The sequence below is a fragment of the Labeo rohita genome, chromosome 7 (genome assembly GCF_022985175.1).
Source record: "Labeo rohita strain BAU-BD-2019 chromosome 7, IGBB_LRoh.1.0, whole genome shotgun sequence".
NCBI classification, from domain to species: Eukaryota; Metazoa; Chordata; class Actinopteri; order Cypriniformes; family Cyprinidae; genus Labeo; species Labeo rohita.
In genome coordinates, this window is record NC_066875.1 from 19,645,753 (window position 1) to 20,222,468 (window position 576,716).

The 576,716-nt window shown below is 37.3% G+C and overlaps 3 protein-coding genes and 2 long non-coding RNA genes across 7 annotated transcripts; 2 read left to right on the forward strand and 3 right to left on the reverse strand.

The window, feature by feature from the left end:
- The first annotated feature begins 68,715 nt into the window (after positions 1-68,715).
- On the forward strand, positions 68,716-359,805 carry si:ch211-186j3.6 (neural-cadherin). The gene is made up of 33 exons (XM_051115680.1): positions 68,716-69,877; positions 174,964-175,161; positions 177,275-177,500; positions 180,923-181,127; positions 186,796-186,907; positions 192,626-192,875; positions 215,732-215,874; positions 223,628-223,800; positions 229,713-229,881; positions 230,711-230,881; positions 240,244-240,416; positions 242,850-243,017; positions 244,542-244,791; positions 246,610-246,737; positions 249,840-250,026; positions 254,822-254,965; positions 261,408-261,691; positions 264,586-266,209; positions 270,713-270,806; positions 272,855-273,039; positions 284,616-284,842; positions 293,689-293,966; positions 310,997-311,211; positions 324,772-324,899; positions 327,912-328,039; positions 328,422-328,545; positions 333,494-333,674; positions 334,079-334,245; positions 340,608-340,872; positions 344,031-344,211; positions 347,403-347,647; positions 355,992-356,146; positions 357,140-359,805. Exons 1-33 carry the CDS (start codon positions 68,896-68,898, stop codon positions 357,686-357,688), a joined length of 8,709 nt encoding a protein of 2,902 aa, XP_050971637.1. The 5' UTR covers positions 68,716-68,895; the 3' UTR covers positions 357,689-359,805.
- A 234-nt stretch (positions 359,806-360,039) lies between these two features.
- dpy19l3 (dpy-19 like C-mannosyltransferase 3) lies at positions 360,040-417,096 on the reverse strand. Of its 3 annotated transcripts, none has more exons than XM_051115683.1 (19): positions 416,809-417,096; positions 415,630-415,763; positions 413,386-413,513; positions 408,463-408,553; positions 406,531-406,652; positions 406,271-406,416; positions 405,614-405,737; positions 401,580-401,714; positions 401,376-401,507; positions 398,768-398,869; positions 398,487-398,560; positions 398,032-398,190; positions 397,428-397,550; positions 396,879-396,990; positions 394,007-394,063; positions 393,591-393,673; positions 370,794-370,926; positions 364,765-364,923; positions 360,040-361,838 (listed from the first exon to the last, which is right to left on the reverse strand). In XM_051115683.1, the coding sequence occupies exons 2-19, from the start codon at positions 415,736-415,738 to the stop codon at positions 361,650-361,652; spliced, it is 2,178 nt and encodes a 725-aa protein (XP_050971640.1). In that variant the 5' UTR covers positions 415,739-415,763; positions 416,809-417,096; the 3' UTR covers positions 360,040-361,649. The 3 variants fall into 3 exon arrangements, with proteins under 3 accessions (XP_050971640.1, XP_050971642.1, XP_050971641.1); XM_051115685.1 differs by lacking the exon at positions 416,809-417,096 and adding an exon at positions 416,132-416,792; XM_051115684.1 differs by lacking the exon at positions 416,809-417,096 and adding an exon at positions 416,094-416,792.
- A 25,253-nt stretch (positions 417,097-442,349) lies between these two features.
- Positions 442,350-463,519, reverse strand: znf507 (zinc finger protein 507). Its single transcript, XM_051115682.1, has 7 exons — positions 463,385-463,519; positions 457,849-460,016; positions 455,477-455,594; positions 454,597-454,708; positions 453,441-453,545; positions 453,227-453,361; positions 442,350-445,618 (listed from the first exon to the last, which is right to left on the reverse strand). Exons 2-7 carry the CDS (start codon positions 460,012-460,014, stop codon positions 445,246-445,248), a joined length of 3,009 nt encoding a protein of 1,002 aa, XP_050971639.1. The 5' UTR covers positions 460,015-460,016; positions 463,385-463,519; the 3' UTR covers positions 442,350-445,245.
- Positions 463,520-463,522: 3 nt separating this feature from the next.
- LOC127168664 (uncharacterized) lies at positions 463,523-470,485 on the forward strand. The gene is made up of 4 exons (XR_007828127.1): positions 463,523-463,613; positions 464,248-464,327; positions 468,636-468,711; positions 469,773-470,485. It is a non-coding gene; the product is annotated as an uncharacterized LOC127168664 (long non-coding RNA).
- Positions 470,486-555,362: 84,877 nt separating this feature from the next.
- LOC127168665 (uncharacterized) lies at positions 555,363-561,081 on the reverse strand. Its single transcript, XR_007828128.1, has 3 exons — positions 560,785-561,081; positions 560,341-560,562; positions 555,363-556,313 (listed from the first exon to the last, which is right to left on the reverse strand). It is a non-coding gene; the product is annotated as an uncharacterized LOC127168665 (long non-coding RNA).
- Positions 561,082-576,716: the final 15,635 nt, after the last annotated feature.

Genomic DNA, 576,716 nt, shown 5'->3' on the forward strand with positions numbered 1-576,716 from the left:
CATGTCCCACAGCTCGGCTCTGACCCATACACATCCCTGTGAATAGAAATGACCTGCACTGTTCTCGTGTTCTTAGATAATTGGAAAGATTTACATCCAAGCTGGTAGGGAAAAATTAAACAAGTCTACACTATTAAAAATAGAGGGGGTTTTCACAGCGATAACATAAAGGAACCATTTTGGATTCCCCAAAGAACCTTTTTTTTAAGTCTAAAGAAAATTTCCCATATATAAATATATACACAGACACTTACACACAACAGTTCTTTCTGGTCCTTGAATCTGATTGGTTGAGAGCCTTTCCAGTGGCGCGATATTCCAGTAATCACAGAACTCCAATCATTTTACCATTTGTATCACTCTGATTGTGGTATTTCTTACAGCTAGTGTCATGGTGACACCCAGATCCTCTATAATTAAGTTGGCTTGAGAAAGCCAACTTATTAAATGTTAAGTTTCTTATTCTTCTTCTTCTGACACTAAATTTTTAATGTGTTTCTTCCTAGAGTTTTCAAGCTACAACCACCAAACTCAGGTCAGACCTTCAGACTTGTCTGACTCGGGTTGCTATATCTTTTCTAAATTACCCAGTTTACAACTGATCCTACAGACGTTTATTGAGGGCGTTAAAACTTTTGTACGATAACACTTATAGAGTGTTTAAAGTTGTCTATCACTACCCTGTTGAAAAAAAAACAGCATATGCTAGTAGGTAGGTTTTGATGCTGGGATACTGGTTAGGTAGGTTTTGATGCTGGTTTAAGCTGGTCCTTTGCTGGTTTATGCTGGTCCCTGACCAGCAACATGACCAGCTAAGGACCAGCTTAAACCAGCTTCAAAACCTACCTACCAGCATATGCTGTTTTTTAACAGGGTAACAAAGCTTATGCTAGGACTATGCTAGGACAACATGCTAAATCATGCTAGCATGATACTAAAACATGTTAGCGACATGCTAATAACATGCTAACAACATGCAAATTATGTTAGAAACATGTTAGCAATATGCTAATCGTGCTAAAACATGCTAGTAACGTTAATTATCCAAACAACATACCAACAAGATACTTACAACATGCTAATCATGCTAGAAACATGCTACCAACATGCAAACCATCTTAGAAACATGGTAGTAGCATGCTGATCACCCTAACAACATACTAACAACATGCTCGCAACGTTAATCATGGTAAAACATGTTAACAACATGTTTATTATCCTAACATATTAACAACATATTTCCAACATGTTAGCAACATGTTACCAATATGCTAAAACATGCTAGTAACATGCTAATCACCCTAACAACATGCTTGCAATGATGGCTGCTGGTGTTGTTTAATTATTATTCAATAAGTAATATTGTATATCTATAATCATAGTATTTAATATTTCAGTTAATATTTAAGTGATTTTAGTTATATTATCCTGCCATTGGGTGACAACAAGAGATGTTTTTATGAGTCAACAGTGAAGACTTTTGCTGAACAAGGAAGTTATTTTTTACTTTCAGCAGCACCTTGTAAGACACAGACAGCAAATGCACTGAGCAGTACTGTCATTGGAAATCATCTTTAACAGATGAATAGTACGACAAAGATATCACTTTCCTTAACGGACATTCAAATTAATGATTTGTTGTGAAAATGAGTTTCAGCTGAAGAATGAATGCTGTATCAGATGCAGGTAATCACATTTACATTCATTCTGTCTTTCATAATACTCTACATAATACAGTGAGCTTTTAATACAATAATACAATAAGCTTTTAATGAACCAACTCAACGTTCCTTCATTACTAGTTCTAAATTAAGGTTTACGAATTAGTAACGGGGGCTTAGGCTCAGCTGTTAAACTGCCAGAGGTTTAAATCTATGGTCGTTTTTAAAGACACTGCTTTTTGTCTCTTTTTTGTTTACTTGTGCCATCGAACTGTTGTATAAAGCAATATCACACTCATAGCAGTATGATATGGCTGTATATCAGCACATTATGGCTGAATCACAGCATGCTGATAAACAGCCATTAATAACTTTAATTTAATTTTTTAATTTAATTTATAAAGAACCTATAAAGAAACTTTAGTTGAATGGAAAAGTTCCATGGATGTTATATGGTTCTTCATGGAACCATATATGCAAAGAAACTTTATTTTTAATAGTGTACTGTACAGTCTCTATCCACTGAGGTTAAATGTATTTGTGCAGCACATTTGAATAAATACGATACATAATTAGTTCTGCACTGTGTTTTATCATTTCCACCAATGCCTTAAAACAGAAATTGTTTGCTTTTTAAATTTTTAATAAATCATCTTACCCTTACTTAAGAAAAAAAAAAAAAAAACCTGGGGACATTTTCCCTATTCTCTAATTTAGAATTATGGTACATGATTAATGTTATCCTTTCTCTTGAATTACAATCAAATGAAAACTATGCCTTTGTCTTATTGGCCTGTCATATGAGGTTTATCATTCTTATCCATTCCAAACAAATTGTCAGAGTCTCTCTATTCTTTTACAGCCACAGTAGCTCAGATGAAAATCTAGACAAGAACAGCAAAGTGTTTCCCTTGACTTTGGTTATTAGTGGAAGTTAAGGAGCTGCTGTTTGAGCGTGTGACAGCATTCGCTGCGGGCGATACCCTTGCTGTCCTCAAGATGCTTGTGGAGAGAGTGAAGAGAAACAGGGATAATAGGCCTCTCTGTGCTGCCTTTATTGCCTGACGTGTGTTTACCTCTCTAGTCTTCATCTGTCTGCGCTGTGCGATTGACTGACTGGCCATGGCAGCTGCTCTAAAAATGATTGCTTTGAAACACTATAATTAAAATGTGTTTAATTAACAGAGCAGAACTACAGAGAATGGTTGGAACACTGTGACACCAACATCGGAAATCCGTCTTCACACAAGAGGAATAAAAAAAAAAAAAGAGGTGAAAATATAGGAAAATGGGTGTTTGAAAATAGTATTTTTGCTTTTTGGGGTATAAATCAAACTGAATGAATAACCGATGGAGTGCAGGTGGTGTCATTTCCAAATTATTGCCTAGAAGCTACAATTTGGTTTGTCAGTCACACTTGAGACTCGTGTCGTTAGTGTTGGTGTGAAAAGCAAATCATGTTTGCTTTGGCATAGAACCAACAGTTTCATTATAACAACATAAAGGTTTAATCTATTATAAACATTATAAGAGATGCTATCATTATAATTCTTTTGTTTTCAAATGTTTTTATCACCAAAAATAACACTAAAGGTCTAAATGTGTCACAAAAAAAAAAATGTGTAAAAATAATGTTTTCTGTCATTTGTATATTATAATAAAAAAATAGCATTTTTGTATTTTGTTCACAGTTCACATTTATGGCCAGTAATTCTCAGTAGTTCTTCAAAGTGAATCTATCTGCACAGACTTCATGTCTGTCAGTCTTATAAACCTTCAAAGATGTGTCTGTGAGACGACGTCTTTCCGAGTTTCTTCTTTAAGATGTTTACTCATCTGATGCACTGTGAAAATAACTTTCTTCAGCTTCTTATTTATTTATCAATCTTTAATTTTAATCGGTGGATCTAGCTTTGGGATGAGCATAGACTTCAAACTATAAGCTGATTGATGTGCATATTCACAATCTCATCACAAACTGGAACAGCATTTGAGAGAAGGAGAGACTCAGCAGTGCATGGTAGATGTTGACTAATGCATAAAGAGATGTGGTACCACAGCGTGATGAGGTTAAACACACAATAACGCCGGCTGTGAGACACCATCTTATTATCCCAGACATATGGCACATGAAGTATTAAAGTCAATATGAAATCAAAATTAACCAAATTTACTTGCTTATTGCATGTTCTTGGTTGATGCACTAATGCATGTTATGAAAAATAACAACAACAACTAAAAGTCTTAATATTCTTTTAGCAAAATGTAATAATGTGGTGTGCATGACCCGAAAAATACCTGTTACTTTTCTTTTTTTCACCGACAAAAGGGAAAAAAAGTCATTTTCACTCAGAGATTTCTATTAAATTTCACAAAGAAATAAATGTGACATTTTAAAGTTGAAAGATTGAAATGATTCTTTTTAAAGGGGTCATCGGATGCAAACGTTTACTTTTTCATGTTGTTTGAATATTAATGTGTATGTAATGTATGTACAAATCTACTCTATAATGATAAAAATCCATGCAGTGGTTTTTAATTAATCTGTAAAAACAATATCCACTTTTTCAAATCGAGCCGTTCTCAGATGCCCATCACGCCGACAGAGGCAGCTCCCACGATAGTTGATTGACATGAGCGTCTTACCTCAGATCAGCTGTCACAGTCCAGTAACCTCCATTGTTTCGATGCCAGAGCAGGGATGTAAGTTAGACAAGAATATCTCCGATTGAGCGATTGAGGTGTAGTGTTGCTGGATGTAATAATGAACATAGTGGTCGTCATTTACTCCCGACATCTGAGCAGCTGAAGATGCAGTGGATTACATTTGTTTGTGAATGGAATGCGGCTCCCGATCTACATATATCCGTCTATGTTTGCACGAATCATTCGTGATCCAGCTTCACTTACAGCAGTAGTGAGTATAAGGGTTTTTTTTAATGAATCTTTGCGATCGCCTTTCCTTATAAGGTGGTAGTTAGGAAGTTCAGCGGCTAAACACGGCTAAATGTGGCTAAAGTAAACAGGCTCGTCACTCCACAGAGAGTGCTCATTTGCACTTAAAGGAACAACCCCTTAGAATGGGATGATTTTTGCAGAGGTCATTTTGACAAGGTAAAAAGGGTGTTGTTTTACACTACCATTGAGAATTTTTAACCAAAGTATATTATAGACTTTTTATTAAGACCCTAAAGAATCATATTGACTTGTGGAAAATGGGCATCATGTTTAAAGTCGCCATACAACATACAATCTTTAATTAAAGATTACAAGGCCAAAAAATAATAAACAAATCATGCACAATAAAACCAGTAATCTGCATTAGGAAAACAGGACTGACTGATTTCATGCTTTAAGTGTTTTATTTTTTTTTTTCCAGAAATTGTTTATCTCTAAGCATCTATATGTCAACACTACATTTCTGCAGAGCTGAGTATTTGTTCTGTATAACGTGGTGCCATGAGATGACAACACCTGTTCTTCCTAGAAGGAGACAGCTAGTTCATTACTACCAATCATTCAGTCATCACTTACTGCATCTAATTAAATCACTAACGATTGTTGCACTGAACACTGTATTGTCTAAACTGCACCTGTGTTTTTCAGCAGTTCGCTGTCACCGGTTTATGAGGCAGGAATATATTCTAATGTGATCATATTCACTGAGCAGGTCATTTATTATGTGCTAGCTGATACACTATCTACCTTGAGCTGTAAATAGCTTTCTCAGTTTTCAAGAGCCGAGGCCACATTGCTCTCTCTGTGTTTTGAATAAGAGATTACTGTGCCTGGCGCTACAGGCTACAGATACCGTCATTATCAACTGTGGCAGGAGAGTCTCTCCAGCTCCCCTTGCAAACATATCATAAATCAATCTCCACCGAGCCACTGGAGGTTGATGATGTGCCGATTGAAGAGCGAGTTACCTATAGATGAATCCTGATGAAATCATCCTGAGAAATGAATGCAAGTGTCTTTTCAATGATAAGATTTGGACATCACACAGTGGTTAAAATGGGTTTTATTTTAAATGGGTGAGTTTTAGAACTCAAAGTAAAATGTCTACTGCAGTGAACAGCAGAATCACTTTACACATACAATAAAACAACCTTGATAGCACATGTACATAACAGAGACATCTGTGCACATCTGCAATATGTCTATAGGACGTGTCCTATCAGATGTCAAATATACATTTAGGAAATTACTTTAAGATGTTTATGATTTCAAATGTATGTAAAACTGACATCTTAAAGACATTTATTAGATGTTTGTACACAGCTGATGCTTTCCAGATGAAGCGAACTTTGATAGACATCTTGCAGACGTACGTGTGCTATCTGGGAAACAGAAGTCATAAATATTTGCAAATATGATCATTTAACATTGTTAGTTACTACAGCTAGCAATCAGAGCTGGGTAGTGACTGATTACACGTAATCTGGATTATGTACTTGTAATTTAGAGTAAATTACATTTTAAAATCAGACTACAGTTACTTTTTTATTGATTACATATTATTCACACATTAGCAATAAATTATTCATCATTTTTTGATTCTCTCTAATTCCTTTCTAAATTTTCCTTTCTAAAATAGTCTACCGCTTACAGTCAGAAAGTCCAGTTTTGTGAACATTCACACATAGACTAGTCATTAGTCAGGTGGCAACACGACATTTGACCAGTGGATTCACGAAAATCATTTCAGGTTTAAGAAGGGTTTCAACATTGAATCAACTACTGATGAACATTCATTTTTATTGAATTATCACTCAGTAGGTTATTCTACCATGTATTATTGAAAGGATTTTGTCTTTCAAACTCATTAAAATCCACAAATTCTCATTATTTCTTATTTGCAGACATTCTCAAACTGTTTGTCATCTGAACCTCTTTCACCTAATACATTTACTTTAAATGGTCAATCAGCAATTCTGTAAAAGACAATATCTCCCTTTGCACTGAGCTTTGAGTGTCATAACTTTGCAGATGTTATTTATACTCAAACAGCAACATCAGCCTACACACTAACTAAAGTTAAAAAAGTACAATCATAATCCATGACCCCTCTAAGTACCCCTGAAATTTTAAAATAAATGTTTGAATAATAATCACATTTGCATGTTCAAGGTTCTCTGACATTGATTAATGGTCATAGGGCTTGCAGGTAAATATAAAATATTTAATATTTTTTAGTAAGTGTATTATTTTGATATTATTTTAAAATTAAATTATTTTAATTTTATATTTTTATGATTTAATTACTTGTTAGCCTTTCATTAAACTCAAAACTCCACTGCAGTTCCTTTAAACCTCAGTTTGAGAAACCTTGATGTGATATAATGTTTAATGCACTTCATGTTGTTATTTACAATGAAAGGAATATACTTTCTCATTTTTTGCATTTTTACATCATTATGGTACAAGATTATCCTGTTTAAATCAATGTCATAAACGAGTTAGGTCAAAAGTAATCTAAAAATAATCTCAAAGCAGTCTGATTATGTTACCTAAAATGTGTAATGTAATGGATTATGTTACTGATTACAATTTTTGTCATGTAATTTGGAATCAGCAACGGATTACAATTCGTAAGTAATCTACTCTGCTCTGCAATAATATCCACCTATTTTTCTTCCCGTAAGAGTGGGCGGCCATTTGTAAATTTTATGGGTCTGGCTTCCGGTCTCTTCCGTGTCCAGCTATTTTTAACTGTGCAAAACAACTTGTTTTGCTGCTTGATATGGCAAATTGGTGTGTTTTATCATATTATTTTAACCTGTTGTTAGTCTTCTCGTTATTTCCCTATAGTGGCTAATGAACCACAGGCTTACTTCCACATTAAAGAATAAGGTGGATAATGTAGAAATATCTGTTTATCCATTATCTGACTCCTAATCAGAGGTCAATGTATTTTTGACTGCAGCATTCTTTTATGAATTGGATGAACCAGTTCATAAAACAAAGATAGTACATGTAGGTCTGCAAGATGTCTGTTAAAGATCTCTTGATCTGGAAAGCCTCTGCTGTGTACAAACGTCTGGCAGACATCTAAGATGTCAGTTTTACATACATTCTAAATCATAAACATCTTAAAGACATCTAATAGACATCTATTTGACATCTAAAAGGAAACGTCCAATAGACGTATTGCAGATGAGCAAACTACGTCTTGCAGATGTAAATGCAGGCGTCAAATAGATGTCTCTGAGATGTACATGTGATATCAGGGAACTGATTTGATTTCTGATTGATTTGAACTGATTTCATTATTTCTTTTTTTTTTTTGTTTCTTTCTATTATCAAAACAATACAAAGCTTGAAACATTAAGGCAGTTATGAAATTAAAACAGAAAAAAAAAGAAAAACAATAAATTGCACCTTAAGAAAACAGGATGGAAATTTATGTACGATTTTCGTTGCTTTAGGATTAACAGAGATTTCATATACTTGTATATATCAACTTTGAATAAAGAAAAAAGACCTTTGGAGCCAGTAAATTATAACCGATTTGTTCGTCAATCGAACTGAATCTGTTCGAATTGTGGGCCGCAGGAAGTAAATGACCCTCTCAACTCCTTCAGTGAACCGAGAACCGGCTCTTCTGAACACGTCCTAGTGTTTCAAGCCTAGAGAACAAGTTGTAGTAAAATTGAACCAAAAAGAAGTGGCTTATTTCAGACGATTCAGATCACTTATGTCGCGCATTTATTTGGCATCATCTGCACATGAGTCGCGCATTTCGGAATGACAAAGAATATGTTTGAAACTAGGAGGACAGTAGGCCTAAATGTCTTCCTAAAGTTCCTTCCAGGTATATCAGCTTTTGTTTTTTATCTAGTTGTTCTTCTGTTTTCCTTGCACAGACATAGTTCCCCATTTTCATGATGAGATAATTTGTTGAATGTTTGTTGAAAGTTAACTGTTTTGTTTTTCCTAATTAACTTCATTATCTAACTTGATGTGTGTCCGTTATTTACTTTCAACATTGACAAATATGTTATTAAACTTACAGGGAGTTGATAGACTAATTATATTTGTTTTCAGTAGAATGTTTTCATACATCCTTTGAATTAAATACAGGATGTTATTTCGAGTGCTAAAAATGCAGCATTGTTATCTCTGTGCAGTCATTCAGTTTCTTCTAGCTGCTAACTAAAAGTACATTTTCATCATATTTCTGGATGTATGATGAGATTCATGTATTTGTTTCTGATTTACAACTACAGGTGTTGCGTTAGGTCTGTTTAACATTGTTTTGTTTGACATAGTTTGCTGCAAGATTATTAAGATCTGTTTCTTTAAATACAGGTCAGATCTCATAGACAACCTTTTTTGAGAAATGCAAGTCCTCAGAAGAAACCTCGGACTGATGGTGGCCCACCCCGTGCATTCTAGAGCCAAGGACAGACAGAAAGAACTGAACCTTGAAATGACAGTATGTGAGGTAAGACTGTGTTGCTCATTCACAGTGAAGGAAAATAATTTCAGTATTCTGACCTCCCTGACCTCTGTTTTTACCATTTGACTTCTTACCACTATTTCCTTGCCCTGTTTTCATGCCCATTACATTTTTAGGTTCATTTAATGATCAGCCAGAATCTCTAGTTCTCCTACAAACTCATCAGCTATGTGCTTATCTTTTAAATGGGTTCCAGTTTACTATTTGCATGCTTTATGCACTTTAGTTGCAAACAGTGATTGATGGCGAACAAATCAAATATCATATTGCCTTTATTGATTGTCTCCTGAAGAAACTTCCACTGGTAAACTCCAGTGAGACTGATGAGTTGCACACCCATGCCATTATGCTGGCAGGGCGACACGACATGATTTCCCTTGCTTTCTCTGTCAAAGGGTTTTTTTCTTTCTGTCTATCCCCGCATTTCTCGGCCTTTCATCTCTGAGCATTTGATGGCCCTTGATTATTCCCTCTACTGAGTTCCTGCCAGTCTCACAGTCTCCTGCTCTCTCTCTTGCTGAGATGAAGAACCATATAGAGTTACAGAAAGTGGATAAGGGTTTGTATGGCTGTATATAATTTGACTAGTCCTCATCTAACCATGGCAATACTTTAGATTCATAAATTCAGTTGCTCAGTTTTAAAATCTCTTATTTCCAGCTCTTGTTTTGCACTATTAAGGTTTAGTGAGGTGAAAAAATGCATGTGTGATGATTACAAGTCCCCTTTGCAAAATGATGGCAATTATATATCAATTGCCTGGCTTCCATTGTGAGAGAATTTTTATAGTTGCTCTGAAGGCCAAGTGTAAATGATAAGCAAGAGCAAATTTTGAGAGCATTTAGTTTATGATGAATCCAGTTGTGCTGAACAGCAATGTAATTTAGAATACCTGGGTGTATGTAGTTATTAGCATATGTGACGCCAATTATTTTGTGAGGTTTGGTCAAACGTCACTTAATTAAGGCGTGTGTGAGGCTTCACAGCTTGAGAACAATCCAAGAGATTAGTGCAATAAATTAGATTCTTGTTTTTAAATGAATTGGAAGGAATCCAGTTTATTTGCAGCTAACGCTTAGCTAACAACACTTCGCAAAACGGCAAATAACTTTATTTTTTATGAAATGTCCAGCATGTTTTCATTTCATAAATAGATGATGTTAAAAGTTTTCATCATTTAGTTATGAACTGGAGGGTCTTGAACACATATATGATTCCTGCTGTTTCTGTCTTTTAAAAATTAGGAAAATGTGTTGACGATACACATATTGAATTATTCTCAGATGTTTAAAGCATTTGCACTAACAGTCCTGGATCTGTATTCACAAAACATTTTATCTTACCACTAAGAGTTCTCCTAAATAGTAGTAAACATTTTTAGCTAAAAGTTTATCGGATGCTCATTTTCCACAAGTTGATATGATTCTTTAGGGTCTTAATGAAAATTTGAAAAAGGGGATATTATTTTTACAGATTAATTAAAAACAACTGCATGGATTTTTACCATTACAGGGTAGATTTGTACATACACTGCCAACACACATTAATGTTCAACAGCATGTAAAAGTGAACTTAGCATCCGATGACCCCTTTAAAACCTATTAACAAAGCTGGGCCTGTATTCACAAAACATCTTAAGGCTAAACGTAGTGGGCGTAAAAAATAATGGACATGTCAGTCCTAAATTTAGGACTCCTACATTTTTTTCTAAGAGTGTTTCACAAAGCGTTTTAGCACTAAAACTAGCTCCTAAGTCTGTGAACGTTAGGAGTAGTGAAGAGGACTCCTAAGGCACTAAGACCAAGCCACAAACTATCCTAAAATGGCTGTTGCCGGCTATCTGCCTCACAACATCACGATTTCGAATAGAACTATTACAAAAGGTTAGAATTAGACACTTCTACAATATGCCAGTGATAACCGTAAAAAGAAAAGAACGATCCAACTGTATGTCGGCGCACGTGATTAACCGCTCACATGTGACATGCTCATATCAAATCCGGACGCGAAACGCGTTCACACGGAATGCGCTTTTGTGTTGACAGTGGAATAGGAAAAACATAAAAGGAGATGGGAGTGAACGTCTTTTAATAATAATCTACTGGTGTTACACCTTCAACCATTTTAAATTTGAATTACATTGACTTTTGAGATTTTTTTTAATGCATTTTCCTTGTATTATTTCTTAACACATATGTGGAAGACAAGTCTGTACAAGATGTAGTTGTAATTCATGCATCTTTTGTGCAAAGATTTTTAACAAGTGATTTGTTTAGCATTTACATCATGTTATTAACTTCATGTGTGGTGCACTTGGAATACAATTTTCTTTAACTAGAGGGTTAAAAAAGAAAAATCCTGTTGTAGTTACATTTTCAAGTTAATTATAATTTTTTGCCATATTGCCCAGCCCTGTATAGAGTTATACAAGTTTTGTGTGAGGTAGGTTTAGAGGATAGAGAATACATTTTGTACAGTATAAAAATAGTGCTGTCAATCAATAATAAAAAATATATATATATATATATATATATATATATATATATTAATCACATTTTTTTTCTGAAATTAATCGTGATTAACCCCATCTAACATTAAAGTATTTAAATATAATTTTATATTCCAATAACTTCACTTTCAATCTTCAAATAGAAACAGCATAAAGACAGTATATTTTTAAAGTCCACTAAATTAGTGGACCCCCTTGTCATCCAAGATGTTCATGTCTTTCTTTCTCCAGTCGATAAGAAATTTTGTTTCTTGAGGAAAACATTCCCAAATTTTTCTCCATATAGTTTGAAGTTCCAAAATGCAGTTTAAATGCAGCTTCAAATGGCTCTAAATGAACCCAGCCGAGGAAGAAGGGTCTTATCTAGCGAAATGATAGGTCATTTTTGAAACTAATCGACAATTTATTTACTTTTTAACCCCAAGGGCTCGTCTCTGCGGTGTGCATGCGTAGTCTGTGTAATCTGGGTCAATACAGTTAGGGTATGTCGAAAAACACCCATCTCATTTTCTTCATCAACGTCATAATCATCCTACATCCTAAACACTGGGTCGGTACTTCTGCAGCGATGTAGGATGATTTTGAAGTTGGGAAAGAAAACGAGATGGGAGTTTTTTGACATACCCTAACTGTATTGACCGTATTGAACCGGGAAAAAAAAAGAGAGTTCACGCAGACTTAGACAAGATGAGCATTTGAGGTTAAAAAGTACATAAATTGTCAATCTGTTTCAAAAATGACTGATCGTTTCGCTAGGTAAGACCCTTCTTTCTCGGCTGGGATCATTTAGAGCCATTTGAAGCTGCATTTAAACTGCATTTTGGAACTTCAAACTTGGGGGCACCATAGAAGTCCACTTTATGGACAAAAATTCGAGAATGTTTTCCTCAAGAAACATAATTTCTTATTGACTGAAGTAAGAAAGACATGAACGTCTTGGATGACGAGGGGGTGAGTAAATTATCTGTAACTTTTTGTTCTGGAAGTGAACTTCTTTTAATATTTGTTCATTTTTTATGACTGAAGGAAAATATCACTGATACCAATATTACTGATGTCTCTAGGAAATTGTTCTTTTTTTTTTTTTTTTTTTGAATATTTAACAGTATAGCCATTCCAGTATAATTGAGAGCTATCAATTTTAACATTTATTAGACTTTAAAAAAAATCTTCTAATTAAGTGATCTTAAAGCTGCAGTCTGTAACTTTCAAAGTGTACAAAATCTATATAATAAGTGGGGCTGGGAAAATAAAGAGGAAGAGTTTAGTACTCACATGTGACAGCCTCTTTCTGTGTACATGCTTCGGATGTGTGCACCCAGAGAACCATATATCAGAAGTTTAAACTAATATGGTTTAAAACACATGATTTCAGGTTTTACCTGATATGGTTTTACTGCAGTCACAATATAATATTAAATCATGTTTATCAAAAAAAAAAAAAACTATAAAATTATATATTGACCCACTTTCTTGATATTTAAATCATATGAGACTATGTTGGGATTTTATTCTTGTACAGATGGTGCTGTATTAGTTCATGAGAAGTGTTTCTGTTGCTTTAGGAAAACGTGTCTGAAATGTGATAAAGTATGCAAGTCTCGCCGATCGGTCTGTGCTGCGCCGCATGGAGTCGAAGAACACACCTAAAGGTTTTTGAAATGGTAATGACCAGTTTTGAGGAGAAAAAAAATGAAAGACTAGGCCAAATAAGTTTTAATTCTTGCGATTTAAAGGAAGTAGCAAACAGGTCTGTTCTTCCATGTTGCGACATACAAATTGAAAAAGAAAAAAGGATGGGGACTTAGTTCTGTCTGTTGTTTGTTGATTGGATGGAGGCAGATCTGAACGCTAAATTCATTCTAAGACAGTCCAGCATACGCCACCAGAGAGTAGTCTGTCGGTTCATTGGAAGATCAAGTTAAGACAAATTAACAAATTAAAACGTAATTACAAAAAAGAAAATTAATTGTTCAAATAAGATCTATAACATGCATTTAGAAAACAGAATTTTCATTTCATGCCAACATTAATGAAGCTTTAAATGAGGCTTTTAATGAGGCTCAAAAAATAACTAATTAAAAAATTAAAATATGTTCTTCAGGTGCATTGAAACCACAGTATAAATGGCACGTTTAATGTATTTTTAAATAGAAAAAATGAGCTTGTCAATGACTTTTGTACTGCTATGACAATATCAAACTGCATTGAAGCTTTACAGAAAAATGAAAAACTACTTTTGCAGTGACTCGGCTGACCTTGGTTGAATGTATAAAATGAATAAAGCATTTCTATAGAGTTCACAGAGAGAAGCAGGACATGAGAACAGAGAAAGAGAGAAATTCATGGACAGAGTGAGACAAAAAAAGAGATCACCTCAGAGATAAAGGGTGTGATGCAGAGCAATGACATATATGTGGAATGATGTAAAGCTCTTTATTTCACAGATTTTCCTCTTCAAAGTCTGTTGTTTCATTGATTGGCCCTATGTATTGACTGAAACATTGAGCTGTTACACACAGACTGGTGCAAGGTTTCTCTTTGATATGTACCTGCGATCATAAAAGCAACAAGTATTTGATTAGATGAGGAGAAGCTTCAAAACTCCTTATTTCTGAGGAAAGTTGAAAGGGAATCAAAATCACCACCATCTGATTTGAGCCAACTAACTCACTCCAAACACAGAGTCTTAAATTACATGTCAAAAACACTTATAAACTAAAGAAAAGAAAACATTGCACTGTAACATTGTTCTCTAGAAAATTAATAACAACCTAAGTTTGTGACAGTCTCCATGGTCAGCTAGAGCTTGGATTGATATTTCTACAGAAGAATTTTTCTACTAAACTACCGACATGCAAGATGGCAGTCCAAATTCCCCTTTCAACCACTGAAATGGGAAAATTTGTTTCAGTGTGATCGGTTTTCGGTGGACTAACACAAACAAATGCCGGTTGCCATCAGATAAGACGGATAGGTTAACTGCCAGCTACCTCTTTGGGGGTGTAAATGGGGACACCAACGCCAGGCCCTGCAGAGAGGAATACTTCTCAGTCAATATGTGGCAGGAAAGTGGAGAAAAATGTCAGAGGCAGTGGTTAAGTCCATTTTTAATCAGTAAGGGGGACAGAAAAGAGTGAAGTTGTGACATTTCCTACCAAAAAGATGGCTAGTGGAACTTGGTCATGCTACAAGAAAAAACAAAATACTACATATCATTTACTCCTCAAACTAAACACGACTGCAGCACATCCGCAACACATTCATTCAGAGAATGGTTAAAAGATATAGAATTCATAGAAACTCTCTTATTAAGATACAAATGAATGCAAGGGTGATAGTTCAACCATCTGGTGTCATGTTTGGACTGTATTCAGCATAATGCCTATGTTACACTGGAAGTGAAAAGCAAATAATGCAGACCTACAACTCTAAAAGCCACTAACTATGCAAATGAGATCCACACGAAGGAAGAAGGGCGTGCCAAACAAGGGGTCAAGGTTAGACCACTGGTAGATGTTGCATCGACACCATCTGGATCCAAAAAGCAGCTTTCTCCATTGACAGCCTTTTAAAAAAGAGCACTGTATTCTGAAGTAATACATTTTCTGCAAGCATATAATTGGTAGAATGTTGTGATTTCACAGTAGATGTTATCCAGAGTGTAAAAGGCCTGCTGGATTTGTAGACTGAACTGAACCAGGTCCTCTGCAGCGGGACTTCATTCATTGTTCACAGTTTACTTTCCTCTGTACAGATTCACACTTGTCATTGGCCATCCCATCCATAGTGTCAGCATCAGACGTCATGTCCACGGATCATTGGCTGAACGTCTGATGTATACGGCACACAAAATTGGAAACGCTTCAGGAGTTTCAAAGCAGTCATCGGATTGGTTGAATTATACAGGATTTTCGGGAGACGTGCGTGTCGTCTTATTTAACATTCCGCCTGGAAACAAAAAGCCTGTAATGCCAAACCCCTTCACGAAAGAAGAAAGCTGTCATGTTTACAACTGTGATGATGAACGCTTATCAAGATCAACTAAACATTGGATTTTCAAAACTATATGAAATATTTAAGGTTTGCGCCATAGAATCTTTAAAATATGTCCAAGAGTTGTCCACAGTGGTCTGGTATTGTGGGGACATTTTCACGTCCCTAAACATGACGTTGCACAAAACGAAACTATACGTCAGTCATACACCCTTTTGGGCGGGCCTTGGCCATTCAAAGGTTTCCAGACCTTCTGCCATCAGGTCTATGCAAGACTATTCCATCTATGATGTCACTGACACTTCACAATGTTAAAAACACTAACAAAAAAACATCAGAACTGTTCAGAAGCTGGGTAGAAGTGAACCGGTAAGAACCAGGGTTGCCAGGTTTCCACAAGAAAACCATGCAATTGCTACTCAGAACTAGCCAAAACCGCGTTTCGAGGGGGGATCCCCCAATAAAAATCGTGTTCCAGAGGGTAAATTTAATGTTACTGCGGTTGCTTCAATCCGCGGCAACAGTGGTAAAGTACCCACAAAACCGCAGACTTGGCGACACTGGTAAGACATGCATATCTCAATGCAAAACACTGCATAATGGGCAGAATCTTACATATACTGTACATAGTTTGTTTTTCCTCACTTAAATGTACTTCTGTACACTGCTGTCACTGCTGTACTGCTTCCTTGCATTTAATAAATCCCAGTTGTTTCACTACATCCTTGCTTGTTATTGCCACCCAGCCACAAAATACATTTTTAATAATTTACTAATACATCCTCGTAACCCCCAAAAGAGCGGTGTTCAAGGATGTCGAAACAGAATTTTCTGCTTTCCTATTGCAATGTCACCCAGCACAACCCCTGGAGACCCCATCAAACTTATCACCAAAACCATGTGGAATGTAAATATCGCTAACTAAGTAAGACCCTATTACTTTGTACTATGGGAATATAATGATCTAATGGACTTTGATGTAAGTTTGATAACAACAGAGTACTTTAAAAAAGAAACAAACCTGTTTTCACCTTACCTGATTTTGCAGTCTCACTGCAGTTCCTAATTATTTAACTTTTTTGTGATTTGGAGTCTAATTTGTATAAATCTGCATAAATATTTTTGTGTTTTATGTCATACAAATGTACGTATGAAGAGTTCAGATGCAAAAGCTTCTAAATCCATCTGACGTATTTCTTTAAAATGAGCATTTCTTTCTGGCTACTTTGTATAGGTTTCTATGTAAGTATTGGTACTTCTGATTGGGCTGAGGCTAGAATCTAGGGAGTTTGAAGTAAAAGTATTTGATTGACATATACTATGTGTCAGGAGCATTCACTCAGTATCATTATCTCATTTTTGACCGAGATGGCTTTTAGCTGGTTTTGCATCTGAACTCTATGTTTTTTTTATGAACTAAATATTTGCTAAAAAGCACTTCTAACATATGTCAGCTTTATTTTTAAGCATGTCATCACTGCAAAAATGCCTTGAGGTAATTCCAGTGACATCACCGCTGTGGCCTTATCCATTTCTGGTTGTGGCAAATTGGGCACTGTGCAGCATGTACTGAAGTTTTGTTTGGAATAAATGCACATGTAAACAAGTATGTGAATCAGACTGCAATGTTTAGGGTTCATATAATATTCTTTCATAATCTGAAAATGGATTCGTTCTGATTTAAAATGAGTTCATGTAAACATCCCTAGTGATTGTTAAAGGGTTAGTTCACCCAAAAATTTAAACAAACCTATTATTTACTCATTCTTAAGGCATGACTTCCTTCTTTCAGACGAATCCAATCTGAGTTATATTAAAAATTGTTCTGGCTCCTCCAAAGCTTTATAATGGCAGTGGACAGGTGTTTCTTTTCAACAGTCCAAAACAAGTCCAATAAAACACATCCATCCATAATAAAAGTGCCTCACACGGCTCTGGGGAGGTGAATAAATGCCTCCTGTAGCAAACTGATGCATTTTTGTAAGAAAAAAATATAATTTAAAATGTAATAATCACTCTAGCTTGCACTAACTGTTGTACACTGAAGCTACTCTGGGCTGATGACGTAGGACGTATGTGTTGCGCATGCGCCTGTGAGTCTTGCAAAAAACAATGTTTGTTTGCTGGAGCAAAGAAAGCAAAGTTTCCTTACTTTACCAACGGAAAACCAGTCTCCTCTTGGCTTAAATAAAAATTCTCCAACATACTCGTTTTGTTTTGCTTTCTCCACTGCGCATATTCCTTCTGAGTGGCGCATGTGCAACGCCGATGTCCTACGTCATTGGCCGGGAACAGAAAAGTGATTAGTATGTTTTAAATATTTTTTTTACAAAAATGCATCAGTTCACTACATGAGGCCTTTATTCATCCTCCAGAGCCATGTGAAGCACTCTTTATTATGAATGGATGCATTTTATTGGACTTGTTTTGGACTGTTGAAAAGAAACACTGACATTATAAAGCTTGGATGAGCCAGAACAATTTTTAATACAACTCCGATTGCATTTGTCTGAAGTCATATACACCTAGGATGCCTTGAGGGTGAGTAAATAATGGGCTAATTTTCATTTTTGGCTAAATTATCCATTTGAGTTTATAGGTGAGGTTAGAGGTGAACCTTCATGCTAACTTTTTTCTAAAAATCATGTTTGCACTACGCACATTGTTGTGTATTTGCATATCTTGTTCTATTATAACAGCTGTCACACAGAGGAACCACAGAAGCAAAACTGTCTAATGACTCAGTCATTACTAAACCCGTTCTGCAATGATTTACGTTTTGGAAGCTGTTCTACAAGACGCATAAAGTTGTGCTCCAGAGCCCGTATTCACAAAACGTCTTAAGACTAAAAGTAGCTCATAACTTGCAGATTTAGGAGAAAATCTTAAAAATAATGGGCGTGTTAGTCCTAAATTTAGGACTCCTAAATGTTTGCTCTAAGACTATTCCACAAAGTGTTTTAGCACTAAAGCTAGCTCCTCAATCTGTGAAGGAGTAAGAGTAGTTAAGAGTAGTGAAGAGGACTCGTATAAGTCACTAAGACCAAATCCCAACTCCCAAAATGGCTGTTGCTAGCAGTCTGCCTCTGAACTTAAATGTTTTAGAAAGAAACAACTCTGCATTAATCTGCACACACGTTTTCCCACGCAACTTTTTTTGGTTTTGGAGGTTATACCAACTCCAGATTTTCCTTTGATTATTTGCTTGTTGTCATTAACACATTGGGCAAGAAGTAACAGCTGTTCTTGGGTCCCATTTTGGTTTTCTTTTACGCATGCATGTCTTGCATGTCTTACTATTAGCCATGATTTTTCTATTCTGTTAAAAAAAAGGCTGTTTATATGCATATATAAACAGCTGGCTGGGCAATATGGCAAAAAATTAAAATCCCGATTGTAAACATGGACACGTTTGGCTATTGCATTTGCATTTCTTGCAGCATCTCATGCATGAAACGGCATTACAAAATGCGGCACTTAAGTTAAAAATAATTAGCTCTGAGGGCAAAACTGTACATCACGTTGGTTTCGGATTACTTTAGCACAGAATATTTGTTTTCAATAAGACTTACTTTATTTAAAAGTAGAGATATCAAGCTTTCTATAGATATATCTTTCCTGTCTGTGTGCCGAGTATTCACTGAGTTTAGATTTCCTTTTTTTTGACAAATTTCTAAAAGCAGTTCGCGGAGACAGTGAAGACTGAGAAAGCACCCTGTATATTTTCTTTATTTTAAAGAAGCACACAGTTCAGTTTTTATTGTGAGTGTGCACAAATAAAAGTATACACGTAATGGTTTCTAATGATGTATAACACTTATTTATGTGACCAAAATCGAGTCGAGTATTTTTAGTGTCTTTCACACTGATCTTAAAAAAAGTCGACCCCAGGGAGTTAACACTAAATGTTCTGTCAGATTAATGATTACCAACTTTCAGCCTGTCATCATGATGCAAACGTGAAATATCAGACATACAGTACTAGTTCTGCACAGGGTTTTTATTCGATTGCACTGCATATCCATATTTTTTTTCTATGTAAACATGGACTCGTTTTACTGTTGCGCTCGCATCTCTTGCAGCGTCTCATGCATGAAACGGCATTCTAAAAATGCAGCACTCAAGTTAAAAGAAGTTCACTCCCATCTCAGTGAATGTATTTCCAGACACACACACACACACACACACACACACACACACACACACACAAAATGCGCATTCTGTGTGAATGGCACACAACCATATGAGCGTGACACACGCAAGCAGTTAATCACGTGTGCCGTCATGCGGTTGGATGGTTCTGAGTCTATTAATGTAATAACTACAGTTTATAAACTATGTTTTAACTATAAACTAACAGTTTGCAAATGATTTGTAAGTACTTAGTTTATACTACTTAGAAAGGGTTACCCTTACTTGTCATTGACCTGTTATAACTGTTTTGAGGCCCAAATCACTATGAATGTATGTTTGATTTTATACTTTATGTATCTTATGGCTTTCGAGAGCATCTTTGAGGTTCTGACCCGCAGCATTTTCTGTCTTCTCTAGTTTGCTGTGAGATTGGTGAGTGGCAAAAACCTCTCTGTAAACTCCCTTATGGACCTACGTGATTGGCAAATTAAAACAAACTATCAAAATATTGGTTTCTGTGCCGAGTGTCCCTCGACAGCCATCTGCTTTGCCATTTGATGGCTTCCTCTCTGCTTTAATCCCCACAGATGTTTAGGAAGTCACTTTGAGCGGGCAGGTAATCGCCTGCCACTAGCAGCGAAACCCTACAGCACTCCATTGCGCCCGCTGCTAATTACAAACAAAACATGGTTAAGCCATGTTAATTCACTGCCGGCGGCAAGGCACACACAAATAAAAGAAAAAGACGCAATTACAGGATCTGGTCGGGAAGACTCTTGTTTCCCTGATATGGGCAGATGGAGGAAGAATTATACTAAAACTGAATAAATACAGCACTGGGAAGTGGTGGAAAGCAGTTTTGTGTAGTACCTAGTACTTCTTTTGCAGAACTCACAGAAGAGATAAAAAAGAAAAATGGCGCTTTTGAAATTTAAACCTTTTAATAAATGGGGTCTTTCGTTAATACTCTTGAAGTTTATTTTCTTCTCTCTCTGCTTCATTCTCCTGTACTCACACTCTCCTGATGCTTCTTTGTAATACCTACCATGTTTTTTTGAAACTGTTTTTTTTTTGTCAGTATGCAGAAGCACCTGCAATGAAGAGCAAAGATATGCTCACTCTTAAAAGTCAAGGTTCTTTATTGAATTAATGACTTCATAAAGAACATTTAACATCCATAAAAACCTTTCTTTGCACAGAAAGTTCTTTAGATTATTAAACTCTCCTTGAAGAAAATAGCTTTTTTTTTTTTAAAATAACTGTTCACTGAAAGGTTCTTTGGGGAACCAAAAATGGTTTCTTCTAAGGCGTCATTGCAAAAAACACCTTTGTTCAAAACATCAGAAAGCTTCTAATTATTGATCTGCTTTGCTGTTATTAATCTGAACTCAGATGAAGTGTTTAGAGGACTGGATCAGGTGTGAGAGGTTGTGTATGCATTTATCATTGGCACTAACCTTGTCAATTACTAATCCTTGAAAATTGATCGGTGAGAGTGTCTGTTTGCCCTTTTCTCCAATGGCTTCTCTGGAGAGTGATCACCGAAAAGCACCTGATCGCGACTAAGCCAGCAAAATCTCCCTCGGGTTTGAGTTCTTAAATCATGACAGGGAGATCAGAAGTGATCGAGGGGGGAGTCTGAGAATAGTTCATGTCCATATGGTGATGGAAATGCGGACATGTGTTCTGATTACGACTGAGATTGCTAGATTAAGTGCGTAATCTTTGCTCGGAGACAAGTGTCTGAGAGACAGCAAATGGATGGTCCCACTGATTGTAGGTCAGGACTTCTGAAATCCCCTTTTAGGGGATCATATGCAGTAAGCCTCTCTTAGGGTTCATTAGAGTACACTGCTTCCCATGTTTATTTGCGGTTGCTAGATAAGTCTAAAAATGATTGACCTTATTTTGAATTTTAACTACACTGAAATGATTGGCCTTTATTAAATCATTTACATAGAGCACAACAGATTCCCATTCCCTTTCATTTAAGCAACCAAAAAACAAACTTGTGTGCATTAACTTTTGACATTTGGATTGCAATAAATAAATAAATTAATTAAAAAATATATAAATAAATATATATATATATATATATAATCGAAGACTTTTTCTATGTACGCAAAATACCTATTTCTCTCAAATATTGTTCACAAATCTGTCTAAATTTGTGTTAGTCAAGACCACAATGAGGATGACGAGCATGCAGATGAGCTTCCCTGAGACCGTTTCTGACAGTTTGTGCAGAAATTTTTTGGTTATGCAAACCGATTGTTGCAGCAGCTGTCTGGGTGGCTGGTCTCAGACGATCTTGAAGTGAAGATGAAGGTGAAGATGCTGGATGTGGAGGTCCTGAGCTGGTGTGGTTACACGTGGTCTGCGGTTGTGAGGCCACTTGGATGTACTGCCAAATTCTGTGAAACGCCTTTAGAAATGGCTTATGGTAGAGAAATGAACATTCAATTCACGGTCAACAGCTCTGGTGGACATTCCTGCAGTCAGCATGCCAATTCCACACTCCCTCAAAACTTGCAACATCTGTGGCATTGTGCTGTGTGATAAAACTGCACATTTTAGAGTGGCCTTTTATATTGTGGCCAGCCTAAGGCACACCTGTGCAGTAATCATGCTGTCTAATCAGCATCTTGATATGCCACACCTGTGAGGTAGATGGATTAACTCGGCAAAGGAGAAGTGCTCACTAACACAAATTTAGACAGATTTGTAAACAATATTTGAGAGAAATAGGCCTTTTGTGTACATATAAAAAAAGTCTTAAATCTTTGAGTTCAGCTCATGAAAAACGGGGGCAAAAACAAAAGTGTTGTGTTTATAATTTTGGTCAGTATATATGGATCCAAAATAGTCTTACGCCTCTGTAACATCCTCTGTTTTTATTACTTACAGAAAGGGATTCTTTGTAATCCAGTCCTTTGTACATTTTCGTATCCATGCTTAATATGCTGGGAATAAGTACAATAAAGCTATTCATAGATTAGTTTCTCTTAAAATGGTAATCACTGCGACTGTATGTGAAAACATTATTTTAGTCATCGTTTTGTAATTCTGTTTGGTGACACTAAGGGTGCAGTAATGACACTGCTGGCTCTTATTCATCTTTCCAAACAAGTGGTACAACAGTAATTTTGGATCACTGGAACATAGATGCCGTTTTGTTTATTAACAGAGTTGAATTCATCTCAAGGTCATGGGTTGATTTCAAGATGGCAGCCACCATGAGGTGGTGACCAGTTATATGAAGAAAAAAAAGGAGCATAGGTTACTGCTATGTCTGCATGAGTGTATATTAGTTGAAACATTTATCAAAATTTTATTTCATTAGGGTCTAGTGGTTTCATTAAGATCTAGTGCTTTTTGTACTGAAGACATTGTTCCAAAAACAAAATTAAGCATTGAGGTCCACAAACAATGTTCAATTAATTTTTTAAGGTACGAAGGTAGAAATGTAAGCGTTAAAAATCCAGATTCAAACACCTAAGCAATGTTATTTCTAAATGAAAATGATTCGCCTGTGACAAAGTCGTTGCGCTGCCGGTGACACAGAGAGCAGTTACCATGTTTGTGGTTTTCAACCACACAGTATTATGTTTGTCTTACAGTCATTCATATTATCACAGAAATACTAGGATAAAAGTTTATAGTTCAGATATAAACATTTATGTCTATGGTAGCGATCAAAATAGAGCAAATCACCTTTTGAAATGGAGATGCACGATACTGGATCTTTGTCGATATCCGCTATGCCGATATTTTTCAACTCAATACCGATACTGGATATAGCTCTCAGCTATAGCTTACATAAATAAAACAAAACAAAACAAAACAAAACTTACTCATCACTGCCACTGCACTTGCTATTACTGTTTACACTGAATGAGTCACTCTGTAAGTGCATTCTTAGATTAAATGCAGCCATCCAAAACTGATCTAATCACTATTCAGGCAAAATTTTGCATTAAGAATGAGTCACACTGCTGACTTGAACAAATCGCTAGTACACCCTGAGCATATGTGAGTTAACGTATTCCTCTTATCAGACATATCAGCATAATTTTTCATATCGGGCATGCCGATATTTACATTTAAAGACATTATCTTTTTTTAAAGCCATATCGAAATATTGGTTTCGATATCAGTCCAATAATATTGTGCATCCCTATTTTGAAAGTAACTGGCGCTTCAAAGAACATTTGTGTTGATTACGTAGTCTCACCACAAATTTATATGTCATTGAATTATTCAAGAAATTCCTTCAAAAGCACTGATTCATCTAATGAAACAATGAAGTATTTATGAGTAAGTCGCTAAATCATTAATTCAAACCAATTTGTCATAATCTTAATATTAAAAATTGGTTGATTTAAATATATTAAATACACATTATATATTACATTTGTAATAATTAATTCAGATTAATTAAATACTTTTGAGCAATTAATATTTTGTCACAGCCTCTAGTAAATTACACATTATTTTGTTTAGTTTACAATCATGATTCTCAATATATCTAGAATCATGCAGCGATTAGTACAATCTATACTGCCATAAAAAAAAAATAGTGTCGTATTAAAGGAAAAGTTCACTTCTAGAGTAAAAATTTGCAGATAATTTACTCGCCTCCTTGTCATCCATGATGTTCATGTCTCTCTTTCTTCAGTTGTAAAGAAATCGATTTTTTTTTTTTTTGAGGAAAACATTTCAGGATTTTCTCCATATATTGGACTTCAGTGGTGCCAGCAAATTTCAAAATGCAGTTTTGATGCAGCTTCAAAGGGCTCTAAATGATCCCAGCCGAGGAAGAAAGGTCTTATCTGGTGAAACGATCTGTCATATTGTATAAAAAAATACAATTTAAATAATTTTTAACCTCAAATGTGTCACGCTCAGACGAAGCACACGAACAACGACGTAAATAAACGAAAGGTATTTAATAAATCCAACAGGGAACACAGGAACACAGGGTAGTAACATTAACGTCCAACAAAGCAAGAGGGGAAACACACGCTATATATACACACACAGACTGATTACAGACACAGGTGTTGACAATGAGGGAGAAACCAAAATACACAGAACTGCAGGGGAGATGATGGGAGAAACCAACTAGAAAGTCCAGGGGTGTGACATTACCTCCCCCTCCCGGAAGGCGCGTCCTCGCGCCGACAAACAGGGACAACAAGATGTACAAAGTCTTAGGAGGGGGCTTCGGTGGAGGACGGACTCCCGGGAGGAGGGCAAAAGATGGAGTCCAGGGTGATGACGGGATATTCCATGGAGGTGATGATGGAGGGAGGAGCCATGGTGGAGGAAAGGCTAACGACTCCATGGGGCTGACCGACGGAGGCGGAGCAGGTGGTGGTAGAGCCCGAGGCGGAGAAGGAGAGCCGATGATCCTGGACGACCCCGAGGATCCGGAGGGCCCAGGCGGAGCCCAAGGCTCTGGCGACCGAGGCGGAGGCGGAGATCCGGAGGTCCGCGGCGGAGCCGGAGCGACAGAGGACCGAGCCTGTGCCTGCGGGAGGGAGGAGGTCCACAGAGCCGGAGGGACGGAGCGATGAGGCGCAGCCAGAGGAGTGGAGTCCAGAGGTGAAGGTGGGGCGACGACTGACTAGGGCGGAGCCGGAGGGACGATGGAGCCCGGTGGAGCTGGTGGACCGACGGGCGACGGTGGAGACGAGGGAGCTGAGAGACGGGGTGGAGCCGCAGGGTCGGAGGGCCGAGGTGGAGTCCAGGACTCAGAGGCTGGAGGCGAAGATGAGGGATCCTCCAGCCATGACACAGATGGAGACTGGCAGACCTGTGGCGAACCCACCACACAGATGGTGGGCTGAGGGTGAGCAGATGGGCTGCCAGGAGACAGCGGTGGCAGGACTGAGGCAGCAGAAACAATAGACAGAGGGAGGGAGGGAGGGAGGGAGGGAGGGAGGGAGGGTGGGTGGGAAATCCAGGCAGTCAGGTAATTTAGATGGTGGAAGGAGAGCGGGCATGTCTTCATATATATCTTCAAAGACATTAGTCAAATTTTGTTCCAGAAAAATTAGTCCCAGATCCAGGCGTTGCTCACCCTCAGCAGTGGTGCAGTGGGCGGTGCTGTCCTCAGTACTGACTGTGGAAAAAATGACGAAAAATAAAACGGAGGGGAAAGCACGAAAAAACTGTTTCGGTTGGACGTTCTGTCACGCTCAGACGAAGCACACGAACAACGACGTAAATAAACGAAAGGTATTTAATAAATCCAACAGGAACACAGGGTAGTAACATTAACGTCCAACAAAGCAAGAGGGGAAACACACACTATATATACACACACAGACTGATTACAGACACAGGTGTTGACAATGAGGGAGAAACCAAAATACACAGAACTGCAGGGGAGATGATGGGAGAAACCAACTAGAAAGTCCAGGGGTGTGACAAAATGCTCGTCTAGCTCTGCATGTACTCCGTGTATTCCGGTTCAAGACAGTTAGGGTAGCTCAAAAATCTCATTTTATTCTCTTTTCAAAATCACCCTTCATCGCTGTTGTACTTTTTTTTTTTTTGTAAAGGGCGTTTGATCTTTGCATGTTCACTTTGTAAACACTGGGTTGGTACTTCTGCAGCAATGTGATTTTTGAAGTTGGAGAAGAAAATGAGATGGGAGTTTTTCTACCTACCCTAACTGTCATGAACCGGAATACACCGGAGTTCACACAGAGCTAGACAAGATGAGCATTTGAGGTTAAAATGTATATAAATTGTCACTTTGTTTAGAAAATGACTGATCATTTCGCTAGATAAGACCCTTCTTCCTTGGCTGGGATCATTTAGAGAGGTTTGAAGCTGTGTTTTTGTTGTAATTTCAATCATGCTCTGAATTAAAAGCATCATTCCACATGCTACAATCTTTAAAATTACACCGCTGGCAGAATCTTCAAAGTACTTTAATCTCAATTGACAAACAGTATCCATATATTTCTCCTGTCTTTGGCTTGAGTTGTGATCCATTTGGCTCATTCCTTACACTCAAACTCTGCAAAAACTGTTAAAACGGGCAGCCTAGAAAAAATTGACCGTAAACAATTATAAATAATAGATAAACTCTTTTCTTTTAAGGAATATAGCATCCCAGAATGAAGTGAATAATGCCTGGAAAGAGATCAAAGTCAAAGAGTCCAGTGAGTAAAGGAGGGAGAGAAAAAGGTGGGGAAAAAAATGGAGTGCCGAGTACGATAAGAGAAGGGAGATGAGCCTTTCATATTAGCCGTGCCTTTGTTCCACAACGTCAGGTGCAAGAGAGGCATGGCTGAAATAGAAGAAAAATCCCTTTAGAAATAAAACTCCTGGAATCTTAGAAATGTATTCTGCATTATAGCCTATTTTTCCAAGACACTTTTAGACATGTATATCCCTCGCTGCCCTTGAGCAAACACACACACTGCAGTTGTGATAAAAAAAAAAAGTTCTTTTCTCAGTAAAGATGATGTTAATTAGCAAATCTTCTCTAGCTCGTTGCACGAAGGCCTTTTAGAGCTCAAAAGCTCTGACGTTACCACACTTGAGAGCAAAATGGGGTTCGTATTTCTTAATAATTCATTAAGGAGTATACACATATATACAGACAAAAATACTCTTACATGTACAAGGCAGAAACACACAGAGAGATGTTCCTGAAGCTGCTGGAGCTTGTGTCAGTTGCCTCGGGCTTGTAGTCTTCTTTAGACAGACCAAAATATGAATAAGAATAAAATGCTAAATAAATATTCATCTCAATATTCATTGCGTATATTAATTTAAACTTGTTTAGTTTCCCTCGGTCCCTCATTTGTGGTGTATGTGCTACAAGAGACTGAATTACAGTCTGTGAGATTTGGAGTTAAAGAGGGGCGTTTAACCTCACTGATTTATTGCTCTCATATCGTTCAGACCTCTCACCTTTTTTTTCTCTCGTGCTCACGAAAATTTCATTGCTTTGTTATTGGACTTCTAAATTAGAGGCTTTGACATTTGCAACAGCTGTCCAATAATGGTATATAGATTAGTCTATAGTTCTTCCCATGCTTCAGTCATGGGAGTCATTCGATTTGTTTGGATTAAAACGGCCGCTATCTTAGCGGACTAGGTGGCAGCATTTGGAGTTTTGCTGGCAGACATTTTTTAAAGTGAAGTCGATCTTAATTCATTTTTTTTTTTTTTTCAGCTAATGAGTATTAACAGTCACCACTAGCAGAAAGAATATGTTGTCAAGTTGAAGGAACCGCAATGTAAAATTGAAAGGCAGTTTTGTAGTATTAAAAAATGATGGAGGGTTTTATAAAATGGGGATGAAGGGAATTATGAATGTTATCTGCTGTCCTACATAGTTGTGTGATTTTAATGTAGACGCAATAACAATAGCCTCATGGTCAAGTAGTGCATATAGATTTAAACCACAGTAAAGACTCATAGATAATGACTGCATCATAATTAAAGGAGAAGTCCACTTCCAGAACAACAATTTACAAATAATTTACTCACCCCTTTGTCATCCAAGATGTTCATGTCTTTCTTTCTTCAGTCGTAAAGAAATTGTTTTTTGAGGAAAACATTTCAGCATTTTTCTCCATATAATGGACTGATATGGTGCCCCGATTTTGAACTTCCAAAATGCAGTTTAAATGTGGCTTCAAACGATCCCAAATGAGGTTGTAAACAATCCCAGCTGAGAAAGAAGGGTCTTATGTAGCGTAACGATTGGTTATTTTAATATTATTATAACAATTTATATACTTTTTAATGCCAAACGCTCATCTTGTCTTTGGCTTCGACTGTTTTTGTTCCGGTTCATGACAGGGTATGTCGAAAAACTCCCTTCTCATGTTCTCCCTCAACTTCATTGTTTTACCTTTTTTGTTAAGGGTGTTTGATCTTCTTTGCATGTTCACGTTGCAAAGACTGGGTCGGAACTTCTGCAGCGATGTAGGATGATTTTGAAATGATATTTGAAGTTTTTTGACATACCCTAACTGTCTTGAGTCAGAGTACACAGAGTTCATGGAGAGGAAGGCAAGATGAGCGTTTGAGATTTAAAAAGTATTTAAATTGTTTTTTTTTTTTAATGAAAATAACTGATCGTTTCGCTAGATAAGACCCTTCTTCCTCGGCTGGGATCGTTTGCAACCACATTTTGGAAGTGAACTTCTCCTTTAATGGTTTCTTAAGCAGCAAATCAGCATATTGGAATGATTTCTGAAGGAGCATCATTACAAGTCACTCATTACAAGTAGTGTTGTCATGATACCAAAATTTTGACTTCGATACGACACCTGACTAAAACATCATGATGCTACTACTGAACCGATATAACGAAAGAAAACAGAACAGAAAAAGTAATTGAATAATGGATAATCCAAATGGAGATCATAGTTATTTTATCAATTAAAACAATTTCATTACCCCTTTAAAAAATAAAATAAAATAAAATAAAATAATAATCACATGCCAGTGCCACTACACTTAAAATACTCTTAAAATACTCTTAATATTCTTAAAATACCGGTACTAGTAAAATGCGGAATCGTACCGTTTTTAAAAGCAGGGTATTGCGATACTTTTTAAGTACTGGTATATCATGCAACACTAATTACAAGTGACTGTTGATACTAATAGCTCTATAGACTAGTTAGAATACATCTTATTTTTCATTGCACTTACTTGACAAACATATCTGTGATTTGGTTGCAGAGCTTAACCACAGCAAAACAAACAAACCATCTGTTAATAGAAAATTGTCATATAACTAAAGCCTTAAAACCCAAATTAAATGCTATAATTAACACTTCGTAATTTGTTAACTGTGGCATCTGCAAATGCAGTCTCAATTATTTATTTGGTTTATTGTACAGCCCTATAAGAAAACATTTTTCCTTGAAACTGAAGGAAAGTACAGTGCAGACCTAATATATTTTCCAAGACAGTGTCCACTGGTCGGCTTCTGTACAGCCTGAATCAGGTTGGGCACCTAAGGTCATGTGTGTTGACAAAATAAGGCACAGTCAAACGATAAGTGGATGTTCAGGTGTTACCCCAGAGTAGATTGTACTGAAAGTGCTGAGGGCAGAGTGGAGAAAGGTGTGTAATATGAGCAGAGTTTTAAGTGCTTAAGGTGGCAGTGGTGTAGTAGGCTGGAGCGTGAGTGTTGTGCCAGTCCTGCAGCTCTGCGGTGCACTGCAGACTTCATGTAATGCCATCCTTATGGTTGCTAGCATGGTAGCTGATGTTTTTCAAAAGAGAAGATGGACAGATGTCTACATTTCATTACATTAGTTTGTTAGTTTGGATTGTTGTATAGTTTATAATTTAGTTTTCAAGCTTATATACTGTATATGTAGGTTATTATATTTTTGTTCCTTTTAAAATCTGTCCTTTGGACTTTGCATTTAACAAAAAAGAAAATAAAAAGTATAGAAATATTAAGCAGCACAACTATTTTCAACACTAATAAAAAGAAGAATTGTTTATTGAGCACTGAATCAGAGTATTAGAATAAGTGAAAACTGGAGTAATGGCTGCAGAAAATTCGGCATGGGAATGAATTACATTTTAAAGTATATTAAAATAAAAAACAATATTTAAAATTGCGATAATATTTTACAGTTTTTGTATCCCAAATAATGCACAACACATATATTGGTTAATAAAGGTGTAGTTCACCCAAAAATGAAACCCTCATGTCGTTCCAAACCTGTAAGACCTTCATTCATCTTCAGAACACAAATTAAGATATTTTTTATGCAATTCGAGAGCTTTCTGACTCAACTAAAACGTTCAAGGTCTAGAAAGGTGATAAGGACATCAAAAAAATAGTCTATGTGTCATTAATGGTTCAACCTTAAAGGGTTCATTCACTCAAAAATGACAGTTAGCCCATTATTTTCTCACCCTCCAGGCATCCTAAGTGTATATGATTTCCTTCTTTCAGATGAACCCAGTTTGAGTTATATTAAAAATTATCCTAGCACTTCCAATCTTTAGAATGGCACATATGGATGTTTCTCTTCATCAGTCCAAAACAAGTCCAATAAAGTGCATCTATCCATAATAAAAAAGTGCCTCACATGGCTCCAGGGGGTGAATAAAGGCCTCCTGTAGCGAATCGATGCATTTTTGTAAAAAAAAATATTAATATTTAAACATAATAATTACTTTTCTCTAGCTAGCACTAACTGTTGTAGACGGAAGCAGCTCCGGGCGGATGGCGTAAGACGTTGGCGTTGCGCATGTGCCGGTGAGTCTTACACAAACCAATGTTTGTTTACAGGAGCAAAGGAAGCAACATTTCTTTACTTTAGCAAAGGAAAACCAGTCTTCTCTTGGTTAAGACTGAAAACCTCCAACATTCTTTTTTTTATAAATCTTTGTTTTGTGCTTCTAATAAGCGACCATCATTTTGTTTTGGTCACTCCCCTGCTCGTCCACGTTTGTCACTTTCAAATGGCGCATCCACAACACCGACGTCTTGCGTCATCCACCCAGAGCTGCTTCTGTGAATGACCAGTCGACAAGCAAGATTAAAGTGATTCTTACAATTTAAATATGTATATTTTCCTTACAAAAATGCATTGATTTGCTACATGAGGCCATTATTCACCCACCCTGGAGCCATGTGAGGCTTATTATTAGGGGTGTGACGAGACACTTATCCCACGAGACGAGACGAGACATGAGACTGGGTTCACGAGAACGAGACGAGACAAGATTTTTAAACTTTTTTTAAGATATCATCAATGATGGAATATATAGGGAAAATAGTCTTTTATTCAACTGAAAAAGACAAAATGCAAAAAAATGTAGGTGCCTTTTGAACTTTATGAAAATAAACTTCCATTTTAATTAATTATATGCAGTAATAAACAACATTTAAACAAGAGCTTCACTATTCTGGATAAATTGAGAATCCCAGTTGCTTTTAATAAATTGGAGACCATGATTCTCTCACGATTCTAGAGAAAAAAGATTAGAAAACTAAACAAAATAACATAATTTACTAGTGGCTCTGACAAACTGTTCATTTCAAGTCTTTTAAAAAACATATTAATGTAAACAAAATTAAAAAAAAAAAAAAAAAAAAACATTAAATGAGGGAGTCAGTGTGTCACTTCATTAAGACTTGTTTGACTATTGAAATCTGAATGAATGATTCAATGACATACTTTTTTTAAATGGGCAGTTGTCGCCACCTTCTGGCGAAGGAGGATAAGGATCTCGCGAGATCTCGTCACATCCCTACTTATTATGGAGGATGCACTTTATTGGACTTGTTTTGGACTGATGAAGAGAAACACCCATCTATGCCATTCTAATGCTTGGAAGTGCCAGGATATTTTTTTATTATAACTCTGATTAGATTTATCTGAAAGAATTCATACACACCTAGGATGCCTGGAGGGTGAGTAAATAATGGGATAATTTTCATTTTTGAGTGAGCCAACCCTTTAATGTTATGAAGCTAAGAGAATAGTTTTTGTGCACAAAGAAAACAAAAAATAACAACTTTATTCAGCAATTCTCTTCCATGTAAGATGCATGTGTGTTTTGCTGCTGACGCAGGAGCTGACATTCTGACGTAGAACGTCCATCTCTTTTAGTTCATCGTCTGTATATTCTGGTTCAAATAAGTAAGGCTGGGGAAGAAATTGCAAGTCATCCTCTCTGTCGAAACCCTCAGACATGTTTACCAAGACTGTTTTATGTACAACGTGCATCTTCCTCTGCTTGTAAACAAGGCACAGCGTATCCGGTTCTGTGTCAGAATGCCGGCTCCTGCTTCAGCAGCACCACACGTATGCGTCATGATTCTTTGCACAGAAAAAGTATTTTCATAGCTTTTTAACATTACAGTTGAACCACTGATGTCACATGGACTATTTTATCAGTGTTCTTACTACCTTTCTGGGTCTTGAACATGTTGCGTTGCTCTTTATACAGGGTCAGAAGCTCCCGGATTTAATCAAAAATATCTTAAAAAAAAAAGTGTTCCTTGGCGCCAATAGCATTGTGGTTAGCGCCCGACATATAGCGGCGTTGCGTTGCGGGCGTCCCGAGTTTGAATCCCAGCTCGTGGACCTTTCCCGATCCCACCCCTTCTCTCTCCCACTTCGCTTCCTGTCTTACCTACACTGTCCTATCTAAATAAAGGCATAAAAAAAAACTGTGTTCCAAAGATGAACAAAGGTCTTATGGGTTTGGAACGACATGAAGGTGGGTAATTAGTGACAGAATTTTCATTCTTGGGTGAACTATCCCTTTAAGAGTATTATTTTGGTATTTGAAGTATACATTTTCCTTTGGAGCTTTCACTGTAGGCACACGAGTCCCACGATTTATACTAAAAAAAACTGCATAAAATATTGGACAAGTACACAAATTGGGATGCACCTGTTCTGGTTTAATATTTTGATCAAATACATGGGAGACTTCTTTCAAAAATAATGAAAAAAAAAAATCCTACCAACCCCTAAGTTTTTTTTTTTTTTTTTTTTGTTGCCTTAAAGAACAGCATGAAAATTCATGCTGGTGTAAGCTGGTCTTTTTAGCAGGGTAAGTAGGGAATACAAACCCTGTTAGCTGTAGTTATGTTTTAAAGCCCTGATGTGGAAAATGTGATACAATCCTCTGCAGACAACCATCATCAAAAATAAAGTTCTTTGTGATTTTGTGCTGACCTGCCAGGCAGTGTCCAGTAAGCATGAATCTGCAGCAGCCCTTAAAAGATGCACAAGGTTCCCCAGATAACATCTCTTTCTCCTTATATATTATTATCCAGGTAGCATTGTGTGCAACCATGGTCTTATGCCTCATCGAGCATTGATGTGCATGTAGTGCCAAAAACAGCCTGTGATAATGCTGCTCTTATACAGCCACTTGTGAATGTTAGTCAGAAATACCTTGGACTCTCTCTCTCTATATCCATCTGTAAGCATTCCTCCAGCAGATGTGCTGGTGGTGCAGTGTAATCTACTGAGAGTGTAGCAAAGTGATCCCCTGCTTTGGTGAACAGCATGGTAGTACTAAGGTTATGGCTTCATCTCCCTGTCCTAATAAAAGATGTATGTAATGAATTCACTGTAAGTTGCTTTGGATGAAAGCGTCTGCTGAATAAATAACTGTAGATATTATTTTGGCCAGTATGGTAGGTAGTATTTATTTATTTTATTTTATTTTTTTGCAAACACAGCTTGAGGGCTCCATTCAACCCCCAAACATCCTATGCTTTGTGAGATAATGTATAGTTGTGCCCAGTGGAATTGGCAGTAGCTTCAACGAAAAGTATTTCTCTTTGCAATGATTTAAAAGCATATATAGGAGCGCCAGTGCAGTTCCATCATACATAATCTTGTTGTAGTGGATTGTAGACAGGATGTTGTATATAGGCTCTTCAAGGAATTCTAGTCCAATCTGCCCATTACAACTCCAAAGCACGGCTTCTTGAGTCGACTATGTATAGATCCATCTCACACAGTTAATCATTGTATTGCACAGCTGCAGTCAGCCCCCCTCGGGAACCTACCTTTCTAGCTATTCATTTTTATTTTCTTTGTTTGATTTCTTATCATCAGCATGCACATCACCACACTTTATTCTCTCTCCACTCACTGCTTTCTTCGTACAACTTCCTGGTAACTCAGAATGACAGATATATTGAGTAGCTCTGTTGGTTGAATACTAGCTTACTTCTGATTGAATACTGCACTACTTCTTAGTTGTAAGTGAAACAGTTCTTATAATGCTGGATTCACATTTCAGTTAGTACTATGCTATATTTCTCACATGACCTCATCATCTAGTGTTATTTATTTTTTTTTTAACTGTAGTTTTTGTCATATTTAGTCAACCCATCAAGGAGTTTTAGTCTAGTTTTAGTCAACGAAAACTTCATGGTGCTTAAACTGATAAATGCAGTTATTTTGCTCAAAATTATAATTGCAATTGCTACTCAAGATTGTGAATTAAAAATCTCAGAATTATTGCATGATTTATTAAATTATCATATAAATTAACACACTTTAATTATGAAAACTGGTAAAACTCAAAAACTTCTCTCAAAATGACAAATATTAATTCAGATCATTTCAAAGTATATTTATGTTTTTCTAAAATAAAACAAATTTGTAGTTTGTATGTAAATGTGTCCTTTTCAAGGGAGACACTGTAGGTAAAAACACTGTTTTTCGTGCACCTGTCAAGTTTGATATTTTGGGCTTTTTGGCTTTTCATAAAGTTTTTTTCAGACTAGTAGAAAGAAGACATCCAAAAGACACTGTTAAGTGTTTCTTTTATATCACTTTATCCATTTGTCAATAGATTTAAATTACAATCCATATTTTTAAAGGCCGATTTCTCAAAATGATTTTTTACACTGAGCCATAAATCTCCACTTTAGTAGCACTTACACCCACCCAACTTTACATTTTTTAGTCCTGTCAATATCCTAAAAGTTTTTACTGATGGATTTGTTCATATATAATTTGCTTGTTTATATACAGCATTTTATATAGCAGCATTCCCCCCAAAATTGTGAAAATATATTGTTTTCTGTCTGAGATACCCAAAATTCCCTCTGTAAAAACATTGACTCTAATATGTCAGAATAACAAGAATTTTGAAACTGACTTCATCCAGTGTTTAGTTTTTTCTACTAGAGATTTTTGCAAATTAGTGCATATTTCACTAAATAATGCCTCATTCGCATATTTAAACCTAACATTTTACAAAACTTGTAAAACAAAAAAAATTTGCAATTATCAATGTAATTTATTTATTTTTTTTTAAACCCTATTCGGTGTCTCGCCTTTATATAAAAGCTCCGATAGGGATTTCAGGCACTTGACATCTGGCAACCTCAAGCATGAGGTCTATATTTCTCACCTTTTTTCTGTTGAAGAAAACAGAGAAATTGTCGATATAGAGGATTTGTATTTTTTAAATTACATTTTAGTCTCGTCTTTTTTTGCATGTTGAAATAGTCACAGTTAAAAGTTTAGTTCACACAAAAATGAAAATTCTGTCATTAATTATTCACCCTCATGTCGTTGCAAACCCGTAAAACCTTTGTTAATCTTCGGAACACAATTTAAGATTTTATTGATAAAATCTGAGAGCCTTCTGACCCTGCATAGACAGCAACATAACTGAAATGTTCCCAGGCTCAGAAATGTAGTAAGGACATCGGTAAAACAGTCCTTGTGAGAGGATACTTATTATGAGAATACTTTCTGTATGCAAAGAAAGCTCGTCAATTTTATCAAAAATGTATGTTCCGAAGATGAATGACGGTCTTACGGCGTGAGGGTGAGTAATTAATGACAGAATTTTAATTTTGGGCTGAACTATCCCTTTAATGTTTAATGTTACCGATGCTGTTTTGTCTCATCTTGGAATGGAAAAAAAAAGTTGTCAACAAATATTTTTCCTCATATGCCTCATTTCCACCGAGTGGTACAGGTCAGTACAGTACAGTATGGTACAATTTGGGACAGAACTGATCCAGCATGCATTTTCACCACCAACAGTACCCTTACTTGATTGGTGTGGTGTATGCCAAAAGTAGTGATCGACAAGGTGTGACAGTAGCCGTTTCTCAACATGACAAAGCACAACTCTGCCTGTTTTAGTTAAATATCAGTTTTAATGAACAATAATAGGCAATATAAAAGTATAAGGAGTCTTAATAATAGGCTCATGTAAGATAATAAAATAAACACTAAAGCAAACAATTCAATCAAACATATGCTACAGAGTTGTTGGTGCCAATAGCCTTGTGGGCAGTGTGCTGACGTGGTGTAGTTGAGCCTCGGGTGCCCTGAGATCGAATCCTGCCTCGTGGACCTTTCCCGATGACCCCCCCTTCTCTCTCTCTCTCTCTCTCTCTCTCCCTCCCATTCACTTCCTGTTTCACCTCTACTGTCCTGTCAAAGAAAAGTGAAAAAAAAAACGTGTGCTACAGAGTCAATGCTGTACTACAGTAAAGTTCAAAATAAATATGAAATTAAACTTTGTGCTTAGCCAAATTGATATGACCAGGAACAAATAATAGATTCATGAGACCAACGATTGCCTGTTAGATATACACAAAACAAACTGTATCTCATGTTTAATCACTACAGAGACATCAGAGCCAGCAGCAAATGTCAGGAGGACTAGCCGAGCTAAGCCTGCTCTAGGCGGGATACATGAGCACTGAGTGCCTGGTGATTGCCTGGAACTCACTTCTCCAAATTCGGCACAGCAAATTTTCAAATAGGTGCCATCTTTATAAATAAACCTCAGATTTGAGTTTTAAACAACTACATTCTCACCTGAAAAACTACATTTTTGACACAATAACAGTAATGTTTTGAAAATTATGCAGGCTTTTGGGCAATGACTGATGACGTTTTACAAGTTCACAAGAACAGACAAAAACACATATTGAGAAACGACAATTGTCTGTGTGAAAATATACAATTCTAAAATATACTTTTTTTTGTGTGTGTTTGCACACTGATGTAAATAAGCCTAAGATGCATAAACAGCATGGCGGAACAAGTGAAAGAGATGCTTTATCCCCTTGTAGCACGCACATGTGACGATTCTAGTGAGCCAGTCAATGTTCTGCAGTGACCCTTTGGGTACCTTTTGCTATGTTAGGTACCTCAATGGAAGGGCATCAAATGTGGTACAGTGCAGTTTGCAGTTTTCTGACATTGGAAACGGAAATAACTGCATACCGTACTGTACTGAACCATAATGCTCGGTGGAAATGAGCCATTAGTTTTCATCAGTGAATGAATGTTATTTTGCCTTTCTGGTTTAAAATAGAGATTTAAAACCTGCAGCTGTATATTTCTGGTTTATTTGTCATATTGGAAATGGAATATCAGTTAGAGGGCATTGCATTGTGGGATACAGTATTCTTTGGAGCATGGTGTGTTGTATCCTGCACATTTTGGTGAATGTAGTAGGTCGTCCTGTTGTACCCTGCTCATCATGGCCTTCAAAATAGATCAAGGCCTCTTGTACCTTATCAGCTAAATTAATAGCTCTTAACGGTCTAAACTCATCACTTACAGTCCCATGCCAGGCATCCTGGGAAATTGCTGCATGTTTCATTTGGAATCTCCATTAAGCTCATAATGCATCTGTCACTGTGGTAACATGACCATTTGTTTTCATTTTGTAACTGTTGCATCTTCACTCTACTCTGTACATCAATTAGACCAAGTTGTTCAACCTTTTCATCTGATCTATATAGGCTGTGAAAGAATCTTTTTTTAATTCTAACTGTGTGATCTGCTATCTGCAGTGGATTTTACTGCAAATGTTTTGCACCATTTTCACAATATTTTCACAGTTGAGTTCTGATGGTTTTGTGGGAGTATTTTCTCAGTAAAGCGTAAGTGTTTAATGTCACTAAAACGCTTCTCTGCTCAGATTTCCAGCCTTGTGCAGAAAAGATTCACTCACCTCAGTAGGACAGGAGGTTGCGGGTCATATCACGAAAAACAACTCATTACTTTCTTCTGTTTGTGAAATGTGCTAGATCACATAACCAAGCAGGACACCAATGAACTGTTGTCGTTTTTCCTCTTACTGTCTGGAGGTGAGAATATCACACAGAAAAAACTTCACTTTTCATTGGAGTAATTGGAAACATTGGAAACATCATTTACACAGGATAGGAGACTTACACATGCATAGTTACTAATAGGAGAAAGCCCTTTCTTATGTACATGTCAGAGCTCTGTGTCCTTTGTCTTTTAAAGGGCATGTAGTCATGCAATTTTTCTTGATCTTTTGACGTTTTAAGAGGTCATCGTACTATAAAAACATACTGCAAGTTTCAGATGTCAAAACCTCCATATTAGTCTAAAAACAGCTTTTATTGAAACCAAGCTGTCAAAACAACTCTTTAGCTACTTCTGGGTTTTTATTATATAATAGGGATGAATACGTAAGTATAAGACAGTCTTCACAGACATAGATCAATGCAGACTTCATCATTGCCTCTTTAGCCCTCCTCACACACTTTATATTGACACACAGAAGAGCTACTAAAACTGGATCACTGGATTATGGAAATTTCTTCTCAACTATGGAAATTTCAGTAGTTCACACTGTAGTAGAGAGCAATTCTCAGTATTAACTAGTTACTTATTAGCATGCATATTACTAGCATATTGGCAGTTTATTAGTCTATTTATAAAGCACACATTCTGCATGATCATATTCTACATAATCCTACCCAATACCTAAACTTAACAGCTACTGTACTATTAATATCCAGTAATTGGGAGTTTATTGAGGCAAAAGTCATAGTTAATAGAACTGGACCTTACAACAAAGTGTGAGAAATTTAGTTTGTTTGGTTCATTTCATTGTAATCTAAATGTGATGCTATACTCAACACTGTTCACAATTAGTTAATCCTGGCAGCCGTAATAGTAGAAATATAGTAAAAGTTTCCCAAAAAGGTCCACATGTATGGAAATACTTTATATGGAAAGATGTTACCCAACATTACAAAATGCAGTATCAATGCAGCTTCAAAGGGCTCTAAACAATCCCAGCCAAGGAATAAGGGTCCTATCTAAAAAAAAAAAACTACAAATTTATATACTTTTTAACCTCAAATGCTTGTCTTGTCTAGCTCTGCCATGCGCGTGCGTACTCTGTACAATCTGGGTCAATACAGTTAGGGTATGTCGAAACACTTCCATCTTATTTCCTTCTCCAACTTTAAAATCGTCTTACATTGCTGCAGAAGTATTGACCCTCCATTGAAGTGGGGCACCATTGAAGTCCACTATATGGAGTTAATTCCTGAAATTTTTTCCTTAAAAAACAATTTCTTTATGACTGAAGAAAGAAAGACACGGACATCTTGTATGACAATGGGGCGAGTACATTATCTGTACATTTTTGTTACGATTACCACAGCTACTAAAGGGTTTACAGGTGGCGATGAATATTAGCGTAGGCTTAAACTAAATGCTGTACCAATTTTTTTAATTTTTTCCTCCTTACAAGGAGTCTAAATGCCCCCAGATATCGAGTTAAATCCACGCTGAGAAACTCCTTCATTAGCTGCAGCGTCATGACAAGTCTCAACATGTTTACATCCTTCCAGGATGGCATCTAGCATTTCTTGTCTCTGCTGTTTGTAAGCTCTTTCAGTAGCTGTGGTCTACTAAAAGCCTCAAAGGCATCAGGGCTGAAGTGGAGAACAAAGACGTGGGTCTTTATGAAGTTGTATTTGTCCACAGACATCTTCCCATTATTTTCTCCTCTTTTTATTGTTAGGAAAGGCAGCGGAGATTTACATCGCTTCTCTTGTTGCCTATGTTTGAAGATTACAACCAAGCCGCTGAATGTGGCATCGTATCAGTATTTTATTTTCAGATTTTTGTTGCAGTTAAAATACCAATAGGTAGCGCCAGTAACTCACTGAGTGCAACCATTTTACTTCATAGAGATAATGGCGCCGCCATAGTCCAAAATATGTGTATAACAATGTGGATTTTTTAAATATCGTAAATCATTTTTTGGGTTTTCTGCTACATATCTCAGAGACGTCATTTACATTATATTAAGCTATACAAGTCTTAATACCTGGGGTTCCCTTTAAAAGACACTTTGACAGTTTTTGATATAAAAGCCGTACTAACATCGGTACACCCTAAACAATGCAGTTCATGACCCTGTTAAACATATTTAATCATATTATAATATTAAGGTCCAGTTCTCGCTGTTAACAAACCTTTAACTATGGCTTTTACCTCAAACTCCTGATTTGCTGCTTATTAGTAGTTAGGTAGTTATTAAGTTTAGGTACTGGGTAGGAATAGGGATGTAGAACATGGTAATTGCAAATGTTCTATTTTAGCTCTTTTTGAGCATATTTAACCAGACAGTGTGCTGTTCATGGAATTATCAAGTCAAGTAAATTATTTCAGCAGTTTTCAAGGATATCTTCAGTACAGTTCTAGTAGACATTCTATAAAGCTTGTCAGACCTACCAATAGTAAGCAATGCTGATGAGTTTAGTGAAGAGTCAGATACAGCTATTTAAATTCCATTCCAACTGAGAATGGATTATGCTTACCACAAATTTTACCAATCATAAATAAAATGAGCAATATATCATGAAATAAATAATAATGGAAATACAACCGCAGATGTTCATATCATACAAGGACAACTGATGTATATGAAGAGATTCCACAGAAAGGTCATCTTTATCACTTCACATTCTGGTATGAAGCAGAGTGATGAGGTCTGAAGCCATTCATCTAAGAGTAGAAGAGCTTTAAGCAGTCTAAGTGTGAGCATCAGAGTAGGGATGATGAGCCCTTCCACTTAGGCCTAATGATGGCAGATTAAGCCTTGATTAATCATTGATCTCTATATCCCTCTCTCCTTAAGATAGAAGGATATAAAGATCCTTAAAGGCCCATGTTCCCCTTGGGCTGTGCTCATTATGGGGCACTATCAGAAGTGCACACTCGCCTTATATCGTGAGTCTCGCCTCGTGCATCCTCTCTCTCCGCTTTCCCCATTGGCTAAATGAGATTAAATTGCATTCACAATGAAGCTTTATATAGAAAACAGCAGAAAGAACAGATGAGTCAGTTAAACCTACTGTTCATTTGCCAAAAGTTCACTGATGAGATGGATAATAAAAAGTACAAGGGTTTTCAACCTTTTTTCTTTTAACGTCATGTCGAAAAAGTGGTTACTTAGGGGTATCACGCAGCGTTGTAATTTTAAGGTGTTGGGTTTTATGATTAATTAACGTTTCATTTTTAAGCATAATGAAAGACGAGTGCCCATTGGCTGTTCGGACAAATCGGTTATTTTAGTTCAGTGGCCAAAAAAAGTTCAAGGATACAAGTCAGGCGAAAGAACTAAAGAGTGAATTAATTAAAACCTTTATCTGCTCCAGGCCTGATAAACAGTGAGTGTCGAAAATGCAAGCAAACTATGTGTGCATGTTATAAATTACAGATCCTTGTGTCAATTAGCATGCAGCAGTCAGCTGTCAAAACCTGTTTGTTTGAGAGACGACCTGACTACGGACCTAATGAATGAAAGCTACATTCATTAACTCAGTTGTTTTACAGATCTTTATGTGGACTTTGGGCTTAGATATAAACTGAAACGCGAGGCTATTCATTCCAATTACAGTGACAGTCAGCGTTTAGGACCCTAAAGTAGTTGAACTGTCAACACGATCACAAAGCAATTGCTTTCAGGTGAACGAGTGTCACATCCCATGTTTGAAGGACAAATGTTATAAAGAACCAAGTTGGGTTGATGGCAGAATTCCACTTCCAACCTTTCCATGTGTGTTTTGTGGGTAAATCCGAGAGTCTCCCCCTCTGTTTGTGTACAGTTGTCGTAATGGCGGAGGGAAGGACGGGTGTTATCGTGGCCTCTCAGCTGTTTTGTTCAATGCTCGGCATACCCGACGTACAAAGAGAGAAGGGGTGCGGTGGTGGACAACTTCCAGAGATGCCAGCTTTGCGTGAGGGGAATCAAAGCTTCGCCGTCACTTTTTATCTGCCCGTGCCACCTGGTTGGCGGGAGAGGCGCACGCGGCGTGCCTCCAGCTGTTAGCCCTTTGGAAAAATCTGAGGGAGGAGGATTTTAGCAATGGATCATCTATCGGTGAGGTAGATGGTGGAGTATCCCTCCACTGAGAGCAGATGGATAGTTAGGACAGAAAAAGAGGGAATGAGAGATTGATGGGAGAAATGGAGAGTGTGAGTTTTTGTGCTGTAGTGATTTTTCTGATGGACACCTGGGGAGAGGGGATGAAAGTCCTGCTGTGTGTGTAGTGAGAGAACGAAAAGAGAGGAGAAAAAGACAAAGATGGATAGGGGAGGGTGGTTTTGCTCTAAATAGCATAAAGTCTGATGAAAAGTTGATCTTATAATTGAGGAGAAACAGAAATGGGGTAAAAGAACTCAGCAGGAGGGAAACCGTAACATCTCAGGCACTGAGTAACTGATAGTGGGGAATCACTATCAGTTACAAACACAAACAGCCTCAAGATGAGAAAGAAGCTTAGTGGGCACTTTCAAACAGGTAAAACTAGAGACGTTAAAAATTATTAAAAAATAATCATTGAAAATGTTAAATTATTTGGTCATACACGACTCTAAAATAGCTTAATTAGCATGATTAATGTATTTTTTATTTAATTCTTAAAATTCCTGTAATCTCGTAATAGTACAACATTTTCTTAGAAGTTTTTTTAAGATTTTTAATGTGGCACTAAAATACAGCTGCGCTGAAAGGTATCCACCTGTTTCCGAGGGGCGCTACTGTAAAAAAGAATGTGGAAACAACTTCCGGCGGCAGTAGTGTTATACCAATTGTATTTTGTGTGCTAATTTGTGAGAGGTGTTTTTCGGATCATTGTTTACTTTGTAAAGTTGCAAACCTTTCTGAGAGATGTCGTTACGGTGCTGAGGGACAACATGTGCTGTTCGTAGCTGTGCTCTCACATCGTTAGCAAGTTTGGATCACTAAATCTTGAATGATTGTTAACTAGTGATGTGATATTTGAACCGAGGCATCAGAGCTTGTGTTGAGGGGTGTGAAAGATGAAGCCTCGATTCGAGGCTTGTTTTGTTAACGTAGAAATCACAAAAACCAGTGACAAACGATGCCTCGGTTTGAACCCCCAGATCTTACTTATTCATTTATATTTTTAAATACCCAGTCATACAAGTAATGTGAAAAATACAAATTATTTGAGGAAAATTAAATATTTGCCATATGCACTTCATGTGTACATTATTCTTCTATTGCTTCAAATAGATATTTGTACTAGCATTTAATGCCACAGTTTAATGGGTAAATGAGTTTATCAGAGACAGAAATTCAACAAACACACACACTATTAGACTTATATTTGTGCATGTAACGTGTCAATCTGTGGAATGTGTGGTGAATGTTTCGTCCGACAGTGTTTCTTTCACAGGCTTTTGGCTGCTTTATTTTTTACTAACCACCAGATTGCGCTGTTTTCGTCACACTCAAAGCTTTGAATCTTTCCCCGAAACAGTCAAAGGAAAATGTCAGTGCTTCACGAGGCTTTACTTGCCCATCACCGTCCCGCTTGTTTACTACAAACCGGAAGTTTTGACGCAAAGCCTCATAGGGAGTAGGAAACTTGTGGATAGTTTCTGTCATTAATTACTCACCCTTATGTTGTTCCAAACCTGTAAGACCTTCGTTCAACTTCGCACAAATTAGGATGTTTTTGATAAAATCCGAGAGCTGTCTGACAGACAGCAGTGCAACTACCACGTTCAAGGCACAGAAAGGTATTAGGGACATCGATAAAATAGTCCATGTGACATCAGTGGTCAGTCTTCGACACACGTTTACAAAAGTACCACAATGCATGCGTGTCGTGCTGCTGACGCCTCAAACTGTTCCATACCTGTATTTCTTTTTTCTCTTGTTGAACAAGATATTTTGAAAAAAAGTAGGTAACCAAACAGTTTCCCCATTGACTTCCATAGTTTTTTTTTTTCCTGGGGATCACAAACTGCTTGGTTACCCACATTCTGTTCAGTAGGAGAAAATAGTCATACAGGTTTGGGAAAAACTTGAGGGTGAGTAAATGATGACAAAATTCTTATTTTTGGGTGAACTATCCCTTTAAGCTTGACTTGTGACTGTGGATGCAAGTGGATCTCTTCTGTTTCAAATATAAAACAGTACATTTGTACCAACATTTTGTTGGCTTACTGAAGTAATAGTGTCATTTTTATCTTCTCCAAACATTATAATTCAAATAAATTGTTCATTTGAACTCTCTATAGGCCTTGTCCACACTAATATGTTTTCGTTTGAAAATGCATGTTTTTCTCTCAGCTTTGTCCTTCTGTCCACACTGAGCTGGTGTTTTTGTCAAGAAAAACAAAGCTTTTTGAAAATGCTCTCTAAAGTGGATAAATTCTAAAATGCTGTAGTGGACTGTGAAAACTGAGGCTTTTGAAAACGATGATGCATGTTTAGTTGTGACGCATATTGTTCTAATAGACATCTATGTTTACACCGGTAATTGTGCCTGTTATGTGCTATTCACTTTCATACTGTTGCTAAAGATATTTACTTTGTACACTCTTCATATTAAAGGGGTCTTACGATGCAATTTCATGTTTACCTTTGTCTTTGGAGTGTTGCAAGCTGTTCATGCATATAAGATCGGTAAAGTTGTTAAGACTCAGCCACATCTTCCTAAAATGTCTCATTCAAACACGTCCCCCCACATGTGGGAAGATTTACCCAACACCACCAAAATGCATACGCAAAGAAAGAAGGCGTAACTTTTATTCTTGCTGTAGTATTGTTGCAGCTGCCACCATGATGTGGAGACGCTGTACTTTGTTTGGCCTTCCAAATGAGTACTCAACTAGAAATCAGTGGTTAAGTTTTATTTACAACACTGTTTCAGAACAGTACAATGCAAATATTCAAGTGTGTGCAGCGGATTTTATGGAGGACTGTTTCCTAAACCTGGGAGAGTAGCTGTGCACACTATAAAGTGGGGCAATTTCAACTTTGCAAGGACACTCTGGTACTTCTGACTCATAGCCTGTAAATACGTTTTCATATGTAAAGAATTTGCTACTGGCTATTCAAACGTGAGTTTTGAGCAGCGTAGAGTAGTGCTTGTTGTTTCTTATTTATATGACAGTACGAGTCATTATAATCAGTAATTATGTCCTCACTGGATGCAACAAATGCCTCATTTACAATGGGTTTTATTGTTTTTGTCTTGTCGTGATTGGACATGGCATCACAACATGGTAAGGGGCGTAACATTTCTGTCACACGCTTGAGGTATTCAGCCAATCACAACGAACTGGATATCTGGCTAATAAGTACTTTTCAGAATGATGAGCTTTGTAAAAATCGACGTGTTTCAGAAAGGCGGGGCAGAGAGGAGCAACAATAATGGACAGTATGTGGAAAAGAATTTGTAAACACACAAATGCACAAATAATGTTCTTTTTAGCAACATCATATGACCCCTTTAAAGTCCTAAAATGATGTCAGAAAAGTTTCTCACAGTTCCTGTCCTATGCCAAAACATGAGGGCAGTTGCATTTTAGATCATGAGTGAGCGTCAGTGAATAATGATCCTGCCAGAAAAATTGTGTAAAAACTTGGTCTGTTCCGTCTGTATAATCTCAGTGAGTTTTTGTGAGATTTTACACATGCACAGTATGGCAAATGTAACATTTTCTGACATTTCAGTGTGGATAAGAAACTTTTTGTTGTATCCAAATAATTTAGATGTTGCCTTAGTGAATATGAAAAACAATGGTTTTGTCCATCAATCAATTGATCAATCAATTGGATTGGATTGGATTGATACTTTATTGATCCTCTACAGGAAATTACATTTTCACGGCAGCTTCAGCATACAAAAGCACAACATCACACATAACAAACAAGTAATTTCAACTCTACAAATCTACAATATAAAAGCTCGACAATAAAATGCAAATAATAATATAAATACAAAAACTGGACTGTACTAGATCTATATACAGTACCAGCAATTCATATTATTATCACAACACATTAAACAATCTTATAGCCACTGTTAAAAAGAACTTTCTGCTGTGATCAGACTTCCATTTTGTACATCTGTGACTGAATCAATCAATCAATCAATCAATCAATCAATCAATCACAAAAAAGTGGTACAACTTTAATAAGTATAATAAATGTTTCTTGATCACTAAATCAGTATTCTGAAGGATCATGTGACACTGAAGACTGGAGTAATGGCTGCTGAAATTCATCTTTGCCATCACATGAATAAATTACTTTTTTAACAGTTATTTTAAATTATAAAATTGGTTTAGAATATTACTGCTTTACTATTTTTTCATTAGATAAAGCTAAAAAGAGATTTCTTAAAAAAATATATATATAAAGAAATTGTTCTTTTGAACAGTCATGTATATTTATATCTCCTGCAGAGCAGAAAACAAGGAGTGGGAGGAAAAACAGGGTAATGAAAAGACAGAGTTATAAGGACAGGATGTACACTTTGTCTGGTGTCAGGGGGGTGTTAGGGGAAGGCACAGTTAATGGGATGATGCTTGTGTATGTGTGTGTGTGTGTGTTAGAGCCGGCCATGCAGAGTGATTTTGCAAAACAGCTCCTCAGAGGGACAGATAAAGAGCGAGAGGGAGGAGTGGGGGGTACATAAGGGCCATCTAAAGAGTGGATGGTGTAATGAGGAGGAGAGGGAGAGATGGCCCAGAGGATGTGCAGGGATATTTTACTCTAATGTCTTGTGCTATTCAATGGCTTCCAGAGGATAATGGAATATGCGAGCGTGTGAACATCCAGACAGGTGTGTTGTGAGTCATAGATGAGTTTTTTTCTTCAAACAGATGTTTTATAAATGATCTGTGCGGTAAACATATTTCGTAACGTGGCAACGGCATTCAGGTGCGAGTATCTGGTCTTGTGCACCGTGCTGTCCTTGAGCCAGTACATTCGTATTTGCACACACACGCACAAACATTTTCTATCCCATGTGGCTTAGCTTTATTACAGCGGATGGATGTTGCTCTTTTCTAAATTCCCCCCTTATTCTTTCTGAAAAGAGTAATACAATCTCTGTTTCACTACAATAAGAGACGGTCGTTTCTTGACCCAGGGCTTCGGGACCCAGGGTTGCACGCTGCCCTGGTGAGCGGGAGCATCGCCGAAAGTGCGGCTTATGTATGGTATCAGTGTTCGAGAGAGGGATATGAGTCACAAAAAAGAAGCGGGAGGATTTTAATGACAGTGTGGCCCAATCACATCAGGCTATTGTCTGATGAGCATGACTGCTCTCAGCCCAAGCCTTGATTATCAGGAGGGCAAGACAGAGCAGAGCGTTATTAGAGAACTAATCAACAACAGTGCAGCCTGCGTGTGTGTGTTTAATAGTAATGAGAAGGGAACTAGGTGCTTTGACATGGAGATTATTGGGTATTAGCATGGACAAAGAATAGTGCGTGGAATTGTAATGACTGAACTTGCTGCAGAGGTGTGAAAGCATAACGCACATACGTTGGAGGGGAAAGACTGTATTATGTTGTGGTAATAAATTACATGTCCCATGAAGCTTCTGTGGGCTTAGTTTAATGAAAGGAAGCATGGTCGTTTAGTGATCATATTTGGTTTTGTGCGGAGGTATGATGAGCTTAACGCCTAATGATTTTTTTCATCATGTACATTATTAGTTTTCTTCTAAAAGCTCAGGATATAAAAGCGCTTTTTAATTTGATGTGTACACTCAACAAGCAATCTCAGGCTTGTACTGTTGGCACGCCTGAACTGTAACATTTACTCATGCTGTCTATTTTAGCTTTTAAGTTATAAGAGTTTCAAAGGAATTGTTCTCTTAAAAATGTATTGTTGTCCAGACATGTATGATTTATCATGTTGTTCCAGACATGTATGACTTATTTTCTGATATTTAAAAAAAAGAGAGAGAAAAGCTCCCTTTTCACAACAGAAGTCTGTGTTGTTTAAATGGGACCCACTGAATAGAGAAAAACCATTGAAACGATGTTTAAAATATCAAAAGTGACTTTTATAATGTTTCAAATGAGTAAATGCTGTTATTTTTTACTTTCTGTTCATCAAAGAATCCTGGAAAAAATAGTAATAAGAAATATTCTTGAACACCAAATCAGCATATTAAAACGATTTCTGAAGGATCATGTGACGCTGAAGACTGGAATAATGAAGCTGAAAATCTTGCTTTGTCATCACAGGAATAAATAAACATTTTAAAATCTGTTAAAAAAAAAAAGAGTTGTTAATGTAGTTATCATAATACAATATGTTTCAAAATTGTAAATGGAGTGAAGTAATTACTGTTTTGATAATAGATTTGACCAGGTTATATACAAGATGTCGAATTGGACATTGAAGACTCACTCATTCATATTAATTGAAAGGGGGGAAATGAACCAGTTTACGTCTTGTGTAAGAATTTTATGAGTGTAAAACATACTTTAATAGAATGTCCAATTTTAAATGATATTAGACAGCATTTTTACTCTGAAAATATATTAAAAGATATATATTTTTATATTATTATTATTATTATTTTATTTATTTATTTATTTATTTTAAGGTCAGATCGCTCATATTTCTTGTATTTCAGACAGGTGAGGATTATGCAAATGGGTTACCCAGTGATGTAGAACGGCAACAGACAAAAGATTTGAAAATATGACAACTTGTTAAGGTGATACTGAGTTGACTCTTTCTTTTGCAAGACAATGTCTTTATGTATAATGCAATTTTTGATTAACAACTTTCCAGACTGTTTACATTAAAGTACAACTACATTACGAACTGCAAAAATATATTTTTCTAAAAAGCCCATATGACCTGTTCTTTAAAACAGTCAATCAATCAATCAATTAATCAATCAATATTTCAAAATTGTCCTGAACTTTTGATTAAAAAAATGGAGTTTTGCTGAGTATAAGAGACTCCTTAAACTCTGAGAACTCTGATGGCAGAGAGTTTTCAAGTTTTGGGTGCACTATCACTTTAAATGACATGCTTGCAGATTGTGGTAAGAATCAGCTCATTTCTGCTGATTCTGAAGTATAAAAGCTCAGCATTATTTTGCCTATTCCTCCCCTACAAGAAAATGAGCTGTCTCAGTATAAATTTAATTTCTGAGTACAATATTATTTTGGCTTTTTGTATAGCTATATTCAAACAACATATTCAGACAACTTAATGAGATAAGCATTATGACAGAAAAAAAAGATTTATTTAGATCCAAAATAAACGATGCAATATGCTTTTTATATATAATTGCATACTGTAGTATTGCATCACCTCTCACGATAAAGAGTATGATGATGTAGTAAGGCCTGTAATTTTAAATGAAGTAAATACTGTAGCTGTTTATGGTGATTGTTTGCTAAAGGCCAAATCTGTTCTGAATCTGGTTATTTATGTGCGGATACAGACCCAGCAGGGTTAAAACATTGTGACCTGGGTGGTGTAGATCTTATTATACAGCCTGGGATTTGCTGTAGTGGCGATTGATGTGGATTTGATCAATAAATGGTGGATCAGGGAGTTTTTCAATCCCTGTTAGTACACAAAGCTGTTGTGTTGTCGTATTACAAAGAGACACAAGCGAGACCACTGGAGATTCAGAAACTCTAAAAACACAGACGCTTGTTCCTTTTTCTACAACTCTCAGGCTGCTGTTTTCTGCTTAATAGGCGTGAACTTGTTGGTCGCAGGTCAAAAGCTTTTATTTAGGAATGTATTTTTCACAGAATGCCAAAATAAATGTAGAGACCCAAGGAATTTAAACTGTTACACTTTTGGGTCAGAAGTTTTAATTTTATGTAGTTTACAATTTTTTTTTCCTTTTTTTTTTTTTTTTTTTTTTATCTAAGCTCAAGTATGAGTAATTCATACAGACTGTGAGTTAGAATAAGGAAAGAGAATAATATGATCATTATACAAACCAAATAGCGTTTCTTGCAATGTATTTGCAGTTGCTGTTGCAAATGCTTCTCTCACATATTAATAGCTCATCAGTCTGGAGTGTTTCCCTTGCATTTTAGTAGAGTGGGCATATGGCCATCAGTTTGACAGACTGACACATGTAATATCAGTTAGAACTAAATGTACAAGGTTTGATCTTTTTAAAATATGCATAAGCTTTTTACTTTAGTATTAAGAGGCCTATGTGCAACCTTGTTTTAACAACCCTGAACACGATAATAGGCACTGAAGCAAAGGAAATGTCAGAATGAAATTTGCATAAAGCAGTCATACTTTGGGAAAATGCTGGATATAATAAGGGGGCAGGTATTTTATATCCATTATGTATGAAATCAGGATGCTTCCATTGCCACACAGGACATGAATGAGAAACAGCATAAGGTAAATTTAGTAGACAAACCAAAACAACAAAAAAAAAACAAAAAAAACAAAAAGAGAGAGAGACGCTGAAATGATTACTGAAAACAGCAAAATCTGATAATTTTCATTCATCTGAATTTAATTGGCTTGAATTTATGATATTCACTAGCTAACAGAAGTAAAACATTTGCACTTTTAAAATGAGACACAAGTTTAATAATTGTAGTCTAATTGCTTTGAACTAAAATTGGTTTACTGAAAACTTCTGTTCTGTTAGTTATGAAGAAACTAATCTCACTTGAAATCATCTAATAGACTAAAGGTTAGGAAACTTCTATAAATGTTAAAAAATGAACTCCTCCAATAAGACTATGTCTTTGCTATCAGTTTTGATACAGGTGCACACAGTACCTCTAATTGACATCCATATCTGCAAATTTTGGGTCACTCAGTCTCCAGTCTGCAGCTGAAATGAATGGAAAGAACATGGCGGTGAGGAAAAACAACCCATATTTTCCCTTCACCAAGGCTGAGGAGGTCATCAGGGCCTCTCATAGACTGATCCACTGGAAGCTGTATAAAAAAAAATAAATAAATAACTCAGACAACTAATCCTTGGGTAGAGATACATGTAGTACAGAACTAAGACTTAAAAATCAGTGTGTCATTTAAACTTTGGTAGTTTGTAATACAATGAATAAATGCATGACTGAATAAATGCAATAATGAATGTAGAGCATATCTTATGAGTGTGTGTGAGAAGCAATTACTGTCCATTCACTGCTGCAAAGGGACATCACACCTCAGATAACGCACAGACAGATACACACAGACACACACACATTGGTATATCTGAGGAGCGCATAACCTGTCAGTGCCAACACACTTTCATAAGGAAAGATCACTCTAGCGTATTTCATCCTGCACCACCAAAACATCACTTTTATAGCAATTTTTTAACTTAAGATTTCCATCCCATTCTAAGACTAAAATGTTGAAATGATTTGTAAATCTGGGGTCATTTAATCATAATTTAATCTTTTAATTTGATTCTTGATTTCCATGAAACAAAAGCTGCATCATAAAATGTTCATCAAAATAATCTATTCTATGTAAGTGTTGTGTTTCAAGTCTTCTGAATCCATATGTTACTCCTGAGTGTGGAAAAGACCATAGTTTAATCTTTATGCAGACAATCTTTAACATCCTCCATCACACTCAAATCTTGTCGTTCGTACTCATTTGAAACCCATTGTAGGTGTTATGATGATGTCATATGGTATTAGATTCCTCAGGAGTCTTGTGAATAATTGTGACATGGCAAAGTTTGATTGTATCTTTTGAATGTGACGTGACTTGGCTTAACTGAAGAAATCAAGGGAAGATTTTTAGCGATTAGCAGATTAAATATACCTCTCTTCTTTATGCAAAGCTGTTGCATGCCTTCAGAGCTCTTGGGATGTTGCACATGCATCATGAATCCACTAGCTATAAATACACACAATATATGTAAAAATGTATGCTTTTATTGTATATTGCTGTTCAAAAGTTTTGGGATCAGTAAAGCTTGTAATGTTTTTTTAAAAGAAGTCTCTTATTCTCATCAAGGCTGCATTTATTTGATCAAAAATACAGAAAAAAAACAGTGAGATTGCAAAATGTTATTACAATATATATATACAAATATATACAATATATACAAATTTTTTTTCAAAATATGAATCTTTTCTAACAATATACACTGCCGTTCAAAAGTTTGTGGTCAGTACATATTTAATTTTTTTATAGAAATTATTACTTTTATTCAGCAAGGATGTGTTAAATTGATAAAAAAGTCATAAAGACTTATATTGTTAGAAAATATTTATATTTTGAATAAATGCTGTTCTTTTTAACTTCTATTTATCGAAGAATCCTGAGAAAAGGTATCACAGGTTCCAACAAAATATTAACCAGCACAACTGTTTCCAGTACTGATAATGAATCAGCATATTAGAATGATTTCTGAAGGATCATGTAACACTAAATACTTGAGTAATGATGCTGAAAATCCATATATAAAATCTAATATATGCTATTTTTGAATGTATTGTTTATCAAAGAATTTAGAAAGGAAGAATCTTAAATTTTCCACAAACATTTTGCAGCACAACACTGATAATAAACAATATTGCCACTGGTCAGGAAAGAAAGTCACTGCAGTGATGTTTCCACCATTAGACTGACTTGTTAGTGAAAGTACTGTCTTAACAGTCTTGTGTCTCTGTCTCCGAAGGTGGTGTAAATGTGTAGAGCTATGACTATGTTGATGATTGACAGCACTCTGTGACTAACACAAGCCTGAAGGATCGTGCAGTACCACACATTACTAGCAGAACTACACTTGCTCTGTAGTCTTTTTCCTTCTGGTATCTTATCTAATAAAGACTCTGTTCTGAGCAACTGCTGTTTATGCCCCTCTGACAAACAAGAGTACATTGCATGAGCTGCAGAAATGAATTGACTTTTCCCCCCTTCCACCCTGTGTGCTTCAACAAAAAGATTAGAAGATTATCCTGTTTATAATGCCAGCTTGTCAGGACTGCAGGAGGGAGGGGGCGAAGAGAAATGTGTGAAACGGCAAGAAAGCAAAATCCTGTACCCGGAGGTTGGGGGTGTGGCTCAAGGCCTTTTCCAGCCATCCTCAGGGGTGGAATAATTAAGAGAGGAGGATTAGCTTCAAGACTCTTGCTCCAAATCGTTTAAAGGAAGCTGGCAAGTGGAAGGGAGGAACGGCGGACGGTGTGCGCATAGTTGCAACCCAGGCTCATTGGAGATACGTTACTGTAGCTAGATTTCTGCAAAACATGAAATATGTTGTTCCTGATCAATTTTACTGCACTTTTCAAATGACACATCACACTTTTCATGAAAAAAGTGACTTTGGCAAGATTTTTTTTTTACATTAATTGGTTGCGTGTATCACCGCATCTCAAAAATAAAAATGTCTAAATGAATAATCCTCTATCATGATTGAAATAAATGTACCACCTACGCTAAACCCAACTGATGTTGTGAGAAAAAGTAAACGCTGAGATAAAAATACATTTTCCTGAAGCAAACTTGCCATTTTAGCTTCCATCTATGAGGCTTTGAGCTATTTCGTGGAATGACTCATAACTCGTACCAAAGTGCTTCACATTGCAGGTGCAACGCTAGACCTGGAGAGCTACTGAGCAAGTTTACAATGACAGAAAATCCATACATATGGAGCTAATTATGTATTGAAATGTTAATTATGTTTGTAAGGGATGATCAACAGCATGCTGTGCATTAAATGATTTTAAATGCACAACATGGAGGCTAAGAACCTTCGCAAAGTGCATTTAAATTCCTTTAATGCACAGCAAGCCATTGATTATTCCGCTTATCCCATGGTCATTGGCAAATTTATAGACAAGATAAAACTTTTGCACTTTGCAGCACAATATTTGACCAAATGAGTAAAGACAGCTATTTTCGTTATGGCACATTATCTTTAGCATTCTGCCAGCATCAAATCAGACTATCTAATAAACTGAAATAAATGCTATAATTCATTCAAATAGATGTAGTCATACCGCACTACTTCATCTCTTTGTCTGATTTTTAATGCTGTAACTGACCAGTGAAATTTTTACCCATTTGGTCAAATATTGCGCTGCAAAGACCAATAATAGTTTTAACAAGTGTAGAACTTGGCAAAAAAAACCAAGGAATAGGCCAGATAATTAACGGCTTGCCGTGCATTAAAGGATTTTAAATGCACTTTGCCAAGGCAGCCACAAAGGTTATTTGCCTCTGCGTTGTGCATTTAATTCCTTTAATGCACGGCAAACCGTTGATTATCCCTGTGGCGGAAGGAGCAAACGGCACACACAGTGGGCGTGATGTCAGGCCTCAGAGTGGCTTTTATTAAACAAAAAATAAACAAAAGTTTCCAAAAAGAGCAAATAAAGTGTCCAAAATAAACAGGGGATCTGGTGTCCTCGTTGTGCTGGGGGTTCCTTGAAGGAGGGGCAGTGTTTGAAAGGGAAGGGTCCAGGTAAGGGGTGGAGTCTGGCGAACACACACGCTCCCCTCTTAGGTGGAGCGGCATCATCCTTCAGTGGCTACGTCCTCCTTGGCCCACTTTGGCGGCACTCTATCCCCCTCAACGCTCCCTTCCTGGACTCATGAGGACACCAGCATGCATGCACAGGGAAGAGACCGGTCTCCCGAGGAGAGGCACGCTCGGCATTTCAACAGCGGCGATGAGGCTTCATTCACGTCAGGTTTGCCTCATCACACGCTGTCAGACCTGGCTGTTTCGTCGCCCCTCCTCTCTCACACTCCCACTCCCGTTGGGAGCCTGGTGAAGGGTGGCGATTAAGGGACGGAGAGATTCTGATAATTAGGGGGGAGGCAGCCGACTTGTCACAATCCCTTACATAAATCATGCACTATGGTAAAAGTTTTTAGATGTCAACATTAGGGCTGTGACAATAAATCGATGTATCACGATTTATGTATCGATTCTGAGATTTTCCAATTGCATTGCAATTCTCTCTGGAATCAATTATGAGCTTATTATGAGCTTAGCTTTTAACAGCAGATGGCACTAGTTTTTGACTGCACACTGAAATGCTCACAAAGAATATCGCAGAAGAGTGTCATGTAATTCATGTAATTGCACCTCGGCTCAGAATGCTTTTATGATATTATGATGCTTTTATGAGACTAATATAAACAACCCACTATGAACACCTTTGTAATTCACTTCAAACTTTTCAAACTTTTATGAATGATTATTTTAGGTTCAAGTGTGTGTAAGGAATTGGAAGCAAGCAGAGTACAGCTATTTCTAAAGCATACAGTGCCATTTGCTGTAAAACACTAAGCTCAGACACGATTCGAGAGAGAATCGTGATGCGTTAGGAAAATCTCAGAATAGATGCAGAATCGTTTCTTGATTCGCGATCTGTCAATTTATTTTCACAGGCCTACATAGCATACACCAATCAGGCATGACATTATGACCACCTTCCCCCTTTTGCTGCCAAAACAGCCCTGACCTGTCGAGACATGGACTTGACTAGAACCCTGAAGGTGTGCTGTGGTATCTGGCACCAAGATGTTAGCATCAGATCCTTTAAGTCCTGTAAGTTGCGAGGTGGGGCCTCCATTGTTCAGAGTTGTTTGTTCAGCACATCCCACAGATGCTCAATTGGATTAAGATCTGGGGAATTTGGAGGCCAAGTCAACACCCCAAATGCATTGCTGTTCTCCTGTAACCATTCCTGAACTATTTTTGCTTTGTGACAGGGCACATTATCCTGCTGAAAGAGGCCACAGCCACCAGGGAATACTGTTTCCATGAAAGGGTGTGCATGGTCTGCAGCAATGGTACGTGTCAAAGTAACATCCACATGGATGGCAGGACCTGGGGCATTGCCGGCTTGCCTTCTTCCCATTGCGCATCCTGGTGCCTTGTGTTTCCCAGGTAAGGCAATCCAGGTGATGTGAAAGAAAATGTGATTCATAAGACCAATCCACCTTCCTCCATTGCTATGTGGTCCAGTTCTGATGCTCACATGTCCACTATTGGCACTTTCGGCGGTTGACAGGGGTTAGCATGGACACCCTGACTAGTCTGCGGCTATGCAGCCCCATAAGCAACAAACTGCGATGTACTGTGTATTCTGACACCTTTCCATCAGAACCAACATTAACTTCTTGAGCAATTTGAGCTGCAGTATCTGATGGATCGGACCGCACGGGCCAGCTTTGGTCCCCACGTGCATCAGTGAGCCTTGGCTGCCCATGACCCTGTCGCTGGTTCACCACTGTTTCTTCCTTGAACAACTTTTGATACATACTGACCCCTGCAGAATGGGAACACCCCATAAGAGCTGCAGTTTTGGAGATGCTCTGAACCAGTCGTCTAGCCATCACAATTTAGTCCTTGTCAAACTCACTTAAATCCTTACGCTTGCCCATTTTTCCTGCTTCTAACACTTCAGCACCAACAAAATGCTCACTTGCTGTCTAATATATCCCACCCACTAACAGGTGCCATGATGACGAGATAATCAGTGTTATTCACTTCACCTGTCAGTGGTCATAATGTTACGCCAGGTCGGTGTAGTATACTGCAAGGAACTGCACAAAAGTAAGTCTTTATTAACTGATAATCTGCTCCTGTGGTCATAATTTGTGTGAAAAGGAACAGAAGTTGTTGGTGTTTTACTGCCACCATGGTTCATTTCACTTGGAAAATGCAGTGAAACATGATACGGCATGTTTTGCAGTTGTGCAGAAATATAGGCAGTCACTTATTTCCAATTAACCTGAGTTGTATATTTGTGGTCATGCTGCAGTCAGTCACACAACAACCATGTGCACATGAAATCTCACTTCACACTCACTGTAGCGAGTTTAGCCTCATTAATAGATCACAGTAACACTGCATATGCAGCACATACTCTATGAAGGAATGAAATCACACAATGTGTTGGCAAATTGTACTTTGTCTGCAGACAGGGCTAGTGCAGTAGCAGTCCGCCTCTTTTTCTTTATATGATGGATGAACAAGTAAAACTATTTATTTGGTGTTCTGTATAAAATAGCCCTTGGATTTTGTTCATCTTTTGCTTGTCTGAGTTTTAGAATGGATAGCTGTAGATAAATTGGTCTGGGCAGAATAGCAGTGACTGTGGCAACAATTCTAAAATACTTATTATTATGAGTGGTGACATTTTAAAATGTCCATCTCAGTACTCTGGATTTTTAATGGCTTGGGCGCGAGTGGCTGTGTCAATGTGAATATGTGTATTGTTGGTTATGGAGGAGCCTACTCATGTTTCGTTTGCTTCATTGTCTTTGCTATACAGATATGCTGCATGTTTATAACAAGAATATAATGTGACTTTTTTGACCTTTTAGAACAGGATGATGTTGATGGTTGCGAGGGTTGGTAAGATGTTCTGAGTGATTGCTAGGGAGTTCTGGATGGCTGCTTATTGGCCCAAGACTCTTTAAAGCGAACCCTGGGGAACATAAGGGAATATAAAGGATGCCTTTTACTGAAATATATAGTAGAAAACCCATGAAAGGTTTACATTATTTAAAAAAATCCACATTGCTATATGCATAGTGCCAGTGCCAGCAATAAAAAGCTAAAAACTACACCACGGTCGCTCACCTTCAGTGTCACCACCACCATGCTTCCAACAACTTTTTCAGACTTATTTTTAGTAACATGTTCAGTGAAAAGGATTTACTCTGTGGATGGATTTTTAATCCACATTACATGAACCTTTTTATATATACTGGAATAAATACAAAACGTGAGCCAAAGTAAAACTGAAATGAGACATTAAAAATAAATAGTAAGTAGAGAATAAATTAAATAATCATAATTAAAGCACATACTGTATGAAAGCACACATTTCTGTACATTTAAAAGTCAATGAATCCTTGATTAATATGAATATTTTAATTAAAAACATGTCTCCACATAGTATTCAATAAAATTCTAGTGCATTTAGTCTAATAAATAACAGCAGAGTGAGCTAATTTTTAAGATTAAATTTATTTTAGTGAATAAAGTACCACATTTCAGCTGTCATTTTCTTCTACATGGTCAAACAACAATATAAAATGCAGGAAACTATTAATTGGCTGTTCCACAATTAATTGTACTTCAAAATATACTACAGCTGGAAAATACTATAAGTTAATAAACTGTTAGTTGTGATGACATTCAATGTCTCTGACAATGCCAGTAGTCCACTGATCTATATATAATGACTATATAATGTTCTCTATTATACATCAGTGCAGTAGTCCCATTTAGCAAGTTGTTAGCCAACCGTCTTTTTTAAAAAAAAAAAACATTACAGTTTTAAAAAATCACAAGTGGGGTGTAATAGGTTTGTTTTATGTCGTGGAATAAAACATGAAAGTATCTTGAGCTTGTGTGAACTAGTGTTGCACGACATACTGGTACTTAAAAAGTATCACAATACCCTGCTTTTAAAAATGGTACATTTTACTAGTACTGGTATTTTAAGAATGCATTTTAACAAGAGCCGTATTTCTGTGTGTCTGTGTTAGTGAATGGCACAGACGTGCAGCTTTGTTTACTAGTACTACACACATACGCACAACGCTCACTGTGTTTTCCTAAAGGTCTTCACAACGTCCTGTCAAAATAAAAGTAATATATTAATATATTAATATATTACTTAATGTAAAGATACTACTACTACTACTACTACTACTACTACTAAAAATATTATTAAAGCTATGTTTAAGACATTTTTTACCAGAAAAAATATTTGGCAGAATTTATTTACTAGAAAATTATAAATACACAACACAGTATTTCTGAAAAAAAAAAAAAATATATATATATATATATATTTTTTAAAAAATATTAAAACGTATTTCATAGGGCCTTAAAAACATGTAATTTTTGTTAAGCTTTTAATAAATTGCTGTTAAATTCTGCAAGTTTCATGATTTCAATCAATTAGATCAATATAAATATCTTTTTAACGTAACCATTAAAATAGATGGTTAGAAAAGTCGAGAAAAATTAAAATGGAATTTAGGAAAAAAATAAAACAAATTGAAATAGGTGAAATGCTTTGTTTTAATAGATAAAATACCAGAAGTGCTAACATGCTAACTCACTTCTGGGTTTTTGCGTACAAAAAGATCAAGTCATAGTTCCACCACTCTATAAAAGAATCATTGCTTTTGACTGAACTGCTTCTGTAGTTTTAATAATCACTTTATTTGTAATGAATAAACTAATGTGATTCTGCCCACATCGGAAGCGGACCCCTGCAATGACTATATTAATATAAATATAAATATTAATAATGCGATATAATTAGTGCCGAGATTCTCCACAGAGGTGAATAAATGCATAAATTAGCATTGTTTGCTTGTGTACTTTTACAATGGTGTAGTGGTAGAACTTTTGTCAGGCGTTTCTGAGGTTCTGAGTTCTAATCCACCCTCACATTTTTTTTTTTTTTTGCATTTTGTTTTGTATTTTTACCAGAACGAATCACTCAATCGTCTGTGAAGACTGCACATTGTGCATGAATGCCAACAGAGTACAGATAACAGCGGCAACGAGCACTCGCCATAACACATTCCAGCGATAGATTGCCTGTTATTTAATACAGACCAATACATTTTCTTATCAAATGGAGATGTTTCTTTCTTTTATAGGTACATCCATGCGTGCCACGAGATTGTGGGGGGGAAAGTGGTGGGGTCGTGAAGACACGTCCCACTCGCAAATTACGCCTATACAGAAGTACTTTAAGGAAACTATTCCACAGAATGAATAGTCTTGTTTTATTTATGTTATTTCCATGAATTTCCAAAAGAGGAGAAAAATGCTGAGAGATTGACATGTCAAATTTGCCATTACTCCCTCAGCCGTGGTATTAGAAACGCCCTCAAAGAAGTGCTAATTTGTTTTTTTGTCATTTACTGTGAAGGTAATATAACACAAAGTGTAGCATTATTGATGGGTTTTATTTTTTGGAAGATATTAAAAAAATTACTAGATCTGCGATGTTGACAACTGCGTGCGTGTGTATTTGAGAGAGATGCACAAATGAGAGAACTGATATAAGAAACTGAGAAGATACTGATTTTAGTTGGTCTAATTTAAGTTAGGCTCATGGGTTCCCTTCTAGACATGAGCACTGTGTGTTTATATGTGCTTCATAACCGTGCAGCCCAGGGGTGCGGCCGTCGTAATAGCCAATAGGTCCGTCTTTACTATGTTACACCACTGGTTACTTGAATGCATCCGTTTAGATTTTGAAGCTTTTTTGGTAACACTATGTTTTACGGTTTCTTAACTAGTTGCTTATTATCATGCATATTACTAGAATATTAGCCATTTATTAGTACTAATTAAGCACATATTAATACCTTATTCTACATTACCTTATTCTACATCCCTAATACTACCCGATACCCAAACTTAACAAGTACCTTACTAACTGTTAATAAGCAGCAAATTAGTAATTTGTTAAAGTCATAGTTAATAGTGAATGAGTGTTACCTGTTCTAAAGTGTTAGCAGTTTTTTTAATGGAAATTTTGAAATGAAAAAGAACTCATTTTTACATGCAAATTTATGAGCAAGCTACAGCTAGTTTTTGCATAGTCGAGCTGAAGTCTTCATCTGTCAGTCCAAGTAAACATGACACAATGTGAAACTGAATATTTGAAGAGTTAATACACATTGCCCACCATGTGTCTTATGAAGTTAGCGCACAACACTAACAGACACGGGGGTAAAACAAGGATAAACATCGGCAGTGTTATTATGAGATGGAGGAATTTGATGCAATGTTTGGGTTTCAGTTGATGCAATTAACTTGCAGAGTTTCTTTCTGACAGGTAAGCTAAACTTCAAGGTATTCCTGATATGTTTGACCTTAAACTACTTTACAGTAGAAAGTTATTGAAAGTAGCCTTTTATTGAAGAGACGTATGTAAACTATTCCAAACTTTTGACAGCAGATTATATAGATACTGTAGGTCTGTGTGTGTGTGCCTCAGTGACCCATCCTGTGGGATTGTACTGGAATAAACTGAATCAGATTAGCATTACCCCTTTCATTTATTTAGATCCTTTAAAGACTGGCAATGCCTTCAGCCAGACATCCTAACAACTCTTGCCTTCTCGGCTATTGAACTTGAACTCTAAGCGGACTTAAGCCTCACTGTTTTATGTCCAGCCAGCAGGGAGCTCCATAAGGAACCCGTAACCTCCTCTGTCGCTTTCCACTTCAGCACCACTTCTCTTTAGTTCAGTAGAAAGGAACGGGAGAGCGAGTGGATAGGATTTAGACCCTTTGCTTATTGGCCAAGAAATGAAGCTACCAAAACAAGGGCACTGTCCTAACATAAAACACAGGGAAGTCTGATGTCCCCCATCGTCTGATCCTACCTCTGCCTGCTCCTCTTTAATCATGCCGCTCTTGCTTATTTGTTTTGCTGTGGGTTCAGTCTCCACCACCAATGAAGGCAGTGTAGCCACCTGTGCTTCTGTTAGCCAAATGAAGACCTAGGGAACTGAGGACATGGGTAGGGCGTTTCTGCTTCAGTGAGACATCCGTCTGTAGTAATATGTATGAGAGACCAGCTGACCAGAAGATCCTGCCAACCGAATGATGGCCTGGCTCGGAATATCACTCCCTGGAGGGCACAAAACCTGACCGGTGAATGTGGTTAAAAATCTTTACGCTGGACTTAAAATAGGTAGAGAAAGAGATATATGTCTAGTTCTGTTTCTCAACTTGACCTTACAGATGTTACAGACTTTTTTTTTTTTCCTGATTGCCGCTTCTACTGTTCCCCCTCCCGAACCAAGTGAGGAATGTTAGTGATGAGGACATTTAGAGGAGGTTTATTTTGGTAAGGGATGTAATGAGCATGATTGTGTGCTGATTACACCCAGCCAACGTACTGGAGTGTCTTGGGTGAGCTACGAAGAGGAGATGAGGGTAAAAGCGAGCGGTGACAAGCCTCATTAACGGAAAATACTCTGCTCCGCTGCCGAGGCCCTGCTGTTGATGAGGAACCTAACTGCTAGACTCTCTAATTATGCTCTGTAACCGCCATCCCACAGAAAGCAATAACCCCCACCTCTCTGCATATGCAAATATGACAGACCCGATCATTAGGTTTTATGCCTCAAAGCCAAATTGTTATTGTAAAACCATTGAAGCCAAGGGCAAAGACGTAAAACTCTATCACGCATTTTGACACATTTTTTACGAGCTTTCCTCAATAACAGAACAAATGTTATTGAATGTCATGGATAGTCAAGGGTAATGTGCCATGAAAGTATTGTTTGAAATCAGAACAATTATTTGAGGGCTTCATTGAAAAAAAAAAAAAAAAATGTACATTTTCGGAGCCAAGAACGTATAATTTGGCTTGTTCTCCACTCCGTGTTTCCCAGCATTTTGGTTAGCGTGCCATATTGAAATTTCATAATGATGCCCACAAATTATGTCCCATATGTTCATGGGTCTTGTGCTCCGCTCACTCCCCTGGCTATTAAAAACAATTTCAAAACACGTTCCGCTTCTAGTTTTAAACGCACGTTTGGTCTTTCAAAGGACAAACTTTTCAAATATTTTTTACTTTAAAAGAACAGAAAGTTAAAAGTACACGTGCACTCAGAGAAAACAGAAGTGGTTGCATTTGCCCTTGCTTGACCATTAGACTTTCCACTGATCCACTTATAATGGAGTTCAGTGAACCAGCTTGAAGAACGCTGGAGGCTCCAGAGTATGTAGACCTGTCAGGCTTGACCATGACCATTAAAATACCATATAGTTGCTCACATCTGTACATTGCAAAGATGCGCTAACCCTCCCAGTTCACTGAGCTTTGGCAAAGTTTCCATAAAGTCAGCCTGTGCAGCTAATTACTGTGAAAAAGCCTTACAAAACAAAAACTGCACGACAAATTATAGAAAGTTACATCCATTTCTTTTTCTTTTAGCACATTTTGCTGTATTTTCCATTTATGTGTGTGTCTTTGTGTGAGAGGCTGTATGTGAGTGACAATGATTGAGAGCTAGAAAGAAAACTTGTGACGGAATTTCAACACTTTTTTTTTCTCAGCTTCTTTTTCTGCATGTCCGTCTCTCTCTTTTATACTCCTCGATACAGCTTTGGAGAGACACATCTCTCACTCTTCTCAATTTCAAGCAATCACTTTCTCCTTGGTGACATCTCTGCATTGCAGACCATATTGCTTTCCTGCCATTAAATGTCTTTCCCATCACGCTGTGATTTATCAACATCAGAGCATATTTGAAACAGTATGGTTAAGTTAAAAATCTATTGTGAAGCAACTTCCTTAATCAAGAACGAAACCTCTTAATGAAGCGGGATGCGACTGGCTAATTAGCCCATTAAAATAAATTAAGTTATTAAAGTATTAATGTTCCTTCTATATATCCAACCCTCATCAAATTAGGGCTTTCTCCCTGGTCGTTTCTCAGAGCGTCAATCGTTTATTAAAATGCAGATATGCATGTCAGGCGACCCAACACTACACTGCTGACATGCCATATTTGCTTTAATGCAATTTACAGCTCTGTCTATTGGTAAATTGTGTTTGCTCTGAAGCCTAAATGGCTTGTTTCCAACTTTAAATCGAATGTTTTTGCATTGATCCCACTGGCTGTTTTTCTTTCCTTATCTAGAGCCTCCACGACAGACATGTGTCTGTCGTTGATGAGAAGCGCGTTGCGAGCTCGTGACGCTCATAACAGCCGCCTTCTTTAGTGTCGGGCCAGGTTAATATTATTACAGAGCAATTGAGGAGATAAATCTCTAATTGAAATTTGAATGCAGACCACCGCAGACAGATCGCCTCTAGCCTAACGTAGCAGGGAGGGAAGAAAAAAATCAATGTGTATTAAAAAGGATGCTGCGCAAGGCAATTAACAGCTCCTCCGCAACTTGTTGTTGTAGTTTCTTGAGGGGCTGGCGAGGTATATCATTTGAGACCAACGTCATTGGAACGGGTCAGTACTTCCCATAGGGCTGTGTTTCACTGAATACATTTGTTTCTTTAGAATTAATTACCTCCTTCAGAAAAATAAAGTGACGTCTTGGTCAGCTGACCTTTAGTCAATCTTTAACCCTTTAACTGTCACTGTCCACCCTGTGGGACACCTAAATTTACGTTACCATATTACAAATAAATCCTAATCTAGTCATGACAAACTATACATCGTTGGAAAGGTCTAAGACTAAATAGATATTTTACCATATTTTTGTGTTAGAAATTATGTAGGAAAAGTAACTGATTAATATATGTCAAGAGTGCCACTTTAAAAAAAATCTACATCATAACATGAATTCTGACCTTTGTCACAAAAGATTTTCTTCATTGCCTTTTTCCGTATCACGCTTTAGATATAAGAAATAATATATTAGCTCAAAACTTAAAATTTTAAAATTCATTCTTTGAAAGGCATTTTAAAATCAGACATTGCATTACCATGAAAAATGTACATCAAAATCATATTACAAAATGTTTTCATTCATGAATTATACAAATTTAAGTCTGGATTTTTATGTCTGTGTTCAAAAATGGAGTGACAGTTAAAGGGTTAAGGAATGTTTGACACAAAAATGAACATTTGCTGAGAATATACTCACCCGCAGGCTATCAAAGATATAGATTAATAGCTTTATCGGAACGCATTTGGAGAAATGTAGCATTAATTTTGCTCTTCAGTAGATCCTCTGGTGAATGGGTGCCATCAGAATAAGAGTCCAAACAGCTGTTAGATCCATCTCAATAATTCACAATTAATTCACACCACTCCAGTCCATCAGTTAACATCTTATGAAATGAAAAGCTGTGCATGTGTGATTAACAAATCCATCTTTAAGACTTTTTTAACTCAAACTATAGCTTCTAACTAAAATACTTTATATTATTGTGATTGTTTTATCAGCACTTTAGACTCTAATTCTGACGGCACCCATTTACTGCATAGGATCCACTGCTGAGCAAGTCATGCTGAATTTCTCCAAATCCATTCTGATGAAAAAACAAACTCATCTACATCTTTTTTAAGTGAACTATTCATTTAACGCCCATTCTTTATCATTACTCTTGGTCTAGAAAGGTTCTATATGTCAACATACGCAAATCGATTAGGTGTCAAATTGAGCATGTTTGTTTTACCTTATTAGTTTTCACATTTAGCAATAGTACCAACTGCTGTGAAGTAAAATATTTATTTAAAAACAGACAGCTTGTTTGGTCTTATTAAAATCAAATGCATAAAAGCATTAGCCTGCCGTAACATTTCAAGGCTGTTATTTGAACAAGACGGCATTTAAAAATTATTTGATTTCCCAACTATTTATTGCAGTATCATGTTCAGATAGTATAGAACATGTGAGGAAATGTCAGGTCTATTCAAATCAATTAGAAAAAGCACTATACGAATATGATTTCAATGCAGCCTTACATAAATCATGCTTTTGAGTGAATAAACCAAAAGCAACAGTGGGATAGAACAAAAAATGGATTGAAAGCTGGGGGAGCTCAAATTCCCCTGGCAAGTCATATTTTTAAATGTATAGCATATATGCTGTATTTTATATTATACAGCATTTAGTTACGCTGTCATATATTCACTGTATAAACTAAACCGTTATATGCAAGACAATACAGTTGAAGTCAAAAGTTTACATACACCTTGCAGAATCTGCAAAATGTTAATTGTTTTACCAAAATAAGAGGGATCATACAAAATTCATTTTATTATTTGTTTAGTACTGATCTGAATGAGATATTTTACATAAATGATGTTTACATATAGTCCACAAGAGAAAAAAAATGATAATTGAATTTATCAGAATGACCCTGTTTAAAAGTTTACATACACTTGATTCTTAATACCATGTTGTTACCTGAATGATCCACAGCTTTTTTTTTTTTTTTTTTTTTAGTGACTGTTGTCCATGAGTCCCTTGTTTGTCCTGAACAGTTAAACTGCCTGCTGTTCTTCTGAAAAATCCTTCGGGACCCGAAGCATTTTTGTGTATTTGAACCCTTTCCAACAATGACTGTATGATTATGAGATCCATCTTTTTACACTGAGGACAAGTGAGGGACTCATATGCAACTATTACAGAAGGTTCAAACACTCACTGATGCTGCAGAAGAAAAAAAAAAGAAGACAAAATATGTTCAATTTACCCTGATCTTCAAATTCATAATGTTAAATAATGTTATAATTATAATGTAGTGTAATAATAGTTGCATATGAGTTCCTCATTTGTCCTCAGTGTGAAAAGATGGCTGTCAAAATCATACAGTCATTGTTGGAAAGGGTTCAAATACACAAAAATGCTGAAAAACAAAATTATTTGTGGGACCTGAAGGATTTTTCTGAAGAACAGCAGGCAATTTAACTGTTCAGGACAAACAAGGGACTCATGAACAACTATCAATTAAAAAAAAAAAAAAAAAACAGCTGTGGATCATTCACGTAACAGCACAGTATTAACCCTTTAACTGTGACTCCATTTTTGAACACAGACATAAAAATGCACTATCCAGACTTAAATTTGTATAATTCATGAATGAAAACATTTTGTAATATGATTTTGATGTACATTTTCCATGGTAATGCAGTGTCTGATTTTAAAATGCCTTTCAAAGAATGAATTTTAAAATTTTAAGTTTTGAGCTAATATATTATTTCTTATATCTAAAGCGTGATACGGAAAAAGGCAATGAAGAAAGTCTTTTGTGACAAAGGTCAGAAATCATGTTATGATGTAGATTTTTTTTAAAGTGGCACTCTTGACATATATTAATCAGTTACTTTTCCTACATAATTTCTAACACAAAAATATGGTAAAATATCTATTTAGTCTTAGACCTTTCCAACGATGTATAGTTTGTCATGACTAAATTAGGATTTATTTGTAATATGGTTACGTAAATTTAGGTGTCCCACAGGGTGGACAGTGACAGTTAAAGGGTTAAGAATCAAGCACATGTAAACTTTTGAACAGGGTCATTTTTATAAAAAATTCAACTATTATTTTATCTTGTGGACTATATGTAAACGCCTTTTATGTGATTTATCTTATTCAGGTCAGTACTACATAAAAATAAATAAATAAATAAAAACATGCATTTTGTATGATCCCTCTTATTTTGGTAAAATAATTAACATTTTGCAGATTCCGCAAGGTGTATGTAAACTTTTGACTTCAACTGTATGTGCCAACAAACAACTCAATTCAAAACATTTTGTTCTTGCACCTTGCCTTTTTTCTTTTTCACACAGTTGCTTTTGGGTAATTCACTGATGGGTCAAAAGCATGATTTTTGTAAAGCTGCATTGAAACAACATTTGTAAAGTGCTTTTTAAAATTGACTTGACATTTGCTTCCATGTTCCTCACAATTGTTCTTTAGTTTCTGTATAGGTTTTTTTTTTTTTTTCATCACTTAGCCTATAATGTCACAGATTGTTCCGTCTATCTAAAACCACGCTTGCAACACTTGGTGTTGAATATTGGATTCTAGAGGATTTACATTCTGGGGGAGTTACATAACTTCCTCTGTCTGAAATAAAGTACATTTTTTATTTCACAATAAAACAACAACAACAACAACAACAACAACAAAAACAATTCTATATCTAATAATTATGAATATAACTTTTATTGTGATTAACTTGTATATGCCTTCTGAATAGTGATTAATAGGTTGACATACATTATACAAATGAGGATCATAAATTCGGTCAGTGCGTCCTATAAAGTAGTGTAGTGCAGATTAACGTTATGAAAGCCACATAAGAATTTGTCATTGACCAGGATTATTTCAGTTTCCTGTGCATGAGCATCGTCTGCTATAATCGTAGTGCACTTTGTAGCCTAACATTTTTCCCCTCCCAACAAGTTGCTGAAAAGAGAAGTTCACTTCCAGAACAAAAAATGTACAGATAATGTACTCACTGCCTTGAGCGTTTGAGGTTAAAAAGTATATAAATTGTCATTTTTTTTTTTTTTAGAAAATGTCCTGTCGTTTTGCAAGATAAGACCCTTCTTCCTCGGCTGGGATCATTTAGAGCCTCTTGAAGCTGCATTTATACTACATTTTGGAAGTTCAAAATGGGGGCACCGTTGGAGTCCACTATATGGAGAAAAATCCTGAAATGTTTTCCTTAAAAAACATAACTTATTTACGACTAAAGAAAGAAAGACATGAATATTTTGTATGACAGGGGGGGTGAGTACATTATCTGTAAATGTTTGTTCTGGAAGTGAACTTCTCCTTTAAGCCAAATAAACACTAAATCCTACAGGAAAGAATTCCCTAGAGGAATCCCTGTCTAGTCCAAAGCCCCGCCCCTCGCGCGTGGCGCTGTCCATCACTGTAGTGCTGCTCTCTGAAACTCCGCGAGCTCAAGCGCGCGCCCGAGCAGATCGCTGCTGAAGCGCGAGGCGACGGGAGGAAAGTTGTGCTGCTCAGACTCTGGAGGATCACCATCCAACGAACGAGGAGTGCATTCACGCACCATGTTCTGCAATTCGAACACTGTCGCTTGAGAAAACTTACAACCATGTTTTGGACTATTCTGTTGCCATGTTGTGTGACTTTTGTGTTGGGAAATAAGACGGACGAACGAATACCTTTCTTTCACGGGCATGTGTTTGAAAACTCTCCACCTGGCTCAAAAGTGAACGGACTGAGTATCCCGGTGAAGCGCATCGACCCGCAGAGATGGTGCTCCAAGTCCGGGATGCACCTGAAACTCCTGGGTGACAGGAGTGAAGATTTTCACGTCTTCGCCCACCACAAGCGAGGACACATCTTGCTGAAAACCTCTAACGTTCTCGATCGAGAGGAGCGCGCTGAATATCTCCTCAGCCTTGCGCTCTGCTGTCAGAGCTGCGCTTCAGCCGTGCGCGTCGTGGCCGAAGTTGCTTCAATTAAAGTGGACGTGCTCGACACGAACGACCACGAGCCCACTTTCCAACATGCAGACGTCAAAATAACTTTGGACGACGCCACGGCCCTGAGGTCGGTGGTGTACACGGTGAAAGCGGAGGACATTGACAGCGGCAAAAACGCCGAGCTCATATACTACGCGCTGCCGAGAAACGGCAGTTTCTATGTGGTGCCCAAAACCGGCGACATCCTCCTCGTGGACTCGATTCTCGGTTACGCGCAGCCCATAAAGTTCAGCGTGTTTGCCCGAGACCACGGCTGGCCAGCTCGGACCAGTCAGAATATGGATATAGAGATCAGTCCGCGCCAATGGCCAGCCCTTCCTCAGCTCGATAACGGACTCTCGAGAAAGTCCCGCTCCGTGCCAGAGCCGGTGCTTATCACCGTGTCCGAAGACGCGAGCATCGGCTCAGTCATAATGAATCTGCACCCGGTGAGGTTTCAGTCCGCCAGTTTTGAGCTGATTCACCCGGACGCGGATAACTCTCCCGTCACCGTGAGTCGGGACAGCGGAGATTTGGTTATATCAAGGCGGCTCGACCGAGAGACGCAGCCGCTAGTGGAGATAACTGTAAAAGTACAAGATAAGCGAGGTGAGTGCGCCGTGACTTATCCAAATATCTGTACAATACCAATATATGCCCCGGTCCCTTTCCCAGCTGTACAGTGCGTGACACTGTCTCCAGCGCCTGCTGGCAGATTTCACCTGAACACCCGAAAAATGACGCCCGCCTCCTTGTGCCCACCCCCTCCCCCTCGTCCCTCGTCCCTCAGATTGAGCACGTCATATGCAGCTTCCTTCTTTACAGATGCACAAAGTTCACGGGAATCAAAGTTTAATTATCACTTGCGGTAAAGGTTGTCGTGTAAATGACACGAGTCAAGGCGCAGATGAAACCACGAGTGCACTGCTGGATGAATGAAAGCGGTAACACTTTACAGTACGGTATTAACTAATATGAACAAACTATGAACAATACATTTACTGCAATATCTTTGTTAATGTTAGTAATGAAAAATAGAGCTGTACATCGTTAGTTCATGTTAGTTCCCAATGCATTACCTAATGTTAACAAGCACAGGTTTTGATCTGAATAATGCTTTAGAAAATGTTGAAATTAACATTCACTAAAATTAATAAATACTGTAAAGTATTGTTCATTCTTAGTTCATGTTAATTTGTTAACTAATGAACCTTATTGTCAAGTGTTACCAAGTGTTTGATTGCATTGTGATTCAGAAATACACTCTTAAAAATAAAGGTGGTTTAAAAGGTTCTTCACAGCGATGCCATAGAGGAACCGTTTTTTCAGTCAAAGGTTCTTTACTTTTTTATAATATGAAGAACCTTCTTCCGCCACAAAGAACTGTTTGTGAAACAGAAAGGTTCTTCAGATGTTAAAGGTTCTTTATGGAACCATTTAGACAAAAAAGGTTCTTCTATGGCATCGTGAAGCACCTTTGTTTTTAAGAGTGGGTATGCATAATATGCACGAAATGATCCCTTAATATGCAAACTATAAACTTTAGCATAAGCAGTATTTACTGTGAATTGTAAGTGCTTTGTTTTTAACATCTACGGCATCTTTGCGTCCTTTTTGACTTATAACTACTCAATTTTGTGAGAATTTAAACTAGATTTTCTTAATCTGCGTTTAAATTCAAAGTTGTCAAGAAAAAGTGCATTGAACATAACACTGCAGGTTGGCAGCGATTTTACAATTAAGCTCAAGTTTTGCATTTCAGCGGGTTGCACGTATTGCTTTGTTCATCACATCACGATTTTCTTTCCCCATACTTTGGGCTTTAAATAATTCTTCTCCATTTAAACAGGTCATTCAGTCAGTGCTCAGCAATTTAAGTCTTTTGTGTGTGTGTGTTTGAGGGAGAAAAGGAGGGAATTTGGTAAGGCACTCGCATGGGCCCTTTTACAGAATCATATCATACTTCTGTATTCACCTGTAATTACGTCCTTTGCGTTGCAGGTGAACCCTGCGCATCAAGCTGACTTTTGGCATGAATCCGGGGTGATTTAATCCTTTTTGAGTTGGAGATTGTGCTCTACTTTCCTTCATCTGCTCGCATTAGCTATGTAATCCCATCTCATTCACTTTCTCATTTTGGGGATTTAAGACTGGCAGCGCAGTTAGAGGAAACTGCAGGGAAGATGAGGCGTTTAGTGGAATGTGCTCATATTTGAGCAGTTGACCGGGCATGATTTAGCAGTCTGTGATTTAATTAGTGTTGGTTTGTTAATCAGGGACTTTCTGCTTGCTGGACCCGCGGCACTGGAGCAGCTTCTTTTTTTCCTTGAGTCCGTGTTCCTAGCATATGTTCAAGGGCGCTTGTTTGTGCGTGTGGGGATGTTTGCAGGTCTGTGAATGTTGTGCGGTGTGCAGCCCTCTGTGAAAGCTTAGCACAAACAATGAGGCCAAACAGCTGGTTTTAATCAAGAGCGAGAAGAACGTCTGCTGACCTCACATTTGCCTGTGGCTCTTTGGAAGTAATGAGCTTTCAGGTAGCCACATTTGTTTAAAAGATGAGGATTTTTTTTTTTCATGCGTATTAAAGATATTTATATCTTTCCTCTTCTTTAGCTTTGGATATTGCATTTTTTTATCATCAACCTCTTATAAATTCCACAATGTGGAACACATCATATTTCCTAAGAGAATGAAGTCAAAAATTCTCGTTTGAATTAGCTGAACATCATTCATTATTGAAGTTAACATGCAAAAAACAGTCACAAAGTGAGAATTTATGATTTGTACAAATCTCTAGTCGTACACTGCAAAAAAAAAAACAATCAATAAACAACCACCTTACGGAGCAATTGACGACATCCTCCGTGGCAGCTTTAAAACCTCAAAGCTATACTTTGATCTCCTCTATGTATTTAATGATTAATATATAGTGAAGACCAAAACCATCTAAACGCATGGGTAGGCCGCTGATTCTTTCAAGTACAACATTCTCCTCCAGAACAATCAAGGAAGTGACAATGTCTGGATGTGAATGTAGAGTGTTTTCATTATCTCGCACTGCTGTCAAGATTGCTGAATGTTAACAACGTTCGCCTACCTCTCGTTTCTGTACTTTTCTCTTTTGTTTCACTTTTGTGTGCTAACTGGATCAAAGTACAGTGTGTCATTTAAATAGAATGCATTTTGTTATACCTGACCTAACATAATGATACTTGAAGCAAATATTCATTGATATGGAACTGATTTTATACCTGTGTCACTAACATTTCTCTTAAGTTTGTATGTATAACAGGGTTTCCGTCTTAATGAACCTTTTTACGAATTCTAGTCTTAAATGGAGCAGAAAGACTTAAAAAGTCATAACATTACATGTTGCATCCACTGCAAAGTATCATCAGTATTGTTTTCCAGTTCAGATATATTTAATTGTTTTTGTGAGAAATTGGAAAAAAAGGGTGTATGATATATATTTTTTTTCATTGATCATTCTGACCCCACTGACAGATTTGTCTTATCTTCTGTCTTATCTTTTTCTTCTCAATGTGTCTTGATATTAGAATCTTGTACTGGAAAAACATACTGAGGATTGTTTTTGCAATGTGATAGAGATCTGTTGTATTAACAAACTGTTGCCATTACAAGTCATTGTGTGCTCCCTAGACATGTACCTTTAGAGAACATACTAACATACTGTTTTCTCTTCTGTTTATTACTTGACTCTTCTTTCATTCACCTTAAAATGGTCTTAAAGTCCATTATATTTACCATTATTAAAACCTGTAAGCCAAAAAATACTTATACACCAAAAAATACAGTATACACTACCAGTCAAAAGTTTTTGAACAGTAAGTTTTTTTTTTTTTTTTTGATCCAAAGTACAGGAAAAAAAAACAAAAAAAAAACAAACAAAACAAAAAAAAAAAAAAAAAAAAACAGTAACATCAAATATTTTTACTATTTAATATAACTGTTTTCTATTTGAATATATTTTAAAATAGAATTTATTCCTGTGCTTTCAAAGCAGAATTTGTAGTATCATTACTCCAGTCACATGATCCTTCAGAAATCATTCTAATATTCTGATTTGCTGCTCAAAAACATTTATTGTTGTTATTATTATGTTAAAAACAGCTGAGTAGAATTATTCAGATTTCTTTGATGAATAGAAAATTCAGAAGAATAGCATTCATCTGAAATAGAAATCTTATGTAACATTATAATTGTCTTCATGTATCATGTATTTGTTTCTTATCACTGTTTTGTTTGGCTCTGGTTCATTTTTAGTGTGTGTGTGTGTGTGTGTGTGTGTGTGTGTGTGTGTTGTTCTTTTGACAATCTAATAACAAGAAAAAAAAAAAAACATATACTGACTCCAAGCTTTCTATTCATCAAACAATCCTTAAACTATTTAACTGTTTTAATAATAAATAAATGTTTCCTGAACAACAATTTAGCATATTAGAATGATTTCTAAAGGATCATGTCAGACTGAAGATTGGTGTAATGATGCTGAAAATTTAGCTTTGATCACAGGAATAAATTACATTTTAAAATATATTCAAATAGAAGCAGTTATTTTAAATTGTAAAAATATTTCACCATGTTACTGCTTTTGCTGTATTTTGGATCAAATAAATGCAGGCTTGGTTAGTAGAAGAGAACTTCTGGGATTGTCTTGTCTCTATTTTCCACAGATGAACACTTATTTATTATTTATTATTATTACTCTTAGTTATTATTTCCAAAAAAATGGAAAGGAAACTTGTTAACTAATAAACAGGTTTATACTATGTCTGAATGATTAGATTTTACATTTGCATTTTTACAGTGCAAGCATAGATAACTAATATGCCTGTGTCTTCGTAAATCTTCATGAATGTAAATTATTCCAGGCATCATCTCTCATCCTACAAATCACTCCATACATCTCCCGTTTCCATGCATGTTGATGCGTTGCGTCTGTAAAATCACTGAGTGAGTCGAGTGAGTAGGTAATTTGGCCAAACAGTCCAGTCTGAGTTGTTTTTCTGGGTCTTTCTTTTCTTTCCCCCCTACATTTCTTCATTATCTTTCGCACTCTCCACCTCACTTTCTATCTTTTTCCTCATAACCCTTCTGCTTTCTTGTCAGAGCACGTCTGATGCTGCCAGTCTTTGTGGTATCAGTGCTGTGGGATCAATTAACCCCTGCACAGAGGATGCTGATAGATAGTTTGTGTGTGCTTGCGTACAGAGCCAGTATTTGTGTGTATACCAATGACAGACCTCGAATCCCAATCTCAACAGTGCTGTAATCTTACCTTAGAGATGTCATTGGCTGTCTTGCTCAAGCCCTCTTTCTCTCTCAATTAGACATGACGGAGTCAAGCTCCTTGTAATTCAGTGCAAGTTTTCAGATTGAAAAGAGATTGACACTAGCCTATTCTTCTCTCTCTCTCACGCAGCTGGTCTAGAACATTCTGCTCTTAGTCATTTCCGTTGTCTTTAATTCATTAAGGCGATAGACATGTATTTTCAGACATGCACATGCATCTTCATTATCCTCACATGTGGAATACAGCCCAGGTGTCTAAAGCCACAATTTTTGCATTAGACCTGCAAGCATGTGTTTTGCAAGGATTCTGAGCCCCACTCTGGTAATGGCCCTAAACACCCACATCAACAGGGCTTAATTTGAATGACAGGCTCAATGTTTTTCTGGGTCTTGACCAGCCTTCAATACTGAAAATCTGTTAATCTGGTCAGCATGAGCCAAAGAGTTACCACAGCATATGGGGAGCTTCTTCCGCCAGGGACGCAGAGGAGCTAGCAAATGCTTCACAGGGTCAGACATTTCCACACGCACACACATAGACTCAAATACTCGAGCAAAAGCCCTAAAAGTGTGTGCAAAACCTGCCCTCTTGTAGACAACACACACACACATATATATATAGATATATATTTCCAGATAATCCTGCAACACATGAGTACAATTAAATTCTCTTGCAGTGGCATTTATACATGCATATCTTAAAGGAGTAGTTCACTTCCAGAGCAAAAATTTACAGATAATACTCACCCCTTAGTCATCCAAGATGTTCATGTCTGTCTTCAGTCGTGAAGAAGTTATGTTTTAAAACATTTCAGGAATTATCTCCATATAGTGGACTTCCTATAAAAATGTATGTACTTTTAACCTCAAATGCTCGTCTTGTGTAGCTCTGCGTATACTTTGTGCATTCAGGTTCAAAACAGTTAAGGGAACGTTGGAAAAACTCGTATCGATGTTTTTTATTTACATAGCTTTGGATAATGCTATCTGCTAAAAGTAATTTAAAAACATTTCAGTTAATTAGCATTGTTTTAATATATCTTAGGTTAATTTGAAGACTGGTAATTTGCAAAGACCCCAATTAAAAATCACTGAGCAAGACTCCACGAATTTGTCACTGTCCCGATCGGGACACTGCTGCGTCGTCGCGAAAGTTTATTATTTGCACATGTTTTAAGCCTTGTGCATTTAAAATTTCAAGCAGTCATGGAGAGACGTGTCTCTGACGGACAATTAGCCTACAAAAGTATGTCAAAATACTCGTCTTGACGACTAACTTTGTAGATTTAACAATGAATGATCTATATTTAATTTATACAGTGGAGTACAGATGCACCGATCGACCGGACATATTTCAACCGATCTCTGTTCCGGGCTTGCACACGAACTGCATGCAATCATTTTTGTGTGCAAATATTACAAACTCTTTAAATACCCAATAACAGAGACCAGAGACGCTGAAGACGAACGCAAATAGGAAAACATACTGTAGCAGGCAGAGCAGATCGCGGTTCACAATGCGCGAACTATTGGAAATATTATCCTAAATATTGAAACGGGGGTTTATATAAATATGTCCCTGAAGGGAACTATTTTAAGAAAAGTGTACAAGCCGTATTCTTTCCATTTGCCTCTGTATAATACATTTAAAGTAGCGTCCATAAGCACTGCGCTGCTTTGTTTACAACGGTAACCATAGAAACGTAATATCATCACTGTTGTTCCATAAGCGCCACCTGCTGGCACCTTTGCTTTCAGTCTGTCTGCTGTTTTTCCCTAAAGGATCTTTTAATTTATAATAAAATATTAATGATAATAAAATAATATTTAAACAAACAAGTAATGTTTACACTTTATATTTGTTAGGCTAGTAGGTTTTGCTGTGGTATTGAAATTGGAATTGGGAATTGTACAATTTAATTTGTATGTAAAATTTTGGCATCACATAAGCTTATTTATTAAAATAAAAGATAACATTAGACAAAAACAATGATAACAGCATATATATATATATATATATATATATATATATATTTTTTTTTTTTTTTTTTTTTTTATGGCGGGGCCAGTGAAAATTTTGACCAGGCAAGTAAACATTTGAACCACTAGCTCGACTGGGCCAGTAGAAGAAAAAAATTCTTAGCGTTGAGCCCTGCTGAGGCATCATCTGTGTGCATTTTTAAGTTTCTGTAATAAGGAAAAATAAGAAAGTGAAGGTTGGTGAACATGTTGTGCATGTCCAAATGTGTGAGAATATCTTAACATATGAACCTTTAAAACACTTTAAAGGAGTATACCACTTTCAGAAAAAAAAAGAGTAATACTGATAATATATTTACCCCTTTGTCATCCAGGATGTTCATCTCTTTCTTTCTTCAGTCGTAAAGAAATTTGTTTTTTGAGGAAAATATTTTAGGAATTATCTCCATATATTGGACTTCAATGGTGTCTGTGAGTTTGAACTTCCAAAAATGCAGTTTCAATGCAGCTTCAAAGAGATCTAAATGATCCCAGCTGAGGAAGAAAATATCTTATCTAGTGAAACTATCTATCATTTTCTAAAAAAAAAATAAGTAAATAAAAAACTGATATACTTTTTAACCTCAAATCCTTGTCTTGTCTAGCTCTGCCATGCGCATGCATACTCTGTGCAGTCCCATTCAAGACAGTTAGGGTATGTAGAAAAACAAACAAATTTCCAGAAAATCTCTTATAGGGACAGAGCCATCCAGCTGTCGCTGTAGTTGAATAGCATGCAGAAAGTAATGTTTTGTATGACAAAACATCCCTCACGATTATCTTAAAGCCAAAATTTTCATACGGATAATATTTTTTAATCGACATAGCCTTTATTAATGTATAGAAAACTATAAAATAAGTTATTTCAAACACGTGATCGACACTGTAAAGCATGTTTGGTGTAAAAATATGTTGTTATTCTCATAAATCTTACTTTGACACTGTAATAAACGGTTAACATTTTAATGTCTTCTATTTAGTGCAATGGTGTGATTTATTGGTAAGGAAAAGAAAGATTTATTTGATTGATAGCATGATTTATTTATTTAGCATTTTTCAAGATTTCCATAGATATCACAATATTTTGTTATCATGAATTTTTGAGGCCACGATAATCATGTAGTGAAAAATCTGATATTGTGACAGCCCTAGTTGCTATCAGTACAGATATTTTGGTTTGAAGGCCCAACTTCCTCTATAAAGATGCTGGTGACCCACATTCAAACCAAAGGATGTGTGTAAATAAGCATTCAGATAGTTCTGGAAACATTGAGTTTTATTTTTATAAAAGTATATTTTTTTTTTTTTTTTTTAAATAGTCCCAGTTTTATTTGAGGACGAAATTCTCCAAGAACACACCGGATTCAGCTGCACCGTTATTTATAGAGTTAAGAGGAAGGGTTAGAGGTTTAATGGTTGTCCTCATGACAGGTAGGAGGGACGGGATCACCAGAGAGAGGATGAGAAAGCCGCTGGTGTTTGCGGATGGTAGTCTTTCGATTTGTCCACTTTTCAAGGGATGGAGATAAAGCATGTGTAAAGACTGACAGCTATGGAAAGAGAAAACTATTTAAATAATTTAATGAACTCTAGAGTAAATGAATATTTAATGTAACAATGTAGCAAATATAGAAACACCTCACAAATTCAGAGCGAATCATTTGCTACAGCTATAACTACTTAATAAGAACAAATCTTCATTCAGCAGGAGTCACAAAAGCTCTTCACTGTGGACCTCATTTTGTAATCTAGGCATACATTTAGCCATTATAAAATTATGTGGGAGTTCTGTGGCAAACAATGGGTTTTATAACTTTCTTATAGTCACCCAGGGCTCTCTATACAATGTCTGCGACACAAAATGAATAGGAGGTGTGTTGCAGTCCCGATATGCGTGTACCAGCACAAGCTCCAGACATGGCGAGTTACCTTAAGTGGAACAAAATCAGATGTAGCAGATGAAAAGTGCACTGTGGCGTGTCTCAGAACATTGGTGTTAGAACGTTTGAACAGTGGCAGCTCCAGTTAATCACGTCTGTGAAAGCAGGTGTGAATGGAAGTCATCCAGTTTTCTGCAGTGTTGTGTTCATGCTTGATTCAGGGAGCACTTGGAATTTTCTCTCTTTGCTCCCTGATGATTTGAGAGCAGTTTATGTCAAACATTCTAAATTTTGGAAGCGTTTTGAGTCTTTTCCCTGGATCAAACGGGAGAGAACTCAGTTTAGATATTGCGTTTAGTGCTTCGGTCAAAGAGCTGTTCTAGGGCTGCTATTGGCGATGTGTTTACTTTCAAGCAGAATATAATGAAGCCATTGAAAATAGAATGCTAAGCACGTTTATTACCTTTGATCTCCATTATTTCTGTTTTTATTAAAGCCAGCAGTGATGTATTCAAGTTGTTTCTCCGAACGATCATTAGTTCTGTGTGTGGTTATGTGTGTGATATGAAAGATATTGTGTATGTGTCTTCAAAAAGGTTGTTGCTAACAACATCCCCCACCAACACAAACAGACATCACAAGTATTTGACTTCTCATTTGCATCAATTGTCCAGAGTCTCTAACAACCAAAGGGTTAAGTTGCCATGGGGAGTTAAAAAAAATGTTTCTGACATTCCGGCTCTGTGATCTGTCAAACTGCTGTCCCACAACCAAAAAGCACATTTAAAGGATTAGTTCACTTCCAGAGCAAAAATTACAGATAATTTACTTACCCCTTTGTCATTCAAAACAAATTGACAATTTATATACTTTTTAACCTCAAATGCTTGTCTCGTTTCATCGATGCACATGCGTAGCCTGTGTAATCCGGGTCAATACAGTTAGGGTATGTCGGAAAACTCCCATCTCGTTTTCTTCTTCAACTTCAAAATTGTTCTGTATCGCTTTTTAACCTTTTTAATCACTTTTGATCATCTTTGCATGTTTACTTTGTAAACACTGGGTCGGTACTTCTGCAGCAATGTAGGGTGATTTTGAAGTTGGGGAAGAAAACAAAATGGGAGTTTTTTGACATACACTAACTGTGTTGAGCTGGAATACACAGTTTGCGCAGAGCTAGACAAGATGAGCGTTTAAGGTTAAATTACATACATTTTCAACTGTTTTCGAAAACGACCAATCGTTTTGCTAGATAAGACCCTTCTTTCTCGGACGGGATCATTTAGAGCCCTTTGAAGCCGCATTTAAACTGCATTTTGGAAGTTCAAACTTGGGGGCACCATTGAAGTCCACTATATGGAGAAAAATCCTGTAATATTTTCCTCAGAAAATATAATTTTTTATCGACTGAAGAAAGAAAGACATGAACATGTTGGATGACAAGAGAGTGAGTAAATTTTTGTTCTGGAAGTGATCTATTCCTTTAAAAAGCATTTAAGTATTCAAATCTTAGATGTTTGCTAAGATCTATCAAAACCCACAAAAATATTTCAAATATCACTATATCAATATCACTATAAGCTTAATATATATAAAATCATAATTTATTAGGTATTTTCAATTGGGAGGTGGCTGTCCCAAACCCTAACTCCTAAATTATTTATGACTTATGACTGATTATGTATTTTATTTAAGATTTTTGTATTTCTTTGTAAATTATGAAACTTTATGTATAAAAAAAAAAAAAAAAAAAAAAAAATGTCATGTCACTACCAAAACAGTGTATGTCTTAGTCCATTGGCTGAGACTGATTTGGTGAAGTTACGGTAGTGACATCTTTGTTTTTTTGGGTGTTATCCTATAAAATTGTCACTACCGTAACAGTCACGCCTAAAACATGTCATCATTGTTTCGGTAGTGACAAAGGAGCACAAAATCCTTTATATGGGGAAAAAAATAATTTTTGTACAGTTATGCAATTTTTTAGCATTTTGGGATGTTTTAGTAGTGTTTTAGTATGTGGTCGCTACCAAAACATTACTGTCACTACTGAAAATGTGCAGTCACAACCAAAACATGGAATGTTTTGTCAAAAATAAAGTATACTGAAATATCAGCTAAGATGTTATGATAATGTTTGGTTCAATGTATATAGAAACTAATGAATCCTTAAGTTTGAAATCAATATGATCAACCTTTTACAATAAGACAATTGGATTTAAAATACAACAAATCTCATAAACCACACTAGAAATAGTGTGAAAATTGTAATTGTTATTGATTTACCTCTGAAGACGTTTTAATAAAATATAAATATAAATATATATATATATTTTATATATATATTTATATATATATATATATATATATATATATATACCTTTTTTTCCAAGATGTTTCCAACTCTGCCTTTGAATCAAATCTGAATGGCCTATATACACAGAAATATACTGAGAAGTTCAACACAGAATCTGTTTTTGCAGATATTAAAAGTAAGGTGCATAGCAGTGGAATGAAAAAAAAAATATTATGTCTGCAGACGCGTTTTTGAAAACACTTGCGCAAGACACTGCGAAAAAGGCAAGACGTGAATGCAAACGTCAAACATGTCCATCTAGTGTGTTTACATAGAAAAACAATGGAAAAACAACTCAGTGCAATGCAAAACTGTGGCGAAGTCACATTATCAACCTGTTGCAAAATCTGCGTGTAAAACTTTCTGCCTCACATGAAATTCCCAATCCAGTGGAATTTTATTGAAAGACTTAATTTTACCCTCAACAATTCAGTAAATGTGACTACTCCTTAAAACATTAGCAGCATGCATTTTAAAAAATAAAAAGGATTGCTTCAGACATAGTGAAATCAAACTTTTAAAGTGCATGTAAACAGACCCAATCTGTGCATACACAAACACACACATCATCCAGATTCCCCACAATGCTTATTGAGAAGCGAATAAAGCTGTATGACAGAAAGTATGAGTGCCATGGCCCCATCATCTCCTCTCTCTCCATTTCTCCATCCCTCACTCCTCAGGGAGACACTCTCACTGTTGGTAATTGGGAGTTCATGCTGTACACAGCCTATATCCTACAGCTCCTCTTAAATTAGCCTTGTGTCACTGCATTTTTGCCCTAGACTCTAGATTGAATGTGTGTGTGTGTGGTTATGTAAGGATCTGTTTATATGCTTATCATGCTTGTGTGAGCAATGCTTCTGACCATGTGTGGTTTGTGTGTGCGTGTGTGCGTTAGGCAAGCAAGACATACTCCTGAATAGCCGGATTGCTTAATTATCAGAAGGCAACTAGGTAGAGATCCAACTCTATCTCTCTTTCTCCATCTTGTGTATTATTCCATCACTGATTATTTCATCAGTCTGTCTACAATCTTGGCCCATCTTGGCGTTATTTTCTCTTTCTTTTCTTTTCCCACCATTTCATCTGCTCTGCTTAGGACTGTTCTGTGATTAGTTTGTATCCAATCTGGCTCTCTCTGATATAGGAGACTGTGAGTGTGGCGGCCAAGTCTTCTAATTGCCAGACTTAATCAAACAGACAAATGGGAGGATAGCAGGCAGCCTGTGACCTTTCCAAGATGGCATCCTCGCCTCGGCTCTCGAGCAAGATAGTTGCCAGCCAGCTCCTCTCTTAATAATGCTGACAAATGCAAGTGCATCTGTGACTTCAGTACCATTTCCTGTCCATATCTAATAGGCCACGTGGCCCTGAATCGCTGGAGCCTGTGATGAGTGCTAACTCTTCCGTGCCTCTGTGTTGCCCACTATGGCTAATGTTATGACACTGACATTCATCATAAGGATCTGTGATATTTGTGTGTGTTTGGAGGGAGTGTGCGGTGTATCCTGAGATTTGGCCCTGGAGAGCACTAGCTGAAATTGATGCAACATTAGCAGGCTAGTAGCTTTTTGTGGTGCAGTTTCACAGCGTCAATCTATTTTGAAGTGTAGAGAAAGGGTCCATTTACGCTGTCAGGATTTTTTGCCTTTCGTTTTGGGTGGATGTGTGTTAAATTTGGATCTTTTTGCATGTGGGTGAACAGCAACATGTAATTGCAGTAAATTAAGTAATGCATGATATCAAGCTGTGTACGTTTGTAAAAGACAACTTTTGAAGAAGAAGAAATGCATATATTTATGTATTTATGTAATGTGAAGTCTGATCTTTGAGAAAATATAAAGGGTTACTAACTTCGTCAATTAATATGAAATTATAGTTAACATAATTTTTCCCCCATGACTTGTTGGAAAATTTCAAGACAAACTTTGACAACAAGACCAACTTTGCTGTCATCTGTTCGAAACTGGTGAAAATTATACAGTTTTATGATGAGTGATATTTCTACCACCCCTATTGCAATACTCAACTGTTGTTTTAAGATATTTTGTGATTAAAAACAAATCTGTGGTTCTTTTATGTGTGTCACACCATAGGACATTACGTCACACCAAAGGACATTACGTCAAACTAAAGGACAGAAATGGTAGTTAATAAAGTATTTCTATTTAATTTTGAATGTGTCAAGGCAGAAAGAAAGTTTAATTTTGATACGAACAATATCAACATGTTTTTTTTTAAAGAAAACAAAATAATTTTCATCAACAAAATTCAGTCTCTTCTGGTAGATCCCTATTAATTTATGTCAGTATTTCCATGTCCTCTTTCTTTCACTAATTTCTCTCCCTCAACTCTTTCTCTTTCTGTTTTAATAAAGAAAGTATATTTTATACTTATTTTCATGACACTTTATAAGAGTATGTACGCAAGTTGTCTGCAAAACATCAGAAAATAGTTTAAGTAATAAGTATTCCATTTAATAACACTGAAAATGATCTAAAAAGAATAAAAAGGAGTTAAACAGATCTTATTTTTTAAAATAAAATGCTGCTTAAAGAGGCTTGTCCTCTGGTGTGACATCTTTGTCGACTGTCGGCTGACGATTCAGCCTTCTATGTCAATTAATAACCTTGCTATTTCGAGCTAACCTGTCATTAGTGGTAAGCTAGACACATTTGCATAATTTTCCATGATTATGGAGGTTAACATACCTTTTTTAAATAAAAAATATATTATTTAGGGGTTTCATATCAAAGGACAACAAAATGCAACACTTTTGCAAAATTATGAGACAAAAATTAAACGTGCACATGTCATTGGCTTGACGGGGCTTCAGTAACTTGATCATGAATGGAGTTTTCTCTGGAATTGGTGGATTTAAAGTCAGGATATGGTGTCACACCAGAGGACATGGTTTTCAGAGACAAAATGTACCAAATTCCTATGCTTTTAGAAATATATGGATGAAAAAATGATTGCCATTTACAAAAATAGACACTTGTACAAATTCATTTATTAACATTTTTATGCTTTTCTTTTTCATTTATGAAAGTTGTAATTTTTTGAACCGTGCTTGAGACGGTCACACCATGTCCTATGGCATTACTGTCTCAAGCACGGTTCAATAAATTCCAACTTTCATAAATTTTGACAGTTGGCTCAAAAATGTAAAAAAAAAAATCAAATAACACTGCAGCTTTTATAACAACAGGTCCATGTAGGACAAAGACGTGTTAAGTGATTAATTGCATTTTTAATAACCACAATATTATATTCATTTTTTCATTTTTGCCATGTCACGTCAACAACCCATATACACTACCAGTCAATGATTGTGTATATCAACGATGTGTATACTGTGTATATTTATTAAGGATATATAAATAAACGCACATACAATATGTATTTTGAAAATATTTACATGTATTTACATGTTTTTATGGATATAATTGATATTTGACATAAATACTGTATATTTATTATATAAACATTTTTTTTTTTAAATATATCCATACATATGTGTGTATCTGTATACACATAATAAATATAAACAGTACACACACATATATTGTATAAACAAAAATGTTCTTTTTGGATGCAATTAATCGTGATTAGGCCTAAAAGTTAGGTTTTTAAACAGTAAGATTTTTAATGTTTGTTCTTCTTACTAAGCCTGCATTTATTTGATCCAAAGTACAGCAAAAACAGTAAAATTTTAAAATATTTTTGCTATTTAAAATATTCTATGTGAATATTTTTTAAAAGGCAATTTCTGTGATTTTAAAGCTGAATTTTTAGCATTGATGCATTCGCATAAATAAGCGTTCTCCCACTCTTGTCCACATTTTTTTTTTAAAATATGATGAGATATATCCAATCAATTTTGGTATATTGACAATATGTAAATCTGTAGTTTCTAAACAGGCGGCATTTTAAACATTATATAGCTTTCTTGAACTTTTTGAACTGCTACTTTACATTCAGACTTGAATTGCAGTTCTGCTCTGTTTGCTAACTTAGTTCAAATTCAATTCAAATTTGACATTCTCAGTTCTCAGTCCTTTTAAACAATTTCTGAAGTTCTAACAGCGCTGACCAACCTAGTGCATCTTAGCATGTTATTAATGCAAATGCAATCATTTAACTCTTACTAGAAATAAAATGTGTAGATACCTGCTTTACATTTTACAGTACAAATGCAGCCAAAGCTTTCGGTGGATATGTGTGTGCATGTGTTTTAATAAGAGTTGCTAGTTGTTCCAGTGTATTTGAGTGTCTGTTTTGTTGCACTTTGTTTGTAATAATGCTCTATCTTTATGCAGTTGTGCTGGTTAAATCAATTCAAGAGGCCATGAACACCTGTGGCCTACGTTCCCCGAATGCCTCTATACACTCTGTCCCTGTCTGTCCTTTTCATTTCTCTTTCATGATTCAGTTCCTTCCCATTTCTATACTTTTGATCAACCTGTGGGGGTTTTTGAGCTTGTATATATAGTAACAGGACAATAACCACATAAAGTCTGCACAAACTGTTCTCTCTTCCCTCTCATTCTCCTTGTAGACCTGCTCTTAAAAGCCTAAAATTAGAGCAGTACACAAGGCATCCTCAGTTCAGTAAAGACATCGTTTTTGAGAGCTCTTACAAAACTTTTTTCTACTTATCCTGAAGGAGAACAGACTTATGCCCATATGTACCAGAATGCAGTATGCAGATAGTTTAAGGCTTGACTGAAATATCCTTGTCGTTCATGTAGCAGAACGCGGACAATATATCTGCTCACATGCTAAGTAGTCAATATTTATAGCTGGCTGTCTTGCACCAGCAGGCTCACAGAGTGCTCTAATCGTAGATTAATGACCATGTGGCATAGGAATGAAGTTCATTAGCATGCCTTTCTCTCTTACTCTCTCGCTCTCTTGCTCTCTCTTTCTCTGGAACAGGATTTCAGGATGCTGGGCTCTATAGATCAGCTCACCTCAGCCGCTAGTAATCAGAGCATAGGAAATGGAGTAATCTAGGGAGCTACTGCTGAGCTCTTGATCTTACAGCCTCACCTCAGGCAGAGACACACACACACACATACACACACACAAATGCACATGCGGTCTCAGTTCACTGGAGAACAGGCAGCATATGTATTTTAAAATATACAGTGTACAGCAACTTCTTATATTGCTTTATCCATTATTTTTACTTCATTGAGTAATAGTGATGGTAGTTACAGAAGCTGCAGTAGTAGATTTGCACATTTCCTGAAGGAAATATGAGTGATGCTGATGCAAGGATTGCTGCTATGATGCTCAGGTTGTGGGCGGTTGCCGGGGTGTCACTGTGCGATTGCTACGGTGTTCTGGTTTTAGGGGTTTTATGTTTGTAGTAGCGATACAGCGAAACTTTTTTTTTACCAAAATCAAGAAGAAAGTTTTCATTTAGCCAAAAACCGACACTGCAACAGTGCAGATGCACAGTGACTGATGCTGTGCGTAGCTCTTTATTTCTCAAACAACCATTTTGGAAGACATGCCCATTTCCATGTTCTGGGATGACAATAATGCATTACATAATAAAGATGGCATGTTAAGTCTAAAAATAATCAATATATTAAATAGTGCAGTGTTTCCCAACCACTCTGCCACGGCAGACACGTTGTTGGGTGTGTTTGTGGGTTTTACAAGTATTTAACCAATGAAAAGCATTTAAAAGAGCTTGTGACAAAATCTCATAATGCCATTGGGTCCTCAAATTGACAGTCAGACCTCATAACTTCAGCCCACCTCCATTCAGATTGAAGTGCCGCAACACGCACACTTCTTTGCAGAGATCATCAGAAAAAACTAGTACAGCGTTTTCATATAGTTACAATAAACTTTATAACCTGTAAACTGATGGAAACGTAATGCAATTAATTTACACTGTAAAAAAAAAGAAAAAAGTTTTAACTTAAAATAATTTGTTACCCAGCTGACTTAAAATTTTTAGTTTAGTCAACAAAAATATTCCAGTTGTCACTTACTTTTGGAAAGATTTATTTATTTCTTTTTATACAGTGTACTGCCTCAGATGCGGCCGTGACAAGACACACAACGTTACCATCATTTGCTCGTCAAAAACCTTGTTAACTCCATTTGAGCATGACTTTCAGAAAATGTTAAGTGCAAGTGTCTGATCACTGTAAAGCCAAAATACCAACTCTGATGACACATTGTTTAATTATTGGGGGGAAAAAAACCTTCCTCCATTCTAACTTTTTTCTTTCTTGTTTTTTTTTTGTTTTTTTTTTTAGTGCTTAGTGATATTTTACTTTTTTTTTATATATATTTTACATCAAAACTATGCTGTGGCAGAAAAAAGGTTGGGTAACAGTGGTATATTTTCATGTCTTTTGTGAAGTAACACAGCAATTCCCCCCCAAAATTTCTGCAGGTTGAAAGTGATTATGTGAGGCATGATACATTTCAGTAAGTTTTTTTTTTTTTCTTTTTTTTCTCTCTCTCCCCAACATGCCTTCTGAAGGTGATGATGCACAGGGCAACTTTTTGAGCAATGTTGCCAGCAGTGTTGCTTGGGCACTTTCCCGTTGAGAATAGGCTACAGATGTCTATCTGGATGCTTTAGAATGGTTGTGGGCCCTGTGTCTAAGCTGGTTGTCCATTGACAGCAACATTTCTCAGCAACATTGCTCAAAAAGTTGCCCTGTGTATCATCAACTTGATGTACATTCATGTTTATTTTGTGATATAACTAGTAGTAAAGAGGTAGAGATGATCAATTCATGTGTGCTTTGTGCTGCTGCTTGAACTGAGACAGCTAATATGATCTGTCACGCCACATAAAAGAGCATCAAAATGACATTTATTGTTTGAATTTGAATTGAAAATGAAGAAAGCTCATTACAGAATTTGAAAGCTCACACTTAGTTTCATATCAAAAGTGACAAAGCCACAATTCGTTTTGTTATTATCAGATGGTAGGTGGGTTACAAATAATGTTGAGTGATGTTTTGTTCATGGATCAGATTGACAGAGCCAAGACGTGCCTTTAGAGAAATGCTAATTAAATGTCACCATTTTGGTCAATCATTTCAGCCCTCCAAAACTGTTTCAGCCAGAACTGAAATTAATTTTCAACTGAATTATTTTTGATGAGTCACTAGTTGGTTTAGGGTAGGGTGGTTTGCCTTAATTCAAAATAGACCACCTTAAATATGTATTCACATTAGAAGTTGCTGAAGTTCTTTTTTTTAATCAAAGTTTTAGTTTTTTCCCCCGTTTTACCCTTCCACAGTGAAAACGCTTTTGCTCAACAAGCCACATGATTTGTGGTAGCGTTTATGTCTGTAGTGCAAGTGGTTCTAATTATGAGCCAAAGTTTAATACTTGAGCTTAGAGGTTTATTCAGATCACTAAGTATGACAAATAACAGTAGACATATAGAGATGCTTGCCTTACTGCTGATGGTACAAGTACCACCAATAATAGTAGCAGTAATTTGAAATACATCACTAATAGTAATTGTAGCAGCTGTACAGTTAATTTTTAATGGTAATATACTGACAACACACCAACACAAATTCACACTCCTGTGAAACAAAGTAACACTTTAGCACCCTGTTGTTTTATTGTTGCCAAAACTGATGTGCAGCAGTGGGTTAAATGCTCCTCTGGGTGAAGCTTGACTTTTTTTGTGGTCTTAAATAACTTAAATGCTCCAAGGAACATGAGCTTTTATTAGCTGAATTTGCATCTGGGGTGCATATTTGTTAAATTTGCACTAGAAGCACAGCTGAGTGTTGTGGGCGGTGCTGGATGTGGGCTTCTGATTTTTAAACCTTGAGAGTTTTTAATAAAGCCCCGTATGTTTTTGTTTTGCTTTGTCGTTTCCACAACGTATGTTTTCATGCCCAGTAGTTTTGTCGCTAATAAAAGAGTGTTGTCTGCTCTATAAATCAGAAATAGTGGCACACATAAAATCTGCCTCTTTTTTGCAGTTTATTTTGCAACAAACTGAAAGCTCGTTTAAAATTATTGCAAAGCCTTCCGTTCTGGAGACAGCTTCTAAGACACTAGACAAACCTTTTTGTTAACAGTTGCCCTCCATCTTGATGTATTAAGAACCACATATTTCAAGCACACATTAAAAAGGTGCTGTACAATGTAAAAAGTAAAAAATTTAGAGAGACGTGATCAATAGTTGATTTGGAATGGTAGTTCATTCCAAAGCCTAGGTCCTTCAACTGAAAAAGTTTTATCACCCTTTAATGTTAAATGTGTCCAAGGGACAGTTAACTGTAAACTGTGTGAAGACCTTGAAGGTGTAGATGACTGCTGTATAGAGTTGAGTCTGGAAAAATAAGGAGGTGCCAAACCATGTAAGCCATTGTACACAAACAATAAAACCTTTCTGTAAGGAACTGGCAGCCGATGAAGTGAATGTAACACAACAAAGCCTTTTTAATATTATTACCAGTGATGAAAACAGTTGTGTTGCTGGTATGTAAAGTGATTCCCCACAGATGTAAGATTTTAAGATTAATTCAAGTACTTGATGGTCAATTATTTAAAGGGATAGTTCACCCAAAGATGAAATTCTGTCATTAATTACTCACCCTCATGTTTTTCCAAACCCAGAAGACCTAATTAAGATATTAAGATATTTTTGATGAAATCCGAGAGCTTTCTGACCTTCCCTAGACAACAACGTAACCAAAACATTAAAGGCCCACAAAGTTAGTAAGGGCATTGTTAAAATACCCCATGTGACATCAGTGGTTCAATCGCAATTTTCCACATTTTTCCACATTCCACATAACTCCACATTTCATGTTTCAGAGTAAAAAAAAAACCAAAAAAAAAACAGCTTTGTTGTTGTGATCATAGACAGTATGGTTGCTTTTCCCTTACCATTGTAACGCGCTGCTAGCAAGGTTCTGTGAAAAAGTTTCAGCTTCTATTTTCCTTTTATGCCCACAAGTTCATCAAGTTCATCGAAATTATCCATCCTTGATCACTTTTTGTCAGCTTTGACGAAACTCCTCTCATCTAGCACGTCTTTTCAAAGTGACTGGCAGCCTTGTCACCTGTCCTGAATACAGCGCGCTGATTCGCTAAAATTGATTTATCGGCTTCTGTTCACAAACAACAAGGGCGCTTGTTGGCTTCTGCAGTAAAACATAAACTCGCGATGCCTTGAAAGCGGACCGTGCTGGCTTTTTTGACACAATGTGTTTAGTAGGGTTTCCTCTGGTCCTAAAGTTTTCAAAAATCTTAAATCGCTTTTCCATGAATTAAGGCATTGAAAAGGTCTTAAATCAGAGCAGCAAGTCTTAAATTTATATGATCATGGCATTAATTTTCATGAGGAATTGTTTCCTCGTGTTTCATTTTAAGTAAAGCAAAAGCATAATTTCTGTGCTACTTGGCTTAGGTCACTCAATATTTATTAAACAATACGCTGGCGGTATGTTCTGCTTCATCTGTCAGTCACCCAAATAAAAACTTGTCGTTTTGATTTTTTTATAGTAATAAAAATCATTTAGTTCAGTTGAAGAACAGACAATACAATTAAAACTAAACGTGTCTGCTCAATACAGTGTGCCGAACGGCAGTCGCATCACAGATCAGATTTCATTTATCATGTGAAGACAGTGAGTCAAGCTGACTGACAAGAAGAGAGAGGTGAGAAAGACAAGACTATGGCAGAAGAGTTTCAAAACGAAATGCAAAAGTGCCTGTTTTAAAAATATTGTGGATTTTGAAAAGCCTGTTGACTTCTGCCATTTATCTAAGGTGATAGTGGACGTTTTATATTTATTTGGTTCCATAAATTTTTATTTAAACTGTATAATTTATTTTATATAAATTTATATTTTTAATATATATATTACATCGAGGTGTAAGCCGTGCTTCCAAGCTTTGTTATTCGTTTTGCTAATAAACATTCTACATTTCTTATTTATTTGGTTACACAGTGTTTACTGATTTTCAGTTTTGTATACCTATTTAAACTTTGTGTAAGTTATTATTTTATACTAGGCATATAACATGTATTTGTATTCGGTCTGTTAATAAAAGTTTGTTACGTTATGCTAATGCCGCTAATTTAAAAGTGAAAGTAAAATGCGCACAATGCTTTTACAAGCTTCTTAAAACCGACGGAAAGTGAATAAAAGAGGGAAAACTCAAACGAACTAAAAGCAAATTGTCACCAATGTGAAAGTGAAAGTAAAATGTGCACCGCACTTTTACAGAAAGAAAACAAGGAAAAGAGGGAAAACTGAAACGAACTAAAAACAAACAATTGCTAGATGCTGAATTCCTGTTAATTTGAAAGTGAAAGTAAAAGTCGAACTATGCTTAGAGAACATATTGCTGTATTGTCCTTATTTTCTTTAGTTGGTCTTAACAAGGTCTTAAAGTCTGCAATTTACCCTCATTAAACCTGCAGAAACCCTGATTTAGGGTTCAGATCGCACTGTGTGGAGAATAATGCACGGCGCTCAGTTCATCTTTTTTGAAAGTTGCGTTTAATGGTTTGTGCAAATAAACTCTTCACTTATTTTGAACCAGAAAATACAGGTGCTGAAGAAAGATGGACATTCTACGTCCAAACGCCGGTTCCTGCATCAGCAGCAGCACATGCATGCATCGTTGTACTCTCGTGAACACACGGCAAAGACTGACACAGAGGAAGTCTTGTAGCGTGTTCTTGTAGCTTCGTAACATAAAGGTTGAACCACTGTCACATGAACTATTTTAACGATGTCCTTACTACCTTTCTGGGCCTTGAACGTGTCAGTTACTTTGCTGTCTGTGCAAGGTAAGAAAGCTCTTGGATTTAATCAAAAATACCTTAATTTGTGTCCTGAAGATGGACAAAGATCTTACGAGTTTGGAACAACATGAGGGTGAGTAATTAATGACTGAATTTTCCTTTTTGGGTGAACTATCCTTTAAATAAATAGATGACTACTTACACAACCACAGGGTTCTAGGCTAACGCTGAATGCAGATGGATGGATAAATATGATAGTTTAAATGTCAAACAACTGTGGCACTATCATTTTTCTATTGTACTCTGTATCAGATAGTTAAAAAGCAACTTGTATACAACAAACTAAAGGGCAGTATCCTTACTGAGAACTGTATAAAATATTCAAGAAGCCAAAAGCTGCATTTTCCTATCTGTTTCATTAGTGCTACTCTTTGATATGGTCAGATACACCAGGGAAAATGGACTTCCCAGACCTATAACATATGATGAGTCTGCAAATACGGGGAAGAAAACAAGAAGAAGAAAAAAAAAAAGCATCATCAAAAAAATGCAGGAAATGCAGCCGTGTGGAAAAAGGGCATTTCAGTCATTACAGATGTTTGTTTATGCACCCCATAATTGCTTTGCATGTCAGGCCGCCACGGCACTCTGTCCTCGTACTTGTAATTTAATCATCGCTCACCAATACAAAGCAGAGACAACAGTTTAAAAGTGCATTTCTCTAATATAAAGGGACTGTCCGCCGAGAGCCACAACGGCTGTGTTCCATGTCAGAGTTCCTGAGCGCCCGGCATGGATATTTTTACTTGGGTTGTTGGGGGGAAAATAAGCTGTCCCAAGGAGGTTTCAGGCTAATGAGACTTGAGGATTTTGCATATGCAAGTACGGCAGATTATTATCAGCTCAAGGACCTCGGAGAGCCTGACGGAGGGTCTGAATTCAATCTCTTCTCTCCATTATACCCATATTCCTCACAGTTGCAATGTGTGCTGGGAGTTTGCTGTTTTGCTCTGCTTTTTTGTTGTTTCTATTATGGAAGAGCTGGGATTGGACTGTCTGTAGAGAGAGGCTTTGATTGATATTTCTATCAAGCACAAATGGAACTACAAATTTTTGAAAGTACAGCCTGCTTTGACAGTTGATTTTCCTCATAAGCGCTATTGATATCTGTCTCATATCATTTGTTCCTCTCTCCATCCCTGCACGTATCATTTTCGGCGTCTCTTGTCAGGCTTTTGCAGCCTGATGCTTATATTATTGCGCTCTCTTTAAACCTCTCGAGTTTAATAAACGCTTACAAACATCCTCTCAAGTAATACAAACCCTTGTTAGGAGAGTTGCTTTGAGGAAGTCAATATGCATCACCTCAATTCATCTGAGGGAAAAAGCGATAATGCTGAAAGACGCCGATGCCAGTTGGAAATTACATAGGATATTGGGTGTAACCTCACAGATTTTTCTGCCCTCCTCCCACTCCTCATTGGGCTTTGCCTATCCTGGTGGAGTCAAAACGCATTGCCAATTCTCAGTTTTCGCATCTTCCTTGCACTCTCTACATACTCAGTTGGCGTGGAGTCAAGTGTTGTTTAGTAATACGCTCTCCTTGTTTTTGGCAAGCCGAGAGGGGGGTGAAAATTAAAAGAGCGAGTTTTTGTGAAGCCTGTTCCAAAAGCAAATTTTAGATTAATAACTAAAATTACAGAGAGCCTGTGGTGAACAATAAAGCATTTGAATGAGGCGCAGGTGTGGCGAAAAGTAGATTGACACAGCAGGGTTTGGCCTCCTCGCATTAGGTCTCAATCAGTCAGCTCGCTTCGAGCGCAAGCCTCACGTGGTGACTGACTGCCCATATCTGCTGCACTTAAGCATTGCAATGAGCTGTTTGTTTCTTCTACACTTCGTTTCCTAAACACCAGCTCAGAGAAGATCCTCGTGTCCTGTGAGGTCTTTGTGATACGAGCTCCTTATGTCGGTGCATAGATGTTGAGTGGCCCTTCAGGCGGTTTGACCTTTTGTGCTGTTGTGGTCTGGAACCTCTCGGCTCTCTGCTTTGAGCTGAGTTTGTGCAGTACTTGAGGGAAGATCATAAAACATGCATGCTTTCAGATATTCTTTTAGTCTTATGTTAGGAACTGATAAAAATCTGTCTCTGTACATGTTATTTGCTGTTTCTACTACTTTGAGTGTAGTTTACAGCATATGCATGCAGTCTATCTTCTATTCGTATGTTGCATGCTATATTTACATTACATTAATGCATCTGGCAGATGCTATTATCCAAAACGTCTTGCATTGCATTCAAGCTATACATTTTTTATAAGTTCATGCATTCTCTATGAATCAAAACCGTGACCTTGGTGTTGCTACAGGCATGCTCTGCTGTTTGAGCTACAGGGAATTTGACTTAAGGGGGTCGAGCTGGACGAGAAACTACATCTACAACTGCTACAAATGTACTACTGTTTAAAAAATTTTGGTCTCTTATGCTTACCAAGGCTGCACACAGTAATATTATGAACATGGGTGTAGCTTGCCATACCAGTTGATTTGATAAGCCGCAAATTTGAGCTTTTTCTATAGTAAACCAATATATTCACACTTGCAACCTAATACTTTGCTCTTCAATACTTTTAAGGGCTGCACTATGTTTATTTTTGCCACTCTAAACTTAGCAGTAAACCCGCTGAAAAGAATGCACTATTAACATGTTTCTCAAAGTAGGCTTTTATTAAAGGGGTCATGACCCCTTTAAGCAAGTCAAGGAGTGAATTACTCACCACTGCTTTAAAAACAACATCTTTTGGACATGATTTAGGTCAAGCGTAAGATGACAGTCATACAAACCCCTTTTATTTAATAAATCCTGTTGAAAACAGACAATTAAGCAGTGTATATTTGTAATGCAATCTAGGAAAACCTAACCTAAAAGCTGGGTTCAAGCCCTTTCCAAAACTGTCCATAGTTTGAATGCAGCAAAAGTTAGGGTTATCTGTAAGTTGATAGCTATTATTTTCAGGAATGGAATTTTAAGAAAACAGGTTTAAAGGTTTCACTTTCAATTTACAAGTTTAAAGAGAGGTGTCTGTCAGGAGCACTGTACTGCATCATTACATAAACAGACTAACGTCACCCTAAAGAGGACAGTTTTCCATTCTTTATCATGGGCAAAGTTTCTGAACTTTTGATCACTGCTTGTATGTTTAGGTAGTACAAATAGTGTATAATAAGACGCACCTCATCCAGTACTTAGTGTCTTTCATTCCAATACAAGAAAACATTTCTGGAATCTACATTTGTGTCATGAATCCTGCCCGATCTGCCTTCCACCAGAGGTCACCTGTGCATCCTACTGACATTTCACATTACACAGACTGTTGCACCACACCCCGGACTACGTTTCCCATCATCCATTGTGCTGATTACATGCACCCAATCAGACACTCTGTATAAGCCTCGGACTTCCTCTTGCTATTCGCAGAGTATTGTATGTTGCAGTTAGTACTCTCCTAGTGTTAACAACCGTACAGAGCTTTTCCTTAGTTATGTAGTCGTTTGAGTCTTGTTTCCACGCCTTATCTCGTCTTGTCTGCTTTGCTGCCTGCCTTGGAACTCTTGCTTGTGGATCGGATTTCCCTTTTGCCTTGCCTATATATGAAGAGTTAATTTGCAAAAACAGATAACTTTTTTAAAATGTTCAAAAAAATCCTGTTTTTTTTCATTGTGCATTCCAATTAATTAAAATTAAATAATCAGTTGCAGTTGGGTTATTTTGATATAAAGTAAAACAAAAACAAAAAAAACAGCTAACGAACACAATAAAAATGTATATATATATAAATATATAAATATATATATATATATATATATATATTCTTTTTTTTTGTCGAAATCATGATTTCATGGTTTTTATTCAAGATTCTTTGTTTGAATTGTTGTTGTTGTTGTTGTTGTTATTATAACATATAATATTATTATTATTATTATTACTAATTTATTCATTTGAAGTAGAAATTCTAATATGCTGTTTTATGCTCAAGAAACATTTCTTTCTTTTGATGAATAGAAAGTTGATCTTTTTTGTATTAAAAATGAAAAACTTTTGTAACATGTTAATGTTTTTACTGTCACTTTGGATCCGTTTAATGCATCCTTGCTCAATGAATGTATTCATTTCTTTAAATAAAAATCAGTCAAACTTCTCAATCAAACTTCTTAGTAATTTGTTTCTTTTTGTGACTTGAATACCATCTACACTTCATAGAAAAATATACTAAAATAGATTACCCTTTCTTTTTCCATTTGTGCTGTTATAAATGGCCTAGTTTGCAACACCACCTTGTTGATTCTTAAAATGAACTTTAGCCTGTTGATATGATAATTTAGATTCACTTTTTTTGGACTGCCCCCTTGAACTTGTTCTGGTAACATGAGCATAAATGATTGTTGCTGCCATGTACGTGTGTCTGTCTAGTAATGAGGCAAAGTTGAGAAATGTTTGACTTTATGCAAATGTGCAGCAACTTGATGCAATGACTACTAATGAAAACGAAGTCAGAGTTTTTCGTGATCAGTGTCCTGTCAAATGTGTAGTTAAGTGTGCTGTTCTAAATGACTTGTCTCTGCCCACATATATGCTATATAATTTTTAAAAAGGCCTGGAAAAGGGTGCCATAAATTGTTGGCATTCTGAGTGAGTTTGATTTATGTATTTTTAATCTCGTTCATGATATGATATATTATGCTATTATGCACTGCTGCACTTAAACATTTTCTCTGCATAATGTTAGTTTTTAGGAGGAAGAAATCTGATATAATGTATAAATAGAATGACATCTTGTTTTTATCGCTGTACATTAGATGTGTGATTCGATTCTCAATTGCTTTGGGCTTACCAATTCAACATTAGAAGCGCAAGCTAGTGTCCATCAACATAGCAAACTCCCATCTTGAGTGATTTTAAAATCTCTGTCAACATGTATTTCTGAAGTACTACTGTGTGTATAGTAGTCTTGCATGTATTCTATATTGTTTTTCTTTACCGTTTCATCCTCAGCAAGTGATCATTGTTTAGTCTTTTCTCTGCATGGGCTGTTTCTTCCATGCAGTTCTTTCATGAAGTGTACGAGCATTAAATACCAAATCACTCAGCAAGGAGTAATCAGCATGACATTCATTCAAACACAAAACGTCAAGAAGTCCCTCGGCTCTCAGAACAACAACACACAATGCAATGACTCACTTTCAGAGGAAAAATACCCTGGATAAAAGTGAAAGTGGCTGAAAGTCCAGTTTTTTTCTGGTCTAAACAGTAGCATCCTTCAGACAGTAATTAGTCATACTCAAGTTTTATGGTGATTTATTCCCGAGGCCTCTTTTAACTCATCTGGTGTTTTGCATAGGCTAAATGTCATGTTTGTAGTCATTTAGTGTCAATCATTTTAAATGCTTTAATTGTGCAGGACAAAAAGCCATTTGTTTGCAGTCGAATATATGAACAGAGTTTTGAGTATGCTGTGGATAAGCTACCATTCAAAAGTCTGGGATTGTTAAGATTTTTGAAATGTTTTTTGAATGAAGTCTCTAATGCTTACCGAGGCAGTTAATTCATTATAATTTAACAGCGTTTTTGATCATTTTTACTAAAATTCCGTGGCCCCAGAATATTTTGTTGTATGAATATCTGAACATGCAATACATCAAAATAAAGAACAGAGCCTCTACTTAAAACCAAAAAAATTCTAGCTTCCAATTTATTCTAGCTTCAAGCATTCTTTTTAATAAACACTCGGATGTAGGTAAGTTACATAAAAACAACAACATTTTGACCAAGAAGCTGAGAAAATCGCATTTTTATCAAATACTGCATCATATTCAGTATGATGATCAAAGCAAAGATGCAGTAGATTGCTTCCATAATCATCCCAAAGCTTGCAAAGTTCTTTACCACTTCTTGACATTTCGACATTTCACTCAGTAACATTAGTAAGTTTTCGTTTATATGCTCTTTATTATTGATCGCATTATCTTTATGCATAGACCCTTTTAGTGCCGACGTCACAATTATGTCACGATGCTACCTGGAGGCAAAACAAAGGGAAAATGGGGCCATTCCGCCTGTCCCGCCTTCACTTTAAGTTAATCGACAACGAATTGTGACTACCAGGATGAAAACGGGACATGGTATTAAGGGTGGAGAGAGCGCTGGTTATTCACTCCCCCCACCGACAATCCCTGCCTGACCTGGGACTCGAACCCGCAACCTTTCGTTTACAAGCCGACTCTAAGTCTTTTGTAACATTATGAATGTCTTTATGCTATCAGTTAATCAGTTTAACTCTTTCCCCACCAAGGATGAATTATCTTGTCTTGTAAGACCTTCGTTCATCTTTGGAACACAAATTAAGATATTTTTGATGAAATCCAGGAGCTTTCTGACCCTGCATAGACAGCAACACAACTGTTGTTCAAGGTCCAGAAAAGTAGTAAGGACATCATTAAAATAGTCCATGTGACAACAGTGGTTCAACCGCAATGTTATGAAGCTTTAAGAATACTTTTTGCGTACAAAGAAAAAAAAAAACAGTTCAACAGTTTTTTTCTCTTCCATTTCAGTTTTCGATGCATGTTCACAAGAGTACCAAGACTGACACGGAAGAGAAGAAACTGTTGAATAAAGTCATTATTTTTTGTTTGTTACAAAGTATTCTTGTAGCTTTATAAAATTACAGATGAACCACTGAAATCACATTATCTTAACTGTTTTAACAATGTCCTTACTACCTTTCTGGGCCTTGATCATGTAAGTTGTATATGCAGGGTTAGAAAGCTCTTGGGATTTCATCAAAAATATCTTAACTTACGGGTTTGGAACGACATGAGGGTGAGCATTTAATGACAGAATTTTCATTTTTGGGTGAACTATCCCTTTTAATGAGCTTCTAGCAGGGATCCTGTCATGGGACATTGATTTTAACATTTGTGACTTGAACAAAGAACTGAAGCTCTTTGAGGCAAGACGCTCTGCCCAGTCCACTCTGCCCAAGACACACTCACTGTTATACGCTCGAGGCCACTATTTTGCATCTTCTGAATGAGTCCAGTATCTCCCGATCAAAAACACAGACAAGGAAGATGCTTATGAAAAATAATGCAGTTATCAACAATAAACAGCCTAATAAAAACTGCCTAATGTTACAGAGTGAAATGTCGATCCAGGAGGTGGTAAAAGACTGAGAAGTAGATTGAAGCGATCTAGTGCATATATGCTTATATCATCGTACTGAATATGATCCAGATGTAGTCTTCGATAAAAATGCAGTTTTCTCAGCTTTTTGCTCGAAATTTGCTTTTTTAATGAAACCTGCCTACACTGTAAAATCCAATAGTTTACCTTACTTAGATATAATTAGTTATCTTTACTTAGTTGCTATACTTACTAGGTTTTATTAAGTTACAGCTACTTTCAAGCGAGTCAAACAATTTACTTACTACTTTGAGTGATGCTTACTTAAAATATTCAAGTAGCCACAAAGGAACCAATGACATTAATAAACCAGTGAGAGGCAGCAGTGCACAAATATGTTGCTAATTTGCAAAATAACAACAGAAGAAGAAGAAAAGCAATTTTTTTTGAGGTGGCAATTGTTAATCTGCATTCACTCATTTCCCAAAGTCATCTTGAATGTTGTTTCAATACAACTATATATTTTAGAGAACATCACATAAGCTGACTTCATAAATTGATGTTGATTTTCGTAAAATGTTGTTGGTGTGTCTTATTTTATTTATTTATTTATTTATTTATTTATTTATTTTTTTTTTTTTTTTTTTTACTTACCATTATAGTGATTAATGTTCCGTTTGGTTGGGCACTTGGAACTTTGTTTTTCTTATTATGATTTTCTTCCTACTGATGCAGCAATGCAACATGAAGTCATGGTTTTTGATTTCAAGGGAAGAAAAGTAATAAGTAGGTTGCTTTTAGAAGGAAACCTTCTAATTTTGATGTTTTGATTAGCTAAATCTTTTAAATCTTTAGATAATGTATTTTTTGTATTTATTAATGATGTTTTGCAATTTTATTGTTCTTCATAAACACCTTGAGAAACTTTATTGGGTTGAGACAGTCCTTTAATATTTGTGGTAATGTGCTCAAGTCACAAACTTTAGCACATGAATCACAACAATGGTAACAATTCAATTTTATTTATTTTCTCTTTTTGTTGTGCTACTACTGACACAAGTCAGTAAATAAAATTAGCAAATAAAAACAACAACAGTAAAACAAAGCAATTGCATAATTTATTCATGCCGCAATGCACTCTGGGAGTCAGTGAGTAGCTATACTAAGTCAAATGTAAGCCTAAAGTAAATGATTAAGTACCCCCTACAGTTCTTTTTTAGTTACTAGAACTCTCGTGTAAGTAAACTATACTAACTAAGCATTTGTCAGTACAACATACTATTCCTATTTCACTTTACTTAGTTTTTTTAAGGCAATTGGTTTGCATGCTTTTTTTAAGTAAGCCCAACTAATTAGATTTTACAGTGTACATTCAAGTGTTGATTAAAAAAAAAAAAAGAGAGAGTCAGACTGGTAACCCAAAGGTTGCAGGTTTGAGTCTCAAGTTAAGGATGTAGGACGATTTTGAAGAAAATGAGATGGGAGTTTTTTGACGTACCCTAACTGTCTTGAACCGGACACATGCACATTGCAGAGCTAGATGAGATGAGCATTTGAGGATTTGAGGTTAAAAAGTGTATAAACATTAATTTATTTAAGAAAATGACAGATTGTTTCACTAGATAAGACCTTTCTTTCTTTGGGTAGGATCGTTTAGAGCCCTTTAAAGCTGCATTTAAACTGCATTTTGGAAGTTCAAAATCGGGGCACCAATGAAGTCCTCTATATGGAGAAAAATCCTGAAATGCTTTCCTCAAAAAAGATAATTTCTTTATGGCTGAAGAAAGAAAGACATGAAAATCTTGGATGACAAGGGGGTGAGTAAATTATCTGTAAACTTTTGTTCTGGAAGTGAACTAATCCTTTCATACAGCAAAATATTAGCGGCCATGAAAGTTAAATAAAAATGTTCAAAAACACAGGCAGTGACTGGCAACTTTTTTCAAAAACACTGGCGGCGAAAGAGTTAATGCGTCCTTTCTGAATAAAAGTTTACATTTTCTCAGATTCATGATACCTAATGTATTTACTCATTTTAGTTGAGAAGTGTTAGCAATAAATCTTAGAAGAGACAGGTGAACTTTAAAGAAACAGATTGTTTGAGTCTAGTTGGAGCGGATCTATGCAAGATTTTATGTGTTTGTACCTGTTTGTTGCAGTGGGCGTTCTGTTTAAGTGCTAAATACTCTACAAATTAATTCTTAAAATAAGAAAAATACAAAAAAAGTTTGCTACTGTAGCTTTATACCATAATTAGAATGTGTATAAACCGGCTGATACAGGATTTTATTTAGTTTTTTTTAGATGCATGTAATCATCCGCTCAACTATTCTCAGTCGTGTTATTGAGCTACGTATAAAAACACACCAAAGTTGTAGAGAAAGCCAATTAAAAATGCAGGGCACACACAGACATACACACCGTGTCTCTGATAAAATCACTGAATTATGGCTGCGCTGCGTTCCCTCTCTTGCCGTGAAGTCCATATTTCAAAAACTGCCTTGCCCAGGAAGCACAGGAGAGTTCCCACTTTGGATGTTCACAATATGATTTATAAATGGACCATACGTTGAGCAGAATAAAGGAGCTCTGATATAGATATTTCAGAAGGCTGGAAAACACACACCAAAACACACCTTTAGAGGCAACATACTCTGTTTACAAATGAAGAGCAATTTGTTTGATTCTTAGTAACTGTGTTGCAGTCTGAAGAGCCCCCTTTGTGTATTTTGGGTTTTTTGCTTGGTTTGTTTTCTCTAGTGTGGATCAAGCCTTGCCAAAACTGGTGTTCTCATCTTTTAGAGATCTTGTCTGAGTTTGATGCATGGTGAGTCAGACTTCCTATCTTTCCTGAGTGTGCAGTTCAGAGGCACGCTCTTCCTAATCCCATTCCTTTCAGTCTGTCTCCCTCCGCTTTCCTCCACTGAGCATTATCATATCTCCTCATGAAGCCTGTCAGAGGCTCTTCACATCTCTAGATTTGAACATGTGAAATCTCCTCACATCTGTACCACTGCTAATTAAAACGTAAACATCGGACGAGATTCATTCGCATGGATTCTCTTTGTTAAGACTCATTAGAATTTATAAGCAATATGACTTCGCGCCGGAAGAATCGGCACGATCTCAGTCAGACGCGTTTGAAGTTGCGAGTTATTAATTCCTCTCTTTGTCCTTATAGATAATCAGAAACAGAGATTCAGCTCTTTTGTGAGCAGTCATCTTGTTTTTTTTTTTCTCCAAATGTTTTATTATTATTATTTTCTTTTCTTTTCACCACTTCCTTCTCTCTGCAAAGCTACTCTGCTCCTCTCAGAAACTCTCTGATCTAATTACCTCTTTGAACAATGTTCTTGTTATCATCAAATAAATATGCTGTCCTTTATATCAACTTCATGTTTTTAATCTGTCAGATGCATCGTTTTGCTTCTTCGCTATCATTTCCTCATTCATCATAGCCAATCTGTTCATCGTTGCTCATCCTTTTTTTATTTCTCCTTTCACTCTGATCTTTTTTCCTTTCTGTGTGCCCTCCCTTCACAGACACCCTTGTGAATCACGAGCCAATAATACTGAATGCTGATAGCGGAATTTACATTCAGAAGTGTGTGTTGTCCTCAACCGAGCACATACTTGCACTCTCGAGCCTGCTGTATTTTTATGATGTGAGTTGAGAACAGAGATATGAATTCCAGTGAATTAATCTTAGATTATAAATAAAATGAAAAAAACAACTGGTTGCTATCATCCCTTAGCTTCAGCGCAGAGGCGCTGAACATGTTTTATACATGATGAAAACAGATATAACTTCTTCAAGGACTTTAATATTTAGACAGATTGCCGATATTGTTTAGAACTCACAATGCCTCTCTAGAGTAAAAGAATTTGTGGAGCGTCTCTCGCAGCAGAGCAAGTTGTTTGGATTGACATTGCGGAGGCGGACAACAACAATTTCACTGAACATGACAAATTGTTTGGTTGATCATCTATCTGAACAGCTGCTCAAAAAGCCTCCTGCCACAGCATAAATTTGTTTTCACAATCTGGTCATTAACCTTGTTGCTTCTCATCTGTGTTGAAAACAGAATTACTTGGTTTCCCACCCCCCTGCATGAAGGATCACACCTACTAATTTTATGTAATAAGTTGTTATGAGGCAAGCATGTGTTATTTACATCATTCCGCCTAATGTATGATCTGCGCTTACTACCAGTGGGTGGTGTAAAGACAGGCTTTTACTTTCGAGCTATTTTCAATAGGTGTCTTTTTGTCTAAGGACTGGTTTCGGCATTCAAGTGTTTACAAGTGCACTGTTCTTGACTTTGAAGGCAGTAAGGTGAGTTTTGCATTGTGTCATGCAGGTCATTATGTACGGGTAAAATCAGGCTACAGTGAGTATTTGCATAGTATGTAGTCAAGTCTGTCCTTGTCTGCACTACCGTTGAAAAGTTTAGAGTCAGTATATATTGATTGATTAGCTGAAAGAAATTATTTTAGTGAGCCTAGATCAAAAGTGACAATGAACACTTTTATAATGTTATAATATCTTCTGAACTTTCTATGCATCAAATAATCCTGAATAAAAACATATCATATTTTTAGCATGTTAGAATTATTTCTGATCAGGTGACACTGAAGACTGGAGTAATGCTGCTGAAAATTCAGCTCTGCCATCACAGAATAAATTACAGCTTACAGTGTATTAAAACAGAATACAGTTCTTTTAAATTGCAATAAAATTTCACAGTATTGCTGTTTTTACTGTATGAGAGACTTCTTTCAAAAACATTAAAACCCCAAATCTTTGAACGAAAGTGTACAGCAGTCTTCAAACTTTTTAAAGATTGACTGTTTTTTTTTTTTTTTTTTAAATTTGGCAACCCTATACAATTTACATTTACTAAAATTAGTGAGGGTGTTCAGCCTTATTGCACACCTATTTTGAGATATATTTTGTCCAGTCCATTGTTAACATTATCACTATGTCAATCATTGCAATTTTGAGAGGGAATCCCCCATTATGATCAGTGATTCTCTCTACACTGCACTATTAAGCTTTATTTATATTGCGTTTACACTTTATTCGTTATAATGAGAGGAGTCTCAAGGTTGCAGAAGTCAGAACTGAACAAAACTTTGGATTCTGACTAATTGAAACAATTCTGATTGGCCATTGCGTTCCAGAAATCAACAGATCTGTCTGTCATTGGCTACAATGCTCAACACTGCAACAAGAAGTTGAAAACAGGAACCTCTGAATCGCAAATATGAATACGCATAATGGAATCTGTCGTGAGTCGGCTGCAGCACTCTTTAGTTTTGGTATGTTTATTTTGCTATTAAACTAGAAGTTGATGTACACATAATTTACCCACCTCTTTGTCATAAAAGATGTTTATGTCTATCTTTCTTAAGTCGATAAGAAATTGTTTGTTGAGGAAAACATTTTAGGATTTATCTCCATATAGTGGACTTCTATGGTGCCTGCGAGTTTGAACTTTCAAAATGCAGTTTAAATGCAGCTTCAAAGGGCTCTAAACGGTCCCAGCCGAGGAAGAAGGGTCTTATCTAGCGAAACAATTGGTCATTTTCACAATTTAGATAGTTCAACTTTACGACTAAAGAAAGACAGACATGAACATTTTGGATGTTCTGGAAGTGAACTTTTTTAAAGTTGCAGTCTGTAAGTTTTGCCTCTTTGTCGCCACCTCTGTTTGAAACCTGCAATTGCAGTTATTTGCAACATATCTTCTAATATCTTCTTTGCATGGGTTGTGCATCGACACAGCCTCTCAGCGTGGATAAATCTAAAGTTTTGAGGAGTATGTGTGGCTGTCAGTCACCACACGTGTTTTTAGTGTGTATTAGCATTACTTGTAGACAACTGGTGACTATGGGTGAATCTCCAATTGTCACTGATGATTGTCATATTGTCCTTTCTGGATTACAATGTGCCACAAATAATACGTTTAATTATTCCAGCTGCTGTGAGAAAAGGCTATAAAGGATCCGCCACCTGCAGCATCCTCACGTGTGCTTATTATTATTATTATTATTATTATTATTATAGTCTATTAGCCGGGACTCTTTCTTTATGTTCAGACGTGACATGGTGCAAAGACAAATGATGGCATGCTTGTATTTTCTGCGAAAACCACTCAAATTAGAAAACATTATTACAAGTTTACTGTTGTGAATTGGGCTAAGGTAAGGAGATCATTTTGAACACTGGCTGGTTATGTATTTGCTCAAAAAATGATTTTAATCCAAAAAAGTTATGGACTGCAGCTTTAAAATTGCATTTGCCGTTTCTCGCTTCCTTCTTCCCTGAGTCTTACACTTGTTACATACATACACTTTCCTTAAATCATCTTGGCAACCCATTTTTTAAGTCTTGTTTGAAAAACGCTGGTATACAGTACATGACACAATGCATAATAGAATATTTGAAGGATAAAATATACATTGCCTGTCAGTTTTGTCCTTCCAAGGCAGCACACAGCACCGAGGCTGATTGTAGTCTGATTAACATGTATAATGTACATGCTTGATGAAGCCAAGCTACGATCACTTTATCCAGGTCCGTTAGTTTGCCTTAGCAAAAATCTGGCTGCTACGATTTCAGTCAGACTAAAAAGACAAATTATCGCTTCAGCCCTACTGAAATCGAACTTTTAAAGTGCACATAAAAGCAGTTATTGACTGTAGATTGAGCTAGTATGTAAGATAACAAGTGCTGTCAATGATAAACTACGGACTGTGGATCTCATATCACAAAAGAACCGAACTTACCCAGACTCATAATAACAAAGTTTTGCTCCATTGATCTTTTCAAACCCAAACCCTGGAAGAGCGACCCTGCGAAATCCCCACTAGTTGAAGACCGCTCCTGCACGACATGAGGGTCTTCTCTCTCTATAGATTTATTAGCTGTTCTGTGACTATGATGACGGGAACCAGAAACGGGAAGCAATTAAAATATGTTTGATGAGCATGTCAGAGTTTTAGGCTCTTGTTCGTATTAAATTGTCTTTTTTCCCTGTCCTTTGTGCTCTGGACAGTCTGACGACTACGGACTGCGCGTACATAATCAATCGAGCAAGCTTACGTGGCTGCACACGGCGCCCTGCAATATGAATTTTGCCTTGGGAATTATGCCGGATCCATGAATCTGCATAATCTTGACAGTGATACTCTAAGCATACGTGCTTGTTGGCTCTCAAATGAGGCCGTGCCAGCAGGGACCGACGTGTGAATGAGTGAATACATCCGTGTCCGAGTGTAGATTGCTTATCTCCACTGTGGATCTCTCTCCGTCAGCTTCCTGTCTTCTTGTCTCATGGAACCTTTCGCCAAATCACTCTCTCACTTTTCCCCTCAATTAATTCCACTCACTGCATCAGGAGAATGTTGGGTGATTACAATGTTGTGTAGCCTTTGTGTTCCCCCTCCAAGCCCATTAGCTACTGCTGCTAATTAGCATCTCGGCTGGATGTGTGTGTCAGGTGGTGTAAAAGAGGACAAGCTGTGGGTTGCACCACCAGAGACCTCTCCATAGAAAGACTCTGCGGCGTTATCCCCTCCACTAACACGCTCTTCTCTCCATCTGACAGCTCAGCGGGTGTAGCAAACAGCGCCTGTTGTTTAGATAGCCCAAATCAAACGCACTGTCTATTTTGCATGGCCCCACCTACATCAATCGCCATAGCATTTGCCCATGGTTCCTCAGCTCTTGCTCCTGCTGTCTATGAGTTTTTGTCTGCATGATGCTGCTTTTCAAAACGACACACAGGAAGAGGGCAGAACGATCGTTACCACATGTGGTGCTCACGTCGTCAATTGTACTTTCACCAGTATACTTTGATGTCTTTGATAACATACTTTTTCTTCACTACGTACCTGATACCTTCTCAAGTCTAGCTTAAAATGAAACGGTAGTTCAGCTCAAAATTAAAATTCTTTCATCATTTACTCACCCTCTTGTCATTTCAAATCTCTATGGCTTACTTTGTTCTGCAGAACACAAAAGAAGATATTTTGAAGAAAGTTGGTAACTAAACCGTTGTGGTGAACATTGTCTAGAGTGTGTGGGTAAAAAAAAAAGTTCTCAAAATATCATCTTTTATGTTTCAGAGAAAATCTAGTTTATACTACGGGGTTTGAAGGTGTGAATGAGATTGATCGACAAATGTCTAAGGTGTGCATTTGTTTTCAGGGAAAGGCATGGCAAAAGTAGTTCCAGGCAGGTCTTGACCGCATTACATGTCCGTATCACTTCGCCAAATGATTTTAGTCATTTCAAAACAGCAAAAGAACTAAACCCCACAATGACACTCACCTAGCAAATAATTAAAGTAAACAATATGATGATAAATGACAAATTATTTCAATGTTTTTGTCACAGAATTACATTTGTTATGTACGGAAAGAACATACTCTCTTTCTCACGCTCTCTCTCCCATATAGAGTACTACAGACACAGAAACATTGTCAGCGCTGCTCTGACGATTTTATCAGTAAAGTAGTTTAGCATCTTCAAAGCTGCAGAACATTTCTCACTAAGGAGGTAATTTGGCACTGTTCTTGAAACAAGTGTACTTACAGTTTCACTATTAGTAGAGACACTGCTGTCAAACACTGTTGAGAGATGCACAGACTCAGGTAATCAACACACGCTTAATCTCATTTGTCTGCCATCAGTGGCTCAAGCCTCCGTAGCTAGGTCTCAAATTATGTTTTGAAACTTGTAGGCAAACAATGTAGGCTTTAGATGAGATGTGTAAGAAATTATTTGTACATGCAAGAGCGTTTTAAAGACAATGTAATGGCATGTGTCTTGAAATACAACACCTGAACAATGTTTTGAGGGGTGGTAGCTGTAGTAGCATAAGCAGAATAATTGACTTCGCATTGTGGCCGCATTACCACCTCAGGTGTGCATTATTTCCTAATAATTTAATGGCCCGTCGTCAATTATTCCTTACTTAATCTAGCTGGTAGATAAGCATAGTTTTGTTGCATAGTGAAATATATACTATATAGCAAAAAATGCTTGATTTATTATCAGCCAGCTCTAAAGTGCTAAACCCCAAGGTATTATCGTGTATATATTCGTGTATCTCTGTAAAGCTGCTTTAAAATAATGTGTATTTACTTGATTTTGTGAAAGTGGGTGGCTAGTGTTTTGGCTGATAGTAGTTGACAAAGGAAGTCTTGCTGGTTAAATAAAAGGCCCTAAAATGTACAAAAACCAGGAGTCAGTGTTTTTAATACCGGATTTTGTCCTAATCATTTTGTCAATGTTTCTTTCATAAATACTTCACCAGTATGTAAAGTATAAAAAGTTTCTGTGTAGACAGATTGCTAAATGACTTCATTAGACTGACTTTAAAAATAGGTTGTTTTTCCTTTGATGATAACCATTAAATACAATTACAGGTCATTTTGACCTCTTCAATTCATTCATGTTTATCTTGTGGAACAGACATTCTGGGTTTTGTCATCATGGATATGATTAGGTTGTTATACTGAACTTTTGATAGATGTACAGTGTTGTTTCACCAAATATGTGGCCCTGGACCAGAAAACCAGTTGTAAGTAGCACGGGTATATTTGTAGCAATAGCCAACAATACATTGTATGAGTCAAAATTATTGATTTTTCTTTTATGCCAAAAATCATTAGGATATTAAGTAAAGATCATGTTCCATGAAGATAATCCATAAACAGTTTTGGGAAGGTTGCTTTGGAAATGTAATGGGTTACAGATTACAAGTTACCCTATTTAAAATGTAATAAGTAGTGTAACTTTTTAATTACTTTATTAAAATAATGTAATTTATTACATTTGATTAGTTTTTGATTACGTTTTGTGCAAGTCCACGATGCCAGGATGACAGAATTAAGAAATTGTACACATAATATTGGATTGAGATTTAATATTTTATTAGCTAACCAAATGCAAAGCTTCCACCAAGAAAAACTATCAAGCGCATAGTGCCAACTTAAGTTGCCCGGATGAGTTTGTGTTATTAGCTTTTACCAGTTGTTATCAGGGAATAACATACCTTGGAATTTCATGAGTGACCAATCAGAATCAAGCATTCCACAGAGCTGTGTAATAATTTAATTTACAGCACAGCCACCACAAATTCGGAATTAACACCTCATTTTCATTTTGAGATAATTCTGAGGTTAGTTTATGATACTGGTTTTGAAATCAAAAGTTTGCATAGTTATGACAGGAAACACTGGCATCTAACAATGCCTTGGGAAAAAACTGTCTTAACAAATAAAGCATATGCATAAACCCATATAGGAAATAAAAGAGTTATCGAATAAGCATGTGTTCTATTCTGTGTCATTTTAGAGCAGTCAGTGCAATTTATGAAAGAAGTAAATTAAATCTGAATGTGTGTGTGGAAAAAAAAATAAAAAAATTAAATGTAACCCCCTTTGTAATCATTAACATTTTCAAAAGTAATAATTTAATTAGACATTTTTCTCAGTAACTGTAACTAATTACAATTACATTTATTTTGTAATTAAATTGCATAATTCCATTACATGTAACTAGTTACTCCCCAACACTGTTCATAAGTACCTGTAAATATATCAAAACCTAATTTTTGATTAGTGATATGCATTGCTAAGAACTTTATCTGGACAGCTTTAAAGGCGATTTTCTCAATATTTAGATTTTTTTTTTTGCACCCTCAGATTCCAGATTTTCAAATAGTTGTATATTGGCCAGATATTGTCCTATTGTAACAAACCTTACATCAGTGATTAGTGGAAAGCTTATTTATTCAACTTTTCGTATGATGTTTAAATCTCAGTTTCAAAAAACTGACTGTTATGACTGTGGTTCATGGTCACATATTAATTTTCTTCCAAAAAGCCAGACCCGAAGTTTCTCATTATTTCAGTAGTTTATATTCCCCTCACCATGTTTGCATACATTTGTATGTTAAACCTGCTGTTTGAGAGTCTCATAAAGAGGTTTATGCGTGTGTTTATGTAAGTCTTTGTTCTTTTAAACGGCCTTTGGCCTATATCTCTTCCAATAATGGGTTTCACTTCTGGTCAGTGAAGGTGTGATATTAGAGGATGCTTACACCGGAAAGTGTTGTATCTCGTAATTAAGAGGGTATGATATGCCTGCTGTTTTTCTCTTTCCTAATAACCTCAAACGCATGGCCAGTCCTAATACACTTACACTCATATCCGTGCCTTTTATCCTGGAGAGTCACTAAATTGGATTGAAAATGAAGAGTTGCTTGAGTGTATTATGTTCCGAAAAGGATTGTGGATTTCTGAAAAGGCTAAAAAAAAGGGGGGGTGGGGAGCTAACACAGCTAAAACATCAGACGAGCACGCTCTTTCGCTTTTAAGGCTGAGACACAGGTGCTACCGTCTCTATCAGAAATTCATGACATAGGGAATTGTGTAGTTTGCTTAATCCCAGTCGAAATGGAACTGGGTAATAGCTGTTTTGCTGCAATAATTTATTCATAGTTCCCAAGAAACTAAGAGGAGCGCTTGTTCCCATCCAGCGCAAATAAACGGAGGAAGCAAGAGACGTCCCGCTGAGGGGGTTTGTCAGATTTTAAGAGATGTGCTCCCGATAAGTGCGATGGATGTTAGGGGACTGAAAGTGATCTCAGCGGTACCAGTCAGGTGTGTTTTTTCAGATGGCGCCCAAAACACGACAGCAATTTGCAGCGATTCTCAGTGGGCTATCTGAAGTGTTTAGACTGAAGGGGTCAGGATCTGAGCTTGGGCGCATGTGTGTTATTCTCTCGCATTCATTCGTCTATCTTTGCATTGCGCTTGTTAGAGAGATGGTGAGATGTCTGTGGAGATGAGGTGAATGCGGGCATATACGCTTGTTTGTACCTTCCAAGGCTTCTCTTTGAAGAGGCCTCAGCCCTCTCTCCTTCTCCTCACAGAGGCTTTATAAATGTTCTATGCAAGAGTATGCCATTCTGCTTCGGCTTTGATCTACGATGAATATGCCGCATTTATTTGCTGTGCATTTTTGTATTATTCAGTATTTGTGTGCATGTGCGCTGCATGCATCTCTTTACCTTAATGCACCTGCAGTTACACATGCACACACACATACACACACACTGGCATGTCATGCTTAACAGTGTGCAGTGGACCTTGACTGGCCCTTGGTTAGAGTTAATGAAGAATTACATTAATGGCGGCTGTTGAAGTCTCGATTAGGGAGCTGCTTCTCGCCTTTAATGAAACTATTCATCAGATTCATTCAGCCAGGGAACCTCAGGTGCCTGGGTGTGCCAGCGAGTTCGATGCGCCGCCAAACGTTAAGGCAGATCAGCGGGCGTCTTAGGGGGGGGATTCGATCGGCGGCTGACAGCTTAACAGCACGTCGGTGCTTGGATGAGCAAACCTAAAGGGGCGAAGCTGAGGGAGCGTTGCTTCAGTGGCTGCCAACCCCAGGGAGAATCCTGCCCACTATCCTGATGGATTAATGCAACATTCAAAAGCGCCTAACAAATCTAAGGTGTGTGTGCGAGGGAGAAAGAAACACTGCTGCGTTGTGCGCCATCACTTTCTTTTCCTCCCTCTGTTTCACACTCTCTTTTCTGAGTCCAAACCCATTTCTGACTGCTCACACACAAGTTCACAGGGTTTGGTGCACATTAGCAGATGCCTGCTGTGAGGCGCGTGTGTGTGTAAGTGTTTGTTTCACAGGGTGAGGCTGATAAGGTTAATCTAGTATTTAATGATGAGTACCCTGTTGGCCCATGGCAAAAACATTTTCGAGAGGTCACAGATGTTTTGAGCTGCAGTATAAAGAGGTGTGAGTCTGTGGAGATGAGAAAAACACTGGCGACATGAGAAGCTGGTGATCTGCTGTTTCTGTTGTCATAAGTGTTATATTTGATACACTGAATATGCATGAGGGCTGGTTTTGAGATATTTTGTTGTAAAAAATTACAATGAGGTTTCATTTGCTAACATGCATTAACTAAAAAAAGTTAACTTTTAATAAAACTTCTACAGCATTTATTAATTATTAAAATATATTGCTGCATGCATAAATTAGTAACCCTTTAAAATGAGATTTTTTTGCATTAAGGTTCTGTATGTGAACATTAGTTAATGCAATAGCTATTAAGTAAGTGCACAATTTACTTTTGGAGTATGTTTTACAAGCAAATGCTACTGTAAGTCATTCTGCAAAAAAAAAATCTGTTTAATTCAGTGTGTAGTTTCATTGCAGCTTCGAAAGGCTCTACACGATCCCAGCTGAGGAATAAGAGTCTGCTCTAGCAAAACAATCAGTCATTTTTAACCACAAATGCTCGTCTTGGACTAGCTGTGTGAGGCACATCCGTGACTTCACACATTATGTAATCACATTGGAAAGGTGGGACCTAGATAGGAACTTTATTCTTTGGCTAGGATTGTGTAGAGCTCTTTAAAGCTGCACTGAAACAGCAATTTGAACCTTCAACCCAACTTTTTACATGTTTGCAAAAGTTTTGGCACCCCTTATAATTAGCATTTTCTGAATAAACAAAAACCATGCAATGTGAATCATAACATCATGACAAAGACAGGTGCAAAAATGTGGGCACCCTAAAGGAATAATGACATCAAGATTTAGTAGAGCCAACTTTTGCTGAAATAACTGCCTGTCGACGTTTCTTATAGCCACTGATTAGTTCCTGAATTCTGGCTGCAGGTATTTTGGGCCATTCTACCTTGCAAAATTTCTCCAGTTGAGTCAGGTTTGATGGCTGCCATGCATTGACAGCCTGCTTCAAATCAATCCATAGATTTTTGATAATGTTTAAGTCTGAAGACTTGGATGGCCATTGTAGAAAATTGTATCTGTGTCTGTGCATGAATTTCTTGGTAGATTTAGAACAGTGTTTCAGGTCATTGTCCTGCTGAAACAACCAACCCTTGTGTAACTTCAACCTCTTGACTGATTCTCTGCTGATACTGGGTGGAATCCATGTGACCCTTAATTCTGACAATGTTTCCCGTACCTGTGCTTGCCACAAAGCACCACAGCATTATGGACCTTCTATCAAATTTTACAGTAGGAAGCAAGTGATTCGCTGTGAAAGCACCTGGTTGTATTTTAGTTGTGACCAAATAATTCTATCTTAGTTTCATCTGTCCACATCACATTATTCCAAATTATTTCAGGCTTGTCCAGATGAGCCTTTGCATACCTCAAACGGCTCTGCTTGTTGGCACTGTGCAGAAAAGGCTTTTTCTGCGTCATTCTTCCATTGAGCAGTTCCTTGTGCAACGTGCACTGGACTGTGGATGTACAATGACGTTATCAGCAGCAAGATGTTCTTGGAGCTCTTTGGAGGTTGTCTGTAGTTTGTCTGTGACCATTCTAACCATTCTTTGCCTTTGGCTTTCAGATATTTTTTAAAAGATATAACAGCCTTTCATTTTCTATCTGTATCTGACTGTGGAGACAGAGACCTTAAATCCTTTGTGATAACTGTTTGTATACTTCTAATTCATATGGATGAATTATTCTAGTTTTTAGGTCATAGAGTTCTTTTGAGGAGTTCCCATGTTGAGATCCTTCCCCATAGTGATCAAGGAGAGGCACAACTAGCAATCAGCTACCTTAAATATCCCTTTTCATGATTGGTTGCCCCTGTGTTTGCAGTGTTAAGGTTCACTGAGTCAATCAAATCATTTTTATGTTGCAATCAGTCAGCATTAAGTGACTACAGGTATTCAAATCCACACAACCGAGAGACTTTTACAAAGCCTATGAATTTCTGTCTGAAAAAAACTCTCAAACTTTCTCTAAAACCTGCATTATTATACAGCCTCAGAGGGGTGCCCAAACGTTTGCATAAAAATTAAAAAGGTTATTTTATTTATTATTATATATTATTTATATATTATTATTTATTTATTTATTTTTTTACAGATTACAGATATTATTTATTTTATTTATTTAGTACAAATACAGATGCACAAAACTGTCAAAATAATAAAATAATACAATACAATTTAATATGAATATTCTACATTTCTGTCACAATACCAGAGTTACAATTAGTATTACTATAGGTGATTTGTGGATTAAAAAAGTATTCTGTTCCTTCTGTTTTTCACATCATTGTTGTTAAGAGTGTCAGCGCTGTTTCATCTGGCTTTAAACTACTTTAAAATCAAGGCATTTGTGGTTTGTAGCATAAACCTCTGCGCTAACCTTGAAAGTTTCTCACTGAATCTCACAGCGCTGTGGTCATGTGATCAAGACCAGTCAGCGATAAATGCTTTGTTTTGAGCTCATGCTGCGCAATCTTATAGGCAGAGATAATGGCCTGTACGGCACGGTTCTAATGAGTAGAGCTATTCTGCTTTTGGCGCTACAGAAAAGGCCATGCTTATAAGTTATAAAATTGTCACTCAAATTTTACTGCTACATCTGGCCTAAAATCCAGCACTGTCACGTTGTGCTTACATTGTGAAACTGCACGATTTGTAATTGTGTGTGGCGTAATATATTTTAATAGACAAGCTGCAGGCGTTGAAATTCATCCATGGGCCTACCTTAGGCACTCTTGTGTTATGCTATAAAACAAACATGACTTCGCAGTGAAATAGTATATTTCTAAATTAGATTAATCTATATTAATACATACGGTAAAAAACGTCGTTAGCTCATGATTCTTAATGCATTGACAGTGAGCTTTATTGTAGAGCTACAATTGAATATTAGGGAATTGAATACCATTGAATATTAGGGAAGTAATTAGAGAAAGAAATGGATTCCAGTTCTAGGTTTTTATATACTTATGGCAGATTCTTATTTTTAGTAACATGTTTTACATTTTCACATTTATTAAAGAATAACTCCCTTTAGAAGGAAGGAAATGACTGGTCAGTATTTGTGCAGATTTAAGCCTCACACACCTATTCATAACAACAACAACAAAAAAAACGTGGTTAATTTCTAATTGAAAATGACAAAGTAATTTGTGGTTCATGAAGTGAGTGAGATGTTAATTCAGTAACCACTCTGATTGATTCAGTGACTAAGTGAGTCATCTGAGAAAACCGAACATCAACATCTGCAAAAAAACCAAGTCTTGATATACAACTATAGGCCAAGTCATGTAATAAACAAACCCTACTTGAACACAAGATAATTCATGTTGGAAAAATTGATGGACAGAGGGCAACTATGACAAACAGCAGCGATATACAGAGAGAGAAAGGAGCCAGGAACACTAAAGGAAGAGAGACGATGCGTGCACACTAATCAGGCAGAAAGGCTGCATTATTAATGGCCATTACAGTGGAGAGTGCTCTGGCTATAGGAGGAGGGGCCACAGGGCTTCCGTACGCTACATTACCAGCCAGTACGAATAATTACATGGGCATCCTGACGGGCACGATCAGTAGCCACAGAGTAGAGACGAGCTACAACATGCCATGCATACACAATGATGATAGCAATGCACTGCGCCATCTGTCAAGAACAAACCGTTTTCAACCTTTTGAAACATTTCTCACTCTGATGTAATCTGGGATGTGATGAATGCCGGTTTGAAAACTGATTGTGAAATGCTGTGAATGTATTGCTGATTTCATATAAAGTGCAGTGTTGTGCAGGAGGTAGTAATCTGGGCAATCTAAAAGTCAATCTGTGAGCCATCGCTAGTGCGACCTCGAGTGGCCCTGTTTTGTTCTGGGGGGACTGTCCCTGTAATAAGTTTACTGTAAGTCACTTTGGATAAGTGACAAATGACATATTAGTAATTGGTCAATTTCTAGCATAATGGATGTGACATTTGCAGTCAAAACATGTACAGTATTCTCACAGGAAGTAGAAAATACCAGTATATTGAACCATTTATGTGTGTTTTTCTAAGCTCTTACAGTCCAGGCACCAGAAAAAAATCAGTCTAGACAATATATATGTACATATAGTTTAGGCAGAGACGTGAACTTGCATGGTGGATGTGACAAAAATGGACATTACTTTTTAAGAGAAAACACACTTGTTGGAGCTTTGTGAACTGAACCACACAATTCAGCTCCAGTAACTCCCACAGACTGGAGAAGGGTCAGCTCTCCATAGGGCGTCTATTTATGTATTTTTTGTCTGTTTTCTTTCTCACATTAATGTGAGGGGGAAACAGCATTATGGATGTAACATGACTCATATGCGACTTTTACAGAAGGTTCAAACGCTCACTGATGCTCCAGAAGGAAACACAATGCATTAAGAGCCGGGGGGTGAAAACTTTTTGAATGTGAATATCAGGGAAAATTTTACTTATTTTGTCTTCTGGGAAACATGTAAGTATCTTCTGTAGCCTCTGAAGGGCAGTACTAAGTTGGGGGGGGCAGGGGAATAGTAAGAGAAATGTACACATTCGGTTTAAATGTTTTCACCCCCTGACTCTTAATGCATGGTTTTTCCTTCTGGAGCATCAGTGACCGTTTGAAACTTCTGTAATTGCATATGAGTCTCTCAGTTGTCCTCAGTGTGAAAAGATGGATCTCAAAATGATGCAGTCATTGTTGGAAAGGATTCAAATACACAAAAATATTTAATAAAAACATTTAACAAAATGCTGAAAAACCAAAGAATTTGTGGGACCTGAAGGATTTTTCAGAACAGTGGGCATTTTAACTGTTCAGGACAAACAAGGGACAGTTGTGGATCATTCAGGTAACAGCACAGTATTAAGAATCAAGGGGATGTAAACTTTTGAACCGGGTAATTTTTATAAATTCAGCTATTACTTTCTCTTGTGGATTATATGTAAATATCTTTTATGTGAAATATCTTATTCAGGTCAGTACTAAATAAACAATAACATGCGTTTTGTACGATCCCTTTTATAAAATAATTCACATTTTTAATGATTCTGAAAGGGGGATGTAAACTTTTGACCTCAACTGTAACATTGAAATTCAGTGACTTTATAAATGTAGCTTGTCTAAAAATAAAACAAAACTGCAACAAAAGCCCCAGATTGCAGCACATTATCATCGCTGATGCTCTTTTAGTGTGCAAACTCATGAGAGTCACAGATGCCATGACAAATTTCAAACATGTTGACAGGTTGACTGTTGTCAGGTGTGCGCATGATCTCTGACAAGCACAAGAACAGTAATGAGCCACTGCCAATGAGTTTACAAGCACAACTGGAGAGTGAGGCGGTGAGAAGTGGGAATGAAGAAAACCCATCAAAGTGCCAGCTTGCTAGCAAAGTGCCCGTTTTGTGCACATCAGTGTGGTGAGAATCGAATTTTGGAGTTGTTGCTGGAGTAGGGGTGGAAAATGATCTTGTAATTGGTTCACCTAGGCTGTGATTAGTAGTGCACACCTAAGCTTTGCAATAGTGTTTCTAGCACTGTTCGGGACCTGTTCTGTATAGTTAAGTCTAGACTGAAGACTCATCTGTTTATCCAGGTATAAAGTTAAATTTCTATCATCTGCTATTAATCCTGCTTCAGCTCTGTGTGCTAGAAGCTCATTTCTCTCTTTTCATTTTATTATTTTTTAAAAAGGAACCCTGTGTATTAAGACTTGTGTGGCTTAATGTAACGTAAATGTATTTTAATGAAATATGTAGTAGAAAACCCATGAAAAATTTAGATTATTTAAAAATCCACATCATTTTATACATATTTTGGACTTTGGGGGTAGCACCATTATTTTAATGACTTAAAATGGTTGCACTTCGTGAGCTACTGGCTACTGAAAGATCTTACAGGTGGCGATGAATATAAGCGTAGGCTTAAACCAAATGCCGTACCTTAGATTTTTTTCCCCACAAGGAGTCTAAATGCCACTGGATATTGAGTGAAATCTGTGCTCAGAAACTCCTTCAGTGATTGCGGTGTCATGATGTGTTGGCATGTTTACTTCCTGCCAAGGTGACATCTGGGATTTCTTGTCTCTGCTGTTTGTAATTTCTTTCAGTAGCTGTGGTCTACTAAAAGATTCAAAGGCATCAGGGCTAAAGTGGAGAGAACAAAGATACTTTATTTGTCCACAATAGGCATCTTCCTATTCTTTTCCCCTCTTCTTATCGGTTGTCTTGTTGCCCTTCGACTGAAAATTACAACCAAATATGCCATTGTATCATTATTTATTCATAAATTTATTTTTGTGTTGAGTGCAGTAAAAATACCAACACGTAGCACCAGAAGCTCACCGAGTGCAGCCATTTCATGTCAACGAAATAATGGCGCCCCCATAGTGCGAAATATGTATAAAACTATGTAATTTTTTAAAATCACATAATTCTTTCATAGGTTTTTTTTTTACTGTATATTTAAGAGACAATATTTACATTATATTAAACTATACAAGATAGGAGAAAGTCAGTATAATCTAAAGGAATGTATAAAAAATTAAGGCCAAGAACTAATGTAAAAAATGATGTGTATATCTGTCAAAGGAGTAAATTTACAGAATAAATTTGATAAGGAATTAAAACTATTCAGTTTGCAAACTCCGCCCCTCTCTTCTCTGTGGAGTGACCAACCTGTTTACTTAAGCCTCATTTAGCTGCGTTTAGCTGCTAAACTTGCTAACTAGCACGTTATTAGGAAAGGCGATTGCAAAGATTCATAAAAAAACCCTTAAAACCACTTCACTTGAAGCTGGATCACGCATGATTCGCGCGGACATAGATGGATATATGTGGATTGAGAGGGGCATTCCCTTCACAAATAAACGTAATCTACTGCATCTTCAGCGGCTCAGATGTCAGGAGTAAATGACGACCACTCTGTTTATTATTACATTCAGCAACACAACACCTCAATCGCTCAATCGGAGATATTCTTGTCTAACTTACATCCCTGTTCCAGCATCGAAACAATAGAGGTCGACTGTTACAGCAGATTTAAGGCGGGTCTGAGGTAAGACGCTCATGTCAATCAACTATCATGGGAGTGGCCTCTGAGAATGGCTCGATTTAAAAAAAGGGGATATTATTTTTACAGATTAATTAAAAACCATTGCATGGATTTTTATCATTATAGGGTAGATGTGTACATACACTGCCAACACACATTAATGTTCAAATAACATGTAAAAGTGAACTTTGCATCCGATGTTATTTGTTTAAATAAATAACAAATATAAATCATGGCATTTTAGTAATTTTTCTAGAAGTCATGAACATTTTCCATAAAAAAAATGAAATTTTCGTCACATCTCATATGACATCTTGTGTTTAATGTCTTTCTTTGGTAGAAATGGCATTTTAAACCCCTTTTTGCTAAAGCTAATTTCATAGGAATTGTATGTATAATGCAAATAACTGCAAACAACAGACCATAAAATATCATGAAAGTGATATCTACCTATTCTTTGTTTTATCCAAACATCACGTCTCTTATATTTCAACGTTTTGTGAGTAAGCCACTTTTAAAGAAATAGTTCATTCTTAATTTTTAAAGAAATAGCTTGTTCGTTCTTTTTCTTTCTTTCTTTCTTTCTTTCTTTCTTTCTTTCTTTCCCTCCCTCCCTCCCTCCCTCCCTCTCTCTCTCCCGCCTTCCTTCCTTCCTTCCTTCCTTTTCCTTCTTTCTATCCTTCCTTCCTTCCTTTTTCCCTTCCTTCCCTCCCTCTTTCCTTCCTTCCTTCCCTCTTTCTTTCCTTCATTTCTTTCTTTCTTTCTTTTTTTCTTTCTTTCTTTCTTGTGTGGGACAAAACATTTTAAGAAAAGAAAGTCAGACAGTCATACAGGCTTGATGTGGGTTTGTACAAGATGACAGAAATTTTTGAACAAACTATCCATTTAACAATGTGTAGTGTGAAAACCACTATACAGATACATTGAATTGAAAAAAATTAATTGAACTATAGGTGAAAGAGTGACACATCCATATGTGTTGTGTTGTAATTGGTGGGATTATGTGAATACACCTCTGACTAACATAATACACGTCTAACAAGATCGAAATAATGACTACCAAATAAACTTCCTGCATTTGATTTTCAGCTAAATGGAGAACACAGTTTATTAGTTCATTTATTTTGGGACATGACACAAACAGGACAAAGCAGCCACACAGTGAGAAAAAGCGACAGGAACAGACAATAAGTGAGGTGAAAGTGAGAGGGAAGTAAAAGGGTGTGTGTGAGTGGATGTGTCACAGGGAGGTGTGATGCTTATCAGGGGACACTGGGCAGCTGAGGCCCTGCTAATTGGGTTCGAAGGAATCAGCTAACTGTGTGAGTCACAGGGAATATAGTCCTCGCCATGAGACCCACACTTTCACTTTTTTCTTCAGCAGAGCAGGTGCAAGATTTCCAAATACGTGAAACTGAACAGTTGAAAGATTTCAAATAGCTGATCTACAGTGTAACACCGGAGCAGGTGTAAGATTAGATAGTAGATCAGATGTTTGATAATATGAACATGACAGTGTTGTGATCTAAGCCCTGTTATGTCTTTCTTTCTTTTGCGTTCACTTCCTCTTTCCTCCTCCTCAGACTCTCACTTACTCTCACTTTTTTTTTCTTTTTATTGGTTTTGCCTTATTCAATTACACTCAGTATCAGGCAACAGCTCTGGTTGGCTGAGTGTGGGCTGAAATCACATTTACTACTGCCTCTGCAGACATCCCTTCACACACACACTCACATACATACACACACACTCTCTCTCTTTCCTCTTCTCTGTCTTCAGTACAGTTCTAGCCCCAGGGCATGGTTACTGTAAAATGTTGTTTGAGTGGGGTACATTGTGGGCTGCCATTGTCTGTCAGGGCTTTGTGATGGAGTCCATTTTCAGTCTGTCAGGCTCACTGGGTCTGGTTACAGGCACAGTGTTTGTAATGTATTACCGGTGACGGAACCTGGAGTTTATTCACTGATTAAACCCACAGGATAAGAGAGAGTGAAAGAGACACTTCTGACAACTAGTTATGATACTTTGCTGCATCCAAACCATGCCTGTGCCAAATACACAGTGAAACGTTTTTTTTTTTTTTTTAATAAAATCTGTGCTGTAGATTGAAAATGTGTGGTAATCATCTTGTAATGGACAGGTAGGTGTGTTTGATATGCATGTGTGGGTAAGGTGTGCACTTGCAGGGCAGTTTTTATGTGACATTCCTATTTTGGCATGGTGATTTAGCATTTATGTATGTTAGTACTAAGCATGTGACAGTATCATATTTTCATTTTACGATAATTGTTAAAGCTTGTACACGGTACTGAATTAAGATACAGAAATTTGTGTTGTGTTGTGTTGACGAACACCAGGATTCTGTGATGGAGATTACAAGTTTTGCACTATACACTACCAGTCAAAAGTTTTTGGAAAGCAAGATTTGTAGTGTTTTTTAAAGGGGTCATCGGATGCTAGGTTCACTTTTACATGTTGTTTGAACATATGTGTGTTGGCAGTGTATGTACAAATCTACCCTATAATGATAAAAATCCATGCAGCGGTTTTTAATTAATCTGTAAAAATAATATCCCCTTTTTCAAATCGAGCCGTTCTCAGATGCCTGTCGGTGTGGCGTCACACCCACAGAGGCCGTTCCCACGATAGTTGATTGACATGAGCGTCTTACCTCAGATCAGCTGTAACAGTCCGTCCTCTTTGTTTCGATGCCGGAGCAGGGATGTAAGTTAGACAAGAATATCTCCGATTGAGCGATTGAGGTGTTGTGTTGCTGGATGTAATAATGAACATAGTGATCGTCATTTACTTCTGACATCTGAGCTGCTGAACATGCAGTAGATTACGTTTGTTTGTGAATAGAATGCACCTCCCGATCTAAGTTACATATATCCGTCTATGTTTGTGAAAATTTTTCATGATCCAGCTTCACTTACAGCAGAAGTGAGTATAAGGGTTTTTTTTATGAATCTTTGCGATCGCTTTTCCTGATAATGTGCTAGTTAGCAAGTTTAGCAGCTAAATGCGGCTAAAGTAAACAATCTCTCCGAGCAGCTCGTCACTCCACAGAGAGAAGAGAGGGGCGGGGCGAGCAGAGCTCATTTGCATTTAAAGCAGCCTCGGCCAGAATGAGATGATTTTTGCAGAGCTTATTTTGGCAATGTAAAAAGGGTGTTGTTTTACACTACCATTGAGAATTTTTAACCAAAGTATATTACAGACTTTTCATTAAGACCCTAAAGAGTCATATCAACTTGTGGAAAATAGGCATCCGATGACCCCTTTAAAGAAGTCTTCTGCTCACCAAGCCTGCATTTATTTGACCCAAAGAAAAAAAAAAAAAAAAAAAAAAAAAAACAGTAACATTTTGACATATTTTTACTATTTTAAATAACTGTTTTCTATTTGAATATAATATATATTATAATTTATTACTGTGATTTCAATGCTGAATTTTTAACATCATTACTCCAGTTTTATGATCAGATATCATTCTAATATTTTGATTTGCTGCTCAAAAAACAAGAAGTAAAAATAAAAATATATAAATTTCTATAATTTATTGTTATTCAAAAAAAAAAAAAAAAAGCTTTTGAAAGGTATAGTGTATAATGTTACAAAATATGTTTTATTTCAGATAAATGCTGATCTTTGGATCTTTCTATTCATCAAAGAATCCTGAAAAAATGTACTCAACTGTTTTAAATATTGGTAATAATAATACATGTTTCTTGAAGAGCAAATCAGCATATTAAAATAATTTCTGAAGGATTATGTGACACTGCAGACTAATAATGATGCTGAAAATGTCTCTTTGATCACAGGAATAAATTACATTTTAAAATGTATTCAAATAGAAAGCACTTATATCAAAAAGTAAAAATATTATATAATAAAAAAAACTGTCCAAAAACTTTTGACTGGAAGTCTGTGTATATATAATTTTGGGGGGGGGAAATATATAAATCATTCACACAGTAAATATTCAAATAGTTTATATTTATTTCACTCTCTGTTTTGATCAGAGGTGTTTAGTCCTGCTGCTGGAGGGCCACCTTCCAGCAGAGTTTAGCTCAAGCCCTAATTAAATATGCTTGAATCAGCTAAATGTGGTCTTCAGAATAACTCAAAACTTCCAAGCAGGTGTGTTGAAGCTAAACTCTGCAGGAAAGTGGCACTCCAGGTTTGGACACCTCTGGTTTAGATTATAAAAACATGACACTTAAAAAAAGTTTATGGAAATGATTTTGACAGTTTATGATTGAGGTCTGAGACAAGGGATTTGCAAAGTAGCAAAAATAAATGAAGGCATACAAGACAGCTCTAATTGGAATTTTTTTTTTTTACTTTTTTTTTTTTTTTTTAAAGAAAGGAACAGTGATATTCAGCAGAATAAAGTCAGTCCACTGAGCACCGAGTCAAACAAGCATTTAATTATTTAAGATTGTTTTTGATGAGAAGCGTAGAAACACAAACTAATTGTGAATAGTGTAGCACAAATAGTTTAAGAACAATCTGATGAGAAGAATTTTGTTCAGACCTCTTCTAAAACTTACTTGTGTAAGATCAATGAAGTCTCAAAAGGAAAACGAGAGAAGCAGGAAAGTCTCCATTTTTTCCATTCTTTATTTATTCTTATTATAGTCAAAAGAAACAAAAGATATTAAAGAGATCTCATTTGTTATTTATTTTTCCCCCCAGTGGGCTGGACTAGTATTTATGATTTAGAGACCGCTTTGGTCTACCATGAAACAGTATGGTCTTTAGAAAGTAGTTTAATTCTGCTAAGCAAGTACTCTGTTAGCAGCTACTCAGGAACGTTAACCCTAAAAAAAAAAAAAAAAAAACATGGGATATTTAAATTTTTTTTTAGTGGAGCATTGGTTACTACCTATAGAGCTTGAACCAGCAGCCTTTAGATTACCAGCCTTGAGCTTCAGCCACTACACCACTCCAAGTGTAGCCATCACGCATTTGAACAAGAAATTGCACCTTCATTGCAAGGTTTTGCCAAAAGATGTTATTGAAATCTTCCATTCAAGGTTCTTTTGTAGTGCTGGATTGAACACAGACTAGATTTTCTGCTTCCAAATTGTTAGGTCACAGAGCGCTGAATGAATCACACCAGGAACCTGAGCTCTTCCAGCCTTCACACTCTCGCTCACAGACAAATGCATATGTTTGAGATGTTTATTGCTGAATGTCCTGCATTGATTGAGTCTCCTTCTGTTTGTGTTCATTCCCATCAGTAGTAGGAGCAGCAGGGGAGAGACTCAAATCAATCCCAGTCAGGCTATAAAGCAGCCAAAGGTGTAGGTGGGTCGGGCCGGGGGGCCATGGATGTCCAAGTGTGGATGATTTTACTGAGTGTGTGATTGCTTCTCGTCAGGTGGGCCAGCCCCCCGTCACACTCTAAAATGAGAAAAACATGATGCCGACACCAATCACAAAGGTGTAGGCGAGGGAGACAGACAATAAAGCAGTAGCCTTTTCCGTTACTTTTGGTGGGGCGAAGGGAATGCCCCTAATACTTTGCTGTAAGGATATGCGCATAACTATCTGTGTCCTACTGGAAATGCACATTACAGCAGTCTGCTGTGGCCTTGACGCACACACTTATTCAGTTTCGGTTCAGTACTGACTCTCCAATCTTTAGTAGTAGGAGAAGGAGAAATTTAGCATCACTAGCACACCAGTGGATAAATGAATGGGTGCTATCAGAATGAGGGTACTAGTTCAAACAGCTGATAAAAGCATCGTAAGTCATTCACATGACTCCAGTCCATTAGTTAACGTCCTGTAAAGTGAAAAGCTGCATGTTGGTTGAAAAATCCATCAAGTCGTTTTACCTTTAAATTGTTGTTTCTGGCCAATAATCCATAACAAGGCTTCCTCCACTGGAAAAGGGCCATTCCCTGTTGTCCTGTCATATTAAAATCCACTGACATATTTGTTTAGAGCTGCTTTGAACTGTTTTCGCTTGTAAACTGTTATGTTTGGTGCAAAAATTAAATACTTTACATTTAATCCAGCTGAATGTTTTATTTAACAAGGCCTCATGGTGAAACTGATAGATAGAGAGGGGTTTTTCAAAAAGTGATCAATGCCAGAACCTATACTGCAACTTGTAATTACTACTTACATAGCCAGTTTCCTGTTGCAGACGGAAAATCCTTGATTTGCCAATAACAGCACTGCAGTGGATGTATATGCAGCATAAATAATTTTCTGAACTGAGAATTTTTTCCCTGGTGGGAAAAATGAAAAACCAACCACTGTAGTTTTAATCTATAGATATGGATAGATCATAGATGTTTTAAGTTTTTTAATTGGTCTCTATAGTTCGGAGTGTTTTAAAGGGGCCATCGGATGCCTATTTTCCACAAGTTGATATGAAAGGTCTTAATGAAAGGTGTATAATATACTTTGGTTAAAAATTCTCAGTGGTAGTGTAAAATAACACCCTTTTTACCTTGTCAAAATGAGCTCTGCAAAAATTAACCCATTCTGATGGATTGTTCCTTTAAATGCAAATGAGTTCTGCTCGCCCAGCCCCGAGATTGTTTACTTATTTAGCGCGTTTAGCCACCAAACTTGCTAACTAGCACGTTATTAGGAAAGGTGATTGCAGAGATTCATAAAAAACCCTTATACTCACTTCTGCTGTTGGTAAAGCTGGATCACGAATGATTTGCGCGAACATAGACACATTTATGTAGATCGGGAGGCGCGTTCCCTTCACAAACAAATGTAATCCACTACATCTTCAGTGGCTCAGATGTCGGGAGTAAATGACGACCGCTATGTTCATTACTACATCCAGCAACACAACACCTCAATCGCTCAATCGGAGATATTCTTGTCTAACTTACATCCCTGCTCAGGCATCGAAACAACGGAGGTCGGATTCTTACAGCTGATTTAGGGCGGGCCTGAGGTAAAACTCTCGTGTCAATCAACTATCGTGGGAGCGGCCTTTGTCGGTGGCATCTGAGAATGGCTTGATTTGAAAAAGGAGATATTATTTTTACAGATTCATTAAAAACCACTGCATGGATTTTTATCATTATAGGGTAGATTTGTACATACACTGCCAACACACATTAATGTTCAAACAACATGTAAAAGTGAACTTTGCATCCGATGACCCCTTTAAGGTTAAATCTGCACAGTTTCGCGTTTTTTGGCATTTGACATCAACTCTGTGCAGTGTTGCCAGATTGGATGGATGATTTCCAGGCCCAAAAGTTCACCAAAACCCACCTACTCGACCAAAAAAAAAAAAAAAAAAAAAGGCCAAAACTTTAACCGTCAAAATTGTGATGGAATATTGCCATGTCAATTAAGGATGATAAGGACCATTTTTAACTACTTAAAACAATATAATGACAAGAAAATAATTTAAATATAGATGCATATTTCAAGTAAACACATCGAATTAGGGCAAATATATTAAAGGAGTCATCGGATGCAAAACTCGTGTTGTTTGAACATAAATGTGTGTTGGCAGTGAGTGAACACAACCACACTATAATGATAAAAATCCACCCAGTGATATTTTTTAATATTTATAAATAATATTCCCTTTTTCAAATCAGGTCATTCTCAGCTTCTTGCTCCCACAATAGTTGATTGACACGGCTGTCTTACTTTAGACCCGCACTGGGTGATCTGTGAACAGTCAGAATCCGACCGCCATTGTTTCGATGCAGGAGTAGACAAGAAAGGCTCCTAAGTGATTAAGGTGTTTTGTTGTTGGATGTAATGATGATCACAGCAGTCGTCAATTACTCCCAACATCTGAAGACAGAGGATTAATAATACTTCCATTTTTGAAGGGAAATGCGCGGATCCTCAACTACCTAAATGCGTCTATATTCGTAAAAAATCATTCGGTGATCCAGCTTCACCTACAGAAGAAGGTTTTTTTTTAAATGAATCTTTGCAAATCACCTTTCCTAATAATGTGCTGGCTAGAAAGTTTTGCGGCTGAATGCGGCTAAAGTAAACAGTACAGCTCGTGACCCCACAGAAGAGAGGGGCGGGGTGAGCAGAGTTCATTAGCATTTAAAGGAACATGCAGCAAAACAGGTTGCTGTGTGCAGAGCTGATTTTGACAGGGTAAAAAGGGTGTTGTTTTACACTACCATTGAGAAATTTTAACCAAATGTTATAGAGTTTTCATTAAGACACTAAAAAATTATATCAGCCTGTGGAAAATGGGCATCCGATGACCCCTTTAAAGAGAATTGCCAAATATGACTAAAATATGCAAGCAGACACTGTCAAAGTGCCAATCAAGAAATTAACCTATACCCTCAAAAAAACACATGCATCATTTTTAATTTCAACATTCAGAGTAAGCCAATTTAAATGCAAAAAATGCCAATATAAGTGATCGGAGCCACTTTATTAGCAGGTAGTTTACACTTGTTCATGCACACACCATGAAAGTTAAAACTGTGTAATTCATTGATACATTCTGCACGATAATCCGACAGTTTAAAAAAGATGTGCTTACCTTTGTGCTGTACTTTAACTTCAGACACAACTAGAGTCTTTTTTGAAGTACATAATGTAGAACATAATACAGAACTTGCAGCTTTCCTATAGCTTTCAAGGATATAGCCTACCAATTTGGACTGTTTAAAAGATAAATCATGTCATCTCCCTTCACAGGTATAGCCTAATTCATGTTTTGAGAATATATTAATTCAGCTATACATTCAAAATATTCTTATACATTCTTATTGCACTAAAACCCATTCACTCATGAATTATCACATCTGTCCACTGATCCATAGTGATCGGCTAAGTGCGGGGGCGACATCAACATCAGCACCAGTCGTCTCTGCAGAGTGAGTTTGTGTTCAGTAACATTGTGATGCCTGATTGGATGCAGTACATGCGCGCTTGGTTTTTGTTTGTTTACCTATTAGCCTATACAATTTAGTTGTTTAAAAACAAACCCCAAACCAGCCCAAATTTTGTCCCCCACCACCCGCTTGGTCGGGAACCCGCCCAGTCAGACTTAGTGATAAACTTACAAAACCCACCGGATCTGGCAACACTGACTCTGTGATAAACTTATAAACCTATTTTGAATTCTGAGAAGTGTAATTTTGAAGATTATTCAGTTAATTTGAATAATTTAGCTGTAGTTGCTCCATTAGTCATTATTGTCTAATTGGTTTGAGAATTTGAATTCAGAAGCAATCAAATTCAAGTGTTCTCCAACCATTTCTCCAAAAAGTAAACAAATACATTATTATTATTATTATTATTATTGAAATAAATATATGAAAACCGCCCTATAAACATCAGACATTTATGCCAGGAGGTGATAAATGTGTTTACATTAATTTTCCATTGCTTCTCGGTCAAAAGTTATTTGTGTTCTTTGTCTGTTTTTTTTTTTTTTTTTTGAGGGTTGCAGTTTATTAATGGTTTGGGGTTTAAAGGTCAGTGTGTTTATTCTGTAAATGCGGAGTCCTTGTCACCATGTTTATTGTGGAGATCCTGGGAAGATTAGTTTTTAACGTGCCGTCAGATGAGCATATGGTCTTGGTTGTGTAAGTTTGTGTTGAAGAGACGCACAAACGGTGAAAGTGGGTGGAACATACACATTCAGAATAACGTGAGCAAATGTTTGCTTAGTTCTTTAGAGCTTATTCAAAGTGTGCATGTAAGATTATTTGCTATAAAGGTCCAGCAGGGGTTTTGTTGGAGGACCCTTGAATCACATCTTCCTCATTCTGATTTCATAAGCATACACATTTCAGGCGGGGATCCAGGTAAAGTCAAACATTTTACATTGTTGTTGGCTACAACAACATCCTTCTGCATTAGCTTTGTACCAACCTAATACTTACATTTAATCAGTGTTGGGGAAAGTTACTTGAAAAAAGTAAAGTAATGCATTACAATTTTCTGTTAATTCCTAAAAAAAAGTAACTAATTACGTTACTTAGTTACTTTTTATGGAAAGTAATGCGTTATGTTACTTTTGCATTTCTTTCTAAATCTGGACAGGGCATGCTTGTTTGTTTTAATATTAAAAGTTATATTTTTGGTCAACAGTGTTGGGGAGTAACTAGTTACAGCGGAAATTACGTAATTTAATTACAAAATAAATGTCATTGTAATTAGTTACAGTTACTGAGAAAAAATATGTAATTAAATTACAGTTAGTTTTGAAAGTGTAAATGATTACAAAGGGGGTTACATCTGAATTTTTTTCAAACACACACACACACACACACCCACACCCACATACAGATTTAATTGACTTGTTTCATAAATTGCATTGACTGCTCTAAAATGAGACATCAGTGTTTCAGGAGTTTAGGAAACAGAATAGTAGACATGCTTATTCAATAACTGTTTTATTTTCTATTTGGGTTTATGCATTTACTTTATTTTTTAAGATTAATTTTCTTTTTTTTTTTCAAGGCATGCCAGTGTCATAACTATGCAAACATATGATTTAACATAACTATGCAAACATATGATTTCCTGTCATAACTATGCAAACATATGATTTCAAAACTAGTATCATAGCTTCTTGTTATGATTTCAAATCTGTATTTAACCCCAGAATTATCTCAAAGTAAATAAGAAGTGTTAAGTTTTAATTTGTAGTGGCTGTGCTTTAAATTAAATTATTACATGGCTCTGTGGTATGCTTGATTCTGATTGGTCACTCATGACATTCCAAGCTATGTTATTCCCCGATAACAACTGGTAAAAGCTAATAGCACAGACTCATCCAGGCAACTTAGGTCGGCGCTATACGCTTGATGGTTTTTCTTGGTGGAAGCTTTGCATTTGGTTAGCTAATAAAATATTAAAACTCAATTCAATATTATGTGTACAATTTCTTAATTCTGTCATCCTGGTATCGTGGACTCGTTCTATTGTTTCATACAAACACAGCTATTATCCCTTACGTATTATAATCTTAATTCAAGTGATAAAGGATTGTGAAAGTCTGAAAGAATCAGTGTTGAGTGCTACTGTAAGGTTAATCCTGCCTGCTTTAAGTGTTTCAAAATGATTAACAGTTGAAAATATTAGAAATTTAGAAAAGTAATCAGAAAGTTATCAAATGTAACAAGTTACATTACTTTAATAAAGTAATTAAAAAGTTACACTACTTATTACATTTTAAATAGAGTAACTTGTAATCTGTAACCTATTGCATTTCAAAAGTAACCTTCCCAACACTGTTGGTAAATGTAAAAGCCCTTTCACACCAAAAGCCTCAGGCTGAAGGAAAAGTAAATTTCCGTCTGTACAGTAGAATGCAGAAGACGAAATTTCAATACTCTTCAGCAATAAAAAAAGAACAAATGTTAGTTTATCTTGAGTAATTGTTGCTTATTAATATGGTTGAATAGGTCAGCAGCAAAGTCATTGGTTTAAAAAAATCGGGATTAAATACATAAAAAATATTTGTATTATTTAACATATTTAATTATTGCAGGTTTGCATCATATTCTGAGTTGCATTTAACTGTTTTTATTAATTGTGAGGAGAACTGAATCTGTTTTTTTATGAGTGAGATGAATTTATACACATTTATTCTAGAACCAAAGTAACACTAAATTAACATCTTAGTCACGATTTCTCTCAACATGGGGACAAGAAAGCTTTCAATCAATAAATATGGAAAAAAAGTAACTGGCATTACTATTTGAAAAAGTAAGTCAGATATTTTCCAGTAAATTAATAAATAATGCGTTACCTTACTAGTTACTTTAAAAAAAGTAATCTGATTACGTAACTCACGTAACTTGTAATGTGTTACCCCCTAACACTGCGTTTAATAATGGATAAATATACACACAATGGTAAATAACTGAATGTCTTGCTTTCCCTTTATTTACATCTGCACTGAAAAAGACACAGAAAAGCCAAAACTTGCAGGTCACACATATGGCAATGTGCCTAAATTTACAATATTTATTCACCTAATCAACAGTATCAGCAAAACAGGAAATAACGCTTCCAGGCTCTGTGACTTCCAATAATAGCCCCAGTGTCTTACACACGCACAGTTTCAAACAGTAACAGCGTGCGTGTTTAGTGTGACACACTTATACCACACACAAACTGCAAAGGATGACACCCAGATTAAGTCCATGGATGTGTGAAATGCGTGAAAGTGTGAGCATCGCTCAAGTACAAGAGAGCTAAAGAGAGCAGTCACGCTCTGATGAAGACAGGTAGCTGGCCACTCTCTGCCAGCCTAGAGCTGGAGTAAAGAAAAGCGTCGTGATTGGCTCATTACATACAATTACACACATGGAAGGTTTTCGGTGTCTTCCAGACCCTCTCACGGCAAACGGCGAACGCATTTAATCAAACTAACACATACTTGCAGAGCTTGTATGTGTGTTTAGGCAATGGATAGTAAAGTTAAGAATTACCAGCAAAATTACACAGGTTGATTGAGATGGAGGAAAATTCACAGAGAGGTGGAGGGAGAAAGAGAGAGACGGAGTGAGAGGAAGAGCGTACGGTTCTCGAAATGAGAAATGAATAAAACATAACACTGTCCTTGAGGATGGGCCCCATTGCAGTGCTTTCAGTGGCATGTCAAGAAACACAATTACATGCTTGATGAGAGAACCAATGCAATTTAGCGCTTACACTCAGATTACAGCAGAGAACATGAGGTACAGTGGCGGCTTGCTAGAGTTCATTTGTATTCCCGCTGTTCTTAATGAAAATGGTGTCTTATGCTGCTGTGTCCGAGTCTGATTCTCAGACAGAATGCATTCCCAGGGTCCTATTTGCCTGATAGTCGACTTACCGGGAAATTCAGCCATTTTAAATCAGATTCCAAATCATCAGCAGTGTATATGTTCAGTCTGAAGTGATGCAAACACAGTTGCGAATGGAGCAAGTGTAGTGACAGGAGGTAAATAGTAAAATTGACCTGCCAGCCTCTGTTACCCCATTTCAGTATTGAAATGTACTTAAAGGTACTGTATGTAATTTTTCCAACTGTAAAAAAAGCATAAAAATAATATTGCAGGTATTTAGGAAACACGTCCTCTCCAAAAAACTATGCTATAGCATAATTATTCTACTTTGCAATACGTGACCAGTCATATAGTTTTTTTTTTTTTTTTTTTAATTTGTTTTTTTTTTTTTTAATTGAGATATATACAACACCTGAAAGATGAATAAATAAACTTTACATTGATGTATGGTTTGTTAGGATAGGAATTTATTTGGCTAAGAGGCAACTGTTAGAAAATCTGGAATCTGAGGATGCAAAAAAATCAAAATATTGAGAAAATTGAGAAAATGAAGTTCTTAGCAATGCATATTACTAATCTAAAATTAAGTTTTGATATATTTACGGTAATAAATTTACAAAATATCTTCATGGAACATCATCTTTACTTAATATCCCAATGATTTTTGGCATAAAGGAAAATCGATCATTTTGACCCATACGTTGTATTTTTGGCTATTGCTATATACCTGTGATACTTTTGACTGGTTTTGTGGTCCAGGGTCACATATATGTTCCATGTTACAATGCCTTGTTTTAGTTTTGCTCTGTATTTACCCAATAGTATTTCAATGCACCCGGGTTGCCAGTTGATGGAAAACACAGTGCACTGCAGCCATGGAAGCCAGCAAACAAACTGGGTCAGAGATCGCAGATTCTATCTGACCTAAATAGCATCAGCATCTGTCTAAAAAGCTCTATGAGCAAAGGAAAAAAAAAGCGTGGTTAAATGAACTTATCAACTTGCACTTGTAGTCTTCTGTTGTCAGTTGCGTTCATTCTTATTCTGTATCCTCGTTCTGGTAACCCGTTTACTGCAGTACTTACTTCAGCCACTTGCTGCCAATATTAGATACTACATTGAGGTTAAACAACTACAATCCCATAAAGTCCCATTGTGAATGACATACATTTAAAAAAATAAAATAAAAAAAAGGCAGATAAACATAAAATATTAAACCTGAGCATAGGGAGACTGAATCTGTCAAGTATTTTGCAGTGTCTCATGGGTGTGGTTGGGTGCTGAAGAGTTCTTCTGTTGTGATTCAGTTCTCTGACTGGAGATTCCTGAATATTTAAATATATATGTATATATAGGTCTGTGCAAATAATCGGATGAGATTATCATGCGCATCTTGTCAGTAATGCTGGTTCTGTGATTAGTCGTAAATATCCATCACGTGCTGTCAGACGAAGCGGCATTTACTACACAGAGCCGTAGTTCACTGACAAGTTACACAATATCGCGTTCATTATTGGAGGCGATACATATCCAATGATGAACGCGATATTGCATAGCTTGTCAGTGAACTATGGCTCTGTGTAGTAAATGCCACTCCATCTGACAGCATGTGATGGAGATTTACAACTAATCACAGAACCGGCATTACTGATGAGATGCACATGATAATCGCATCTGATTATTTGCATAGCCCTAATATAATGTGGACTGACATAATCAACAAAAACATATACCTTTGATTAACAACCTTGAAGCTTACAGTAGATCTGTCTTTAAAAGTTTATAAATTATTATCAATTCACCTATAGAGAAAATTAATGTGGTTGTAACTTTGAGAACCCTATGATTTACTCACTCTCAAGCCATCCTACGTGCATATGACTTCTTTCTTTCAGACAAATACAATCAGAGTTATTCAATAGTCCAATAAAAGGCTGAAAAACTACATCCATCCATCATAAAAAAAAGTACTCTGCAGCTTACGCTATGCCTACGTCATCTGCTGGAACGCCACTCTCTCATGTATGCACATACAACAGTTAGTGGAAGCTAGAGATTACGGTTTATAAAGTTTTAAATATGGATATTTTTCTTAGAAAAACATGTCGATTCACTTCAGAAGGCCTTTATTAACCCCCCAGAGCCATGTGGAACACTTTTTTTATGATGGATGGATGCACTTTATTAGACTTTTATTGGACTATTGAATATTAACACCCGTTTACTGCCTTTATAAAGCTTGAAAGAGCCACGACATTGATCCTGGCTTTTCTGTCTGAAAGAAGAAAGTCATATCTAGGACGTCTAGGTATTTTTCATATTTTTCATTATCCCTTAACAGCCTGTACTCCAAGAAATATTACTATAACAATAACTATATTACCATCCTTACCAACAGAAAATAATGGTATTATTAGCATTGCACTGCAGTTACGTTGTCTGATCTTTACATGCTTGAAAGTGATTTCAATGATATTGTTCCTCTGTGGTGTGGACTTCACTATTCTCATAGAATTAGAAAAAGTATTAAAACTTTATAGTTCTTGGTATTGTTATCACACTTGATGTGAACGTGCCTATAAAATGCAGCACTTCTAGATCACATAAAAATGTTGTCGTTTTCTTCTTAGTTTCAACTCGTTTCTTTGTTTAGTCTCATTTTACATCAAGTCTTAGCCAAGCCTGAATCACCACCATTTGCTTTTCCTCAGGGTGCACGCATTTCTCCAGTTCTCATTCTCTCTCCTGCGTCGCCTTATTAAATACGGCGGGCGTGGGGAGTGTGGCCAGCAGTAGTGCACGTGGCCAGCATTCCCTGGAGCGCAGTAATCTCTGTGCTTTCATCCAACTCCGCAGGTGTGAGTGATCCAGCTGAATTTCCCCAGGTGCCCACCAGCGTCCTAAGCTGCAGAGCAACTCATGGAAAACAACACTTGTAAATAATCAACTTGCTGTGATTATATGAAGATTTCACAATTGTAGTTACGATTTAATTTTAGACGATTTCAGATTAGCAATACCAAGCTGTTTTTAAGCACACCTTTAAGACATCATAGTGATACAAAGACAAAGCCCAGAGCAACATTTTTCGATTGCTCTGTTTCTCACAAAAGCTGCCTACCTCATGTTTCTTTCTTCCCGCTGAGGTATCGTCGAAAAATCCACTTGAGCAAACATGGCCAAACACAACAGCCTGTGTATACAGCAATAAAAGCGCAGCTGCCCTTTATCAGGGGAACTCAGGCTAGCGCTTGTCCATCTCATTGGCCCGACAGTCATGGCTGGAGGCTTGATCCTCTTCCACCATCCGCACACCTGAAGCCCCCTGGTGCCTCATTAGATCCCCACCATCACAGTCCCCAATAATGTCATCATAACCCCTTTACGCTAACAGCGAGTCCCTTATTGAGACTAATGGGGGAATTAGGGGCCGCTCTTCCCGGGGCCGTGAACCGTGTATCTTCCTGGCAGTTATATGGGCTGACTGTAGGCCTGCACAGGTATCAAGGCCAGTCTACAATCTCTCTTCACTTCGCCCCAAAGGATACACTGTCTTTGAGTTAGTGAGAGAGAAAAATACAGAGCTGTGAAACCAAAACAAACCTTTTGTGCCATGCCAGTTGTATTTTCGTATTTTTATATTTATTTCCACCCTTTTTCCCACTGATTTCCCAGGATTCACAACTACTCGGCTCTCCACACTGGGGGCAACATCCTTGGGTCTTAGAGGCGAGGGTTTTTTATCTGTTTCTTTGTTGTCTTGAAGTTAAAAACAGAGATGGTGATGAGTGGAGGAAGATGAGAGAGAACTGCAGTGATATTGGAAGTAATGGATTTAAAAAAAAAAAAAAATCAATGTAGCACAGTATCGCGATATTTTGTTAAGCAACAGTGTATCAATACACGGATGCCAAGAACTGATATTATATCAATTGCAAAAAAATTAACATATTACCTTTTCGTACTGAATCATAAAATCAGTTTCTTTTTAATATCAATACATAGTGCATGCAACATTTAACAGGTTTTTATGACCATTTTGATCAGTCTGTCTGCTTGACAATCCCATTTTACAGCAATAAAAGTGAAGTGAGATAAACAGATTGAGAACTTTATTTTATTAAATAAACAGATAAGGATTAAGTTTTCCTTCAGGACATTCTGCACTTGAAAAAAATCGAATAAATCACAATGAAATGCAATGTTATTGCAATACTCAGCCTATCGCAAAATGTTTAAAATCATGATAATATCGTATAGTAGGGCCTCTGGTGATTCTCACCTGGATATCACAGTGGTGGTACCTGCATTGTAAGTGTGGGGTTCTGCTCTGTACAATCCAGCACATGTCAGGGTGTCACTGAGGCTGCTGTCACTCAAGACGATATAAAAGAGTGCAACGACTCTCGAGACCTCTGGCAAGCTGTCTGCTCTCTCTCTGGAGACTCTACTGTATGAGAATTGGAGGCTGCGTGTATGCCTGATCATTTTTAGTGTGCTAAGCTGGATTTGTGGCATATTTAAGGAAACACTACACAAATGTCACAAAGATAATCTGTGCTTTTAATGCAGCGGAAGAGAAATGTGTGTGTTTGTAAGAGTGCGGTAATGGGAAGTGGGGTAGACGGCTGTTTGCTGGCCTTTTGTAATCTAGAAGTGTTTAGGAATAATCCAAAATAATGCCTGATCTGTTCTTCCACTGCTCTACTTTTCTACTTTTCCTACCACTTTCCTTCCATTTATTGCAAAGACTTACAGATCTACAGAGTTGATCTTTTCCTCTCTTTCTGTCTAACAGCCGAACACACACTCACGCGCTGTGAAGATCAGAGTGTGCACAGTGTGAGCTCAAATTATTCCTCTTAATGCCAGTTCTTCATTTAGAGCTTGATGGGGTTTAGTTCCAGTTTTTACAACTCTGCGGGAAAGCAAAAAACAATTATATATGAGGGACAGAAAGACAACTTTGAAAAGCTTTAAGAGGATAGTCGAAATTCCCCACAAGACATTCAAGCTTCTGCTTTTATTTTTTTTTATTTATTTTGTAATAGGGTAGAGTTCTTATCAGTTGATTTCAATAGTTATCATGGTAAATTTCAAATCTTTATTTCTTTCAAGTTTAAAGTCAGATTTTTGCTCCTTAGTGAAGGTTTTAGAAACCAGAATGTTTTATGAATGTTATGGTCAGAACATGGCAAATACTTGACATTTTTTAATTCAAGACAAACGTTTATTATTATTATTATTATTATTATTATTGTTATTATTACTGTGCACGGATTAATTGTTCACCTCATTCGTTGTTCTGTAAAAATGAATTTCTCATCTTGTCTAGCTCTGCGACGTGCATGCGTGTTCTGTGTATTCCGGTTCAATACAGTTAGGGTATGTGTGAAAACTCCCATCTCATTTTGTCCTTTAACTTCAAAATCATCCTACATTGCTGTAGAAGTACTGACCCAGTGTTTACAAAGTGAACATGCAAAGAAGATCAAACGCCCTTTACAAAAAAAAAAAAAAAAAAAAAAGGTAAAACAGCGATGTAGGATGTATGCAGATTTATGTATGACATTAATTTGATATAGTATTTTCACATGTAGGTGGAAAAAAATAGTAATTTGTACTACTGTCTGTTTAAAATAAATGAAAAGAAACCTAGCATAGTAGATTTTTTTTCCTGTTGTACCGAAATCATTTCGAACCATGACCCTCGAACCAAGGTATGTACCGAACGTACCGAATCGTTACATCTGTGTACCATTACACCCCTAAAATATATATATAATTTATATAAGACATGGTATATAAGACTCTCTCGCTCTGTATCTTTCTTTGCGCGTGTGTGAGACAAAGCGACGGCTAGTCGTGTGCCTTCACACTAGAGTTTTGTCAAATACAGGTACACAGCACAGACACTGAAGTAGTAATGATGCTGAAAATCCAGCTTTGCATCACAAATCTACATTAAGTAGTGAGTGACATGACCTTGATCATAATTGAAATGTTGGAAATCCCATGTATGGAAAATAACATTTATCCCTTCATGTCTCACTTTCTGTATATGTGTTTTCCAGCCCTGTTCCAGTAGATGTATTAAATAACAGGGACATCCAAAATGCTGCTGTTCTGTACCTTTCTCTGTCTTACCATGCTAAATATGACTGCTGTCCTATCCTGTGCATTATATGGCTCGGTCATAGATGACATAACGTTGACTGTGTTTTTCACAGAATGCTGTCCCTCAAGAAGCTGTCACCACCATGTGCTTTCTCTCTTCCACTCATCCAACTGTTTATCCCACATTACATAAATCATATGGATTACTTTTATGTACTTGTTTGTGTTTGTTTTTGGATAAGCTATTGTTTTAAACCACTTCCTCTTATCCCACTTAAATGTGTAATGACAGCTGAGCCATTATCTTTATTTTTTTCACATTTTATGTCTTATTGCATTTGAGATTCAACTTTAGTTTGGGCCCACAAACTTGACAATAGTAAATTCTTAGTGTACCACTGTTTTTGTGTGTTTAGTTTTAATTAACAGCAACATCTGATGTTGCCTGGAGAGACTCGACGTTGTGCATTCCGTTAACATTTGCTCAAATTAAAACAATTCTCCTTCATGTGTGTTCAAAGAGAAGCCTAAACGAATGATAGGCACGTCTCACTGCAGCGCACAAGTTAAGAGGTTTAGACTTGCGATCTGCATCATCATCGCACTTACTGAGTGTTTATGCGCTGGGTCTAAACCTCTCTGACCGTCTGCTGCTGTGTAAACTGTGAGGCTCTGCCGGTCGACACCGTCTGCTTCTTTAGCTTAGCTGTAAAGTAGTTAATCTGATCCAGAATGAGACTTCAGCAAGTGAATGTGAATGAATAAGCACATGTTTGTTGTTTCGTGTGAGGTGCTTTAGAATGCCAGCAAACACCAGCATCCAAGGGTGGCTAGGTTGTGTTGGATCAGTGTGGTATCTGCGTTGGCTTGCGTTGGTGTTTGTTGGCGTCTGTTTTCACCGGACTGAACATGTTCAGTTGGCGCATGATGGTTCTTGGAATGTTTGAGCAGTCTGGGTTGATTTTTCCAACAAACCGTTTCCATGACAATGAGGTAAGCGTTGCTGCAAACTCCACGAAAACAAAAGTGTGCAGATTCAACTGCATTAGTGAAGCAGGAAAAAATGGGGCTATGAAATAAAGACGTTTATAATGTTACAAAAGCTTTCTATTTCAAGTAGGCTTTTGAACTATACTCACTAAGCTATACTGGGAAAAAAAAGTCTTTCTACAAAAAAATCAAGCAGCACAGCTGTTTTTAACATTGACAATACAAGGCCATTCACACCAAGAACAATAACTACAAAGACAGCTATAAAAAGATAAATGGCAAGTTCTGTCATGAAACTCTAGATGGCACAGGCTGATGGGTCGTTAACGCAAACTGATGATATTCACAGTGTTAAACTACTTGACACAAGATGATTGGTTCATTTTGCATATGCAGCCAATGAGCGTGCTGCTTTACAGCAAAATTTAAATGGCTGGTTAGCTTTCACTAGAGCATTTCATAGCATGTTTTCAGAGTTGCTCTCAAACTCTCCACTTCCCCAGCTGCACTGTATAGATCTGCTACATTTTTTTATATATGCTATTTGTGCAGCAGCAATATGTACAGTGGCTGAACTTCAGAAAACACATGCAAATAGAAAAAGCACCAGCAAATTAGGAAAACATCTTCATCAGTTTCACAGCTGCATGTGCTGCAAATACACTGTAAAAAACAATTTGTTGAGTCAACTTAAAATAATTTGTAACCTGGCTGCCTTAAAATTTTAAGTTCAGTCAATTCAAAAAGAGTTTATTCAAATTTGGAATGTTAAATTATACTAAGTGACAACTTAGATGTTTGAGTTGAATCAACTTAAAATTTTAAGGCAGCTGGGTTACTTACCCATCTGTTAAGTTTAGCAAACACAAATATCTAAGTTGTTACTTAGTATAATTAAACATTCCAATTTGAATAAACTCTTTTTGAGTTGACTGAACTTAAAATTTTAAGGCAGCCAGATTACAAATTATTTTAAGCTGATTTATCAAATTGTGTTTTTTATTTTTTACAGTGTACTCACAGCATACAAAAACACTGCAAATCCTCACAACGCAAACAAAGAAAGTGCTGCAAATACTCAAAACAATGTTTTTTTTTTTTTTTTTTTTTATTTTTTTTTTTTTTTAATAAACCTAAGTGAATAAACCTTTATAAAAAAATAGACCTAAGTGAACAATAGCCTATAAAATGACTTAAAATACATAATAGTAATGAATAGAGGTCGACCGATGTATCGGTTTTGCTGATTAATCTGCACCGATAGTTGATTGGCGGAACTATAGATTATCAGCAAAAATCCATCCCGATAGTTTTTTTTCGGGTTGGGTCCACTGCTGGAGTGGCTGAGAAGGTCGTCATTATACAGCAAAGTCCCTATAGTCTTACAGCAGGAGAGCGGCCTGTAGTGGCGGAAAACATTGACAGCACGTGCCGTTTGTTTAGACACGTGAAACTGCGTGCTGCACAGAGCGGGACACTTCAAAGGCGGATTTAAAACATCGACAACAAAACGGTGTGTACAGTATACTGTAGTGCATGTTTTCATGTCATTACTAAGCGATGAATTTGTTGACTAGATGCTGCATTAGTGGAGAAAGGGCAGCAGTATACTTTTGCCCGTTTGGTGATCAAAGTCTTGTAGACTGCTGCTTGAATTGAACGCGTCCAGTGTGTGTGATACCAGATAGCTGCGAGTTCTTCTAGACGCGGCACTGCACTTTTGCCCGTTGTGTGAACATATTTTTAGATTTTGCTTAGATAACCACAGATGTTCTAGAATAGAAGCAGTTCAGTTGTGAAAGTACACAATATCCATATGTATGCAATTTTTTTAATACTGTGGCCTTTGTGTAGATATTTAAAGATGGCCATCTTTAGCTTGATTGTTGATGTAATGATAGCATTTGTAACATTAAGATTGATAAAAGCTGTAGAATAGAAGTATTGTTCCTTGTTAGAGTGTGTTAATTTTAGCATTTACTGATATATTTTTAAAATTTTAGTTGCTTTTGTTAACATTAATGAACAGTGAACTAACTGTAATGACCAATATATAATTAATATTAATATTTTTATTCGTTTACAAAGTATGGTTCTGTACTTTTTTTTTTTTTTTTTAATAGTAGAGCACTATATATTTTCTGTTCAGTATCCATTTTAAACACTATTGGTCGATTAATTGGTATCGGCCAGTGGGGTCCAATCTAGTTATCAGTATCGGTAAAATCCAATATCAGTCGACCTCTAGTAATGAAGCAATAATAATTAGTTCAAATAAAGTATCAAAAGCAAGTAATCATATGGTTTTTATTAAAATGCATAATGTATTATAAAAAAAAAAAAAAAAAATGTACATTACTTATTATAACAAATGACTGCAGATGGTGCCAACGGCCTGAGGATTGTTTTTACACTTTACTGCCTGATCTAATCCTTGTTTAATATTGATTCAGCAACATTTAATGAAAATGTCCACTTAATCTTTAATATTTGCCCATTTCTTTATGACAGAAAAGCTACAGCCACTGTAATTTCTTAAATATGTGGACATCAAAATGCGTAAATACAGAGTGAGAGCTAAAACATTTATTTTGAAATTATGGTGAGCAGTAAGCATATTGAGAAAGATACTGATGTTTTCTCCTGATTTTGTGTAGGTTTATAAATGATTTACCTTACAACTCTGATGAAATAGCACACATTGTGATCCCAGATGAACGTTATAATAAACCCAAACTCACAACAACATGCAGAAACAGGAGTTTGAGGTGCTCCATTTGTGCATTTAGCATTAGCATTTACTGTGAAAGGAGCCGCAAGTGAGTAAATAATTAAAACGCATATGTTAAAACTGTATCGCATATATATATCACAACTCAATCCGAACAGCTCAATCAAGAATTGGCTAAAAACACATCTCTTCCATCTTTATTTGACCCTCTAACTCTAGCACTCTCTATTCTAATTCTGTTCTTTATAACAAAACAAAAACAAAACAAAAAAAAACATTGCATTCTTTTTCTGAAGTAAATTCTAGCTTATTCCTCTTCTTCCAGAAATGAAAAGTAGACAAGATGAACTTGATAAATGTTCGCATTTGTTTACAGAGGTGATGTGGGTGTTTACCTACATGTTTGCACGTCTCACGTGGATGTTTAACATTTGAAAAGTGGAGCCGCTCGTGGGCATAATTATAATACAGATAATGAGTTTAGATGGGAAAAACTGGAGCTTGCGTTGGTATCATACAGACTACTTTATCAAAGAATATTTGTGACACTGGACCACAAAACCAGTCTTAAGTCGCTGGGGTATATTTGTAGCAATAGCCAAAAATACATTGTATGAGTCAAAATTATTGATTTTTCTTCATTTGGAAATTAAGTAAAGATCATGTTTCGTGAAGATATTTAGTAAAATTCCTACTGTAAATATATCAAAACTTAATTTTTGATTAGTAATATGCATTAGTAAGAGCTTCATTTGGACAACTTTAAAGGTGATTTTCTCAATATTTCGATTTTTTTTGCACCTTAAGATTCCATATATTCAAATAGTCGTGTCTTGGCCAAATATTGTCCTATCCTAACAAACCATACATCAGTGGAAAGTTTGTTTATGTAGCTTTCAGATGATGTATAAAGCTCAGTTTCGAAAAATTGACCCTTATGACTGGTTTTGTGGTCCAGGGTCACATTTGTTTTCGATGTGTCTGTTGAGAGGTGACAGCAGAATGAGACGGCATGAAGCACACCCTGTTTATTTTCTTTATTTTGCAAAAGTACATTGTTTTGTTGTTAATATGATTATACACAAATAAAAGTAGACCCTTTTAAACGATACCTTGCCCAACACTGTGTGACACTAAGACTGGAGTAATGGCTGCTGAAAATTCAGCTTTGTCATCACTAGAATTACATTCTAAAATGAATTAAAATGCAAAGCAGATATTTTATTTGGTATAAATATTTTGTAATATTACTATTTTTACTGTATTTTTGTTCAGCCATGGTGAACATAATAGACTTCTTTCAAAAACATTAAACAGTCTTACCAGTATTGTCTGGTTCAGTAATTCATGTGGATGAATCATGGCTCCAACCACAACCTTTTCCTTTTCAGCATCTTTTTTTTTAAAGATGACTAGCAACACACACACACACATACAGTGGGGCAGTGTGAACATGACAGTTGTGTTTCCCATCACTCTAAATACAACAGCCAAGTTTAGAATGTTTGAAATGTTGCTGTTTGTTGGCGTAGTGACGAGCGTTCTTAACTGTCAATGCATGTCTGCTCTATTGTCAGCTGTATTGTCAGCAGAGTTTAGGGAGGGAATAGCTCTCTGAATAGCATACTTGTACTATTTCTGTAACGTGTGTATGTATTTTCATGGTATTTTATCACACAATGCAATCTGATGCAAATTCCATTTGCAAAATAATGGATGAAATATCAACCAAAATTTCATCGCTGCCTTTGTTCAGACTTTCAGTAAAGACATTTTGAATTAAAAAGAACTGACTTGTGAGATGATAACTGAATAGCTCTCACTGAATTAAACATGCAACAATTAGATCATGTAACAGTAAAGCATACAACTGTGTGAAATGTTTAGCATCACATCATGTGCACTGTTTCACATACTGTTTGTAAGTGTTCATTTTGCAGTAATCGGTCTGCTAGTATTACATTTAGCCTTTTTTTCAAAGCTAAATTAAGCAAAGCAGTTTTCCCAGTGGTCTTGTTCGGAGATCTGTTTCTGTGAGCATCTCATTTTCTGAGGCGCATTTTTATGTGTGACAACACTGCAAAAATTGTCTTAATCAGTATTTCTGTTTTGCTTCCCAGTACAAATGTCTAAACATCCTTAATATCACTTTTCAAGTACATTCATTTGCTTTCGAGACTTGTTTTGAGAGAGTAGGCTTATCTTAAAATTAATTTTCATTTATTTCCACATGACATATTCTTGTTTTTCTTCTTAAAATAAGGAGAAAAAAATGCCTGAGTCTTATCTTACACAGTTGTGCCTCTCAACCCACTGAGCAAAAGTACGTCCAAACAACGTCATTTCAATATCTTTGTCGGTCCACTGAAGAGCCAGAATGAAAGTTTTTCCACGTCTTTTTATGACGTCTTCTGGACGTCCAATATTGACGTTCACAGGACGTCTATACAAGGTTAACATTTAGTTCAGATCTGGTCATTGTGGACATATTTTCAACGTCTTATAAGGTCAACTGCAGTCTCATTTAGATGTCATTTATACTGTTTCTGGACAAAATATACACCCTTAGGCTGCATTCAAGTAAAAATCATGTTTATTTTAATGTAATTTTTATTTGTACTTGTAAATCATCTTACAGACACAGTGTACAAAAACGTCTTATTCATTTTTATTTCAACTGCAATTCACATAAAATTCTTAAAGATGGTGTTGGTATTTCTTTATTCATGCAATAGTTAAGTGCTTCAAGTCTGTATCTAGGCCTAATTTGCCACAAAAAAGTATTTTTTAGTTTCATTTATTTTATATTCTTAATTTTGCAGTAAAGGTTTTGTTATTGTGCTAGTTAGCCTATATTAAGATTAATGCTTAGCATCATCAATTTAATTTAATTTAATTTAATTTTATTTATTTATTTATTTTATTTAATTTAATTTTATTTAATTTTATTTAATTTTAATTTTTTATTTATTTATTTATTTATTTAATTTTATTTTAAATTTTGCAGTGCAGGTTGTTGTTTTGTTATTTTGCTAGTCAACCTGTATTCATAATAATGGCCAGCACCATCTTTTCTTCCTAGACTGTTTGATTTTGTTCTTAAAGTCTATACTGTATCTAGGCCTAATTTGCCACAGAATTTTTAATTTAATTTAATTTAATTTAATTTAATTTAATTTAATTTAATTTAATTTAATTTAATTTTACATTTTGCAGTGCAGGTTGCTGTTTTGTTATTTTGCTAGTCAACCTGTATTCATATTAATGTTTAGCACCATCTTCTTTTTGATTTTGTGCTTCTCATCTATTTCTAAGCCTAATTTGCCACAGAAATGAAGCTGTAATCGTATGCTCTGTGCTCTCTGCGTTCTTTCATCTTAGAACCATTAGTTGCATGATTTTTATGTGGCATAATTTCAAACCAATCATTATATGTTATGTAATTTTTAAAAAGGTCAGTAGATCAAACAAAATATTTTCAGCTAAGTGTGTGCCTAGAAACAATCATTTAACCAAATATACCATGATTCTGGCTCATGAGATCATCTGTGAATTTGCTTATGCTAAAACCAAGTGCTGTAGTTCTGCTTGGATGCGTCTGGAGTCTTGTTTGCAGCTTGCTTACAGTTTTTATTGCTTGTGCACTTTTGTGTTTACACCAATCCCATATGTCCTGGCACACTCCCTATCTGTCTCACTCTTTCCCAGCTCCTCCTCTCCAGAGCTGTCCGTAATCATGCCACTGGGGGAAATCTTACCCACTAACAAGCCACTTACCTGCTTTTCATAGGAGCCTAGCAAGAGGATTAGCAGGGATACAGAGAGAGAGAGAAAGAGAGAAAAAGGATGGGATTTTCTTCCTGCATGCATGGATGGTCATGCCACAGTTCTCTGCATGCCAGCATGATCCAGGGTTGAAGGGCAAGCCAATTAAGCAGTAGGTTTTCAGGGTAAAACTAAGTGAGTGTTTCAGAAGACAGCTAAAACTAGGTGTGTAGTATGTAACAGCATGAGCCTGTTAAAAATACAAACAAACATGGAGCATTTACAGTATGCGTATCACATTACATCAACTGTAATTAGCCAGAATGTGAAGCTAGTTATTATACAGTGTTAAGATTACTTTACTTCTTTGAACACCTCCTGGCTTGCACACCAGCCACTCCTCTAAAACGAAAACATAAGTACGGCTGTCAAACGATTAATCACGCTTAATCGCATACAAAATAAAAGTTTGAGTTTGCCTAATATATGTGTGTGTATTGTGTGTAATTATTATGTATATGTAAATACAAACACATTCATGTATATATTTAAGAAATATTTACAATAGTTATTATTATATTATTATATATTTACAGTAGTTATTATAATTTTTAAATTATTGATATTATATATAAATAAAAATATTTTGTACATAACATATTTCTCTTAAATATTCATTAATTTGTATTAATATATTACACATATATTAGGCAAACTCAAACTTTTATTTTGTATGCGATTAATCGCGATTAGTTGTTTGACAGCCCTAAACATAAGATCGTCACATTTCTTTCTTTTACTTTAATCTTTTTTTCCGTTGAGAGTTTTGTGTTCTAAGTTAAGTTTTGCCGCTAAACCGTGTCTCAGACTTTGTGCCCGCCTCAAACCTTCAACCAGCGTACACCTCCAGCAAACACCCAAGACATCACTTCAAATGACCACAAACTTCCAGCCAATCAGCAACCTTAGGAAAAACCCCCTTTCTGCAACAACGTCATCGAAAGGAATCCCTTAACACAAAGGTAACGCAAGTACAACCTACAGATTCTAGCTGAACTGGTGCATTTAATATAAAGTTTAATAGCCTCATTGAGAAACTCAATGCGAGGGTTAATTAAATGATTGATGGTTGTTCAGGTCTAAGCAACTGCATATACGAATGCTATAAACTCATTCTTTCCTCATTTTCTCTCTTTCTGCAATGTGTATGAATGTGTGTCTGTGTTAGATTAGTTTATGTGTCTTAGGTTTATCCAATAAATTCTTATTCATGTTGAAAAGAGAAGTATCTTGTGTTTTGTGCTTACAAATTGTCTTAAACTGCCGACTTTGTTACCGTGCTAATAAGTAGTGTTTTCACTATGTTTTGGATAGTAATACGAGGATATACGGCTCGTTCAGTGAATCACTGGCCGATTCATTGATCCATCGTAGAATGGAGATTCTGTTCAAATTCCCTATAAAATCTTAAATGATTCCCTTTTAGCTAAATTGACCTGTATCCCTTATGAAATCCATTATACGGAGAAAAATCCTGCAAAATTTTTCCTTAAAAACCATAAGTATATACACGCACTCAGGTTCACAGAGGCTGCGACGGCAGATTTATTTTACAAAAGCGCAATGTTTTGTTGTTTTTGTGAGTGCGCACAAATAAAAGTAGAGTCTTTACAGATTCAAAAGATGTATTATCTGTATGACTAAAAATATTTTAAGAGCAAGTGACTGCCCGGGGCATCCATCTGTCATGCAGTAAGTTTGCTATACTATTCAGCTTCCACACGCAAACACTTGAATAGCACACAATTTTCTTGGTTACTATTAGATTGAGCTGCCATGTATAGCTGCTACTACTTACATATTTCAGACGACAAGCCATATTTGAGGTCGATGAATGATAGACGAGCGTTTGGATGTCCTGCCCGATGTATTACCACATAGATTAGCCATTAACAATCTGTCCATCACGGACTGTGTGACTTTGCCACTGTGACACTGACTGTTAGGGGACAGTGCTAATATTTATTAATATTAGTTAATGCACTGTGAACTAACTAAATGCTATAAAATATATTGGTAATTGTTAATTCATGTTAGTTAATGCATTACCAAATGTTAACAAAAATTAGACATTTTTGTAACCATTCTAGTAATCAAGTTTTTTTTTTTTTTTTTTAAGATATTGACAGTTATGTAGTTGTTTCATGTATCTGCTTTATCTCAAAGGTTTCTCCTAAAATTCCTTTGAAGTAAAAAAAAAAAAAAAAAAAAAAAATCAAATAAAATGTGTTGACACAGTTTGAGTACAGAGTTATAAAAGTAATGTAGACAGCAGTAACATAACTTTCATCATTTGGCTTTGGAAGGATTGCGTAAGTTCATATTGAAATCTCTGACTCTCTGATCACTTTTGAATCTGTTTATTTCACACTTGTCCAGGCATACCACAGTGTTTTTGGATGGCTAATAATTTATTTAATATGTTCTGTATAACTTTGTGTAACTTTTGTTAGCCTTATATTCAAAGCAGGAACAGCAAGAATTGAGTTTGCATGCAGTCTGCTGCGCAGACACATCTCATAGATCCTTTAGGATTTAATTGTTTTTAAACTAGTAATTGTCACACTTCACAAATTTACATGCTAACAACAACTTTGAACTTTCACAACATCAAGGTGAGAACTTCTAACACTTGTTTTTGCAGGTTGAGAGTGTGATGAGAGAAACTGACATGGTTATATACACACAATAGAGGGTAACAGTACTGTGACATTTACCGTCATTAAGAGAAAATATGTGGGCAAAATCCACAAATCCATGAGTTTTGCATAAGGATAAAGAAGTTCCTTGCGCACACAAAAATCAAAAACCTGTTCAGTTTGAAAGTGACTTCTGTTTGAGCTGTACTTCATACATCGCTCCACTGTTGATAACAGACAATGGACTTTTTAGCTGTCACTGAGGAGAGCAGAACAAATGAGAGAACTCTCCTGGTCTAAGGTTATACATCAAAACAATATAAAATTTGAAATAACACTCAGACTGGGTTTGACGCCCACCAAAGGGTCATGGCTACAATGCCACCACAATATTAAAGAACTGATAACAAAAACATGGAGGTCAAAGATGGCAATAATAGAAGCTGGGCCGGTCGACTGATTTATCCTTTTATGAACAGCTCAATAGCATCGAGAAGGACAAGTCAAGCTTTCACCTGTTGACCATGAAGATACATGTCTTGATAAGGATGATGATAAAAGGATACAGATAAAAGTAAGGTAGACCTACAGTACCATTACTTACGTAATCTAGCAAAACACTCAATCTTCAAGCAATATAGTGCTTCAAAAAGACATATGGAAGTCAGTTCATCTGCCTTTTGTTGGTCCAATTATGAAATGCATATTAACAGTGTCATTTCTATTTCGAGGCTGTATCATTACAGTATTTTTCTTGTTCATTAGCAGGGGTTATCTTCGTTGAAGCTAGTAATCAGCAGCATTTAAAAAGCTTTTTAATTGAGCGATTAATGCGTTGGTTTTCAGTACAAACCTATAATAGTGAAAACAAAAAAATAAAATGTAGTTTGAATATTGCTTTATTTCACACTTAGCATGACAAGAAAATGTTCAGTATGAATGTAAGGCTTGACAGTGCGAGGATTTCACTCGCATTTGTGACTAAAATAGATGTGTGTGAACTAAAATGTATTTAGAAGCGTTTGTGCTAATAAGTCCCTTCAGGCCATTAAAAGGCCTAAAGAATTCAGTTTATTGAAATTTAAAGTGATAAAATAGTCTAAAAATGCTAAGATGTTTATTATACCACTGAGATATTTAAGAGGTCTTAAATTCATTAAATAAGTGAGTGCTGACCTTAAATTTATTAAATAAATGAGCACTGCACATTTCAAAGTAAAATTGCTGTGCTATTGCTCCTTTTCCAGTCTCATAAGAGCAGTTTGCAAGCAGTGAATACTGTGCATTTATGCCAATACGGGGCTCAACACTAATGATTTTTATTTATTTATTTATTTATTATTTTTTTACTTGCCCTGCCAACAAATTCACAGGCCTTGCCTCAAAAAAATTAAATTGTTGGTGTTGTTTTTGTCCTGTGTTATCTCGTATTCTATTAAAAAAGCTTTTTTGGCCAAAATTTTAGATACCAGTTAAACTGTACAATTTTTGATTCCAATTTTATTACCACAGCAAAACTATTAACAATTATAAAATACAAACATTATTAAAGACAAGTAAACAGTAAACAAATGAACAAATGACAAAAAACAGCACATAATAAATAAACATAACAAAGATACAAATTAAACAATGCTTTAGGTTTTTAGGTTTGTACATTGCCGTTCAAAAGTTTGGGATCAGTAAGATTTTTAATGTTTTTTTTTTAAATAGAAGTTTCTTATGCTCATCAAGTCTGTGTTTATTTAATCAAAAAAGAGGGGGGGAATGTAATATTGTAAAATATAATTACAATGTAAAATAACGTTTTTCTATTTGAATATACATTAAAATCTAATCATATGATCAAAGTTGAATTTTCAGCATCATTACTTCAGTCTTCAGTGTCACATGATCCTTCAGAAATCATTCTGATATGCTGATTTATTATCAGTGCTGAAAACAGTTGTGCTGCTTAATTTTTAATTTTTTTTTTTTTTTGAACGTCATAAATAAAAAGTTAAAGAGCAGCGTTTATTTAAAATAGAAATATTTTCTAACAATATATACTTTATACAATATATATATACTAAGTTTGAGGTTAGTAAATTTTTATTCTGATGTGATAAGTGATTTTATTGTAAGTAGACTTTATTGTTAGAAAAGATTTATATTTTAAATAAATGTTCTTTTTTTAACTTTTTATTGAGTTCTAATAATAAATCATATTAGAATGATTTCTGAAGGATCATGCGACACTTAAGACTGGTGTAGTGGCTGCTGAAAATTCAGCTTTGCGTCACAGGAATAAATTATATTTTAAAGTATACTGAAATACAAAACCATTGTTTTTATTGTAATAACATTTCGCAGTATTACAGTTTTTTTGATCAAATAAATGCAGCCTTGATGAGTATGAGACTTGTTTAAAAAGCATTACAAGTCTAACTGATCCCAAACTTTTGAACAGCAGGAACAGAAACTGAAGAAAATGTAAAATATTTTATATTCATTCTTAATTTGTGATTGGATAATGAACAAAGGTCTTATGGGTTTAGTAATTAATCACAGAATTTTCATTTTTTGAGTGAACTATCCCTTTAAGACTGCTGTGTTAAACTGCTTTTTTACATATCTGACAGGGTTCTAATCTTTCTCCCAACTTTGTGAGGTGAGTGTTCTGGGATTTCTGACTTTACAGGCATTTATAAAAATGTAAATTATCACCTACAGGTGAATCACACATAGTCTTGAGAAAAGTGTGAGAAAAGTAGAAAAGAGTTCATCTTCTTTGGATTTTGATGCAGTTTAGCCTTTGTCAGTGAAAGGTGATGATACACTAATTTAGTACAAAAAATGAAAATTAATTTCCCACCAGCTAAATCAGAGATAGTCTGCTACTCACTGTGGGCTTAACGTTTGGCTTATTTTAACAAGTCACAAGGGCAGGGGATTATCAGATGCTAAGTCTTTGTTAGCTTCAGAGTACAGGACAGGATCCACAACATCTGCTGGAGTTAAAGAGAGTCTGCTATATACCACCTCCCATGAACACACACCCATACACACACACTGTATGGATCCCCAGCCGATTCCCCCTGCACCCAGCACAATGCTGATCCAAACAAGAAGTCAACTCACAACTCAGCAAGATTTCACATATATAACACCATTCACAGCGGTAGTGGACAACAGAAAAGACTACACCACTGCCTCCAGCACTAACTTCACTTCAGGGATGTACATTCCTCCTCTTAAATCGAAAGTGCCATCACATTTTGGTGCATTTCTGAATTTCTTGAATCTCGTTAATTGCTTTCGCTTCATTTCGCATTGACAGCTTGGACCACAAACACATGGCAACGTGCACCAGTGCTATTGATTGCTGTGGAGCAAAGTTGCAAAAAACATTTCATGCCACAATGAGTGAGTCATGACTATTTAGTTGCTCCATTCACTCATTCCCACCTCTCCTTTCGTTCTCCCTCTCTCTGAACAAACAGGTGGCTTCATTAGGCCAGTTATTTTTTTAGAGGGCTTTAATTGCAATTCTGTGCACTGATGCTGTGTTCTTCATCCACCTACAGACTGATTAAGGTTGCAGCATCGGGCTAACGAGAACACGCTTTGTTCAAATCATGCTGTAATTAGTGTTACAGTGATGCTGGAGAAAGCTGCACATTTAGCCAAGAGATTTACCCACCCCCCCACCCCAATACCTCTTCCTCTGTCTGTCTAATATAGAAATAAGAGGAAACAGAGCAGGGGAAACCAATCATTGAGGAGAATTGCTTTTTAAAAGCCTGAGGGTGGTGTAATACTGGCCATAGTTGGAGTCAGCACTACAGGCCCAAATTATACACAGCAGGACACGGTGCCAAATAAATCTGGCCTTGTATTGGAATCAGAATCGCTCACTATTTTTCAATAATGTAAATGAAAAAGTTGCACATCTTGCTTGAAATTCTTGTCCAAGTAGGTAGGTTCTCTTTGCAGTTTTTCCCATGCACTTGTGAACTGTTCCAAGTCAATTTTTCTTCCTCAAATTGACTTCAAAGCTACATGGCTAATCCTCTGATCCTGTCATTGCCCTTTACCATTATTAATCTCATTATTAATCCTGTTAGAGACTTTCAAACATGGTTGTTTATTGGGTATTATTGTCTGGTGGAGGAGAGGGAATGATGAGACTGAAAAAAAAGGGATTGTGCCACCATCGGAATCTTAAGCAATTATTTGCTGTTTTCTTGACTTTCTTTGGTGCATACAAATAAATGAATTAACGAATAAAAAGAAAATCTCTTAATCTGGCTCTCACACCTGTGAAAATATGAGAAACTGTCATGAAATTGAGAGCTCCCTCTCTCTCCTTGAGCTTTCTCACAGAAATCCTCTATCTTGGCAGTGACAGTGACTGTCTAAAACTGCGAGTTTAAACTAACACACTGGCAGAAACAGCTGGTTTGGGAGGATTTTGTATGTTTCTAACCTTTCCACTGTTCTCAGTCCCATTTTAAGAAGGATTGCATTGTTACATTGTTGCTTTACCTTTAGAATGCAGGTTTTAAATGTCAACATATGCTGCCCATTTATACAGAGTGCTTTTAAGTTGTTCTTGGTGTCAGACATTCACTTAGAAAGTACACATTTACAGTACTGGAAGTATAATAGCGTCTAGCATAAACTGCAGACCAGTGCAGTATAATGTGATGAGCAGAGTTTTAACTTCACAGAGCTTTAGAAGTTTTAGAATATTGTGATTTTTGTATGCTTAACAGCTGCAAAGGTTTTGATTTAAAGGTGACGTATCATGAAAATCTGACCTTTTCCGCATTTAAGTGCTATAAATGGGTACCCAGAAAACGTGAAAAAGGTCAACCCAGTAACTTTGTTTTGATAAGCCTTTCTCTGCAAACATGTGAAAAAAGGAACGTGTTGGCTTTCACTTTCCCCGTGACACAGAAAGGGAATCGTATTATAATATTACTGCCCTTTAATCTGCACGTTTCTACCCATGGCACCTCCATTGTGTTTTCGCAAGCGACAACGGTGTACCAGTTCTGGCAAAAGTTCGAAACTTCGAAAAGTTTGTTGGCTACACAGACGAGCACAGAACACTGTTTAGAGTCCCAGCCTCAGAGGAGACAAGAGAGCAGTGGATTTATTTATTTATTTACTGTATATTATGCTTCTGCCACACAGATCTAATATAAAAATGCGATTTCTTTCCCAGCGGTTTACCTTCGCAAACATAACTGACCGTTTTTGTAACTCCTGTGTGTTTTTAACAAACTTGTGTGTATTTGACAGTTTAAGTGCAATGAGACATGAAAGAAAACTTAGTACTAAGTTTATTAGTTTAGTAGAAGTAGAAGTTTAGTACTCGCATGCCGTGTGACAGCTGGTTTCTGTGTGTGTGCTTTGGATTTGTGTGCTCAGAAAACCCTGTATCAGAAGTTTGAACTAATATGCTTTAAAACGCATGATTTTAGAGTGATAGACTGAAGGCACAGCCCTGTTCTGGAAAAAGGGCTGGGGAGCAGCAGCTCATTTGCATTTAAAGAGACATGCACAGTGTGTTTCTGCTTCCACTTAAAATTGGCATTTTCAAAATGATGTAATAAATGATCTGTGGGGTAATTTCAGCTGAAACTTCACAGACACATTCTGAGGACACTTGAGACTTATATTACATATTGTAAAGAGGGGCCTAATAGGTTATGCTATATAGATAAACTATAGACCAATTCAGTGTTTGCAAATAGTCATGATGTTTTTTGCGGGCGGAGCTTATCTGGTTGCAGAAAATGACAGTTTTCAAGTAGCAGTCTATGGAGCCAAGGAATAAAAGATAAAAAAAAAAGGTAAATTTGAGTTTATATTTTAAAATTCTGCCTTTTTCTTGCAATTCCAATTAAATCTCACAATTCTCACAACTTGACACTCTCTTTTCCCATTGGCTTTGGCTTTTTTCCTCTACGAATTCAATATTGTTAAGTTAAATTTTTATAAAGTATAAAAAGTACGAACTAGCAGATATAAGTCAGAAAAAAGTCAGAATTGTGAGATAAAATGACTGTAAAATGTTAATAGTAAAAGGTTTAAATATTATGTCATGCTGTAACCGTAGGGCTAATGCAATGTGTCCCCTACGAACAGCATTATGTGAATATTATGTAGATCTATTGTTTAAATCATAGCAGTTTTCATCCATTTAAACGTTTAACTTCAAATAGTGTCTTTGACAACAGTGTTCTCTAAAAAAGTTTCGCATTCCAATTCTGGCATCAAAAGGCACAGAAATTGTGTTTTCTCTTATTCCATGAATTTAAACCGTTTCACTCTGCTTGTTACCAGTGTTTTTCTGCCACCAGCTGTAACTGTGACGTTTGCTCCAAATTGGTCTATATTCTAAGCATTGTTCGTTTTTAGTTTACGTTAACTCTTGTATTGAGTAATATTACCATACGCAGTCTTATTTTAATACATCTAAGCATGTTGTGATTTAAATAGGTTTCAAAAAGGTATATCTGTAGGATTGCTAGAGGGCATAAATTAACACACATAAAATGCTGTTATAGGGAAGTATTGTTTTTGTTCTCTACCCGTATTCTATGAATACTTATTCAAGTTGTAAGTTGTTGCCTACTGGCAAGAAGACTTTTTTTCTGTTCCTTTTTATCTTTTCCTCTTGTTTTCCAATTAGCTAACTTGCAAAAGAATGATGAGATACTTTCCCACAACATTTTTTTCCTGTCATGTAGAGTTGACGGAAGTAAGGTGCAAGGAGGAAAAAAAATGCACACCTCACTCCACAGAGTAACATTTGACAATTTATTTTTACATGTTTTGTTTATTTATACACATGAATAAATAAGGATTAAGGATTAGGATTACAGCAAAACACAAAGACCAACTAATTTTGGAACCTTGGAAACTGTTTCAAAGTCTGTTTTGTACGGATGTCTAACCATAATTTGCTTTATTTTTGCATGCCATGGACAGACACGTCAACTTTGACTGCTAAACGATGTAACACCAAAATTCTGCCTGTTCAGATTAATGCCACATACTTCATGTAGTTAAAAATGAAAATAGCTAGTAAGTCTGTCCTCTTGCTAAAACAGATGTGTGCATCATCTGTGATTATAGAGAAGCTTAAGCATCAATGTTAATCTTTGCCTTTGAAGTTTATATCGGCACGGTAAGAGGAATTACAAGGATTTAATTAGCATTTCATTTACATTGTTTTTTTATTTTTTTAAAGAAAGCTCAGAGAACATAAAGAACTGATGCATTCCGTCAAAAAAGGAAGATCTAGAAATGATATACTTTTTGCATTTTTCTTATCTTATATTATGCGTTTGTAGTTTTCCTCTCATCTTTCAACATTACAACTATATTTTGATCTGTTTCTTATTTTGAGCTCTATTTTGGGCAGATGCCCCAGATAGATTGAGTGCTCAGATTCGGTCTTGATGATGAGCATGGTGGCACAGTGTTAATATTCTCCCATGGCAGATTAAGTGGGAAAAGCATGAAATGAGTGACGGATTTTCTCTCAGGCCTGATCAGCTGGGAGAAGAGGGTCAGTGGCTCATCAGACTAGGTCACGGCCCATCTCAAGCCAATGCTGAATGTGTTTTGAAACTCTTCCCCTGCCCCTATGGCCTAATAGTAGAACAGCAGTCTTCCCGGCCTGTAATGCGGTGCTTACAGTGATGTGCTTTAGCAGAACAACTAGACAACCCATTAGCTCTAATTGACTTTTGTAAAGCTTTTTGTCAGATGCCAAATAACAAAGCCCCTGACAAATAACAAAGGACCTGATGGCACCCCTGCTGAAATCTATAAACACTTCTGGCAAGCAGTTTCACCACTATTTAGTGCACTGACATCTGGTTCGGAGAACAACTCCAAAATTGCGAAGCATATTAATAGAGCCCTTGTCTAAGGGCTTCTGGAAATCAAGTCTTGTCTCAAGACTTTATCTTTAATCTACTTTAATCTTTTAGCCTCTTCTCTAGGGCATTAGCCTTCAGAGTTGAATCTGTTTGTTATCTAGCACTGTTCTAAATGGATTCATGGTACACATAGAAAATGCCTAAATTTAGTTTGTATGTATTAAAGGAGTAGTTTACTTTCAGAACAAAAATGTACAGATAATGTACCCACCTTTGTCATCCGAGATGTTCATGTCTTTCTTTCTTCAGTCGTAAAGAAATTATGTTTTTGAGGAAAACATTTCAGGAATTATCTCCATAAAGTGGACTTCTATGGTGCCTGCGAGTTTGAACTTCCTCAGTGCAGCTTCAGAGGGCTCTAAATTATCCCAGCCGAGGAATATGGTTGTATCTAGTGAAACGATCGGTCATTTTCTAGGGTACACTGTAAAAAACAAAAACACACAATTTGTTGAGTCAACTTAAAGTAATTTGTTACCCTGCTGCCTTAAAATTTTAAGTTCAGTCAACTCAAATAAGTTTAGTCAACTTAAAATGTTAAGTTTTACTTTAAGTACAACTTAAAATGTTAAGTTTTTAAAACTTAGATATTTGAATTGACTAAACCAAAAATTTGATTTGTTCTTAAAAGCAGGGCTTGTTACCCAGCTGCCTTAAAATTTTAAGTTCAATGAACTCAAATATCTAAGTTGTCACTTGGTACAACACTTCAAGTTTTTTGAGTTGACTGAACTTAAAATTTTAAGGTAGCCGAGTAACAAATTATTTTAAGTTAACTCAACAAACCATTTTTTTTTTTTTTTTTTACCGTTTAGGGCAAAAAACTTCCATCTCATTTCCTCCTACATCACTGTTTCACCTTTTTTTTGTAAAGGGCGTTCAGGGCTCTACAGTGCGACCATTTCAGTCGCATTTGTGACTGAAAACTTCTGCATGCGTCTATGAAAAAATATTTAGGAGCACCATGTGCGACTGACCCGGTCAGCATATTTGTGTTTGTGCTGAGGGGAGCTTCAAAGGTTTCTATGTGTTTTTGCAATGCTGAGTAATGTATCACAAACATATCTCACGAATCCACTCATAAACAAAGTGTAGACAGAGTGTAAATTAGAGATTGATTGTGCAGTGTAGAGAGCTTCGTTGATTAAAATGGAATTAAGGTTTTAAGTGAGTTTGTAAATGAGAAATTGATTTAATACAGGTTAAATAAACAGTAAGTTAATATTAAGTAATGACTATAATACTATTGCCTGATTTTGCTCAGTTTCGTCGTCAGAAATAGTCTGAAACAAGTCACAACTGAGTCGCTGCTCATCTCCAGTCAAACACAGAGGTGTTTCGTTTATGAATGAACGTGTGTTTTAAAACAAATCTAGTGAGTCAATGATTCAATTTCCCATTCTTAAAGACAGCCACTTGCTTTATTTCTGAATGAATCAGCTGTTTGAAAGAATCAAATAAATGATATGATTCAGTAATTAAACCAGTGACTTGCTGCCACCTACTGGCAGATTTAGTTTCATTTTTAGCGTATATTTTCAGTTATTTAAATCATTTAATATTTCTGTTTTAAAAAAAAATATATTTAAAACATTAAGCTTAACATGAATTTATAAATTTGATTGCACTCATGCCACCTCTGAGCTTCAATAAACATGAAAATACACCTACAAGCCACTTTTTTGTTCTTCTGTGCCACCTCTGTAGTACAAATTAATTTTGTTTATACTGATTTCATTTGATAGGTAACTTATTCTACTTTTTCTTATTCTGTTGTTTTAATTAAAAATTTTAAAAAGCTTAAAAATATAATTAAAAAAAAAATCTGACATAAAAGATGACATACTTCTAATAAAGTTAGAAAAATGCCATTACAAAGGTAAAAACAAAATACAACTGTAAATCACTTTGAGGGCTCAAATATCACCTTGTAATGGGACGGCTAATTTTTGATCAGATTTTTTGATTATTGATTAGAAGGTGCTCCTAAAATTTTTACTGTGCTCCTAAATTTTTTAAGTTAGGAGCACAATGTGCTCCTAAAAAGAACAGTAAACGTAGAGCCCTGGCGTTTAACCTTCTTTACACGTTCACTTTGTAAACACTGGGTCTGTACTTCTGCAGTGATGGAAGTTAAAACTCCACTAAATGGAGATAATTCCTAAAAAGGTTACGACTGAAGAAAGAAAGACATGGAAGTGAACTACTTAAAGGTACCAAATGTAAAACAGTAGCAGCATCTCCTCTCATTAAACTCTAAACAACTGCAATCAAACAGAGTGGAAAAATGAAAAATTCTCCTCATTACTCTGAGCATCAGTTTCAGCTTTGCATGTCTGTGTTTCTCTCTGTCTGTGATCAGCTCATTTATAAATATTTATTGCAATGTGTATTTATAAATTCAACTTTTCATGGAACAGCAGCTTCATCAAGGTTGTGAACTGCAGGAAGGACCCTTTATTTAGCAAAATAACTGCATTTTTGTAAATGATGATGCATCTCTGCCCTGATAAAACACATCATTACTCATTTGAGTGCCATTTCTCATTTCTTCTCATTAATTACATTTAAGATCAGTTGTGACTAACCAAAGTTGTGAGCTATACACTATATATGCAGTTTTTTAGTGTTTCTGCAAGCTACATTTCATTGGAAGTGATGTTGTTTTGCAGCTGATTGAGGCCCTCATTCATCTGTGCTGTGCAAAATCAGTTCCTCTGATCACATTTCAAACACAAACGCGTTACCTCAAACAGAATTTCATGGATTCACAAACCCAGAATCCTTGGTTCAAACATCAGACACATGAATAAAGCACCAAATCAGCCAATGTAGAACATCTAATGTATCTTGAGCATCTTAAGAATGCAGCCTGGACACGATGAAGACATTTAGAATGAAACGTGAATAGTCAAGTAGTTAATTTTCTCTAATCAGGGATGATTGCTCGGCAGACAAACTGCAGATGGAAGCAAGAGAAACAACATCAACCACATCTTCTCTCTCTCTCTTCTTCCCAAACAGACTAGGAAGATGTTCCAACAGTCAAGGCAAAGAGGTTTCAAAGGCCTTTTGAGGCACAGGCATTGAGATGCTGCTTTCCGTTTCTTCCACTCTTTCAAAGAGTTTTCATTCTTTTATTAGACAGGGGAATTAATTTCCAGAATCCTCGCTAGATTTAACCCCTCCCCTTCAGGAATCTTCAGAAAAATTCCCTTAAAACAAAAGTGCACACAGTTTATAAAGCCAATGGATCCCTGCGTACCACATCTTGCCTGTTGATACTGTGGAGAGATGTGCGGTAGTGGGCGAGAGAGAGAAAGATGAAGATTGACCACAGGATTCTTTTTTGCGGTACTGTAAAAGTCAAAAAAAGATGAAGTCGGATGGCTCAGCTTAAGTAAAACACCGTAACGAATTACACTGCCTTCAAAGCTCAGAGGTGTGAAAGAGAACATATTAAGGTAAATGGATTGACTGCTTGGAAGATTAGAGGAATTGTAGTCAAAGCTGATTAGAGAGAAAGGTAGTCAAAGCGGAGGAACCTGCAGAGAAAAGAGATTTCATATTTAATTTAAAGGAAAGTGATATTTGATTCATCTTCCTTTTTGTTTGATGTTTAAGAATGAATCTGCTGTGGCGGTGGTGGTGTTGGACGTTTAGCTTACCGGCTGCCGGGAATGAAAATGAATAGGAGGAGTGTCTTGTTGCGTGAGGGCATTTGCTGGTCATGCTAATCAGCACTTATTTAAGTCCTCCAAGGTGTTTGATTCATGGTGGGATATATTGCAGCAATCAACAAAGAAGCATTTCTAGCTTAAAATGGCATAAGTGCTGTTGGGGGAGCAGAATTGTTTCTTAGATTAGCACAAAAATGTGTACAGCTCTTGCTGAACAGTTCCTATTGATGTACATGTATAACGGTATGTGTTTTATATTATTTCTGAACATATAGGATATTTTTTTAAAGACAAGGTTGTGCATCATGCATCTTTTTTTGCAAAGACATTAAACTAGTGAATTTGTTTTACATTTACACCATGTTGACATTTGCACCACTCAGATGTTCTGAAAAAAAAATGTTTTTTCCATTATCACCCAGCCCTAGCTTGTGTGTTTGTGTTTATACAGTAGCAAATACAAACTCAATTCAGTACCAGCGCTATCAAACTGACAGACGGTTGTTTCTTGAATAATAGCACGTGTGTGCAGTGCACATGCTTGGCTGTGCATATAAACAAATGCACTTTGCGGTCAAACTGCTTGTCTGATGAGTTATTAATGTAACAGTACGTCTGTACATGTAAACAGGTCGGGGGGGAAATCATTTCTGTCAAAATATCAGCACTCTGCATTGGGTGTTTCAGCGTAAATGCATCCTATTAGACCTGCTGCTGCCTATTATGTCATTAATATTAATCAAGCAACACAATTGTCAAAGAAAAAATCATATGCAAATAAATAAATAAAGAGCAGTGAGTTGTTGTTTACTTGTTCAGTTATACAAAATACATTATTTATGTTTTATAGATTATTGAGACTTGAAGACTACATACTACTGTTTTCATTTAGTTTGTTATTATATATAGTTCACTTGTCGTTCCACACCAATAAGACCTTAATTTATCTTCAGAACACAAATTAACATATTTTTAATGAAATCCACAAGCTTTCTGACCCTGCTTCATAACACAATGGTTGAACCACTGATGTCACATGGACTGTTTTAGCAATGTCCTTACTACCGTTCTGAGCCTTGAACATGGTAGTATCGTTGCTGTCTATACAGGGTCAAAAAGCATTGTGGATTTCATCAAAAATATCTTTAATATAATTCCAAAGAAGTATTAAGCAGCACAACTGTTTTCAACATTGATAATAAAAATGTCAGCAAATTAGCATATTAGAATGATTTCTGAAGGATCACGTGACACTAAAGACTGAGGTAATAGCTGCTGAAAGTTTAGATTTGCAATCACAGGAATACATTACATTTAAAGTGAAAGCCGGATTCTCTGTGACCTGTACAGTCAGAATCACAGTCATCCACTTTGAGGTTACAGAGATGAAGTCCTAAATGGTGGCAGCTGAGATACCTCACTCAACCTGTCACAGCGTTTGTGGGATGGGTCGATCCCAACCCGCCAAAGTGGCCCTCTTAGATTTCTGTTTTCCTTTAGTGGTCGCTGATCTGATAAAGGCTTTGATAGGTGGAAGCAATAAGAGGGAATCTCACCTCGCTCAGTGGAAGCCAAACAGATGAAATCCAGTGGGATTTGGGCTCAACTGTAACCGTGTGAGCAGCAGGGGTGATTAGACAGCGAAGCCTGCAGTCAAGGTAAAGCTCACATTAAACCAGCTCAGTGTCAAACCCCACCATAATGCTCTTAGAAGAGCAGACAGGACTCAGAGCATCTTCAGTGCAGTTTAATACCCCGAGCTCTCTAGGAAATCTCAGTTGTAGCCGCTCCGTTCAGGGAGCATCTTGAAAGATATCGGTGACTGCTGAGTTGAGATAACATGGCCAATAACATTAGAAGGCCACTTTTATGATTAGGGTTCTGATATTAATAAGAAATAAAAGAATAAATAAATTCAGCCCATGTCTACATTGTAAAAAAAAAAAATCTTGATTTTTCAGATTCAAAGATTCAATTTTAAAGAAAATACTATTTCAGTTTTACTTCAGAATGTTACATTTAAAATGAATGAATATTCTATTATTACTCATCTTCATGTCGTTCCAAACCCGTAAGACTTCCGTTCATCTTCAGAACACAAATTAAGATGTTTCTGATAAAATCTGAAAGCTTTATGACCCTGCATAGACAGTAACACAACTGAAACATTCAAGGCTCAGAAAGGTAGTAAGGATATTGTTGTAATAGTCCATGTGACATCAGTGGTTCAACCGTAATGTTATGAAGCTAAATAGAACACTGTCAAGTCAAGTCAAGTCAAGTCGAGCTTTATTGTCATTCTGCTACATGTGTGGACATACAGTGGGTACGGAAAGTATTCAGACCCCCTTAAATGTTTCACTCTTTGTTATATTGCAGCCATTTGCTAAACTCATTTAAGTTCATTTTTTTTCCTCATTAATGTACACACAGCACCCCATATTGACAGAAAAACACAGAATTGTTGACATTTTTGCAGATTTTTTAAAAAAGAAAAACTGAAATATCACATGGTCCTAAGTATTCAGACCCTTTGCTCAATATTTAGTAGAGGCACCCTTTTGATCTAATACAGCCATGAGTCTTTTTGGGAAAGATGCAACAAGTTTTTCACACCTGGATTTGGGGATCCTCTGCCATTCCTCCTTGCAGATCCTCTCCAGTTCTGTCAGGTTGGATGGTAAACGTTGGTGGACAGCCATTTTTAGGTCTCTCCAGAGATGCTCAATTGGGTTTAAGTCAGGGCTCTGGCTGGGCCATTCAAGAACAGTCACAGAGTTGTTGTGAAGCCACTCCTTCGTTATTTTAGCTGTGTGCTTAGGTTCATTGTCTTGTTGGAAGGTAAACCGTCGGCCCAGTCTGAGGTCCTGAGCACTCTGGAGAAGGTTTTAGTCCAGGATATCCCTGTACTTGGCCGCATTCATCTTTCCCTCGATTGCAACCAGTTGTCCTGTCCCTGCAGCTGAAAAACACCCCCACAGCATGATGCTGCCACCACCATGCTTCACTGTTGGGACTGTATTGGACAGGTGATGAGCAGTGCCTGGTTTTCTCCACACATACCGCTTAGAAATAAGGCCAAAAAGCTCTATCTTGGTTTCATCAAACCAGAGAATCTTATTTCTCACCATCTTGGAGTCCTTCGGGTGTTTTTTAGCAAACTCCATGTGGAGAGGCTTCCGTCGGGCCACTCTGCCATAAGGCCCCAACTGGTGGAGGGCTGCAGTGATGGTTGACTTTCTACAACTTTCTCCCATCTCCCGACTGCATCTCTGGAGCTCAGCCACAGTGATCTTTGGGTTCTTCTTTACCTCTCTCACCAAGGCTCTTCTCCCCCGATAGCTCAGTTTGGCCGGACGGCCAGCTCTAGGAAGGGTTCTGGTCGTCCCGAACGTCTTCCATTTAAGGATTTTGGAGGCCACTGTGCTCTTAGGAACCTTAAGTGCAGCAGAAATTTTTTGTAACCTTGGCCAGATCTGTGCCTTGCCACAATTCTGTCTCTGAGCTCTTCAGGCAGTTCCTTTGACCTCATGATTCTCATTTGCTCTGACATGCACTGTGAGCTTTAAGGTCTTATATAGACAGGTGTGTGGCTTTCCTAATCAAGTCCAGTCAGTATAATCAAACACAGTTGGACTCAAATGAAGGTGTAGAACCATCTCAAGGATGATCAGAAGAAATGGACAGTGCCTGAGTTAAATATATGAGTGTCACAGCAAAGGGTCTGAATACTTAGGACCATGCGATGTTTCAGTTTTTCTTTTTTTAAGAAATCTGCAAAAATGTCAACAATTCTGTGTTTTTCTGTCAATATGGGGTGCTGTGTGTACATTCATGAGGAAAAAAAAATTAACTTAAATGATTTTAGCAAATGGCTGCAATATAACAAAGACTGAAAAATTTAAGGGGGTCTGAATACTTTCCGTACCCACTGTATAGTGGAGCGAGATGTCGTGTCTCACAGGACCACGGTGCTACATACTAGTTAAACATAATATGAACATACAACAGTACACGAATAAGAAAAGCAATTATTAAAAGCAATCTGACTATACATATACTATAAATACTATAACTATAATAAATAGTTGACTACACATACAAAACTGAGACAACAAAAACAGTACATAAGTACTGTACATGACGTTTTACAAAACCTCATTTGTACATGAAATTGTGCAAAAGAGATAGTCTGTGCATTAAATTGTGCAGAAGAGAGATTTTGAGGCAAGGAGCACATAGTGCAAAATGATACACAGTGCAATGCACAAATAAACATATATAATCCTATTGAGTCTTTGTAGCAGCGAGTGTTTATAGAAAGTGTCTAATATACATAAGTGTATTACTACAGGTGGTTTGTATAGCCCACTCACCTGTGTGTAGCACACTCAGAATTGCACTTAGGAAAATTGTCAGCAGTTGTAATAAGTTGGGTGGAGGAGGCTGAGGGTTTCATGGTTTCAGAGGGGGACGGGGATATTGGAGTTAAGGACCCTCACAGCCTGGGGGAAAAAGCTGTTGAGAAATCTGACAGAGCGAGCTTTGATACTCCGGTACCTTCTACCTGATGGCAGGAGCTGGAAGAGATTGTGGGAGGGATGCTGGAGCCTTCATGATGCTGGAGGCCTTGCTGGAGCATCGTGCAAGGAAAATGTCCAGGATGCAGGGGAGAGGGGCACCGATGATCTTTGCAGCTGTGTTCACTGTCTGTTCACTGTCTTGCGGTCAGCAGCACTGCAGTTCCCGTACCAGACAGTGATGCAGCTGGTCAGCACACTCTCAATGGTGCCCCTATAGAAAATGGTGAGGATGGGTGGAGGGAGACTTGCCCTTTTCAGCCGGCAGAGAAAGTGGAGGTGCTGTTGGCACTTCTTGTTGAGCGACGTGACGTTGGTGGTCCAGGTGAGATCCTCCGTAATGTGCACCCCCAGGAATTTAGTGCTGCTGACTCTCTCCACAGTCGAGCTGTCGATGGTCAGTAGGGGGTGGTCAACAGAGTTACTTCTGAAGTCCATCACAACCTCTTTTGTCTTACCCACATTGAGGGACAGGCTGTTAGCGCCACACCATTTAGCCAGCTGTGCCACTTCCTCTCTGTAGTGTGTTTCATCGCTGTTGCTGATGAGGCCTACCACAGTCGTGTCATCAGTGAACTTGATTGTGTGGTTGGAGCTGAACTTGGTGGTGCAGTCATGGGTCAGCAGCGTAAAGAGCAGTAGGCTGAGAACACAGCCCTGTGGTGCACCTGTGTTCAGTGTGGTAGTGCTCAAGGTGTTGCGGCCAACACGGACTGACTGGGGTCTACCAGTTAAGAAGTCCAGGATCCAATTACAGAGGGAGGTGTTTAGGCCCAGCAGGTTTAGTTTGTGGATGAGCTGCTGAGGGATTATTGTGCTGAATGCTGAGCTGAAGTCAATGAACAGCATTCTAACGTAAGAGTCTTTCTGTTCCAGGTGAGTGAGAGCTAGGTGGAGAGTGCTGGATATTGCATCGTCCGTGGAGCGGTTTGGACTTTCATGCAAACTGGAATGGGTCCAGCGTGTTTGGGAGACTGGACTTGATGTGATGCATGACTAACCTCTCAAAGCACTTCATCATGATTGGGGTCAGTGCTATGGGACGATAGTCGTTCAGACAGGACACAGGTGACCTCTTTGGAACTGGAATTATGAATGTGGATTTGAGACACGTGGGGAGGACTGCCTTGCTCTTCGAGGTGTTGAAGATGTCTGTTAGGACATCCGTCAGCTGTGCAGCACAGTCTCTTAGTACACGGTCAGGTATGTTGTCAGGGCCCGCGGCCTTTCGTGGGTTTATCCTGGATAGGGTCTTCCTTACGTTGGCTGGTTACCTGGTTGTTTTTGTGCGCAAAAGAAAGAAAAATAATGACTTTACTTTATTTCTTGCCATTTATGAGATTTTTTGTTTTTCTCCATGTAGATGATCAGGCATGTTTTGCTCAAAAATGTGCATGTTCTGGGTTTCTCTGTATGAACTTAACAAACTTCATCTCCAGAGCTGCTCTGAGAGTCACTTCACAAGCATTTCTCGATTTCATCTGATAAAAATTTTGGGCAAAATACACACTAAAACACATTAAAGAAGTTCACTTCCAGAACAAAAATGTACAGATAATGTACTCACCCCGTTATCATCCAAAATGTTTATGCCTTTCTTTCTGCAGTCTACCTTTCTCTCTTTCTGCAGGAATTATTTTCATTCAGTGGACTTTTATGGTGCCCACGAATTTGAATGTCCAAAATGCAGTTCCAGTGCAGCTTCAAAGGGCTCTAAATGATCCCAGCTGAAGTCATCTGAATAAATAAGCTTTCTATTGATGTATGGTTTGTTAGGATAGAACATTTGGCCGAGATACAACTATTTCAATATGTGGAATCTGAGGGTGCAAAAAAATCTAAATATTGAGAAAATTGCCTTTAAAGTTGTCCAAGTGAAGTACTTAAAAATGCATATTACTAATCAAAAATTAAGTTTTGATACATTTACAGTAGGAATTTTACAAAATATCTTAATGGAACATGATCTTTACTTATGATTTTACTTACTCCTAATGATTTTTGGCATAAAAGAAAAATCTATGATTTTGACCCTTACAATGTATTTTTGGCTATTGCTACAAATATACCCCAGCAAACGTTTTTACAGGACCATTTTCTATTCTAACATGGCAATGCCTCTGTCTATAAGGCAAGGTTCAAATGAAATGATTGATTCAGTCAGTGTGAAAGAACTTGACTGGTCTGCAGAATGCCAAGTCCTAATCCCAGCTGAACGCCTCTGGTGTGACTTTAAATGCAGACCTCGAACCAAAAACTCATCACCAAACACCAATGACTTGTACATATGGGTACAGTCATTTTAGACACTTCCAAAACTGTTGCAACAGAGATTGAAATACAATTTTTAAATACATGAATTATGTTAAATACATGAATTATGTTTATCTTTCTTGCCACAATTTTGGAAGTGACTTTTCCTGTTCTAAAGAAGTGGGTATCCCAATACTTCTGTCCATAGTGTATGTACAAGTCATTGGTGTTTGGTGATGAGTTTTTGGCTCAAGGTCTAGTGTGCATTTAAAGTCACAACAATCAAGTTCTTCCACACTGACTGAATAAACCACTTCTTTTTGAGCCTTGCCTTGTACACAGAGGCATTGTCATATTAGAGTAGAAAAGGGTTCTGTACAAACTGTTGCTATAAAATTAGAAGCACAGCACATATCATTATATGCTTAAACATTAAGATTTGTATTCATGGAAATGACTAAAGTAGTAAAACCTGTTCATTAAAAGGAGGTGTCCTAATACTTTTGGCAATAGTGTATGACTTTATGGAGCTCATTTACAAACATACATTCACTTTTGAGGTTTAACAAACATGTGGAATGCATTCCCTTCCCTATTAATGGTATGAAATGAATATTGTGATTAGATACTGATTATTAAATAATACGGAAAAATATATATATTGTGATATTTCATCCTATTCTAGTCATGATTTAACAATAGTACAGTTTGTGTATTTGAGGATTATGATATAATTATAGTGAGTGTGTGTTGCTGTAGAAGGTGCAGTGCTGATTAGAGTTGTGTCATCACAACACACTGCTAATTGAAACAGTGCTGTTTAATAATAGCTTCTCAAAAAACAGCTAACAGGACAGAAATTAATTTTTTTCCATCAGTGTGTGTAAATGTGTGTGGGGTCACTTTTATTCACCACATTATGGTTTTTGCATTTGTCATTTGCAATTTGCATATGCAATTTGGTGTCAGCAGCTTTTCCTTTTTTTTGGTATTTTTTTGGTCTTTTCTTTAATTGAAATTTTGATGTGAAAAGAAAAATCTGAGTACCTAACCCTTTATAATAAGATTATGAAAGTGACAATTCCACAGGGGGATCCAAATGGCCCTTTGTAATCCTCTGAGAGAGTATTTAATTAGCGCTCTCTCTCTCTTTCTCTCTCTCTGTCTCATTCTCGTTATTTCTGTATTCTCTCTTTCACACTCAAACTCGTTCTCTTCCTGTCTCTCCCTATTTCTCTCTCCTCTTCCAGTTTTCTCAGTTCTTGCTGTGAAACATCTCTTTTGCCCAGCCCCAGAGAAGCAGGACTCCTGTTAGTTAGCTTACGTGCTGAGCTCAGAACGAAAAAAAAAAAAAAAAGCTCTCGCCATGCAGACGGCTGCAAATTGCATCTCTCCCTCTCTCTGTCAGCAGAAATCAGGAATGAGAGAGTATGACAAAGAATGAGAGAATGAGGGCTGATTGGACTTGAACTAGTTGGGTTAAAAGGGATCAACAAACTTTATTGTGAGCGTGTATCAGGGCCAGAAATTAACCGGATTTCTGGAGGAAAATGCCCTGGATAATTACAATGTGCAGTCAAAAAAAAAAAAAAAAAAAAAAAAAGCTAATTTTTTTTGCATCTGTTGAGATATTGCATATCATTACACAACTCTATGGAATACTTGTTTCTACCATTTGTTTTTTTTTGTTTAAATATAATGATTGTTAAACTGTACAACTGACCCTTTGGCCCTGGCAACCATAATCCCAAACTGAGCCAGTTTCATTCTCTTGCATCACTTCCATCTCTTCTTTCATAATACCAGCTTATTAAATTAATATTTAATTTTCATGTATGTGTCAATATTAAACAAGAATATCTTCATTTGAAATAGAAGAAGATAAAATCTAGTTCAAAACACGAAAGGTCCTGAAATGTATTCTTGGCTTGCATGTTGGTTTTTGAAAAACAGCTTTATTTTAAACAAAAATGTTGCTGCAGAGGCTCTGAAATGTTCAGAGAGAGAGAGCAAAAAAGCTAATCACTTTCCTTTAACCTTGAATATGCATGAGTATGTGCATAGATATAGATATGCATTCATTTGGTTTTATTTTTTTGTTGTTGTTTGAAACCAGAATGGCTTCCTGTTGGATGAACCCCACTAAAGTAATCTTTAAAGGGGATATCAGATGCAAAATGTACTTTTACATGGTGTTTGCATATAAATGTGCATTAGCAATGTGTGGACACAACCACCCTACAGTGATAAAAATCCATTCACTCCTTTTTTTTTAATCCCCAAAAAATCTAAACCGTCTCACACTACTTTAACTTTTTTCCTTTTCACAAAAAATAGCAAATTACTTTTAATTAAGAAATTGATAATGTGTTCTCCCAGAAACTGAAATATTATATGCAATTTTTTTTTTTTTTTTTTTTTTTTTTTTTTAAACACTTGCACTTTTAATGTGACATTGATGTATTACAAACTTCTATGGAGCTCTTTTAGTTTTATCTTTTTTTCATTTTTTATTCTTTTTTTTCCACAATGCGTACAGGGCAATAGACATTGTGCTCTTGCTTGTAGTCACTGATTTGATAAACAATATGCCATGAATTACTGGACTGGACTAGGTTACACTTTCTCACTTTAATTTCTCTCCCTAAATCTTCATTCATGTCTCTCCTGGTGTATTTTCACTGGGGTTTTCAAGCTTATTTTCTGTTTTCTTCACTTCTAATTTTCTCATTTTAATATTGTTTATTTTTATTCATTTTTGTAAGTAGCTGTGGAATAATTTGCATTGTAAAAAGTAGCAGTGAAGAATAATTTAAGGAGGTCGTTGTTTGAACGTAAATGTGTGTTGGCAGTGTGTGTACAACCACCCTATAATGAAAAAAACCCACCCAGTGGTATTTTTTTTAATCTTTATAAGTAATATCCCCTTTTTCAAATCAAGCCATTCTCAGCATCTTGTCTGTGTGATGTCACACGGACCAAGGCCGCTCCTGCGATAGTTGATTGACACGGCCGTCTTACCTTAGACACGCCCTTGCTGAGGTGTAAACAGTTCGCCATTGTGTCGACTCCAATGCAGGGGAAGACAAGAATGTCTCTGACTGAGCGACTGAGATATGTTGTTGTTGGATGTAATGATGATCATAACAGCAGAAGTGAGTATAAGGGTTTTTTATGCATCTTTGCAAATCGCCTTTCTTAATAATGTGCTAGTTAGCAGGTTTCGCGACTAAGCGTGGCTAAATACGGCTAAAGTAAACAGAATGGCTTGTCAGCCCACAGAAGAGAGGGGCGGGGTGAGCAGAGCTCATTAGCATTTAAAGGCAAATGCAACAAAACGTCTCGCTCTGAAAAGGGGCTGATTTTGACAAGGTAAAAAAGGTGTTTTTTTACACTACCAATGAGAAATTTGAACTAAAGTATATTATAGACTTCTCATTAAGACCCTAACGAATCATATCAAATTGTAAAATACACCACTGTATGTACGCATGTGTTAATCTTACGTATGAATGTGCAAATGATTGAGCTTGTGCTTCAGCAACATAAAGCAGGCAGGGAAACTAAGCATTTGCAGCTAAATGCTTTTGTTGCCCTTTTTTCCTGTCTCTAAATGCTGATTAATTTTCTTCCGCTGCGGCTTTGATCCACAGCTATTTTTTACCACTATTCTTGTCTTTTAATGACATTGATTTATGCAGTCATTTGGCAGCTTGTGTTTTCTCTTTCCTGTTGTCCGAATGTGGTTTTTAATTCCGTTTCCATAACAACCTCAAGGCCGTTCCAACGGTTTTGTATATTGTCTTAATCCCACATTGTTGCTTTTCGGCTTTTCTGCTCATTACATGCTTCTGTTTTCGCCCTTGTTAGTGAGTTTTTCTGTCACTCTCTCTCTTTTTCTCTTATACAAACCAACCTTTTAATTTCCTCCATCTGTTTCCCATCATTAAGGTGAAATATTTCCTTTAAATCTCTAATGCATGTATTTCTCCATTTGAATCTGGAACCAGCAGCTGCAGTGCCGGTACAGTGAGCAGAAAGGAAGTTTAAGAACTTTATTCAGAAGGAGGCTGTGATGTTTATCAGTTTTGCACGATTTCTGATGGCCCTCTGGCTCTGGCATGGCATTCAGCCATCTATCAGAGCTCCAGAGAGGCCTTCACCAGCCTCCTCTTTCTCCCAACCCCCCCCCCCCCCCACCCCCAAGGCTTCCAGTGTCTCTATCCATCGCTCACACTGGGACTGCTTCTGACTGGCAGGTCATGTTAAGCAGCTCCTCATACAGGCTCCCTGATGCTCTCACTGTGCATATGGGAGCATTTAGGGTGAGCAAAACAGCTTTGCTTTTTAGCAAAGAGAGTGTTAGGGTTCATGCACTTCATGTCAAAATCAAAGTACTGTATATGCTGTAAAAACAAGTTGCTATAAATTTGGTGCAGAACAGGAACAGGTTTTCACTTGGTTTGGGTGGTATAATGTTAGAATGTGTCAACCGGTAAGGGAAATCTGCAGTGCAGTTTAATAAATAAAAAATTGAATGCAGAAAACCATAGGCTGTATGTAGATAGACACTTCCAGTATTCACAGCGTTGTTGATTATAAATGAAAAGCTTTAAAAGTGTAATTTAAAGGCCTTGAAAGGTTTTCTTGGTTTTCATGTTGGTGTGATTTTGATGAAAACAAAAGGTTGTGTATAGCAACAGCAGTGTTACAGAGAAGCTGAAGTGGTGTAACTATTGAGAAAACAAAGCAAAATGCTTTCCTTGAACCTTGAATATACACGAGTCCACACATTATATACAAAAAAGGTCTTGAAAGCAAATAAATAAAACAAATAAAAGTAATAAAATATATGTTCATATTTTTACATTTTTATTTATTTTATTTGCTTATTTATGCAAAAAAAAAAGGTACAGAAGCTGTGACTGAGGCATTACAAATATGTACCATTAAGATTTAACCTTTAAGGTACTTAAATGCGCCCTTTAGGGGTAGATAAGATGTGTGTGTGTGTGTGTGTGTGTGTGTGTATATATATATAGCAAAAAAAAATATATATATATATAGAGAGAGAGAGAGAGAGAGAGAATCCTGTAGACTGTGTTATAGACGCTTCCCATATTGACAGACAGACAGACAATTATAATGAAAGTAATTTACTTTTGATGAGCTGATATAGAATGTCATAACCTGCTGCACTCGCATAGAATTCAACAGATGTGGAATATGTATGCAATTGTGCATAAGATATATTGGCTGTTTTGTAGTGGCTTGAGATAGAGCTTTTGAGATAGCCTTTACAGAGGCCCATCCAGCCATATTGTTATTTTATGTTGTTTTTTTCTTCTTCAATGTTATGCGGTGTTAAGCTGTTTTTGTACTGATGCCAGATTTATCATTCATTTGTTATGAATAATCTTACATTTTGTTTTGCGTCAAGCTCTGCCCCACCCATCAGCCCACACTGTCATTTTTATGTCGCTACAATATTGAAAAATAGACATTATGTTTACATGCTGCATCTATTCATTTGGCAGATGCTTTTATCCAAAGAGACTTAAAAATGAGAAACATCACAAGCAATTTATCATAAAAGCCAACAATATTTGTAGTACACAAGCTAGAAAATAAGAGAAGATTTTTTTCTTCCTTTTTTAAGTTATTAAACACTAAAAAAGGGTTTACCTTTTTAAAAACATCTAAGTTAATTAATTTTACAGAAGTCAAAATAATTATTTGCCTTTGATTTAACCTAAATACATTAGTTTGGTCCAAAAAAAAAAAAACTAAATTTAAAGGATTAGCTCACATCCAGAAAAAAATGTCCTGATAATTTACTCACCCTCATGTCATCCAAGATGTTCATGTCTGTCTTTCTTAAGGATCATTCCAGGATTTTTCTCCATATAGTGCACTTCATTGGGATCCAATGGGTTGAAGGTCCAAATCACAGTTTGATTGCAACTTTAAAAGACTCTACACAATCCCAGCTGAGGAGTAAGAGTCTTATCTAGTGTCATTTTCAAATATGTACTTTTTAACCACAAATGCTTGTCTTGCACGGGCCCAACCTTACACATTGTGCAGTCATGTTTGAAAGGTCACGCATGATGTAGGAGGAAGTACCGACCCAGTGTATACAAAGCAAATGTGAAAAGAAAGTCAAACACCCTTTACAAAAAAAGGTAAAATAATGATGTCAGACAATTTTGAAGATGGAGGAGAAAATGAGGTGGTTTTTCACCCTACCTTTTTTTTGCACCAAAGTACGTAGACGAAGAACTAACCATGCATGACTTTTTCAACATGATTATGTAATGCGTTAAAGAAGTCCACTTCCAAAACAAATATTCACATATAATGTACTCACCCCCTTCTCATCCAAGATGTTCATGTCTTTCTTTCTTCAGTCTTTCTTCAGAAATTATGTTTTTTGAGGAAAACATTTCTGCATTTTTCTCCATATAATGGACTGATATGGTGCCCTGATTTTGAACTTCCAAAAGGCAATTTAAATGCAGCTTTAAATGATCCCAAATGCGGTTGTAAATGATCCCAGCCAAGGAAGAAGGATCTAGTGAAACAATCAGTTATTTTCATTAAAATAATACAGTTGAAATACTTTTTAATCTCAAAGGCTCATCTTGCCTTTCTCTCCCTGAACTCTGTGTATGCTGACGACGACCATTTGACATTAAAAAGTATATAAATTGTAATATTTTTATGAAAATAACTGATAATTTCGCTAAATAAGACCCTTCTTCCTCGGCCTGGATCATTTACAGCCGCATTTGGGATCGTTGAGGCTGCATTTAAACTGCATTTAGGAAGTTCAAAATCGGGACACCATATCAATCCATTATATGGAGAAAAATGCTAAAATGTTTTCCTCAAAAAACACAATTTCTTTGCGACTGAAGAAACAAAGACATGAACATCTTGGATGACAAGGGGGTGAGTACATTATATGTGAATCTTTGTTTTGGAAGTGGACTCCTTTAAGTCATGCATTCGCAACACAGAGCTAGTGGAAGATGGGCATTTGTGGTTAAAAAGTATGTAAGTTTTTATTTTTGTTAGAAAATGACTGTAATCCCCACTGAAGTCTATTATATAGAGAAAAATCCTGGAATGTTTTCCATAAAAACCTACATTTCTTTTTTAACTGAGGAAAATGAACATCTTGGATGACATGGGGGGTGAGTAAATTATCAGGAAAATTTTATTCTGGAAGTGAACTAATCCTTTAAGGGTTATTTAAGTTATCAAATGACTCCTTGAGGTAATAACATACGATTACCACAGTGTAGGAAGAGTCTTTGCTTCTGGTTGTGGATGTATAGTTATGTAATAGATGTTGAATTTCTGGCAAAAAACAACTATATTGTGATATATACTGGTACTGTGATATAAGATTGTGGCCTTACCACCTACTCAGATTTTGATGGCAAGAAATCGTCTATTGGCTATTTTGTCCTTGCAGAAAATGACCTGTGAAACGTTTTGAACAATGCCCTGAATGTGGTTGAGTCAACGGTGTGTTTTGTTATGAGCAGCTTTTGCTGTATACACAAAACAGAGTGACCTTATAGCCTGTTATGAGCTTGGATTAGCTGAGACACACTCCTGACACACCTGAGGGATTTGCTTTCGCTTTCTGTGCCCTCTCTCTCTCTCTCTCTTTCTCTCTGTCTTTATATATATTGATCTTAATATGGCTCTCTCTTGCCCACCTCCTCTATCTATTAATCTATTATTAATAATCATTTTATATTGATCCAAACCTAGAGCTTAAGTTAATCTTTTTCTAAGCCTCCTCCACTAACTCCCACTTCTCTCGCTCAATCTTTCCCTCTGTTGCTGCTCTTGTGTGTCTCCCCAGCAGAGTGTAAGGCAGCAGGTGTGCTGTCACAGGCAATGAAAGGGCCAATCACCTGGGGAATCAAAGAGCCCGTGACTCTGTCACTCCACACATCTTCTGACAGACAGCCCACTATTTATACCTCTCTCAGGGAAAACGTGAGAGCAAGGGAGGAATTTCATTGGAAAGAGGAAAAAAAGAAATAAATGGAAATGGGGAGAAGCGTTTGAAGGGGCGTTTGAACGAGTGCAAAAAGTAACAAAAAGGGGAGAAGACACCACCGTGTTGTTTCTTTTTTTATGGCTGACATGCTTTTCTTCCTTTTGTCCTTTAGCTTTTTTTGTTCATGCATTTCCATGATGATGCCGTGTCGTCCATAAATGTGTGCTGAAACTGTCTTTAGTTCTGTCGCTTTGCAAGGCGATGATTGTGATAAAGAAGGAATGTTTAATGAGGCGACGCGGCAGCTAAACGTAGCAAGCGCTGCCATGAGGAAAACACTCCACTCATTAGTATCTGCCATTCTCTCCAACTTGCATGTAAATGTGTCTCTGCATCTGTGATGTTTTGTAGCTCACATTTTTGGTGAAAAATAAACATCAAAACTCAAAAATGAGTTTCTGAAACTGCTCCGAGGACGTGCTGTGAAGAAACCCATATCATGGCACAGTCATGCAGGGCCAATGCATGGTATTATGCTTTGTGTCCTGTGTCACAAACTGAAGATACCAAACAAAATCGCCCATTAAAATAAATCACTCCAGCTATTTTTAAATAGCTTGTTTAAAAAGCTTGTCTCTGGTTTTTATTCGATTCATGTTCACAGACATTTCTTAATGCAGTTTGATTATCTGTGTGAATTTACAGGTCCAGATTGGTATACAGTGAGAGTGGATCTGACGGTGATGGATGTCAATGACAATGCCCCAGAATGGACGATGGTCCCTTTCCCCTACTTGAGTGTGGTCTCTGCTACTGCTCCACCAAACACACTAGTCTACAAGCTTCAAGCCAGAGATGGTGATGAGGGTGTCAATGGAGAGGTGGAATACTTCCTGTCTGATGGTAAGCAGTTTTCCCATCTGCCTCCTTACGTATATAGTGGAAGTAAAAGGTTTACATGCACCTTGCAGAATCTAAAAATCTTAATTAATTTACCAAAATAAGAGGGATCATACAAAATGCATGTTGTCTTTTATATTATTATGTTATCTCTTATTTCACATAAAAGACGCTAACATATAGTCCAGAAGAGAAAATACTAGTTGAATTTATAAAAATGAAAAGTTTCAAAAGTTCAAAAGTTTACACGCACATGTTTCTTAATACTGTTTTGTTACCTGAATGATCCACAGCTCCAAACAGTGTCCAACAATGACTGTATGATTTTGAGATGCATCTTTCACACTGGGAACAAATGAGGGACTCATACGCAACTATTACAGAAGGTTCAAACACACACTGATGCTTCAGAAGGAAAAACAATGCATTAAGAGCCAGGGGTGTAAACTTTTGAACGGAATGAAGATGTGTATATTTTTCTTGTTTTGCCTAAATATAATAATTTTTTTCATTTAGTACTGCCTTCCAGAAGCTACAGAAGATACTTACATGTTCCCCAGAAGACAAAACAAGTTAAATTTAACCTAATCTGCAAATTCAAAAAGTTTTCAACCCCTGGCTTTTAATGCATTGTGTCCTTGAGTTGTCCACAGTGTGAAAAGATGGATCTCAAAATCATGCGGTCATTGTTGAAAAGGGTTCAAATAAAGAAAAAATCTGGAAAAACCAAAGATTTGTGGGACCTGAAGGATTTTTCTGAAGAATAGCAGGCAGTTTAACCGTTCTGGACAAACAAGAAACTCATGAACAACTATCACTAAACAAAACAAACAAACAACAAAAACAGCTGTGGATCATTCAGGTAACAACACAGTATTAAAGGAAAAATCCACTTCCAGAACAACAATTTACAAATAATTTACTCACCTCCTTGTCATTTTTTCCTCAAAAAACATAATTTCTTTGCCATTGAAGAAAAAAAGACATGAACATCTTGGATGACAAGAGGGTGAGTACATTATATGTGAATCTTTGTTTTGGAAGTGGACTTCTCCTTTAAGAATCAAGCGTATGTAAACTTTTGAATGGGGTAATTTTTAGAAATTCAACTATTATTTTCTCTTGTGGACTATGTGTAACCATTTTTTATGTGAAATATCTTTTTCAGGTAAATGTTTGACTTTAACTGTATAAGCTTTTGTAACATTTCTTTCAGAAAGAATAAAAAATATCTTACTGACCCTGAACTTTTGAACGGTATAGTGTATAATGTTACAAAATCTTATTCAGATCTATTTCAGATAATTTTTTTTCTTTTGAACTTTGTATTCATCAAAGAACGAACACAATTCATTTCAAACCTGAAAGACCTTTGTTCATCTTAAATGTTCAAGGCCCAGAAAGGTAGTAAGAACGCTGATAAATGATAGTCCATTGGACATCAGTGGTTCAACCTTAATTTTATAAAGCTACAAGAATACATTTTGTGTGCAAAGGAAACAAAAATAATGACTTTTTTCAACAATTTCATCTCTTCCATGTCAGTCTTCGAGGCACGTTCACAAGAGAACCACAATGTATTCTTGTAGCTTCAGAAAATTACAGTTGAACCACTGATCTCACATGGAGTATTTTAACGACATCCTTACTACCTTTCTAAGCCTTGAATGTGTTGTGTTGCTGTTTATGCAGGGTCAGAAAGCTCTCAGATTTCATCAAAAATATCTTACTTTTTGTTCCAAAGATGAACAAAGGTTTTGCTGGTTTGGAATGACATAAGGGTGAAAAAATTAATGACCGAATTTTCATGTTTGGATGAGCTACTGTATCCCGTTAATTGAGGTATTTATTCATAAATATAATATTTTCATTGTTCATTTATATTTGCTCATAATACATTAATATTAATTTATTTAAATTTATGTATTTAAAATGCATTAGTACATGTACAAATTAACATTACCCTAGATTATTAAATGCTTATAAATATATTTCATTGTTAGATGATGCTTAATGCATTAACAAATTTTAACTAGTCGAACCTTATTGCAAAGTGTCACCATCATAAAATTTGCATTTCATTTGCACAAGAATGAAAAGATTTGTTATTCAACAGGAGGAGACGGGAGATTTGAGGTGGACAGAAAAAACGGTCACGTGCGGACAACAGGCCTCCCCCTGCAGAGAGACAGAGAATACCTGCTCACAGTAGTGGCTGCTGATCGACAGGGCAGCCGCAGTCCTCCCGCCGTAGTGTCCATCATCGCAGGCCCAAGAGCTCCTCAATTCACCAATGTGTCTTATACAATTTCCATACCAGAAAACACACCAGAAGGACAAACGTGAGTAAACCCACACACACACACAAATACACACCCAATCTCGTAAATGCAGCAAATCTTATTTCCATAGTGTAATTCTAACACGCCCTAAATGCATCTCCCACGCCGTGAGAACACCGCTTATCCATCAGGGTAACAAATAGAAACAGGATCATACTGCACTTACAGCCATCCGTGCGCCCTCTGCTTCTCACTGGAGCGTAGCTTGTGTGAGTCATCGTGTACTACACGATGCAAAATTCATGAAATAATAATCTTTGACTATGTCAGTGTACTGTGATATGCATTAAAGATGCATGAGCATCAGAACTTTGTTCTGCTTGCATTGACAGCCATGAGAGGTTAACCATGCGCTACACCAGGTAATATATATATATATATATATATATAATAAAAGCATCTATATATTTTTTGTAGTTTTTATTACTGTCAGTGTTAATTGTGTAAACCTTTGATATTACATGAGTGACTGTGAAATGACTTGCATGATGCTGCTACAGGGAAGAATAATTAGCCGTGCCCTACACAGATGTATTAAATCAGGCTTTCCCTTGTAGCAAATGATCTTAAATCCATGTGGAATAAGTGCCTTCTAGATTCATTTATGGCAGCTGCGTGTCATTAAATATGCATTGCATGCTGCTGTATATTATTTTCCTCACACACACCTGTGATTCTGCCATATTGTTGCTTTCATTAAACTTAGACTTGGGACCGGTAGCAGATCTTACCGAATCTGGTTGGCTTCATCCATGGCTACGTAAAAATACGGTTAATTTTAGGATAAGTATATTGCTCATGGCACTGTAGTGGGGTGACGTTAATCTTATCCCCAAACGTTCTGGTCTCTGCCAGACAGCTGAAGCACACAGAGCCAACACGCAAACTCTGCCAATGGGAATGGAGTTGTAATAACCACAATACCTGAAAGGAAGTCACATTTACCTTCGTTCATCTGCCTGTCTGCCGTTAAGCTTCTTTGGGATTACCAAAATACATTAATGTCAATCTTGACTGCATGATTATCATAATTTGGCCTTTATTTTCCACTGTCTGAATATATCAAGAAACTGAAAAATTGCAAATTATGAAGTGAAAAGCTCCCATTAAATTAATGATATCGTTTAACAGACAGTTTTTTGAGAAATGCATGTTAAAGGGGTCCTACTATGCTTTTTGAATTTTAGTCAGTGTGTAGTGTGTATGTTTGGGCATAAAAAAAGTTTAGAACGCTTGGTTGAGTGCATCAGACAAGACGACGAAGAAGTGCTGCTGTAACATAGGGTTGTGCCGATAGTATCGTGTACAAACATTGACTAGAGTGGCCGCGATCAGCTTCGGTGGCCGTGTCGGAGCTGTAAAGTGCCACAGACGTGGTAAGAGATTTATTCATCATACAGTGTAGATAGATTCACTTATAACGCGAGTGTTTTTTACAATGCATGAACTCGCACTAGACTAAGCTACACTAATCAGCGATGATGTTCTTTGCTCATTTTCTGTACCTGCTTTTTGAATAAATTAAGGAAATTTAATGTAAATTAAAGGAAATGTAAGCATTATAATTAGTAACGTATAATGTTTTTATTCAATTGTTGACATATTAAATACAAATTAAATCATATTAAAAACATCAGGCTGCTTTTAGCCTGGTTTTCGGCAATGAAACTAAGTATGTAAATAATTAAATAAATTAACACGATAATATCAAACCTTTGTTTTAAAGTGCTCCTATTATGCCATTTTTTGGGAGTTTCCTACAACAGGTTCAAACAATTCTCAAATGATTCGTTCAAAGCAATTCAAAGATTCAGTCTCTCTAAACCCCTCCTTTCCATGAGCATACTCTGCTCTGATTGGTCAGATGGCCCAGTCTGTTTTGATTGGTCTACTGTGTACACGCCCATTGCCATAGTTCTGTTTTTGGAACAATCTACTGTATTTTTCATACTTACAGGTTGTGATTCAGTGGAGCCAGCTGATCCAAATAAACTGGGTACTGAGCCATCTTTCAAGAGCAAGCTTTTAGTGAATCCCATGTTGAACTCCCTATTAGATTAAAATCGTTAATGTCAAGTTGTTCGCGGCTGACCGATGTAGAACATAGGTGAAATTTATGCAAACGTGTTACCCTGTGACATGTAGCCATCGCAGAAGTGGGATTCGAAGTACTAATGACTCATTTAGGTTGGAGGATTCGATTCTTTATTTTGAGGGACAATAAGTTGCACTTGTGTGCACATTCAGCTTTACAACTTTGGAGATCGTTTAGATTCACATACAGCTACATTACACACTGCATGAAAGGCAATATTGGAAACGGCATAATAGGGGCACTTTAACTTTTCCTGAGACAACAGATTTTGAATGTGTAATGTGGGGTTTCTCTGCAGAGAATCATTGAATAAAGGCTTCAGTTTGGGTCTGTTCCTTGTGAAAAGCAGCCTAATAGATTCTACAGATTTGAATGATCATTTTATGTTGCGTTTTTGGTGTATTTTATTGTTTTGTTTTTTTGATTGGCGTATTTTGTGTCCCACGGCAAACATGATGTGTGATTAATAGTTGTGGTTAAATGATTATCCTAGATTAGTAAATGCTGCGATGCTCTCATTATCAGTGCTTAAGAGTTAGAGTCTGCTGTGATTTCTCACTAACTTGGTTTGTAAATATTAACATGTTTTTCTTGCTCTGATAATGCTTAAAATGTCATGAAATTGCACGGAAACACTTTAATTGCTGGGTTTTATGTTTTTGTAGTCTAAGCATTGGTCGTGATTTGACCCAGTGTGTAAAAAAACAAAAGAAAGAAAGAAAGTGATAATAACAGTGATCAGTAAGACAGATGCACCTTCAATAAAAATCACAACAGAGATTTAGATTTTTTTTTTTTAAAGCATCAGGATGAGACTCAGTGAGAGATATATGATCTGTGTCACTGGAAAACTTTTCCATTTCCGCTTGCCTTCTTCAGTATTTTTTATTTGGCTGCCAGTGTATTTGATATAACCAGAAAAGTACTGTATGTTCTTTGATGCTGCGTAATTGTAAATTGTTTATTCTACATTTACACAAGATCAATGAGCCTGTGGCGAATCTTTTCCCTGCTGTATCTATTTCCGTTTATCTTCACTTTTATTTCCTCAACAAACAGTCGCCTACTTACCTACATTCAGAGTTACAATTAATGTGTATGAAGATATACTGCATTCACCTTGGAAGTTGGATTGATTGAAAACTCATATTCCACAGATGTCCATAATAGCGCCAATGTCCGTGGTGCACTTATCATTTTATTTATCTTTGTTAAACCATTCTTTTTTCCTTTTATGTTCATTCTTTTGTAGAACACCATAATCAATTACAGTCAATAATCAGTTACACTATAAACTCTCTCTCTTTATTTGTCTTTTCTCATCCAGCTTTCTGGTCACTCCAGCAGTGTCCTTCCAAAAACAGCCAGTAACTTACAGCCTGCTCATCAATCCCAGCAGTCTTTTCAGCATCCAGCCAGAGACGGGGGAGATCAGTCTGACCCGTACTATAGACTATGAGAGCGACCAGCACCGCTACCTGCTGCTGGTACGGGCCAGTGAGAATCAGGACAGTCTCAGTAGTGCTGCTGAGGTGAGTGCTGCAGGTGCACAGACAAACTGAGACATGACCCACATTTAAGAATTTGACATATTCTGCCCAATATTATTTTATTTAACTTTTTTGTGCTTATATATGAGAGGTCTAATAGATAATTGGTCGATGGTGATTTCTATGATAGTGTTTTATCATACAACAAACCACAAGATAAAGTACAATGAATTTGTTAACAAGAGGTTTTAATGAATACCACTATGTCAGTTTATTCTTGGTCATTTCTAAAAAGTCAGTATTTTTATTCAGTCTCATACATTCTGTTTAGAGTGTGGCTAGAAAATGGTTCATTATCTCTCGGTTCACTAGACTAACTTCATTACTTCCAGAGTAAGATCTAATGAATGATATACGGGAAGTTTTTGCTCATAATGAAATGTATAGTAGTGGAAATGTAGTCATTAAGTGGTTTGTGGGAGAGAAAAGAAAAGCATGATTTAACTAAAACACCAGTACAATGACTGCCAAGAAAACTGTTGAAAAGAATCTTCAGTATTATGAATTCTTCTAGGGAATTTGACTTCAGTAAGAAATGTAACCTTTTTTCAGTATTTTATTATTAATTTCACAGACAAGTCTGACATGTTTGGTTGCATAGCAACAGGACAAAACAATTAAAAAAAAAACCAGTGAAATAAATGTATAAAGGGGAAAAAAAGTTGATTGAAGATATCTGCAACAGCTGTTATGATTATTCATCAGAAGTGATTGTTCAATTGTTTGGTAAATGATTCACATCATTCACTCATTAACGGACAAATAATTGCATGATTTCAGAGACTTGTATCCATCCACAGTCATTTTTTTTTTTATTATTTATGCAAAAATGCTAATGTTGAAAAGATATATAGATAAGACTGACAGACAGACAGACAGACAGGTGGTTTAAAGGGATAGATACCCCAAAATGAAAATTCTGTTATTAATTACTCACCCTCATGTTGTTCCAAACCTGTAAGACCTGTAAGATCATCTTCAGAACACAAATTAAGACATTTTGGTAACACTTTCTATGAAGCCCCTATTTATAATGCATTATAATAGTATTTCTAAGGCATTACAATGAATGCATAATGCATTATAAAAAACCTTATAATATATCATCTCATGAATAATCATAACAACAATTATAATACATTATAATACTTGAGTATTTGAGGTTATAACTTTTAAGATTATGATTATTTATAACACACAATGGACAGCATATACAATCTACTGAATTTATAATGGACTACATCATATTACATTTATTTTTTACATTATATTACGTTTTATTTTGATGGTCCCCCTAGTCTATTGACAATAAGCAATTTTTCAACTGCATATCAACTAAAACTCCTTAGAGCAGTGGTTCCCAACCTCGTTTCTGGAGGCCCCCCCTTAACACTGCATGTTTTCCATGTCTCCTTAATCAAACACACCTGATTCAGATAATTTGCTCATTAGTACAGACTCCAAGACCTGAAATGGGTGTGTCAGACAAAGGAGATGTAAAATGTGCAGTGTTGGGGGACCTCCAGGAACGTGGTTGGGAACCACTGCCTTAGAGTATTAATAGACTCAGGTTAAGGTTAGGCTAGGTAGCAGGTTCACGTACTTGCAAAGTTACTTATAATCAGTTTGTCTTTTGGGGAACCGTCAAAATACAGTGTTAGCATATATTTAGCATACTACTAATACTAACTACTGCTAGCTGACATGCAGTACCATCAAAATAATCAAACTGATAATACAAATGTCATATTACACATTCATCTGATCTGATACCTGGTATTATAGCTCTTTGAGAAATATTATTATTATTATTAGTATTATTATTATTACTTATAAGTGGTCTTTGTATGCTTTAAGTAAAGTGACATGCGTAACATGGCAAGATATGAGATTTATAATACTAAATTAAAACTATGAGGAGGTAATCATACTCTTAAAAGCTATAACCACAAATAAGTGAAAAATTATAATACATTAAAACTGTTCTTATGAATGCTCATGAGATGATACAACATACTATAAGGTTTTTTTATAGTGCATTATGCATTCATTATAATGCCTTAAGAATACCCTTATAATGAATTATAAATACAGGCTTCATAGAAAGTGTTACCGACATTTTTTATGAAATCCAACAGCTTTCTGACCCTGCATAGACAGCAATGCAACTGAAATCTTCCCAGGCCCAGAAAGGTAGCAAGGACATTGTTAAAATAGTCCATTTGACATCAGTGGTTCAATGTTAATATTATGAAGCTATGAGAATAGAATTTTATTGCAAGAAAATGCAAGAAAATATTGCGAATCATACTCTCTGACGAAGAATTCTTCAGATGTGTTTCCGAAGACTGTTTTATGTACAGTGTGTGTTCCTCTGCTTGTAAACAAAGTGTAGTGCATTTGGGTTCTACGTCAAAATGCCTTCTCCTGCACCAGCAGTGCAATACGCATGCATCATGAATGGTGTTAAAGACTGACACAGAACAGAAGAAATTGTTGAATAAAGTCATTATTTTTGTTTTCTTTGCACACAGAAGTATTATCATAGCTTCATAAAATTAAGGTTGATCCACTGATGTCACATGGACTGTTTTATCGATGTCCTTACTACCTTTCTGGGCCTGAGAGTGTCTCCACTTGTTGGCTTTGTGTTGCTGTGCTTTTTTATCATCACTGTTTGTTATTGTTTGGTGATTTTAGGAGCTCATCATTTTACATTTTTATTATTTTTGTTGATCGTCAGCTTGTTAAGATCTGTGTGTTAAAGAGATTCACTTCCAGAACCAAAATTTACAGATAATGTACTCACCCCCTTGTCATCCAAGATGTTCATGTCTTTCTTTCTTCAGTCGTAAAGAAATTGTTTTTTGAGGCGAACATTTTAGGATTTTTTCCATATAGGGGGCTTCAATGGTGCCCGTGAGTTTGAATGTCCAAAATGAAGTTTAAAATTTAAGGGGCTCTAAATGATCCTAGCCGTTGAAGAAGGGTCTTATCTAGCGAAACGATCAATTATTTTCTTTTAAAAAAAAGACAATTTATATACTTTTTAACCTCAATGCATTCCGTTCAATACAGTTAGGGTATGTTGAAAAACTCCCATCTCATTTTCTCCTCCAACTTCAAAATTGTCCAACATCGCTGCAGAAGTACCGACCCAGTGTTTACAAAGTGAACGCGCAAGGAGGGTCAAACACCCTTTACCAAAAAAGGTAAAACAGAGATGTAAACGAGGTAAAACGACATACCCTAACTGTATTGAACCGGAATGCACAGACTTCACACAGAGCTAGATGAGACAAGCATTTGAGGTAAAAAGTATATAAATTGTTATTTTTTTTAGAAAATAACCAATCGTTTCGCTAGATAAGATCCTTTTTCCTCAGCTGGGATCGTTTAGAGCCCTTTTAAGCTGCATTTAAACTGCATTTTGGAAGTTCAAACTTGCGAGCACCATTAAAGTCCACTATATGGTGAACATTCCTGAATTTATTTCCTCAAAAAACAGAATTTCTTATGACTGAAGAAAAGAAAGACATGAACACCTTGGATGACAAGGGGGTGAGTAAATTATCTGTACATTTTTGTTCTGGAAGTGAACTTCTCCTTTAAGTGTTAAGGTTTATTTGCATCCATGTAGATTGCGTGTAGATTGCATGTAAAGTGCATCTACTAATATAAATATTGTATATAATCTTCACTTGCCTTTTAAAAATAGACAATCGAGAGGGTTGCAGCACTGGGAAGTATAAGGGCAACAATTTAGCTGAAATCAAAGAGACTCCTAGCAGTCCCTTTTATGCCTTTTACAGTAACATTCCCCTTGAGGATGTAGTCTCGCCTCATCATGACTTGATCTGGCTGCTCAGTGATCCATATATCTGTCCTGGCCTGAGGCAGGCCAGCCAAGATCTCAGCTATTAGCTGGGGAATGTCACAAAACAATGCGTGCCACAGTGTGTCTAACTGCAGATGGGAAGCAAGAGGGCATGCAAACAAAAACATATACTAGAAGACTGACAGACCCTTTTGACTTAAAGAGTCCTGTGAGATGCAGTCCAGAGAGAAGTTTGCCTGTTGCATTCTCAGCATTCAGCCACAACGCAGCCCATCTGTCACCCTGAAATCACTCAGTAACTCCTCTTACATCTCAATTTCCAGAGACCTCAAACACCTGTGCTAAAGCACCAGTTACAACAAACAAAACAAAAACACTGTTTAAAATGACATAATTAACAATGTGCAAAATGAACAGGCTTTAATAATTATGGCCCATTTAGTCACAGTTATTAGGGCTCTCACAGTCATGGACAATCTGAATATATCAGCGATATTTGTAATTGGTTTCCATGTTTTTTGAAAGAAGTGTCTTATGCTCAGCAAAAAAAATAAAAAAATTAAAAAAATAAAAATAATATTCTGAAATTTTACAATTTAAAATAACTCTATTCTGTTCTATTCTGTGTAATGGAAATTATGAGTTTGTCTATTTTTGACCATTTGGATGAATACTTGATGAATTAAAACATTAATTTAGCTTTAATTAATTAGTTTTGTTCTTTCTTAACTATACTACTACTACTAATAATAATATTAATAATAATAACCACCCAAATTTTGAAGGGTTGTGTATATAACCCATATTCAGTAATCACAAACTGCTGGACAGATTGCACTAAACTGAATTATCTTTGTACTCCCAGACTGTATCAGTCATATCAGATCTCTTTTGATATAATATCTCTGGTTATCATTGGTTTTACTATCAACAGAATAACCACTGAGAGTAAAACTTATAAGACCAGGCTCTGAACAGTTACTGAGATCACAAAACTTTCCCTCAGGGATCTTCCTGTCTTGTAGCTAGTTTTTTTTGATTCAGGCTTATATGAAGACGTTTTATTTCATGTGATTTTGGATTATGGTCTCTTTTAGTGTTAGAAATTCGAGTAACATTATAGACTTTGAACTGTTGTCACAATTTTGGCCATTTCTGACTAAGTCTGTCTATTTTCATCTTTCCAGTCTCTGAAATTGAAGTGAGTAGGTTATTAAAGTCACTTAGCAGCTGCCAGGCTGCTTGAGCAACAGTGTCAGGGCAAAAGCACTCACGCAGTGTTTTTCTTCCTCCAGACAGCAACTTTCAGCTTAATTCAGTCTTATGGGAGGCATTAGGTGCCTCTTTCAGCTTCACTGATGCTTTTGGAACAAATCGGGAAGAGCTATAACGTGCCCATGTGATATTGGAGGACGTTTGTCCTTTTGTGTTGAGATGCACTACTTCACAACCACTGTATTTTTCAGGCACAGATGCTTGGTTATGTAAGAACATAACTGCTTGACACCAAATAATTTTGCAGTGAGAAAGGGCCAAGATAAAACTGGATGATGGTTATAAAGAGTGATAGAATATGGCCTTTTATGCTTGTTAAAAGAGCTTTTTTGGCAAGGCATTCTTGAAACAGCAGCAGTCACAGCTTCTCAGACTCTGAGAAACACTGGGGACAGTCATAGTGATGTACTAACTTACAGTACTCCCTGAGAAGAATTCACAAATCAAGATATTATGATCTGCCCATTTGTTCCTTTAACAATTCTCACCCATCTATTTTTGTGCCTTCCGGCTTTCTTTTTCGCTGGTTTCTCACAGGTGCGAGTGATCATCACAGATGAGAATGACTGTGTTCCAGAATTCCAGCAGTCCATTTATAGCAAAGACGGCGTCCCTGAGACAGTCACGACTGCAACGTCACTTCTCCAGGGTAAGGCACCATAGCCATTATCTCGAGATCCTTGTATAACAACATGTACATTAGTAGACCTTAGTAGCAGTAGAAAGCAAGAAAGTGTTTATTTTCTCACAGATATTATTTTAGTCATGCTTTTGCTTTTAGTGAAAGCAAATAACATTTGAGACTGAATATTCAATACAGTTCTATGCAAAGGTTTGGGAACCCCCAGCAGAATCTGTGAAAATGTGAATAACTGTAACAAAATAAGAGAGATCATACAAAATGCATGTTATTTTTTATTTAGTGCTGTCCTGAGTAAGATATTTTACATAAAAGATGTTTACATATAGTCCACAAGACCAAAAAATAGATGCAATTATTAAAATAACCCCTTTCAAAAGTTCGGAAACCCTTGGTTTTTAATACCGTGTGTGGTTGCCTGAATAATCTGTTTTTTGTTTGTTTGTTTGTTTGTTTGTCTGTTTTGTTTAGTTTTGTGATGGTTGTTCATGAGTCCCTTGTTTGTTCTAAACAGTTAAACTGAGCACTGTCCTGCAGATTCCTCAGGTTTTTTTTTTTTTTTTTTTAGCATCTTTTGCATATTTAAACCCTTTCCAGCAGTGACTATATGAGTTTGAGATGCATCTTTTCAAATTGAAGACAATGGAGGGACTCAAATACAGCTATTAAAAAAGGTTCAAACATTCACTGATGCTCCAGAAGGAAACACAATGCATTAAGAGCTGGGGGTGAAAACTTTTTTGAACAGTATAAAGATGTCCGAATTTTGTTGAAGTATCATTTTTTTTCCATTTAGTACTGCTCTTCGGAAGCAACTGAAGATACTTGCATGTTTCCCAGAAGACAAATTAAGTAAAATTGACCTTGATCTTCAAATTCAAAAAGTTTTCACCCCCCGGCTCTTGTTTGCATCATGTTACCTTCTGGAACATAAGTGAATGTTTTAACTTTTTTTAATAGTTGTGTTTGAGTCCCTCAGTTGTCCTCAGCGTGAAACAATGGATCCCAAAACCATACAGTCACTGCTGGAAAGGGTTCAAATATGCAAAAGATGCTGGAAATATGAAGTATCTGCAGGACATGGAGGATTTTTCTGTAGAACAGTGCTCAGTTTAACTGATCATCCAGGTAACCACACACAGTATTAAGAACCAAGGGTTCCCAAACTTTTGAAGGGGGTTATTTTAATAGTTTCAGATATTTTCTGGTCTTGTGGACTATATGTGAACATCTTTTATGTAAAATATCTTACTCAGGACAGTAGTAAATAAAAAATAACATGCATTTTGTATGATCTCTCTTATTTTGTTAAAATTATTCACGCTTTCTGCAAGGGGTTCTCAAACTTTTGCATAAAACTGTATTTGATATTTTCATTGAAACATAAACCAGCTTTTAACCAAAAAAAAAAAAAAAAAATTCCTTGTGAAAACCAGGTTCTTGAAGTATTATAAGTATAGATTAGGTAACACATATTCACAATTTACTAAGAGATTCCCCTCAATAAACACCTAATTTGCTGCTTATTGACAGTTTGTAAGGTAGTTGTTGTGGTTGTTATGTTTATTGGGTAAGGGATCAGTAATGTGGTCATGCATTAAATGCAATTTAAGTACTAGTAAAAAGTCAATATGCTAGTAATACGCTGCTAATAAGCAATTAGTTAATATTGAATAGTGTTCCCTAAACTAAAGTGTTACAAAATACTAAAAATTCTCTTTTATCAAGTTATTTATTGGTCATGTTTTAGTCAAGGAGCGCAAAGGTATTAGTTGTTATGGAAAGAGCATATTAACAATGTGACTTTGTTCTGCACAGCTTGCATCATTTTGTGCAATTGCATGCTGTAACATTGCGTTGCGTACTACTATTTAAAAGTTTAGGGTCAGTAAGATGTTTTTTTTTAAGAAATTAAAACTGAGTTTAGCTAGGATGCATTAAATTGGTCAAAACTGACAGTAAATAAATTTTTAATTTTACTAAATATAAAAGAAAAAAGATGTATTTTAAATAAATTCTGTTTTGAACTTACTATTCATCAAATAATTCTGAATACAAAGCTAAATAGTTTCCACAAAAAATATTAAATGCCACAACCATTTTCAGATGTTTCTTGAGAGCTAAATCAGCATACTAGAATGATTTCTGAAGGATCATGTGACACAGAAGACTGTAGTAATGGCTGCATAAAATTCAGCTCCATCACAGGAATAGATTACATTTTGAAATATATCAAAGTAGAAAACGCTTCTTTTAAAATGTAATGTTATTTACCAATATTGTTGTTTCACTGTATTTTTTGGGGTTATTTTGCACTTCATTCACTGCTCATGCAGCTGAAACGGGTAAATCCACAACACTGTTCCCTTTTAATGGATTGTATAACAGCCATATTAATTCTAAATGTATACATTTTCTCTGTGTGCACCTTTATTTCCAAAAGTTGTGTAAAGTCAACCAGATTAGATATTTCCAAAAAATGTTTTTTAGTTTTGCGTGCAGTATGCATCAGACAGACTGTGAACAGGCTGTAGGTGATCTATGGTTGTGCCATGAATCTAGCATGCCCTTAGAAAGTCTATTTCTCACACACCCCGAGACAACAAGGTGAGAAGATGCGCCCTTCTTCCTCTATCATTCTGTTTAACACCACCTTTGAAGCACTTCTCCCCTGATGTGCCCTTTCATGTATCTAAATTGCACATTGAATCTGGAGTCTATGTACTAACTCCTGAGAGTGCACTTGTAACACAGAGAATGGAAAACACATGCCCTCAGCCATGATAAGAAGAGCTTTCATATTCTCATTAAATTTTAGGCAACTACAGCTGCTATCAAAGCACCACAGAATGAAGTGATGGACAAAACAACAACTGCAGAGGACAGACCAACTGCCTATGCAGACACAACGCCAAACAAAAGAGAACAAAACAAACAAACACTGGAAAGTTACCGTGATTTAAAAAAAAAAAAAAAACACTGCTGGTCCTGGAGAATAACAGGTCTTGGCAGACATTTTGAGAGCTTAACACAGAGACTCTTGGCAGAATGGGAAAGGTGATGCAGTGAGGTGTACAGCAGATGTGCTGATTAGCAGGTGCACGCCAACCAGCATCTGCACATCCGTCTGTGTGGGCTTCATAACAATTATCTCCACCGAGCGCGAAATATCCTGCTTGCTCCAGTTAAACCTAGAAGAACAGACAAAAGGCTACTTTTCAAGAATAATTTGTAACATGTGGCTACTTATCAAACATTCATAACGAGTGAGATGGACAGTTTATGATTTAAACATCTGGGGGAACAGCCGTTTTCGTAATGGCTGAGGATTGCTGGATTTTATTGCTGAAGGTCCACTTCAACTTTATGTATAGCAGTAGATTAGGACTCAGCCGACGTATCAGTATGGAGTTATCCTGTTTAATTTCCTGTTTTTATCTCACTCGTATTCTCCAATGGTAAAATTTGCTGCAGTAGATAGAATTGAGTGGGGTGGAGGGGGATTCGGGATCTACCACAAGGACTTGTTAAGTGTGATCTGAAGGACCTGATTGAGCACGCACTCTCACATCATGTGCAGTTGGGATCACTGCAAAGTCAGTCACATTCCTAGGATTACGCAAACTGCATAGGAACTAGAAGCTCAATAAATAAAGTCATCAGTGAAAGTACCATCTAAAGATCACTGGGCTAGTTAAAGGGGGCAATGTATGCAAAATTCACTTTGACATGGTGTTTGCATATAAATGTGTATTAGCAGTGTGTGGACACAACTACCCTACAATGATAAAAATCAATTCAATCATTTTTTTATCCTCAAACCTAAACGGTCTCAATTATCAAGCTGTTTTGATTTTCAGGACCCGCCCACAACCGCTGACGGACTGCCCCGTATTTCCATATTTCCACCCTCAGCCAGTTGTACTGGCTGCATCCTCAGCCGACGTGAGAGTCACTGAGGATGCAGTGGATTCATTTTGTTTTTAATGGTAACGCTACCAAATACACAAAAAACGATGGGCAGGGTGAGCAGTAGCTCATTAGCATTTAAAGAGGCATGCACCAAAACGGGTCACTGTGAACAGAGCTGTTTTTGACAAGGAAAAAGGTGTAGCTTTACACAAACATTGAGGAAACCAAAATATGTTGCAGACATTTCATGAAGACCCTAAAGAATAATACCAACTTGTGGAAAATGGGCATCTGATGTCCCCTTTAACATATTGGAAGATACAGTGGCATGCAAAAATTTGTGAACCCCTTTGCAGAAACTGTGAAAATGTGAATAAGTTTATCAAACTAAGAGGGATTGTACAAAATGCATGTTAATTTTTATTTTGTACTGTCCAGAGTAAGATATTTTACATAGAAGATGTTTACATATAGTTCACAAGACAAATAAATAGCTGAAATTATTAAAATAATCCCCTTTAAAATACTTTTTTTTTTCATGAGTCCCTTGTTTGTTCTGAACAGTTAAACTGAGCACTGTTCTTCAGAAAAATCTTCCATGTCCTGCAGATTCTTTAGTTTTCCAGCATCTTCTGCATATTTGAACCCTTTCCAGCAGTGACTGTATAATTTTCCGATTTATCTTTTCACACTAAGGACAACTGAGGGACTCAAACACAACTATTAAAAAAGGCTCAAACATTCACTGATGCTCCAGAAGGAAACACGATGCATTAAGAGCTGGAGGGTGAATACTTTTGAACAGGATGAGGATGTCCACATTTTTCTTATTTTGTTGAAATGTAATTTTTGTTCCATTTAGTACTGCCCTTCGGAAGCAACAGAAGATACTTGCATGTTTCCCGAAAGAGAAATTCCGGGAAAAAAGTTTTCACCCCCCTATGTAAAATATCTTCCTCAGGACAGTACTAAATAAAAAATAATAATAAAAACATGTTTTTTGTATTATCTCTATTATTTTGATAAATTATATATGTATAACTACAAAAATAATTTACAATACTGTATTCATACTTAAATATTTTGAAAATGTTGTTTTCGTTGACTCTAACTTACTGTTGGATTTTCAGTCAAATTTTGCCAACGTGTACCAAATTAGGCAACATTTTAAAGGACTGCATTTTAATTTATGGTAGCACTTTACAGTAAGGTCCCATTAGTTAACAGTTAATGCATTAACTAACAATAAGCAAGACATTTGTTACTGTATGTATTAATCTTTGTTAATGTATTAAAAATACAACTGTTTATTCTTAGTTGATGTTCATGGTTAGCTCATAACAGATGTAAGCACTTCATCTGTTCTGGTCATGTTGTTTATAATATACTGCTGAAATGTCTAATATACAATTCAGCAGAAACTGTTGGTTTTCTAAAGTGCAGAATCAGGGAAACTGGACCTCAGCTCGAGAAATATTTACCACTTTATGTCGACACTAGTTGAGTTGATGTGCAAAGCAGCCACTGTGTATGCAGCGCTGTATTCTCAAGTTCGTTTGAAACAGGCTCACACTTTATTGAACGCCATTGCATTTTACTGTAGTTGTCAGATGCAATAAGACTCACAGCTTGGGATCTTTTGATTGCCAGTCATGTATAACCATTCTCATCGTTCATTTGACAAGCGCATATGCCCAAGCTATTTACACGGGGAAACTCAAATAAAGATTGATCCTATTAGCTGATGCTGCATTTCTTGGTAGTGCAACTTCTTTGTTTTAACACCCACCTCTTGTATTTCTTTCTTATTTGCAGTATCAGCCAGCGATTGTGATTCGGAGCAGAACGCAGAGATCACATACTACACGCTTAGTCCGAATTTCATCATTTCAGCCCATGGCACCATATTCCCGGCAGGCCCTCTGGATTATGAGCGGCCCAACCACCTGTATGAATTCGTAGTAATGGCGGTGGACAAGGGCGAGGTGCCCCGCACTGGTACGGCCACCGTGCGTCTTCGTATGGCCAACGTCAACGATGAGCCTCCGGAGTTTTCGCAGCCTGTGTGAGTTTCTTATCTCTCTCACCACCCCTTAGCCTAATCACATGACCCTGTAAAGAACGTGATAATGGAGGCCTGTTCTTTTTTTTTTTTTTTCCAGCCGTAAGCAGCAAACATTTTACAGAGACAAGATATTGTTATCTGGCTACAGTTAACATTTTAATTAATTTTTTCACAAAATCTCTCCTCTGTGTAATTCCAATGTGTTGTTGTTGGTTCATATCCACACTAATTGCATGTTCACATCTGGCACTTCCTAACGTGTACCAGTGCTTAATAATGTCTTACAGTCTTGCTGAGATTTGGGAGTGCACTGATCGAAAAGCAGGAAATACACCAACAGAGAAAGTGCATTAGTTGAGCAATCCTGGTTTGAAGTGTCAGAGACCCTTAAAGTGGCTGCAGTGCATCAAAGCTGTGCAGTAGTTTTTGATTAGGCCTGAATACTCACACTTCCTGACAGTGCTGTGAATGTACTCTGGGGCAGGTGAAGGGAACCACCTTGATGGCCATCCTTTTACAGTTTTCAGTGTATGTGCCCTTTTAGTGTTATTAAGAGAAGGGGCAATTTATGTCCTTATGATGGACTGGGCCATTTTCACTAGAGAGTCCCTGTCTTAGGTAGAGCACTTACTCCCAGGGTTATTAACTAAAAGTAAAACCATGCACACACTAAATAAATAAATAAATAAAATGTATTAAATTAAAAATAAATGAATAAAAATAAATAAATGTTAACTGAAAGAATAGTTAAACTTGATGTTCTAATAAGTAAAATGAAAAGTGAAGTAAAAATGAATAAAAACAATATTTAAAATTTAAAAACAACAAAAACTAATTAAAGGGCACAACAATATTTCTAAAACTTTAATTAAAATTAACATGAAAGCAGAACATATAGAAATACACTGAATTCAAAACATATCTCAGGGATATTAAAATAACAATGTAACACTGCTTCCAGTACCTGGAAACTAGGAATGCATCCACATTATGGCCAAAAGAGAATAAAAATATGTACAACTTTTTACAACTTTTGATTTAAATAAAATAAACTTTGTGTGCATTAATTTATCCATGTTATGTCAAACTGGCCAATAATATTTGATGTAAACATTGATTGATAGTGAAATTTGGCCTCAAGGAGTTTGTGTTTACACTTGACCGTCTCTGATGTGTGATAAGATGAGGAGAAATCCTTACAGGCAACAAGCATGACTTTTTTCAAATTAATTTGCTTTTCCTAATTTTGTGCACTTAAAATATAATACTTATAATATCCATCTATCTATCTATCTATCTATCTATCTATCTATCTATCTATCTATCTATCTATCTATCTATCATCTATGTATATCGATATCTATCTATCTATCTATCTGTTTTTATTTTTTGTATTGTTTTAATTTTTTTAATTCAGCAAGAATGCATTGATTAAAAGTGATAGAAATCCTTTGTAACCTCGTGAAGTCTTTACTATTACTATTTTACTATTTCTATTCATCAAAAAAAAACTTGAAAAATGTGTCACAGTTTCCTCATGAAAATTAAGAAGCTCAGTTGTTTTCAGCACTGATAAAAAGAAATCATATTAGAATGATTTATGAAGGATCATGTGATACTGAAGACTGTAGTAATAGCTGTTAAAAATCAGCTATGCCATTTTAGAAATAAATGAGTTATATTAAATTGCAATAAGATTGTTTTTACTGATTTTTGATCATTTAAACGCAGCCTTGGAGAGCACAATAAATGTCTTTCAAAAAATTAAGCGTATAGCGTTAGTTCTGGCAGGTCATGCGAGTCAAGCTTGCATCGGCTGACTCTAAGGCTGATCACATCTACCTATAGGAATATGACACCTATCACGGCATTCCTATATAAGCTCCATTCAGTACTATTCAGTAGCTTTTTCACTTGCTCAGGAGCAAAATACCCTCCTCCATCCCCAACTCCTCCTTTCGCCACAGTCAGGACTTGGCTTCTGATATTCTTCATTGAATAAGACTCCTTTTATCTTGAATAATGTGTTACACTTAAATATCATTAAGTACATTAATGACATCTGCTTTGTTCTGTTCTGTTTACCCTGGGGGTTATTATTGCTGCTTGGAAGGACAGTGAGTCCATTTGTGAATCATGCTTCTTTCAGAAATCAGGCTGCTTTAGTGCAAGTGTCGCTATTTTGGTGAATGACTGTTGAATGATATGGTGTACCTGAATGATAGTTGAATAGATGAATGACGAACTGAATGTTATTCAACAGATTCTTGAGCTGTTGTTGTGGATAATAAACACCACAGCCTTTTGGTTTAGTGTTGCTGGTTGGTTGTATTTGACATGGCATTGCCACCCTGTCAAAACACTCAAAGGAAAAATATGGCTATAGTCATCGTGGAACAATATGGGAAACCTCTTCACCATTAGGGTGAAATACAGTATTCAACATTTGAAGTGGATCAAAAAACTCCATCAAAGTTGTCCTAAGACAAAAACAGTGTATTGTTTTGGTTTTAGGACAACTTTGATGAAAAGTTTTGATCCACTTCAAATGACTACTATATATAAATATAAATGCTTAGAAATAATATTGGTTTTTAAATCCATTCATAATTTGTATAGCTCCAGGCACCCAAAAATCGCAATAAGCTTTGGGCTTTGTTACTTTTAATATAACAAAAAGTCTCAGCTTTCAGCTTCTGTCAGTTCCATCATGAAATACAAACAATAAATGTGTTTTTATGCTTTAATGTGGTGTGAGATCACAGTATTCGCCTCAGTTCAAGCAGCATGAATCAGTTTCATTTTTACTAGGCCTGCTAGTTACAGCACAAAATAAACATGAATGATCATCACGTTAAAAGAACAGAACATAATGAAATGAATGTCTCATGTAATCGATCTGTCAGTGTTTAAACCAAAGAAAAACGTCAATAAAACAGCTTGTCACGTAACATTTATTCAGAAAAGACACCAATATACCTTTGTCAGCATCTATCTATCTATCTGTCTATCTATCTATCTATTTTTTTGGGCTGCTCTGATGTGGAGTTTGCACGTAGTTTTAAAAAAAATGCAAACAGAAAAACAGTTCTGCTATAGCCACAGGGTAAAACAAAAAAAAAAAACAAAAAAAAAAAAAAAAAAAAAACACACACAAGAAATTACAGAGCCCTGCACATGACATGCAGACAAAAATATGTATGTGTGTTTATCATGGCCATGAATTAGGAATTCTTTCCATCATTTTAATTAAAAGGCCCCCCTCGGCAGGCCCCCAATCCGCCCGGACCCACATGCACGTGCATATCCTGCATACCCAGACGCTACGCCCCTGGCTGGAGATGTTGAATGTCCCTGTGAGGACATCTTACAGCTGAGCCTGTGCTCTGAACTTGCAGTCTGTGCTAGTGATGATTCTTCTAACCTTCACTACAATTGCATATGCATTTACGTATATATGAGGTGGTCATAAAACATCAGATTTGAACTGTTTATACGGGTTTAATTGGTCTATGTACTTTAATTGGTTTTATCTTAAGCTCAGTGAAAATATTTATATTAAACAAATATCCATTTAGATTAGAGTATTTTGCTCTGCATAGATTGTTCTTTTGTTTTTTACATTTCAATGCCACATCTTATTTCCTATATTAAATCTAAATAGAGTGCAGAACATGCTACTGTAAGAAAAGAAAGAAACATACTTTAATAATGACACAGACCTCAACAGCTGAAACATATAAAGGGCTGTAATCCGTTAAAGGAGAAGTCCATTTCAAAGATTTACATATAATGTACTCATCCCCTTGTCATCCAAGATGTTCATGTCTTTCTTTCTTCAGTTGTAAAGAAATTATGTTTTTTGAGGAAAACATTTCTGCATTTTTCTCTATATAATGGGCTGGTATGGTGCCCCGATTTTGAACTTATCAGCGATATAGGACGATTTCGAAGTTGAGGGAGAACATGAGATGGGAGTTTTTCGGCATACCCTAACTGTCATGAACTGGAACAAAAACAGTCCAGGCAGAGTAAGACAAGATGAGCGTTTGGCATTAAAAAGCATATAAATTGTATTATTTTTATTAAAATAATCAATAGTTGCGTTAGATAAGACCCTTCTTACAACCGCATTTGGGATCATTTGAAGCTACATTTAAACTGCATTTTGGAAGTTCAAAATCGGGGCACCATATCAGTCCATTATATGGAGAAAAATGCTGAAATGTTTTCCTCCAATAACATAATTTCTTTACGACTGAAGAAAGAAAGACATGAACATCTTGGATGACAAGGGGGTGAGAAAATTATTTGTAAATTGTTGTTCTGGAAGTGGAGTTCTCCTTTAATCGAGTAGTTGAATAAAAATAAGCATCCAACTATCACAACTATAGACCAATTATCTGTTTGAAAACATTTGGGATGTGTGCACAGCATGGTTGCAGAAAACCCGGGCGAGAAAGCCTTTACGGCTAGAGAATTAGATGGATATGGTACAAAATACTTTATACAGATTATATTAATTAGATGTCATTTTCAAAATGTTATTCGCATGTTACAAGATCTTGTCACCGAGCGATAAGCACTGTTATTCAACGAAATTGATGTTAGACAGTGGGATAGTCTTACAGATCCGAAACTGCTTTAAAAGTAGAGTAATCATAGCAGTTTTCATCCATAGTGCGTCCGTTTAAACATCTGTGTTTAGCTTCAAATGGCGTCTTTAACGACCATGTTCTATAAAAATTACTTGTATTTCGACTTTGACATCAAAAGGCACAAAAATATATTTTTTTCTCTTATTCCATGGATTTTACCCATTTACCTCCACTGGTTACCAGTGTTTTTCTTCAACTATTATTTTCTCTTGTGGACTATATGTACACATCTTTTATGTGAAATATCTTATTCAGGTCAGTACTAATTAAAAAATGGCATGCATTTTGTATGATCCCTCTTTTATTGTTAAAATAATTAACATTTCGCAGATTCTACCTTTGACCTCAACTGTGTTCCATGCTTCTATCATGATTTTACAGTCATTGTATGATTGCTCTAAGAAGGAACAGTCTTTGCAGCTGGCCTGACGTTGCCGTTCTAGTCTCAAGCAACAAAAGCTACGTTGTTATCTTCCTGATAATGTGGTCTACCGTTTCCTTATCTTCATCTCCCCTTGCGTAAACCTTGTCGATGAGGTCTTTCCTCAGTTGTTCTATTAATTTGCCTCTCATTTCACTGATATTTCTGTTGTGCTGACTGCGGACTGTTATTGTTGTTTTTCCATCTTGTTGGCGGAGCTATGGCCCTTGGCCATTTTAATTGACTGATTTTCTGGCAGAGAGCTCACTGAATCAGAGAGGCAGATTCAATCAGCCGTGCATTCAGCTGAAGCAGGAGAAACCGAGAATGGAAGGGGGGGTGGAGGCTGGGTAGACAGACCTCGGTCAGAGGGTCTAAAAAAGAATGGGAGAGCCAGGCAGATTTTTGTTTCGAGTCCCCTAAAAGGTCTTTTTTTAATTACTTTGTGCATTGGTATTCTGGTGTGCGCATCTGTGTCTGCATGGCTATACCCAAGAGCATGAGTTTAAGACGTGGATGGCTTGGGAGTCTGTTTTAAACATTAAAGTCAATATGAAATCAAAAATTACACTATTTACTTTCTTAATACACATGGTGTTATTGCACATGCTGCATCCATTCATGCATGTTATTTCAAAGAAACAAAATGTAATAACTTGTACCGCCTCTGCAGTGACTATTCTTTTTGGCTGACATCACCCGCTCTTTTTATTTTTCAACCCTTCCCCTTAAACCACTTTCCCTCACAGAATATCCTGTTTCACTCAGAAACGCATCACATTATGAAAGTAAAATGGGTTTCGAATGCTGCTTCATGTTGAGCAAAGAAGCGTTCTTTGCTACTAAACTGCTTTTGAAAACAGCTACAATGTGTCTTCAGTTGTCATTTTGAGAAATGTAGCCTCATACGATACGTGCTGCATTCTTAAAAACGCTGCACAAAAGCTGATTTCCTCTCAGCGCTGTAGGTGGAAGATTTTTCTATCTCCCCTTTTTGCCATCTTGTGTTATTTCAGTTTTTATTAGGCGAGTGTGCAAATAATAGTTGAAGACTTTTGCACTTGGGAAGGTTCAAACAGGGCAGAAAAACACACTTGAGCATTATAATGAAATGGCCTCTAATTATTGTCTGCATAGGTACAAACATCAGCAAGTTATCTGATTATTACAGCAGCTTATCTGCTGTTCAAGCAGGAATAACATTTAGTTCATGCATTTCTGTATAACCAATTCAGGAAATACTTAAATGTGGATGGCTAATAGCTGTAATGCTATTACATCTACTCTTCCTGACACTGAATGGTTATCTGAATTAGCTACTTTACAGCTATGCCGGAGTTGTGAGACTTCATTCACATTGGAGAAAAACTATTTGATTTTCTGAATGATTATTCAGAATGCTAGTTATATTGTGGGCAGATCTGTTCAGACTGCAGTTGTTGGTTTGCTAACATGTCCATATGGACCCTTGTCATAAGACTGTGATGACGTGTTTCAACGGTCATCATCATAAATCCTAAATCTATAAATCCCATCATTCAGATTTATATTTATAACGCTATACTTTGTATTATATAACCTTTTCATCAAGTAACAAAAAAAAACTAGTTAACACTAATGCAAGGGTGTCTATGGGAGGGACGGTAAATCTGACATTGTTCTCTCGTTTGACTACCGATATTAATCTCTCTCAATTATTTTCCTTTGATTGAAAGTTGTGAAAACACTATTGTGGAGGTTTTTTTTGGTATTTGAGCAAATGAGAATGCAAACAATATATTTGTGGTACTTTGGTGTGGTACTTTTGAGGTCTGTTGGTGTTGTCATAATAGCGACTCAAACATTCGTAAATTTATCATGCATGATACTGTCAGTAATTAGTTTTTTTGGGGGGTGGGGGTGGGGGTTCCATCCAAAGTTGTGTAAATTACTTGCGCCTTAGAGCAAGCAGATGAAACGCAATAAATGCAGTCATTGCTTTAGGAGGTTTATGCCAGACTTAGATTGAGCATTTCACAATGACCATAATAACATTTTAGATTGGCCAGCTGGTTAGTCAGACTTTGCCATCCCATAGTGTAAAGACAGTTGACTTTTTTAATGCGCATGGAGGAATTTATTCGGCAAAAACTTTTCCATCTCCCATTATTCGCATTAACTTTTTTCGCACAAGTCAAAAACCACCTCATAGAAGCGTAAAATCATTTTTGCGAATTAAGAGATTTTCTTTTAAAATTTACTCACTCATCAGTCGTTTCTTATGCGATACTTCAAAATGAGCATGAAAACATGAGTGATGGGAAAAATAGCTGTTGTTTCCACAAAAATATTAAGCAGTACAACTGCTTTCAACATCAACTGGAGTAATGATGCTGACAAATCTGCATTTCCGTCTCAGGAGTAAATTACATTTTAAAACAATAAAGAAAGTGTGTAGCCTTGGTGAGCATACAAGAATTAAAAAAAAACATGTAAAAATCTTATCAACCCCGAAACTTTTGAACAGTAGTGTAGCTTGTCTCGCTCATCCCATTCTTAAAGGGAACCCCAGGTATTAAGACTTCTATGATATAATATTTAATATAACGTAAGTGATGTCTCTAACCAGGCACGTGCACAGGTAGGGCTCAACCTGTGCAGAGCACATGCCCTTTTTGTAGTTACACTCGGAAGTGCCCTTTTTTGGGGGAGTTTTTTTTTTTTTTAAATAAATCAATGCAATTGGTAACCCTTTACGTCTGTTTGTCTTTTTAACAAATATTTAACCAATTAAAGGCATTAAAAAGCGCATCTCTTTGAACCGCTCAAACTGTCAGTCAAACTTCACAACTCCGCCCCCTGAGCGCCGCAAACTTACGTTTCAGCACATCAGTCAGAGTCATAGAGCAGAAGCAGATGAACGTCTTCGTCTTGTAACGGTAAAATATCTTGTTGTTTGAATAAGTGCAACGTTGTCTTTATGAAATAAACACTAGTATGTCTATAAAGGTTCATATAATGCATCACCACACCGGTGTGATGTTGACGTAATGTGATGTCGTCATTTTAATGATGGACAAATTGCAAACGTTCGCTGGTCAAAAACCTGCGGTGTAATTGCATTTGAGTTTGACACAAAGCAACCGAGTGATCCTTGTCAGCTAGGTAAAATATATTATAAGAAATTTCTATTTTGATTTTATGACTATCTGCTGAATGTGCTGATGCATGTAAATTACATGATGTAATTTATTAACATTTCATCATATTATATAGCCTATGGTCACACAGCATGGTAGGTTAAAGTTTACGATGCTATTATATTATGCATGTGTTTGCTGGCTAGATTTTTAAAAAAATCTAGTATTGTATACTCCCCGCTCGTCTTCACATGTATAAACATAGAAAAACATGGTTTACTACTGTAATAATGTTGTATTAAATAAAAAAAAAAAAAAAAAAAAAAAAAAAAAACTTTACACAATGAGAATGAGAATCATCAGGTCACTGTGCATTCTATATATTTTATCATGCAGAATGTAATCTGCATGTATGCAAAGCAAAGAAAAAAAGAAAATTAACATCTTACACAGCTAAATAAGAGAGAGTGCACAACCAATTCACAAACACAGGACAAATAATACACAGACAACCACCCAGGAGGCAAATTGGTAAAGCTAACTTTACTAGAAGGCCAGGTGTGTTGTTGTAATTAGTTTTAAAGATACCCTCTATATGTATATATTATCTGTATAAAAGTTATTAATACTAATTAAATATAATATAAGAATATTATTGTGTGTTATTTTTTTGGTGGTGGAGGGGTTCGTGGAGGGGTTGGGGGGGTGCCCTTTTTTCAGTTTCAGCACATGCCCCTCAAAAGGTCTGTGCACGGCTCTGTCTCTAACTGAAATATGTGGTAGAAAACCCATGAAAGATTTCTGTATTTAAAAAATCCGGTAACACTTTATTTTACAGTTTCCTAACTAGTTGCATATTAGCATGCATATTACTACAATATTAGCCAATAATTTATTAGTACTAATTAAGCACATATTAATGCCTTATTCTACATGGCCCTATTCTACATCCCTAATCCTACCCAATACCTAAACTTAACAACTACCTTATTAACTATTTATAAGCAGCAAATTAGGAATTTATTGAGGGAAAAGTCGTAGTTAATAGTGAATAAGTGTTCCTTATTCTAAAGTGTAACGTTTTATACATATTTTGTATATTTGGGATGTGCCATTATTTCGATGACATGAAATGGTTGCACTTGGGGAGCTACTGGCACTATGTGTTGCTATTTTTTTCCACAACGTGGAAAATAAAATACTGATACAATGCCACATTGTGTGTGTTGTAATTTTCAGTTGAAGGGCAACAAGAGAACAAGAGAAGTGATTTAAGTCTTCAATGCTTTCCTAACGATAAAAAGAGGAGAAAAGAATGGAAAGTTGCCTGTGGATCAATAAATTTTTCTAAAGACCCACGTCTTTGTTCTCTCCACCTTAGCCCTGATGCCTTTGAGGCTTTTAGTAGACCACAGCTACTAAAAGAGCTTACAAAACAGCAGAGACAAGAAACACTAGATGCCATCCTGGCAGGCTGTAAACATGCCAACGCTTGTCATGATGCCGCAGCCACTAAAGGAGTTTCTGAGCATGGATTTTATTTTGGACCACTCTTCTTTTGCAAACTGCTCCAGGTCATTCAGCTTTGAAGGATGCCTTCTCCCAACTGTTGTTTTGAGATCTTTCCACAGGTGTTCTATGGGATTCAGATCTGGACTCATTGCTGGCCATTTCAGAACTCTCCGGCGCTTTGTTTGTAACCATTTCTGAGTGCTTTTTGAAGTATGTTTCGGGTCATTGTCCTGCTGGAAGACCCATGACCTCTGGTGAAGATGCAGCTTTCTGACACTGGCCACTATGTTGCGCCCCAAAATTCTTTGGTAATGATCAGATTTCATGATACCGTTCACACAGTCAAGGCATCCAGTGCCAGAAGCAGCAAAGCAACCCCAAAACATCTTTGAACCTTCACTATGTTTGACTGTAGGGACTGTATTCTTTTCTTTGAAGGCCTCATTGCTTTTTCTGTAAACAGTGCCATGATGTCCTTTACCAACAAGCTCTACTTTTGTCTCATCTGTCCACAGTATGTTCTCCCAGAAGGATTGTGGTTTTGTCACGTAAGTTTTGGCAAACTTCAGTCTTGCTTTTTTATGCCTTTGTGTCAGCAGTGGTGTCCTCCTGGGTCTCCTACCATAGTGTCCCTTTTCATTCAGATGGCGAGGGATAGTACGAGCTGACACTGTTGTACCCTAATTTAATTGGGATTCTTTATCCACCATTCGAACAATCCTTTGTTGTAATTTTTCATTAATTTTGCTCTTCCGTCCATGTCCAGGGAGGTTAGCTACAGTGCCATGAGTTGTAAACCTCTTCATGATATTGCGCACAGTGGACACAGGAACATTAAGATCTCTGGAGATGGACTTCAGATTGTTCATGTTTTTCTCTCAAATCCACAGACAACTCTTTACACTTCTTTCTTTTCTCCATGCTCAGTGTGACACACAGCACAAAGGTTTAGTCATTTTTTTTCCCATTTTAACTGGATGCAAGTGTAATTACTGTATTGCCTGTTACTTGCCACAGGTGTGTCTAAATACAAATTACAGGAGAATCATATCCTTGAAAAACAGTTATCTCTTACAATTTTGACAAGGTGCCAATCATTTTGTCCATTCCATTTTTGAGTTATGTGTGAAATTGTATCGAGTTTGACTCTTCTTCTCTGTTGTTTTGTGTTGTTGCAGTGCAAACAAAAAACAATAAGCATGTAAATGCCAAATACAATTGTAATTGTATTCTGAGAGAAGTGTTGCATTTTCTGACAGAATTGCAAGGGTGTCGATATTTTTGGCCACGACTGTACATATTTCAGTAAGAGACATCATTTATGTTATATTAAGCCATACAAGTTATAATGTCCTGGGTTCATTTTAATAAAAATATTAAGAGTGAGGTCTAGCAGGGCTAAATCCAGTAGAAATGTTGTGTTTTGACTTCCCCACAGACCCTGACATGTCCCTGCGTGTATATTTCTCTTCCCTTCACCTCAGATCCTCTCTGAAACTTTCAGCCTCTCTGAAAACCCCTCCTTTCCTCAACCAGAAAGGCTCAATCTCTCTATCCTACATCATTTCTGCGAACAGGATAGCCTATATGTGTCGGGCCTGTAATTGAGTAAATTGCAATGTCTGTCACCGCTGTTTGTTCCATTTGGGCAGACTAATTTGCCCAAGCCCTCCGCTTCAAGGCGCCAGGCTCCTTCAAGTTCGCCTGAAAATGAGCCTTGTCAGTCACGCCATAGCGTTTGCACAGTACATCATTACCAGATCTGTTTACTGGCACCAACCTGACCAAGGACAAAGAGTAAGATGGATTGAGTGATGTTTATTACGCACTGGCCCGGGCTTTCTTTGCCGTCCCTAGAGCCACGGGACATGGTAATGAGCGGTGATACAGTCAGTCCTGATGCTGGAAATTTGGGTGAAAATGATTAGGAGCCTAGCATCAGCATTCTTTTGTGATCATTGGCGTTTGCTCGTCTCCTTTGTTTTGTTGCATTGATGGATGTCTTTCAGGACTCAGCAACTGAAATGTTGTCATCTGAATTGATAGCTGACATAATGAGCGGACGGATACAGTGAATGCAGACAAGCCGCATTTCACTTGTCTGATTGGTTCATGCGCGTCAAACAAAGTGGCCGCTATGAGCTGTCAGTCACTGTCACAAGACCCATCACCTGTGCTGTTGCCATGGCAATGGGGTAGAAAGGGAGACGTAAGCGAGGCGTTTTTTTACGGTTAGTCCGTGACAGGTTTTCTCAAAGGCTGTGCTCAACATATCCTCAGAGCTAACATCTGAAAACAAACCCTTTGAGTTATCTCTCTGAACGAGTGTGTGTGATTCTGTGTGGGGAGGATCTGTGTTTGTTTGTGTGTGAGCGTGCAATCTCAGATCTTTGAGACTTCTAACAGATTACAGGTCGTGGATGTCACGCGTGTGTCAGCGGCGGAGTGCAATGACAGGGTGAAAAAGTGCAAGCAATGGTGTCTCCATGGATGACATAAATCACCTACATGAAACGCCTGTCACCTTCCCTCTGTTAGCCATCAATCAGGCCTACACAGTGTGAGATGATGGGCTCAAGCTCTCTTACCCTCTGTCATTCTGTCTGTCTCTATATCTGTCATTTCCTGTCCTCTGATTGGTGTCTTCTCATCCTTCTTGAGCTTTCATTCCTCCTTATCTCCTTGTTTCGATCTGTCGGTTGGATTTCCATCTCTGCAGCTTTCAATCTGTCTTCTTTTTGGCAAATTCAGCATCGCTTTTATTTTCATATCTGGACGCTTGGTCAGATTGACGGAGACTGATAATGTTGTTCTTTTCTATAAAGTCAAGTTTTCTGTTGTCTGAACTTGCTCTGATGGAAAGTCAAATGTCATCATTCATTCACTGTCATGTCGTCCCAAAACCCATATGACTTACTTTCTTCAGTGGAGCTTAAGAGGAGAAAGTGTTTATCGCTTTTTTGCCTTGCATTTATGATAAATGAGTTTAAGCTTCAGAAACACTATAAAAAGTGTTAAAAGTAGTCCACATGAGTCTTCTAAAACCAATAGTTTTGTGTCAGGCTGAAACATCAGTTATTATTGGGTTTCCATCCACATATTTGTATTTATTTTTCATCCACATATTAAAAAAATGCTGAGTGGACACATCAAGATGCAAGTAAAACCTCATAAATGAATAATCTTGAATAATCTGATTTTTTGTTGTTGTTCAGTGAGAATGCATATAAAAAAAACAACTGAAATGCATTACTGAATATATTCATATATGTACATCAAAAAAACTTTTGCCTTAATGGGACAATGTTAAAAATTTTTACAGTAAGATTTCTTTAATTAATGTTAGTTAATGTATTAAATGACTTGAGCAAAAAAATGAACAATACATTTATTACAGTATTTACTAACCTTTGTTAATGTTAATGAAAATACAGTTGTTCATTGTTTGTTCATGTTAGTTCACAGTGCATTAACTAATGTTGCCAAGCACAACTTGAAACTAACATTAACTGAGATTAATAAAAGCTGTAATGTTCATTCTTAGTCAGGGCTGTACATTAACTTTTTTTGCACATAGCACTGGTGCTACAGAAGTTGAAAGTTTTGTAGCACAGGTCAAGCAGTTGTAGCACAAGTTAGGGGTGGGCGATATGGGAAAAATATCATATGACATTTTTTTTTCAGGAATATCACTATTCATGATTTTATCATGATTCTTTGTCATGTTGACTGTACTATTAACTACTAATTTCCCTGTTGTAAAAAAAAAAAAAAAGCCTTTCAAGATAACACAATATAAAATAAAAAAGAATGGCAGATATTTAGATTTTAAACATTTGTTATTAGAAAATAAAATCAAAGATATACATTAAAAATACACATAATATACAAATAATATTAAAATAACATTATATACATCAATTATATTTTTTTAAAGCAACTGTATTAAAGTTCATCAGTCATGAGCAGTGCGTGATTTTTCTCTGTTTTGTTGTTTTATTAACATTAAAAGAAAAGTTCACCCAAAACGGAAAATTTTGTAATCTGTCTGTCAATTCTGTCGTAGTGTTTTATTTTTACACCATCATTTACTCACTCTCAAGTTGTTTTAAACCTGAATTAGTTTCTTTCTTCTGTTGAACATAAACGTTATGTTGAAGAATGTGGGTAACCAATCAGTTGCTGTTGACTTCCATAGTATTTTCGCCAGTTACTGTTTAGTTACCCACATTATTTGAAATATCTTCTTTTGTGTTCAGAACAAGAAAGAAATTAATACAGGTTTGGGACAACATGTCAGTGAGCAAATGATGACATTTATGTTATTTTTGGGTGAACTATTCCCTTAATGACAAGTGGCACCATGTTTAGTTGCTGTCGCTTTAAGAGCTGCACGCATCCGGTTCTCTCTCAACAGTTTACTTTCATTTTTGGACATAACCAACTGTGTTTATATGTAAACCTTACACGTTTTCGACAGTAGCCTATTAGATGCTGAATCAATCAGACGTCCAAGACAACTTAGTCCAATAATCAGGCGATGTTTAACAGATGTGTGCGTGCGCTTCAGGTAGGTGTGTTTAGAAAAAGCGCAAGTCAGAACAGCACGTGAATTAAATGTTTAACCGGCAAGGCTTTAAAGCAGATGCAGTAGAGATGTAACTCTACTGCTGAGTTAACATTTGATGTGAGCGTACGTCGCACTGTACAGTATATTGCAGGTGGATGCGTCAGAACTGCAACTGATAGAATGTGGGCGTGTTCTAGTGGGTAACAGTTGACAATGGTTTTTCGGACACAAATAAAACAAGGTAAAAGCGTACACCCAAATGTCTTAATAAGCTAATCTAACTGAAGGCAACACTATGAAATTAATTTATATTTGAGGTAATTTTCATGCTTAAACGCAGAATAGAATGAGCAACTTTACAAAATCGGACAGCTGAATACCAGGGTTGTATGTGGTATGAACTTAATTTTTGAACAAAAGATATAGCTTTTTCAACATATAGTATTGGGAAAAATATAATTGTGTACTAGAAAATTTAGCATTGGGGATTTGCATTGATGAAAATTTATTAAAAATATACTTCACGGACATGAGATGCACCCACAATTATAAAATGACCCAGTTAACTAATGTTAAAAAATGAACCTTATTGAAAAGTCTTACCGAAAACTTTTTTGATTAAAATATATGTAAAAAAAAACAAACAAACACTAGAACAGTGTAATATATTTTGTTGACTTGCATACTTACATTATTTAAACCAAATGTTTAAATGTAGAGAAATATGCAATTTTAACTAGTATCCCATACCTTGTCACTGCGTCGCCTGCCAGTGACGTCATACACCCTCGATTTTTGCTTTTATTTTACAGAAAACAAGGAATCACCAAAGACACTTTAATATGTTATGTGTTTTGTTAGACAGGTGACGAACACACAGAGAAGCATTATAACAGAACGTTCAACACACTCAAATGCTTTTCCCCACATACGCATGACTACAAGGAGCGGAAGCAGTCTACTGTGGCATAATAAACGCTCTGCTGTTTTCAAGCTGTGTGACGTGCTCGGCTCTCATTGGCATTCGCTCCAGCGGTCTTGTTTCGCTTTCACGGATTTCAGCCCCACCCTGCTTCATACTACTCAATAGTGGCGTCATCAAACTACACCTTTGTTTCTTTGTTTGTTTTGAATATGCACCTAGCAGCGAAAATTACATTCTGTGCCTTCAAAAAAAGCTTCAAAAAGATTCCAGAAACACTATAAAAGACTATATAAAGAAGTCCACATGAGTCTTCTAAAATTAATAGTTTTGTGCCAGGCTAAAACATCATTTGTTATTAGGTTTCAATCTGCATATTGTTATGCAAATTTTGAAATCTTGCTTAGAAACGCACACATCAAGATGCAAGCAACACTTTCTAAATGCCTCTTGCTTGAAGATTTTTTATTGTTGTTGTTCAATGAGAATGCGTACATATAAAAAAAACTGAAACACATTACTGAATCAATTTCAGCAAAAAAACAAAAATTGATTGTCTGAGCATTTTTTTCTGCACACTCTAAAATTTATTAGATTTAATAAAAGATTTTGCTCTCTTGAATGCACTGGATGGAAACACTGCTTTATTTGCAAATTGTTCTTCCAATATTTACTCCTCCTTGCATAAATTAGGTTCGCTGCTTGGATGAAAAGATTCCCCATTTGATCTTTCCCTCCAGTGAGCTGAATCATTGAGATGAACTCAAGAACAAGATTAGATTTGTAAATGAATCATTCAGACCTGTTTGTTGAACTGGTTTGACTGATTCGTTGGAAAGATTTGACTCTGAAAGACTCGTCCAAAGATTAAACATCTTTACTCACGAATGTGCTAGAGAATAGCTACAGGGCACTTCATTTTAATGTTCGTTTAATTGTGTGTGTGTGTGTTTTCTCCCTGTTTTGGAGCTCGACAGCCCCAATCCTCATTCACTTTCATTATGTTGAAATCAGTGGCCAGTATATTCTTTAGGAATAGTGAGTAAAGATAATGAGGACAGAAATTTGTTCTTTTAAACCAGACATTCAAATTTACAGTCTGGTGAAAGAAAAATAGATGCTTGTTGGCTATGGGAGTTTAAACTAACTTTGTTTACCAGAACTTTTGATTTATGTTTGCTTCAGTCTTACAGAAGTTCTACCTTTGGATGCCTCAGTGGCTTTGACTGTTTGTTTATTTATGAACAGATTTAGCCAAACTGGCTTTCATTCCATCTTGAGGTTTCATAGAGGTATTAGTATTCACAGCCTGCAACATTTTTTTACACAAGAAGCTCCAGATTAATTTCTTAACTGGCTGAATCCAGAACACATTGTCAATCTGGCATCAGGGCAGTTGACCTTTAGCCACTCTGATGCACCATAAGTGTCCTCCTCAGATCAAGAGAAAATGTCTCACACTCTGTCACGACAAAAAGTCCATCAGTGCACAGCCTATGTGACTTAAATGAAATCTTCTCGGCTGAATAATAACGAACGGTGGCTGAGACTATGGAAGTATCTCGTAGTCTGTCAGCACTTTTCTCTCTTCTCGAACGACAGCATGCTGTGCAGATGTGGAGGCACTGTTTGTCTTGTCGCCATGAGGTGCTGTTCCATTGACAGCATTGTTTCAGATGTGATGAAGTGTGAGCGTGGTTTTGGCAAGAAAGGCTTAGCATGAAATGTGTTGGCTTTGTCTGCTAACAGCCCCTTGAGCGAACTAGTTCAACAGTTTCTTTTTCGGCGGCAAATCTATTATTGAACATTGCAAGGGTGGTCTAGCTCACTTCCCCTCCACTCATTCTTTGTTATACTCACAAAATAATAATGGGTTTTCTGTAACAATGAAAATTGTCCCCATGTGAGCATGTGTCTGTTTGTGTGTGTGTGTTTGTTCTAAAGCTGGAGGCCAGAGACTTGAGTCACTGAAGCGGTGACACGCTCAAAGCTGTCAGTCTCTTCAGGTCACACTTATCTAAAAGGCTGTCGCTGTAACAAGCTTCATTACGATGCCTTACTTAGACAGAACTCAAACATAATTTTCTGTTCGAACATACTGTATCTGATCACTTTAACTTGATTTGATTAATTTTTTTCTTGTGCACAGATAATGTGTAGCATATTGTAGAGGTCATTACTGAACAGATGCACATCCTGTTTTCCATTTTCCAGAGGGAATTAAGAACTTCTGATCATAGTTAGCAGTTATAATGTTTAATACAACGTGTGTGTGTGTGTATTGTGTGTGTATATAAATTAACTTTTGTTCAGCAAGGATGCTTTTTATTGATCAAAAGTGACAGTAGAAACATTTATAATGTCACAAAAGATTTATATTTCAAATAAATGCTGTTCTTTTGGCCTTTCATATCATCAAAGAATCATGATAAAAGGTATCACTGTTTCCACAATAATATTAAGCCACAAATCTTTTTTTCAATTGTGTGAGTAAAGAACATTTTGTGAGCATCAAAACTGACTAAAGAAGGCTTGATTCCCCTGAAGCTCGTCAAAACAAAATTAGCATTCTACTTGTAATACTGCCTGTAAATCTCAAGATATTTCTAGCTTTTACTGATTTTAAATCGTAATTTTGGCCACCACTGAAATGGGTAACACTATTAAAGATGACCTATTATGCCCCTTTTTACAAGATGCAAAATAAGTCTCTGATGTCCCCAGAGTGTGTATGTGAAGCTTTAGCTCAAAATACCCTACAGATTTTTTTATAGCTTGTTAAAATTGCCATTTAGGGTATGAGCTAAAACGTGCCATTTTTCTGTCTGTCCCTTTAAATGCAAATGCAAAGGGCGGAGCTTCAAGAACTCATGCTCCAGTACTATCCTTTGCAAATAAACATTCCACTATTAGTACAAGCCTGTAATCTTTACAGAAAACATACTCTGTTAAAAAGTACTGTGCATAATACACTGACCAAAATTAAAAATGTAACACTTTTGTTTTTGCCCCCATTTTTCATGAGCTGATCTCAAAGATCGAAGACTTTTTCTATGTACACAAAAGACCTATTTCTCTCAAATATTGTTCACAAATCTGTCTAAATCTGTGTTAGTGAGCACTTCTCCTTTGCCGAGATAATCCATCCACCTCACAGGTGTGGCATATCAAGATGCTGATTAGACAGCCTGATTATTGCACAGGTGTGCCTTAGGCTGGCCACAATAAAAGGCCACTCTAAAATGTGCAGTTTTATCACACAGCACAATGCCACAGATGTCGCCAGTTTTGAGGGAACGTGCAATTGGTATGCTGACTGCAGAAATGTCCACCAGAGCTGTTGCCCGTGAATTGAATGTTCATTTCTCTACCATAAGCCGTCTGCAAAGGCATTTCAGAGACTTTGGCAGTACAGTTTTGGCCTCACAACCGCAGACCATGTATAACCACACCAGCCCAGGACCTCCACATTCAGCATCTTCATCTCCAAGATCATCTGAGACCAGCCACCCAGACAGCTGCTGCAACAATCGGTTTGCATAACCAAAGAATTTCTGCACAAACTGTCAGAAACCGTCTCAGGGAAGCTCATCTGCATGCTTATCGTCCTCATTGGGGTCTCGACCTTGACCAAACACTTGAGTGGGCAAATGCTCACATTCGATGGCGTCTGGAACTTTGGAGAGGTGTTCTCTTCACGGATGAATCCCGGTTTTCACTGTATGACAGCGTGTATGACGTTGTGTGGGTGAGTGGTTTGCTGATGTCAACAATGTGGATCGAGTGGCCCATGGTGGCGGTGGGGTTATGGTATGGGCAGGCGTATGTTATGGACAATGAACACAGGTGCATTTTATTGATGGCATTTTGAATGCAGAGAGATACTGTGACAAGATCCTGAGGCCCATTGTTCTGCCATTCATCCATGACCATCACCTCATGTTGCAGCATGATAAAGCATGCTGCCCCATGTTGCAAGGATCTGTACACAATTCCTGGAAGCTGAAAACATCCCAGTTCTTGCATAGCCAGCATACTCACCGGACATGTCACCCATTGAGCATGTTTGGGATGCTCTGGATCTGGATACGACAGTGTGTTCCAGTTCCTTCCAATATCGAGTAACTTCGCACAGCGCACAGAGGAGTGGACCAGCATTCCACAGGCCACAATCAACAACCTGATCAACTCTATGTGAAGGAGATGTGTTGCACTGCGTGAGGCAAATGCAGTGAAACTGCACATTTTTGAGTGGTCTTTTATTGTGTCCAGCCTAAGGCACACCTGTGCAATAATCATGCTGTCTAATCAGCATCTTGATATGCAACTTCACATTGCTTTCATATGCAGTTTTTAACTACCACATTCCTATTTATCATTCTATCATTCTGGTAGCACATGAAGGCAGAATTAGTGAAAACAGGCAGAGACAATGCTAGCTTTAGCAACATTAGCCTTACAGAGTGCCAGGAAGCTCTTTCAGAAAGGCAATTTGTTTGAATCTTTTAAATCACCTTTATTTTTAAGAGTGTAGGGCTGTGTTTATGCTAACAGGGCAGAGATCGTCACAAATGGGTGGGACTTTTTCCCTGGGATTGTAAAAAAAATGAATAGGTGGATTTTTACCATTATAGGCTGGTTGTTTTCACACACTGCGGCCACACAACTGTGTTTAAACACCTTAATAAAAGTGATTTTTGCATAATAGGTGCCCTTTAACATTACCTGAGCAGTTGAAATACGTATGCTAAAAAGTGCAATCATTCAGGGACCTTATTTATTTATTTTTATTTTTTTTGCATAGACAGAGTAAGAACATAATAAGCCTTGTTTATGAAACTTGTATAAATATATTTAAATTCTGAGTACTTTGCCCATAAAACATATCTTCCTAAAAAAAAACTCTTTTTAATTTATTATTATTTTTTTTAGAATGTTTTAAAAATATTTCTGAATATAAAAATATTAAATTCCACTGTTGTTCAGTTGTTGTACGAATAGGTCAGTGTAGTATTTGTCCTGTCCCTCCTCCATTGATTGGATGACTGGGTAAAAAGTGGCAGTAATGAGTGTTGTGATTTACCAAAAAATTGAACAATTTTCAGCTTCCAGCTCTCTTAAAAAAAAAAAAAAAAAAAGACAAGGCAAACAAATGTGTGAAATATTATGCTAGTGCATCAAAATTCAGTGTTATCAGTTTGTCAAAAAGAACAAAGAACATTTAACACACTATTTACAAGTGGCAGGGAGCAGGTGTACATATCTTTCCTACGTATGTTTCGTTTTGAAAATATGAACATATTCATGGATTTGAAACGTTATGTCAGAACAGTTTTATGCAAGATTCACACAAAAAATCATTATGCTTGTATTTCATGAATAGGGCCTAATGTGTTTAAAATGCATATAGTTAATTTGAATGCTGTTAAACTGAAATCAATGCTGAAATAAGAGTTCAATCAATACGCATGAAAGTTGTGTTCATTACTGGTTCATTACTAGGTCTTACTGACTCCAAACCTTTCAAGGGGTCCTATTATGCCTTTTTATAAATTCTAGATATGTTTTTTTTTGGTTGTGGTAGAAGTTTTTCATGCTTGGTTGTTCCAAAAATGCATTATTTTCTTACTTTTTACATTACTACTGCACCTCTCGTCCCAGTCTGTCTGGAACGCTCTGTTTAGTTCCTATTTTGATGAAACACATCTTTCTGAAAACACAAAATGCGCTCTGATTGGTTAGCTGTCCCAGTGTGTTGTAATTGGTGAACTGCCTAAGGCTGAAATACACTACATGATTTTTTCCCCGATTTTCACCTGATTTACTGTCTTGAAAAAAGTTGATGCTAGTTGCCAAAAGTCAGAGCCAATCTGCAGATTTGAATGGACAGATTTTGTCAGATGGTATCAAACAGGTTTTGAGCTGATTTTAGAACACATATTGTTTTCATTTGTCATGTATCTTCTCCTAGTAACAAGTCACACATTTCTGTGTGAGTTTATTGTATTTGGAAGTGTGATCCTCAGTTGTTTTATGCACCATGGCGAGTTTTTCCTCTGTATTTATAAAACATTATGTGTATGATGCTTACTGCCTTAAATCTTCAGATTTTAAAAGTCATGTAGTGTATTCCAGCCTTCCAGTCTTTAGAAATATTACACCCCTTACAATAACCGAAGCGAAAACACGCTAGTAAAGCAGCTCAACCAGACCCCACCCGTGGGCAGGGATTATTTAAATGAGTGACATTGTGACTTCACAATATCTGGAAGAAGTATGTTATATGTGGAAGTATGTCTTTTGAATAGATTTTTTTTCATGCAAATACCAATAACAAAAAGCCACACAAAACATTTTGCTATACTAGTAGCTGCGTTTTTGACCTGTTAGTCAACAAATCCTTGATAAACACTGCATTCTTGGTAGACACTTCTATTTAACCGAGCAGTGTTGTGAGCTGTACACAACATCCTTCTCATACAGAAAAGTTATTGCATTCGGTAAACATAGAGAAGTTCACTTCCAGAACAAAAATTTACAGATAATTTACTCATCTCCTTGGCATCCAAGATGTTGTGTCTTTCTTTCTTTAGTCGTAAAGAAATTATGTTTCTTGAGGAAAACATTCCAGGATTTCTCTCCATATAGTGGACTTCAGTGGTGTCCCCAAGTTTGAACTTCCAAAATGCAATTTAAATGCAGCTTCAAATGGCTCTAAACAATCCCAGCCGAGGAAGAATGGTCTTATCTAGCGAAACGATCAGTAATTTTCAGAACAAATTGACAATTTATATATTTTTTGTTTATCCTCAAATGCTCGTCTTGTCTTGTTTCTGTGATGCGCATGTTTAGTCTGTGTAACCCAGGTCAATACAGTTAGGATATGTCGAAAAACACTTTGTAAACACTGGGTCGGTACTTCTGCAGCGATGTAGGACGATTTTAAAGTTGGGGAAGAAAACAAGATGGGAGTTTTTCGACATACCCTAACTGTATTGACCATATTAACCCAGAAAAAAAACTTGAGGTCACACAGACCTAGACAAGATGAGCGTTTGAGGTTAAAAAGTATATAAACTGTCAATTTGTTTTGAAAATGACAGATTGTTTTGCTAGAAAAGACCCTTCTTCCTCAGCTGGGATCGTTTAGAGCAGTGGTTCTCAACTCTAGTCCTCAAGGCCCACTGCTCTGCACATTTTGTATGTTTCTGAATCTGACACTCAGTTCAGTTCATGGATCATTCTCCTAGTGAGCTGATGATCTGAATCAGGTGCGTTAAATGAGCAAAACATACAAAATGTGCAGAGTGGTGGGCCTCGAGGACTGGAGTTGAGAACCACTGGTTTAGAGCCATTTGAAGCTGCATTTAAACTGCATTTTGGAAGTTCAAACTTGCGGGCACCATTGAACTCCACTATATGGAGAGAAACCCTGAAATTGTTTCATCAAGAAACAAAATTTCTTATTGACTGAAGAAAGAAAGACACAAACATCTTGGATGACAAGGGGGTGAGTAAATTATCTATAATTTTTTGTTCTGAAAATGAACTTCTCCTTTAATGTGTTAGTTTTGCTGTAATGACTACATGTTATTGTTGTGTGTTCAACGCAAAATATATACTGAAAGAAATCTGTATGTGTGTTCAAAAACAGGTATCGGACCTTTGTCTCTGAAGATGCAGGGCCCAACACTCTGGTTGCAACAGTGCTAGCCAAGGACCCGGATGGAGATGGGATCACATACAAAATTACAGCAGGCAACGAGGAGGGCAACTTTGTCATCGACAGCCAGAAAGGTGAGATGTCCTTTTCAGATTTGGTGTTTCTCTTTTGATCTCTCTAACAGTCGTTTTTGCTGCATGAACATTCATTAAGAAGCAGTTCAGCAGAAAAGCTCTAATTCTGTGGTTTCTTTCAAACTCTTTACATTGCATTGCATCATATTATACATAAGTCGTTTAACTATTAATGATACTTACTGAATAATAATTAATAATTAAGTGTATTTTCACGGTAGGATGATCACAGCAGGGCAGCAATTCAAACAAAAGTCTTTATCCCTTCTTTTAACTTGGACATCATTTAGATGCCATGAATGTCTTTTATATTTAGTTTATATTATATATGGCCTTTTTTATCCCTTTATTAAAGAAGACATTAGAAAAAGACATGAGAATAGTATAGGCATGAACATTAAACAAGCCAAACTTAACTTGTGTGAGAAAATCGCAACACGAGCTGATACATTATACCACTGCTACTATAGTAAACGGAACATTTTGTTCTTTATGGAACGAACATTATGCATCACGTTACAAGAATGTGCGTCCCGACCAGAAAAAGAACTTTAATCTGAAGGATCCTTAAGGATTAATTGAAGACACAATGTTTAGTGTGAACATCTGGTAAACGGTAAAATCCAGAATGGCAGGAGAATGAGTGAAATCAACAGCAACATCTGTTTGAACAGTCAAGAACATAATGTACTCTACTATAATTTCGATCACTCTAGTTTTTAAAAGTTTTTAAAATTAACCAAAAGTACAGATGCCAATGTAAAGCTTTAATGTATCAGTTACATTTCAAATCAGTTGAAAAGTTGCCATGTATAACTGCAATTAATCATATTTACTTTTTTTATAGTCATCATTTGAACAAACAGGTCATTTACATATACAAAATTAGCCACTGACTAATTATAAAGAGGTAATTATTGTAAAGCATTTCTTTTGGCAAATTTGTTTAAAGTTACAGTTAAAACACCCACACAAGCATATAACTGTTAATATGAAATTCTGTTTCTGCCTTCTGAGGTAATTGTTAGGGGAAAAGAGAGAGAGAGAGAGAAAAATCACATTGAGTAGTGAGAAATAAAGTGCAAGAATTGCAAGAAATGAAATCACAGTTCAGAACAAGTAGTCATAATAGATATGAAGTAGCAAAAATAAGAAATAAATTTCATAAGAAATAGTCAGGATTTTCTTTTTCTTTTTTTATATCTCTAAACCATAAATTGGAAATGGAAATATGAAAGATCCAGTTTGTAAACTCTTTATTTAATTTTAAGTGTATCCTTTAGGAACCGTGTGTGTGTACAGATCAGACACTTTGAGTCCCTTGATGATTACTGAAATTTTCACTGGGCTTTGGCACGTTTCTATTAACTAATATGAAAATGCAGTGTCTCCCACAGTTCTGAAGAAGTTTAGTAATGGCTCAGTAAATCTAATATTTATTGGCAGCTACAAGTACAAATTTCTTAACTCCTCAAAGTAACAGCATTTGCTAAACAGCTCACGACTTAATTGCCACACGCTCCTTGACAGTGAAAGAGCTAGACGTGTTTTGATTGATTGCGTTTTGATTGAAGAAGATCGGTCGTAAGATACGGACTTCACTTGTCCTTCTCAGAAAATATGTTTGCTGCTTACGTTCACAGTGCTCCAATTTAGTGCTCCATTCAGGTGATTCAAACATGTGCCGCTTCATTGGAAGCACGGCGGTTCCTTGAAGAGTGTCTCTGTTGATTCCCTTCCCTGCATATTCCTCCTTTTCTCTCCTCTAAAGATCAAAGCGTTCCTTTATTGCACCTTCTACGGCTCGTCAGATCTCCGTCTCTCCTGAAATTCCCTCTATCATTCATTAGAGCCTCTCCTCCATTAGGTTGTTTTTTGTTGGGGCGAATAAGGGCTTGGTGCTCGTTGTTAATTTACTGTAACTCACAGAGGAATGCGCTCGGTTTGATTTAATACCCCTTTAAGGATTCAAACAGCAAAGTCAATAAGATGATCAGGCCTTTTGTATTAAAGACATAAATACAAAGACCGCATCCGGTGTGTGAAGGTTGTATTTACCGGCACGGCGACGAAGTGTTTACGCTGATAATCAGCCAGATCATCGGCGGCACACAGCACCTGTCAAACGTTTTTATTTTCCTCTGTTATTTGTAGTGTTTTGATTTTCCTTTGTTCTTTGTCCTGCTAAAAGGCCTCGTGTTAAACAAGGTTCCATCATCCGAATGCCTGGCAATGGAGAAATGTATTGCAAAAATGAAAAGACTGCCAGAAAAGATATTTGGCTGACAGGCTGTTAACACTGTACAAAAGCTGATAAATTGTGTAATTAACGATTTTCTGGATGTGTCCAGCAATCCATAAAAGAGGTTATGCAAACTGTGTTTTCACGTGAATATAAAAAAAGATACTTAGTCACCTATGCTTTCATTAGAAAAAAAAAAAAAAAAAAGTGGTGTTATTACCATGTTTATATTTTGAGATGTGTTAATTTTCTCACATTACTTTCATAATGACTTGATATGTTTAAACAATTAAAACTGCTGCCCTTTAATCTGTTTTGAAACAGTTTGGAATGAAGTCTTTGTTCATTTTCATAAGCAAGTATAGAAACTCACTACCCCCTTTCTAAATGTTCACCATGTGTTTCTCCAAAGCTAAAGAGTTTTCATGCTGTATGGGGAGGAAGAAAGATCTTCTGAAGATGAAATAGTGCGTCTTGCAAATGGCATGAAAAGATTTTTGAGATTATTATAGAGATTATTGAACTGCCAAAAGATTAGTGAATTAGTCAGAGCATAGAAGAACATGATCAGATAAATAGCCAAATAGCCAAAATAACTCAATGTGCAGCACACATCAATGACTTGTCAGCGCTGGCAAGAGACCAGGGGATAAATGGAACAATCCACAGCTACACTCTAAAAAATGCTGGGTTAAAAACAACCCAATTTGGGTTATTTGGCAACCCAGTGCTGGGTAAATATTTAACAGAACGCATGCTGGGTTATTTTGACCCAGCTGGTTGGGTTAAATGTTTTTACCAAACATGCTGGGTTATTTTATTTTAAGTCAACTATTGTTTAAAAAGTATTATATTGGTGGCTTAAAATGGACTGGAACTGGTAAAACACTCACAGAATTACTAGAGGCAACAGTAATAATCAAAAGATGAATATTTATTATTAAGCAAGAGCACATGGACAAAATACAAGACCAATGTAATTTATTTGGGTAAATACAGCATAGATACAGTATTACATACATTTAAACTCGTTTCACAAGCATTTTTAGACTTAAAAAAATAACATAACAATAAAATAATACAATTTACAGCACAGTAAAGAGGTTATAAATGAAATAAAATATATACAAACCTTTATTAGGCTGAAGAAGTGCACCAAATCAACATTACTGAGAACCACTCTCTCCTGCAGAGGACTCAAAAAGCCTGTGCTCTGACTGTAACTCAGCAGCTGGGTTGTTTAGTCAGAGACAGGCTCAACCCATTTGGGTTAAACAGAAAAAAAATAGCCTAGCACCTGGGTAAAAATATTTAAAATAACCCAATAAAATGACCTAATGGGCTGAACCCAGCATTTGGGTTAAAAAAAAACAACAAATTTTTTTTAAAGTGTAGGTGTCACTTACACTATTTTAATATGCTTGTGGAGGAATAGGTTGTTTGCAGTCACGTGATTCTGAGGACGCGCGAAATGCAGCTGGAGGGCAGGAAGTAATTTTTCTCTATAGGAATCAATAGCAGAATCTCAAAATGACTATGTTTTCAGTTGTTTATGGAAATCAGTCAAATCGAGAAATTTTATTTCATATCGTGTATGAATATCTGCTGTTACATAAACAGGAAAAGGCAAGAAATTAACAAAAAAAATTGGGAAAAGTGGCTTGTAAACCTGCGTCTGCGGTCAGGAGGAGAGTCAGATATGCTTGTGTGTGCGAATGGTTAAGATTAATAATATTAAGATATGAAGAAATATATAAATAGATACAGGGTGAGACAGTGAGAATTCACTCAATGCTAAATGCCACACGTACATACAATGCAAATAAGATATGATATTTGCAGTTGATTACAATTGAACCTTGTGAGATTGCGATAAATTGAAGTGAGTCACAGCTTTTTAGTGACTATATGAAAGCGCTATTTGCTCGCTTTCTAGGCTATAATCAATTCAGAATTTGAAAAAAAGTTTTGCTTTACATGCTGCTAACAGGACCAATGGCCAAAAACCCTGTACAGCAGTAGTTTTAGGAGTGACATATATCCTGCATCCTTCATATAAATGTGGGAATCACTTTCAAAAGATTTTGTTTGCTATCAGGCTTAGTTGCGTACCGCCTCGATGACAAGCAACTGAGGCAGCTATTTCCATTTAGTTGTAAAATCACTCCTCTTCATAACATAAGGATCACATCCAACATATGTTGTAATTTTCTGTCTATACGTTTCTCTTGTACAGTACAGACATTCCTCCATCTCATCCGTTCTGCTTTTTCAGTCACTCCTGAAAGTTCGCTGCATGTGCAGGGTTTTGTGGCTATCGGTCCTGTTAGCATCACGTAAAGCGAAACTTTTATTCAAATTACAAACTTGTTATAGAAAGCGAGCAAATAGTGCATTCATATAGTCACTAAAAAGCTGTCACTCACTTCACTTTAGTGCAATCTCGCAATGTTCCGTTATAATCAGTGACGCTCTCGGAACTACAAATATAATATCTTACATTGTGTCTACGTGTGGCGTTTAGCATTAGGTGAATTCTCACTGTCTCACCCTGTATATATTTATATATTTCTTTATTAATATCTTAACATATTATTATATATTTTCTTAACCATTTGCACACACAAGCATTATCCGACTCTCCTCCTGACCACAGACGGAGGTTTACAACCCACTTTTTCCTGCGCTTTTCAGTCAATTTCTTGCCTTTCTGCCCTTATGAACAGCAAATTTTCATACATGATAAAAGATACTTTGTGGTTTCTCGGTTTGACCGATTTGAGCATCCATAAACAACACAAAACATAGCCATTTTTGAGTTTCTGCTGGTGATTCCTATGGAGAAATATCACTTCCTGCCCTCCAGCTGCATTTCGCGCCACAGCAATGACGTCATGTGCAAACAACCTATTTTAATTGTGTAATGGTATCTTTGCATTATACCTTACATACCTTACATAAATAGTTTTATTTAACTTAACTATTGCTTCAAATTTACTATATTTCATGCATAATTGCCACTATTTGTAATAAGTAGCATAAATAGCAGAAAACCCTGTTATTTTAACAAAGTGTAAATGTACTTGCACTTGGTGTAAATAGAATGCATTGTTATTTGCACTTAATCTAAATAGCCTCCATCGCTGAATAAATAAGTTCAGTAAATAATAATTAAATGCTAAACATTTTTTTTGTTTAATAAATGTTAATAAATTTTGCTTAATAAATGTTCACCTTTTGATTATTGCTGATTTCTCTAGTAATTATGTGTCTGATTTTTAATTTACAATCTTTTTTGGGTCCATTTTAAGCCAAGGTCAAATCAAGCACTGGGTCAAAACAATCCAATCACTGGGTTTGTCCATAATTCACCCAGCGTTGTGTTGTTTTTAACCCAGATTTTTACTTTTTAAAGAAGTGTTTTATTCAGCAAGGATTCAAAAGTTGTTTTGAATTGACAGTAAAGATATTAGTAATGTTAGAAAAAAAATCTATTTCAAATAAATGCTTTTCGTTTGAACTTTCCATTCATCAAAGAATCCTGAAGAAAGTCATGTTTTTCAGAAAACTTAATTTAAATTGCAGTAATATTTCTAAATATTACTGTTTTTGCAACAGTTGTGATCAAATAAATGATAAATGCAGCCTTGGTGAGCACAAAAACATTGAAGAAAAATAAATAAATAAAAAATTGTTAACCCCAAACTTTTGAATTTCATATTTAGTCTGCATTGAGTTATTTAATGAATTCATCTAAATGAATTAACTTCCTGTAATTTTTTGGACGAGTTTAACACTGTTTAAGTTTTATTTTGAGCTATATCAGTGGTTGATGCCAGTATTCATAAAATTATATTTTAGACTGGCTAATGAAAGTTACAGTGTTCAAACAAGAATTTCATAATTTGATGTATTTTCAGAGTGCAAAACAAACTATATATGTGACCCAGGTTTTGATATATTTATGGTATGAAATTTACAAAATATCTTCATGGAACATGATCTTTACTTAATAACCTAATGATTTTTGGCATAAAAGAAGAATCCATAATTTTGACCCATACAATATATTTTTGGCTGTTGCTACAGAAATTCCTGTGCTACCTAAGACTGGTTTTGTGGTCCAGGGTCACATGTGTATGTCCACATTTAGGGTATTTGGTTTACTGTAGCTCACAGCGGGCATGACAGTGATGTAAACTGGCGTAAAGAGAGGGCCAGTGGCATGCCCCTCACCATCATGCACGGAGACATTTGCTTGTCAGAGCCCTGGAGAAACATCTACTCTATCTTTGATGCACACTGATATGTCCTGGCTGCCTCTTCCATCTGTGTCCTGTTCTAGGGTCCACCAGTGAAGTACATACTAATCGTGATAGACACTTCCAGCTCAAGGACAGATAAATCACACGCAGATCATTACTGAAATTTCTGTTGCCTGAGCTGCCAGTTTGTCAATATTTATAATCCCATCTCAAGATCTTTATTTAATTTTCTGTATATCTCTGTTTAAAATCGTCGGCGGTGACGCATACCGTAGCACTGCCTCTGTGCGGTTTGAGACGGTGGTTTTGAAAAACGTTACTGGAGTCTCAACAGATTAGCCTGTGGCTCTCATAGCCTGCAGTTGATACAACTGTCGAGAGAATAGAGCTAGAACCTGTGACAAGCCTCCTCAAGGCACAAAATCCAAACACGCACGTTCATTTCAGCCCCCACTAACATTTGGATAGGGAGCTAGTGCGGCTAGGGGTGTTCAGATTGAATTAGAATTGATTACATGTTCTTTTTCCCCTGAGTTGTGCCACAAAAGGACTAGCGTTATGCATTAGAATCAATTCAAGAAACTAGGGTACATGTGATTTCCCTCCTGCCAAGTCGGTGTCAGTTGATGTGCTGGTTTCTTTAATGTCCCTTTGCTGCTAGCTGGAGATAGCAGTCATCTAGCTCTTCAGATTATGAATGCAGAGCTGAATGCAGCAGAGTCTAATGCGCTCTCCTGAAAGAGATGGCGCTGCATGGTGTACCGCGGAGGGTCACGTAGGAGCTGACTCCGGCTGTCTCCGCAGATAAGACACAATGTATGAAGCATAACGATATCCCTGCCACATTTGCAACAACACATACATTCATCCATAAAAAAATACAATATATACAGGATTTTGCATCGTACAGGCCTCAGGAATGGCAAATATACTCATCATTGCCTTAAAGGTCAGAAACAGCCTCTCTGCATTATGAATGAGCACTGAGAGATTAGCCTTCATGGCTCCATATATATTTTTTTCCAGTCCTGAGTCATTTACAAACCTTCATATATGAAGTGTTTATGTAATTCAGCTCAGATCAGACTCCCCATATCTATTCAGTTGAAATTGCAGTTAAAACTGTGTTGATCTAACAAGGAATCAGTTGCTAATTCAAAGAAGGCACAGGAGGTTGAGTGGGATTTAGACGAGGGTAATGGCCAATTAGATGTTGCTATAAATGTTTGCCTGTCACCCCACACAGGATTGATCCGTCTCCGCTCCAGCCCGTCTCCAAGACTTCAGGGAGTAAAGTACATCCTGAACATAACGGCAACAGATGATAACGCCTCCGGTGGGCCGCAGTCACTCTCAGCCATTGCCCAGGTCACTGTAGGAGTTGATGATGTGAACAACAACAAACCTGTGTTTGAAAAGGTACTGTGCATATTAATAATCAGTCTATATCTATATTCTGTCTCAGTGCGTGTCTCTTAATTCACAGTGTAATTATCTGTTTTCTTCACCTTTAACTCTCACATCAGCTCTGTTCCAAAACATCTACTACTTGTGTAGTTTTATATATGTAAACAAAATTAAAGTAAATTAAATTCATAAATTCTAAATATAAAGTCATAACTCTGAATGTATTAATGTATTTATTCCATGGTCTGTCTGAATACTGGATTCTGATTGGCTGGCCGGTGTGCAGTAAAACCTTTTAATGCACAGGTAGTTCCAAGTCGGTTTAATCACCATTCTATATTAATGCGCTGCTTTAATTGATGCACACAATCACACACACATCACTCACACACAAACACACACACACAAAGTGAGAGAGAGGTGGAAGATCGCATTGTGCTGCGCACATACATAAACTTGTCAACGCTTCCCCGTAATTCTTATTAATAAAATAGCCTGGATACTAGATCGCTACATTATATTCCTCAGGATCGAGGTGATAAAACCACTGTTTTTTAATTAATTAGTTGTTTGTAGAGAGGGACGCACAGCCGTGCAGCATGCAGGTAACACACTCAACTGTCATCTTTCTCTCTCTCTCTCGCCTTCTGTTTGTCTCTCTCTCTCTCTCTCTCTCTCTCTCTCTCTCTCTCTCTCTCTCTCTCTCTCTCTCGAGATCGATACTTTTTTTAAATAAATGCTATAATTAATTCAAATAAATATGATCTTAAACACTATTTCATCTTTGTGTCTGATTAGATGCAATACTAGTTTTAACTTGTCTATAAATTTGCAAATGACCATGGAATAACCAGGATAATCATTTTTTGCTTTAAATGTTAATGAGCTCTGCTCGCCCCGCCCCTCTCTTCTCTCTGTGGAGTGATGAGCCTGTTTACTTTAGCTGCATTTAGCCACTAAACTTGCTAACTTTTATGCAAAGATTCATAAAAAAAACCCTCCTACTCACTTCTGCTGTAAGTGAAGCTGGATCACGAATGATTCACACAAACATAGACGGATATATGTAGATCGGGAGGTGCATTCCCTTCACAAACAAACGTAATCCACTGCATCTTCAGCGGCTCAGATGTCGGGAGTAAATGACGACCACTATGTTCATTATTACATCCAGCAACACAACACCTCAATCGCTCAATCTGAGATATTCTTGTCTAATTTACATCCCTGCTCCTGCATCAAAACAATGGAGGTCGGACTGTTACAGCTGATTTAAAAGGGTCTGAGGTAAGATGCTCATGTCAGTCAAATCATCATTTCTCAATACTAAACACTTTAATTTAAAATATTATTTATTGAATAATATATTTAATAAACAATAACATTAGCATCATAAAAGTTGCTAGGCAATTCAGTCAAACTGCTGATGAATACAGTATTGAATATACATAAACATGATGAGATTTTGCCAAAACTATTTGCTCTGGAACAAATAATAGTTTAATGAGAATAAAGACTACCTATTAGATTTACCCAAAATGAATTATATCTCATGTTTAACTACTATAGAGACATCAGAGACAGCAGTAAATTCCAGGAGATGTGGGTGAGGTGAGACTGCTCTCGGGGATATTCATGAGAGCTGACACCCTTGAGCTCACATGTCCGAAAACGTCGACACGAATTTTCAAATAGACATTATCTTTATTAAGAAACTGCATATTTGAAATATAAACAAGTACATTCTCACTCGAAAACATCTTAAAACTGCATTCCGTGACACAAAAACAGTACTGTTTATATTACATTTTAGGTATATTACAGTACAGTATATTACATTACATTTTAAAAAGCTTGTAATCGGATTACAGTTACCTTTTTATGGATACGTAATTTTGGTTACATTTTATTCACATAATGACAGTAAATTATTCATAATTTATTGTTTCTCGAAGTCTGGAGAAACATGGAAGACTTTGAGCATGAGTTGTTTTCATGTTTATTAATGTAGGGATTACATTGCATAATACACATTTAATGCAGGGATTCCCAAATGCTTTTGTCACCCATTAAAATAAAATATTTACTTGAAATGTCATTGACTTAAGTTAATATTTCAATAATTTAACAACTCATTCACATGTTTACAGTTCTCTTATGATGGTTAATGATCAACTTTTTTATGCCATTAAAATCATTAGGATATTAAGTAAAGATCGTGCTCCATAAAGATATTTTGTAAATTTCCTTCTGTAAATATATCAAAACTTAATTTTTGATTAGCAATATACTTCGCTAAGAAGTTCATTTGGACAAATTTAAAGGTGATTTTTTTTTTTTTGTTTTTCCACAACATTTAGATTTTTTTGCACCCTCAGATTCTAGATATTTAAATAGTTGTATCTCGACCAAATATTGTCCTGTCCTAAAAAACCATACATCAATGGAAAATATATTTATTTAGCTTTCAGATGATGTATAAATCTCATTTTCAAAAAATCTAAATTCAAAAAGCTTATGACTGGGTCACAAATTGCTCTTATTTTACATTATTTTATGATTTAATTAATTATTAGGTTTTTATCAACTCACTATTCACTCTCTATCAGCTCACTAATGTAATGTTTAATGCATTTTATGATGTTGACATCAAAAAGTGGGATATATTGTCTTTCTTTTCACGTTTTATATCTATATGGTACGTTTAATGGCAAGTTTAAAACAAGTTTGATAAGAAGTAATCTAAACGTACTCCAAAAAGTAGTCTGATTACATTACAAAAAAATTATAGATCCTTTTACTAACTACTGCTCATCATGTAATAATTTATTACATGACCAATATTAGGTGCCTTAGGAGATAAAATAATGGCCTTCCTTTTGAACAACCTTCAAATGCTGTTTTTCTACGTCTGAAAGTTTTGGAACAGAGCATTTATCTTCCTTCTTTTTTCTCGCATATTATCTCTATGTTTTGTCTCTAGTTTTCTCTCCAATTTATCTACTCCCACCTTTTTTCTCATGAGATATTATTAGCAAAGCAACCTGGGCTGCTGCTTGATCAGCTGTAGACTTTTAATTAAGTGTTTGAAATATGTGCTGAATCATTATGGGTCTGCTCTCTTCCTGATGTCTCCAGTAAATATGGGTTGAGTGCAACACTGAAGATATTTAGAGGGTCTTAATCTCCCCAGGCTGCATGCTGAGGTGAGGAGATACTTGGCTGTAGGCCGATGTTTAGTACTTAAAAACTTCTCTTCAGGTCTGTGGAGTATTTTGTTTGAGTTTCTCTTGGCAGGGTGTGAAGTAAATTAGCATCCACCAAGACGCAAGACATCCCTTTAGTTTTTGAGCCAGCAAGGGGAAGCCAAAGTGGCAGTTCTTACTCAGACCCCAGAGCCAGACTTCTCAAAATGAAATAAATAAAGCATTTTAACCCCCTTCTGTTTTTGCATTTATTCTATTCTTTGCGTGCTTTCTTTTTATCTTTTTTTCCTGCCATTCTAGCTTACTAGAATACCTTCATATGTACCTTTTAAGTGAGGAAAAAAGTTTTGGAACGATGAAGTAAAGTTCTTTGTTGTTGTTTTTATAAAACTCCCACCTGAACCTCGTCCCATTCCTCCATCATGTCTGTGTTTTGGAATACCAAACCATTCCCATGGATGTGTGAACATCAGTGTTCATGCATCTCCACTGAGAAGTTCTCTCACTTGTAGCCCCACAGCATGTGTGTTTTACTGCCAGGTTTCCTGAGGTCCATGAGATGGGCTCAAAAGGGGTACAACGCTTGATGTTTGCACTTCCGACCTTATGGGATTTCATGCTCACCTGACTGATTGAACAACGCAGAGTTAGCGGCCGGGTTTTAGCTAGCTGTGGGATGAAAGAGGCCACCACAGGGAGGACTGAGTCCCTTGTTATTAATTAGATGTTAGAAGTGGCCATCAAAGGAGAAGTTGGTGGACTGATCTGGGAATTGTCGCTGTGTGTTTTAAAGGGATTTATATACTGTATTTGTTTTTCCAGAGCCTCATCTAACCTTAGCTGTCTTAAGGTTAATGATGAAGAGGAGGCAGCGATTTCTTTATTTTTGTGATTACGCACACTCATACACGCGCGTGAGGATGAAGAGGGTGTGTGGGTGGTGGAGCATGGCTGAATTATCCAGGCTTATTCCAGACGTCTCCACAGATTCAGTGGGATGGAATTGATTCAAGGGCGCTTCAATTATAAAACAGAGATGAATCTCAACAGAACCAAAGAGATAAGGATTAATACGCCTCCTCTCCCATTCTTGGTACCGTCAAATGTGCGACCAGTTCACAGTGTTTACTGTTTTTCTTACTGATCTCACTTTCTTTCTTATAATTGCTCCATTTCGTATTACTTGCTTTAGTAATTGTTCATTTTCACTACCCTTACAGTATCAGCTCCTTGCCCCGTTTTTGTCATTAGAACACTTATAACTTATGTAATTAGTTTAATCAGTGAAATTATGTTCATTAATTTGACCATTAGCAGATTTTGACCTATACTAATGATTAAAATTTTGCAGTGCATTGGACTTTCAAGGCTTAGTAATCACTTTTTGTAATTTCTTTTTGCATCTCTTGAAGATCTAGGTTAGGAAGCCAAAGGTTTTAAAGGTTCAAAAGCTGGAAGGAATTATTCATAAGGCTCTGTTGTGAAAGCAGTTCAGATAATCGTACTGTTCAATAAGCATACTGTTCATGATTTTATTTTATTTTATTTTATTTTATTTTATTTTATTTTATTTTATTTTATTTTATTTTATTTTTTTTTTTTTTTTTTTTTTTTCAATTAATCAAATCCCTGCTACCCTTCCCAATTATTTGTTTTGAGTGATGCAGTCACAAGTGCTAATTACAGACATTTTGCTTTTGTGTTTTGTTTGCTGTTTTATTTTGTTTGTTCTGATCACCAGTACTAAATGCAGCTGTTTTGCGTTTGTTGTTGTTATTTGTTTTGTTTTTTTTGTTTAGTTTTTTGCTTGTTGGTTTTTGTTTTGTTGGTTTTGTTTTGTTTTATTTTGTTTGCTGTTTTGATTTATTTATTCCCATCACAAGTAACTAATGCAGCTGTTTTGTGTTGTTTTTTGTTTATTTTGGTTTGTTTTGTTTGTTTTGCTTGTTGTTCTCTGGATTTAGTTGGACTTGTTTTTTGTTTTTTGTTATGCTCTTGTTTGGTTTTGTGTTTTATTTGCAAATGCAGCTTGTGTTGTTTTTTGTTGTTTGTTTGTTTGTTTGTTTTGGTTTGGTTTGTTTATTGTTTTTTGTTGTTTTGTTGTTTGTTGTTTGTTTTGTGTGTTGTTAGTTGTTTTGGTTTATTTATTCTATTCACAAGTACTCAGTGCAGCTGTTTTGTGTTGGTTTTTTTTGTTTTTGGTTTGATTTAGTTTGGTTTGTTGTTTGTTTGTTGTTTTCTTTGCTGTTTTGAGTTGTTTATTGTTAATTGTAAATGTTTTTGGGTGGGGTTGTTTTGGTTTGGCTTTGTGGGGATTTTGGGGGGGGTTGTTGGTTTTGTTTTGTTTGTTTTTTTGTTTTGTGTTGTTTTGTTTTGTTTTTATTAATTAGTTTTTTTGTTTTTGTTTTGTTTTTGTTTTTTTGTTTTGGTTTTGTTTGTGCTACAGTATGTACTGCTTTAAAAGTAATTTACCATTGAATTTAAAATATAAAACATTTTTTTTCCCGCTTCTTTGATTATGTTTTGTTGTGCTCTGTAAAAAGTGTGCCCTTCAGTTACCTTATTTACAAGATTTGATTGAAGTTGCTTTGTAGACCAATATTACCGCTTGTGATCTGATCACCCAAGACAGATCTTCATTCAAGTGTAAGCAGCCTTATTGAAATATTTGCTTTAGTGTACATCTTCCTTTTCTTTCTCTCTGTTTCCCTCTCCCAGTGTGCTGAGTATAAAGAGAAGGCATCAGTTCTGGAAAATAAGCCAGCAGGAACATTTGTGCTGCAGGTCCATGCAGATGATGCTGATGAAGGAGCCAATGGAAAAGTCACATATGGTTTTATGCATAAAGACAGCACTGTTCCTGCTTTCAGCATTGATCCAGAAACAGGTAACGATTAAAGTGCACTTATTCAGTAAGCTTATTCCTGGTTCAATGTATACTCAATTACTGTACTGAGAGCGTAAAAATAGATGTGTCCATTATTATTCCTTTCAAAATAATCAGATGTCGTTGAGATAACAGACACAGGATTTTAAACAGAACATTATATTTTTGATTTATTTATTATTTTTAAATGAGGGTAGCTTACTTACACAACCTTTTTAAATGTCTCATTAAGCACTCTCTTATAATGTCATGTGCTCACTGTTGATTCTCTCTCTCCCTCCCTTTCTCTTTATTTCTCTCTTGCAATGAATTTAAGTCTTGAAGTATTTTCATGAATTCAAACTTGAGTTTAATTCACTTTAATCATAGCCTTTCAAAACGTGCCAACTCTCAAAGGAAGAGAAAAGACAGCATTTAAATGTGTCGTCTCAAGCCCCCTTTTTAAAGAAATGGAATGCTTTATGAAATGTAACTGTTCATTGGACATCAATCAGTCTGTCTTTTATAGAGGAGAATAAAGAGAGAAAATAGGAATGGATTGCAGTGGGAGAAACGTGAGGCACGTTTGCGATGACTTCTTAAATGCAAATTAGGAGCCGTAGAGAGATTTGACACTCTGAACTCAAGCACAAAAATGAAGGAATGTTTCGCACAAATCTGCTGTGCATCTAAATAATTTGCTTGCTTTCAAAAGATTTCATTCCTTTTTCGTACAAGATTAAATAGAGATGTAACCTTACTGTGGACAACAAAATTGAATTGTCTGTAGTACTGTGAATACATGTATGAGATGAACAGAAGCCCAGTGGTAACAGAAGTACTTTTTCAGGTGTTATTGTAACTGCTATGACGTTTGATCGGGAGAGGCAGAGAGAGTATGCAGTAACAGTGACAGCCACAGACCAAGCGGCGGACCCCCTCATAGGCATCTGCCAACTCAACATCCTCATCCTCGACGAGAATGACAACAGTCCCAAATTTGAGAACTTGCGCTACGAATGTAAGCAGTGATCACTTTCTTTTTACCATCTTTAAAGGGTTGCACATTGCCACTAAGTATAGTTAAATATCAATGCTGTTCAAAGCTGCTTTACATAGTTTCCTAACCAGGTGCTGCCGGAACATTTTAGCAACAACCAGATTGTCTGTGCACATCAAACACGGCGTGATGCAATCACAAAACACAACATTCAGAACAGTTCTCTCCCAACACATTGCAGCTGAAGAGTGTAAAACTAAAACACGTCTTGCATTTTCATGATATCCATGAAGCTTATGCAGAATATATGCTTTTTTATGGTGTTCTATATAGTATTTGAGAAATGTATCATCTGGATAAAGTTGCATAAACATAGCCACTAAACTTTTTTGACAAAAGATTTAAAAAAGTTATAAAGCCATCATAAATCGAATCCAGTTGATTAATCTTGTCAAAAAGTCTTGTCAAGAAGTACAATCACTTTATATGAGGAACAAATTTAATTTAGGCTTTTTATTTGAGTATAAAAGACATAGAGCACATCACACAGAGTTATCACGGAAGCTTTTGTGTTTAACGTATGTGTTTAATGAGCATGTATGTTTGTTGATTATTTTTTAAATGTAAATAAAGTCAAAATGATATTTGTTCATCATATAAAGTGATCGTATCTCTTCCCAAGACTTGGATTAATGTATATATATATATATATGTGTGTGTGTATGTGTGTGTGTGTGTATGTGTGTGTGTGGATGGATGGAAAAAGGTTTCTTTAAAAATATCTTCAAGGTTACTCGAGGTATTAAGACTCGTATTGCTTAATAAGTAATGATGTCTCTTACTGAAATATGAAGTGGAAAACCCATGAAAAATTTATGTTATTTAAAAAAATCCTCATTGTTTAATGTATATTTTGGACTATGGGTGGTGCCATTACTTCAGCGACGAGAAATTGCGTTCAGTTAGCTACTGGCTCTACCTGTTGCTATTTTTACCACAACACAACTTGGAAAATAAAATACTGATACGATGACCACAGCTACTAAAGGACTTATATAAGGATATAAGTTTAGGTTTAAAGGGGTCATATGATGTTGCTAAAAAAACATTATTTTGTGTATTTGGTGTAATGCAATGTGTTTACGCGGTTTGAGTTTCAAAAAACACATTATTTTTCACATACTGAACATTATTGTTGCTCCTTTCTGCTCCGCCTTTCCGAAACACGTCAATTTTTACAAAGCTCATTGTTGTGAAAAGTGTGTGTGCTCTGATTAGCCAGCCATCCAGTGCGTTGTGACTGGCCAAATACCTCAAGCGTATTATGGAAATGTTATGCCCCTTACCCCTTTGTGATGCCATGTCCCGTGACAAGACAAACAATAAAACCCATTATAAATGAGTCATTTGTTGCATCCAGTGAAGATGATAATTACTGATTAGAATGACTCATGCTGTTTTTTTTAAGCATTACATTGCATCACATCACATTCAATATAACTTAATGACTGATTTCTAGTTGTGTACTCATTTGGAAGGCCAAACAAAGTACTTTTGCTTTCACAAGGAAACACAGCATGACGTTGGTGGCAACAATACTAAAGCAAGAATAAAGGTTGCACCATCTTTCTTTGCATATACATTTAGGCGGTGTTATGCAAATCTTCCCATACTGTGACGTAGACATGTGGGGGTGTGTTTGAATGAGCTGTTTTAGGAAGGCATGGTAGGAAGTCTTAACTTTTAGAATAAATATCTCTTTGGGTTTGAGACTTTAATCTTTGCAACTTTACAGATCTTATATTTGCACAAACAGCTTGTAACACTTCGAAGACAAAGGAAAACATGAAATTGCATCATATGACCCCTTTAAATCAAATGCTGTACTATTGGTTTTTCCCCATAAGGAGTCTAAACGCCCCCGGATATCGAGTGAAATCTGCGCTGAGAAACTCCTTCAGTGGCTGCGGTGTCATGACAAGTGTCAGCATGTTTACATCATGCCAGGATGGTATCTAGCATTTCTTGTCTATGCCATTTTGTAAATTAATAGCTGTGCTCTACTAAAGGTCTACAGTGGAGAGAACAAAGATGCGATTCTTTAGGAAGTTTTATTCATCCACAGGCATCTTCCCATTCTTTTCTCCTCTTCTTATCGCTAGGAAAGCAGTGAAGACTTGTATCGCTTCTCTTGTTGTCCTTCAGTTGAAAATTACTAACAATAGCAACAGGTTGCGCCAGTAGCTTACTGAGTGTGTGACGCGGTCAATGACGAATCTTGAGTCGTAGGATCCATATGCAACGATTTATTGAAATCGGACAAATCAAACAGGCAAGGGTCAACAACAACAGACTGGGGCAACGAAGGCAAATACAGAGGGGTAGTCAGAGTCCATGCAAAGGGTCGGGGCCGGCAGCGATCAAGAGCAATAGTCCGTGGGGGTAGCAAGGGTCGACAAAAGGCAGGCAGCAGAGGTTCACTAAGAGAGGTAACAGTCCGGTTGACAACAGTAAAGGCAGTCCGATAAATAACGCTCAGGATTGAGGGCATGACCAACAAAACTTCGCGATGGACGCGCCGGCGAGGCACGCTGAAATGGCCGCCAGAGCGGATGTGAACCGCGAGACCCGGAACCGGAAGAGAGCGGCCCCAGGCACGGGATTGTGGGAAATGTAGTCAGTATTCAGGAGAGGGTTCCTGCTGGCGCGGGACGGGAGGAGCCACAGAGACCGCACTTGTGACAGAGCCCCCCCCCCCTGCGAGTGCCTCCTGGCACGAGGAGGCAACCGACGCCGGGGTCTACCCCTGGGTCGGGGCCCTGGCCGATCCGGGTGGGCAGTGTGGAAGTCCACGGTGAGGGAGGGATCCAGGATGTCTTCGGCGGGCACCCAGGACCGCTCCTCGGGGCCGTAGCCCTCCCAGTCGACCAGGTACTGTAGGCGACCGCTCCGGCGTCGGGAGTCCAGTATGGTGTTGACTCGGTAGGCCTCCTCGCCATCGATGAGCAGGGGGGCTGGTCTCTGTGAAGCGGTCTCGTCTAGGATCCCCCCCCCATCCGGGGGGCCAGCGGGCTTTAACAGGGAAACATGAAAGGTTGGTGAGATGCGGTACTCGGGTGGTAAAGCAAGTCTAAATGATACAGGAGTGATTTGACGTACAATCTTAAATGGACCCACGTACCTGGGGCTTAGTTTCTTGCAAGGTAGATGGAGGCGCAGGTCCCGGGTCGAGAGCCAGACCCATTGGCCAGGTTCGTAGGTCGGGTTGGGTCGACGTCGACGATCCGCCTGGGCCTGGGTTCTGCGGACCGCTCTTTGCAAGTGCACATGGGCTCGGTTCCAGGTCTGCTCGCTCCGTCGGAACCAGGAGTTGACCGCGGGTAAGTCAGATGGCTCTCCTGACCAGGGAAATAAAGGAGGTTGGAACCCTAGGACACACTGAAAAGGTGTTAAGTTAGTGGATGCTTTACGGATAGAGTTCTGGGCGTATTCGGCCCAGAGGAGGTAACGGCTCCAATCCTCCTGGTGGTCGTGGCAGTATGAGCGTAGAAACCGGGTCAACTCCTGGTTCAGCCTCTCAACCTGGCCGTTGGCCTCCGGATGGTATCCTGACGTCAGACTTACGTTTACTCCCAGAAGACGGAGGAAGTTTGACCAGAGGCGGGAGGTGAACTGAGGGCCGCGATCAGACACGATATCTTCTGGGAGGCTGTAATAGCGGAACACTGCATTGCAGAGGGCCTCAGCAGTTTCCATGGCAGTAGGTAACTTCGGGAGAGGGATGAAGCGGCAGCCTTTTGAGAACCTATCGACCACAGACAGAACAGTGGTGTGACCCTGAGATGGAGGGAGGTCTGTGACGAAGTCCACTGCTATGTGGGACCAGGGGCGCTTGGGAACAGGTAAGGGTTGCAACAGACCTGCGGGTAGTTGACGTGGGGTCTTGGTGGTACAGCAGGTGACACAGTTCTTGACATAGTTTGTGGTGTCATGGCGCATTGTGGGCCACCAGAAATGATTGTGTAGGAGATCGAGTGTGGCCTCGATACCTGGATGCCCTGAGCTGGGTGCGGTGTGGACCTCGGAGAGGATGCGTGAGCGAAGCACTGCGGGTACGTAAGTGAGGTTGTCTGGACATTCTGCTGGAGGAGGGTCTTGGGCCTGGGCTTCCGTGATTTCTGTCATGACGTCCCAGGTGACTGGTGCGACAATTATGGACGCTGGAAGGATGGACTCTGGTGGATGGATGGCCTGGTTGGGTTCGTGTATACGTGATAGAGCGTCAGCTTTGAGATTTTGGGACCCAGGACGGTAATTTATGGTGAAATCAAAGCGGGTAAAGAAGAGTGCCCACCTAGCTTGTCGATGGTTCAGGACCTTGGCCGATCGGAGGTACTCCAGGTTCTTATGATCAGTCAAGATGACAAAAGGATTACAGGCCCCCTCCAACCAGTGCCTCCACTCTTCTAGTGCGAGCTTAATAGCGAGGAGCTCACGGTTACCCACATCGTAGTTCTTTTCGGCTGGGCTGAGCTTGTGGGAGAAAAAGGCGCAGGGGAAGGTCTTTGGAGGCTCTCCCTGTTTCTGTGAAAGCACAGCCCCCACGCCCGTGCTTGAGGCATCGACCTCTACGAGGAAGGGTAGCTGAGGATCTGGGTGACGGAGGACGGGAGCTGTGGTGAACCTCCGCCGAAGTTCATGGAAGGCACTCAGGGCGTCAGGTGACCAGGTGAGATGGGTTTCGCCCTTCTTGACCATAGCTGTGAGTGGGGCGGCAACCGAGCTGAAATTGCGTATGAATCTTCGGTAGAAGTTGGAGAATCCTAGAAATCGTTGCAGCTCTTTGAGGGTTCTGGGCTGGGGCCAGTTCTGTACGGCCCTGACCTTAGTTTCGTCCATAGCCACACCTTCCGGGCTGATGATGTACCCCAAAAAGGCAATACTCTGCTGATGAAATTGACATTTCTCCTCCTTGGCATACAATTTATGTTGGACAAGGCGTTGGAGGACTGACCTGACGTGCTGGACATGTTCGGCATAGGAGTTGGAGTAGACCAGAATATCGTCCATGTAGACAATGACCCAACGGTTCAGCATATCTCTGAAAACATCGTTAACAAAAGCTTGAAAATAAGACGGACTATTGACCAGGCCGAAGGGCATCACCCGGTATTCGTAGTGACCTGAGGTGGTGGAGAAAGCCGTCTTCCATTCGTCGCCGCCTTCGGATGCGGATCAGGTTATAAGCTGAGCGAAGATCTAGCTTTGTGTAGTACCTTGCAGACCGTAGCTGTTCCAGAGCTGGCGGGACGAGGGGTAGAGGGTACCGGTACTTAATGGTTACTTCGTTAAGGGAACGGTAATCGATGCAAGGCCGCAAACCTCCATCTTTCTTCTTCACGAAGAAGAAACCAGCTGAGAATGGTGAGGTTGAGGGACGAATGAACCCCTTTGCTAGTTCCTCCTTGATGTATTTCTCCATAGCCAGAGACTCTGGTTGAGATAGTGGAAAAACACGACCTCGAGATGGTGACGCCCCAGGTGTTAAGTCAATAGCACAGTCCCCTGGCCTGTGAGGTGGTAATTCAGATGCCTTGACTGTGCTGAATGCCTCGAGCAGGTCCTGATATTCCACGGGGATGGAGCTGCAAGGAGGAGGCGTGGCTGGCTTGGGTGGTGTTTGAGGAGTTGGGTGGATGCAGTGTTCCAGGCAGTGCGACGACCAGTGGGTGATGACTCCTCTGGCCCAGGAGATGGTGGGTTCGTGACGGTTAAGCCATGGGTAGCCTAAGATGAGGGGTGACTGTGGTGAGGTTATCACAAAGAACCGGATAGTTTCCTGATGACCAGGTTCAACACGGAGGGTGAGGTCCTTGGTGACGTGACTGACGCGGCCCGTCCCTAATGGTCTCCCGTCGAGGGCGGCCACTGCCACGGGGTGAGCACAAGACAGGACAGGCAGACGATTAGCATGCACAAAGTCTTTGTCAATAAAGTTACCGGCAGCGCCGGAATCAATAAGAGCCCTGGTCGGGACTGATATGCCGTCTGAATTAAGCATTACCGGTATCTCACAATGATTCAAACAGGTTTTAGAAGCACTCACCGAGGTGGGAGGTCGTGGAGGACGAGTCGGGCAGGTGGCGCGGATGTGACCCGCCTGTCCGCAGTAGAGACAGAGGTTGTTACGCAGTCGACGCTCCCTCTCCTCGATGGTGAGTCTTGTCGTTCCCAGCTGCATGGGCTCAGGGTTAGTGGAAGCCGACGGCTGTGGCAGAAACGTGGCAGGGAGACTCCGGCTGGGCTTGCGAGACCGCATTACCTTGTCGATCCTGATGGAGAGGTCGATGTATTGATTCAGTGAAAGTCCTTCATCACGACAGGCAAGCTCCACCTGCAGATCCGTGTTGAGTCCCTTGCGGTAATGCAACTTGAGAGGACCGTCATTCCATCCACTTTGTGCTGCCAGTGTTCTAAAATCCAGAGCATACTCGGCGGCCGTGCGGCGTCCCTGCCGCAACGCCATGATCTGCTCCCCCGCCTCGCTTCCTTCGGGAGCCGGTTGGAAAACCTCCTTAAAGCTTACGAGGAAATTAGCAAACGTGGGGTAAGTGGATTGCCCGAGGTCCCACACCGCGGTGGCCCACTCGAGAGCCTTTCCAGTCAGAAGCGAGCAAACAAACGCTATCTTGCTCTCGTCCGTAGTGTAAAGGTTGGGTTGTTGATTAACAAACAGAGTACATTGTAGTAAGAATCCCTTACATTTGTCTGCTGTTCCATCAAATTTTTCTGGGAAGGCAAGACGAGGGCTGGCGGCAACAGGCTGAACCGCTGGGGTTTGTGCAGGTGGTGGTGGAGACGTGGCGACGGGAGGTGCAGCTACCTGTAATCCTTGAACCGCCCGCACCAGCTGTTCCGTCAGGGCGGTGAGCCGTTCTAGCTGTTGCTGGTGCTGGGTTAACATGGTAGCTTGAGCAGACATATCCGACGCGAATTGTGAAACCGTCGCTGGATCCGAAGGTGGCGAAGTTTTCTGTGACGCGGTCAATGACGAATCTTGAGTCGTAGGATCCATATGCAACGATTTATTGAAATCGGACAAATCAAACAGGCAAGGGTCAACAACAACAGACTGGGGCAACGAAGGCAAATACAGAGGGGTAGTCAGAGTCCATGCAAAGGGTCGGGGCCGGCAGCGATCAAGAGCAATAGTCCGTGGGGGTAGCAAGGGTCGACAAAAGGCAGGCAGCAGAGGTTCACTAAGAGAGGTAACAGTCCGGTTGACAACAGTAAAGGCAGTCCGATAAATAACGCTCAGGATTGAGGGCATGACCAACAAAACTTCGCGATGGACGCGCCGGCGAGGCACGCTGAAATGGCCGCCAGAGCGGATGTGAACCGCGAGACCCGGAACCGGAAGAGAGCGGCCCCAGGCACGGGATTGTGGGAAATGTAGTCAGTATTCAGGAGAGGGTTCCCGCTGGCGCGGGACGGGAGGAGCCACAGAGACCGCACTTGTGACAGAGTGCAACCATTTCATTTAAACAAAATAATGGCACCCCCCATAGTCCAAATATTTATAAACAATGGCTGTTAGCCAAGGGGTAGTCATTTGAGTAGACTCGAATGAGATTTTATGGAACTAAAATGTTTGTATGTATGTGACTTGAAAAACTGACTAACTAGCAAGTTTTGTCTAAGCAGTTTATGCAACCGATGATTAATTCTAAACTTTCAAAAGTCTCTCTTCATTCTTTGGTGTTTAGTATCAATGAGTATTGCTAATTCAGTCCAATGAGAGAGTCATCCTGACTGGTTAAAAAAAAAAAAAACTCTGATTAACATATAGGGGAATACCTTACCAAAAAGAAGTATACTTCGTTTATTTTATTAAGTATACTTAAGTAAAGTATATTTTTTAGTATACTTTATGTAGTAAATATACAAATATCAGTGTACTAGTAGTATACTTGTAAGTGTACTATTTCAGAACTCCTTGGGACTGAATTGGCCCACTTTCTAGTATATAAAAGTATACATTTAAGTATACTTTAAGTATAACAGTATTAAACTTTGAGCACACAACTAGTTTACATCTGTGTTTAGTTTGTACTGCAGCTATACTAAAAGTGAACTTATAGGTATACTGATAGTTTACTAATTAAATGCTTGTAGCATTTTTAGTACACTTTGAAGTATACTCCCAGTAAACTACTAGTTTAGTAGTTTTATACTGCAAGTATAGTTATAAGTTTTCTTTAAGTGTTATAAGTTATAGTTAAGTTATACTTAAGTGTTTATAGTTATAAGTTTTCTTTAACTTTATATCATACTTTAAGTACACTACTATGTCCCTATTTAGAAATAAATTTGTATATGTTTTGTTATATGAATATCTGAATATACAAAACATCAAAAGAACAGGGTATCTGCTTGTAAACAAAGACATTTTGTTCTAGCTTCTTGCATTTAAAAAAAAAAAAAAAAAAAAAAACACTTGAATGTGGGTAAGTTTCATAAATAAAAAATAATGATAATAAAAAATAAATAAACAACAATTTGAACAAAAATCTGGAAAAAAAAAAAAGACTATGAATTGGATTTAGAATTATATAATCAAGACGTAGATGATCGATCAACAACACCCCAAAGCTTGACAGTTATTATTACCTCTTAATTTGTTGACATTTTATTCCATAACGTTGCACAGTTTTGATGCTGTTTCATGTCTGATGATTCTGTTAGATTACATGTGGATGCATCTGTTGTTTCAGTTTCTTTTTCACTTGTGTTTTTTCATGGAATTTCTAAGTATAAGTCAAGTATACTGAAATGTCGTTTTAAGTATATTTCTGAGAGGTACATAAAAAGTAGACTAAAAGTGTACTTTCCTATTTTTAGTTTAAAAGAGGTATACTAATAGCACACTTGAATAAACTTCTTTTTCCTAAGGGAATGTCATTTTATTGTATCAGATCAGTTTGGGACTTGGTGTTATTCTGCTTTATGTTAATTTAGTCTATTTGTAACTGTCAAACTTCAAGCAATTAAACTTGAACCAACTTGTAGTAAAACTTGAACTAACTGTAGCCATCACTACAAACTTCTGTCAACTGGTCAAACAGCATGAACTTTCCGATAAAGCTGGTTGATGGAGAAAGTCATTTTCCTCACACATGCCTAGCACTACATCACAGAACTATATATCAAACTGATTTTGAAATTAATTTATTTTGGTTAAGATGTTTCAAAGTATCCTGCATACCCAATTTCAAAGATAGGATCAGAGGATATGACAGTTATCAAAGCTTTTCGTCTAATTATGCACCAGCAGAACAGTGTTTCCAGTGCATGTTAAATAATCAGAGTCTTCCGTCTAACAGACTTCTTACGTGAGGACACCATGATCGGGACCAGTTTTCTACGAGTGGCTGCACATGATGATGATTACAGCACTAACGCGGCCATCACGTACTCCATGTCCGAGGAGCAGCCCGAGTATCTGCGAGTGAATCCGCTCACTGGCTGGATCTACGTAAACCAGCCAATCTCACAGGTCAGTCCTGGTTCAAACAACCAGCTTGGCTCATTTTTAACTGTGTAAAGTCCTGATAAATGAAATACTGAGTTTACCTGTATGTGTGGGTGCTCCATGCAGTCAAGAAGTCGCATTTTGAAAACTTTCTCAGGAGTTTCCAAAAGAATGATTCATCATTAAAACCTCATAGAGGGCAGGAGTTCGAGTTGTGTGGAAACAGACCCAAAATTGTGCTTGCGCCATGAATATTGTATAGTTCTTGTGTGAAGTTTTAAGATGCCACGATGTGAATGATTTAGCAGGTCCACAACTGTTTCTCACAGCGCTCGGCTCAGGAGATTGATTGGGTGGTAACAAAGTCTTTTACGGATTCTGCTTGTTTTTGTAAAGTTGATGACAGAAATAACCTCACAAAAGACTTGTTTAAGCATTAATAGTGATTATTGATGGGGAGTTTGTGTGCGTGAGTAGGTGTTTAGGTTTGAAAGCCACTGATATCGGACCACCTTTGACAAGAGACCTTTGTAAAACTGTTGCTATGACTACCAAGGTCTTGTGTCGGCTGGTGTATATGGTGAGGCTTTGTGTGTCTGTGTTTGTGCGTTTGTATATTTTCTTTGTGTGATTATAGAGGGTGGGCGAAAATTGTTTAGCTGTCATTTCGCATCATTCTGCATCCAGACAGTCTTCTGTACGAAGCAGAATGCCATGAATGCAGACAGCACTGGTGATTTTGCTGATAAGCACAGGCATCTGCAGTGAGATGACAGCAAATACAGTGATGTATCTGTCTGTTGTGTTGATACACTTGACACCATTACATTTAAAGGTCATCCTTGGTGTTGTGGTGCTGGGATTTTCAGTTTTTTTTGCCAAGAATCCCCAAATATGATTATATTAGCTTCTTAAAGGAGTAGTTCACTTCCAGAACAAAAATGTACAGATAATTTACTCACCCCCTTGTCATCCAAGATAAAAGATGTCATAAAGAAATTGTTTTTTTGGGGGGAATTTTTTTTGAGGGAAAAAATTCAGGAATGTTCTGTATATAGTGGACTTCTATGGTGTCTATGAGTTTGAAATTCCAAAATGCAGTTTCAGTGTAGCTTCAAAGAGCTCTAAACTGTCCCAGCCAAGGGAGAAGGGTCTTATCTAGCAAAACAATCAGTTATTTTCTAAAAAAAAAAAAAAAAAAAAAAAAATAGACAATTTATGCACTTTTTAACCTCAATTGCTTATCTTGTCTAGCTCTGCGATGCGCACTCTGTGCGCTCTGGTTCAAGACAGTCAAAAACTCCCATCTCATTTTCTCCTCCAACTTCAAAATCACCCTGCATCGCTGTTTTATGTTTTTTTTTGTAAAGGGTGTTTGACCCTCCTTGCACGTTCACTTTGTAAACGCTGGGTTGGCACTTCTGCAGCGATGTGGGACGATTTTGAAATTGAAAGAGACAATAAGATGGGAGTTTTTTGACATGCCCTAACTGTCATGAACCGGAATACACAGAGTTCACACAGAGCTAGACAAGACGAGCATTTCAGGTTAAAAAGTATTTAAATTGTCATTTTTTCAAGAAAATAACTGATCGTTTTGCTAGATAAGACACTTCTTCCTTGGCAGGGATCATTTAGAGCCTTTTGAAGCTGCATTTAAACTGCATTTTGGAAGTCCGCTATATGGAGAAAAATCCTGGAATTTTTGCCTCTAAAACTATTTCTGATCGATCCTTGAGTTTTAATGTTTTAGCAAAACCTGCCTTAAATTGTCCCTCATTCAGAGAGTAAAATGATTTGTGCAGTCACAAGCGAATTTAGGTGTTTTTGTTGTCAAAAAACAATGCCAAGATAAAATTAAGACTCTTATGTTCACTTTTACATCCAACTACAAAACACCTGAATTGCTTCCTAGACATTATTGCTACACCCGCCCGAGCACGGAGAAAACGGTGGACAGCGTACAACTAGTTGAGGGTGGAAATATGCAAATGCTGGACAGTCTGTCAGCGGTTGTGGGCGGGGCCTAGGCAGTGTGATGTCATATTGCTTAGAAAATGAAAGCAGCTTGATTATTGAGACTGTTTACATTTTTTTAGGGATTTAAAAAAAAGTGAACAGATTTCTATCATTGTAGGGCCGTTGTGTCCACACACATATATGCACCAAAAAACACCAAAAAGTGAGCTTTGCATCTAGTGTAATTTATGAAATTGTGTGTGCATTTTGTATGCAGATTTAGTAGTATTCTGTTAAAAATTTGAATAAAATACTGTAATTAATCTCATTATTATTTGCATCCCTAAAATATTTTGTAAAAGCTGTTTTCTTTCTTTGGTTAATATTCCAATATTTCTCCCTGGGCTTCAGTTTGAAAACCTTTGTGTTAGTACATTTTCAAAATTTCAGTCTCAAATTGTATTTGATGTCTCAATAATTGTGTTTGATTGTTTCCAGAGGACCTACATCAGCAGGCAGATCATTGCTACAGATGGAGGGAATCGGAGCAGTTCAGTCGAGCTGGCAGTTACCATCACGAACGTGAAGAACCAGCCTCCACAGTGGGAGAAGGACAAATATGAGGTCATCATACCTGAAAACACTGTCAGAGACACTCCAGTTGTGGTATGCACTTACAGTAACATAACAGTGAACACTTATAAACTACAAGATCTCTATAAATATGTCAATTATGTAGACTTACGCCTGCTTTTTACTGCACATAATAACACAATCAGAGTCATACAGTGTTTCAAACAAAGACTGTCAGTGATTCTGCAGATGTTCATTACATAAAGATGCCGATTTCACTAATGCTAAATATACTGTGAATGAAGGATCTAATCCAAGAGGCAAAACAAACATACAGGTTCTGCTAAGTGATTTATTACTTTGGCCTTTGAAGCACACCTGTGAGGCACTCCATCAATGACTGTGTCTTTCATGTGTGCATTGAAGGAATGCTATGATGGATGTGGATAAGTTTTAATCCCACAATAAGGTTCTGGGTATTCCTTGAGGGGCTTGAGTTCCCAGACCCTGTCGACTTTACTGTCATGTACTGGCGGTTACAACTGACAGTCTGTGCTTTCTGCTCGACCACACAGTCTCTTCACACAGCCTGTCACAAAACACATCCACAAATACACACGGGCACACACACATACACAGTCCATTTAAACTAATGGTAAGATGCTGTTAGATTCTCTAAGCTCCAGTCCCCACGTCAAGCGGCGTTTCTGTAGCCCTGCCATGAATCATCTGATCCTTTGCTTCAAATTTTAAGGACGTTGTTTCATTACATTCACTATTTAGGAAGTCAGCCAATCGCTGAGTCACTGGATAATTTATGGACATCTCCTTTTTTCGTTTTCATTTGGTTACAAATGCACTGAAAGCTGAATTTCCTGGAATACATTTATTGCCATTAAGACCATTATTAATGCAGATGAGTATTTCATGAGGAGCAGCATAAATAAACAGTGCGAGGAGGAACAAAGGGCAAAAAAAAAGAGAGAGAAAACAAATAAAAGACAAAAATAGAGTACTGCACAGACATAGCGCTTGCTCTTCCCCTTCTAATTGATCTTGTGTTAAATGGTGTTTGTGTTCTTGTTGGTATAGGAAGTAATTGAGCTTATTTAATTGATCTGTTGTGGTGATCTCCTTACAGTTGCCCCATTAACAGAGATTCACAGCTGTTATATTTAAAGACAGAGACTAAATTCTCCTAGGACAGAAAGAGAAGCCTTTTATGTTGAATGTGATCGACCTGCAGTGTTCAGAAGTGTCTTGCTTATAACACTGCTTATCGTTTTTTAACAATATGCTGTATAGTACTTTAAATATATGAATATTATAAATGGGAAAAAAAGTTTGGGATTAGTAAGATTTTGAGAAAAAAAAAGTCTCATGCTCATCAAGGCTGCCTTTATTTGATCAAAAATACAGTAATATTGCACTACAGTGAAGAAGTTAATAGTATTATATTTTCAATATGCCAATTTGGTCAAGAAACATTTTCATTAAAAAAACTGACTAATTTTGATCAATTTAATGGATACTTGCTATATAAAGTAAAAATTGTACTGACTCCAAACGTTTGAATGGTAGTGTATATATGAATATTAAACAATTTCTTCCTGGCAGACTATCAAGGCCACTTCTCCACTGGGCGACCCGAGGGTGACTTATAACTTGGAGGATGGATTGGTGCCAGAAAGCAACATGCCTGTTCGATTCTACCTAACTCCGAATCGTGAAGATGGCTCTGCCTCTATACTTGTCGCAGAGCCCCTGGACTATGAGACCACCCGCAACTTCATGCTTAGGGTTCGAGCTCAAAACGTGGCTCCTGTTCCCCTGGCTGCCTTCACTACTGTTCACATAAACATCACAGGTAAAGGACATCTATATGGCCCGGCACAGCAGAAATGGATTTAGAGGTCTCTTATGCAGCCTAGTAATCCAACTGTAGCTCAGCCAGAATGGCAAAAGATTTACCTAAGTTGAATTGAAAAGAAGTGGAGATCTTACATAAACCATTGAATAGAGAGCTACTTCCATGTTCTAACCTTCCATGAACCCAGATTTAAAAGTGCCTGGTGTGCACCAGCAATACAGTGAAGGACAACTCTGTGCATGTAGTTAGAAACTAAGACATGAGGCAGGCCTGAAACATCTTATCAATGGTTTTCGATGTAACTGTCAAAATATAATACAGAATTTGGATTATAATGGGATGCAAAGTGTAGTGTTAACATGAAATGCAAAGATTATGTTTAAAATACATTTGACGCAAATTGACATTGTCACCAAATAGTAGAGCTTAGGATGCATGTAAACAGTACCTTTAGACAATTTGAAGTTGGATTGAATTGATGTGGTGCTTGTTTACAAACCATTTACATTTATAGTCTTAACAGGCACTTTCTTATTTCTCATCGAAGCAATTTACAAGGAAGCGTCTTTATATCTACACTTTAATCACATTTAAAATGACAGCTTTTAATCTGTTTCTTGTTTGACTTCCAGTTCCTTGTCCTTAGACTTGTTAATTTCTTTTTATAATCCATTCACGCTCTTAAACTCTGATTATTGCAGAATGCATCCTATAGCCACAACTCTTTAATAGCCTTTATTTTATCCCACTCTGTCTGTTCGCCTCTACTTAAGTATTCCTCAGTGTTCATCTCTTCCACTGCAGGAAGTCTCTGTACTTCCCCTGTAATTTACAGAGTTTGCCCTGCAGTGTTAATCTGACTCTCTCTTCATGGATGAATCCCTTGCTTTCCCCTCAGTCATGACTGCTCCATAATACTGATCCAGCTACAGTTACAGTACTTAAAAGATGTATGTTAAGACATCTGGAGTTGTAGGAGGACACTGGCACCAGATCAGTTTTGTGGTTAACATTCATTCTTCATTGGAAAGACGCGAACGTTAGCCACAGACAAATAATTAATCTATTCGGTTGCTTTTGACTTATTTACACCAGTGCTTCTTTCTCCATTTAAGTGTACAGGCAGCGTTCAAAAGAGAGGGAGCGAAAGAGAGAGAGAGAGAGAGAGGCAGAGCGAAATGAGGCTGTGCTGGAGGGAGGAGGTCGTAATGGATTTGGCCTTCCTGTTTAATTCATGGTTTACGGCTTTGGCTGATAGAAAATTAAAACCTCAGAGTACATCAGATGGTGATTAGTGTCTGGAATCATTGAACCCATTAAAGATCTTACCCTAAATTCCAATGTCCTCATGTCCCTTCTAGTACTGAGAGCAGCGCATTTTAGGAGAGTGGGCTTGGTATTAATTTCCTCTTGAACACACAAAATCCACTAATGTAATAAGGCTTAGATAAGACATAATGTCAGAGTTAAGATACGTCAGATTTGTTTCTGATGGAAAGCCAGAGTTTTAACTTCCCTCAAGCTACCAAGGATATTTCTGTATCTTCATATTCAGATGGCTGAAACTCTACATAAAACATGCACTAATGCTGGAAACAATGCTCAAATATTGATTCGCCTGAATAATGTCTTGTTAAAACTGTAAGTTCTGTTCTGTACATCAAGGCCACATTATTTACTTTCTCTGAATGGCAGGGAGCCGTATCTCAGTGTGTGACAGGCCTACAATAAAGCCAGCTTAGAGACTTTCCTTATACAACAATATTATAGTAATTGTTTGTCAAGTTTGACCGTGTGACTATCTGCTGTTGACAGATGTCAATGACAACGTTCCATTCTTCACCTCCTCCATATACGAGGCATCTGTGACTGAAGGGGTGGAAATTGGGACTCTAGTTCTCCAAGTGTCAGCTAATGATCTTGACCTGGGACTGAATGGGAAGGTATGAAATAGCGTTTTTCAAGTGAACTATCTATTCACTCAGTCAACCTCCGTCTGTAAACACGGTACTCATACAGTACACTATGCTAAGCAATATATTTACTGTTGAAGGATCTGTGAACTTCGAAGAGCATTCATGATACAGGCACACTTTAACTGGGAATGAATGGAATTTTCCAATGACCTCCAAAACGCACTTATTTACTCTGATAAAACACTGGCATTATTTGTGTCATATTTCAGTGAAAGAGCAAACATGTCTGTGGCTCTTAGATTTCATTATTTTCTAAATAGAGTGCCTTGTGAAAGTATTCATACCCCTTATTTTTTTCACATTCTATATGTTGCTGCCTTATGTTAAACTGCTTTAAATTACTGTTTTTTCCACATCAATCTACACTCCAAAAACAGAATTGTCACAACTTTGTAAATGTATTAAAATAACAAAAAAAGAATGAGTACATTGCATAAGTATTCATACCCTTAACTCAGTGCTTACCTGAAGCACCTTTACAGCCTCAAGTATTTTGGGGTATGATGCAACAAGCTTTGCATATCAGCATTTGGCAATTATCTGCCATTTTTCTCCTCACCTCTTCACCTCTCAAGCTCAGTCAGGTTGGATGGGGGCAGACACACATTTTCAGGTTTCTCCAGCAATATTTGATTCAGCCCAGCTGTGGCTGGACCACTCAAGGACACTCACAGAGTTGTCTATAAGCCACTCTTGCTGTGTGCTTGGAGTCATTGTCCTGTTGGAAGGTGAACCTTCTGCCCAGTCTGAGGTTCTGAATGCTCTGGACAGGGTTTTTATTAAGGCTATTTCAATATTTTGGTGTACTGAACTTCCTTGAGTCCTTCAGTGCCTGCCACTAAAAACAGGCCCACAGCATGAGGCTGCTACCACCACACTTTACCATTAGGATGCTACTGTGCAGGTGATGTGACCAGTGTCTGTTTTTCTCTATACATGATGCTTGGAACGGAAGTTCATCAAACCAGAGCATCTTGTTTCTAACCAAAGCCCTTTCCCCCTCAATTTGGCCAAACCTAGGAAGAGTCCTGGTTGTTTAAAATCTAGCAAAGTCTGCATGCGTCTGTAAACCTTCAATGCAGCCCTTGCAGCACAAGGCTTAGGGCTTGATTTTTGCTCTGATATGCATTTTCAGCTGTTAGACTTTTTATTAAGACATGTGTGCCCTTCCAAATCATACCCATTCAGTTGAATTTGCCACAGGTTGACTTCACTCAAAGTGTAGTAACATCTACAAGCAATATGAAATATGAATGCTCCTGAGCTAAATTTCTGTGGTCCCAGATAAAGGTATGAATACATATGCAATGGAATCATTTAAGTTTTTTTATTTGTAATAAATTTGCAAAGATGTTAAAAACCTGTTTTTTGCTTTGACTTTATGGTGTATAGAGTGTGGATTGATGTGCAAAAAAGTGATTTTAAGCAGTTTAACATAAGGCTGCAACATAACAAAATATATACAATGAAGGGGTATTAATACTTTTGCAAGGCACTGTATATAAAATTATGTACTACACACATTCAGAGAAATATCACTTATATTGTTAATAGACTTATTTGAAGAACACTATGCAGTCATTCAGTGATTCAAGTTTCACTGTTCAAATTGCTTTTGAAGAAGTCTGTTATGCTTTACAAGACTGTATTTATTTGATAAAAAAATGGTAACACTTTCGAGTAGGGAACACTTATTCACTATTAACTACGACTTTTCTTACAATAAATTCCTAATTTGTTGCTTATTAATAGTTAGTAAGGTAGTTGTTAAGTTCAGGTATTGGTAAGATAAGGGATGTAGAATAAGGTCATGAAGAATAAGGCATTAATATATGCTTAATTATTAATAATGAATGGCTAATATTCTAGTAACATGCATGCTAATAAGCAACTAGAAACTGTAAAATAAAGTGTTACCAAAAAAATAGTAAAAAAAAAAAAAAAAATAGTTATGAAATATTTTTTTCAAAAAATATAATAAAAAATATTAAATATATTATTGTTATTGTGGAAGCTGTGATACAATTTTAGGATTCTTTGATGAATAGAAAGTTAAAAAGAACAGAATTTATTTGAAATGTAGATTTTTTTTGCAACATTATAAAGGTCTTTACTGTCGCTTGATCAATGCTGTGTCCTTGCTACGCAAAAGTAATAAAAACAAAAAAAGAATTTCAGACTCCAAACTTTTGAGTATGTTTCTGTCTTTCTATTGGCTGATGGTGAACATGTGACTTTTCTGAACTCCTTAGTGTTGAGCCATGCTGTGGACCCTGGTTCCAAAGGGTGTGATTAAATGTTCCAGTCTCTATGCAATTTTCAATAGAGGGGCCTTTCAACGGTCCTCTGAATTACAAATTTCGTGCAATGGTACAATAATGAGTATCATTTGTGGGTGTGAATGCTAATATCATTCTTTTCTCTTACAATAGCCCCTCACACACAGCCCCTTTTGTGCCAGATGGGGTTTGCTGCGTGTTTTATTAACCTGACCCCTGCAATCATTTTATTATGCCGTTTACATTTAATTCAACCTCTTACTTGTGTTCTCAGCTCTAATGCGGCCGGCAGGGCATCATTTAATACTCACACCATGCTGGTTTAGTGCGGCCGTTCAGAGCAGCTTGTCTGATAATTGTTGTTTGGGGCTTGTTGAAACAGCAGTTGGCACCTCTTCATCAATTCAACAGTTTTGGCTATCTAGATTAGCTTCATTATTCTTAACTTGAATGGCCTTGATTTCTGCTTTACCTGCTGGGAAATTGCCAATGTGCGTTGCAGGCATTACTGGTAGAACACACAACAGGAGGTCTCAGCTTCAGGTCAGAGCGCCGGGTGAATAAATTATGAGAAGAAGGCTGAATTGTTTAATTACATGTGATTAGATGAGGCGGAGTAGTCTTAAACACACACACACACACACACACACACACACAGGCAGTAACATTCACACAGGAAGACCAGTATTAATTTTTAATGTGATTTTCACACAACCCTGTGACAGGTTTGGCATTGTTTCTCCTCTGTATGTCATTTCTTCTTGTCAATTTCTTCTTTATTGTGTCTCAGATCTCATACTCTCTACTGAATGACCGTAGTGGAGACTATCAGTACTTCCGCATTGATCCAGAGCTGGGCACCATCTACACAGAGGCTGTGTTTGATCGAGAGACCAAGGGATCCTATCTTTTGGAAGTGAAGTCAGTTGATGGCTGGGAATCAGCCAGACCAGGGAAGCATGGACAGCCCAACTCAGGTACAGTGAGCTTAATGTGGCACCTTATATGAAAGGCAGAGTTGCAATAAATGGGTCAGTCCCAGTTTATATTAGGTGGCATTAACTACTATGTAATTACATCAGAAAATAAGTACAATGTACTTAATGTGTTCATATTGTATTGCAAAACACTTTTGCTGCTATTGAGGTGGGATATGGGTAAGGTTAGAAAGCGGTTTGGTGATATGGGTAGGTTTAAGGGTGGGTTAGGATGTAAGGGATGGGTCAACAATGTAACGATAAATGTAATTACAGAAATTAAATACAGATGTAATTACATACAGATATTTTTTTTATACAATATAAGTAAAATGTAAAAACATATATGTACACAATAAGTGCATTGTATCAAATGATTAATTTAAATGCAAGAACATTGTACTTAAGGCCACCTAATATAAAGTGAGACCAACAGGTCAAGCTGATGTGAAAATATGAAAAAAAGAAAAATAAATAAAAATGTTTGTGGTCATTATACATTATACAGCAGTTACTTCCTGTCCTCAAATCTGAATCAATTTGAAATCAATGGAACTTTTCTGTGTGTTAGTGGTGATGATTTTGTTTGTTATTATTTGTGTTTGTTACGTTGTTTTGTACTTGTAAAAAGTATATGGCCACAATTAAGTCATTAAATTGCTGAATAAATCCTCATTTTTGAAGGAATCATTTGGGTCAATAAATCAGTGACCCAATAAATCAGTGAAAATACATCCACTTGCTTGGTTCTCGAATAACTCAGCCACTTAAACAAATCGATTCAATGAATGACTGACTCATTTCTTATTTGTGCATCCTCATTTCCTTCCCTTGCTTACTTTCCTTCATATGGTGCGAGGGAAGGATACACCTGTGGATCCTCACTTATGACTCCACAGGAAGCTTCCTCACTACTCGTTCCTCACCTCCTTGTGGTGCAGTTAGAGAACATGAGAAGCCATTTAATGGCTAAGTTCGATCGGTTTCCGGATCACGGGCAGAGGGACGGAGGAGTGGAGAAATGGGGAAGCATAAATTTGAGTATTGAGAAGCAGCCTATGGCTCACTCTTCAAGACACTGACCTGCCAGTACTGCATCAGGCATCCATCATTTATATTTCTTTATTCAAAAATGACAAAGATTGGTCTGTCAGCAGTTAATAATGTCATAAGATTAAAGCTTATTCAAAAACAACAATCTAATGATTTTATTTACTGGCATTATGTAAATGCTGCATAAATTTATGCCACCTCTAAGCTGCCTGATTGACTGTATGTATACGCTCATTCAAAAACGAAGTATACTTTGAGCTTAAGACTGATGGCAGAAAATCTAGGAAACTTGACCGCTTTGAATGACCAAGGACAACCCAAGAGGTCATATGACTGACAGCTGCAACAACCAATCACGTTTTGTTCTGTGCCACGTCATGTTTAGGGGCATGGAAATCTCACCACAAAAACAGATCAGTGTGTAAAACTCTTGGACATATTTTAAATAGTCTATGCTGTGAACTTTACGTACAATTGAGGTCAAAATTTGACATACATTTTTTCACACTGAGGACAACTGAGGGACTCATATGCAGCTATTACAGAAGGTTCAAATGCTCACTGATGCTTCAAAAGGAAACACAATGTATTAAAAGCTGGGGGTGAAAACTTTCTGAATTTGAAGATCAGGGTAAATGTAACTTATTTTGTCCTGGGAAACATGTAAGTGTCTATTGTAGTTTCTGAAGGGCAGTACTAAATTAAAAAAAAAAAAAATATGATATTTAGGCAACATAAGAAAAATGTAAACATCATCATTCGGTTCAAAAGGTTACACCCCCGGCTCTTAATGCATCGTTTTTCCTTCTGTGAGTGTTTGAACCTTCTGTAATAGTTGCATATGAGTCCCTCAGTTGTCCTCAGTGTGAAAAGACGTATGGAAACATTTGGCCTCAACTGTATGTAAAGTTAGACTCTTTAAAATACGTCTTAAAGTTTTACACACCAATCTGTTATTGTGGTGACATTTCTATTTTCATGAAATCTTGTATACAAGATTCAACCAATCTGACGACGACTTTGAAACACCCATGAAGCATTTCCAATTTTGTCCGTGGGTGTGACGTCTGAGGCTGAGACTACATCTGCAGTCTAAAGATGGACTTTGTTGATACTGATTTCATTTGATTGGTTACAGCATTATAGACTTTAAACTAAATCTGATAAAAATGTAAGAATTTGACATAAAAGACAATGTATACTTATAATAAGCTGCTTGAAATCAGTTTAATCAATGATCTTCTCTTAATGGAAAGTATTTTTTACTGCTGACGATTGTGTCTGGAAAGAAGGTTTATCAATATCAACTTTATTAAATGGTTGTATAAAAGCAATATCATACTTGTAGTCAGTTTTAGACTGCTAAATACCATTTCTGTCACACACAGCTGAATTACAACTTCCACTTTATAACTAAACTGCCTCCCTTAAATATTCAGGACTCATGCAGACCAAATTTGATGCTTGTGTTTGTCACTGTCACTATGGTCACTGATGCCACCAACAAAACAAGAGGTTATACAAGATTCATACAAGTTAGTAATTACAGCTGTCAGTCACAAACACTGACTGTTTGAACATAGCCAGTGGGGTTGTAAGACTTCACAATACAGAGCTAAAGAGGATCTAAAGTTCAGGGGAATATTTCCATTAGCTGCATAAAATATTACATTGCATAATCCTTGTTTAATATAGACGGCGTAACAGCTTGATTGGATTTGTTAGACCACAGGGCTAGCCAGAGTCTCACACAAATGTATTTTTCAATCATTGTGTGGAATATTAACACTGTGTCTTTTGCCTTTGCTTTTTTTTGCCAAAATAACACTTGAAGAACACAAAAGTTGCTGGTTTAAATGTTGATGAAGGAGCCAGAGGAGAGGGGGAGATATCAGGGAGCAGCAGGGACAGTCTGCGAGAGAAATGAGTCTGCTCCAGTACTCTCAGTCCTCCTCTGCTGTCTGTCTGCTCACAGTTTGCCTTGCACTCCAAATAGAAGAGAAGACGTGCACTCCAACACATTTGCAACTGTAGTGAAATACACAAATTTAGATGATCAAATTGACAACACAGCAGTGTCAAATATGGTTGAGCACACAGGAGACAGAGTGTTGATTAGGAGAGTCACATGTACACACACATAATTACTCAAACATGTGAAAGCTAATTGTACTAAGACGCTGTCAAAAATGTCAATATGACGAGGAAACAAAACAACACAAGTGCTCTTTGAGCAGAAAATCACACAACAGAGTTGTGCCTCTGTGTTTGTGAGGGGAAAACATGACCACGTCTTCATGGCAGAGCTCTGAACAACATGCCAACCTGTCAAAGGGTGGCAGCTAAGCATATGCTGTGCTCTTTTTATACAACATAACACGTCAGAAAGAGAGCCGGATCAAGACTCGAATCAGACACTTTATCAACGAGTCTATCCGCCTCTCACAGCCCTGACTGAGCTGAAGGCTCTGAAAAGGTCACTGCATGTTCGATTGTTGGTTTAGAGTAGCATAGGATTATTTACTTTAAAGGCACAATATGTAAGACTTTTTTGATTAAAATATCCAAAAACCACTAGAGCAGTGTTATATATTTTGTTGACTTCTGTACTTACATTATCCCAAATGTTTCCAAAATAGTTTAAATCCAGAGAAACAAGTAATTTTAACTTTGTCATTGTGTCGCCTGCCAATGACGTCATACACTCTCGATTTCCGAGGAACATGGAAACACCAGAGACGCTTTAATATGTTATGCGTTTTACTAGACTAATTTGTTTACCCTGCTGCCTTAAAATTTTAAGTTCAGTCAACTCAAATAAGTTTAGTCAACTTGAAATGTTAAGTTGTACTAAGTCACAGCTTAGATTTTTGAGTTGACTAAACTAAAAATGTTATTTGTTAAACTTTGCCTTTGTGTTTTCATTTGTTTTGAATATGCGCCCTCTGGTGGCAAAATTACATAGTGTGCCTTTAAAAGGACAGTTCACCTAAAAATTAAAATGGTCCTGTGATTCTAAACCTGTATGACTTTCTTTGGTGGAACATAATAGATATTTTGATGTCTTTTTTGATATTTTTCTGCTTCTTCTGATCCCATTCTTCTCCTTTTTCCAATCGCGTACCAGATCAGAATTTTCAAAAATTACAAATAGTGGCCAAAAGGTATTTGTTATCATGCATATGCATACTATTTATATTGTACTACAATACACTGAGGTGTAAAAAGTATCTGCCACTATCTGCACAAAGTATAAATAGCATCTAACACTGTTTGCGCTTGGTGCAAATAGCCTCTGTCTTTCATTTGTGGATGAACTTTTCCTTTAATAATTGCTCTTATCTTCAGCAGCAGATTGTAATTGATGTGCCTACTGATAATTAGATCACGTAGAGCTCATTTAAATGGAGCAAGCATTACACATTTCACTTGCTTGCACTCAGTAAACACACAACCCCCAGGGTCTTCACATCACCTGATGACTTCAGACACGACGTAGAGCCACACACATGAGAGAAAGATAGAGAGATGAAGATGGACAGAAAATGAATGAGACAAACAGAACACACAGGAATTTGATGGAATTGGAAATGTCAGATATTTACAAAGATGGGAGGGAGGAGAGAGAAGTGGGAAGTGACAGAGGCAAACACTTGAATGTAAGAAAGACAAGAACAGTGAAGGGAAAGATAAGAGTGTCTGAACAAAGATTGCTAATCTTGTGTGTTTCTACTCTTGTCAGATACGGCGTATGTGCGTATTTTCATCAGCGACGTGAATGATAACAAGCCGGTGTTTGCACAGTCGGTTTATGAAGTCGACGTGGATGAGGATGCTGACGTAGGCTCCACCATCCTCACAGTCAGCGCTAATGATGAAGATGAAGGTAGGTGAAGATGAGCAGGGGCATTGGGTGATGGGTAGAACAATATGCTCATTTGTGAGACGGAAGTGGGAAATATGGAGTGTTGACATGGAGTGAAAATGAGGGTTGTAGATTCGAGAACCTGACATCACAGCTCAGGTGTGATCTTCAACACCTGATATATTTTCTATAAATTGTAAGTGAAATGTGGAATAATTAATTTATGAGACCTTTCTGGGAAAAAAAATCAACAGTGTAATTAATTATAAGGGGAAAGTTGTAATAAAAAAGGGAAAAAAGTCTTTGCATATTGACAGTGTTTCTGCAGTTGGACTACATTAGTGCATAAACCTCTCATTGGGCTTGGCACAAGGCAATATTAATGAAACACAGTTAGAACATGATCCCATGAGTTTGAGTTTGTCTCCAGGCTATTGCTCTCATATTCCTCTGCTTCATGCATTAACATCTGTCCCACTCATGAATGAGAGACAGAGACAGTAGGTTCGTCATCAATATGCCCTGAGAACATAACAAATGCTGCTCCCAAGATAATCGGCCTCATGCATTGCCATGCAAAAAGCCTTGGATAATATTTTTGTTTTATCACACACTCCAGAAACACGCACGAAGAGGATAGGCTACATAACTCATCAGCCAACCTGTCGGGGTATACAGATGCACTATTGAAGCGCGTAATTCCCTGTGGTCCCGTTGAATCCATGTCGTGCTTCTCAGTGTGGATTTGATGCAGGAGAGAGGAAGGGAATTCTTGTATCAGTCATTCATCATAATACAGCCTGGAGCGGCTGGACATTCCCCGAGCCTGAAGCTTTACCCTGATGAATAGATTCCAGCCTTCGCTGCAGCTCTGACTTAACCCTCGCAGCCACTGGAGCAGAGCCATTATAGTACATCTGTGCTTTCATAAGGAAGCCGTTCTTGATTCTGTGCATTAGTTGAAAACGCAAATAAGCCAAATATTCCCTAATGCAATTTTGCGGAGGTACCCAAGGCAACACGAGATGGTGGAGATGAAATGGCGATAAGGCTCCTAATGTGTCGTTCCCTATTCATTAACCTCATACCAGCAGGGATATCCAAACACACTGCGAGCAGATCTGAAGGATTGTTAAGCGGAAGTGTTTTTGCACTGTTTTCTTAACTGGGTTATTTGTTTATATGAAGTCTCTTTGCATTTATTAGCCACCTCAGAGAGACGAGTTTGAGTCCTAAATACAAAATAACAGCAAAGGAGTAATAAAGAATTTAATAAAATAGCGTGGTCACAACACATGCATTGCATCTCTCACTGGTTAATTAACGGAGCTCAACAGGGGATCCAAACATTTATTATAACTTTTTTTAAGCTGCTTTGGGCTTTGTGCTCCATTTAGTTCCATCCATTCGCATGTGAATGAAATGTGTCCCAAAATTCAGGTTTGATGAACTCTGACCTGCAAATTCCGTTAGCACGAAGACATTGTAGCAAATGAGAGCCCTAAATGTCACAGACTGGCTGTGTGGTTTTGGTCTACTGTATGCTACAGCTCTCATTGGCTACTTTCACAACACAGGCAATTGTGACCTAAATCCATTTTTCTTCGTGTGATTGTTCTTATGTCCTATTAAATGTGCCGGCCAAATTTATCTAACATGTTTTTTTTTTTTTTTTTTCCTTCTGAGGCTAGCATATTTTCATATTTTTAAATGGACCCAGGGTATCAAGACTTGTACGGCTTAATATAACGTAAATGATGTTGTGGAAAACCTATGAAAGATTCGCATTATTTTGGACTGGGAGGGTGCCATTATTTTCAATGTAAAATTGTTGCACTCAGTAAGCTACTGGTGCTACCTGTTGCTATTTTTGTCACAACACAATTCGGAAAATATTAAAGCGATGCCACATTGTGCGGCTTTTGGTTGTAATAATTAGTTGATGGCTAATGAGAGAAGGGATGCAAGTCTTCACTGCTTTCCTAGCAACAAGTAGAGAAGAAATTAATGGGCAGATGCCTGTGGCGAATAAAACTTCCTAAAGACCCACATCTTTGTTCTCTCCACTTTAGTACTGATGCCACAGCTATTGAAAGAGCTTGCAAATGGCAGAGACAAGAAACGCTAGATGCCATCCTGACAGGATGTAAACATGCTGATGCTTATCATGATGCTGCATCCACTGAAGAAGTTTCTCAGCTTTTTTACTCGATACCCGAGGGTGTTTAAACTCATTGTGGGGAAATTCGATGGTACTGCATTTGGTTTAAAGGAGAAGTTCACTTCCAGAACAAAAATTTACAGATAATTTACTCACCCCCTTGTCATCCAAAATGTTCATGTCTTTCTTTCTTCAGTCGATAAGAAATTATGTTTCTTGAGAAAAACATTTCAGGAATGTTCTCTATATAGTGGACTTCAATGGTGCCCCCAAGTTTAAACTTCCAAAATGCAGTTTAAATGCAGCTTCAGATGGCTCTAAATGATCCCAGCCGAGGAAGAAGGGTCTTATCTATTGAAGCAATCTTTTATTTTCTAAACAAATTGACAATTCATATACTTTTTAACCTCAAATGCTTGTCTTGTCTCGTCTCTGCGGTGCGCATGCGTAGTCTGTGTAATCCGGGTCGATACAGTTAGGGTATGTCAAAAAACTCCCGTCTCTTCTTTAATGTCAAAGTTGCCCTACATCTCTGTTTTACCTTTTTTTGTAAGGGGCGTTTGATCTTCGTTCCAAGTTCACTTTGTAAACACTGGGTCAGTACTTCTGCAGCAACGTATGACAATTTTGGAGTTTGGGAAAAAAACGAGTTGGGAGTTTTTCAGCATACCCTAACTGTATTGACCATATTGAACCGGGAAAAAAAAAAACTGAATTCACACAGATAAGACGAGAATTTGAGGTTAAAAAGTATAGAAATGGTCAATTTGTTTCGAAAAATGACTGATCGTTTTGCTAGGTATACCCTTCTTTCTTGGCTGGGATTATTTAGAGCCCTTTGAAGCTGAATTTAAACTACATTTTGGAAGATCAAACCATTGAAGTCCATTATAAGGAGATAATTCCTGATTTTTTTTTCCTCATGAAACACAATTTCTTATCGAATGAAGAAGTAAATTATCTGTAAATTTTTGTTCTGGAAGTTGGCTTCCCTAATCCTACCCAATACCTAAACTTAAGAACTACCCTACTAATTACTAATAAGCAGCAAATTAGTAGTTTATTTAGGCAAAAGTCACAGTTAATGGTTTGTTAATAGTGAGAGTTGGACCTTAAAAATAAAGTGTGACTAGTTGTGTTGTGGTAAAATAGCATCAGGTATTGCCAGTAGCTTACTAAGTGTAACGATTTTACATGATCAAAATAATGGCGCTCAGCATTCATAACTGATACTCATCTAGCCATCCAATCACAGTGGAGGAGGTGCGGGACAAATACCAAACCAACCAACCAACCAACCTTCGTATCGTACCTGTACTATTACTGAACAACAATTTAGGAGAGGTTAATACTGCTTGTAAAATCTGTAATATTTTGAGTGTTCATGTCTGTACCAGATGAAATTCCCATTATAATTGGGAAACATTTTGATTTGCGATATATCTGCCACATTACATACGTGGATATTCTCTCAAGTGCTCACAGCTAGGAAGTTTGAAAAGAGCACCTGTGCTAATTTCAGCTGTGTAAAAACGCTTTAGTGGAAACATGGCCTTATTAATGTGTAAAAGAAATATATTACTGTATATGTTTTATATATTTATATATAATAATTATTTTTCCCTATGGTACCATTGTTAATGAAACATATTAACTCTATTTAAATATCTTAAGTATATTTAATGATGTTAATTTTTTTCACATGCCACATTTGTTTAATTTACCAAAAGCAGTAACATACAGAGAGAAAAAAAAAAAATTGAAAAAAAACCTTTTGATTGTTTGTACAAAATGCAATGCATCAAAGCTCAGTAAGAATAAAATATCACCCAAAAGTAAGTTTTTTTGTACAAACAATGAGATAATTAAATAAAATAATAATAATAATATATGTAAGATTAAATGTATACTTATATAACAAAAAAATTATTTACTCACCCTCATTTCATTCCAAAACTATCTGACCTTACTTCCTCTGTGGAGCATGTTTTAAAGGAGAACTCCACTTCCAGAACAACAATTCACAAATAATTTACTCACCCCCTTGTCATCCAAGATGTTCATGTCTTTCTGTCTTCAGTTGTGAAGAAATTATGGTTTTTGAGGAAAGCATTTCAGGATTTTTCTTCATATAATGGACTTCAATTGTGACCCCGATTTTGAACTTCCAAAATGTAGTTTAAATGCAGCTTCAAAGGGCTCTAAACGATCCCACCCGAGAAAGATGGGTCTTATCCAGTGAAACGATCAGTCATTTTTTTTCGAAAAATAAAAATGTGTATACTTTTTAAGCACAAAAGCTCATGTAGCACAGGCTCTGCAATGCGCGTTCACGTACTATTGAATAACATCAAAAGGTCACGCCAAATGTAGGCAAACACTGTTTACAAACCAAAAGGTACAACAATGTCGGATGATTCTGAAGTTGTAGGAGAAAATAACATGTCTTTTGACATACTCTACCTTTTCGAGCCGTGGACGCGCATCCCAGACCCTGTGCTACACAAGTTTTTGTGCTTAAAAGTATACACATTTTTATTTTTGGAAAAAAATGGCCAATTGTTTCGCTAGATAAGACCCTTCTTCCTCGGCTGGGATGGTTTAGAGCCCTTTGAAGCTGCATTTAAACTACGTTTTGGAAGTTCAAAATCCGGGACACAAATGAAGTCCACTATATAAAGAAAAATTATATGATATTGAAGAAAAATTATATGATATTGATATTTAGACTCCTACTTCCTTCAAAATATCTTCTTTTGTGTTTTGCAGAAGAAAGTCAAAGTGATTTGAATTGAGTCCACTCTTTTACCTTTCTTTTGCTTAATCAAACTAAACTGTCAATGGTTTAATTCAGAAATAAAGTGAAATCTGAGTTACATGCACAAAAGCACAGAATGGGGGCGGGTTGGTGGCATTGACATAATAAAAAAGGTTTAAGCTACATGAGTCTTGAACACTGTTTTCTTTTGAGCTTGAACTTGGGTGCTTCAGAAGAGACAGCTTAAGCTGAATGGACCTTTGATTGAATGTCTGACAAGAGCTATGCAAAAGTACAAAGAAAAGGTTTAATGCAGGACAAATCAGAAATAAGTGAATGTTTTCATGAACCATTGTTAAAACATGTTTAGAAAAAGAAAATAATTTTTCATTCAGACATACCTTCACCTAATTTGAAGTTTACTGGTCTTATGTTTCCATGGTGGCGAGTTTCCAAGGCTACTCTTGACAATAACCTCTAAAGGCCATTGAAGCAGTTTATTGTTCACCTGCAGCAAAAAGCTTGTTATCGGTTTTTAAAATAGATACATTCTTTCTTGTTAACCATTTTTCCACTTTTTAAAGTTTCTGACTTTTAGCCTTTTGTACAATAGCCTTTATATCAGTGTCAGTGTGGGTCTTTGCTATCCTCTTAAGAATTAAAGGAGAACTCCACTTCCAGAACAACAATTTACAGATAATGTACTCACCCCCTTGTCATTCAAGATGTTCATGTCTTTCTGTCTTCAGTTGTAAAGAAATTATGTTTTTTGAGGAAAGCATTTCAGGATTTTTCTTTATATAGTGGACTTCATTTGTGTCCCGGATTTTGAACTTCCAAAACGTAGTTTAAATGCAGCTTCAAAGGGCTCTAAACCATCCCAGCCGAGGAAGAAGGGTCTTATCTAGCGAAACAATCGGCCATTTTTTTCCAAAAATAAAAATGTGTATACTTTTAAGCACAAAAACTTGTGTAGCACAGGGTCTGGGATGCGCGTCCACGGCTCAAAAATGTAGAGTATGTCAAAAGACATGTTATTTTCTCCTACAACTTCAGAATCATCCGACATCGTTGTACCTTTTGGTTTGTAAACAGTGTTTGCCTACATTTGGCGTGACCTTTTGATGTTATTCAATAGTACGTGAACGCGCATTGCAGAGCCTGTGCTACATGAGCTTTTGTGCTTAAAAAGTATACACATTTTTATTTTTCGAAAAAAAATGACTGATCGTTTCACTGGATAAGACCCATCTTTCTCGGGTGGGATCGTTTAGAGCCCTTTGAAGCTGCATTTAAACTACATTTTGGAAGTTCAAAATCGGGGTCACAATTGAAGTCCATTATATGAAGAAAAATCCTGAAATGCTTTCCTCAAAAACCATAATTTCTTCACAACTGAAGACAGAAAGACATGAACATCTTGGATGACAAGGGGGTGAGTAAATTATTTGTGAATTGTTGTTCTGGAAGTGGAGTTCTCCTTTAATTCAGACAAGAGGAGAAACTTTTCTTTGTTTTCATTATTAACTGCTCTTATTCTTTAGGTGCTAATGCCAAGTTGCGCTACCAAATTACATCAGGCAACGTGGGAGGTGTTTTTGACATGGAGCCCGAGGTAGGAACCATCTTCATCGCCCAGCCGCTGGATTACGAACAGAACAAGCTCTATAAGTTGCACGTCTTGGCGTCTGATGGGAAGTGGGAAGATTACGCTACTGTAATAGTCACCATTGTCAATAAGAACGATGAGGCACCTGTGTTCTCTGTGAACGAGTACTACGGCAGCGTGACAGAGGAGCTGGACGGTTCTCCTGTCTTTGTGTTGCAGGTACTGCCCTTTGTTCCTCTGTATTGTATATATCAGCTCTGCTCAATCTTCAGATCATATGTTTGTCAATTTAAAATAGCAACTCTTTTGTAGCTCCTAATAGGGATGCACTGAATTTACCAGCCGAAAATGGCATTTTAGTTTTTTTGGCAGAAACAAACCAAAAAAAACCTACAGAAAATTTGCCGCCTTGCCCAGTAGTGTTCAACGTGCAGGTTTCACTCTCTCTATAGGGCCCTGTCCCAAAACGCAACTTAATCTCCCGCGGTCTTCTTCTGAGTCCACGTTTTTTGATGTAATGCCGCATTAACTGTCGGGTAGAAATCTGCCGTGGCGCTCACTTCAGTGCGGGCTCAGCAGAAATGTGCATCAAGAGCGCATTGCAGACGCAAAGGGGGAGCTTGCGAGCACCCTTCTGAGAGCTAAATGACAAATGGGACACCCTACATCCGTCCATTAAGTCTCGAGGACTTAATGGACACACTCACATGGTAGCCAATGTAAGTCCGTAAGTAAACACGAAGTGTGTAATTTGGCACAGGGCCCTATCCGTCGTCATTTCGTGGTATGAATGTGTTCCGCTCATGTACCACTCATGCTCACCAGAAAATTCAAAGTCCGCTTAAATAATGCGCCTACAGGAAATTTCTATAAAGTATACTTGTCTATGTTTGCAGTAGTGCTACTGTGTTATAACATGGTGTAGTATAGACAGGGGTGCACATAAGTGGTCCGCATGCACGACCAAAATAAGAAATGCGCTGCGTAAATAAGTTCATGGCTGACAGCTGTCAACGCACAATTACGATTGCACAATTTTAGATCGACAAACTGTAATACTGTATAAGATTTACATAGATCTGAAATCATAATTGTTGGCTATTCGCTGCCGTTTTCAAAACATGATGAAAAAATGTGACATTTCATTCACTGACGCTCTTCATTCAGCAGCACTAAACCCTGCAGAGCATATATCTACTTGCCGGCAACCCGCCAAGATAAAAGCTTGCTGATTTTAGGTTCGAAATTATTTAAATTCATATTAAATTATTTACTCCAGCCTGCTTCACTGCACACTAGAGGTCGAAGACTGCAACGACCACGTGCCGGTCTTCATCCCTAACTTTCTACAGCTTCCCGGCGTACGAGAGGATGTCATTCCAGGAACTAGCGTGGCGAGTGTGGCTGCCAACAATTTGGACTCGGTTTAAATCGTGAGATCACTTGCAGCATTGCTCCGGAGTCGGATCCATACCATCTGTTTACTATAAAATTATTGTATTTTTATTTTCAATATAATAGTATTACCATAATGTATTATTTTGTTTATTATTTTATACCAAAAAATAAAAAATAAATAAAACTAAATAAAGTGCAATGATATTATTATCACTAACATTAATTATTTTTTTAGAGTTATATTTAATTGGTCACACTATGTGCATTGTGAGGACCAAACCAAATCTCCAGGAACTCTTATGAAAACCAGGCTGTAAAACGTATGTGCATCCCTGAGTATAGACCAGTTTGGAGTTGAGGTCACAGCTGCATCACTTGCACATTGTGGTGGCAGAAAAACACTGGTAAAAAGTGGAGTGAAACAGTTCAAATCCATTGAATAAGAGAGAAAATGTATTGTTGTGCCTTTGGATGTCAGAATCTGAATGTTTGTCAATTCTGAGGGAAAAAAATAAAAAATAAAAAAATCCAGAAGTGTTGGATATGTAAACTCATGATACTGAGCTGAGGGGAACAGAGAGAAGGATGAGTTGATTTTTCTTACCGGAATCGTGAGATATAATTTCAGAATTGCAAGAATAGTCAGAATTTTACAATATAAACAACAAATTGGTTTATTGCTGTATTGGGCAATGTCTGTAAGATAACGCTATTCTGTCATGAAGCTATGCTCTGCTCACATGCTCTGATAATAATAGCTTTGTAGGACTATAGATTATTTGGATAATTAGCCAAAAAAAAAAAAAAAAAAAAAAAGAGTTATATCTCATTCTGTTGCATAAAACTGAAAAAAAAAGACATTTAATATCATTTTCTGTCCAATTTTATTGTTTTACTTCCAGTACAAGTGTGATTATTTTATTGGTCTGTGTATATATATATATATATATATATATTTATTTTATTTTATTTTTTTTTTTTAATTCAGTATCATAGCAATTATTGAGTTAAATTAACGTCTTACAAAATTATTTTATATTAGTTAATAAAATTATAAATATTAAAAGGCAGTTTCAGTTTCTGTTTTTGACCCAGAATTTTTTTTCAGTGCATCCCAAGCTCCTATTTCTTAATTAAAATAAATAAATAAATAAAAGTATTACAAGCTCCTCTAAATGTAACACAAACAGGTCATGGATGTGTGATTTACCACACTCTTCTTCCATTAATAGGCCTTTTGAAAATGAATAATATAACAATTAACTGGGAATTGCCCAAACACTCATTTATGTTACCTTGCCAAGCTGTTTTGTGTTTCTTAATTATAGTGCAAACTGTGATTGATTTCTTCTTCTGAATGCATTCAACATTTTGATCGAGTCTCTAGTGGTTCCTGCATAATTATTAAAGTCCAAAAAAAGTTAATCATTAAAAGTCTAAATTTGCAGCGAGTGACATCACTTTATTTGTCCAAAGATGTGAGAGGATAATTTTTAATCCGAATGTTTAATCTTTTTATACAAAAGTTGTTGGCAGTAATCTTACTTCTTAACTTTTTAATTTCCTTAGTCAAGAAGGAGTTTAAAATTTTCAGTTCAGTGTTTTTTCTTTCTTTCTTTCTTTCTTTCTTTTAGATAAACAGATAGATGGATGGATGGATGGATATGTTAGAGTTTGCAGAATGGTGTTTTAATATATTCCCTTTGATTTCATAGGTAACAGCATCTGACCCAGATAAGGATGCTGACCAGGAGGCTTTGAGATATTCCCTTCATGGTCAAGGTGCTGAGAGCGAGTTCATCATTGACGAGGTGACAGGGAAGATTTATGCCCAAAGAACATTAGACCGTGAGGCCCGGGCAGTGTGGCGATTTGTGGTCCTGGCAACGGATGAGGGCGGCGAGGGATTAACAGGATTCACCGACGTCATTATCAACGTGTGGGACATAAACGACAACGCTCCTATTTTCGCTTGTGCCCCGGACAGTTGCCATGGTGACGTAGCCGAGAACTCCCCGTCTGGCACTTCCGTTATGGAGATGACAGCTACTGATCTGGATGATGCAGCTGTCGGACAAAACGCAGTGTTGGCCTATAGGATTGTGGGCAATGCTGCCCTAAATGGAGCTAACAGCGGAGCTGATGTGTTCAGCATCAATCCCGCCACTGGGACGGTTTCAGTGGCAATGTCTGGCTTGGACAGAGAGCAGACCGACTCGTACGTCTTGGTGGTTGAAGCACGAGATGGCGGAGGTATGATAGGAACGGCCACCGCCACTATACACGTGACTGACGTCAACGACCACGTCCCACGTTTCCTGGACCGCTCGTGCTCCATACGCATCCCTGAGAGCAGTGAGCCCAACACACCAGTCATAGAGCTTTCTGCAGAGGATGCGGACGCTGGAGAGAATGGCCAGCTGACCTTCAGTGTTGTGGCTGGTGATCCCGAACAGAAGTTTTACATGGTAAGCCACCGGCAGGAGCAGCGCGGGACCCTTCGTCTCAAGAAGCATCTGGATTACGAAAGACCGGGCGAGCAGCGCTTCAACCTCACCATCAAAGTGGAGGATATGCAGTACTCCAGCCTGCTTCACTGCACACTAGAAGTCGAAGACTGCAACGACCACGTGCCAGTCTTCATCCCTCACTTTCTACAGCTTCCCGCCGTACGAGAGGATGTCGTTCCAGGAACTAGCGTGGCGAGTGTGGCTGCCAGCGATTTGGACTCGGGTTTGAATCGTGAGATCACTTACAGCATTGCTCCAGAGTCGGATCCATACCATCTGTTTTCTGTGGACCAGTCGGGGTTGGTCACTGTGGCTAGCGAGTTGGATCGGGAAAAGGTCGCACAGCATCACTTGGTTATACTTGCGACGGACCACGGCACGCCGCCGTTGACTGGCACCGCTACTATCCAGATGGCTTTGCTGGATGTCAACGACAACGGCCCTGAGTTTGAGGCTGCGTATGCACCAATAGTGTGGGAGAACGTTTTGGGCCCACAGGTTGTGCGGCTTAACCAGAGCTCCACGTTATTGAGAGCCGTGGACCGGGATTCAGAGGAGAATGGCTCACCTTTTTCCTTCTCTGTGCCTCTGGAGTATCGTTACAGCAATGATTTCCACCTGCAGGATAATGGGAATGACACGGCCACCATCACCGCACTGAGAGCCTTCGACAGAGAGAGACAGAAAGAGTTTCTACTACCTGTCATCATGACCGATAGCGGCAGTCCACCGAAGACCGTCACGAACACGCTCACTATCACCATTGGCGATGAGAATGACCACGCCCACGTAGCGGGACAGAAGAAGGTGTTCATCAACTGTCACAGAGGTAATGGCTCCAACATTAAAAGTATGTACTGGCAGATGAAAGCAACAGTAATGGTTAAATAATGTTAATTAATTAAATAGGCTGATAAAATTAATTTAAATGTACTATATAATTTGACATCTGGGTTGTCTGTTAAATGTTAAATCAGTAGTTTCTTCATTGACAAGGTTGTTTGAATTGTTTGATTTGTGAAGTGATGTGGTGGAGAAATACCATATTTCCTGGGTTATTTACACATTTAATACACTACTGTTCAAAACTTTGGGGTCAGTAATGTTTTTGAAAGTCTCTTACAGGATCACCAAGGCAGCATTTGTTTGATTCAGAAATCTGTAAAAATAAAAAAATATATTTATATATATATATAAATATATTATATATATAAAAAATATCATTTGATTTTAAAATAACTATTTTAGTTATAATCAAAGTAATTTATTGTAATTAAATGTGTTACTCCAGTCTTCAGTGTCACATTGTCCTTCAGAAATCACTGTAATACACTGATCTGGGGCTAAAGCAGCATTTCTTATTATCAGTGTTGAAAACATTTGTGCTGATTAATTTAAAGTATTTGGAACTATTATACGTTTCTTTCAGGATTCTCAAATGAAAAAGATTTTTATAAATAAGATATTTTCAATTTAACAACATTATTTGAAAAAAAAAAAAAAAAAATGTAACATTATAAATGTATTTCATATACAAACGACCCCAGACTTTGAACGGTAGAATACATAGCTTTGTCTTAATTTTGGTCCGTACGCAACAAAAGAGAGTGCCAACCTGTTAAAGCGATATAATAGGCAATGTACTGTATTATTCTTTTTGACCTCAAAGTCAATTTTCTGATGATAAGCACTTTAGAGAACTTGATAAATGCAGCTTGTCTGTTTCAAACGTTTTGCAATGGACAGGAGACGTTTTTAACTGCCTGAAAATTTAGAGAACCACTAAGGGAGAAGGTTGAAAAGTCTGGAAAGTTTCTTACAGGCTCTATTGAAAGTCATTTGCATTCTCAGAGAGAGAGAGAGGGGGAAAAAAGGTACACTTTCAAAAAGTACCAATTATGTATCATTAAGATACTAACATGTGCCTTTAAGGTACTAATATATACCTTTTAGGGGTTAATAATGTATAAAGTGACAGCTATTGTAGTTTTGGCATTATTTATGTCTTTATTTGTTTAGACAGTGTGGAGTAGTTTATCTATGAGGGGTCTATATTTTAAAATTTTCATAATAACAATGAGGGTGCAATTTGTGAAAAAAGCAGAGGGGGAGATTCCTTTAAAGGCTTTTTTTCTCTCTCCATAGGCGGAGGTTACCCCAACTCCATTAAGGCTATAGCCTAAGTAATCTAATGTTAGTGTAATCTGTTAACAACGCACATTAAATACCCGTCTTTTTAGGCAAGTACCAGATAATGAGTGTCATGTCATGAAATGTTTTTAATGCGACAGAAACTGTGTCTAACGTGATCACAATTTAATAAAATGTTGTAAGTTAGGCAGGCCTATTAATTGTAATGATTTCATTTCAAACAATGAATAAGTAATATAGAGAAAGTGAGCAAAGAACACAGTATCAACTAAGCTTTTGGAAACTCCAAACCAGTAAACTACTGCATCGCAAATTGATTCACTGTGTCAAATTCGCTCCGCGAATCATTTGATTCAGAACGGGATGTCAAAGCGCATATCATGAATTGTTTGATTTAAATCGGGAGTTAGGAGCGGGTCGCAGGATGTTTTTATTTCCACCGGGAATAAAAAAAAATCAGCAGAGGCAGGGATGCATAGACCCCATAGCCCCCTGAAAATCACCCCCCCGATGATGATGATGATGATAATAATAATAATAATATGCTTCTCCTGCTATGTTGAAAATTGTGGAAGAAAATAGAGATTGAATGTTTTTTTCTGAAAATGGCTAAATTTGATACAATTCAGTCAGCATAGTGTCAGTAGGCAGTCATAATCCTGTGTGACTTTGGCATGCTGAGTGATTCAAATTGTAAATATTTTCTTGCCAGACTTGTTGCTATGATAAATTTCAGAGTGTGAGCTGGTATTATTTTCCATTTTAATTGCAATTTTGTGAGAATAAATAAATGAATAAATGAATGAATGAATGAATGAGCTTTACACAAGTGTTGCAATTTAGCTATAGTGTGGGTTTTTGTTTCAAAGTTTTTTTTTTTTTTTTTCTAGAATCATGATCATCTATTAGGCCGTTACTTACTATAAAGCAGTGGTTCTCAAACCTTTTACAGTAGTGTACCCCCTGGGCATATATATTTTGCCCCCTTAAACCCTTAAATTGATTTACAGGTGCTTTTTTTAACCTATATAGGCTAGAGTTGAAGTTTTTTTGGGGGTTTTTTTGTTTTAGATTTTAATTTATTAATTTATTTATTTTTATTAATTAATTGTATGTATGTTGTATGTCATATTCTTAACATTCTATTAAGTGTATTATTAATATACTAAAGAAAGCAATACATTATGGCAAAATTAAATGATACTTGTAGGTTTACACTAAAATCAGCAGTAGGTGGTGGCAAGTCACTGACTTAATGAGCGAGGCGTCACGTCTTTCATTCATTCAATAAGGAAGTGGCTGTAGTTATGAATGGGTTATTCATTGGATTTATTTTTTTGCTGTAAAATATAACCAAAAATATTGATAGTATTGTGTTTAAAATGTAGGCTACATCTAAAATGTAAAATGTTCAATTAATATTACCTTTTTTGTTGAAATGTTATATAAAATCAACATTTGCAATCACTTGGTTCTTGCTCGTACTGTAAACATGAAAAACAACAACTCGCACAGGGCGTGTTTCTGAATCAAAGAGTTTCTTAAATCGATCCCTATTTACAGTCTGTGTCAATATTTGTTCTTCATGCTATTAAGTGCTACAAATCTACATTAAAGATACAATTTACAGCAGCGTGATTTGCTAAAGCAGCATACTTTGCGGCGTCCTGTCATACGCACGCTGCTGGTGTGGATGCAGTCAGTTTTGAGCGCTAAAGATGAGGTAATTTGATATAATTTGACCGTTTACGACACCCCATTTTTCCTCTTATATACTAAAAGCGGTATTTTGTTAGTCAGAAATACATGCTCCGGTTTAATGTTGCTTTAAATTGGGGTAGAATTTAACGAATGGCAAAGCTCAACATTTTGTTTGCGTACCCCCTCCTTCACCTCACGTACCCCCAGGGGTACGTGTACCCCAGTTTGAGAACCACTACTTTAAAGTAAATCAGCTGAGTTACCCTTCAAGTTATGGTATATGCAAAGAATATTTGCATTTATTTAGCACTGAATCCTTACATATAGCCTACCAGTTATCCTGCTTATGCCATGGTTCCATACCTCAAGACGTTGTTCTGATCTGTTGCTAGAGGTTGATAGGTTGAGACCCTGCTGATAATTCCAAAGTGTCATTTTAAGGTTAGTAACAGGGGCTTGAGCCATTAGCCTCTTTCACACAGTAATACCAGTAAATTGCCATAAAATATCGGACTTTATCGATAAATACAAAAATGCACTGTTCACACAGACAATGATGCTATGTCTTTTTACCGGTAAAGCACCGTTCACACATCAGTTACAAAACACGGGTAAATACCGTGACAACTTTTGTAAACATGGAGGGCTATTCACGGCCAGTATTTTTATTGATGTTTTCATTTGTTTTTCAACTTTTATATTCATGCTGCTGCTTTTGGCCCAGAGACATCATATTAGACGCCTTCAAATCAAACTACACAGTGTGGAGTAAATTCGTCGTCTGCGTCAGAATGTTACGATTGGTTGTTAGATGTTAGAGTAGACGTCTTACATCAGCACATTCTGAACTCATATGTGGTCATACAAATGGTAATGTTACAACTTCTCATACTGGTAAATTGCCAGAACAAATTTACTGGCATTTTTGAAAAGGTTGTGGTTAACAGTTTAAGAGAGTGTTTAACAGTTGTAAGTTTACCTGCTTCAAAAACAGCAATGTTACTTATTGCTTCTGAGAAATGTCATGTAACTTTTTGATTGTGAGACTATTTTATTGAAAAAAAGGATTAGAAGGCAGGCTTGACATCATGTTTCTGTACAGATTTATGCTTCTGTCTGTGTGCGAATGTGTGTTTGTACAGTGTGTTTGTGCATGCACAGAGAGCAGGAGAATGAAAGCAGGATTTCTAAAGATGATAGTGGGAAAAATGTGGAAATCGTTTGTCATTTTTATCCTATTGCGTATTATGTTTGTTTGCTTGGTCAGTGTCTTAGTGGGGTTTTGTTTAATGTGGTGTTGTATGCTGTAAGGACCTTTAAAATGTCTAAAGTAATTTGTAGAAGTGATAAGGAATTGTAAAATGGACTACAAAATTCTACAGTATATACTATATTTCAGCTTGCAGTTGTCACATGCTGTATGCTAAACTTGATGCACATGCAATGTTTTGACACAGGATTTTTATTTTTGTAATGGCAGGGAGAATGCCAACCAATGTGCTGGGGAAGGTTTATTCACCAGATCCAGATGACTGGGATAACAAGACGTATGCCTTCGAGGGACATGTTCCTAAGTGAGACCTTCTTCTGTTTTTCTTCTTCTATTTCACTTTCTTTCTACATCCTTTTCCTTTCTGTCCACATCATTGCATCATCCTCTCCACATTGTTCACTTGTTTATACACATCTCCCAGCACCTTACACATTTTTCCTGCATCCTTTGTGTTATTTAAAGGGGTCAAGGGATCTTTGAGAACAATGTCTAACCCTTTCTTCTCACATCCCAGCATCTCTCTTCCTCTTTCGCTCTTCTCTATTGATGTTGTGCACTTTACTGGAGAGGCATATACAATGATAAGACGATCCTGACAGGGCCAGCCTTGAGATGTCTTGAGCACATAGGCGCCTGAGCTCTTGCTCCCTCAAAATCTTCAGCACATGTAACATAATGTGAGAACCCTTGTGTCTTTGAGAAAGAGGAAAAAAGAAAAAATAGATCATAATTTTTACTCCATTAGAAAACAAAAATGAATTCATTAAGGCTTAATTTGTTTAACTTCAAACTGCAATTTGTCTGCTTCCAGCCTTTCTATAGATTTTCTGTGCATGTTTACATTCAGCAAGCTTATTTATGTAAACTGTACAAAAATTTATGTAAAGTTGTGCTTTTCAATTTTAGTAGTTGTTAAGTTCAGGCTGGTTTATTTTGAGTTCAGTGAAATCTATATTTCAGTGTAATTCATCTGCTCTTCAGTTTGTTGCAGTATGCTAAAAGAGGAAACACTCAAAAACCGAGGATTCGCACTCTAATATTCTTTATTCCCAAGTTTTTCCTATTCATAACCCAGAATCATCTCTAAGCTTCCACTCTAACAGTTTATTTAAAATGCATTCACTCTAGCTACTGTGTGAAATGACACTGAATTGTGTGTTTGTTGTTCTGTTCATTTTACACTTCCTTTTTTATTGTTTATTTATTGACCATTGGCTTTTGCAAGGTTTTAAAGTTATATATAGCAACATAGGCTCATTGGAAATACATGCCCCTATATACATTTTTGCAAAACTGAAAAAACGTACATATATGTACAAATCACTGCAGTTTATAGTTGAAATGAACAGTAAAACTCTGACAACTTTTATTCCTTTTCACCAAAAAGTATGATTTACACAGAGTTTTGATTAGTAAAGCCTACTTTTCACACAATAACAATAGCAGAATATTATGTTATGACTTCAAAACAATTTTAACATCCTGCGCCATTTGAAAACTGATACTTTTGAACATTGTCGTCACATGTACAGCTTCATACGCATGAGTTTTCTATTTCTAAAAGTAGGTTTACTCGGTAGCTCACACGATACGGCATTGCACTTGAGTGATGAAGAACTCCGGTATGAACCCTGTGAAACTACGGTTCAACAAAACAGCTCTGTTAAGGAATTTAAAATAGCATGGCTGCCTCAACAAATGTGTTTTTATATCAATTTTGCATTTGTTAACACTATCGATTAGGTTTATTTCCAACATGATAGAGCATTAACCTTTAATGACACTCCCCGGATATTTGAATTCTGAACAGCCGCAATACATACCTCTAGCAGTGTAATAAAAACGCAGCAATACGTGCCTGTACCAACGTAATAAAAAACGTGCCACAGTCATGCATTGAATGTGTGTTTTGAATATGCATATATCTTGATCTTCACTTTTGAATATGGATCCAAATAATTAGTAATTCCTTCTGAAGTATTTGGTAATACCTGAGTCATTACTAGTGGGTTACCATGATCTTCATTTTAGAATTTTTTATATTAATTATCGACATGTATATAGTAGTTCTTAGTAGTTCTCTGGGAGATATGAAAAAATAGTAGTTACTGATTAGCTAATAGTGAACTACCATGTTCAACTGAGCACTATTACTTACTGATTCGTTAATCAGAGTTTCTTATTAGTTAATAGTAGTTACTAGAATGTTAATAGTGCATTAGTCATTTGTTCCTGTGTAGTTATTCACTAATGATGGATCTGTATTTTAAAGTGTTACCTAAAATACATTAAAAAAGAGGTATCCAATCAGACAATCAATGTTTTTATCCTATTTTTTTCTACCCACAGTTATTTTATCCTGAACAAGCGGACAGGGTTCCTCATCATAAAGGAAAACGCCCCTCCTGGGAGTTACGACTTTCAGGTGCGTGTGTCAGATGGGGTGTGGCCGGATGCCGTCTCAAGCGTGAAGGTGAATGTGAGAGAGCTACGGGACGACGCCATCTACAACTCAGCCTCTCTGAGATTAGCAGGTACAGATGACATTGATCTAGTGACAGCATGACATATTTGAGGTTAAAATGGGATTTCAGCTGATTAGTGCTAACTTTCACACTTCGTCAAATTCTTCTCTTTCTTCTCCCCAGTTATCTGCGAAATCTAGAGCCTCATATATATATATATATATATATAAAGTATTTTTTATTTAATCAATAGAAAGTAAGATTAAAGTTTGAAAAATCTCCTCTTGAGTCACACAGAAGTATTAATTGATTGATTGCATTCAGTAAAGCTAAAATTACAGGGCTCAGTGACTTTCTACTGGCCCACTCGGGTCAGTGGTTCTTGCCCTGCCAACATTTTCACTGGTCCTGCCACAAAAATTCAAAATAGTTTAAAATTGTTATTGTTGTTTTTAAATTTAAATTTAAATTTCTCAATTTTAAATTCTCACTTTAAGACGATATGCACGAATCCAATATACTGACACACATCCGATTTCTTTCTTAACTGCTTAAAGACACAATATGTGCGATTTTTTTTTTGTTGTTTTTATTAAAATATCCAAAAAACAACTAGAACAGTGTTATATATTTTCCTGACTTGTGTACTTACATTATTCCAATTGTTTTGAAGAATGTTTAAATCCAGAGAAATAAGCAATTGTAACTAGCGTAACGGACCGTGTCATTGCTTTTGAGCCATATATCACACTCGTCCTTCATTAGCAATCGCTCCAGCATCCTTATTTCGCTTCCACAACTTTCAATCCCACCATGCTTTAGCGCATCCATGAGCATGATTTTTGCCTGAGTCCCGATGAATTGCATCGGCTGTGGGGATGAAAACTACAACTCCCATGATTCCACACTCAATCATGGAGTATTCAAACTACTCCTTTGTTTCTTTGTTTGTTTTGAATATGTGCCCTCTTAAAAAACTCTTAAAAATGTGCAAATAACAATCTTTCGTGAGGATGCAGCTGTAGCCCAATCAGCTGTAGCCCACATTTTGGCCAGTGACAAATGTGTCAGCTGTCACGAATGTCTTTCACGCTGGCCCTGGACCATTAGGCAGTTCTTATTGTCGAGCCCTGAATTATGATGTTGTCTTGCACTTATTTGCATATTGCATTGTGATTGGTCTTGCTTTTCCTGCATCTGTTTAATCTGTTTCTCTATAGCCACCTTGATATTGTAAAGTCATTGAAGTTCTGTTACGCTTTGATACTTATGCACAGTCAACAAGAAACAATATGCAGACTCAGTTTTATGACAGTGGCAGCTCTGATGCAGAACTAAAGGCTGAAACCCAAGCTCACCTACTGTAAAACTATCAGGAATGCAAATAAAGTTGTATATAGTGTGCATGTAATGCCGCTATAAATGTTAGCTGCAATTTAGATCTTTTTAAAGGCTTTTAAACTAATTTGACTCATAATGAATGGAACTCTGTACACAGCACTGTCGAGAGTCTGTGTCCACTGCTTATTTCAATCAAAGACATTAAAGCAGTTTGATGGTCTGGGCCTGGAATCAGGATCTGTGCTGATTGTGTGCCATGTTGTGGCAGTAAAACTCATGGGCATATTGACTTTGGTGACATTATGACAGCCAGCGTTTTAATGAAAACAAGACTGAGCTGAAATGAAATAGACTATAGCTGAGGATTTTGTAGTTTTAAGACTATTAAATTGGGGGGAAAGGCCTTCTGGGAGATGGAGAGACAGAATATAAAATGTAAGCCAATAGCAAACTCGTAAGCCTATAAAGAGATTTTTTCTTTGATTTCAGCACTGCAACTGAATTTATGGCAGGCATGGAGCAACAGCGAGCAGTTTTTATTACTGCTCATTGTGACTTCACAAACAACTTCGCAAATAACCACAGTGTGTATGTAAATTCTCTTCTTTATATAATCTCCGACAATCCCTAATTGAAGCAAGATTATGTATGGCATTAAAAAGCAATCTTAGTTACTTTTATTGCATTACATAGTTTTATCAGATAGTCTACTGTGGTCTGTGCAATTAGATATTTGTCCCGTATTTCTGTACAGTCTTTAAACTGAATAATATTGCGATTTACTATTAACTCCCGAGAGTATATTGTTGCCAGATTAATTGGAATTAAAGGAGAAGTCCACTTCCAGAACAGAAATTTACAGATAATGTACTCACCCCCTTGTCTTCCAAGATGTTCATGTCTTTCTTTCTTCAGTCGTAAATAAATTATGTTTTTTGAGGAAAGCATTTCAGGATTTTTCTCCATATAATGGACTGGTGTGGCGCCCTGAGTTTGAACTTCCAAAATGCAGTTTAAATGCGGCTTCAAACGATCCCAAATGCGGTTGTAAAGGATCCCAGTCAAGGAAGAAGGGTCCTATCTAGCGAAACGATCGGTTATTTTCATAAAAATAATACAATTGATATACTTTTTTCAGGTTCATGACAGTTAGGGTATGTCAAAAGACTCCCATCTCATGTTCTCCCTCAACTTTAAAATCGTCCTGTATCGCTGTTTTACCTTTTTTGTTAAGGGTGTTTGATCTTCTTTGCATGTTCACTTTGGGTCAGTACTTCTGCAGTGATGTAGGATGATTTTGAAATGATTTTTGAAGTTAAGGGAGAAATTATGATTGGAGTTTTTTAACGTACCCTAACTGTTTTAAATCAGAATACACAAAGTTCAGGCAGAGCAAGACAAGTTGAGATTAAAAAGTATTTCAAATGTATTTTTTGAATGAAAATAGCGTTTCGCTAGATAAGACCCTTCTTCCTCAGCTGGGATCATTTACAACCGCATTTGGGAACCGCGTTTGAAGCCGCATTTAAACTGCATTTTGGAAGTTCAAACTCGGGGCACCATACCAGTCCATTATATGGAGAAAAATTCTAAATGTTTTCCTCAAAAAACATAATTTCTTTACAACTGAAGAAAGAAAGACACAAACATCTTGGATGACAAGGGGGTGAGTACATTATCTGTACATTTTTGTTCTGGAAGTGGAGTTTATATGTTTATATGTTTGTAAAACATAGTTTTACAGTAAATATGAATATGAATGTTACCGTACCCATTTGGAGGCTTTTTCTGTAATGTATTACTGCAATTATTGATTTATCTGGAAGTGTTCATGGTAAAATAATCATGATTATGAAGAAATAGCTCCCTTGTTATTTATGTTTCAGGTGTTCGGCAATTAAAAAAAAAAAAAAGGCCAAGTAGGAGGCCGCACAATTCTATCTAATTGATAGTGATGACATGCATTTATTTGGAGGTGATATTTATGTTTTCGTTGTGGCGAGCTGCTAGGCGGCAGTGTTTGCCAAACTGGACATTAGTCTAGTGTTGGAATTGTTTCACACTCAGTCATCTTGAGTCCTTTAAGGAGTCTGGACTTTTATCTTTTAACACCTCAAGAGTTTTATGGTCACTAGAATGGCAACAGTTTAGCAAAAAACAAACAAGGCTTTTGGTTTCAAAAGGGGACGTCAGCATCTGTCAGTACTTCAGGCATTGTTTAAAATGCTCATGAAAATGGCATCAATCAATAGAGGTATGGGTTAATGTTCTTGCCAAATACTTAAGCTGTTTATTTCCCTGGAGCCCTGTCTCAACATGCATTGAATTCTGGGCTAACTGAAAGTTCGACTTTCGTACTATTTACTGCCTCCTTGACATTTGAAATCCTATTTCAGGAGCAAATGTTGAAGGCAGTGGAGAGTCGTAAGGCCTGTTTAATGCTGCTTCTTTGAGATTATAGCTTGCTCTGTGCATCTCGGGAAGTGAACTGATTGTAAAGTGAAATATGAGGGAAAGTATGCGCAGAAGTTCTTTAGACACCCATGCTAGCTCATAGAGATAACCAAACACGTGCACGCAAACTCACACAAGCTTATGCCCATAACCTCCGCTCTGCCTGTACACAAACAGGGCACACACATACACACATTTATACATAAACTCCCACATTCTGCAGGACACACAACATGAAAAGCTTTTTGAGGTTGAACTTTTGAGGCTTCTGACTGCTTAGCCAGTTTGGACTTATCTTTTAAAAATTGAAAACGTCTCATGTTTTGATCCTCATCTTCTTGGCTAACCCTGAGTTTTCCAGCCCCACGGGACTTTGAAGTATCATTTAAAACAGAAATTGGGAAAATATTGGTATTCATTCAGTGGGGTCAGCTCACCAATTCACAAAGACAATATTGACCAACCACATTGTCCCCCAGGCCACAACAGCTAAACGTCTTATTAAAGCTGTGTTTGTGTACATGTCTGTTTGTGTTGTGAGAGGCCTAAAAATATTGTCTTTGGTTCTTTTTCTCAGAGAGGGTTTCACTGCATTATAGAAACATTTGTGTTATGAATGCACCTAATTGTATTCTTGCCTTACTTAAGTACATGCATAGTTTACTTTCTGCTCATTTGCTATGCATGTGTGCAGTATGTGGCACAATTCCACCAAACGCAGTGCATTTTGTGTTCTACAGTTGATTCATTCATTTTTTAATTTTTTTTTTTTTTTTTATGTTGCTGTAGGATCTCTTAGAAATGTTTGATGAAGTATTATCTAAAAAACAACCTAGCATGTGGAAGTAGCTTGTTTTAAATTAATAAAATATAGGTCAACCTCTTGTTTATTGCTAAAAATGGAAAAAATGTTAATATCCCAAAAAGTTTTATTTAGAACCTCCTTTAATTGATTATTTGTTTTTTTTAAAAATGGTACTCTGCATGTGGAAAATGCCATATATGTATATTCATTAGTCAATCAATTAAATAGATAAAAATAAAAATTAATGACAAGTTCTTCTATCACCAAAATTTATCACAACCACACAACTTATTATTTTTTTCCAATTAGCGTTCTTTTTAACAGCCCTACTTTTCAACCTGTTGTCCGCTGTATTTTTTAATTTAAGGTATGTGTGTGTGTTTAGCATCCAGAAAAGGTGTTAAGCACATCCATTGCTTAATGCCCGTGGGAAGGGGAGCAGGTTTGATCTGGGTTTGGATCAAAGCCAGGTGTGAGGCTGTTCCCAGCTGTCATGATGAGTCTCCTCTTCACACACAACTCCTGATGGGAGCAGACAGCCACCCTTCCTGCACCCCCCAAAGCTAATCACAGTTTCCTTCCTTGCCCCCACCTAAACCTCCATGATTGACAGTCTTCAAGCACTAATGATTCACTTTGCGGATGTTCAGGTCTGTGCACAGGGAACTGAACGACCGCCGTCAGAGTAGGGATATAGGCCTGCGAGAGTAATGCCACGGACGCAAACATAAAATTTAGTACAAAAAGACGGCACATGTAATTTGATGCAAAACAAAAACAATCCCTTGATTATTAGTAGTGTCCATTCAATATGTTGTGTACCTGGATGTAATTATTTAGCTGTCAGGGTGGAAAATATGGAAAAACTATTTGAAGGTTTTCTTAAATGTTTTTGGTTATATTTTTTTTACGATAGTCCACTTTAGATATTTTACTAACTATAAGTAACTTTGAAAATGCATGTCAACTAACTCTCATTAGATTATTAGAGTAGAGTGTTAGGTTAAACTTAGTTCACACTACACGACTTTAGACGTCGGCAGATTACTGTGCAGTTCACACTACATGATTAGCTGTCTGTTTTGAAGTTGTGGTGTTTACATTACATGACACAATGTAAATAAACATACTACACGAGCTGACAAGAACTCTTTCACCCAACGACTCTACAGTGTCTAGTCCCCAAACCATGCTTCATCACGAAAAAAACATGCAAGAAGTGGAACTGGAATTGACGTGAAACAGGAGTTGCTTATTTTAAAATGGACGTCGGAAGAAATGAGCACTGCAAGCTGTTTGCAACCTGATCTCATTACCAAAATGTGGGAACTCTTTTGCGAGATGTGAAATACGTACCAATAAGTAAAAATTGCTGCAGTTTTCAACAGAAATGTCCACTGATTGGTGCTAAAATTATTATGGTTACACTTTATTTTGATAGTCCACTTTAGACATTCTACTAAGTAACCTTTGCAATTACATGTCAACTAATTCTCATGAATTTGCAACTACATGTCTACTAACTCTCAGAGCAGACTGTTAGGTTAGGTTTAGGGTTAGTAGAATAAGTTGACATATACTTGCAAAGTTTACTTGAAAGTTTAGAAGAGTGTTAGAAGATATTAAGCAGACAGTCTACTAATGCTCTAATGACTAGTTGACATGCAGTTGCAAAGTTACTTACTGTTAGTAGAATGTCTAAAGTGGACTATCAAAATAAAGTGTTCCCATTCTTTTTTTCTTTGGAACAGATGAAATAAAATGTACCATATGTATGGTACATTTTATTTGATTGAAATGTCTATTGAGTGGCGTTATATCTCTAATGCTCTGTGATGTTTTAAAATAACGTACCATGACCACCACACCTAAACCTACCGATTGTATGAATAAAAAAAGTGAATGTCACGTAACAACGCAGTCGGGTAGTTGATGTACACTGCCCTCCAAAAGTTTGAAAACACCCCTGGCAAAGTTTGGTTTTGGACGATAGCAGCATAAATCCTTATCATTTTTTGATGAAAATACATTAACTTGACATTATCACTGAAGGCCAGCAATAATAATTTTAATATAATAATTACATAATAATAATTACATAATAATGGCAATATATACATGTCAAAGTCAGACATGCCCCTTTGCCAGCTGTGATGCCTGGTTACTGGTTTAAACTTGGCCCAGGTTTTTAAAAGATTTTTGGGTCAGCACACCTTAATAGCTTCAACAACTGATTGTTCCCAATTAAGTTTAGAATACAATGAATTTAGGCCCAGATTATGCAGAGCTGTAATAGCTGCTAATGGTGCATATTTTAATGAATCGAAAATGTACGTTTTTTCTATGTGTAAACTGTTTATGTAATAAAATATGTTTTCGTAGTTTGTGTTGTCCCTTATCAGTGCAGTATTATCACAAATTAAAAAGGATTCATGCCAATATTGTCCAAAACCCCACTTTTCTAGGGCGTTTCCAAACTTTTGGAAGGCAGTGTATCAATGTGTCCTATGGTTTGACTGAAAAATGCAAAATAATAATAATAACCTCTAACACTGAAGATAAACCTCTCTCATGCTATTCGTAACTGTAAGAATGAAGATACATTTTTCTAATGTTATTTGTAAGTGTAACTTTTTTTTTCTACATTTTTGGTATGTCACACCATAGGACACATTTCAATTTTTATTTGTCAACTACTCAATCGCAAACATGTAATTTTAGCTTGTTTCTCTCATCTTTCAACTCTTTCATAGTGAGTCATGTTTTTTCAGGGGATTCATACCCAAGGACTCCGCATCCTAAGTCTAATTCCATGCCAGCTGAGCTACCGAGCAAGCTTGTTACATCTGGTTTTGTTTCCATTTTTGACCCCCTGCCAAATTATTACCCCCTTTCATTGAAATTGCTACATGATTGCCTAATCCTAACCCCTTCCCCCACACCTAATCCTAACCCTACCAATACTAGGGGGGGTAGTAATCTGGCAGGGGTCAACACTGGAAAGCAAAACATATGGAGTTGTAATTATAACTGTGTACAAAAGCAATTACAAGTGCTTGCTGTTTTACCGCCTCTAGTGTTCATTTCTTTTGGAAACTGCAGTGATGTACTTACTGGTATGTATTTCACATCTTGTGAAAAAGTTCCCACAGGTACATTTCATCATGAGATCAGCTACGCTGTTAGCTGAAAAAAAGTTGCTCCCTTTCTTGTTTCCACACTTTGCTTAAAGCCATGTTGCTACTTGGTGTTTTTCTTCTGGTGACCTCAATCTATGTCTTGCTCTCTCACTGGCTGTAGCTCATCACAACATCTGACACCACAGGATGTTAAGTCGGCCAGCAGGTCCAGATATTTAGCGTACTTGATATTTGTCTGGCTTCGGCAAGCCTCTTTGATGCATTCTTAGTAGTTCACATATAAAGATTGCTGAGCGCTGATCACCCACTGATTTGCCTCAGATCACAGCCCGACCTGTCGCGAGCTTGTTGACTTGCAAATCTGTCTTAAAATCCTGTAATGTGAGCTTGGCATTAAGGGTTGTAAAATAAGTTGACGTGTACTTGCAAAGTTACTTACAGTCAGTGGAATGTCTATTAAAGGGGTCATCGAATGCAAACTTCACTTTTATATGTTGTTTGAACATTAATGTGTGTTGGCAGTGTAAAAATGATGCAAAATTAAATTTGCAAAAATAATATCCCCTTTTTCAAATCGAGCCATATCGCTCCCACGATAGTTGATTGACATGAGCGTCTTACCTCAGATCAGCTGTCACAGTCCAACCTCCATTGTTTTGATGCAGGAGCAGGGATGTAAATTAGACAAGAATATCTCAGACTGAGCGATTGAGGTGTTGTGTTGCTGGATGCAATAATGAACATAGTGGTCGTCATTTACTCCCGACATCTGAGCCACTGAAGATGCAGTGGATTGTGTTTGTTTGTGAAGGGAATGCGCCTTCCGATCTACATAAATGCGTCTATGTTTGCGCAAATCATTCATGATCCAGCTTCACCTACAGCAGAAGTGAGTATAAGGTTTTTTTTTTTTATGAATCTCTGCAATTACCTTTCCTAATAATGTGCTAGTTAGCAAGTTTCATGGCTAAATGCTAATGATGGGTCGCTCTTGAATGATTTGTTCATTTTGAACGAATCTTTAATGTGACTCTGGACGAACGAGTCGTCTCGGGGAGTGATTCGTTCAGTTGCGCATGCGCAACATTCTGTTAGGTTTTGTACTCAAATTAGTTCACCTGTTTTGAGTCTTCGGGTTTTTGGAGTCGTTCGTTCATCTTATGGGGCTGTCACATGATGAACGAACGACTCGAACCCGAAGACTCGAGAGGTGAACTAATCAATTCTCTTTCCGACTACATAGGTTAAGCTTATGGGGCTGTCATGTGCGACTTGAACCCAAAAACTTGTCAGATAAGAGGTGAGGTGAGCTAATCATAAACTAAAGACCCAGGTAAACAATGAATTAATCTTTTCTGTTTCTTATAGCATTATAGTTTTGTCTTGTTTGTAGTGTGATCAACGTTTGTGTAAGCAGTAGATGTGTTAGGGAGGTAACATTTTAATTATATTTTGCTAAAATGAACAAAATGACTTGAAAAAAAGATTTGTTCATTTTGCTGAATGAGACTTAAAGGTCTGAGTCGGTAAAATGATCCGAACTTCCCATCACTACTAAATGCGCTAAATGCGGCTAAAGTAAACAATCTCTCAGAGCAGCAGAGAGAAGAGAGGGGCGGGGTGAGCAGAGCTCATTTGCATTTAAAGGAACAATCCCTCAGAATGGGATGATTTTTGCAGAGCTCATTTTGACAAGGTAAAAAAGGGTGTTGTTCTACAGAACCATTGAGAATTTTTAACCAAAGTAAATTATAGACTTTTCATTAAGACCCTAAAGGATCATATCAACTTGTGGAAAATGGGCATCCGATGACCCCTTTAAGGGACCATCAGAGTAAACTATTACCAGATACTAAGCAGACCGTCTACTAGTTGATGTAGTTGCAACTTATAGTTAGAAAGTCTAGGTTAAAATTGAACAATCCAAAAATAAATTCTTACCATGATTTTGTTCAACCCAGGCTCATGAATATGTGTGCCTCTATATACAGTTCTGCAACACTGTAATTATGTACCTTACTGCAAGTTTTGCGAGGGGTATATAACTGCAGCTTGGAGATCTCCAAATGGGGGCAGGAACTCCAAAAAAGGGTGGGCACTCCAAAATAGGGCGTGGCTTCCTCCCTTTGATAGACAGGCACATGACACGCATGCGCAATTTTTCCCCCAATCCACTTAAGCGCAAACTCTGCCCAACAGCTGATTTTAAAGATTTTATTGGTTGTCTCAATCGCAGTGTTGATTACCTATGCTACACAAATGCTAACCCCTAAACCTACCCCATGCCTTACCCTAACCTTAACTAGTGAAATTCAATAGCAAGTCAATCCAATGTAAGTCAATAACAATAGGCTGAAGCCAGAGCCAATGGGGAAAGTCTTTGTGTGATGACACCCCACCCCATTTTGGAGGTTCTGCCCACTTTTGGAGTTTCTGCCCTATTTTGGAGATCTCCGGTCTACTTGAGTTTTGCAGCAGTTTCAGGGTGAAATGTCCAGAGAGTGACACTGCAACACACGTTCAATACGTGATTGTGGCACGTTTTTATTACGTTAGTACAGGCACGCATTGCTGCGTTTTTATTACGCTGCTTGAGGTACGTATTGCGGCTGTTCCGAATTCAAATAATCAAGGAGTGTCGCTAAAGGTTAATCTTATTGGAAATATCCCCCACACCAATCCCAACCCTAAACCTACCCAACAGTGTTAATAAAAGCAAAAGTAAAAACACATTTGTTGATGCAGCCATGCTATTTTAACTTCCTTATGTGGATTTGAGCTGTTCTGTCTAACCGTAGTTTCACAGGGTTTGTACCGGTGCTGTTCATCACTCAAGTGTGAGCTACTGAGCAAAACTACTGAATTAGAAAAATTCTGCATATGAAGCTATATATGTGATGACAATGTTCAAAAGTATGTTTTCAAAATCGCGCTGGATGTTAAAATTGTTTTGAAGTCATAACATAATATTCTGCAAGTGAGAATTAGGCTTTTTTAACCAAAACTCTGTACCTGTAAATCATACTTTGTGTGAAATGAAATGATTTGTACATTGTTTTTGTTGCCCGTTTATTCCAACACCATTACCTCATATTTTTCTTACAGCTTCCTAAGGGTGAGGGGGTCATAGGAAAGTCACTGACAGCAAGTCCAAATCCAGGGCATGCTTCAGTGTCACTGTTGTCATTAAAGCTGTGAAGTCTCCCCCAGTTTCCTCAAACATGCCCCTCTGCCTTTGTGAGATGTGAAGTGTCAGTGATATTTAAGACACCCCTGCCACTTTCCGGCACTGGCCCCAAGGGGCACTGACTCAGCCTGGGGACAGACTAAGCTTGGGAACTTTCTCAGCTGGTCTAACACCTCCCCTGAGGCCACCGTTCAACCACCCTCACAGTCCTAAACTGTAGGCTAAGCATCCCAATTAGAACAGCCCATTGGGTGTTAGGAGGAAAGTATAGCTCAAGCACGGAAAAATCGATGGTCAGATGGTTGCTGAGGTGTCACGATTTGCCTACAATGCTCAGAAGCCGTGGCCAGCTTCATCATGACGTGCCGGGAAGCGTGACCGTAAAGCGCGGGCACCCATTACCATGGTGACAAAGACTAGCTGCATGCAGTAGAGCTCTCACCCCAGACTTTTTGACATGGCATGTCAGCTGGAGTTTGTGCGAACAGCCACTGACAGGCACTAACCTCACTTAATGACAAGGAGATGTGTTGACGAGTGAAAACGTGAGCATGCATTTTTCATGAGCTCTGCACCTCAGTTCAGTGTTGTGTTAAGAATGGTGCTGTTTCTTTTCTTTTTTTTTCCTCATGTTCTGGAGTTCTTGTAGTTTAGGTAAAACTTATATGATTCTGTTATCCTTATGTGTTGTGCGTTTATATGTTTCTGTCTCTGACAGACATCTCCGCCACAGAGTTCATGGAACGTCGTGGCAATCTGAAGAGCAGGTACGAGCTGCTGGGCGACTTCTTGTCAGACATGCTGTCTGTGGGGGCAGACGACGTCAACATTTTCAGTCTGGTGGAAGTGCGGCGTAGGACTCTGGATGTGAGGTTCTCCATTCACAGCACACCGTTCCTCAGGGCAGAGAGAGTCCATGGATACCTTGCCGCTCATAAACAAAAAGTAAGGCTTGTCGGAAACACATTGATATGAATATAGTCATATTTAGCCTTGTAATTAACCTAGGAATCACTGTAAAAGCATGCTCACTTCAATGTGGAATAACTGCCAGCTTTAACACAAATTGCATTTGCTTTCACTTATTCATAACTAGATGATAACTGATGTATTAACCCAGACCTCTTTGTACCTTTTCAGTCGAGCCTAAAGTGTCACTTCTCACTCTCCCTCGCTCTCTTTTCATTGATACTACACATCAGCTCCATTTCCTTTTCAGAAAAGACACACTGCTGTCGGCGCCGATAGCCTTGTGGGCAGCGCGCCGACATACAACGCCGAGGACCTTTCCCGATTCCATCCCCCCCCTCTCTCCCACTTTACTTCCTGTAAATTCTGATCTGTCCTGGCGCAATAAAGGCAAAAAATGCCCCAAAAATAGATCTTTAAAAAAATTATAAAAGAAAAGACATACTGCTAAAGGTAAAAGAGCTCTGATGTGAATTGGAAAATTCAACAGATCTAAATGCATCAGTCTCCTACGAAAAATCATTGATCACGACCAATTACAAGGAGTAAAGAGGCTTGGAAAATGGCCTGGAAATGGTGAGCTGAGATGGTGAAAGTAGTACTGATGGAGGCTAGAGGTTATTAATGATGGGAATTCTAATCCTCGCAAAGAAACTACTCAATATGTTCCCTTATTCTCTTTCTCATTCGCTTCCTTCATTCCATTACTCGGAGCTAAAAGTAGTGGGAGATAAAAAAAGTGAAAATTTAGGGAGTTAATTACAGATGAACTCACTGATATGGAAAGCGAGTTGCGTGTCTCCACCCGTAGTAATTGGAGAGATTCCAAGACATGGAATGGGGAAAAAAATCATTTTAGTGTAATGAAAATTGCTACGCTTAAGGTACACGCATTGGCAGGGTTTTGAAAGAGATCAGCGAGAATAGCTAGTTCATGCTCACGCGCAGAACTATTGCCTCTGAATCTGATGTAATTGCATTTTTCTATTTTCGTCCGGTTTGGCGGCTCCATTCACTGCATGTCGGATGTGTCGAGTAGGCCGTGTGATGTTGGCTTACAAGAGAGCTGGAAGAAACGAGTGTGAACAGCGGGAGAGAGACAGAGACGAGCCCCCCTCACGTCTGCAACTTTTAAATGATTCTTAATGCACTGCCATGATCTCCAGCAGTCCTCTCTCTTCCACCTCGCTCCCCTGCCGCCACAACGCACACTTTGAAGAGCTCAGGATTCCCCCGCGGCCGTGCTAGGATGGGGGGAAGCGGATTTTCGGAGCACGCTGCTCATCTCCCAGGGGTGCGCCCTTCTATCTCGCCCCCTAACACCCCTTTTGCAATACACACAACTGAAATGACACCCTGTGAAGTGTCTGAGGCTGCACAGAAACACACACTGTTGCGTCAAGCTCGAAAAACCAAAAAGAAATCTCCCTGTGGTGATAGTGAGTCCTGATGAAAGACTAAGAGTCAATGATAAACAGGGAATAAAAAAAAACAAAACACGAGGGAAGAAAAAGTTTTTAGGGAAGCTTGTTATTTGTGGTGAAATTTGAGGGCGAATCAGTTCAAATGCAAGCTTGCGTTTAGGTCTTCAGCAGACTAAACTGCAACAAGTTTAGTAGTTCTTACAAGACGAAAAAATGTCTTATTCTTGAAATAGTGCACCTATAGTGAGAAGGTCAAAATGCAGAAGGAGCCAACGAGGATGAACGAAGAACAATTAGAGACATTCTCTGCATTTAATCAGACGCCAATGAATTTCCCACTCTATTTGAGTGCACATTATAAAGGAGAGGAAATACAATTATTTTAAAGCTTTCAGCTGGATCTTCGCTGTCAGAGCCATTTCACACTGGCCTTTCTCAAAAACACATCTCATCACCTCGGCTTTTGCAGAAATCTTCGTAATTACATATCAAACATGAAGGCAGTGCATTTTGCCTCTGCCCTTTTGTTCGACTTTATTCAGGCAATTGTTGACTCGCGCACACCCACACCATTTCTTTTGTTTTGCTTTTTTTTGTCTTCCCTACTCTTTTCTCTCAGAATAATTTTGAAATTACTACTTAGTTTGTTGCATCTTTAAGTGCTATGTGCCGCAGCACCTCCCATCGATCCCCATCCCTGTTCTTTGTTCCTTCAGGTTTGCTTTGGCAGGAGAGGGACTCTACTCTTTCTTAAAAGAAAAGCTCAGTCATGTATAACAGTATCATGTGGATTGGTTCCACACCTCACCATGCTTCTTGCTCACTCGCCAAAAAACCCTTTGGCAGTTGTTGAACCCATTCTTCGCAAATGAAATGTTTAAGAAACACACACTGTGTTGAATCATACCACAGAAACATGAAAAGGCCACCGGTCCGACATGAAGGTTAGTGCCTGTGAGTGGGGAACACAAAACAAACTCCAATCCTCCTGCCTGTTTATCTATGTAGATCCCACTTTGTATATCTCTTGGGTGTCATCCTGTGCTATCATTGAGCCTCTGTGGAACAGTTTCTCCTCAGGGAATTCTGGGTATTGTAGTTCCAGTCCCGACGGGCACCCCAGAGGGCCTCTGAGAAATGAGCTGACAGAACGATCGAGCAGGAGACAGGAAAGCATTTCCACGCTCTCCTCCAGGAATAGGGAGAGAGAGAAATAAACAGAGGGTGAGAAAGAGAAATGAGAGCGTCCAGAAGAAGGATTAGATGAGGGAGTGGGCGTATCTTCTCTGCTGTGTATGCTCCTGTTACCTGAGCCTAACTGCCTCATATAAACTAATGGTTTATTAGTTGTCTGTGAGTGCACAATGAAATGCGAGACCTCGTAGCTGCAGTGTTTAACGTCTGAGGTAATACATGCAAATCACCTCCTCAAGCAGGCATGAACGTGGGAGTCAGGCCTGAACGCTCTGTGGAGGATACATCCATTGTGTGTGTGCATGTCTGTGTGTCTGTAAAGACCCAAAAACCGTGAAAAGAGAGGGAGAGAGAGTCAAGTGTGTGTGGGTGAATGTTTAACACCAGGCATCTTTACGCTCTGCAGCTTCAAATGCGTATGTGTGTTTGTGTGTCTTGAAAACAACTCCTGGATCTGTTCCACAGGGACTCTGCAGTGCAGTAAAGGGCATGAGTAGATCTGCAGTCAGTCAGGCACTCACACTTGAGATACACATGGACACTCAAACCATTAGAAGTCAATTAACAGAGTTCAATGAGAGATCACACTGATTTTGATTATACGTTTAAAACTATGCATTATTGGATTCACATTCAGTGGTCCAGAAACATAGAACAATTAACAACAACACCACCACCACCACTAAAAGCACTTTAGAAATAATAGAATAGAATTTGAATGCTGGCGATTTATTGGTTGACAGTCATAACATTAATGTAATTAATGCCTTAAAGAGATAGTTCAGCCAAAAATGGAAATTCTGTTGTTAAATACTCACCCTCATGTCGTTCCAAATCCGTAAGACCTTCATCCTTCTTCAGAACACAAATTAAGGTATTTTTGATGAAATCTGAGAGCTTTCTGACTCTGCATAGACAACAATGCAACTGAAACATTCAAGGCCCAGAAAGGTAGTACAGACATCTAGAAAATACTCTGTGACATCAGTGGTTCAACCGTAATGTTATGAAGCTACGAGTATACTTTTTGTGCACAAATAAAACAAATATAATTACTTTATTCAACATTTTCTTCTCTTCCATGTCAGAGAATACCATGACGCCTGCGTATGGTGCTGCTAAAGCAAGAGCCAGCATTCTGACGCAGATCCATCTTCGTAAACATGTCTGAAGATTTTGACAGGAAGGATGACTTGCAATTTTTTTCCCAGCCTTGCTTATTTGATCCTGAGTATACAGATGATGAACTAAGAGATGTGGACGTTCTACGTCAGAACACCGGCTCCTGCTACAGCAGCACCACATGCATAAATTGTGATAATCTTATGAACAAGCGGTGGAAACTGACACGGTGTAACGGGACTCGACGTGACAACGAAGATAGATGCAAGTGCCAGCTTTATTAAACACAGTGGTCAAAACAGGCAGGGTCAAAATACCAGCAGTCAGAAATATCCTAGGGCAAGACAAAAGCGTAATCCAGAAACAGGTGAAGGTCAGGGCAGGCAGCAAAACAATCACACAAAACAGGGCAACAGTCCAAGGTCAAAATCTAAGTGAGCAGTCCAAAGTAACAAAGTAAACAAGGCAATGAAACAAAGCCCAGAACAAGGACTGGACCAAGACAATGACAATGAAACAAGGCAATGGAATAACAAGGAAAACGCTTAGTAGAGTCAATAGTCAAACAATACTTCGTAAGGTCCTGTTTGGCATGGCCCTCTTTATATGGCTGCCAAACAGGAAATCACCATAGAGGAAGTAGAGGGAGCGGAAGAGACACAGAAAGAAAAGAAATTCATGAAACTTGCGTAAATATATGAGTAAACTCTAAGTAATTTGCACTTAAAACAAAACTTCCCGAAAACTCTCCTCCAGATTTACAAGCACTTCGCAAACCTCAGATTTGATAGTTCAACGTGTATGTTAAAGCGCTAGTGTGCTTATTCACAATTAGCATAATCCCCGTCTATGAATAACAGCTACGCAAATTGCGTGTCCAGGAATGCAGTGGAATATTCTGGTCTACTTTCTCAGGTTTGGCTCCAGTTTATTGCATAAATGCAAAAAAGACTAATAATATAAAACAATAAATATTCAATAACGTGTGTCCACCAAAGAGTTTTTAGCAAGCTGAAAAAATGTCAGAGGCTCTTTTCTTAAAACGACCAGGGTGGAACAGTGTTTTTCCAGCTAAGACACTTTAGTTGCTATGATGTGGAACATCCACGGCAGCAATGTATTACTACACTCTTACACCTAAAGGTGCTTCACGATGCCATAGAAGAACCATTTAGTCTAAATGGTTCCATAAATAACCTTTAACATGTGAAGAACCTTTCTGTTTCACTAAAGATTCTTTGTGGCAAAAGAAGGTTCTTCAGATTATAAAACGGTAAGAAAGAGATGGTTGTTTAAAGAAGTTTTGACTGAATGGTTCTTTGTGAAACCAAAAATTGGTTCTTCTATGGCATCGCTGTGAAGAACCTTTTAAGCACCTTTATTTTTAAGAGTGTAGTACCTCATTTTTAAGAATTTTACAATATATAAAAAAGCAGTAACCAGTAATATTGACTTCTCCATTGTTGCAGGCAGTCGTTGTACAAGTGGTCGGTATTTGACAGTGACAGTGACGAGCACTGCGTTTTACAGTTATCAACTCAAAAAATAAATAAATAAAAATTCAAAAAGAGGGCAAGGGCAAATGAACTTGCACTTATGGCAGTGCATCAAAATTCAGTGTCATCAGTGTGCCGAAAACAACACAGAACGTTTTACGCACCATTTACACGTGGTAGGGAGCAGGTGCACATTTCTTTCGTACCAACTAACATTTTGAAAATATGAACATTTTCATGAATTTGAAAGTTTACGTCAGAATGGCTTTACGAACAATTTACACAAAAATTCGTTCTGCTCGTGTTTCATGACGGAAGCCCATTAACTTTTATCCTGGTTACACAAAGGTTACTAACTCACTAATAATTGTGCATGTCCACATTAAGTTTGCAAAGTTTTCTGGATATGAACTCCATCACCTCCCCTCACGTTCTTTCTGCCCCATCTATTCGAATTCCACCCTGCATCTGGGCTTCAAAATGGGCATGAAAGAGGAGCAGCACAGTACAAACAGGACTGGCAGTGTATGATGAGGTGCATCTGAAGTTAATGGTGCCATTAAATGCTGAATACGCCTCTTCTCAATATACCCGTCTCGCCCCGTGTGCATACACAAAGGGAGGGGCAATGAATGTTGATAAGTTGTGCCAGTTAGTGCAGTCACTGATAGTCACAAACTGATGCTAATGATTTTATATAATGATATTCTACTGTATAGAAATTACATAGAAAAAATAGGGAAGCAGAGGGAAAGTTCATCCGTAACTACAGACCGGAATTTCCAACACCCCATCAAAAAAAAAAAGAAAACTCCCACACTAGCGAGCGAACTTTTAAGAATTGAGTGTCACGCTTTCACCTCTCATTTTTTCAACATGGTTTTGTGTGGCAGTAGTAGCTACACGCTGTGTTGCCATCATCCTTTTTCCATTTTATGACAGGTGGCAACCTGTGTTGCAGTGCAAAACTGCAACCTATTATGTTAGGGTGTCAGCCAGATTGCTGGTTTCACCGGATTATTTATGATACTATTGTGTGTGTGATATTAACATATCAATATTTTATTTTTTAAATATCACGGTTATCATCAATACTGGTATATTGCGACACCCCAAGTGCCAACCTGCAGAACTCCTGCCATTTCCATTATCTGCAGGGCACTCAGGGAAGTCAGTGAGTCTCATTATTGTGCCCTTTCAGTTCTCACACATATTTCCCATGTACACTTTATTTCCCTATTTTTAATATTTTATGTTCATTTTTATTTAAAATAAAACCCTTTCTGAGGCCTAAAGCTGCTCCCACTGTTTCTGTTCTCACCCCACCATAACACATTGTGACATTTGCCTGTCCAACTGTGCACATTGCACCGTATCCATGTGCTCCCTCAGAGTTTCCCCTTCAGATCACACATAAAATTAACATAAACAGCATCATCAATCACCCACACCTTTCTGCCACAGTGGCTGTGTAGAAAATACCTTCCATGAACCACCAGAATAATGTCCCAGCAAATAGTTCCCAGCTAATCTTGGAGTAGTTATCACCTTGAACATCTTTCTCTATCTTCATTTTCTGTATCTCTCGATATATCTTATTTTTTCACCTCTCCATTTCCCGTTAAGTGTGCTGGCCGCATGGGCTAGTGGAGGACAGGTCTATCACTGTTTGACTGCTCAGTCGACTGTGGAGCAAACTGCTCCACTTCAGATGTTGTATTTGAATAAATGGTGTGAAAGTTGAGAGGCAGTCTTGTGGACGTGGGGTATTTGCACGCCGTTTATGTGCTTGTGGAAAAGCACAGGCCCAGAGAGGCTCTGGAGTGCACAGTGTGTCCAAGTATGAAATAGAGTGAGCGTGCACCAGTGTCTCTGAATGCTCAAAGCAATAGAAGCATTTGGGTTTCTGGCCTTTTTGGTTAACTTGGTTGGACTTGTTTTGCTATTTGTATGCTAATTTGAGGGTGGCTCAGCTGAAAAGATTGGCATAGATGGACACCAGCATTTGAGTGCTGCCATGTTACTGGTCTAAGTAGGTTAACCAGCAAGACTTACTTGGTCAGTGAGCTTCACGAGGAAGGCCTTGCTGGTTTACTAACCAACTGGAAACAATGTAGTATGCGCACATCCAAAAAACTTGTCCTATGTCATCCGTTGGAAAGCCACTCTCTTGTAAATGCGTGTACGACAGTGAGCGGAAGCTAGATATTATGGTTTATAAAGTTTTAAATATGGTTATTTTTATCTTTCACAAATGCATTGATTCACTTTAGAAGGACTTTATTAACCCCCGGAGCCGTGTGGAGCACTTGGATGATGGATGGATGCACTTTATTGGACTACAAAATCACAACACTGTTGTGCACCATCCACAGCACCATTCACTGCCATCATAAAGCTTGGAAGAGCCAGGACATTTTTAATATAACTTTGATTACAGCTGCACGATAAATCACGATAACATCTCAGTCGATGTTAGGAAAAGCTGTGATATTCTTGCTCGCATCTTGTCAGTGAAGCTCAGTTCTGTGATCAGTAGTAAATCTCCATATATGCCCTTCAGAAGCAATGCGGGAAATCACGATCGCTGCAGCTGAATAAACAGAAGATTTAACTACTTTCATTGATTCAACGTGACTAATAAACACACGACTACAACAATATGTGTCTTATTATAATTTTCATTATAATAAAGTATAATGCAGTGCTAATCAACATAGCTTTTATCACTGCTTAGAATGCTATTAAATATGTTGCGTGCCTTATTTTGTGTAAGAAGCCACATAATCTCACAGAAGGATTTATTTCAAACACTCGACTCGACAGTATATCCATGTGCTTTCAGATGTAGCAGCATTTACTACACAGAGCTGTAGTTCACTGAGAAGCTACGCAAACAACTTTATTATCGCAATGCGATTTGATAATATTGATGTTTAATATCGATGATATCATCTGCATGGTTTTGCGTGGCTTGTCAGTGAATTACGGCTTTGTGTAGTAAACGCACGCATGTGATGAAGATTTACTGCTGATTACAAAACAGGCTTTATGACAAGATGCGCATGGATATCACATGCGATTTATTGTGCAGCCCTAACTCTGACTGTATACATTTGAAAGAAGAAAGTCATACATACCTAGGATAGCTTAAGGGTGAGTAAATCATGGTGTAATTTGATTTTTAGGTGAACTATCTCCTTAAATGTGGTTTGACAGATCTGATTTTTTACTAGTTATAGCACAAAATAAACATGAATGTTCAAAGAAACTTTACTGAGGTGAATCGTCTCTTACATAATCACCCAATCAGTGTTTTAAGCATGGAAAGATGTGAATGAAACAGCATGTGAACAAGCTTGACTGTATGTTATTATTTCTTAACAGCAGTTTTGAGTAGAAATATAATTACTTCACAGCACACGAATCTCAAAATCTGGTTCTGGGTCAAAATGACTGAAAATAATGAAGCTGGTCGCATGTGTTTTTTGCTCTCTTTTAGTTTGTTCTGTCATTTTTCTTTCATTATAGCAGCACTTTACAAGTGATAGATTTTCTCTCTTGTTCCATTTTATTGTCTTCCCAGCTCCAGTCTTTTCTTCAAGTCAACGTGACCCAGGTTCATGTAGATGAGTGTGTGGATGCAGACTGTCGGGGAGGAGGGGGCTGCACCAGCCATCTGAGCGTGACTGACAAGCCGGCGGTGGTCGACTCGGGCAGCATGGCTCTGGTGTCAGTGACTGTGGAAGCCACAGCTGTCTGCAGCTGCTCGGCACGTGAACACCTCCACCAGAGCTGCTCCGTCTATCCCAGAAACCCCTGCCACAACGGAGGAGTCTGTGTGGACACGCAGAGCGGATACAGGTGAGAAAGTACAGGCTTTCCTTTGAGAGCTTGAGAGCTTACTAGAATGACTTTATTTCACTTCGCATATGGAGAGAGTGAACGTGACAGCAGTGAGATGTTTACAACAGGCTTCCTTTAGCAGTCTGTAATCTGCAGCAGGTTCCTGAGCATATGCAGGCTCTTTGAGGAAACAACCAAACACAGTGTCTAAACATTACATTAGGTTGAGAACTGTTGCCTGATGAAACTGTCTGAAGCTCACAATGCATGTGCACTTAGATCCATTGATGCCTTGTCTTCATATCACTTTCATGTGCCCGTTTGAAAGTGTAAAAAGAGACATGATCAAGAGAACTTCCACATAGATCCAAACCACTCTTTGTAAGACTAATCTTTTCACTTCTGAGCTTTTGCACAAATATGAGGCTGAAAGAGCCTTTCTTTTTCTCTGTTATTCAATTATCCAGTCCTGGCATGGATATTGATTTCCTTCCCCGAATAACAATACTGAGTGACTGGGATTGGACGGGTTGGGGGGAGCAGGGAGCTTGCGATAATTGTTAGATGGGGAATTTTTTTCTCAGAATACACGGAAACCTGGCAGCCGCGAGTTAATAACAAACGCTCTAAAGCCAGTTTTTTTCAGCCGTGGCTGTAATTGAACAAAGCAGGCGATCCATGTCTCACATTGAATATTTTGAGCTAAACTTTCTCTGTCTCAGGTTTTGTGTATCTGCCTATACTGGAACATGTAGTTCTAATTAGCAGTGATGTTTCTTTATGTAAACTATGTATGTTTAAGTGGAAATCTGGGCAGCGTAGTCATACATTACTTCCAGTTAAAACGTAATGAGCCAGATCTTCTAATCGTGCTAATTCTTGTATAGCTAATTCAGTCCTTCAAATGCATGTGCAAGTTTGATTGGATTAGCTGGAGTGAATTCTCCGAAATAATTGCGTCTTCCCATGTTGACTGGAACAGGAATATATATCAACCCCAAAAGAGTGACCAGTAATGCAGATCAGTAGCGAAATAATGAGAACAAATTTTCACATCATTCAAACGAGAACTCATTTTATAAGGCTATGGAAAATTTCAAGCACTTATAAGAGTAAAATGCCAAGTTCCATTAGTTTTTTAAAAATGTGCAAAAAGCCAGCGTTTTGTTTGTTTTTTGAATCGATCCAAGTTATTTTATTTATTATTTTATTTGTTTAATTTTATCAAATTGTATTATTTTTATTTAATTTAATTGCATTTATTATTTTTAATTAAATTTATTATTTTATTTATTTTATTTTTAATTTCATTTATTATTTTTAATTTCATTTTGTTTTATTTATCTTTGTTATTCAATTAGTTCAAAAGTTTGTTTCATTTTATTTTATTTTATTTTATTATTTATTTTATTTTAATTTACTTTAATTTGATTTGATTTTATTTCTAGTTTAATTTAATTTTAGTGTTTTATTGTTTTTAAATTTAATTTAATTAGTTTTTATTTAATTTGTTTTTTGTTTGTTTTTATTTAATGAACTTAGTTTCATTTCATTTCATTTTATTTTATGCATTTTATTTTATTTATTATTTTTATTTTCTTTCCAATTAAATTAAATTGTATTTCATTTTTAATTTAATTTACCTTTAATTTAATTTAATTGGATTTAATTTTGTTATTTGTTATTTTATTTTTAATGACCTTAAATTTTGTTTAATTTAATTTAATTTTTATTTTATTTCTAATTTAATTCAATTGTAATTTCTTTTATTTATTATTTCTTTTATTTTTTTATTTAATTTACTTTTAATTTTTTTATTATTTTGATGTTATTATTATTATTATTATTATTATTATTATTATTATATTTTTAATTAAATTACATTTTTAAATGAAATTTTTGATTACATGAAAATTATTTTATTTTATGCATTTTATTTTGTTTATTTAATTTTTTTTTTTTTTTTTTTTTAGTGAAATTAAATTGTATTTATTTCATTTTATTTTATTATTTTCTGTTTATTTATTTTATTTTATTTTAAAAATAATGGCCAGAACTGTTTCATCAACCTGTTTCATCAACTGAAATTCATCAACCCTGTGGAAACTGTTGCTCAAATTTACATTTCTCTTGTCTAAAGGCAAGACAGACCTAAAAATGACACAGACAGACTGTGAAAAAAAAAGTTTGGGAAAAGTTTGTGTATGAATTACATCTATTGCCAGCCCTAAATATAACGTAAGTTGACAATACTGTACGGTAAGATTGTGTAACAGTTAGCTAGTGCACAACTGGATGCTTAGCAGTGATTTATAAAGCTCAGTGTTTTAGTATGTACGGGTTGATTTAGATCCAAATCAAGAGAGCAGCTGCCATATGGAAGCTTCTAATGATATCTGAGATGTGGATTCAGATGTGAGTTGTATTCTAATCGCTACTTGTGACTTTCCTCCCCGCAGGGAAATTAAAAATGCAGAGCAACGAACGTATCATAAATACCAGCCTGACATCTTCCAAAGGGGGCATGCCTATTGTATAATTTATGTGTTGACCATTTACCTCAGCACCTATCGAGACCACACTACCACCTCTCGTTACATGCACAAAACCAAGACTGGCACACATACACATTTTCCCATAATCTCTATCGCATAACATGATTTTACATCATAGATAGCCTTTAAAATACCAGTGTGGGATTTGTACATGCAATGCGTACACATGCAATCCCGTTCTGACATACAGTATATCTCCACTCTCCACGCCTCCTTTTAATCACCTTGAAAAATATGGAGAAATTAATTTAGCTCTCAGTGGTTTAATTAAAAGAAGAAAGTAAAGCTGAGGATTTGCGAGCGGTCAGACCTAGTGAGCATGTAATGCGGTGAGCTGGCGTTGTGGGCCAGAGCGCTTCATGCCTCAAGCCCTCCTCTAATCCTAATAATGTCCACAGGCAACAACCTTAATGTTGCATCTGTGTTACGTCAACATCCTGGTCTCCTTCAGCCTTCAGGCATATATATGTGTTCAAAACCTTTTGGTTTTTCAGTATCAGAACATGAGTATTTATATGTAAAATGCTTATTTGAACTGTATGCATTCACACGGAACGATTTATCAAACATAGACATTTGTATGAAAAATAGGGATTTGTATGCATTGATATGACATGGTCTATATACGAATATCTCGCTTTGGCAGAATGAAATTGCTTTTGGGTCCCTCACTCACACTGCTTGGTTATTTCTGTGTCGAGAGAGACTTAGACAGTTCTGCAGAAGAGCGCTTTAAATATCACTGTTTTCTTGCGCAAACACCGTAATTCACATGCACCAAACATCCAACCAGCCTGGAGTGTTTAGCTCTCAAGGTCCTTTTTCTATTATCTGTATTTCATGAATATCGTAAATGCAATCAAGAGTCACTTTCATTCAGTCCTCGTACCATGTCCGTGCTTCATTAGAATTTAATAAAGTAGATTTGCAAATCTTTCGTAAATGTACATCAGTGGGAAAGGGGTCGATGACGAGCACAATTTACTCAAAGACTATAAACCCCTGTTAGGATAGTCCTGCAAAATGTAAAAACCTCATTACCCCAACTGCTCTTAAAATACTGAAGAAAAAATCCTACTGCCGCAGCTACTGTTTGCATAAGGCAAAAACATCTTTCAGAAATTATAGATGGATTTGCAAGGAGTAAATGGATGCTGCAATATACTGTATTTACCATAAGTTGGATGTAGAACAAGAGTCAATTACATAAACACCCTCAATCATAATTGAAGTCTAATTAAGCAGCATCCTTTCAGATGATTGTCACCATTCAACAAATATTGTCAGCTCCACAGTTAGAGGAGGAACTGAATTTCGTGTCAGTTTTAGCAACTTGGTTAGTTTTAGGGTTTTACTTGAAGGCTAAATGTTTGCTCATAAGTAAAAGGATTTGTGTTATGGATGATGAACAACATAATCTGCCTCTTTGGGATGCAATGTTGATTAATTTCCAAACTATTATGTGCATTCATGAGGCAAAAATTAAGCTGATAAAGATTTTTTTATATAGACAAAATACTTTGTTTGTTGCTTTAAAGTAAAACAGACATAAAAAATGAAACTTAAAGGGATAGTTGACCCAAAAATGAAAATTCTGTCATTAATTACTCACCCTCATGTCGTTCCGAACTCGTAAGACCTTTATTCATCTTCAGAACACAAATGAAGATTTTTGATGAAATCCAAGAGCTTTCAGACCCTGCATAGACAGCAAAGCACCTGTTCAAGACCTAGAAAAGAGGTTGTTAAAATTGTTAGGGTGCATGCAGTGTTGCCAGATTGGATGGACGATTTCCAGCCCTAAAGCTCACAAAAACCCACCCACTCCAACAAAAAAAACTCCCAAGACTTTAATTGTCAAAATAATGTGATAGAATGTTATTATACCATGTCAGTCAATGTTGGTAAGGACAATTATTAACTACTTAAAACAAAAGAATGACGACAAAATAATATAAATACAGATCAATTTCCCAGGTAAACAGATCAAATACATTAAAAAGAATTACCAAATATGATTAAAATAGCCTATGCAAGCAGACACTGTCAAAACAGCAACCAAGAAATTAACCAATGCCCTCAAAAAAAAAAAAAAAAAAAAAAATACATGCATAATTTTCAGTGTCAACAGTCGGAATAAGCCAATTTAAATGGAAAAGTGCCCAATATAGGTGATCGGGAAAAGCAAAATAATTAGCAGGTATTTCACACTCAATTATGCACACACCATGACAGTCAACACTCATGCGTTGATACGCACTGCAGCTGCAAGTGCAGTTGCATATTCATTTCTTATATATTATGTTTATATGGATTTGATAGTAAAGCACTAAGCTTGAATTGGGAAGCATACAACATTTACTAATTAACGTGCAAAATCTTATTTTTATATAGAAAATGTATATATTCTACTCTTATAAAATGTACCAATATTCATCTATAGTATTATATGGAACTGACCAACAATTTCAGTGATTATAATTGAAGAGTTCAGATGCAAAACCAGGTAAAAGCCATCTCGGTCAAAAATGAGATAATGATACTGAGTGAATGCTCCTGACACATATTATACATCCATCAAATATTTTTACCTCAAACTCGCTAAAATTCCAGCCTCAGCCCAATCAGACGTACCAGTACTTACATAGAAACCTATACAAAGTAGCCAGAAAGAAATGCTAATTTTAAAGAAAAACGTCAGATGGATTTAGAGGCTTTTGCATCTGAACTCTTCAATTGCAAGGTTAAGGAAAGTTTATTTTTCAAGGCACTTTGTGACTCTTCTTACCTTATACACACAAAAAAAGTGTAAAACTGACAAAATCTAGTTTCTTGATTTGATATATTATAATAGTGGTTTTATAATTTCAAAATATGAAGCAAAAAGTAGAAAATGAATGACTAATAAGCTGATATGTAATCCTCACAGGGTTATAATTGTGATTTGATTTTTAACATTTAAATTGGAGAGCTTTAAATTGCTGGAAATAGTTGTGTGAAAAGCTTGAAAGTCATTAAAAAGTCCTTGAATTTCTCTCTCAAAAGATTGTACAAACCCTGAAGTGACCAATTTGACTATTTCTGCCACAACACCATAGTATAGTTATCGTTACTACTTTTGGTTTTTCTGACGTACGTCATCGCTGTTCATACCAGAGAATTCTATGCAGAATTTGAATGCATCTCACTAGATCTCGCAGCAGCCTTTTTATTCCTTCTGCTGTGAATTCAATTGATTCTCACTGGATGTCACAGCACTGTGCAGTAACAGTGTCTGTTAAAGCTGTTCTGAGCTCGGAAAAGTTCGTTTGCGTTGCCGTCCGAGCTGATAAACGGTCCGTGCTGCGCATCTGAAACGAGCAGCGGGATTTTGTTTTCGCTTTCGTTTCATTTGCCGTTTCATATCTCTCATATGAAACTAAATTGGCAGTGCTCATGAGTTGATCAACACGGTGGTTGCAACCATATAATATATAATATATATAATTTAGATATTTGAAAACGGCAAAAAAAACTTACCCCAAAGCAGCCCAAACTCACTCAATCCAATTTTTACCCGCAAAAATTCAAAACCGCTCAATCCGGCAACACTGACTGTATGCATCGTGGTGCTCTGGTGAACATGCAGAAGGCTGACACAGAAGAGAAGAAATTGTTAAATAAAGTGGTTATATTTGTTTTCTTTGCACACAGTAATCTTGTACCTTCATAAAATTTGAACCACTGATGGGCTATTTTAATGATGTCCTTAATACCTTTCTTTCCTCGAACGTAGTAGTTACATTGCTATCTATGCAGGGTCAGAAAGCTCTTGGATTTCATCAAAAATGTCTTAATTTGTGTTCTGAAGATGAACGAAGGTCTTATGAGTAATTAATGACATAATTTTCTTTTCGGATGAACTATCACTTTAATTCAATATGTATCTTGTTTGTTTAAATATGTTTACTGGGAAATAAGAAATACTGGATACAATGATTTTTGCAATGTAGTGTTCAGCAATAACATAGACTACATGCTTGCTTAAAATACCGTTACTAATATGCATGTATGCTGTATATTCCAGCACAGTGTTTATCAGCTCCGCTGAGGGCTGGATTTCAAGATTTAAAGAGCAACATGTAGATAGTCAGGAAGCAGGATTATTGGCGGATTTGTAAATGGAGGGCAGAGGGAAGATTGTTGTAGGTTTCTCACAGGCGAACCAATGAATTCCTCATACTGTTTACGCTGGCAGGAAATGAACGAATGGGAAGGGGTGAAACGGACCAGAGGGAGTAAGAGGATTGTGTTCAGCCATCATGGCTGATATTAAGACCAGGATTCACTCAAGGAGATAAATTGGTCTGATTTAGTTCATCAAGCAGAACAGAGCTGAGCGAAGAAAGAAGTGTTTCTATTTTAAAGCGTTTTACTGTCTCTCTGGTATTCTCTTTATCACTGACTCGAGTACACACTCAAAAGACACTCTTAATATTTTAGATATTGCTCAAATTGACCCCAGTGAATTACATGGGTACGGAGGCCAGTTCTTTTCTGCTTTCGAAAGATCTGTGACCCTGCTGCTGTTTATCAAAGGCTGTTGTTTCTTCAGGGAATGAAAAGACTGTCAAACTGCCTTTCTTGCTGTTTTTGTGCTATTTAACATTTTTGTTCACAGAAGAAATGCCCTAAAGATACTCAAAATGCATGAGCAGCAAACATTTTGCTCCTTCATTTCTCCGCTCCTTCGCTCGGTCTCTCCTCGGACCAGCTTCGATATACTCTTTTGCTTTAGTGGGACTGTCTCTTTCATTGATCCTGTCACATAATTTGATCGCCCACTCCAAGCACCCCATCATCCATCGCTAAAACCCTGCCGACTGACTCTCACCAACACTAGATCGCAGGGCTTATGTATTACTCAATCCTCAGCCTAAACAGGAGTCACCCGACATAGTTTCTAGTGAGTCTTTGTGAAACTTTAGCTTAAAAGGGTATCGTTCCCCAGACGGAGTTACTTTATTGTATCGATTCGGGTGGTTGAGATGTTGTCTTATTGCAACCAGATTGGCTCCTCTGTCTTGCTAGATTTGTGTCTTGGGAGAGCATTAGTCGCACCAGGCTAGAAATTTGTCCAAATTCAGCTCGCTGTGAGGCTGACAGTAATCAATGGGCCAACATTAGGAATGTAATATCTGTGCCATTATCATAGAAAGTTTTCTCTGTGGTGTGCATTACTCTTCCATCCCGCACGTGTATCCGTCTCAACACACTTGATGGATGAGTTGAGAATGACTATCTGACACACCATCTGAAATCTTTGAGACATATTCCTGTAAACTTCAGCATCTTATGAGAAATGATCTAAAAAGGGGAAAAAAGTAAAAATAGCTTAATACTGGATGCAACTGTTCATTCAGTAGTTTGGTGCTAATTTAAACATTTATATATTAGAGGATTACTTCACTTCCAGAACAAAAAATTAGAGATAATTTACTCACCCCCTTGTCATTTTAGATGTTCATGTCTTTCTTTCTTCATTTGTAAAGGAATTGTTTTTTGAGGAAAACAGGAAGGATCTCAACATAGTGGACTTCTATGGTGCCCGCAAGTTTGAATTTCCAAAATGCAGTTTAAATGCAGCCTTAAAGGGCTCTAAACGAGCTGAGGAAGAAGGGTCGTATCTAGCAAAACGATCGGTTATTTTGTAGAAATAATAAAAAAAAATGTACAGGTTATATACTCTTAACCTCAAATGCTCATCTTATCTCTTTCCTCATTTTCTCTTCCAACTTCAAAATCATCCTACATCGCTGTTTTACCTTTTTTTGTAAAGGGCATTTCTTTGCACGTTCACTTTGTAAACATGGGTCAGTACTTCTGCAGTGATGTAGTACGATTTTGAAGTTGGAGGAGAAAATGAGATGGGAGTTTTTCGACATACCCTTACTGTTTTGAACCGGAGTGCACAGAGTACGCATGCACATCGCAGAGCTAGACAAGACAAGCATTTGAGGTTAATTTTTTTAAATAACAAATCGTTTCGCTAAATAAGACCCTTATTCCTCAGATGGGGACATTTAGAGTCTTTTGAAACTGCATTTTGGAAGTTCAAACACACAGGCACCATAGAAGTCCACTATATGGAGAAAATTCCTGAAAGTTACGACTGAAGAAAGAAAGACACAAACATCTTGGATGACAAGGGGGTGAGTAAATTATCTGTAAATTTTTGTTCTGGAAGTGAACTAATCTTTTAAGATGTGGCAAATCAGCCCAAAAGGGAAATATGCATAATTAATTATGTTCAGCGAAAGTATTTGGATCAAGTAACATGATTCTAGACAGAATTCTTAGACATCCGACCAGCACTAGTCATAATATAGAAAATTATTTTCTTGGCTATAGATAATAATATCCTGATTCTGATCCAACACTTTTTAAGAGCATGTAGCTGTGATCAGCATGGTCAGGGACTCCATTTGTAAGCAAAACAACAAATAACCTCAAGTGTGATACAAAAATGTCTTTATTAACTACACTGAACACTTAAAACTGCTAACCTACATTCACACATACAGTTGGAAATAGTGAGAGGGTTAGAGTAGAGGAAGCAGAGTAAAGAATAAAAGCATGAAGTTTTTCCAGTATTTGATATTCAGCAGATCGACTGCCTGAAGGAAACATCAGTTCTAGTTCTAACGCACCTTTGAGAAAAGGCGTAGGTGATTCTTAATGTATCAATTAATAAAAAAAAAGATGTTTGATGTTTTCACATCTCACCCCTTTTGAAAGATGTCTTTTGAACACTTTTAGCTCAGCATCATCTTCACGTCAGAACTTCTAATAATTCTGGAAATAATCTTGTGATCAGTGCTCTTTTAAAGCATGAAGATGTCACATTCTCAGGAGGTGAGTGAGCTAATGAGGAATTGTACTTTAGCCAAATATAATGTAAATAAGCAGTCAGGTAATTATAATTACCACTTTTAGATATCAAACATGATACACATCTTAATTTAGATTGACTGCAGTAAGCAGCTCTAAAACGTTAATACAGAAGATTTTGGCTTAATACAAAAGAAAACTATATCAAAGGAAAAACACAAGATAGGAAATTGGATTCAGGTTTATACAATTCTCAAGTGGTTACATGTAGAAGGTATGGAATTTTTTTTCTCTCTCCATTCTCCCTGTCTGTTTTAAGCTTTCTTTAAAATTCCTTTGGGTTGTGAAACTGTCTTATCTTGCTGATGTCTTTGCTGCTATGGTAACCAAACGCCTGGTTTTGCATCTGGGTGTTTGTTGCAGTTTGGGGTTTGTTCCACTGACACTCTGACACCTAGTTTGCTTGTTGGCTAAGGGGTAATAAGGATTATGTATTAAACAGAACAATTAATATGTGTGTGATCTGTCTCAGGCACTACAAATAAATTGTGTTTTGGAGCAGTTAGTTACATCTAAGAGTTAATCTGGGGCCATGCATACTCTGCAGCCAAATTCGGTTGTCATTTTGAAGTTTAATGCTTCAACATGTTCTGTACATGCAGTTCAGTATAGGCCTGTTTACACCTGGTCACTTAATGCATTTTCTCTGATTGGATATCTATCTGATTTGTTAAAACGTTTCCATTTACACTTGGCCACATAAATGTGTCTTCACAAACATCAGTGAAATGAGTTCATGTCAATGAAAGCAACAGATATGCACTGCATTTGATTCATTATCATTTCAAGATGAAAGACCGCAACAGGGGAGAGCGCGGCATTAGCGCTTGAAATATAGGTTAGTCTCACTACTTTTAATGAAGATGATTATGTGTTGATCACATAATCATCTGTGGCAGTTTGCATGTCGGCTTGCTGAAGAGATACTCGGTGGCAATGCGCATTGTATTGGCATTGGCATTGTCATATCTGACTATAACATGCCATATAGCCTATAAAACACTCACACGTTTATTATTTCAATATTTTGGGAGGAGTAAAATTTGCATATGTGGTTTCAATAACCAGATGCATTTACACTTGTCCAGTTTCACCTGGAATGTGGCCCAGACCACCTCCTGAAGTCGTTTGAGCGATCGGATTTATATCCGTCTCGAATGCGTTTCGGAGGGCATTTACACCTGGTCTTTTCACAATAAGATAGCTATCCGATCAGAAAAAACGCATGAAGCGACCAGGTGTAAACAGCTCCTAATTTACGGGGGTGACTATGTTCAATGAACGTCATGTCTGCGCACTATGTGTGTACTCATTAGCCCGCCACCTCCACAGCACCATCCGCCAAGATCTGCTACAAGGGATCTTCTTCATTTTAGCAGCAGTTTCCTTTTTTTCATGTCATCTTAAATGTTCATGTCTTTCTTTCCTCAGTTGAAATTTAGTCAAAGTTAAGATTTTTGAAGAAAAACATTCCAGGATTTTTCTCCATATAATGGACTTCAGTGGTGGCCAATGGGTTGAAGGTCCAAATTGCAGTCTGAAAGGGCTCTACATGATCCCAGCTGAGAAAAGAGGGTTTTTTCTCGCGAAACAATCTCACATTTTCTGGGTCTGTATTTCTGCCTACATCACGTGTATGCTTACGTAATGCATAAAATTCGAGCAAATTGCAAGACAAGCATTCATGGTTAAAAAGTATATACATTTTAATTTTTTTTTTTTTTGAGAAAGACAGAATGTTTCACTAGACAAGACCCTTATTCCTTGGCTGGGATTGTGTAGAACCCTTTGAAGCTGCATTGAAACTGCAGTTTGGACCTTCAACCCATTGGCAGCCAGTGAAGTCCACTATATGGAGAAAAATCCTGAAATTTTTTCCTCAAAAACCTTAATTTCTTTTTGACTGAAGAAAGACATGGTCATCTTGGAAGATATAGGGGACGAGTAAATTATCAGGAATTTTTTTTTATTCTGGAAGTGAATTAATCCCTTAATACAGATTTTACAATGATTGAACTGTAATTTAGAAGATTCACTCTGTTATTTAAATGCTGTTGACACTCCTAAAGCTTTAGTGTGCACATGGCCTGAGTAGTGTAGCTCACATAAAGACTCTATCCATAAAAGTTTCAGTTATGTATATTCTTTCAGTGTGTTTCACCATGCTAAAATAACGTGACCCATTGTGTTTCACTGAAAGTCAAAGGGAATCCTCAAGCTCATTGGCTGCTGCCTCTGTAGATATGCTAGTAGCGTAGTGTGGTTTGGTGATGTGAAGAGACAAATTAGACAATAGACTGTATAGACAGTGGGAGAATCAGTGTCTATAAGGCTGAAGAAGCAGAAAATGTTCAAAGACAGACAATAGAAAGATCAATAAAATAGAATGAGTGTAAACATTGGTATGACATACACTAGGTAGGTGTTTGGATTAATTATTGTATAGCTCTGTAATTTATATTTTGGTTATGTATTTTTGTAGGGTAATGCTAGGTGGCCCCGCCCACTGTGAAATATAACTGTTCAGAAATCCTCAGCTCTGTATTAAACATCAAATATTATCTGATTATCTGTAATTGTGTCCTATCTTGCAGCAATTTCATGTTCAGTGTGGACAGACAAATTGTTTGCTGTTGGAATTGCTAAACAAGATATGCCAGTGATAATCAGGAATTGATGTAGTTTGACGGTCAGTCCTATAAACATATCCTCGCCTGTCTTCTGCTATGGCATGTTGTTTTAGTAAACATGGGAATAGTTTTGATTAGCGCACAATGCGGTTAGAGCACTCATGATGCGTTTGATTGTTCTGTATAAGTGCGTTGACCTGCCTAACTCTCTTTCTTTGTCTCAGCTGTCATAAGTGCACACAGGCCATCATCCCATGTCATTTTCCTTTCAATCCAGCAATTAGAACTGCAGCTATGTGCGAGACAGCGAGGAGAGAGAATGAAACAAAGACAGAAAGAGACAGAGAAAACGAAGACACACGGAGGAAGGACAGCAATAGACCCATGCATTTTTCAAAGACTATGATTAGACTTGCCAAAGAGGCACTGAGACAGGGGATCTGAGGGCACGGCAGTGCTTGGGTGGCAAACCAAAAGAAAGCAATTTGTCATTGATGTTTCTGAGCAGATGATGCTGTTTGTGGGCTGAATCGAGAGCGTGCGCAACAGGTGGGGCTGATCCGTCAGAAAGCAGAACAAGAGAGCTGTTGATTACTGTTTGAGTCATGCCAATACGCATGCATATGAAGTGTATCTTTCAAATGGAAATTTTTGATAGCAAAGAGATGCACAACATCAGACTGAATTTGTATGGTCTAGTATGGTTCCAGTTTTACTGTTTTGTGGGTGATGATGTTTGGAAGGTCCCTTTAATGAGAAAATCTTCAAAACAGACTCTTGAAGTGCCCATATTATGCTCATTTACAACGGTTTTATTTATGTAGTCTGCTAGAATACATTTACATTTTTTAAAGATAAAGAACACTTTACCTTCTCATACTGTATATTGCTGCAGCACCTCTTTGTATCCCCCTGCTTTTAAAAGCTAGTTCCTATCTTTTAAAAGCTCACCTTTCCAAAAAGCCCAGTCTACTCTGATTGGTCTCTTGTGATCGGTCAACAACTTAGAGCGGGAAATGTATTGGCACTTACCATAAACAGTTGCCGTCAAAAGTTTACATACACCTTACAAAATCTGCAAAATGGTAATTATTTTACCAGAATGTATGTTATTTGCATGTTATTATTTTATTTTATGCTATTTTTTACCTACTACTGATCTGAATAAGATAATTTACAGAAAAGACATTTACATATAGTCCACAAGAGAAAATAAGCTGAATTTATAAAAAATGACCCCATTCAAAAGGTTACATACACTTAATTATTAATACTGTTGTTACCTGAATGATCCACAGCTGTTTTATTTTATTTTATTTACTTATTTATTTATTTTATTTTTTTTTTTTTTTGATAGTTGTTCATTAGTCCCTTGTTTGTCCTGATCAGTTAAACTGCCCACTGTTCTTCAGAAAAATCCTTCAGGTCCCAAAAATTCTTTGGTTTTCCAGCATTTTTGTGTATTTAAACCGTTTCCAAAAAGGGTTCAAACCTCATATGCAACTATTACAGAAGGTTTAAATGCTCACGGATGCTTCAGAAGGAAACACGATGCATTAAGAGCCAGAGGTGAAAACTTTTGAACAGAATGAAGATGTGTGTATTTTTCTTATTTTGCCTAAATATCTTTTTTTTTTTTTTTCTTGTAGTACTGCCCTTCAGAAACTACAGAAGATATTTATATGTTTCCCAGTAGACAAAATATGTTAAATTCACCCTGATCTTCAAATTCCAAAAGTTTTCACCCCCCCGGCTCTTAATGCATCATTTTTCCTTCTGAAGCATCAGTGAGCATTTGAATCTTCTGTAATAGTTGCATATGAGTCCCTCAGTTGTCCTCAGTGTGAAAAGATGGATCTCAAAATCTTACAATCATTGTTGGAAAAGGTTAAAATACACAAAAATCCTGAAAAAACAAAGAATTTGCAAGACCTAAAGGATTTGTCTGAAGAACAGCAGGCAAATTAGTTCAGTGATTATAACCTAAATTGGCAGATTCTGCAAGGTGTATGTAAACTTTTTACTTCAGCTGTATCTATTATTACCATAATGCCATTATTGGAAATACATATGTTTTTTGCCCTTGCAGCAAAAAAAAAAAAACAACAAAAACTGTCCAATCGATATTGCAAATCACTTACCCAACTATTCTTTGGGGGCAGGCCAAAGCAGCCAGTGGGCGGCCATTATGCAAATGTATAACACGACTTCAAACAAGCTTTTCAAGGCAACTTTATAGATCCTTTACTAAATATAACACACACTAAATGAAGGATGAAGAATAAAATTCAATATGTGCCTTTTACTTAAGTTTTATAAATTCCAAAATGTAGATGTAAACAAGGCAAATATTATTTAGCTGCATAATATGTACTTGTCTTGTGTTATAAATTCATATAATATGTTTCTACAATAATGTAGTAAGGATAATGATTCAATTAATGATAATGAGGGATCTATAGTCTTTGATGTCCATCCTAAAATGACTGAAGGGGATGCAGACAGTGGTCAGTGAAGCGTACCTCACTGTCTGGCTGTATAGGCTTTGACAGGTTGCATCACTCTGTAACAGAGATGAGGTGAGAGTGGGATACAAAGCTTTGAGAAAAATCGAATTTGTATGTTTGGCTTACGTGGGTCTTTAATCTAGACTTAATAGGATAGATCACTCAAAAATGAAAATTACAATCATTTTCTCACCCACATGTACTGTAATTCAAAACCTATTTGACTTGCTTTATTCTGCGAAAATTCAATATAAAAGTCAGTGGAGTCCAGTGTTGTTTGGAACCCCACTGACATTCTTTTATGTTTTACGCAAGCAAGTCATACAGATTTGGAACAACATGAGGGTGAGTAAATAATGACTGATAAATAAAGAACTATTCATTTACAAAAGTACTATTTACTTAAGTACTACAAAAGTAAAATATTAATTGTAAAGATGTTTTGCAATGATTTGAATCGTGAAAAGCGCTATACAAATAAACTTTAATTGAATTGAAAAGTGTTCACAAGATGTAGGTGACTTTGTTTCTTTAGTAGAACACAAACGAAGATTTTTAACTCAAACCGTTGCAGTCTGACAGTCATATAATGACAGTCAGTGGAAACCCACGGCTTTGAGAGTCAAAAAAACATACACAGACAAAACCAAATTAAACCCTGCGGCTCGTGATAATACATTGAGGTCTTAAGACACAAAACAATCAGTCTTTACAAGAAACTGAACAGTATTTTTATAAATTTTTACCTCTGATCCACCGCAATGTCCAGCTGTCCTGAGCACGTTCACAACAGCCGGAGCTTGGCACATCAACATGCTCTGGCATAGAAGAACCATGTGTGAAAGCGATCTGTCGCGCGTATACGTCACTAATTGTTTACACAGTGCAGAGATTGTGGGTCTACTAAAAATGGTAATTACTTGTGCTTATCCTGATTGTTGCAACCTATTAAAAACTGTTGTTAACGCGCTCAGGACAGTTGGACATTGTGGTGGATCAGAGGTAAAAAATTTAATAAATACTGTTCAGTTTCTTGTTTAATGTCTTAAGACCTCAATGTATCATCACGAGCCAAAGGGTTTAATTTGGTTTTGTCTGTGTATGTTTTTTTTTTTTTTTTGACTCAAAGCTGTGGATTCCATTGATTGCACTTATATGACTGACAGACTACAAGGTTTGAATTAAGAATCTTTGTTTGTGATCTACTGAATAGACAAAATCACCTACATATTGGATGCCCTGAGGGTAAGCAGATAAACATAAAATTTTAATTTTTGGGATTTAAAGGGATAGTTCACCCAAAAATGAAAATTCTGTCATTAATTACTCACCCTCATGTCGTTCCAAAACCCTCAGACCTTCGTTCATCTTCGGAACAAAAGATATTTTTGATGAAATCCGACAGTTTCTGACCCTACAGAGAAAGCAACACAACTGCCACGTTCAGCTCTTGTGAACAAATGTTGAAGACTGACACGGAAGAGAAGAAATTGAATAACTGATATTTGAATAAAGCTGATATTTTTTTTGCTTTGTGCACAAAAAGAATTTTCATAACTTCATAGAATTATGGTTATACCACTGATGTCACTTGGACTATTTAATCGGTGTCATACCAGGGTAGAAAATTAATGAGGGCTTGTGGCAAAAATGCTATCAAAATGCACAAAAATGCCCCATTAATTAAAGACAATAGGGTAGAAAAACGCACAATTTAAACAACGTATTACTGCTGTCAAGATTAAATTGAATGTGAAAAAGAAAGTGTTGATTCTTGGAATTAAATTTAGGCTCACACTGCATCAGATTTTTTTTTACATGCTGTTTTGTGCAGCGTTAAGCCTTATAACCAATCAAACGCATTTTTGTTGAATGCATTGGCTATTCAGAGGTGCTTAGATTAGTCAGCACTGAAAATGGCATAGCAGTTGATGAGTGCACACACCAGTGAATTCCCTCATTATAAACAACAAGTTTTGTCAAAAAAAAAAAAAAAAAAAAATATTTAGCTTCAGTGATTATAACAGGAGTTTTTGCATAACTTATGCTACACTTGGTTAATGTCATGGACCATCATGTTTGTCTGTGTAGCCAGAATGTGGCGTGCCCAAAACTAAACGAAACATTGTCAGAGCTCTTTGAGTTACCACTGTGTCTAAAATGTGCTACGGTATAAATAACTGCCTTGCTTGAGTTCATAATAATATCACATAACCTGCAGTTCAAAGAAAACGTTCCTGGTACAGGCAAATGTGTGAACTGTACAATCCAGGGCTCTGTAACAGCACAATGTCTGACTACACTAAACCTTTTTGTCTTTTTTGTTATTTGTTTTGGGTCCAGGTCAGTCAAGTAGCATGTTTACAATATTCGAGACTCATACTGTTTTTAATAAGAGCTTTTGATTTCCTGTGTGCATACCATAGATGCCAGTGCCCGGCTCAGTTTGAGGGACCCGAGTGCCAGCAGACAAAACACAGTTTCCATGGCAACGGCTATGCTTGGTTTCCCCCTATAAGGCCATGCTTCGAGAGCCACCTCTCACTGGAGTTCATCACAGAGGTGGCAGATGGCTTGCTGCTCTACAGCGGACCCCTCTCCCAGCTTCAGCCGTGGGAGCCAGAGGACTTCATGGCCATAGGTAACCTCCACACACCCTCAACACAGGTCGAGAGGCGAGGGAAGGGTATTGCGAATGTGCAGCGGCATTAAGGCAGAACATTGCTTCAGTTCCTACATCATTCTTTCATATTGCAAGCTGAACCTCTGGCACATCTTCTCTTATCTCCCAGTAGGGCTACACATAGAGAGAGGGGAATGAAAGAAGGGGTGATAATATGTTTATTTTAGACAGAAAGAGATGAAGAGACTCCTTTGCGTCTCTCCGGCAGGATTTAGTGTTTCTAATAAAAAAAGTTTTATTGCTGTAACATTTTCTTACTCAGGGGAGATCTGCTATCATCTAACAACCTAAACACAGAGAGAAGATAAAAATACCACATTATTTCTGTTTGTTTGCGTATGTGTGTCATAAATTCCGCAGTATTGCCGAGCCAGTGGCTTGTGTGCGCAGTCGTATTAGCTCATTAGGGGTTAACGAAGGCACTCATTATATCAGTAAAGGCTTATTTGTCATTCATCTGGGAGAATGATTACAATGGGGTGTACACATTTAGAGCTTTAATGAACTCGCAGATCTGCCTACGTGCAGAGCATACGTTCATAAGAGAGCGTTGTGCTCTTGATCGGTTCACTGATGTGTCGGATAAGTAGCAGATAAGGCCGTTATGCGAGTGTAATCAGCGTAGGGTGAGATGGAGAACATATGGAGAGAACGAGAGAGGGATGGATGGCAGACAGCAGCTCTGAGGTGAGAAAAAGAGAGTGACGGAGTGAAAGATGAAGATTAAGTGAAGGTTGCAACTGTGGACAGAAATTCAAGGTGGCACCAGAAACAAAGAGCGCTGAAGTGTTGGAGATCTGTCTGAGCTTCAGTTTAAGGTCAGTATTAAGGTGAGAGCGATAGTCGGATGCCTCTTTCCCACTGTGGCAGAACTGCTGCTCAGCCAGGGATCTTTGAATATCTGTCATAACTGGTTCCTGATCCCACTGAGTAGACTAGATGAGTGATGACACACACTCTTACACCATGTCTACACCGGCTGTGAGCGGTGCAATGCGATGCGACAAAAGCCAGCAGAAAGAGTTATGATCTGCGATTCTGTCACTGGATGTGATGCAAAGTGACGAGTCCTCAGTAGTAATCTGATGCCCCATTCGATTGATGACGTATTGCAAACTCTTGCTCTGCTTTTGGCAAAAAGGAAAAAATGGTCACTTTGCAACGGTCGCTTTGATGCGCACTGTGTAGACAGCCTCAAGCGACAGCAGTTCCGCCCGGTGTAGACATGGTGTTAAAAAAGAAAGAGTTTTTGTAGCGATGCCGTAGAACAAAAAAGAGAATCTTTCTATGAAAAGTTAGTTTTGAAGAATGTTTCTTGATAGTGTGAAGAATATTTTAACCTGTTGATGCACTAGATACGTGCCTTTGAGCCCAAAATCACTTTGTTTACTTTTGTTTATATTTACTTCATAGGCAACTGCTCACAATTGTTATGAATGTTGACAAAGTATAAATGTTTTGATAGGTCTGTGGGTTTAGTGTCAGTATCAGGTCTCTGTTTTGTGATAAAAAACTTCAGCAACAGAAATTAAGTAATTTGTGTTGGAAGATGTAGAATCAAAACAAAACTTCATTGATTGTGATTGTGAGATATATCTAATCCGTCACACTTGGGGAAATTGTTAAAGGAGCAATCGGATGCAAAATTCACTTTTACATGGTGTTTGCATATAAATGTGTCTCAGCGGTGTGTGGACACAACCGTCCTACAATGATAAAAATCATCCCCAAAAAACAATTATCAAGTCGTTTTGATTTTCAGAGCAGTATGACGTCATACTTCTTAGGCCCCGCCCACAGCCACTAATGGACTATCCCGTATTAGCATATTTCCACCCTCAGCCAGTTGTATGCTGTTGAGTCTTCATTTTCTTCCGACATCAGAGCCACTGAGGATGCAATAGATTATTTGGGTTTTTAATGGTAATGCGTCACCGAATACACAAAAAACTAAATAGAGAACTACGGACAAAACTTTTAGAGAACTACGGGATGAGCAGAGCTCATTATTATTTGAAGAGACATGCACTGAAATGGGTCCCTGTGAACAGAGCTGTTTTTGACAAGGTAAAAATGATCACTGAGAAATTTTTACCAAAAATATGTTACAGATATTTCACGAAGACCCTAAAGAATCAAACCAACAATGGGAATTCGATGTCTCCTTTAAAGTCAAGCTTTTTTCCTCAAAATTGTTAAATCTGTGAAATATTGATATATTATCCATAGGTTTATTTTTTTAAAATAGTGTGGTAGTTTTACTTATAATATCCAAACAGTACCATCAAATACACAAAAAACTAAATAGAGGGGCGGGGTGAGCCAAGCTCATTATCCTTTAAAAGAAACATGCACTGAAACGGGTCCCTATGAACAGCTGTTTTTGACAAGGTAAAAAGAGTGTTGCTTTAGACAAGCACTGAGGAATTTTAACCAAAGTATGTTGCAGAAATTTCATGAAGACCCTAAAGAATCATACCAACTTGTGGAAAATGGACATCTGATGTCCCGTTTAAAGTAAAGCTTCTAGTGAACAACATCCAATATCACTTTTGTTAAATCTGTGAAACACTGATATATTATCTATAGTTTTATTTTTAAAAATAGTGCAGTAGTATTCGTAATATCCAAACAGCGTCGTCGGAGACACATAGTCTATCATTCACTGTGTAAACAGCCAGCCAGTGTCTTTGTGGCAAAATATTGATGGACAAAACTTTTAGCTAATGCAAAGACTATTCCAACACGTGCGGGATGTTATTGTCCAGGCGTTGGACGTCATGGCGCACCTGGTGCTGCGTAATGTATGCATCAAGACAAAAGATGTTTTTGGGAGACTGAATGCTGTCTGCTCTTTCAGTAACTGGCCATCAGTGTAGGATTTGTGTATGTATGGAGAACAAAGGCTGATTGCTGTCTGAATCGCCCATCAGTGTGGAATTGGTTTATGTAGCAATGTAGCATCTGTTTATGAAAGAAGGTTGGCTTTTGGAGGCTGATTGCTCTGCAAACGACTGCTCATCAATGCATTTTATGTGTACATATGGAGATAAAGAACTGTTTTTGAGGGCTGCAAAAAGTCTTTTCTCTAAACAGTAGTTAGGTGTTTTTAGGTACGGTACTTCTAAAATATGTGTGTACTGTTTGATGACATATAAAGTTTTAAATTTAACATCAACAGCAACAAAAAAACAACATTATGGAATTGTTTGTACTATACTGTATATATAAAGAATGGTTTGGTCTGAAATTTGAAACTTAACGCATGGCTTTGAGTCAGCTGTGTTTCTAGGTTGCTCAAGCACATTTATCATTGTTTTATTGTAAGGACAAAAATTCCTTATATTTTGCAAATATTCCAATATTTTGCAAATTCATTTTATATTTTCATTTCACCATACTTCAGCTATTGTAACTTTATTTTATTTTATGTAATTTTTACCTATATTATTTTGAAGCTTGGTCATTAAGACTGTGTGTCTTTGTTCAAAATATCCCACAACTGTGCACATACCAGCAGGGTTATAATCTAAAGAACATCTTTCTTCTATAAAGAACATTTTGTTCAATAGAAAGATTCCATGGATATTGAAGCCTCTTCTCAGATCCTTTATTATAAAGAATGACCTTTATTTTGAGTGTAACTATGTTACTGCATAATCTGCCCACAAACAAACATGCCACAACATGTTTTCAGGCAACACTTGGGTGTAATAATACTTAAATTATTCACATTAGTTAAAGGATAGTTCAGGCAAAAATTTAAATTCTGTCATAATTTATTTACCCTGATGTCATTCTAAACCTTTCAAGACTTCTGTTTATTTTCAGAACACAAAGAGTTGCATGGACTTAAAAAGGCTGTACAAAAGCTTTTGAGAGGAAAATAGTAATATTTTCATTTGTGCTCAGAAGGTTTAAAATGTCAGGGTGAATAAATAAGAATTTTAAGTCAGTAAATCAGAATTCAGTGTTTTTTGGTGAGCTGTTTCTTTAATGTTTATCATGAACTTGTTTGCATTATAAATTTAGATCAATGTTGATTTCTACATTACATTCTATATACACTGCCGTACATTCAAAAGTTTGGGATCAGTAAGATTTTTAAAAAAAGTTTTTGTTAAAGAAGTATTAAGCAGTTGTTACTTAACCTTAACTGCAGTTAATACTTAAACCTGGGAAACTTTTTTCAGGATTCTTTTATGAATAAAACATTAAAAACAGTAGCGTTTAGTTAAAATATGGCTCTTTTTAATAGTATACACTACTGTTCAAAAGTTTGGAGTCTTTTTGATAGAAATTAATACTTTTATTCAGCAAGGACCTTTTAAATTGATAAAATGTGATAGCAGACTCATATTGTTAGAAAATGTCTATTTACAATATATGCTGTACTTTTAAACTTTAAAGAATCCTGAATGAAGTATCACAGATTCCAAAAAAATATTAAGCAGCACAACTGTTTCCAACATAGATAATAATTCAGCATATTAGAATGATTTCTGAAGGATCATTTGGCACTGAAGACTGGAATAAAGATGCAGAAAATTCAGCTTTGCATCACAGAAATAAATTGTTTTTTTTAAGTCTATTAAAATACAAAACCATTATTAAAAATTGTAATAATATTTCACAAAAAAATATTTTTCTGTATTTTTTATCAAATAAATGCAGCCTTGATGAACAGAAGAGATTTAAAAAAACATCTTACTGATCCTAAACTTTTGTGTACATATATATTCAAATATGAAAATAATTTGCTTTTAGAAAAATAAAGCAGCTTGGAGTCACTATGAAGCATAACCTACATGTCATGTCTGTGTTGCATTTGCAGATGCATTGCCACATTAGGTGTTTCCAGTGAAGACAGTTATGTGTTATCTAGTATTGCTTTCCACGTAGAGTTGTGTTTTTGTTTGAAAACATTATCAGTTCTTACTACACAGGTTTCAGGAGCACCACAGAGATGTAACGAATGCATTTAAACTGGGCACTTGCTCCAGAACCAGCACCAAAAAAGAGTCCAGAGAGAGAGGTTGGATAGGTCTAGTGAGGACATGCAGCAAACAGAGAGGGAATATGAAAGAGGAGAGATGGAAACAGAGAAACAGTCTATTAGAGAGAGAGAGAGCGTGGAAAGAGAGACAGATTAAGTAGATAAAAGAAGTGCAGATTTGAAGGAACTGCTGAGGAGTAACAGTATGTGGCGCAGCTCCGACATGAATTCAACGGAGAAAGAAGTTTACGTCTGGGTGAGAGACGAAGATGGCGTATGAACGGGAAAGGTAGAACGAAGCAAGAAAGCGGGCGATGAATAATGATGAATGGCAGTGCGGAGGACAGCGGAACAAGTGTAGCCACAGTGTGAGTCTCCATGCATTAGTCTCTCTCTCTCTCCAGTCCACTCTATCAGACCTTATTACTTACTGCTGTTCTTCAGCGTAGCCTATTAAACCTTATCATTGGCCTGCTGACTGCCAGTTTTACGCCTCTGCTCTTCTTATTAAAGACACTCGTGATACTGATACTACAATGCAGTTGCATAGTGTACACACACCCAGGGGCCTCCCACACGTATCCCTGAGCAGGGCAGATCACGTTGGTGTGTCTGTGTATTAGTACTAGTACTTCTGAGATGTTAAAGCATGCATTAAGAATCTGTCGGTGGGCTGGAAACCAACTCGCGACCTTTGCAGAGAGTCCAAGGTCAAGTAGTATTTGTTTGGCTTTGTTGTGAGGTGAGCCATACATTGCTGGTGGCAGCTGTAAGAATTTTGATTTTAATTAGAGGAAGTTCAAATTGACATGAAATGCCTTTCATGTCATATTTATGATTCCAATTAAATTTGTGAATAACTTAAGTAAACATGCATTTCCTTTCAAGCCATATGTGTTAAGGCACGCATATGTTTTTGCCTTAGGTGATTCAAACATCAGTCAAAGCGCTCGAGGCATAGCTGCGTACATTATAAAACAAGCATCAAGCATGAAATCCACACATGGCATCTCTATTAAAGAGCAGTCGTCTTTCTTCACCTCTAGCATGAATTCATCCTGCCCGAAACACTTTTTCTCATTACAGGCCGGATTCATTTTCTTTAGACAACCTCTGACCTCTTCCTCAATTTATTTTCTTTGATGGAAATGGACACGGATGTGTGCTTGAAGACTTCATGTCGCAAGGGTCTTATTGGTAGTTACAGTCTCTTTTCAAGGTTAGACAAAGATTTGGGGGCTGAGCATGTCGAATCAATAGACAAATTAGAATGACAAATCTAATATATTTGATTAAGGACATTTATTGAATGATAAGTAGCCTCATGAGGTCTGAACAGACTTGTGGCCGTAGATGATGTACAGGGACGTTGAAGAACATTCTCTTTTGTGAATAGATGGTGTGCTTGATTCACTTCTTAGTTTTGTCAAGGATTCAAAGGTAATGTAACCTAGAAATTATTAATCTAAAATGCACTTTTATCCAAAGCGGTTTCATATCTTGGTTTCCTTTAGAGGATCTTGCAGTACATGGATACATAACATCTATTTAATAATTAAAAAACATGTTTATTAATATTAAATGATAAAGATATGACCGTGATCTTTTTAATTAAATATGTGTTTTATTTTTATCGCATTCTCATGCATATATACACCCGGCCGGGTTGTGTGTTTTTTCTTTTAAGAAATGAATACTTACATTCAGCAAGGACACATTAAATTGACCAAAAGTGAGAGTGAAGACTGTAAGGCAGGTATATAGATTTCTATTTCAAATAAATAGATTTCTTTTGAACCTCCATTAACAAAGGTTTCTGAAAGGAAAAAAAAAAAAAAAAAAAAAAAAAAACTTAAATTTTAAAAGGCTGTGTGTGTGTATGTGTATGTCATGAAAGCCCGTTTCTGCCACTGAATACAAAATAAAAAAGGTAATTGCGATCTTAACAAGATTTTTTTTCTCGCAATTGTGAGTTATGAAGTCAGAATTGCGAGATATAAAGTCACTATTCTGACTTTTTTTCCTGAAAATTGTAATATAAACTCGCAATTCTGACTATTTTCTCACAATTACAAGTTTATATCTCGCAATATTGACTATTTTTCTCAGAATTGTGATAAATAAACTCGGAATTGCGAGTAATAAAGTACAAATTTGAGGGGAAAAAAGACTGATATGTTCTCATAGTTGCAAGTTAACTCGTAATTGTGGGTTTTAAAGTCAGAAGTGCTTTAAAGTGTGAGACATAAACTTGCAATTTTGAGAAAAAAGTCACAATTGCAAAATATGAATTCACAATTATTACACTTTATTTCTCAAAATTACGAGTTTATGTTTTACAATTCTGACTTTATAACTCGCATTTGCAGGTTTATATAGTATGTCACAGTTCTCTCTTTTTTACTCAGAATTCCGAGATATAAACTCGCTATTGTGAGTTATGAAGTCAGAATTGTGAGATAAAGTCATAATTATGACTTTTTTCTCAGAATTGTAATATAAACTCGCAATTCTGAGTTTTTTTTGCAATTGCAAGTTTATATATCGCAATTCTGACTTTTTTTCTGTGAATTGTGAGATATTAGCTTAAAATTCATCATAAATTAGTCAAAGTACAAATTTGAGGGGAAAAAAGACTGATATATTCTCAGAATTGCAAGTTATATCTTACAATTCTGTCTTTTTTAGTTGCATGTTTTAAAATCAGAATTGTGAGAGATAATCTTGCAGTTCTGAGAAAAAAAATAATCAACTGCGAAATATGAATTTACAATTCTGAGAAAAACGTCAGAATTATGACTATCTCACAATTCTGACTTCATAACTCACAATAGCGAGTTTATAAAAAAAAGTCCTTTTTTACCTTTTTTATTTTTTATTAAGTGGCAGAAATAGGCTTCCATAGTTTGCACTTTTAATAATGTATAATCAATATATCAGAATTGATAGATAGGGTAATAAAAAATATAAATCAAATGATCATAAAGAGAGTAAAAGTTGTGTAGTTTTCATTATTAGTCCATGAAATGAAAACAAGGGGTTTTGAATGTAATTCTGTATTGCTGTGGTTTTTTTTGTTGTTGTTTTTTTTGTAATGTTTTAGGAACTGTGAGGTATTTTTGAATGTGTTTGTGAGCTTTTGCACACACACACTCAGGAGGAGCGTCTGGCAGATGAAAGTGAGCACAGAGATACAGTTACACCCAGAGTGTGATGCGCGCATTACGGTCAATTTACAAAAACGTGCTTCACAGTGAACCCTCTCAGACTCATCATGCCACAGCAGCTCTCAAATATCCCTTTCAACTTACAGTATTTCAGCTCATTTCCTGAGCCACTGATGGGAGAACCACTGGGTGGGGTTTTCAGGGTCCATATGCCACCAGCCCTCCTGCTCGTCCCTTAGGACCCGCAAAGAGTGGCCATTTCTCATGCTTAAAAGGGGAAATGCATTTTAGGGTGGGAGAGGTCGGCATCCCTTCATCTTCCCTCCCGCTGACAGAGGGATTAATGTGCAGTGATGTCGCAGGGAGACCAGCATGAATTAGGGATGAGGAGCAGAGAGCATAGGCGACCCCCTGTGACTGCAGAGGGATGGTTTCTGAGAGCAAAAACATGTTGCAGCCTAATTACATATACAGATTGTGTTCCCTGCGTATGACATTTACATATGTAACACGGAAAGTGCTGGCCAGCGGTCCAGACCAAATCGTCTGCCCCTCACCCTGCTTCTACTCTCCCTCTCTCTCTCTCTTCTTTGTTTTTGTCTGTGTAATAAGGCCGTGACACAACAAACCGAACTAGCAGTGAAGAAAGCTGACTGTGTTGTTGCTCCCCTTTCATGCTTGGGTGCTAAAAAGTTGCGCTCAAACACACCACAAAGACTACAGTCGACGGCCAACTAGCACTTAAGTTTTGCACCTGCTTGTAAGAAAATAACCGTCAGCAGGTGGCAGTAGTATATATTCGTTATTCAAAAAGAGAAACCAAAACTAGGACTGCGGATTTACAAACCATAAACATAGAATGTGAATCACATTGATTGCTCTATTTAAGACACCTACGTTGTTATGAAATTAAAAACACGTATAAACTTTAGTCAGTGTAGCACCATATTTAATCCAGAGTATCTATACTAAGTGCAAATGGCCCGCCTTGTTGGCAGAGGCTATTTACACTAACTCCGCCCACCAATGTGTGGTTGGGCTAGACAGTCTTTTAAATAAGTGCTCCAGTGGTGTATGGGATAAAACGCGTAGCAGTGACTTTTTGACGCAATAGAAACGAATTTGAATCTGCCTTTTGACGAACCCATTCTTCAAACTTTTCACATCAGATGAAATGAAGGAAATACTATGCACTAATACTAAAGATAGCGATTTAATGCCGGCGTGCTGTATGTGCTCACAATTTTATTGAGATGGAAACTTTATATAGGTAAGACATTGCACATTCGGGAGCTGGTTTTCAACCTCAGATCTGTGATTTTTATAAATAATAGCTTTGCTACTAAAAGCTACATTATACTTCTCAGTTTTGCAGTTTTTGTAATTAAACCAACAAGCTATATTTGTTCACAAGCTTCACACTTGCTTGTGTGTCCTCTCTCTCTCTCTCTCTCTCTCATTAATTAATTTGAATTCATTGAAATAAATATCATCTTAGCACTACTTTATTTTACTAAATAATTCTACCTCTAACAAGGTAGATAAAATAACAAATGAAAATGACCGTTGTTTTCCTGTCTTTGTCCATTCAGTCAGATTTTGTGCTGTAAAACATCCAAGACATCTGTTCTCTGTTGAAAAAACAGCATATGCTATATGTTTTGAAGCTTGGCAGCTGGTTTAAGCTGGTCCTGAGATGGTTATGAGCTGGTCCTGAGCAGGAGCTATGTAAACACAGAGATCGGATACTAGTCGTGTCTAAAGCGAATGTGAACAGGCGTGCCAAAAAAATCAGATATGGTCAAAATATCGGATTTGTGCAATACGAGTGTAAATGCAGTTAAAGTTTCTCCCTCACAGAATCATTTTCATCCACGTTAATGGATGATTAGTATGGCATCTAACCTGGCTAAAGCCTATTGGAATGCTTAGTTAAGATGACATGAAAATATTTTGCATGTGCTTGTGACTTAATGTTAATTGCTTTTTTTTTTTTTTTTTTTTTTTGTGAAGTAGTTTGCGAAGCAGCAACTGCCCAAAGTTTATTTAACATGCTCAGTCAGCCCAAAAGTCATATACAGGGTCCAACTAGTGCAGACATCATGTAACGCACCTTAAAAACTGAGCTGCATTTGCAGACGAACGGCGGTTTGGCTTGGTGTGTTACACCCTTTAGAAACATCCAATAGTCACATCCTCTTTCTGTCTGTCTTACAGAGACACCTTCATTATTTCCCCTCGTTTCAGTCCTCTCAAATCAATACCAACCTCAGACTTGTACCTTTTCCATCTCTCATTTTCACTTCTGTTGCCCTTCCTTTCTCAATCCCACTTCATCTGCACTCCACCTAAAATGTCATGTCAGCCCGAGAAGACATGGTCTCGGTCTCAGTCGGCAACACTTCATGTCTGGGACAGGATTGGTGACAGCGTCGGTGTAGGAGAGAGGTGCTCCATTCTCAGGGGCTTCCCTTTGAAAAGGGCTTCTCAGCCCAGATTACAACGGCATTGCTCCTCACCCAGAATGTTCGCTGTTATCTCCAGCTCAACACTCTGATCCCATCGGGAGTTAGCCTGGAGACATCTGCAGAGAAACAGGATGAGAGAGAATTCAATGAGACCATCGGAAACCGCAGAGATAGGAACAGTTTAGGAAACTCTGAGGAGTTTATGTCATTATTTCATTCAGCTGTGTGAAACGTGGCATGAAGTCTGGCTGTAAAATATAAAGAATTTACCGTAACAAAAGTTAATAAAGAGTTAATAAAGTACAGTTATTTAGGTTTATAGTTTTAATTTGTGAAATTTAAAATACCAAGATGCTGGACACACAAAATACCCAAAATGACACTCTGTATAGGCTGACCTTTGATACAGCTGAGAGTAATTAAAACAAGCACACACACACACACACACACACACTTTGTCGGTATATGATAATTTGTTAATTTCTTTAATTCCTGTTAATTAAAATCCTTAAAATGAAATGGTGACATAACACAGTAATTTACACCCATTCAGGAGTAAGTACTAGATTTTAAAACAAATTTTAAGATGATAGATGTGGTAATATAAAGTCTGAGACAGAAACAAACAAATGTTCACTCCCAAGTCTCCCTGATTTGTATATAGAAGGAAACTCGATGCATTAAGAGCCGGGGGGGATGGAAACTTTTTTAATTTAAATATCAGGATAAATTTAACTTACTTTGTCTTCTGGGAAACATGTAAGTATATTCTGTAGCTTCTGAAGGGCAGTATTAAATTTAAAAAAAAATATATATATATATATTTAGGCAAAATAATAAAAATGTACTCATCTTCATTCTGTTCAACAGTTTTCACCCCTGGCTCTTAATGCATCTTTTTTCCTTCTGAAGCATCAGTGAACGTTTAAACCTTCTGTAATAGTTGCATATGAGTCCCTCAGTTGTCCTCAGAGTAAAAAGATGGATCTCAAAATCATACAGCCATTGTTGGAAAAGGTTCAAATACACAAAAATGCAGGAAAACTAAAAAATTTGTGGGACCTGAAGGATTTTTCTGAAGAACACTGGACAGTTCAGGACAAACAAGGGACTCATGAAAAATTAGCATTAAACAAAACAAAACAAAAAAACACAGCTGTGGATCATTCAGGTAACAGCACAGTATTAAGAATCAACCGTATGTAAACTTTTGAACGGGGTCATTTTTAAAAAAATCAACTATTGTTTTCTCTTGTGGACTATATGTAAACATCTTTTATGTAAAATATTTTATGTATGTAAACTTTTGATCTCAACTGTGTGTGTGTATATAAACAAATTCAACACTCTTACGCCCACCAAAGTGGCATTTTGTTGAGAAACAATGCAGTAAAAGAGTAATATAAAATATTTTCTGTGAAATAATCTGTAATGTGAAATTATTATGATAAAAAAAAAAGGATGCATCAATATATTACAAATGTAATTCATTCAGGAATGGCAAAGCTGAATTGCCATCCATTACTCCAGTCTTTCAGTGTCACATGCTGATGTGGTGCTCAAGAAACATTTCTTATATCAGTGTTTAAAAAATTTTTTGCTGCTTATATTTTTATGGAAACTGTGGTACCCTTTTGCAGGATTGTTTGATAAAAAGTTCAAAAGTTCAATATGTACTCACACAGAAGAAAAGAACATTACATACGTATTATATACGTTGTGACTGACCAGACTAATACTCACTTAGCTAGCACCTGCAAAGTGCTGAGCAATTTTATTAAACAGTACTTCTGAGCAATTATTTCCATTATTGCTCTATTTGTCTCAGCAAGTGCAAACTAAACTCCCCCTCAACCCGAGAGAGCGAGACACAGTCCCTCCGCACTTATGATTTGCTTGAACGGGTTAAAACAGGGGAGTATGATAGAAGACTTGTTCTGTGCAAGAAATAATATGAGAAATAAAGTGACAGCGAGAATAAAGCACAGATGGACGACACAAATCAGCCAGTTTTAATGACGGTGTGAGGGAATTAGCCAGGACAATCTGTCTGGAAAGAGTCAATCATTTGATTTGAGCTAATGAAGTGGGTACATGTGTTTTAAGAAGCGTCTAGTGTTGCTAAATTGCAGTTCATCTTACCTCTTATACAGTAGAAAGAAAACACTGTGGCCAGCGAAAGTTCAGTTTCACGGTCAGCAGACCGTGAGCGCCAGACAACGCGACAGATCCGAGCTGAGAGGAAGCGTGTGTTATTTACAGGAATGAAGTGCAGTATCAAAGGAAGAAATTGAGAGGATGACGAATACAAAAAAAGAAAAAAATAGAGGGAATTTGAAGACATGTTGGAAAACGGGGTTTCTGAGACACAAGACAGATACATGGGCCAAAATGGGCACGGCGGGCTTATTTAACAGCAGAGACCCTGCTGACAAATGTGAAATTAGTTGGAGGCATTTCTTCCCATATGCTCAGACTCTCTGTCAGACTATACCAAGCTTAAGGGAGTCTTCCTGGCTTCATTAATTTTTAATTTGCCAATCGACTAACTCAGACAAAAAGAAGAACTTTCTCTAATATGTTTTTCCTATTATGCCAGAGGATGATATAATCGTAATTGAGGCAGGCTCTGCAGTGCTTACTTGACCCTGTAATGTGAAACAAAGTGCTAGTTTATATGATACATTTGTTAGTCAAAAGCCTGCTGCTGGTTGAGCTTATATAATGTTTTCAATAGGTGGTTTTTCGACAGTGTACATACTCAAGGTTGAGTCTTTATAACCGTCCTCCACTCCTTAATAGTTCTGTGTCCGTGTTTTAACCATCCACCAATCTACCTTTTCTTCTCCTCTCTCTCTCTCTGTCTGTCACTGTCCTTCTCTCTCAGAACTGATCGACGGCACCCCCACCCTGAAAATTAACCACGGCTCGGGTACATTGGTCCTGCAGTTGCCGGGCAACGTGAACGTGGCGGACAGACGGTGGCACAGACTGGACGTGAGGAGCAACAGCAAAGTAAGTGTTCACCGTTAGCAAGCGACTGACTGCTGAGCCAATCGAGCGGAGGCCCTTCGTTCCCTGCAAGCTTCCTCCAATAATACACCTCAGCACTTTTGTACAAGTCAAAGTCTTACTTATCTCCTCTGAAATCATCTTCACAGTCTGAAAGGGACAATGGAGCTGTGGTCACAGCTGTTAGCCAAGGTTTACTTGATCCCAGATGTTGTTTAGTGTGCTAATTTGTATTCAGTGTTGCCAGGACTGTTTCAGATTCAGCGGCCTCTCCATTGCTGCTAAGCTCTGTTGTAGCGCTGGCATGTAGTCTTTTGCCTTAGGGTCAGTTCGAAATTATAATGCTTATTGTTCAATACAAACAGGACGCAAGCATCCTACTGAGTGTGAGGGGAACATTGCAGGTTGGAGCTTTTAGCATCTTGACATGCTATATGTTTAGTATTGCCATGCCTGAGGGTTTAGCCTCCACAGAGAGTGGAGGAAGTGGTTGAAGTGTGTGGAAACACAACAGCTTTGTTTCGCTAGTTTGCTGCTTCTTCCAGCATTGAAGTTCTCAGAGAGAAAGAGCTATCGACTTATGTGTCTGTATAAACAGACATCTAAGTCTGGAATACACTTCATGGCTTTTGCACAGATTTTTGCCCCGATTTGCTGAAAGCCAGAGCCAGTCTACTTTGGACTTTGGTCAGTTGACAGATTTCACAGAAAATGATAGGCACAGACTTTTTTAGCACTTTTTTTTATTGTTTTTATTTGTAATACATGGCGCACATTTCTGAGTTTGTTGTGTTAAGAATGACTTTAATGTTTGCTAGTGTGTGAATCTTGTTTAGGTGCATTAATGGGAAAGGGAATAAAAATTATGTTATCTTCTACTCACCCTCACGTGATTCCAAGACTTGTGTTCATCTTCAAAACGCAGATGAAGATATTTTGAATAAAATTTTTGTCCCACCATTAAAGGGACAGTTCACCCAAAAATGAAAATTCTGTCATTAATTACTCAACCTCAAGTCTTTGCAAACTCGTAACACCTTTGTTCATCTTCAGAATGCAAATTAAGATATTTTTGAGCTTTCTGACCCTCCATAGACAGTAACGCAGCTACCAAGTTCAAGGCCCAGAAAGGTAGTAAGGGCATTGTTAGAATGTGACATTTTTGTTTTCTTTGCACACAGAAAGTATTCTCATAGCTTCTTAAATGTAATGTTGAACCACTGATGTCACATGGACTATGTTAACAATGCCCTTTCAACTTTTCTGGGCCTTGAACGTGTCAATTGCGTTTTTGTCTATGAGTCAGAAAGGTCTCGGAATTCATCAAAAATATCTTAATTTTTGTTCAGAAGATGAACAAAGGTCTAAATGGGTTTGGAATAACTTGAGGGTGAGTAACTAATGACAGAATTTTCATTTTTGGCTGAACTAAACCTTTAAAAGTCTTCATAAAAAAAAGTTCATAAAGGCATTGTAGAATGAATCCATATTAATCAAGCAGTTTAATTTAAGTCTTCTGAAGAGACATGGTTGCTTTTTATGATGAACAGATTTAATTTAGGCTTATATTCAGTGGTAAGTCAACCATTACACCGTGTCCTAACTATATGCGGCTTGACGCGTGATAATAGTTACCTTTTCTGTGTTAAACAGTGTTTTTCAAACATGTATGTTAAAACTGCAAACTCAATGCAAGCCCACAAGCGTATTCCATTATAAAGATGGCATCAGTCACTCAGTATGTACATTTAATCATTTTGGAAAGGTACAAAATGAATTAGATTAAAAACTTGTCCATTTTGTCAGGAGTGAAGTGCACTTCTCGCCTCTGAATGGCTGATATTTAAATGTTTCTGTCACATCACCTTGTTCCGTCTGGTGTGGACAGCCAAATTGTTTGTCGCTGAAATTTTGTCACATTGTGTGTAGTTAGGACACAGTGTTTTGTATGACAATATACCTCACTGGAACTCGCATCAAGCAAGCACATTTGAGTTTCAGAAGACTTGGGTTAGTTTGGAACAAGATTACCCCCCAGGTTTTTCCTTCTGAAGCATCAGTGAGCGTTAGAACCTTCTGTAGTAGTTGCATATGAGTCCCTCAGTTGTCCTTAGTGTGAAGAGATGGGTCTCAAAATCATACAGTCATTGTTGGAAAGGGTTCAAATACACAGGAATCATAAACACAGACAAACAAAAAAATACAGCTGTGGATCATTCAGGTAACAACACAGTATTAAGAATCAAGCGTATGTAAACTTTTGAACAATGTCATTTTCATAAATTCAGCTATTATTTTCTCTTGTGGACTACATGTAAACATCTTTTATGTGAAATATCTTATTCAAGTGAGCACTAAATAAACAATAACATGCATTTTGTATGATCCCTCTTATTTCGGTAAAACAATTAACATTTTTAATGATTCTGAAAAGGGGATGTAAACTTTTGACCTCAACTGTATGTGTATAATAAACCTCATCTTTGTATGGTGTCTGAGTGACCCAAGGACAAAGCTTGAAATATGTACCTAACACTGAAGTATCTGGCTGATATTAAGGACTTTTTGAAAATGTTATATTTATTTCTGTTTGGAGTCGCAGAGCCCCCAGCTGTAAAACATGAATCAGTCCAATGAATTTTTACATTCTGCATTTTGCAGTACACACTGTACCTCTTCTGCCAATTGATTTCTTTTATTCTATTTTTCAACAGTGTTTTTGCTAAGGTCAAATTGAACCCAAACCCAAACAGAAATAACATTAGCAGAGTGGATACCAGTCACGTTTCTGAGAATGTTGTGGTTAGAGATACAGCTTCAATAATATGTAGCAACAAGGTTTTGACCAGAGGAATATATTAAATGGATCTGAAGAGGAAAAAATGTTTATTTAAAAAGTACTTTTATTATTTCTATATTTAATGTTCAGTATGCCGCCATTCAATGATGGATGGTATTTCCAAAATCCTAGATTTTTGTGGTGATAACGTTTTTTCCCTCACGTATCTTCTTCAGGAGGTTCGTTTTACACTTGACCGCTGCGCAGGAGCCACTATCATGGAGATGGAGGGAGTGGGCAGCTGGCTAACTACTGAAGACCACACTTCCTGTGAAGTCACTGGCATCACACCGAATATGGACAAGTAAATCATATCCTTCATTTCTCTTTTCACACCAATGCATAATTGTTTAAAGTGTTCAAAATATGACCCTGATGAACCATTAAAGTTTGAGCGCTGAAGAAATCATTCTTCTGCCGTGATAGCAGGACACAGAGGACTAGGCAATGAAACAATCATTACCTTCTACTTTCTCACTCTAGATATGAGTCTCATGCCAATTATGGACTCGATAATGTCTTGAAATATTTATAATTACACAAAGGTCTCAATCTAAAAGGTCAAATGAATTATCAGAGTTAATCTCTAGAGGAAAATGACCTCTCCATAGCACACAGCACATTAGTAACTTGTGGTAGAGAGACAAATGTGACTAGGGTAATGACCTCTTATGATGTCCCTTCAGGCATCTGAACGTGACACAAGTGCTTCAGCTCGGAGGAGTGAACGAGAACCTGCCTTACATCTACCCACAACTACAACACAAGCACTTTACTGGTTGTATCCGAAACCTCATTGTGGACAGCAAGGTGAGGAAATGCATTCGTAATATCAGTACAGACGGAGATGAATCTCCGATAACAATAGTGTCTCAGTTATGACTTGTGACAAAAGCCTGTTTTAAGAATTTATTAGTCTGCTATCTCTTTTTGGATGAGCAAAGACAGAAAAAACCTTCCCATGACTTGGGGTTTGCGTCCATTGTCAGTTTTGAAACAAATATACCAGCCGTAGTTATTGCTTATACATGTCCCAGCATAGTTCTGTCAGTATATGTATTTTTAACCATTTATCTGCTGAAGGAGATTTTATTGTAAGCTGTGAACTGCCTAGTTCACACTTTCTCTTTCCAAGTGTTATTTGAAGTGAGGTATAATCGACCGTGCCACTGGTCATAGTCTTTTAAGCCGATCTATGATCTCACCCCATGTTGTTCTGTCAAGGTTTGTTATGGTGGCTGGCTGTTTGTTTCTTATTGTAACATCATGACTCAGCTGAAGGTTCTTGAGTCTGAAACACTTAACCCATGGTCGCCAGACACAAAGAAACAGCAAAGGCTGTTAGGCTACTGGGGCTTGACTGGAAAGCAGGTCATAGACTGTTAAAGAAGGAAGTACAGAGGTAGAATTGCTATTTTCGACTCTCTTCTGCTCACTCTCTTTTCTCAAACAGTTTACTTTCTTTTGCTCTCTCCCTGCTGTTGACCTGTGAGAATTCTGAGTAGGCTTTTTGGTGGCAAATACGCAGTGTTATGGGGTGCATGGTAAAGTGGTTTTAAGGTTTAAGGATATTATGCCGTTTACTGAGCCACTTTGGGAGGTACATGCAGGGAACTACAGTATGTTACTTAAAAGGTCACACAGGCTTGTTTGAAGCATGACTTCATGAAGGAGAAAGTACAATACTTTACTAAAACCAGACTTTGAAAAAAGAATAAACCAAACAACTCTAAACCTTACAGCGGAAATGCCAACCTTTCCGAGCTGTATACAAAAAACAAGCAAGCACAAGCACAGTAAATTAAAATAAAATAGTGAGACACCAGCTGACTACCTTGTTTAACGGGTCATTTGGCTCCAGCTATGAAAAAGCCATACGAGAAAAAGAAAGTCAAGTTGCATTTGGCATCAAACGATGATACTGATGGTCACAGTGAAAGTTTTACAAAATGTTCCTTATTAGAACGTAAACTCATTATTGAGCAGCTGTATGGCTAACTCATCAGCAGAAGTAAAAATCATAGGTGCCACCACTCCAAGAGAGACTTTAACTGAAATAAAACAATGTAGGGCATTGTTATACAACAGCATAGACACAATAAAGTAATGTTACATACACTGCTGTTCGAAACTTTGGGGTCAGTCTGATTCTTGAACTGAATAAATGAGTCACAAAGAATACCAGCAGTGTACAGAATATGGTTTCAGGCAGTGCTAACATTCATTATTTTGTGCAACACGACCTTACAGCTAACAATACAAAACATAATGCAACTTATGAAGTAAACTTACATTCAACAAGACAAGGAGAGTTTCCAGTCAGCCGATAATTTTCTCATTAATACTGCTAATGAGGAAATATCCATGCAGAAGGCTCTTGAAATGGTTTTGTGACAATGACCTGCTGGCTGTACATCGTCCCACTTATTGCGTGACCAAATAAATGAATACATGAATATGAAATATAGTAATGAGGTGGTTATTTTAGTTGAAGCTAAAGAAAATGAGCAGAGCTATGTATAGTATGAAACATGTAGCAGTCATTACATAAGTCTTCAGTGTATTCTGGCTAATTGAAAGCATTTGTTTTTAATGGGAATATAAAGTCTTCCTGACCCCAAACTTTTATGTTAAAGGGACAGTTCACCTAAAAAAATATATATAAATATTTAATTACTTTCATGTTATTCCAAACCTGTAAGACCTTTGTTTATCTTCAAAACACAAATTAGGATATTTTTGATGAAATCTAAGAGCTTTCTGACTCTGCATAGACAGCAACGCAGATTAAATGTTCAAATGGCCCAGAAAAGTAGTAAGAACATCATTAAAATAGTCCATGTGACAACAGTGGTTCAACTGTAATGTTATGAAGCTATAAGAATACTTTTTATGCACAAAGAAAACAAAAAAATGATTTTATTCAACAGTTTCTTCTCTTCTGTGTCAGTTTTCTATGGAAGCCCGTTTTTGCCACTGAATAAAAAATACAAAAGGGAATTGCAACTTTTTTTTCTTACAATTTAAGTAATTTAACTAAGTTAAATTCTTAGAATTTCATTATACAAACTCCTAATTCAGACATTTCCTCAAAAATTTGAGACATAAACTCACAATTGCAAGATATGAACTCGCAATTCTGACTTTTTTTTTCTCAGAATTGCAAGTTTATATTGGAATTCCAACTTTAGAACACGAAAAGTTGTTAAGTCAGAATTGTGAGATATAAACTTTCAATTCTGAGAACATGTCAGTCCTTTTTCACCCTCAAAATTGGACTTTATAACTTTCAGTTGCAAGTTTACACAGTGCCTTGTGAAAGTATTCATATCCCTTCATTTTTTTCATGTTTTATGTTGCAGCGTTATGTTAAACTGCTTTAAATTAATATTTTCCACATCAATCTCCACTCCATACACCATAATGATGAAGCACAAAACAGGTTTGCAACAACTTTGCAAATTTTTTATATATAAAAACCTGAAATTATTCCGTTGCATAAGTATTCATACCCTTTTCTGGAACACTTGAAAATTAGCTCAGGAGCATTTATACTTCGTGTGGAGTTACATTGTGGCAAAACTAATTTGAATGACTATGATTTGGAAAGGCAGACACCTCTCAGAAAAGGTCTTCAAACAGATGAAAATGTATATCAGAGCAAAAACCAAGCACTGAGTTCAAAATGACTGTAGAGCTTAGAAACAGGTTTGCATCAAGGCACAGATCTGGGGAAGAATTCAGAAAAAATTCTACTGCATTGACGTATTGGTTATACTGGTGACCAAGAAGCTGATGGTCACTCTAGTTGAGCTCCATGATCATATATGCAGATGGAAGAAAGTTACAGAAGGACAAACATTACCGCAACACTCCACCAGACGGCCTTTATGGTGGTGCATGTGGCCAAAATCAGTAATCTACTCAGTAAAAACACATGAAAACCTGCTTGGAAAAAAAGCACCTAAAGGACCCTGAAACTGTGAGAAACAAGATTCTCTGCTCTAATGAACCTCAATTCCAAGCATCATGTTTAAAGAAAACCAAGCACTGCTTATCACTCATCAGTGTGCTGGTAGCAGCCTCATGCTGTGGGGCTGTTTTTCAGCGGCAGGGACTGAAGGACTCGTCAGAGTAGAAGGAAAGCTCAACACAGCAAAATATTGAGATAAACTTAATGAAAACCCAGTCCGGAGCATTCAGAACCTAAGACTGGGCTTAGGTTTGGAAGGTTCACCTTCCAACAGGACAGTAACCCTAAGCACACAACAAGGGTGGCTTATAGACAACTCTTTGAATGTCCTTGTGTGGCCCAGCCAGAGCCTTGGCTTGAACGCAATCAATTATTTCTGGAGAAACCTGAAAATGTCTGCCAGGTGTTTCAACTGAGTTTAATACTTTGAATACTTATGCAAAATACTTATTACAGTGTTTTATTTTTAATAAATTTGCAAAGTTGTCACAAATCTGTTTTTTGCTTTGTCATTATGGTGTATGAAGTGTAAATTGATGTGGGAAAAAAAGGAATTTAAAGCAGTTTAGAGCATAAGGCTGCAACATAAAAGCGTGAAAAAATGAAGGGGTGTGAATACTTTTGAATTGTGAGATATAAACTCGCATTTGCTAGAAAAATATCAGAATTGTGAGTTTATATTATGCAATTCTGAGAAGAAAAGTCAGAATTGTGAGACAGAATGCCGCAATAACCTTAATTTTTCATTCTGTGGTGGAAACGGGAGTATGAGTGCCACGAGAGTACCACGATGCATGCGTGTACATTCTGCTGCTTGTAAACAAGGTGCAGCGCATCTGGGATCTACGTCAGAACGCCGGCTCCTGCATCAACAGCACTATGCGCATCCGTGGTACTGACATGAATGTGTGTCGAAAACTGAACCAACTGGTGAACTAACCCTTTAATGGTTAGTTGTAGTGTTACAATGGACCACTGTCATTTTTCAGAAAAACAATACTGCTAACTTTCATTATTGACCAAAAACTTTATTTTAAATTATTTGTATTTATTGTTCTCTCTGTGTTATTAATGTTGTCTATTAATCATGTCATGTGTGGGAAGTGTTTTAGGCTCAATGTTTCCACACTGTGGCTAAGAAGTCACTGTATTTTACCTTTTTCTTTGTTAGGAAAGAAATTACAATAAGTCAACTTGTCTAATATAAACTAAATAGTGACAAACAGCAGTTCAGCTGAATTAATGCCGCCCTTTTGCTTATTTAGCTGTGCTGGTAAATCAGCCGTGCTCTCTGTCTGTACAAGGTGCAACCGGTTCCTGCACAGGGTCAAACTCATGCTGCAACCACTTCAAAAACACGCCGTTAGGAAGAGTGGGCATGAATAAATGGGAGTCATCAGATGAAAGGAAAAATTGATCTAATGTGGTGCGTGGTTGTTCTGTTGTGAAGAGAATTTAAGGCCTCAAGGTTTTTCCCATTCTGTTAATATAGAGCGCTGCAGGCCTGCCTTTTTAAGTGGCTGTGGCCTGCCCAGCATGGTAATATTCATTATGGCAGGCTGGATTAAAGGTGAATGCACAAATAAGATAAAACGTTCTTTCTCTTTTCATCTCTTATCTTTTCAAGGCCTCCCAGTTTGGCCTATCCTGGCCATTATTTTCTGCCTTGTTTATATTTCCGCTAGCTCATTCTCTTTTTTTTTTTTCTTGTTGCTCTCAGTGCTTTTGGGACTTCTGTTAGTCTGTAACCCTCACTTTGAATCTCTCTCGCTCTCTCCCTCTCAGTTTTATGACCTCGGTTCACCAGCTGACTCCTCTGGCAGTGCTCCGGGATGTCTGATGACGGACAATAGCTGTGTGAACATGGGCTTTCCTTCCTGCGGGACCCGGGGGCGCTGCCACGGAGAGTGGGGTTCCTTCAGCTGTCAGTGCATACCTGGGTACAGCGGGCATCAGTGTGAAAAGGGTAATTACTCAGCAGTTGTCCCAGAGTTTTCAAGCCATGTCTATTTTCACAAGTGGAATGTGAGAGAGGCTGAATCTTCGAAGATAAACCAAATAAATCATTGCTGAAGAGAATGACTGAATGGATTTGAAAACTGTCTATGTGTGTGTGTGAGAAGGCTTTTCAGCGGGGCAGTGAATATCTTTGAATTGCTCTGTGTAGGAGGGATAGTGTTAGCACCCAGGCAGCATTTTCACGCACACCGAATCTTGGCACAAATCGCATTCAGAAGTGTTATGAATTTGTAGAGCTTCTTTATGTAACATGACTGGAACATCCTGTGATATTCTCACAGTGCGTTTTTCACTGTTTATGCATCCTTTTTTAAGGACTGCATCTGAAGAACACATTTGTGTGTTTCACAGAGGTCCCGGAGTATTCTTTTGATGGAAGGAGTCACATACACTTTCAGCTGGCCTTCACGCTCCCGGCCAGACACACGCAGGTTCAGGTGCTGGTCCGGACGCGCAAACATAGCAGCTCTATCCTCAGCCTGCTGTCCAAAGAACAGAATGAATATCTCAAACTGGAGGTTAGTGCTCTTGAAAGCATCTCTCTTTTTTTCTCATGCTTTTTACTTCCCTTGAATATAGCAAATGCATTATCAAGGTTTTCTTGCTACTAAAGATGTATTATTGTCATATTTCTTTTGAAAATAATTATGTTCCTTTCCAAAGCTTCTTATATTCTTCTTCTTCTTCTTCTAAAAAGAAAACAGTACCAAAACCTTACTAGTCCCCAAACCTTTCAGTGGTATGTGTGTGGAACATGAACATTTAATGCATATTAAAGGGATAGTTCACCAAACAATGTATCCTAGGATTTACTCACCCTCAAGCCATCCTAGGTGAATATGACTTTTTTCGTTCAGATGAATAAAATCAGAGTTATATTAAAAAAATGTCTTTTTCAAGCTTTATAATGGCAGTGAATGGTCGTCCAGATTTTAAAGTCCAATAAAGTGCATCCATCCACCATAAAAAGTGCCCCACATGGCTCTGGGGGGTTAATAAAAGCCTTCTGGAGTAAATTCAATACATTTGAATAAAAATTATCCATATTTACAACTTTATAAACTGTAATCTCTAGCATCCACTGTCGCACACGCATTCACGAGAGAGAGGCGTTCCAGCTGATAATTTAGGATGTAGGCGTAGCATAAGCTCCAGTGGGAATATGTCTCATAAGCACCAAGTTTTATTTACAGCAAAGCAAAATCAGTGTCCTCCTGGCTTATATTGAAATCCTCTGACATTTTTCTTTACAAATCCTCATTTTGTACTTATAATTTGTGACCAGTGTTTTGTTTTGCTCTCTCCTCTGTGCTTCCATGTTTGCCTACGTCCTACATCAACCGCTGGAACGTCACTCTCTCATGAAAATGCGTAGAACAGTTAGCGGAAGCTACTCATTATGATTTATAAAGTTTTAAATGTGGATATTTTTCTAACACAAATGCATCAATTCACTTCACGAGGACGTTATTAACCTTCCAGGGCCATGTGGAGCACTTTTTATGATGGATGGATGCACTTTGCATTCACTGCTATTATAAAGCTTGAAAGAGCAAGGACTTTTTTTTTTTCGTATAACTCAGGTTGTATTCGTCTGAAAGAAGAAAATCATATACACCTAGGATGCCTAGAGGAGGAGTGGGTCATTTTCTTTTTTATGAATTATCCCTTTAACTATTATTAACAATTTGAAGCTTTAATGTTGTGTTTTTTATTGTTTTAATTATGATTTTGAAAGTGGTCTCCTGCTATGCTGCATTTATTTGATCACAAATGCATATAATACAAATACATTTTAGTTCAATTTAAAATAGCTGTTTTCTATAGCAACAGCCATTACTCCAGTGTGTCACATGATTCTTCAGAAATTGTTTTAATGTGCAGATTTAGTGCTCAGGAAACAGTTTTTATTAACAACAATATTGGAAATGGTTGTGCTGCCAATTTCTTTCCTTTTTCTTTTGATGAATAGACAGCTCAAACTTCTGAATGCTGTATACTAATACCTTTTATCGACATTTCATATTGTAACAAAATGAACATTAATGTATTATGAAAAACAATGAATGAACTTTGAACAATATTATATTTACAAATGAACATTAACTTAGATATAATACCAGAAATATTGAGCACCCTGCCAACACCCAGCCAAGAATTTTTTTTTTTAAATGAATGTTTTTTAATGTCTCTGTTTTCCTACAAATTTATGCCCATGAAATGTTCTTACAACAAATGAGCAATGTCGACCGCCAGCATATAAAGATTATTTGTTCTTGATGTGCTCTGTAATAGCAGCCCATCTGCCAGACCCCGCGAACGTTGTTGCAACAGCGGTGCAATGTGAGAATTTGAATGGAGCAACGAGTTTGTGTTTAATCATAGAGGCATTAGTATGCGTCTCCCGAATCAGCTGATACACTTGCAGAATGCGTGCCATCTACCCTCTCACTCCAAGGCTGTCTCATTTTTTCATGCTTTTTTTTTCCGCTCAACACCTGCTTTAAGATGATGCAGTCGGATTACTGATTGCTGCTTTGTTTCTCTCCTTCCCTCTCCTCTCTTTTTCTTCTGTCTCTCTATCTCTCCCATGTAAATCGTGGGTGATTTATCTGTGGCATGATTTAGACGTGTCTGCGAGACAGGCTAGAAGACATTTTATATCCCCTAAAGTGGCAGGCTACAGATTTCATTACCTGCTTATATTGTGATTCTTGCGAGGCTTCGCAGCGGTGCAGGAACTGATGCTGCCTTTGTGCCATGTGCGAAAGATTAAAACTTAATCTCCTGCTGTGCTCCTCTCAATTACCTTAGCAATAATGCTAATTGATGTGATGTGCCAATACCCATTTAGCATTGCCTGTTGTGTCTGATTATGACGCATCATCTCACTGAGACATTTTCAGCAAGGTGTTCTTATCATCAGCGGATGAGGAGGAAATGATAGTTTGATCATCTAATTTTTTCTCAAGAGACTTAGCCACAGGTCCATTAGCGGCAGCAGAATATCAATGTAGTCTGTGTTTGTCTTTGAATTTTAAGAATTCTCTCTCAGCACTTGTTTAGTGTTTACTGACAGATGCATTGAGTTGGTTTTCAGTCTTTTTAACTCCAACTAAAATAATTAAATTGGACCGTTCCAGGAATTGTGAATGCTCTTCAAGATTACCACTCTCTTTAACCAATTGATTTAACAGTTTTTCATGATTTACTAGATAACAGTTAAGGATAAGGTTTTTTTTAAATATATTTTTACTCATTGTTTCTACCTGATACAATGTTTAGAGTTTGGCATAACTGGAAAATGTGTATTTGTTGTAAAAAAATAGCATTAGAATTTTAAAAATGTGTAGGGGGGAGTTGTTTAGGGGGTGAATTAAATAGCCACCTGTTGTGTTGCTTTTTACAAGATGTAATGATCTTGGGTGTCCCCAGAATATGTCTGTGGAAAATGTCATTATTGGGGTGTGTCTAAAAAAAAGAGCTGGTTTGGTGTGTATCACTTTAAATGCAAATGAGCTGCATATTCCTGCCCCGTATTCAGAAGGGGGTGTAGTGTATACATCTCTACCTACAGCCTTAAACAGTTGGTAGCAGCAACATGACTGAGAGTGAGAGAACCGGTGTTCAGCCGTACAAATTTGAAGCCAAACACACCAAAGTGGAATGAAACAGCGCAGCATTACAAAGCTCGCACCCCGCTGACCTGTCATCGGCGCAGCTGAATGGACCGAGCTGTGCGACCGACTCGACAGCGCAGGGCGGACGTGTTTGCTAGTGCTTTGAACTAACAGCACAGTACTGATAAATTAGTTATATAACTTACACACACAAATACGGTTTTACGTTAGCAAAGCACTATAACAACATGACATTCAGAAAACAGGAGTGAAATGATTTGCGCAGACATAAACAAATTTATGGAGGATTTTAAGGCAGATTTCCTTAATAAAAGTAATCCACTGTGTCCTCAGTGGCTCAGATGTTGGGAGAAAATAATTGTTTAGTTTTGCATTCAAACACAGAACAACTGGATTGCTTACAAGACATTGTTGACATTACAGCTGCTCGAGAAAATGGAGGACAGCATACAATCGAAGACAACTCACTGAGGGCAGAAATTATGGCAATGCAGGCCTGTCAGTCAGTGGCTGTGGGTGGGGCCTAAACAATGTGACATCACACTGCTTAGAGAATCAAAACAGCATGCCTATTGAGACTGATTTGGTTTAATGGGGATTAAAAAATGAGTGGGTGGATTTTTATCATTGTAGGGTGGTTGTGTTTACACACTGCCAACACACATTTATGTCCAAACAAGTCAAGTCAAGTCAAGTCAGGGAGCGAACAAGTTTGAATGAGGGATGTCGTACATCTTTATTATTTCTGCTTTAATGTTTATTTCATGCATTATTTGTATCAAAATACGTTATATAGGAATTTACTCAGTTTAGTATTTTACTAATTTACTGAGCTAGCATCTTTGTTAATTTACAAAAAATTGCGATAATTTGGTGGATATTTAAAAATGTTCATTGGTAGCGTTTTCATTCTGATGTAAAATTAACGGTCGCCTGGGGCGCTCTACGACCATTGGCATATTACGCTGCTCGGGAGAGTTTCAAGATATGCAAACAGTAAATACGCAAAAGTGTGAACGTGTTAATGTGTGTTTATTTTTGTTGACAGTAATTTAATAGTATCTAATGATTATGAACGTATAACCATTACCAAACAAATTAATACCATTAATGAAACAATAAAGCTGACGCGGAGGTATGTATTACAATATAAAGTTATTCAAAGTGTTATTGCTGTTAATATTATTTTCTAAAATAAGGTACATGTAAAATAAAAGTACATATTTGACAAAGATCTTTTCTGCAACAGTTCCATGTCTCATGCGAAGTGTAACGTTATACGTCACCGTCCGAATTCGTTCACTTCATTTTGTTCACTCCTTCTGATATAGTCCACCCAACGGCCATTCACTATATAGGGATTAGTGAATGAGTGAATGAGTGGACGAGTGAGCAATTTTGGACACAGCTCATGTAAAAGTGGATTTTGCATAATAGGTGCCCTTTAAAATAAGAAGTATCTTGATTTTAGTAGTTGAGTAGTAATCTTAAGGCTTGTTTTAAGTCATCTTGGAAGTTTCCTGGGGCCCTCTGGTTGAGACCCACTGCTCTGAAAGATCAGACAGCAGTAATCAAATACTGTTGTTTTCCTGATGTATCTGCTGGTGTGTGGTGGACTTATGAAAGTCTCCTCGCTGTGTGTTGGTTTCAAACTATTTTTACTCGAACTGAGCTTATATTTTACAATATTCTTTGTATTTTATTTTTATATTGCTCATCATCCAATGTTTTTATTTATTTATTTTTTATTTATTGAGCCACTGTCTCTATTTCCTCCTCAGAGAAAACGCTTCAGTCCTGCTTCAACACCTGATGTCTCATCTCTTTATAGCATATTGCCAAAAAGGGTTTATTTAATGATTCCCAAGATTTCGTCATGACATTGATTGACGACGTCTCATATTTGTTGCACATAACAAAATATGAAAAGGTGGTTGGGGAACCCAGGCATACTGAGCGCTGTGCACTTAAGATCCAATGATCCATGATTAAATGCCTTTTAATTCTTAAACATGCAACTGGGCAGATGGCTGCACCTGCTGCTCCAATGGATGACATTGGTTTCTGGATCATTGGGTGGGGATGAGCAGCATGGAGACACCTTTCACACCAACTAGGGAAGAGAGTAAGCATTTATGGGGGTAAATCTTGGGGCATAAGGGAAAAAAAATCTCAAAGATTTTCCATGGAGAGATTAAAGTTAATGTTCTTGTTAATTAGTACGCCTTCAGGTTTTAATACCTACCCAGCATAGCAAAGCCTAGAAATACTCTAACATTCCGGTTTGAGATTATTCTCTTGAGCTGTACCGCAGGTGAAATTGAGTAGGTTGTGGGAGAGAAGGAAGGTTTGAAGTTCGCAGAGGTCAACTGTGTTTATTTGTGTAAACTGTTTACAGTTGTTGTTGAAATGCGAGTGAGCCTCGCTGCCTTTTGCATCATTGATTAGTCCTGCTTTTTGCATCACCACAAAGCTAGGATCCAAAATGGAGGCTAGCAAATTATGCTCTCTGGGACACAAGCAGAAAGACTGTGAAATTAAAATGAAGGTTGGGACTTTCTTCAGGAGATTGGCCAGCCGCTCTCTGTCTCACAAACAAATACACACTTCATTGTCAAACCTGGCATCTTTCACCAGGTATCGCGCTATGGCTAGTACAACACCAGTTTAATTATTATTATTGGTCTGTTTAAAATAAGGCATTACAGTGAAGGGCTTGTTGGATATTGGATGATTCAAAGCATGAAACTGCAGACTTTTATTTCATACTTTGATATTACACACTTTTTCCTACATACCCTCATAAATAATAAAGCTTTTCTTAGAAACATTTGATTTATAAGAAGCAATCAGTTTAAGAAGAGCTCACAAAGGGAAAGCGAGTAAAAGAAAGTCTCACAGCTGACCACTAGAGAGTCAGAGAGGCAGCATAAGAATACCTCACTGACACCATATTGAATTCCCTACTCCCACTGTCTCCAATTAAAGGGCTGATATGTTTAATTCTGTTAGTGCTCAGTCGTTTTATCAGATCCTGCCCCAGTCTGGTGTCTTAGGTCCCCATTGGGTCTTTTTCATCCCATATTGAGCTTTTCTCTCAGCTAACACTATTTTCATAATTTCACAATTGGTCTTTGTCTCAGCTCTGTTTTTTCCAGATTTCTCAGATAATTTATACAATTCTAAATGAGTTTATTCACTGACACCATTCTTTCTCTTTTTTTGTCCCACTTTCTCAGATCTATCAGGGTCTGTTAAGTGTCTTCTACAACCTCGGTGATGGGGACTTCAACTTGACAATGCCCTCTTATCGTTTAGACAACGGAGAGTGGCATGAAGTTCACTTAGATCGGCATGACAACGAGTTGACCCTGCGCCTGGACGGCGGGGGAGGACGGCGAGAGGTCACGAGCTCACCTGGTCGTAGTCGGGAGATTGTTATTGATCCTGCTGTGGTGATGCTGGGCAACTCATTCCCCTCAGGACACAACAAGAGCTTCCAAGGTAAGGTACAGGTGTGCTCCTCAAACCCAACTGGTAGAGCATGAGGCCAACAAGCTAGGACTGTCACTAATAATTATTTTGGTAATCAAGTAATCAGACAATTATTCTGATGAAGTAACTGGATAATTATAATACATTTTTAAAGTAATAAAATATATATATCTATGCAAACAATAAGCTTTACGATGACTTAAAATGCATATATAATACCAATGAGGTAATAATAATTGGTTTGAATAAAGTATCAAAAGCAAGTAATGATATGTTTTTATTGAACAAAACTAGAAAATAAATAGAACTAAGATACATGCATTATATCAACAGCCTGACGATTGTTTTTACACTTTACAGCACAATCTAATCCTTGTTTAATTTTGACTAAACAATATTTAATTAAAATGTCTATCTAATCTTTAATATTTGGCCATTTCTTTATGACAGAAATGATGCAGCTACTGTCATTTCTTGAATATGTTGACATTAAAACGTGTACAAGAGTGAGGGATTGAGCTTTTATTTTGAAATTGTGATGAACAGTTAGCATATTTAGAAAGATAATGATGTATTGTCCTGTGTTGGCGTAGGTTTACAAATTATTTACCTGACAAATCTGATGAAATGGCACATGTTGCATTCCCAGATGGTCGTTATAATAATTCCATACTTACAGCAATAGGCAGAGATGACATTGGAGATGCTCCATCCCACACATGTAAATGATAGCTGTTGGTGTGGAGCAGAATTTACTGTGAACGGAGCCGCTCTGAGATGCACAGACGTAACCTACACGCATGTAAATAATTAAAACGCATATATTAAACCTGCATCACATATATTAATTTAAAGGGATAGTTCACCCAAAAATGAAAATTAGCCCATTATTTACTCACCCTCCAGGCATCCTAGGTATATGAGAATCGGAGTTAAAATAAAAATTATCCTGGCTCTCCCAAACTGTATCATGGGAATGGGCAGGTGTTTCTCTTCAACAGTCCAAAACAAGTCTAATAAAGTGCATCCATCCATAGTAAAAAGTCTTCACACAGCTCCGGAGGGTGATTAATGACCTCCTGTAGCGAATTGATGTGTTTTTGTAAGAAAAATATCCATATTTAAACCGTAATAATCACTTTAATTTAGCTTGCACCAGCAGCTCCAGCCAGATGATGTAGGACGCTGGTGGTGTGCATGCGTCGGTGAGGACGTGAAAACCAATGTTTGTTTACAGGAGCAAAGGAAGCAAAGTTTTCTTACTTTAGCAAAGAAAAAAACAGTCCTCTCCTGGTTTGTATCGAAATCCTCTGACATTTTTCTTTACAAATTCTCGTTTTGGACTCCTAATTCACGTTCTGCCCGGGGCTGCTTCTGTGTAAGACCACTTGGCGCAAGCTAGATTAAAGTGATTATTATGTTTTAAATATGGATTGATTCACTACAGGAGTTGATTCACTACAGGAGGTCTAATAATGCATTTCTGCATTTTGGATTCTTGTGTGTGGAATGTCCCACATCCAGTATTTTGGCAGTTACTTGACATGCAAAATGCAATCAAGGATTTTTTATAATCAAGTACTCGAATTGAATCGAGGAATTGTGACAGCCCTACAACAAGCCTACAACAAAATACAAGGAATTGTATTTCCCTCTGATGAAATTTATATTGCCTTGTTGATAACCACAGTTTTACTACAAATACTATGGTTGAACTATGGTTAGTGTATCAAAACCAAATTTAATTTGTGGTTATCATGGTTTAACTATAGTAACCATGTTTTTTTCCATGGTTTTGTTTCTAGAACCACTGTTAAATTTTATAAAGGCAAATCCATACAACTACAGTATAAACTGTAATATACACTGCCATTCAAAAGTGAAATTATAAGTAATATACAATCAAAACATCAGGGCTGTGAGAAAATTAAAATAATGAATCACAAATCATCTCATTTTCTTCAGTTTTCTTCAAAACAATACAACAACAGATGCAAAATTGCCTCCAGACCTGTCATAACTTGCGAGAGAAAAACAAGCTGAGGTCTCATTAAAGAATGAAGAAACTGCTTGTTGAGACTGTCTTCACCGGCTTTATCATTTTTTTTTTTTTTTGGCCTTTTTTTTTTCTTTACTAACATTACTGCTAATACTAAATGAAAACCAGTATATTCTATATATAAGTTTAAAGAAACATTGCTGACAAAAACAGTTAAGAAATGCTTTACTAGATCCAAACACGTTGTCTAATTTCTGTTTTACCTTGTTCTCCTGTGTCTACAATAAGAGAAAACAAACCTGGCACAAATGATGAAATTGGCTAATGAGCGTCATGGTGTGAAAACATACAACATACATCCCATTGCCTAGCATCTCAAGAGTTGATTAGCAGTCTGTGCGGTCTGTCCAGAGCTTCTCGCAATAGATGAATCGGTTACAATAAATGAAATGGAGTCAATATGTCAAAGTGTGCATGGAGAGTTGTGGACAACTCCAATAAACACTGTAGCATGACATTTTGAGCTAACAAAAATGCTGCGTCCCATGGCCAGAAAAAAATCCAATCACTGAGTTATATCAGAGCGCTGTGAAGCAGACTGCAATTTTACCACTAATCCAATTTAACTTCAGTCAGAAAAAGAACTTAGCCAGCACATGCGTACATCAAGCAGACCAATCTGTACAGCTTTATCAGCTAATTCATACAGCAGTTCCTCTATCTGTCATGATTACACACTATTTTATTGGCAATAATGAAAAATTAATAGGAACGATTAATTCATAATAGCCTCAGATGCACCTTCAGTGTAGAGGGGGAAGTACAGCTAGCATAAAAACAGACAACGGGAGGGAAGAGAGACAATGACATGTGACATGAAAGAGAAGAGGAGGTGGAATAGTCCCCTGCGCACAAGTGCGCTGGTTAGCCTGAGGCACACACTTTGTGTGTTTATTAAATGGACTCTAAAAGCACTTTTCTTAAAAGCTCAGAATATGAGTGGATCATCTTGAGCTCAGTTTATCTATGTGTGTGTGTGTGTGTGTGTGTGTGTGAAGAAGCAAGTGTATGTTATGTAGGTGTAAGAGGAGAATTCACACTTTATGCTATATTTGTACTGTAACATGAAACGTGTTGGCTTTTGTTGTGTTTTTCCTCATTGGCACAGGCTGTATGCGGGACCTGAGACTCAATGGACGGTTTATCCCTCTGGACGGTCAGGCCAGAGACGGGGTGTCGGTGGTCAGTTCTCAGGGTGTGTCTCTAGGTTGTTCCTCTGACTCCTGCCGAAAAAACCAATGTAGTCCCCCATTCACCTGCGTGGACCTGTGGAGAATTCACGAATGCAGGTATACAAGTACACACAGTTGTGGTCGAAAGTTTACATACACCTTGCAGAATGTTTTTTTTATTCGACTTTAATAACAGAAATCATACAAAGTGCATGTTTGTTTGTTTGTTTAGTACTGTCCTGAAGAACTGTCCCCTAGTTGGGATGTGCATCTCCATAACTGAGGCTGATGCAATATGCATCTCGATGCATAGCCAACAATACGATACATTAAAGATACATATGAAGCAGCTGCCTATGCAATGTGATATGATGCAATTCACCTCAGAAAAATCCTCCAGGTTCTGCAAATTCTTTGGTTTTACAGAATTGTTGGCATATTTGAACCCTTTATAGCAATGACTGACAACAACTGAGGGACTCATACACAACTTTTACAAAAGGTTCAAACATTCACTGATGCAAAAGGAAGGAAACAGTGCATTAAAAGATTGTAAAATTGTACATATTTTGTTCTCGGGTAAACATGCAAGTTTTCTGTAGCTTCTGAAGGGCAGTAAATATACACTGTCATTCAGAAGTTTAGGATCAGTACGATTTTTAATGTTTTTAAAGTCTTTTCTGCTCACCAAGGCTGTTTTTATTTGATTAAAAATACAGAAAAAATGTAATATTGTGAAAAGTTGTTGCAATTTAAAATAGTGGTTTTCTGTTTTAACATTTCAGCATCAATACCCCAGTTTTTAGTGTCAAATGATCCCAGAAATCATTCTAATATGCTGATTTATTATCAGTGTTGAAAACAGTTGTGCTGCCTAATATTTTTTTGGAAACTTGTGATACTTTTTAGAGGTTTCTCAGATGAATAAAATGTTAAAAAGAACAGCATTTATTTAAAATAGACATCTTTTGTGACAGTATACACTACCATTTAAAGTTTGGGGTCTGTACATTTTTCCTTTCTTTGTTTGAAAGAAATGAATACTTTTATTCAGCACGGATGTGTTAAATTAATAAAAAGTGATTGTAAAGACTTATATTGTTAGAAAAGATTTATGTTTTAAATAAATGCTGTTCTTTTTAAGTTTTTATTTGTTAAAGAATCCTGAAATAAGCATTACAGGTCACATCTTCGTCCTGTTCAAAAAAGAAACAAGTTAAATAGATTCGTTTTAATTAAAATCTGATCTGCTCAATGTAAGACACACGTGCAGTCAGGTACTCCACTTAGCCAAGACTTATGCGCTTTGGCTCTGGGGTCGTGTGTCAGTATGCCTCAGTCAAAGTCAGATAGGCAGGTATGATGTCTATGGGCCACTCTTCACCCTGGTCCCATCCATTGTCCTGTCTGGCTGTTAGAGCTGTTCAGCTGCTATATAGTTGATTGTGTCTATGATTGTATGTCGTTGTTTGTCTACAGGTATTGCCTCTGACTAGCCGACAGGCCTGCCCTGTTCTTGTTCTTATCAGTTTTGTAAGCTCGCTCAGTGTCGGTCACATTGGATTTCCGTTCCGTGTGCGTGTTTTCCCCTGAGGTTTTTAGAGAGAACGTAAAGATTTTTAGTCGCATATTCAGTCAAAATTTGAATTCTTTCAGTGCTCTGTCGTTTCTACACTGATCTCCTGGGCAAAGAAAAATTCAGCGTGTGATCCTAAGCTTATTTTATTCATACAGGGTTTTAAATGTACCAGCTCACAGTGAGCAGTTTTGCATGTACAAACATTGTTTGGGTATTTTTAGTTGTACCAAAGAATTTTCTATTATATATGGACCAATGCCTTCTAATTTTTGCAAAATTGACAATAAAATCTATAAAAGCAGGGTGACCACCTAGCAATAGATTTGATGCGTGACATTAGATGTGATTTTGTGGAACAATGTGGGACACGTGTGAGACAGATACATTTACTACTGTTATACTTTGTAAATACTGATTTACATCTGTTGTCATATGTGCTTATTTATGTTTCTGAGTGTGCACATGTAAGTGAGAGAAAGTGTGTCCATTTTGTGTAAGAGTGAAGAGAATCCACCTGCGAGAGAAGAGATTTGTGCTCGCGCATTTTGATGCACCCTTTGCATTACAATAATGCACTCTGGACATTTGTCATTAAAATAACACCATAGAAACCACCTCAAACTATTAAAATTAGAATAAAGTTGTGTTTGAAAGCTGCATCGTTTTTTTTTTTTAATTGGTTAAAATGACTGGAGCATATCGTGTTTTTCATTGTGTGCTTGACCATTTCCATTGGTGGTGGTAGATCACATGATGAGGTCCGTATATCCTTTGCGCGAAAAAAAAAGAATAAATAAAAAGCTTTCTTAAAAAAGCAACGAACATATGTATATTTTCTTAATATGACAAATAAAAACCAACAGACTGATGCGGGACATTTTTTTAATATGCGACGTGCGGGACAAGGGGTGAAAATGCTATGCGGTACAACGTGAAGCGGGACGGATGGTCACCCTACATAAGAGATGTTTGAAAATTAATGAAAAAACAAGTAAATGACTATTGGTTAGTGCTTTTGAAGCTTTGCTTATTTTATACTATTTTTATATCTAATATTTATAGAAATCTTTTTTTGTTGTTGTTGTTGTTTTTCTCCTGTAAACCAGTGTTCTCTAATTTCTGCACCACTGGGAGCACCAAATAAATATTTAATTTTAAATAGTTTAAAAAGTTTCTAACCCTTCAACTGTCACTGTTCCCTCTGTGGGACGTTTACTTCACTATTTTACAAATAAATCCTAATCTAATCATGAACATACTATATTTTGTTGGGAAGGTCTAAGACTCCTAAATAAAAATTTTACCACTCCTTTGTGTTACAAATTATCGGGCATTTATTAAAATCGGACATTGCATTACCATTGAAATTGTACATCAAAATCATATTACAAAATGTTTTCATTCATGAATTACAAAAATGTAACTTTGGATAGTGCATTTTTATGTCTATATTTGAGATAGGGAGTGACAATTAAAGGGCTAAATAAGTTTTTCCAATACTACCACCAAAGTATTGGAAGTAAATGTACACTTCACCTTTAATTAAAGAAACAGCTAATTTATTTACTCGCCCTCATGTTGTTTCAAACCTGAATTGCTACTTACAAATGTTCGTTTTGGATTGGACTCTATGAACTATTTAACCCTTTTATTAATGTATCAAATTTTTTTTTAACATAATGTTTTACCATTTGATTAATGCTTATCTCTTTTTCTTGTCCAATCACAGGTGTCCCCCAGGTCACATGGTCAAGGCGAATTCCACTGGCAAATTCTGCGTATACACACTCTGTGCCAGTCGCCCTTGTCACAGGGGCACTTGTGTTGCACAATCTCCTTCCAAATTCACATGCCACTGTCCAGAGGGCTACCGTGGCCGGCACTGTGAGGTCACACTGGCCATCTACAGAGATGACGTGGGTCTCAGTTTCAGCTCCCTCTTCGCCATATGCATCTGCTTTATGGCTCTACTAGGTATGTTCAGTCAATCAATCACGTTTATTTATACAGTGCCTTTTAACAAAACAGGTTGTGTCAAACCAACTTTACAGTATTAAATAGGACAATGGTGTCAATAATGCAAAAATCAGCATGTGCACTTAAACGACAATTCTGTTTCATTTGCTTACTTTCATAATGTTGATTTTACTTGAAATGAACCTTCTGTTTTTGACTGTTTTTGTCTTGTCTTGTGGTACTTTCACCTGCATTACTTTATTTGCTTATATCTTCCTAGCTCTTCCTCCTGTGCTGAACCTCATGTATTTTTAAAACCTATTTTGATGGTTGGCACTTTAATATTCTTGCCCTGTTATTATTGATATGCATTTATTCATATGACTTTTCTCATGCAGTAGCTATTAGAGGTTGGTATATGTATATATTTCTTACATATGCCAAGCTTTCTATCAGTCTTGTTCCCATGCGTTGCATTTTACTAGCATTGTCTGACAGCGGTAAAGAACACAGTCTACATAATCAATGATCATGACTGCCGAAACTCGTATTAACTCCCGTCATTCTGACGTCCTCATCTGCCTGCATGGCTGCGCTCGCCGAGGCCAAAGGGAACCAAACAATCTTTTTCCTCCTCTCACAGTTTCGTTCCATTATAGATTTGACATGACCTTATTCATTCTGAGCTCCAGTTGCTTTTTAAAGTGTTAATTACTTGATTTGTAGGCACACATTGTGCTGTTTACCCAAGCCGGGCTGGAAATTGAGATCAATGCACCAGGGTTTTGGGCAGAATTTCAATGGTCCCAACCGTCCTCGACTGAATTTAAGTAGCCCGTAAGGTTTTCATCCCCCCCACCACTCCCTCCTCAGTTTTTTTTTTTCTTCTTATTTGTTTTTCTGCATTCCGTCCTGTCGGTTTGGAATGATTCCAAATGGAGACGAGTGGCGAGTCAGAGAAATATGGTTCAGGCTCTCTCTGCCATATGAAAGGCTTCAGCACAGCGTTTTTTTCTTCCTGTAAGGCGGTTAATAGGTTTAGCACACCGTGCTAACACTACGCCTCCACCTAACCCGTCAGGCCTCACTCTTCCCCACTGAAAAACAGCACCCTGCTGACTAACATATCACTACAGAAACAGAGTAGAAGGAAAAGGTCCATCCGTTAAACTCCAGGAGCAGATAATAGGGAAATGTGGTGTAATGGCTCTGAACAGGAGGAGAAGGATTTGAATTGTTCTGTGGTTGCTGGTTTTGAGGGTTTTATTTCACTATTGTGGCATCTGAGGGTGCGTTTATGCAACGATGTACTAAAAACGACTAAAAAGCCTGTATTATGCTTGCCAGGCCAGTAGTTGATTATATCACTTTGTAAAGAAACACTACACAAACACACACGCACACTAATTTGCTCTTGCTTGATGTCACTGCTTTCACACAAATACCCACTTTGTTTACACTAAGAAAATTATGTAATCGTTTTCAAAAACTTGTACTTTGAAGCCTGCCTCCAAAACGTTGGATTTTCAGGCCTCCAAAACACTGTTGTTGTGTAAATGAATAGCCAAAACACAAAAAGTTTCCTGTTTTGTTTGTAAATGGCCCTAAGAGATTATGTGACTCTGTATGCAATTACCTCAAAAGACTAAAAACAGTCCTTCGCCCCAGTATATATTTTAAACTTAGTAGTGTGAACTTTAGAGGTCATGGTGTCACCTTTTGCACCAACAATTAAATAAAGAAATAAATCTTATTTTAATGGACAATAAATATATATTATATTAACTAGAGCTCTGTACCTGGTAACTTACAAATCACAAGAGAATTCACCATTGGATAGTGACTCTGTAACGATCATAATTCAGTGCAACATGCTGTCCAAAGAACCCGCTGTGGAGTGGCCTCACTTGTCCTCTATTACACCTGGATTGTCAAGTACCTTTCTACAGCAAAGCTGATATGCAGATTTGACATTCACACAGTGTGGATGCTCACCTGTGGGAATAACCACCCATCATAACTTCAAAAGATGGACTTGAATGATTATGGTTTATAGTGCTCTTTGACAATCTCTCTCTCTCTCTCTGTGACTCTCATGGGATCCTTTTTTAATGTCTGTGTGAAAAGTTTCTTTCAGTTAAGAGACTCTCAGTAAAGTGTCAGTACCCCTGTCTTCATTTTCCATGCATTTTGGTGATATCCGCTCTGAAATTGAAAAATATGCCCTATAAAAGTTTTTATACCTACATTTAGATCTCAGGACTTCTGCATTTTTCTTAATCATCTAAACCAAGTTGTTTTCCACATCATTAACCATTGTCAGTAATTGCCATTTACTGACACAATTTGTTCTGAAACTGCCATAAAATTTCTATGCTTTACATTAGGGCTGGGTGATATGGCCAAAAAAATTATCACTTATTTTTTCATATCAGTTGATATTGATAATTATCACAACAAATGTCCAATTATTATTTCAAATTTAAAGGCAGATTTTTGCTACTATATGAAAGATATAAAAACCAGAAGGTTAAATGTGGCTTTAATTGCTCATTATGGTCAGAACATGACAAACATGTCATGTTTTTTTTTTTTTAATTCTTCACAGTTTTTCCTTAATTTTTTTTTCCATTAAGATATTTATTTTTTCTTAGTTCGGCATGTTTTAATGAGTAATGTTGTTTCAAATCAAGAAACAGGATTGTGTTGCCTGATAATAATAATAATAAAAATAAAAACTTTTTTTTTCGTCTTTTAGAAATACACATTTGGTAGTAGAGTTAGGATGCAGATGTAGATTTATGTTCATTATCAAAATCAGTAATATCTGTAGAAACTGTAGCAGCCTCATATGATGAAATTCAATTATTCTGACTGTTTGAGTTGTATTTTTTTTTTTTTTTTTAATTAACCATTGCTCTTTCATAGTATCATCCATAGATTATGATAATAACAATTAAAACCACAATACTGCACCCCAATACCATGGTAAAAATGTAATATGGTTATGAAAAACAGTAGTCTAAATACATAAAGTCTATAGCTTAATCACAAAAAAATACTGTAATTATACTCCTCCTTCATTACATTTAATACCAGTCTACATTAATAATATAATAAAATTTTACACAAATATACCCACATTTCTGACACAATACCACTGTGCAGTTAGTGCTACTACAGTAAATCTATGGTAAAAAATGGATTAAAAAGCCTTCTGACTGTATCGCTGCGCACAGTGTTTTTTTGTTTGTCAGCACTGTTTCATCTGACTATAAACCGAGCCATTTGTGTTCTTCACTGAATTGAAGCGCTTCATGCTGGCGCTGTTTAGTGACCGAGACTCATCAGCAAGTGAACTCATCTGCTCTAGTAAGTTCTTTGTAGTAAGTTTGCGCCGTGCCATCATTTGAACTTTGATCCGAGCGGCGCGCTTTGACTAGCATTCTTTTGTTCTGCCTTTGCTGCATAAACATTATATTGAACATTTCGAACTCTTGTTATCATTTATCGAGGAAATTCATATTGTGCGCTAATTATAATTTTCAGTTTATTGCCCAGCCCTACTTTACATTGCAGTTGTCACTTTGGGTGTTTACAAGCAGTAAAGACCATTTCTTCCAGAATACAAATTTGATAATTTACTGATAATTTACTCACCTTTGTCATCCAAGATGTTCATGTCCAAGATGTTCTTTATTCAGTCGAAAAAGAAATAAAGGTTTTTGAGGAAAACATTCCAGGATTTTTCTCCATATAGTGGACTTCAGTGGGAACCAATGGGTTGAAGGTCTGAACTGCAGTTCCAATGCAGCTTCAGAGGGCTCTACATTATATAAGGGTCTTATATAATGGGAATATAATATAAGGAATATAAGGATCTTATCCAGCAAAACGATTTGTTATTTTCTAAAACGTAAAATTTATATTGTTTTTAAGCACAAATTATCGTCTTGCACTCTGATCACGGATTACGTAATCACGTTGGAAAGGTCATGTGTCACATCTACGTCCAACTTCAAAATAGTCCGATGTTGTTTTACCTTTTTTTGTACATTCTTTTCACATTAACTTTATAAACACTGGGACTACGTCACGCGTGATCTTTCTAACATGTAATGCGTGAAGTCAAGCTAGTGCAAGATGAGCATTTGTGGTTAAAAAGTATATACATTTTTATTTCATTTACTTTTTTAAAAGAGCTGTCGTTTTGCTAGATAAGACCCTTATTCCTTGTCTGGGATCATTTAGAGCCCTTTAGAGCTGCACTGAATCAATTTGGACCTTCAGCCCGTTGATCCCCATTGAAGTCCACTATATGGAGAAAAATCCTTAAATGTTTTCCTCAAAAATCTTAATTTCTTTTTAACTGAAGAAAGAAAGACATGAACATCTTGGTGATTTCTTTGAAATGTTTCATTATGTCAGTTTTGAATGAATGATTTTTTGAGAAAATGGGTGCAGACAGTGTGCTGAAGTAATATACACATACACATCACAGATATACAGATCTGACAGGATACAGTATGTACTTTATGCAAGACTCATTTAGTAAATCATCTGAAAGCTATACAGATGTACTGTCAGATTATAAAGGGATAACTGCAGTATTTTTTTCCAAAGTAAATGAGAATGATATCTCATTAGTTTTTTAACCACAGTTTGAAGAAAAGGAATAATGCAGCCCATTTGTTTAATTAGCCACCTGATGAATACAACTGTCATGTTTTAATGTAAGAAAAGTGTCATGTCTTAAAATACTGAGTGCAATTTATTAACCTGAATTACCTCAGCGCCATCAAATTACTCACAGTAAATTGATTGCTCTGACCTAGCATTTCTCTTTTTCTTTTTATTTTGTGTTTAAAATTACAGTCCAGTGTTAAAATTGAACTGAAAACATACAATACAAACTAATTTCCCTTTTGAGTTGCTCTGTTGTTCAGAGATTTGTGGTCTTCCGAGTTAAATTAAATAAACTGCAGTTTACAAAGCAGCTCAGCATTGTTTTTCCAAGCCTAGAGAGAATGAACAGAACATTTATCTATCAAAGTTTTTTATCAGCTTCTTTTGTTTTCATGTTGGGTAAATGATACTAATTTTCTCTCTACTAACAGTCCCACAAATATTTCTACATGTTCATTAAGATATTTACTCTTTCTTTTTTTGTGGGGACGGCTGACTTGTCAGTACATGTACCTGTAGTTGACTTCAGGTTTTTCTGTCGTTGTGAGGACAGCTGGTCCATGATGTAGGCAAACCGAGACCCCCACACACACAGAGTCAAGTCAGTGCAAACATGCTGGATTTTTTATTTGATCTTCTGTTGAGGCTTCAGGGCGTTTAAGGCCATGTAGTGGTGAGCTGCAAAACTGAGTGCAGTGTGAGTGTGGACGAGAGAGGGAAATGGAAAAGTATGTGATAGTATGTAACCTTTATAGTTATTATCTTTCTCTGGTGTATGTGTGTAGATTAGTTCATGTGATGATAGCAGTAAATGTCAGAGTCATTCCAATACCGATTTGAAGCATTTGAAAGTGGAAAGTGTCTGCTTCTTTCCAGAGACGTTAAATGTGGGTGGTCGTTGCCGTCATCTGGCATGGTTTTGAATACTGTTTTTCGTATTTGGATTGTATTTACAATTGCATTCTAATTGGATATTGGTAATTAAATGAGACTAAAAAGAGACTAAGTCACTTTAAAACGTTATGCGTCACACAACGACTTTTTTCTATTTTTACTGACTTGTAAAAATAGAGCATGACGGAACATTAACAACCCACTTTATCAAAGTGGCAGATAATTATTATATGTAGCACAATCTTTGTATCACAAATTACCAGTATGCAGATTATCTAATGTGGTTAGAATTTGTAATCCGATCACGTAAGAAAAATAGCTGCAAAGTGTAGGCTTTAGAGCGAGAAGAGAAACATGAGAAAAGAGAAGTAAAGAGCAACCAGATGTATTTACACTTGGGTAAGACTCTTGAAATTCGAGTGATTGGATTACTCATCTTGGATGACATTTACACATGGTCTTTTCATGACTGGATAGTTATATGATAAGTTAATAACTCCCAAATTATGGAAGAAGGTGGTGAAAAAAGGTTAAAATATAAAGAACAAAGCAAAACCTTGTCTATAGAGCACTGTGTAACTCATTTTTAGTGGCCACTGTTTTATCTTTTCCTATCTACCTTCTGCCTTTACTGTTTTCTCATCCTTTGTGGCATTTTTTTTTTCTATCTTCTATATGGTAGAAGGAATTCAGGGCTTCTTTCAGAAAGTGTCAATGCTATTAAATTAATAATCACATATAATAAAACCATTTCATTTAATAAAACTAAATGCTTTGCCCAGGCATCGATTTATTGTGTTTTCCTTGAGAAACACAATAAATTTAACGACCATGAGAAATCATTATTAACTTGCTCTGTTCCAGCGTTTATCAGAAACCTTGATAGATATTTAAACAGCTCTATTCACTCTTTGCTATATGTCGAGCGCTCAAAGAGAAAAACATTTCTCCATTTGTGAAAGATCTGTAATCTTTAGAGTTTGTTTAATTCACAGCAGAAACAGAAGAGAGACATCTGAATGTCTTTTTATATTGCAGTGTTTATCATCTCTGCTGTAGAGATTAGGATGCTGGGCTAGTCTTGGGCATCCTGAGAGGGGTCTGAAGGGTCAGATTGGAGGGTCATGTGATCGATGAAGCAGGCAGCGAGGAGACAGAAGGCTTGTCTGGAATCAGATGAAGGAGCTTCTCACTCAATATCAGCCACACAAGATGCATTGAAAAATCACTGTGAAAAGTTGCACTGTTGGAGAGACGGAAATAGAATGAGATGGAGCACAGCAACTTTTAGGTCATTTTTAAGGCATATTAATGGAAACGACCATTTTTGAGACAGAAATGGCAATTAAATGAGTCACATTTGGCAATGAATAAGGGATAAAATTATATAAATTTCAGCCTTTTTGTCTCATACAATGCCTGGACAGTCTGACAGTTTAATAATGGTTTTGCAAGATACTTAAATTTGAAAGTGTGAAACATTTTTCAGTATAGTTTTTTTCACGTTTTTACACACGTTCTGTATATCACACATATGCCACAGTTGTCTGAAGCCATTTTTTCCGCAAATGATCTCAGTTGGATAGACACACTCCGTATGGCTTTCTGCACATCTTGTCATCATCTTCTACAAAGCTTGACAAAACTATGCAACAACACATGCCATATGTCAGAACAGAAACGGTCTTCCTTCACCAAGACTTGTTTTTCTGTTTGCAAACGAGACGTTTACTGCTTTGAGAAAGGGTGCGTTTGATTACGAAGACTCACCGACCTCACAATTGAAATCTTGAACTCAGTTCATTGCACTGATTGAGGGACAAAACTGAACTAAAACCGTCTTTTCGCTCCAAGCGTCTGCCTTTCTTTGGTGGTGACACGGCGTGACAAATCTTTAAAAAGAGCAGATATTTGATGTGCAGTTGTGTGTGGTGCGGTTACCAACGAGAATTGAGATTGCGGGGTGTCAGAGTGCGATTTTCAGTCTGTTAAGAGGTATCGGTGTGGAATTGTGCTGCGAGGCTTTCAGTTAAGTGCACAAATCCTTTAGATTAATCCAAAAGCAGTTATCAAGCTCTGACACGGCCATTATGAGACCTTCTTGCAGACATAGTGCTTTTCTCTGCCTCTTTATGGTCCCTTCACCACGTGTCAGGTTCTCGTGGCTTTGCGACGTGCAAATCTAAGACTGGAATTATTTACGGGGTCGACCTTAAAATGTTACGAAAGATGCATATTATCCCCGCTGAGGTAAGAAGTGGAAGCATTAGAAGGAAGGGACAGAGAAAATCTCTAAAGATCTGAAGATTGAAAGTGAGAGAGATGAAACGCACAAAAGGCGAGCACACAAAAGACAAAGGTAAATGGAGAAGATATCTGAATCGAAAAGAGAGGGAGAGAGAGAATAGAGTGTTGGCAGATTGAAGTGTACTGGGCATTCGATAGCAAGATAATATACTCTAAAGGTCAGAGTGGTGCCAAGCAGGATTGATTCAGCGAGCTATACTTGACACGAGCCTCTGCGCTCGCTGAAATAATGTGTCTGTGGCAAATCAAGGCCATGTCTACAAAGTCATCACACTGACTTCAAGCCACCTTAGTGCCAGGGAAGCACGACCTGAGGGACGCTCCAGGCGATGTGCTTTCACAGGCTGGCTCGCCTAAAAATAGTTCACCCTGATCTAGGAATGGGGTCAGTGTTTCCTGTGAATTGTAATAGGTGTAAAAGTGATCCTTGATCAGAACTCGAGGTAATTCTCAACCACTTTCTGTGCCTCCGCAGTGCTGCTGTTGGGGATTTTCCTGTACACACGCTGGCGGAGCTATAAGGGGCTGAAGGAGGGTGTATATCATGTGTCTGCGCACCATGACGGATGGGAGGACATCCGAGAGAATGTGCTCAACTACGACGAGGAGGGCGGTGGGGAGGAGGATCAGGTGAGTGCGTGACTTCTGTTTTGAAATTGATTTCAGATCACAGGTCAGAGAATCCGTCGCGGGAGGACAACCGAGCGCTCAAAGTTACTATGACAACTCATACAGGTTGTCATGACGCCCCGTCGCAGCGAGGCACCCTTGTCAGTTTGTCTCTATGACAACCTCTAACATTTAAAAAATGCGCTCTGATGCTGATGACAAGTGGCTCCGCTGTGCACAGAGAGCAAGTGCAACAACTTATTTTGCTCGAAATGCGGCTTCCAGAAACCCGCCGAACAAGAGATTTGGGGTGTTTGATGCAACCGCCGGCTCCTCTGATCTATCTGAAGTACGTGGGTGTAGATATGTTGCAGGATCTTTTGTTCTGTGTAAAATCCTGTTACATGATTATCAGATGCATAGTGGTGCTCTGATCCTCTCCATCTGATGAGGCTTCACACATCTCCCTCATCATGTAATCAATTACGCCCACACCCGTGTCACCCACACCTCCCCTCTCTGTCTCTCTTCCTCCTCCTCCTCCTCGTCTATTTTTTTCCTCAAGGGGCATTATATGGTTTTCTTCCTCCCCCGAGAGGAATCTTCCTCGGTGGAATGGGATTAATGTTGACGCTCAATGGGAGAAGGGGACCGGTGTCTTGTTTTGTTGTGCTGACTGAGTGTGTAATGCCGGGCTGCGTCTGTCAGGATTCTTCCTCTCAGGTGCAGGAAGACGCGCACAAAGGTGTTAATCAGAATGCGGCGGTAGCAGCTTGAATCCGGATTAATGCCATTAACAGTTTGGGGGGATAATAAATTACATGATGAAGAAGTACAGACAAGCGGCTTATTTTGTCAGTGAGCTCGGCCTTATTAGTCGTAGCAGTTTCTGTGACAGACGTTGTTGTTATTACACCAGTTCCTAAACGCAATGGCACGTTATGTAACGCTAATGATCTTGTTATTTGTCAGCGCCTTACGCATTTAATTTCCCCCTCTCTCGATCTCCTTTAGAACGCCTATGACATGGCAGAGCTCCAGAAGTCGCTCCAGCCCAGTCCGGCCCAGTCGGTGCAGTACAGCCGGTCGCGAGCCATCCACCACCACCCTCCCTCCCAGCAGCAACAGCAACACTTTTGCCAGCCTGACCCCCCCTCCAGAGCAGGCACGGCCACCACCACCACCTCCTCCATCTCCTCGGGAACAGCCACCATTCGCAGGGACGTACCCCCCTGCCGCTCTCCGGCTCAAGGCCAGACTGCAAATCCCAGCCGAGCGGCCCAGCTGGCCCGCAAGAGCTTGTCATTCTCCAGCCAAGACTTGGCCCGCTACCTGTGTGAAATTATCCGTGACGCCGACCAGCACCCGGAGACGGCGCCCTTCGACTCTCTGCAGGTCTTCTCCACCGAGGGGGGCGGCTCGCTGGCCGGGTCACTGAGTTCCTTCAGCTCCGCTGGGCTGGAAGAGGGAACGGCGGCGGGTCACGAGTGCTTAAAAGAGTGGGGGCCACGCTTCGAGAAGCTGAAAGCCCTCTACGAGCGGGCCGAGGGCAGCGACCTCTAAGGAACTGCCGGGAAGAATTCCTGCAGTGCGAGGAGAGGAGGGAGACCACTAAGGACTTGTCTAAAAACCAGAGGGATTTTTCTTATGCCGAAAATTCCTATGCTTTGGCTTTCTCTGGATGTACTACTTCATGCGAGACACTCCCTCCGCATACGGAGGCGGGTTACATTTGGGACTCTCAATGAGCAGCAAATGGGAAGTGCTAATCCAGAACACAGCAAGTTGTGGTCACGGCAATTTTTTCAAACCCAGAACGGGCATCTTTATTCAAATGACTTGCGGATGACAATGATTTTAGTGGAACCATTTGTTGTCTTTGTGACCGGCACTGACGGAGCGTTTTGGACGTATTCTATATGTCTGTATGGTCTATATGTTCTTAAATAAAAGAAAGACGGAGAGAAAAATAAACTGCCAGACTCGGATGCGACTAGGAAAGGGTTTATCCTCTTCCTTCACTGGCCGCTTTCTGAAATCAGTTCGCCGCTTGTTCTGTCAGGGTGGCCACTTGTGTTCATCAATCATAACTTCATATTCGGATACTGTTATTTTTTTTCTATTTGCTCAGTCCTCCGCTTAGATTCTATTCACCCGGATGCGAGGACGAAAGAGGCAGTCTGCGGGAAAAAAAGACCAATAAAAACTGAAGATGTGTGAAAAACATTGAGGAAAATGAAACAGAAAGCAGCCTTATTGTTTGGCATTTTAGGAGACATTCCTTGGGAATACAAATCGTGTCCTCTCTTTCTAGCCAAAAAGGAGCGAAGGAACGGCTGGAATACAAATGTGGCTGAGGGACAAGGCTGAGTGGCTGGCATGAGATGGAAGTTTTCTGTAGCTGAAAACTATCGAAAAACTCTTGGCTCTCACGCTTTACTGAGCGGTAGCAATCTGAGTCTGCCAAACTAAAGGATAGCCATTAAGACAAATGAGCGAATGTGTGTGTTGTTTCATGCCATCGACTCAAACGTGATACTGAGCTCTGCTGGAGGAGCTTTCAAAGCACTGGAATGAGCTTACCGTCCAGTTTGCTTCCTCCCGAAAGTATCGTATTATTAACCAAACCAGCTTACCCGACCGAAGCGTCATTCCCTGTTCTACTATAAATAACTCCTTGTATCCCATCACATTATTCGGCACCGCAGTGAAAGTAATGGGCCTTGGCGCCAGGTGCATTCGGGGAGTGGCAGGCCAGCGGTTTCAGACCCCGAGCACCTCCCATGTAACATGTTTAATGGGCTTGTGAACGCATGTGGCGAGGCTGCATGGGGTGAAGGAAAAGCAAGGCAAGCTCGTGTGTGCAAATGGAATAACTAAACGTCCCCCCCGTGAGGCCTCAAATGCCAACCTTGTATTTTATGCATTTTAAGGCAATGTTTTTTGCCCTCCTTTTATCATTTCAGTTATTTATTTATTTATATTTTTTTCTGGAGAATGCCGTATGTGGAGCATGACAGGCTGGCTGAGGAGAGTGCAGCGAGTAGGAGTGTGTTAAAAGACATCAGAGTGCTAATCCTAATGTGAACTGATCGCTCACTGTCATGCTGTGAACCAAAGGATCATGGGAGTTGGAAAACTCGATGGAGAAGTCGTCACTCTTATTACGGATCTCAAAAGTGCCAATATTTCCAAAGGCAGCAACAAGAGTATAAAAAAGGTTTTCAAGCTGAAGCTAAGAAATCTAGCTGGAAGTGCAATGCTTGCTATTTCATAGAGTTAAAAAAGAGGCCAATGGGATTGGCGCATAGAGTCATCTTTGTAAGGGGACTGGGGAGAGTATTCATGAATGAAGCTTGATGGGCTCTGTCTTTAAATCGCAGAATTCCTTATCTTACGAAACCAATTCCTCTTCAATTTTGAACCAAGGCCACCTGTTTATTTGTGTGGTGAATATATACAGTACTCTATTTTGTGAAACAATGTTTTTACCTCATTTGTGCATATCAAAAGAGAAGTAATTGCTTTTTAAAAATATATAAAGGGATCGAATTCTGTTTAAAGCTTGTTTTTTTCATGTATTATTTAATCTTTCTTTAAGTTGGTAAAAGTATCTTGACATTTTGTATTTGCATCCTTTAAATTGCTTTTTTCTTTCTCAATAAATGGAGTTCTTCTGTTATGGCTTCAATTTTATGTTAAATACTGCTATATTCGAATGAAACAGCAGGGTTTTAAGTCTCTTGATGAATAAGTGGCCTATTTTATGTGGAAACGGAGCTGTAATTAGTTTGGGATAATGCTGAACATGAAATGAGAGCGGCCTAAAATCTCTGACCTGTATTTATCAAAATGCCTTTGTGATTTGACTTCAAATGACAGAAATACTTTTGTAGTGACAGATCTGCAGCATCCACCATACAAATCTGCTTTAATACAAAAATGGAAATGTACACTGAACATCCAAAGACAAATCAACACTTCTGACACAAATGAACAATCCGCGCGAAATACCACAGTAACAAACTAGTGCAATGAACTGTACCGAAGAACTCTTATAGTTAAACAATGTCAGCATATGAAATCAAAGCACACACCTCCATAAAGATCATCTCCTGAGGAACAATGTGTTGTGACAGATGTTGTGTGAAGCAAAGGTTTACGTGCCAACCGTCTCAACAGGTAAGGTAACAACAGTGGTTTCACCATATTATAATACAATCACAGAATGTCACAGAGGAGCCCTCATGCTACAAACCGAATTTGCAGAAAAAGAAATCCCATGTTTATCTTCAAACACTTTAAAGTTATTCAAAACGGTTTTGCACCTACAAAGATATTCATCTAACATCCCGGGGAAAGAAAACACAGCAGCAAAAATTGAAGGTAGGTAAATTTTGGTAGCACTTGAGGCCATGTATCTGAATGTCTTTGAATGCATGAATCATTAGCGCAGCAGAGCTTATCCAAAAATGGAAAGGCACTTTCATACACTAAAGGCTCTTCATTTAGAGCGCAAGATGGAAAAATTAGCGTTGTAACATTGACCATTCAATATTTTTAAAAAGACTCAAACTATGAATAATTCAACCAAACTACGTCACAATGAAGGATTAAGGAATGTAATGGGACATGTAAGAATACGTGAGCTGTTATTTATCCTAAAACATACTAAATTTAATAACCCTTTTTAAAATCTCTATACCGTCACATCTTCTTAGCCTTCTATAGTGCCAAAGTGACAACCTCCTACCTACACGACTAAAGCACAAAACATACAGTAGAATCCGAAAGTTTGCAATCACATTGAAAATATGAGAAAACTTGTAATTCACCAATTCTAGGTCAAAGTAAATGTGACATTTATTCTTACAATGAGTATTTATGGCACTTTCTCAATGCCCATCAGTTAGGCTGGTTCTTGAGATTCATTTTATTTTTTAAACAGCCAGACAGCAGGATATGGCCCAACTTGACACTGGCCAACAGTTTGGCAGATATAAAGACAACACTGCCACAGCCACTAATTACCCCAAACTGCTCTTGTGAATTTCAATTACAAAGCATTCTTGTTCATTGCTGTTTCCTATTGTTGGAAGTGTGACAGGAATGAGGCTGTGAAAGCAGTTGTTACGTCTTCAATCTCCCAATTCCTTTAAGTAGCAAATGTGTGTGAAAGCATAAACGTGTATTTGGGAAGGGCACGTGTCAAAAGAGATGCGACGTTCAGCGAGAGAGAAAGCGAACGAGGGGGTGCGACAGACTGTGAGAAAAAGAGATTTTCCTCCTCGCTCCACGTTAAAACTTGAGCTCCTGTTGCGGCAGACCGGCTCAGAACAGATTTACACACACAAACACGGACCAAATCATCTAGTGCGTGCTGGCTCAATCAGGCATCTCTCCAATCTCTCTCATGCACACAGTCACTCGCACACACCTGCTACTATCACACACTCATTGAACATTCCAGATGGGGCGTTCATCCATCCAGTGAAGGTAGGCAACTGCTGTTGAGGAATGAGCGCTAAGGAGCGTTCTCAGCTTTGTTTTTCTTCTTGATTTTCTTGAGTTTGTACACATGAAACGTTTTGTTTTTAAACACTCGGGTGAAGAGGGTTGAATACGGAGGCATGTCGGTCTTAATGGCCTCACAAAACCGTGGATGAGATGCCGGGATGAGGTCCGGCTCATTTTCACCTGGGCCGTCCATGATCTGTAATAAAAACACACACAAATCATTTTAAAGGTGATATGTCATGAAAATCTGACTTTTTCTGTGTTTAAGTGCATCTACCAACCCAGAAAATGTGAAAAAGGACAACCCAGTTTTTTTTGGTAAGCCTTTCTCTGCAAGCATGTGAAAAAGCTCAGATTCCGCTCCTCCTGTGACGTAAGGAAGGGGATCTTATTATAATATTACTGCACCTTAATCTGCACGTTTCCACCCATGGCACCGTCATTTTGTTCGCAAGCGACAACGGTGTACCAGTTCTAACACCATGGCAAAAGTTCAAGCAAAGCTTGTTTACTGTTCTGTCATTGGCTACACAGACGAGCACAGAACACTATTTAGAGTCCCAGCCTCAAAGGAGACAAGAGAGCAGTAGATTTATTGATTTATTTACTGTATATTACGCTGCTGTTTCACAGATCTAATATAAACATTGTTTCTTTCCCAGCTGTTTACCTTCACAGACATAACCGACTGTTTTTGTAACTCATGTGTTTTTTAACAAACTTCTGTGTATTTGACAGTTTATGCGCAATAAGACACGAAAGAGAACTTAGTTTAACACTGACATGCTATGTGATAGACACTTTCTGAGCATGTGCTTCAGATGTGTGTGCTCAGAAAACCCTATATCAGAAGTTTAAACTGATATGGTTTAATATGCATTATTTCATAGACATGATAATCAAACCCAGTAGAGCTGCCCTCGACTAAAGATTTTTCTGGTCGACTAGTAGCGTTAAGTGTTAGTCGACTATTAGTCGCACATTTATCAATAAACCATGTAAATCATGTAAAACATAGTCTAATAAGCGCTCAAGCGCACAAAAAAAAAACGTGCCACAGCGCGCTGGCAGATATAATTATGAATGTGTCAGGGAAAAACAGCAAGGACTTTTAGAGTTTCACACTCAAGTTCACAGAGGCCGAAACGGCAGAAAAATGCATCCTGTTTGCTTTAATTATTTTACAAAAGCACAATGTTTTGTTGTTATTCTGAGTGCACACAAATAAACATAGAGATGCATTAGTTTTATCTGTATGACCAAAAATGACAGAGTATTTTAAGAGCAAATGACCACACTGGCACCTCCATCAGTCATGCAGTGAGCGCACTACTATTCAGCTTCCACAATGCACCCAGACACTTGAATAGCACACATTTTTCTAGGTTAACATTATATTGAGCGGCCATGTAAAGCTGCTACTACATAAATCTTGTAGATGAAAATCTATATTTGAGGTTGATGAATGATAGGTGAACATTTTGATGCCCTGCCTGATGTACTGTATTACCAAAGAGACCAGCCATTAACGATCTGTGCATCACGGACTGTTTGACTTCGCCACTTCCTTTTTTGTGACTAATGAAATTTTGGTCAACCAAGCCTCTTTTTGTCAACTAACGGTTAGTCGACTATTAGGGAGCAGCCCTAAAAATCAGACAGATGTTTTTTGGCAGAGTATCTGAGCTACAAGCTACAAAGCCCTATTCTGGAAAAGGGGGCAGGGAGCAACAGCTCATTTGCATTTAAAGAGACATGCAGGAAAACAGTGTTTCTGCTTCCACTCAAAATTGGCATTTTCTAAATGAAGTAATAAATGATCTGTGGAGTATTTTCAGCTGAAACTTCACAGGCACATTCAGAAGACACCTGAGACTTATGATATTACATATTGTAAAAAGGGGCACAATAGGTCTCCTTTAAAATGATACTTCATTCCCATAAGGTGAAAAATACAGTGAAAAACTAGAGGGCAGATTCTCAGATAAAGAAGAGTCTCAGAAGAATCTTTTCTTTTAAAGAGCATCCACTTCTTTATCTTTCAAATCTTAGAGAAATTGTGCCCTGAGGTTTTTTAAACATTTACTTTGAGATATATTCCCAAATTAACAGAAAGGCCTTGAAATGCTGCTGTGAGATCATTTAAACACCCAGAGATAGAAAGAACTGCCACCCATGGGAGAGATCAGAGCGGAATCTGAAGAAAAAAAAAAAAAAAAAAATCCCACACAACACATGGCTGTTTCTGGGCCATCGGTATTGCATGTACACTGCTTCTTTAGTAATTCTGTCTGCAATTAGCAAGCTTTAATTAAACCAGATAGGTTTAATCAAGGTTAAAATAACATATGCACACAGAACATGTTACAAGAGCGAACCTTATACAAACTGCTGGAGGCAGAATGAGGGAAGGAATCGGGCTGCATCAAACAAGTAAGCGAGTGAGGCTCTTTCACTGACTGCTCGAAGTCGGATCAGAGGAGCAAGTGAGGCAAACTTCTGTGAGATCTTTCAAAGGCATGGCATTCACCTCAGACGCATGAATGACAACTGCTGACAAGCTATTTTCAGCTGGAGCTCTTTGCTGGGATGCGGGGGGAGATGATTTTTTTTTTTTAAGCTGATGTGTGCGCAGACATGAACAAAAAGCGCTGCAGCTTAGAAGTTGGAAATTTTGCTTTTGTCAGATATTATGCACAACTGTAATCAACTACAAAAGAACAATCAAGCTACCCAAGCGAAAAAGTCACTTAAGCTAGATTGCGCACAGGGTGAAACAGTATTTGATAACTATGAGCTGTGGGTGAGTAAGAACAAGATGATGTGACAAAATGAAAAATGTAAGCATCAACTTTACACAAAACAGTTACAGACGTTTTATGTGAGAAATGAAAACACCTCCGAGAGCTGACGAGATTTCCCAGATAAAAATAATCAAAGCGAGACCAGTGAGCTTAGCATCTAACCCAAATGATATTTGTTTATAGCCTTGTGTAAAGGGCAAAGTTGTAAGTTTTAGCTGCTCTGAAAAAGTCTCTACTTCTTGCGGAGAAACTTTCATTTAAATGGAACGAGTGTGGTGTGTGTGTGGGCATGAACTGGAGATGCTATGTGTGACCTACATGTCCGTTTGCCAGGTCGAGCAGGTCCCTCAGCCTACAGCCACGGCTGTGCCTGCGCTCGTAGCAGATGCTGTCCTCCAGCACGATGTAGTCCGCTCCAACCGAACCGAGCACTTTATGAACCTCCTCGGCAGACTGACGCGCATAGATCTGATATACCTGCAGGGAACGCAAGGGGAAAAGATGGGAGAAAGATATTAGGTGCTGGAGCTTAGAGGTTAAAGGCTGCAGATTCATTGTTTGTAAAGTAAAAATCTACTGCAAGGTGCTCCAGATTAGCAAAAAATACATAAAATTTTAGTGAGGGATGATTTGGGAAGATAGCCCATCAGAATTGGTCTCCCGTGTGGTATGGAGAGTACATAATTTTCAAAAATTAAAAATCTGTCATTAATTACTCACCCTCACATCATTCCAAATGTTGTTTGCTGTCTATGCAGGGTCAGAAATCTCTCAGATTTCATAAAAAATGTCTTAATATGTGTTCTAAAGAGGAACAAAGGTCTTTGGAACAACATGAGGGTGAGTAATTAATGACAGAATTTTCGTTTTTGGGAAAACTAACCCTTTAATGGAGGGACAAAAATCTCTCAGATTTCATTAAAAAATATCCTCACCTGTGTTTTGAAGATCTTATGGGTTTGGAATGACATGAGTGTGAGTAAATGACGACAGACTTGGCAAGATATAAATTAGCATACACTTGCTGCATGTCTTAGAAATCTTAAAAAATGTCAAAATCTGACAGAAAGAGAAGAGTACACATACTGTATGTAGAAATGAAAAAAAGTCTATTGATGCGAAAGAGAATCAGTATATTGGACCTGTGCATTAGATCCTAAAGTGACAGCAATCTAATAAACCTGCCAGTGTCTGTTTTTAATTTTATTAAAATAAATATGTTCTGGTTAACAAGTGGATTTATTTAATTTTAAGAAACAACAGTGACATATGTCTTTATGTGTCTTGAAGGGGTCATAGTTGATATGATTCTTTAGGGTCTTATTAAAAAAAATAAAAAATACAATTTCTTAATGGTAGTGTAAAACAATACCCTTTTTACCTCATCAAAAACAGCTCAGTTCACAGTGAGCCGTTTTGGCGCATATCCCTTTAAATGCTAATGAGTTCTGCTCACCCTGCCCCTCTGACGTAGGGTGATGAGTGGTTCTCTCTGAGACGGTAAACTTTAGCCGCATTTAGCCATAGAACTTGCTAATTAGCACATTATTAGGTAAGGGGATTTGCAAAGATTAATTAAAAAAAAAAAAAAAAAAAAAAAAATTACTCACTTCTTCTGTAGGTAAAGCTGAACTACGAATGATTTGCACAAACATAGACGCATTTAGGTAGATCGTTGGGCGCATTCCCTTCAAAAATATAAGTAATCCTCGCGTCTTCAGTGGCTCAGATGTCGAGTGTAAATGACTGCTGTTTATTACTACATCCAACAACAATACACCTCAATGGCTTAGGAGACATTCTTGTCTAATCTTGCTCCAGAGTGGAAACAATGGCAGACAGTTTACAGCTTACTCAGGGTGGGTCTAAGGTAAGACGGCTGTGGGAGCAGCCTTGGTCGGTGTGGCATCACACAGCCAAGAATCTGAGAGTGGCTTGATTTGGGAAAGGGGTAATGATTTATAGGGATTTAAAAAAAAAAAAAAAAAAAAAACACACAAAAAAACATTGGGTGGATTTTTATCATTATAGGGTGAATGTGTAAAAGTGAATTACATATAAAAGTGAATTTTGCATCCGATGACCCCTTTAAAATTACATTTGCATAGATGTTTAGACATATTATCGAAGCCTATAATGAGTTTGGAAATTCTAAAGAAATTATTAATGCATTAATTAAACTAAGGCATTAAATAAATGAATATATATAAAACTGTTAGATCTTACAACATTTAGTTGACTAAAACTAGACTAAAACAAACAACTAAAATATGACGTGGCATTTTAATCTAAAGACAATGACTAAAAATAAATTAAAATTAGCTGTTACTGGTTTGGAGGACATATACCACTGGTTTGTGTTAATTAAATCACTGTTGGAAGGGCCCACCTGTGAAAATATCGTAAGGCCCTTGCTTTATAGCTTTCACAGTTTATTAAAACATGTCATTAAACATTTGTGCATTTAAAGAAGGTATTTAAACATTTTAATGCTAGTCATTTTAATGCCACTGCTGTAATAGACTAAGCAGAAATACAGCAAGCAGAAAAACATGTCAGAGTAGACCGTTTCACAAACCATGATAATATATTTACAGTATTTCAATTAATGGAGCAATATGGCAGCGTAATTGAGGACTCCAAGATTAGGTTTGACATTTCCATATATCACATGAAGGGCAGAAAAGCTGCTGTAAACTCAGTGGTTGGGTTTTCGTGCCCTTTTTATTTGTAGATGTTGACAGACTATCACAACTAAAACTCGTTTTCTCATAAGTCACAGATGCATACCATACAGAGAAGAGAACAAAATGTTCTGATGAAATCCATGGCAACCAACCAAACAACATTACTGTTATAAGAATTGCCAACCTAATAAGCCTTACACTAATATTGGAAAAATGAATTATGGATTCATAATTTATTTGCTGATGACATATAGGCATTTATGGATAATTTTCCTTGACAAAATGTAAATAAATACTTTTACATACAAATATTATTTTATATGAATGTAAAAATACATTGCATTTATGTTGCATTTTCTCAAATGAGGCAATAAGGGAAAGAGCGCCTCATCACCTCAGTCTGATGAGAAAATAATCACCACCGCAAATATCAAATGTTATGCAATATGAATTACAATAATGTTCAAAGCAATATGCACTTTGCCTCCTTGTGCTCATTCTTTCTGGAGAGCTGCCACCATGCTGTGATTGGCTGATCACACTGTCATTCTGGCAATGCGCTAATGCCCACCTCTCATGCTCACATCAGATCTGCAAATCAGCACGAATGGGTAAAATTGGTGGAAATGAATGGACTAATTACAAAGTAAATATCTCACTGACTCGGATATTAGCACTTTGGGCTTACATGAATTGAAAAGACTGAAACATGATCATTACAGAGCCACTTATTAACTAGCATTCAGCTTCGTTAAATTAAAGCAGCATGCTACTCTCAAACAGCTTAATTTAAAACGTAATAGTACGAAATAAAAATACACACAATTATGCTTGTTATTGTGGTATTGTTATTAGGGTTGTGCAGTGAAGCCAAATATTTCTGCATCTGGATGTGTTGCAACAAACTTATTTGCATCTTTATTCAGATAAAACCATTGTAATTTGACATTGCATTGCAATTTTAGTTGTTTATCTGAAATATTGTGCTTTCGGCCCACCTGTTATGCAACAGGAACAAGGAGTAACCATTTTCGTAACCATTTTGTAACCATTATCTTGTTGTTATATTTGAAGCATGTGAAAAAAAGTTTGATTTCACTTGATTTTATAAATAATGTTAATATAAACAAAGTATTTTACAGTTGAGGTCAAAAGTTTGCATCCCCCTTTCAGAATCATTAAAAATGTACTGACCTGAATAAGACATAAAATATGTTTACATAGAGTCCACAAGAGAAAATAATTTGAATTTGGAGTTGAATTTATATATAAAAAAAATGTCCCGGTTCAAAAGTTTACATCCGCTTGATTCTTAATACTGTGTTCTTACCAGAATGATCCACAGCTGTGGTTTTTGTTTAGTGATAGTTGTTCATAAAAATCCCTTGTTTGTCCTTAAACTGCCCGCTTTTCTTTATAAAAAAATCCTTCAGGTCCCACAAATTCTTTGGGTTTTCAGCATTTTTGTGTATTTGAACCCTTTCAAACAATGACTGTATGATTTTAAGATCCATATTTTCACACTGATGACAATTAAAAAGATATTTAGGCAAAATAAGAAAAATGTACACATCACCATTCTGTTCAAAAGTTTTCACCCTCCAGCTCTTAATGCATCATGTTTCCCTTTGGAGCATCAGTGAGCGTTTGAACCTTCTGTAATATATCGTCTGCGATAATATCGTAATTGCTGTTTTAACGATGTTCAATTTTACATTATGGTGTACTTTGCAAAAACCATTCAAAACACCTACAGAGTGCAGTGCACGCATTATGTGTCTAGACTAGTGCCCATTAGTGCGTTCTTTCACTGCAAAAATACATTTAGACTTCGATTTAAAATACATTTAGATAAATTAAAATACATGATCACAAATACAAGACATGGGGACATAAAATGTACAGATTTATTCCACTTCATATAGTTAATCTATATCACATGTGGAGTGCCATTTTCCTCTGATGACAACTAAAAATATTTTTAGGCTATATAAAAATGTAGCAATCAGCTTTCCATGGTAGTCCTTCACCAGCACAATAACACACTCAACAAAATATCATCTAATTATCATTACTGATAAAATCACAGAAAATATTGAGATAAAATTCAACTATTATTTTCTGTGGACTATATGCAAACATCTTTTATAAGTCTGTACTAAATAAACAATAACATGCATTTTGTATATGATCCCTCTTATTTTGGTAAAATAATTAACATTTTTAATGATTCTGAAAGGGGGATGCAAACTTTTGACCTCAAATGTAGTATCAGTTACTTCTTTATGGTTAGTGTAAGGTAAATGTTCAGTATGCATTTAATTTGAAAACAGTGTGAAAATCAAACTGAACTGGTACATACATTTATATTTTTCTGTGATAAAACCCAAACCCAAAGGAAACTTCCTCTTGCTTCCTCCTTTTAAAGTCCTCATACACTCATGCAACCTCTCTGCACGTCTCCAGTTGGAAAACCTCTGCTTTAATGCACTGATTTGATGGGTAATTTGGGTCTTTCTGGTTAGATCAATTCTCATCAATTCTCTGAATGAAGCAGGAACAGTAGAGCAGAAGTCTAGTCTTTCACCAACTGTTCAGATCCATATTTTCTCTTCCTCTAAACTCATGAACAAATGAGAGAATGAACACAGTCTCATCTGATCATCAGAAATCCTCCTCTGACCTTGACCACCTCGACATTCTGCCACACAAACTCGAACAATGAACCTCTGCTACAGACAAATGTCCTGTAGTGAAGCCAAAGGAAGCATGACGTTTCTTTCAGACAGAAATAGCAGCAAGTGACAGCTGATACAATCAGAATTACAGCTCAAAACAGATGAGTCATTGTACATTACACATTTTAATAAGGATGTTTTCATAGATAAGTGCCCTGACTGTTTCTTTTATACAACAGGACATGGAAGCCATGCCACAATGTTTATTTCACTTCATAAAGACGCCCACTGATGTGTCAACTTCCAGCCACCTCAATGAGAAACTTGATTAAATTAATTACGGCAAAAGTCACACTTCTGCTGATGAGGCCAAGTATATAACACTGCATATGTCATTAGGAAAATCCTTAAAGAGGATTTATGAACCATTTACTCTGATCTTCTTGATATGGCCCATTTGTAATCTTATCATCAAGATTATCAGCTGATTTGTTAAGGTACACACTTTTAGACTACAACGCATTTATTCCTTCTAACAGTATCTAACGAGTTTTTAGTGTTAGTTTCTGACTGATTTACTGCTGCTTCATTTATTTCAATTTACATAATGAGGCATGATTGCAAAAGAAAAGATTTGGTTCTTTGTTCATATGCTACAGAAAAGTCTTTTATTTTATGATCTAGTCTGATTGACCATATGTTCAGTTCTGAAACAAAACAGCATTGTGTATATTTCATGCAAATAATATTCATTAAACAAAACATATGTATATTTTGTGACTGTCGCACAATTATAAACCAATACACCCTTGATTGCTACTTGTGTCCTTACAAAACTTCTCCAGACTAGTTTTGTTTGCAGAATTTTAGTACTGACACAAAATAAACAAAAACATTTTCCAAAATTAGAGTCAATTTTTGTCCCAGGAGAACTGGAGGTCCTGAACATAGCAGAACTTGGATTGAATTGTGATTTTTTTACCTGTCTGGTCCTCTCTCTTAGTGCCTGGTCCTCATAGTGTGGATGGTTTGTCAATACTCTCCCCGTACACAGCTTAATTCCCGCCAACAGCTGCATGCTGCCTGCAAACACTGCCCGTTTGGGCGTCTTCAATCTGTCAGGAAAAAAAAAAGAAGAAAACATGAGAGAGCTCTGTTACACACACTTCTCAAGTTTCGTTAATATTTCAGGACAGGCGATTGCATGAGGCGGCTGGGTGCGTAGCGGTGGCATTTATGAGAAAAGTTAAACCTGCAGACATTTATTTCAGGTGAAGGTGGAAATGTGAAATGGTTCAGTGAGGAGGGACGCAGTCATTTGTACACTCCCATCTCCCATGTCTAAAACGCAGGTTTGAAGTCTACTGCAGGTTTAAAAGGCACTCCGTCTGTCTGGACGTGATCGGTCTCCTGTCATTTTATATATGTGCATGGCATGGAGGGAAGCGCTGAAGCTGTGTTATTTGAATAGTCTGACGGATGTTTCATAGACCATCTGTTTATAAAAAAAATAACCTTTCAAAATCAGCTTCAACATTTTACATAACATTCAATTCCTGAAGCCTCTGGGAGGAGAAAACATGTTCCATATCTTTTGTTGATGATGGTGATTTAGGGCAATTTTTTTATTGGTAAAAGCAGCCAAATTTGGCAGATTCCAGCATTAACAGATTGCGTGACATACTCTCATCCTCAAAAACCATCAACAAAACTGCACAAGTTGAAAGAAAACACAATCCAAAGTACTAAAACACATTTGCAACTAGAATAAACATTTGTGCTTCCCACAATATCTTTTATGGAATTAATAAATGCACACCACTGAAATAAACAGACATTTAAAACCAAACAAACATTAAGCTTGCACTGTAAAAAATTATCTGTAGTTTTTACAAAATAATTTTGGCATTTTTGGTTACCAAAATAATTTTGCAAAAAATAAAGAAAAACTGTAAACATAAATATAGCTGTGAAGTACTTTAAGGCATTTAAGCACATATGAAAAAAGACATTACATATTATTTAGCAAGCCTGTAACCAGCTAAATCAAGCATTTTTGGCAAATCTAGGTAATTTACAATAAAAAAAATGTCTGTTTGTTTGTTTTTAACGTTTATGATTGTTATAGCACCAGCTATGGTTCAATCTCCCTGAAACTGAGTGCTTGTTTAGAATCACCTGTCGCATGTGCTCACCAGGTTTCGTGAAGTTTTGAGTTTTTGTTTAGGCTTTAGGGTATATTTTGACAGGCACCATTATAGCTTCCCAAAGGGTAAATTTCGCAAAAGTACTAGTTCGCAAAAGTAGGGTTTTTTTTACATTTTCTCAATCATTTAAAAAATGGATTGACAGCTGTGGTTCTTGAGGCAAAATTGTTTGGAATGAGGAGGTCTATCATATGCTAAAATATTGTGCGTTTGTCTGAAAAACTGCAAAACATACAACTGTTTACATTCTTGAAAATCTTAAAAGATTCCTACAATCCTAGGCTAAAATCTGTAGTCTTTGATCGCTGGTTTGACCAACAGCCGATTAATGGCTGTTGCGATCAAATTTTACCTCCGTAGAAAATCTGGCAGTGTCAGAAGATTTGACGCACAGTCCTGCAGTGTGACATCTACGATGAACGTCAAACTGTCTCCGTATTTGAAGACACGCCATGACCAGAATTAATGCTACATATTTCTTCTAACCACATAAACTCCGGTGCATCCGCCATGCATGGAAATCATATGATATGCTGCCTTTACTCATGATAAACACCGGTTGCGCCGCTGTTTCCATTTGGGTGTGTAGTGCTGCTTACACCATTCTTCCGCTATTGCCGCATATTCTTGATGATAAACAACATTTCAGCGTGTAATGCAGCTCACAGTCACTGAATGCGTATGGGTTAATAATATAAGGTTTTCTTGCACGCACCTGTTTTTAACACGTCTTGACTGTCGTACAATCTGGCATTAATGACAATGAGATCCCACAGTGTGACATGATTATCATGTTCGTACAGTACAGTTCATACATAATATATTTTGGTTAAAAATTCTCAGTGGTTGTGTAAAACAACACCCTTTTTACCTGGTCAAAATGAGCTCTGCAAAAATCATCCCATTCTGAGGGATTTTTCCTTTAAATGCAAATGAGCTCTGCTCTCTGTGGAGAGACGGGCTGCTCGGGAGATTACTTTAGCCACATTTAGCGTGTTTAGCCACGAAACTTGCTAGCTAGCACGTTATTAGGAAAGGTGATTGCAGAGATTCATAAAAAAACCCTTATACTCACTTCTGCTGTAGGTGAAGCTGGATCACAAATGATTTGCGTGAACATAGACGGATATATGTAGATCAGGAGGCTGATTCCCTTCACAAACAAACGTAATCCACTGCATCTTCAGCTGCTCAGATGTCGGGAGTAAATAAGGACCACTATGTTCATTATTACATCCAGCAACACAACACCTCAATCGCTCAATCAGAGATATTCTTGTCTAATTTACATCCCTACATCGGCATCGAAACAATGGAGGTCGGACTGTTACAGCTGATCTGAGGTAAGACGCTCATGTCAATCAACTATCGTGGGAGCGGCCTCTGTTGGTGTGACGACACACCGACAGGCATCTAAGAATGGCTCGATTTGAAAAAGGGGATATTATTTTTACAGATTAATTAAAAACCACTGCATGTGGCCTAACACTAATTTACAAACAAGAAAATTTGAATATAAACCATAAAACCCAAATGTACAGTACATAGCTGATAACAAAAACTATTTAAGAAACATTATTATTTAAACAAAATAACTTCAAATGTGAAATGTCACACAGGGAATTTTGGGAATATCAGTTTAAAGTTTTTGACTGGATTAATAACATTTTACTGTAAAATTACTTGAAAAGTCTGGTTAGATCTTTTACAGTTTTCCTCTGTATATACTACTGGTACTGTTAACTTATTAACAGTTTTTCCCCACCCCGTAGCGTTTTTCCAATATTTCACTGTTAAAATTACAGACATTTTTAAAGTGTGTTACACAAGTTACACTATTTTATGCTGTCTTGTTACAGTGTAATTTCACAAATACATATTTAGTTATATTAATTAACGACATGCAGTTACTACAAAGTTAGGGTTTGGTTTAGAAATACTTGCCAAGGAAAAAAAAATATATATATAATTAATAGTAAATTGAAACATAGTTCACAGTAATATTAACCAATTTCGATTTGTAACTGTAAGGGCTTCCCCCACACAAAAAGCAATTTTGGCACTGTGTTGGGTCATCACCTGACGTCTGACCCAATGTAATCTGGGTCCTGAAGCAAAACAAGTTAAAACAACCACTGATTAAAAAAGCAGCCTCAGGCACTCAAAACTCCCACCCCATGTCTGTTCAATTTGTTTAGGCAATAAAACGAAATATCGTCACAGACGTCTTGCTTCAAGGTCGGTTTCAGCTCAAGTCGGTAAAGACAAAGTGTCTGCGCTTGTGAAGGTTACCCAGGATATGATGGTTTCATCTCTGTCCAGGTCTGGAATGAGTTGGATTAAATATTGAATGCATGGAAGAAATGTTTCATTACAGAGGAGCAAGTGTGGTCACAGTATGGGTCAACCACGAACATGAACCCTCACAGGAACACCTTGCTACGAGTTCAATAACCCACACACAGACAAAATCCAAAATTAACTCCACGTCGCCCCATAACGGGTACAATAACACACCCTGCTTCATCTCTGTTCAGCTCGTACCAAACGTGAAACGACGTTAACAAAGGGGAGAGACTCACGAACACGCGCTCACATAGGGTACCAGCTATTTTCAATTTAAAGTTTACTAAAGCAATGAAGCAGCAAAGAAAGAAAGAAAAATGGCTCCAATTACGGTGGCTTCAAAGAATTTGGCATGACCTTCACCTCAAAGACAAACTTAACAAGTGATCACATATACACCTATGAAACAGATTGCGAGAGACATAGGTTCTTCCAATAATGGGGTCCGGGAGCAGCCCTTCTGATGATAGCGTGGAATGTGAACTGGAAAATGAGAAATTATGAGACTTCTGTGGAAAACCTTTAAAGAGAAGGCAGCCCTCAGAGTACAGTACACACTGTACTGCTAGACAGACAGACTGACGGATAGACACCAACATGAAATTTAATTGAAAATATTCTTGTTTTATCTAGTCTTGTCGTACAGCATAAATGTCTTTTGAGATATTTTCAGATCTTGTTTTGTTCCAGTGTACTGTTGTGCTGTCTAAACCTAAAGAGGTTTTCCTTCAAACACTAATCTGCCAAGACAAAAAGCACTTATGGGTTAGTCTGTGTCAAATCAGACAGAATTAAAGAAGTGTGTTGTTGCACCCACTCAAATTTTCAGACATAGGCTATTTCTGGGTGTATTTTACAGTTTAACTGCACAACCGAAGACAAAGGCTACTACTGTCTGTGTTCCGCTCAGTTGTGGATTCAGTTCTCTTTCAAGGCTTATTGCGCTTTTAATATTTCTTTTTAATATCAAGCACATCCTGTTTCTTAGTTTTGCATTCCTTAATTTTTCCTTATTAATAATTTCAAACAATCCCGCCCAGTGAAAGCTGTGCAGGTCAAAAACAAAAGTATCCGGTGAAATGATTTAAATGTCTCTGGATATTTGCACATGAACAAAAACTGTTTACTACAGCCTTAAGCTAAGTTTTCTCTTAGAAAACAGGAGTTAGTTTACGTTAGGTTTACGTTAAGCATCTTAATGGCTTTCTACGGAAAAACACTTAAAGTGAAGCTTCACACACCGGATCATATTCTGGGCTAAATATGAAAAAGAAAACAAAAATAACTTTTAAACAATTTCTCTGACACGGAAGAGATTACATTGTTGAATAAAGTTGTTTTTGTTTTCTTTGTGCATAAACGGTATTCTCATACCTTCATAACATTACGGTTGAACCACTGATGTCACATGGACTATTTTAACAATGTCCTAACTACCTTTCTGGGCCTTGAACGTGTCAGTTGCTTAATTTGTTCATTAATATCTTAATTTGTGTTCTGAAGATGAACGAAGGTGAGTAATTAATGTTTACTTTTCTATGACATTGTTGGGTTATTTGGTAATGACTGGCAAAATCAAGTTACTGCAGATGAAACGGTCTGACAAGAAGGGGGCTATGAGAGTGTCGCGCTTCTTCTTCAACGTCATTGGTCACGGCATCTGTTCACGGTAAGGTAAGCTATGATTAACATGACTGACTGCTTAGTTAGCAAAGTATATGCAGCTTTCACACCCCATATTTAAGGACCACGCTCTCTGCAGCACGCAGTTTCACGTGTCAAAACAAACAGCACGAGGTGTCAGTAACTCCGCCTCTAGAGTCTGCTCTTGTACTGTATATGTCATGTCACCTTTATTTATATAGCGCTTTTTTAACAATACAGATTGTAATAAAGCAGCTTTACAGTATTAAACAGGAAAAATTGTGTCAATAATGCAAAATGACAACAGTGAGCACTCATCATTGAATTCAGTGATATCATCATCCAGCTCAGTTCAGTTTAAATAGTATATGATATCACTGAAAATTAAGTGTCCCCAACTAAGCAAGCCAGAAGCGACAACGGCAAGGAACCAAAACTCCATCGGCGACAGAAATGGAGAAAAAAACCTTGGGAGAAACCAGGCTCAGTCGGGGGGCCAGTTCTCCTCTGGCCAGTATAGTACAGTACTTTTTGAACTTAGCTAGATGATGACATCGCTGAATTCAATGATGAACTGACTTCAACTGAAAATTGAGTGTTTAAAATTGTCCTTTGCATTACTGACATACTATTTTCCTATTGAAGACTGTAAAGCTACTTTGACACAATCTGTATTGTATAAGTGCTATATAAATAAAGGTGACTTGACTTGATTCTCAGCTGCTCTAGCAACAGACGCAACCCAGAAAACTATTGGTATGGACTTTTGCTGATAACCGTCCATTCCAGCAATCGGCTATTGTTGCCGATTATTATTTGGCAAAACAAATCATTTGTTCGACTTGTAAATAATACAATATTGTGTTCATTTTGAGGCACTAATATGACAATATTGATAGGAGAATCTTAAAATAAAATATACAAGTATGTCTTTATGTTCTCGACAAATAAAGTTCAACACTCCGGGCGACTTGAGTTCGAATCCCAGCTCGTGGACCTTTCCTGATTCCACCCACATTTAAAAAATAAATAAATAAAGTTCAACATTCACCAACCATAAACAATGCATCAGGTTGACTGAAAATGCGCAATTCAAAAGCACAGCACTATATATGAAGAGTTCAGATGCAAAACCAGCTAAATCCATCTGACGTCTTTCTTTAAAAAATGCATTTTTATCCGGCTCAGATGTATAGGTTTCTATGTAAGTACCGGTACTTCTGATTGGGCTGACGCTGGTATTTTAGCGAGTTTGAAGAAAAAGTATTTGATGGACATATAATATGTGTCGAGAGCATTCACTCAGTATGATTATCTCATTTTTGACCGAGATGGCTTTTAGCTGGTTTTGCATCTGAACTCTTCATATACACATATATATATATATATATATATATATATATATATTTATATACACTGTATGAAGAAGACTTATAAGAATATACCTAATAAACTTCATGCAAGACTCTAAAGAAATGTTCTCACAAGCCACTTCTATTACCGGCTGAAAGATTTTTTCCACTCAGACTAACTTCTATCAAATATCATCCACAGAGAAGCACGTGGTCACCTACAGTAGCACAGATGTCATCAGAGACAAATGATCTCCTTGGCCTTCCTCTCACTATTAGACCTTTTTCACATTTTCGTGTTCACACAGAAAAAAAAACGTCAATAATCGAGTACAGAAACTTCTGTTTTATCCTTTGTCAATGAAAGTGACTGTAGAGCAAAATTATTATTGATTTCAAATGCACAATTCATTAGCAGTAATACTCAACCTACATCCATATGATTTCCCATGGATTACATTAAGAGAAATGGTTTCCTGCTATTCGACATGCACGACAGCATGCATTTCATGGTTTCAAATAGCGAGTTCACAAAGTCTGACTACGTTGTTTTTTTTGTTTGTTTTTTTTTTTTAATGAAAATGCAAAAAAGCAATACATACAGACACAAAACATACACTGTATTAGTAAAGAAGAGTGAACAATAGTGAAGTTTGCATTGCTTTCATGTTCTTTCCAGTGAATATAATAACCATGTAAGATTTATGAATGGTTGACACAGAATCTTGATAGCCCAGAGTCTGTCTACTCTACTAAACCACTGAATTAAATTGTTAAATGAGCGTGAACTTCTTACAGTTTCAATGGTCTCTTTGTCTCTTGGCTACATTAAATCCTCAGAGAATGACCTGAACATTGTGCAACGGTGGCTGTGTTAATGATTTTGCTTATGCACATTAGGATAGTGTTAAGGATTTGAATTAACTGTGTGTGACTCTATTTGCATTTACATGTTTGCTAAGAAAAGGTTTACTAGATTTGCAACACTCTTAGTTCAAGGACAAATGACATAACAGGGATTTTCCAAGTTACCGCCAGCTCATCTGGTCTTAAATCTACAATACACTGGCGTAATGTCTATTAACCAAGGAATTTCTGAATAGACTGACCTTTGACCTCGCCCACAGTGCATCATTTTCCACTTTTGGGGGTCTCTATGTAATTACTCCATATTGACAAGGGACTGCGCTGGCCTCTACCAGATTTACATTTAATTTCAGATTTATATTCTCTTATGTAAATGTCAGCTTGTGTTAGCCTGCACCCTGCTGACATTATAAAAATTGATTAACATCATTAATATTCCAAAGAGAGGGACACAGAGGGTGGCCTGAGCAGCCATATCTTCACAGAAGTATGCCTGTGCAGTACATCTCCTTAGACAGAAATGCTTTTTGAATTTAGTGAGGAAAATGAATGACCTCACATTAGACTGATGTTGATCCACTTTTATAAATACAGATATATCAGTCCGTGTCGGGCCGTCGTAGTTTCTTATGCACTTAATCATTTCAAAGGCTGATATTGATAGTATGGTCGGAGGTGACAGTCATGTGCCTTGAGATATCATTGAGTAGTCATTGGCTTAAATCGCTGCCTGTGTACCAGTACTACAAAGTCTCAAGGCCACGATAATGATATACACAGACATAACTGTCTAAATTATCACTCATTAAAAATGACTGGTATCTGCTGTTGATCTGGGTCAGACTGATGAGTGCTCTGGATGATATGTTCTGCACAGTGACCATTTGTCAAATGGTCTGATAGTCTGATGGCATAAAAAAAAAATCAGTTAGGTGCTGAATGACATGAATAAAGTCTATCAACACTTCAAGAGTGAAGAGGCAGGCGATAGACAGAAAAGCTGACAAATTAGAGTGAAAGAACTAAATACTAGGAAAAATATTTTTAAAATCTAGCCTAAAATGCATTGCCGTGTGCTTACAAAAATGTAGCTTTTGTATTCATGTTGGGTTTATATAAACAAGAATAAACAGAAATACAGTTCCTTGCGAAAGTATTCATACCCCTTCATTTTTTTTTTTTTTCACATTTTGTTATGTTGCTGCCTTATGTTAAACGCTTTAAATTACTTTTTCCCACACATCAATCTACACTCCGTACACCATAATGGCAAAGCAAAACAACTGGGTTTTAACATATTGGCAAGTTAATTAGAAATAAAAAGCCTTTATGATTCCAATTTAGCATTCATATTGTTTGTACTACACTTCGAGTAGAGTTAATTTGTGGCAATTTCAATTGAATGGGTATGATTTGGAAAGGCACACACACATTTTAATAAAAGGTCTAACAGCTGAAAATGCATATCAGAGCAAAAACCAAGCCCTAAGGGGAAAAAAAACTGCCTGTAGAGCTCAGAGACAGGATTGCGTCAAGCCACAGATCTGGGAAAGAGTTCAGAAGAAATGCTGCTGCATTGAAGGTTCACAGAAGCAAGTAGTCTCCGTTATCCTTAACGGAAGAAGTCTGAAACAACCAGGAGCTAGCCTTCTGGCCAAATTGAGCAACTGATGGAGAAGGGCTTTGGTTAGAGTGGTTACCAAGATCATGATAGTCACCCTAGTTAAGCTCCATGATCATATATGGAGATAGGAAAAACCTACAGAAGGACAAATATCACTGCAACACTCCATCAATCTAGGCTTTATGACAGCGTAGCAAGACTAAATCCACTCCTCAGTGAAGACACATGAAAATACACTTGGAATATGCAAAAAAGCATTTAAAGGACCCTCAGACTGTGAGAAACAAGATTTTCCGATCTGATGAACCTCAATTCCAAGCATCATGTTTGAAGGAAACCAGGCAGTGCTCATCACCTGGAGAGTACCATCCAAAAAGTAAAGTGTGCTGGTAGCAGCCTCATGCTGTGGGGTTGTTTTTCCAGCGGCAGGGACTGAGGACTCATCAAAGTAAAAGAAAAGCTCAACACAGCAAAATATAAAGATAGCCTTAATACCCAGTCCAGAGCATTCGAAACCTCAGACTGGGCATAAGGTTCTCGTTCCAACAGGGCAATGACCCCAAACACACAGCAAGAGTGGCTTATAGACAACTCTGTGAATGTCCTTGAGTGCCCCAGCCACAGCCTTGGCATGACCCCAATCAAGAAACTTTGGAGAAACCTGAAAATGTGCATCTGCCCCCATCCAACCTGACAGAGTTTGAGAGGTCAAAAAAGGGGAGGAGAAGAATAGCAGATAATTGCCAAATGCAGAAGAATGAAAAGCTTGTCGTATCATACACAAGAATAGGGCTTGGCGCACACAATATGAATTTTCTCGAAAAACGATAACAAGAGTTCGATAAATGTTCAATATAACGTTTATGCGGCAAAGGTGGAACAAAAGAGCACTAGTCAAAGCGCGCCACTCGGACCATTTATCCGCTCAGATGAAATGGCAACGAACCATTGCGAATCTTCGAATCAACTAAACCAACTGCTTCGCAAAAAGATTTTCGAAGTGCTCAAAACACCACACGCTAGTGATGCCTGCTGGTCAAAAGTGTGTAAATGCAACAAAAACTCAGGCTAAAACATGCATTAAAAACAGATTTAAAGCCATTGCAAATATTATTAAAAGTAAGTACATTAAATACAACAAAAAAATATTTTATATTATTTTGCAGGGCTTGTTTTGCTTGCTTAATGGAGAGCTCGTATGTACAGGCCAGTATGAGACTATTAACTACTTAATTCTTTTAATTTCACAAATGTATTGTATAAAATGTCTACAAATTGATGAAACTGATTCGAGATCAGGTAAAAACATAGACACTAGTTCAATGGTTCGCCACTGGGGGGGGGGGGGGCGATCTGAATGAACTTGCATGATTCACAGGCTTACAGACAAACCATAAAAATTTCGAAACGTTTCGAAACAGTTATGACGTAATGAAGCCTTGTTAACTGAAATCATGCAACTTTGGCAGATTGATATGCGCTCAGAACCACTGTTTCGAAACATTTGCTTTACAAAAGTTTTGAAGCATCATGATACAGTGCTTCGAAAGCGCCCATCACTACGGCATGGCGCGAACTTACTAGAGCAGATGCATTCACTCACTGATGATGAGTCGGCCGCTAAACAGCGCCAATGTGAAGCGCTTGAATTCAGTGAAGAACAGAAATGACTCGGTTTATAGCCAGATGAAACAACGCTGATAAACAGGACAAACACTGTGCACAATTTATGTAAAAATTCAGCACAGACACGTCTTCTAAAAATACCAAACTCAGTGTACAATCATTAATTGAATATTGTGAAATCAAGGAAGATGTCTTTGTGATATCCCGACGTATATTTCGTGACTTAAAGGGGTGAGCGCAAGCCATACTGTATTCAGAGTCTGTCCACATTATGTTATTACAAAACTGAGAGAAAACAATACAAACCAGCATTTCACATTAAAGAGCATGTCAGTTAGCCAAAGCTTAAAATATTAATTACGACTAAAGACTGTTTTGAATAATTAAATTAAAGGTTTAGTGGGAAATGTGTATTCATCAATAATGCTCACATTTTTCATGCACTTACCTTACTATGCAGTCTTCAATAATTACATCAAATTAAAGTTGTTCAAATAAACTAATATTTCCAGCCCATAGACGATTATTCCAAAACAATATTGATCATCATAAATGAGTCATGTCCTCTGTACTGAATAGCATTATACTTTCTACAAAAACGCAAGAATACGGCAAGAATAAACAAAATAATATAAAATAAAATAAGTGAATCGCTCCGATTATTCCTTTGGGAGTAATTTACGCAGCATGCTGCTATTCATTTAGTCTCAGGATGGGTAACAGTGGTTGATAATCGTGTCGATCAGATAAAGTTACATATTAAAATTAAGGATGACATACACAGTAAGGTGTCAGTAAAAAAACAGTTTTGTATATTGTAGTTTATTGCAAAGTACAACTAAATTAGTTTAATTTTCCTCACTAAACTGGCGTCTGTTCATTGACAATAATACAGGTGGAAATTCCTTTATGCTACTATTCGGAGCCGGATGTGATGACACGCAGACGGTGATAAAGGTATATTACAGTTTTTTTTTTGTTTTTTTTTGTGTTTTTTTGATTAAGCTATTGGGTAAAATTCCATGCATGTGTCAACCTTACCATAAAACATAACGTATTTAGCAAAGGATCCATGTGAGGTCTCTCTTAAAGTTTTTTTTATTATTTTTAGTGCATGATTTTCTATAGTCTGGTAAGTGCTCCTTTCAGGCTTGTCACATCCATAACAGCACATATTCCTCATGAATAGACATAAAAAAACAAAACAAAACAAAACAAAAAAAAACATTAAAATAAAGTAACAATTATATGTTCTGTGAAGAGCCATCACTTCACTATTTGGTATTATTGCGTCTGGTTTGTGCATTTTAATTCACAGAAATCCTAAGAAAATCCATTTATACTAAATGTATTTAGGCTGTAGTTTTTCATACAAATACCTAGGAACCATATTACATTTTTAACACGGTATTGAGGTGCTATATTTGCGGTTATAACTGTTATTATCATGATCTATGGATGATACTATGGAAAAGCAATGGTTAATTAAAAAAAAAAAGTCAGAATAATTAAATTTCACTATATAAAAATGAGGTTACTTAATTTTTTCAGATATTACTTATTTTGATAATGAACATAAATCTACATCTGCATCCTAACTCAAGCTACTATCAAATGAAAGACATGAGATAGTAAGAGACAAAAATATTATTATTATTATTATTATTATTATAAATATTATCAGGTAACACAAACCTGTTTCTTGATTTGAAACAATATTATGAAAACATGCAAAACAAATTTTGGCCATATTACCCAGCCCTATCCAAGAAGACTTGAGGCTGTAAAGGTGCTTCAGCTAAGTACTGAGTTAAGGGTATGAATACTTATGCAATGTATGCAATTTTTTGTTTTTCTTAATACATTTACAAAGTTGTGACAAATCTGTTTTTGTTTTGTCACAATAGTGTATGGAGTGTAGATTGATGTGAGGAAAAAGTAATTTAAAGCAGTTTAATAAACAACAAAATGTGAAAAAATAAAGGGGTATGAATACTTTTGCAAGGCACTGTATATAGTTTTTCTACATTTTATAATATATTGAATGATTATATTATAATTATATGAAGCGCATTTTCATCATGTATTTTTTCTGAACAAATGAACTGATTTAGACAAACAACTGAGTCGATGTCATTGACCCAATTCTTGAGAACATAGGAATAAGACAAGAACTTAAAGAAAGGAAGTCTTAAAACTCAATTCTATTCAAGGTAAAATAATTTGGGGAAAGAGTACATCTTTTCACAATTACTGTGCGCAGAGACAAACAAACAAACATGTTCATATCCACCTTATTTTGCAAGTTATTTTCTGTGAATATGTAAGACTTCTGATTCATTAGCCGCCCTTGGTAAATAAGCAGAAGAATAAAGAATAAGTGCAGTAAACAGTAAAACAATTTGCGCTTCAAACCTGTGTGTTCATAATTACGACAATACATTAAAATAATATGATAAGAAACACCAGCAGCATAACGAGCTATTTTGTACAGCTAAAAATAATTGAAAGCAGATGACTCCGGAAGCCTCGCACATTCAAGATACAAATGGCCCCTCCTGCTGTTATGTTAAAAATAAGGAGATAGCCTTACTTAAATGTCCTTCAGATGGCAGATGAGCAGACAATGAGATGCAATGCATCACACACACAAACAGACTGGCCAGTGTGGAGATAAAGCTAAATCAGGATGGGATCTGTAAGTGCTCTCAAGTTGTGTGGACCTTAATCCTGTGTATCAAAGAGAGAGAGCGAGACGGAAGGAGAGGAAGTCAGGCTTCAGGGAGCATCTGAGTGAGGGGGGTTCACAAAGCGATGATAGACCGATTGATCGGGCGAGAACACAACTTAAAATGTCAATGATTGATCTGTACGCAAAAGGAATGAACTGAAGTAAAATTAAATTTCACTCTGTAGGTTTCAGAAGTCACTTGGGGCCTGTAAACCTATTTGTTACTAAGCCACAGAAATATTTTTAAATGAACAATAATAGTGATAGTGTCTGAGACTTCTTGTTAGATTCCACAACAACTGGCAAAAGCGGCAATTTATGCAAATTACAAAATGTACAATTCTCAGCGGTAAAACAAGAAAAACAAGTGAGAAATGGTGTCACCTAACTTTTCATTGTGTATGGAAAGTTTATATTGGGGTGTTTGCGAATTAGTGAAATTCTACTGGAGTTCAAACAGGGCTAGCATCTGTGAGCACGGCTATTAGCGCAGCGTTAGTGAAATATCTCCACCGAGACATCTCCAACAACATCTCCATCGAGACGTCTACAGCAGCAGCAGCAGCAAAAGCCACTAATTTGATCAAATTAAACTGGAAAGAGGAGGAAAGTGGCTAGAGTGACAATTAGAGTGGAAGTGAGAGCGAAGATGTCGAAAACACGAAGGAAAGAAAGAAATAAAAACAGAGAAACAGCGGGAGGAAAATGCGTCTTTGTTCAGATGGGGAACGCAAATTACTTGTGCTCCGAGGGGCTGAGAAAGTTTTTCCTTCAGAGAAAACAAAAGACTAATTTATCTTCATTATTTCAAAACAAGGCAACATTCCGAAATAACTCCTTTATGGGGGCTATAACAAAAGAGTGCACAGTAGAAAACTACAAAACAAAAGAGGGAAAATTAATTACATGGCAGGGAGACGTTCACAATGATAAGGCTGACTGTGATGACAGAGTCTCAGACTTGCACAAAGGACTGGCTTCCATCTACGGGACAGATGTGGCTCTGCTGAAAGGCCATTGATCAGTCATGAAGAGAAGACACATACACATGACACCCTCCCCCCCAAAAGCGTTCTCAGCTGATCTGCAGAGATTGTAGGTTCTGAACTGTTAGTTAGAGACTATGATGGCACTCACATGGGTGGTTTGTGCTGTGAACTAGCTCAGAGGTTCCCCTTTCTCATGGGACGTGTTTTGTCAAGTCACACATTTTTTTCCTTGCACAATGCAATGGAACAGAACGCACTGTCAGACAACTTTTAATTTGACAAAGCATCTGAAAAAACACAAGATGCGACATAACCAAAGACATCAGGGGTTTTATGTGTATTGTTACGTTTAGCTCACACATGGACCTTGCATTTTTTCAGTAACTAGTTGGTCCACAAGACAGAAACTCTGACCATGGATGCTGATTCACATTTGAAAAAGAAATAAAAGATACGAAAAATGCTGGAGTTGACCACATCAATAGATGCCCTTGAACGAGGTGAATTAATGTGCATTTTTAGCTTGAAAGAGCACAAACCCATTTTTATCAATTATAAATTCCGGAAACAAAATATTCAACAACAATGAATAGGAAAAGGAACAACAAACAATATGGCAAAATATATCCCTCCTTCCACATAAAGGAGCCAATCAACAATTGATCCTTCGCAAAGACCCGTCCTTCTTCGTTACTGTTGTTACGTCAAACGAGCCATGGCACTCAAGGTCTTAATTTTCCTCAGAAATTTCTGCATGGTAAAAAATAAATCCAACCTCACGTTGTGTCAATCACTTTTACACACTGCCTCTGAACTTTCGTCCGTCATAAACAAATTCTGATTGGGATTTTCTGTGTATTTTGCATCCGTAGCAAGCATTTTGAAAGGCGTTTCGACAATTTAGAGCCACGGTACAAGCGAACACCAAAATCCAGAATGGCGTCTGGCAAGTTCATTCACTTTGTCTCGCAGCCAAAAATTACTGTATGACAAACAAAGTGTGGAATACAGAGAGACCGAATATAAAGACAGATTGCTAGCAATGCATCAGACGAGACACTGTCGTCCTGGGGTAAACTTTGAATTGCTTTGGATAATCCCACTGCTCCTTGATAAAGACGTGGAACTCTCCTTCCTCTCTATGCAATCTCAGGATTGGATGAACCCAATATTTCCTACTTCTTTTTCTCTTTTTAACAGTGTGGATAACAAAATCATCACTGCCTGAAGACTCCATTTATATTGTTTTGCGAATTTTTTTGCAATGGATGAATTAATTTGCATCAGGGCAAGGTTTTTGTGCGTGATGGATTTTTAGGCTGACAAATGCGAAAAAAAAAAACGCATACAAAGTGTGCAAGGATGATACTGTACATTTTTACAGATATCATTGATTTTGATAATGAACATAAATCTACGTCTGCATCCTAATATCAAATGAAAGACATGAGATAGTAAGAGACAAAAATATTATAAATATCATCAAGTAACATAAACCTGTTTCTTGATTTGAAACAATATTACTCATAAAACACGCAAAACTAAGAAAGAATTTTTTTCTAAGATATGTATTTTGTTAATATCAAATTGTGGCCATATCGCCCAGCTCTACCTATGAGGCCCTAAAAGGTGCTTAAGCTAAGTACTGAGATAAGGGTATGAATACTTATGCAATGTATGTAATTTGTATTTCTTAATAAATTAACAAAGTTGTGACAAATTTTTTTTTTTTTTTTTATAATAGTGTATGGACTGTAGATTGTTGTAGCGAAAAAAGTAATTTAAAGCAGTTTAACAAACATAACACAATGTGAAAAAAATAAATGGGTATGAATACATTTGCAAGGCACTTTATATATATATATATATATATATATATATATAGACCTTTACGCCACACTTCATGTTCTCACGCAGTGAAAATACATTGCGGAGCAAACAGGAAAATGCCAACACAACAACAGACAATGCAACAAAGGCTGAGACAATGCAACAGTCTCAGCCTTCAAATTCTGTATTTTTTCTTAAAAATACAGAAATTTAAACAATAAATACCATTTTGTGGCTCTTTAATTGATTGCTGTATTGCGCTTCAGTTCAAGCGGCACTTGAACGGATCATCTCTTCCTCTTTACTATAGAGCAGGGGTCACCAAACTTGTTCCTGGAGGGCCGGTGTCCTGCAGGGTTTACCTCCAACTTTCCTCAACACACCTGCCTGGAAGTTTCAAGTATAACTAGTAAGACCTTGATTAGCTGGTTCAGGTGTGTTTGATTAGTGTTGGAGCTAATCTCTGCAGAGACACCAGCCCTCCAGGACCGGATCTGGTGACCCCTGCTATAAAGCATTAAATAAACATGAATGAACATCAGAAGGTATCTTGTTTCAACCATGGAAAGATGTAAAAACATAATTTTACAAGTTCAAGTTCACTGATGTTAATCTACTCTCCTGTCTGGTTTGCTTGTCAGACAAAAACGGCAGATTTGGCTTTATGTTTGGTCAGATCACCTGTCAATCAAACTTCCTGTAAAGGGTCAATTGGTAGTCATTGCTTCACTGCAGCTGCCAACAGAAGTTGTGGTTCCCACAGACGTGTGCCCATTGGATGGACCAGTATGTATGCTTTTTAGCGCCGTTTGAGAATAAGAAACAACATTTATAGGAGAGTTCATGTCAGTTTTCGATACGGTTTAAATGTTATGTAAATGTAAGTTTGGCAAGCAGTTTTTTGGGAATTCAGTATTTCCCCATTCAAGTAGACGCAATCTGGTCTTGATATATGTCCAAAGCAGCTGCCTGGAGATGTTGCAAATATGGCCACGGATTAAACCGACTTTCCTTGAAAGGTACTTTGATTGATGCATGCTATCAAATGGAGTTTATTTCAAAAGGCTAGGCATTCAGCTGTACACAAACTGATGTGTACTCTGGGCTTTATAGTATGTACAGTACATAGATTGTAGAACTCTCTATTATTTCCTTTTGTGTTACCAAAATTAACAAAAGTTAGTTTAACTAATAAAAGACAGCTAGGAAAGATTTTTCTGTGTGTTCAGTGTCAGTTATTTGATTTCAACTATGAGTGAAATCCTAATTACATCCCTGGGCAATAAAGACTCCCCTCCAGCAATCTGTCACTCACATGAGATCACAGCAATTAGCAAAAAACAACGATCCAATCAATTCCAAATGGATAAATTATGTCCCATCCTACATTTTTTTTCATTCAAGAAGCCATTTCACTCTGATATAAATCAACAGAGAAAAAGATACAATTACAACTTCCATTTCATGGTGATTGTAAGAGAAAAAAAAAAATTCAGCCAAGATGGCAGACAAACCAATTGACATGTTGATTATAGGAACACTTGTAAATAATTCAGCTTCACGTTATAATAAATTAATCTATTAAAATGGACTACATTCGAATGAGTGTTATGTATTTTTATATCAGATTTTATGTCAGATAATTGCAACATGTTTAGCAACATGTTAAAGCCAGGGTGGAGCACATGGGGAAAACGTAGATAGAATCGCAGAATCCAGTCATAAAAACGGAATTTAGTGTGTAATGTGGAATGCTCATGGAATTTGGCAAGTTTTGGAGGGATAAATCAAAAGGAGGTCAGTACACTTCAATCAAAAAGCGACACAGACTAGCGTCTGTGAATATTAAGCCGCAAAACTACTATTTAAATATAAATCCTGCATGTTCTGCCTGTTTCTGTATGAATTAATGCCACAGACGCGCGGTTTCAGAAATGCGTGTGACACTTAGCCTCTGCCTTCTCAATACACTACCAGTCAAAAGTTTTTGAACAGTAAGATTTTTAATGTTTTTTAAAGAAGTCTCTTCTGCTCACCAAGCCTGCATTTATTTGATCCAAAATACAGCAAATACAGTAAAATTCTGAAATATTTTTACCATTTAAAATAGGGCTGTCAAACATACAGAACAAACATACAAAATAAAAGTTTGAGTTTGCTAATATATGTGCATGTGCTGTGTGTGATTATTATGTATATGTAAATACAAACACATTTATGTATATATTTAAGAAATATTTACAAGTATATGTATTTATTAGAATTTTTATATGTATATTATATACAAATAAAAATATTTTGTACATAAATGACATATTTCTCTTAAACATATACATTAATTTGTGTGTATTTATATATACATAAAAATTATACACTGTACACACACACATATATTAGGAAAACTCAAACGTTTATTTCGTATGTGATTAACCGTGATTAATCGTTTGACAGCCCTAATTTAAAATAACTGTTTTCTATTTGAATATATTTTACAATGTAATTTATTTCTGTGATTTCAAAGCTAAATTTTTAGCATCATTACTCCAGTCCCAAACAAACTTTATTTAGGATTCTTTGATTATTAAAAAACAAAAAATAACAAAAACAAAGATCAGCATTTATCTTATCTGAAATTAAAAACAAAAAACAAAAAAAAAACTGTATAATATTATACACTATACCTTTCAAAACGATGAGTCAGTATGTGTGTGTATATATACCAGAATTTATTTAGCAGAAAAATGTAAATACTCAACACAGTATTTCTGAAAAATAAAAATGTAAATAAATAAAAGTAAGTAAGTAAGTAAATAAATAAATAAATATTTTGAATAAAATCAGTTAGCAATGCTTTTGATTATTAATGAAACCATTATAAGTGAATCTAGAAAATTAATGGAGAACAGAATTTGGTAAAAATTAACCTGAATTTGAGAAAACAAAAATAATAATAAAATAATAATAAACAATAACAATAATAATAAAAACATTTTGTTTGTTTAACTTTTAATAAATTGCTGATATGATAAATATTGTACACTTCATGATTTCAATTAATTAGACATGCTTTTTGGTTAATACAATTTAACCATTGAAGTCTAGTCCTAACTTAAAATGGAAAAACGGAAATTGGGGAAAAATAAAACAGGTTTCATAAGGCCCTAAATATCCCATTCATTTTGTCCATAGAAAAATAGATTTTCTTAACTCTCATGAGCACTGAGGTAGTTAAGTGATATGCTTCTTTATTTTGCATACAATGCTCATAATCCTTAAGACCATGCCAAGAGCACAGATAGCAGTTTTTAAATTGCATACTTACAGACATTGAGATGAATGAGAATGCAAAAGGGATCACTTTCTCCAGCTATTACAGACCTCCTTGGAGTCAAGTCTTCTATGTGCTTCATGTAAGGAGCATTCTAATAACACAGAGAGTCGCTGCCTGTGTATAGCATTCCAAATCAAACACTCATGAGGATGCTGCCTATGTGGGCAGTAAACGGCAAGAAAGCTCAGTAGGTTTTGACACACAGTACCTGTCACTCTACACTATACAGCTGTCTAATAAAACCAGCAAAATCACAAAAGTGGAAAAAATGTACTTTCACGCACTGACTATAAAATCATACGCAGTATGTCTAGTGTTGCTTTTAGCTCAAGATAAATCAAAAGATTGTTTGACAGCGATACTTTCACAGTTGTAGTTGTTCGCCCTCCCTCTTCACATTGTGCCACAGTATGTGGTTTATTATGCAGTATGTTCCAATCATGGTTAGAGGCGGCTGATACTGCCACTCTCCTCAATACGCTTTTCATGCTCTCCCTCCCTTCAAGGCAAAAGAGCATCTCTGGTAATCTACATATAAAACAGTGCTGGCTTTGGCAAGCCAAGCACAGACAGAAGTGTGAAGTGATCCCCGCTTAACTCTTTCATCTGATGGTTAATTAGCGGGTGGAAGCGGCTTAATGCCGTAGCGTCAGCCAAGGGAACTCACCCGGTAATCCCTGACACAAATCGCATTTTCTTTAGGGAGAGATCACCTGTATCACTGCAGCCCAAACATCTCACTTTTTCTCACACAATCACACATAAACTTGACCCCCCCCTCCTGCTGTGAGAATGGTGTCATTGATGAAACCCTCTGTTGCCAGCCGCTGGAGTCTTTCCAGCACCTAATGTCTAATTCATGACGTCCATCTTAAACCGGCCCAGTTCTAAACACAAGTACCTGCTGCCTTACTGCCGCAAATCTTATCGAATGAATAGAGTATTTCCTACAGCTTTTTATTTTTATCCTTCACAGTTTGTAATGGAGCAAAAGAGATAGCAACAGAAATGACATTTAATATTAGTTTGATCAAGTTGGCAATTTTGTGGACATTAAGTGCAGGTTTTACTTTGCAGACTCCACAAAATGCAGCATATTGTCATGGTGCATGAATGCTATGAATGCTAGATTTTGTTTCCCAGTATGCACATCATCACAAATATATTATGCAAATCAGTGTCTCAATGTTTTTGAGTTGTCTTGTACTGTTAACTTAAGGTGTTAAAGACATCACTTTTTCAAGTGTCATGTTTCAGGGGAGCATTAAAGGAATAATTCAAAAAGAGTCTTAAAAAGTTTTGAGCTTGTAAATGAGCTTGTTTCTTCATCAGACTTGTAGAAATTTAGCATTACATCACTTGCTCACCAGTGGATCCTCTGTACTGAATGGGTGCCGTCAGAGAGTTCAAACAGTTGGTAAACAATCTACAAGTAATCCACACGACTCCAAGTCATCAATTATTTTTCTTCTGACGTGAAAAGCCACGTTTGTAAATAAGTAATCCATTAAGGTTAATTAATTTTAACCTTAAACCACCAAGTCTAGACAAAATACAAGTCTATAATCAATAATAGCATTTCCTCCAATGAAAAATTCCCTGTTGTCCTCTCACATCAAAACCCGTCGATATATGTGATTACAACTGTTTTTGCTTTTAAGCAGTGCTTGATCTGTATATATTTCTCTCCTGATTTAGACAAGACAGCCGTTTCACTGGAAAAAGCAATATTGATATTTTAGCCAAAAACAACATCTTGAAGTCAGAATTTATACAAACACTAAGCTTGTATTCTCAACTGATGAACTGGAGTCATGTTTGTGGATTCTTGTGATGTTTTTAATCAGCTGTTTTTCAGCTGCATTCACTGCAAAGCATCCAAGGGTGAGTGATGTAATTTCTCCAAATCTGTTCTGATAAAGAAACAAACTCATCTACATCTTGGATGGCCTGAGGGTGAGTACATTTTCAGCTGTTTTTCATTTTTAGGTGAACTATTCCTTTAAAGGAGAAGTCCACTTCCAAAACAAAGATTCACATATAATGTACTCACCCCCTCGTCATCCACGATGTTCATGTCTTTCTTTCTTCAGTCATAAAGAAATTATATTTTTCGAGGAAAACATTTTAGCATTTTTCTCCATATAATGGACTGATATGGTGCCCCAATTTTGAACTTCCAAAATGCAGTTTAAATGCGGCTTCAAATGATCCCAAATGCGATTGTAAACAATCCCACCCAAGGAATAATGGTCTTATCTAGCGAAACAATCGGTTATTTTCATTAAAAAAATACAATTTTAATACTTTTTAATGTCAAACGCTCGTCTTGTCTTGCTCTCCCTGAACTCTGTGTATTCTGGCTCAAGACAGTTAGGGTATGTCGAAAAACTCCAATCATATTTCCTCCCTCAACTTCAAAAATCATTTCAAAATCATCCTACATCGCTGCAGAAGTATCGACCCAGTCTTTGCAAAGTGAACATGCAAAGAAGATCAAACACCCTTAACAAAAAAGGTAAAACAGCGATATAGGAGGATTTCAAAGTTGAGGGAGAACATGAGATGGGAGTTTTTCGACATACACTAACTGTCATGAAGAGTAAGATAAGATGAGCGTTTGGCATTAAAAATTATATAAATTGCATTATTTTTATTACAATAACCAACGCTTCTTCCTCGGCTTTGATCGTTTAATTTCTTTACGACTGAAGGAAGAAAGACATGAACATCTTGGATGACAAGGGGGTGAGTAAATTATTTGTAAATTGTTGTTTTGGAAGTGGAGTTCTCCTTTAAGGACCGTGTATGCCAGACTGATTCGTTATTATGCGTTTCTAGCAATTACCATAAAACACTGCTAGCGGAAACATCTTCTCAATTATACTAATTATTCTGTGAGTAGCAAAAAAAAAAAAAAAAAAAAAAAAAAAAAAACCAGACCGAACTCCATCACAGTCCGTACAGCATATAGCTAAATAAAAACAGATTGTGTGATGATGAGGATGGATTACTGCAAAAGAAGTTGGCATGCAGATGCGAGGGACTTCAACACTTTTAAAATAAACAACTAAGTAAATTAAAAACTCATATAGTATTAATCTCTCACTCCTATTGATGCAGGTGAATACCCTTCATTGTGGCTTGCCTGTCTAAGGTTGCAGACCCCTGGTCTGATGGTTGTCTGTGTGTTTGCTTGTAGCGTGTATAAGGAAGATTACAGCTGTTTTACCTGATCCACTCCATTAGCTCCACAGTGTCTGGGTCATAAAACTCTCTCAGCTCAGAAATCTCCTCCATCAGTCTGGGCCAGAACTGTCAACAGAAAGACAGCGATTGAGATGGAGGGAGAGTGTGAGACTGCTGTAATGGGAATGACTCACAATAATCAATGATCAACAAAGCAGCCCAATAAACATCCAAACACACAAATGTGCAAAATTCATATCTGATTGTTTATTCCCACTGCTGTGTTAACAGAGAAAAAAAAATTGCATTGTGAAATCAAAACTCTCCTAGATAACACACACAGTGTGATACGAATTCCATTTGCGTGCACTAGGATTCCTGTTTATGGCGTACAGCCACCCAGGCAGCTTAGCAATATATGTAAATAGATACATGACAGCATAGTTGAAAATGTCTTACCTTGTAATAAAGAAACGCCAGTATTACAATAGGAACCGAGTACCTGATCAGTCTCATCTGTGGAAACAGATTAATAACATAAATGGATAAATAACCATATAAATGGGAAGAAACGGGATGTAATTGTTTAGGCTCGAGGGCTGTGACTACATTGCCACCTAGTGGGGAAATGAAATGTTCAGCTGTGTGCACATGGGCACTTTAAACAGATGAAAGAAAACCATGCCTCACTGAAACTCAATATTAGTTCATAACATTGAGCATTATAGAATCAAAATTACATTTGTATATAGTGATATGTGATAACCATCTTTTGTGGGCTTCTATATGTACTGATTTTATTATTAGGCTTGTGTTTTTTTGTTTTGTTTTGTTTTTTGCTATAGTTTGTATTGAATATTGAGGACAATAGGGTAAGCTGGGTAAACTTTATTTTAACCTTAATCTACCAAACCAATTTATGTAGCATGAACATACAGAAGCACATAAAAAAGTAATAAGTTAAGTACATTTTTTAACAATACATACAGTTGAAGTCAAAAGTTGACATACACCTTGCAGAATCTGCAAAATGTTACTTATTTTACCAAAAAAAGAGGGATCGTACAAAATGCATGTTATTTTTTATTCAGTACTGACCTGAATAAGATATTTCACATAAAAAATTATTTACATATAGTCCATAAGAGAAAATAATAGTTGAATTTATAAAAATTACCCCATTCAAAAAACACTCACTGATGATTCAGAAGAAAACACAATGCATTAAGAGCCAGGGGTGAAAACTTTTGAACAGAATGAAGATGTATATATTTTCCTTATTTTGTCTATATATATATTATTTTCCATTTAGTACTGCCCTTCAGAAACTACAGAAGATACTTACATGTTTCCCAGATAACAAAATAAGTTAAATTCACCCTGATCTTTCCTTCTGAAGCATCAGTGAGGATGTGAACCTTCTGTATTAGTTGCATATGAGTCCCTCAGTTGTCCTCAGTGTGAAAAAATGGATCTCCAAATCATACATGTACATACATGCTGCTCACAAACTATTGTAGGCCAGTTTGTGCTGGATACAGTGTTTTCAGACTAGCCATTTAGCCAGTTGTCCACAGTGTGAAAAGATGGATTTCTAAATCATACAGTGATTGTTGAAAGAGTTCAAATACACAAAAATGCTGGAAAACCGAAGAATTTGGGGGACCTGGAGGATTTTTCTGAAGAACAGTGGGCAGTTTAACTAGGACAAACAAGAGACTCATGACCAACTATCACTGAACAAAAAAACACTGTGGATCATTCAGGTAACAACACAGTATTAAGAATCAAGTGTATGTAAACTTTTGAAAGGGGTCATTTTTATAAATTGAATTATTATTTTCTCTTGTGAACTATATGTAAACATGTTTTATGTGAAATCTCTTATGCAGGTCAGTACTAAATTAAAAATAACATGCATTTTGTACGATCCCTCTTATTTTGGTAAAATAATTTACATTTAGCAGATTCTGCAAGGTGTATGTAAACTTTTGACATCAACTGTATATTTTCATATAAATTGGTGAATCTATAACATACTGTATAAACCCATGTAATAGTTGTGGGTAGATAAAGATTTAGGGTAAGATACTGTGAGAAACTTTGCAGCCAATGCAAGAATATTATTATAAAATGTTGAATGTTGAAATGCATTTCTTTGAACTTAGGAAAGCACTGACCAATCAGAGGCACTTATATTAGTCATCGCTGAAATCGTCGGAGCCGTTGATGATTGCGCACACTCGCTAATTCCCTCATCATAAACAACACAGTGCAGATATTATGTAAATAAAAGATTAATTTTGTAGGTTTAGTGACAATAACGGAAGTTTTTGCATAACTTGCGCTAGACTTGGCTAACGCCATGTACGGACATGTTTGTCTGTGAAGCCAGAATGTGACATGCCCAAAACAAAACAAAAACGTTTTATACTGTTTTCTATATCAATATTAATAATCATTATTACAATATAAAGCACAATAATCAACAATAATGATTTTTGTCATAATATTGCAGCCCAAAGAGCTCCTGTTTTTTAAATGTATAATTTAAACACAACTTTAAACAGTATATTATTTTACGACAGTTTAAAATATTGATTGAAGTAACTGGGTAAATTTAAGTATTTGACATTAAAGATAACATATGTTGATGAAAAAAAAAAAAAAAAAAAAAGTCCCTGGAAATCAATTCCAGGGGGCAAATATTGCCCCTTTGTGGACTGCGCATTAGTAAGCCATTTTTATGTGAAATTATTAATGTGTTCCCCCTCACATGATGCAAAATACCTTTAACATGAGACAAGGTCCTCTGGAAAACACTGTTTATCATCGGACATTCATTTTTCTACAAAGTATATATCCTGAAATATGTTCCGCCATATTACTTCTCCCTCATTTCTCGTTTTTTAGAGGACAAGTGAAAAGTGTGTGTGGGTGTGTGTTTGTGTGTGTACAAGTAAACATACACTACCATTCAAAAGTTTTGGGTAAGACTTTCTTAAGAAAAACCTTTATTCAACAAGGACACATTAAATCAAAAGCGACAGCATATACATTTCTATTAGAAAAAAATTCTGCTTCAAATTCTTTTGAACTTTCTATTCATCAAAGAATATTATTAATAATAAAAAAATGTACTTGAACATCAAATCAGCATCAGAATGAACAATGAAGGATCATGTGACACTGATGCAGTGGTTTCCACCACAGAAATAAATCACGTTTAATTCCATTACTGTTTTTACTGAAATGTCCCAAACTTTTGAATGCTAGCAAGTATCTCTCATTTGCACTGTGTGTGTTTGTGTGTCAGATCTCAGTCGCTCACCATAGTTTTAGTGTTGCAGCGTAGCACCCTCAGATACAACGACCACACCTCCTTCCCACACACCCCAAAGGCGGCGAATGCACACATGTGGCCAGTCCACAGATATTTCATCCTGCCAGCAGCAAAGATAAAAATCTCTTGGTGCTTTCTATTTTATCATAAAGCTCAGACACCACACCGCAAACATGAAAGACTCACACAGCATTCATTTTCAACTCTATTACTATTCTGCCACCAAACTAAACCTTATGAAGCGATATTGCAATGTTCTACCATAATTCATTCATCATTAAAATCTCGAATGAACCGTCAACTTGGGATACGGACTAATAAGATGAAGAAGATCACAAATCAGAAGCGGTGTGGAGGACAGGAAATGAAAGTGGAAGCAGAGAAGAGGTTGAAATTGAGATGCACCATAGCGGCAGCAGCGGGGAATGAAATTACAGACGGCGGAGTGAGGGAAATACAGAAGGAAAATATTTGCATGGAGCGAAAGAGATACGTGGTATGAAAGCAACAAAACTTTCCAATTTACAAGTTGTTTACCTCATGGTGGAAAAAGCGAGCAGGCCAAAGAAGACGGTGTGCAAGAGATTGTAAGCGACGTCCGGACGCATCCTAAAGGTCCTGTCCTCTCTCTCCCCGCTCGCTTGTCCTGACCCATTCAAGCTGAAAAGAAGAATTAGGAATTAAAACAACAAGTGTGTGTGCGGTTTTTCTTTTTTAAGTTAACAGCCTATCTGTTTAGTGCATGTGTGTGTGGTGCAAAGCTTCCGGGTGTTTACGAGCTCCTGTGATTCTGATAAGAAAAGAGAACAAAAAAAGGGCCACAGCAGCCCTTAAAGCAACAGCAAATCCGCTTTGAACCGAACATAATAACATTCAAAAGCCCTAATGGAAAAAATACATCTAGTGTCCAATTATTCTGTAGCACATCTAATAAAGACTAATAACTCTAATTATAAATTAGCATTATGACCTGTGGTGGACGAGGTGGTTACAAAGCTATAATAACTGCTCTATTGGTCATTTTTCAGCCTATTTTTGTGCTCTAATTAGAAAAATGAACATTATGAGAATATTCCCAGATACTAACGCGTAGCATATGGCGTGGCGGTGCACATGAGAGGAAGTGATGCAGGAGTTTTACCTGAGATTAGAGAGCGCCACCAGCAGCAGCAAGATGAAAAGCACACTGAGGGTGCACAGATACGGATAGAGCAGCACTGTGCCAGCCAACCGCTCAAATGTATCCAATGGCAACAAGCCAAAAGCCTCTTCGCAGAGATAGAGGCTGGCATCAAAGTCTCTGAAAGAAAGAGGAAGGGAGGGGGTAAGGGCAGGATATATATTATACAGATTATTTGGAGCAGCAATTCATCTGATCAAGTGAAATGGCTTCATAAATATCTAGTGGATGAGCAGATTATATTGTGTGCCAGATGTTATTTTTCCACCGGAGCTGGACTCATTTAATCACAGCGGATTAATGTCTCGCTCTAGTCTCCGAGTAGATCTCACTTCTGAATAAGACACCAAGATATGGCACTTGACTGATGATAAAAGGCTTAGATGTAGCGCCATGAGAGATGACCAAAGACTTACCTCGTTGCCCCGAAGCCAAACTTGGCCTTTATGAACTTAAAGATGTGCTCGTCCGATTTCAGCTGGAGTATTTTCTGTCAATTAAAATGGAGAGAGTGAAGGATGAAATCATTCATGTGAGTGTCTCATGAGATCGGGGCTGTGGGTTTTTATGAGAGTGAGATATGAAGAAAGACAATGAGAGTGAAAGCAAAGCTAGTGTCTTGGGAGGAGAAGCCGGAGAAGCTCTATTTTATCATTAATGACAGGGCGTACGATGTAGAACACGATTCATAGCTCACCTTGGCTGAATAATTGATGGTGAAAGTTAATGTGAGGACTAGGACTGTGTGAAGAGCCAGTTTTCCTACTCGTATAGCAAAGCCGCCCGTCTTTAGTCCCGTCTGGAAAGCCACACACACACACAAAGAAGGTATTAATAAATAAACTACAACAATATTTTTTAGCCTCAGCTTTCAATCAAAACAGAACTGGGTGTTAGGGAACACAGATAAGGCTCGGACATGGAAACAAAAGTGATGAAACGCCTCATGTAAACTTTTTTTAGTCTAAACCCTATTCGGATAGGATGTGTTTTTAGGAAATGTCTTTAAAGGAATTGCTTTGAGTTCATAGATAAGCAAAGATGAGTGTGTCTACTGTATTTAGACATTGCCATCATATCTATCTGACCTAATACATCTCGTATTTAGCTGTGCTAATTCATTATACAGGAAATATCAAACATGAGCATATGGGATTATTAGATGAAATAACATTAGTGAGGAATCCAGTCACATTCTGCAACTTTTTAAAAAAACACTAAAGCAATACACATTGTTGTTCAAAAGTTTGGGATCAGTAAGATTTGCAATATTTTATTTTTTTTTTTCTCTTATGCTCATCAAAGTTTCATTAATTTGATGAAAAATACAGAAAAAGTAATATTATGAAATATTATTGCAATTTAAAATAATTTAATTTTAACAATAATAATAATTTTCTATTTTATTATACTTTAAAATAAGATTTATTTCTATGAGGCAAAGCTGAATTTTCATCAGCCATTACTTTTGTCTCAAGTGTCACACGATTCTTCAGAAATCATTCTAATATGCTGATTTCTTATCAATGTTGGAAATAGTTGTGCTGCTTAATATTGTTTTGGAACCTTTGATTATTTTAGGAATAAAAAGTTTAAAAGAACAGTATTTATTCAAAATAGAAATCTTTTTTAACAATGTACGTCTTTACTATCACTTTGTATTAATTTAACACATCCTTGCTGAATAAAAGTAGTAATTTCTTTCAAAACAAAAAAAGAAAAAAAATTTACTGACCCAAACTTTTAAACGGTAGTTTATATTTTGACAAAAGATGTCTATTTTAAATAAATGCTGTTCTTTTATTGTTTCATTCATCAAAGAATCCTAAAAAAAGTATCACAGGTTCCAAAAAAAATATTAAGCAGCACAACTGTTTCCAACATTTATAATAAATCAGCATATTAGAATGATTTCTAAAGGATCATCTGACACAAGACTTTAATAATGATGCTGAAAATACAGCTTTGCATCACAGGAATAAATTAAAATAAAAAGGATATTAAAATAGAAAGCCACTACTTCAAATTGGAATAATATTTCACAATATTACTGTTTTTTTTTCCCTGTATGTTTAATCAAATAAATGCAGCCTTGATGAGCAGAAAAGACTTTAAAAAATATTAAAAAATCTTACTGATCCCAAACTTTTGAACGGCAGTGTATATAAACTTTTTTTTCCTTTTTTTATGGTTCTGGGAAAAAACTGCTAAACATTTCTACATTTTTTTCATCCCACCACTTAAATAAACCTTTGAAAACACAGTTTTCTGTCTTTCAATAAAAAACAATACAAAATAATTAAAAATCTTTTACCCACTTCAATAAAAAGCTAAGCAAGGTTGTAACTCCTACACCCTGTGTCGTTCCAACAAAAAATGCTATGAACTACTTCACAAAAATGTGAACATGCCTGAATAGGGCTTTAAATTCTTCTTAATTTGTTTATTTTTCCAAATTCTGTTTGGTAATTCAGAATAAAATACTAGAGCTCACATCCAAGCAAGCACAGCTCATTAATGAGATTATCTGCAAAACACTATGTTCACTTTAATCATATTTGTGTACAGACATTTGATCATCATCTTTAAACGATGACATCAAATGCAAAATGCAAAATGTGTCTCAGCAGTGTGTGGACACAACCACCCACCAGTGATAAAAATCCATTCACTACTTCTTTTTTTTTATTCCCCAAAAACATAAACAGTCTCAATTATCAAGCCGTTTTGATTTTTTGAGCAATATGACGTCATATTGCTCAAAGTCATAGTCGCCCACGACTGCCACGTCCAGAAGAAGTAATCGCTTTTTCTCTTCCATGAAAGAGAGGGGAGGAGTGAGCGCTAGCTCATTATCATTTAAAAAGACATGCACCAAAATGGGACACTGTTTTTAACAAGGTAAAAACAGTGTTGTTTTACAGGTCCATTGAGGAATTTTAACCAAAGTATGTTGCGGACATTTCATGAAGACTCTAAAGAATCATTCCAGCTTGTGGAAAATGGGCATCTGATGTCCCTATTAAGGAGCATATTAACATATTCACTACAGTCTAGACCAAGAAGGTCTGCCAATGTCATTCTAAGATCTGACAAAACGCTTTAGTGACGTATTGCAGATGACCACATGCTCTGGAAAATCACATGCCCTGGATGAAAGCACACATACTGAAAAGATAAATACAATATGGTATCCGGGATTACATGCAACATATGTTCTTAAAATCACAAAAAAAAAACAGGTTTTACACTCTTACTTTCCCAACTTAAGTCATATTTATTAATGTTCTGAGATGTACACTGACCTGGAAGTGTTTAATGAAGAGGGCAGAAACAATGAAGCTGAGCACCAGAGAGCCCAGAATCATAGAATTGCAGAACTGCAGTAACCACACCAATAACAGACTCAACACCTGCATCAGGTACAGAGAAACCACCTACAGGGAGAAAGAAATGAATAATCCAACTACACAAATGTGGAAAGTCTCTAATTTGTGTTGGAGAGTTACCTGTTCTGCTGTGAAGAAGTCCAGGCAATCCAGAGTGAAGATTATAAGGGCCTGCACCAGTAGGACAAACTGATTGAACTGCCATGTCAAACAGAAGCAGAAGGTGGAGACGAACACCAGCCACAGCACCACCCTCTGTGGTTAGAGAGCACATGAACAAAAAATGAGGTTCAATTCTAACCGCACAGACAACCAAACATACAAAAAACCTTGTTCTTTCTTCAGAGCTCATACAATGAGAACTTTCCCAGTGATATACCATATGTCAGGAAAGCAATTAGAGTCAGTGCTGAGAGAACATACTGGGAGAGAACAAATATGTGCTCAGCAAAGTAAATATTTCAAACATACACTTGCAATTGCTAACCTCCATTTCATATTTCATAAAACTTTCAGAACAGCAGCGAACAGTCAGAAATATTTATCACAGCTTACTGTCTCATATTTTCTCAGTCCTTCCAGTCATATTTTCTCTTTTCATTATTTGTCGTTTTTCATTAATTTGCCTAATGAGTAAACAAAACTGACTGACATTTGACTTGATTACATTTATTTAAAGTTGAAGTTTGATTCTTTTCTATGGAAATAAAGTGATGCAAGCCATTTTTAGATTAATTTCCCTGAGAACCGTAAACATTGTGGCTCTGTGGTGCACAATGGTCCTATCCCAAATGGCACCTTAAAAGCGGGCGTACACTCATAGAAAATTATGCATTCAAATTTTAAAGATGTAGGGCAATGCAGCACTGTGCTTCTCGTCTGGTGTGCGACTGCCTGAAGCCCTCACAGTCTCAGAACCCACACTTGAAGTGGAGCTTGGGTCTTAAAGGAACTTTAAAGGGAGGTCTAATGCTATTTCATGCATTCTGACTCATTTACACTGTTAAAGAGATGGATTCCCATGCTAAACATTGCCAAAGTTTCAAATAATGAGTTGGACATTTAGAGTATTTTTGTGACAAATACACTCCTTCAAGGTTTGTATAAGGCTGTGTTTACACTAGTGTGCTTTCACTTAAAAACGCATAACTTTTGCTACAGTTATGCCTTTCGTTTATACTACTCCAGCGAAAACAGAGACTTTTAAAAATGCTGCAGACCCCATTTTATACCGAAAACTCAGGGATTGCATTTCAGTGTAAACTGACCAAAACAGGGACTTTTGAAAGATTAATCGCTTTCAATGATGAACAAGATTTTGCATAGCTTATCAGTGATTTACGGCTCTGTGTATTCATTGCCGCTCCAGCTGAAAGCATGTGATGGAGATTTACCACTAATCACAGAACTGGCTTTACTGACTAAACATGTATGACAATCACATGCGATTTATCGTGCAGCCCTATAGGGCATCTACCTATACATATCTACGGTTGTACCTGCATGAATGGACGTTTGTGTAGTGTTGACGGAGAGCAGTGAAAACAGAAATGTAAACGAGGATCGTTTTCATTTTAAAACAGCACACTAGTGTAAACAGGCCTAAGTTTTGGAAAGATTTTCAAGTATGGTCCCGTATGACGTCATAAAGGGCACAATTCCTTGTATGGGAACTTCTCCCGAAAGAGTGTGTGCACACATCAACCAGAGCGAGAGCAAGAGGACGCCCATCAACAAGCTTAATTCAGGTTGCAGAAGTTGTCGACAGCACTGCCACAGACAGGTTTGAGAAGGATTTGTCATTTTGTTTCTAGATTAAATCAACAATGCCACCAAAAAAGTGTTTTTTTGGTTGTGAGGGAAAGATAATCTTGTTCAGCTTCCCAAAGAACTCAGCGTTAAGGGAATTATTTATGTCAATGTCACAGCTTGCAGACTATCACTATGCAAAAACGTTGCATGCTCGTGACTCCCTAGCTCCATCCATGACGCCTCCAGGAGACCATTTTCAGAGAAGCAGTACAGCTGTATCTTTCTTTTATAAATCTGATAAAACTAAAGACTTTTTGGGAATATGAAGAATTCACTACTACTCTATAGCTGTAGGTACTCAAGATTTAACATAAGATTTGCAGAAACTATTATGTCCCCTTTAAACGACATGGGCATACAGCTGCCGCTGCAAGTCTGCAAGAATGCAAATGCACATAAACCATGCCATTTGGGACAGGGTCAATATTTCAGTGCTTGTGCTTCCAACCAGCTCGACAGAGCAACGCTGTATCAAACAACTCAAACACAGTTTGAATTTGGGGCAGGGTTATCTTCAGTTTTCCAATTCCATTTAGTGACGCTAACTCACATCATCTTGTGGCAGTAGTTCTCAAGTCAACAGTACGCTGATACTGAGACAACAGTTTTTGACAGTCAGATTTAACCAATGGTTGCAACATTTCCCAAGGCACCATTACACTCAGTCTCAGACTTGAACTGTAAAACTGCAATTTTAACCCTCACACCCTGGTTTTCATGTTGTCCATGAGTATGCATGAACCAAGTACTTGAATGAGGGGGTAAGAGGTACATTTCTTTAAAAAACAAATGCATAGTACAACTAGTTATATTAAACATCTTATTATAACAGGCAAAAACTGTTCGGTCAAGACATGAAAATGAATTTTACTACTGAGTAGTATTAAGTATGCAGTGTTTAAAGGATTAGTTCACTTGCAGAATACAAATTTCCTGACAATTTCTTCAGGCAATTTTGAAGTTGTAGAAGAAAAAGAGATGGACTTTTTCACCCTACCCTACCTTTTTGAACCGAAATACACAAATGAAGAACTAACCATGCATGACTTTTCCAACTTGATTATGAAATGTGTCTAGCAATTTGAGCATTTGTGGTTAAAAAGTATATACATTTCTTTTTTTTTTTATATATATATATATATATATAAAATGACAGATCGTTTCACTAGATAGGTCCCTTATTGGAGTCCTTTGAAGCCGCACTGAAACTGGACCTTTGGACCTTCAACCTGCTGATCACCACTGAAGTCCACTATAGACCAATTTGGAGTAGACATCACAGTTATGTCACTTGCAACTGTGCACACATTGTGGTGCCAGAAAAAAACACTGGTAACAAGTGGAGTAAAATTGGTAACATCCACAGAATAAGAGAGAAAAATGTACTGTTGTGCGTTTGAATGTCAGAATCGGAATGCAAATCATTTTTATAGAATACTGTCGTCAAAGATGCCATTTGAAGCTAAACAAAGACCTTTAAACGGACAGACTAATGGATAACCTGCTATGATTACTGTACTTTTAAAGCATAAATTTGATTTAAACAATAGGTTTATATAATATTCACATATGCAGTTCATAGGGAACATATTACATTAGCTCTACAGTTACGTCATGAAACAAAAACAATTTTCATTTACCTATTTTCTCTCATAATTCTGACGTTTTTCATTACAAATTCATTACAAGTTTATATCTCATATTTCGGACTTTATAACTCAACAATAGCGAGTTTGACAATTCTGTGGGAAAAAAGCCAGAAGTTTGGGATATAAACTCATGATTCTGAGCAGAGGGAAAAAGAGAGAATGACGAGTTGATTTTTCTGATCAGAATCGTGAGATATAATCTCGGAACTGTGAGAATAAAGTCAGAATTTTGAAATACAAACTCAAATTTACCTTTCTTTTTTATTCTTTTAGTCCTTAATAAATGTCATTTTCTGCCACCAGATAGGCTCCGCCCACAAAAAGCATCACCACTGTTTGCAAACACCGAATTAGTCTATATGGTTTTCCTCGAAAACCTTAATTTAATTTTGACTGAAGAAAGAAAGACATGAACATCTTGGATGACATGGGGGTGAGTAAATTATGGGGAAATTTTTATTCTGGAAGTGAACTAATCCTTTAAGCATGTATTTTTACCTGCCGGAATGACAGCATTACATATTAGTGATAATTATGTGAGTATGTAAAAGAAATATTGACATTTTTTTTAAATGGTTCACTGACACGAACTGTCCAAAAGAACTGATTTGTTGAAAAGAATCAGACCTTTCATCACCAATCTGACTCTGAAATGGTTACGGAATAGACATCAGGATCAGGATAGAAGATTACCTGGTGAATAGGTTTTAGCTGTGGCCTTAAATAACAGGTTATTGCAGCCACCTGAAGAGCAAAGAAAGGTATTGACCAGTTCTCCCTCAGAGAGATGGTAAACTCCACGCGTGTGGTGTCCACTCTGCACACAAATCAAGAACGCAATCAATCACCGAATCAAAACACAATCACAGAGAACACAAGCTTAGGCTGTGAGAAAAGAAAACAAGTGAAGTGTTGTAAAAGTGTGATTTTTCAATGCCACAATATCTTCTACAATTCCAGCTAAAAAAAAATCAGAAACAACTATAAATAAGCCATTCAAGAGCGGATTTCATAAAATGTGTAAACACTGTGGTGCGATCAAAACACTGTGCTGCTTGATTGAGCTTCCCAATCGGCTCAACCAGTAGTTTGGTGTGGGGAACTATCTGTATTGTTTCTTAAATTTTAAGATTGCACCATGGGGAACATCCTATCAGGTTGCCTGTGGAGTTGAACAAGAGTCCTAAATGACAAATTTCATTTTAGTGCTATCCTTGAGAGCTTCAATTCATATTTTAGAGAAGCGTATTGGGTCACACTTATTGAGATGCTCACTGCACCATAATAAGCCTTTATTTACGCCAGATAGGTGAGTTTTGTGTGCATGAGAGACTGACTGTGCACACACACCTGTTGAGAATGTACCAGACTCCACTGAGGGCTCCAGCCAGCCATGAGTCACTGAGTAACCAGCTAGTGATAAAGAGGGCGATGACATACACTGTCTGCAAAGCAAACACTGTGTAGATGTAGAAATAAATTGGCTCCAAGTAGGTCTGCAAAACAAACAGACACACACATACATACAGGACGGGAAAAAAATAAGCTGATTCTGCAAAAGCCCAAGAGAATTTATACATTTTACAAAGAAAACAGAAGTGATTGAACACCTGGATGGGAAGTACTCTGTACAAAATGCTAAGGAACACTTCTTGGTAGATATTCATACGCTGTAGGATGTTTATTGTTCTCTTTGATTCAGTAGTGTTGTCATGAATAAGTTCATAAAGACCTGTGAACACAAGAACACACACAACCTGATAAACTTGCACAAAAAGTTGAACTTTGCACAAATGCAAATTGACTCTTATCACTTAGTATGAACAGGTTAATTTAATGAATCATGTTCATTTTTAGCACTAAAGCTTTTGTAAAACTTTGTAATTTTTTATTTATTATTGCAATTTAAATAACCATTTTTTTCTGTGATGTCAATTTTTCAGAAGCCGTTACTCCAGTCTAAATGTGTCGCAATAGAAAATGTAAAAGAAAGTTATTAAAAATGCAGAAACTAATAATATTACAAAATTTAAAAATGCAATAAAAATGCAGAAATTAATAATACTATAAAAGTTTAATGTCACTTTTGGTAAATTTAATGTATTCCTGCTGAATAAAAGTATTAATTTATTTATATAAATATATAATAAATAAATAATATTATATACGTGGTTTTATATAACCTTATTCTGTAGATAACAGTACCTACATTCTAAAAAATAAAATAAAATAAAATAAAATAAAATAAAATAAAATAAATAATAAAAACAACAACTGATTGCTCACTTACTGAGCATCAGTGACAGTCCTGTGCTTCAGACATAAAATGATTTTTCTTTCTGTGGTTACTATTCTGCACAATAAAAGCATAATAACTACACCAACACTAAAATAGAGAACATTTTATCTGGATAAATTTAGACTGCTTTTAGTATCGGTTTCACAATCGGTTTTCTTTGAAACACAGTTGAGCCAAACCCATCTGTCACAGACAGATCAAAGAGATCATAGATCACAGTCTTAGAGACATATTTTGACAAAATGTGTAGTTACTATATTTTGTCTTTGTATAGCAGAATGGCTTAGATAATAATTAGAGCTCATATGCTTATGATACTTTGATTTGAAAGGGTTCCATTATGGCAAATGCAGACCAAAATTGCCACTAAATGGTATAATGGAAGTGGATTTCAAAATAAACAACCTCAACTTTCTTTAAACTACTGCATATAGTACTACAGCTGTGACATTTTACAGTAATCAATTTCTATGATTGCTTAATAGAAAAGCAATGCCCTGAACATGCTTTTACTCTGCTACAAGTACAAAGGCCCAATTGTAATGTCTAGAGAACAGCTTTTGGCACCACTGTGGTTCTTACCATTTCAGTCTCAATGGGTAATGACCTAATTGTGATGTTTTTCACTGTAGAAGCACAAAGAAAATCCATTCCAAATGGGGCTGTTAGGCCAATTAGACTGAGCAAGGACCACTTAGAGCAAAGTTGTACATTTCCTCTATTTTCTGAGACCAGTCACACTGATATGGTTACGTAATGAAACATTCCTTTGATAGCTCTCGGATTACATAAGTGATAATGGAAAGCAGACAGCGTGGTTCAAGAAACTCACCATTTTGGACTGAGCTAAATAAACTAAAAGGGAAGAACACAAATGAAAATTTGAAAGATGGTGATTACAATGAAATAATATTTGCCCTATAGAAGGTTCCCAAACCTGGTCCTGAAGAACCCCCAACACAGCACGTTTTTGATGTCTCTCTTATCTGACACACACTTTTGATGTTTCAGAGTCTTTACTAATGAGCTGATAAGTTGAATCAGGTGTGTTTGATTACAGGAACATCTGTGCGGTGTTTGGGGTTTTCCAGAACCAGGATTGAGCACCACTGTCCTATAGGAGCAATATTTCTACAAAAAAGAAAAACCAAAGTCCTTAACATCCGTGTTCCATCAGAAAGATGACATGATGCAACAGTGATCGTATAACCAGCAAAACTGTCTTGTGAATAGATCTCAGTACCTTGCTGTATAGAAGGCGCCTTCAACATCTGTTTGTAGTAGGAGTAATAAAGGCCACATTCTGTCCGGAAGGAGATTTCACGCTCGACTTCCTACAAATGCAAGAAGAGAGGATAAGATTCAGTAAAAATGAACTGACAAGAAGCACAACAGGAGTAAATGGTGTTAAAATGAAATACATTTCCCATCTGAAAAAGAAATCAGAGAAGCTATCTGACCAGAATAAACAGTGATTTCATTCGCAATAAAAGCCTTGAGGAAGAAGAAAAAAAAAAAACAGGTGTTGTAAATATGGTGGAGTTTTATAGTGGGAACGGTTATCAGACAAAAAGATCCATATGCTCCACAAAGATTAGAGTCAGATGAAATCTGGAGAAGACATGTTACACTTTTTTCTTCATAAAACAGCTTTAACGCATATTTTTCTGAAAACTCAGAAGCCTTATTTGAACCCTTACCAGCAATGACTGTATGATTTTGAGATCCATCTTTTCACACTGAGAACAACTGAGGGACTCACATGCAATTATTACAGAAGGTTCAAACACTCATTGATGCTCCAGAAAAAAACACGATGCATTAAGAGCAGGGGATTAAAACTTTTTGAATTTGAAGATCAGGGTAAATTTATTTTATTTTGTCTTCTGGGAAACATGTAAGTATCTTCTGTAGCTTCTGAAGGGCAGTACTAAATGAAAAAAATATAATTAGGTAAAACAAGAAAAATGTACACATCTTCATTTTGTTCAAAAGTTTACACCCCTGGGTCTTAATGCATCGTTTTTCCTTCTAAAGCATCAGTGAGCATTTGAACCTTCTGTAATAGTTGCATATGAGTCCCTCAGTTGTCCTCAGTGTGAAAAGATGGATCTCAAAATCATACAGTCATTGTTGGAAAGGGCTCAAATACACAAAAACTTTGAAAAATCAAAGAATTTGTGGGACCTGAAGGACTTTTCTGAAGAACAGCTGGCAGTTTAACTGTTCAGCACAAACAAGGGACTTATGAACAACTAGCATAACAAAAAAAAAAAAAAAACACAGCTGTGGATCCTTCAAATAACACCACAGTATTAAGAATCAAGCGTATGTAAATTTATGAATGGGGTCAGTTTTATAAATTCACATGTTATTTTCTTCTTGTGGACTATATGTAAACACCTTTTAAGTGAAATATCTTATTCAGGTCAATACTAAACAAAAAATAATATGCATTTTGTATGATTGCAGATTCTGCAAGGTTTCGCAATTCAAAAGGCTTCCTACCACTGGCCATCACACAACTTAACATCTTGCACAGTTTTATCACAGGTAAAATGCAAAATGTTTCAATACAAGCATTTTAGTCAAATGTAATTTATGCAGTATTTCAAACATTTAAACCATGGGAGAAAATCAACCCTTCGCAACAGTTTAAAAACAGCCCAATTATGTGCAAAAAATGCAGATTTGGCAACTCAGCATCCAACACAAGCTGCAGGAATCAGATTTAACTGATCATGGGTCTAGACAAGAGTAAGAAGAGATGACTGACAAATCATGCTCATATCTGATCGTGTAAGATGTGCTCTCGTTATGCAGAGTGCGTGTGATAGCAAAATTGAAAGTGAAAGTGAATAGCCGCTCATTCAAAAGAGATTTAAATACTCTGGATATGATAGCGTCTCCCTGATGCAAGGAAATTATGAATGACTGCGTGAGCGGGTGGTAATGGCCCGAAATTCAGCAGGAACGGGATCAAGAAAACAGTCCCGCGTATGGCTTTAATACAAACACGCACACAATGAATGGTGACTGTAGAAAGCAAAAGTCGAATCCTGGACATTTTGGGCAATTTAGAAATCCCGACAAGATGCATTTTTTTAGGTCCAAAAAAAGGACATGCCCAGGGAAAAAAAATGACGTATGGTCACCCTAACTAACATAAATCAAGCAAGCTAGCATGCATAAGCCACAGTGTTAGCAAAATAACACATTACCGGACCGAAGGTAATAATATGGAATTTTTTTCCAACAAAACTTATTGCACAAAATAAATTCAAGCACTTTCAAGGACCTGTTTCTATGTATGTTTATTTTCGAAAACTTTCAAGGGCCTTGATTTATTTATTTAATTTTTTTTCAGATTCACAAACTTTCAAGGATTTCAAGGACCCATGGGAACCCTGCACAGAAGTTGCACTGGAGAAAAATCCTGGAATGTTTTCCTCAAATTTCTTTTCGACTGAAGAAAGAAAGACGTGAACATCTTGGATGACATGGAGGGGAGTAAATTATTAGGAATTTTTTATTCTGGAAGTAGGCTATACTAATCCTTTAAGACATAAAAATATAAAACGGAGGGTACTATAAAGTAATAATGGAAGACAACACAATGAGAACCGGCTGAAAAAAAAAAAAAAAAAAAGACCTCATGACCAATACTGAAGAGCGCACATTCACTTCATTTAACAATGTTTCTGCAACATTCTTGCAACAAAAATGAAGACAGCTTCTGCTTTGGCTTACCTTTAAATGTGAAAACCACAGCAGGTTTTCGTGTATAGAATAAACACACCATGCATGAAACAGCCCAATAACCCCTGCCAACAGTAATCCTGCTGCTATGACAACAGCCGGCCAACAGTTTCGTCCTGGAATGTGATTCCATGAAAGCTTTAGGCACTCTTCTGTGCCCCTCTGCCCACTCTTGTAATCCCTCAGATTGTCTTTTGCCACCAACTTTAGCAAAGGTGGTCTGTCCTGGGTGGCCCCTGAGTTATCATCCAAACTGCTATTCCTCCTGCGACGAACCTTCATTCTCAAGAATTACTATCCTCCGTCTTCCCTGTCTTTCCTAAAGTTCCCTCTGTCTTTCTCTGTTTAAGACCGCAAGCTCTTTTGTTTATCAGTCTTTCCAGAGTTACTTGCCCAAAAACGTTGTAGCACACGTATTAAAACAATAAAACAAAACCTCATGAGATCATTCTAAGCTCCAGCCGGCACCAAACAGCAATCTGCCGGAGGAACATTTTACATGTGATCAGAGAGAGGGGCTGAGACAGGAAGGAAGGCATGTGGGCCGCACAACTGGTGACCTCTTGGTAGTCAGGGGGAAAAAACATAAAAAAGATAGGGAAAAAAGCTTGGAACATCATTTAGAAAAAGTTTTAGAGCAGCTAAATGAACTAACAACAGAATGACATCCAGTTTAAAATTAAGACTGTGTGGCGCTATAACCGTCATGGACATGACTTCACACACAGTGAATTTAAAAGCGTCCCAAATGCAGCTGTCTCTCGCTTTAGGGTGGTGTCCCCACTGCCTTTGTTCCAAAATAATGGCAATATCGTCATTTACAAAATGTATTATACTGAAAAACCAACTCCTGCTGAGAAATTTACTGCTGTTTTCTATTTAAAGTGTGGAAACGATTGTAAAAACCATGCAGAATTGTCTGTGCATCTAATGGAGTTTTCTGCTGCAACATTTGATTAGCTGTCAACCAGTGGACCAAACCTATTCCTCTGAAACATTACAGGTGATTCATTTGCCTGCAAATAAAGCGGACACATCCTCAAATGCTTACTCAGTGCTGGAGGCGTTCTTTAACCGGAGAATGACAGAAACACATGGGAACCGAAACTGCAGTTATCCAATCACAGCGATCATTCCAGTCACGTTCAGAAAAGCAAGAGTACAGATAAAAGTAAGATGACTCATACAGCAGCCAGCACGCATGAGCTTCCTTTTTCCACTGCTGTCGCACTCTGAACTTACTTTTAAACTTGAGGTGACCTTTTGTGCAATCCATTCCACATACTGCAGTATATAAACCAGGCATAGCGAAAATATATTTTGAATCGGTTTCATACTCTTTCCTACTTTTACAACAATGTCCCCCTTATCTGCAACCTATTTTATGTCCACTAACAAGCTCAATGTGGTGCATTCATTTGGGGAGAGAGTCCTCCAAAAAGTTGGGTTGGGAATCATTAACACTGTCTACTTCATATTGCATCTTTAACCTGGATGAAAAATGCAACATACTGTAACCAGGATACAGTAATTATTAAATATGCTTTTTAGACTATTAAATGGGCCTGAAAGCATAAAGAAAGAAAGAAATTGCAAGTCTAAAAATACCCTGCGAACACATTCAGAAAAAAGCACTTTTATCTGGTCTTATGAAGTGTGGTGCATATTCAATCAGAGTATTTATGAGATACATTATGTTCTGAGGAACAAAATAATCTGAGAACAAAATGCTCAAAGCTCACATGAAAGCGGCAGAGGTTTGGCTGCTGTTAGCTTCACTAAAGGCAAACTAGGCCTTGGTTCCAACAAAAGACACAAGTCACACATGAAAAAAAACTGCGCGGCACAGTAAATAAATACATCAACTGAACTAATCCTATTGCAAAACCAGTGTCAGTAAATCCTGCACTGATTGGGAGATGTGGTTAAACTACTCCTGGTCTGTATTATTTTAATGAGCGAACTGGGATACAGGCACATGCTGATTTATCCAACTGAACATGACATAACTTTTTTGGCATGGTGGTTTGGTCTGTTTCAGGTCTGGAAGTCATAACACGAACTGCAGCCCAAACTCTGGCTAACTGTTTATGTGACTGTTACGCCAAAGAGGGAAAGAAAAATAATCTGTCAGCACATATGGAAAACAATTCATTTCAAAAGGAAATGCACAAAAAATGAGACAGATGAGAACACCATCGCTGACGAAACGAAACCACACATTATGAATCTTGATCTCTTGAGCTGTTCTTTATATTAGGAATGTAGCCTAAAAACACTAGAAAAGACCTTTGTCTTTCAACCAAAGCCTAAAAAGAAAATGAACGACAAATGGAAGGTTGCCTCCCCGAGTCTCTGAATGTTCACTGTTTCAGGACACTGAACATAAAAAAGCTCTGGGTTTTACCTTTATATTGGAGAACCAGAGGTCATTTTCATGAAGTGTAGCCACATAGATGCAGCACAGCAAGCCCAGACTAACTCCCACTATGGAGCCGGTCATTAGACACAAGATTGTCCACCATGAGAAACCACCTGGAGAGAATGACAACAATATTACTCGGACCATAACGTTAAAGGATTAGTTCAGTTACTGAATAAAAAATTCCTGATAATTAACTCACCGCCATGTCAGCCAAGATGTTCATGTATTTCTTTCTACAGTCGAAAAGAAATTAAGGTTTTTAAAGAAAACATTCCAGGATTTTTCTCCATATAGTGGACTTTAATGGTGGCCAACACGTTGAAGGCCCAAATTGCAGTTTCAATGCAGCTTCAAAGGGCTCTACACGATCCTAGCTGAGGAATAATGGTCTTATCTAGTGAAATAAAAAAAAATACATATATACACATACATATATATATATATATATATAAAAACTGTATATATAAGTATATATATATATATATATATATATACACTTTTTAAACACAAATGCTTGTATAGCTCTGCGATACGCATGCGTGACTCCAAGCATTACATAACTACATTGGAAAAGCCATGCGTGGTTTGTTCTTCGTCTGTGTATTTTGGTTCATATATATATATATATATATATATATATATATATATATATATATATATGTATATATATATAAACTGTGTATATAAGTATATATATATATATACACTTTTTAAACACAAATGCTTGTATAGCTCTGCGATACGCATGCGTGACTTCAAGCATTACATAACTACATTGGAAAAGCCATGCGTGGTTAGTTCTTCGTCTGTGTATTTTGGTTCATATATATATATATATATATATACACACACATATATATCATTATTATTATTATTATTATTATTATTATTTAGATCTTTTTTTATCTTTTTGCTAGATAAGACCATTATTTCTCGGCTGGGATTCGGTAGAGCCCTTTGAAGCTGCGCTGAAAATGCAATTTGAACCTTCAACCCACTGGCCACCAGTGACATTCACTATATGGAGAAAAATCCTGGAATGTTTTCCTCAAAAACCTTAATTTCTTTTCAACTGAAGAAAGACAGACATGAACATCTTGGATGATATAGGGGTAAGTAAATTATCAGGATTTTTTTTATTCTGGATGTGAACTAACACTTTAATATTTAAAAAAAATAAACATGGCAAACACGGAAGAGGCATGCACACAGATCTACAGTTAATATTATATGACTATTTATGTATAATGTTTTATACTTTATTTTTATTATACATAGCTAAAAATTAATGTATAAAAATTCACATTTGGAATTTGACACATACGATTATTCTTTAAATACTTTCCATGTTCATATTCATATCTCAAGGTTCTGGCCTGATCTTAAAGTGATACTCCACACAAAAATGAAAAATTAATTTTTCTTGCTGTCCAGGTTTATATGACCTTTTTTTTCAGATGAACACACAGTTTTTTTTTTAGAAAAACAACCCATCACTGTGAGTCCATATAATGCACATGGATAGCAGCCCAAAAGCTAACTCAAAAATAATATAAAGCGATCTATTACATCGGTAACCCACGTGATATTTCTTCTGAAGTAAAGTAATAAGCGTGCTTGAGAAAAATAACTGTCATATCCATGTTCATGAAGTCATGCTTGACATAAACATCAGCAAGTTGTGAAACATCAGGCATGCTTGTACAACAAGAAACCCTTTTCACAGATTGTGATAACATGTTTCAGCAGTCATTAGCATTGCAAATCCTAAGTTATATATATTTACATTTATATACACATTTTAACACTACACTTTTTATTATATTACCTCCAAATTACAAAAAAAATTAGTTAACGCTGCTGTTTCTAATGCAGTTGCTCTGGAAGTGACAGTAAATTTGATATTGCTCTCTTATCTGTAATCAATCTCTCTCTTTTTTTCTATTTGAGTAATGGTAAAAATACATATGATGTAAACTTCCATTCACCGCTATAGAAGTTTATCCAACTATGACGACTTCCAGAACTGAGAAACCTTATAATGTGAAAAGAACCCACTGACAGTCCTCTGTGCTTCCATGTTATGTCTTGTATGAGCTCCACAATGTACTTACAGCACACTTCACAACATGCTGATAAATTAATTAATTAATTCATTTATTCATTCTTTTTTGGGTGAACTATGCCTTTAAATGTATCTACTTTTGTGCAACAAACTGTACTGACCTGTTGCAAACTTCTCTCTGGGTTCAGCTGTACAATCTGGCTTCAGGTTCTGAATGCTGGGCCCGGGGTCCTTCCCTTTACTGCCCTTCCTCTGCCTGAGGGCAGTCATAGTGGAAATAAACAGGCTTCCAGTCCTGTGAAATGTTCAATAATAATGACAAAAGCCACGGTTAATATAATGTGAAGGCATTAGTAGCTATATATAAATATACATACATACATACATATACATATATATATATATATATATATATATATATATATATATATATAGCTACCAATGCCTTCACATTATATTAACCGTGGCATATATATATACATATATATACATATATATATATATATGTATATATATATATATATATATATATATGAAAATGTACAGCGAACTGTTGCTATGGTTACCATAGTCAAACGTTTTGTTCACTAGTGACACACTAGTGTCGCGTTTATGTATGACAAACCTGCAGTTACTGTTTGAGTAGGCTGTTGAATTGCTTACACAGGTTACTGTACAAAGAACACACTTATAAGACACCCCAAGTTAATTAAAAAGGGCCAGGCCCATAATTTGCACCCTGATTTTGAGTAAATGATTACAGCTATGTTGAGACACAGCAGTCCACATAAAAACATAATGCAGCACCTGTTTCTTCCCTACAATGGACGTATAACTCAGCAAGCAATTAACAACGATCATTTAAACCCGCCTCTTTTGCGGTGTTGACAAACATTTCGCTAGGACACAGCGATCCATTCCCGTTATACCGGAAACACTAGAGCTAACGGTGTCAAAATGTCTCCATTCATGTTCCTTCATGACACTTTCGCGAACTACGCGCAAGTTCAACAGCCGGAGAGCGTCCGTAACAAACAAAAGAGCGCACTCGTGGTTATATGATCCCACAGACCGCAGTGCAAATGAACAAAGCATCACGCCGCCCTTATTTCATTCGTTCATTCATTCATTGGCAGGCCTGTGTTTTGCAGCGGCGTTTCCTGCTCACAGCTCAGCAACAATGTCAGGAGATCTCAGATCGCATCAGCCGCTGATCTCGGTCTCCAGCTAGGGGACAGGCAGACAGATTGCCTGCTACCTCACCCCTCTCTATCCCCATCCCATTGACTCACTGTAAAACAATGCACATTAATATGCAGTAATATATGCGCGTTTCTCACCCTGTTCAATGAAGCTCGTAGTTCCTTATCGGATGTCCGGTAGCTCCTCCTTCCTCTCGGACACTCGCGTTCAGCCTGCGAGCGGAGCGGCACATGAAAACAAACCTCTTCTCCATACAATTAACAGGAATGAAAATCAAGACAGGACATCAAATCTGCTCGCAGTTGGTTAAATCAGTGCCGTGTTTCTCTTCTGCGGACTGGCAGCGCGCAGCACACCGCAGCGTGGAGAAATGAGCCCGAGCACATCCACTATCACATCCAGCGCCTCTTCCTCCTGTGAGACTCTACACCTCTGAGTCTCAGTACCTGTTGAACACCTGCCCCGGGACGCATGGTCATGACACCCGTAACGGTCAATAGCTCTGGATAATTTAATATTTTAACTACGTTAAGGTATTATTTGCTCATGGAGATGTAAACAATTTAGTTATTTTTAATGTTGCTCACATTTTCTGTCCTAACAAGGACATTGAGTTCTGTCACGCATGTTGTAATGGATTTTAATTTTTCCCATTTTAAGTCGGTCCTATTAGCAGTGTCAGAGAACAAAACAGGCCTGCTGCATTAAATAGACAGATTAAATCAACAGATTACGCTGAAAATCCATTTGAAACCATCCTTCCTCCTTCAAACCAACCAATTTATCAGTTGAATGTATTCTAAGTATGTGGCAAATTTCCACTGAATCATTACATAAACATAGCAGTATCTAATCATGTTTGTTGTATGTAGTCAGACTGCTTCTGTTATTGAAGCAATGTGATTTTCCTCAGACCCAAACTAATATTAGCCTACACTACCAGTTTTTAAAGAAGTCTCTTCTACTCACCAAGCCTGCATTTATTTAATCCAAAGTACACCAAAACATTAAAATTTTGACATATTTTTAAATAACTGTTTTCTATTTGAATATTTGATATTAAATGTCATTTATTACTCCAGTCACATGATCCTTCAGAAATCATTCTAATATTCTGATTTGCTACTCAAAAAACATTTTATTATTATTATTATTATTATGCTGAAAACAGCTGAGTAGTATTTTTGCAGTTTTTTAATGAATAGAAAGTTCAGAAGAGCAGTATTATCTGAAATAGAAATCTTTAAATAGAAAAACATTATACATGTCTTTATCATCACTTTCAATCATTTTTAAAGCATCCTTGCTAAATATGCTAAATAAAAATAAAAATGTTTTAAATATAATAAAAATAATAATAATAATAATAATAATAATAATAAAAATAAATGTTTCTTGAACAGCAAATCAGAAATATTTCTGAAGGATCACGTGACACAGAAGACTGGAGTAATGCTGAAAATGTTGCTTTGATCACAGGTGTAAATTACATTTTAAAATATATTCAAGTAGAAAACCGTTATTTCAAATGATAAAAAAATATTTCAAAATTTTACTGTTTTTGCAAAAACATTCAAAATGTTGCTGTTCAGAAACTTTTGACAGGTCATGCAATTTTCCTCAAAATCCAGCTATATTACTTTTTTTTTTTTTTTTTTAGAACTATCATATCTACTTAAATGCAATAATGTAATTATGTAACTATTTCACCTACTGTATGTTATTGCCTAATATAAATTAAAAAAAAATCTACATTTAAAAAATAATAATAATAATTTGCCACACTCCTGGACCATTTAAGAGTTAAAAGATGGTTAAAATGATATAAATTTGAGCTGAATAAATAAATCCTTATTATTTGTCCACAGCACTTGCTAAAACTGGTGATTTGAGATTAGCCACATCCTTCACTGATTCTGCTTTGTTTGAGAAGCCGTTTCCTAAATTAATTACACCATATTAATTTGTTTACAATTGTGAGAATAATGCACTGCATCCATGCACAGCAACAATGGTAACCATGGTTTGCTGCCCTTCAGTGAGGCTATGCCTCAGATATGCAGACTCAGAGCAGTTTAACTCCAAACACTGTTTGACTGCACCTTGACTACTGTTGCTATGGCTCCCACAGACTTCAACATCAGTAAGACTGAATACTTCTGTCTGTGGTGAAAGAAAACATGTTTCTTTAGCATACAGATTTTCCTTAAATGCCTCCTTTGAAAGCATGTCTTCCTCTTCCTCATCTTCCAGTGAAAGCAACAGCAGAGCAACATCAAGGGAAGATTTAAAAGGCAAGTGGCCAAACTTCAAACATTTAGTTAAACACACTCTCTGTGCAGCATTTGATATCCTGCTTTTAAAGGGTCATCAGTAACAGTATGGAGTTTCTTCTGTTTACAAACAAATCTGAAAGACTCAGTAGTTCATTTATTTAATGCACATCTTTTATCATTGTAAATGGGACTGATAACCCTTCTCGTCTGGCTTTTCTCTTGCTTTATTTAGATCTATCAACATCTACTCCAGCCAATGAGGACAAAACAACCTTGCCAGCAAAATGCGAAACTGGAGGAACAATCAGTTTAGGTAAGAGGAGTAGTAACAGTCTGAAAACAAAAACGTATAGTAGTCAAAGACAGCTCTTTATGCACACCACTCTTTGTCAATGTCAGCAGCTGAATATATGTTGTGTTATTTGCTTAACAAGGCTGTTAGGCTCATTAATATTATTCACACTGTCTGTGAAACACAAGCACTAGCCAATGAGATTATTATCTTCTGTCTAGGAGACGCTTCTGCTTGTTCTTAAAGCTTTTGTTCTATGCAAATGGATAAAATTATTTCAGAGTGTCTATTTAGGCTAGTGCAAATTGCCCATTTTGTTGGCACAGGTTATTTACACTGACTCCTCCCACCAATATCTGATTACGACTAACACAACTACAAAAGAAGCCCCTCTGGTAACAGGAGCAGTGGTATGGAGAATAAAGATAGTGGATTTAGCTTTTATTGCGACTGCTGTATGTTCCAATCAGCCTTTTTCTAACCCCATTCTTCTCCCTTTGTGTATCACATCAGAGAGGCATTTCTTTTAAGAAAGGGAGAAAATCAAGAGCCTACCAGGCGAGATTTAATAGACCTATTATTGAAATTGTGTTAATCTTGCAAGCTGGCACACATACCGTAATGTGATATTATTAACACACTTCAAAGTGTGGATCCCTTTCTGGACATCAACTGATCAGCATTTAGGGTTAGGAGCAGGTGAAGGAATGGGATAAAGGGACAAGTCATGCCCCATTCACACGGGGCGTCAGCGTTAACACTTCTCATTTACTTTGAATGTGACGTCAAGCATTGCTGAACTGGATTATGGGTCCGTTGCGTCACGTCACTGGTGTTAAAAACAGAAGTTTTAACTCTCACGACAGAAGTTAAAATTTTTTCAACTTTTCAAGCGATCAGATCGACTTATGCAAATATAGTAGCGCACACGCTAGCCAATCCCATTCAGTGCAGACGCTGGCCAATCAGCGCGAAGCTTCAGGCACGCCCTCTGTGAAGCGTTAATGCTGACGTGTTGTGTAAATGGGGCGTATTTCCAAATTACAACCCTAATTCCAGAAAAGTTATGACGTTTCGTGAATGCCACAAAATCAATATGTTACCTGTTCATTCTCTTTAACCTATATTTAATTTACTAAAAGACAAATAAAAATTTTTCAATGTTTTCAGTTGCCAACTTGTAATTTTATTTTGTAAATACAACCAACTTTTGAAACACGCCAAAAACGTTGGGACAGAGGTATGTTTAACACTTCAGCTTTCCTTTTAATTACAATGTTTAATTGTTTGGGAATTGAGGATACTAATACGAGTTTTGCAAGTAAAATTGTTGTCCAATCTACTTCAGATGCTCATCAGTCTGTGATCGTCATTGTCTGATTCTTCTTTTCATGACTGGTCATACACATACATCTGGACTGCAGGCAGGCCAGTCTAGCACATTCAGTCGGTGTCTCCAGAACCACACTGTTGTAGCACATGCAGAATGAGACCTGGCGTTGTCTTGATCTAATAACCATGGACTTCCCATGAAAGACGGCATCTTGATGGCAGTATATGTGTCTGTACAATCCCAATACATGCCTCCATTTCATGCACATATTCCAGTCACCAATGCCGGTTTGCTCTGCTGCACCCCCATACCATGACAGTCATTTGCGTTTGCATCTATCGCTGATGAAAGTCTGGATGGTCCCTTTGGTCTTTGGTACTGAGAACTCAACGTCCACCGTGGACTCGTCTGACCACCGCACACATTTCCATCGTCTTTTTGACTATCTGAGATAAGCTCTGGCCCACAGAACCTCATGGCATCACTGCAAAGAATTGGAGTATATCTTAATCTAAAACACTCCTGAACCCATGTGGCTATATTTAATACCACAGCATGACGGTTTCTTATGCAATGCCATCTGAGGGCTCAAAGGTCATGCACATTCACTTGAGGTGTCTTGCCTTCCCCTACACCAGTGGTTTTAAACCGGTCCGGCGAGCACCCCCAACACTGCACATTTTGTAGGTCTCTCATATCTGACACACCCACTTCAGGTCTTGCTGTTACTACTAATGAGCTGAAGAGTTGAATCAAGTGTGATGAGGGCGACACAAAAATCATGCAGTGTTGGGGGTGCTCGCAGGACCGGTTTGACAACCCCTGCCCTACACAGACTGACATTTTGTGCTCAGTGACACATTTTTGTGTTGATTTTGATGTTTGTTTTATATCATGGTCCTGATGGAAGATCCAACCATGGGACATTATAAGATTTATAACAGAATCAGTCAGTTTTAGATTTTTTATCTGTTGGTATTTATTAGAATCCATGATGCCATATACCTGAACAAGATATCCAGGACCTCCAGCAGAAAAAAGCCCACAACATTAAAAATCCAGCAGTATTTTAACCGTGGGCATGGGGTACTTTTTATACATGTTTGCACCAAACCTATCTAGCAGGTTTGCTGCCAAAAAGCTCTTTTTTTAAAGTTTCATCTGACCATAGAAGCCAGTCTTGTTTGAAGTTCCAGCCGTGTCTGACAACTGAACATGCTTGAGTATGTTTTTAGATGAGCGAGGAGAATTTTTCTTGAAACCTTCCTGAACAACATGTTATGTAGGGACCGTTTGATATTTCTTTAGGTTTTCTGACCCAAGACTCAGCTAGTCTTTGCAATTCACCAGATGTGATCCTTGGAGAGTCTTTGGCTACTCAAACTTTGGCTACTCAAACCTTCTCACACGATATAGACACACATCCTCTTCCAGGCAATTATTCCCCTTATGGTGGAAATGGGGATTTTCAATGCTTTAGCTATTTTCTTACAGCCATTTTATATTTTGTGAATTTTGTGCACAACAGAACTATATTCTTTGGTTTTACCCCTTGTGGTGGATGATTAAGGGAATTTGGCTTTGTTTATCTCATATGTATAATCCTGATGAACAGGCTGTCATGGCTGGATAATTTCATGCTCCTAGTCACCCTGATGTGCTAAAAAAATATATAAATATGAATGGGAATATACTTTAGAGATATTTTACTCATAAGAATTTCTAGGGGTGCCAATAATTGTGGCCAACATGCATTGGAGAAAAACTGCCTTCCATTGTCTTAAATGTAATTATTATTCCTCAAAATGTGGGAGAAACAAATTAGTTGTGGTGAACATGTGCCCAGTTGTAATGTTTGCCATATGCTCCTGCCCCAAGTTATGTGTGGGAAAATAGAACAACAGAGTGATAAAGAAAAGTTGTTTGAATTTTATAAAATAAAATATAGCACTGTGCCTAGAAAACAGTATAATATAATAACAGTATTTTTAATCAGTAGTAAGGAATGAACCAATCTGACAGATGAATACGATTTTTTTTATTCTTTTGAGGCCATTAATCGTCTGAGGCCCTGGCGCACTGACCCAATGGCCTGGTCCATACTCAGCCCTGTGTTAACCAAATCAACAATCGTGCACATTTATACATCTTCATTTATTATGTAATTAGAATCAAACCACCATATGTGACTCTCTGTTATTGATGCCAAACAGGTCATGTTTCCTCAGATGTGAGTCCTAGTGAGAACCATAGAGAGGAGCAACACCGTTCAAAACCCAGCAGTACGACATCAGTGAGACACAGGTCCAAGACTCACGCTCAACTCATAAAAGAGAAGTTGGACCAGATCAAAGCTGAGATGCTAAAGATCTCTGAAGTCCACCTGCATCAGCGCCCTGAGAGGTAAACAACAGTCAAACTGATTCTCCAGACCTAGTTTAGAAGAGTACCAGAGGCATATTCTTCGACTATGATTTCAACAACCTCTATTACTGTAAAAATATCATTAGAAATTCATGGAGAGGTTGGCACCGATAGCCTTGTGGGCAGTGCGCCAACATACAACGTTGTTGCGCTCCAGGCGTCCCGTGTTCGAATCCCGACTCAAAGACCTTTCCGGATGCCACCCCCCCTCCTCTCTCTCTCACTTCGTTTCCTGTCAATTATGATCTTTCAAAAAAATATGGCTAGGTACAGATATTTTTTCTTTGTAAAACCCAACGGTTACAGATGAAAATGAGGAAACCTATTGCCCTTAACCAACTAAGTTAAAACCAAAAGTACTTATGGCTACTGTGAACATATATACAGTTTGTATGATCCCTCTTATACATATATAAGAGGGATCATACAAAATGCATGTTATTTTTCTTTTTATTTAGTACTGACCTGAATAAGATAATCACATAAAAGACGTTTACATATAGTCCACAAGAGAAAATAATAGCTGAATTTATAAAAATGACCCTGTTTCTTTTTTTTTTTTAAGTTGTTGGCTTTCTGTTCAATTATTATTCAGACAGGACAGTGGAGAGATGACAGAAAAGTATTTGGTAGAGAGAGGGGAGTGGGATCGACATAGGACCTCAAGACAGGAATCGATTTCGGGTTGCCGTGAGCGCAGTTGCGCTGTATATGTTGGCACACTAACCACAAGGCTACCGGAGCCTTCTTAATACTGTGTTGTTACCTGAATGATCCACAGCTGTGTATTTTTGTGACAGCTGTTTATGATTCCCATGTATTTGAACCCTTTCCGACAGTGACTGTATGATTTTGAGGTCCATCTTTTCACCCTGAGGACAACTGAGGGACTCATAACTGTTACAGAAAGTTCAAACACTCACTGATGACCTTCAGAAGCTACAGATGATATTTGTTTCCCAGAGAACAAAATAAGTTAAATTTACCCTGATCTTCAAATTCAAAAAGTTTTCACCCCCCGGCTCTTAATGCATGGTTTTTCCTTCTGCGGCATCAGTGAGTGTTTAAAACTTCTTAGTTGCATATGAGTCCCTCAGTTGTACTCAGTGTGAAAAGATGGATCCCAGAATCATCAGTCATTGTTGGAAAGGGTTCAAATACACAAAAATGCAGAAAAAACAAAGAATTTGTTGGACCTGAAGTATTTTTTTGGAAAAGCAGCGGGCAGTTTATCTGTTCAGGACAAACAGAGAACTCATGAACAGCTATCACAGCTGTGGATCATTCAGTTGACAGCACTTCAAGTGTATGTAAACCTTTGAACGGGGTCATTTTTATAAATTCAACTATTATTTTCTCTTGTGGACTATATGTAAACATCTTTCATATGAAATATATTATTCAGGTCAGTACTAAATAAAAAATAAAATGCATTTTGTGTGATCCCTCTTAATTTGCTAAAATATTTACCATTTTGCAGATTCTGCAAGGTGTATGTAAACTTTTGACCTCAACTGTATATAACTTTCCTTCTTCTGTTAAAAAAAAAAAAAAAATTGAAAAAATGTCTTTGGGAAAAGTTTTTGTCACCAAAATGGTTTGATTACAAACAAACAAAGTCATACAGATGTAAAACAACATGAGGGTGGATGACAGAATTTAATTTTTGGGTGAACTTATTCTTTACCTGAATTAGGTAGAAGCATTAATGTATGCAGCAAATGTATATTTCCATGACCCAATCACTTAAAAGGAAAGTATGTATATATATTTTCAGTGCATGCATAATTATTATGCAAGTTAATATTATGAGGATTTTTTTTTTTTCCAAGCACATTTCACATTTCAGAAGTGCAAAGTGTCAGAGACTTTGCTTCGGGGGGAAATGACCCTCACTTAATAAGAATAACATGCTGAAGTGTTGTGAAATACACAAAGGCTGATTTTTTATTTATAGGCTTTATAGACAGATAAGTTAAAAGTGACTCTTGAAGGACCAGCACCACATCCTCTTGTACCGCTCTTTGAAAAATGTATCTTTCAAAATCTGGCAGTAAGTTTTTCAAATTCATTTTTAGTCCATCTCATATCCTGAAATGTCTATCTTGCATGGACTAAAAATGAACTCCCAAAACTTACTGGCAGATTCTGGAAGATAAATGCTTCAAACAGTGGTATCCTTCAAGAGTAACTCTTAACTTACCGGTCTATAAAACCTATAAAGTTTTTATGCATATTACTACACTTCAGCATGTGATTCTAATTAAATGAGGATTTTTTTTTTTTTTGGATTCTATAACCTAAGTCTCTGAGAACCTGACACCTTGCACTTCTGGAGACTCCAGGTAGGTTGCAGTTTTGTAAAATGGTGGCACTGGAGACTAAAGGGTTCCTGGTGGTCTCAAACCAAATTCTTTGTCTTAATTCTTTTGCGGTTAATATGTGTCTGTGCTTCTCCACCTGTTTTTTTTCTGACCCAGCTGACCCAATGAGCATTTTGCTGTCCAATGGTCAAGCATTTACTTTGCATATCATAGTACTGCATCCTTCTCATGGGCATTTAATCATTTTTGACTTTTCAGTCTGAGTTAAATATCTTTTTTTGGCTCATTTTATCTGTAAAATAAAACCTGCTTAATAATTATGCACACCTGAATATAAGAGTGTGCATAATGAGTTTTTACTTCCAGTCTTCATGAACAATTCTATATCATTTATAAATGATTAAATACAAAATTAATAGTTATTAAGATTGATGTGGTTTGGAATTAGTATATATATATATATATATGTGTGTGTGTGTGTGTGTGTGTGTGTATATATATATATATATATATATAGATCATATAATGTAGTGAATTTTCAGTCATATTTGAGTGAAAGTAACTTGTTTCATTGTTAAACCCTGGATAATAACAATCACATTTTACCCTGGGTTCATTAATTCTGGACATTCAGTTTCAAAGATTTATTAAGACACACTCTACATTTGTAAACGCTAGATTAATAACTTTGATCAGATCAACACTGCTGGTGACGGGCAGCAACATTTTATAATAACTACTTGTCCATCTGTGAAAATGTCACCACATACGTTCGCTTTGTTTTAAGTCACCTGAAATGCTACATCTGCTACTACATACTCCTACATTTAACACAGTAAACACTATGTTCCACATTTTCTCTCAAATGCTCTATGAAAGAGACAGTTCAAACTGTACAAAGGGCATGAATAGACTGTGTGTTTCTAGACAAATTGCTTTGTCACTGCAATTTTGTGTTAGGACCGCTAATGTTTTAACCTTGCTCTGGAACAGAGTTTCATAACTCAGGGTTGACAGCACTCTTTAAAAAAATTGCAAGCCATTGCTTTAACCAGATTCAAGTGGCCTTAGGTGAAGACAGTAAAACAAGGTCAATGCGGTGTAAAAAGAGTTTGTGCTTCTCGTACGTATAGTTAAATATGACACCACAAAGGCTGTTTTATTTAAGTGCTTGCTTGAATTTAGAGAATATACAACGGCACACAATACACAAGGTCCTTGCTTGGCTTCAACAGCTTTAACTAAATGGAAAATCTTCACAGTAGTGGTAGTGTGTTTCACATGACAGCTTATATGATGTGCAAAAATAGATAAGAAAACACACAGAGACCAATACATGTTCTGTCTGTGGTTCCTGCCAAATATAGTCAGCGGTATTTCTTTAGATCTTTATCTTGCAGTGTTCTGTACACTCCTGGCACCTTCATCTGACACCATACACACAATCTCTAAATATCTTTGTGCAGGAAAGCATATCATCCTTTTGTGTGGAATACTCTGAGTCCATACACAGACACTACTGAGATTGACCATCTCCTCACAACAGTAAGTCTGCTTCTCTTCTGTTAATACAAACTGATAGTGATCAGATGGACCCTGTGGAACATCTATACACTTTACCCTTTTTTATAGAATCATAGAAGAGGTTAAAGGCATAGTTCACCCAAAAATGAAAATTCTGTCATTAATTACTCACCCTCATGTCATTCCAAACCCGTAAGATTCATCTTCAGAACACAAATTAAGATATTTTTGATGAAATCAAAGGATAGCGAGGGAGCTGGGTATTGATTCAGATGTCCTGACTGGATTCGATTTCGATTTGCAAGCTCTCAATCTGATTCTATTCTCAATTTTTTTTTAAATACATTCAGTGAATATAGTTTTACTACAAATGCCATTGATATTTCTAAAAAATGAACAGTTAACATCAGTTTAAACCTTTTCTTCTTCTTCTTTTTTTTATAGGGGCCCTATAAATGTACTTTTTTTTTTTTTTTTTTCTGGTAATCAGATGAAGGCATAAAACAATTTAATTGATCCTAGCCCTTTTATTTTTTTTGGCAAACAAAGTGCTGCACAATAGAGGTTTACTTTTAAAATGAAAAAGAAAACAAATGTGATCATTCATTTAAAAATAAATATTTGTTAATATTTATTATTAGTAGTAGCATTGTTGTTACACTGAGTCTTAAGACTGCTAAATAGTAATACATTTTTGATACAGTTTCTTAATGTTACACTAAACTTTTATTTTGATGGATTGCCGTGAAGAACTTGCAGCTGCTGTGTATGTGATGTGATGGTAGTCAAAATAAACAGTAACAGATTCACGTTATAGATTCACGTTAATCAGATCTTGTTTTAAGTGATCTTATTTCAAATGTTAATGAAGCAGCTGGAGATGATATTGTGTTCATATCTTCATATAGAGAGACGGCAGAAGCTGAAAACACTGCGAGCTTTGTCCACGCTTTAGTATGTGTGTAGTAAACAAAACAGTGTGCCCCGCCTTCTGCCATTCATTCATTCATTCATTGCGAAATTCATGGCGCCTTTACGCGTGATGTTAAATGCTACTGCAGATTTGTAGTATTACTAAAGCATTTCACCTTAAAGGAGAAGTCTACTTCCAGAACAACAATTTACAAATAATTTACTCACCCCCTTCCAAGATGTTCATGTCTTTCTTTCTTCAGTCGTAAAGAAATTATGTTTTTTGAGGAAAATAATTTCTGCATTTTTCTCCATATAATGGACTGGTTTGGTGCCCCAATTTGAACTTCCAAAATGCAGTTTAAATGTGGCTTCAAACGATCCCATATACGGTTGTAAACGATCCCAGCTGAGAAAGAAGGGTCTTATCTAGCGAAACGATCGTTTATTTTAATAAAAATAATACAATTTATATACTTTTTAATGTCAAACGCTCGTCTTGTCTTACTCTGCCTGGACTGTTTTTGTTCTGGTTCATGACAGTTAGGGTATGTCAAAAAACTCCCATCTCATGTTCTCCCTCAACTTCAAAATCGTCCTATATCGCTGTTTTACCTTTTTTGTTAAGGGTGTTTGATCTTCTTTGCATGTTCACTTTGCAAAGACTGGGTCAGTACTTCTGCAGCGATGTAGGATAATTTTTGAAGTTGAGGGAGAAAATCCGATTGGAGTTTTTCAACATTTGTCTTGAGTCAGAATACACAGAGTTCAGGGACAGCAAGGCAAAGTGAGCGTTTGAGTTTAAAAAGTATTTAAATTGTATTATTTAAAAGGAAAATAACCAATCGTTTCGCTAGATAAAACCCTTCTTTTTTCGGCTGTTTAACCGCATTTGGGATTGTTTGAAGCCGCATTTAAACTGCGTTTTGGAAGTTTAAAATCGGGGCCCCATACCAGTCCATTACATGGAGAAAGATGCTGAAATGTTTCTCTAAAAAACATAATTTCTTTACGACTGAAGAAAGAACGACATGAACATTTTGGATGACAAGGCGGTGAGTACATTATATGTGAATCTTTGTTTTGGAAGTTGACTTCTCCTTTAATACTGCAAATCACACATATTACTTTATTCATGATAAGCACTGAATGAATGACAGGCTCTCTGTTGTAACATCGCGCCAGGTAAATAAGAGGGTGACTTCTAGTGGAGAAGACCAATTATAGATTCACATTAATCAGATCTTGAAGTGTTTGCTGAAATAAATACCGGAAAAGATCAACTTGCGGCTTTTGAGAATAGATATTGAATCGACGTCATTTAAAAAACGATTAATCGTAAAATCTATTTTTATTTTGCCCAACCCTAGGAGCTACCATGTTCAAGGCCCAAAAAAGGTTGAAATAGTTAATGTGACATCAGTGGTTCAACCTTAATTTATGAAGCTACATGAATACTTTTTGTGCGCAAAGAAAACAAAAATAACGACTTTATTCAACAATTCTTCTCTTCTGCGTCACAGTCGCATATGTGTGCATTCCTCTGCTTGCAGACAAGGTGCAAAGATATTTTTGATTTATTTCATTGCATGCATGTGGTGCTGCTGACATAGAACATGCATTGGATTTCATCAATCTTAATTTGTGTTCCAAAGATGAACGAAGGTCTTACGGGTTTGGAACGCCATGAGGGTGAGTAATTAATTGACAATTTTCATTTTTGGGTGAACTGTCCCTTTAAACTAGCTTATTCAAATGAACATAAAAAAGATTTACTTGAAATGAATCACCTGGATTGTGTGAATGCAGTAGCACAGCCTTGAAACCAGGATATAAACCCTTAGTAATATAAATATGACTTGAATGAGCCAAGATTTTAATTATTCCTGAGTACAGTATATTTTTCAGGCAGCTGATCCAGACAGAAGAAATCACTCTTCTTCAGTGAAGGCAGACAGCAATCGGCTGTCTAAATGACACTTTTCTTTAAATTGCTGAATATGGTTAAATATGCCTCAACCACCTACACACAACCTAATTTTTATTCATAACAACACACATATATAAATTTGCCTACAGCACTTCACACTCATTTTTTTTTTTTTTTTGTCTGAGTGAGTGTTGTTTATTGAATGTCTCAGAAGCCCTGGCCCCAATCAGATGTACGACATGGAGATTACATCAAACACCAGATCCCCACAGCTCTCTATGCAGTGGCAAATGAAAAGAGAATAACTGCTACATTATTCATCATGTCCTTCATGCAAGTCTCCATCATTTAAACATTTGTGCACAACTGTACCCCTTAGAAACTATTTTTTTTTTATAGGAACTGTTTAGACCTTACTGAATTTCCTCTAGAAGTTAGACATCACAATGGGCAGAAAACGTCTGAGCATCCGAATGGTTCTGGTTAGAAGAAATAAAAGATGTAGCTGCTGACATGAAAGGGCTTGAAGATTATCAAAGAGATGTAAGAAATAAATTGGCAGGCAGCTCGTTTTAAAGAAGGATTATGGGGGAAGAAAAGCGTAAATGTTTAATGGCTGCCACTTTTCTTTTTCGGAAGGGACTTGTTTGTCTGGCTTTAGTCCTTGATAAGCACAAAGGAGAAAGTGGGTTGCAGTCATTTGCTTTATTTTGCTTCTTCTTGCTTTATTTCTCTTCTTCTGTTTTTCCTGAGAAGTCAAAGGAGAAGTAAAGGACTTCAAGCGTGGTGCCACAGCCTATTTTTGTAAGCTTCCAGATATTTTAGAGGACCAGCGAGAAGTTCCTAAGCTCATGAGAGAAACTTCAACATGAATTTTATTCCTGATTCCACTTGCTTGAGCACAAAACTGGACTTTCTGTGGTGGAAATGGAAAAACTGGAGGTTCGGATGTAATTGGCGCAAAAGCACCAGCGAGAGTCACTGAAATGTCACAAGCGTGTACTTCAAGTATTTTACCCTTAGCTTTTGTGTTTCCCCACCTCGCATGTCATCTCCTAAATCTTTATTTCATGGGGGCCTTTGTAGAGCTGATCTTGTAAATGACGACATCAGTAGGCTTTTTAGAAGCCGTCAGGGATTCGTGTAACTTGAAGGGATTATAAAAAGGTACAGACTTGTATTTCCCAAAGAGGAGCAGAATCCATCCACAGCTTATCGCAGCTCCGGCAGCCTTCGGTTACAGTACAGCAAGTTAAACCTGTATAAGTCAAGCTCCTCTTATACCCACTGCTGGTTTTAATTTGCTTGAAATTTCAATTAGCTCATTTCTAAAGACTTAAACTCATTTCAGGTTGGTGGTCATTTGATACTGGCTCAGTTGGAAATCTATTCATATGCAATATGTTTTTAAACTAGGGCTGTTACAATTCCTTGATTCAAATCGAGTACTCGATTTTAAAAAAATCTTGGACTGCATTTTGCCCGTGTCGAATAACCGCCAATTTAAAATACCGGAAGTGACCCATTCCATGGACAAGAATCCATTAAATGCATCGTTAGACTGTTTTCCAGTGCTGCATGATATAATAAACCCATTTTAAAAAGCATAGTGCTATTGCGAATTCACAAACGCTACAATTCAATAAATAAATACATGCGATGCAGGTTTAATGCACTGTAAATGCTGCTGGACATGAACTGTTCTCATTTACATGTGTGGGGAGTCTCAAACTCCATCTCATCATATTGCCATGAGTTTGAGTTTATTATATAATGCATTGGAGAGTTTTTAGATTTCTTGGATGTAGCCATCTGATAATAAAGGCTTTTTTATTTAATTTAAAGAGTGTCATGGTCATTCTGAAGTTATAACGTTCATCTGGGAACACCATTTCATCCGATTTTTTAAGATAAATAATTTATAAACCTACGCAAACACAGGAGAACGCATCTTTTTTTAATATGCTCACTGTTCACTGTGATTTCAAAATAAAAGTTTCACTTTGAGTTTACACGTTTTGATATGTCCACATTTTCAAGATATTACAGTGGCTGTAGCGTTTCTGTCGTAAAGAAATAAACACATATTACACACATATTAAAGATTAAGTTGATATTTGAATTAAATGTTGTTTCGTCAACATTAAAGGAGAACTCCACTCCCAGAACAACAATTCACAAATAATTTACTCACCCCCTTGTCATCCAAGATGTTCATGTCTTCAGTCGTAAAGAAGGGTTTTATCTAGTGAAACGATCTGTCATTTTTTTTTCAAAAACCATAAATTTGTATACTGTTTAAGCACAAAAGCTCGCGTAGCACAGGTTCTGGGATGCGTGTTCACAACGCTACATACTATTGAATCTTGTCACTCTATTTACGACTGAACGAATCACTCCCCGAGACGACTCGTTCTTCCCGAGTCACATTAAAAATTAGTTCAAAATGAACACGCATCCCAGAGCCTGCGCTACACAAGCTTTTGTGCTTAATAGTATACAAATTTTTATTTTTCGAAAAAAATGACCGATTGTTTCACTAGATAAGACCCTTCTTCCTGGGCTGGGATCATTTAGAGCCCTTTGAAGCTGCATTTAAAGAAGAAGTCTACTTCCAGAACAACAATTCACAAATAATTTACTCACCCCCTTGTCATCCAAGATGTTCATGTCTTTCTGTCTTCAATCGAAAAGAATGTTTTTTGAGGAAAACATTTTAGGATTTTTCTTCATATAATGGCCTTCAATTGTGCCTCCGAGTTTGAACTTCAAAAATGTAGTTTAAATGCAGCTTCAAAGGGCTCTAAATGATCCCAGCCGAGAAAGAAGGGTCTTATCTAGCGAAAAGATCGGTCATTTTTTTCGGGAAAAAAAAAGTGTATACTTTTTAAGCACAAAAGCTCGTGTAGCACAGGTTCTGGTATGCGCGTTCATGATGCTACATACTATTGAATCATGTGGAAAGGTCACGCCGAATGTAGGTGGAACTACAGACCCAGTGTTTACAAAGTGAACCTGCAAAGACTAAGAAAGTGCAAGTAAGTCAAACGCTGTTTACAAACAAAAAGGTACAACGTGTCGGACGATTCTGAAGTTGTAGGAGAAAATAAGATGGAGTTTTTTGCCATACTCTACTTTTTTTTAGCCGGAGTACACAGACAATGAACTTAGACGTGATTCGTAGTAGTGATGGGGAGTTCGGATCATTTTACCGACTCGGACCTTTGAGTCTCGACTTGAACATCCTGGATGACAAGGGCGTGAGTAAATTATTTGTAAATTGTTGTTCTGGAAGTGGAGTTCTCCTTTAAACATAGATTAAACTGCGCTGTAAAGTGTAAAAACAATCGTCAGGCCGTTGGCACCCTCTGCAGTCATGTTTTATAATGCGTAATCTACATTAGCTCTGTTGTTTAGCCTGCATTATGTATTTTACCAGTTCTGATCAATAAAACCATATGATTACTTGCTTTTGATACTATATTTGAACTAATTATTATTGCCTTATTGCTATGTATTTAAGTAATTTTAAAGGCTATTGTTCACATAGGTCTATTTTTATTACTACAATATATATATATATATATATATATATATATATATATACATATATATTATAATCATCCGATTACTTGATTAATCATCAGAATAATCACCCAATTACTTGATTACCAAAATAACTGTTAATGACAGCCTTAGTTTGAAACTTATTATGGTCAGGTGAATTTATCTTTCTGGTGTAATAAAGTAAATGATAGGTGGTCTAAAATACAAGTTATAAATGTACACACTGTAAACAATTTCATGGTCTATACCTGCTCAGTACTATAGCTTTGTGTGGTCAGCACTGCTGAGAAAGCTCAAAGGTCATTTCTGATTGATTTGCTTGCCTTTCAGTATATGCATTCTCATAAGGCTGTTTCAGGTTGTTGCCTGTTATATCAAGTAATGTTGGTTTGGCAAATGTCACAGGAGCCACAGGAGTAGCCATGGGGAAAAATTAAAGCCTAAAAGGGAGGGAAAGTAATTTACGTAATTTCATCTTGAGCAAGGTATGTCAAGTCACACAGAAAAGCACATTCGTTTTTGCCCGTTAAACTAAATCATCCACCCACTCATTTTTACATTTCCCCGGTATGAAAGAGAGAAATTAATGTTTTTTAGAGAGCCGCTAAATGATAAAATGCACTCTGCATGTTACTTTTGCCCCAGAGCCAGAATAGGACAATGGAGACTAAATTCAAGCAGGCAGCCGCCTTCTCTTGATTCACACAAATGATTTCAGCAAAAGTACTTTCAGAATATTACAAACATCTCATATGATAAAGATAAAAGATGCAGGACAAAGAAAAGCCTGGGGCGCATGTAGAATGATCCTAAACGTGAACATACAACATTTTAGAAAATGTTCCTCTGATCAATTCGACATACAAAACAATTCCAAAAAACACCCCTCTTATAAATCGCAGTTCATCTTAAAGGGGTCATGAATTGGTACTGTCTCTGAGGTCCACTTATAATGTTATAAAGATTTCTACATCAAAAAAAAAAAACATCCTAGCTTAGAAATAATAGGTTTTCTGTCCTGTTTTGACCCTCCTCATCTAAACGTTATTTCAATAGGCATGGCAGACTGTAGACTTGGACGTAAACGCTTACTGCTATGATTGGCTAACAGTTGTGTATGTTTGACAATCTACATCCTTCATAGATGGCGTGTTTTAGGTTAAAAACGTATAAATACTCCGGACATATCTAACGATCTGTAGTAGCAAACAAATCAACAGTGACCATACAATGAAAACAATTACTCACTTGTGTGGTGCGATATTACTAGCAGATCAGGGGCGTAGGATCTGGGTTTAAAGGGTATGCACGTGCATTTATGTTTTTTTACGTGTATAAATAAATTTATCTGCATGTCCTGTAGGGATGGGACAATACATCGATTCGTGGATCGATTCTGAGATCTTCCGAATGCATCGCCATTGTCTTTTGGAATAACAGATATTTTTAATAGCAGATGGCGCTCTAATCTAGTTTTTATCCGCACACTCAAATGCTCCTGAAGAGTGCTGAAGAGAACTTGTGCGTTCGGAGTCATGTAATTTCACCTCGGCTCAGAATGCTTTTGACGCGAGATTATTGTAAACACAGCCCATTGTGAACACCCTTGTAATTCTATGGGGTTAGAATCGTTGCATAATTCCAAATAAATACATTATGATCCACAATAAATGTAAAGCGATTGACAAAAACAAAGCATATTCACAAAATAAATAGAATGAAATCCACAAATAAATCTTAGAGTTCCACAAACAAGAATTATATTCACAAGTAAAAAAAAAAATAGAATTGCAAATAAAAAACATACTCACAAATATTTTTTTTATTTTACAAACACAACATTTATATGTGAATCGCGTACTGTGCATTTGTGGATCGCAGCGCATATTTGTGGATTGCTCTCTGTGCATTTGTAAATCGCTGCGCGTATTTGTGGATTTTGAAACATTTCAAGCGTCAAGACGCACACTGATCCACAAATGGATGGACTCCATCCACCTTCTACTTAAGCCAATCAGATGCCGGCCACGTGGGGCTGACCAATCGTTGCATGTTCTGGCTCCAACCAATCACGTTTTGCCTTACAATCAGTGCGGGACCAGCCGTAATTCAGGACAATTAACTAGTGATGGGAAGTTCGGATCATTTTACCGACTCGGTCCTTTGAGTCTCGTTCAGCAAAATGAACGAATCTTTTTTCGAGTCATTTCGTTCATTTCGTTCATTTTAGCAAAATATAATTAAAATGTTACGTTTTACCTCCCTAACACATCTACTGCTTACACAAACGTTGATCACACTACAAACAAAATAAAACTATAATGCTATAAGAAACAGAAAAGATTCATTCATTGTTTACCTGGGTCTTTAGTCTATGATTCGCTCACCTCGCCTCTTATCTGACAAGTTTTCGGGTTTGAGTTGTTCGTTCATCACGTGACAGCCCAATTAGCTAACCAACGCAGTCTGAGCCGGAAAGAGAATTGATTAGTTCATCTCTCGAGTCCTCGGGTTTGAGTCGTTCGTTCATCACGTGACATCCCCGTAATGTTAACCTATGCAGCCTGAGCCGGAAGGAGAATTGATTAGTTCATCTTTTGAGTCTTCGGGTTTGAGTCGTTCGTTCATCACGTGACATCCCCGTAATGTTAACCTATGCAGTCTGAGCCGGAAGGAGAATTGATTAGTTCATCTTTTGAGTCTTCGGGTTTGAGTCGTTCGTTCATCACGTGACATCCCCGTAATGTTAACCTATGCAGTCTGAGCCGGAAGGAGAATTGATTAGTTCATCTTTTGAGTCCTCGGGTTTGAGTCGTTCGTTCATCACGTGACAGCCCCATAAGGTGAACGAACGACTCTAAAACAGGTGAACTAATTCCAGTACAGAACCTAATAGGATGTTGCGCATGCGCGACTGAACGAATCACTCCCCGAGGCGACTCGTTCGTCCCGAGTCACATTAAAGATTCGTTCAAAATGAACGAATCGTTCAAGAACGACCCATCACTACAATTAACCAGTCTCTTCAAAATGGACGACTAGGACAGTGGTGCTCATCACAGCATTATTGTACTAATATCTAAAATAAAACAAGTAATGTTATGTGTAATGTAATCAGTGTTTCATGTATCACTGAGTCGATGCGTGTTTTGACCGTGAGTGTGTTTAGCAAACTGGTATTCTACGGTGACCGGGAGGGGAGGTCTTCGGTGCACTTAGTTTTGTTGTGGCCACGACATATAAACTCGTCAGAACGTGATAATATAACACAACCACGAGATATTAATTTGTGGGAACGTCATATTATGTCGTGGCCACGAGATCGTTTTGTCGAGGTAAGGATGTCGTGGCCTCGAGATGCTATGTTGAGGGAACGACATCCATTTTTCATGGCCACGTCTTATTATGATGAGGGAACGGCATATTTTTCTCATGCATAAACAAACCTTCGTGACCATAGCAACCTGGGATTATCAGAGTTGTTTAAAACATTTTTACTAACATGAAACATTTAATTTAATATTTGTATATTCTTCTTCTTATTATTATTATTATTATTATTATTATTATTATTAATAATAACGTTATGTAAGATCGAAATGAAGGGAAAATATAATAATAGGCTAATAATAATGATGTTGATGAAGATGATGGTGATAATAATGGCCTAATAATATACGAATATTTTGAAGACGATTGAGGGATGGGTAAAAATGTTTTCTTGTATGCCTATGTTATTTAGACTCCTTTGGTAACGTTTATTCATTATAAACTTAATATGAATGCTGTTTACATTGCGTGCAATATAATAATTTATATTATAAAACAATAAAAGAAATTATGTTTGTTTATGCAATAAACTCGTGGCCACAAATATGTCGTTCCCTCAACGTAAGTCGTGGCATAAGTATGTCGTTACCTCGACAAAACGATCTCGTGGCCACGATGTAATATCACGTTCCCACAAATTAATATCTCGTGGCTGTGTTATATTATCACGTTCTGACGAGTTTATATGTCGTGGCCACAACAAAACTAAGTGCACCGAAGACCTCCCCTCCCGGTCACCGTAGAATACCAGTTTGCTAAACACACTCACGGTCAAAACACGCATCGACTCAGTGATACATGAAACACTGATTACATTACACATAACATTACTTGTTTTATTTTAGATATTAGTACAATAATGCTGTGATGAGCACCACTGTCCTAGTCGTCCATTTTGAAGAGACTGGTTAATTGTCCTGAATTACGGCTGGTCCCGCATTGATTGTAGGGCAAAACGTGATTGGTTGGAGCGAGAACATGCAACGATTGGTCAGCCCCACGTGGCCGGTATCTGATTGGCTTAAGTAGAAGGTGGGTGGAGTCCATGCATTTGTGGATCAGTGTGCGTCTTGACGCTTGAAATATTTCAAAATCCACAAATACGCGCAGCGATTTACAAATGCACAGAGAGCAATCCACAAATATGCGCTGCGATCCACAAATGCACAGTACGCGATTCACATATAAATGTTGTGTTTGTAAAAAAAAAAAAAAAAAAAAATTGTGAGTATGTTTTTTATTTGCAATTCTATTTTTTTAACTTGTAAATATAATTCTTGTTTGTGGAACTCTAAGATTTATTTGTGGATCTCATTCTGTTTATTTTGTGAATATGCTTTGTTTTTGTCAATCGCTTTACATTTATTTGTGGATCGTAATGTATTTATTTGGAATTATGCAACGATTCTAACCCCATAGAATTCGCTTCAACCTTTTTAAATTGTATAAATAATAATTTTAGGTTCAAGTGCGTGTAAGGATTTGGAAACAAGCAGAGCACGGCTGTTTCTAAAGCAAGCAGTGCCATGCTGTTCAAAACTAAGCTCAGAATCGACTTGAGAAAGATTTGCAATGTGTTCGGAAAATCTCGAATCGATGCTGAATCATTTCTCGATTCGCGTTGCAACGATTTATCGCCCCATTCCTAATGTCCTGTGCAGGGCTTGGGACTTGTGCATGTGTTGTCTTGCTGCCATAGAACTGCATGCTTTAAAAAAAAAAAAAAAAAAATATGTGCAAATAAAATAATAATTAATAATAATATGAAAAAAAAGAAAGAACCTGTGTGGTTTGTAGCTAGCTAAAATGCAAATGTGAGTAGTATTTATTATATATATAATTTTTTACTTTAATGTTTCTTTCTTTTTGCATTTTGGGTCATTGCCTCAAAAGTCTGTTTGCTTAGTAAATATAGCAATGTTTTAGTACCATAATATTTTTTAGAATAAAGTCAAAATTACGAGAATAAAGTTAATCATTGAAAAAAATCTACCTACACCTGGTGGTTAACTGACTGATTTATGAAAATAAAACCAAGTTATATTGTGGGCGTTTGTTACAACTGTTCTGCTATTCACAAGCTGTTTTACTGTTGATTTTCAAAACACTGATTGACAGATTACATGAGACATTCGTTTTATTAAGTTGTTGATTTTTTTTTCAACATGTCTTCTGATATTTATTCATGTTTATTTAATTCTATAACTGGAAAGAGAAAAAGATGACTGATTTACATGCTGCTTGAACTGAGGCAAACAGTGATCTCACCCCACATTACAGCAGAAAAACACATTTATTGTTTGTATTTCGTGATAAAATTGACAGGATTTAAACACTATGATTTGAGTTATATAAACAGTAACAAAACACTTGTTGCGATTATTGTCTGGCAGGCTACAAACAATGAATAGACTTAAAAAGTATTTCCAAGCATTTATACAGTCAATAAAACAGCTTGTGAATGGTCATGTAATGTGAACTCAGAAAAGACAACAAAAAGTGCTGGAGCCCACATTAACCTATAATCTATAACTATACCGATTTAACGTTCTCTTACATAACACAAGGGGTCTGCACGTGAAAGTGAAAGTACCACGGATCCGAGTCACAACAGCGAAACGTGTCCGTAATCCCGCGAGGAGAACAGGTACATCATCCGCTGAACCTCAACTTTGAATTTACCAAGAGTCATTTAGAACGCTTCTTAGCAGATCGCTGTAAAGGCTATTTATGACGTCATATTAAGTCGTCTTGGAAGGCCGCAAGGAAGTTTTTTTTTTTTTTTTTTTTTTTCTTTAATGTCTCCAATTAAGAGGACTCACCGTCACTGCTGACATATTAGGCCACAAATACCAACATAAATACCAAGAACACTTGCACACCATAGTGTTATAGGGGAATCATATCTAGCTACAAGAATGTATGTGACCACAGAACGGGTCAGTTTTTTGACATTGAGATTTATATATCAACCGAAGGCTGAATAAATAAGCTTTTCCATTGATGTATGGTTTGTTGGGATAGGACACTATTTGGCCGAGATGCAACTATTTGAAAATATGGAATCTGAGGGTGCAAAAAAAAATTTAAATATTGAGTAAATCGCCTTTAAAGTTGTCCAAATTAAGTTCTTAAAGTACCCATGCTACTTAAAACTGGTTTTGTGGTCCAGGACACATATATGGTGAGTTCTCAGGAGTTTATTTGTATTAAAAATAAATAAATTACCTTTTTTTTTTTGGTGAAAGTCACAATAAAATCTCTACACAATGAAGATGTGAAATATTTTTCTTATTTTGCCTAAACAAAAAATATATATTTTTTTCATTTAGTACTGCCCTTCAGAAGCTAGTTACATGTTTCCCAAAAGACAAAATAAATTAAATTTAACCTGATATTCAAATTCAAAAAGTTCTCACCCACCGGCTCTCATCATTTTTCCTTCTGAAGCTTCAAAGAGCATGCAGTTTAACTGTTCAAGACAAACAAGGGACTCATGAACAACTATCACTAAACAAAACACAGCTGTGGATCATTCAGGTAACAACACAGTATTACAACCCCTGGCAAAAAGTATGGAATCACCCCTCTCAGATGATGTTCATTCAAATGTTTAATTGTGTAGAAAAAAAAAAAAAAAAAAAACAAGCACATATATGCTACAAAACAATTTTCACTCAACAATCCAAACTTCTGGCTGTATAAAACACTTTTTTTTTTAAAAACAAAGAAGATAACTATAGTCAATTACAACTGTTTTTACAGATCACACAGAGGAAAAAAATATGGAATCACACAAATCTGAGGAAAATTATATGGAATCACCAAATAAAAACACTACTAGTACTTTGTTGCACCACCTCTGGCTTTTATAACAGCTTGAATTCTCTGAGGCATGGATTTAACTAATGACAAACAGTATACTTCATCAATCTGTCTCCAGCTTTGTCTTATTGTAGTTGCCAGATCAGCTTTGCAGGTTGGAGCCTTGTCGTGGACCACTTTCTTTAATTTCCACCACAGATTTTCAATTGGATTGAGGTCCGGACTATTTGCAGGCCATGCCACTGACATTATATGTCTTTCCTGTAGGAATGTTTTCACAGATGGCACGATGCATTATCATCCTGAAAAATGATGCTACCATCACCAAACATCCTTTCAATTGATGGAATAAGAAAAGTGTCCAAAATCTCAACATAAACTTGTGCATTTATAGAAGATGTAATGACTGTCATCTCTCCCATACCTTTACCTGACATACAACCCCATATCATTAATGATTGTGGAAATTTGCATGTTTTCTTCAGGCAGTTGTCTTTATAAATTTCATTGGAATGGCACCAAATAAAAGTTCCAGCATCATCACCCTGCCCAATGCAGATTCGTGATTCATCACTGAATATAACTCTCATCCAGTCATCCACAGTCCAAGATTGTCTTTCTTTAGCCCACTGAAACCTTGTTTTTTTCTGTTTAGATGTTAATGATGGTTTTTGTTTGGCTTTTCTGTATGTAAATCCCATTTCTTTTAGGCGATTCCTTACAGTCCGGTCACAGACATTGACTCCACTTTCTGCCCATTTGTTCCTCATTTGTTTTGTTGTGCATTTTCTGTTTTCAAGGCATATTGCTTTAAGTTTTCTGTCTTGGCGCTTTGATGTCTTTCTTGGTCTACCAGTACGCTTCCCTTTTACAACCTTTCCATTTGATTTGTACTTGGTCCAGATTTTAGACACAGCTGACTGGGAACAACCAACATCTTTTGCAACATTCCGTGAAGATTTACCTTCTTTGAGAAGTTTGATAATCCTCTCCTTTGTTTCAACTGACATCTCTTGTGTTGGAGCCATGAGTTATGTCAATCATCTTCAATGTTCAACACATCACTAATGCGTGCAAGCACTCTTTTTTAACTGCAGACTAATTAGCAGTTGTAATCAGATACAGGTGTTTGTTTTAGAAATGCAAAGTGCATGGTGATTCTATATAATTTTCCTCAGATTTGTGTGATTCCATATTTTTTTTCCTCTGTGTGATCTGTAAAAACAGTTGTAATTGACTATAGTTATCTTTCTTTGTTTTTTTTAAAAAAAAGTGTTTTATACAGCCAGAAGTTTGGATTGTTGAGTGAAAATTGTTTTGTGGCATATATGTGCTTGTTTTTTTTTTTCTACACAATTAAACATCTGAATGAACATCTTCTGAGAGGGGTGATTCCATACTTTTTGCCAGGGGTTGTAAGAATCCAGCGTATGAAAACTTTTGAACGGGGTCATTTTTATAAATTCAACAATTATTTTCCTCTTGTGGAATATATAAATGTTTTTATGTGAAATATCTTATTCAGGTCAGTACTAATTAAAAAAAAAAATAACATGCATTTTGTATGATCCCTCTTATTTTGGTAAAATAATTAATTTGCAGATTCTGCAAAATGTACGTTTTGATTTCAACTGTACATACATACATACACACATACACACATACATATATATATATATATATATATATATATATACACACATATACATATACACACACACATACACATACATATATATATATATATATATATATATATATATATATATATATGAAAACAAGGCTCATACAAAATGATGCTCATTTGCACATATAATTTGTTTCTCACTTTTCACATAGGATGAAATCCATTCATGATCAAGTATATGCATTTTAAATGTTTAAGTTTAAATGTTCAGCTAACTGCACAGCTGGTCTGAAAACCAAATGAAGACACATGAATGACTGTTGTTCATTCTTTATTACCAAAAATACACTGGCAAAAATCATAACATTACAGTTTCAAAAGAACAAATAAATAATTATGAACGGAACACTAATATTAAAACAGGGCCCTTTGGACCTCCGTACTTGAAAAGGAAATAGCACTGAGAGACCTTTAGACTGTAAAATTCCTATTTTTTTTTTTTTCCTTTCTCTCTCTCTCTCTCCTTTGGCATGTCAGCATTTAACACGATGTGCTTGTTTGGAGTTTCATATGCCAACCATTCCCTTACACACAGTAAAGACCCTTTTTTGATGCACTTCGGCGAGTCAAAGGTCATTTTTGATTCGTTTGCTTTTCTTTTGAGTCGTTTTCTTTCTGTAGTGTTTATACAAGTTTTAAAAAATAGAATTCCTCTACAAAATGTCAGTTTTCTACAGTATATATACAGTAAGTCACATACAAAAACTGTATTACAGTACCATGTGTCCGAATACATTACAGAATTTTTGAGGGCACATTATACAGAATCCAAGATGCCAAAGCACTCGACACAGGGAGACTACTTGGCTTAAGATTTATGGTGTTATTCTGAACTCGACTGAAGCTTATTCAAAAATGAGGCTGTTGAAATGGAAGGCACACTTGTGGCTGCGATGCTGTCCTTGTGATGATTACCAAATCTTGTGACTCATTGTGAAAGACAACAATTGTCTCACTAGGCCCTGCTGATTACTTGAAACATATTGTCTATCTTTAGAAAAAAAAAATATATACATTCCAGATGTATTGCAATTGTTCTAGGAAGAAAAAAATAGTCTGGAAGATACAATGTCTACAGGATGTCTGCCAATTCCTGCTCACAGACAGAAAATAAAAGGGATAATACCAACCGGTAGGTTCTTGATCAATTTGGACTACATCAGCAGAGTGATGGAGAAAATGAAATGCAGTAACTGGAACACAAAATGAACCTTCTAGGAAGCTCAATCTCTCTTGATTCCATTACTTGGAAAGTGTGCATTATGCACATAAACAACATGGCACATCCTCTGAAACAAACACTCAACAGATGCTCGTGTGCTAAAACAATGAACTAAAGTGAGAAAGCATTTTCAATACTGGTAAATGTTTCTTATCCATTTTCATTATGATGCATATGCTGACATGATTTATATGCAGACCATGTTACAATTTCAGTGACATTTGCAGTTTGAATTGTAAATTAGTACATTAGGTTCAGAATATAATAATTGTGTATGTAAATTCCTATGATTTAATTCCTAAGAGTTAATTTCTCTGATACACTGGGCAGTGTGAAGCCTGAATGAATTATGGATGCCCTTTTAATCACGCTAATTTTGCATTTTAGACTGTTGACATACAAACATTAAGTGTATGCAAATCATCCCTTGGAAAATACGCTGCATATAAAGTCAGATTTAGGGCGCTTGAAGTCAGTCAAGGTCAAAAGAGCAGGGGACAAAAAGTAGTAAATCTGAGGTAGTGATTAAGCAAAATCTCAATTACTAGGCTTTCACAATATACCCGTGCTGCTGTAGTATCACAATGCCCAAGCCTCAAAATACTGGCTGAGTAGTAACGTGATCAATGAGGAAATTAAAAGATGAACTACTTTTTAATTTGAAAGCATCTTCTAAAGAAAGCAAAAAAAAAAAATGAGGATTTCAGCAAGCTTTCAGGTTTGTTTGTAATGCTATCATTTGTTATTAAAGATATAAATTTCAAAATACATTGCACTCTAATACATTGAGAATGTTATTAAACTATAATAATATTACAGTATTACAGTAACAGAGGTACTCTGGTATAACTTGGTATTGTGATGCTACAGCTGGTTTGTGACAATACTATAAACTGCTGCTTCTTTTTATAGATAAATTTCATATCGAACCCATTACCCAGTTATGAATTGTAGCTTTTCTATTATTACAGCAGATAAAAAAATCTTATTATATACTTATTAAAAAAGAAAGAATGAATATGAAAATAGAAAGTGAAGAAACTTGTAGAAATGTCTTCAAGTTTTGGCATTTTTACTTTTTTAAAAGCTTGATAATTCTATATGTATATTTTAATAATAATAATAATAATAATAATAATAATAATAATAATAGTAGTAGTAAATAATATTCTATACATAAATCCTTTTTATTTCTTCTTCCTGCTGCACGTTTCCAATTGTTAATTTTTAAATAGGGCCAATTTTAAACTTGCGCTATTTCAAAGAGAACACCGTGTAATTCTTTATATATAACGTTTATAACATTTATATACAATTTTAAGATACATTCTCAATGACGACTTATCTTTTGCTCACTTCTGAGCGCAAGACAAATAGCACCAAGATTAGACCATAATTAGAAACACATTTCTAATTTTGTATGAACGTAACGGAGGGGAACATGCATATAAAATAAATTAGTTTGATAAATATCAAAGCAAACACTGACACACAAGAGAGCAAGAAAAAAAAAAAATCTGCCTCTCTACACTCAAAAATGCGTCATGGCGAGTGCCGGCTTAAAAGTAAACGCACATAAGAAATATAGATATATAAATAATATTACAGTGAACGAGAGAAGCTGCCTCATATTTATAATGTGTGGACTCTACTATATATATATTGTGAAGAAATGAGGTATACGATGCTTTTGAAATTCACCAATTTGCATAATTCAAAACAAAAGTTACTCTTTCCTTTGCTGAACTACTGCTAAAGTACATATTTTGTTAACCGTTTGATTCTCTGAAATCACATATCCGTGGTCAATAACAGTAATGGAAACTAGCGTCAATACAAAGAAAGAAAATAAAATTAAGTTTTGAACTGTGCACGTTGCTTGTCCAAGCAGAAATGATACAAGAACAGTATGTATGAAAATGTGTGTGTCACTGGCTGCTGCTGGTCTCTGTGGGCTGATTTCCCTGCTGCTCCTTGCTCAGTATGATGCTGATCAGATCTCCCTCATGCTGCTTCATGTGCTCCATCAGCTGCTCTTTACTGGTGGACTCGAAGCCACAGATACAGCAGCAAAAGAGCAGCACACAGTATTCCATACCTGCCCGTGTCTGCCCCGAGCCGCTCCGCCACGCTACAGCCCCGCCGACCTGCTCCCTGCTGGATGATGATCTCACGGTGTTGCCTTCTGGCCCACCTGTAGCAGGAGCTACATCAGGTGACTGTTTGTCTTTTCGGTTCAAGACAATATACGGACGCTCCACCCCAGTCTCATGTGTTGACTTCAAAGGTGTAGGAGGAGATCTTAAACCCAGAAAAAAAAAAATACACTTGAGTTACTTCAGTGTGGCCATTAACTTTCTATAATCATCTGCATCACATCATATCATCATATCAACCATGACAGAGATTACTATGATTGCTGCTTTGTACATGCTGTTGAAGTCCCAAATACGCTGAAAAGCCAAACGCTGTCTGCTGTATATACACTGACGTTATTATTATTATTATTTTATTTTTAGCAGCATCTAGGGATGGAACGTTTACCGGTTTAATGATAAATCGTAATAAAAATATCGCCCAGTGTGAATTCGCCTCTATTCGCTTTGACTTTGTATGTAATCTACTTCGCGTTTGGTGTGAACGCACCATAAGACTCTTACTCATCTAAAATGACTTGTGAGTATGAGAGCTTTAAGAAGACTTAAACGTAAGCAGCAAAAACATCTGAAGAGTTGTTAAGTTCATTTCCATAAATCAAAATGCCGGCTCCTGCGTCAGCAGCACCACACGCATGTGTTGTGGTATTCTCCCGAACAAAAAACTATTTTAGTTTTCTTTGTGCACAAAAAGTAGTCTTGCAGCTTCATAACACTGCGGCTGAACCACTGATGTCACATGGACTATTTCAATGATCTCCTTACTAGCTTTCTGGGCCTTGAATGTGGTAGTAGTTATGTTGATGTCAATGCAGGGTCAAAAAGCTCTCAGATATCAAAAATATTTTAATTTGTGTTCCGAAGAACAACAAAGGTCTTATGGGTTTGGAACAACATGAGTAGTTAATAACAGAATTTTCATTTTTAAAAACCAAGGAAATACGATGCATTAAGAGCTAGGGGTGTAAACTTTTAAACAGAACGAAGATGCGTATATTTTTCTTATTTTGCCTAAATATTTAGTACTGCCCTTCAGAAGCTACAGAAGCTTTCCAGAAGAAAAAAATAAGTTAAATTTACCCCGATCTTCAAATTCAAAAAAGTTTTCACCCCCCGGCTCTTAAAGCATCGTGTTTCCTTCTATAGCATCAGTGAGCGTTTGAACCTTCTGTAATAGTTGCATATGAGTCTCCCAGTTGTCCTCAGTGTGAAAAGATGGATCTCACAATCACACACTCGTTGTAAAGGGTTCAAATGCACAACAATGATTTTGTGGGACTTGAAGGATTTTTCTGAAGAACAGTGTGCAGTTTAACTGTTCAGGACAAACAAGGGACTCATGAACAACAATCACTAAACAAAAAAAAAAACAGCTGTGGATCATTCAGATAACAGCACAGTTAGAGATGTAACGGTATGAAAATTTCCTATCACGATTATAGTGACCAAAATTATCACGGTTATCAGTATTATCATGGTATTGTTAAAATGTCCTGGAAATGTTCAAAAAAGTACTGACACATAAATCACCAAATTGTACGTTTAAAATCAACAAACAACAAATAAAATGACTTTTTGTTTGCATAATCGGGTGATTCTCACGAAAACGCAGTTTCAAAGATTTCAAACACGAATTTTTAAAAAATGTTTATATAAACAAATTTTCTTTTGAAACATTAAGAGCAAGGTCTTAAGTGTTAGTGCACATAAATTTTAAAAGGTTTCACTTCAAATTTAACACATTTTTTAACATATTTTCCAAAACAAGTTCTTAAAAATCTCATTACCGCAACAGGCTAAAAACGTCAATTCTATTAGGAAAGCCAATACATTTTCACATTTTAAAAAATGGATTATTAACAGTCATGCACAGTTGCTTAAAACTCTGAAATAAAATTTATTTTTGAATTAACATTTTTATTTTATTTTCAATGATTTTTCTCATTACCGCAACACCTTCTGCAATTTGCAAACTAATATATTTATTATTTTATAGAAAACTTAAATATTTTAAAACTGATGTGGCAAACATGAAAGAACATAATGTATAGATTCTGCACATACATGTAAAAGCAAACTACTATTTTTCAATTTATTAAGTAAACATTAAATGAACACATGTTGCGGTAATTATACATAGGTTACGGAAATGAGGTTGATTATTTCGGTAATGATAATTTGTATACTAATAATTATATTGTATATTAAGAATGAGGTATAGTTCAAATCAAATATAACATTTAATGTAGAAAATAAATTAGATAATATTGGCACAATCATGGATTCAATTTCAATCAGTTATATTTCACAGTGCTTCAAAAATTCATAACATGCATAGTCTAAAAACACCAGGGGCAGTGGTGTCACAAAAACATATTATGATGTTACAAAACATCTTAAGACTAAAAGTACAGTAGCTCTCAACTCCTAACTTTTTTATTTGCCACAGAGTATCTCACAAAGTGTTTTAAAGGGGTCATTGGATGTCCATTTTCCACAAGTTGATATGATTATTTAGGGTCTTAATGAAAAGTCTATAATATACTTTGGTCAAAATTCTCAGTGGTTGTGTAAAACAACACCCTTTTTACCTTGTCAAAATCAGCTCTGCAAAAATCATCCCATTCTGGTCGAGGCTGCTTTAAATGCAAATGAGCTCTGCCTGCCCCACCCCTCTTTTCTCTTTGTGGAGTGACGAGCCTGTTTACTTTAGCCGCATTTAGCCGCTAAACTTGCTAACTAACACATTATTAGTAAAGAAGATCACACAGATTCATAAAAAAACCCTTATACTCACTTCTGCTATAAGTGAAGCTCGATCATGAATGATTCGCGTGAACATAGACGGATATATGTAGATCGGGAGGTGCATTCCCTTCACAAACAAACATAATCTACTGCATCTTCAGCGGCTCAGATGTCGGGAGTAAATGACGACCACTATGTTCATTATTACAGCCAGCAACACAACACGTCAAACACTCAATCTGAGATATTCTTGTCTAATTTACATCCCTGCTCCGGCATTGAAACAAAGAGGTCGGACTGTTATAGTTGATCTGAGGTAAGACACTCATGTCAATCAACTATCGTGGGTGCGGCCTCTGTCGGTGTGACGCCACAACGACAGGCATCTGAGAACGGCTCGATTTGAAAAACGGGATATTATTTTTAAAGATTAATTAAAAACCACTGCATGGATTTTTATCATTATAGGGTAGATTTGTACATACACTGACAACACACATTAATGTTCAAACAACATGTAAATATGAACTTAGCATCCGATGACCCCTTTAACACTAAAAGCATCTCCAAAATGGGAAAAGTTAGTAGTAGTCAAGAGGACTCCTAAGTCACTAAGACCAAATCACAAACAATAAAAATGGTTTTGCCAGTAATCCGCCTTTGTTTCAAAAATCTTATTTGAATATAGCAACATTTTTATTTTAAATATTTATTTGATTATGGCAACATGATAGCTAATTCTATAATATTTCTATTATAAAATGACTGACAGAGACCCATCCTGCAATTACAATAAGGTCAACCCCGTCCTTTCTCATAGCTTAAGATTTCTTCCCATCCCTTAGTAAAATCAGCTAAAGTCAACAGCATTGTGAATATGTTTTAAGAGAAAAAACTCTTAGCTAAAAATTTCTGCCACCGTTTAGGAGAACTCTTAATGCAGTAGTAAGATAAAACATTTTGTGAATACGGCCCCTGATTAGTAATGAGAGGTTTTTAATACCTGTTGCCAGAAAAGAAGCAGCTTTAAGGGCATCCTACATAAAAGATTGATGGTTTAATGTTAGAAAATAAAGATATAAATATTAGTATTGTATTTTTAGCTTTATTTTTTATATTTACAACACATGATTAAAAAGTCCTCAGTCTTAAAAGGATGGTTCACACTCAGAAAATGTCTTAAAAGTAATGTTTTTAGCTTTTCTTATTTTATTTAATTTTTTCCATAAAGATGTTCTCCTTCAAAATACCCCTAACCAGTCTTTAAAAATTTGTTACCCTGCTGCCTAAAAAGTTCAGTCAACTCAAATAAGTTTATTCTACTTGAAATGTTAAGTTGTACTAAGTGATAACTTAGATACTCGAGTTTACTAAACTAAAATAAATGAAAAAAAAAAAAATTAAACTTAACAGCTGTTTGTAACCAGGCTGCCTTAAAATTTTAAGTTGAATCAACTCAAAATTCTAAGTTGCCACTTAGTAAAACTAAATATTTCAAGCTGACAAAACTTTTTGAGTTGACAGAACATAAAATTTTAAGGCAGCCAGGTAACAAATTATTTTAAGTTTCCTTAACAAATTGTTTTTTACATTGTAGAGTCCACATAAAACGATTAAGGGACAAATAAACAATATCAGTGGAATTAGTTTTAGAATAGGGTTGGGCCGATATACTGCACAGTGACAGTACTTGTCACACATTTTTCCAAAATTAGATGTTTGTTCATAATTTGCTCAGGATTTGCAAATTATTCACCATTGTCCCATCAGTCATCTCTCCTTACACTGTTGATGTGGTAAGTGAAAGTTGATGTATTGTAATGTAACAGGCTACGGCTAACCATGTCCCCTTAGTGGCCCCATAGAACATATTTTTACCTGCCATTCCAAATACAGATTCAGGCTTTAGACACACCCCTAACAAACTCCACCCCCCGAAATTATCATCCTTTGCAATGTTTCACTATAGGCATCGTCTGATGCCAGTTTGTTAGACCAAGCCTATCACCCCAACCCTGTTTCTGCATGATTTTTTCCAGCTAATGAACAATAAAAGCATTGATAGCCAATCAGAATCCACCTGAATTTAAAGAGCACAAACATTTAAAACCATAACTGCAGCGTGTGTTTAGAATACACATAACATTACCATCTATGTGTTTACACTAATATTGTTATTGCTGTACTTGTGAGGACATTTTGTGTGTCCTCACCATTTAAAAATATTAACAAATATGAACTTTATATTTAAACTTCGGATAGGATAGGACATAGAAAATATCATAAACCTGATGTAAAACAGTGGATGGCTATGAGCGGTCCCACTAATATTCTGAAACAAACCTGTGTATGTCAACTAATTTTACCTTCTTAGTGAGGACTAAATGTCAGCATAATGTGAGTGTATTCACGTTTCAAGTCTCTAACCCTACATTAAGAATATCCAACACTTCCCTTAAACCAGATAGCTAAATAAACATACTGTTTATTAAAATTGTAAAATGGCACAAAGTTTTCTGTGAGGGTTGTGTTTAGGGGTGGGATTAGTGTATAGAAAATACTGTAGCTCAGTATAAAAATCATTACACCTATAGAAAGTCTTCATAAATATAGATGTACCAACATGTGTCTGAGTGTGCACATTTGTCTAGGCTTTTCAACACTGTAGACAGTTTTTCTGATAATTAATCTTGCTGTAATCTTCAACCCATAACATCTCTCTCCTTCCTAGAGAGTTGGTGGGTTGGTATAAAAGTTTTCTCTGAAATTTGTCACCCTAACCTTTGCCTAAGCTTTTTTCTCAAAATATCAACAGTTATAAAATAGTATTTAAATTACTAACTAATTTTCCTTGTAAAAGTAGCCTATATGATTAAATTCTCATTACCGAAATAGAAGTTCTCTCTACCGCAACTTGCCTTAAATTGTTGCGGAATGTGAGAATGGTGTTGCGGAGGATGAGGTGCCCTAGCATGTTTTGCTAACAACAGAGAAGCCATTATGATGTAGCCAAGTTTTCATTCAATGTACATAATCAGACATTAATGAAGTCCATTTTTATAGAAAATTGTTTATCAAATATTTTTCTAAATGTGGAAAACTACTTGTTTCGGTAATGATAATCAATTTGTCGTGTACATGGTCTGATAAGTTCATTTTTAACTTTTAACTGGAAAAATATAAAGGGATTTGCCTAAAGGTTCTGCCACATGTGTTGCTTATTTGAAAATCAAGATTTATTTACAAAAAAAAATCTGTGTGTAAATGGCCCCTAAAAAATGTTGCGGAGTATGAGAAAATCAGTGATGGACACTTAATCTTTCCACTATTGTATCATTACTATTATACATAAATATTCAGTCTATAGTTTTTCTGTCATGTGAAAACATCTAGAAAAATATCCATTTACTTTTTTCAGAATATTTTCATTTTAATATGTTTTAATTACAACATAACATGTGTTCAGACATACCCGGACGCATTTCAGTAATGAGAATTTTAGCAGAAAATGCAATAAAATGCAAAAATAATTAATTTCTATGTTGAAATGACTATTTGTGCAAGGTAGAGAACAGTATTGTCTTCATTATGATGGTTTTTTTTATTACCAAATTGCATGTTTAATATTTAAAATAGGTAGTGCCGTGGTGTTTTAATAGTTTCGTGAGAATAACCCAATCAGTAAAACAATAACAATACCAATGATGTCCGGATTTTAAAATGACAACATAACTGACAACGTATATGGCATGTTCAAAATATCCAATGCTTTGAAAACGTTTCATAAAAGTTAAACCTCACATTTTAGCCTTTAAATAAAGAAAAGGGTCAAAATGATAACTGATTAATAAAACGTTATATGTATTTTATCTGCACATAAATCTAGATAATTTATCTGAATTGTTCAAATGTGTAGAATCCACATAAGCTTGTTTCTCATCAACCGGTCAAAATTTAGGCTACAGCAGGGCATGCAAATTCGGTCTGTTTTTGGCCAGACAAAAACTGCACACAAGCTGAATGTAAATTTAAGTCTTATGACACTAGATGGTGCTTATGGAAATGCTGAATTACAGTGAACTCCATGGATAAAGCAATATTGCGATCAAGAACACTACTTTAGATAATACATGGAGTAAAGATGAAAACAAAATGCCATTGAATCTTTTCTGAAGACAGTCAGAACCTTCAGAGGTACATTCATATAATTAATGCATTCATATATTCATTACATTTGTATAATTCCTGATTTATGTTTCTGCCGGTGGGTGCCCAACCCCCAACTGCGAAGTGAAACGGACTGCAAATACATTAGTTACCAAATTCAAACATTCTTTCTATGAGGGTTGCGCTTCACTAAATAAAATGATTTAATAAATGACTGTTTACCATAAGCACTTATTCGCGTGTACACAGGACAAAGTTGTGTGTGCAAATAATATGAAAGCTGAATAAGTAAGTTTTCCATTGATGTATGGTTTGTTAGGATAGGACAGTATTTGGCAGAGATACACCTATTGCCTTTAAAGTTCTTCAAATAATGTTCTTAATGTATATGACTAATCAAAAATTAAGTTTTCATACATTTACAGTTAAAATTTCACAAAATATCTTCACGGAACATGATCTTTACTTAATTTCCTAATGATTTTTGCCATAAAAAAAAAAAAAAATCTGTTTTGATGCATACAACGTATTTTTGGCTATTGCTACAAATAAACCCCAGCAACTTAAGACTAAACCATATTCACCATATTAAAATAATATGATGAGACACACCAATATGCAATATCAAACAGCAAAATTATCTGTTCTGTACAGCTAAAAATACTGGGATGCGAACGAAATAAAATTTACAAATGTCTTATGGGATAAATAAGGTGGATAAATCACACAGAATTCTAATTATGTTTTAGCTATGTTGACTCACCTTACAGTAAAAAAAAAAAAATAAAAAAAATAATAAATCACAAAAAACAACCTATATTGTAAAGGGCCTTCTTACCGGCTGCTCTGGGAAATGGCCTCATTGATGGCCTTGTTAACTTGCTCATAGTTGTAGTTCTGATCTCCAGCGTGTTTCCACATGTGTGATTTGAGAGAAGGTGGGTGGCTGCACACGTAACCACACAGCGAGCACCTGTAGCACAGAACGAAGATTACGACCCATCTCCACTTAGAGTCAAGTCCTGTACACCAGCTCAGTGTTTGTTTCTCACCTGTACTGCTCCAGCAGCTGCATGGCTTGGTGTTCCTGTGGATGCCTCTTCATGTGGCTCTTCAGGCTATTCATATTAGTTGTGGCGAAATCACAGCTGCAGCACCTAGAGGGGTCGTGCAGCACAGGATAAACAATTAGAGCGGGTTTGAAAAGAGACCTTCTGGGGCACCTGTCAAGAGGGGTCAGGCAATGTTTGTTTGTGCGGTAATTTGCGTTTTGTGTGTGCGGCTGTGTGTTTGAACATTTAGAGGGCTGCATTTGAAGAACAATGAAAGGCTGTTTGTAGAGAGGCTGAACTCAAAGCACTCCTTGCAGCAAACGCAATACATTGCAGGCCTTGAATGGATCCTGCAGCTGGGTTAAAAGGACCCTCTCTCTCAGAAGCTCTGTTTGAAATGATCACGGGTGAGCAGAACGTGTCACAACACACAAAGAGACCATAATGGAACCTTGAGGTGTTCATGTGAGCTTGCATGTGATCGGGTGAGTGTATGTGCGTTTGTGTTGAAAAGAGAAAGATCTTGTTCTTTTATAGCATATAAGGGCTTTACACAATGAGTGCAGGCAGCAGTCTTATCCTGAGCACCACTGCACCCTTGTGGTGATAAATGGTAATGCTTTCATTTCCAGCCAAATGTAATACAATGCATCTGATTGTTTTTAATTAGTTTTCCTTGTGTAAGGTATCTTTTACATCAAAATGAATTTCTGTATGTGACCTTGGACTACAAATCCAGTCATAAGTGGCATAGGTATATTTGTAGCAATAGCCAAAAATACATTGTACGGGTCAAAATTATCCATTTTTCTTATGCCAAAAATCACTAAGACATTAAGGAAAGATCATGTTCCATGAAGATATTTTGTAAATTTCCTACCGTAAATATACAGTAATATAACTTCATTTGGACCACTTTACAGGCGATTTTCTCAATATTTTGATTTTTTGTACCTTCAGATTCCCGATTTTCAAACAGCTGTATCTCGACCAAATATTGTTCTATCATAGCAAACCATACATCAATAGAAAGCTTATTTATTCAGCTTTCAGATGATTTTGGAAAAATTGACCCTTATGACTGGTTTTGTGGTCCAAGGTCACATATATTTATCCTTATATTCAATGAGTATGAAAAAAGCTATTTTCCCCAAACCTGTATGGTTTATCAGAGTTGTGGATTCGCCGATGGTTGCGCACTCCAACATACGTGGAACTGGTGTAATCGCACACGTCGCATTTGAAAATGCTCTGTTCGCCGACTGAATCTGAGCAAAAAAAAAAAAAAAAGAGAAATACACACACAAAAAAAACAAAACATGTCATTAAACCTGTTCTAACAACAAGCACCATATTTATGAAAAAAGCATCAATGAAAAATCACACGATTTGTCATTTTAAAGTAAGCATGAAAGGAAAATTCACTAAATATATACATTTATTGTAAATCCATGTTATTGATCTTATTGTGAACAATTCATTCATGTACAGGTTTCATTTTTTTAAACATACCCTGTGTCGTGTAAAATGTCACCTATTTTACCTTGTTAAAAACAGCTCTGTTCACAGCAACACATTTCGGTGCATGTCTCTTTAAATGATAATGAGCTACTACTCACTCCGCCCCTCTCTTCCGTTTTTTTGTTTTGTGTATTTGGTAATGTGTTACCATCAAAAACAAAACTAATCTACTGAGTCCTCAGTGGCTCTGATGTCAGGCGAAAATGAAGACTCTTATGCTCACTCTTACATCCAACTATAAAACACCTACACTGCTTACGAAACGTTGTCACTACATCTGCTCGAGTGTGGAGAAAATGACGAACAGCGTACAACTGGCTGAGGGTGGAAATATGCTAATACTGGACAGTCTGTCAGCAGTATGATGCCCAATCATCAAAAAAATCATTCAAATGTGTGTCAAAATGTGGAAGAGAATCTGTCGCTTCTTCTGTTTCATTAAGACTATAAGTAGAATGTTCTGGAAAGCTGCTTTTGTTTTATTGTGTAGCACTGGAGATTTCTATGATTCTCACCCTCATCTGTTATCTTGGCTGGTTCTTCAATGATCGCTGTGCTTTCAGCAACGTGGGTCAGTGTGCTGCTGATGTCGTCTATCCCATGCCCATCTCTCTCGTGGTTTCTCAGCTGACTCTGAATGAGGTATTAATAAAACCATCATCAGTGCTTCATAAGGAGGAAGTTTATTAATAAAGCAGAAGGAAGGGAGAGCAGTGCACTCCAATATTAGAAACTCTAGTACGCCAATCTTTTACATGGAGAGTAAAATTAATACTTTCTCCCCACTCAGAACAGTTGGGACCTGCTTAAATATGTACTGCCTACCAGAAAATGCAAAGATAACTCAATAAAGTTCAAATCAAAGAGATTATGTAGTCCATTTTAAGATATCATTCCAAAATAGAAACAAATAAACACAGCAAATGGGTATTTGACCCCATGCTAGGCTGGAAAGGAATTTAGTTTCTCAAAGAACTACTCTGCTAAAGAGGCATAAATGATTCAGACCCGTGTCATGAAAAAACATTTAGTAATAAAGGGTTTAAAGAAAAAGAAAAAAAACATCACTATTTAAAGTGATAGTTCATCCACAAATGAAAATTGTCATTACTCACCCTCATGCCATTCCAAACCTTCGTTCTTCTTCGGAACACAAATTAAGATATTTTTGATCAAATCTGAAAGCTTTCTGACACTGCATAGACGGCAATACAACTGACATGTTCAAGGCACAGAAAGGTAGTAAGGACATCATTAAAGGGGTCATTGGATACCAATTTTTCCACAAGTTGATTTTTAGGGTCTTAATGAGAAGTCTATTACATACTTTGGTTAAAATTTCTCAGTGGTAGTGTAAAAAACATCCTTTTTACCTTGTCAAAACCTGCTTTTTTTTAGAACGAGCCATTCTGTTGCATTTGCCTTTAAATGCTAATGAGCTCTGCTCACCCCGCCCCTCTTTACTGTGGGGTGAAGAGCTGTTCTGTTTACTTTAGACGCAAAACTTGCTAACTAGCACATTATTAAGAAAGGTGATTTGCAAACATGCACAAAAAACCCTTATACTTACTTCTGCTGTAGGTGAAGCTGGATCACGAATGATTCGTGCGAACATAGATCCATTTATTTAGATCGCCAGGCGCATTTCCTTCCTTGAAAGTAACATTAATGCTCTTCGTCTTCAGTGGCTCAGATGTCGGGAGTAAATGATGACTACTATGTTCATTATTACACCCAACAACAGAACACCTCAATCACTCAATTGGAGAAATTTCCGTTTTCCCCTGCACCGGAGTCGACACAATAGTGGTCGGACTGTTACAGCTCAGTAAGGGTGGGTCTAAGGTAAGACGGCTTTGTCAGTCAACTATCGGGGGAGCGGCCTTGGTCCGTGTTACAACCAGATTAACCACTTAATTGTAGAAAATAATTTCTACAATTATTATTAAACTTTTTGGTAACACTTTAGAATAGCGAACACTTATTCACTAGTAACTACGATTTTTCCCCTCAATAAATTCCTAATTTCCTGCTTATTAATAGTTAATGTAGTTATTAAGTTTAGGTATTGGGTAGGATTAGGGATGTAGAATAAGGTCATGCAGAATAAGGCATTAATATGTGCTTAATTAGTACTAATAAATGGCTAATCTTCTAGTAATATGCATGCTAATAAGCAACTAGTTAAGAAACCGTAAAATAAAGTGTTACCAAACTTTTTAACAGAATATTCACACACATTTTCTTCCATGTATTAATTTTAACAGTAAACCTCTGTTTGTTTGCCAAAAAATAAAAAGGTTTAATTTTCATTTAATTAAAAATAAATAACTGTGTAATGCCTTCATTTTTTTTTTAACATAAAAATTAAAAAAAAAAAAAAGATTTTGCTGTCTATGAAGGGTCACAAAGCTCTTGGATTTCATCAAAAATATCTTCATTTGTGTTCTGAAGATGAAAGAAGGTCTTACGTGTTTGGAACGACATGAGGGTGAGTAATTAATGACAGAATTTTCATTTTAGGGTGAACGATCCATTTAAGCAGTGATCTGACTAAAATGTAATGAAATATTAAAAACTGTTCAAAAAATGAAATTGTCATCATTTACTCACCCTCCTGACATTTCAAACCTATGACTTACGACTAAAAATGTTAAAAATCTTCAAAATATCTTCTGTTGTGCAGTAGAAACAAAAAAATAAATAAATAAATAAAAAAAATCATAGACATACAACATGAGAGTAAATGATGACATAATCTCAATTTCTTTGGTGTGAATTGAGTGCTTAGCTTAGCTTAATACTTTTTCGTTCTAACACAGGCACATTAGAATAAATGACTTCCTCAATGCTTATCTCCACCAGACAGGTAAGTTCCTCTTCTCACCTTATAGTGGAATCTCTCAGTGCACTGTTTGCAGTTGTACATGCGAGGTTTGAAGTGGTGTATCATGTGACGTTCCAGGTCCTTGCTGTCACAGGCTATATGCTCACAGATGGGACACTGGTAGGGCTGTCTCTGTCTATGTACACGTAGGTGCTGCTTTATGTAACCCTTGTTTCCGCTGCTGTACAGGCACAGTCGACAGCGGTATGGCCTTTCGCTCTCAGCAATATATTCCACCAAACCATCTGTAGTGGAAATGTCTCCAGGCACAGCAGCACCCCCAGAAACTCCACCTCCATGTTGGCTTTGGGCATTGTCCTGCAACTCCTTCAGAATATCCTCATCTGAAGTGTTTTGGTCAGAACGCTCTTGCAGTCGCTCGATGACGGTCAAAAGAGACATGCTGATTCCAGCCTTGGAGGGTCCCTCGACCAGCACATCTCGAGAATCTTTTGAACTCTGAAGGCCGAGGTTAAGAAGAGCACCTGCATCTCCAACTGCAGCGACAAGCTCTTCTGAGGATGCCTTAGAGTTGGCGGTGTCAGCAATCTCTATAATTCTCTGTCCTGTGTCTGGGCTTTGAGTACTCTGTTCATGGATACTTTTTGCAGCAGTTTTGCTAAGCTCTGTGGCCCTCATGGGCATGGCCACCAATGCCTCGGCTGCCAAAGAATGCAGCCGAAGAGATTCCGAGTAAGTCCTCCTCCGAACCGGTGGCACGTTTTCATCTGAGGGAGAACTTGAAGACACTGACTCTTCCTCCTGTTGTCGATCTTCTCCATTCCAGGTGATCACAACCTCCTCCTTTTGTTTGAAGTATACGGGGAGGTCTTGGCTCTCTAACTCTGGCTCCTCAGAGGCAAGCAAGGTCTTGTCTCCTCCTACTTCTGGGCTGAGGAGCAGAGGTTTGCTTGAGACCGGTTCCTCTGCACAGGGAAGGCGTTCCACGATGACGTTGACGTGGCCGGCACTGTTGCCACTGCAGTTGATAATCTTCTGCGCAGAGGACAGGAGGCTGTCGGAGCTTGCCTGTTGGCTCTCAGTCTCCAACTCCAGCTCCATTTGTGCTTCTGGTGTCACCTGGACCTCCACCAATGGCTCCTCTGGTTCTTTAAAAGAATAAACTTGACTAATCACTGGGAGTTTGGTCTCTAGTGTTTTCAAAGCTTTCTTCTCCCCATGACACTTCACTTCTGGTGAAGCACACAGCTCTAGCTGGAGGCTGGAGGAGCCATGAACGGTCTGAGGTTTTCCTCCAACAGCTGCGAGGACTACTATGGTATCCTCTTTAGCTGCTGGAACCAAATGAGGACTTGAGCTTTGTAAGGTACCAGCACAATCCGTCTCATCTTCAAATATGGGGTACGAGCAGTCAACCAGGCCAGCGTGCTTCCACGCATGGGTCTTCAGATTGCGCTGTTGTCGACATTCGTAGTTGCAGATGAGACAACGGTACCTGCCATGCTCAAAGCTGTACCACTTCTTCGGCGTGGACGTCTTCTCTGATTCCAAGTTGCTCGCCTTTAAAACCGCCATCCTTTGGTGAACGCTTCTTTCCGATGTCATCCCTTGCTCATCTAGGATGTGTCTGGCATGATCGGCCTCCTCCAGGTGGAGTCTTACATGTGCCACTAGCTCCTCCTGATGGTTTGAAGTGAACTGGCACTCTGAGCACATGAGGATGAGGTCACTGTGCTGCTCATCATGAAGCAGCATATGTTCCTTCAAAAGCTCCAATGTAGGAGAGATAAATCGGCACATACTGCACTGGTAGCACGTGACCGTCCGAGACACTACACTCAGAGGCTCCTGTTCGAACGCGTGCCCAGGTGTGTTGCTGGATGTTGGGGAGTTATCCCTTCGTTCTCTGGGTCTCTTACTAGGTGTGAGCCCTTCAGTGCTGTCCCTGCTGTCTGGGACAGGGATAGGTACAGAAGCACAAGTCATCAAGGGTCTCTTTTTCCCAGAGACGGTGCATCGCCTGGGCCGCTTTTCCACAATCTTGCTGAGCTTCTCAATGACCTGAATAAGAGAGTCGGCAGCCTGCTTTTGCTGCTGCCGTTGCTGGTCCTCGGCACCATGAAGACGTCTGTCGGGAATGAAGACTGTATCCTGCTGGCCTCTAGAGTGAGGTACAAGGACAGCAACTCCACTGCTGTCCTCCATTCCTGCAACATTAATAAAACACATGCAAATACGTGAACGAAACAACATAAGTGAGTAAACAGGAACTTACAGCTTACAGAAAAGTTGAGAAATGCTGGATTGGGGAACGGTTTGACAATCTTTTTTAACTGTGTGTGTGTGTCAACTGGCAGAGGCCCTCCTTACATATTTACAAGAATAGCCATTACTTCACAAACCTATAAATATCGCCCACTAGTTACTGTCTAGTAAATCAGTCTAGTTTCTTTTTTTCATGACAGATTAAGTCGTTTCTGAAGCAAAAGTAGACTGTTCTTTGAAAGTTGTTTTTAAATAATACTCGTTTGATATGTTACAATATTGTATAACATAGTCCGAAAAAATGGTATAAATGAATAGATGTTTTTGCAATATTTCATCACACAAGCTAATATATGGGCCAAAGTCAGAGTTGGAATCATCTTTGGAATCATCGTCTTTTTCCAAATTTTTTTTTTTTTATAATATGCAAGGTACACATTTCTAATAATTTTCATATTGTTTTTTTTTTTTTTCAGAAAGTTTTGGAATATTTGTCCTCTCCCCAAATTTGTCCTTAATAAAACACAGTAATAATAATTTAATTAGAAGGGATATATTGAACTATTAAGATTTCTCTTACATCTAGTTTTTTTTTTTTTCAGAAGTAAATCCATAATTACATTTTTGACAATATTGTATTGTAAAGTGTAATTTATGAGATTTGTTGAATTTTGAATAAAAAAAAAATTTTCTTTGTAAAAGGCAAAAAGTTGAACATACTGATTTCAATGTTAAAGATTTATTAGTCTGAATATACATTGAACCAAAAACTATCATAACATCTTAGTTAATAATTCAGTATACTTTTTTTTTTTTTTTTTTAAATATCCCATGTTTTGGTCATGACAGCACATTTTCGGTAGTGACCACATTACAGAATTTTAACTTAAAAACTTAAAATTTAACATACTAAAACACCACTAAAACATACTAACATACCAAAAAAACAAAAAAAAAAACCAAGTATAACTGTACTAAAATGTTATTTCCCCCATATATGAGGATTATGTGTTCCCTTTTGTCACTACCGAAACAATGATGACATGTTTTATGGGATAACACCCAAAAAACAAATGTTTCTGTAGTGACTGTTTCAGTAATGACAATTTTAGATACTTTTGAACCTAGCTCAAAGTTGCTAATCAGCACATCAGCTAGCTAGCACAGTTCTGAACAGTGGTACACATATAAAAATTAAATGTAATGGAATAACTCCCAAAAAAAATGTGCTTAATTGCAGAAAGGTGTTTGGTAGTGTCATTCTTTAAAGTTACACAGATTTTTCAGACTTTTTACCTAAAAATGACCTATCTACTCACACCTTGTAGCTATGAGAGAGGGGGACACAGGAATATTTATCATAAATATATGGGTTTAGTTAAAATCAGTTTCAGCCAATAGACTAAAACATACTCCATATCAGCAGTGACACGAAAAATGCGAGACATTTTTTTTTTGCATGAAGTTTCATAATTTCCAAAGAAAATATACAATAAATGTTTTTTTTGTTTGTTTTTTTTTACTTCACTTTAAAAAAAAAATTTAAATGATACTTGAAAAAACAATGGAAAAAAAAGTACAAAAATGATTTAAATATCATTTTCATAAGTTGAAATTTAGGGGTTAGGGTATCAAGACAGCCACCTCCCAATTGAAAGTACTCAGTAAATGATGATTTTATATTATGCTATTAATAGATAATAGAAGAATCTTAATAAACCTATGATTTGAATACTTAAATGCTTTTTAAATGTTTTTTTTTTTTTTTTTTTTGTGGGACAGCAGTTTGCACCAATTCTGTAGAATGGCCCACATAGCTTTGTAACACGTTTGCATTGATAACAGTATTAATGTAACCGAAAAGCATGTTATTACTATTATTAGGATTACATGGCTCAAATAATTGACTCTGATTAAGTTCATCTGCCAAATATTTCTGAATAATGTGAATTGTCCAGGGCAACATTTTATAACTAACTGCTCATCTATGAAACTTGTGTCTCTTATATATAGCGTTTGCACATTGTGTGACTAACTTTTAACTAAAATTTGCACTAAGCAACTAAATAATGTTAGCTATTGGCTAATATATTATTACATTTCACACAGATATTTTTTTCGTATCTTATGACCAGTTAACAAATCAGTTTAAGTGAATGCAGGCAATGTGATTAACATTCATCAGCACAGCACTTTGTTGAGTTTAGCACATTTTATTAGTAGTGATATTAGTGTAATGATTATAATTTTAGTATTAATGTTGGTGTTTTTACAGAAATATTTAATGACCAATAACATTCCAAGTATTCCAATTCTGTTTAATATTACAAATTCATTTTTTTTTTTTTTGGGCATGGTTGGCACATTTCAGCTCTAATAATTAAAAACAAAGCACTTTTTTTGAGCACCTGGAAACCCAGATCACTCTGTCAGGTATTATTTTGCAATAATGAATGACTGTAACATCATGGCTTAGGGATATTTTAAATTCCTGAATCACTTCTAATAGATCTGACTCATGAGTTGATATTTCACTTTCTTAAACGTTTGCTCGTGGCACTTCTGCATTTTTGACCTACAACTGAAAAGGAAGTTATACAGCACTACACTGAACCAAAACAAAAACACGTGGAGTGTGAGCACATGTAAACGTATGCAGTTACTCTACAGTATAACAAGGAAAGCTCCATCTAATTTTTCCCTTTCCAAATGAAACATTTTTTTTTCTTTACAGTAAAAATCAGTTGGGTCCAAAATAATATTGGACCCTGCTGACATTCACTGGACTTGAAAAAACACGAAGTTTACAACACGAGGGTGAGACAACGATTTCAGATTTATCATTTTAAGTGCACTTTCCCTTTAAGATCATTTAGGCCTATACGCTGTATATATAGAAATGTACTATACTATGGGTTTGTTAAAACAAAAATCGACAAGAAAAAACACGAATGGTGAAGGGGTTAAAAATAAACACTCCCGTCTCTCTGTGCGACAGCATATGAAGACACGACGAGTTGACAAATGTTTAGAGACACAAACCTAATGACAGATACACAACACGTGCAAACCAATTTCGGATAATCGATGTGAAATAGTTGAGCTTAAGTTTAGCAGGGTGTGTGTTTGAGAACATGGTGTCCGTGATATCCGTGGAGACGAAACGTGAGAAAGGGGCAGGACGTGTCTGACAACAGCAGCACACACATGCACGCTTTGCAGTTCAACATGAGCTGGAAAAAAACAACTGTACTGTTTAATAAACAGCTCTAAGTCATGCGACTGTCACAACCATCCGAACGCTACTTACTGATGCAGCAGTTGTGTGTGATCTTTGGCCTCGAAGCTCGTGATGCGCTGCTTTTTTTTATTCCTGGGGTGTAAAAGTGCTTCACTCTGGACTCAAAATGGCGAGAATGGAGCGCTGATCACGTGACAAGCTGCAGGTCATGTGACCGTGGAAAGTGACATCAGCGAGAAACACCTGCCGCAGCTTGAAGATGACTTTAAGAGAGAAGTTCTTACGCTCTGCTATTTTTGTAATTATTTATTCCTTTACTTTATGATATGTTTGTGATCGAGTACTTTTTTATAATTTTGCGCATTGATTGTAATTTATTATATCTGAACAGTACAAGACGGCATAACAGTGATCTGTAAATTTTATTTTGTAAAAAAACTCAAGTTGTTAATGAATTGTTAATTATTATTATTATCAAGTGAAAAGTGAAGACACTCTAAGATATGCACCCTTATGAATTGAAGCAGGAGAGCCCCATATCCATGCTGTTTTTATTATCTAGCTGAATAAATATCATAATTATTGTTTATTCCGATTAAATACGAAATAGATATACATTTCAAACTTATTCATCATAACCTGAAAAGATCATTCAGACTGAATACAGTCTGCTATTATTATGTCAACTCTTCAATTAAAAGCAAAGGCTTAAATATATGAAATTTAAAACATGCATATTTGACTTAAATGTTATTTGATTGCATACACGTCATAGCTCGTGTACTTTTAAACATTTCTATTTTTTGTCACTATTAACAAAGACTATAGAATGCCTTAAATAATTAATAGCCTTAAAGGGACTTTGCTATTAACTGTTGTTCTGTTGTTTGTTTTTGAACCATTAGTTAATAAATACTTTCTAAACACTGCAGGTGCTGATCTATGGCTTTCAAAGCTTCATATCTTGAGACTGAAAAACGAAGTTGGGCCATTCAGCACCCCAAACCACTAGGTGAGAGAATCAGAGTTTATCAGGGTTCTGTTGTTAAAGAAGTTCACTTCCAGAACAAAAATTTACAGATAATGTACTCACGCCCTTGTCATCCAAGATGTTCATGTCTTTCTTTCTTCAGTCGATAAGAAATTATGTTTCTTGAGGGAAACTTTTCAGGATTTCTCTCCATATAGTGGACTTCAATGGTGCCCCCAAGTACGAACTTCCAAAATGCAGTTTAAATGCAGCTTCAAATGGCTCCCAAATGATCCCAGCAGAGGAAGAAGGGTCTTATCTAGCAAAACGATCTGTCATTTTCTAAACAAATTGACAATTTATATACTTTTATCCTCAAATTATTGTTATTGAAGAAAGAAAGACATAAACATCTTGGATGACAAAGGGGTGAGTAAATTATCTGTAAATTTTTGTTCTGGAAGTGCACTCCTTTAAAGGATTAGTTCACGTGTAGAATGAAAATTTTCTGATGATTAAGATTCTTTCTTTCTTCAGTCAAAAAGCAATTACAGTTTTGGAGGAAAACATTGCAGGATTTTTCAATGGTGGGCAACGGGTTGAAGGTCCAAACTGCAGTTTCAGTGCAGCTTCAAAGGGCTCTAAACGATTGGTTTTGTTTTATATGTAAAATAAAAATTTGTATACTTTAAGGCACAAAGACTCGTGTAGCACAGGTTCTGGGATGCGCGTTCTTGAATGATTCTTTTATTTTGAATGAATCTTTAATGTGACTCGGGAAGAACGAGTCATCTCGGGGAGTGGAATTAGTTCACCTGTTTCGACTCTTCTGGTTTTTTGAGTCATTCGTTCATCCTATGGGGCTGTGAAGTGATGAACGAATGACTTAAACCCGAAAACTTGTCAGATAAGAGGTGAGGTGAGCTAATCATAGACTGAAGACCCAGGTGAACAATGAATTAATCTTTTCTGTTTCTTATAGCATTATAATTTTGTCTTGTTTGTAGTGTGATCAATGTTTGTGTAAGCAGTAGATGTGTTAGGGAAGTAACACGCAACATTTTAATTATATTTTGCTAAAGTGTAGGTTCATCATCTGTGTACTGAGTATGGCGAAAAACCATCTTATTCTCTACTACAACTTAAGATGAGGACATCGTTGTTTAAATGTCAGTGCTTCATGAGGGTTCATTTGCCAATCACTACTGTCAACTGCTGAGTGAATGAGTGTCACGTTTGTTTACTTCAAACCGGAAGATGCACCCACTTTTTACGCAAGGCCTCACAGGGCATAGGAAACTTGTGGATACTTTTTTTTTTTTTTTTTTTGACAGATCGTTTTGCTAGATAAGACCCTTATTTCTCGGATGGGATCGTGTAGAGCCCTTCAAAGCTTCATTGAAACTTGGGGTCGACCCACATGTGTTTTTAGGGCCGATGCCAATACCGATTATTACAGATCAAGTAGACCGATAAACAATATTTTGAATATATTAAACTGCTTTACTAATATGCTTGGAAGGAGATTAAATTAAATGGAATTAGCCACAGTGCAGAATAGGACAACATTTAATTTCCAACAGAACAGTAAGATCAGTATAGCACAAACAAACACATCCACTTCAGCAAATGCATTGAAGTAAAAATCATGTAAATATGGGTTTAAAAAAGGTCAGCATAAAAAAAATCAAAGCACTTGCATTGGTTCACAGGTTCATTTCTCGGTTTTATACATTAACTGTGAATGTGAACAGGTGTGATACCACCAACCCTTCAGCTGAGATCACAGTGTCATTCTTCCTGTGAGCAGATCAGCAATCTTAGAGATTTACCAGAAAGTTCAGGCTATCTAGCGTTATGTAGCGAAACGATCGGTTTTCTTTTATTCGTAAAATAAAAATGTGTATACTTTTTAAGCACAAAAGCTTGTGCAGCACAGGCTCTGGGATGCGCGTTCTTGAACAATTCTTTCATTTTGAATGAATCTTTAATGTGACTTGGGAAGAACGAGTCATCTCGGGGAGTGGAATTAGTCCACCTATTTCGACTCTTTGGGTTTTTTGAGTCGTTCGTTCATCTTATGGGGCTGTGAAGTGATGAACGAAGACTCAAACCCGAAAACTTGTCAGATAAGAGGTGAGGTGAGCTAATCATAGAGTAAAGACCCAGGTAAATAATGAATTAATATTTTCTGTTTCTTATAGCATTAAAATTTTGTCTTGTTTGTAGTGTGATCAATGTTTGTGTAAGCAGTAGATGTGTTAGGGAAGTAACACGCAACATTTTAATTATATTTTGCTAAAGTGAACGAAATGACTCGAAATAAGATTCGTTCATTTTGCTGAACGAGACTCAAAGGTCCGAGTCGGTAAAATGATCCGAACTTCCCATCACTACTACAAATCACGTGTAAGTTCATCATCTGTGTACTGAGTATGGCGAAAAACTCCATCTTATTTTCTACTACAACTTAAGATGAGGACATCGTTGTACCTTTTTGTTTGTAAACAGCGTTTACAAACTTACTTTCACTTCCCTAGTCTTTGCGGTTTCGCTTTGTAAACACTGGGTCTGTAGTTCCGCCTACATTCTGCATGATCTTTCGACGTGATTCAATAGTACGTAGCGTCATGAACGCGCATCCCAGAGCCTGTGCTATACGAGCTTTTGTGCTTAAAAAGTATAAAAAAAACTATTTTCCGAAAAAAAATTACAGATTGTTTCGCTAGATAAGACCCTTCTTCATCAGCTGGGATCGTTTAGAGCAGGGGTGCTCAACCCTGGTCCTAGAGATCGACTTTCCTGCAGAGTTCAGCTCCAACCCTGACGAAACACACCTGAACCAGCTAATTAGGATCTCAAGGAGCACTTGATAATTACAGACAGGTGTGTTTGATTAGGGTTGGAACTAAACTCTGCAGGAAAGTCGATCTCCAGGAACAGGGTTGGGCACCCCTGGTTTAGAGCCTTTGGAAGCCTTTTGTAAGTTCAAAATCAGGGCACCAATGAAGTCCAATATATGGAAAAAAATCTTAAAATGCTTTCCTCAAAAACCATAATTTCGAAAAATTAAATATTTGCCATATGCATTTCATGTGTAAATTATTATTGTACTACATCACATTCGTGCTGGCATTTAGCGCCACAGTTTAATGGGTAAATTAATTTATCGGAGACAGAAATAGAAATTCAACAAACAAACACACACACTGTTAGACTTATATTGTGCACGTAACATGAGTTGATCTGTGGAATATGTAGTGAATGTTTCGTCCGACAGTGTTTCTTTCATAGGCTTTTGGCTGCTTTATTTTTTACTAACCACCAGATCGCGCTGTTTTCGAAACACACAAAGCTTTGAATCTTTTCCTGAAACAGTCAGAGGAAAATGTCAGTGCTTCACGAGGCTTCATTTGCCCATCACTACTGTCAGCTGCTGAGTGAATGAGTGTCACGTCCTGCTTGTTTACTTTGAACTGGAAGACGCTTCCACTTTTGATGCAAGGCCTGTAGGAAATTCGTGGATACTTTTTTTTGACAAATCGTTTTGCTAGATAAGATATTTCTCGGATGGGATCCTGTAGAGCCCTTCTAAGCTGCACTGAAACTAGGGGTCGACCCACATGTGTTTTTAGGGCCAATGCCGATACCGATTATTACAGATCAAGTAGACTGATAACCAATATTTTAAACAATATTTTGAATATATTAAGGCTGCTTTACTAATATGCTCGGAAGGAGATAAAATTAAATGGAATTAGCCACAGTGCAGAATAGGTCTTTTTTTTAAAAAAACAAACATTTAATTTCCAACAGAACAGTACAGATCAGGACAGCAGAAACAAACACATCCACTTCACGTACAGCAAATGCATTGAAGTAAAATACTGTAAAAAGGTCAGCATAAAAAAATCTAAGCACTTGCATTGGTTTACAGGTTCATTTCTCAGTTTTAGACATTAACTGTGAATGTGAACAGCTGTGATGCCACCAACTCTCCAGCTGAAATCACAGTGTCATTCTTCCTGTGAGCAGATCAGCAATCTTAGAGATTTACCAGAAAGTTCAGGCCAACTTTGCAGTAAGCAAAATCATAATAAAAAGTATGCACCCTTTTATGTAATCCAAAATAGCTTCTCATAATGCGGTGCTAAATGGATAAATAGCCAGTGCATCCCATCCAAAGAGAATTTAGTCTGCTTTCCAAACAGCAAGCCTTTGTTCTATTGTGTGTGTGATTAGGCCTCTGTCACATATCCCTTGTGCTACAAGTGAAATATGAATTAAATTATCTCCAAAAGAGAGAGAAAGCGAGAGAGTAATAAGAACACATTTGTGGCATCATTTCAGGGCACGCGGAATAAGATTTGGTCTCCAGACTCACTCGGCCCCAGTGATGCACGCTTCCAGAATGGACACAGCTGAGGTCAGTGAGGCGAGAGGAGGGGGCCACTAATGCACGCTTTGGATTTATTGTTTTAATTAAGTGCTACGGCATTTCATCATAAACTGTTTATGGACATAAGTCCACCGGTGCAAGCTATTGTGCGAGGGGAGGAAGCGGTGGGGGGGAGGAAAACAGCTTGTTTGGTTTGAAAACCATTTCAGTCCTCTGTTCTCTATAGCAGCTGTCAAAGTGTTTCATATCTTTGATACATTAAGTATGTTTTGACATGAATCATAGATGACTAACGCACTTATTGCCACAGGTCAGATGTGGCATTGCGCAGCCCCCCCCCTGCAAGCCTCCAACCACAAATCCTTTCGAATGACTCCAGGTTGTTGTGTTTATTTGTCTGACTCCTCTGTATGTTTTCCAGATGACATGCATGCTGGGGAGTAGATATTGAAGGCAGCCTAAATGTGACAGTTGTGTTCGCTGGGTGACGTGCGAGGAAATACAAGTTGTTCTTGCAGCTCCTGGCCAAATTCACCGAAGTGCTGTGACGGAGTAAAGAAATAGCATTGATGTATGATTAAATGTTTTGAAATGACGTGGGGGGGGGGGGTGTAAAAAATATACCGGGCGACTCAATCTATCCGAACCGAGCTACATTAAATAAACAGGCAGGTCATTCGTCGTGCATTATGCATTTAAATCGAGTGGCGTAAGGGCTGCTATCAGTGCTTGAGCCCTCTTGTCTGTGTGTTGTGGGCAAATGTAACGCCCCGCCTCGCACCGGCACCGCAGCACTTGGTCAAATGGCACATCTGTCTTGTTCTTTGTGATTTCATTAGCTCTAATATCTGCACTTCCTATTACCCCAGCTGCCTCTCATTCAAAGGCACACAGGCTCGCTTCTCTAATGCAGAGTGACACGCGATATACTTTCACTCACACATTACGCGTTAGCCCGGAGCAAGGCCGCCCGCTCCTTTGAAAATGTTGGAATTAGGTTATTTCTATTGAAGTATTAAAGCAATTCTTCAGTTTAAGCTATTATTTCATAACTTTTTTTCTCTCTTTCCCTGTTTTTTTTTTTCCAGGCTGCGAGTATGATTGAGAGGGAAACAGCGATTAGGGTTCCCATAACCTCCTTATTATCCTCACTGCCCAAACAGAGCTTTGAGACTGATGTACTATGTGAGGATGACATGATTATAAGACAACAATCTGTTTCATTTCTGTAATATCTCAACAACACCAGTCCGAAGGCAAGAGATTTTGTGCTGTGATTTTGTCCTTTTCATAATGTAGTGAAGGTGATGGACAGTTTATTCTTATTGATGCACTACGCTTACAAATAAAGCGGCATGATATTAGCATTTTTGAACATGGTAGCATAGAAATAACATGTTTTTGAAAACATACTAATACCACGGAATTATTTGAAGTGTCATAGAGTATCATCTAAATCAATATTTTAGAATTTTAATGATTTAGTACAATGGTGTAAGCTATGTCCATTGAGGTATATATATATATACCTCAGGAAATATATCTGTTAACATTTTCATTCACCTCAAAGGCAGTTACTTGACCCCTCCAGAAATATATGTATGTATATATTCACAATTTACATGTATATATTCAGACATATAACTATGTTTTCTGATTTACATCTATCATCTATATATTCATACTTACAACTATATATTCAGATTTACACCTGTATATGCACAATTTACATTTCTATATTCAGACTTATAACTATATATTCTTTTTTACATATATTCAGATTTACATATATTAGGTTTACATCTATATATTCACAATTTACATTTACATATTCAGATTTACATTTATATACTAACAATTTATATTTATATATTCAGACTTATAACTATATTCAGGTTTAGATCTGTATATTCACAATTTACATTTAGATATTCAGATTTACATCTATATGTTCTGTTTACATTTACAAATTCAGATTTACATATTTACATCTGTACTTTCACTATTTATATATTCAGACTTAACTATATATTATGATTTACTTCTATATATTCATAATTTACATTTTTATATTCAGATTTACATCTATATAGTCACAATTTATATATATATATATATATATATATACTTATAACCATTTATTCTGATTTACTTCTATATATTCACAATTAACATTTCTATATTCAGATTTATATCTATATATTCACAATTTAAATTTATAGATTCATATTTACATCTATATAATTCTATTATATATTCAGACTTATATATTCTGAATTACTTCTATATATTCAGACTTATAACAATATATTCTGATTTACATATATATATCCCGTTTTATAAATATATTTTCTGATTTACTTTATATATTCAGACCTATATCTGTATTTACATTTACTTCTTTATATTACATTTATATTTTCAGATTTTATGTAATTATTTCCTGTTTGCCCCTTCATAATACATACATACATATATGCTGTGAAATTTAGATTTCAATGTACTGTATATATTAAATGTCACAATACACAGACACTTTTGACAAAATGTTAATAAAAAAGATTTGTATTTATTTATTTATTTATTTGCAATCGTATTGGTGTAATTACAGTATCTACCAGCAGGGTCCATTCTAACCAGTAAAACCTTGGTATCTCAGGGTCTAGTGAAGGAACTGCATGGGGTTGCCTAAATCATTATTATTTTATTATTTTAAAATCACCATTTTAAAATTATTTTAAAATAAAAAACATTAAAATGATATATTTTGTTTTCACCTGCGTGTCATGTTACTATTGTTGTACTGAGGTACATCAAGTAAATGTTTGAGTATATCAACAAATAGTTTGGAAAAAGAAATTTGGGAAAAAAAAAATAAATCTCTGCCACATCTGATGGCTTTACCATTGTTTCACCTCTTTGTTAGGTAGTATATATTAATTACTGGAAGTGTTGCTGGTGAGTATTTCATTATTTGTTTAGTTGCACTAAAAAGTCCAACCAGTGCCTCTACACACTGGTCAGAGTGATATCTCTTTTACTAATGACTGCCTTCATTTTCAAATCTATCTATAGATGTGAAAGACGTGCTGACGTTGTGTAAATATGTCAGCTTGTCTTTTATTTCTGTGCACATTTGTGTCAAACGGACGTCTCTGTTCGGATTCAAGGGAATGATGTTGATAGGTCCCCTAAGGACCCAGTGATCCAAACTCTGTCTCATGGTATCACTCACTCCATCCCAACTGACACAAACATCGCATCACTCAACTGCCGTTCATGTCATGTTCAAAACTACAACAACAGTAGTGGCTGTCTCCCCTTCTGTCACCCTGCCACCATCATCACATCTCCACAAATCCACAGTGGCATTGCCTTCTCGCTGAATGCTGCTCTCTCTCTGCCACTCACCGCCTCAGACAGCACGTTTACTTTCGTTCATTCCACCTGAATCCTTCAGATTCAACTGAAAGAAAAAAGCATTCTTGTAGTCAAAAGATCAAGACTGCTTTTTTAAAAAGAAAAATAGAATATAAAGCTGTAATTTTGAAAGCGTCCAGTGGGTGGCGATATAGGTCTACGAGTGTGGCATCAGCTTCCTGCTCTGTCCAGCCATGACAAGCCTAGATTGGGATTCATTTATCTCCTCTTTGGTCCAAACACAAGAACACCTCTGTATTTAGTTCAGCGTTACTCGCACAATAACACATAGTATTTGTGTGCCACGAGAGGTCAAAGGAAGACAAAGCTATATTGTTTTCTCTTTTTTTGGTTCTCTTATTTTCTGTTTTTCCCGTGGTAAATTGATGTGATCCATCTGACCATGTGACTCCTAGAGCACACTCCCCGTGTGACCACTGAGGGCTAGAATTGCATTGTGGGTCTTTAGGCAATAAGGGACAATGTATGTCTTCCATTTTGCCTAGGAGAACAAACAAAACGTCAAACCGTACCCCCCCTCCCTTTCTCATTTTTTTCCCTCTCCCATACCTGCACTCTAAAATATGTCCTAGTCAGTTGGGGAAATGTCGGTTTGCGTACTGGTCTTGGTTGAGAAAACATTTTCAGCTCGCCGCTGGTCCCTCTGACTCCATTATTCAGCCTCCCTGTAAGATTTCCTTTTCTATAGCAGCTATAACAAGTGTGTTTGGATTGCCTCTACTTGGCTTTCACGCTCTGTCTCTTGTAGGATAAAGAATATGGCTTTGACGCTATTTTTTCTACTTCCAAATTTCACATTTAATTTAACATGTTACGTGCTGTTTCTTTGCGAATATTTATTAGCAATTTCAAAGTGAGAATACATATATACAATCTTTGATTGTTAGTCAAATGACCTCTGAAACGAAGGACAACAATTTTACTGCACAAGGAATAAATTCTCTGCTTTTTATGTATTTATTTTCATCCTAAGTGCCTAATTCTCAGAGTTACATAGCCATGTTACAGTTTGATTTGATCGTTCAGGCATAAAACGCCATATATTTCTTTAGGTGGTAAAATTAATTACTTATTGATCGGTACTGTGTTGGACGAAAATGAAATAAATAAAGGAATGAATGAAGGAATAAATAGCGCTGAGTCTCTGCACAGGTGTCTGTAATAATACTTGCATTCATGGCATTATGCTTAGCACTTTCTATTCCTCAGCAGTCATTAATATGGAGCTTAAGGGAGTGTGTAGCCAGCGGGTTTGCTGGCTGACCCAAGCCTGAGTTCAACTGAAAGCGTGTTAGTGACAAATTGTAACCATATGCCATACAGCCACAGGGCTCTGGCCACAGTTGGCCTCTAACGACCGATCTTGGACCAGGTTTTGGTGTAGGGCCTCCTGTAATCTTAATCAATATGGGAGAAAAGCACTTAAACTGGCTGGGGATCTGCTGACATGAACACAAAGTGCTCGTTGTTTTTTTAGACCCCCAAAGGTCTTGGGCTTTTAGAGGAGGGATGTTTAGGCTAAAACACATCTGTATCCTCCGTACCGTGAATTTACTGTCAGGTGCGACAGATCTGAATCTAAATGAACTCAATTATGTCTCACTTTCACATGCAGATACTCACAAATAAGGACGTTTGTAAAAAGCGCAGCTTTTCTTTTGTAATGAATGCAGGTGTTTAATGGGGACTCTGACTGGGACAATGCTGCAGAAAGTTGTGCTCTAATTGAACGTTTCTTGCAAAATCTCCTTAAATACATATCATTAACACATCAAAACAAGTCTGGCCAGCTAATAAACATTTATTTATAGCAAATTATGGCCTAATGTATCAAGCTAACAACATGCACCAACTAAGATTTATACACAACATTCCCGACGTTTATTACATTTACTTAAGCTATTCAGCAGAGCACTTTTTTTTGGTACAAACCTGATCTTTTTTATAGATTACACTTTATGATAAAATATGTTGCATTAACAACATTCTGTGTGTTTTTGTTTTTGTGATTTATGGTCTCTATAAAATGTGTTTATTAGACTGGTGGATGTAATTAAATGGTGGAGTTTTAAGTGCAATATTCACCTAATGTAACGAAATAATGTGTGAAGATATGGGCTTGTAAAATGGGAATTATGACACAAGTCAAGGTGTCAGTGTTTTCTCTGTGATAAATCTGTCGGTTAAATAGATGCCTGGACATCCAAAACGACGCACCCTTTGTACTTCATAACAGATATATGCAACCATTAGATGCACTTTTGTTGTTTATTATCAACATCGCTGAGATTCTAAGATTTACTGTAATGGTCATATAGTAGCTTTGGAACAGTGTGCATAGTGTATACACATAGTATTATATACACAGTTTAAAGAAAATTGAGCTTGGTAAGATTTAGATTTTTTTTTTATGTCATGAAAGAAGTGACTTATGCTATCCTGTGTGGTGATAAAAAAAAAAAAGTTTTCTATTATTGTTATTTATTAAAGTCCCCATGAAATCAAAATTTTTTTTTTTTTTTTTGGCTTTTAGTATGAATATGTAAGGTTATCTGTAAGCTAGTGTGCTCCAAAACAACGACGAAGATATAAGCATTCAAAACTTACAGTCACTCACTTCTGCCAATATGAATCAACGATTTTGATGACATCACCCTGCACTTCAGCTCCTCATCAGACTTTCTGTCCAATCAAATTCCTGTTTCGGTTGAAATTACCTCGCCACATAGAATAACGCTGCATGATTCAAGACACCTCAGTGAACCTTTAAATATATTTTAGTAATGACAAAGCTGAATTTTCAGCAGCCATTATTCCAAGTGCTGCATATTTATTTATTTATTTGTCTGTCTGTTTATGTATGCATGTATCTGGAAATGATACACTTTTATTTTCAGGATTCTTTGATAGACATATTTGAAATAGTCATTTTTTATCGATTTAACGCATCCTCACTAATTAAAAGTATTTGCTTCCTTCAAAAAAATCTATAATGTAGGCCCATATACAGTAGATGTGTTACAGTCAGACTTAATATGCTCACTGCGTATAGTGTTTGTTCCTCGAATAGATCTTGTAGAGCCCCGCTGGTTTATTCACTTTAAACAGGCTCTGCTGTTTTGGGTAAGGAGCACAGCGTGTCTCAGGGCCCACACAAACAGATGTTTACTCTGTAAAATCTCAAAGCCAATCCTGCGGGTTGTCAAGGCCAGATATATTTATGGACAAGGGCGGCACGCAATCTCGAAGCCTTTGTCCACAAGTGAAGAAAATATGGTTTCAGTTGGTGCTTTCTGGCACCTACCGAAAGTAATGATTGATTATGGGCAGAGAGAGCCCTCTGTACTAATTTCATCATTGCTGACAAAATAAATAAATAAAAGAAAAAAAGGCCACATAAAATGTTGTTTTCCAGTGTCTATCTTGTTGGGTTATTTTCTCTATTTCTTTATTTTGTGAGAGTGTCAGGGAAAATTAATGTAATTAACTCACCCTGAGGCAGAGTGTTGCACTTGAAGTTTGTCACCCTGAAATTCTGTTATCTCGGAATGAAGGCGAAAAACACAATCCCCCTCTCTGCTGTTATTTTTTCCCTCTCATATTGAATTTTTGCTCAGTGCTTGAATGTCTTGAAGAGGCACCGATGTCGCTGTCAGAGCTTCTGCTCTCATTTGGGCTGGAGAAGGCGACGCGTGCGTCAGCTCGACTGAAATCACCGCTAATACGTCTTAATGAGTAACGCTGACTGTCGCTCATGATTTGCAGTAAATATTTTCAGCGCTACTACGTCCTTTGCTTAACGTCTCTCTGGCGGAAGGAATCAAACAAACCATAAGTATCATCGCCACACGAACCCAAGTTATTTCGGGTGTCCGGCGGAGAAGATTCATCAGCAGATGCACTCTTGATGTTTGTCAAATGATCAGGAACTAGTCCTCCATATCACATCATAAAGCACAGACCTGTCCTGCAGCAACCTCTGAAGTGACAAAACAAAGTGTCTAACATACCAGTGTTGTCTGTAAATATTTAAACTTCACAAAGCATATTTTACTTTGAAGGTCCCAGGCGCACAACTATATGACAAATGACTGCACGCTGCATAATGTTTCTGTAGCACATTAGTGCAAATGGAGACACAGACCTGGAATCAAACTCAGCAGGAAGGTAGATCTTTAGGAACAGGATTGAATAGATTATATTCAGGATTTTGTTATAAGTGCTGCCAAACTGTGTCAGGAGGAAATTGCAAATGTCGAGGCAGCTGGATCTTTCTGTCGTACATGTAGCCGTGACCTTGTTCCTCTGCTTTTTGTGTTCAAGTCCATTAGCCTGCATCACCGCCACACAACTGCCATTCACTGTAACCCTAAACCTTTAATGCACATGGTAAAAGAGTGCAACATGATTACATTAAGAGCTGAACGGGGCCAGCGTGACCTCTAGCTGAACCGATGACCTCTCTGTCCAGGCTTTGTCAGATGCTGTGATTACCTTAGTTTGACATCACCTCTCTAAAATGACTAACATTACCAGCCATACTAGCATTAACAGATCTCACAGAGCCATGTGTAAAAAGTGTTAACCTGCAACTGTTAACTTACAAAGATAGTTCACCCAAAACTGAACATTCTGTCATTATTTACTCACCTTTGTGTTGTTCCAGACATGTATGACTTTCTTCTGTGGAACATTTAAGAAGATATGGTAATACTTTCCAATAAGTTAGTTGATGTTAGTTAATGCTATGTCCAACACAGTTGTTATAGTATTTATTCATTGTTGAAATTAGCTAAAATGCAACTGTTGAAATTAGATAGTTTACCCAAAAATTCTGTCATTAATTGCTCACCCTCATGTCGTTCCAAACTTGTAAGACATTCATTCATCTTCAGAACACAAATTAAGATATTTTTGATCAAATCGAAAAGCTTTCTGACCCTGCAGACAGCAATGTAACTACCACATTTAAGGCCCAAAAAGGTAGTAAGGACATTGTTAAAATAGTCCATGTGACATCAGTTGTTCAATCGTAATGTTATGAAGCTATGGGAATACTTTTTGTGTGCAAAGAAAACAAAAATAATGATTTTATTCAACAATTTCTTCTCTTTCCTGTCGGTTTTCGATGTCAAAATGCCAGCTCCTGCGTCAGCAACATCACACGCATACGTTGTGGTACTCTTGTCAAAGACTGACACAGAAGAGAAAAAAATTGTTGAATGAAGTCGTTATTTTTGTTTTCTTTGCACACAAAAAATATTCTCATAGCTTTATAACATTATGGGCTGCGTCTATGCAGGGTAAGAAAGCTCTCGGATTTCATCCAAAATGTCTTAATTTGTGTTCCGAAGATAAACGAAGGTCTTACGTGTTTGGAACGACATGAGAGTGAGTAATTAGAAAGAATTTTCATTTTTGGGTGAACTATCCCTTTAAAAAACTATTTTTACCTTATCTAAATAAATGTAGTTTTCTTAGTATGAACTAACCTATTTAAGTGATGTAAGCTTAATTTTCAAATTTGTGTGTTTACACCTCAAAATTCATTCATTTTTAGGTTAACATTTTAGTTTTTTTAATTGCACTCATCTAAAGGTGGCATTCAAAAATACATACATTTAAGTTATGAGTAATTGGTGCATTACATTTCATTAATTATCATTTAATATGAAGGACTGCAACATAAGGACCACATTACCTTCCTTTGAAAATGATCACAATTTCAGCAGGATTTCATTGATCACTGTTCCAGTCTGACAAAGCACTGATGAAGGCCGATACATCATAGCCAGAGATGAATTCATGCAGGGCTTAAAGGACTATAAACCTCAGAGGCTTATTTGAGGCCAACCTTGTTCTAACCTTTGACCCCAGAGGCTGCATATCTGACCACACATCCTGACCCTCACTCCATCCGCCTCTGTGGTGTATATACCATTTCAATTCAGCCAGTCTCTAGCGGGCTTTAAAATAGCACTGTGTGTAATTACACTATAGCAAAGGCAATATGTAGGGCACTGCCTAACTACAGGCTTTAAGTTTAATTAGCACTTAATTACCGACATTGCTTAACTGGTTATCCAGGAGGACTAGCAGGCATTAGCAGTGCGGAGATAGGAAGATATGGAGAAAATATGGTGACGCAAAGCTGCGGTCCTACCATTAATGCTGGAGCTCTGGAGAAACAGTACAATTGCCTGTGCGGCGATTTAATGAATTTGTTATGTGTGGGTGAGCGGTATAGATTTTAAAAAAATATATTTTTTCATTTCATTTGTGGAGGCATAACTATGAGGCATTATTTAAAGGTGTTGGTCAGTGGCTCACACCAGCATATGAGAAGTGTAAGTGTGTGTTATATGATACTGGAGGCTGAATGATGGGAGTGTGTGGGTGTGAGCGGCAAAAGAAAGACAAAAGGGGCGCAGGACTGAATGTCATCCTGAAAATAATATAAATTAATTGGCTGGAGAAAATCAGAGAGGAAAATCTGCCCTGCTAGTAATTAGGTTCCAGATTAGTAATGACTGGATTCGGGAAAAAAAAAGCAGTTTCCCCATTTAATTTTTTATCTTTTTGGTGAGACTTAATTTGTCGTGAAAAAATGTATTTTTAAAGGGCACCTAAACCTTGGTTTTAATTGGGGTGAGTGGACAGGCTACAAAGCATTGTTGGATTTGTACTGATGCTCCTTGTGTGTATCAATTTTTCTGAGAAGAAGAATTTTCAGTGAATTAAACTAAAAGTAATTTGTTTAACAGTACAGAAAAAAAAAAAAAAACTTTCAGACATATGATTATGAAACTGCATTGCTTATTTTATTTTATGCAAGAAATATCCTGATATGCAAATATGACATATAATGAGAAATATATCCAAAAAATATATATATCCTATGTTGATCTAAAATCATCTCTTGGAGTTTAGAATTATTTCCCATTTCCATTTTTCTTTCTGCATTGTACAGACCGTTATAGACTTGATATGGTATTATATGGGCTGTGTGTGTGTGTGTGCAAAAACAACCAAAAAATATTGTATTGATTTAATATGTACTTGAAATAACAAATTATATTTTTAAATCAATATTAGAACTAATTGTACCTTTTATAAAGTATTTCATTTAAATTATTTTACCTGTAAGTATATAAATGTACTTTTAGCATTTCAAGTACACATTGAATTCGTATATGTAGCCCACTTCTTTTTCATTTCATTCTTATTTCCATGTGAATGTGTGTGATATGATTTAGCGACAGATTTTAGTTTAGGAGAAAACCGTTGTAAATGAGATGGTTGCAACACCATCAGTCCAGCCAACTATAAATGAGATACAATTCTTACAATTATAAATCATGACCATCTCATCCTGGGTTTACAGTAGTTGTAAGACTTTATGTAGCCTATATAAAGGATTTACAAAACAAAACAAAACAAAACAAAACAAAAACAACAACAATTCATGTTTGGTTTATTTGACTTGCAGTTATAATGCATTTTAAATTACAAAACTTTTATGGCCGTATCCAGTTTTGTTTTATGCAAAATGTAATATTAACTCAAAACTTTTAACTACACTCTTAAAAATAAAGGTGCTTGATGATGCCAGAGAAGAACCTTTTTTGTCTAAACGGTTCTGTAAAAAACCTTCAGCATCTTTGTTGCAAAAGAAAGTTGTTCAGATTATAAAAAGTAAAGAAAGAGATGATTCCTTAAAAAAACCTTTGACCAAATGGTTCTTTGTGGAAGCAAAAATGGTTCTTCTATGGCATCGCTGTGAACAGCTTTTTAAAGCACCTTTATTTTTAAGAGTGTACAAAATAAAGTGTAAAAAAAAGAATAATATTAAAGCTAGAAATATTGTTAGTGACCAAACAGAATGTGAAGCTACTGAACCCAAAAATATTGCTAATTTTTGGACAAAGTAAAAAAGAGTGTTACACATAAGACACTGCCTTATGTTTGCGTTTTCTCTCTCTCTCTTTTTATAAATAACAAATCATTTAATTTTTTCCTACATATTTACTTATTAAATATCAGTATTCAGTGTCAAAAAATATATATATATAATGAAATATCATTGTAAATAATTTTACAAATTGCATAATATGTAAAAATGGGTTCAAAATGGTACCTTTTGGAGTACAACAGCTTGTCACCGGAGCAGTAGCCTTAAAAGTACATATTTGTATTTTTTTATTATTATCATTTTTTAATAGGTACCCCTAATAGGTACATATTAGTACCTTAGACAAGCTCAAGGGACAAGCTGTTGTACCCCAAAAGGTACAATTATGGCTCCTTATTTTTCTGTGTGTAAGTATAAGTGTGTTTTTTCCCATTCCTTTGGGAGATTTTTACTTGGAACCTTGATAAATGTAGTGATGTTTATGCATTGCTTGTGAACACTGACATATGATTTTATGACGTTTAATGCTGACACACACATTTAAGTCCTTAACCCTGCAGAAGGCTGTTTTTGTAGCATGCTGGCAACATAACCAGAAATAACGGTAGGCTAGAGAAGTATGTATTTGTGAGTATCTGTCTACGATTTCAATAATAGGAATACCAAAAAGACATTTAAAGGTGGGTAGTTGTAAACATACATTTGTCTAAAAAGTATTCATGTCATATTTTCTCTCTTCATGCTTACACAGTACCTCATCCAGTCAGTCCCGCAGAGTACCAACAGATGGCGCTCTCTGTCATATATCTTTCATTCTGTCCTCCATGCTGCCTGAGAGAGTCTCACAACACGCTGATGTTTGATTCGCAGAATCTAAGTCTTTGTTTCCTCACTTTCCCTCCCATCGCCCGCCAAAATCACACCAGATCAACAGCACCTTTGCAGGTGACGGGAACCATATAGAAGTGACATATTATAGGACAGACACCATTCGAAACGTCCTGATGACACACTTGCATACAGGCTTTTAAAAATATACATACTCAGATATCTGCTTTGACTTTGTCAGCAGAGTGTGTGACAAGCATGTGCGCTCCAACTTGTACACAGACACTCCACATTTCTCTTTCACAGCAATGATCAAATTCCAACAAAGATAACACATGTACCATTGTTCATATTCAAATGAAAGGCCTGTAAAACATTTCATAACATTTGTCCCTGCTTAGAGGATTATTTGGATGGACGCTCTCTAGGTTTTGTGATGGCAGTTAATCAGCTCCTATTAAAATCATCAGGGAATGCTCAATTGAACCAAAAGGAGGGGAAAGAAATTTTGTTGTGAAGAAAATGTGGTATTTTTGTTCTTTTTGTCTGCCTGAGTCGCCCTCTTTTCTCTTTCGATTTCTCCAGCCATTCAAACATTAGCATTTAGATGTGCTTAATTTGGCGTCCTTGCTCTAGTGAAAACAGAGACCTGGCAGGCAGGTGACACTTACATAACTTTAATCAGCCTCTTCATCAGAGGAAAAGGGGAGTGGGCGAGAGAGAAAGAGTGAGAGAGGGAGAAAATGGCTTCAGTGGTTGAAAAACAGCTAGAAGAAAAGCTTCTGATGTAGCACTTGAAAGTAATGGTAAACATTTGACATCCTGCAACTTGGCTGTCAATAAAAGCCAGGCAGGCCGTTTGATGTCTGTTGGCGGATCATAAATGGTTAAAGTCGCTGCGCGCTCTCCATTGCCTTGTAGACCTCCGTTTGTCAATCATCTCGTACTACACCTTCACCTCACCAAGAATGCCAACTAATAGCACTTTGTTGTGGCAGGCACAAGGCACACAGTGAGAAACTTGCTCTGATTAAGGCTTTGCGTTTACATCTGCAAATATAAAGAGATCTTTTCTTGAAATGTCTAGGAAGCTAGTGGCTAACCGTAGTTTTCTCCCACATGCTTTCAAACTGACATGCTCGCTTTCTTGCTGTTGTCTTTTTTCTCTTCATGTCATGCAATGTTATATATCTATATATTTTTGCTTTAAGTAAAAACAAACTAAAGGGGTCATCAAGTCTTTTCTGTTATAAGGTAAATTAAAAGTTGTTTTTCTTTCGTATACCATGAAAGTGAAACATATCTGCTCAAAAGGCGCTCATGGAGACTTAATGGAGTTCTCAGCTGTGTCTCAGATATTTTTCCTAAGAATAGACATGAATAAGACACTGTTGACATGTAAGAATATATAGAGCTGTAAAATTAATTTGGGTAGTATAACATAAATTTGGTCTTAAAAACCAATTGTACGTCCTTGACATTTATACAGACTACTTGATGTGACATTGTTGAGATCCCTTTTGAAACTCTAGAGGAGACATTGTCTCTTGTCTGAGATGTTTCTAAGAAGAAAAAACAACTGAAAGCAGGATTCTCTATTTGTCCTCCATTAATTTTAAAATGTTTTGGATAATTTTCGACAGATTAATTTTTTAACATAGCTTCCTCAGACTACTTCAAAACTTTCTTTTAGACTTTTTAGTTATGCAATCTGAGTAAACAAAATTGGTCATGGGAAAAAAAGTCACATCTTAGTGGTTTGTGGTCAAACTTGACCTACCATAGGAAATGAATGGGATTTAGCAGCTTAGAAGGGGTAAATAAGATCTACAAATACCTAAAGTCCCCCCAACAGTGGAGAAATGTATTGTTAATGTTTCATGGAAGTTTGTGTTATAGCATTTCATTAAACACACACACAAAACAAGTTACACTCTTACTGTTCCCAGTCAAATATGACTGCAAACAGCCACAGTCATCTTTTTCAAATAGCTTAGGATCTTTAGTCTAGCTGTAAAAGAACAACTACCATCCCACTCTTTTTTTTTAAATGGTCAAATGTTCACCTAAATATATGAAGCGATTAGGCTTCTCGTCTAAAAGAACAGTGTGATAATGTGGTGGGTGTGATACTGTACGTGTGATATCTCGCTCGAGTGTCTCAGGGAAGAGGGCTTCCATATTCACAGATGCAGGAGAGAATAGATAAGCTGAGTGCATCCCCCCACATTAATTGAGAATGATGGAGAAAGGGGGAGAAGAATGAAGGGGGAAAGACAAGGAATGATAACCTGGACTTGCTTTCATGCATTCATTGAGAGAATTAGAGAGAGGGACAGAAAAGAGGAAGGAGCGGCAGGAATGTGGCATCTCTGCTGAAATGCCGCTTATGTCGATAAGTCATTGACTTTGATTGACTGCCTTGTTTAGATTGCTTCTGTTCTACCGCTGGTGCAAAGATCTCTTCCTAATTCTTTTGGTAAAACATATAAGCAAGCAATCATTTTGCCTTAGGCAGTTACTTCAAGCTCAAGGCTTCATGATGTGATCAATAATAGATATCATCTTGTCATATTATCTCAGGTGTTTTTGATATTGAGAGGGGTGGGTTTAGTTTTATTTTGTAATTTAGAAACTTCCCTCAACTGTTTTTCCCTGCCTTTTTTCCTTGTTAATCTTAATATATATTTGCATACAGTACCAGTCAAAAGTTTTTGAACAGTAAGATTTTTAATGCTTTTTAAAAAAGTCTCTTCTGCTCACCTAGTCTGCTTTTATTTGGTCAAAAATACAGCAAAAGCAGTAATATTGTAAAATATTTTTACTATTTAAAATAACTGCTTTCTATTTGAATATATTTTAAAATGTAATTTATTCCTGTCATCAAAGCTACATTTTTAGCATCATTACTTCAGTATTTAGTGTCACGTGATCCTTCAGAAATTATTCCAATATGCTGATTTGCTGTTCAAGAAACATTTATTATTATTATTATTATCATTATTATTATTATTGTTAATATTTAAAACAGTAGAGTACATTTTTTTCAGGATTTTCTGATGAATAGAAAGATCCAAAGATCAGCATTTATCTGAAATAAAAAGCTTTTGTAACATTATACACTATACCAATAAAAATCTTGTATCAGTATAATTATTTATTTATATAATTAATACTTTTATTTAGCAAGGATGCTTTAAATTGTTTAAAAGTGATGATAAAAACATTTATAATGTTACAGAAGATTTCCATTTCAGATAAATGCTTTTCTTCTTAACTTACTATGCATCAAATAAATCTAAAAAAAAATATACTCAGCTGTTTTTAACATAATAATAATAATAATAATAATAATAATAATAATAATAATTCATGTTTTTTTTTTTTTTTAATTTTGGAATGATTTCTGAAGGATCATGTGGCTGGAATAATGATGCTAAAATCTAGCATTAAAATTACAGGAATAATTTATATATTCAAATAGAAAGCAGTTAATTGAAATCGTAAAAATATTTCAAAATTGTACTATTTTGCTGTACTTTGGATCAAATAAATGCAGGCTTGGAGAGCAGAAGAGACTTCTTTAAAAAAATAATTATTAAAAAAATCTCACTGTTAAAAAAACTTTTGACTTGTTGCATGTGTGTTTATATGAACTGGGCAAGTTTCAGAATACAAAGTTTAATACTTGTATTAATCATAATTTTTAAATAATTTAATTGAACTATTTTATTTTATATTTATCCTTTCCACAACTGACTCTATAGCACAGTTTGTGCTGAATAAAGTGTAATCAGACTTTATCTATTAATATGTTTATACAAAACTGAAAAAAGCAGTGCATGTCAGTGCATGTCACAATATCTCCAGGGCCTCAAAAACATCTCAGACGCCAGAGGTTTAATTATTTTAACCCAGAATAAACACCAAACATTGTCACACTCTCACAAACTCACAGTTAAAACACAGTTTAACAAAAGCAATACTAAGCAGAGGTCGGTAAACCTGGACTTTGGCTGGTCCTGCACTTGATCCAGACCCTCTATATTGTCATTCAGTTTGCTTCTCCATTTTGGGGGGCTCTCTTTCTCTCTATCTTCTGCTGATCAGGGAAGATTGATGTCTCTGTTTGTGTCCCCGGCTCTTTCTTTATAACGGCCTTATGAGTCGGCTGGCCGGCCGATAGTGGAGGCCCATTTGAGTTATGTCCCCAGATGGCTGAAGCAGGCTGAGCCAATGGGTTTTCACCCACCCTTAGCCTCCGCCAAAAACAAAGAAATCAAGACAAAAATGTGGAGAAAATGGGCACGAAATGAAATATTGGCAGCAAGATGGCCGCCAGGCATCCTTACAGAGTGTTGTGCTCTTTCTGAAGTGAAGGTAGAAGTGTTTGTTGTATCAAAACAATGCCTTTTTTCTTTTATGTTTGGAATAGTGGTAGCTATGTTTTCATAAATAAGCTTTAGTGGGCTTTTAAAGGAATAGTTCACCCAAAAATAATCACACACTCACCCTCATTTCATTCCAAACCTGTATTACTTTTTCCTCTTTGTAACAAAAATGAATGGGTTAGTTCACTTCCAGAATAAAACAATTCCTGATAATTTCCTAAGAAATGAAGGATTTTAAGGAAAACATTACAGGATTTTTCTCCATATAATGGACTTAAATGGTGGCCAACAGGTTGAAGGTGTCAATGCGGCTTCAAAGGGCTCTACATGATCCCACCCGAGGAATAAGTGTCTTATCTAGCAAAACTTTTTTACCAAAAATAAATTATATGTACTTTTTAACCACAAATGCTTGTCTTGCACTAGCTCTGCGTTGTGCAACTTCACACATGACATAATCATCATTGTTTTACCTTTTATTGTAAAGAGTGTTTGACTTTCTTTGCACGTTCACTTTGTAAACACTGGGTCCACATATGTCATGTGTGACCTTCCCAACGTGATTACGTAATGCGTAAATTTGAGCTAGTGCAGGACAAGCATTTGTGGTTAAAAAGTATATAAATGTTTCATTTATTTAGAAAACGACCTATCGTTTCACTACATAAGACCCTTATTCCTTGGCTGGGATTGTGTAGAGTCCTCTGAAGCTACGCTGAAACTGCAGTTTGGACCTTCAACCCGTTGATGCCCATTGAGGTCCGCTATATGTGGAAAAATCCTGGAATGCTTTCTTCAAGAACCTCAATTTCTTTTCAGCTGAAGAAAGAAAGACATGAACGTTTTGGATGACATTTTTGACAAACTTTGACAAATTGATGACAGATTTTTATTCTGGAAGTTGGGCTGCACGGTTAATCGAAGGTGATTGTCATGCACATTTTTTCAGTAAAGCTGGTTGTGTAATCAGTAGTAAATCTCCAGCAGGTGCTTTCAGATGGAGCAGCATTTAGTACACAAAGCCGTAACGCACTGTAAAGCTACACTATATTGTGTTCATTATCGCAGACGATTTAATTGTGTGATTATGAAATCGAAAGAAATCGTTTGCGATAATGACAGCTGTTTGTGTAGCTTCTCAGTGAATTACTACGGCTCTGTGTAGAAATGCCGCTGCATCTGAAAGCACGTGAAAATACCACATTTAATAACATGTTTTTACTCCAAACTCGCTTCATAATGTCATTCGAGTGTTTGAAATAAATACTTCTGTGAGATGGTGTGGCTTTTTACACAGAATAAGGCACAAAATTTTTTTGTAGTATTCTAAGCAGTGACAAAGGCATTGTATTATTATAATTATAGTAAGAAGAACTCTGATAAACCATACATTGTTGCAGTCGTGTGTTTATTAGTCACATTAAATCAATGAAACCAGTTAAATCTTCTGTTTATTCAGCTGCAGCAATTGTGATTTCCTGGGTGTCTTTGGGCATATGTTGTTTCTGCACAAGAGCGCCCCCTGGCCTTCGGATGGAGATTTACTGCTGATCAGAGAACTGTGCTTCACTGAAAGATACGCATGACAGTCGCAGCTTTTGATTAATCGCCATTGCGATTTCATTTTGATTTATCGTGCAGCCATATCTGGAAGTGAACTCTGGAAGTTCTTGAAATTTTTGGGTCTCAGTGACTTCCGTAATACTGTATGCACAAAACTGTGAAACATTTGTCAAAATATCTACTGTTGTGTTCCACAAAAACAAGTCATACAGGTTTGGAACAACATGAGGATTAGGATGAAATTTTTGAGTGAACTAACCATTTAATTTCTGAAATATGGAGTTATAAGATGCAGGATGTATCTTTTCATCTTTCCAGTGACACATTTGAGGCAGTGAGAAGAAATCCGTAGTTGCTTTCAGGTGGTAGAGAGCCTACAAGCTATTTTGAGATGCCAAATAATTAGGAAAGTTTGTGTGACCTGTTTTTCCATAGGTGGCCTCGTCATAGGATCCAAGAGAAGAATTTCTGCCCTCCTTTATGGTGTGCGTTTGTGTCTGTGCATATAAGTGCGTATGTATGCACAAAAAAACATTTCAGGCCAAGAGTGAGATGGCGTGCATCTCTGCCAGTTTCTGTTCATGATGAATATGCGTTGTGCGCATGCACTCTCTGTGTGGTCATAATTTTTGTAGCGTACGGTGCAGGATAATTGCACGGTGGACTTCGCAGTCCATGCGTGCCCATGCATCTACGTGAGTATGTGTGCAGTGCTCTGTGTATCTCTCTGTCTCAGAGATGCCATTGTTTAGCCTCTGGAGGTTTCATTAAGGCCTTGGTGTTCTGAGGTAAAAAGTCATTCATCTCTCCTGTTGCAAAGTGCCAGCACTACTCTTTGTCCCTCTCCCTCTCTCTGTCTCTCTTTTACTCTCTGTTCTCATTCTCACTCCCTCCGTCCCTTCCCAGCATCCACCACTCTGAGATGGGAAATAAAAAGAAGGATCAGACAGACCACTATGGCCTGTTTGATGTGTGGCAGACTGACTTGTCTAATGAACCCAACGTCTTGCCTCCACGTTTTTTCCAAACGCTCATTAATTAGCCCTGTCAAAACTCCCCCCTGCCCTCTTTTTTTTCAGGAGGGGGGGATGGCTTCAAGAGCTTGAGTGGGATACCGTTAATTAAAAATATATCAGATAAAGACCCACGAGTGCTAATCGTGATGCATTAACCCTTGGTTACTGACAGCGAGAGTTGAACCGAGCCGTCCAAAGCTAGATGATCCCTTTTGTCCTAAAGTTCCAACGCATTGAAGTTTCCGAGGCTGGCAAAAAGAGAAACAGCTTTGATTTAATTGCATATGTCCCATTATCCCGGCCCTAACGAGAAGACTTGACAGTGCTTTCAAATGTTTTCATGAGTGGAGGCTGTGCGTTATGAAAAGAAGCGCAGATCTCCAGTGACAGAAAGAAAGTGTGCGGAGGAAAAGCCAAGTCAGCTCGTGAGCGCACCGGATCGGTGAGGCCGGCTCAGGTTGTTCAGCGTCGGGCATCTCAGTCTTATCCGCTACGCTTTTGTTCTGCTGATAGAAGGAATATTAATAACTCGCTGCTGCTGCTTGTTTGAGTTGCAGTATGCTGGTCGCTGTCATCTTGTGGAACACACATTTTGCATACACTCCCTCGTCTCCCTCTCTTGGCCTAGTCACCGTTTCGTGTTCGTATCAGTTTGATCGTTTAAATAATTTGGAGGTAATCATGTGCTTCCTCTGAGTCTTAAGTTGGGGGTTGGGGTGAGCAATGGGAAGCCGGGCAGGACCAGGACTAGTTCCAGCATGTTCTCCGGCTCTCTGGAGTGGAGAGAGCTGCGGAAAGAGACAAATGGGGACGGAGGGGCCAGAAGCTGGCCCAGGCCTTCCCATGCAGAACTCTAATTAATTTTGTGCTGTGTTTGAGAATGGATTGTGGTCATTGCTGTTTCTAATTTGTCATCCGATTCATTCAGCCCCCTCCCTCTGCCCGGCTCTTAAGAGTAATGGTCATGCGTGTGCTGTACACATGTGTTAGCATGAATCACACACACTCGTGCGTGTTGCTAGATTGGGTCTTTCGCATGTATCTGTGCATTTAACGTGAAAGCTCTGAGCTGAAATGCGTGGCATTTAAAGCTGTAAATGTCTTGGTGATATCTAATTATACGCAGGATTTTGTGTTGTGCCCAAAACTGACCGGTCATAAATGTTTAATGAAAACAGGTACAATAAATTACATATGGAAAGACTCGCAAAAGCTTTTCAAAGAGAAGGGGAGGGGGTGTCTTTCAGTCCCTTTATTTCCCTGCACACCTGCTGTTTTTTGTGCATGAATGAGGCTAATGTCACTTTAAGAAAGCTTGTCAGGCTCCGAATGAGTAAAATTAATGAATTTGATTATAGCTTTGTCTAATAGCTTGTGTATCAGCGTTTCCTGTTTTTAATCACTACTGCTAAAGCTTACAGCCCAGGGGCACGTTTTTAATTCTTCCTCTCTTCTCAAGCCCTGCTAACAAAAGAGAAAGAAAAATAATAATTGTTTGGTTCAGATTTAATAACAAGCAATAAAAACCAACCAACCACATTTTACCATTTTGCTATTCAATCTCCTTGCCATGCTAATATTAGACATTTTTGTTCCCTTATGTTTCTTTCTTTCCTTTTTTTTTTCTACATTACAATTGAAGATATTGAACATTTTCCTCAGATAAATATTTCAGTTTGCTTATGAAAGGGAGAGAAGGTTGTCACATGAATATGGAATGGTATTTCCTTCATGCTTCATTATCATCGGCCGCTTTTTGTAATGACAGCCCAGGCGATAGAATATTTACGGGAAGCTTTTTTTCGGCGGCCATTTAGCCCCAGCGTTAGTTCTGAAGGGCACCTGCTTCCTCTGCCTGCTTGTCCTCTTATAACTCAGCAACTGACTGGAAGAGACACTTTTTGTAAAGGCATATTTTCTAACTCTGCCTGTCCGTGATGTCTTTTTTTTATTGAAAGATGTACAGTGGAGTTGAGTGGCTCTTCTATCTAGTTTTTGTTTTCTCCATTCAAAATCAGCAGTGAATAAAGTGTGTGTGTGTGTGTGTGTGTGTGTGTGTGTTTCGTGTAAAAGAGAGAGAAACTGGCACTAAGAGAGAGACAATGCTTACCTTATCCACAACAGGTCTAAAAATGACTGGAACACATACTTTTTCACAGAATTGTTCACAGAAAAGCCTTCAAAAGATTTACGTTATTTAAAAACTCCACATCATTTTATACATAATTTGGACTATGGGGGGTGCCATTTTTTCGATGACGTGAAATGTTTGCACTTGGTGAGCTACTGGCGCTACCTGTTGCTATTTTTACCACAACACAATTTGGAAAATAAAATACTTATACAATGACCACAGCTATTTACACGGTGGAATTTGCGAGAACAAAGGCTGAATGCTTCTCCAGAGAGCAGGGCCGGTGCAAAGGGAGGCATTCACGGGCCGAGCCCGCTCAAATGAGTTACTGTGCACCCCCTTTCAAAGCTCTCCCCTCCTTGCTGAACGTGATCTTTTTCTGAAAGTGAAACCAAAAAACAGCTCGCATAAGAAAGCGATTGACTATCCATTATGACATTGGCATTTTTATATTTATGTACACAATAATAATCTTTTACTTTGTAATTCTTTCATTTTTAATATTTGGCATGTTTGTGTGCTGATGCGTGTCCCTGTGTGTGTAATAAGCAGAGTGTATGTGCATTGTGCACCTGCCTATAGGCCCATATTACTAATGCACTCTTTAAATAACAAGAAAAATATTGCACCATTTACTTTAGACCAGGTTTCAGTTGGTCAATGGTGCAGTCTATTTCTGTTGCCTCAAAATAGCAACGCGCTAACAGTGCGCCTGAACACAACTCGTTTTCAGACCAGCATGCCCACGGGTGCACAAATAGGCGCAAATGCATATGCTGTTTAAACAACGTGGCACAGGACGTGAAAATGATAACTGCGTCAGGCTTCAACTAACAAAAATCAATTGCATTGCGTCGCATTGCACCGCATTGCGCCAGGTGTATGATAGGGCCCCTTGATGAATAAAGTCTAATTTTCACACAATTATTTGCAACAATTTTAACATCCTACACGATTTAAAAACTGATGCTTTTGAACATTGTCTTCACATATACAGCTTCATATGCATATTAGATTTTTCTAATTCAGTAGTTTTGCTCAGTAGCTCACGTGATACTGGAGTGATGAAGAGCTCTGGTACGAACCCTGTGAAACCACGGTTCAACAAAACAGCTTAAATCTACATAAGGAAGTTGAAATAGCACGGCTGCATCAACAAATGTGTTTTTATGTCACTTTTGCATTTGTTAACACTATCGGGTAGGTTTAGGGTTGGATTTGGTGTAGGGGATATTTCCAACATTAACCTTTAGCGACACTCCCCAGATATTTGAATTCTGAACAGCCACAATACGTACCTCAAGCAGCGTAAAAAAACACCAATACGTGCCTGTACCAACGAAATAAAAATGTGCCATGCTCACGTATTGAATGTGTGTTTTAGCGCCACTCTCTGGACATTTAACTTTGAAACTGCCGCAAAACGTGCAGTAAGGTACATAATTACAGTGTTGCAGAAATGTATATAGAGGCATGTTTTTATGAGTCTGGGTTGTTTGATACTCTGGGTTCCCTTTAATAAACCCAATGTATATTAAATTACATGTTGTCATATGAACAAGTATATAGACTGATTCAGTCTCATTAACCATAAGTACATGAGGGAGGCATTTGTAACAACCCTTACAACTTTTGTAGTCTCATTTAGCCACTAGTTAGCAGCTGCCTCAAGACAAGTAAAAGCTTTAAAAAATCACAATGGGGTATTACTGATGTATTTTATGTTGTAGAATAAAATGTAAAAATACCTTGAGCTTGTGTTAACCACAGATCATAATTCAGGCATTTAACCAAAAATTTGTTCACAAAACCTACTGATTTTGGAATGTTGGACCTCTTAAAATGCTAAGTCGTTTTTGGGTTTTGGGGCACAAAAACATGTCATCCCTGCAGCACTCTGTTGCAGAGTTTATTATAAAGGATTTACTCATGCACATGATTTTAATGTATGTATGTATTTAAATTTTTACAATGATACAAAACAACAACAACATCTTTTCTGTTATGACGTGTGCACCGACACAATGGCGGGACAATAACCTCCCCTCCAGCAACCTGTTCGCATTAGATTGCAGCAATTAGGAAACAACAACATTCCATTCAATTCTCTGAGGACCAAATCATGTACCACACTACATTTTTTTTTTCTCATTTGAGCTGCTTTACTTAGATATATGTCAGAATAGGGCTAAAAAAAGATGATGATTACATCTGTTCATTGTCAACTTTGTTACATTTTTTTTTTGGTCACATGTAGCCATTTTAGTTGCAGTGTGAAGCCCTGCACAACTCGCATTGCGCAGCACCTCGTGATTTATGTTCAGTATTAAATGTCTTCTGCAGACAAATACCTAGTGGACTTTCAAGTGTCATGACACATCAACTAAATGATCAAAGCTGTTTGTTTCAATGTGTATCAAATGTAGAAAGTTTCTTAGAAGTGCAGTTTGATTTGGCCATCTGACATTAACATCTAATTGGCTTGCATTCAGGGTAGGAGCCCTCTTTAAAGCAAGACACTAGAGTACACTTGGAGATAGATTTCCAGAGTTTTGCACCTTCTTTTAGATCATTTGTGTGTGCTTGAATCATACTTGTAACCTTTCCCCCTAATTCCGCTTTTTTATAGACAGACACACTTTACAGCATCATATTTTTGCAGGAGCACTTTCTGAAACATTGTTGAGCTTTATTTATCCTCACCGCCTCCCACCTGGCTCTCTCCATCGCAATATTTGCTGCTCTCAACCTGGGACATGAACCTAGCTCAATCCCTCAGGGTCAGCGTGTTTCTGACGGTGTGTGAGTGAGAAAGAGACTGAGAGGACGTGGGAAGATGGGAGAGTGTGTAGGTAAAAATGTCAAAGGTGTCTCCATGAAAAAGAAGAGATAGAGTGGAAGTAGATGGGTGCTTGTGTTAGGTGATGTGTGTGTGTGTGTGTGTGTGTGTATGTGTGTGTGTGTGGGTCTCCGTAAGTGCACATACATCACTCACGCTCTCCATCCCACAAAAATGCCATCTGACATCTCTCTGTCTGATTATGTGGGCACTTTGCGGGCATAAATATTAATGCCACTCCATTTTATTCAGGATGTTGGCCTTTCACTGTGATAGGACACAGACTGCTGTTTAAAATGGTATTTGTGTGTGAGGGTGTGTTTGTGCGAGAGGTTAGGAGAGGCTGGAAATGTCATCATGTGTGGTATACAATTTGGTACAGTATCTGACATGGACAATACTTTGAAAAGGAACACCATATAGATATAGAGCAAAACTGCTTACAGGCCTTAGCCGTGAAACAAAGAGATTAGGGATGATCTGAGGCTTAAGATACATTGACTTTGGCATCAAGAGAGCAGTGAGATGTGCAATGGGCCAGGGAAGCACTGCAGAGAGAGGCGAAAATAACTGCTTTCCAGTCACCTGTTTGTGCTCTGCAAAGTGGACTTTACAAATCTGTTTGGTCATTACAAATCTAAGGCACCAAGTGGCCTAAGGAACAAGTTAACATCAAGAAATTACTTAACAGGAAGCAACAGTGAAAAACAGATTTTATTTTTTAAACCTGTTTTTCTACAAAATTCATTCATTATTATTCACACCTTACATTTTAAGGAGAAATCCAGTCCAGCTTTCCATTACCACACAGAGAGGAAAAAAATAGTTACCTTACTCAGACACTAAAATGTTGTGGTCCATATCATGCGTTTGGTTTAATAGATCTAAATTGTGTCAAGATGCTTTGGTTTGGAAATCTCCCCATGCCATCTCTCCACAAGAAACCACAATAAATGTGACTAGTTTGTCACTGTGTTGTGTTGCAAGTCTGAAGGTCACCTCTGAATGTTTGCACTTGAAATCTACTTTTTGATAAAAACCTGAGAAATCTGACCCAGACAGCAATCCAACAACCACATTCAAGGCCCAGAGCGCTGACTCCTGCATCAGCAGCACTACACGCGTGCATTGTGGCAAAGACTGAAACCGAAGAGAAGAAATTGTTAAATAAAGTCGTTATTTTTGTTTTCTTTATGCGCATGTATTTGTGTAGCTTCATAACATTACGGTTGAAATACTGATGTCACATGGACTATTTTAATGATATCCTTACTACCTTTCTGGGCCTTGAATGTGTTAGTTGCGTTGCTGTCTATGCAAGGTCAGAAAGCTCTCGGATTTCATCAGAAAAACCTTAATTTGTGTTCCGAAGATGAACGGGTTTGGAACGACATGAGGGTGAGTAATTAATGACAGAATTTTAATTTTTGGGTGAACTATTTCTTTAAACTGGAGCAGGCTGGAGCAAGATCTTGAAACCTTTATAGACAGCAGAGAAAGTCTTTGTTGACAAAGATTATGCACAGCTTGTGAGCACACTCTGTTAATACGGGATAAAGAGCCAAAGCCTTGTAAGGAACCCCTCTTCCTGTGGAGATAGTGTTAAGGTCACAGTGACCTTTCTCTCCCTCTTTTGCTTACTCTCCCTTTTTTCCCTCAGTCTCTCCCAGTGGAGGGAGGGCACTGCTTGTTTACACTCTCCAGTAGTAGTGGATTTTAGGAGACAGGTGTGACCACAAGGAATGTGTGCATGAGCCAGCAAACAGCTCCACCACCAGGGGGCTCCAATCACAGACCCATTTCAATCCACAGCTTAAATAATGAGCCGTTTAACTTTTTTAGTTCATGAATGGTTTAATGAACATGCTGACTCTGCGATACACTGCGGTTTTGTCCTGTGTTTGCTGTTGAGACGTTTTGCATTGTTAGCTCAATCACACAATCACCTCTCAAGAAAAGTTCAGACTTCAGAAGAATCATGGATCATCAGATTTTGAACAACAGTAATGGTATCTATCTGCATGAGCTACCAATGCTGTACTAAGGTTAGGGTTTAGGGTAGGACAGAGTTGTCCAATCCTACTCTCAGAGGGCCACTGTCCTGGAGAGACCGGCTAGTTAATTATATTAAACACACCGGAACCAGCTAATCAAGATCTTCAGGATCGCTAGAAATTTTCCAGTGCTTTCGGATAAGTTGAATCTAAACTCTGCAGGACATTGGTCCTCCAGTAGCAGGATTGAACCTTCCAGTGACCTATTTCGCAATGGTGGTTTTAGATTTTAGAATTCTGCCGACTCTCTTTCGAGAAGTGACTCATGCTCTCAATGTTTTGTGTGATTGTCTGTAAGCTTCAGATGTTGCACTTTCAGGTGCATGTACTCCGAAGTACCAGTACGATTTGGGATGGTACATCCTGATCCAGCTTGCGTTTCCACCGCCAACAGTACCCTTACTTGATAGGTGTGGTGTATGCCGAAAAGTAGCGATTGACGTCATTCTCGCGCAAAGATGAAAGCGCAACATAAAATTCTAAAATACACTGTTATATTTTTGTGTTTGCACAAAAAGGCCAACGCGTATAATTAGCAAGGTTCGACAAGCAAAGGAGACGCTTCATTCCCCTTGTGATTGTCATTCCCCTCAATTGACAATCAACCAATCAACGTTCTGCGGTGAGTCTCACTCTGCCCTTTAGGTACTGAACTACTTTGCTAGGTACCCCGATGGAAGGGCGTCCTGGAAGGGTTTGAAATTTTGCTACTATTCACAACTTCTGGCAAAGAAAATGGAAATAATTGCATACCGTACTGTACTGTACTGAACCTTACCATTCTGTGGAAACAAGGCTAAAGTTAATCATGAACTCTGGATCAAATCCTGAGTTGTCAGAGAATATTTATAGCAAGTGTTGTGTACCCACTGAACCTGATCTAAACAGCTTTGGTTCTTTGAGTTTATGAGTAGATTTAGAGTTGACAAAACCAAAGTCTGATGAATTGGCTTTATGTAAAAGGCCACTGAGGTAGGGGTAGTATTTGTTTCAGCGATGTGTAAGCAGTCATGAGAAATCAGATCTTAATCAGCTGTAAGGAGGTTTTTTTTTTTTTTACAGTTAACTGGTTTGGGAAACAAAATCATGAAGTGGAATACTTTCTCATATCCCAGCTTAACATGCAGAGTCTGCTGCAAGTAAAGTTAGGCTGACATTGTGTGACTGCCTGTGATTTTGTAGTCTAAGACAAATGTTGGGGATCGTAGAAGATTTTTCTTGTCATAGGACAAAATCTATAATTTTTGATTGGAGGCCTCAACTCTTATGGCACCTGGGGTTTCCATTCATGGTGCGGTGGTCATCAGCAGTGAAATGTTGACTTGGCCGAAAACCTTTCATTTGGTTTCAATCTGGCACGGCGTGAGTGATACCAAAGTGCATATAATTATGTAGCAAATCCCTCAGCCCAATTATGTAGGGCACTCAAATCAGTACCAAACTACGTAGCTGACTTTGACTGGGCAGACTTGAAAGCCATTAAAACAGAAATGGAATGGACCCACTCTTGTGCTGAAAAAAGTATCACCTGAAGCAACCCTGGGTAAGCTTTTACCTTTGAACTGACATGAAAGGAACACAGCAAATGACTAATGCTTAAATAACTGTATTTTTAAAGGAAGACCACCTCTGTGACAGAAGTGTTTTGACCACCCCTGACCCAGCCTCTCCCCTGTGGCAGTCTTGCAGCCTTCTCTGCAGGTCATCCTCTCCTCTGAAGACCATCTGTGAAGCATCTCCCTCCATTCATTACAACTGTCCAGGGAGGCTTGGGTTTTTTGGGGCTGCTTCTCCTTGTCTTGTTCCCTCTCCCCATTGTTTGTGTGGGACCCTGGGACGCAACATATCACAGGTCCAAGTCTCTTTCTTTACAGAGTTGCTCTCATACGTCTTCACCTACCAGATGCCGGTGTCTCAGAGAGATGGAACGACCCTGACACCATTGTAGACCGACGCTAGCAAAAACCCGATCGATTCAACCCGTTTTCCAAAGCATGGGATTTGTTTTGTAAGTCATAAAGGGATATATAGGAGAGGGCGTTGGAGAGACCGAGACACAACAGAATTGAGTATACTTCTCTGGAATGCCCTGGGTTATCAGACTCATTAATCTACATGTCATGGGCAGTGGATGAATAATTGTGTGTGGAATTTATCTGCCAACATGATGCGGAGTTGCTCATCGTCTTCCCCCTGCGCCTGCATCCCACGCTTTGTGCTTGGCCCTTTAATTATTGTATGCTTTGTCTTTGCTGTCCCTGGTCTTTGGGGGAAACGAGGGCTGAAATATGCTATTCCTGCATTTAGAAGGACACTCTATCCTTAGTGTGACACTGATGTTTTCCTAAAACAAGGAGAATGGGAATCCTCACCACCCAATTGCAAACGAACAAACAACCAAAACTTCAGCATTGTGATTATAAGCCATAAGTTTAATTACTATACAGTAAAGAGTCTTGAAAGACTTGTATTATTTTGATTGTAAAAATTGTAGTTTTAAAGAAGTTTCTTATGCTTATCAAAGCTGCATTTATTTTATCCAAAATACAGAAAAAAGTAATATTGTGAAATATTATTATGCTTTAAAATAACATTTTTCAATTTTAATGTGCATTAAAATCTAATTTATTCCTGTGATGAAAGCTGAAGTTTCATCATCACTACTCCAGTATTCAGTGTCACATAATTCTTTGGAACCTGTGATACTTTGTTTCAGGATTTTTTGATGAATTAAAAGTTAAAAAGAACAGCATTTATTTTCTAATAGAAATATTTTTTATAAAAATGGACAATACCGTTCAAAAGTTTGGGCTCAGTACATTTTTATTCTTTCTTTTTTTGAAAGAAATGAATACTTTTATTCAGCAAAAGTGGTAGCAAAGACTTATATTGTTAGAAAAGATTTCTATTTTGAATAAATTTATGCATCAACAATTCTAAAAAAAAAAGTATGGGTTCCAAAAAAAATATTTGTCACATTCCTTTGGCTAAATATCATGTTATTGGGGTCGCTCCAACCCGCGACAACCGTGTTAAAGTAGCTCAATTCCGCAGGAAAACTGCAGTCTTGGCAACATGGACTCCAAGGTACTTGTAATGCTACCAAGATAGGATTTCCAAAAACTATGGTATTACCATGGTACTTCATGTTGCCTTATGGTACTGTATTGTTTTTGTTGGCCTTGGCATATCAATAATGTAGATATTTTGATGAGGTTAATGCACAAATTGTTGCTGTTGTTGAATGTGTTGTGGGTGTTATGAAATTCTAAGTGAAAGACCGTTCTTAGTCCTTCTTGCAGAAAAATACGGAGCCGTAGTGCCGATGACTTTCAGACGCATCATGCAAACATCTCCCCCAACATTTGTAAACGCCTCCTTGTCTTTGATAGTTCCTCTTTGTTACCTGATGCATGGTTTTAGAAGATGAAAAGAGATGAGGCAACATCAAAACACAAACAACAAAGTTGTTGACAATGGAAAGGGAGGGGGAAGACATAACAAACATTGCTTGGGTCTTTTGTGCCTTGCACAACCAAAAGTGAGAGGGGCGAATGAGAGAGAGACTAAAAGAGAGAGAGAGTATCAGTCAAGCTTCGTTTCTCGCGTTCTCTCAGAAGTGAGAAGAACAAAGAGAGAGAAAGTCTTTCGAGATGAACCTCTCTGCTACGCAGAGGAGTGGGCCATGCTTGGAGATAACGACTGCTCTGCCATTTGTACCAGCAGCTGATGTGTCAATAAAAAAAAGAAACTGAGTGAGAAATACAGCTCACCTGTTTTAACGTACCTCAGAAGGACCCGTCTGGTGCTGCTTTATACACACACTGGATGAAAGAAAGGCAAATAACAGCTGATTCATCTCTTTTTTTGCTTTTAATTCTTGCTGCACTTATTCATCTCACCCCAATGTCACCGTGTCAGTTTCAAATACCCATAATGCTCAGCGCTGCATTTATTCCTTAGCGCTGGTGAAAACCTGAGAAGTGGGAGCAATGGCAACCAGGTCAACCTTCAGATGCCCCTCTCCATCTCAGCCTCTCTCTCCCAGACAAAGAGAAAAAGGCAGTAGGCTGATGTATTTTAAAAAGATTCCCTGACCTGTGGGTGCATGGCTGAGTCTATACTTAATGGACAAGCCATAGTTTTAGAATGTGCTTTGTATAGCAGATTTTTACCAACGCGCTATTACATTTAAAGAACACCCACATATACACTCGTGCTTATGGAGGCAACAAAGGGCATCTGTGTCAGTCCAAGGTTTTGGCCAAGGTGTTCTAGGTAATTCCAGTTCACCTTGGTGAGCCTCTCAGTGAAACGCAATGAAGTTTCGAAGGTCAGAAAATGCGGGTGGTACTGGGGTATTTTCATGTGTATATGTGTCCGTCTTGTGATGGAGGTGAAGTTGCATATTGTATGCATCACGGCAGTTTGGAAATAAAATGTACAGTTAGTGGCACTAAAAAGTTAATGCTGCATTGCATTACTAAACCCTAACTAATACTGTTAAAGGGATAGTGCACTCAGAAATGAAAATTCTGTCATTAATTACTCACCCTCATGTCTTTCCAAACCCGTAAGACCTTCTTTCATCTTCGGAACAGAAATTAAGATATTTTTGATGAAATCTGAGTGCTCTCTGACCCTCAATAGACAGCAAGGGTACTATCATGATCAAGCCACAGAAATGTAGTAAGGACAAAATAGTCTACAAGACATCAGTGGTTCAACTGTAATTTTACAAAGCTACAAGAATACTTTTTGTGCGCAAAGAAGTCTATGGAGGGTCAGAGAGCTCTTGACTTTCAGCATAAATATCTTAATTTGTGTTTTGAAGATGAACAAAGGTCTTACAGGTTTGGAACGACATAACGGTGAGTAAATAATGACAAATAGTATTCATTCTTGGGTGAACTATCCCTTTAAAGACAATTCGGGTAATTGTTACTGAACATATTATAAATGTTAGAAATGTATTGATGAAAACACGGTACAAAGATTGTGAACTATATAGTACTGAATTGAGTTAGACCGTTAAACAGTTTTTCTCCATTTTTGTGTTCAGGATTTTTTGGACGGGCCTGAAATCATGTCTCGATGGAGCCACTGAGTATGGCCCCACCCCTAACACTAGTATAACTAGACATTTGGATCAGTGGGTCGCCCGCTCAATCGTGAGTTACTGCCATTACCATTAATTACTACAGCCTACACTTTGCTAGCTAGCTATACCTTCATCGCATAAATGCATATTACCTGGTTGCGAGAACACATGCATTTGACAGTTTTGAGAGAGGCGGCAGCTTTCCCGTGAGTGGGCGTGGCTTCAGCACAGACAGCGGACAGCGTTTGCGGGTTTTTTGATAACTTATTTTATTGGTGTTTTTATCATTCAAATTTGGCTGCGTGGTTAATGACACATTTTTCTGTGGTGTGACAAACTCAGAACACATATCTAACCTTTATCTGCTGTTCGGGGTCTTTTTGACCCCAAATGACGCTTACTGATAAAAAAGTTCCCTTTATTTAAATGGCATGAGACTTTGTATGGTTGCCAACACTTGGCAGTTCTACAAATAAAAAGTTAAACCAGACTGACATCTGGTAGTATGTTCTTGTGAGAAAAAAAGTCACACTGAGGATTTTTGACCACATTGAAATAAATGGGAAATGATAAAATCTATACTTTTCCTTTTTATTTTGACAAAATCCACCACAATGCAGACCACAAAACACACAAAAAAAGTGGCAACCCTTCGACACGCTCACAATGCAGAACAATTACACTCGCACAAACTCCCACCCCCCAGAAATCAGCCTTAGAAATCAATGGGAAACTATAAAAATATAGATTTTGTCAGTTACAATGCAGACAGCACACAAAACTGAAGGGGTGACACCACAGCATATCTACGATAGTGAAAAACCCACATGAACCACATATTTTTTAATTTATATACAAAAAAAAATCAGTCAGTCTTCGAACAAACTGCACAAATGTAGAGTAAAAACTTTAATAAACCTTTTTTTAAGCATTATTATCACATTTTGTTGTCTGGGGTCATACAGCACAAGTGTATACCCCAAACAAACAGCGCATAAGGTATAATATTGCTATTAACAAAAGCAAATGTCAGAGAAAATTGCATTTTCATGCTATTTTAGGTGGTTTCTACAAGTCTTTGAGATTTTTTTGAGTGTCATAAGTCATATTTCACAGGACTCTTATACGAAGTTGTCCATACTGCAAGTGCAGTTCTGTACCAGGTGAGCTACCAAGCACTTAATCATAATCATCGTAATCATAATTTGCGTGAAAAGGAAGAAAGTTGTTGGTGTTTTACTGTCGCTAGTGTTCATTTCATCCGGAAACTGTGAAGAATGTAGAGGCACTTTTTTTTTTTTTTTTTCTTTTTGCAATGAGCATGTGTTGATTGTGTTTGTGTCTTTTATGTGTGTGCACACCAGGACGCAGTGTATAAGTGGTTAAAATTAAGTTGCATAGATGACTTCAAAATTGATACAAACCTACAGTGCCTCATAGTGTGGACTGTAATATTAGTGTCCAACTGGCTAGATTTACCTACAGGTGTCAGATTACTCTATCAGCACTGGCATATGAGGGAAACCTGATCTGGTGTCAGTTCAAAAGCCTGTTTAAACCTTTCAGAAAACTGAAAACTATCAGCAGGAAGTTTGTGATTGCTGCTGGAGTCGTATTTGAATAGGTTTGAAATGCTTAATATTCATTTCAAAATGACCACGGTGGCTAACTGCAATTTCTGTCCCTGCTAACACAGAGCACAGAAAAATTCAGAAATCCCATTACTCAAAAGATGTTAGTCACTCCTTAATTCTTTTCTCATGGTGCGTATCATTTTGACACCTACAGTTTAAAGCTTTTATTTAAAACAATGTAAAAATATCACTTGAAGTCAAGCCTGTGTGGCTAAATTAAAATGAAAACAAAGCAAGCAATCGTTCAAAATATGGATGCATGGTGTTTAGGGACTGAGCACTCTTATTGTCTTTTAACATGAAATCTCCACCCTTAGATCGCATGTCTTCTCTCTGGGCTCCTCAGTATGCGAGAGAGCCAGGGGGCCTTTTAGGGCCCGGGCGGGGTGAGGGCAGAGCCCTTCCAAGCCCCCGGGTGCGTCGCCGCTGTTTATGATGTGCTCGTAATTAAGCGTGTGCTGGGCTGGCATTGAAGTGGACACAGAGGAACTGTAAGGGCTGCAGGAAGATAAATGAGGCCAGCAGATGTAATATCTCTGGACTTATGGGACTGCCCCACTGTTGAAGACTGTCAGGAGTGATTATTAATGTATGATATCCCCACCACTGTAATGAGCACGTAAAAGTAAAGAGCATGAACACACATGTACATTCTTACACACACACATATATGTGCATATGTTGTTTATGGGCTTGAGCAGCCTGACGTAGACATAAAGCCTGGAACACAGTCCCTATTTTGTCAGAATAAACACAGCTGCCGCAATAACTCACAGTTGAACGCCAGTCCATGATACGCAAAATATCACAGAGAGAGGATGTGTTACCACATTATTTGATATATAGAATCTATTAACTCATTTTAGCATTAGCATAGTGCTTTTAACTAATTCACCAGTTTTGTTCACCCCGTTAGCATAACACAAATTTATATAGTTATTTTTGTCTTTGTTTGTTTTGGAAGTTGTGTTTTCTCTAGAAGCATAAAACATTCTGTCAATGTCTTATGTGAAAAAACATACAATCCAATAAAGACTGCATGCTAAAAATTATATTACAATTACTTTGACAAGTATTGCAATTGCAGTTTTTAAACTGTGATATGATAAACAGCAAATGCTGTGTTGCTTTGTTAGATGTCAAAGTTGTAAAATAATAATAAAAAATGACAAAATCATGTTATAACTGCTGCAGTGTTTACAAACACTACAAACTAGCAAGTGATTCCCTTTGTTTCCAAATTACCAAATTACATGTTTTGTTCAAATTGTGCTGCCAAATGAAAGAGAATCTTTCTTTAATCTGCCAACAAAGACCTGATTTTATTTATTTAATTATTTATTATAAAACTTTTCAGCAAGGGCAAATTAAATTGATCAAAGGTGACAGTAAACACATTACAAATTTTTACACAAGATTTCTATTGCTATAAATGCTGTTGTTTTGAGTATAATATATACTGAATATAATATAAACAATCTCTACAAAATAAATATCTAAATAAAAATAAATTAATTAATAAGTGAATGAATGAATGTAAGCGTCACTGCTGTTTTGATGTTGAGAATAACAAAAAAAAAAGTATCACAATATTAAAATGATTTATGAAGGGTCATGTGACTGAATACTGGAGTAATGGCTGTTAAAATTCAGCTTGACATCATAGGAATAAAATGTAAAAAAAATCTTAAAATGTATTATTATATCAATTTATTAAAATAAATTTGTTGGAGAGTTAAATTGTAATAATATTTTACAGTATTCAATTCACAATATTACTGTTTTTACTGTATTTTTGATTCAATGCAATCTTGGTGAATATAAGAGAGTTTGTTCTATACTTGCACTGAAATTTATATTTAAATATTTATATTTTCTGCATATCTTAAGTATGTACAATTTGCATTAAATTTAGATTTCTTGTCAATTTTCTTGTTAAAAGTAATGGTATATTTTGACCATTTTGAGTCGTAACATTTACATTTGATTTACATTGTAACTAAATGTAGGTGGATGGTGGAAAAAGGAGATGGAGATTAACTCATGAAATGGAGTTAATGTGGTTATTGCAGTTGTGAGTTATAAAGTCAGAATTGTGAGATGTAAACTCGTAATTCTGAGAACATAGTCTTTTTTTCCTCAAAATTGGACTTAACACGCAGTTGCGAGTTTATATCTCAATTCTGAGAAAAATAGAATTGTAAGGGGAAAAAGAATTGCCAAATATAAGCTCACAATGTGAGAACAAAGTCAGAATAGCAAGATATGAACTCACATTTGTGAGAAAAAATCTGACTTTATTTCTTGCATTTGTGAGTTATATAAGCAATTCTGAGAAAAAAGTCAGAATTGCGAGTTTATATCTCGCAATTATCACTTTATAAATCCTAATTGCGAGTTTATATCACACTGTAACAGCCCACTATCATGTAAACGTGAATAAATTTCCATGCAGATTTTAAGAAACCTGCTCACCCTGACTCCTGGAAGTTTTGTGAAGCCGGCCAATCAGATTGAACCTTGTGATTTTTGCCAGGTGGTTGTCGTTGTTGCATGCAGTGCTGTATGTATCAGTCTCTGTGTGTGTGCTGTCTTAAGGTTTAAGCCTATTTGATTCCATTGCCAACTTCTAATGTTGACGTGATTGTATAAATGCATTTGAAATACGTTCATGTACACACGCTCATACGCGTCTCGCTCACACACCCACAGAGTGGCAGAGGTGTGCATCTCAGTGGCAGTGTCTGTACTGAGCTCCTGCTGGATACTGACATCAGGTCTCAGGAGACCTGTGTGGATCTAGACTAGCTGGAATCAGCCTCGACTGTATTAAAGGGGAATTACATGACACGGTCGCTACACGAGTGCTTTATCTACTGGCTCCTGCTTCTCTGCTGCACACACATAGAAACACACCTCCAGGCACCCTATGGGTCACACTCACTCAAATGTCACTCTGCCAGTGCTGTCCAAATAGCAGCGATAAAATGGAGCGGATTAGGGAAAGAGAAGGACAGATGAGTGGCAGAAAGCAAGAGAGAGAGGGAGAAACTGCATCAGTGGCTGTTTAAAATGTATTTTGATAAGTCTTATTAAAGCAGGGCCGTGTTGGATCGTTCACAGAGAACTCGGTTTGAACATGCAGATGGATTAATTGATAAATATTGAGTCCATTACATGCAAGCTTCTGCTTCAGTCACTCAGCACATAGGAGAAGGGGTGGAAGGTTTGGAAGCGCTCCCATTTTTATCTCCCTTCTCCACACACACACACACACACACACACAAGGCAGAGTGTTTACTGTTTCACCCTACAGTCACCAACAGATGGTGATGCTATGGGCAATCGCACAGCTTTACGAGGGAAGAGAGAAAGAAAATGCCTCTCCTCTATCATCAATAGACAGTTAGTCTGACACCTCAGCCTCCACTGCATCTCTCTCTGATCCGTCTATCTGCCTTCATATTTGTGACAAACCACAGCCTTAAAACACAACAGGACAACATGCTGAGATAAAGAGGACTTTTTGATTTCACAGTTCACTCGTAGAGGAGAATAACATTCAAAAGAAATGCTTCTGTCTCCTCCTTTGCCCTCTGCTGAAATGCAGTGAGGTTCAGTCATGCTGGAATATGGATACAAGCGATCAGTGTGTTGTCTGGGCTGTGTATGACAAGGTCTAAAGCATCAGTTTTACATTATTAGAGACTGAGATGCTGGATAAAGCAAGTTGGTGAAGCTATTTTGTAGTTGTAGCTTGTCATGGTATAAGCTAATCATACAGGATAGCATGACAACATGACTATTATTCAGCAAGGATGCATTAAAGAGATAAAAAGTGACTGTAAAGACATAACGTTACGAAAGATTTCTGTTCAAAATAAACGCTTTACCTTTGAACTTTTTATTCATCAAAGAATCCTGAAATGATTCTTTGGCTGTGTGAGAAAGACCTGAAGATTGGATTAATGGGCGTTAAAAATTCAGCTTTGACTGTTTTTTTTTTTTTTTTTTCCCCAGAATTGCGTATATAAACTTACAATTGCAACAAACAAATTCAGAATGCTAGTACGTATCTCGCAGTTCAGACTTTTTTCTTTCTCGCAAGTGAGTTTTTTTTTTTGTTTTTTTTTTTTTTTACAATTGGGAGTTATAAAGTCATAATTGAAAGATATAAACTTACAATTTACTTCTTACAAATGTGAGTTTGTATCTCAAAATTCTGACTTTTTTTCCCCAGAATTGCTTAAATAAACTCACAATTGCAACAAATAAAAACAGAATATTTGTCTTGCACATTTTTTCTCAGAATTCTGACATTTTTTTCTTAGAATTGTGTGCTATAAACTCGCAATTGGGGGTTATAACGTCATAATTGCGAGAGATAAAGTCACAATTCTGACTCTTTTTTTTGCTTATATAAACTCACAATTGCGAGAAATAAAGTCCGATTTTTTTTGTAACAAATGCTAGTTCATATCTCGCAATTTAGACTTTTTTTTCTCACAAATGAGTTTATATCTTGCAGTTGCAATTCTGACTTTTTTTATTTAGAACTGTGAAATAAATCTCGCAATTGGGAGTTATAAAGTCAAAATTGCAAGATATAAAATCACAATTCTGACATTTTTCTTACAAAAGAAATCTATTGTGTCTTTTTTTCTCACAATTCTGACTTTTTTTTCAGAATTGCGTGATATAAACTTGCAATTAGGAGTTATAAAGTCATAATTGCGAGATATAAACTCACAATTCTGACTTTTTTTTTCTCAGAATTGGTTATATACAGTCACAATTGCGAGAAATAAAGTCAGATTTTTTTTTCTCGCAAATGTGAGCTTGTATCTCGCAATTCTGATATTTTTTCTCACAATTCTAACTTTTTTTCTCAGAATTGAGATAAATTTGCAGTTGTGAGTTATAAAGTCCAATTTTCAGAGAAAAAAATTCAGAAATGCGAGATGTAAATACACAATTGCGAGGAAAAAAAGTCAGAATTGGAAAATAAAAAGTCTCAATTACCTTTTTTAATTTTTTATTCAATGGCGGAAAACGGTATATATATTTATATGTTTATTTATAATTTCATTTATATTTTGACCATTTTAATTCTAAATACCTGGCAAATCAATCATCTTAGAGGTTTTGGATGCAGAGAGTGCCAGGGACAGCACATGGTGTAATAATGGTGTTTAATTGAGGCTAAACACAGATGCAGTTTGAAGTAATGGTGCATGAGGGTGTCTCCATCTAAGAGCCGCTGGGCTTTGAAAATGTTGGGCTGGATCAGGGTCGACTCCTCAGGTCGCCTCTTAGTCATGGCTGCTGCTTGACGAAAGAATGCAATCGAATTTCTCACCCCCTCCCTCATAACAAACACGCTCACACACAGTCACCCAGATAACCCCAAACTTTCTCTTTTCAAACTTTTTCCTCTTGTCTTTCTCTTCCTGTTTCTCTCTTGCCAAGCCTTTGAATCTGTGTCTCTGATTGCTATGCATTGTTTAGTTTCTTTCATTAATGCTGTGTGCCAGTCCTGCTCCTCAGATGAACAATAGCAGCCCTGCTGCAACGGATCAATAGCAGATTGCTGATAGTGCCCCGTCCATTCGCTCTCCAGATTACATGATAAATGGTCTGGTCCATGTGTTTTGACACCCTTTCGTTCTTGTAGGGCCTGGGCCCCGGCACCACAGCCTCCTCCGAACCCCCTGACAGTAGCCTGGCCTGAGAGGAGAACAATGAGTAAAAGAAAAGGAGACGAGAAACAAACGTCCAAATTGGCAATCTACAGTGAGGGCCGCTCTGTGGAGGGGGCCCGCGTCTATCAGCCTCTGGTAATTGTTGCTAAGAATGAGTGGAGAAAAGAGAGCTCTGGAACATTTGATGCGCTGATGAGTTGCTGGCGAGATCACTATGAGGAGATGTGTGGGAAATGTGTAGGTTTGTTTTCAAATATGTGTCAGCAGTCACATCCTTACTGAAAGATGGAAAGCAAAACGGAGAAAATAGATCTGTGAAATGCAAAGTTAGGCTTTTACAGTTGTTTTGTTTATTCCACCATCTCAGTGTTTGTCTCAGCGTCTGTCTTTCTATCTATCTATCTATCTATCTATCTGTCTGGCTGTTTGTGTCTTTCTAGCCCCTTTTCACACATACAGTCTTTACCGGTTAATTACTGTTAAGAGATCATGTGTGAACAGGACCTTTTTAAAAAATACTGGTAAATTCGTTCTGGCAATTTACCAGTATGAGAAGTTGCAACATTACCAGTAAATTACTGGAAATGTGCTCTGTGTGAACGTGGTATGAGCTCGTAAGAGTTCAGAACGCGCCAACGCAAGACGTCTACTCTGGGCCAATCATACAATTCTGACACAATGACAAATTTACTCCACACTGTGTAGTCGGGTTTGAAGTCATCTGATATGATGTATTAAGCAGCTGCATGAGTGTGAAAGTTTGACACAAAAATTAAAAATCAAGAAAAACACTGTATACCCCTCCATGTTTACAAACACAACACCTGGAGGCACAACCGTTTAGAGGTCTTTTCAGGTTAATAATGTCACAGAATATACCGGTATTTTGAAACTGATATGTGAATGGTGCTTTTCCGGGAAAAAGACGTCATTGCCTGTAGAACAGTGCTTTTTTGTATTTACCGGTAAAGTTGTTCCAGTAATTTTACAGCAGTTTACTATTACTGTGTGAAAGGGACTTCTGTCTTTCTTTCTGTTTGTCTGTCTGTGAGTTTGTCTGTCTGTATATCTACATCTGTTTGTATGTTTTTCGCTCTCTAGTTGCATTTCCATTACAGATTTGCATAAAAACTTTGCAATATTTTATAAATGTCAATAAAAAACTGTTGCGGAATGACGGCGTTTCCATTAACCGATGTTATGCGACTAAAATGTAAAAGTCATGGCGATGGATGTTGGTATGTATGTCACATATGTTTACATATGTTGCAGCCACTGCACTAGCCATTAATGTCAATCGTTGAACACGTGGACATCTATCTTTACAGAAGAAGCGGAGAGCCGCTTCTAGGGTGCCTTTGAAACTGAAACAAGCCGCGGCGCGCCTGGTGTAAACACAAGCACTGACTAAAGTGGCCACAATCAGCTCTGCAGAGTTTAGCAGTGTACATAAGGGGTTATCCAAGCTTTAATAGCAAGGAAAGCCCCTTATCCAAGAATTGTGTAGTGAATGCTTGTGTAAGCGGCCACATATGAGGTGTTTTTTTTTTTGAAGATGTAGTACATTAAAGGGTTACTCCACCCCAAAATAAAAATTTTCTAATTAATCACTTACCCCCATGTCGTTCCAAACCTGTAAAAGCTTTATTTGTCTTGGAACACCATTTAAGATATTTTGGATGAAAACCGGGAGGCTTGTGACTGTCCCATTGACTGCCAAGTAAATACCACTGTCAAGACCCAGAAAAGTATGAAAGGCATCGTCAAAATAGTCCATCTGCCATCAGTGGTTCAATTGTATGCTTTAATACTTTTTGTACACAAAGAAAATAAAATAACAACTTTATTCAACAATTCATCTCATCTGAGTCACCATAGCGCCATTTTCATAATACAGCACCACACCACACAGATACAATGTTTTCGTTCAAATCAAAGCGTAAAGAACGTAAAAGATGTATCCGCGTGGTACAGCTGACACAGAACAGCGTACGTAGTTTGCTTTCAGCAGATATTCTTCAAAATGGCACTGCAGTGACACAATTGTGAACTGTTGAATGAAGTCGTTATTTTTATTTTCACATTTAAAGAATGATCATGTGACTTTTCATGTGACTCCCTTTAAAAAATTATCATGTGATTTTTACGTACACAAGGTGACCTGTAAATGTGAAAAAGCCGTTTCCATTGCAGTTTTGCGAAATATTCCTTTTTCGAATTGCCTGAAAAACTGCCTCATGCAAGCTTTTTTGCAATATATGAGTTTTTGCAAGTTTAAATGTGTCCATTAGGTGTATTTTCAATTCACAATTTCAATTTGCACAATTTGAAGGATAATGGAAATGCAGCTTGTGTCTTTCTACCTCTCTGAATTCCACCTTCCACCTTATCACTAAACGGGTTTCCATTACAGATTAGCGCAAAAATTTTGGGATATTTTATAAATGTCGCTAAAAAATCCATTGCGAATTGACAGCATTTCCATTAAGTGATATTATGCGGCTAAAGCGTGATTTTTTTTTTTTCTCTCGCAATAGGTCATGGCGTTTGCTCTGGGTAGGTTTATGTATATCACAGCCACAGCACTAGCCATTATTTTTAATCGACGAAAACGTATGCGTTTATCTTTAGTAAAGCAACGTGGAAAGGCACTTCTGGGATGCTTCAGAAAAACACCATAAACACCAGCATTGAGTGGCCATGATTAGCTCTGGTTGCCATCTTGGAGTCGTAATGCAGTGTAAATAAGGGGCTATTCAAGCATTAATGGCAAGTAAAGCCCCTTACACTTGAGATCAGCTATGTATGAGATGTTATTTGGAAGTTATAGTAGTTAAGTAACTATAGTAGTTAAGAATAATCATGTGACTTTTTTGTATGCAGGTAACCTGTAAATGCAATGCAAATTGATGCGTTTCCATTGGGTGTTTTTTTTTTTTCAGTTCGCAGTTTCAGTTTGCACAATTTGAAGGGTAATGCCTAACTGTTAATTTGTTGAACCGTCTCTATCTATATCTGTCTAGATCTGTCTTGACCGACACTGATCTACAATAATTTAAAACAATTTTACAAAATATAAAGAGCTATTTTATTTAGTTTAAAATGTTATACCGATCATGTACAGACTATGGAATTTGATCATTATTTAATATAGCTTTTAAATATACTTCATCTAATATGCCCTTTGCATTGCGCTCTAGTAATGGTTTAGTCTAGTAATACTGTTTCTCTAGTATTACAAACAAAGGCTGTCCTATTTATTAGAAACAGCAACAGAGGAAAAAGTCAAGGACACAAAAAGTGTGACAGGGAAAAAGTTAATTTCCTCATTGACACATTGTCCTTTATAATAAGTGAAGGACAGTATTTCTTTTTTTGTCAAGACTAATGACCTCCACATATGGCGTGTCGCCCATTTTAAAAAGAAACAAACAGCCTCTGGCCGCGAGTACATGAGGCAGGAACTTAACCCTGTCTCTGCTGCTTCACCTGTTTTCCAAAAATGAAATGTTCCATTTGCTCTGCAGTCAAGCTCCATTAATACCTCCTAAAATTACCTCAAGAAGTCAATGACTATGTTAATGTCTAATATCGTGGGATTATCAATGCATGTGCAACATCCAGTGCTCTCTCTGCTTTCTGAATTATCTGATGCTAAATGGTCTTTGTTAAACTGGGAGAAAAGCAGGTATCACTCCCCCTCTCCCTGATCTGCCATTGTTTCCATCAGGAGAGGAAGATTTATGAAGGAGAAGAAGGGGGCCTCCATAACAATGTGAATAATTCACCTCTGTCATCTGTTCAGAAATATTGCGCAGATCCAACCTCCTGTCTGTCCGCCCTCAGCCAGTACGCCGCAGCTCCAGGCACTTTGACAGACGGACATCTGTAGCTCCGATTGTGAAGCTGCCAATAGGACTGAGGTGCTTCAAAGGCAGGAATCACAATGACTGCAGGCTAATTCTCTCATTCATTTCAATCAAGTTCAATGCCGCTGTGACCTCCGGATTATGAGCGCGGTGTATAATTCATCCCTGCGTGCTTTGAGAGGGCTGTTTGATGAGCGTGTTTATCAGGGAGAGGGACTGTGTACTGCCGTGCTGATCTGGACTGTGAAGCGGGTTTGTCAGGTGTTTCTGGTTATTTTTGTGAAAGCTGCAAAGTTTTGGATGTCAAAAACCAACCTCTGAAATATAATTCTGTGTGTGTACACACAGTCACTCCTGAATTTGTAATGCAAATAGACATAATCATATCAGTCTGTTCAGGGTTGATCAGTAAAGATGACTTGCCAGTGTAAGTGAGTTTAGGGCCAGTCGACAGAACAGTTACTTGCTCTGTGGTGCTGTGTCTTCATTGTATTTTAAATGAATGACCTGCAAACATTTTGCATCTATATACATTTCTGCAAAACTGAAAATAAAAAACTTACGTATGTACAAATCACTGCAGTTTGCAGTTGAAATGAACACTAGAGGGAGTAAAACTCTGACAACTTTTATTCCTTTCCACACAAAGTATGATTTACAAGTACATAGTTTTGATTAACAAAGCCTTATTTTCACACATTTACTTGCAGAATATTATGTTATGACTTCAAAACAATTTAACATCCTGCGCAATTTGAAAACGCTTGAACGTTGTCGTCACATATACAGCTTCATATGCGTGAGTTTTCTAATTCAGTAAGTTTGCTCGGTAGCTCACGCGATAATGAAGAGCTCCCTAAACCCTGTGAAACTATGGTTTGACAAAACAGCTCAAATCCGCGCAAGGATCAACAAATGTGTTTTTATATCACTTTTGCATTTGTTAACACTGTCAGGTAGGTTTAGGGTTGGGTTTGGTGTAGGGGATATTTCCAACATGATAAAGCATAAACCTTTAGCAACACTACCTGGATATTTGAATTCTGAACAGCTGCAATACGTACCTCAAGCAGCGTAATAAAAATCAGCAATGCTTGCCTGTACCAACGTAATAAAAACATACCACTGTCACGTATTGAACGTGTGTTTTAGCGCCACTCTCCGGATATTTCACTTTAAAACTGCCGTGAAATGTCCATTAATGTACATTAATACAGTGTTGCAAAAATGTATATAGAGGCACATATTTTCATGAGCCTGGGTTGTTTATTTTCCACATCATGGTTGCCAGATCATCATTTACTCACCCTCATGTCATTTCAAACCTGTATGACTTTATTTTAAAGAACATAAAATAAGATATTTTGAAGAAATAATAACAGTTTTAGTGGCAATTGAGTTCCACTGTATGATTGAACAAAAATAAACAAATAAAACGAATAAAATTGTATTCCACAGAAATTGTATTTTTACAAAGTTGATTTTGAAGTCCAATAAAGTGCATCCATCCATCATAAAAAGTACTCCACATGACTCTGGGTGGTTAATAAAGGCCTTCTGAAATGAATCGATGTGTTTCTGTTAGAAAAATATCCATATTTAAAACTTTATAAGCTGTAATCTTTAGCTTCCTCTAACTGTCTAATTGGCCTTCCAGCGGATGACGTAGGACATATGCGAAAACAGAACTGATGAATGCGGAAGCGCAGTGGAGAGAGCAAAACAAAACACCGGTCACGAATTAGAATTACAAAATGAAAATTTGTAAAGAAAATGTCAGAGGATTTCGATATAAGCAAAGAGGAGACTGGTTTTCCTTTGCTGTAAACAAAACTTGGTTCTCGCAAGACTAGAATATTCTCACCAGAGCTTATGGTACCTACATCCTACGTCATCCGCTGGAACGCCACTCTCATGAACGTATGGAAACTAGTGGAAACTAGAGATTACAGTTCAAAAAGTTTTAATTATGGGTATTTTTCTTACACAAAAGCATTCACTTCAGAAGGCCTTTATTAACCCCCTGGAGCCGTGTGGAGCACTTTTTATGATGGATGGATGTACTTTATTGGAAAAAAATTTCAACACCCATTCACTGCCATTTTAAAGTTTGGAAGAGACAGAATTGTTTTTAATACAACTGATTGTATTTGTCTGAAAGAAGAAAGTCATATACACCCAGAATGGCATGAGGGTGAGTAAATCATGGGGCAATTTTAATTACAAAGTCTTTTAATTACATCTTTAGCAACTAGTTGTTGAGTTTGTGTCTGTATGTAGTATACACATTATTTTAAATATAATTGTCAATACGTGCAGTTGTCTCTCCTGTAAATAAACTGTGTGCACAGGCTGATATTAAGCACTTGGAGGAGGGCTGACAGCCATATTTAGCTACAGTGTATACGTGGCCTGTCTAATTTATTTGAAAGAAGTGTATAAGCTCTATCAAGCACCTTTTCTTGTGCTTTACCATGGTGAAAGAGACCTTGACAGTGGATGTTCCTCTCTCAGTAGGGGGCTCAAGGCATTGCTCTGAGGGATGTCTTGTTTCTGAGCACGCACACATGAACGTTGAACACACGTGCAATACATGACGTTAATCCTCTCATTTTGTCACAGCAAGTGGCAATTCCATCATCTCTATCAGAGACAGACACATCTCATCTCCTGTTGCTCCGTGTCCAAACGTAACTCCCTAAAACGCTCCCTGTTTTCTCTCTCTTTGTCTGTCAGCACTGTAGACTGCGGTTCTGTCTGTGCTTTACCTGTCTGTCTGTCAGCTCCTGCAGCCAGAGGATGTTCTGCTCCAAACGTCAGTCTGCTCTGCCATTTCACTGCTCATCCCTCCCAGCTGCTCAGACAGACACGGGGGGCGGGACGTGTTGCTATGTGTGTTCGAAAGTGTTTTAACACTCATGCTCAGTTCTTACCCCAAGGCTATTTTGATAGCTTTAAAGACATGTATATAAGCATTAGGTTGATGCTACATTCCTTTTCTCAATTGGTTGAAAACTAAATTTCAACTTGATAACACATTTAAGTCAAAATATCAGATTTATTTTATTTTATTTTGGGTTATACTGGATCAAACATTGTACTAATGCTATATTATTATACCTTTTACACATCAATGATTGCCAAATATAATGTAGAAGCCAATTTTAACAAAACATGAGGGATAAATGTGTGAAAGCCAAAGGCTCTGTGTGTGTGTGTCTGTTTGTCTGTCTGTATGAGCAGCTTGTGTGAGTCTTTGTGTGTGTGCGTGCATTGGGCTTCACCTGTCCGGTCCCTGGCGTGTCCAGTGGCTCATGTCTTCTGTCAGAGTGAGAGCAAGAGAGAGACAGTGATGACGTGACCAGCGGGGCCAGCTGAAAGGGTCAACCCTTCAACCAGTCAGAGATAGAGGGAGAAAAAGAGCAAGAGAGAAAGACAGAGCAAGAGAGAAAGAGAGCCATGTGGCAGTGATTTCCCTCTGACAGGCTGTCAAGGCCATCAAACGTTGCCATACTGCACTGTCATTCGCACCTGCATTCTGACGGCGCTCACAGCACATTGAGACGGAGAACGAGACAGAGTCGAGGGAGAGCTAAAGAGGTGTTTTTGAATCAGCTCTTGAAAGTTTGAAAGTGTATTTTCTCAAAAAATTCAAGAACTTTTCTCAGAAACAATGCGTTTTTTTTCTCTTCATGCAATGTTTCTCCATGATCTGACCCTGAAAAGTGTCTTTTAACCTTGTGAAGCTGAATTAATTCAGTCATATAATAATGTATGTTTATACACTTAATATGTATGTTCTTACATTATACATGTCAAAAGTTTTTGAACAGTAAGTTTTTTTTAAGTCTCTTCTGCTCACCAAGCCTGCATTTATTTGATCCAAAGTACAGCAAAAACAGTACAATTTTGAAATATTTCTACTATTTAAACTGTTTTCTGTTTGAATATATTTTAAAATGTAATTTATTCCTGTTATCAGTGTCACATGATCCTTCAGAAAACATTCTAATATGCTGATTTTCTGTTCAAAAACATTTTATTATTATCAATATTTAAAACAGTTACCCCTTTTTTTTTTTAGGATTCTTTGGTGAAAAGAAAGATCCAAAGATCAGCAAAGCTTTTGTAACATTATACAATATATCATTCAAAAGCTTGAAGTCAGTATTTCTCTTTTTGGAAAAGAAATGATAGAAATGAATACTTTATTTAACAAGGATGCTTTAAATTGATCAAAAGTGATGATAAAGACACTTATAATGTTACAAAAGATTTCTATTTCAGATAAATGCTGTTCTTCTGAACTTTCTATTCATCAAAGAAACCTGAAAAAACTACTCAGCTGTTTTCAACATAATAATAATAAATGTTTTTGAGCAGCAAATCAGAATATTAGAACGATTTCTGAAGGGCCATGTGACTGGAGTAATGATGCTAAAAATTTAGCCTTGAAATCACACGAATAAATTACATTTTAAAATATTGTTACACCTGGCTCAAAGATGTAACATTAAGGGAGACAACACGGCGGAATAACTTCAAACATATTTATTACAACAAAATTAACCAAAATAAATTAATCAGGATGTCAGTATCAGTAGGTTGAATCAGTGTGAAATGCGAGTGAATGGATGCCCAATGAAGTGTGGTCAGCGCTAGTGAATGAATGCGAAAACAAAACATAATGTCACAAAATTGGAGAGCGGCTTTGGCAAACTGCCCATGCAACAGTGGAGCAGCAGCGCAGACGAACTCTTGCACCACGTTTAAATAAGAGCCATGATGCGCATCAGGTGCACTCAAGTCACACCCCAAATCAGAAAACATACAACAGAAAAGAGAAACCAAAATACCCAAAACTACACAACTCAGTCCTAACAATTCAAATAGAAAACAGTTAAAAAAAATGATTATAGCTGATTGAATAACTGATTTTGCTGTACTTTTGATCAAATACATGCATACATTTTTTTTTTAGGTTTGTTTTTTTGACATTTTTGCCTTTATTGTGAGGATAGGACAGATCAGATGGGAAAGGAAATGAAGTGGGAGTGAGAGAGAGGGGGACGGGATCGGGAAAGGTCCTCAAGTCGGGATTCGAACACGGGACACCCGAAGCGCAAAGGTGCTCTATGTCGGCGAGCTGCCTACAAGGCTATCAGCTATCGCCGACGTATATATGTGTATGTATGTGTATGTGTGTGTGTGTGACCCTGGACCACAAAACCAGTCATAAGGGTCATTTTTTTTTTAAGATTTATACATCATCCGAAAGCTGAATAAATAACCTTTCCATTGATGTATGGTTTTATGATAGGACAATATTTGGCCGAGATATAACTATTCGAAAATCTGGAATCTGAGGGTGAAAAAAAATCGAAATATTGAGAAAATCACCTTTAAAGTTATCAAATGTAAAAATTACAAATTATCTTCTTTTACTTAATATCATAATGATTTCTGGCATAATAGAAAAATCGATGATTTTGACCCATGCAGTGTACTGTTGGCTATGGCTACAAATATACCTGTGCTGCTTAAGACTGGTTTTATGGTCCAGGATCACATATATGCTCCTCCTAGTAAAAAGGTCTGTATTTCATATATGAACTGTAGAAGAGGCAGATGTTATGCAATGTAAATGTTTATATAACGTATGAGTACTCGTAAGCTTGGTGCTAGAGTGGTCTGGATTTGCATTTTAAGGGTAGTTGTGCGATTTCACCTGCCCCCAGGTGAACGCAGTAGGAAGCGATTGAGGTGAGACCCCCTGCGGGCCTGTGCTGATCTGACGGCAGCTTTCGTTCAGCTCTTAACTCCCGGAGTGAGGGTCTCCCCTGCAGTCAGCTTCACCCAGAGGGAACCAGCTCCTTTAGATCTGAAGCCACGTGGGTGGATGTCTTTGATCACAACTCTGCCTTAATATCGAGGGCCGCTTACTCCACGCAGTGCCAAGAACTCTTACCTGAGTCGCACACACACACAGATACGAGTGTCACACACAGTATTTACATCCTCTCCCTCAATCAGGCCCTTAAATAGCAGCACAACCTGGAGCGTAGATAAGAAGAAAAGAGAAAAAGAGAGTACAAGAGAAAAACAAAGAAAAAAGAAACACAAATGACTGTGGCTAACTGGCCTAATCCTCCAACCTTTAATTAAAACCTTCTAATGATCTATGAGGGCCAATGAGAGAGAAAGAGAGAAAGGGGGAATGAGAAGAAAAAGAAAGAAGCAGAGCGAGAAAAGAGAAAAAGTCATTTTCCTGCGCTGCAGTCTATTTTCTCCTCACCCCTCCCAGGCCTGCGTCTCGTCACCTCCAGACACACTTTTTCGAAGACATTTGTTGAAGGATTTACTGGACTCCGGAGGGGCCCTAAATTTGCAATGCAATAACCAGAAGCATATGAAAGAGTAGCCTATACAGACACTTTTAAGATCCTTTTATTATCCTGATAAGAAGACGAAAAAAGGGGAATGGGGGAAATGGAGAATAAAAAGATATACAGAGAAAGAGAGAGCCCTTCTTACACTTGTAAATTAAATATCTCAGAGGAGAGAGTGAAAGAGGAGAAGTTGGGTGAAGTGATGGAGACTCACTGAATATTTTTAGGTGTACTCAAATCGCATGGACCCAAATACAGAACTATGATTTGATAAACAAAGATGTATTACATCGAAATACACACAGGCGGACACAAGCTTTCATTAAGCAAAGATGCATTAAATTGATCAAAAGTGACAGTCAGGACATGTGCTGGATAATGGTACAAAAGAGATATATGGGTCATTCTATAATTAGGGGTACATTTAGAATTTGACAATGTGAAGAAAAATGTTTTACTTTTTCCCAAAAACCCAAACTTTACATAGCTGCTTTGAAACAATCTATATTGTATAAAGTGCTATATAAATAAAGATGATCTGTAGGAATATGTGCATAAAATACATTCTATGTTTGCTACTGTCCACCATGTTACCTTTACTGGGTAACACAGTTGACAGGTAACTTAGCTGACATTTTTAGTGGTTTGGGCCTATACTCAGCATGGAAGCCTAGAACTACTGAGCATATGGTATGTTTACAAATATATTTTCATAATCAAAACATAAGTTTTATTTAAATTGTCTTGTTAAAATTTGCAGCAATAATACTTGTGTAACACTGTTGGCAATTAATTGATGAATATTAGGGGAAAGAGAGAGAACCTAACTTCCAGTGTTTCATCCATGTGCTTCTAGAGAAAATATCAACATACTGTGCAAATTATGCGAGAATAGGACAAACCATTCCTTTTTGAAAGGGGGGTTCTAGTGAGTAACTTAGTTGACAATGGTTTTTCAGACACAAATAAAACAACTTATATCACAATAAACCTAAATGTCTTGATAACCTAATCTAATTGAAGGTAAAACGATGAAATTAATTTATATTTGAGGTCATTTTTATGCTTAAATGCAGAGTAGAATGAACAACTTTGCAAAATCAGACAGTTGAATACCAGGGTTGTATGTGATATGAACATTATTTTTGCACAAAAGATATGGCTTTTTCAACATATAGTAGTGTGATTGGGAAAAATACAATTGTGTACTTGAACATTAAGCATCTGGGCTTTGAAAATATATTAAAAATATACCTCACGGACATGAGATGTACCCACAATTATAGAATGACCAATATATAGAACCCCCTAAAGCGTGCAGTGAGTTTGTCTGGGGGTTTGAATGGGGAAAACTCACGTAAGAGGAGACAATGCTTCCATTGCGATTTGATTGGATATGTTCAGCTGTGATTGGTTCATTCAATAAATCCCACCTCTAGTGTTTGTGCGTGTTCCACGTTTGCAAATCAGTCTGAATGAACAATATAATGCCGTTAATAGGAAGACTAATTTAACATAAGTAAACAATTCACACACTTAGATATAATCACTTTGCTGCATCAAAATAAGACTTAAAATGGCGGACTTTTTAATAGGTAATCACTCAGCCTGGTGAAATTTAAAGTAAATATCCAAGTCTGTGACCAATATTTACCAAGCTTTGATGACTGATGATCCCCAAAATTCAAAAACAATTAAAAGTTATCTATTAAAAATAATAGCTGAACATTAAATCACAAATAAAATATATTTTACATTTTAAGTTTAAATTGTTACTGCCTTGAGTTATTTTGGAATAAAAAAATGCTTAAAACACTAACTTGAGATGAGATTCATGTTTTTTTGTTATTTTTTCTGATAGTGTAAGTAATGTTTATTTATAATGTTAATGATAATCTTTATATTTATTTAATTAAAATTTGATTTAAAAAAATGATATACTGTACACTACCAGTCAAAAGTTTTTTAATGTTTTTCTTTAAAGAGGTCTCTTCTGCTCACCAAACCTGTATTTATTTGATCCAAAATACAGCAAAAGCAGTAATATTGAGAATTTTTTGACTATTTATTATAACTGCTTTCATATATACTGTATTTACTCTAAACTGCTCATGTAAACATTGCCATTATATCACATTTTGACCACTTAAAAACACTCGATAACCCTGAAACAGTGCCTGCAGTGTATTATTTTCAATCTGAGCTTTTTTATTTTATCGAATTATGCTAATGACATATGTGTTACGTGTGATACATTCACTCTGTACTCACTGAGCTATGTGCTGAGTACTGTAGCTCATGGGAGGATATCGGACTGTGACTAAGCAATAGACTATGAGTAGTCTTAACCCCATACTGTGGGAGGTGGATGAGTTGAAACTGTGCGTCTCTTCACAAAGAGAGGAAAATGCACAATAGGCTGTCAGAGCACAAGGGTGATTGGCTCACAGATGAAGAGGATCTTGTCCTGGTAATATTAAGGATTACAAGTGCTCAGCCCCCTTTCCCTGAGTTACTGCTCCATGTCATAGACCGAGCCACTGCTCTGCATGGCTCCTCAGTCTAGTGCTCATTTAATAAAAGTAGGGTATTTGTAGGGTTATTTATTTATTTAGCAACTTTCATTAATTCTGTCTATCTGTCTGTCTATCTATCTATTTGTACATTAGGGTTGTATGTTACATCTAATGTTGTTGAATAAATGTTTATTGCATTATTTCAGTTTCATGTGTGTTACCATGATGGTGTTTAGTGTTTGTGTGAATATCACTGTGCACCTTCTATATAATGTTAATATATAAAAGCTGCTTGTGATGAGCTTTGGCTCATCATGTGACTTTCTCATCACTGCCTGCTTTTGGTGGTTATTAGTGTATTACATAGGTACAAAACAGATTTCAGTACTTCAATAGGTTGGTATATTAACATTATGTCAGTCATATTCGCTTGGTTAAATAAACATTACTTACACTATACGGAAAAAGAAACAAAAATCTATTTTATATTTTTACATTAACAATTTGATTAATATTCTGTTTATTAAAGCCAAGTGTGAATCTCATCAAGTTAATGTTTTTTTAAGCATTTTATATTTATTCTGAAATAATTACCCAAGGCAGTAACAATTTAAACAATATATTTTATTTGTGAACTCTTGTTCAGCTATTCTTTTTAAAAGTTTTTGGGATCATCAGTCATCAAAGCTCGGTAAATATTGGTCACAGAAAGAGATTTACTTTAAACTGCACCAAGCTGATTACTTACTAAAATCTCCCACAGATGGGATTTTTCAGCCCATTTTAAGTCTTATTTTGATGCAACAATGTGGTTATATCTAAGTTTGTGAGTTGTTTACTTGCTTTTAAAATTAATTTCCCCATTAACGCCACTATATTGTTCATTCAGGCTGATTTGTGAACGTGGAATGTGCTCAAACACAAGAGGTGGGATTTATCACATGAACCAATCACAGCCAATCATAACCAGTCACATCCTCTTCTCACTTGACTTTCCCCCATTCATTCTCAGTTAGCCCCCACCAAACTCATTGCACGCTTTAGGGGGTCTGTTAAAACTCAATGGGCTCAGGTGAGGCGAAAGAGACACGGACTCCCGCTGTAACTTAAGTTTTATATTTTATTAATCAATTAGTAACATTAAAAATGAAAATATATATATTGGGTATATATTTCATATAATTTAAAACAAACATATACACAGATTCAGTTAGCAAATTTTATGCCATTTAAGATTTAAGAAGAATATTTTGCTAAAAAATTCACGTTTTTTATTGCCAAAGGAGTCAAGTGTAAAACACTATCAGAAACCCAGCTTCAACCTCCGCTACGGTGTAATGACCTACTCAGTGCTTTAATGTAAACCTTTCTGCTTGCTTCTCTTCTCTCAGGTAATTACTTACAGTCGGTAACTGTCTCTCGCGCACATTTACATTTTCAGATTGGTTGTCTTGCTGAGGCCATTTTAATGTCCTTTTTGTATTCCAAATCTGTGCGGTTCCACCCGCCTGGACTAATGATTTTTTCTGTAGTGCATTTGTAATCAAATTCATTTGTTTTCCCGGCCAAAGCGCTCACGCTAACCTCAGCTGACGAGTATCCGTTCTCCCTCTGTCTCTTTCATTCGTTTTTCTCCCTCGTTTTTGCAGCAAGGGCAGCTCAACATGATGAGGTGTGTCTTTAATATTGGAAGTGGAATAGGAGCACCTCAGCAGGGCATCTAAATTAACTTGAAGCTGAGGAATGAGGAAGTCTCATAAAGAAAATGAATAAACAAACAAACAAACAAAGAGACAATGACACTATAATCACCACCCATTGAGCTGGAGCTGTAATACAGAACGAATTGAACTCCGATGTGATCTGAATACCAAGTTGCGCTTTTGTCGAATGTGCACATTTCCCGCAGCGAGCGTTTTTTGTGCCTCTGCGCCTGAGGAAAGTGACAGGTGCTGTTTTTGTTGGATGATGTTTACAGGTTGGGTCACGCAAAGTACAGCGCGCGAGCTTGCCTGCAACGATCAGGATCAGTCGACGCGGAATCCGAAGCGAGTTCTCGTGACAGATGATTGATAGGCCTCAGCTGCGACGCTCCCAATCTGATCCTCGCCGACGATAATGCATTCTCCTTTTGTCTGCCTATCACCTAATGCAGTGGTCGAAGATGACAGAGCGCTCGCCGCACTTTGCGGAGAGAAAGAAATGATATCTTTTTCATTGGAGCAAAACCAGAAACTATGAGGGGGGGAAAAAAAGGAGGGAAAGATGGAAAAGTTCCCCCGCTTTCTGTCTCCAGAGAAAGAGAGGCCTTATTATCCGCCTGCATTTGCATGATGAGAAAACACAGCTCATATTCATCTTAGTAAAGTTGTAATAAATGGTTTCAACAGCATCATCATCAATTTTACGCAGGTGCGCTTGTGAAAATCACTCACTTCAATCAAAAGAACCTTAGCTCCCCCTGTTAAAGACGGCTCATTTTTTACTATCACACACTATAACACTGAAATTTGGAGGAAAGAGTGAAAGAGCGAGGAGAGGGAGAAAGAAGTTGAAGGGAAAACGGAGACGGATCATATTCCGCTGGATGGCGCTACTGAACAATTAACAAGACTGACAGCCGAACCGAAAAATGATCTTTCTGGGGTGGTGCTATGAAAATAATCACGACAAAAATTTAACAAAGACACACGTAAACAAACAATAAATAAAGACAACCTGTAAGAGAGAGACACAGCTAGGTTGAAGTTCTGAGGTCACTCTGAGCTAAATCGACTGCTTCAGCAGAATTCCCAAATGCCAAGACAACACCTCAGCCTATAATGACCAGAGATCCTCCCCGTGCGCTTCAAACACCCAGCAGCACAGCTCGGGGAATTAACAACAGCATCATACACGACGCCGGCTGGATTTACTCGTTGTTGTGCTCTGCACACCTGCTCCTCAAGAAAGTCTTAATTGGCAATTACTGCAGTGCTTTTGTAACACTTGTATGCCTGATTGTGTTCAATCTAATTTTAATCAACAAAGGTCAAATCCAGGACAACAGCTAAAGTAATGCTTAATAAAGCTTTGTTACTTTGTAACAAGGACGTATTGTTCATATTAAGCAGTGATTACTAAGATGATTAGATTCATTACACATTTATTGAAGCAGTGCTGTCTCTTTTGCTAGCGTTTAACAAAGCTACACTGTGTTTTGGGGAAAGAAGGTCCAAAATACTAAACAATCAAATTTGTGGATGAAGCTTTCTTTCTTTATTTCTTTCTTTTTTTAAGAACAGGCAAACTATTTGCAGAGTTCATTTAGGGGGAAAAACTAGCACCAACAAACTTAAAGTGCAGTTTTTTTATTACAGTCAAATGAACAAACTGACTGTCTCGTCTCATTTGAATGTTATATAATGAAGAGTGTTTGAAAAGCTCATTATGCAGGTTGGAGTGCTTTTTCAGTACCTATCCATGACAGAGCGACCCTGGGTTAGAAACCCTCAGAAGCGGCCTTACATACAGTATAAAGTCTGGCTGGTACACTCAGGTTGTTTTTAGCTTGATGAGCACAGTTGTCGCGATGGTAGGTGTGAGAGGATGTAAAAGGCCATTCATCTCTGCGAGCGAGAGACTGAGTGAGATCAGTAATGGCTTTTGTCATGAGTCTCAAATCCTTCTGTGCACTCAGCAGTGGAGAAGTTAAGTGGAGAAGGGAAAAATATTAAAAACATTACGCTGAAAATAAAACCCGCTTATTAACTGGATTAGGCTTTTTATGTAATCATTTGCTGCTGTGTGATGTAGCAGAATAATAGAAGAAAAATGTTTCGTTTCATTTTCATTGAAAGATGATGAATATTTCGTTCATTATCATCGACTGAGAGCAGGAGAAAAGTTTTGAAGTATTTCTTCTAATTTGATTTGCAAAAGAGTTGTGTTTTGTGGTGTGGACCTGATATTCTTGTGATGCCCAAACTGAAAGAAATAAGTCTTAAGTAGCAGGGGTATATTTATAGCAATAGGCAAAAATACATTGTATGGGTCAAAATGATTGATTTTTCTTTTATGCCAAAAATCATTAGGATATTAAGTAAATATCATGTTCCATTAAGATATTTTGTAAATTTCCTACTGTAAATATATCAAAACTTAATCAAAAACTTTTTTTGGACAGATTTTTAAATAGTTATATCTCGGCCATATATCGGCCTACAGTAGTCAACATTTGAAGTGGATCAAAACCTTTTGTTAAATTTGTCCTATAACCAAAAAGAATACCTGTTCTTGTCTTAGGACAACTTTGATTAACTTTTTTTTTGATCCACTTCAAATGTTGACTACTGTATATCCGAACATCATTGAACATCAGTGGAAAGCTTATTTATTCAGCTTGTATAAATATCAGTTTAAAAAAATTGACCCTTATGACTGGTTTTGTGGTGTCACAGTTTAGAAAAGGCCACAAAAGTCTCCTTGAAACATGCTTTTGCCTGTTGTACTGTAACTTTAACTTGATCGTTACGAGTAATGTGTTTGCTGTCCTGTGGTGTCACGCTTTTATTGTTGATTCCATTTAGTGTTTTGAATTTATGTAGATAATCACATCAAGGGATGACGAAAGTCATATGACATGACTAAAACCCCCAAAATAAATCCATAAAAACTAAACTCTGTATGTAAAACTGAATTTTTTACCCCAAAATGTATTTTTAATTATTATACATGAAATCTTACTGACCTCTGTTATTTGAGACTAAATTGAATACATGAAAACAGTCCATGTCAATTTGTTTACCCTACTATATTTTTATGTAATGATGTTGTTGTTTTTTAAACATGTTCTATCATCTTAAATGTTTTGAACACAGATATTCACAGGTATCTTCAAAGTGATTTGTGTTATTTTATTTATTTTTTTAGTTCAAATAAGCCTACACTGTAAACAAATGGTTTCTGGTTTGTCTCTATTGCATTTCCACCCAGAATGCACTAGGGCATTAATAGTTACGGCTGCATTATTTACACAGTGTTTTTATATTTATTTATTTTTTTTGTTTAGTAATCTGTTGGCTAGTGGTATTTAAAATGATCAGTTGATTGTTACCCTTGCTGTGTTTCATTAACCAGGTAGTGAGAGGTGTTTTTATTTGATTTTGTTTCATTACTTTGACAGTAGGCACTTTAGGCTTCATTTAAAGTTTTAAAGAAAGCCTAAAAAGTGCATAATATTAAACAATTTAAAAGTTAAGCGAGGTGTACATAGTTGATTGACACAATGATGGTGAATTTCTTATCCTTTCAAATTGAAAATATTTATGTCAAATCATTAATCCGATGAATACAACTCAAAAAAAGGCCATGCAAACAGTTGCGTTGTTTTTAAGTTCTGTGAACACCATCTCATTTTTTACAGCGAGTGGAGCTGTAGGTAGATGCGGCGCTGGTGAATGCAATCACACTCTGGTTTGCGTAATTGGGTTTTAACACAGGGGAACAATAACATCTACCCTCAGTGTTTTTGACACGGCTCCAAAAACGCATTACTGCTCAGCGAGGATACCTCCACATTATGTCTTTCTTTCTTGTAATATACCAGCAGAAATGTGCGCGCTTGTTTCCTCTCCCACTCTTTCGCGCGCTCTCTCTCCCTCTTTTCTTCTTTGGCAGGAAGCGAGGGAGTGAGAGGAAGTAGCGGCACATAGCATGTCTTCATTAAAGTGTCATCCTCCATTATTTGGCTCCTATCTCAATTAGCACTAGCTTTAATAAAGGAGCCCTTTCTCACAATCTATCTCTTTCCCTCTCCTTCCATCTCATTCTGCCTTCCGCTTTCCTTTGGCTTTTCTCGTAGGATGGAAGAGAGAAGAGGTTCGCGTTTTCGTTCTCCCTTCCTCTCTCCTCGCTCGCATCTGGGTTTCGATGGCGTACGGAGGGCCGGCACATCTGCGGCTTGCTTCTGCAGACTCTTTCTCACCCTCACCCCCTCTGAGAGCAATTAGACCTGCTTGCCTTTGGCTGAGCTGTGAACGCAGGCACCAGATCCCCCTGTAATCACCAATGCAGGGAAGCCACCACGTCGTTACACCACTACAGGTCACAGCGGGGCCCTATCACCACACGTTCCGCAGGAGAGAGGGAGAGCAGCCGAGACTCACATCCTCCTCGCCGTTCCCCTGGAGAGAACTCTTTATTTAAGTCTTGTAAACCTATATAAATCTAAAGGCAGAGATCACACGTTCCCCTCTGAGGCGCCACTCTGGGTATTACCATACACTCGTGCGCTATTTCCCACCTCGACCCTTTTCCGGGGGGCCGCAGAGCTGCCATTTTATATTTAGCCCGGCCCCGTGGCTGGCTGCCTGAGCTCCGTAATTGAGCGCATACATTTGCAGTATCTGTATGTGACAGTAGGTGACAGCCCCTCTGTAGAGGTGAGGACGGCCTGGGCTAGTCAGCGGCTGATCTCTCAAATTGTACTCTAATTGGGGGATATTAAACAAGCCATCCCACTTAGCCTCTGGGAGGCCGATCCATATTCAGCCTTCTCTTCATATCTAGACTGCCTCAAGCTGCCCGGCTCGGGCTAAAAGCGCCTTTCCGACGCGTGGATGTCGTTCGTAGATATGGATCACTCATAGATCGTCCTCACGCCACACAAACAAACAAACGCGGACATCTGAAATCTGCTCCCGGCGCTTTTAAGTCTTGTTTATGATAAAGTCTCTCATTATTAATGTATGTCAGTCCTGTTAGCAGTCTGAGGTTTTTCATAGCGTTCAGTTAGTGTTGTCTCAGGGGATCGAAATCATCAACAACAAACAGAATTTACTTAAAACTACTGATATACATGATGGAAAGATGTTTTTAGCACGTCGGAGTCACGCGTCTGTCAGCATTACTAAAGCAGCGCTAGCGTTTTGTGCACGGATGTCATTTGTGATAATTGTTTTTTTACATAACAGCTCTTTTTAGTGAAAGTAAATATGAAAATAACAGTTGACAGATTGAAATGTTGGGATTAGTTAAATATGAACGTTCTTAGATTGTACTTTCTTTACATTTTATGTTAATGTGTCTTTATTACATTGTAATAAATACTGAGTAATATTAATTAACAACATGTGCTTACTGTAGAATTAGGGATTAGTTTAGGGTTAAATGCTTGTAGAAATAACAAAAGTAAATTATGCAAATTACTATAGTAAGTACATGTACACTTGTAACATGGACACTGTAAAATAGGGTAACTTTTTTTAAGTTATGCATATCTGCTATGTACCATAGTAATTACAGTAACACTTTACAAAAAGGTTCATTAGTTAACGTGAACTAAGAATGAACAAAACTTCTGCATTTGTTAATCTTAATGTTAATTTCAGCATTTACTAATGCATTATTAAAATCACAAGTTGTGTTTGTTAACACTGGTTGATGAACTGTGAACTAACAAACAATGAACAACAGTATTTTTTATTAAGATTAATAAATAGTGCAATAGATGTATTGTTCATTGTTCGTTCATGTTAGTTAATACATTAGCTAATGTTAACAAATGACCTTATTGTAAAGTGTTACTGATATTTATAATACCTGGTTATTAACTAGGTACTAACCTTAAACCCAACCTTCACTCATGTAATAACCTTATATTGGTAAGACTACAGTGAGGTTCCATTAGTTAATATTAGTCAGTGTATTAACTAATATGAATGAACAATGCAATTATTGCAATTAATGTTAGTTAAAAAAGTAACAAAAAAAAAAAAAAAAAAAAAAGTTAATAAATAAAGTTAATGAAACTAAAATGTAATAAATGCTGTTGAAGTATTGTTCATTTTTAGTTCATCAATGTTAACTAAAGTAGTTAACTAATGTTAACTAATGAACCTTATTGTAAAATGCTACCATTATATTACTTAGGTAAGTACACTGTAAGTACACACAAATAAAGTCCAACCAAAATAGTGTTACAATTACTTTATATAATTAAATAGCCCATTTTTATGATCATTTTATAAATGGCAAACATTATGTAAAATCTGGATTTTTATGAAAATTAAAATGTGTAATTAATAAACATGTAATGAATTCATTTTTCAGAATTATTGTGTGTACTTGAAATTTTATAGATAATTCACATTCTGTAAATTTAAAAATCTTTTAGTTTGCAATATTCCATTTATTCCAGTAATTTATAACTCTCATTTTATATGTTACCAGAATATTTTATAGATTTTATATAAAAAATCTATATATAAAAAAAGGAACAGAACATGCCACTTGCATTTCTAATATAGCACATATGACAGTGATACGTTACAGGACTTTACTCAAAATGGATGTGACCGATGAATCTATTATAATTATGGCACAAATATCAAAGACGTTCATGATGTGCTTTACTGTCACTGAAGTACAGGACTCTTGACTTTGACAGAGATGAAGGCCAGACACATCCTGAAGTCCCACAAGAGACCAAAGGGATGAAGACCATGTATGAATAGCAGAGGGGTTCGCAGTAGTTCCCTGCCTTCGTCGGCTTTGGGTTTCTAATTTAAGATAACTAAACACACAACAACAGAAAGCAAGGTGCTCTCGCTCATGAACGCTCAGAGGTCGATGCAATTTAGCAGGGCAACACTCCATTAGAAAAGGCCAATGCCATGGCTTAAGGGGAACAATTTTAATGATGAAAATGTTGTTTCTCCAAATCAAACATATTACTTATGCGACTTTTTTTCCACTCTGTCAGGAGACATCTGTGATCACTCAGCCCTTTTCATCCTAACACAGGAAGGACGAGAGGAAACGAAACAAAAAAAAAAAAAGGAGAAAGGAGAACAACAATAAACACAAAGATGATTTATAAGTACATCCTCTGGTGCTTATTCTCTAACCCCTTCAAACGCACGCACGTACGCACTCGTACATATATTAAAAAAGCAGGGTGGATGTTTATTAATATATTATATGCCAGGCATGGGAATGTGGCTGCTGAGGAGTGTAATTGCAGCGTTGGAAACATTCCTCGGAGGAGCTTGGCACATATTAAAAGGGAAAACTTGAGACATGTTTGTGATAATATTCCTAATAAATCTCAGCGCGGGCCTCCGACTCCTTGACGTTAACAGTAACACGGCCGTTCATCTTGGTTGGAGCTCCAGAATTTAAGATTGGTCACAAACAATCTGAGCGGCACCGGATTGCGCGGGGAGACGCGGCCCCTGCGTGCGCCTCGTGCTCCCATAAATCTCCTCTTCCTCCTATGCAAATGATGCAAGGCTTTTAATTGATAATTTCTCACATGGGCCTGCGCGCTGGTGGACTGGAGGCTTCTAATGAGAGAGAGCCTATAGCATGTACTTTAAAGCCAGAATGAGCAATCACCCTGAGAAGTGGGGTAATTATTTAGCCCTGGGTAGGGTTGAAGTGTGTGTGTGTCTCTAACAAAAAAAAGGGGGGCAGCTTTTTTAATAATGTGTGTCTTGAATGTTACCTTGCTTGCGCAAGCGATCCTGAGCATAAAAGGCGAGTTGAATTGATAAGGCGGATCCGTGTTCTCTTTTAATGCAGCTTGTTGTGTAAACGCACCTCGATCTATCTCGTATATTAGAGAGCGTCGGCCAGGAACAATGGATTGTTTCTCCCTCAGTCACGTGCGCACAAACTCACACGTTACTGTCCGGCTCGCGATGACAATTTCATTTGATTCCACACAAATAATGGGCCGGGATAGAATCAAAAATTAATGTTCAACTTTTGGAAGGCCTCATGAATAATAAAGCATAATTAATTCTTCATGACTGATGTCAAAAATCACCACCTAGCCCTGGTTCTCACCAGGCCTCTTTATCATGCCACGGTCCTCCTTTGCAGCGAAGAGCATTTGTGATGATAAAACATCAATCTGTTTATCTCTATCTGCATTTGAGCTCCAACATACATTCAGATAAACCGATAGAAATCTGTCTGTTGTGTGTCGTAAGTGTCTAGCGCTGTTTATGTAGGCCTGTTTGATTTGTGGCTTGTATATGCGAGTGTGTGTATATGAGCACGCTAGAGTCTCTCTCTCTTTCTTTTAGTGTGCTCAGGTACCTACACAGCATTAGTTAGTTCACTGGTGGCCCTTATATGACAAACTATGTATTTGAAATAAGGCATTATGTGTGTTTATATTTATGCTTTTCTTGAGAGGCATCAAATACGGTGTGGCATTTGTGGGATTCGGCTCACACTGGAGCACAGCAGCAGAGTCCCTTTCTTTTTTTTTAATTACTGCTTTACTAATTTTTGGGTTAGAAACCCATCATATTTGATTAAGTTTTCATCACATTTCAATACAGAGTCGAGAGTATGAGCTGAGCAGTAACGTGTAAACTGATGACAGCACCATAATTATATCTTCACACCAGTAGGGGGAAGAGTGTACAAAGAAACAAGCATTAGTGTAATGGGATATTTACAGTCATTCAAGAGCTCTCAGCCCAGAACAGCTTCGCAATACACATGTACTCAAACATGCACTGTCCGTATGTCTAAACATATACAAGGTCTAAGAGTATTTGGACATTTGAAGCAAATGTAAAAATGTATGGATGTACAGTGGTGGCCAAAAGTATTAGAACACTAGTATTTTCACCAGATAAAAAATGGTTTGAAGTTAGTTATTTCTATCTTTCGCTGCAGTGTGTCCGTAGGAAATATCCGTTTACAACATTCATTTTGCCATTATTTGTTATAGAGAAATTTTTGTTTGCACAAGGAGTCTGACAACAGTCAGTGCTCCACAGAGATCTGATCTCATCGTCATCCAGTCTGTCTGGAATGACATGAAGAAACAGAACAAACTGAGACTAACTAAATTCAGAAGAACTGTGGCAATGTCTCCAAGATGCTTCAAGAGACCTGGGGCCAGTTGCATAAACTTAGCCTCTATGTTAAGACAGTAAGAACTAGTTTGACCAACTAGCAGTTAACTAAGGGGTAATCAGTCATATATTTTGGATTCAACTTAGACTAATCTAAGTTTTTATGTAACCGAATTTTACAAATTTTGACCAGACTTATAGAAAGAAATTAGATGACTAATTTTTAAGACTAGTCTAAACCTTTTATGCAACTGGCCCCTACCTGCAAAGCTATCTGAAAAACTATATGCTAGGGCAAAAGCTGCTTTAAACGCAAAGGATAGTAACATAGAATGTTGATTTTTTTTATTTTTTATTTTTTTTTAATTTAATTAAAAGAAGTTAACTGATAAAGAAAATTGATTGTGCCTAAAGCTTTTAACAGTACTGTAGCTTTGCAGGTAGGTTTCTTGAAGCACCTTGGAGACATTGCCACTTCTTCTGGATTTAGAGTGTCTCATTTTGTTCTGGAGTGTGGAGCATCGGCTGTTGTCAGACTCCTTGTGCAAACAAAAATGTCAGTGGATTATTACAATTAATGGCAAAATTAATGTTTGGAACTGATATTTCTTACTGGCACACTACAGCAAAAGCAAAAAAGCAAAAAAATAACTGATTAAAAGAATTTTTAGCTGGTGCAAAGACTAGTGTTCTAATAATTTTGGCCACCACTGTATTTGCATTATACACCAAAATATCAAGTCATCAAGTATATATATATACAGATTTTTCATTTAAGGATCAAAGTATGAATACCATTTTTGTACAAAATAAGTCTACATATGTAGAAAAATCTCAGTTTGCAGCAGTTTGGATTTATATTTTGTGTAATATCCTCCTGACTACCAGGAAGAAAAAAAACACTTTTGTGAATATAGTATTTTTTTTATGTTATTACATTGTTTAGAGCATTAGAAAAAAAAAGAAAAATTATATTTTATTCATAAGTTATGCTATGTCCTCTGTAGAGGACAACAGGACTTGAAAAAGTCCAGTTTTTTTTTTTTTTTTTTTTTTTTAGATTAAAAGACATGAATAGACATGAAAAGGCAAAAACAGTGGGATTTTTGTTTTAATCACAAATCAATTTTTAGTTTTTATACCAAACTTTATATAAAGATAATTCTCAAATGTTATGAAAGATCTAACAGAATGATTTGATATACAATTTTTCTTTATCCAAAATGTGTGTAAAATGGCCATAAATGTGATTTCCCGTGATAAACAATGTGTCTATAAACGGTGTCTAATTTAAATATTAATGTGTTTTAGGGCAACATATAATGAAAAAGTACTTGTAAAAATGGGAGTAATAATTGGCAAGATTTTCAAAATAATATGTAATATTTCATAGCAATATTGAAATACAATTTCTTTACCTATTCACTTGCTGTGTCTCCCAAAATGCCAGTGGACTACAGTGGACTTGTGAAATCTGTTTCATAACAGAAACACATATTTTGATTTGAAACCCCATATTTCACATTTTCCTGACATTCTGATTTATGAGAAACAATTTGAAAATTAGTCAGATTTAAACGATCGTTACAAAGTATTATCATATTTCCATAAGATAATTTGATCACTAAATTAATGTCCATTTTTAAAGACCAAGTAGAGGTGGTCATGGTGAAACTTCCAATCATTTGGTATCACTGAAAAGCTGTGAATGTGTTCTATACAAGACATCCAGACTTGACATCCAGATGTCTTAGAGAAATCACTAAAAACGAATGTCCTCTACAGAGGACAAAACTCCATAGCTGGTAGTTAGAAGGATATGTTTGATATTTATCCCATATTTTAACTGTCAACTTAAAAGTCAAGTTATTCTACCAGTGTGCCATCTATAAAAAACTCATAATGACTGTCAGTTGTGTATCACACGCTTAAACCACACAGTTTGGTATAAACTACGCAGTGAAAGAATGTAATACAAAATCCATGGTTTTGCTAATTGAAATATTATGTGCAGATGTTTGGCTCTTGACAGTTTGTGAATTTCATACAATAAACACATCTGAATTACCAGCGATTAGTAATGAATCATGTACATCAATCAACAATCCACAGTGATTTAGCTTGTTTGGACGACCTGTTTTTCATATTTAGACAAAATATTACAATGTCTCATTGCCAGCAAATCAAAACACACACACACACACGTGCACAGGCCTACAAACAACTCTATCCTCAGATCAGGTTTGAGATTTAATTCAAAGAATCAAAGCATCACCACTGCACTACATCAATAGCACATTTTATCAGTCCATCATGCTTATCCATTTATCATTTTGATCCTTCTCTCCCTGTCTGTGACCCATTTTGCTCTTTCCTTGCTACTCTACGGTGTGCTTGGCTTCCTGTCTCTTTCGTCCTCTTTTCTCCTCTCCTTCTTTCTAAAGGGGGTTCATCAAGCGGCTTGTTGTACAGCGCGGTAATTAGCAGCGCATGCTTGTATTAATTAGTGGTGAGTGATCTCGTTTTATTAATATGTACTGGAGTGCGATGGGGTAGGAGCCAGAACAATGGGGCGGGCGGTTCGGCGGCCTCGCTATCGGCTGACCTCTCCGCGCTGCCGAGACACGGGCCGGCCAAATGGTTAAACCCATTATTAAACATTTTATGCTAATGCTGTTTGTTTTATAAGCAAATTAACGGTGTGGATTTGCCGAAAACAGGTGCTGTGGTGTGAATGCGTACTAAATGATGTGATACTGGAGGAATTAATTAGAGCCTGTGCGGTAATTAGATGCAATAATTTGTGTGATTAGCGGGCTGTTTAAGAAGGAAGACACTCTCGCAAGTTAATGCGCATATGCACGCACACACTGTTTCTTCTTCACGCATATGCTGTGCATGCTCGGATGGGACAGTTGTTTTGTTGTCCCGATCACAATAGAGAGAGAGTTTGAGAGACGAGGAACTTCCTATTGCGTACTTCAGAAATGATTCATTAAAAAAACGCTGAGGTGGCTACAGCTAATTACCAAAACGAGCCGGTTGTTGGGGGCTCGCTCATCCCTTTTTAATTCCTTTCCTCTTGTCCTTCCCCTTTCTTTCCTGAAGTCAAAAAACCTTCATACCTCAAAGCGAAAGGGAAGCTTCTCCACACAGCACTTCTAAATTTGGAAAGGGTTTCATGATAAAAGACAGAATCATTTTTTTCTCTTCTTCTCATCCTTCCTTCTGTTCTTTTCATTACATATTATTAAAATCATAAAGTGCATAATTAATTTTTGCAGATGCAGTGCGTTTGGAGCTCATTCGGATTCAGTTAATAAGGCGGCTCTGCGTTCATCTGCTGCAGTCAGTCAGGTGGAAAAGATCCTGGAAAAGTTTGGAGAACAGATGTGATGGATGCAGACACACAAGCGAACAGAAACCAATACAGGTATTTAAAAACACAGACACTCGTTCGATCGAAGTAAATGAATTTGCAGAAGACTGATATTTTGTTGATAGTTTGGACAGTTTCACTGCTTATGTTCTCATCCCATGACTGTTGCCAACAATAACACTGGTTTAAACTTCTAGCTCCAAACACACTTCTCTGGCTGGGGTGGTGACGGTCATCCTCTCAGGCCGTTATTGACACTGTGTGTGAACCCGTCTCTCGGCGAATCTGCAGATAAATCTTCCTGTGTTTCGAACCGAGCCAAATTCAGGCTCACTTTTTATGGCCAGGGGGACACGTCCCGGTCCAACCCCCCACCATTCCTCAAGCATCACAGGCTAACGGTGATTGAAACCACTTGTTGATGAGTGTGGATCCTCTGGGCTGTACTTTATTGTTTTTATTTGAGGCAGATGCATGAGAGGAGATTTGACTGACACCCAATAAGCTCAAAATCACCTCGTCTAACCCACAGGCCGCTTCTTAACTCCATAGCAGCACCATGTTCACTCTAACTTGTAGCATACTTCCTTTTAGGCCACCAACTTTTTGTGGTGTTAACTTCTATCTCGTCATACAAAACTGTGAGGATGAGGAAAAGCCAGCATGATTAGGGGAGTAGAGTTTTTTGTTAATGTTTGAGTTGAAGAGAAAATAAACTTCTGCCATTGTTTACTCATGTCATTCTAAACATTTTAAGTCAATATGGTTCTATGTGAACGTTACATATAAAATACAATTTGAAATTCACATTGATCAATGCACATACATATGGTAAACAGAATTTCAAATGTGTTTGCTTGACGTGCAAGAACCAGTGAAGTTTGTTTTCTCAAGTCAAGTGAGAGTACGTTTGAACCTCTGCTTACCATATTTGGTGTGCTCTATATATGTGCATTTATCAAAGTTCCTATGGGAATAGAAGCCTAAATTAATTCTGTTCATAGTATTAAGTAATCTAAAGCTACTTTAGAACTCTTTGATTATTATGGATTAATTTTACAATGTCTTCATTGAAGCATCAAAGTTTTGACGAAATTGACTTTTAGCGGAGGGGCAGGTTTACTCAGGTTTCATTAAAAATGTCTTTATTTGTGTTCCAAAGATGAAATAAAAGTCTTGAATTAGCTCGACAATGAGTACATGATGACAAAATTTTCATTTTTTGGGTGAACTACACATTTAAAGGAGAAGTTCACTTCCAGGACAAAAATGTACAGATAATGTACTCACCCCCTTGTCATCCAAGATGTTCATGTCTTTCTTTCTTCAGTTGTGAAGAAATGATGTTTTTTGAGGAAAACATTTCAGGATTTCTCTCCATATAGTGGACTTCAATGGTGCCTGCGAGTTTAAACTTCCAAAATGCAGTTTAAAAGCAGCTTCAAATAACTCTAAACAATCCAAGCTGAGGAAGAAAGTTTTTATTTGGTGAAATGATCAGTTATTTTCTTAAAAAATTGACAGTTTATATACTTTTTTACACCGAGTTTGAACTCTGTGTATTCCAGTTCAAGACAGTTACACTTTTAAAAATAAAGGTGCTTCAAAAGGTTCTTCAAGCGATGCCATAGAACAACCGGAATGCACAGAGTACATGCAGAGCTAGACAAGATGAGCATTTAAGGTTAAAAAGTAAATAAATAGTTTTTTTTTTTTTTTTTTTTTTTTTTTTTTTTTTTTTAATAACTGATCGTTTTGCTAGATAAGACCCTTATTCCTCAGTTGGGATCGTTTAGAGCCCTTTGAAGCTGCATTTAAACTGCATTTTGGAAGTTCAAACTCGCGGGCACCATAGAAGTCCACTACATGGAGAAAAATCCTGAAATCTTTTTCTCAAAAAACATAATTTCTTTACGACTGAAGAAAGAAAGACAGAAACATCTTGGATAACAAAGGGGTGAGTAAATTATATGTAAATCTTTGTTCTAGAAGTGAACTTCTGTCAGGAACGAGATCGGGATCCAATTGCAGGTGCAACAAAAATTCAATATTTATTTGAAAACAAAAATGTTCAGACAAAAAGTCAGCAAAGCAGCAATAACAGCCAGCAAGTGGTCGGACGGACCAGCGCGGAGCACTTGTCCGCTTCAGCAAAGCCCACAGGAACGAAAGGCGGCAGGGCGGCGATGAATAGCCTCGGCTGAATTCCGGAGGGAGCACGGCGTGCGAGCAGGGAGAGAGCGGGCGGAACTGCCGTGAAAAGAAGGGAATCCTGGCGGAGTAGAGCCAAAGCGGGGAGCAGGAGAGAATCCTAAAAGGCAGGCCAGCGAAAAACAAAAGTTGAAAAAGACAGGAGCGCTAGACTAGCAGGACTAGGGAACATACGGCAACTTGATGACAAGGCAAGAGAGTCAGAGCTTCCACACACAGAATAACGGACTGACGCAAGACAGAAAACACAAGGGCTTAATAAAGGGGAGAAAATTAGGACCAAACAGGGTGCAGGTGATGGGGAAAATTAGCTAACAAGGATAACAAGAGGGGCGGGGTGGACACCACAATGACAGCGCAGCACATGGCGAGCTGTCAAAACAAATGAACGTGCTCAGGACAACAAAGCACCCGGACAACAAACACAAGACAACAAAAACCTAGGCAGACCACACCGAGATCGTGACAGTACCCCCCTCCCCAAGGAACGCCCCCAGGCGGTTCAAGGGGGGGGTCTACCTGGTCTCCGGTGGAAGTCCTCGATCAGCGACCGATCCAGAATATCCCGAGCCGGAACCCAACTCCTATCCTCCAGACCATAACCCTCCCAGTCCACCAGGTACTGGAAACCCCTGCCACGACGTCGAACATCTAGCAGTCTCCTAACAGAATAGACAGGAGAACCATCCACTAGACGAGGGGGTGGGGGGGCAGGGGATGACATGTTGGCATTAAGGGAAGATCTGAAGACAGGTTTAACCCTGGATACATGAAAAACAGGGTGCACCCGACCAAGAGAGAAAGGCAACTTGAGCCGTACTGCAACCGGATTGAGGACCTTAGTGATCTGGTATGGGCCAATGAACCTAGGTGCCAATTTGCGAGAGGCAGCCTTGAGAGGCAGGTCCTTGGTAGAAAGCCATACCTTCTGACCACAGACATAGCGGGGTGCTGGAGTCCGGTGGCGATCGGCCGCCGCCTTGGTCCGTCTGGAGGCCTGGGCCAAGGCCTTCCTAGCCTTTATCCAGACACGTCGACATCTCCGGACAAAGGCTAGGGCAGACGGTACCGCAGCATCGGGTTCCTGAGAGGGGAACAAAGGAGGTGAATAGCCAACAGAACATTCAAATGGTGACATACCTGTGGATGCCACTGGGAGAGTATTGTGGGCATACTCAATCCAAGAGAGCTGTTGACTCCAGGAGGCAGGATCACGGGACGCCAGGCAGCGGAGAGCTCGCTCGAGATCCTGATTGGCTCGCTCACACTGTCCGTTAGTCTGGGGATGAAAACCTGAGGACAGACTCGTGGAGGCCCCGATCTGTCGGCAGAATTCTTGCCAGAAACGGGAGACAAACTGGGGACCCCTATCAGAAACCACATCGACCGGAAGACCATGGATCCGGAAGACGTGGTCAATTACCAGTTGAGCTGTCTCCTTGGCAGAGGGGAGTTTGGGCAGGGGGACAAAATGAACCGCCTTAGAGAAGCGATCCACCACCGTGAGAATGACGGTGAAACCTCTTGAAGGGGGTAAACCAGAGACAAAATCTAAGGCTATGTGTGACCAGGGACGAGAGGGAATGGGTAAGGGCTGGAGTAGACCAACGGGGGGACGATTGGAAACCTTGTTCTGAGCACAAACTGAGCAAGCCAATACAAACTGCCTGACGTCCTGGCCGATGGAGGGCCACCAAAATCGCTGGCGGATGGCAGCCAGCGACCTCCTGACTCCTGGATGGCAGGCAACCCTAGACTCATGACCCCACTGAAGGACTTCAGGGCGCAGCGCCTCCGGCACGAACAACCGACCCGCCGGGCACCCGTCTGGCACTTCCACCCCTCGTCCGGCCTCCTCCACCCGCCGCTCGACATCCCAGAAGAGGGCCCCCAAGACCACCCCCTCAGAGAGAATGGCATCGGCCGGAGACTCCTCTCCCGGGCGCTCGAACTGACGGGATAGAGCGTCGGGCTTGGCGTTTTTGGACCCGGGCCGGTACGAAAGGGTGAAGTCAAAACGATCAAAGAAGAGTGCCCAGCGAGCCTGGCGCGAACTCAGCCTCTTGGCCGAACGGATGTATTCTAAATTTTTATGATCCGTCCAGACCAAGAAGGGCTGCGCTGACCCCTCCAACCAGTGACGCCACTCACCCAGGGCCAACTTAACCGCCAGCAGCTCCCGATTGCCAATGTCGTAATTACGCTCAGCTGGGTTGAGGCGATGAGAGAAAAATGCACAGGGGTGCACTCTCCCATCCTTGGGGGAACGCTGGGACAAGACTGCGCCTACCCCGACATCAGAGGCGTCCACCTCAACAATGAATTGCCGTTCAGGATCTGGAATGGAGAGAACAGGGGCAGAGATAAACCGGGACTTTAAATTATCAAAGGCCTCCTGAGCCTGAGCACTCCAGGTGAACGGTACCTTGGTGGAGGTGAGCGCCGTTAAGGGTGCAGCTACCTGGCCGAAGTTCCTGATGAATCGCCGGTAGAAGTTGGCGAAACCCAAGAAACGCTGCAGAGCCTTTCTAGTGTCGGGGACTGGCCACTCTGCAACAGCCTTGACCTTAGCCGGATCAGGCTTGATCTCCCCAGCCGAAACAACAAAGCCCAGGAACGAGACAGACTTGGCATGGAACTCGCACTTCTCCGCCTTGACATAGAGCTGGTTTTCCAGCAGCCTTTGGAGGACCTGGCGAACGTGCTGAGTGTGTACCTGAAGGGATGGGGAAAAGATGAGAATATCATCGAGGTACACAAAGACAAACTGGTTAATCATGTCCCCCAGCACGCTATTGACCATGCCCTGGAAGACAGCGGGGGCGTTAGTGAGCCCAAAGGGAAGGACCAGGTATTCATAGTGTCCCGTGGGAGTATTAAAGGCTGTCTTCCACTCATCACCCTCGCGAATGCGGATAAGATGATAGGCGTTGCGGAGGTCTAATTTAGTGAAGACCTTGGCTCCCTGCAAGAGTTCAAAGGCAGATGACATTAAGGGCAAGGGGTACCTGTTTTTAACAGTAATGTCATTCAAACCTCTGTAATCTATGCAAGGACGCAGAGAGCCATCCTTCTTCTTAACAAAGAAGAACCCAGCGCCAGCAGGGGACGACGAGTGGCGAATGAGACCGGCTTTGAGGGATTCTTGAATGTATTTGTCCATAGCCTCTCGTTCAGGACCTGACAGGGAAAAGAGACGACCCCTAGGCGGAGAAGTGCCTGGGAGGAGATCGATAGCGCAATCGAATGGCCGGTGGGAGGGAAGCGAGGTGGCCCGGGACTTACTGAAGACCAGCCCCAGATCACAGTACTCCCCCGGGACCCCGGTGAGATCAGCCGCCTCAACCTGCAAAACAGGAGACACAGACACAGAGGGAGAGGCAGCACCTAGGCAGCACGCAAGACAAGATTGACTCCAAGACAAAATCTGGTTGCGGGACCAATCCACATGAGGGCTGTGCTGAACCAACCAAGGGTGCCCCAGAACAAGACAAGCATGAGGGGACTCCAGGAGAAACAGCACAACAGACTCACGGTGATTGCCCGACACAACTAGACTTACACAGGGGGTGGCATGGGTGATGGTGGCTACAGGCTGACCGGAGAGACCCCAGACAGTGACAGGAGAGGAGAGGGGAATGGCAGGTATGCCCCAGCTCATGGCCGTGCTGCGATCCAGAAAGCTGGCTTCAGCGCCAGAATCAATTAAGGCCTTGCAGGAGTGGACGGAATCTTGATAGGTAATGGTGGCGGGAATTGAGTGCGTGACTGAGGGGAGACAAGGGGAGAAACGCCCACCAGGACTCCCCGGTTAACTAGTGGGCCTTGGCTTTTAAAGGACAAGATAGAGCAAAGTGCCCTGACCCCCCACAGTAGAGGCAAAGGCCCTGAACCAGCCTTTATTGTTTTTCTTGAGCAGACAATCGAATCCGCCCCAATTGCATGGGCTCCGGTTCAGCCAGTGGTGATTGAGGGGGTGGGTGGCTCTTGTATGGTAGGGTTTCCTCTAGCCTCCAGGAGGAGCGAGGAGCCAAGCGTCGCTGACGCAAGCGGAGACGACTCTCGACTCGTGTGGCCAGATTGATAAAGCCCTCCAGGTCCTGGGGCAGATCGTGGGTAGCAATCTCATCCTGGATGTCAAAATTAAGCCCCTCCCGAAACATAGCTCGCAGCGCCCCCTCATTCCAATCGCAGGAAGCTGCTAAAGTCTTAAATAGGATGGCATATTCAGTCACTGACCGGCCCCCCTGACGGAGTCGCGCTAGCTTGGAAGCAGCTTCATCTCCCTTGACGGAGCGGTCAAAAAGCTTTGTCATCTCAGCACGAAATTCCTCAAAATCAGTGCAGAAAGAGGCACCAGCGTCCCACACGGCAGTCCCCCACTCACGAGCCTTTCCTGTTAGCAGAGTAATGACGTAAGCAACCTTTAATCGTTCAGTGGCATATCGGCGTGGTTGCAGCGCAAACACCAGCGAACATTGAGACAGAAACGCCCGACATGAATTAGGATCTCCATCATACAAGGGCGGGTTGTTGGCATGCGGCTCGGACTCACGCTGGGTGAGAGAGAGGGGAACCCCTGACGTCGGTGACGACATAACGTCTTGGAGCTCACGGAAGCGGCTGCTTAATTCAGCCATTTGGACTGTGAGGGTTTCAACCTCCTGAGCAGTAGATGACAGCTGGCTGGCTTGGTGGCCGAGGAGCGCTCCTTGGTGAGCGATGGCCGAGCGGACAAATTCCTCACCCGCTGGATCCATTATTGGTCAGTCCGTGCTGTCAGGAACGAGATCGGGATCCAATTGCAGGTGCAACAAAAATTCAATATTTATTTGAAAACAAAAATGTTCAGACAAAAAGTCAGCAAAGCAGCAATAACAGCCAGCAAGTGGTCGGACGGACCAGCGTGGAGCACTTGTCCGCTTCAGCAAAGCCCACAGGAACGGAAGGCGGCAGGGCGGCGATGAATAGCCGCGGCTGAATTCCGGAGGGAGCGCGGCGTGCGAGCAGGGAGAGAGCGGGCGGAACTGCCGTGAAAAGAAGGGAATCCTGGCGGAGTAGAGCCAAAGCGGGGAGCAGGAGAGAATCCTAAAAGGCAGGCCAGCGAAAAACAAAAGTTGAAAAAGACAGGAGCGCTAGACTAGCAGGACTAGGGAACATACGGCAACTTGATGACAAGGCAAGAGAGTCAGAGCTTCCACACACAGAATAACGGACTGACGCAAGACAGAAAACACAAGGGCTTAATAAAGGGGAGAAAATTAGGACCAAACAGGGTGCAGGTGATGGGGAAAATTAGCTAACAAGGATAACAAGAGGGGCGGGGTGGACACCACAATGACAGCGCAGCACATGGCGAGCTGTCAAAACAAATGAACGTGCTCAGGACAACAAAGCACCCGGACAACAAACACAAGACAACAAAAACCTAGGCAGACCACACCGAGATCGTGACAACTTCTCCTTTAAGCCTGGGTGTGTGTTTAATTTTTTGATCGAACTCTTATACTTAAAGCCCAAAGTATACTTCACTTTTAGTGCATACGTTAGGGAGAGTACTTTGTATGCCAAGATCACACTTGAAGTTATAGTATTTTGCAGTAATCAGTTGTTCCACAAGGTGGCAACACTATCCCAGGCCGTTGTTTCACAGTAGAAGTTAAAACACTTGCATCAAAAAATAAGTACAATGTATTTATTCTGTTCATACTGTATTGCAAAACACTTTTGCTACTATTGAGGTAGGATACAGGTAATGTTAGGGACAAGTTTGGTGGTATAAGTAGGTTTTAAGGGTGGGTTAAGGTGTCATCAGTGTTATAAATGCAATTACAGAAATGTAAATTACATGCAGACAAAGCATGTATGTACACAATAAGTACATTGTATCAAATGATTAATTTAGATGTAAGTACATAGTAGTTAAGGCCACCTAATATAAAGTGGGACCAAAAATGATCATCAGTTCAATTCAATGGTAGTCTACGTCATATGTTTTCTATGTATTTTGTCCATCTTCAGTATGTCTTGTAGAATGTCAGTCCAAACATCTTTTGTTCAGTGGCATTAAGAAAGCCTGTGGGGGGAACACACCCCACACTCGTACCTACTGTAATTGCGGAATAACAAGAGCAACCTGGGGGACGCAATTTGTCATCTGTTGTATTAGAAGAGAAAAAAAAACAAGTGAGAAACACGTATTGCTCTTTTCCTTAATGACCACTTCCTATTCTCCTTCCCTTGGCAGAGCTTTGCTATGTCGCTCATTTAAAATATGCATATGTAAAAAAGTGCCATGTAAACACACACCGACACATACAATAAAATGTGCGTGAGGCCCAAATACGTGAATGTTGTTACAGGAAGCAAAGCACTAATGAACGAACAAGCTGAGATGAGGTGCTCAGTTTATGAATCATTTATGTCATTATGACAAATGACATGGTAACCTTAAAAGGCCTTAGAATATGAATTTATATAGAGCGAAATGTATAGTAGGAGAGTTTTCCCTGTAGAAATCGAGTAGAACTTGGTTAAACATGAAATTCATATTGGCTTCCTAAAGCCGAATTAAACACGGGGGCCACACATAGCTCATAGGAGACCGCCGAACATGAATTATTACCAAATATAATTTCAGCTATTAGTTCACCATGCTGAGTATCAATCACTAGCATCTGAGGTGGAAATTAATATTTTGTGGAAGAAAATAGAGCGAGAGTGAGACGGGGACTCATTTTAACTCCTGCAGAGTCTGACATTTTTATATGTGGTGTTGAGATGGGTCTGACCCATTACCATACAGATTATCCATTGACAGTGCTTGCGCAAAGCAAATTAACATGCACTGGATAGAAGGGAAAGAGTAAAACAAAAAAAAGTGGAATAGGAAAAAAGGATTATGCTTAACATACCATCCCTTCCAATTTTGTCTAATCACTGCCAGGGTCTATGTTTTGTCTCGAACGGAAAAGGAAAATCATTTTAGAGGGAAATCCTGCGGTCTCACTGCCTACTTTTGGCTGGCTTGTATCCTGGTTTCATTGACTCCTCTGTATGGTTTCCTGAAGATCAGGATCAGGCTGAACCATAACAAGACGCTTAATTGAAAGAATTTAAATATGTGCATTAAAAAGGCTCTATCTTGAGGAATCCATTTTTTTCCTGAGCTCCTGAGATAAGATTTCATTGTATTAAATGATATTGTAACTTTCGGAACTCAACGAGACCCTCTATGGAAACGGAGCCTCCTGATAATAATAAAGGTAAATTCTAATAAAGGCCACTAATCCTTGTATTCTTTCTAACAGTATATAGATTTATACATTCTTACTCAGATTAGTGGCTGATCATTTTTTTCAGTGGAATCAAACTTTATATATTTGCTCTCACGCCCTAATCTTTGATTATGTCTGTGGGAAAGAGCTGCTTTTTTTTTTTAAAGACAAGTTTCAGTTTCAGTTCGACCAGAAAAGTTTTGTGCACTTGTCACAAGATTTTGCAAGAGGCTGTTATTGACAGATGGAGCAGCGCATATTACACTTGACTGCAAACCCACAGCTTGTGTATGAGCTCTGTTTTCTTTTCACATTAAAGAGTCTGTTTAGAAGTTACTGTTCTGAAGTCTGTTTTCTATTTTTGTCTTAAAGGGACTTAGGCATAAAATAAAATAAAATAAAATAAAATAAAATAAAATAAAATAAAATAAAATAAAATAAAATAAAATATTTTGGTAACACTAAAGAAAATTTTGGTAACACTACAAGGTTCAATTAATATGTATGTATACTTCGCATTAATATATATATATATATATATATATATATATATATATATATATGTATGTATGTATGTATGTATGTATTTTCGTATGTACTTAGCATTAATATGTATGTATTATATATATATATATATATATACATTAATGCAAAGTGCAATAGAAAACAACAGTTCTATTGTAGTTAGACTGTATTTTTATTAACTAACATTAACAAAGATTAATAAATAGTGTAATAAATCTAATGTTTGTTGTTTGTACATGTTAGTTAATACATTAACTAATGTTAACAAATGACATGTAAAGTGTTAAGGAAATTTCTAATACATTACCATTTAAAAGTCTGGGATTGGTAAAATTTTTGTAATGTTTTTAAAAGAAGTCACTTATTGTGAAATAGTATTGCAATTTAATATACAGTATTTCTGTATTAACATATTTTAAAATGTAATTAGTTCATGCAATGGCAAAGCTGTTTTTTTTAACAGGCATTACTTCAGTCTTCAGTGTCAAATGTTTACTGATCTATAATAATAATGGTCAGAAATTTTGTATAGTTCCAATGGGACAATCTGTTGTTATGAGGACACCAGTCCAGCTCATATCAGTTGACACACATTACTTTGTTGAGAACCATCAGTCGTAACTGTCAGTGCTGTGAAGCCCACTGCTGCCGAATGACAGGCCTTGAGCTGTCGCACATCCTTTCCATAGCTGCACGTTACGTCTTTGTTGTTTTGGCCTAACCGTATGTCAAAGTGAAGGGTACAGGAAGGTTTTATACAGTACAAAGCTGGTCAGATGGCTAATGGCTGCTCTTTTTTGACTGCATTACACTTGCATTTTTTTGTTCCGTTCATTGTTTTGTGCAGCGGCCTCTGGTTGAGTGTGCGGTAGGACTCTGGACTCAACCGAACGCATTTCCTCCTGATTATCGTGACGCCTGTCAGCTCGCCGAGACGTTCCCCTACGACCCCTCTGGTCCGGACCCCCTCTTCTGCTACTCCTAATAGACGTGAAACGCTCCAGTCAATAATTTTTTCTACTCGTCTTCATCCCTCTCTCTCCCTGTGTCTCTCTTTCTCAGATTGCTGCATGTCAGGAGGAGGTTCACATCGGAAAGTTCAGCCAAATGTTATCTAGCACAGGGAGGTTTCAAAGGGGAGGCCCATCGCTCCCCCTCTTCCAACTTCTAGTTTCTGACTCTCTCTCCCGCTCTCTCCCTGGGTCTCTCGCCCAATCTCCCCGCCCCCCCCGGCTGCCTTTCAAACTCGCAGCCAATAAGTGTCTGTGATAACATCAACAGCTGTCAAAGACCCAGGCAACTGCGCTTGTCTCGTAAACCCAAACACCTGTACTCTCTCATTCTTTTGATTGTTATCCCTCATACACACGCACACACACTGCTCTGCTCTCTATCACTCACATTGGTTTGATTTGCCTGTCAGAAAGAAGGGGATGTGCCAAGATCTGTGGAGCCGTGCGGAGGGGTGTGTGTGGGTGTATTCCGGGACGGGAGGGGGGAATTTATAAACTGAGCGAGAGAGACAGACCAAAAGAGAGAGAGAAAGACAGAGAGCGTCTCTTCAAAAGTTTGGCACAGTTTGAAAGGCAGAACTGAGGGCTTATGGAGAGGATGTCACAACAAACTATACTACGTCACCCCTTTTTTCGCTTCTCTACCTCATTGTCTTGTTTAATATCAATGAGAAAGTGTGTGTCAACATGTGTTTGTATTTAAATGCCAGCACCTTTCGCCTCGTGTGCACCCGCCGCCCGTTGGTCTCCAGATGCGTGACTTTTCCCGGCCTACGAAGCTCTTCCTCGGGCACCCCGGCTGCATAATCCACCTTTCCCTAAAGGCTTTGGCTCCCATCACTGCCGCTGTCATGCTGGGCTGCTATATCCATCACTTAGTCAATGAGAAGTAATGACAGAGTAGAGCAAAACAACAGCAGTCTGTCTGCGGGTTCCTGTTTGAAGGGAAACACACCAGGTTGCTATGAGACACGGCCCCAGTGGAGCAGGAGCGGGGCCGCAGACGCAGAGGCATTTTGTGACTTTGGTGTTTATGATCAGGTGCTGACTGGAAACGAACGGGCTGTTTCTGTGGCGTTTTTGATGTTGACATCATGCGACGGGGATGTGAATATTCATGAGCTTGGAAGAAAAGGGGCGGGGTTTTTGGAGAGCGGAGACAGGAAGTTCTCAATCAAAGCCGAGAGGAAACATGTTGTGTGTGAGTGTGTGAGCGAGGAAGAGAAAGAATGAGTGAGAGTAATGAGAAAGTGTTTGTCAAGGGTGAGCTGTTCGTTATTCTGATTTATGTGTCAGACACATTAATGGTGGAATGGCACGCAGTCGTTCTCCTCCTCCACCTTCGCGAGCTACTGAAGGCCAGAGAGACAGAGAGCTGCTACTCACACTCAGTCTTCTTCTGGTTGAGTGTGCGGTTATCTGTGATCATGGATTCAGCATGTGTTAAGGTTTAACCCGTGACTAATCGCATTGCCTGTGCTGTATCACGGCTGTGTTCTGAGAACAGTGACCCTCCAGTCATGGACTCCATAAAGACCACACAGCATAGCCTACTTTTTGTAACAGAATTCCTGCAGCTCACGGCGCTAGCAACAGTCATGAGTTCGATTCATAGGGAAAGTGTAAACTGATCAAAGTGTCTGCCTTAAACAGTACAGACATTTACAATGTTACAATAAATCATGTTCCTTTAAAAAATTACAGAAACCTGAAAAAAATCATCATGGTTTTCATAATAATATCAAGCAGCATAGCCATTTTCAACATTGATAAGGAATGTTTCTTGAGCACCAAATCAGGATATTAATATGACACTGAATACTGGCTGCTTGAATAAATTACATTTAAATAAATTATGATATGAAATATATTAAAACAGTTATTTTATTACAATATTACTTTTTTTATTACATCTTTGATCAAATAAATTCAGAATTAATGAGCATAAAAGACTCCTTGCTGATCTTGAACTTTGACGTATGCGTCACATACTGTACAGTTGAGGTCAAAACTTTACATACACCTTGCAGAATCTGCAAAATGTTAATTATTTTACCAAAATAAGAGGGTTCGTACAAAATGCATGTTATTTTGTTTATTCAGTACTGACCTGAATAAGATATTTCACATAAAAGACATTTACATATATGTCCAAAAGAGAAAATAATGGTTGAATTTTTAAAAACGACCCTGTTCAAAAGTTTACATACACTTGATTCTTTTCTAGTTCTTAACACTGTGTTGTTACCTGAATAATCTACAGCTGTTTTTTTGTTTAGTGATAGTTGTACGTGAGTCCCTCATTTGTCCTGAACAGTTAAACTGCCTGTTGTTCTTCAGAAAAATCCTTCAGATCGCACAAATTCTTTTTTTTTCATTTTGAGCCCTTTGCAACAAGGATTTTTCATCTTTTCAACTATTACAGTAGGTTTAAATGCTCATTGATGCTCCAGAAAGAAAAATTATGCATTAAGAGCCGGGGATGAAAACTTTTGAACAATCATGTTTCCGCTATCATGTGTACATTTTTTTCTTATTTTCTTACTTCTAATATTCTTTTTCCATTTAGTACTGCCCTTCAGAAGCTACAGAAGATACTTACATGTTTCCCAACAGAAAAGTTTTCACCTCCCGGCTCTTAATGCATCGTGTTTCCTTCTGAAGCGTCAGGATTCAAATACACAAAAATGCTGAAAAATCAAAGAATTTGTGGTACCTGAAGGATTTTTCTGAAAAACGGTTTCAGGACAAAGGGACTCATGAACAGCTATTACTAAACAAAAAACGAGTGTAGATCGTTCAGGTAACAACACAAAATAAGAATCAAGTGCATGTAAACATGGAAGTAAACAAATCCTTTAATAAATGTTTTTTTTTTTTTTTTTTTTTTCATTAATGTGATAGCCCATGTGCTATTAAAATATAATTTTAAGAATTCTAACACAAACCTAAAAAATTTAGAAAATTGTCCAGCGTGTATGAAAGTCATCATTCGTGCTAGTTAACTGCATGTCACAGCGCTCCGGTTCACCGGAACACATCTCATCTCGCCGATCATGGATGTTTTATGACAATCGGCTGCCACATCTGCTGGCACTGGAGAAAATGTGACCAAAAAAATTCTATAAAATTCCAGGATTGAAGTGTCACAATAAGAAATCCAGTGGAATAAGCAATTTATATCTTAACACATAGTTCATATTGTTTAAGGCACATTGTATATATGTCAGCAGTGACATAAAATATGGTTTTAATACACCATTACAGATGAAGGAGGGAGCAGAAGAGGAAATATTTCTGCTTCTTTTTTTCAGTTCAAACTCAAGAGGTTTTGCTCTTTTTATTACCAATAAAAGAGGAAATGCTAAAGACTTGAGATGGGTCTTGTTTCAGGCACTCTTTTCTTTTTTTCTTTATTTTTTTTTTCTCCCAGCCATGGATGCCAAGAACAAACAAATGGCAGTGAAATGTATGACACATAAACACAAACCAAAACGTGGAAGCATTTGACCTTTTCCTTCTCCCTGATCCTAGCTTCAACATGAAAGAGCAAAAAACAAGCTCTTCCGCCCATGCAGGTTGTGCTTGAGACTGACAGTAGTTGTTTGACATAAGCTTGTTCATTTTAACCTCCTAAAATGAGCGATTAAAAGCAGTGTATTTGTATTTTATGTGCAATAAACAGGAAATTTCAGATGTGTTTCCTGTTTAGCATAAAGTCATTACTGCCAAAATTGCAGAACACACACATAAGGATAGAATGGTAATTACAAATGCGGAGACAATTGTTTTAATTTAATTCATGCTCAGTAGGAGCAAGTTAGCCAAAGGTCCAGTCCTGTGTCTCCCCCGGGGATTTGAAAGAACCCATCATGGGCACCCAGCATGCCTATGCTCATCTCCTCTGTGTCTTTGTGCTCATGGAACAAAGTAAAATGCCTGACATGTTTTTTCTTCCTCTCTGTCTCACTAGTTCTACTCCCTTTGTTAAATCTCAGGTTCAGGGAACAGAGGCCTAAGGGTAGAGATAGAGGCAGTGCACTGTAAACATTTGGTAATTAGGAGCCCGGAATATCCGCTATCATTGCACTTTTTATTCCGCCAGTGAAGGAGGAAAAGGGGGCTGTTGTCTCTCTCTTTTTTTGTCCCCACTTTTCTTACCGTCAGCCACTCTGTCGTTACACTTGTGGTACGTAAGGTTGATCATCCTGTGAATGAGGCCCCTGGCATTGTTAATGTTAATTAAAAGCAGTTTCACAGGCACATCCCAAGCTACGCCCTGCTGACTACGATGAAGTGCACCACAGCGCCACCTCAGGGCTGAATAGACAGCACCACCCCATTCTTAAAGGAATAAGTCACCTAAAAAAATTAATTCAGTTATTATTTACACACTTCCATGTCATTCCAAACCTGTATGATTTGGAAGACCACAAAGGAAATGCTGCTTTCTGTCAAAGAAAGAAAGAAAGAAAAAGAAAAAGAAATTAAAAAAAAAAAATTGTATGTAATATATAATAGTCTAAGAAAAAGTCTGTAAAAATGAATATAGAAGAATTTTCTGTATTGTTTTTTCACAGAAAATGACTGGAACCTTGTTCACCTTCAATGAACAGGTTTGGAATTTCATGAGGGGGAGTAAATGACAGAATTTTCATTTTTAGATAAGCTATCCCTATAAAAAAAAAAGCCCCTTTCCGCCACTGAATAAAAAAATCAAAAATGTTACTGCAATGTTTTATATTTATTTTTTCTCATAACTGCGTGATACAAACTTGCAATTGTGAGTTGTAAAGTCCAATTTTGAGGGCGAAAAAAGACTATGTTCTCAGAATTGTGAGTTTATATCTCCCGAATCTGACTTAAAGGAGAAGTCCACTTCCAGAACAACAATTTACAGATAATGTACTCACCCCTTTGTCATCCAAGATGTTCATGGCTTTCTTTCTTCAGTAGTAAAGAAATTATGTTTTTTGAGGAAAACATTTCAGGATTTTTCTCCATATAATGGACTGATATGGTGCCCCAAGTTTGAACTTCCAAAATGCAGTTTAAATGCAGCTTCAAACGATCCCAAATGCGGTTGTAAATGATCCCAGCCGAGGAAGAAGAGTCTTATCTAGCGAAACGATAGGTTATTTCCATAAAAACAATATAATTTATATACTTTTTAATGTCAAACGCACATCTTGTTTTACTCTCCCTGAACTCTGTGTATTCTAGCTCAAGACAGTTAGGTTATGTCGAAAAACTCTGATTGCATTTTCTCCCTCAACTTCAAAATCGTCCCATATCGCTGTTTTACCTTTTTTGTTAAGGGTGTTTGATCTTCTTTTCATGTTCACTTTGCAAAGACTGGGTTGGAACTTCTGCAGCGATGCAGGATGATTTTGAAATTATTTTTGAAGTTGAGGGAGAAAATATGATTTTGAAAATAATATGATTTTTTGATGAGTTTTTCGACATACCCTAACTGTCTTAAGCCAGAATACACGAAGTTCAGGGAGAGCAAGACAAGACGAGCGCTTGAGATTAAAAAGTATTTAAATTCTTTTTAATGAAAATATCCAATCGTTTTGCTAGATAAGACTCTTCTTCCTTGACTGGGATCGTTTACAACCGCATTTGGGATTGTTTGAAGCCACATTTAAACTGCATTTTGGAAGTTCAAATTCGGGACACCGTAGCAGTCCATTATATGGAGAAAAAAAATCAGAATTGCAAGGAAAAAACCTTTTTTCAGATTTTTTTTTTATTTCTCAGAATTGCTGCTATATATTTGTTTGACTCACAGTTCTGACTTTATAACTCACAACTCTCTTTTTTGAGAATTGCATGATACAAACTCGCAATTCTGACTTTTTTTCCTCAGAATTGTAAGATATAAACTCACATTTCTTTCAGAAAAAAAAAAAACGAATTATATTTTTGTATTTCTCAAAATTGCTGCTTTATTTCTTAGAATTGTGAGTTTGACTCCCAGTTCTGACTTTATATCTCACAACTGTGAGTATATATCACGCAATTCTAAAAAAAAAGTCATATTCTCGAGTTTATATCTCGCAATTCTGTTTATAACTTGCAATTGTCAGTTTATATTTTACAATTCTGAGAAAAAATTTTTTGTAGAGTTATATCATATATCATGCAATTCTGTTTTTTTTTTTCTTAGAATTGCATGATACAAACTCGTAATTTGGACTTTTCTCAGAATTGTAAGATATAACCTTGCAATTGTGAGTTATAAAGTCACAATTGCAAGATATTAACTCTTTTTTCAGAAAAAAAATAATTATTTTTTAGTATTTCTTAGAATTGCTGCTTTACTTCTTAGAGTTTGACTCGCAGTTCTGACTTTATAACTCACAATTGCGCGTTTATATCATGCAATTCTGAAAAAAGAAGTTTTTATTTATGAGTTTATATTGTATCTTGCAATTCTGCGTTTATAACTTGCAGTTGCAAGGTTATATCACTCAATTCTGACTTTATAACTCACAATTGTGAGTATATATCTTACAATTCTGAGAAAAAAAGTCAAATGTGGCAAATGTGAGTTTGTACCTTGCAATTCGGACTCTTTTTTAAAAAAAAACTTGCTCAGCTGAGTTATAAAGTCAAATTTTGAGGGGGAAAAAGACTGATACATTCTTTTGATTGTGCATTTATATCTCACAATTTTGACTTTATAACTCACAATTGTGAGAATTGTGAGATGCAAACACAATTGAGAGAAAAGAAAAGTCAGAATTGTGAGATAAAAAGTCACAATTACCCTTTTTTATTTTTTATTCAGTGGTGGAAACGGGCTTCCCTTTAATAACGTGCCTCAAAATTAATCTGAATGCTACATATATACATAAATTTAACAGTACGAATATGTCTCAAGATTATCAGTATCATGTGTGATCCAAGTTCTGTAATTGGCCTTTACCGCAACAGCCTGTGTTATTTCATACCAGTCAGACTCATACCCGAAATGCTTTGTGTTAGCGTCAGATGCATTAGCATAAGACGCGGTCGTACGCAAAGCGAAGCGGTCAGGATGTGTCTGATTTCAGTTCTGATTGAAGATCAGAAGATGAGATGCGCATCAGCTCAGTGGGCAGCGGCAGTTTGTTGGTGGTGGTAGTGGCACAAAGGCTGTCATTGTTTTAATGGGAGGCGGGCCATGCTGGGCTGTAATTAGCTTGCTGCAGGTTGCTGGGCCCAGCTCATTTGTGTCAGGCGGCGGGTAATTGTGTTGTAAAGTGCGGGGCGAGTGAGTGATGGCGTAGGCCAGCGCTGCAGGTGATTTGTGGGGCTGTGGCCTTGCTGTACGCATTACTAAGCCATCTTGATGTATTTATTTATGCCATGCAAATAAAATCAGAGAATCAAGAGTACGGACGGCTCCTGCTAAGATACAGGCAGAACGAGAATGAGAGAGAGAGAGAGAGAGAGAGAGAGGGGGGGGGGGGGGGAAATATGGAGGTGTATATTTGTGTTTTTATGTATTGTTATAGTGCCGTAAAGAGCTGAGTGAATTAAAGTGGGAGGAGGGGTAGGTGTGAGCTTGTTTATATGCACAAGAAAGCTTCATAAAAACACGTTAGCGTGCGTGTGCGTGTGTGTGTTTGCTGCAGGCTAGAGTACTATGTCTGCTCTTCTTCCTGATGTTGGGAGCTGTGTAAGAACAGACACTGCAGGCAGGCCCCCAGGCAGCCCTCGGGGCCTTCAAGACAACAGAGAGACACTCACCTGTTGTTACACACACACACATAAACAGTCGAATGCACAAAACACATACGAATGTGAAGCGGTAAGAATGAATTGATTCATCCACCTTTCAGTCGGCCGGTCTCTCTCTCGATTTCGTCTCTCTCTTTGAGACCACTTAATTCCCACGTATCCACTCAAACAGCGGAGTAGTACTTCAATCAGAGATTAAATAGAGAAAAAAGGAATGAAAGGCAGGACAAAAACATACCTGCAGGAACGCAATAGCTAAATCAAAGCTGAGGTGCGGCGGAGAGGTAGCTATTAGCTCTACATGCATTTATTATGAGATACAGTAGGCAGGGTTTAATTATATGATGAAGTTGGCCTGGTGTATTTTGCTGCGAGTGACACAGGTTTATGCAAAGCCAGTCATTATCACTGTCAGGGAGAGGGAGAGCCAGGTTCCGCTTTCATGGCTGAAGGTGTCATTAGAGCTGTCTGAGACCCTGGCTGAGCCCTCCTCTGCGTCCCCACGCATCGCTTTAACACTGTAAAGCCTGATGTACGAAATAATAGAGATCACATTTTTGGAAATTGAAAAAAAAAAAAAAATAGTTTGCATACACTGTAAAAATTGATCTTGTATGTAAGAATATTAGAGTACATTTTACAAGAAAATATCATTTTAGTGTTTCTACTTCAAAATTTAATGTTTTATTCAATGTGTTACTTGCTGTTTCATGGTGTGTGAGATTTACTAGCAATATCTCAGTGAAAACTGTTTCTACACCAATTATTTTCAGTCTGATTTTCAGTGCAGTTTGTGTATCATATGTGATACATCAGGCTTTTATGGCCCATATACACTGAAATAAATAAATAAATACATTTATTGTCTTTCTACTTCAAAATGTCCTATTCAATTCAGTGTTTTACTTGCCATTTCTTTGTAGTTATTTCAATTTTCACTCAGAAATTGCTAGTAATTTTCATAAATCAAATTCTACACCTTTTTTCAATGTAGTGTAATGAGGGGTGAAAGAAGAAGATTGTAAGATTTGCAGTACATTTTACAAGAAAATACTATTTTAGTGTTTCTACTTCAAAATGTAATGTTTTATTCAATGTGTTGCTTGCAGTTTTTTTTTGTTTGAAATTTACTATCAATATCTGAGTGAAAACTGATTCTACATCAATTTTGTGCAATTTGTGTAATTTGATACACCAGGCTTTTATGACCCAAAAATACTGTTGAAAAAATATTTACTTGCAAGAAAATTCTATTTCAGTCCTATTTCAAAATGTCCTATATAATTCAGTGTCACTTTCCATTTCTTTGTAATTATTTAATTTTTCACTCAGAAATTGCTAGTAATTTTCACAAATTAATTCCTACACTCCCCTCCCCCAATGTAGTGTAATGATGGATAGAAAAAAAAGTAGTGTATAAGATTATTGGAGTACATTTTACAAGAAAATACTATTTTAGTGTTTTTACTTCAAAATGTAATGTTTAATTCATATTTGTTACTTGTTGGGGTTTTTTATGAGATTTACTATCAGTATCTGAGAGAAAATGGTTTCTACACCAATTATTCAGTCTATGCATTTGTATGTATCATATTTGATACACCAGGCTTTTATGACCCATATATACTGTAAAATAAATAAATAAATAAATAAATACATACATCATAAACACATGCATAAATTAATGTCAGTCTTTCTACTTCAAAATTTCATATTTAATTCAATGCTGTACTTGACATTTCTTTGCAATTATTTAAATTTTCAATCAGAAATTGCTAGTAATTTTTTGAAAATTAAATCCTACAACATTTTTTTTCAATGTGATGTAATGAGGGGTGAAAAAGTAGCAGCATGTGTTCAATGTTTTTTTTTTTTTTTTTTTTTTTTTGGAGAATTACTGTCAGTATCTGAGTGAAAGCAGATTTGACACCAAATTGCTTTGGATTTTACAATTTGTGTATCATATTTGACAGGCTTTTATGACTTATATACACTAAGAAAAGAAAAGAAAAGAAAAGAAAAGAAAAGAAAAGAAAAGAAAAAAAGAAAAGAAAAGAAAAACACCTCAGTTTTATTCAGAGGCCCGAACTGAGCAAAAAATGCAATTTGGTGCATATGTTATTATTTATATGGCCAAAAAATAAGATGAAATTATGATTGCTTGTAATGTAAAACAATCATATTATAATAACAATATAACAGACTGCTAACATAAAATGCATATATAAGTTGCCATGTTATATCTTGAGTAAGGTGGTATTTAAATGTTTTGTTTTATTATTGTTGGGGGACAAACATACTGCAATGAAGTACAATGATGATTGAGAGATGTACAAATAAACATTCTTCAAAAGCATGTTGTATCATATTTGCACACCTAAGTTGCTTCAGCCCAGTAAATGTTCATCTTAAAATATTGCTAACAATATAAAAACTAGTTTTACATTTTAAAAAACATTAAAATGTAAAATTTCACAGCAAAACTATGAGGCTGAATTCATGCAGTTAGTTGTGTACAGCAGGTTTATCAAATATGATACATTTCTGTCCTTTTTGTTAAGCTTTTTTGCGTTTTATTACATTTTTTTTTTTTCAGTTTGTTGATAAAATCGTTTAAAGTTTTAAACAATATCTGTTATGCTCATCAAGACTTCTTTTTTTAATTTAAAATACCGAGAAAAAAATAAAAAAATAAACAAAACTATCAGGCTGAAGGCATGCAGATGGTTGTGTACAGCAGGTTTATGAAATATGATACAGTAGGCTTTACAGGGTTAATACGTGTGAGTGCCAATGTCTTCTCTCTTTCTTATTTTGCAGAGAATTTTCCAAGAGCATTGTCTCAACCAAAGCCATCAACGTTTTACCCTAATTCACAAGCAGTCATTGTCAATAAACTTTTCTGAATCCCTATGATACCCTGCTAAACGTACGATAGTAATGTAGCTTGAATAAAGAGGAGGACTTTCTCTGGTCCGTGTGCTGAGACCACATAGTATCACTAGCAGGGTGCGGAGGGGGTCCGAGACCGCCGCATGACCCCGTGCTGTTAGCTGAAGGAGAGCGTCAGGGCTTGATTTCATTTGGTATGATAACAGTCATTTCCTCCTGTCAGACAGCACACAAACAGCCTGTCCCTCTCCAGCCAGCAGGCTTCAGTTAAGGCCACAGAGAGAGGATTCACCCTGTCATCATGTTTACTTGATCTGTTTCCCTTTTAATTAGTCACTTTCATTCATTCGTTTCTGTGTGGTAGAGAAACATTTACTGGTTAGTATGATGATACATAGCATGATGTTAACAATGAGTGACTATTATAAAAACATTTTTTTCCTGTGATGGCAAAGCTGAATTTTCAACAGTCATTTCTCCAGTCTTTAGTGTCACATGATCCTTTAGAAATCGTTCTGATGTGCTGATTTGGTGCTTTTCAGTTATGAAAACAGTTGTGCTGCTTCATATTTAATATAGAAAACATATTCTTGCCACTTTAGCAAGATCAGTTACAAAATTTCTCAGTTTTGCCACACAAATGTTAAAACTTGTAGTTTGGTACCCATTGTAGCACTGCAGAATTAACACTTCCACATCTCCGGTTTGTAATTTCAGAAAGCATTTAAAGAGAAATGGAGAGAAAAGGAGAGAGTGTGGGGCTAGAGAGAGGTGTCAGACTGATCCTGTACTCTTGTCTTTCAAACTCTCATTGAGAGTTCTGCATCTCACTCTTTCATTGTACTTTTTATTCTCTTTACCCCCTGCTCTCTTTGCCCTCCCAATTCTTCTCTTGCCATGGTTAAAGAATGACAAGAGCGAATGATCAAAACCTCCAGCTCTTTTTACCCTTGTCCATCACTCTGCATTGTGTGCCTCTCTTTCTGTCTCACTGTCTATTCCTTCCTCTCTCTCAGCTGACAGGCTTTAGCTTCAGAATGAATCAAGTTCTCTTCTCTTCTCCTCCACGTGACCTCATTCCTTCTGCAAACACTCTACAATTAACAATCAGATGACAAGGAGTGAATGTAAATTATAATATATTCCTTTTGTGTATTGAAATTAATACATCATACTTTTCTCTTTTTCTTTCATTCTTTCTTTCTTTCTTTCTTTCTTTCTTTCTTTCTTAATTCTTTCTCAGTTAATTTTTTGTCATTTTTTGATTCATTGTTCTCTTTCTTTCTTTCTTTCTTTCTTTCTCTTTCTTTCTTTCTTTCTTTCTCAGTTTCGTTGTTTTGTCATTTTTTGATACATTGTTCTCTTTCTTACTTTCTTTCTTTCTTTCTTTCTTTCTTAATTCTTTCTCATTTTCATTTTTGTACTTTTTTGTTTATTTTTTTGTTTTTTTTATTGTTTCATTGTTCATTTTCTTTCTTTCTTTCTTTCTTTCTTTCTTTCTTTCTTTCTTTCTTTCTTTCTTTCTTTTTCTTAATTCTTTCTTAGTTTTATTTTTTGTATTTTTTTGTTTATTTTTCATTTATTGACTCATAGTTCATTTTCTTTCTTTCTTTCTTTCTTTCTTTCTTTCTTTCTTTCTTTCTTAGTTTCATTTTTTGTCATTTTTTTTACTCATTGTTCTTTTTATCTTTCTTTTTCTTTCTTTCTTTCTTTCTTTTTCATTGTTTTGTCGTTTTGTTTAGTTTCATTTTTTGTCATTTTTTTTTTACTCATTGTTTTTTTTCTTTCTTTTTCTTCCTTCCTTTCTTTCTTAGTTTCATTGTTTTGTCGTTTTGTTTACTTTTATTTATTTTATTAACTAATTTTTTCATTTCTTTCTTTCTTTCTTTCTTTCTTTCTTTCTTTTCTTTTTTTCTTTCTTTCTTTCTTTCTTTCTTTCTTTCTTTCTTTCTTTCTTTCTTTCTTTCTCAATTTCAGTTGTTTTGTCATGTTTTTTGTTTATTTTTTATTTTATTTACTCATCTTGTTGCCCTGCTCATCAAGACTTAATTTCCTTGATTAAAAATACAGTAAATAAAAGTATAATATTATTGCACTTTAAAAATAAATGTTTTCTATTTGAATGTATTTTAAAATATAATTTATTCCCGTGATGCAAAGCTGAATTTTCAGCAGCCGTTACTCCAGCCTTCAATGTCACATGATCATTCAGATCTGATTTTTTGTATATTTATTCTATTCTTTGATGAACAGAAAGCTTAACAGAACTGCATTCATGTGAATTAGAAATCTCTTGTAATATTATAAAGGTCACTTCTGATCAATTTAATCTGTCCTTACTGAATAAAACAATTTCTCTAACATTCATTTTTAAAAAAGAAGAAATTGCAGTATACCCTACAAGAGAGTTAGATTAGATTAGAGAGACTTTATTCCAGTCATACACTAAAAATTAAATGTTGTTGTTAAATGTCAGTGTGTGTAATACAGTAACATTATAAGGACACAAAGTGAGTAATAGAGACTGAAAAAAAAAGGATCTTAAGGCTGCTCTGTTGTGCACTCTGGCCCTCATCTTACATAAAAATGCATGCGCACTCTCTGCTAAGGGTTCTTTCCATCAGACAGCGCTCTTTTCCTTTAACTACGGTCCATGGCAGGGCTGAGGAGAGAATAGCAATGCATATGTCACCCGGTATCTGCACAGGGCCTGTGAGAGATACAGTATTGCTGCCGTCGCCCCAGCACCACTAGCACGCAGCAGTGCAGCCATGCTTATCTGCGCTACACCGCCGGTGCATTACCTGTCTGCGGGCCGCGGATCACTTCGGACAGTATCATTAAATGCCATGTCATTACCCGTTATGGAGCGATGCCCCTCGCCTCACGGAGAGGGGGTTGTCGAGCGCTCGCGAGGCCGTGTGTTTTGAAGGAACGCTGAAGAGGTGGTCGAAGCCTGGGACGGACAGCGCGAAAGACAGAATTGGCATTAAATTGTTGAGGGGAGCCGTATTGACTTTGACTGCTGCAGGAGAGGGCTGTTAGTGCGTGCGCTAGACGATGTTTGTCACTGGAGTGAGGGCAGGCTGAGCAGACGTGCCGGGCTCAGGGAGAGAAGGCGCGGGCTGAGCGATACGGATAGGTGAAGTCTCCCGGTGGGACGTGCTGCCGGGCTGCACCGAGCTGGGAGGAGAGAGGCTAAATTGAAGGTTTATTTATCCAATTCGCTGTCAAGGTCGGCTTGTCGGGAAGCTGTCCTGTGTGTGCTCACCAAATGCCAAAATCCCGACGAATTGTTAAGAGAAAGCTGAGGGCCCTGGAATCAATGACCTTTGTGCATCAGGCATCAACATGCCAGAGTCTCTTAAGGCCATTCTTTACTGGCTATTACACGTGCCTTTTAAAACGAGAGGGAGGCGAGGAGCTGTCTAAAAACACCGGCGCACATATATACAGACACGCACACATGCGGCCGAATGCCGCGGAGCTGACACACCACAACACATGCCACATTGATGGCACACGTTTGACTGAAAGAATATAGCATGAAGATCCTGATTGCAGCGAATGCCATCGTGGCAGCGCCGTTGAAATTCCCTGACTGCTGCGTTGCATTTAGCAAAGCTCACAAATGTCACATTTAATTTAATAAAGGAAGTGCATTTCATGATTATCACTGAGTTTAAATTAAACAAGGTGGGTTGAAAAGGGTCAGGCATTTCACTTTCAATTAAGATAACTCTCTATTGTTTATCACACAGTGTAAGATTAAGCACAGATAGCTACGATGATGACGTCTATGTAGATCCTGTTTTCTTGTATTGATTCCCACACTGAACAGAGAGCAGATTTTCTCCGGTTTGTGTACATAATACATTCTTATACGAAGACAGCAAAACGTCATTTCTTTTTTAGATTTGAACTAGCAAAACATGTCATGACAAAAGATCTTTTCAGTGTTTTCTCACTCAAGAATAAATATCTATATATGTACCCCAGCCCATTATTAGCAGGGTTCATGATTTAAAAGCATGATCAGTTTATTTTAGATGTACTTGACTATAACTGTGTTCATGTTGAACGTTTCACAGACATATATAACATTTGCATTTGTGTGCATGTGTGTGAATGAAAAATAAGTTACCGTCTAGAAACCCACCTCCCTACTTATAATATAAAAAACAGTATGTTACTATTTAGATTCAATTTGAAATGTGGTTAAACTACTGTGCTGCTGGTTTCCTAATGATATATCATCTATTAATCATGCTGTGGAGAAATATGTAAATTGCTGACTGTTTGAGATGAGTGAGGGTGAAGAGGCTGTCTACAAGTTCACTGATCTCTTAATGAGGTTATTGCAATGTTTGCAAAACTTACACAGCACACTTTCCTGTCGATGACTGTACTGTTTTCATTCGCAGTGTGTCTGCTTTGGCTGTTGAGTTTTGGTTCCAGTATTTTCATTCAGTTACTTGGTTTTCTAATCACTGCACATGAGTGAGCTGACAAAGGTTTGATAGGAAGCTTAATTCCTTTATAGCATGTGGACAGACGGAGTGCTTCTACAGAGGGACCACCTCGTCAAAGTTTCAGAAGGCCCTGTCAACATGAAAAGAACATGACCTTTAAGTTGTATCAGCATGTTTGCCGATGCATACAGGGGAGTAGAAAAGGTTCCACGGCCATAAAAGGAAAAAAATACACTATATATATATATATATATATTTTTTTTTTTTTTTTTTTTTTTGAGTCCACCCCTTTATCCATCTGTAAATATTTAAATATTAATATATAACAATAAGTATGTAACTAAGTACTTACCCTCATGCCGTTCCAAATCCATAAGACCTCATCATGTTCATCTTCGGAGCACAAATTAAGATATTTTTGATTAAATCTGAGAGCTTTCTGACCCTGCATAGACAGCAATGCAACTGACATGCTTAAAGCCCAAAAAGGTAGTAAGTATATTGTAAAAATAAGTCCCTGTGACATCAGTGGTTCAACTGTAATTTTATGAAGAACTAAGAGAATAGTTTTTGTGTACAAAGGAAAAAAAAAAAAAAGATTTTATTCAACAGTTTCTTCTCTTCCCTGTCAGTCTTTGATGTGCATTCAGGAGAGTAGCATGATGTATGCGTGTGGTGCTGTTGACACAGGAACCGGGGTTCTGATGTACAACCCGGATGTGCTGCAAGTTTGCAAGCAGAAGGATGTACTGGCAAGTGTTGTGGTAGTCTTGTAAACACACGTCAAAGAAATTGTTGAATAAAGTCATTAGGGGCCAAGCACCGAAGGCACCTCTTGTATCTTGTAGTATTCTTTCTCTTCTTTCTCTTTTTGTGCCATAGGGCAGCCCATGGAACAGCTCAGTCTCTAGCTCAAACTCTCTAGCGCCACCACTTGTCCAAAGTCTCACTCATGTTTATGCTAATAACTTTTGAACCGTAAGGTTCTTTTTTCCTCTGAATCCTTGGCTCATGCCAAGTCGAATGAACACCGAACTTAAAAAATCATAAGGTTCGTTTTTTCGCTATTTTTAATAGTTTCAATAAACCTGGGGCCTCATTTACTTAAAAAAAGGTTCATATTTTGTCCTTATATTCACACACATTCCTATATGTTCAAGTTTTTCACAGTTTGCTATTTTTAATAGTTTCAATAAACCTGCTTTTTCAAAGTCATCCTAGACAGTTTGTCTGATTTTCACCAAAACTGGCTCAGATCATCTTCAGACCATGCTGGCAAAAAGTTATGGAAGTTGATTAGTCAAACCGTTCTTTGAATAACGCGTGAACAAATTCTATGAAGAGAACGCAAAAATAGATGTGAGACTATATCTCCACAAAGGTTTGGCGTACTGAGACCAAACTTGGTGTGTGTTATAATGAGCATGACCTGAGGCTACCTGCACAGTTTTGGAGCAGCCTCACCTAGTGGACAGGAGATATGAAAAATCTGTTTTTTGCTAATCACTTCAGAATGCTGTGTCCAAAAATGTAAAAAAATGTTTCTATAGATTCAGTGGAGCATGCAGTCCACCCATACCCAATTTTGTATTTTGTCACGAGATGCTATATTTTACGAGCACATTTCCGTATCGTCACAAAACTCACTATGTGTCTTTGGCATCATGCCCTGATGGTACTCAAAAAGTGGCAGCGTCACCTTGTGGTCAAAAGTTATAAAGAAGTTTGCAAAAATCCTAATAACTTTTGAATTTATTAACCTATTGTAATTGAAGTTGTCTCAGTATATTCTTTGGGTCTCAGTATATTCTTTGGGTAACTGTGGAGGTTAGCGGGGCGGCCACGGTGCTGAAGTGCCGTATGAATCTTTGATAAAAGTTTGAGAATCCTAGGAACCTCTGGAGCTCCTTCAGGGTCTTGGGACGTGGCCAGTTGCGTACAGCGTTCACCTTGGTGTCATCCATGGCCACGCCCTCAAGGCTGATGATATACCCCAGGAAAGAGACGCGCTCCTGATGAAACTGGCACTTCTCCTCCTTGGCATAAAGCTTATGCTGGATGAGTCGCTGGAGCACCGCCCTGACGTGTTGAACGTGGTCAGCATATGTGTTGGAGAAGATGAGGATATCGTCGATATAAACTATCACCCACCGATTCAGCATGTCGCGGAAGACTTCGTTGACGAAGGCCTGGAAGTATGACGAACTGTTGGCCAGGCCGAAGGGCATCACCCGGTATTCATAGTGCCCAGATGTCGTGGAGAAAGCAGTCTTCCATTCGTCCCCCTCGCGGATGCGTATCAGATTGTAGGCGGATCGTAAGTCCAGCTTGGTGTAGTAGCGTGCTGATCGTAACTGTTCCAAGGCCGGGGGAACGAGCGGTAAGGGATACCGATACTTGACTGTCACCTCGTTAAGTGCGCGGTAATCTATGCAGGGTCGCAAACCTCCATCCTTCTTCTTAACGAAAAAGAAGCCTGCAGAAGCTGGAGAGGTGGAGTGTCGGATGAACCCCTTTGCGAGCTCCTCCTGGATGTAACGCTCCATAGCTTCTGACTCTGGCTGTGAGAGCGGGAAGATGCGGCCTCGAGGCGGAACCGCACCTGGCGTGAGTTCTATGGCACAATCTCCTGGCCTATGGGGTGGTAGTTCGGTGGCCTTGACAGTGCTAAAGGCCTCGAGCAGGTCATGATACTCGGCCGGGATGGTCTGGTTGGAAGGGGTTATTATGGCGTTGGTCGGAGTCTTGGGAGCTGACTGCAGGCAGGATCGTTGGCAGTATGACGACCAGTGAGTAATGACGCCTCTAGCCCAGGAGATGGTGGGTTCGTGGTGATTGAGCCATGGGAAACCCAGGATGAGAGGTGACTGAGGGGAGGTGATGGTGAAGAAGCGTATAATTTCCTGATGTCCGGGTTCCAGGCGGAGGGTGAGATCTGTGGTTGTGTGTTCAACGCGTCCAGATCCTAGTGGTCTCCCGTCGAGGGCGGCCACTGCCACAGGGGAGACACAAGGGAGAAGAGGCAACTGATTAGCTTTCACAAAGTCCTTGTCGATAAAATTCCCGGCTGCACCAGAGTCAATTAGAGCAGTGGTTCTGATAGATCGTCCCTCAAAACAAAGCAGCGCTGGGATCTCACACTTATTCAAACAAGGAATGCATGCACTCACCGAGGAAGGAGGACGCGGTGGTCGTGTCGGGCAGGTAGCCCGGATGTGTCCAGCCTCTCCGCAGTATAAGCAGAGGCGATTGCGGATCCGCCGCTCCCTCTCCTCCACAGAGAGTCTGGTGGTTCCAAGTTGCATGGGCTCGGGGCCTGAGGTGGCTGGTTGAGGAGGTGGCAGTGGGACGGTGAAGGAACGAGTGGGTCTGCGTGTGCGCATCACATTATCTATTCGAATGGACAGATCGATATATTGGTTGAGGGACAGCCCCTCGTCCCGGCACGCCAGCTCCACCTGCAGGTCGGGATTAAGTCCCTTACGGTAATGGAGCTTTAAGGGCCCGTCGTTCCATCCGCTTTGTGCCGCCAGGGTGCGGAAATCCAGAGTGTAATCCGCGGCCAAACGGCGGCCCTGACGCAGTGAAACGATCAATTCCCCCGCCTCACTGCTCTCTGGGGTAGGTTGAAATACCTCCTTAAAGCTCCGGAGGAACGTAGCAAACGTGGGGTAGGTAGACTGACCCAAATCCCAGACCGCAGTGGCCCACTCTAAAGCCTTCCCCGTAAGGAGAGAGCAAACGAACGCGATCTTACTTTCATTGGAGGCGTACCGGTTAGGTTGCTGGTTTACAAAGAGCGTGCATTGTAATAAAAACCCCTTACATTTGGCGGCGGTCCCGTCGAATTTTTCCGGGAAGGCGAGCTTGGGGCTGGCGGTGACTGGCTGGGCCGCGGCGAGCTGTGCCGGTGGGGGAGATGCGGCAGGTGGTGGAGAAGTCCGCATGCCCTGGATGGCCTGAACCAGCTGATCGGTCAGAGCAGTCAGACGATCGAGTTGCTATTGGTGATTAGTCAGCATCGTTGCCTGTGCTGACATCTCCGACGCGATCCGGGTGACTGTCGCTGGATCCGTTTGCGGCGAAGTTTTCTGTGACGCGGCGGCCGAAGAGGAGGTGAGACAGAGGATCCATGTGCAACAGCTTTATTGAATCGGACAGTGTAAACAGGCTGTGGTCAACAATGGCAGACTGGCGTGGTGAAGACAAATCCGAAAGAGTGGTTAAAGTCCATGCGAGGGGTCGGGGCAGGCGGCGATCAAAGGCAGTAATCCGTGGGGTAAGCGAGGGTCGTAAAAGGGCAGGCAGCAAGGGTTCACACGCGATAATAGCAGTCCGGTTGGCAACAGAGAAACAGTCCGATAATAGTACGCTCAGGATTGGGGACATAGCCGGCAAAACTTCGCGAAGCGCGGGCCGGCGAGGCACGCTAAAATGGCCGCCAGGGAGGAAGTGACCCGGGCGACCCGGGACCGGAAGTGGGAGTCCCCAGGCACGGGATTGTGGGAAATGGAGTCAGAATTCGGGCGAGGGTTCCCGCTGGCACGAGACAGGGGGAGCCACAGAGACCGCATTTGTGACAGCTCTCTGATTTCATCAAAAAATATCTTAATTTGTGTTCCACAGTTGAATTAAGGTCTTACGGGTTTGGAACGACATGAGGGTGAGAATTATTAACATAATTTTTGTTTTTGGGTGAACTCTGCCTTTAATAATTTTATTCAGCAATGATCCAATTGATCAGTAAAATATATTTACAATTTATTACAGAATTTTTCTATTTTAAACAAATAATGTTTTTGAACTATTTATTAAAGAATCCTAAAAATAATCACAGCTTCCACAAAAATATTAAGCAGCAACTCTTTTCAACACTGATGTAAGTAAGATATGCTTCTTGAGCGCCATATAATAGAATTTAATGAACATCATATTAGAATGATTTCCTTGTTATGTTTAGCCTGTTTTTGAGAGGGCAGAATAGTTGATACAGGAAACAATGGGCAAAGATGCTTTTAGTACAGTACCGCACATACATATCAAAAGTTCGGGTCTGTATGATTTTTTTAAGCTTTCAAAAACCTTTGAAAAATCACCAACCCAAAGTTGGTGATTACTGTACCGTACAAAAAGCATACAGTATAAATATCCATATAGAAAAACAAACTTAAATGACCCAAAAGAATAAACCGTACCTAGTATCTCAAAACTCTTTGAACTTATCCGAGACATCCAATGCCGGTCCATTGGTTTTAATGCAGGACTCTAGTGAAAGGACCACATTGGGAAGCAGACCACAGCGCTCAGATGAATTAGTCTGAGTTTTTTTCCCAGCTGGCCGGATAAAATCCTTGTGCTCGTTTCAGTCATGCAATCGGCATTTCTCACACACAACTCCAGGGTGCCGGGGAATGGCTTGACTGACAGGGGCTTTCAATCACAGCTTGTATGTTTCTCTCCTGTAGGCCTGATGGGAAACACAGGCTCAGGGATCAGAGACAGCAACCTACAGTGTGCCCCGTGCTAATACCGTATTCATATCATTTATTCCATCTCACGGAATCACACATACCTAAAAAATTTCCTTTATCGAAATGAAACCGAGGCTAACTGGTAATGTATGCCAACAAAACCTTAGGGGACGCGTTCTCATTGGACTTCTGGCGTAGAGGAAGTGATATATAACAACGTGATATATGAACCTTCAGTGATTATTATTCAAATGCCCATTATCACCACGAACAGTGAATAATCCCTATTGAGCATGTACATGTATACACTGAGTTTAGTTTCATTTGCATTGTGAGGCTGCATTAGCATACAATGCCCTGTAGTGTATCTGTTTCTGTGGCTCGTGGATTAGCACACGGTGCACTTTTATCAGCGGTTTGAGCCACAGCTCAGTTTTGCTCTTTACTTCTTAACTTTTTTCCTTTTCTGTTTTTTATTTTTTCTTTCTTTTTGTACATGAATGCGCAAGGCAACGTGATACATATGTTGATTTGGAGGAACAGAGACTTGCAACTGAGCTCTGCGCCTGCATTTATTTTTTTCAAACATGCTGGCCACTGCACATTTCAGATAGGCCCAGCCTTGGGATATTCATCCTTGAGAACACAAAGATATGCTGTACCACTTTCCTTTGGCTTTGAAACGCTGGGGTAAATTGCAATCACTGTTGGCTTAAGGGAGAAACAAGACTTATTATTATGGGTCTCAACTGATTTTACACTTAACAGTATGACAAACGAAATGGTTGCTCGTGCAACGCTTTGTTTTTGACGGTACAAAGAAACAGTATACCGTAAATTAATCTGCTTTTTTGCAGCGTGTGGACATACAAAGAACGCACACGTTCACAAAAACACACACGGTCTGTGGGTGGAGGCGGTGTGTGTCCAGCTAGAGATGAGACACAGACGCTTGGTGGACACAATGTGGGCGGTGACTGATAACCAAACCCTAGCAGAGTATCAACTCACCATGGGACTCAATAAACTGCACGAGGACTCGGGGGCATAGGCCACCTGAACCCGTGCCAATTTGTGTGTTTGTGTATGTGTGTTTGAGCACACAGGCAGAACGAAAGCCCTTATCACATAAATAATACACTTCCAACACATGTTCATCACTTTGAGGGTGATGACCTTTGGTCCTGGAGCAGCTCGACTATTGGAACATACGAGGTTAAAACCCTGCTGGGGAATCCAGTAATCGCTGGCGCGGTTTAAATACTTTAGGGTCAGAGTGTGTTCATTTGAATATCCGCTTTAACCCCTTACGGTATGTGTAATATGTAAATTAGTACTTTAGTGTGAAAGGAAAAAGCAGATGGATAGAAAGCATTTAAGTGTATTATTCAAATCAAAACTGTCTGGGTCATTCCTTTTATGCTGGAGTATTCATAAAAAAAGGTAGCCTTTTAAAATTTTCAGAAAACATACAAGATTTCAGAATTTCACAATGGGGTAATTCAGCCTGTGAAATTGTTTTTTTTTATAAACATGACCATTTTCACAGTGGCAAGAACCTTTTAGATATGGAACAGAATGGAAATAAAGAGGAAAGTTAGACTTTCCTTAGTATGCGTCAAACGATTAATCGCGATTAATCACAAAAAAAAAAAAAGTTTTTGTTTAAATAATTTTTGTGTGTGTACTGTATATATTTATTATGTTTGTATAAATACACATACATATTTTTTGAAAATATATACATATATTTACATATATACAGTTGAGGTCAAAAGTTTACATCCCCCTTTCAGAATCATTAAAAATGTTAATTATTTCACCAAAAAAGGGGGATCATACAAACTGCTTGTTATTGTTTATTTTGTACTGACCTGAATAAGATATTTCACATAAAATATGTGAATTTATAAAAAAAAAAAAACATTCAAAAGTTTACATCTCCTTGATTCTTTAATACTGTGTTGTTACCTGAATGATCCACAGCTATGATTTTTTGTTTAGTGATGGTTGTTTATGAGTCCCTTGTTTGTCCTGAACTGTTAAACTGCCTGCTGTTCTTCAGAAAAATCCTTCAGGTCCCACAAGTTATTTGGTTGTCCATCATTTTTGTGTATTTTAACCCTTTCCAACAATGACTGTATGATTCTGAGGTCCATCTTTTCACACTGAGGACAACTGAGGGACTCATATGCAACTATTACAGAAGGTTCAAACGCTCACTGATGCTCCAGAAGTAAAAACAATGCATTAAGAGCTGGGGGTGAAAATTTTTGAAACTCTTATTTTGCCTAAATATAATATTATTAATATATTTAGTATTGCCCTTCAGAGGCTACAGAAGATACAAGTTACATGTTTGTTTCCCAGAAGACAAAATAAGTTAAATTTACCCTGATCTTCAATTGCTAAAAGTTTTCACCCCCCGGCTCTTAATGCATCGTTTTTCCTTCTGAAGCATCAGTAAGTGTTTGAACCTTCTGTAATAGTTGCATATAAGTCCCTCAGATGTCCTCAGTGTGAAAAGGTGGATCTCAAAATCATACAGTGATTGTTGGAAAGGGCTGGAAACTTTTATTTTGGAAGCAATTAATCGTTAATTATTTGACAGCTCTAGTTTTAAGTTAATTGCAATGCAGGTTTACTGGAAAACTGTGCTTGTGTCTGCATGTCTGAAAAATGATATTTGATTGCTTCATACACATTTCATGACAATTTTGTGAAATGAACTCCAGTTAGCAGTGCCAAAAGCACACTTAGTTTTACCAAAAACAGACGAATGGCAATGTTTTATGTGGGTTGTTGTACATATTGTGGTAGCTCAGAAATGAAATGTCCAGTCAGTGGTGCTAAAAGGTTAATGCTAAGGTGATATTAAAAGGTTAGTTCACCAAAAAATGAAAATTCTGTCATTAATTACTCACCCTCATGTCGTTCTAAACCCTGGAAGACATTTGTTCATCTTCGGAACACAAATTAATATATTTTTAATGAAGTCCAAGAGCTTTCTGACCCTGCATATATGGTATTACCATGTTCAAAGCCCAGAATGGTAGTAAGAACATTGTTAAAATAGTCCATGTGACATCAGTGGTTCAATCTTAATTTTATGAAACTACGAAAATACTTTTTGTGCACAAAGAAAACAAAAATAACGTCTTTATTCAACAATTTCTTCTCTTCCGTGTGAGCATTTACAAGAGTACCATCATCGTCTATATATTCTGGTTCAAATAAGTAAGGCTGGGCAAAAAATTACAAGTTGTCCTCTCTGTCAAAATCCTCAGATATGTTTATGTACAGCATGCATCTTCCTTTGCTTGCAAACAAGGCGCAGCACATCCGGGTTCCACGTCAGAACGCCAGTTAGTGCCTTAGCAGCACCACTTGCGTGTGCCGTGGTACTATTGTGAACACAGAGCAGAGACTGACATGGAAGAGAAGGAATTGTTGAATAAAGTAGTTATTTTTGTTTTAGCTACATAACATAGCATTGTGCAAGAAACAAGTTTTCATTAATCAGTAATCTGTGCCTTTAGTAATAATTTGTGTGAAAAGTATTTAATTTCAGCAGGTTTGCAGAAATGTAGGTAGAGGCATGTTTTTCCAATAAGCCTGTTAGTTAGTTTTGATTATCTTTTGACATTGTAATAAAACAGGATGTAATGTTTTAAATTAAGTCTAAACAACAAATGCTATTAAAAATTATGTACTGTGCTTTGAGAGATGTGTTGTGAACTGGCCAGGCCATGGTGTCCAAGACAAATTTCCCAGGAATGGGGCAATAAACTCTATTCTATTCTATTCTATTCTATTCTATTCTATTACATATATCTCAAAATGTATTGTCAGTGTTACTGCAATATATTAATATTTCTATATATCGATGTATATTTGCGTTTAATTGCGTAATTTACATTTCTTAGTTAGGAAAGATATTTTCCATGTTGGAAGGCTGAAACATCCATTCAAACGAAGTAGTAAAATGATTTAGAATTGTGATTATTGTGATAAAAGAAAGTAAATAACTTGATTTACTTCTTTAACAATTATGAGCTTAATATTTTATCCAGTATATTAAGACACATATGATGGGGGCATGAAAATGCACTGCATAAAAGCAATGACCCACCTGACAAATTGAAGTGCTTTTCTTTAATCTAATAATGCTCTGAAGTAGATAACTTCTCAGCAATCTCATTGCCTTTCTCTTAGATAAATAGAAAGCAAAGGTGCAGGCGGAGTTCTCTTGAAACTCTCTTGAAAAAGTGTTCTTCATTAAGCACTCGAAGCACACACAAGCGCACACGTTTGTGCTGTGAGAGCTGAAATATTACACTGGCATATTACATTGATGTTGTGGTGCTAACACAGTATATCTATAGGTTTTTAAGCACAAGGCTAGTTTACTCACCGCTTTGACAGATCGAGAGTAAATCAGAAGGCCTGTGACTGCGAGTGCCAGGGTTTTTTTAATCTAATTCCAGGGCCTTGAAACAACTTGCTTATTTTCGTCTCAGTTTTGGCTCTCCGCTAGAATAAAACATTGAGCGATGAATGCGCTGACAGGTCATTGTGTGTCAAGCTGTCACTCTGTAATGGGTACATCTTTCAGCTGCAGAGCTGATGGCAAGAGGACAGGAGGGGAGAGAAACCGGGAGGAAGAGGTGGAGATGGAGAGACAGAGAAACACACACAAGCAGAGAAAGTAGGAGGGGGTTACAGTAAAGAAAAAACAAAACAAAACAAAGAAATAAGACTGAAAAAGAGAAACTTTTTTTCTTCTTCGGAGTTCACAATGCATCTTCTCTGTGACCAAACACTTGTCATGAGGAGGGAGAAGTTGAATAAATTTTTAATGATGCTGGGTACAAGTGCCGCTTTGAAAATCTGCTGCACCTAATTTTTTTTTTTTCTTCGTTAGCCAAGGCTCGCTAATGCATCAGAAACGCTAGCAGCGTGTCCTGAGGAAAAGCGCTATAATTGTGTTGTTCTAATATCACGCCTCCCCCCCTAATGTTCTCCTGGTAATCAAGCTGGGATTTATTTATTTATTTATTGAGGTATTCTATTTAATATATTCTCTTATTGCATCATATCTCATACAAATCTTGTCAATTACAATCGCTTGTGGATGACAGTCCAAATAATTATACACATTTCCTTAAATTCTCTTTGTGAGCTTGGTTAATCAAGCCTTGAATGAATGATTGCGCTGTTTATATAAATTCTGTCTGTTCACTCTCAAGTCCCTCATGCCAGTTTTCACCTCTCATTTTCAAACCTAATAAGAAAAACGAATACATTAAGCTCTAGTCAGAGGCTCCTGATGCAATCAAACTAAATGTATTCACAGCAAAAGCTAGAATACAAAGCTCCGCGGCCATGTTGATAAGGGCGATGCTTCTCCGAACGAGAGTGCGTGTCTGTTTGCAGAACTCCACCGAAATTGAAACGAGCGCCGGAGAAAAGGGAGAGACAAGCAATATTTTTAGGCCTTATAAGTGTGAGTTTATGGGCCTTTTATTTGAATAAATGAATTGGAAGCATTTGATGTGATTGAAAGGAGCTTAGTATTCAAATAGGTGGCCTAAGGCCTTGGTGTGCGCCTCTCACTCCAAATCTCTTTAATGCCAGCAAACCCGGCTCCGCCATATGCCACGCGTTGTTTGGGCTGGTGAGGGAAACCGAGGGAGGCTGTTACAGCCGATCCATGCATTATTTATTGAGAGATATTAACTACTTCAGCTCTGTTATTAAAACAAGAGGGTTTGGCCTTGAATAGCGAAGACGAATGTTAACAATTCTCGCAATTGAATTCAACAGCCTTCCCTACTTGGCGCTTTAGAAAAACTGCAAGCGTTGTGCATGTTTTACCAGTTCGCTCTGATCTTGTTGCTGTGTTTTAAGCAGGATCCGTTTCACTAGTCAGCTGAAATTGTTCATTAATTTTTACTTTTGTGCAGTTGAAGTGGAGGTTATGGTGAGTACATGTAGTACAAGATTATGATTTTCTAGCGCGTTCTAGATGACAGAGCTTCCCTTAATGTATGTCAGCAGCATTTGAGGATGTTAAATAAATATTGGTAACACTTTACAGTAAGGTGTCATTTGTTAACCGTTAACAAATTAACATGAATGAACAACAATACATTACACTATTTATTAATCTTTGTTAATGTTAGTTAATAAAAATACAGATGTTCATTGTTTGTTCATGTAAGTTTACAGTGCAAATAACTAATGTTAACATTGTGTGATTTTAATAATGCATTGGTAAATGCTGAAATTAACTAACTTGTATTAATAAATGCTGTAGAATTGTTTATTCTAATGTTGTTTAATGTAGTTAAATAATAAACTTGATTGTAAAGTGTTACCAAAATATTCTGTGTTCTGTGCTAGATTAATGTTGTAAATTGTAATTTATGCCACAAATGCTTTCAATTTCTACTCGTCCCTCCTGAAATGAATGATTGAATGAATTATTAATGAGGTTATAGTGAGGCATTTACAATGGAAGCAAATGGGACCAATTTTTGAAAAATTCAAAAGCTGAAATGTGAAGCTTATAATATTATAAATGCATTTAAATATTTTCTAAATCAGAATTTTTACAGTGGTTTTAGCGTTTTTAGTGATGCATTGTCATTGCATTTTTACACAGAAAATATTGTTTACATCTTGTGGCTTGAGGAGTTGGCCAAATTGCCTTGTCAGTGTACTGTAAGTGTCCCATATTAACAAAGATTTTGTTCTAAAAAGTACAAACGGGACAAGTGGAAATTAAATTTTGTGGTAATCCCAATTTTGCCAAAAGTGCTGTTAATAAAACTCAGCTTGTACTAAACAATTGTTGTTGTTGTTGGACAGAAAATGAGAAAGCGATGGAGAGACAGAGTGAGCTCCTAGATGGATGATAAAGCATTTAAGGGAATTATTGAATTTATTTTGCTAAGTGAGCGCAACCAATTTTGGCTGAAGTGCAACCCACATACTCTTCTGTGGTGGGAATAAGGAACCCTTGACCCCTGTGGTCAGAGAGGTCAAGCTATTTCAAAGACTCTGAGATGTTAGACCATCCCTCACCTCTCGTCCATGTGAAACAAGCCCAGCACCAATCATGTCTTGCAGGTGTGTGTGTGCGTGTGAGCGTATGTGTGTATATGAGCTTAAATCTCAACCTCTAGCCCTTAGGTAAGAAGGGCGGGAGGTGGAAAATTCGGCCAGGCCCGGCGAGTCTTGCTGCCCATAGAGAATGAATGGCTTTAGCACTGCGCCCAGACAGAAAAATCAATGCCTCATATGAGGAGACTGCGGGGGTTAGGCTCCCATGTTCATGTCAACAAGGCTATTGGTTTTCTTAATACTCCAAAGTTGGCGTTTCCCTTGCTGCGGGAGGGCCGATGCTGTGACTTGTGTGGTCAAAGCTTAACAAAGGGATTCTGCCTCCAACCTCCAACACTCAAATGCTGAGTCTGGCCGGGGCAAGGCAGAATTAATTCTACAGCATGGCACATGGCCATTAGTTTCAGTCCTGTATGTTTGTGTTTGCAGCGCTGAGCTGGACCGCAGCACTGCTGGTACGGCAGATGAGCAGGTACAGGACTGACAGCGCCTCTGAAGAGCTTGTTTCGTTAACTACCATGTGTTGGTGCTTTTAAGAGCTGATCAGTGGTTTTGCGTTTCGAGTTTGAGGGAGAGTGCAACCTCATTGCCACATTCCTGTAGTGCTAGAATTGTCAGGATGTTGTCAAGATTTAAATGTACAGCTTGCAAATTTGTTCTCTGATAACGAATGAATAAATGAATGAGGTTGTGGTGAGGCATTTACAATGGAAGTAAATGGGACCAATTTTTGGAGAATTTAAATAAAAGCACTTACATTCATTTTGTGTATTATTTGACCTGTAAAATTCTCTAAATCAGCATTTTTACAGTGGGTTTAGTGTTTATAGTGCTGCATTATCATTGCAACAAAAGTAAAATTGGATACTGTGAACTCTACACAGAAAATATTGTTTACATCTTGTGGCTGTAGTGTTGAAACAGTGAGTATTTCAATATTTACAGATTGGCGCAGTTGCCTTTACAATCAAAGTGCCATACAGTATTTTAATAAAGATTTTGTTCTAAAAAAAAAATAAGAGTTAAAAACACAAAGATAAAGGTGTGGATTAGGTGGAAAAAAAGAAAAGGAAGATAAATTAAAATAGACTTTCTGGCATGTAAGAAATAGACAGTGAATGGACCTGATAAATTGTCCTTCTTTTTATTTATTTATTTATTTATTATATTAAATAAAATCAACATTAAAAAGCTTAGTAGAAGATTGCATTACAGATGTCCTGAGGGTTAAATTTGACATCAAAGCATTATAGCAATAATAGTGAACAATTGTAATGTTCCTGAAATAAATAATCAGAATATTTTATATAAATTATATGTTTAGGTTCAGTTTTCTATTTTATGCTGTTTTTCTATTAATCAAAGAACCCTGGAGAAAAAAAAAAAAGGTAATAAATAAATAATCACAGTTTCAACAAATATTTTTACCATCTTTTTATAACATTGATAGTAATAAGAAATTATCCCTAAGCACCACATCAGCATATTATGATGATTTCTGAAGGATTATGAGGCACTGAAGAAACAAGAAACAAATAATAAATTAATGAATAAATAAATAAAATTAAAACAAACAAACAAAAAACACATTAATTTTAAATGTATAATATTTAACAGTATTATTGTGATCAAATAAACGAAGCCTTGGTTCAGCATATGAGAATTCAGAAAAGTAAAATAAAATAAAATAAAATAAATCTCACTGACCCTAAACTTCTGAACAGCAGTGTATGTACTCACTACAACAATTGAGCCACTGTATTACATAACAGCTTGTCAATAAGCATTGGATTGAATTTTACCTTACAGATATTCACTCTGTATATTATCACCTTACAAGCAACGTTAACGTGATTTAACATTTTGCGTTATTACACAGAGCACTAAATGTTCTAGCAATAGTGCAAGAACAACAAAGTTAATTTTTCAATCATACACCATCCTCACTTGAACATAAATAACAAGATGTAATATAAATGACACCAAAAATGAGCAAGATTCATGTTCAGCTAGTCAGTTTCACACAATAATGCCTGTTATATAACTTTTTATATCTTTTTACACTTCAGTGTTGAGAAGCTCAGAAAATTAGTTTGTAATATGTAGTGTTTTTTGATCATTTCCAAACAGTAAAAATTGTAAGTAAATAATCAGAAAGTGCTTTATTTAAAACCATCAGTACATCATTTGCACACTCAGACCTGTACAGATAACAGGTACACCTTTAGATTTGTCCGAAAGTTAAATGAGATGTTTAATTGACGTGATATATTTAAAATAGCAAATCAAATCACGTATTACCATTACATTTAACAAACAGGCCTGATTAAATGCATTTGTATGCACACAATCACACAGATACTCTTTCTCCCTCTCTTTAAGTGTACTTGATTCTCTATTATACAAAGGAAACGAAAAAAAAACCATAAGAGGAATCGGTGCACAGGAATAATTCCATTAGGGCTCCCTGGCTGTTTGATACACCATGCACTGATATATTTTCTAATAGGAGAAAGAGGAAACCAGCCAGGTAATTACTGCCGTAGCGCATAGATGTACATCGAAACTCACCCTATACACACAGAGCAGACCCTTTTCTAATCACTGCCCCCCCTCGAAGAAAAAAAAAATATTAATGTTATACTGTTGTTCGGTTGCACAGGTCCCCTCTCTGGTGTGTCGCTAATTTAGGCTTTTGTTTTTCTTAAGTAGCTTTCTCCTTAACCGCCGTCATGTGGCGTGAACCCCCCCCCTCCGGACACACTATCGTTAGCCGCGCGGCGCTGTGGCCGGAAGAGCGAGAGGGAGGGCGGGTGTTTGTTGGGGTGGGGGCAGCAGGAAAAGGGAGTGAGCATTGCTCACCCAGAGCAATCGGATGAAAACGCAGTGCAGATGTAATTTGTTTTCAATGGCTGTTTCAAAAGAATAATTGTGGTGACACTGGCCGATCGATAGTATGGATTTTTGTTTTGGAGTGCCCTGTGTGTGTGGTGCTAAGAGGAGCCAGGAAATACAGCACTGCAGCCTGAATACAATAAAAATGGATGGCGGGGGTCTGTGGGTATTTGTGGGGCTGCTCGCCTTCAGTGGGGCGGCAGACATCATTGGTGGGATTACTGAACGTGTCCTCTGGGCTACCAGAGCTAGTCTGGTTGTGTGGCCATAGAAACTGCTGTTCCTGTCCCTCTTCCTCCCCCTCTCTCCTCTGCTACTCTTTCAGGGGGAAAAAACATTGACTACACTTGAATAAACTCACTTAAGATGAAACGCAGCAATGGCACGCGAGAGAAAGAGAAGGCGAAGAGAAATAGAAATAGACCTCCTGCACAACAGAAGTGAGTTTTGAGAAATAGATCTGTACACAATGAATGGACCTGATTGAATAAAGCTGAAACACACTAGCTGACTTTGCTGTGCATATAAAACACAATCCAAACTGATGCAATGAGACTGCGTTTGAGGAAGTAACTAGCCGATGATGAATGACAGTAAACGCTAAGTATTACAATGTATTCAAAGTAAAGCATATTCAGCATGTCAGCCGATATGATGCTTAGCACAGGTTCTTACAGCTGTAGTGACAGTCATGTGTGATATTTGTTTTTCCAGATGGATCTTTGTAGGCGACTGTATGTTTATGATTCCGATTATTTATTTTGTGGACTAGGCCCACATGAGCTTAATC

Bases quoted from the DNA above. Each gene is read 5' to 3' on its own strand.
- si:ch211-186j3.6 (XM_051115680.1), top strand. From the start codon at position 68,896: ATGTTTTGGACTATTCTGTTGCCATGTTGTGTGACTTTTGTGTTGGGA. The intron at 177,501-180,922 runs GTGAGTAAACCC...TTTCTCATCCAG, and splicing joins AACACACCAGAAGGACAAAC to CTTTCTGGTCACTCCAGCAG. The intron at 266,210-270,712 runs GTAATGGCTCCA...TTGTAATGGCAG, and splicing joins GTTCATCAACTGTCACAGAG to GGAGAATGCCAACCAATGTG.
- dpy19l3 (XM_051115683.1), bottom strand. From the start codon at position 415,738: ATGACTGCCCTCAGGCAGAGGAAGGGCAGTAAAGGGAAGGACCCCGGG. The intron at 398,870-401,375 runs GTCAGTGTACAT...GTGGCTTTCCAG, and splicing joins TCTTCATTAAACACTTCCAG to ACGGGACTAAAGACGGGCGG. The intron at 361,839-364,764 runs GTAGGTCACACA...TTTTTATTACAG, and splicing joins TCGACCTGGCAAACGGACAT to ATCATGGACGGCCCAGGTGA.
- znf507 (XM_051115682.1), bottom strand. From the start codon at position 460,014: ATGGAGGACAGCAGTGGAGTTGCTGTCCTTGTACCTCACTCTAGAGGC. The intron at 455,595-457,848 runs GTGAGAAGAGGA...TACCTCATTCAG, and splicing joins CTGAGAGATTCCACTATAAG to AGTCAGCTGAGAAACCACGA. The intron at 453,362-453,440 runs GTGAGAAACAAA...TCTGTGCTACAG, and splicing joins CAGCTGCTGGAGCAGTACAG to GTGCTCGCTGTGTGGTTACG.